Here is a 576,716-nt window from a genome sequence, read left to right as displayed (position 1 = left end):
CCAGGGACTGGCAGATAAGGCTTGCCTAGACAGGGAGGCCTTGCTACCACCTTGGGCAACCCAGGCCAGCTCGGCTTTGGCGCAGAACACATGCGGGGAGCAATGGAGGCCAGGAGTGCTGCCACACCAACATCTGAACTGACCTCGGACAGCACCCCCGACCTATGCAGGGAGCCGCTTGCCAGCCATAACCCGTGTGGAACCACCAACGTGCTCAGGCAATGAGTAACACGGTACTGTGACATGGGTCCCAGATGCCTGCAGTGAAAGTGCACCAGACAGACCTTCCGAGCTGTGCCTCCTAGCTGAAGCCCAAACCGAGCATTCCAGGATCCCACACTTCAGGTACCCGCACTGTGAGTGCAAGCCATAGGTACCCCATGCCCAACTCCATCCATGATCCCAATACAGAACCACACCAGGGTATGTGTTACACCCAAGCCCAGACAGAACCCTTGCCCAGTGAGTTCCCTGCCCTCAGCACAGACTGAGCTTGCTCCACAGCAGACAGAGTCCAAACCGGGCAAGTGCCCCGCCACTGGCACAGATTGAACACACTCCTTGGCCAGCTCAGGCAGAGCTGCAGCACCAGTGTGTGCTATGCACCTGGAAGAGACAGAGACTTGGGCCAGGGGGTGCTCTGCCACCAGCACACACAGAATCTTTGGCTGATGTGTACCCCACCCCCAGCACAGACAGAGCTGTCACTTGGCACATCCCCTACCTTAAGCCCAAGTCAGAGCTGCTGGTGCAACCTGGTGTGCCCAACCACAGGTCACAAGATCACGCTGCAAGTGGATTTCCAGAGGGACCTAGGGCACCATCCCACCTTAGGGGCTGGACCACACAGAGAATTGCATGCCAGAGGGCTCTGGGCCCTCACAGAGAGTCACACACCAGAGGCACTGTGCACCCACCCCTGCCAATCCCAAGAAATGGATAACTGAGGGACCAGAACTGCGGGAGAAGGGGTACAACTGAGAGCAGAGACAATAAAGGTGTGAAACTCCAGGCAGACCCAGATCCCAGGGCTACCAAGTCCAGGACTATTGGACTGAGAGGGGCTTCAACCCCTCAGACTCCAAGCTGGGAGACCAGGGCCAGAAAGAGACATCAAAAAATGGGGAGACAAAGAAACAACTCCCAAAGGAAAGACAAGGAAGAATTGCCAGAAAAGGAATGAAGTAAAACAGAGGCTTGAAATATGTCAGAAATAGATTTCACAGTAAGGGTCAAACAGTTCATAAAGCAGATGAATGAGAAAGTCAAAAACTTATGTAAGAATCAAGAGGAAATAAAAAATAATATAGCTACAATAAATAAATAAAAAAACACACATGATGGAGGGTTTCAACAGTAGACTAGAAGAAGTGGAGGACCAAATTAGTGAGTTAGAGGCTAGGGCAGTAAAACACATCTAATCTGAACAATAATTGGAGAAAAAAATTAGAAAGCAGGAGGAGAGCCTAAGGGAGCTTTGGGACACCATGAAACAAAGTAACATACATATAACAGGGGTGCCAGAAGGACAAGAAGAGGAGGAAGAAATAGAAAACCAATTTGAAGAAATAATGGCAGAAAACTTCCCTGCTTTGGGGAAGAAAAATATTACACAAGCACAGAGTCCCAAACAAGATGAACCCCAAAAGACCCACACCAAGACACATCGTAATTACAATGGCAAACATTAATGACAGAGAGAGAATCTTAAAGGCTGCAAGAGAGAAAAAGAAAGTTACCTACAAGGTATCTCCCATTAGATTATCAAATGATTTCTCAACAGAAACACATCAGGCCAGAAAGAAATGGAAGGAAGTATACAAAGTGATGTAAAGCAAGGGACTGAATCCAAGAATACTCTATCCAGCAAGGCTATCATTCAAAACTGAAGGGGAAATCAGGAGCTTCGCAGACAAAAAAATGAAATAAAATGAAATAAAATGAAATAAAATAAAATAAAATAAAGTAAAATTGCCCTAACAGGTTTGGCTCAGTGGATAGAGCATCGGTCTGTGGACTGAAGGGTCCCAGGTTCGATTCCAGTCAAGGGCATGTACCTTGGTTGCGGGCACATCCCCAGTAGGGGGTGTGCAAGAGGCAGCTGATTGATGTTTCTCTCTCATCAATGTTTCTAGCTCTCTATCCCTCTCCCTTCCTCTCTGTAAAAATCAATAAAATATATTTTTAAAAAAATAAAAATAAAAGGCTAAGAGAGTTTATCATTATCAAGTCAGCAATGCAAGAAATGCTAAAGGGACTACTATAAAAAGAAGAAATAGAAAGGGAAAAAGGAGCACAGGCATAAACCATAAAAAAGGCGACAAACAAGTACCTATCAATAACCTTAAAGTAAACTAACTAAATGCACCAATCAAAAGAAATAGAGTGGCTGAATGGATAAGAAATCATGATGCATATATATGCTGTTTACAGGACCCACCTCAAAACAAGGGACTCAAACAGACTGAAAGTGAAGGGATGGAAAAATATTTTCCAGGCAACTTGAAATGGAAAAAACAATGGGGTAGCAATACTTATATCTGACAAAATAGACCTCAGAGTAAAGGCCATAAAAGGTTTAGGAAGGCCATTTTATAATACTAAAGGGATTGATACAAGTGTATATAAATCTGGTAAACATATATACACTCAATGCAGGAGCACCCAAATACATAAAAAAAACTTCTGAAAGATATCAAGAGAGAGGTTTACAGCAATATAATCATAGTAGGGGACTTCAGTACCCCATTGACATCACTGGATAAATCCGTTAGTTAATAAAATCAGCAAAAAAACAACATTCCTAAATGACTCACTAGATCAGATGGACTTAATTGACATCTTTCAAACATTTCACCCCAAAGCTACAGAATATACATTATTCTCAAGTGCATATGAAATATTTTCAAAGATAAACCACATATTGGGACACAGGAAAAGTGTCACCAAATTCAAGAAGATAGAAATCATATGAAGCATCTTCTCAGATCACAATGGCATAATATTGGGAACAACTACAAAAAGAGCAATAAAAAAAACCAAACACTTGGAGGCTAAATAGCATGCAATTCAACAATGATTGGGTTACCAAAGAGATCAAAGAAGAAATTTTTTAAAAAATCCTGGAAATGAATGAAAATGAAAACAAAACTATCCAAAATCTATAGGACACAGTGAAAGCAGTCCTAAGAGCGAAGTTCATAGCATTACGGGCCGACCTCATAAAACAAGAAAAGCTGGTAGCAAACTATCAAACTCTACAACTTAAAGAATTAGAAAGAGAGTAACAAGAAAAGCCCAGAATGAGCAGAAGGAAGGAAATAATAAAGATCAGAGAAGAAATAAATGACATAGAGACCACAAAAATAAAAAAGATCAATGAAACCAAGAGCTGGTCCTTTGAAAGGATAAACAAGATTGATGAACCTCTAACTAGGCTCACCAAGGAGCAAAGAGAGATGACCCAAATAAACAAAATCAGAAATGAAAGAGGCGAAATAACATGAGACCCCACAGAAATACAAAGGATTGTAAAAAAATACTATGAGCAATTCTATTCCAACAAACTTTTCAACCTCGAAGAAATGGACATATTCCAAGAAAAATACGACCTTCCAAAACTCAATCAGGAAGAATCTAAAAATCTGAATACATTGATTACAAAGGAGGAAATTGAAGCAGTCATCAAAACAATTCCAGCAAACAAAAGCCCTGAGTGAGACAGCTTCACAGGGGAGTTTTACCAAACATTTGAAGAAGAATTAAAACCTATACTCCTCAGACTATTCCAAAAAATTCAAGAGGAAGGAACACTCCCAAACTCTTTCTATGAAGTCAGCATTACCCTAAGCCCAAAACCAGATAAAGACACTACAAAGAAAGAGAATTACAGGCCAATATCCCTGATGAACATAGATGCTAATATCTTCAACAAAATTCTAGAAAATTGGATCCAGCATTACTTTAGAAAGATCATACACTATGACCAAGTGGAATTTATTCCAGGAATGCAAGGCGGGTACAATATCCACAGATCAATAAACGTGATACATCACATAAACGACTTGAGAGACAAAACCACATAGTCATATCAATTGATGCAGAAAAATCATTTGACAAAATCCAACACCCTTTCTTAACAAAAACTCTCAACAAAGTGGGAATAAAGGGATCATACTTCAACATTATAAAAACCTTATATGACAAACCTACAGCCAACATATACTCAATGGGCAAAAGCTAGAAAAATTTCCTCTAAGAATAGGAACAAGACAGGGATGGCCACTCTCACCACTCCTGTTCAACATAGTACTGGAAGTGCTAGCCATAGTGATCAGACAAGAAGAGGAAATAAAGGCATCCAAATTGGAAAAGAAGAAGTAAGATTGTCCTAATTTGCAGATGACACAATATTGTACATTGAAAACCCCAAAGACTCCAAAAAACTACTAAACTTAATAAATGAATCTGGCAATGTAGCAGGATACAAAATTAACACCCAGAAATCTATGGCTTTTTTATACACCAATAAGGAACTCACAGAAACTACAATAACACTCCCATTTACCATTGCACCAAAAAATTAAGATACCTAGGAATAAACTTAACTAAGGAGGTAAAAGATCTGTACTCAGAAAACTATATGACATTGAAAAAAGAGATAGAAGAAGACATAAACAAATGAAAGAACATACTGTGTTCATGGATTGGTAGAATCAATATCATTAACATGTCCATACCATCCAAAGCAATCTATAGATTTAATGCACTCCCCATTAAAATACCAAGGGCATATTTCACATACCTAGAAAAAACTCTCCAAAACTTCATATGGAACAAAAAAAGACCCCAAATAGCTGCAGCAATCTTGAGAAAGAAAAACAAAGTTGGAGGGATCACAATACCAGATATCAAGCTATATTACAAGGCCACTGTTCTCAGAACTGCCTGGTACTGGCACAAGAACAGACATATAGACCAATGGAACAGAACAGAGAACCAGAATTGACCCAAGCCATTATGCTCAATTAATATTTGACAAAGGAGGCAAGAGCATACAATGGAGTCAAGACAGTCTCTTCAATAAATGGTGTTGGGAAAATTGGACAGATACATGCAAAAAAATGAAAGTAGAACACAAATTTACACCATACATAACAATAAACTCAAAGTGGATAAAGGACTTAAATGTAAGACGGGAAACCATAAAAATACTAGAGGAATCGAAAGGCAACAACATATCAGGCATATGTTGTAGTGATATATTTACTGATACAGCTACTAGGGCAACGGAAACAAAGGAGAAAATAAACAAATGGGACTATCCTATCTAATAAAAGAGAAACATGGTAATTGGCGTACGACCACTACCCTTCCCATTGGCTAATCAGGGCGATATGCAAATTAACTGCCAGCCAAGATGGCGGCCGGCAGACAGGCAGCTTAAATTAATATGAGGCTTGCTTGCTTCAGTGATGGAGGACTGCAACGTTCCCCGCCTGCCTTGCCGGCCTCTGAGCTTTCAGTTTAAGAAACATTGTAACATATAGAAGCTAAACAAAACCCCAGAAACCAGCTTTCAGCCGGCTGGGATCTCAGAGCTAGAGTTGATACAGAGTTTCGATTATAGAACCGAAACAAACCAGATACCTGCTTTCAGGAGAGGAGGCCTAAGAGCTGGAGCCTCAGAGCTAAAGCTGGCTCAGAATAAAAAAAAGAAAAAGAAAAAAAGGAGCAGTTGGGAGCTTCAGTCTCAGCCTGAAAACAGCCCTCAGCTCCTCACCCAGACTGGCCAGGCACCCCAGTGGGGACCCCCACCCTGAAGGGTGTGTGACCAGCTGCAAACAGCCATCATCCCCTCATCCAGGCTGGCCAGGCACCCAAGTGGGGACCCCCACCCTGATCAAGGACACCCTTCAGGGCAAAGCAGCCAGCCCCAACCATGCACCAGGCCTCTATTCTATATAGTAAAAGGGTAATATGCCTCCCAGCAACGGGGTCAACGGAGCCGAGAGGCCTCCCAGCACCAGGATCAGCATGACAGGGGGCAGCGCCCAAACCCCCGATCACCCTGCGGCTCTGTGTGTGACAGGGGGCAGGGCCACAACCTCCCTATCTGCCCTGCTCTTTTCCTTACAGGGGAAGGTGCCCCAACCCCCACACCCCACGGGCCCTGCTCTGTCTGTGATGGGGTAGAGCCATAACCTCCCCGTCGGCCCTGCCCTGAGTGTGACAGTGGTGGTGCCCCAACCCCCTGATCTGCCCTGCTCTGTGGGTGATAGAGGGCGGTGCCCAAACCCCCTGATCTGCCCTGCTCTGTGTGTGACAGGGGGCGGTGCCCCAACTCCCCTATCGGCCCTACTCTGTGAGTGACAGGGGGTAGCCCCTCAACTCCCTGATGGGCCCTGCTCTGTGCGTGACAGGGAGGAGCTCCCCAACCCCCTGATTGGCCCTGCTCTGTGCGTGACAGGGGGTGGCGCCGCAACCTTTCCATCAACCCTGCCTTGAGTGTGACAGGGGGCAGTGCCCCAACCCCGCAATTGGCCCTACCCTGAGCGTGACTGAGGGTGGCATCAAAACCTCCCAATCCACCCTGCTCTGTGCATGACAGGGGGTGGCGCCCCAACTCCCCAATCGGCCCTGCTCTGAGCCCGACCAGGGGCTGCACCTAGGGATTGGGCCTGCCCTCTGCCACCCGGGAGCAGGCCTAAGCCAGCAGGTCGTTATCTCCTGAGGGGTCCCAGACTGCGAGAGGGCACAGGCCGGGCTGAGGGACCCCCCCCACCCAGAGTCCACAAATTTTTGTGCACTGGGCCTCTAGTATCAAAATAAAAAGCTTTTGCACAGCAAAAGAAACCATCTACAAAACAAGAAAGCCCACTGCATGGGAGAACATATTTGCGAATGTTATCTCTGATAAGAGCCTAATCTCAAAATTTATAGGGAACTCATACATCTTAACAAAAGGAAAATAAACAATCCAATCAAAAAATAGGCAAAGGAATTAAATAGATACTTTTTGAAAGTGGATATACAGAAGGCCACGAGACGTATGAAAACATGCTCAAAGTCACTAATCATCCGAGAGATGCAAATCAAAATGACAATGAGGTACTATCTTACACCTGTCAGAATGGCTATCTTCAACAAATCGACAAAGAACAAGTGCTGGCAAGGATGTGAAGAAAAAGGAACCCTCCTGCTCTGCTGGTGGGAATGCAGAATGGTGTAGCCACTGTGGAAAACAGTATGGAGTTTTCTCAAAAATTAAAAATGGAACTCCCATTTGACCCAGAGTCCCACTTCTAGGAATATATCCCAAGAAATCAGAAAGACCAGTCAGAAAGAATATATGCACCCCTATGTTCATAGCAGCACAATTTATAATAGCCAAGATTTGGAAGCAACCTAAGTGCCCGTCAGCAGATGAGTGGATTAAAACATTGTGGTACATCTACACCAGTGATGGCGAACCTTTTGAGCTCGGCGTGTCAGCATTTTGAAAAACCCTAACTTAACTCTGGTGCTGTGTCACATATAGAAATTTTTTTATATTTGAAACCATAGTGAAACAAAGACTTATATTTTTTATATTTATTTTATATATTTAAATGCCATTTAACAAAGAAAAATCAGCCAAAAAATGAGTTCGCGTGTCACCTCTGACACGCGTGTCATAGGTTCGCCATCACTGATACACAATGGAATACTATGCTGTTTTAAAAAAGAAAGAACTCTTACCATTTGCAACAGTATGGATGGACCTGGAGAGCATTATGCTAAGCGAAATAAGTCAGTTGGAGAAAGGAAAATATTACATGATCTCACTCTTTTTTGGAATATAATGAACAACATAAACTGATGAACAAAAATAGATCCAGAAACATAGAAGCATCGAACAGTCTGTCAATCCTCAGAGGGAAGGTGGGGTAGGGTGGGGGTAAGAGATCAACCAAAGGACTTGTGTGCATGCATATAAGCATAACCAATGGACACAGACGCTAGGGGTTGGGGGCATGTGCTGGGGTGTGGGGGTTACCAATGGGGGGAAGGGGAGAAAATAGATTAAGGTATATCTATATCTATCTATATCTATATCTATATATCTATAGATATAGATATATCTTCTGCATAGCCCTGATTATGTCCCTTTTTAAATTTTTAAATTTATTATTGACACTAGTACAGATAGATACCTATACCTCTTTATCAATAGCAAAACTTAAACATTATATACTACCTTCCCAATAACTGATGAATTGTTTAAATCTATAATTTCCAACACTACGTTTTCTGTTGTATTTTATCTCCATCCTAATTTTATGGGGAAATTTGTTGAGTGTGTATTACAATTCAGCACTTTGGGTTTCAGCAGTGTCTTTTCTTCTATTTGCCACCTCTATGAGTCATTCTGTTTATTTTATATTATTAATGTGTTTTTTTTTTAATTCTAATTCATCTGTCAAATATTTTCTGATTGCTTACTCCATATCAAGTACAGTGCAATATAAAATTAGGGTGGGAATTTAAAAATGAATAAAATTGATCTCATCATTATTCTCATGAAAGTGTATATTAATAGAATATGAGGAAGAAGGTGGAGGAAAAGTAAGCAGAAAAATAAATAAAATAAAATGCTTGCTAAAGCTATTAAGTGCTAGAAAAAAATAAGCTACTAAGATAAAGTTTAGCAGAGGGTGAGTAAAGGGCCCGAGAAAGTAATTTTAATTCCCCAATTCCTCTTTGTCATGCCATCTCGCTCTTATTTTATTGATGCAATATCTCTCGAATGTCACTAGGAAACTAGATTCTAATTTTCTCAGTTATTTCCTGTTTCCTACATTAGCTGTTTTAGTGGGCCTGAATGTGATGATCATTCAGCTTAATCACCCTTCATCAAACTGTGGATTCTGTTCATATGTCTAGTGACTTTTTATTTTCTGTTCATATTTATAAAGAATGTCACAAATTGATTAGCATTGATAGCTGTTGTGTATTCTGCAATGACTGTACAGATTACTAATTACCCTTGATAGATCCGCCCATTTTAGAGCAGGGACTTCCAGAGGGCTATGGCCAACAGTGAATACTCTAACCAGTTGCTTTGAGGACAGAGTTTTGGTGGCATTTTTGAAAAATGTTTGTCTCCCCTGATTCTCCCTAACAACTGCTCCACCAATGAAATCCTCTTTTGGTTTCTGCTAATAGGACTATATTCTGGCAGTGTTGCAGTTGCCAATAGAAAGGAGAGAAGTTACTGGGAAGGTCTACTAGAGAAGGGAGAAAGTATCCTCTACCAACTAATTGGGGCTGCCAAAATATGGAGAAAAAATATGCCAGAAGGATCTGGCCACATTAGCAATGTCTACTCACATTACCCTGAGCACTCTCCATACCAAGGGAAGCCTGGAGATTAACGGACTCAGAACCTGGAGTCAGATAGCCTAGGTTCAAAACTCAACCCTGCCAATTACTAGCTGTATGACCTTAAACAACTTACTTGACCTGTTTGTGATCTTACCCTATGTAATAAAGAGAGAATATGCTAATTGACCCTCACACCATCGCAAAGATGGCAGCACCCACAGCCAATAAGGAGGGAATATGCTAATTGACTGCCCCGCCCTCAAAGATGGTGGGGCCCACAGCCACAAGATGGTGGCGCCCAGTGCCCTCAGCTCCACCGGGGCGGCAGGCTTGCCCCAAGGCTGGGCCCACCCCCAGGTGGGCCTGGCCGTGCCATGCACCTGCCTCCAGAGTCCCCCAGTCCCCTCAGCCCCTCAGTCCCTCAGCTTCCCAGGGCTGGCCCAAGGTGCAGGCAAGCCTCCAATGTTGGCTGCCCAGCTGCCCAGGGCTGGCCCAAAATGCAGGTAACCAGGGCCATCCAAGGCTTGCACTGCTGGCAGTGGCAGGCAGCAGTGGTGTGAGGGGGCGTCTCCTCCCACCCCTGAGGGCTCCCGAACTGTGAGAGGGGGCAGGCTAGGCTGAGGGACACCCCCCCTCCAGTGCATGAATTTTTATGCACTGGGCCTCTAGTTTTCCTATATGAAGAAATAACCATAATAGTACTTGACTCATAAGTTAGGTGTGAGTGTATAGCTTGAACAGAAAACACATACAAAATACATTGCAATTCCCCAAGTCCTCTGATACTCTCTCCTTGTTACATGCTCAATTTGCAATTATCCAAACTGAATGCTTGGTTCTATAGGAAGACTACAGGTAACAAAGGTACAGTAGCCCAGTCCTCACTTGTTTAGTCTTATTGGCCATTTTGGAGACTTAAAAATGCTGTTTTTTCCAAGACAGTCTTTCTAGCTCAGACTGAAAATGACATGCTTTATCCTGAGTTACTATTTTCCTCAAAGGCAAGTTATTTGATCTTTTTTCTCCTTGAAAAGTCATAATAAATGTCAAGTGTTCAGGGTTTCTATTTATCAAATCAGAACACATAGCATAATCTTCACCGAATCTTCTTTGTGTTCATTTTTTTCCTTCTCAGATGATCTAATTGCTGCTATATTTAAAGGTAGCTTATTAGCCAGTACTCTCAAAGTTTACCATCTAGTTGAATTAATAAAATATCTGATCAATTAAACATTATTTTGAATCTTTATTTCAATTCTTAAATGTTTTTCTTATTTTAAAAATTTGTTGTAGGAAATGTAGAAAATATAAACAAATGCTTTAAAATAAAGAATAAAATATAAATATATTGTTGGGTAGGGAAAGGAGTGTTCCTCTCTGCTCCTAATGTTTCTTTCCATATGGAGAAATCTTTATTATCATAATAATCCTCAAAATATAGTTGACTTTCAAGTATAATGTGACCTGCCATATTTTTATGTCAGAATAACCCCCAAAATTAATTATAGCCAAAAAGGGGTTAGGTGAAAGTTAGTCATTTACTTCAAAATAAAACATTTGGTGATTTTACAAGTTTGTTAGTTCATGCATCCAAAATGTAGAAAATTCCTATGCTGCTTAAATTGTTACAAACCATTGAAAAGAATATAAAATGGTCTAACTCACTTAATCTATATATATATATAGATTGTACAAGCCTTTTACAACATATCCAGTATTTGCTTTCCTCCATTTCTTCCTCGTTCTTCTTATCTACTTGTACAACAAGCCTAAGCAACCATTCAACTGTTTGACAGTTTGACCATTCGACCAGTAGCTATGAAATACACTGACCACCAAGGGGAAGATGCTCAATGCACAGGCATGGAAACATGGAACAGACTGATGAATCTCAGAGGAAAGGGGGAGGGGAGGGCGGGAAGAGATTAACCAAAGATCTTATATGCATACTAGAGGCCCAGTGCATCTGTGCACTGGTGGGGTCCCTCAGCCTGGCCTGCAGGGATCAGGCTAAAACTGGCAGTCTGACATCCCTAGAGGGGGTCCCAGATTGTGAGAGGGCACAGGCCAGGCCAAGGGACCCCACTGGTGCACGAATTCATGTACCAGGACTCTAGTAAACTTATAATAACCCCAACACTGTGTGGTGCTTTTACATTCCCCTAACACATGAGAGGTCTGTGGTTTGAAAAGTTTAAAAAAAAGCACCCCAGGCCTAACATAGTGCCTTAAATACAATAGACACTCAATAAGTAATTGTCTAATGAAAGCACAAGAAAAGAAAACTGACAGAACAAACTCATTTATCACTATAAATGAAAAACTATGGAGTAAAGCACTGATTTTTTTTAAAAAGTTACAAAAGAATAGTAATTATTACCAAGTTTGCCTTTTCCCAGGAATTCATCTATGATAAAAAAATTTATGGAATTCATATCAACAATATTCCATTTTACTGATATGTGGTAAATAAATTTTATTCTATCAATAGCACAAAGAGAAAAAATGATAAAAATTCAACATGAATTTCTAAATAAAAGCAACTCTTAATGATTATGCATATACTAGAGGCCTGGTGCACGAATTTGTGCATGGGTGGGGTACCTTGGGTGGCCTCTAGGGATCGGGGCCCCGCTCATGTCCCCAGCCTCACAGCCCTGCATTCCCACCTGTCACCTCGCCTTGACTTGGCATCGTCCCTTCACCTGCTCCACCATCCCACCTGTGGGGTGATCAATCAGGGGCCAGGCCCCCTGCCCAGCTTCCTCAGAGTCTGGGAGCAGGGCAGCAGCCCCGCCCCTGCCACCAATGGTCGCTGTCTGCAGGGTAATCGGCAGGGTGATTGGGTCCTGCTCGTACCCACATTGGCTTGGCATTGCCTGCTCACCTGCTCCACCATCCCACCACGGTCTCACTCTTGTTGGGGCCCACTGGGGCCGGCAGTGCCTCCACTGTCGCCCACTGCCAGCGCTTTGTTGCCGACACCCACCGTGTTCCACGCTTCCCCCCGGGTAGTCAGTGCACATCATAGTGAGTGGTCAAACTCCCAAACAACTGCCCGAGGGGACAATTTGCTTATTATGCCTTTCTTATATAGGATTTCCTTAACATGATAGAAAATAATATACTTGACCATAAAACTCTAGAAGCATTACCATAACAGTAAGGATGAAGGCAAGATAGACAATATAACCATTATCATTTAATATTCTTTACAGAAATTCTAGATATTTCAATGAGATAAAGAAAAATATTAGAGCCCTAACTGATTTGGCTCAGTGGATAGAGTGTCAGCCTGTGGACTCAAGGGTCCCAGGTTCGAGTCCGGTCAAGGGCATGTACCTTGGTTGCGGGCACATACCCAGTAGGGAGTGTGCAGGAGGCAGCTGATCAATGTTTCTCTCTCATTGATGTTTCTAACTCTCTATCCCTTTCCCCTCCTCTCTGTAAAAAAAATATATTTTTTTTAAAAAAAGATAAATAGTAGAAAAAAAGTTTTCTTTATTATAGATATTACCAATTACCTGGAAAACCAACTGAAATTTATTAGAATTAATAAGAGTGAAGTATAAGACACTGGGGGGTAGGGGAGGCTGGGAGAATGTCAAGGAGGGAAAAAGGAGACATATGTAATACTCTTTGTAATACTTTAAGCAATAAAACAAATTTTTTTAAAAAAGAGTGAAGTAAGATGGCTTGTTATAAAACTGATTACTTAAAATCTGTATCTTCCTTATAAACAAACAGAAAATAATCAGTTATGATTAAACAATAGCAATAAACTTTGTAAAATGAAGATGCATACCATGTTCATAAATAAAAAGACTCAAGAGTATATAAATGTCAATTCATTCCCAAATTAAGTCTATAAACTAAAGGAAATAAAAATCAAATTTTTCAATAAAAGTTTTCAGAACCATGACAGAATGATAATATTTATTTGAAAAAATAGGTACAATAGCCAATTTCTTTTTAAAAGAGGATCAATGAGATGTTCTATCAGATATCAAAAGAATTTATTCATTCATTCAGTTGGTAATTTAATCATCAACACAATATCACTCAGAATAAAACAAGAAAAAATCCAGGACTTTAAAAAGGGGGATAAATCGTGATGGAAGAAGACTAGACTTTGAGTGGTGAACACACAATTAATACAGTCTATAATAAAGATGAGGTATTAAAGAATTGTACACTTAAAACCTATACAATATTATTAAATAATATAACACCAATAAATTCAATAAAAATCAATAGACAAAAGAGAGAAAATAAGCTTCAGTATATTTTCTGAGTTGAAGAGGCATTAACTCTACCTCTTACAAATTTTCCTTCTCTTCTTCCATGTCCATCTTCAGACCTGTATATAAATCATTAATATTAGCCCTAATTTGTAGATGAGAAAATTAAGAGAGAGTGAAGTGAATTACTTTGCCTAAAAGCTATACAGCTACTAAAAGGCAAAACCCAGCTTTGAACTCAAGATATCTGGATCTACAGTCGACACTCTTCACCACTACACTATGCTGCCTCTCAAATAATGCATGCTCAAACTCCTCTGGCACACAAACTTGAGCATAGTCATTAAAATAAGATTTTACTACAGTAAATTCAATAATTCAGCAAAATGTGCAAAATGCTTATTATATAGCAGGTGCTGTGCATGACATAGCTAAAAAGGATGGTGAAAAAACAAATATGGTTCCTTATCTCAAGAAACAGAGTCTGCTAGAGGGGAGTGTCTAGGAAGGCACTGAACATATAAACAAACACATACAGTATATAATGACTGTTGTGATGAATACCTTGAAGGGGAAATAATAGGATAGTATGTGAAAGGAAAATGGGGAAAGATATATAATTTAAAAGGAACATCAATGAAGGCCGCTGACTGAAGAATAAGTTAGCTAAGCCCTAAAAATCAGTGAAGTTGTAGCAAGTACTGAGTCAGGCAATTATTTTCTATGTAATCAAATATATGAATCCATCCTTCCTCAAGTCTGCCTTTGCAATTCATTATTCCTTGATAGCCTTTCTTCACCTCAAGATGCTATAAAGATTTGTCTATATTTTCCCCTAGCAAGAGAAATACATGGAGAAGAAGATGGAGGCCTACAGGACTGCAGGGAGGGAGAGAGTGTGGCAGAGTAAAGAAGTGAGAGGAGCATGTGTGGATGAGTGTGGTGTGTGGGTGGGTGAGTGAGCGACAGATAGTTATCTCAGGAGTCCCAGGGACTGGCAGATAAGGCTTGCCTAGACTGGGATCTCTTGCTACTGCCATGGGTATCCCAATGCCAGATCGGCTTTGGCACGGAAAGCACGCCATGTTGTAGAGGGAAGCAAAGGAGGCTAGGAGTGCTGCCACACCAACATCTGGACTGACCTCAGACAGCACCCCCGACCTGTGCAGGGAGCTGCTTGCCAGCCATAACCTGCATGGAACCACCACCATGCCCCCGCAGTGAGCAACGTCGTACTGTGACATGAGTCCCAGATGTGTTCAGTGAGAGTGCATCACACAGACCTCTGAAGCTGAGCCTCAACTGGAGGCCAAACCCAGCATCCCATGATCCCATGCTTTTGGTCCTCACCCTGTGAGCGAAAGCCATGGGTTCCCCACTCCCCGCTCCATCCCTGATCCCACTACACAACCTCAGCCCAGTGTGTTTTACACCCCTGCCCAGACAGAACCCTGGCAAGGAGAGTGCCCCACCCATGGCACAGACTGAGCATGCTCCACTGCCAGCATAGGTGGAGCCCTCACAGGGCGAGGGCCCAGCCCCCAGCATAGACTGGGTGTGCTCCATTGGCAGACAGAGTCTTCCTTAGGTGAGTGCCCCACACCCCAACAAAGACAGAGCAGGCTCCGCTGCAAGCACAGATAGACCCTTTGGCTGAGGTGCACCAAACTCTCGCACAAACAGAGCTGCAGCCTAATGTATGCTATGCACCCAGCAGAGAAAGAGCCTTGAGCCGGTGGGTGCTCTGCCACTAGCACAGACAGAGCCTTTGGCTGGTGCACACCCTGCCCCCAGCACAGATCTGTCACCTAACACACGCTCTACCCACAGCCCAGGTCAGAGCTGCTTGTGCGACCTGATGTGCGAAACCACAGGTCACAGGTCCACACTACAAGTGCACTGCCAGAGGGACCTAGGGCTCCATCCCACCTTTGGGGCTGGAGGAGTACAACAAACTGCATGTCAGAGGGCTCTGGGCCATCACAGAGAGTCGCACGCTAAGGGCACTGTGCACCCAACCCCACCGACCCCAAGAAATAATAATTGTGGGACCGAAACTGTGGGAGAAGGGTGTACAACTCAGAGCAGAGACAATAAAAGTGTGAAAGTCAAGGCAGACCCAGCCCCTGGGGCTAGTGAGTCCAGGAACATTGGACTGTGAGGAGCCTCAACCCCTTGGACACCAAGCAGGTAGCCCAGGGTCAGAAAGAAACAGCAAAAATGGGGATATAAAAAAACCCCAGAGAACGTGTCCCAAGCCTTGTCCCAGAGCAGATAGAATGAGCAACTAAATCAAATAGCATCCACCCTGAATTGGCGAAGTAGACACAGTTGGTTAGACAATTCGCAGCCAGGAAGGGCAGAGGAAACCTGTAGAATGGTAAAATCAGGTTTCTGGGCTGGAGAGAATGGGAAACTACATGGCACCGAGGCCGTGTACCTTGGGACAGACATAGCATCTGACTGTGGAAAGGAGGTCCACAGGACTGCTGGTAGCGGGGGGGGGGGGGGTCTAGATCTGGGTCCACAGTCACGAAAGACTGAGCCCAGAGGGGGCAACCTGGATAGCTGCCCAGACCATGCTGTGCCAGGAGGAGAGGGGCTTGCAGTGGCGTAGCTCTTTCCCTTCTTTTTGGTCTTTGCTTTTGTTCACTGAACCTAGTTCATAGGACCTTTCAAATACAGACACTCATCCATGACTGAGGTGCAGGTGGAGGTGTGGACTTGTGGAATCTGGGGAGAGGCTGGGGAGAGGAGAGGGTTGGGAAGAGATGGCTGTGAGTCTGGCACTGAGTCATACCTGATGTGTGGGGGACCTAGGCAGCTATTTTTTCACCAAGAGATAGCCCCTCCCTGTAGTCTCCAGGCAACCAATACAGCCACACCCAGACTATACCCTGAGGGGCACAAAGGATACAAAAAAATCTGAATAGTTCCTGAGAGTCCACAAGGACTGGCCTAAAGAGAGGCCTTCAGTCCCAGCAACAGGAAACTGAGAAGCCACAGTTATTACAGAAGAGTGGGATCTTGAACCAGCCAAAGGAATGACACTTCACTTTTTCATTTTTATGTTTTTATTTTATTATTATTTTGTTATCTCTTTTTTCTTTATTTTTCTTTTTTCATGTGTTTCTTTATTTTCTATTTCATTTGGCATTATTTTTTCATCATTCTAATTTATTATTTTTATCCTATTTTTTAATCAATTTTTAATTTATTATTATTACTTTTTTTCTTCTCTTTCTCTTGATTCTTATCTACTTATCCTCTTTCTACTTCCTCTATACTGAACTGAGGTCCTCCTCAAATTCATCCAATTCCTTTTTTTAAAAAAAATTTGTAAAAGTTTATTTGGGAAACATTGAGTAGATACAAAGTATAAAGTATATACGATATAAAGAATAAGATTCAAGGAACTTGCTTGTACCCATTACTAAGTTTATAAAAAGGAATGATACCTTTAGAGTGGCCCTTCCTGATCCCTCAGATAATCACAGAATTTAGCTTTTGTTATTCTCTTGCCTGTCTTTTTTAAAATAAATCTTTATTGTTCAGATTATTACAGTTCCACTTTTTCCTCCCTATAGCGCCCCTCCACCCGGTTCCCGCCCCACCCCATGCCCTTACCCCTCTCACTGTCCTCATTCATAGGTGTATGATTTTTGTCCAATCTCTTCCCACACTCCCCACACCCCCATCCCCCTGAGAATTGTCAGTCCACTCCCTTTCTATGCCCCTGATTCTATTATATTCGCCAGTCTGTTCTGTTCATCAGACTTTTTATTCACTTGAGTTTTAGATTCACTTGTTGATAGATATGTATTTGTTGTCACTTTGTTGTTCATAACTTTTATCATTACCTTTTTCTTCTTCTTCCTCTTCTTAAAGAATACCCTTTAGCATTTCATATAATACTACTTTGGTGGTGATGAACTCCTTTAGCTTTTTCTTATCTGTGAAGCTCTTTATCTCACCTTCAATTCTAAATGATAGCTTTGCTAGGTAGAGTAATCTTGGTTGTCAGTTCTTGCTATTCATCACTTTGAATATTCCTTGCCACTTCCTTCTGGCCTGCATAGTTTCTGTTGAGAAATCAGCTGACAGTTGTATGGGTACTCCCTTGTAGGTAACTGTTTTTCTCTTGCTGCTTTTAATATTCTCTCTTTGTCTTTTGCTCTTGGCATTTTAAATATGATGTGTCTTGGTGTGGTCCTCTTTGGATTCCTTTTGTTTGGGGTTCTCTGCACTTCCTGGACTTGTAAGTCTATTTCTTTCACCAGGTAGGGGAAGTTTTCTGTCATTATTTCTTCAAATAGATTTTCAGTATCTTGCTCTCTCTCTTCTTCTGGCACCCCCATAATTCAGATGTTGGTATGTTTGAAGTTGTCCCAGAGGCTCCTTACACTATCTTCATATTTTTGGATTCTTTTTTCTTTTTGCTTTTCCGGTTGGGTGTTTTTGGCTTCTTCGTATTTCAAATCTTTGACTTGATTCTTGGGATCCTCTAGTCTGCTGTTGGATCTCTGTATATTATTCTTTATTTTAGTCAGTCTATGCTTAATTTCTAGTTGGTCCTTTTTCATAACTTGAGGGTCTCACTAAATTTCTTGAAGGTTTCTAGAAGATTCTTGAGTAACCATATAACCGTGGTTTTGAACTCTATATCCAGTAGTTTGCTTTCCTCCATTTCTTTCATTTGTAACATGTTTCTTTGTCTCCATATTTTGGCTGCTTCCCTGTGTTGATAGAGTGGCCTTCTGTGCTAGTTGTCCTATAGGGCCAAGTGGCTCAGCCTCCCCAATTACCTGAGGTGGACATTCAAAGAGCCACTGCTACCCAAGGAGAAGCCCCTGCATGACTCAGCACCTAGATCCTTCGATGAGATGAAAAGTGGGTAGAAAAAGATACCCCCAAAAGAAAGAAAAGGAGATCACCAGAAAGGCAGCTAAGTGAAATGGAGGCATGTAGTATGTCAGAAAAAGAATTCAGACTAGGGGTCATACAGTTCATAAACTGGATGGATGAGAAAGTCAAAACTTGTGTAAGAATCTAGAAGAAATAGAGTGATGTAGCTGCAACAACAAAACATTGGGAGGTTTCAATAGTAGACTAGGATAAGTGGAGGGATGAATTAGTGAATTAGAAGACAGGGAAGGAAAACACACCCAATCTGAACTGAAATTGGAGGAAAAAATTAAAGAATATGAGGAGAGCCTAGGGAGCTTTGGGACAACATTAAATGAAGCAACATATGAATAATAGGGGTGCCAGAATGACAGGAAGAGGAACAAGGGTTAGAAAACCTATTTGAAAAATAATGTCAGAAAACTCCCCTCATGTGGGGAAGAAAAAAGTCACACAAGCACAGAGAGTCCCAAACAAGATGAACCCAAAAAGACCCACACCAAGACACATAATAATTACGATGGCAAATGTTCAGGACAAAGAGAGAATCTTAAAGGCTGCAAGAGAGAGACAGAAAATTATGTACAAAGGATCTCCCATTAGTCTCAAAGCAAGGGACTGAACCCAAGAATACTCTATCCAGCAAGGCTATCATTCAAAATTGAAGGGGAAATCAGGAGCTTTACAGACAAAAAAAGGCTAAGGGAGTTTATCACCACCAAGCCAGCAATGCAAGAAATGCTAAAGGGACTGCTGTAAAAACAAGAAGTAAAAAGGGAAGAAAGAACACAGGCACACAAAAAAATAATAATGGATACAAACAAATATCTATCAATAATTACTTTAAATGTAAACAGACTAAATGATCCCATCAAAAAGCTTCAAATGGATGAATAGATAAGAAAACAAGACCCATACATCTGATGTCCACAAGACACCCACCTCAGAACAAAGAGACTCACATAGACTGAAAGTGAAGGGATGGGAAAATATATTTCAGGCAAATGGAAATGAAAAAAAAAAGCTGGGAAAGCAATATTTATATCTGACAAAATAGAACTCAAAGTGAAGGCCATAACAAGAGATAAAGAAAGCTACTTCATAATACTAAAGGGGTCGATACAACAAGAGGATATAATTCTGATAAACATATATGCACCCAATGCAGGAGCACCCAAATACATTTAAAAAAATTCTGAAATATATCAAGGGAGAGATTGACAGCAATACAGTCAGAGTAGGGGAGTTTAATACTCCACTGACATGACTAGATAAATCATCTATACAAAAAATTAGTAAAGAAACAGCAATCCTAAATGAATCACTAGATCAGATGGACTAAATTGACATCTTCAGAACATTTCACCACAAAGCTACAGAATATACATTTTTCTCAAGTACACATGGGACATTTTAAAAGATAGACCACATATTGGGTCACAAGCAAAGTCTCTTCAAATTCAAGAAGACTGAAATCATATCAAGCATTTTCTCAGACCACAATGGCATAATATTAGAAATCAACTACAATAAAAATAATCAAAAAAATTAATACACTTGGAGGCTAAATAGTGTGTTATTAAACAATGATTGGGTTACCAAAGAAATTCAAATAACAAATTAAAAACTTCCTGGAAATTAATGACAATGTAAACACAACAACCCAAAAACTATGGGAAAGAAGTCTGGAGAGGGAAGTTCATACCATTATAAGACTACCTGAAAATGAAAAGAAAAAATGGTAATAAATTATCTAACTCTACAGCTTAAAGAATAAGAAAGAGAGCAACAAGAAAAGCCCAGAGTGAGCAGAAGGAAGGACATAATAAAGATCAGAGCAGATATCAATGACATAGAGACCAAGAAAACCATACAAAAGATCAATGAAACCAAGATCTGTTTATCTGAAACTCTTTGGTGCATACTATGAAAGGATTTGGGTTGTTGTTTTTTTCCTAAGTGGTTATTAAATTGTTCCAATATCAATTGTTCCAATAATCATTCGTCTTTTTAAAAAAAAATCTTTATTGTTTAAAGTATTATATGAGTCTCCTTTTTTTCTCCATTGATGGGAATAATCATTCTTAAAGCAAACTTTAGGAAATACTAAAGTTTTACATAATCTTGAATTGCTTTCTTGGCTTTTTATTATTCTGTTCAATCAATATGTCTATCCCTGTGCTGATAACAGTCTGCCTTGAAATAACTGTATCCTTTTAAACAAAGTAAGTTCTCAATTCAGATTTTTTTAAACTTCATCTAAAATATTCCATTTTTAATATAAAACAGTCATTCACATTTATATTAACACAACAATACTTCTATTCCTGAGGGCTTGTAGGACCATAATTTGAATTCTACTATTTACTACAAATTAAATGATGTTGCAGCATCGAACATGTATTGACCATCTTCTCTGTTCTGGGTACTATGCTAGGTGTTAGGAACATAAATGAATACATGTGTTCCCTCGCCCTCAAAGGAGTTGACATTGTAGAGAAGGGGACAGAAAAGTAAGTCATACTTGATGATGCTGTGGGCTGATAGAGGATTATACAGGGTACATCTAAATCAGATGGAGAGAGGTGGGATCATTATGACTTCCACAGAAACACTGTAGCTTGACTTAAGTTTTAAATGGCACGTGGGAATTAACAGAATAAACAAGGTGAGGAAAGGTCATTCCAGGCAGCATACATGAGAGCCAGAGATGTTTAAGAAATTGCCAGCCATTTGGCTAGATTGAAGCATGGTGTTTGTATTACAAAATAGCAAGATATGAAGCTTGGGAAGTAGACAGAAGCCAGTTCATGAAGGGCATTATATGTAACAGTAAAATGCTTGAGTTTTGTTCTGAAAGTAATAGAAAGCTACAGGGTTTTAAATAGGGAAGTGACATGATCTGATTCTACTAATCATGCCAGTCCAACAAACTTAGAAGAAAGTATCCAAAATAATAAAATTTTATACAAAATCATTTAAAATTAAAAATGTGCACAGCAAAAGAAACCATCAACAAAACAACAAGAAAGCCCACTGCATGGGAGAACATATTTGCCAAGGTTATCACCGATAAGGGTTTAATCTCCAACATTTACAGGGAACTCATACTACTTAACAAAAGGTAGATAAACAACCCAATCAAAAAATGGGCAACGGACCTAGATAGACACTTTTCGAAAGAAGACAGAAGGAAGGCCAAGAGATATATAAAAACATGCTCAAAGTCACTAATCATCCAAGAGATGCAAATAAAAATGACAATGAGGTACCACCTCACACCTGTCATAATGGCTATCTTCAACAAATCAACAAACAACAAGTGCTGGCGAAGATGTGGAGAAAAAGAAACCCTCGTGCACTGCTGATGGGAATGCAGACTAGTGCAGCCACTGACAACAGTATGGAGTTTCCTCAAAAAAACTAAAAATGGAACTCCCATTTGATCCAGTGATCCCACATCTAGGAATATATTCCAAGAAACTAGAAACACCGATTAGAAAGGATATATGCACCCCTATGTTCATAGCAGTACAATTCACCATAGCTATGATTTGGAAAGAGCCTAAGTGCCCATCAGCAGATGAGTGAATTAAAGAACAGTGGTACATCTACACAATGGAATACTACACTGTGGTAAAAAAGAAAGAATTCTTACCATTTGCAACAGCATGGATGGAACTGGAGAGCATTATGCTAAGTGAAATAATCCAACTCAGAGAAAGATAAATATCACATGATCTCACTCATTTATGGAATATAATTAACAACATAAACTGATGAGCAAAAACAGATCCAGAGACAGAGAATCATTGATCAGAACGTCAAACCTCAGAGGGAAGGTAAGGGAGGGTGGGGGTAAGGAGGAGAGATCAACCAAAGGACTTATATGCATGCATATAAGCCTAACCAATGGACACAGACAACAGGGGAGTGAGGGCATGCATGGGGTTTAATGGGGGGGGGGATTACACATATGTAATACCTTAATCAATAAAGAAATTAAAAATTAAAATTAAATTAAATTAAATTAAAAATGAATAAAGAATAGATTCACCTAAATCTGTGACTACAGAAATTCAGCAGCAGTGATTAGGATCTGACGTACACTTCTCTCTATTCCTGATAAATATAAGCCATAAATCATCTCAATGTCCAAGACTTGAAGTGGCCCTTTGTTTAGACAGCTTCTGTATGAAGAGAAATAAAGGTTAACTTCAGCATTTGGGCATTGATGAGAATTCACTGAGTTGGTCTATGGCCTGTGTACAAAGATTCGGGAGAGAAAGTGGTAAAGTTCAACTACTAATCACTGCTGAATGATCCTCATTTCTCCCTGTACAAAGGTCTGCTAAGTCATATAGAAACACAAACAGCATCATAGGCTCCTATTGGTCCCAGACCCTGAAGATGCTATTAAAGAAACAGAAGTAACCTTTGTATGTTATATTCTGTACAAAGCATTTTTTCAAACAATATTTTATTTAATCATTACAGACTCAGCCTTAGTAGATTGTGTAATAATTAGGACTATTTTGCTTTGAATGGATAGAAAATTCAAACTGGCCTTTTAAAAAATGAAAACAAATAAAGGGGAAGGGAAACTTACTGATTTAAATAAATGAAAACCTAAGGATGAATCTTGCTAACTTCAAGCAAAGTTCAATATGGGGTCTCAAATGATGTCACCAGGACCAGATTCCCTGAGTCTTGGTTTGTGTCTGGCTTAGTCTGAGATAGTCTCTCCTAGTGCAATCATAAAATGGACACAGCAGCTCCAGGCTCATATCACTTCAGCTTCAAATTCAATGGAAAACAGTTTCTCTTCCACAAAAGTCTTGGGTATGACTCTTGTTAATCTGATTATGTCTTCACTCAAGAACTCATCCATGTGAATAGGGGTATGATTGGCTAAAACTCTATGATTTGCAGTGAAAGCATAGGAGAAGTGATTCGATTCAAGTAAGTTTGATGTTCTTTTTAAATAGAAAATTTAAATACTTGAACTTCACTCAGAAGATGAGGAAACTGAGGCCCAGAGAGGTTAGGTGATTTCACCAAGTTTTATAGCTAGTAACTGGAAAAGGAGAAATTATAACCTACTCTTGCTTAATTGCAGTATCCATGTTCCTTTTACCATACCACATTGTCAAAAATAAATGCTCTTTAATTGGTCTTATCAAGAAAATTCAAAACCTAAAGTTATACATAATACCAATCTGTCACCCTAATGGAATGGAGCACTAACTCAGATCATCTCAATTTGAGGAAACAAATTCAGAAACCTTCTCTGTTTGCCTTTGGGCTGTTTTATAAAATCACTGTCAAAGCAGATGGACCTTCTTATTAATGAAAGTTCTTGGAGACTGTAGTGAATGAACAGTCAAAGAAATATTCTTGGGCTATTTACTGAATGAAGTTCAAGTATTTAAAATCATATTTATCTACACATGTGTCTTTTATAATATATTAGAGGCCTGGTGCACAAAATTCGTGCACTTGGTGGGTCCCTCAGCCCAGCCTGCACCCTTTTGTGCCTGGCTTCTGGCTGAGCAGCGCTCCCTCTGTGGGAATGAACTGACCCCCAGGAGGCAGATCCTGCATTGAGCACCTCCCCGCTGGTGGTCAGTGCATGTCATAGCCACCAGTCGTTCCACCATTAGGCCAAAAACAGCTCTCTGACATTCCCTGAGGGGTCCTGGATTGTGAGAGGTCACAGGCCAGGCTGAGGAACCCCACCAGTGCACAACTGGTGGCCGGGGAGGAACATGGGAGGTTGGCCAACTGGGGAGGGACCTCGGGAGGGCTCCAGGGCATGTCTGGCCCATAAAGCTCAGTCCTGATCAGCCAGACCCCAGCAGCAAGCTAACCCATTGGTTGAGCGTTTGCCCCCTGGTGGTCAGTGCACGTCATAGCAACTGGTCAACCAATCAACTGTCTTCCCCCTGGTGGTCAGTGCACGTCATAGTGAGCAGTTGAGCAGCCTTAGCATGTCATTAGCATATTATGCTTTGATTGGTTGAACAGCTGACCAGTCAACCAGACACTTAGCATATTAGGCTTTTATTATATAGTATATTAGTTCCAAGTCTGAAAAAATAAACATACATGGCCATTTTCGAAATCAATTCCATTGGCTTATCTACAATAAAAGCGTAATATGCAAATCGACCAAATGACTGAACCACAGAACGACTGCCTGGATGACCTTTCAGATGACCACTCTGTGACACACACTGGCACCAGGCCAGCCAAGGCAGGTGTAATGCAATTGGTCGGGGGGCCCGCCATTGCCCTATGATCATCCCAAAGAGGGAGGCCCAGGCCACTGGCCAGTGGGGTGATTGATGTGGGGAGGGCTCCATGATCACCCCAAAGAGGGAGGCCCAGGCTATCTGGCCTGCAGTGCTGCAATGGGTAGGTGGAGCCTCCCTCTGCAGAGTGATCAATCTGGAGGCCCCCACGATCAATCAACCCACAGAGGGAGGCCGAGGTCAGCTAAGTGATCGTACCTCATGCCTGTTGCCCACAAAGGGAAGCTACCAGTGGTGGAGGAGCGGGGGGCAGCACTGCACAGATGGCAAGCAGTGGTAGCAGCAGGGGTGGGGCCAGCTGCCAGCAGCTGGTGAAGGGGAAAGGAAAGACCCGATAGTCCCTGATCACCGGCCAGGCCTAGGGACCCTACCCGAGGGGTCCTAGATTGTAAGAGGGTGCAGGCTGGGCTGAGGGACACCCCGTCTTGCACAAATTTTGTGCACTGGGCCTCTAGTTATGTATAAAGAGTATAATCCCTAAAGATAGAAATGAATATGAATCCATTTTTATCCATTTTATTTGCTGTATGACACTGAGCAAGCTTCACTTTGTCTGTGAAGCTAGTTTATAATTCATAGAAACGATGTGATAATTAGATGAGATAGCACATAAGTGCCTGGAACATAGTAAGTGCTCAAGAAATAAAAATTTAATGACTTCTTGTTTTTACCATTGGCTTATGTTCTCCTTTGAAAAATAAAATGTTTCCTGTGGGTAGATCTTCCACAGAAATTTCTACATTTTCTCTTAGCTGATAGGCTTAGTGGTTGCCAAAGAGCAATAATTTGTCAATAAAAACTCACATGCCCTAAGAAGTGTTCCCCATTTTAAGAACTTTGTAATAAACCCCTTTCCAAAAAAAATTCCTCTTGTGAATCAATCACTAATTGATATTCTATGCTCATGCATTTCTATGTTCAAACATGTTGCGTCTACTTTAATTACTTTATAAAAGATTATCCTGAATAACAATTTACAGACTTTTCTCCTTCAGAGACCTTTTGAACAGAAATGACTCCATCTTTTCAACCCTATCATTTAAGTGAAATGTTCTAAATGCATTCCTATCACCTCTTTAAACAAAACAAATCATATTAGGTGGGAAAGGCCAGAGGTCTGAAATCAGGTCAGCCACTAATGCACTGAAGTCACTGAGACAGCCCAGAAATAGCAAATAATTCAAGAAAGGAGAAATATTGATAATTATAACATTCCAGCTTTATGGCATTAATAACACTTAAGGGACACTGAGATTTACATATACAATTCAATAGTCTAGCTGAGAAAGAGTACAGCATTTAATCAAGAGGGGAAGAAGGACAAGGTTCCCTGATACGTTAGAGTTGTGATTGAATAGCACAGGGCCAAAATACATCTTAAAGTCATTTGTTTCCATTTCATTACAGTTTTACAAAATCCAGGTCTAATTTTGGACAGTAGTACTCTAGGCTAAATGTATAATAGCCTCTATCTAATCCTATGAGCCGTTACAACACAGTTGATAGTATCATACATAAGAACCTGGTGGAGCTACATCCTGGTTTTGAAATACAGGGCTATAAAGAAGATGGGGGTCCAGAGAAGGCTGTTGTAAAGCTAAACTGAGAAAGCAGCACTGAAATATCACATTATTTGAAAGTCAGTGACTGATAAGAACACTAATGTATAGAACAAAGGCATTACTAGGACCTAAAATTGAATTTAAAAATTAATGAACAAAAGAGGTATGGGGGAGTGATTTTTTTGTAATTTGCCTATCAAATAATAAAACATTAGAAAACGAATCTCATTTTAAAAAGGATATTTATGATATTAAAGTTTCCAGGACCCTTAACAGCTACATTTTTCTAATAAATAAGTACAATAAAAAAAAATTCTGTCACTGTTTGGGTGTTTTAAAATTCAGTTGGAATATAAAAATAGTCCCTCCAAATAACAGAAACATTTATAATAAGGGGAAACCAATATGAAAAGATCAATTCAGTGACTATTAAAAAGAGAAAAAAAGGATTGATGAAAAAATTCTCTTTCTAAATAAATTTGCTAAATTTACTGAAAAATCATTAATTTGAAACATACTAATTTGGAATTCTCAAAAAGCTAGACAGAAATAAATTTATATATTAATATTATACTAATATTTTTTAATATTGGTGAGCTTTTTCCTTGTGCAGCCAAGCCCAACAGAAGTAGCCACAAACTGTAAATCATTTGTAGTTTCAGACAGGTTGCTGAGAGCCAGGAATGCACCAGAAAACTCCGCGGGAGGCCTGGAACTACCACACCAAGTGGCCAGCTTCAGACAATATCTGTGCAGGATCCAACAAGCTTCACTAACAGTATATCCAAAGGGAGATCGCAGCATGCACTAAACTCTGCTGAGTTGAACTCTACTTATTTCTTTTTTATTCTTTTCTTTATTCTATTATTTTTCATTTCTTTTTTTTTCACTTCTTTCATGTCTCTTATTTTTCTCTTTATCTTACTCTATTTTTTCTTTTTTCCTTTTTCTTATATTCTCCTACCTTTCCCCATTCTTTTTCTTTCTCCATTATTTAATTTTATTTTTTCTCTTCCTTCTTACCTTTCATATTCTTTTCTCTTTTTTCTTCTTGTATTCTTTTTTCTTTTAATATTCTTTTTTTCTTTTATCTTTAATACTTTTTGTGGTGGTGGTGGTGGTGGTTATTGTTTTTTATTTTGTTTTGTTTTGCTTTGTCAGCACCTATACAACAACTTGCATGACATGGTCGGAGATGAGCCTCACAATTAACCGGCCAGAGGGTAGGTCCCACCCACAAATGGGCCAACAACAATCAAACTCAATTACAACAGGAGGGACCACATAACTCACACAAGGGGCATTCCTAGAACATGCACCTCAGGATATCAGAGAGTGCACCACTGGGTCCCAAAGGACATCTACTACATAAGGCCACACCATGAAAACTGGGAGTCATAGCAGATCTATCTAATACATAGAAGCAAAGGCAAAGAGACAACTAAAATGGGGGGGAAAAAGCCAAGACCCAAATGAAAGAATAGAAGGAATCTCCAGGTGCATCATGCTATTGCAGAAGGTAAGATTTCCTTCTTTTTTATGGCTGAACTAGAGGCCCGATGCACGAAAATTCACGCAAGAGTAGGCCTTCCTTCCCTGGGCTGTCGGCACCGGCTTCCCTCCGACACCTGGAGGGAACCAGGCTTCCCTCCTCCGGCCTCTGGAAGGCACCTGGGACACAGGCTGGCTTCCCTTGGGCCACCTGCAGGCACCAGGGACCCAGACTGGCTTCCCTCCAGCCACTGGCAGGAACCTGGGACCTGGCTGGCTTCCCTCCTGCCCCACCTTGGTCAGGAAGGACATCCGGAATGATGTCTGGAAGACATCTGGTCTAATTAGCATATTACCCTTTTATTATTATAGATAGTACACCACTGTGTATGGTAAATGTACCACAGCTTTTTGTTTGTTTGTTTGTTTTCTTTCTTTTCTTTTCTTACCACACCTTTTTTTATCCACTCATCTACTGATGGACACGGGCTATTTCCAGATTTTGGCTACTATGAATAATGTTGCAATTGTACATGGGGGTGCATATAGTCTTTCAAATTAGTGTTTTTATTTCTTTGGATATATTTCCAGAAGTGGGATCACTGGGTCAAAATGAAGTTTCACCTTTAATAATTTTAGGAAAGTCCATACTGCTTTCTACAGTGGCTGCACAAGTTTGTGTTCCCACAAACGGTGCATGAGGGTTTCATTTCCATTTTTTATGCACTTGCCAGCACTTGTTGTTTGTTGATTTATTGATGATAGCCATCATGACAGATGTGAGGTGATATCTCATTGTGGTTTTAATTTGCACCTCCCTGATGATTAGTGATCTTGAGCATTTTTTCATGTCTATCGGCCATCTGTAGGTTCTCTTTGGAGAAGTGTCTATTCAGATCATTTGCCCATTTCTTAATTGGGTTGTTTGTCTTCTTGGTGTTGAGTTACATAAGTTCTATATTTATTTTGGAAATTAACCTATTATGAGATGTATCATTGGCAAATATGTTCTCCCATTCAGGGGGTTTCCTCATCATTTTGTTGGTGGGTTCTTTTGCTATGCAAAAGCTTTTTAGTTTGATGTAGTCTCATTTGTTTATAACTTTTCCCTTGTTTACCTTGCCCAAAGAGACTTATCTGCAAAAATATTTCTATGAGAAATGTCTGAAATTTAACTGCCCATGTTTTCTTCTAGGATTTTTATGATTTTGTGACTTACATTGACATCTTTTACCCATATTGAGTTTATTCTTGTGTGTGGTATAAGTTGGCTGTCTAGTTTCTTTTTTATTTTTTCTTTTCTTTCTTTCTTTTCTTTTCTGTTTTTTTTTTTTTTTTTGCATTTACCTGTCCAATTTTCCCAGCACCATTTTTTTAAATTTATCTTTATTGTTGAGAGTATTACAGATGTGCCCTTTGTTTTCCTCATTGACCCCATCCTTTCCTAACCCCCTAGGCCTTCACTGCACTATTGTCCTTGTCCATGGGTTATGAATATATGCATACAAGTTATTTTGTTAATCTCCTCCCACTCCCCCATTCCTTTCCCTCTGAGATTCATCAGTCTGTTCCATGTTTCTATATCTCTGGATCTACTTTCTTCATCAGTTTATTTTGTTCATTAGATTTCACATATGAATGAGATCATGTGATACTTGTCTTTATTGAAGAGGCTGTTTATTGAATGAATGCTGTTGGCTTCTTTGTCAAATATTAATTGAACATAAAGGCCTGGACTTATTGCTGGGTTCTCTATTCTATTCCATTGCTCTATATGCCTGTTCTTGTGCCAATACAATGCTGTTTTTGTTATTATGGCCTTGTGGTATACTTTGATATCAGGTATTGTTATCCCTCCAACTTTGTTCTTCTTTCTCATGATAGCTGAGGCTATTCAAGTTCTTAGACTATTCAAGGTCTTTTGTGGTTCCATATTAATTTTTGGAGTATTTGTTCCAGATCTGTAAGATATGCCACTGGCATTTTAATAGGAATTGCATTGAATCTATAGATTGCTTTGGGTAGTATAGACATTTTAAGGATGTTAATTCTTCCTGTCCTTGAACATGGCATATGCTTCCAGTTATCTGTATCTTCCTCAGTTTCTTTCTTCCGTATCTTATAATTTTCCAACTACAGGTATTTTACCTCCTTGGATAAGTTTATTTCTAGGTGTCTTATTTTTATGTTGCAATAGTAAATGGGATAGTTTTCTTAGTTTCTCTTTTTGATAGTTCATTATGGTGTATAAAAATGCTACCAACTTCTAAATATCAATTTTGTATCCTGCTACTTTGCTGAATTCATTTATTAGGTGTATTAGTTTTTTTATAGAGTCTTTAGGGTTTTCTATGTACAATATCATGTCATCTGCAAATAATGAAAGTTTTAATTCTTCCTTTCCAATTTAGATGTGTGGTGTTTTATTTTTGTTTGTTTGTTTTTATTTCTTCTTGTCTGATTCTGTGGCTAGTATTTCCAGTACTATGTTGAATAAGAATAGTGAAAGCAAACATCCCTGTCTTGTTCCTGATCTTAAGGAAAATGCTCTTAGTATTTTACAATCAACAATGATGTTGGCTGTGGGTTTGTCATATAAAGCCTTTATTATGTTGATGTTTGAACCTTCTATTCACACTTTACTGAGAATATCATAAATGGGTACTAGATTTTATCAAATGCTTTTTCTGCATCTATTGATAAGATCAAGTTATTTTTATCCTTCATTTTGTTTATGCAATGTATTACGTTTATTGATTTGCAAATATTGTACAAACTTTGCAATCTTGGAATAAAACCCACTTAATCATGATGTGTGATTTTTTTAATATATTGGCCTCCAATTTTCTTTTTTGTAGTATTTTTTTATCTGGTTTTCAAATTAGGATAATACTGGCCTCCTGAAAAGAGCTTGGAAGTCTTCCCTCCTCTTAAATTTTTTGGAATATTTTGTGGTGAGTAGGTGTTAGTTCTTTAAATGTTTGGTAAAATTCACCTGTGAAGCCATCTGATCCAGGACTTTTGTTGACTGGAAGTTTTTTTATTGTTACTTTGATTTTGTTATTCGTAATTGGTCTTTTAAGATTTTCTGATTCTTCCTCATTCACTTGTGGAATTTATCCATTTCATTTAGGTTGTCCAGTTTGTTGGCTTATAGTTCTTCATTATACCATCTTACAATCATTTGTATTTCTTTGGTATCAGTTGTTACTTCTCTTTCATTTCAGATTTTATTTATTTGAGTCCTCTCTCTGTGTTTCTTCATGAGTCTGGTTAAAGGTTTTTCAGTCTCATTTATCTGTTGAAATAACCAGATCTTGGTTTCATTGATCTTTTGTATTATTATTTTAGACTCTATGTCATTGATTTCTGCTCTAATATTTATTATTGCCTTACTTCTACTTAATCTGGGCTTTGCTTGTTGTTATTTTTTTATTTCTTTTAGGTATAGGGTTAGGTTGTTTATTTGAGATTTTTCTTGCTTCTTGAGGTAGGCCAGTGATGCTATGATCTTTCCTCTCAGGATTACTTTAGCTGTGCCTTATAGATTTGGGGTTGCTTGTGTGTTTATTTTCATTTATCTCCAGATAACTTTGATTTCTTCCTTGATCTCATTGTTAACTCATTGTTTAATAACATGCTATTTAGCCTCTATGTTTTTTAAAGTTTTCAGTTTTCATTGCAATTGATTTCTAGTTTCATACCATTGTGATCAGAGAGGATGCTTGATATGATTTCAATCTTCTTGAAATGTTTAAGACTTATTTTGTCTCCTAACATGTGTTCTATCATTGAGAATGTTCCATGTGCACTTGAAAAGAATGTCTATTCTACTGCTTTTGTATAAAATGTTCTTTAAATATTAATTAAATCCATTTGATTTAGTGTGTTGCTATGGCCTTGTTGATTTTTTGTCTAGAATATCTATTCATTTATGTCAGTGGGATGTTAAAATCCCTTACTATAACTGTATTGATGTCAATGTCTTCCTTAATGTCCACCATGATTTTCTTTATACATTTAGTTGCTCCTATATTGGGTGCATATATGTTTACAAGGGTTATGTGCTCTTTTGGGATTGATCCCTTTAGTTTTATGTAATGGCTTTCTTTGTATGTTGATATGACCTTTGTTTTGTTGAAGTCTAATTTGTTATATATAAGTATTGCTACCTCACCTTTTTTTCCCATTTGCATGGAATATTTTTTTCTATCCCTTCACGTTCAGTCTGTGCGTATCTTTTTTTCTAAGGTGGGTCCCTTGTAGCCAGCATATATAGAAGTAATTTTTTCTTATCCATTCAGCTACCCTATGTCTTTTGATTGGACCATTTAATCTGTTTACATTTAAGGTTATTATTGACTAGAGGCCCAGTGCATGGATTCGTGTACCAGTGGGGTCCCTCGGCCTAGCCTGTGGGGATCTGGCTGAAACCAGCAGTCCAACAACCCCCAAGGGATGTAGTAGTGCATGAAGTGGCAGAAGGCCGGGGAGAAGCCTGAGCCTAGGCCAGGCGTCAGGTGGCTCCTGCTCATCCTGGCTCTGCTGTGCCTGCTGCCACCACCACTGCTCCATAGGCTTGCTGCTGCTCCACTGCGGTCTCCACGTGCTTGTCCTAGGTCAATATTGGTGCACCCATGACTGAGAAGCATCTGTGGGCTCACACCCAGTCAGTCCTGATGCTGGTCCTGATCCCGGTCCCAGTCTGGATGGGGGAGAGGCATGCAGGGGGAGTGTCCATGGGAGAGGCTCATGCCTCAGCAGCTGCGCTCACCAACTGTGAGCCCAGTGTCTGGCGCCTGTCGGTCAGCTGAGCGGCGCTCCCGCTGTGGGAGTGCACTGACCACCTGGGGGAAGCTCCTGCATTGAGCATCTGCCCCCTGGTAGTCAGTGCACATCATAGTGTCCGGTTGAACAGTTGAATGGTTGATCAGTTGCTTAGGCTTTTATATATATAGATAGGTACTTATTTATTGCCATTTTATTCTTTATACCTATGCTCCTCTTTATTTCTTTTTTTTTTAATATATTTTATTGATTTTTTACAGAGAGGAAGGGAGAGAGATAGAGAGTTAGAAACATCGATGAGAGAGAAACATCGATCAGCCGCCTCCTGCACATCCCCCACTGGGGATGTGCCCGCAACCCAGGTACATGCCCTTGACTGGAATCGAACCTGGGACCTTTCAGTCCATAGGCCGACGCTCTATCCACTGAGCCAAACCGGTTTTGGCTCCTCTTTATTTCTTTTATTTTTCTTCTTCTTAAAGCAGGCCCTTTAACTTTTTTTTGCAATAATGGTTTGGTGGTAGTCACCTCCTTAAGTTTTTGTTTTTATTTTTTTTTTTGGTCTGGGAAGCTCTTCATTTCACTTTCAATTTTAAATGATAGCTTTCCTGAATAGACTAGTCTTGGTTGTAGGTCCTTGATTCTCATTACTTTGAATATTTTATGCCATTCTTTTCTGGCCTGAATATTTTCTGTTGAGAAATCAACTGACAGTTTTATGGAAGTCCCTTGTCTGCCTTTCTTCCTCTGGCTGCTTTTAAGATCCTTTCTTTGTCTTTAACTGGTGGTCTTTTAACTATGATGTGACTTGGTATGGGCCTCATTGGGTTCTTCCTGATAGGGACTCTGTGCTTCATGAGCTTGTGTGACTTTTTTGTTCACCAGGTTAGAGAAGTTTACAGCCATTATTTCTTCAAACAGGTTCTCAATCACTTGTTCACTCTCTTCTCCTTTGTCAGCCTTATGATATAAATGTTGTTATGCTTGATGTTCTCCTAGAGGTCCTTTGACTTTCCTCATTTCTTAATTCTCTTTTATTTTTGACTAGTGGCCTGGTGCATGGATTCATACACATTTGAAAGGAAAATAATTAGAAGATATATTTTAACATTATTATTTGCCCTTTCTCTGTAATGGACACTGGTTGCTGTCGGGGGGGGGGGGCAATCAGTGGGGCAATCATGTCTGACTCACACCCACCTTGGCCTGGCATCGCCCGCTCACCTGCTTCACCATCCTACTGTGGTCCTGCTCTTGTCAGGGCACATCGGGGCTGGCAGCAGCTCCACTGCCACCTGTTGCCACCTACTGCCAGTGCTGTGTCACTGACGCCCGCCATGTTTTGTGCCGCCCCCTGGTGGTCAGCGCAAGTCATAGCAAGTGGTCAAACTCCCAGTCAATGGTACAATTTGCATATTAGGCTTTTATTATATAGGATGCTCTGCTTAGGTGCTTACTATTATCTTGTCTTCCAGATTGCTGAATCAAATCCTCTGCTTCATCTAACCTGCTGTTGACTCCTTCTAGTGTATTCTTTGCTTCAGTGATTGATTGTATTCTTCATTTCTGATTGGTTCTTTTTTATGGTTTCTGTGTCCTTTTTAATGCTTACTATCTCTGTAAGTTCTCATTGAGATCACCCATTCTTCCCCTAAGTTCCTCAATCATCCTTATAACCATTGTTTTAAACTCTGCATCTGTTATCTTGGTTGTTTCCATTTCATTTAATTCTTTTTCTTGGATTTCTCTTGGTCTTTCTTTTGGGACATATTTCTTTACTTCCATATTTTGTCTCTGTGTAATAAGTAGATATGCTATGACTCCTGAACTTGGTATGATGGCTTTATTGTGTAGGTGTGTTGTTGGGCCAGTGGTGCAATCTCCCAGATCACCTGAGCTTGGAGCTCCAGGAAAGTTCCTTATAGGTTATGTGCATCCTCCTATTGTAGTTGAGTCTTGAATACTGTTGACCTTTCCATGGCTGAAGTTAACATTTTAGGATGGCTTACTATAAGGATGAACCTCAATCACTATGTATTAGTCATTGTGCAAGGGCTGCCTCCTGAGGTGGAGTTGTTCCCAGTAGGGTCTGGTGCCTGCTGGACTATCCTTTAGGGTGTTCCACTTGTATGGCTAGTTGAGTCGAGCTCTGGTGTGGTTTAAAGCCCACCACTGGTTGTGTTCTTCATGAGTTCACAGGTTTAGGTACAGTTTTATGCCAAATGTTGTGTATAACCAGCCTTGGGCTACCTGTCTAGAGCTACCACACTACTCACTGTTTGTGACTGCATCTACTGGGGCTGGGTGTGCACAGGAGGGGCCAATCTGTGTAAAAGGTTGTCTTCCTCCACCTTATAGCCAGGGGCAGATCTATAAAAGGTTTGAGATTCACTGAGATTTGCCTCCACCAATCAGCTATTCTGTCTCCCCCTGAAGTTGCTTGGTCTTCCTCTAGAGCAGTGGTCGGCGAACTCATTAGTCAACAGAGCCAAATATCAACAGTACAACGATTGAAATTTCTTTTGAGAGCCAAATTTTTTAAACTTAAACTAAATAGGAAGGTACATTGTTATTAACTTAATTAGGGTACTCCTAAGGCTTAGGAACAGCCACACTCAAGGGACCAAAGAGCCGCATGTGGCTCGCGAGCCACAGTTTGCCAACCATGGCTCTAGAGCAGTGGTTCTCAACCTTCCTAATGCCACGACCCTTTAATACAGTTCTTCATGTTGTGGTGACCCCCAACCATAAAATTATTTTCGTTGCTACGTCATAACTGTAATTTTGCTACTGTTATGAATCATAATGTAAATATCTGATATGCAGGATGTATTTTCATTGTTACAAATTGAACATAATTAAAGCATAGTGATTAATCACAAAAACAATATGTCATTATATATGTGTTTTCTGATGGTCTTAGGCGACCTCTGTGAAAGGGTCGTTCAACCTCCAAAGGGGTCGCGACCCACAGGTTGAGAACCGCTGCTCTAGAGGCTCCCTAGAGCAGGCCCAGGCTTGCTGTCACCCACAGACCATGAGCTCAGGTGGGGTGGGGAAAGAGGTGTCAGGAGGACTGGGCTTGAGGATCCCCTACTTGGGGGGTATGCAGTCAGGCACTCAATGAGAACAAATTGGCCCCTACTCCAGAGCCATACTACTCAGTCTCTGCCAGAGTCTTCAACTCTAGCTCCCCTAGGAAGAGCACACCACAGGTTCAGGTTGGGTACAGCCAGCTATTCCCTCTGCAGGAGCAAGCTTAGCAGGGTGGAGCCACCAGTGCTCAGGAAGACAGATCAAAAGTGTCTCCCATTCAGGGTGGTGCTGGCCAAGTCCATAGGAGGGATCCAAGTACTTCCTCCAGGTCGAGACAATAGCCTCTGATGAAGACATTCTAAATGTTCCAGCTCAGAGCAGCCTTCCTTCCCCTTGTGGAACTGAGCTCAGCAGGGTGGGTCCACCAAGACTCAGGGGGTAGCAGCTTCCATTAGGGGTGGTGCCAGCAAGCCTGTAGACTGGGGACAGGCACTTCTTTTTCCTGGTCCACATTTGCCTTTTTAAAAGAGACTTTTCAATTCAATTGAATGACCAGGGTAATTGTTCCTAACATATGATGGAGCAGAATAAGCAGATGAGATTATAATATGAAAAGCTGAGTGAAATTATTTACATTTTTAAAATGTAAATAATGAGTAGAGCTAGATGATGAAATTGCAAGTGATTTTTTGTTTCTTTGTGCTTCTCTTATATTCCGGAGTTTCTATAGCGACCTTGCATTACTGCTGTAATCAGAAGGAAAAGGTTTTATAAGTTATTTCTAATTGACTTTTCCCTTTCAGTCCTGCTTACACAAACTGTTAAATTATTTTCCATGCAAAGTCATGTCACTACTAGATAGATTATAGACAGATAGATGATAGATAGATAGATAGATAGATAGATAGATGATAGATAGATAGATGATAGAAATGTTTTAAAAACTTTACTGTCATCCCAATACAGCCTACAGAATTGAGGGAAAATGCCTCAGTCTGGCAATCAAATCCTCCTCAATATGATTCCAAATTCTCTTTCCAGTCTTATCTCCCACCACTCCCTACAGGAGCCCTGCTTTGCAGATAAATATTCCTTCTGTGTTCCATCACAGGTTCCTTCTCTTATTCCTTTTGTGCATCCCTGCTTTCAAATCATACTCATTCTTTAAAGCCCATCTCAAGTACCACAACTTCCAGGAAACCTTTGCAGATGTTTCCAGCTACATATACTCCTCTCCCTCCTTCAAATTACTACAGTGTTTTATTTATTCCTCTGTTATGGCATCTTATATCCTGCCTTATTATAATTACCTATCTAATTATCTTCTCCCCAGCCAAGACTGGGAGAGCCTAAAGGATGGGATTGGATCTTAATCATTGATTATATCACCAAGCAAAATGCTTTTTATAGCAAAACTAGTTCAATTAAATCCAATGATGTTGCAACAAACATAGACTATGAGGAACCTAAAGCAAATATTTTAGATCAACAAGACAAGGTGAGAACTGTAAAAAAAAAAATAAGCTAATCCAATACAAGTTCAAGAAGGTAAAAATGATTTGTAAAACCCCTGACTTTCACTTATCCATAGGGCTATTGTATGAGCTTTCTACATACTTGTATATCCTCAAAAGGCAAGCCTGTAAGAATCAAAAACTGGGGGGAAATTCCAACAATCCCCCCACCTAAGATTCTAGAATAAAATTTTTTACAGATTTTTCAGAAGAAGAAGAAGAAGAAGGAGGAGGAGGAGGAGGAGGAGGAGGAGGAGGAGGAGGAGGAGGAGGAGGAGGAGGAGGAGGAGGAGAAAACACTTCTGTGGCCAAACACTCACAGAAAAACAGAATTAAGAAAACAGGAAAAGAAGGGACAGCTAGCTGGTGGTATTTGTATTTTCTCTGAACTCTCAGTCCTGAGGACAAAGCCTATCACATAAGTACTTAATTAACATGTTGAACTGAGCTGAACTCTACACTGACAAAAAAATAAAGCATATTAAGAAAAAAAATTGCTCAAATACCCTTGTTGGAACAAGATTTACTATTCTTTGTATTTAGCATTTACATAACATTTAGTATCTGCCATTATTATTCATGTTGTTCCACCATTTTATAAATGGCTACCTATTCATTTGTGTAAAATCAACCAAAATCTTTAAAACTCAAGGAATAAATCCGACCTAAGACTCCATGTCTCAATTAAATTTGCTCTGGCAGGCTCTTCTCAAAGCTACAGTCTCAAAGCATGACTCCATTCATGCATTACTTCTTTAAGTAACAGGAATTAAAAATAGACTCTGGAGCCAAAGCAAATATCTGAAACCAAAGCCAGGAGGAGGAATCTCACCTTATGTGGAGGTGTGTTTCTGTACTGTGTGTGCCATGTGTAGTGGGGGGGCGAGGGGGAATGGAGAGGGATGGAGGAGAGGGGAAAAGGAGGGAAAGGAATGAGAGAAGGTGAGTTTTTAAACCAGGTTATAATATTTTCAATGAATTTTTTGGATAATGAAAACGAAAAGGTAATTTTTCTCTCTAATGAAAAGAGGAAAAATAATATTTTCTGTAGCACAGTATGAAATGTCTCAATAGACCCAAAGTGACACATAGGACATGATTGGGTTACATATCTCAGAAGATAAATTCAGTTCTTTGAGTGTAGGAAGTCAAATCTTTCAATCCAAAGTTCTTTCACATCTGTCTTCAGAAACCAACATTTACACTTCATCATAAAAAGTGCTCTCATGCCATAGGTAACTGACCTTAAAATGAGATGAACAGCATGGTGGCTTATGTATCATACATGTAAAGCAAATTAGCTTTCTTGATTTATCGTAGACAAAAAGTGATAGTTTTTGAAAATGAGACTCTGATGAAAAATTAACCTTTTAGTCTATAAACATACCATTTAATTTACAAGGGAAGTAAACCCTTTTGAATTGTATTTACCAAGTTACTTTAATAAAGGTTAGAGCTTTCAAAAACAATTGTAAATGTGGCATTTAGCTTCTCATATTTTCCAAAGCATCACTTGAATCTTGAGATTCAAAAGAAACAACTAAGAAAATAATAATAAAGCAACATAGAGTTCTCCCAGAGTGAGATAAAACACACAATTTCCAGAATAAAATCCATATTTAAAATTTCACATTTTGAAGACTTGCTAGCCTCATTGGGTTTTAGGAAATGTCATTAACATCTCCTTTGAGGAAGAGATGGCCAACACATCCATTAATACATTCATAAAGCAAAATGTATTACTGATACACACTGGTATTAGTTACTGAAAGCTGATGATTATTAAAATGCAGAAGCACCATCAGGTAATAAAAATACAGTAATTAAAATCCAGATGGTAAAATTTCACACTAAATTCAGAAAGGTTTTATTTTACTCATGGTTCTATACAAAAATATCAAATATGAACATTACTGTTAAACCATTGGATTTTCAATTATTCAGCTTTTTACCATTAAAAACAAGACAACAGGCCCCAAATGGAGTCACTTATGCTGAAATTTAACTTAATTACAGTTTCAGCTCTTCCAAAAACGGAATCTTGAATCAGTCAATCAGGAAGCTCCTGATCAGCCTAGTAAGGTAATCTGCCTCATAGACGCCTGCCATCTCCTATAGGAAAGTAATCTTGCCATTACCAATCCCTTTTTTGCGTAGTATAATGTCTTTGTTCATGTGCCCTTCTGCCTATAAAAAGTCTTTCATTTTAAATTGCACCTCAGAGCTCCTTTATCTGCTGGATTAGATGCTGCTTGATTCATGAATTGTTGAATATAGCCAATAAGATCTTCAAAATTACTCAGTTGAATTGTTTAAATTTTATTTTTCAATTATAATTTACATTTAATATTATTTTTTATTAGCTTCAAGTGTAAGAATTTTAGTTTTAACATTACTAATGTGACAAATATTTATTGTGTGTCTCTGCATGCATTGTGCCATTTTACAAAATGAGTTGCACTTCTATTGCTATTGAGTGGGATTCAAATTGTGTGACTATTACAAAATCTGCTCAGGGACACCTTATGATGAAAAGAAGGTATATTTTGAAGACAAACACACTCAGTTCCAATCTTGGCTCTGCCATTTACTATCTGTGTAATTTTGACAAACTACTTAATCTCTCTGAACCTCAGTTGCCTTATTTCTAAAATGTAGATAACACTTCCTACTCAACTAGGTTGCTAAGACAATGATGTAGGTAAACAGTACAATACCTGGCACTTCATAAATGCTCAATAAACATTTGGTTTCTTTTTTTTCTTCCATACTTATTACACAAAGAAAGTAAACAAATCAAATGTGTGTGATTGAACTAAGTAAAAAGAATTAAAATAGTTGAATTTAGTGGAATAAAACCTGATTATGTCACTTAGACACTGTAACATGTAAGTTTATTTCTATTCCTCTGGAAAACTATTAAAATACATAGGAGTTTTCAATGCCTGCCATTCCTTTAGAGCCAATGGCAAGATGCCATGACAACTGGATAATTTCCAAGAGTTATATTCTGGAATGCTTATAAGAAGCTCACTCAATGTCACTGCCTAAATTTGGGAAATTTCCTTCATTTCTGGGAAGACATCAGCATTAGCCAATTTATATCTGCATATAAAGCTGTCCCCAGTCAATTTTTGAATAATTGTCTAATAGGGTAGATAGGCTATTTGAGAGCCAGGTTTTTATTCTCAGTTGTCCATCATATTATCTAGGACATCTACTTATATAAAAACCCTGGGTGTAACATCACGGCCAGAAGCTCATCCAACCAGAAGGAAGTCAGTCCTGCAGTGGTCGCCTTGGAAACAGCTTCACCCTCCCCCAGCTGTTTCCTGGAGGGTGAGGTTTAGGAAGGAACCCGCCCTCAGAGAAGAGCATGGAAGTGAAATGATTTGTAATGGATCTATTATTGAAGCTAACTTTGGAAATACTATATCTATAGATCAGTGGTTCTCAACCTTGGCTGCACATTAGAATCACCTGGGAATCTTTTTAAAATCCTGATTTCTGGGCCTCATCCTCCAGAAATTCTGTTTCTTTGTTACTAATGTTGTGGCCCCACCCCATAACAAGAAAACAATTTCCGGAGGATGAGACCCAGGAATCAGGATTTTAAAAAGATTCCCAGGTGATTCTAATGTGCAGCCAAGGTTGAGAACCACTACTATAGATAATATTAAAAATATATCTAAATGTGCAATTCTTTGTCCAAAAAATGAGCATGTTCAATAATTAAATGAAGAAAATTTGGATATACTCGATGGAGATTTTCACACATATTTGAGTAATGATTCCATTGATTCCACAGTTGATGCTGAAAAGGGAAATTTTCCCATTGAATTTCTTAATAATATTATTCCTTCGGGAATGCTGTGTCATGAATTAAAATTGAAAGTGGTTGCAATCATCATGCTATTGAGAAATCTCAATAGTAAATGGGGTCTTTGTAATGGTACCAGATTTATTATCAAAAGATTATGACCTAATATTATCAAAGCTGAAGTATTAACATGATCTGCAGAGGGAGAGGTTGTTCTCATTCCAAGAATTAATTTGTACCCATCTGACACTGGCATCCCATTTAAATTGATTCGATGATGGTTACCCGCGATGCCAGCATTTGTGATGACTATTGATAAATCACAAGGACAAACTCTAGACAAAGTAGGCATATGCCTACCTGAACCCGTTTTTGCACATGGTCAGTTATATGTTGCTTTCTCTCGAGTTTGAAGAGCACGTGATGTTACAGTTAAAGTTCTAAGTACTTCATCACAAGGGAAATTAGTCAAGCACTCTGAAAGTGTTTTCACTCTTAATGTGGTATACAGGGAGATATTAGAATAAGTTTAATCACTTTATCAGTCACTGAATCACTGTTGTTTTTATATCATGTTTTTGTTGTTTTCATATCATGTTTTTGTCGTTTTTATATCATGCCTCTGTTGTTATTATATCCTTTTGTTACTGTTTATTTATTAATAAATTTATATATTATTTTCATATACATTTTACTAATTTCCTTTCATCTCTCACACTTCTATTATATAGAAAGGGCAAATAGCAATATTAAAATATCTCCGCTAATTAATTCCCTTTTTAAAAAAAAATATATTTTATTGATTTTTTACAGAGAGGAAGGGAGAAGGATAGAGTTAGAAACATCAATGAGAGAGAAACATCGATCAGCTGCCTCCTGCACACTCCCCACTAGGGATGTGCCTGCAACCAAGGTACATGCCCTTGACCGGAATCTAGGGCCGTGGTCGGCAAACTGCGGCTCGAGAGTCACATGCAGCTCTTTGACCCCTTGAGTGTGGCTCTTCCTAAACCTTAGGAGTACCCTAATTAAGTTAATAACAATGTACCTACCTATATAGTTTAAGTTTAAAAAATTTGGCTCTCAAAAGCCAAATCATTGTACTGTTGATACTTGGCTCTGTTGACTAATGAGTTTGCCGACCACTGGGTTAGGGCAATTAATTCCCTTTTAATGTGCATGAATTTCTTGCACTGGGCTACTAGTACATGATAAGAAACCAGGGGTGAAAAATCTCTAATGACCCCACTGTCTCTGCCTTTGATCTACCTCTGCCTTTGTCTACCTGATCTCACCAGCAGACTAGCTCTGTGGATTTACAAATGGCTTTGAGATAGCAGAGTGCTATTAGTCTCAGGATTGACACATTCAACCATTTGTATTGTTAGAACCCCTAGAACTTGCCTGACACCCCATGGCTTATGTTGCCCTTTTTGGACTTTATCCCATTTCTGCATTGATTTATGGCATCTGCCAGACTCCACTATTTGGCTACACTCAGCATCTAAGTCTTTTCCTGGCCAGCCTCAGCTCCAAATTCCAACAGTCCTATCCTGTTTTTTCTATATTCATATTTCTTAAACTACTAGAGTAGCCATACATTTGGTCATCAAAGAGAGCATATTGAAGAATGAGGTGGACCTGGCTGGTATGGCTCAGTGGTTGAGCATCAATCCATGAACCAGGATACCACTGGTTCAATTCTTGGTCAGTACATACCTGAGTTTTAGGCTTGATCCCCAGGAGAGGGCATGCAGGAGGCAGCCAATTGATGATTTTCATCATTGATGTTTATATCTCTCTCTCCCTCTTTCTTTCTCTCTCTGAAATCAATAAAAACATGTTTTGTTTTGTTTTTAAAGAGTGAGGTGGGAATTTTGGCCTAACAGAATTAACATAGAATTGGATAGCTCAATATATTACTGTAAGATTAATGCTAATTTCACCATGATTTACTAACATAAAGGCAGCTTAGAAGAATAAATATTATACTAAATTTAAAAGTAATATAAATACCTAACTCATAAATTATATTCTCTGAGAATTTATATGGATTTTCAAAATAATAGTAATGAAATAGGTTAAGCTGTCTCTTAATTGGTTAGGCCCAATTCCCCCCAAACATCTCCTGTGTAAAAGTCAGTGAGAGAAGGATATATTGTTCATTAGTAAACTGCTCCCAGAAGCATAGCAGTAAGCAGAGCTTACTGGTGCCAGGGAAGCATCAGAATCCTCTAACAACATGCCAGTCAGATTCTCTGAGAATTTTTTTCTGGGTGTTTCTTTAATTGAGTATTAAGAATCCCTTTGACAGGTGTGAGATGGTATCGCATTGTTATTTTGATTTGCATCTCTCGGATAACTAGTGACTTTGAGCATGTTTTCATATGTCTCTTGGCCTTTCTTCTGTCTTCTTTTGAAAAGTATCTATTTAGGTCCGTTGCCCATTTTTTGATTGGGTTGTTTATCTTCCTTTTGTTAAGTTGTATGAGTTCCCTATAAATGTTGGAGATTAAATCCTTATTGGTGATAACATTGGCAAATATGTTCTCCCATGCAGTGGGCATTCTTGTTGTTTTGTTGATAAAGGAAGGCCAAGAGACATATGAAAACATGTTCAAAGTTAGTAATTATCCGAGAGATGCAAAACAAAATGACAATGCGGTACCATCTCACACCTGTCATAATGGCTATCATCAACAAATTAACAAACAACAAGTGTTGGAGAGGTTGCGGAGAAAAAGGAACCCTCATGCACTGCTGGTGGGAATACAGACTGGTGCAGCCACTGTGGAGAACAGTATGGAGTTTCCTCAAAAAAATAAAAATGGAACTCCCATTTGACCCAGTGATCCCACTTCTAGGAATATATCCCAAGAAGCTAGAAACACCAATCAGAAAGGATATATGCATCCCTATGTTCATAGCGAACAAATCACCATAGCTAAGATTTGGAAACAGCCTAAGTGCCCATCAGCAGATGAGTGGATTAAAAAACCGTGGTACATCTATGTAATGAAATACTATGTGGTGGTAAAAAAGAAGGAATTCTTTCCATTTGCAACAGCATGGATGGAACTGGAGAGCATTATGCTAAGTGAAATAAGCCAGTCAGAGAAAGATAAATATCACATTATCTCACTCATTTATGGAATATAATGAACAACATATACTGATGGAAAAAAAAAAACAGATCCAGAGACAGAGAAGCATCAATCAGACTGTCAAACCTCAAAGGAAAGGTAGGGGAGGGTGGGGGTAAGGGAGGGAGATTAACCAAAGGACTTATATGCAAGCATATATAGGCCTAACCAATGGATGCCGGAAGCCAGTCCATCCTTGCTGCTTGACACAGTCACTGCAGGATAGAAACATCTGTACAGCATATGTTTCAAGGGACCTGGCGTGTATAGCATACTGTTCTTAATATGTTTGCTCCCCTTAGCGCTGTGTGTTTTAACCAAGGTCACCTCTCCGAGAAAGGTTGTTTCCCTGGGTAGGGATTGTTCCCTGAAGTTAGGGAGGGGATGAAACTCCTTAACTAAGTGCCAGGCGGGTAGTTAATCATTTTAACTACAAACAATGATGCTTAAGCTACATAATCTTTACTCCCTGGAATGGAGTTAAGAAATGCCCTAACCTTTGTAATAGAAATTAACAGGATTAAAATAAACTGGTATAAATTATGTAACAAGACAATAAACAGCAGAACCTCTCTGGAGATCCAGACCAGATCTTGGCTGGAGATCCTGGCTGGAGATCCTGGCTAGGCTGCTGATCAACTGAACACTGTCTTGTGTCCTTCCTTCTTCGCCGACTCCATCCACACCTTTGGGGACCCCTGGACCTGCTGGGGTTGGACCCCAGCAAATGGCGCCCGAACAGGGACCCCTAGGTATGCGCCCCGCACTTGGGACGGATCGGACTCCACCGTAGGAAGAGGGTGGATAGTCTTCGCCGACTCCATCCACACCTTTGGGAACCCCTGGAACAGGATTCCCCTAGGTAAGCCCCCCCCCCATTGAGAACCCCACACTCGGGACGGATAGAACTCCACCAGAATACTGCAGACCCCCCTATAGAGGATAAGTAGGGTAAGAAGGTGGATAGTACAGAACTTAGATTGAAAAGATGTGCCATACTGAGTCCAAAGAAAGAAGACTCTGTATTGATTCTTAGATTGAGAAGATGTGCCATACTGAGTTCAAAGAAAGAAGACTCTGTATTGATCTTTAGATTAAGAAGATGTGCCATACTGAGTCTAAAGAAATAAGACTCTGTATTGATCTTTTAACACATATGCTTGCTAGCAGAGGAATTAAGGTTACTCCCAGTCAGACAGAACGTTTTATACAAGAAGTATGTCCATGGTTTTCTGAGGAAGGAAAGGTAAATGTAAAGGCATGGGAGGAGGTAGGCCCAAGGAGCCTTATCCTTAACCCCACTGCAGCCTTTCCAACCCGGGAAAGTGCAGGATTGGCAAGTTCTCCCTGGGGTGATAGATCAGGACTCAGGTAATAGCGGAAAGAGCCAATCCTACTCTTAAAATGGATACAAGAGAGCATTTGGGGTTTTTCTTTTTAATGCCTGCTTTTAAAAAATAAAAAAGCGGAATTTGCCGGGAGCCGGTCCATCCTTGCTGTTTCAAGGGACCTGGCATATATGGCATACTGTTCTTGGGATGTTTGCTCGCCTTCTTGGCACTATGTGTTTTAACCAAGGTCTCCTCTCTGAGAAAGGTTGTTTCCCCAGGTAGGGATTTTCCCCTGAAGTTAGGGAGGGAATAAAACCCCTCAACTAAGTGCCAGGCGGGTACTTAATCACTTTAACTATGAACAATCATGCTTAAGCTACATAATCTTTACTCCCTGGAATGGAGATAAGAAACACCCTAACCTTTGGAATAGAGATTGATAGGATTAGAATCAACTGGTATAAATACAGATGTAACAAGACAGAACTAAGAAGACAGAACCAAGAAGACAGAACCTACACAGAACCTAGAGACAGAAGAACTTCGCTGGAGAGAACATGGCAAAAGATCCTGGACTGAACCTGCCTATAGAAATTGGCAAGAGAACCTGACTAGAACCTGGTGACTGAACCTGGCTGGAGAACCTGGAGAACCTGGCTGGAGAACCTAGCAAGAGAACATGGACACAGAACCTGGCTGGAGATCCTAACCAGAACTTCGCTGGAGATCCTGACCAGAACTTGGCTAGAGATCCTGGCTAGGCCGCTGATGAACTGAATGCTGCCTCCATGTCATTCCTTCTTCGCCGACTCCGTCCACACCTTTGGGGACCCCTGGACCTGCTGGGGTTGGACCCCAGCAAATGGACACAGACAACAGGGGCGTGAGGGCATGAGTGAGGGGGGTTATGTGGGTAATGGGGGATGAAGACACATATGTAATATCTTAATCAATAAAGAAATTTAAAAAAATCCCTCCCCTCTTTGGCTATCCACAGTATAGCCCTCTTATTCTACTTTGTCCGTTCTAAACTTGGCCACTAATCACCCTCACATTTATTAGTTGGGCAGAATTCAAAGTCACAAAATATAGACCTAAAGGCCAGATGGTGCCCTCAGACATGTTTTGTTTGTCTTGTACAGTATTGTTCTAAATTGTGTATGTGAACACTCTAAGATGGATGGGTGTTCTCTGATTTGCACAAGTTCCTATTGCAGAACTAGCCAACATTCAACATCACATTATGTATTGTCCAGTAAGTATTTTATTTTACCTGAGTTTTGTTGCTGGTTTACTCTAACTACAGGGCTTGTAGTAGTCTCAATCTTTCTGTAGACCTCAGGGAAATCATAGAACCTTCTAACTAAACCCCAGTGATTTCATCCCAATGGGCTCCATGTTCCTTTTGCTATTGATTTTCATTGCTAATTGTCTTCCTAAATATCAACACATAGTAAGCAGAAAAGGGGAATGAAGGAACCAGCACTCCTAAGGAAACTCATTAGCATATTAGTATTATGAGTCCATAGAGGTCAGATTCACATCCCAGAGGTTATACAAAACCAGAAAGACTGGTATCCACCAATTGTCAGCTTTTGGGAGGGAAGGTCAAGGTAGAAACCTTGGCTAGTTTGGACACTTGTCTCTAGCTACAGAGAGTCAGACAAAGTGACTAAATCAAAAGTTTCATTCACATTTGTTCCTCAGGGGAGATTTAGAGATGAAATCTGAGCATAAGGAGAATGTTAAGCTAATAAAAGGAATACTGGGCTTGAAATTGTGTGAGACAGGTAGTGTCTTGAATTATCTTATTTATACATGTGTATTATTTTGAGTTAATTAAAACTTTCTAAAAAAACAGTATTAATGTACCTTCTTTTTTCTGTCACATAATTGATGTTTTTCTCTTCTTCAAATTTCCATTGGAGACTTGATTCCTCTCAGCACATAGCAAATGTACTAGCTATGTTACTTTTAACCCCCCAAAGCCACTCTATGCTTCTTCATCCTCCTCTCTGCCATAGGAGGGGTCCTTTGCCCTCTGGCTTCCAGCTGAGCGTAGCTAAAGAGGAGTTCCAGTAGGAAATTGGAAGTGGAAAAAGAGTAAGCTCACAGTACTTATTTCCCTGGCTCCCTCCCTACAGAGTCATCTTGGGCTGGTAGTGTCTCTCAAAAGGTCACAGTTCCTCTCAGCATGTCTACTTCTACTCCAATCTCTCCTTCAAGTTCCAGTATACACATCTTCCCTTCATGTTTTGGGCCTAAGGATAGCAACGGCTGCATAACTACTAGCCCCTCATTTCTTGGTAGCCCTTATGGTTCCCTACACCTTATCTGTACCTTTTTAATTAGTTCCTTTGTATCTAAAACAGTGTGGACGAAAGGGGCCACATGCTGACCTGACAAGCTCAGGAGAGGCCTGCATGGCAGTTTTGCAGACTCGGAGACCTAAAGTAACCACAAAGGATGGTCTGAAATTAAACCTTAACTAAAAGCAGTTATGGTGGGCAGTTACGTCCTAAGCCGATATCTTCACTGATAAGGTCAACCTTTACCATAACTGAGCCTATCTGTCTTTTTGCATCTATGATAAATGTCCTTGGGATGTCTGGGTAACTTGTGACTTCCCTTTTTATGGAGCCCCTGGGGCACAGCCAGGTGTGCTGGGTCCCAGGACAGATACCACAAATTCCTTCATCATCATGTTAATTGTTCCTGCACCCACCTAAGTATGTGTCCATCATTTTACTTTTTATCCTATCACAGAGGTTTCCCTGCTTCGCTTAATCCCACCTCCTTAAATCTGTCACCAATGAATTTCATGTATAAATATGGATGTAACCCTGCCATTCTCCGGAGCACTATCTCAATTCATTGAGGTTCTGCTTCCCGGCATATGTCGACAGTTCAGCTCAAATAAACTCACAAAAATTCTTTACAGGTTTCAATGGTTTTTTTACATTAACAATAGGGAATAATTAATGTGCAGTAGTCTAGATAATCAAATGGTATTAGGGAGCCCAATACCAAAGTGATAGCTATTTCCTGATTGGTATTTCATTTATTAATTCACTTACTCATTAATTTATTTAGTTTCTCACCTATTGAGTAAACTTTACTGAAAAGCCTTGAGGTGAGTACTTGAGAAGTTGAGATGAGTGAGACATAGTTCCTGTCCTTAAATTTTTTAGATGGAGAATGGCAACAGAAAATCCAAGAAAGGTTGGTATTTAGATAATCCTTAAAGATGGCTTTCTATTGACATGTTAGCAGCTTAGCAAGACCCAGAAACTGGACTGCAATTGAGGGAGTGTTCACAACATTGTGGGAAGGGCAATAGTGCTGACAAAATCATGATAGGAGTCAGTCCTAGAGGAATGAGGATGTTGGGCAAGCTACCAAGATATGGTCTCAAGCACAGGAAACAAGACATTAATCAGAGCCCAGATACAAAGTAAGGACTGGCTCTCAAAATAAGACAGCTGGCCAATTATCAGAATGGAAGAGAAAGGTCAGGGCTAGCCTGGCAATAAAGAGAATTGAGGATGAGTACAGGAATATTGGTCTGGAACTGCTAAAAGCCTCTGGCAAGGATACATCCTAGAGTCAAAATGAACTGCCCCCTGTTGCTGATTGAAGGAAGGATAAGAAGGAATGGACCTGGCACAGAGGAATGCAAAGGCTTACCAATTAGCATCAAGTCCATGTGGATGACTGCGTGGGTGGTAATCTACCTCTCAGATGAATGTAAAATTAGATGAGATAACTATAAAATGTACTGTTTCCTTGGAACGTAGTACTTTGTAAGATCAGAGATGCATCATCAAGTCAATTAAGAGAATTCAAATATATATTTAATTTTTCATAGCATTTACAGAGTTAATGCACGCTTAAAGCATTTATCACTGTAAATGTCCTTGAAAACTATAAATTTCTCTTTTGAAAATCAAATCATTTTAAGTCCACTATGGGGACTTGCTATTTAAGTAAACCATGAAGTTAAGCCTTTTATGAAGTTTAGAATCTCTAGTGTTATGTGAATAATTTCCCCTCTGATTATGTTTGTGTATTTGTGTATTAGAATCCCTTAAAATGGGAACCTTTCAAGATGAGGGGTAATGTTGGACTGAGGCACCATTTGTGAGAGTTCAACATGCCCCACATTGCCAGGCTCAGGATGTGACATTTAAAGGACAATGATTCAAGGTTGCTGCTAATGCCTCACAATCCAAGCAAGAGTGACACAATTTTGCCGACAAATCTGTAGGTGTTCCAAAGCAAAACAAGGTCTTTCAAGCCCAGAGCAACACTAGGCAACAGAAAAACTGTTTTTGCCCAAAGAAGTGTCACTAATAGAGACCTGTCAGACAATAAGATTGTCTGTTTCTAAGATGCAGTTTAAATAATGATAGCCACTAACTTGTTAATTGAAAATCCCTCCCAGATCTTAATGTTAGATTACTGACTGGAGGGACTTACAAAGCTTCATAAGAAAAAGAGCAAAAGAAGCACTTGTGCTGAAAAAGTGATGAGAACTTTCTAACACTGGCTTCAGTTTGGCCCAGATTTCAAGTCCTCTTGTAATGTCAGTCATTGGACTGGTAGGAAAAAAAACTTTTCCACCACCCCAAAGGCCTAAGGCAGACCTTACTTAAGAAGAATATGAAAAAATAAACAAAACTTCCTGCAGGACTTCCAAATCACCAGCTTTCCTATTCTTTTGCCTTTAAAAATGTTTGAGAAAGTTATGGCATTGAAACAATTGTAAGCATTTCTAAAAAAAAAAAAAAGAAAAGAAAAGAAAGAAAGAATTTTTTATCTCAAATTAGATTGTGCTGAGGAGTCATACCTGAGGGAAATGCCCAGCACATGAACATCATGATGGACAAGTAGAAAGAATCCGGTTCAGTTCAAGGGAAGAGTGCCCTGGGGTCCCTGGTGTTCTGGACAAGGAGAGAGAGAGAGGGAAGGAAGAAGGGAAGGAGGGAGGGAGAGAATAAGTGTGTATTTGTGTGTGTTGTAAGAAGAGTGGGTAAACAATGTAGAAAGGAAGGGTCACTGAAAGTAGAAGGGGACATTTGAGAAAAAGGTCATTGACATCCAATCTTTCCAGCCATTGAATGAAAGAGGTTTTTAGAAACTTCCCAAAGCCCCCTCCTTAGGCTTGAGGGCTCCCTCTACTAGGCTATCACTAAAAATGCTTTTTTTTAAATTTTATTTTATTGCTTAAAGTATTACAAAGAGTATTACATATGTCTCCTTTTTTTTTTCTCCCCTTGACCTTCCCCAGGCCTCCCCTACCCCGCAGTGTCTTGTGTCTATTGGTTATGCTTATATGCATGCATACAAGTCCTTCGGTTGATCTCTTACCCACCCCCTCAACCCTCCCTGGCCTTCTCGCTGTAGTTTGACAGTCTGTTCCATGCTGCTTAAGCAACGATCAAACTGTCAAACCTCAGAGGGAAGGTAGGAGAGGATGGGGGTAAGGGGAAGAGATCAACCAAAGGACTTATATGCATGCATATAGACCTAACCAATGGACACAGACAACAGGGGGGTGAGGGCATGAGTATGGGGGGGGGGGTAATGTGGGGATAAGGACACATATGTAATAACTTAATAAAGAAATTTAAAATAAATAAATAAATAAATAAATAAATAAACATAAATAAAAAATAAAAATGCTTTTTAAGTCAAGCCACCTGATGCCTGTTTATAGGAGAAGTCAGTAATAAATCTTCAAAATAACTGAAAATGGGGTGTGGGAGCCCTGACCAGAGTATACAGGAGGTCCAAGGCCTCCTCGCCATGCGCATGCATGCATGCAGGCAAGGACACAGCTGTATTACTAGGTGAAAGGCCCTTTTGCCCTTTGCATGTGCGGGGACAATGACTCAGCAATTGCACTATACTAGTATGTACTGTGTAAGTGCACCCTTATGTACCTGTTTATGCTAATGTATCACCAGCATTACAAATTGGAAGAGGCCTCTTTTGTTTGAGCTAGTTGCCACTGACTAGCCAATTGTTGGCTGTTTTGTTCATAATAAAGCATGTCCCATCTACCTGTTGTTACCTGTGTGTTTTTCCAATGCCTTGCACCCAGAAGGATCAAGTCCCTGGCTGAGGAGCTTGCCTCTAACATGGGGTTTGTGCTATATTTTAATCAAGTTTTTGCCATGTCATGTGTCAGCTGGAGAGACTGACAGCCTCCAACATGACACTAACAGAATCCAGCTGAGCAGGTATCTTATGAAACTTTTGCAAATTTCTGTGCCCACTCCAACCATCAGCCCCAAAGTAAAACATTTCCTAATTATAGATAGGGAGTGAGCGAGGCGGTACAGTACTTAATTTTAATAAACTCAGACAAAGAGATTTTGAGCAAATTAAGCCAATCTTAACTAATCTCCCAAGACGAAGGCCTAGTTCACTTTCTGCTGATTTGCTCTTTAATAATGGCAAGTTATTTTATTTTATTTATTCATTTTTTTTATTGCTTAAAGTACCCGGCCTTCCTGCTGTAGTTTGACAGTCTGTTCGAGGCAGCACTGCCTCTGTATCTATTTTCGTTCATAAGTTTATAATGGTCTTTATTATCCAGAAATGAGTGACATCATGTGGTATTTTTCCTTCATTGACTGGCTTATTTCACTTAGCATAATGCTCTCCAGTTCCATCCATGCTGTTGCAAATGGTAAGAGTTCCTTCTTTTTTTATAACAGCATAGTATTCCATCATGTAGATGTACCACAGTTTTCTAATCCATTCATCTACAGATGGGCACTTAGGCTGTTTCCAGATCTTAGCTATGATGAATTATGCTGCTATGAACATAGGGGTGCATATATCCTTTCTGATTGGTGTTTCTGGTTTCTTGGGATATATTCCTAGAAGTGGGATCACAGGGTCAAATGGGAGTTCCATTTGTAGTTTTTTGAGGAAACTCCATACTGTTCTCCACAGTGGCTGCACCAGTCTGCATTCCCACCAGCAGTGCACAAGTGTTCCTTTTTCTCCACATCCTCTCCAGCACTTGTCGTTTGTTGATTTGTTGATGATAGCCAGTCTGACAGGTGTGAGATGGTACCTCATTGTTGTTTTGATTTGCATCTCTCGGATGATTAGTGACTTTGAGCATGTTTTCATATGTCTCTTGGCTTTCTGAATGTCCTCTTTTGAAAGGTGTCTATTTAGGTCCTTTGCCCATTTTTTGATTGGATTGTTTATCTTCCTTTTGTTAAGTTGTATGAGTTCCCTATGAATTTTGGAGATCTGATAGGCCCTTATCAGATATGACATTGGCAAATATGTTTTCCCACACAGTGGGCTTTCTTGTTGTTTTGTTGATGGTCTCTTTCACTGTGCAGAAGCTTTTTATTTTGATGTAGTCCCATTTGTTTATTTTCTCTTTAGTTTCCAATGCCCTAGGAGCTGTATCAGTAAAGAAATTGCTTCGGCTTATGTCTGAGATTTTGTTGCCTTTGGATTCTTCTAGTATTTGTATGGTTTCCCGTCATATATTTAAGTCCTTTATCCATTTTGAGTTTATTTTTGTGTATGGTGTAAGTTGGTGGTCTAGTTTCATTTTCTTGCATGTATCTGTCCAATTTTCCCAACACCATTTATTGAAGAGACTATCTTGACTCCATTGTATGTTCTTGCCTCCCTGGTCAAATATTAATTGAGCGTATTGGTTGGGGCTGATTTCTGGGCTCTCTATTCTATTCCATTGATCTATATGTCTGTTCTTGTGCCAGTACCAGGCAGTTTTGAGAACAGTGGCTTTGTAATACAGCTTGATATCTGGTATTGAGATCCCACCTACTTTGTTCTTTCTCAGGATAACTGCAGCTATTCGGGGTCGTTTTTTATTCCAGATGAATTCTTGGAGAGTACGTTCTAGGTCTGGGAAATATGCCATTGGTATTTTAATGGGAAGTGCGTTGAATTTATAGATTGCTTTGGGCAGTATGGACATTTTAATGATGTTGATTCTACCAATCCAAGAACATGGTATGTTCTTCCATCTCTTTATGTCTTCCTCTATCTCTTTTTTCAACGTCCTGTAGTTTTCTGAGTAGAGGTCTTTTACCTCTTTAGTTAAGTTTATTCCTAGGTAGCTTAATTTTTTTGGTGCGATGGTAAATGGTATTGCTTTTTTAGTCTCTCTTTCTGCAGATTCACTATTGGTGTATAGAAATGCCATAGATTTCTTGGCGTTAATTTTGTATCCTGCTACATTGCCGAATTCTTTTATTAAGTCTAATAGTTTATTGATGGAGTCTTTAGGGTTTTTTAAGTATAATATCATGTCATCTGCAAATAAGGACAGTTTTATTTCTTCTTTTCCAATTTGGATGCCTTTTATTTCTTCTTCTTGTCTAATTGCAATGGCTAATACTTCCAGTACTATGTCGAACAGGAGTGGTGAGAGTGGGCATCCCTGTCTTGTTCCTGTTCTTAGGGGAAATGGTGTTAGTTTTTGTCAATTGAATATGATGTTGGCTGTGGGTTTGTCATATATGGCTTTTATTATGTTGCGGTATGATCCTTCAATTCCCACCTTGCTGAGAGTTTTTATCAAAAATGGGTGTTGAATTTTGTCAAACGCTTTTTCTGCATCAATTGATATGACTATGTGGTTTTTTTCTTTCAATTTGTTTATGTGAGGTATCACATTTATTGATTTGCGGATATTGTACCATCCTTGCATCACTGGGATAAATCCTACTTGGTCGTGGTGTATGATCTTTCTGATGTACTGCTGATTCCGATTTGCTAAGATTCTGTTGAGGATTTTGGCATCTATGTTCATGAGGGATATTGGCCTGTAATTCTCTTTCATTGTGTTGTCTTTCCCTGGTTTTGGTATTAGGGTGATGCTGGCTTCATAGAATGAGCTTGGAAGTGTTCCTTCCTCTTGGATTTTTTGTAGTAGTCTGAGGAGGATAGGTTTTAGTTCTTCCTTTAATGTTTGGTAAAACTCCCCTGTGAAGCCGTCTGGTCCTGGGATTTTGTTTGCTGGAAGCTTTTTGATGACTGCTTCAATTTCTTCCATAGTTATTGGCCTATTGAGATTTTTAGATTCTTCCTGATTAAGTTTTGGAATGTTGTATTTTTCTAGGAATATGTCCATTTCTTCCAGGTTGTCTAGTTTGTTGGAGTAGAGTTGTCCATAGTATTTTTTAACAATCATTTGTATTTCTGTGGGATCTGTTGTTATTTTGTCTCTATCATTTCTGATTTTGTTTATTTGGGTCCTTTCTCTTTGCTTCTTGGTGAGTCTGGCTAGAGGTTTGTCAATCTTGTTTATCCTTTCAAAGAACCAGCTCTTTGTTTCATTGATTTTCTGTATTGTTGTTTTTTTTTTTTTGGTCTCTATGTCATTTATTTCTGCTCTAATCTTTATTATCTCCTTCCTTCTGCTCACTCTGGGCTTTTCTTATTGCTCTCTTTCTAATTCTTTGAACTGTAGACTTAGATGATTTACTACCATTTTTTCTTGTTTGTTGAGATAGGCCTGTAGAGCTATAAACTTCCCTCTCAGGACTGCTTTCATTGCGTCCCAAAGGTTTTGGGTTGTTGTGTTTTCATTGTCATTAGTTTCTAGGATGTTTTTAATTTCTTCTTTGATCTCATTGGTAACCCAATCAATATTTAATAATGTGCTATTCAGCTTCCAAGTGTTTGAGAATTTTGAGTTGTTTTTATTGTAGTTTATTTCTAATACTATGGCCTTGTGGTCTGAGAAGATGCTTGGTATGATTTCAATCTTCTTGAATTTGGGGAGACTTTGTTTGTGACCCAATATGTGGTCTATTTTTGAAGATGTCCCATGAGCACTTGAGAAGAACATGTATTTTGTGGCTTTGGGGTGATGTGTTCTGAAGATGTCAATTAAGTCCATCTGACCTAGTGAGTCATTTAGGATTGCTGTTTCTTTGCTGAGTTTTTGTCTAGCGGATTTATCCAGTGATGTCAGTGGTGTACTAAAGGCCCATACCATGATTGTATTGTTGTACATCTCTCCCCTGATATCTTCCAGGAGTTTTCTTATGTATGTGGGTGCTCCTGCATTGGGTGCATATATGTTTATCAGGGTTATATCCTCTTGTTGTATTGATCCCTTTAGTATTATGAAGTGGCCTTTCTTATCTCTTGTTATGGCCTTCACTTTGAGGTCTATTTTGCCTGATATAAGTATTGCTACCGCAGCCTTTTTTCCATTTCCATTTGCCTGAAAGATATTTTTCCATCCCTTCACTTTCAGTCTGTGTGAGTCCCTTCTAATGAGGTGGGTCTCTTGTAGACAGCAAATATATGGGTCATGTTTTTTTATCCATTCAGCCACTCGATGTCTTTTGATCGGACCATTTAGTCCATTTACGTTTAAAGTTATTATTGAAAGGTACTTGTTTGTAGCCATTTCTATTTTTTTTTTGTGTGTGGCTGTTTTCTTTCTGGACTTTGTAGTTCTTCTTTTTACACCAGTCCCTTTAGCATTTCTTGCATTGCTGGCTTGGTGGTGATAAACTCCCTTAGCCTTTTTTTGTCTGTGAAGCTTCTTATTTCCCCTTCAATTCTGAATGACAGCCTTGCTGGATAGAGTATTCTTGGATTCAGTCCTTTGCTTTGCATCACTTTGTAAATTTCTGTCCATTCTTTTCTGGCCTGATGTGTTTCTGTTGAGAAATCATTTGATAATCTGATGGGGGAATCCTTTGTAGGTAACTCTCTGTTTCTCTCTTGCAGCCTTTAAGATTGTGTCTTTGTCTTGTACATTTGCCATCGTTATTATGACATATCTTGGTGTGGGTCTTTTGGGGTTCATCTTGCCTGGGACTCTCTGTACTTGTGTAACTTTTTTCTTCCCCATATCTGGGAAGTTTTCTGACATTATTTCTTCAAATAGATTTTCTAATCCTTGCTGCTCTTCTTGTCCTTCTTGCAGCCCTATTATGCGTCTGTTACTTCGTTTCATGTTGTCCCGAAGCTCCCTTAGGCTCTCCCCCTGCTTTTTAATTTTTTTCTCCAGTTGTTGTTCAGATTGAGCTTGTTTCTCTGCCTTATCTTCTAATTCACTAATTCGGTCCTCTGCTTCTTCTAGTCTGCTGTTGAAACTTTCCATGGTGTTTTTGATTGTAGCTATATCACTTTTCATTTCTTCCTGATTCTTGCATAGGTTGTTGATTTTCTCATCCATCCGGTGAATGAATTGTACAACCATTATTCTGAATTCTTTTAATGTCATGTTGCATGCTTCAACTTCATTAATGTCCTTTCTTGGTGACTCCTCATTGTCTTTCCTCTGGGTGTTGTTTCGTCTCTTCATTCTGATTATCTCCCGATGGTTCAAACGTTGAGTTGCGTGGGCCTGGGCTGTGTGCAGTGGGAGCCTCCCACCACCCTGGTGTCACTGAAGGCTCTGACACTAAGATGTGTGGTTGTTGTGGGTTGGTGGAAACCAGGCTCGCTCAGAGTCAGTGTTGTCAGAGCTCAATGTGGCCTCGTACGCGCCCTTAGAATCAGGGACCCTGCCTGCACCATGCTTAAACAGAGACCCCCCTGAAGCGTGTTGAAAACCAGAGCCCCCTAGCATGCGCCAGGAGTCAGAGTTCCCCAGAATCCAGTATCAGAGTCTCTGTTGCTTCGCGCAACCTTGCCTTGAGAATCAGGGTCCCTGTGTGCCCTTGCACCAGGAATTGGAGTCACTGGCTCTTAGTATGAATGCACAGGAAATCAGGATCTCAGGCGCAGGTGAAAAGAAACACAGTCAAGTCACTGGTGCTTGGTGCTGCCTCCTGCCCAGAGAATCGGGGTCCCTGGGCCTGTGATACCTGGGACAAATTCCCGGTGTTCGGTGTTCGTGCGATTGCTCCCAGCCCAGGGCTCAGAAGCTGGCAGTGCAGGTAGGATCAGTTCCAAGGTGATCGCGCACTTCCAGGCTAAAGTTCTTGGAGTGCTGAGGCCCCAGCAAGGGGTGGGTCTATCAGTTAGTTACTCTGGTGCTGCCCACAAGCCTGCGGGAAGGGGGGATGGGCTCTGTTACTCACGGATCTGCTGGGGGGGGGTGGGGGGGGTTTCTGAACTTTTGGTGTCCGCAGGTCTGTAGCTGTGGTCACAGGTCTCTGTCCCCAGTGGCTGGAGGGTCCTGGTATGCATCTGAGATCAGACTGGGTGGTGCTGAGGCCAGGATCCTAGTCTCAAGCAGCTCTGTTTCCCAAGATGGCATGGTTGCTGTGCCTGAGGTGGCCGCCCAGGAGTGTCCGCGCAGGGAGTGGGACTCTGCCGCCTAAGACTGCCCGGTTTAGCAGACCCTTAGAAGACCTGCAAAATCTAACTGTCCCTAGCTCATACACACACACCACATGCGTCCACACATTCCTCTATCACTTCCTTGCGCTCTCACACTCTCTCCCTCCCTACCTTCCTGCTGGTCACCATTTTGGCTCCATCTGGCAAGTTATTTTAAAGTAAAACCTATCATTTACACAAGGTGGTGCCTTTGTTTAGAAAATTTCCTCAGTTCCATGAGGGGAAAATGGCAACATTCAGTAATGAAGAAAAAATGGCAATTATTAACTTCATGTTCTATAATTAAAAGTCTCTATCTTCTGCCCAGGTGGTGTTACTCAGTGGTTGAACATAAACCAATGAACCAGGAGGTCTCCAGTTTGATTCCTGGTCAGCACACATGCCCAGGTTTCAGGCTCCATCCCCAGTAGGGGCCCTGCAGGAGGCATCCGATTAATGTTTCTCCCTCATTGAAGTTTCCATCTCTCTATCCTTCTCCCTTCCCCTCTCTCTAAAAAAATCATTTGTTTATTTTCTCCTTAGTCTCCATCTCCCTAGTAGCTGTGTTTTGCTGCCTATGGAGTCTTGTAGGATTTTTATGGTTTCCCATCTTACATTTAAGTCCTTTAGCCATTTTGAGGTTGTTTTTGTGTGTGGTGTAAGTTGGTGATCTAGTTTCATTTTGTTTGCATGTATCTGACCAAAAAAACTGAATTAAAAAACTGTGGTACATCTACACAATGGAATACTATGCCACTACAAAAAAGAAGGAACTTTTACCATTTGCAACAGCATGGATGGAACTGGAGAGCATTATGCTAAGCGAAATAAGCCAGTGGGAGAAAGATAAATATCACATGATCTCACTCATATGTGGAGTATAATGCTCAACATAAAATGGTGAACAAAAATAGATCCAGAGACAACTGGCAGAGGAGGGGGGGGAGGTTAGGGATCAACCAAGGGACTTGTATGCATGCATATTAGCATAACCAATGGACACAGACACTGGGACAGTGGGGGCTTGCCCTTGGGGGTGGGAGGGGCCAGGGGGGTCAATTGGGGAAAGGGAGACATACGTAAAACTTTAGAAAATATATATATATATTTTAAAACATTTTAAAATATTTTTAAAAAACAAGTCTCTAGCTTTTTAAATATGTCCTGAAAAACTCAACTAAATATTTTCCTTAATCCATTAAAACCATTTTTCTCTCCTCTCCTTCCTTCCTTAGCTCTCTCTCTTTCTCTCTCTTCCTCCCTCCTTCCCTCTGTCCCTTCTTCTCTCTTCCCTTCTTCTGTTCCTCACTGCATCCATCCTTCTCCATTCCCATCTTTCTCATTGACTTAAAAAGAAGCTCAGGTCTAGACTGAGGGTATGACCTTTAGCAATTTTCTCTTTGCAGAGATCCAGGCCTCAAAAAAGTACTACTGCACTTGATTTAAAATAACTAGAATAAATAAAACTGGAAAAATAGAAAATGAATACTGTTCTGGCTAAGGGTATTATGGGATGGCATTCAGAAATTAAGAAACCTGTAAGATGTTTCCACTGGGCTATCAAAGGATTAGCTCTATAATGAAGGTCTTTGGAAAGCCTCAGTTATAAGAACATCAATGGCTAGAAGATAGTAGAACAAACTCTTGTCAATTTGGATTCTAGTAAGGTAGGGATGGAGACTACTGGGAAACTGGAAATATGATTTTGTTAAGTAAATATTTGAAATCTGTTTCTTCTGTCAAAGATTTTCAAGTCTGAGAGAGAGAAAAATCATAAATCTGCTATATTTTCATACCAAGAGGAAAGAGTATATACTTTTTAGTCTTAATCACCTCCTTGCCACAGGATTTGGGGTAAAGCCTCAGTGTATCAGTCAGGACTCGATCAGAAAATGAGAAACCATTTTAGAAATAGTCTTTGAAACAGAGGGTATTTAAGACAAGAAATGCATTATACAGTTGATGGTAGCAGCTAAATAGAGGAAAGGGAGGCAATCCAGAGATTAGCAACAGCAGGAGGCCAGTAACACCCCTAGGACTGGAAAAGCCAAGGGAGGAGATAGTGTTTCCAGAAAGCAGGGTCCAGAGGCACCCAGAAGCTAGAACCACAAGGGGAGGGGGGCTGTTTGGTAGGAGCTGGAGCTACAACGGAAAGGCAGCCTCAGGCTAAGGGTAGAAAAGGGTGATAAGCAAATTCTGGCCTTTTCCTTCCTTCTGCCCTCTTACCTCCTACCTGCATCTCCATTTGGTTGAACACAGCCTGAAACTAGTTATCACAGGAGCCTGAGAAATGTAGTCTGAAAGAGTTAGCATCCCTGTGCTGCTAGCAGGTAGTGGAAATGCATGAAATGGATCTGAAAGCAAACAGATCCAGAATTGGCACACTTATTTCCCTTCCTATAAAGTAGGAACAATAGTGCCTACTTCCTTGACTTATTGAGACAATTTAATTAGAAATTATATGTATAGTGCCTGGTATTGAAAGGAATTTTTAGGGGTGAAATAGTCAGGTTTAGGAAATTTAAAAAGAAAATAAGGAGTCCATGGAAAAGACACAGGGCTACAGAGTTGCAAAAGGGTACATTTCTATAAGACAATGGAGCTGAGAGCAACAGAAGTTACATTTCCATAAGACAAGGGAACTGAGAGTAGCAAAAGGTATACATTTACAGAATAAAGGGAAGGAAACCACTCATTCAAAGAAAGAGGAAGAAAAGCTCAAAGGGAATAGGAGAGCAATATGGGAGAAAAAGGAGGAAACCTCAGGTACTTCAAGTGAGACTTGAGCTCAGGTGTTGCTATAGTGACCAAATCTAAGGGGAATGAATAGTGACCAATCAGAGGGGATATTGAGACACACACAAAAAAACCTGTAGCCTTTATAATCCATGGAAAAGGGGACTTAGTTGGACCCTTCCCCCTCCCCATGTGGGAGTTTGTTCTGTGAGATTCCTTCCCCCTCCCCACATGTGAGTCTGTGCTTATTCTCAATAAATTTCCACTTTTGCTATACCACCTTTCATCCATGGTTTCATTCTTCTACTCCACCAGACAAGAGCCCGGGAACCATGCTGCCCAGGGGAACACCACAAGTTTCCAGTCCAAATTTTCCATTTCAGTATAAAGCAGCATTTACATGTCAATTTCCTTTCTCAGTTCTAAGGACTCAAGAAATTCATTTTTTCCCAAAATGCTTAGGGCAACCCTAAACTCAACACTGTTTTTGTATTAGAAACCTTTTGCTTCTAAGACAAAATTAGGTAATGTAGAAAATGCGGCTTATATTTTCATCTGTGATAATTTTTAACATTCTCTTCAAAAGAAATAAAACTGTTTCTTTTCAAATGGTCATTTCAAATTTTTCACTTTCAGAGCAGACTTGTGTCCAATTTTACCAAACAAAATATAGTCTTGCCTGATTTTAATGTCTGATATATTCCCATAAATTGATTTCTTTTAAGGTATTAGTTTGTAATAGGAATGGTCCAGCTCCAAAGGAGTTAATTAATTCTACTAGTGAATACTAAAAGGGGGCTTTGTGATGTAAGAAAGCTCCTCAAAAACAGGCTAACTGAAGATAAATATCCCTACTGTCAAACACCAGCTGGGCCCAAAGCCTCCTATTTATGTTAGAGAGACCTCTGTCTTGTAAATGTGTCCTTCAGCCTCATAGACCAGGCATGAATATTTCAGCAAAAGAATTTTGAGAAACCTTTACTAGCCTTTTCAGAAAAATAAAAATGCAAAGATTGAGACAGAGGGAATATTTAAGCCTCATGTATTATTTGCAATTTGAGATGTTGATCATGAAAGGGAATTTGTGTTTTAATTGCCTATGCTGCCACTTAGGAAATTCTGTCCTAAGGGACTCAAAAATTGTGAGACGTTGAGCTGTCATTGACATTTAAGTTAGAGGAATGGTGACTGCAGAAACTGTTTGTGAAGAAAATGAAATTTTCAGCAACAAAAAACCTTTTAAAACTATTTGTTCTTCCTCCCTGAGCCTCTCCCCTCCCACTCCTGACTCTCAGGCTGAAGGATGAATTCTTAAAGTCAGAAAAGTTACATTAGGAAAGAATGATCACACATTATTAAAGCCATTTTTTTCAAAAGCTGAAGATATTTTGTAAATAATATTATTAATAATAAAGTGGGAGAAATCATGTTTCTACTATGACTTCTGGGTTATTATTCTTAAAAGACTCTCATAGAATACCAGCACTGAATTACTGACAGGGCATTTTTTCATTTTAGTATTAATTAAATAACTGTCTGAATAACTTTAGATAGGTCACATCACTTCTTTTGGTTTCAGTATTCAATCTATGCATATATAATAGTATTAGCCAATGATTTCTAAGGTTTCTAATAATGCCAAGATTCTATATCCAATAGATATAAGCTTTATTTTAGGATTCTAATATATAATTAGGAAGTCAGACTGAAGGCAAACAAAGGTGCAGATAAGGGGAAGGGAGAGAGATGTTTATATTCCTGTCAAGCTAAAATAAATAATGACCTTCTTCCTGTCAATAAAAGGCTTAAATCAGCAGATATGTAGCAAGGTCAGTAAAGGATTTCCAAAATTTGGCCTTAGGGTTAGCCAAAATTTGATTCTAGTAAATATAGTCTGTCCAAATGCAATATACATTTCCCAACTATTTAGTCCTGCCATGCCTCAGAATTATTTGTAAAGATGATAAAAATAAAATAAAACAAAATCATTACAATACAGTACAATGAATCTAAATGTTACAATCCTTACTACGTTACAACCTTCTCAGCACCAAACACTAAATTGTAACTGAATTTATCAGGAGAGTAAGTTTTGATAGAAGAGAAGGGTATAACAATAACAACTAACTTGGAGACCTGCCAGGTAAGGTTGCAAGCAAGACCTACTAACAGATGATCTATTTCTTGAGGCTATTCATGTTAACCCTGCAGATGTCCTTTGTTCACATTATACTAACTTCCCAGCATACCAGCAAGATAAATCAGGCTTACAACTTTGTTTTGGACTGTTTCCCTTCTTTTAACCACCCTTTAAAAATCCCCTGTCCTGTATACAATTAACTGAGGCCCATGCAAAATGAATGCTAGCTAATCTGATAAATCAATCAAATGGGTTAGTGAGCATTTAAGGCCAAAGAGTAAAATGAAAATATGTTAAGAAATATTGCCTTTGTGTTTAAAATATCAGCTCTTGAGTAAAATAAATATGGTTTCTAATCTCAGCTTTGCCACTTTTAGAAGCTGTGCAACCTTGAACATTTAACCCCTCTGTGTCAGTTTCTCTAACCTGAACAATTGGGTAGTACTTAACTTATAGAGTTTTGTGTTACATAAAAGAAAGAATCAAATGGAAAACCTGACCCAGAGAATGTTTTCAGTATCTGTTGTTTCTATCCCTTCCTTCCTAATCTCCACTTTTTAAAAAAATATATTTTATTGATTTTTTACAGAGAGGAAGGGAGAGGGATAGAGAGTCAGAAACATCGATGAGAGAGAAACATCAATCAGCTACCTCTTGCACACCCCCCACTGGGGATGTGCCCGCAACCAAGGTACATGCCCTTGACTGGAATCAAACCCGGGACCCTTCAGTCTACAGGCCGACGCTCTATCCACTGAGCCAAACCGGTAGGGCCTAATCTCCACTTTTTGACAAAACAATTTACTTTTTCTAGCTCTCAATGGCCTTCGGTTTTGATTTCACCCATGTGATTAACCAGTGATCATGACAAGGGAATCAAAAGCCCTATATGATTCCAGTAAATATGCCCTATTAACCAGATTGCAGCATGGTTCCATTTCCTATTCCAGAGGTTCTACTGACTTTTGATGCCTTCAATTTATCCAGATAAGGTGGCAATAAGTGAAGCTAATCAACATCTAAGGAACTGCAACAATACAGAACAGTAAAGGGAGGGTCCTGAGCTTAAAGTAAAGTCATTCCAGGACAAATCCATTGTTATTTTAGTTCTCCGGATCTATTTAGGCTGTCTTCCTCAGAGAGATAATAACACATGTCTCCTTTTTTCAAATATTGTACAAAGGTCTTCATCTTCTCAGAATTGCTACTGTGGACATTTTCATACAAACTCATCCAAACTCTTGGGCACTAATACATCTAAAGAACAGGAATAGATAGGGTCAGACATTAGCTTAGAAACACCTTTGTTCATTAGCTCATTACTAAGACAGGAAGTTGATCCTCCAAGGTTTAATTCATAGATAAGCCAATTGTAATTTTCTGAGAGGAGCTTAGTAGCTTGACTTGGCCATCACCTTTATTACTTGAGACAACCAGGCACTCACAATTGTCAGCAGTGTGCCCTCATGCCACTGCAGGGGAAATCCATACCAATGGGCAGTGGGGGGAAATGGACAAGATTTCTGATGGCTGCTTATGAAAGACACACAACAGAATCATTCCAGGTCATAATGTTGACATTTTGATCTTTAGAGAATAACTTTGCAGCTCAATCTAGCACCTGAATATAATTAATGTGACATCAGCACCTTAATGCTACAGCTGTTAAGACTCTAGAAGGTTGGGTGCCAAACAAAGCCATATAAGAACCTCTCTTATTTTTATATATATTTTGAAATCATCACCCAAGGATATTTTTTCCATTGATTTTCAGACAGAGTGGAAAGGAGTGAGGGTGGGAGAGAGAAATATCCACGTGAGAGAGACATATCGATTTGTTGCCTCCCACACGCACCCCAACTTGTGCCAGGGATTGAATCTGCAACCAAGGTACATGCCCTTTGGTCCTCAGGCTGATGCTCTAATCACTGATCAAATCAGCCAGGGCAAGGATCTCTCTTAATAACAAAACCAAATGTGAGGTTGGGCTGACACAATCTTACCTCATTAATTTGAATGATACAGAGAAGACTACTAATAATTAGTATAAGTCTAAATTCCATATTTATGAATCTACAGAACTTTAGGACATTCACACATATCCAGTGACCCGGGAGTTCATGAGCAAGGGATCCATCCAGGGATTCTTTAATGCAAAATAAATAAACATTTTACATTAACTGCCGAGGGTCAAACACATAAGCCAATAAGTGCAATAGGTATTTTCCAATCTTGAAGCAGTCAAAGGGGGCTCTATTGGATTAATAGAACTTTAGTTAGGACTCAAGGAAAGGGCAGGCCTTAGAAAATCAAAGAGGAGAGGCAATAATTTTTCAAGTGTGTTAGTCCCTTTAAGTTCACGGAACAAAGGCACAACCAGGTTACTCCAGCAAGAAGAGAAGTAACATTTCAGTGTACAACTACTTGGGGAAATAGGAAATATAGTAAATGGTCTCAGCATCTCCACAGCAAGGCATTGCGTGGACCATAAATATCTTTTAGGATATGAAATTTTAGTAATTAAATAGCAACTAAAAATTCAACAAGTTACCAGACAAGTCAGCATCTATTACTTTTAACTCTAATCATTATTTCACATCAACTATTTTCACCTTGTCTCTGTTTATCTCTCTGCTTACATCTTTCTATGTTTCTATTCTCCTACAAATGACTTAATAGTCTCTCTTTCTCAACTCTTTTCTCATTTGTAGCTTCTGATTTTTATAATATTCTGTTTGTCTCCAGGTTCTTGCCCACTCTACCATCTACTGACACTCTGTGTGTTTTTCATACATGTGCCACCACACAGAGAATCTAAATGGGTGACCTGTAACTATCACATTTGGAGCACCCCTATTACAAGAATTCTTGTGCTAAGCCACCCATAGATCACTCACCTGTCTGGATGACTAAGTTTGAGTAAGGCCCATTTAGTGTGGCTGGGGTAATAGGATCATTTGGCACAAACATAGTGGTGATCCATGGAGAAATTCTTAGAAAGAGCCTTGGGAAAGACTTCTCACAGTGGGTAGTATGTCTGGTCCCACCTTTCATAGTCTGCTCACCAAGCTGAAGACAAAAAAGATAGTAATTTACACATGCTTGGGAAATAATGAGTAGATGAATATATTTGTTTGTTATGTTTGCCATAACAAAATGCGTAAGATTGGGTAGCTTAGGAGAAAAACCAAGATGGCGGCATAGGTTAACGCCGGAGATTGCTGCTTCGAACAACCACTTCAAAAAACAACTAAAAGACGGAATGGACATCATCCAGAACCACAGGAAGGCTGGCTGAGTGGAAATTGTACAACTAGGAGGAAAGAGAATATCATACCCAGACTCAGAGGAGGCACAGTGCTGAAGTGAAATACTAAGGTGCGGAGTGCACGCGGAGCGGGCTGGAGGCGGAGGGTGCGGTTGTTGTTTTCAATCGGGAGGGAGTTTCAGACTCTGAGCTCCAGATCCGGGCGAGTCTCTAGGGACTAGACTCAAACGGGAGAAGCGGGACTGTCTGGCTTCGGTCGGAACTCGAAGGCAGCTTTCTCTCTGAGGTTTGCAGCGGTTGCTGGGACTCTGTGAGGCAGAGCCCCTAGGGATGGGACTGAGAGCAGCCATAACTGCTCGCTCAGGCCCGCCCTGTAGATCCCCGGGGACCTGCCCCGCCCAAGCCCTGCGCAGAGCCATTTGCCGAATAGCCTGAGGCAAATGCTAGATTAGCACCGCCCTAGAGATCCAGCACAGAAGCTCTCCCACTGCAGACACAGCAGACTCTCATAGCCAGTTAGCCTGGAGGTCAAATCACCCCTGGTATTGCCAACAACAATCAAGGCTTAACTACAACAAGACTGCACACAAAGACCACTAGGGGGTGCACCAAGAAAGCATAAAAAATGCGGAGACAAAGAAACAGGACAAAACTGTCAATGGAGGATATTGAGTTCAGAACCACACTTTTAAGGTCTCTTAAGAACTGTCTAGAAGCCGTTGATAAATGTAGTGAGATCCTCAAGAAATCTAATGAGACCCTCGATGTTATGATAAAGAGCCAACTAGAAATTAAGCATACATGGACTGAAATAACGAATACTATACAGACTCCCAACAGCAGACCAGAGGAGCGCAAGAATCAAGGCAAAGATTTGAAATGCGAAGAAGTAAAAAACACCCAACCAGAAAAGCAAAATGAAAAAAGAATCCGAAATAGTGTAAGGAGCCTCTGGGACAGCTTCAAGCGTACCAACATCAGAATTATAGGGGTGCCAGAAGATGAGAGAGAGCAAGATAGTGAAAACCTATTTGAAGAAATAATGACAGAAAACTTCCCCCACCTGGTGAAAGAAATAGAATTACAGGTCCAGGAAGCGCAGAGAACCCCAAACAAAAGGAATCCAAAGAGGACCACACCAAGACACATCATAATTAAAATGCCAAAAGCAAAAGACAAAGAGAGAATCTTAAAAGCAGCAAGAGAAAGAAACTCAGTTACCTGCAAGGGAATACCCATACGACTGTCAGCTGATTTCTCAACAGAAACTTTGCAGGCCAGAAGGGAATGGCAAGAAATATTCAAAGTGATGAATAGCAAGAACCTACAACCAAGATTACTTTATCCAGCAAAGCTATCATTCAGAACTGAAGGTCAGATAAAGAGCTTCACAGATAAGGAAAAGCTAAAGGAGTTCATCACCACCAAACCAGTATTATATGAAATGCTGAAAGGTATCCTTTAAGAAGAGGAAGAAGAAGAAAAAGGTAAAGATACAAATTATGAACAACAAACATGCATCTATCAACAAGTGAATCTAAGAATCAAGTGAATAAATAATCTGGTGATCATAATAGAATCAGGGACATAGAAAGGGAATGGACTGACTATTCTTGGGGGAGGGGGGAAGGGGTGTGGGAGATGAGGGAAGAGACTGGACAAAAATAGTGCACCTATGGATGAGGACAGTGGGTGGGGAGTGAGGGCAGAGGGTGGGGCGGGAACTGGGAGGAGGGGAGTTATGGGGGGAAAAAAGAGGAACGAATGTAATAATCTGAACAATAAAGATTTAATTAAAAAAAAACAAAAACAAAAAAACAAACAAAAAAAAGATTGGGTAGCTTAAATAATATTTTCTCAAAGTTCTGGAAGCTAGAAGTTCAAGAGCAAGGTATCAGCAGATTTGGTTTCTCCTCAGTTCGTTTCCTTGGCTTGCAGATGGTCACCTTCTCACTATGTCCTCACATGATACATAGTCTTCCTTGACTATGTGCACATCCCTAGTTTTTCTCCATGTGTCCAATTTTTTTCTTATAAAAACAGTTAAATTGGCCCTGGCTGGTTTGGCTCAGTTGTTGGAGAGTCGGCCTGTGGACCAAAGGGTCTTGGGTTTGGTTCCAGGTCAAAGGCCTGTACCTCAGTTACAGGTTACCCAGACCCAGTGAGGGCACATGCTGGGGGAAACCAATCTCTCTCTCTCTCCCCCTTCTCCTCTGCCCCCTTCCACTCTCTCTGGAAATCAATGGGAAAATATCCTTGGGTGAGGATTAAATAATAAAACAGTCATATTGAAGTAGAACCCACCCTAAGAGCTCCATTTTCACTTAATCCCTGCTTTAAATGCACTATCTCCAAATATAATCATATTCTGAGGTACTGGAGATTAGTTCTTCACCATATGAATTGGTGGGGGGGGCGCATATAACAATGACCATGACTGAAGAAGGGTGAGGGAATGGGGGAAGGAAAATATTTGTGAAGTACCTGCTTTATAACGTACTATGCTAGGTGCTTCTATAAAAGTTTTTTTTGTTTTGTCTTGTTAATTCTCAAAAGAACTCTCAAGAGACTGGCACTTATTTGAATTTTATAGAAGAGAAAACTAAAGGCCAAATACCTTAAGATTATACAGTTAATCGAGTTAAAATTCAACCTCAGGTGTGAATTACTCTCAAGCCACTGCTCAGAGCTACTTAAGCAGATAGATACATTTGGAAATGTTAGAATTGACTATACATTGCCATTTGTCACATTATATATTGCAATATATTGACATTCAGAGGAGGCTGTAAATGTCAGGGCATGTAGTATGATAAAGAATCATTGAAGTGTTTGAACTGGGAATAGAGAATAGTGTTATGGAAAGTGATGTTTTAGGGAAACTAGTAAGAGCTACTTTTATTGAGTGCTTATTATGTGTCAGACATTGTAATAAGTGCTTTACATCGATTAACTTATTCTTAATCACAACAAACTTATGAGATAAATACCACTAGTATCTCCATTTTATAGAGGAAGAAATTGAGACAGATATATTAAGTAACTTGCCCAAAGTTCATATAATCTATAAGTGGCAGAGCTGAGATTTGAGCACGACCAGTCTGGCTCAGAAATTAATCTGATGCACAATGTGAAGGATGAAATAGAGGGGAAAGAGTTTAGACATAAGCAGATCAATTTGGAGATTATTGTAGTCTCAATTCAAAATGATGAGGGCTGGATCAGGGTGATAGAGGTAGAAAAGAAAGACACTGAAAAACACTGGTGGAGGACCACTGCAGCTTTTCACTGTTAGGAACGGAACATCTGCAGGGAAAGAGAAAGACAGTATCACTTGTCTGCCAATTCTTCCTAAAAGCTATGCCTAAGTTCCCTGTCTATTCACCCATGACTAAAACTGAAAGGGAAAAAAAAAATGATAGCGTCCTGCATGTATTTTTCTCTAAGGCAGTGGTTCTCAACCTTGGCTGCACATTAGAATCACCTGGGAATTTTTTTAAAAATCTTGATTTCTGGGCCTCATCCTCCGGAAATTCTGTTTCTTTGTTATGGGGTGGGGTCCCAGTAATCAAAATTTTAAAAAGATTCCCAGGTGATTCTAATGTGCAGCCAAGGTTGAGAACCACTGCTCTAAAGCAATAACTTAAACCCACATGACTTGTTTTTTCCAATCAAAAGGTAGTAATTTTCTAATCCCAAAGGAGAGAGACACTTGCCCCCACCAAACAAGAGTCTACCATCAGTTGTATTTACTGGTGACTTATACACAGTGGTTTCCTTAGCAACGTGGAACTAACAAATTGGCTGGAGTTAAAATGAAATTTCTAAGATTTCAGAAATTATATTGTAAAATGATGCAGTATCTTGTACAGAATCATGCATTTTGCTTAGTATTAACAAAGAAAATTGGATATACTTTTAAAAAGATATTTAAAATGGTTTTAATAAATGTTGACAACCTCTAGCCTAACCATAGGGCACACATTTTACAAAATTATGGAGATGATTTCATTGAAAAAATTTAACAAACTAGATTGTTGACTAACCATCTTCAAAATAGCTCATTTTATCATAGAAAAAAAGTACTTGTTTTTTTCTATATCATATTCATTCATTTTTTGAATAAAAGTGAAAATGGAGGGAAAAAATGTTTGGTAAGTGCCTCCTACCTAGGTGCTACCACATATGTGATCTCTTTTTAGTCTAAAGATTGCTTTCATACCATACTTATAACCCATTTATTTTGTTTCCTGCCTCCAGGAAAGCTATTTCCTAATGAACACTTTTAACTTTGGTAGAAAAAAGCTGGGAGTCAAGTATAGCAGGTCTATTGCATGACTGTGTATTGATTGGCATTCGAAGATGAATGCAGGCCTGGCAGCAGTTGAGGCAGTTGGAGCTCCAGTGACCTAATGGCCAAAACAGTCAGTGCTGCAAGACAAAATCATGTTGATCTCCAGCACAGATTGCAAAAATGTCAGAATAGCACTGAGTTGAGCAGCTCTGCCAAAGCTTGGTGCCATGCTGATGATACCCTAAGATTGAATGGATAGAAAGCAAAGAGCCTTATATTTTCCAAGGCCACTGCTGGAACCTGGGAGTGGTCATTGAGAGATGTGATTACTGTAAGACATAGCAAATTATCATATGAATAAAATCACAATCAGAACTCATTTTATCAAACATACCTATTCCTAAATGCTGGGAATTAGTACTTATCTGGATATTGGACTAGGCGTGAAGACCAATTGGGCTTTCTCTCATTGTCTATCTTCTTTATTTTCTTTACAAAAAAGCTATTATCAGGGCAATTCATTGCAAAGCACTATTACTTTAAGAGAAAACTTGGCTTTTCCTTCCCCAGGCCAAATTCAATAGCAATTTTTGCCATTATCTTTAGTCTATGTGAAGCCCCTGGAGCAATGGTTCTCAACCTTCCTAATGCCACGACCCTTTAATACAGCTGCTCATGTGGTGGTGACCCCCAACCATAAAATTATTTTCGTTGCTACTTCATAACTGTAATTTTACTACTGTTATGAATCATAATGTAAATATCTGATATGCCGGATGTATTTTCATTATTACAAATTGAACATAATTAAAGCATAGTGATTAATCACAAAAACAATATGTAATTATATATGTGTTTTCCGATGGTCTTAGGCGACCCCTGTGAAAGGGTCGTTCGACCCCCAAAGGGGTCACAATCCACAGGTTGAGAACCGCTGCCCTGGAGCATCATCATCGATCCAATGTCCTGAGTCCCCCAATGATATTTTAAGTGTTCCTTCAGTACTTAATTTTATTCTCCAGCCCTTCACAATATTTGTTTGCTCTTGCAAGGAAAATCATTGCTAGAAATAAATTTCAAAATGCTACCATGCATTTAAGAAGCAAAGTTTTGCCAAAATAAAATGAGATATTTGGAATCATGCAATTCTGGATTTCAGCCATTTTATTCATTGCATGAACTTAAGTAATTTAATCTGAGTCTCAGTTTCTTCACCTATAAAATGGAAAATAATAATATATTACCTCATAGGGTTCTGTAAGGATTAAATGGGGCAATGCATGAAAAGCATTCAGCACAGTGCTGAGTCACAATTAATATTAATAAATTTTACCTGTGGAAATGTTTATCTTTTTCCTCTCTATTGTGCCCTTCATTACAGCAAAGCTAAGGAAATAATGACAATCAATTACAAGTGTTTATATTTTCTCATGTTTCTCCAACTCACAACTAAGCAGCTCCTTTCCTGCACCTTTGCAAGTAATGCCAAACTGATTTTAACTCAAGGCTGCATATTTGTACATGAGTACAATGCATGGCTCTAGACTTAATCATTCAGTTATATCAGGTTCAGTCTAGGGCAGTGGTTCTCAATCTTGGCTGCACATTAGAATCACCTGGGAATCTTTTTAAAATCCTGATTTCCAGGCCTCATCCTCTGGAAATTCTGTTTCTTTGTTACTAATGTTGTGGCCCTACCCCATAACAAAGAAACAGAATTTCCGGAGGATGAGGCCCAGAAATCAGGATTTTAAAAGATTCCCAGGTGATTCTAATGTACAGCCAAGGTTGAGAACCACTGGTATAGGGCATTAGTAAAGAAATACCAGGTATAGCAAGCATGAATTTTCCTGGTCACAGGCTCAGACATGCTAATATATAGATATAGCTATAGCTATAGCTATAGCTATAGCTATAGACATAGACATAGATATAGACATAGACATAGACATAGACATAGATTAGATATAGATATAGGTATAGATATATAGATAGATAGATGATATAGATAGATATAGATATAGATATAGATATAGATATAGATATAGATATAGATATAGATATAGATATAGATATAGATATAGATATATCCTCCTCTGAGCCATTGTTCTGCCTAATGAAGCATATTTAAACCAGTTCTGTTTAGATAAGTTCAGTAATTTCTCAGTCAGTTCAAATGGAATCCTCAGGCCTAATTACAATTCTCCCCTTTGTTTCTCTCCTTTCTAAGGATCAATAATCAGCTCTGGGTATGTTTGGGAATGGCGAGGCAGCTAAATAGAATGCCACTGTGTTGGCCTTGCTTTCTTACTCATCCAGATGTAACTCATCCCATCTTTTCCTAAGCACACATGTTGTGCAATGCTCCCTTGAATTCTACAGCAGTTCATGTTTGCTATTTACCAAGCTACCTCAAAATTTAGCAGTCCCAAATAACAATCATTTATTTAACTCACAACTCTGTGGGTAAGCAATTTGGGCTGGACTCAGCTGGGCTCATTTTTTGCATCTACAGTCAGCTGTCAGTCAAGGACTTCATTCACATGTCTGGAGATTGGCTGGCTGTCAGCTGGAATGAGAGAGTAACTGGACCACATATCTTTCATAATCCAACAGGCTGATTACAGAGTGATCAGAAGTTCCAAGAGAAGCAAGAGAAGGGAAACCCCAATATGTAAGCATTCCTTCAAGTTTCTACTTGCTGTCACATTTTATGTTACCTCACTGGCCAAATCAAGAGACATGGACAAGTCTGGAATCAATGTGAAGGGTACTATAAAAAATTATAGAAACAGGAAGGCCCAAATAAATTAGAAGTCATTACTGCATCAACCTGTCACAAATGAAAATATGAAAATTACTTGTTCTATGGATATTGATCCTTTCTTGCCTAGGTCTGCCACACAGTACACCTCTATTATAAGATTGAAAGGCAGTGGATAGCTCAACCAGGCTTCCCTACTCATTGGTCCCCACCCACCCAAGATGTAAAGCTTAAATCCCTCCTTTGATTTCTTCAACCTTTTTTAAAAATATATACATTTTATTGATTTTTTTACAGAGAGGAAGGGAGAAGGACAGGGATAGAGAGTTAGAAACATCAATGAGAGAGAAACATCGATTCAGCTGCTTCCTGCACACTCCCTACTGGGGATGTGCCCGCAACCAAGGTACATGCCCTTGACCAGAATCTAACCTGGGACCCTTCAGTCCACAGGCCGATGCTCTATCCACTGAGCCAAACCGGTCAGGACTGATTTCTTCAACCTTTGAGTGGGATTTACATCATGTTTCACCATCCCTCAGATTTGGCCCATCAGGATGAATACAAGAACATCAAAATACACATTCAAGTCTCTTTATACCTTTCTAAAACCCTTTGTTCCTTTGTTCATATTTCTTCCCCCCCTAGGATCTCTCTCTCTCTCTCTCTCTCTCTCTCTCCCCTCTCATTCTGTGTGTGTGTGTGTGCACGCAGGTGCATACAATATGTGCTGTCCATGTGATGGGTGTGAGGAGAATATGAAAAGGCAGGTGAAAACATGTTTAGATTGATCTTGTATTCTTCTTAACTTTATCTCAATTATACTTAAACCAGTGGCTTTTTGTTTGAGCTTCAGGGCTAAAAACTGGCCACTTTCATTCTTGAAATTTATGCTAGCATGTACCCCTACGAATTCTGAATCTTTACACATGGGAGCTATTATTCTGAATGCACAGATTCTGGTTGAAGCCTTTAGTGCACCTCAGAATTCTGCCATAACCAAAAGCAGAGCCTCCATAGAGCTCAGATAAGTCTTGCCATGGCCTTCCATACCTTTCTGTGGAGGGGGAACAGTGGATGGAACACTTACATTGAGGAGTCTGAATGGAATGACTTACTAGGGAGAAAAATATAGACATAATATCTTGAAATATTAATGAATGGGTTTTCATCCTCTTTATTTCCCTCATTACCCCTCAACATTTCCCATTAAAATTAGACCTTGATTTCTGAAACTTATTACCTCAGGCAAAAGCCCAATGCATAAAACAGAGTCAGATTCTTAGTTTACTTTAGAATTAGACCTCAAAAATCCTTGGCAGAGTTACTATCTCAATAGATAAAGCTTTGTATTAAAAAGTACAAGATTTAGAGAGAAAACTAGGTTTTGAGCTTCAGAGTTTAAAGACAGTGCAAAGACTTAGAAAACAAAGTTTATCTCATAAACTTTGAGAAAAAAATTATGATTAAAGAAGAGCCTATTTTCCACATCCAAAATGACTAAGTTAGATTGGCTAAGGAGAAAAAGAGAGTTAAAACTATAGTTTCTGTTCATTTTGTTTGTTAGTGATGGAAGACAGACTTGACGTGAGGTGGTGAACACACAATCAGTATACAGATGGTGTATTATAGAATTGTACACCTGAAACCTTTTTACTTTTATTAACCAATATCACCCCCAATAAATTAAATTTTAAAAGAATAGTTTCTTGGAGGAGGGGTGATGAAAACCCCAGAAATATTTGGAGAATACTGAGAACAGAGTCATGTGCTTCATTTCCCCGATGAAGTTCAAGAAAGTAACAAGCTTTGCAAAAATGGTGGCCAGACTTGTCTAGACAGTGAAAGGTAGAAAGTCTTCCCAATCTCCTAATAACCCACAGGGTGATGGGAAAATATTAAAGTAATCTGTGCTTCAAGAAGGTTACAAATGGCTGAGAGCTGTGTAGGAACCTTGTAATTTTAACGAAATACTGACAGCGAATTCCATGTCAACAGTGAAATATGTAGTTATATGGACATTAGAACAGATTACAGTAGGGATAAAGACAAACATCTCAAATATAATAGAAGCTAAATTCCTTCCCTCAGACACCAAAGGAAAGCAGAGAATAATCACGGACAAAATATCCTCCCTTTCTCTTAGGTACTTAGATGCTACCCCATAGAATAAGAAGGGAGAGGAAAAAAACCTTGATTTTTATTGAATTTTTACTTAAAAATGCTTAATCACAAACTTGACTAGGAGTACCTTAAATTGCCAACATTAAGACGTCTAAGAATATGGACTTCCTCTTTCTATTGTAATCACCCTTGTGATTATGTTGGGTTCACACACGTAATCCAGGATAATCTCCCCAACTCAAGATCCTTAATTGAATCATACCTACAAAGTCTTTTTTGTCATCTAAGGTAACATTCACAGGTTTCATGGATTAGCATATGGATATCTTTTTCCCCATATATTTACATTTCAATGTCTAAGAAAAATAACACTGAACACAGAAAGCAAACATGGTAGTTAAGGGGTCATTATTCTGGACTATGATGCATGATAATCTGAGTTATGACCCAAAACCCAGGAAGCCTCATCCTTATATAGATAACTTTTCATAAGGACCCATACAGCCAAATGCTTGGAAGCACGATCTTCTACACAAGCCTAATAATAGTAAGGCCGATCTTCAGCCATTATGCACTGATATGGCCCTGTCATTTCACAGCCAAAATGTGTACTGATTAGATGGTGCCTGTGTTATAACTGTTAAAATTGACTATTACCCTTGGTGACAATGACAAGTTAAGAAGTGCCACCCTGATGATATGAGTAATTAGAGTGAATCACTTGAGCAAGGAAGCCTTCAGAGCTAAATGGGCTGAATAAAGCAGAGATTTGGATGATTAGGTAGATGAAGGCAGTAAATAAAAATTATTACATTTTCTATGCATGTGTCCTGAATAACATCCAAAACAGGCTGGTGTTTCCAGCAATCAAAAAGCACGTAGTACATATCTCTATGTCCTCTTCCCTGTAATTTCTAAAAAGATGTAGGTGATTAATTCCCAGACCCCAAAGGACATATTCATTGATTGATTGATTGATTGATTGATTCATTGATTCATTCATTCAACTATGTTTAGTGTCTGCTCAACTTCAGGAGTCATTCTAGATCAGCGGTTCTCAACCTGTGGGTCGCGACCCCTTTGGGGGTCGAACGACCCTTTCACAGGGGTTGCCTAAGACCATCAGAAAACACATTTATAATTACATATTGTTTTTTGATTAATCACTATGCTTTAATTATGTTCAATTTGTAACAATGAAAATACATCCTGCATACCAGATATTTACATTATGATTCATAACAGTAGCAAAATTACAGTTATGAAGTAGCAACAAAAATAATTTTATGGTTGGGGGTCACCACAACATGAGGAACTGCATTAAAGGGTCGCGGCATTAGGAAGGTTGAGAACCACTGTTCTAGATGCTGGAGATGCAGTGGTGAACAGTATCAGATAGTCTGGCATAGGGTTCTCAAACTTACATGTGCATCAGAATTCTTTAATAAAATAGAGTTTTTAGGGCTGTGTTAAAAAGACAAGTTCCTGAGCCTATCCCTTAGATAGCATTTTTTCAGAGGGTTTGGAGAAACTCGGGAATTTGCATATTATAAAGTGACAGTTGGAAGTGGAAATGTTCTTGTGAAAAGGGCTCACAGAATGTGTAGCTGAACAAACACCAGTTCGGCTGCCTGCCACACAAAAGCCAAACTCATGAGGCAGTGCTGGTGCAAAATGAAAGAGGTTTTAGTCAGATGTTGTGCAACCTGAAAGAATGGTGGACTCCTGTCTCAAAGACCATCTCCCCTTCCTGCTCAAGCCCAAGCCAGTGGCTCTTATAAGGATAGGGAGGGGAGAACTTTTTTTCTATCCAGTATCTTGCAGCTCTCACAGCATTTGGGTCTTTTCCATTTATCTTTCTAGCTTTTGGTTCATTCAGTGTAGGAACCTCTCACTGCACCATTTTGGCCAATGGGGGAGACTCCCTGGCACTCCAACTGACTGTCAACGGTAACAAAAAGAGCTCATCATAGTGGCAATGGCATAAAAGAATCCTCAAGGCTAATCATTTACCATCTGTCTTCATTTCTGCTTAGTCTATGTGAACAAAAGACTGGAAGATCCTTTTGTTATGATCCTGTGAGTTGGATCATACAAATACAATAAAATTCAATTTATATAGATGCTAACATATCTACCATCTTCACTTAGAATTCCCAAGTGGTCATTTGTTAATTTTAACTAACATTATCTGCTAATTTTTTTTTAAAATTCCAATTACTCTTGGATTAGTCTAGACCAGAAACTAATAAGTGACTAGTCTCTAGAAGATATACCTCATGGTTTTACTTGAAAGGCAGGCTGATTATTTTGGCTTTTAATCTTATATAATAAAAGGGTAATATGCAAATTGACCCTAACAGCAGAACAACTGGGAATGACTGGTCACTATGACACACACTGACCACCGGGGGGCAGACGCTCAATGCAGGAGCTGCCCCCTGGTGGTCAGTGCGCTCCCACAGGGGGAGCTCTGCTCAGCCACAAGCCAGGCTGATGGCTGCCAGTACAGCAGCGGTGGTGGGAGCCTCTTCTGCCACCTCAGCAGCGCTAAGAATGTCCGACTACAGCTTAGGCCTGCTCCCCACTGGCAAGTGGACATCCCCCGAGGGCTCGCAGGCTGCCAGAGGGATGTCTGACTGCCAGCTTAGGCCCAATCCCCCAGGAAGCGGGCCTAAGCTAGAAGGTGGTCATCCCCCAAGGGGTCCCAGACTGCGAGAGGGCACAGGCCGGGCTGAGGGACCCCACAAATGCACAAATTTTTGTGTACCAGGCCTCTAGTTATTATATAAAAGACAGAGTATGCTTTATTGTACTAGAGATCTTATTTCATTTGTGTTGATGGCTAGGACACTCCAGAAGTTTGACTCTCTAGGTAAAATACCTTCCACTGATAGATTCTTCTAAGAGAAATTGGACCACACACAGCCCTTATTAAATTGATGGTAAGCACATGGTTTTACCTTCCTAGCTGTAGTTCTTTAGACTAGAGTTGGACACCTAAATTAGGGCAGTTAAACCATAGGCTTATAACTGAGCTATGGCACAGGCTGGCATAAAAGAAGTGTACTAAGTCAATAATTTTATCTGTTGCTAGTTTAAGAAAATATAGTCAGAGAGATAAACTGCAAGTTAGCTACAGGAATTAAGCGGAAAGATGATTAACAAGGCAGAACCAGTTTTTGTCCAGCATAGAGCTTATACCATTGGGACAGAACAGAAGAACTTGGAAAAAAAACAAACATGAAATTTAAAATGAGGGACAAGGACCTAGAAAGGACTCATTCAAGTAAGGAACCATGAAGCTTTAGCTCTTTAAGTAGTGGTGAATTAGAGCCAGCACATACCCACTTATGAAAGACATACATTATGTTTTTAGGAATTTTGTAAGTTTACTGATGTCATATTGGTAGCCTGATATCAGCTAGAGTGGGGATATTCAAACCACAAGAAATTGGCATACATGATGAATCAGAACATTGTCCCTCTCCACTACCCCAAGAGTCAGTTACTAAACATTTGCTAATATATCACTGTACTATCTTTTTGATAGAAAATTCACTTCTGACCATGTAGATTTTGTTGGTTGAACAGTCATTAGGAACCATGAGTAAGATGAGTAAGCAGATGACAGAAGGGAGGAAAAAAATAGAGCAGATTCACATAAAGAAGCAGAGAAATAATAACAGAGAATCAACCCCTGAGAAGAAACCTCATCTGGATGATATTTTAGTTTAGGTACCAGTTCCACTGAGGCCTGGCACCATTTTATTTATTTATTTATTTATTGGATTTAAGTTACACCTTCCTTTACCCTCAAATCACCTTCCCATTACTCACGTTAGCCTGAGTGGGCTGCTATTCCTTGTAATCAAAAGAGTTTTAACCCACAATATTAATGAGAGTAAGAAAAAACAAGAATTCTTTATGAAATTGGCTCTTCAGTCTGGCTGGTGTGGCTCAGCAGTTGGGTGTCAACCCAGGAACCAAGTGGTCACTGGTTCGATTCCTAGTCTGAGCACATGCCCAGGTTGCAGGCTCAATCCCCAGCAGGGGATGTGTAGGAGGTAGCAGATTGTTGATGTCCTTCTCTCATTGATGTTTTTCTCTCTCTCCTTTCCTCTCTCTCTCTAAAAAAAAACCACAATAAAACATTTTTTATAAAAAATGAAAAATTGGCTCTGCAGTCATAGATTAGAACTCTTACTCAAGATAAGAGTCTTAAAAATATGTTTCATTGGGTAGGAAATTCTAGATGGCATGTATCAAATCCATTCATTTTTTTATAAATAATTATTTTGAATATGTAAAGTTTGAAATACCAATTAGATATTAAAATGGAGATTTCAAGTTAACAGTTATCAATCTTGAGTTTAGAGAAATCAGTGTTGGAGATGCAAATTTTGGGGTCATTAGCATATTGCAGTACTGAAAATCGTAGAATTAAGATAAAATCACTTGGAGAGAAAGTATAGAGAAGAAAAGTTGGGCCAGGTCTAAGTCCTGGGGCATTTCTATATTTAGAAATAGGGAAGAGGAAAGGAGCCAGCAAAGCAGATCAAGAATGAACAGCCACTGGTTATGAAGGAAATATGGTGCCCTAGAAACAAACAAAAAAGGTTTTAAGAATAAAATAGTGGTTAATTGTGTCTGAAGTTTATGGGAGATCTCTTAAGATGAGGATTAAAAATTGGCCACTGAACTTGGAAACAGAAGTCATTGCAATATTAAAGCTCTATTCTGGTAGGCTGGAAAAAGAGAATGGATCATGAGGAAATGTAGACAATAACTATGAACCAATATTTTAAAGAAGTTTTGTCACGAAGGGGATCACAGATATGGGGTGGTATTGAGAGGGATAGATATGAGATCCAGAAAAATACAGGAACATGTATATATATATATACTAGAGGCCCGGTGCACAAAAATTTGTGCACTGGCGGGGAGCGTGTCCTTCAGCCCCACTTGTGCCCTCTCGCAGTCTAGGACCTCTCGGGGAATAACCACCTGCTGGCTTAGGCCCGCTTTCGGGTGGCAGAAGGCAGGCCCAATCCCTAGGTGCCTGTCCCACAGGCCCTGGTCAGGCTCAGAGCAGGGCTGATTGGGGAGTTGGGGTGCCATCCCCTGTCATGCACAGAGCAGGGCGGATTGGGAGGTTGCGATGCCACCCCCAGTCAGGCTCAGGGTAGTGCCGATTGGGTGTTGGGGCACTGCCTCCTGTCACACTCAAGGCAGGGCCGATGGGGAGGTTGTGGCACCACCCCATTATGCACAGAGCAGAGCAGATCAGGGGGTTGGGGCACCTTCCCCTGTCACACACAGAGCTGGCCGATCAGGAGGTTGGAGCGCTGCCCCCTGTCAGGAACAGAGCAGGGCCGATAGGGGGTGTTGGGGCGCAGCCCCCTCTCACTCTCAGGGCAGGGCCGATCAGGAGGTTGTGGCACCCCCACCCTGTCACGCACAGAGCAGGGCCGATGGGGTGGGGTTGGGCACTGCCTCCTGTCACTCACAGAGCAGGACCAATCGGAGGGTTGGGGTGCCGCCCCATCACACACAGAGCAGGGCAAATCAGGGGGTTGGAGAGCTCCCCCTTGTCACGCACAGAGTAGGGCCGATCCGGGAGTTGGGGTGCTGCCCCTGTCATGCAGAGCAGAGCCTATGGGGGGTAGGGGGGGTTGGGCACTACCTCCTGTCACCCACAGAGCAGGGCCGATCAGGGGGTTGGGGTGCTGCCCCCTGTCACCCACAGAGCAGGGCCCATCAGGGGGTTGGGGCGCTGCCCCTGTCATGCAGAGCAGAGCCTATGGGGGGTAGGGGGGGTTGGGCACTACCTCCTGTCACCCACAGAGCAGGGCCGATCAGGGGGTTGGGGTGCTGCCCCCTGTCACCCACAGAGCAGGGCCAATCAGAGGGTTGGGGTGGTGCCCCCTTCACCCACAGAGCAGGGCCTATCTGGGGGTTGCGGTGCCACCCCCATGACGCTGCTCCAGGGGCCGGGAGGCCTCTCCGCTCCTCTGATCCCAAGGCCGAGAGGCCTCGCGGCTCTGCTGATCCTGGGGCTGGGAGGCCTCTCTGCTCTGCTAATCCCAGTGCCGGGAGGCCTCATGGCTCCGCTGATCCCAGGGCCCTGAGGTCTCACGGCTCCGCTGATCCTGGGGCTGGGATGCCTCATGGCTCTGCTGATCCTGGGTGGTGAGGCCTCGCTGCTCTGCAGCTTTGGGGCTGTTTGGCTTTGCTCCACCGCTTGGAGCCTGGGTATGCAAATTAACCATCATCTTTTAGCTTCTATAATTGAAACATTGTATCTTTTGGAGCTGTTGCTTCAGGAGCTCAGAGCCGGGCGGCAGCAGGTGGGGGACCTTGGCTTCCTCCATCGCCGGGGCAACCAAGCCTCCTGTTCGCTTCAGCTGCCTGGCTGCCGGCCACCATCTTGGTTGCCAGTTAATTTGCATATCACCCTGATTAGCCAATGGGAAGCGTGTCAGAGGTACGGTTAATTACCATGTTTGTCTATTATTAGATAGAATATGAGAGAGTGAATATTCCACAATAAAAGGAAAATTGATGCAGAACAGAGAAGGCAATGGCAGTTGAAAGTCCTTGAGAAGTCAAGAACAGATGGGATACAGAGCACAAGTGGAGAGATTGCCTTTGATAGAAACAAAGAATATTCAGAAATAGGTTAGATATACTTAATAGTAGAAAGGTGGGGGAACTCCCATATGATAACGTATTTTTTGATAGGGGCAGAGTATTTTAAAAGCTTCAGCAGAGAGGAAAATGAATGAAATGAATTTTTCAAAGAGTAAAAAAGCAAATATTCAATGATAGTATAATGGAATTCTTTGGCAGTTGTTAAGCTTGAAATTTGAGGACATGAATTTAAAGTGGACCAGTTAGCATGTGGATGAGTTTTCTATTGATACTATAACAAATTACCACAAACTTAATATTTTAAAACAATACAAATTTATCTCACAGCTCTGTAAATCAGAAGTCCACTGTTGGTCTCACTGGGTTAAAGTCAAGATATCAGCAAGGCCACCTTCATTTCTGGAGGCTCTAGAAAAGATTCCATTTCCTTACCTTTCCCTACATTCCTTTGTTCATGACCTCCTTCCTTCATTTTCAAATCCAGCAATGGCAGAGTCCTTCTTATGTTGTATCTCTCTACCCTTCTTCCATTTTTGTGTCTCTAATCACAGCTGAGAAATGGTCTCCTCTTTTAAGGACTCATGGAATTAAATTACGCTTACCTGGATAATCCAAGGTTAACTTTCCCATCCCAAGGTCTATTACCTTAATCACATCTGCAAAGCTCCATGTATGGTAACATTCAAAGGTTACTTGAATTAAGGCACGGATATCTTTTTGGGGGGTGGGGGATTTTTCTGCCAAGCACAGAATTATTGTACATTTTTCCCATAGTGCCTGGCTACTCATGTGCAGACCTGAATAGGCAGAAAATAGGATATTGGATTTTGCAAACAAAAGTGATATGGGCAAGAATTGAAGAAGTATGCAAGGAAATGACTCTCATGATAATTAAAATAAAGATTTTGGCCCTAGCTGGTTTGGCTCAGTGGATAGAGCAACAGCCTGCGGAGGGTCCCAGGTTCGATTCTAGTCAAGGGCACATGTCCGGGTTGTGGGCTTGATCCCCATTGTGGGGCAAGCAGGAGGCAGCCAATCAATGATTGTCTCTCATCATTGATGTTTCTATCTCTCTCTCTCCCTCTCCCTTCCTCTCTGAAATCAATAAAAAAAAATAATAAAACAAAAAGATTTTGGAGGTGGTTCATATTTTGGTAAGGACAGTTCAAGGATATGATCCCGATATTAGGATGATCAAGCAGAACAAAGAAAAAGATCACTGGAGAAGAAAAGGTCAAGGAACTAACGAGCCAGAGGATTAGATAAATTTTCCATGAAGTCATCAAGAATATTATTATCAGCATTAGGGAGGAAAAGAAAGAAAGTGAGCCAGGTACTAAAGTGTTTATTAAATGAGAGTAAGTGACTGGCTTAAAGAGTAACAAAGAGGGGTAGAAGGTGGTATATTAGGATGGCATGACATGCAAAGGTCCTGAAATGTCTAAAGGAAGGGGAAATGAACCAAGAAGGACACCTACCACACTTCTACCAAGACCCAGTCCTATACACAGATGAGGAATTCCTACCATACAAAGGACAGAGGTAAAAAATAAGCTTACCACCTAAAACCTAGCATGCAGTATACATGGGATGAGCCTCAAGAATATACATATTAGAATTTCAGCAAAGTCTCAATAATCAGGCAAATTATATTTGGCTTGAGCTTCAACCCCAGACTTCACAAGGTGAAATGACCAACTACATACTTCAACATTATATTTAGCATTCTTGAACTTATTTAAGGTCATTAAACTTGAGTTACCATCACATCTAATCGACACACCAATACCAGCAATAAAAAATCACATCATATGAATTTATTGTAAATATCTGAATATTACCTTGCAAAAAAGTAAGCATTTTTTGTTGAAACCTGGAATTAAGTCTTTTGTGCTTTATATATTGAAATTCTCCTTAACCAGTTGAAGTGCAAATGTATATGTATTACTGACATACAGTAGAGTATTAATAAAGTTTTCTTAATGGATTAGTTCACTAGAAATCCCCTACTCAGAGTGTTTCAAAAGATCAATTTGGATGTTTTATTTAAAATTTTTCAAAGGATGAAAATGTCTGCTGTAAATCTTCAATTTAACAGCTACATTTACATCTATATCTCATTTTTTGTGTAATTTCTTCTCATGTTTTCTCTTGCTCATTGGCAGTCTTTTATTTTATTTTCCAGAGGCCTATTGAGCATGGCACACTTTCAGTAATGCTTCATTTTTCTATCTGTTTTTAAATCAACCATATGTAGCCTCATTAAGAAGTGAAGCTCTGATTATTCTGGCTCCCCCTTTAACAGAAGAATTCTGTTATAAATAAAAATATAAACCTAACAGAACCAGGGCTCTCCTAAGAATAGAGATCCTTTGTGTTGGTATTTATTAGGTGCAATATGGTAAAATGGAATAGTGTGCACCTTTTCCAAACTTTCACCAGGTAAAATCCCCAGTTTGGAATGCTTTTACATTAATCAGCTTTCCAGGCAGCATAATGATGCTGGAAATTAGGAAAGCAATGGAGGATTCTTAGATTTAATAGGCTAGGGCACTTTGCTAACACACTGCAGTGGATCAATTGAAGTTAATTATTATACAAGATTAAACTCTAAGTAACTACAGTACATCAAACCAATGCAAAAAGCTCTGGCTCAGAAAGGAGAAAAACAAACATGAATTCTGGAGGCAAATCTTTTTTATCCAGTCCTTAATTCACTACATTTTGCATATAAACCTAATAGACTAATACAATATGAAATTCAGCATATAAATTCTGAAAGTAAGATATAAACTTCACCTACTGTCTCTATGGGATACTTAACCTTGGAACCTAAAGGAATAGCTGTGAATTTTCTTAACATCTATTTATTTTTTAGTAGTTGATTTGTCTTCTACTCTCTGCTAAGATTTACATTTCCACCCACCAGAGACTCAACCTTTTATAATCACTGACCCTTCCAAAAAAATAAGTATCTAAAGAAACCACAGGAGCAAATAAATGAGATTTCACATTTATTCACTGACTGAGTCACTTCAAGGGAGTATGGCTAAGCCTAGAATGTGTGCTTAATAAATAACTCTTGATAAGTCAAAAGAGAGTTAGTTAGGTTCTTCAGGACCTAACTAGGAGAGACAAAAGAGCATCTAGAAAGGAGAAAATAATGACAAGGCACATGTATGCTAATTAACGGTCCTTAAATGATAATGATATACCTTTTTGGCAGGATATTTTTAAATATCAATCATTTCTTCCTAAAAATATATTTTTTTCCTCTTGCTGTTCCACTCATTGAATAACTAAACAGTTCTGTGTTCATTTGCTTTGGCAGACAGTAGACAGCAGAATGCAATGGGGGACAAAAGGCATCTCATTTGACATTTGGGTTTAAAAAGCCTGGCAAAGGGCTCACAACATAGACAAAAAATATTTGTGAGAAACCAAAGATTACCTGAATTATTTACCACCAGATCAGGAAAATATTTCCTAGAATGAGAGAACTAAGAAAAGGTAGCAAAGTCAAAGGTTCAAGAGAGGGGGCCAATAAAAAAAAAGCCACATAGGTTTTTGGTTTTCAAGACATAGGGAATTTAGGCCCTAGTTTCATATCAAGCCTATGAGAGACAATAAGACACATGAGGAACAAATGGTTCTAGATAGAAGGAGATTCATACAGCCTCACAAAGCTTTACTACAAACCCATCATGGTCCAGAAACAGCTGAGTGATTTCGGTGAGCACAGGAGTTCCATGAAAGCAGCAAAAAAATAAAATAAAATAAAATAAAAAATAGTCAACCTAAAGAAGCCATAAAAATAAGAGCAAAGATTATCTGTCCTGGTGTTGTCTATGGACCATTGATGTAGGTTCTGATGGACCCATGGCCATCTCAGCAGATACCTGTATGGGCAGTTAATATTGAAGATATAATAGATCACCTCCCAATATCTTAGCATTATATGCATTCTACACCTACCCCTCAATAATTTAAACACAACCTAAAGGAAAGAATGTGTGAAATTATCAAATTGAAAACAATTAAGTTTCTAAACCTTTTTGGAATGAAGATTCTAAACTAAAATTTATTTTTAAAAATAGTTTCATTTCTTTTACACATGAATTTGTGGGCTGAGATTCTTGCCTATATATCTGTAAACAAGTGTGTAACAAAATACAGGCTAAAGAAGTGTTTAAAATAAGTTTGGGCAAGTCATTTATTCTATAAACATTTATTAATGACATAATGACAGGGGGACTTCAGGGAAATTCCTAGAGCTTCAACCAAAGAGTTGGAGGTTCAAAGTCAAGACAAAGTAGTAGACAAGGAGATAGAAAGGAAACAAATGGAAAGCCGTGTAATGATTCATTAACAGAAGACTGATGGATAATATATTCTTCAATATGCACAAAATGTCTCTGGAAGAATATATAAGAAACTAGCAACAAGAAGATTCCTCTAGGGAGAAGAACCAGTTGACTAAGAAACAAAGCTAAAAGGAAGAAATGCTATATATATTTGGGGTCTATGGGGTTTTATTTAATGTACTAGAGGCCTGGTGCACAAAAATTTGTGCACCTGGAGGGGGGAGATCCCTCAGCCCGGCCTGTGCCCTCTTGCAGTCTGGGACCCCTCGGGGGATGACCACCTGATGGCTTAGGCCTGCTCCCCAGGGGATTGGGCCTAAGCTGGCAATAAGACATCCCTCTGGCAGCCCGGCAGCCCTCGGGGGATGTCCACTTGCCAGCGGGGAGCAGACCTAAGCTGCAGTCGGACATCCTTAGTGCTGCTGAGGAGGAGGGGGAGACTCCCACCACCACCACTGTACTGGCAGCCATCAGCCTGGCTTGTGGCTGAGCAGAGTTCCCCCATGTGGGAGCACACTGACCACCAGAGGGCAGCTCCTGCATTGAGCGTCTGCCCCCTGGTGGTCAGTGTGTGTCATAGTGACCAGTCATTCCCAGTCTTTCTGCTGTTAGGGTCAGTTTGCATATTACCCTTGTACTATATAGGATAGAGGCCTGGTGCACGGGGTGGGGGCTGGCTGGTTTGCCCTGAAGGGTGTCCCGGATCAGGGTGGGGGTCCTGCTTGGGTGCCTGGCCAGTCTGGATGAGGGGTTGAGGGTTTTCAGGCTGGCCAAGCCCACTGGCAACTAAAGCTCCCAGCCTCTCCTTTTTTTCTTTTTCTTTATTCTGGGATTTATTTACCTTCTATAATTGAAACTTTGTTGCCACTCCAGCTCCGAGGCCACGGCCTGCTGAAAGCAGGTTTGTTTAGCTTCTATAATTGCAACTTTGTTGCTTAGAATAGAGCTCAGAGCCCGGCTGCAGCAGGGAGGAAGCTTGGCTTCCTCCTGCTCGCTTCAGCTGCGTGGCTGCCAGCTGCCATCTTTGTTGGATGTTAATTTGCATATCTCACTGATTAGCCAATGAGAAGCATAGCAGAGGAATGGTTAATTTCTTTTTTTTTTAAATATATTTTATTGATTTTTCACAGAGAGAAAGGGAGAGAGATAGAGAGTTAGAAACATCGATGAGAGAGAAACATCGATCAGCTGCCTTCTGCACATCTCCCACTGGGGATATGCCTGCAACCCAGGTACATGCCCTTGACCGGAATCGAACCTGGGACCTTTCAGTCCGCAGGCCGACGCTCTATCCACTGAGCCAAACCGGTTTTGGCATAATTTCAATCTTTGTCTATTATTAGATAGGATAATTACTACTTATTCAAATGACTATTACATTTTTTTAAATTATATTTCACTGATTTATTTATAAGACACTTAGTAGAGCAACAAACAAGATATGTGGCAGAAGAAACTATCAAGCTATGAAAAATGGTGGCCTGAGTGCCCAGGTTCTACCACCAAATTCTGATCCAATTGTCCTGGGAGAGAGAAGGGATGTAGATAATCAGTATTTTTTAAATGCCCCCAAAGTGATTCTAATATCTAGCTAAGTTTGAGGGTTACTTAGTTTATGTAAGTATGGTTTGATGGTGAAAAAAACTGAGAGAGAATCTTAATTGCATCTGAAAATGCCACATCTCCACAGGACATAACAAGTGTATGACATCATTTTTCAGAACAGTAGAGGAGTCAAGGAGAGAGTGAATGTCATTGACCAGTTCTTCCACTTTCCAGAGGAATACAATGAGAATAATTCATCATGCTGACCCCAGGCATCTTTGGAGGGCAATAGTTCACTTTTACCAGAGAGACTCTTATCAACCTGACTTATATGTGTGTTGAATTAACCCACCCATGAGCAAGCATTAAAAATTCACAATCCAAATAAGTAACTTGAAAGAAAAATCAAGCTGAACAACCAGAATGTATGACTTTTATTGGGGAATAACTAACTATAAGTAAAAGAAGGAAACTTTACATGAAAATAGGGAGGACCCTTAAAGAAATACAATTAGGATGTAAACAAGGGGGACCAAAAATATTTTTTTTACAATTTAAAAATTTCATAGTGAACATGGCAAATAGAATGGCCACTGCTAAAAAGTGGAGGATCAAATAAGAGAAATATTTTAAAACACAAAGGAAAAAGAGTTTTTTTCTCTATTTTAAAATTGAAATGGGATGTATTAATATGTATATATGTGTATATATATATATATATATATATATATGTATATATTTAACAAATAACTAAATAATAGCAGTATAGGAAGAAAAAAGATGAAAATCAATAATCAAAGAAATAATAAAAGAAAACTCTCCTAAATTACAAAGACTTTCATTTCCAGATTTAAAGTAATCCCCAAATCTCATGAAATATTAATGTAAAAAGATGCACACCTAGAAAGCCTACTGAAACATCTAAGCTTAAAAAAAGAGGAAAATCTTATAAACCTCCAGACAGATAAAAGAGGTTGTTTATAACAAAAAGAGAATTAGATTACCATTAAACGTCTCTTCTTCAACACTGAAAGTTGGAGTACAATATGTATATATATTGGGGAAATGATTCAATCAAAGTAATATTCATATGTGAGAGTAAAAATATTTGTGGACATGAGTTGAGAAAACATATTACTCATGTACTCTTTATAAATAAATTATTTGAAGAGTGTTTCCAAATGAAAATTATAGCAGATCAAATAATTCAAGATAAGAGAAGATAAAATGTAGATTGATGAGCAGTGTTTGCTTCTTGCAAAATGTATAGTTAAAATGTAAATGAATAATAATATAAACATAAATTATAATATAAATGTTAATAAAAGTGTATTGAACTATAGTTTACATTTTGAAAGGGAAATATAATCATATGCTTGAAATAAATCTTTATTTTAACAAAGTTTGGGATTTGGTGGAGAAAAGAGGGAGTGAGACATTTTAAGCTTTGTAAACATCTCATGTTGGTAAAAAAAAAAAAATTTGAACATAGTTGTAAAACATTTTGAGGATTAGAAAGTATCACTTATTTAATTTTGGTATATGATAGAGGACTATAGCTTTAATAATACAAAAATGCAGGCATGCATCACTGAAAAATAGAAATAATAAAAAATAAACATGAAATAATAAAAAGGAACAATACAAATTTATCTCAGCCAAGCCCAAATGTGAGTGAATTCAACTCCTTATAAAAAGACCCCAAAAATCCAAGATTGAGTTAAGAATTGTTGAAAATAAAGGAATAAGAAAATATATCAGGTAAATATTAACAAAAAGGAAGAGTTGTGGCATTGATATAAGGAAATGGAAATCAGGGTGAAAAGTAGTAAATGGCACAAAAAGAAACATTTTGAAATTTATTCATTGAGTTGGTACTATATTTCAGGCATTGCTTGGGATACAAAGAAAAGACAATGACCAAACAGAATAAAAGAACTGTTCTTATGGACCTTGCATTATAGTAGCAAAAGACAGATGTTAAACAAAATAAATTATTTAGTATGCCAGAATATGATAAATGCTATGGAGAGAAAAAATTCAGCAGAGAATCGTGGGGAATGCCTCAGGTGGGGTGGGAGAAACCTGTCTGAGAAGCTAACACTTGAATAAAGTAGTAAACAGGTGTAATGGTAATACAACTCAACAAAAGGAAGACAACCCAATTTAAAAAATGGTCAGAGGACCTGAATAGACACTTCTCCAAGGAGGACATACAAATGGCCAAGAGACATGAAAAAAATGCTCAACTTCACTAATAACCAGGGAGATGCTAATTAAAACTATAATGAGGTACCACCGAACACCTGCTAGAATGGTTACCAACAATAAATCAACAAACAAATGCTGGTGAGGATGTGGAGAAAAAGGAACTCTACTGCTGGTAGGAATGCAGAATGGTGCAGCCACTATGGAAAACATTATGTAGTTTCCTCAAAAAAATTAAAAATAGAGCTACTATTTGGCCCAGCAATCCTACTTCAAGGAATATATCCTAAGAATCCTGAAACATCAGTCAGAAAAAAATATATGGACCCCTATGTTCATTGCAGTGTTATTTACAATAGGTAAGATCTGGAAACAGACCAAATGCCCACCAGTAGACAAATGGATAAAAAATCTGTGGTACATTTACACAATGGAATACTATGCAGCTGTAAAAAGGCAGATCTCTTACCACTTGAGACAGCATGGAGGGACCTGGAAATGATTATGCTAAGCAAAATAAGCCAGGTAGAAAACGACAAATATCACATGACCTCGCTTATATGTGAAATCTAGTAAACACAATAAACTGATAAAGTAGAGCCAGAGGCATGGAAACATGGACCAGACTGTCAAATCTCAGAGGGAAGTGGAGAATGGGAAATAATTAACCAAAGAATTTATATGAATATATGCATTGCCCATAAACACGGTAAAGGCCTGGGGTAGCGCAGGGCTGGTGGTGGGGTCAAGGGAGAAAAAGTGAGGGACATTTGTAATACTCTCAGCAATAAAGATTTAAAAAACAGATGCAATGGTAAACGATACTAGGAAGATATAACAATAACAAATATTTATGCACCAAATAATATAACAGCAAAATCTTCCAGAATTAGAAAGAGGAAACAGTATAACTAAATATAGTGAAGAATGTTAATAGATATATTTCAGAATATGACAGATTAAGAAAGAAAAACATTAGTAAGACTATAGAGAATGGGAGTCATTCAATCAAAAATTTCTGTCCCCTTCAAAAAATATGCATTTCTTCTAATGGTTATGGAACATTTATAAAAGTCAATCATATACTTGACATAAAGGAATTTTAATACATTCATTAAGTTTTTTAAAGCTATATTACATAGCAACAGTACACAAATCAATAACAAAAAACATAACAACATCTTAGCCATATGGAAACTGAGAAATGCTCAGATAAAGGAGTGAAAATAGAAATACTTAATTATCTAAAATTTAGCCCAAGAAAGTACTTTTTACTTTGTATTAAAAAGCTATTGGCAAGCTAGGAATAGAAGGAAACTATGTAAACATAGTAAAAGTCATATATGAAAAATTATCAGCGTACATCATCCTCAATGGTGAAAGACTGAAAGCTTTTTATATAAGACTAGAGGCCCGGTGCATGAAATTCGTGCACTGGGGGGTGGGGTTCCCTCAGCCCAGCCTGCCCCTCAGTCTGGGAGCCCTCAGTGGATGTCCTACTGATGGCCACAGTCTGGCAGCAGGGGCTCGGAGCAGGCGTCCCGCGCGCGCGCGTGTGTGTGTGTGTGTGTGTGTGTGTGTGTGTGTGTGTCTGTTGGGGCCTGCCCCCAGCTGCGCCACATAGGCTCGGAGCAGTTGCCGTGTGTGTGTGTGTGTGTGTGTGTGTGTGTGTGTGTGTGTGTGTGTGTTTCCCCACTGGGGGTTTGCCCCCAGCCACATTGGAGGCTCAGAGTAGGCACTGTGTGTGTGCGTGTGTGTGTGTCTGCTGGGGGCCTGCCCCCAGCCACACCGTGGAGACTTGGAGCAGGCGCCCCTCTGTGTTGATCTCTCAGGCTCCTGGCCTACACTGCGTGTTATACTCTCCCTTGAGCTGTGGCCAGGGTGGGGTGCTGCCTGCAGGCCACTCTTTCTTGCTCAGGGATCGCCACGGCGACCCAGGAGCAGGCGCACAGGGGTGCTACCTGCAGGCCGCCCTTTCCTGCTCTGGGATCGCCGCAGCGACCCAACAGCAGGCGCACACAGGGGCTGCTTGCAGGCCGCCCTTTCCTGCTCACCAAACACCATGGAGTCCTGGCTGGGGGCGGGGCTTAGGCAGCGTGGGGCTTAGGCAGCACACGGGGCCCTGGCTGGGGGTGGGGCTGCACACAGGGCTGAGATGGCAGCTGGCGCTGTCCTGCCCTGCCTGTAGTATGCAAATTAGCCGCCATCTTTGTTGGTGGCTAATTTGCATATCTTGCTGATTAGCCCATGGGAGGCGTAGTAAAGGTATGGTCAATTACCATCTTTGTCTATTATTAGATAGGATGAGGAATAAGGCAAGGATGTCTACTTTCATCATTTCTATTCAATATAGTGTTGAAAGTCCTAACCAGAGCAATTAGGCTCTTAGAAATTATTAGGCTATTAGAATAATTAGGCTATTATATCTCATTAGAAAAAGAAACAAAAGGCAACCAAATTTGAAGGGGAGAAAGTAAAATTATCTCTGTTTGCATATTAAATGATCTTATATGTACAAAACCCTAAAGAATCCACAAAAGAGTATTAGAACTAATAAATGAATTCAGCAAAGTAGCAGAATACAAAATCAACACACAAAAATCAGTTGTCCCAAAAAATCCCTAAGCTATTTCTATAAGTCTAGTATCTAATTTTATTCTCACAATAGCCATATGAGATAGGCACTTCCTAATTACAGAAGATAAGACTGAGTAAGGAAGAGGAGATTCAATAACTTGCCCATGGTTATAAAGCTAGCAAGTGGTGGAGTCAAGATTTGAAAACTGATGCTCTTATTCTGGAGCTCATGTTCTCAAACAGTATACTAAATTGCCAACCTGGAATTACATATTGAAATTAAAATGTGCATAGCTTTTGACCCAGCAATCCCACTTCTGAAAATGTATCCATCAGACATAAAAGCACTAGTCTATCAAGGTATATGTATAAGTTTATTTATTGCAGCATTTGTAATACTTTTTAAAATACTGGAGCCAATCTAAATGCCCATTGATAAGAGAATGGTTGAATAAATTATAGTGCATTTGTACATATTATGGAATATTATATGGCTTTTAAATGAAATTAATCTATTTGTATTGAATTGAGGATATACAGGACATATTAAAGATGAAAAGAAAATTGAAGAGTAATATGTATAGTGTAACTTACTATGCATACATAAATGACTCACCTAATTTATGTCTCCAACATAGACGTCTCCCCTGAATTTCAGACTTTCCACCCAATATTCCCTCTTAAGGTATCAAAAGCACTGCAAATTCAATATGTACAAAAATAAACTCAGAGTTTTCTACCCCAAACCTCATTGCTTCCAGTGTCCTTTTCCCTAGTTATTGGCACCATCATACATTCAGATATGTATGTGAGCCAAAAGCTCCAGACTTGTCTTTGACACCTCCATTTCTCTCACACCATTTTTCCATCACTGTGCTTTTCCCACACTACATACACATCCAGCCCATCACCAAGTTTTGTTGATCTTATAAAATATATCTCCAACCTACCTATTTTCATTCTGTCTATTACCACTGTGCTAAGGCAAATTAATAACAGCTTTCATTTGAATTGTTACAATATTCTCTAACCCAACTAGTTTCTCCATATCAACTCTAGCCCACCTTAATTTATCCTCTATCCTGAATTGTGAAAGCAAAGAGAGTTGACAATTTGGGAAGTTTTGTCTTAATTGCTCTGGATCAGGCAGAAAACAGTGCAGTATTATCATAATCACAGCCTAAAGAATTCAATTGCCTTTCGTCATTAAAAGCAACAACAGCTCACCCTGCTGGTGCAACTCAGTGGTTGAGCATTGGCTTATGAACCAGGAGGTCATGGTTCGATTCTCAGTCAGGGCAAATGCTGGGTTGCGGGCTCCATCCCCCAGTGTGGGATGTGCAGGAGGCAGCCAGTCAATGATTCTATCTTATCATTGATATTTCTAGATCTCTGTCCCTCTCCCTTCCTCTCTGAAGTCAATAATTTTTTTTTAAAGTAACAATAGCTTTAGTATCTGGGAAACATTTTGAGTGATAAATTCTCTTTGCCTTATACATTGTATCTTGTACCACTGAGCACAGGAAATGTAACAATAAAGTACATTTTAAATTCTTCCTAAAGAGATACCCTTTGGTGGTTGAAGGGAGTGGCTTGAAAGAGTTTCTTTCTAGTGAGTTCCTCTAGCAACTATGCCCTGTTTATCATCTCCATTTTGCATTTGACTCACCCTGTGCAAGTTTATCATCTGAAAAACCCTAAGGTCTCCTCCAATTAGCATGGGCTTCTGAACTGGTTCCTACTTTCAAATTCTTCCAGGTTCTTCTGATTAGGGCTCCAGTATTCCTGGTAGGCTCAGCTCCCTCCCCTGGATGTCCATTAATTGGTCAGGTTGCTTCTACCAATAGACTGATTCCCCCAAATGCACCTGTCTGCTTGCTGAGTGCTGCAAACCTACTGCCATGTGTTGCATTCTAACTTTCTAACTCACTAACATAACATACACTCTGGTGTTGACTATTGCTTCACTTATACTGAGATCTTTGTACCTCCAAGTCAAGTCCAGTGTCTGAATCCCAGAAAGTTGCCTCAGTGACTGCCTTTTTCCCAGTGGGTAGGTTTCATGCCAGGTCTCAGGACATTATTGACAGTGGTTTCCAGATTGGACGTACTCTTCATAACTCTTTGAAATACTGGTGAGCTCTAGGGAAATGGGGAGGAGATAAAATGGCAACTATCAGTTTTTAATTTACTAAATCAAGCTCTATAAAGTAGCCTTGTTCAAACTTTAAGGAACCTCTGAACTTCTGATGCATTTAATAAAATATTAATGATAGTTCAATATGTACAATACTAAAGATGGCGGCGTAGGTAAATGCCTGTACTCGCCACCTCCCACAACCACATCAAAATTACAACTAAGCCCAGGCGGGTGTGGCTCAGCAATTGAGCATCAACCCAGGAACCAAGAGGTCACCAGTTTGATTCCTGGTCAGGGCATATGCCCGGGTTGCAGGCTTGATCCCCAGTGGGGGGCATGCAGGAGGCAGCCAATCAATGATTCTCTCTCATCACTGATGTTTCTATCTCTGTCTCCCTCTCCCTTCCTCTCTGAAATCAATAAAAATATTTTTTAAAAAATTACAACTAAAATACAGAACAACCATCATCCAGAACTGCTGGAAAACTGGCTGGTTGGAAGTACTACAACTAGAGAAGTAAAGAAGAAAGCACACTGAGACTGGTAGAACTTGCAAAGGTGCGGAACAGGTGTGGAGGCCACCCGGAGGAGCAAGAGGTCCCAGCCCCACACCAGACCCCCCATCCCAGGGTCCCAGAGCTGTAAATCCCAGTGAGGATTGGAGCTCAGTGACACAGAGGCTGCTAGAGACCCAGCTGTTCCTCTTAAAAGCCCAGCACCATGAACTGAACTTACAAGGTCCTGCTTTCTCTGAGCTCCAGCACCAGGGTGAGGCTCTGGGGGACTCATTTGTCTGGCATCAGGGCAGGAACATGGGGTGGCTTTCTCCAAGACAGAGATGCTTTCAGGGATCATTGTTTCTATGCTGGGACCTCCCTGGTCATAGGGCTGACTGGCAGCCATTTCTGTTTGCTCCACCCTGGTGATTCCCTAAGACCCTGCCTCATCCAATTTACAACCCCACTCAAGCTACCTGCAGCAGCTTTTTCATATGAATGGTCTGTCCTTGAAAATCTCAAACAAGCTGCAGATGGGTCAGTGAGTCCCAAACCTATCAATAAAAGACCCAAGAACCGACACCAGCACCAGCTTGTCTTGTTTCACAGATGGGCCTCATCTGGGTATTTCCAAGCCCAATAGAAAGAGGAGGGATCTGCATATCTCTTTGGAGCTTCTTTTTAGTGGCCCCAGGCAGTGGATAACTTTGCACCTTCCTGGAGACCCAAGAGCCAGTGGTCAGTGTCAGACCATACCAGATTAGAACTCTACTCACCCATAAGAGACAAACTCAAGGGGCAGACTCAGTGAGCACCAAAGCCCCACTGAAGCAAGTCCTGCTCCATACAGGAGTCTCCTGAATAGCAGTTCTCCCACTGTAGTCACAGCTGGTCCTCACAGCCAATTGGCCTGGAGGTCAATTCCTCCCAATGACGCCAACAGCAATCAAGTCTCAACTACAGCAAGATTGTGCTCACAGCCCACAAAGAGGTACACCTAGAGATCCCAGATCAGATGACTGGGGAGGCTGAGCAACTGGGCCCTATAGGACACCTACTACACAAGGCCACTCTATCAACTCAAGGAGACTTAGCAGCTCTACCCAGTACAGAGAAACAAACACAGGGAAGCAGCCAAAATGCGGAGAAAAAGAAACATGTCACAAATGGAAGAAATAGAAGAAAGCAAACTACTGGCTATAGAGTTCAAAACCACAGTTATAAGGTTACTCAAGAATCTTCTAGAAACCTCCAAGGGACTTAGTGAAACTTTCAAGGATCTTAGTGAGAATGCCAAAAAAAAAAAAAAAAAATGGAAAAGGACCAGCCAGAAATGAAGCATACACTAGCTGATATAAAGAATAATATACAGAAATTCAACAGGAGAGGATCCAGAGAATCAAATCAATGATTTGAAATGTGAGGAAGCAAAAATCACCCAACCAGAAGAGCAAAAATAAAAAAGAATCAAAAAGTATGAATAATGTAAGGAGCCTCTGGGACAACTTCAAGCATACCAACATCTGAATTATGGTGGTGCCAGAAGGAGAGAGAAAGCACGATATTGAAAACATATTTGAAGAAATAATGACAGAAAACTTCCCCTACCTGGTGAAAGAAATAGACTTACAAGTCCAGGAAGCACAGAGAGTCCCAAACAAGAGGAACCCAAAGAGGACCACACCCAGACACATCATAATTAAAATGCCAAGGGCTAAAGACAGAATCTTAAAAGCAGCTAGAGAAAAGTAGTTAGTTACCTACAAGGGAGTGCCCATATGACTATCAACTGATTTCTCAACAGAAACTATGCAGGCCATAAGGGAGTGGCAAGAAATATTCAAGGTGATGAAAAGCAAGGCCCTACAACCAAGATTACTCTACCTAGCAAAGCTATCATTTAGAATTGAAGGTCAGATAAAGAGCTTCACAAACAAGAAAAAGCTAAAGGGGTTCAACACCACCAAACCAGTATTATATGAAATGTTGAAGGGTATTCTTTAAAAAGAGGAAGAAGAAAAAGAAAAAGATAAAAAATATGAACAACAAAATGGCAACAAATATATACCTATCAACAATTGAATCTAAAAATCAAAATAAATGAATAAGAAATCTAATGAACAGAATAAACTAGTGAATAAAATAGAATCAGAGGCATGGAAATGGAACAGACTGAAGAGTCTCAGAAAGAAGGGGGGTGGGGGGGGAAGAGATTAAACAAAGATCTTATATGCATACTAGAGGCCTGGTGCAAGGATTCTTGCACCGGTGGGGTCCCTCAGCCTGGCCTGTTCCCTCTAGCAATCCAAGACTCCTCAGGGGATGTTGGAGGCCTGGTGCATGGATTTGGCCCAATCCCCACAGGCTAGTGTCTCCCTAAGAGACACTTAGATCATACAATATAATTTTGTTTAAACCACACACAGTTAATAAAAACTATTGTTGAGGGTTTCAGCATGATCACTGCTATTATTTTGGAGTTCAACCACCTAACACCTTTTGTTGTCTTAGTTACTATTAAACATTTTAAGCTCCAAAGGGAAAGAAGAAAAGAAGTATGTTTATGAGTAGGGGCTGTGCAGGAATGTTGATATTGGTGTGTCACTTGAAAAACAAGTGCAGATGATACAAGTAAGCAAATCACAAAGTAAGAATGGTGAAAAAAGCATTTAAATGTTCAATCTCACCATTAATTCATGAAAAGTGGTAATAAAATCAATGTGATTTTATTGAGAAAATTAACAAGTATTTTTAAAATGGATAATAGCCAGAATTTGTTAGATTCAGGGAAATGTATACTCTTGCACATTGCTTGTAGGAGCATAAATTGATAAAACTTTTCTGGAGGAAAATTTAAGCATATATAGCAAATGTCTTAACATTTTTCATATCTTTTGACTTCAACACCATATCAAAAACTTATCCTGAAAAAAACAATCACAAATAAGAACAAAGATGTATATTAATTTGGCTTCACTGCAGCATAATAGTGAGATATTGGAAATAACTCAAATAGCCAATTATAGTGAATTTATTAAATAAATTATTGTACATCTATATACCATATTTTTCCATGTATAAGACGCCCCCATGTATAAGATGCCCCCCACATTTCCAACCCCAAATTAAGAAATCAATATTTTAAATAGAAAACAGAACACATTTTTATTTAGTAATTACTGCAGGTAATGTCTACATACCAGTACTATGATATTATACAGCATATCACTTTATTCAGCCTCTGTTGCATCACTGCTCTCTTCTTCATCACTATTAGTTCCAGACATATCAATTTCTTCAACTTCTATTGTATCACTGCTGTCTGAGTCACTGTACATGTACGTGAGATCATCCTCATAAACTGGTGGCATTTTCTGAGCTAACTTTGTTCGTGTTCTCATGTCCAACCCTTCTCTCCTCATGAAATTGAAGCACTATTTTGCCTTTCCTATAAAATCAACAATGTTCATTTCGCTTGCAAATGTTCTTGCCTGACATTGAATAAGCTTGGTTGACACACATAAGCCACTCTGGCACTTCTCCATAATTCAAATCTTAAGCCTCTGCTCCAAGTTTGCCCATTTTTCTGGTTTTCCCCTTCAGGCCTTCTTTTTTGGCATCTTAATGTGTTGTTCTTCCTGTTTTCTCCACTGTCTGATCATACAATCAGTGGGTGGAGGTCCAAATTATCTCTCTGCAGCTCTATTTCCATGCCCTTTTGCATAGCTGATTACATTCAGTTTGAATTTTGCAGAGTAAGACAATCGCTTATCGGTATTTACCTTTTTTATTTTTTGACATCTTTATGGGCTCAGAATGCTCCAGTCCCTGTTGCATCTATGCACTCTCCACCTCGACCTCCACCTCCAATTATGGCAACAGCTGACATCCATAACAATAAGGCTCGTGATTGGAGGAAGCCTGTTTGACAATATATGGGCAGTTACACACCTGCACCCCATGGCTCTCTCCTCAGCTGACTTCCATGTATAAGGTGCCCCTTGATTTCCAGTCGAATGATTTTAGAAAAAAGTGGCATCTTATACACAGAAAAATATGGTATGCAGCTATTTAAAATACATTATAGGAAATTTAAAGGCATGCAAAAATGTTTACACCTATTTTAAAAAATATACTGCAAAACAGTATGTAGAGTGTAAAATTATACACATACACACATACTACACACACACAAGCATATTTGTGGTAATCATTATGACTGTTCATAAATGCTTTCATACTCTCCTTCAAGGCATTTAGTATGATCTGACCATGCTTCCCCATCCCTTTTGATATTGGGAATGGCCAAGTGACACAACTGGACAAGTGAAATGTGAGTGGAACATTTAAGGACCAGTGCTCAATTTGCCACATACCCTTTTTCCTTCCTTAAAAATCATGGAAGTCTGCATTGAAAAGGATCTTCTCTACTAATTGAGGGAGTCACTTCATAAATTATATAAATATCTAATAACTATGCTGTGTACCTGAAACTATATAAAATAATATTTAATGTCAACTATAATTGAAAAAATAAAATAAAAAAGAAAAGGATCTTGTATATAGATACAGGGAACAAATTGATCATTGCAACATAGAAGAGGTTTGGGAGGCTGGATGAAAAAGGTGAAGCGATTAAGAAGTACAAATTGTAGTTAAAAAATAGTCATGGGGATGTAATGTCCAGCATAGGAAATATAGTCAATGATATTATAATAACTGATAAGAACAGATACTACACTTGATCTTAGCCAAAAGGCCGAGAAGCGATATATAATAACTATATATGGTGCCAGGTGGGTACTAGACTTATTGGGGTATCATCATAGATTACATAAATGTCCAAATATTATGCTGTATACCTACAACTAATATAATATTGAATGTTAATTGTTTTGGGGGGGAAAGTAAAAGACAAGGGTCTCTATCAGTCTGGGTCTCTAAGTGAGACCCAGCACTTCTCCAGCGCTTGTCCTTTGTAGATTTGTTGATGATAGCTATTCTGACAGGTATGAGATGGTACCTCATTGTTGTTTTGATTTGCACATCTTGGATGATTTGTCACTTTGAGCATGTTTTCATATGTCTCTTGGCCTTCCTTATGTCCTCTTTCGAAAAAGGTCTATATAAGTCCTTTGCCCATTTTTTTATTGGATTGTTTATCTTCCTTTTGTTTAGCTTCCTGCCCGCATATATAAAAAGATTTCATTGTGTGAAGCCACTGAAAGATTTTTTTAAATTCTCTATTGTTTAAAGTATTACATTTAGTAATACCTATTTCTCCTTTTTTCCCTATTGACCTCTCTCTGGCCATGCCCACCCCCCCCTTCCCCCAGCACATGCTCTCAAGCCCCCTAGTGGCTGTGTCCATTGGTTATGCTTATATGCATGCATACAAGTCCTTTGGTTGATCTCTTACCCCCCACCCCAATCCTCCTCTGCCTTCCCTCTGAAGTTTGACAGATGGATGCTTCTCTGTCTCTGGATCTATTTTTGTTCATCAATTTAGGATATTCATTATATTCCATGAATGAGTGAGATCATGTGGTATTTTTCTTTCATTGACTGGCTTATTTCACTTAGCATAATGGTCTCCATGTCCATCTATGCTGTTGCGAATGGTAAAAGTTCTTTCGTTTTTTACAGCAGCATAGTATTCCATTGTGTAGATGTACCACAGCTTTTTTATCCATTCATATGCTGATTGTGCTAAACTATGCTGACGGGCCTGGAGCTAATAACAATAATAGCTAACATTACTAAGCACTTATTACATGCCAGACATCATTCTGTGTACTTTAATTATCTCATTTGATCTTCACAATAGTTTTGTGGGCTATACCGATGAGGATGGTGGCCCAGAGTGAGGCATGTGCTGGGTTGCTCCAGGTAGCCCCTGCTGTACTGTCCCAGGGGCCAGGGAGAAGCAGGTGAGGGTTGCTCTGCATTGTACCGTCAGAGCTCACCTGTGGCCCAAGTGGGGTGCACACTGGGTTACTCCAGGTTGTCCCAGCAGCAAGACCCTAAGGCTCAGGGTAGAGTGGGCATGAGTTGCTCTGGGTCACACAATCCTCGCTTTCTTGTAGCCCAGAGTGAGACATGTGCTGGGCTGTTCCAGTTTTCCCCTCCTTAGTGTGGAGCGGGGGTGGGTTGCCCTGGGTCACTTAGTCTGTGCTCTCCTGTTGCCTGGAGTGAGGTATGCATTGGGTTGCTCCAGAAAGCCCCAGAAGGACTGTCCCAGGGCCAGGGGGAGCTAGCATGGGTTGCTCTGGGTTGCACAGTCAGAGCTCCCCTGTGGACCAGAGTGGGGCATGCTCTGGGTTGCTCTGGGTCACCCTGGCAGCAGGTCCTGGGGCTCGGGGTGGAGTGGGCACCTGGTGGCTCCGGGTCAGGCTAGCAGCACGGTTCTGGGGTCCAGGGCGGGGGTAGAGCACAGGGTTCCCCCAGGCTTGCACTCATTGCGGGGTCTTGGAGCCAGATCCTAGGATGCTGGGTCCCAGTGGGCTTGTGAGAAGGCCTGGTGTGGGAATTCACTATGGTGGCATGTGCTCCCTGCAGACGTTTCTGGTTGTGGGTTTTTTTTTTTTTTATCACAACATAGACAACCAATCCTTGCTGAGGCTGTGTGTGTGTGTGTGTCTGAGAGAGAGAGAGAGAGAGAGAGAGAGAGAGAGAGAGAGAGAGAGAGAGAGAGAGAGATTGAAAAGAGGGAGGAGTGAGAGGAGGAAAAGGAAGACTAGATAGTTATAGCCTATATAACAGTGGTTCTCAACCTTCTGGTCCTTTAAATACAGTTCCTTATGTTGTGACCCAACCATAAAATTATTTTTGTTGCTACTTCATAACTGTAATGTTGCTACTGTTATGAATCGTAATGTAAATATTTGATATGCAGGATGGTCTTAGGCAACCCCTGTGAAAGGGTCGTTTGACCGCCAAAGGGGTCGTGACCCACAGGTTGAGAACCGCTGCTATATAATAAAAGCCTAATATGCAAATCAACCAAAAGTTGGAACAAGTGGCAGAATGACAGGTCACTATGACACACACTGACCACCAGGGGGCAGATGTTCAACACAGGAGCTTCCCCTAGCCCGCAGGCCCCAGGCCAGCCAAGGCAGGTGCCAGCAGGGGCCCCCCATTTGCCCGGCGGTTGTCCCACAGATCAGCCCTGATTGCCAGCCAGGCCTAGGGACACTACCCGTGCATGAATTTCATGCACTGGGCCTCTAGTATGAAAATAATAACAAATAGACTTATGGTTGATTCTCATTTATGTATTTTTATGTCTTCTAAATTTTCAACAATGAATATATATAATTAATATTATATTTAAATCTATGTTTTTAATGTGTATAAAATTATGTCTTCCTTTTCTCATCTACCTTGTGTCTTCAAAGACTTCCATACAATTTTCCTGAGCCCTTGAGAAGAATGAGAGCTGTGTAACCCTAGGAAAATCATGTAGTCTCCCTCGGTTTTCCTCTTACCTCAATGCATTCTACTTTGCAATTCCCTTTGCAGACTCCTCTTCATCTTCCCAATGTTTCAATGTTCACATTATTTAGGACTTGGTACTATCTTCTTATCTTCTCTCCCTACCTGTTTTCCCGAAGTGAGTTCATCCAACCTTCTGGCTTTGAAGGTCATTTATACAATGCTGACTTCTAAATGTGTATCTCTGGCCCAAACTTTTCCTCTGAGCCAGAGTCTCCTATGCAATTACCTACTTGACCATTCTATTTGGATATCTCTCAAACATCTCAAACTTAACAAAACTATTGGATCAACAATCACACATTTGCCAAAGCCTATTATTTGCCCAGACTTTCTCATCTCAGTTAAAAGAGAGAGGAGGACAAAATGGAGGAGATAGTAGTGATGCAGGTGAAAGAGTAGGAGGATGATATCATCCTCTACCCAGTTTCTCAGTCCAAAAGCCCAGGAAATGTCCTTGTTCCCCCTCCTTTTCCCTCTCAACATATAAGCCGTAAGTCATGTCAGTTCTACCTATACAATTTATCTATCCACTTCTCACCACCGACATTGCTACTTTATTCCAGGCTCCCACCATTTGTTGCCTAGACCCTTGAAAAAAAATCCTAAATGGTCTTCAAATTCTACTCTTTCATACCCTTCAACTTATTCTCTATGTAGCAGCAAGAGTGTCCTAAAATATAGGTCATATCCTAAACCTATTTAAAACCCTTCAGTGGTTTCCTACTGTACTTAGAATAAATCTTAACTCTATATTATGCCCTTACATTATTATAATTGTTCCAGCTCATGTATTGCTCCCCAACTTCATTTCATGGAACTCTCCCCTCACTTATTAAATTTTAATTATAATATACATCTTTCAGGTCCTCAAAGATGCCAAACGCTTTCAATTTTGGGTCCTTGGTACAGGTTCTTCCCTCTGCCTAAAAGTCCCTATCTCCTGCACCTTCTGAATCTATTTCATTATTCACATCTCAGTTAACATATCACTCCTTCAAATGGGCCTTTTCTGACCACCCCACCTAAGACAGAAAATATTGACTGCCCTCCTAGCAACAACCCCCATCTACTTTTTTTATTTCCTAGCACAATGATAATTTTGTTTGAGGATATGGCTGTCATGTGGTCAGGGAGGTTGGCCCCTTCCCAGTTTTAAATGATGGATCATAATTGGTTTGAAACAATCATGATCATATCTTGCCAATTTGTCAGTGACTACTTTAAAAATGAGAACATGACCCAGATCTGACCAATGTGACACAAAAGAAATTTTTGGTGTTTTTGTTTGTTTTTCATTTATTGATGTTTTTATTTTTTCTTGAAAACATTTATTTACAAAGATATATGCATTCTTATGTTCATTGTGGCATTATGCACAGTGGCCAAGACATGGAGACAACCAAAGTGTCCTTCGATAGAAGATTGGATAAAAATGATATGGCATAATTACACAATGGAATACTACTGAGCCATAAGAAACGATGAAATACTGCTTTGTCTAGCTTCTGTGTATCTACATGTGAAGCCTTACGCATGTGCTAAAGAGGATAGAATAGAAAGATGGAATGTGTCTGGGTCTTTCATAATAATTAAATTGTGAATCTGAATTGACCCTGAATCTTCCTACCTCCAGACTTCTTATTAGTGAGATAACAAACCCCATATTACTTGATCTAATTTTAGTTTTATTTTCCATTACTGGCTGTCAAAACTTAGTATTAATATTCTATTCTCTATTGCAGCATCCTATTAGTTTGCTTTGTTGAACAAATGAAAATGAGTGTTACCATATTTGTTACTTGTTTGCTTTTTTTATTTGCTTAACTCCATGAGAGCAGAGTCTATATCTACCATGTTCACCAGGGTCTACCACAGTATCTGACACATACTAGATGCTCAAGAAATATTTGTTAAATATATAAAAAAATATCACATCCACAGGGAGAACCAACTAGTTTGTTCAGTGGTTCTCAACCTTCTCTAATGCCACGGCCCTTTAATACAGTTCCTCATGTTGTGGTGACCCCCAACCATAAAATTATTTTCGTTGCTACTTCATAACTGTAATTTTGCTACTGTTTTGAATCATAATGTAAATATCTGATATGCTATATATGTTTTCCGATGGTCATGAACCACAGGTTGAGAACATCTGGTTAGATGGTGATTGGTAAGGTAGAGGATATATACAATCACTAAGAAATAAATTATAATTGTCCAATGAAAGTGATTTCCCAAAGAATCTTAATGACTGATGTTTTAAACTGTAGTTTCCAAGAGATGCAGTTGGGGAAGATAGTAAAATGGAGGGATGGAAATTTTAGGTCTAAGAGCTCTTTCTATTCTCCATGCAATCTGTGCCTTATCATACCAAGGAGGCAAAAGACAAAAGATAATTTCCAAACCTCTACCACACTAAAGTGAGTTCATGTTCCTGCCTGGAGCAGATCAGGCACATTACCTGCATTATTTTACTTCTTTACTCTTTGATAAACTTTGACTGTTTTAAGAGGCACTTTTATTGCCTTTTTACTACTTCAAGTAAATCTAAGATGATGGCACAATTCCACAGAGTGTGTCATCTAGATGATTGCAGCAGTAGTGTCCAGAGGCATTATAGCTTGATAGCTTGTCCAACTTTGAAAGCCCTGGTCACGACAGGCCTTATGTGGTATGAGTCAGGTCATACTGAGACACTGTATATTCTAAACAAACAAACAAACAAAACAAACAAACTTGGGAAACCCAGTTTTCCAAGGTTCCTGAATTCCTATTATCACTGTTTCATTGGACTAACACAGTTATGTCTCCACAAGTCTCCTATTTAAATATGAATATCGTACCTAGACAGGCAAATACATTAATTTTTCAGCATTCATTTTTTAACAGAGGGCAAAGTCCTAAGGGAATGGAATACTGTAGAGAACAGTTAAGCTCTAGTAGATGTGAGAAAGAAAGAAAATTCTGGACATGGCAGGGAATGTGGGCACTGAAAAGCCAGACAAAAAGATAAATGGTAAAGGAGCTGAAGAAAATGCCAAAAGAAAAAGCTAGCAAAGGTCCAAAAAGCACTGATTTGTCCCTGTGTCCCAAATGACGGTGGTGCTACCTGATTGCAACTTCTGATGAAAACCTGAGGGGGGAAAAACATCCTTCAGTCTCATATCTGTCTCTTCATCAGTAAAATGGAAGCCAAAGAAAAACATGATGATAGTAGGTGATAGCAGCTGTATAAATAGAAAGGGAGATAAAGAAAAGGACTAATGGAGGAAACAAACTAGAAAAGTACACATTTCAGAGGTCCGATATCAGTAGGGCTAGTCTGGAAAACTAACCTGGGTTAACGTGTGATTGACTAGAGTAACCAAATTTCCTAGCTTATACAGTTTGCCTAATGTCCTGGCTTAATTATTAATAGTGTCCCCTTCCACTCTCGAAAGTGTCTAGGTTGGACAATAAATGATATGGTTGCCCTTATGAAAGACTGGTGATGGTATCATGTGGATAGATGAGAGGTGTGCTGAGTTACCAATTACCTTCAGGGCTCAAGGCTTGAAGTAGCCAGAGTCTCCCAACTTGTTGACTCCAGTTCCATGGAACTGCCTGTGTGCCATGATGTAGAAATGTACCAAATACAGTCAGTTCCTCCATTTTAACAGAGGGTTCTCCAAAGGAGAGGGTGAACATGGGAATTTCAGAAAGCACAATAAGGCCAGTGGTAAAAAATGCAAAAAGGGTGAAGTGGAATCACTAAAAGCTCCTCAAATCACACCCAAAAGAAGCACTCACTCACTGCCTAAAGGTTGGACCTGATATATGTATCCAAACAGTTGTCATGCCCTCCATTCCCATAAGGAAATAATATTTATTTTAGATAGGATCACTCAGTCCTGGGCTGGGCTGGCATTCATAGATGGATCTGGCCATCTACTTAGCCCTAAACTTGTTAAAAACAGATTGGTCCTCATGCAATGCCAAGTCCAGAACAGCAAGTACAATGACCTAAATAATAACAGTAATAGTAATAGCCCATGCACAAAGAAAACACAGTATGAAAAAAACCCTCCTCATCTGATGTGGAAAAAAGAATTATTTGATTATAAACATTGAATTTCAGTTGTCATCTTACAGCACCAGAGAGGACATTTTTCCAAAATTGTAACTTGTGTTTTCCTTCCTAAAGTTTGTGTTCCCATTCAAATTGCATTAAATCTTTAGAGACATTGCCTTCTGAGCCTAAAACCTATTTCCCCACCTAATTCTCATCTCTCAGTAAATACTTGTAATGTATCTAGGAAATCAAAGACATAATTCCTTTTTCAATATATGCAAAGGCATTCATCTCCTGTGGTTGAGGGGATGAGTTAAATGCTACAAAGAACTCAGAAAAGAGCGGATGGAGCTTCGATGTAGCTCCTTGCCCCTCTGGCACTAGTTTTATTACCCTGCTACAGCACCGATGTGTGGAAAAAACCTAGGTTCTGGCCTCTTGGCTGCTCCCAGAAAAAGCCAGCATTATGTCAATGTACACTGAGAAGCAGGTGAGGAAAGAAAAATAAAAAAGATAATCAAAGCCCTCCCACTGTCCCCCTCCCTTGCCTCTAAACTCTTCAGCAAGAGCCCCAGACTCTGCTATTCTGTCTTCTGCTGTGTGCATAGAGAGCAGGTAATCAGCAAAGCTAATCAAGAATGCATTCATTACTGCAGAGCGGCAGTGGGTAAGAGCAACTGCAGCTTTCATTTGGCAAGAGGTTTCTGGACTGCCACAATCCAATCTTCATGGCTTTTTGGCAAACCTTTTTTGCACCCCTCCTGCCCTTTCCCTCTCCCCCTACCATCCCTGCTGGCTCTGCCATGCTCAATTCTGCTTTTCCATTAAAGACAATCTGATTCATGCACTTGACAATGTTTTCCTCTCAATCACCACAGTATTGCTCTGCAAAAGCTGTTTTCTGTCTAATAAGTCTTCTGAGTGCTTTTAAAAAGGTGTTTCTTCACTTTAAAAAATACATGTTTTCTTTGTTTTCAAAGCAGGAAGCCATTTCTTGCCAGGACTAAACAAACTCAAATGCTGACAGATTCTGCAAATGTACAAGCTTTTCCTGCCTTTTCAACTTAGCAAAATGGACTCTTTCAGAGTCCCTCAGAACCAAAACAAGCTCAGAGGAAATTGTGCTAAACTATGCTGATGGGCCTGGAGCTAATAACAATAATAGCTAACATTACTGAGCATTTATTACATGCCAGACATCATTCTGTGTACTTTAATTATCTCATTTGATCCTCACAATAGTTTTGTGGGCTATACCGATGACGATGGTGCGACCCAAGGAAGTCATATTACTCTAATACTAGTTGCAGATGGAGAATTTTGAACTCAGGGAGAGTGGTCATTGCTCAAAACCATCACCATGGTTCTGATGAAAGAAGACAAGTATACCACCATACACATTGCCTTATCCCTTCTCAGACATTAAAGATAACCCCTTCAGGGTATGTAGTCAACATTTAATAAATAACTATTTTCTGGGACATATAAACAGTACTTCTTTTATCCCCTGAAAAAAATAAATTTGATTTAGCTAAGGTGGAGAGGAAAATGTATAAAAACAAAAGTCTTTCCCAAGTCTTTGTTTGGCCCAGTCAGTCTACAATGTAGGTTGAGTGGCCACTGAGTATGATGACACAGAGGCAGCTATCAGCTCTCTGTGACTTTGAAAAGACACAAATTTGTTGGGATCTCAGAACACCCACAGTATAATGTGGAAGCAGGTTGTCATAGGGGCTTCCTGGATTTAATTTCACCTCCACAATTTTGAGCTGTGTGTCCTTGGGCAAGTCACTTAATCTCACTGTGGGTATAATTTCTTCAGCTATAAGTTTGAAATAATAATAGTATCTAACTCATAAGGGGCTATGAGGATTAGGTGATCTAATGTATCAAATCACTTAGCACTTGGAACATAGCAAGCATTTGATAAATAATAAGTAGCTCATATTATAATTCCATTCCCACTGACATAAAATTTGTAGCTTATGTTATATATCCAAGGCTTCAGTGAAGAAGTGAATGGTGGTAATTGAGGCAGGGGAGGACAATACTATACATGCTTCATTAACACTTTGACTTTGTCTTGGATAATCTGGCAAAATTTGACTCTGCTTCAGAAGTATACTATGAAAGGATACCAGATTAGAATATTGGGATTTAGAGGAAGCCAGATATTTCCTGATTTAAGCTTCGGTAACAGAAGTTCTAAAAAACAAACAGCCCCAAACTACATCTTTTTATCCAAAGAAGTCTGCCCTCTGAATTATAAGGGACTGTGTGTTTTTAGTACATAAGAAAACACATAAATTACAAAAAAGCTAATAGTTTTCACTAAAAAAATGATTTGCTTCAGGGTTCCTTTAAATGGCAAGCACTTGTCCTGGATTTAAAATAGGATTCAATTTATCTAAATTCATTTCCACACAAATTTTTAGATGCATGCCCAATGCATAAAGCAATATTTGCCCATATTATAAGGTATAGCAGCAAATTGCTGAAGTCCATTTCCACTTTATTGGCATTTGCCACCCAGCTTCTTATCATTCTGTGGCCAGCTACAGACAGAGTCAGCCAATTTCCATGTTCTGAAGAAACAGGAAATGTTATACTAACACAGACCTTCAATTATTCTCAACTGACATCCATTCCTTAATGGTAACATAAGGATAACTTTCTGCCAAGTACCTTGTGGAATATACCAACCACTTATCTAACAGAATCCTGAAAATAAGATGGAAAGAATAGACAAGTTTTGACCACGAGAAGGCAAGAAGAGAAGTTATTCTCATTGTCTCCCATCAGATCCACCCTTCACTATGCTCTGCACCTCATGAGGCCTTGTCCTAAGCAAAATATATGCCCAAAGCTCTCTGAAAGTTTGCCAAATGTAACCAGACAGACAAAAGGACAATTGGTCTCTATTTTTAGTCCAACTATAAAATAAAAAATCTTTTCTCCCTTATATTCCTCCTAACTCATGAAGCATAATGTTAAACAGAGCACCATTGCATCTTGTTTGGGTCATTCATGCATTCATTCATTTGGTAAACAGTATTTAGCATCAATTACATTGAGGCATTGCTCTGGGTGCTGGGAGTACAGCAATAAACAAACTAGACACCATACACCCAAATCCCTGCCCTCGCAGAGCTCAAAATCTTAAATAAAATTAGTAAACTATCAAGTTAGAGTTAAAATATATAGTTACAGTGTATACCAATACAAAAGAAGTTGATTCCCTGAAGTTTCACTCTCATTAGAAGACTAATAAAGTGTTTATAATTTATAAAAATTAACTACTTTGGAAATGTTAGCATTCCATTCATTCATGTACTTATTTATCACACTGTTCCTGACTCCAAAAAAGAATTTGAAGGAACCTACAATGAATGACACAGGAATTTATTGCTGGAATTTATTAGCCATAAATCTAAAACAACAGTCAAAGAATGTACTGAAGGAGAAGTGTAAGGTTCAGTAGTCAAGACACTGGCTTTCTGCTTGGGTAATTTGTCTGCAATTATTGGAAACATCCACAAGATGGTGGTAATGATGCCTTAGTTTATAAACATATCAGATGGGCATATTGATTCTGATATTGTAGGTATGATTTACCTGAAATAAAGGTACACTGTACTTTTCTAACCACAAAATTTTGTTTCTCAAAACCCTTGTTGCAGAATTCATGATTAAAGAACTTAGGATGTTTTGGGTTTGGGTTTTTTTTTTAATATATTTTCTTGATTTCAGAGAGGAAGAGAGAGGGAGAGAGAGATAGAAACATCAATGGTAAGAGAGAATCATTGATAGGCTTCCTCCTGCAAGCCCCCTACTGGGGATTGAGCCCACAACCTGAGCATGTGCTCTTGACCAGAACTGACCCTGGGACCCTTCAGTATGCAGGCTGATGCTCTATCCACTGAGTCAAACTGGCTAGGGCAGGATATTTTCACGAAACTTCTTAAGAAGGTTGAGATCTTGAATGAGCCCATGAAAGCTTTCATTTATTAATTCAGCACATTTTTATTGAGAGCCTCTAGCTCTCAATAAAGGTACTAAGCATTATGAAAAATATTTTAAAATAAGTTCATGTTTATAAAAATATACAATTAAGGAATCATCCTAAATAAAAATAAAAAGCAGTGACACTCCACATTCTAACTTGTTAATAATGGGAACTATGCAATTGCTTTTTATTTACCATCCCTTGTTTAATATATATTTTTCAGGGTCTCTTTTCTTTAAAATTTATATAAATGCTTCTAATTTTGGTTTGCATTAAATATGGGGGAAATAATAGCACTTATCTCAAAGAGCTGCTGTAAGAATTTAATGAGATAATACACTTATATCACTTAGCAGGATACCTGGCATGTGGTAAGAAATATATGTTAGTCATCATCATCATGATCATTATCTTCATTATTGTTATTGTCAGCATCATCACCGCCAGGAAAAAATACCCAGTTAGCCTTTATATATCAGAAATTTGAGTAAAGGTGATTCAGAATTGAGGAAGAGTTACTGCTTTCCCTGTATTAGCAAAATGTGGCAATATTCTAAACTATTAACCAGACCTTTAAGAGGGAGGAAACATTTGTTTGTTTTTGCTTTGTTTTTAATTTAAAGGCATTGCCTCACAAGGGCTTCCCCTAGTATGATACCTCTGGATATAGAATGATCTTCCCCCTAGGGAACTCAATTTGAGTTTAGATAGCAGGGTAGGTAAGATTGTAAGACCACTCTTTGACTGGCCTCCTGCCAAGATACAGTGATTTTAAGTAATTTTTCTCTTCCTTTGTAACAGTAATTCTCTTGGGACTGGAGCTACCCTGGAAGGAGGGCAGGAGAGGCTGTGAGAAACTCTTTGCAAACCTACCTTGAGGAAGCCCCTTCATTTTCTTTGGACCTGTAGGGCCCTTAGTTGATGAGCTTTCTCACTGGGGTCTGAAGTCAAGAGCCCAGAGAACTGAGAAAGGATGCTCTCCGTACTGCCCAGTCTCCTCTAGAGCAGGAACTACCCTCAGGGCCGACTTCATTAGTATGACCTGTGCTCTCACACAGGGCCTCATGGTAGAAGGTTCCTGTGCTTGCTTTAATGCTCTATCTCTGTCCTGAAATTCTTAATGTTTGAACAAAGGGTCCAGAATTTTCATTTTGCATTGGACCCCTAAAATTATATAGCCAGTCATGTCTGCACCAAAGATTTTCTAAACACTGAATAAGCCTTGTTCTTAATCTCCCTCCTTCCTGCTGCTACTTAGCAAAATTAATCTCACTCTTCACCCTCGAGTCCAACTAAGTGATGGTGGCTCAGTAGACACCAGCTTTCTGACTAACCTGAGCTCTGAGGATCACTATAGAGGTATTTCCTACTCCTTCTTCTCCTTTAATATTTTCTGTGAACTAAAAAAGTTATTATAACAATAATATTGCTTGGAGCATTGATGACGAGTAACAGGCACCATAGGTACCTTGCAGTGAATTAAGACAAAAGAGACAACAAAGGAAGTCAGAAAGCCTTGGTTTCTGCGTCAGACTTGGGGAAGTGACAGACATTCTGTCCTGCATTAGTTTCTTCACTGGGGAACTACTGCCATAGAATGTCTAGAAAAGTAAAATCAGTAGAAATAGTCTAAGAGAGTTCACATTTCTTCATTTTTATTAATCGGGCTAATCAACTTTACCAACCTGAATGCCATGATATTGAGTGGATGCCTCTCTCTCTCTCTCTCTCTCTCTCTCTCTCTCTCTCTCTCTCTCTCTCTCTCTCATCTCCTTATATGGTAAGGTAGATAAGATGTATCCCCAATTCAAAGATCTAAAAACATTGAAGCTGAGAAAGTATAATTTGGACAGACTTGCAATTAGAATCCAACTCTTCAGATACATGTTCCAATATTCATGTTTCTGAAAAGTTACGTGTAAACCATTTAGTTTTTTAAAACTCCTATTCTGAGTATACAGTGGCACTATTGACCTTTGGGATTGGTTAATCCTTTGTTACCATGAGCTGTCCTGTGCACTGTAGGAGGTTTAGCAGCATCCCTGACCTCTACCCACTAAATGCCAGTAGCAACCCCATCCCACCCCCTGCACAGATGTAACAATTAAAAAATGTTTCCAGACATTGCCACTTTTCCTACGGGTGGGGAAAACCACATTCAAATGATATCACTGCACAAGAGCAGTTCACTATTTAAAGGAAATCTTTGGTAAATCCTTTAGTAAACTACAAAATTCCAAATTTGTATTTCCACATACTGGATTTTCTAAACTAGGAGATACCTTATTTTCAAAGGAGAAAACCACTGATCTGGTTGTGTGGGTAATCACCCAGAAAAATGTGGAATGGTTGATATGTTTTTTTCCCCTCAAAATATTGTGTCCATAGAAGTGATGTCACAAAGATTTGACAGAATATGCCTTACAGCACACATATTAGAACATACTAAACTTTAGAAATCCCCAAATTTCTCTTTCAGAATTAGCTACAGTTAAGTATACTAAGATTAATCTGTTTCCAGTTTTCTTTTCATTCCCTTAAATACTCTGAATCAACTTTTAAAGCAGGAAACCCAGAACTTCCTATTTCTAAAGGAGTGTTAAAAAAAAACCATATTCCTCATGCCCTGGCTGGTTTTGCTCACTGGATAGAGCGTTGGGCTGTGGACTGAAGAGTCCTGGGCTCAATTCCGGTCAAGGGCATGTACCTTGGTTGCAGGCACATCCCCAGTAGGGGGTGTGCAGGAGGCGGCTGATCGATGCTTCTCTCTCATCGATGTTTCTAACTCTCTATCCTTCTCCCTTCCTCTCTATAAAAAATCAATAAAATATATTTTTTAAAAAACAACCTTATTCCTCATGATGGTTAGAGTCAAATTCCCACTTAACAGATTAGGAAACAGAAATTAAGAAGTAGAAGACAAACAAGCAGATTGCAAGTCTTTTCATATGGCCCTTAAAGCAATCCCATAAGCTATGCATTGCCTCAGTCAGATGGAACATACAGTTTATCATACAAACTGGGATGCTTTTGAGAGTGAAAAGGGACACTAGTAATACTTGTTTTGGAACAATGGATATAAACTGAATTGTCCTGGGCAAACCAGGATGCACAGTCACCCTAGCCTTAGTTCACCCATAGAAATATACCATTGCCAAATGCCCGCTGTATTAGTTAGCTCAAAATCTTAGTGGCTTAAAATAATAATCATTTATCATTTATCGCCCATCTGCAAGTTGGCTGTAGTTCAGCTGATCTAGACTGGGCTCAACTGGTCAGCTCTGCTACAGACTATAATAGGTGAGATGACTGCTTCTCATTTCAGGCCTGTGAGTGAACTAGGGCAGTTCTACTCTACATATCTTTCATCCTTCTTGTACCAGAAAACTAGCTGATACATATTCTTCTCATGGAACCGACAGAGGTAAAAATGGCAAGCAGAAATACATGCGGTTTCTTAAGACATAGACTGAAATTGATGCTCTATCACTTCTACCCACATGTCATTGGCCTAAGCAAGTCACATGGCCGAGCCCAAAGTTAAAAGGCAGAGAAATAAACTTCCCACAATGAAGTCATGATAAAGGTATATATGCAGGGAACAGTGAATAATTGGATCACTTATTTACTGTAATGCATGTGCTTCACCCATCCCAATCTGATCACCACCACTACCCCCCACACATACACATACCTCAAAGTGGGGGGTCTATTTGACTTCATATGATATGGCATGATGTTGACTCAGTTCTTGACATACAGTCATATAAATTTCAGAATCTAGAGTCAGTTTCTAATTTTCATAAGTACTCCAAAACTACAAACTTTTTCTGTTGAGTATAAAGCATAGTTCCTCAACCAATTAGCACTCAGACTTTCTCAATAAAATTCTCAGATTTTCTCAAACATGCAACCTCTCCCCAAGTAGGGCTGTAAGGCAGGGCCGGTTTTAGGTTGGGGGTAAATTTCTCCCTGATTTACCTGTGCTATTTCACAGTGACAGTTTCTAACCTTCCTGGAGAAGTAAAATAGTTTACATAAATAAAAATGTCAACAATATTATCTTTGGGAGGTAACCTGAAATAATTTGAAATATATTAACACTTCCCATCAAAGACTTTGCAGCTTATAAGAATGTCAATTTCTGAGAAGTGGAAAGCCATGTGATTCACATCTGCAGTTTTCAAGTCCATTCAGAGCCCACCAGGGGATAATTGCTCCTCACTAAGATGAACCCATCCCAGTGGAATATATTTGTTATGATTCAATTCTCTCACAGCATGAAGAAGATTCGAGCCTGATGGATAAAGCCCTGTGTGACATTGTGTTGTTCACTAAACCTCTCTGATTCCTCAGTTTCATAGCCTATGAAGTAACAACCTAGACCTCTGTTCACCCTAAAGAGGATGTACAGAGTAATCACTAAATCCTTATCTGAAAAAATATGGAAGCCTATTTGCCTCTGCCCCTAAGAAAGGAATTATTTCTATATTAGTTTCTCACCCTGGACACTCAATATAATATGACTTTCTTACGAGCATAATTAAATATCAGAAAGGTGCATCATGAGCTGATTTTAGGGGGCTGAATTACTAAAGTAACAAAGGATCTCACCATTGAACAATTTATCTCTAATAGACCAAAGACAAGACCATTTCAGCAAATCATCAGGGGCCTATAGACATTTAAAGAGCAAAATTATTACTACACACAATTCTCAGGGAGCAGGCCTTTGGGAGGATGGGGATTTTCATGGTTATAGTGATTGTTTCCCAATCTCTATATTTCCCTCCTCCACTGTGCATTAATTGTGTGGTTTGGTGAGGGATCAGGAAGGACTGACTACTCCCTACTCTCAGCTCTATGAATGGGGTATAATACTGCCCCTGCCCCTCATTCCATAGTGATTGGTTCAGGCAACTCAGGTCTAAGCATGACATTACTTGGCCACAGGATTTGATCATGAATTGTCAGCTGATTCAGTTTAAACCAATGATACAAGAAGATGCAAGGCAGATTTAAGACAAGAAATGCTACAAACATTTTACTGTCATGTGGGAAGCAGAAAGGAGAGAGAAAAAGAAATTAGGTGTTTGATAAAATTTTTGAACTAGAGTGTAATCAATTATCAGTCTACTCCTACTTCTGATCCTTCCAGTTATGTAAGCCAATGCACCTCTCTTACGGTTTGTACCAGTTTTAGTGGGTTTTGTCCTACCTTAGTATGAAGCATCCTAATTGATATAGTAACTGGACAAATCAGGAGCATGGTCGCTAGCCCTAGAATAATTAAAGGAGCCAGTGTGAAGTGCTTAGTCCAGAGAGAAAAGGTTGGGAAAGGGGTACTAAAAGTGAAAGATCATCTCCAAGTAACTGTGCCCCAAAACAGCTTCTATGGATGTTTTTAAGGCAAAAAATGAGTTCCAAACATTACCATCTATAAAAAGCAAGCCAATATGAATAAAATTTGAAATAAGCAATTGCTTCCATGGCTACTGTTTACTCAGTGTGACTGTCTCCTCCTGGAAGTTGCCATGGATCCATTTCTGGGCCAATTAAACCCAAGTCCATAAGGTTTCTCTTCTGACCCCTGCATATACTCCCACCAGAAGCAGTTCCAACAAGTCTCATGCCTGGAATTTAAGCTCCTCAGGGATATGGATTTATTTGATACCCACATAGAAGATTTCTACAGAGGTTTCTTGAGGGAGAGGTATAATAAAGATGAAATGATAGAGAATTAAGATGGAGGACCCAAGCTTTCTTAGATGTCACCCCCAACCTAAGTCTCCAGATAAGACTGGACTCTATTCTTTCCAAGGAATCCAGGAATGGGAGTGCAAGAGACAACCACAAAGAATCAGTAGTACCTAGATTCTTTCCTTGATTAGTGTGTGGGCTGATATTTGGACAGTTTTTCTGACCCTAAAATAATTCAGCCTTGTGGAATCATAGAATCACAGAACAGGAGAGCAGGAAGGGTCCTTAGAAAACATCCTGTTATACCTTCTCTTCTTAATGGCTTTGGATTGTATCTGGGACAAGGGAAGCACCTTATTTCAGATATTTAAACACCTTCCTCTGTGCTGCCATGGTACCTGCTGCTTACTGTTTTCACAGCACTTACCATGAGTTGCATTTTCATTGCCAGTGAATACATCTGCTCTTCCTCTAAACTTGAAATCCATTGGGAGCAGAAACTGTCTTGCTCCTTTATTCACTGGTGTCTAGCAGAGTCTATCATAAAGCAGGTGGTCAGATGTGTGTTGAAGAAATCAGAGTTTCAAATGAAACAGTGAGATTATCTTTCCATTAAGCAAAGGATATACAGGCATAACCTCATTTTATTGTCCTTCGCTTTATTGTGCTTCATAAATGTTGTGTGTTTTACAAATTGAAGACAAGACCCTCCACCAGCAAAAAAGATTATGACTCACTTTTTTGTGGTAGTCTGGAACTAAACCTGCAATATATTTGAGGTATGCCTGTAGTATCTTGCTTTCATTACCTTTAAGAGGATAGTAGTTTCCCCTCCAACAAATCAGATGATTTCTACCTCTATTTTGCTTATTTGCAAAGTATCAAATTGACAAGTATGAGGCTCAATGTATGGTATAGATCCCCTACCCAAGCTTCAAAAGCTGACATTTCTTTCTGTTTATACAAGTGCCCTTATCCCAAGCCTGAAACATACGGAGACCTCATGAAGAGAAGTACTATTTTCTCTTTTATATTATAAATCTTAAAACTTCATATTTTTTTGCTGCCTCAACATCCCCACAAATAGGCTGTGAGCACCTCACCCTGGTGACCAGGTACAACTTTGTGATAAGGCTGGCCCCTGCTACAAGATCCCCTTCTTGCCTTCCCCTGACTGGGATCTAATGACATTCAAATGTACCAATGAAATCCTCTCATGCCTTTTGCTTCTGTACTCTATCCTGATCCCAATAGATATTTGCCCATGGGGTACTCTTTCCTCTCCTCCCCTCTCCTCTCCTCTCCTCTCCTCTCCTCTCCTCTCCTCTCCTCTCCTCTCCTCTCCTCTCCTCTCCTCTCCTCTCCTTTCCTCTCTTCTCCTCTCCTCTCTCCTCTCCTTCCGTTTCCTTCTTCTTCTTCTTCTTCTTCTTCTTCTTCTTCTTCTTCTTCTTCTTCTTCTTCTTCTTCTTCTTCTTCTTTTCTCTCTCTCTCTCTCTCTCTCTCTCTCTCTCTCTCTCTCTCTCTCCCCCTCTCTCTCTCATCAATTAAAACCAAACAAATAAAAAAGAATGATTTAAAAAGTAAATAAATAAAACAAAATGCAAATATATTACCTAAAAGTACAGATTCTCAGAAACATCGTACAGACCATCAAACCTCAGAGGAAAGGTAGGGGAGGATGGAAGGGGTAAGAGATCAACCAAAGGACTTGTATGCAATGGACACAGACAATAGTGGGGGTGAGTGCTGGTTGGAAGAGGTCAATGGGGGAAGGGAGGAGACATATGCAATACTTTCAACAATAAAGAATTTTAAAAAAATAAAAAATTAAAGTTCAGGTTCTCTAAATGTGTCATTTTTAATATTAAATTGTCACTGTCCATGGTTAGAACCTTAGTAAAGATTTATCTACTAGATTCTCTACTATCTCCTGGGGCTCTTGGGAAGCTTCAATGGGAAGATTTTGATGTGGAACACTAGTAAAGATTGGTAGCAGAGTCTGAGGTTTGGGTGCTGGTGGAGAAAGAGGAGGCTGACAGCATGAGGAACTTTTGGGGAGAAAAGATCACTTTTAAAAGGTGAGAATAAGGGAAGGAAGTTGGGAAATTAACATTTATTGATTCTTCTGTGAGTCAGGCACTGAATTAGATGCTTTCACATCTACTATCTTACTTAATTCTTAATTATTTTATAGGGAAAGAAATATTAATACTCCCATATTGCAGATGAGAAAACTGGGGTTCAGATCAAGAAAGTCACTCAAGGTTACACTCTGCCTATATGTGATAGAACATAGATCTGAACTTGAACCTGTTTCCTAAGTCTATGTTCCTGAACCATGATATCTCACTCCTCACATTTGTCAAGGGGTGACCAACCTATTCTCTGCTACCCTGTTTGCCCCAATGCTCCAACCATTTGTAAGTTCAGTCTTCTATGACTCTCAGGTTTCTCCCTCATTCCTAGCTATGGACTAGCAAATGGAGACAAGATTTCTATGCGTGATGAGGTAGGAAGAGATTTTGCATTATCAAATGGATAGAAAATTTGGAAGAGCCTAGAACCATTTTTCTAGTTGCCCAAGAATTTGGAAACTTTCTGCTCCAGACTCCAACCTATGTTATGCCAAATCCAAAATTGCGCCCCTGGGCCCTGTCCCATACCTCCTGCCCCATGTATTCCAGTTTGCTGTACACTGGCAGCAGGTGCATGTAAACCAAGAGGAGAGGATATGAAAAGGAGAATAGCTGGTATGGGGAGAGATTAAAACTGTCACTTCCAGAATAGCTGATGTAGGAGTGAAAGACTTGGAAGACAAAAAGGCTGCTTTTTTCTCACCACTGGAGAAAGGGGCTAGGGAGAGGAGTCTATAGACCAAGAGGTTCATCTACAAGATTATAGAGGGAACTACCCCCCAACTGAGATCCAGCTGCACTGCCTGACTTGGAAGGGTCTTTCCTGCCCTAGAGCGGAGAGTAAAAGAAGAGCGGGAGCGGGGAGGGGGGAGGGATTTATAGCCTCTGGAGTCATTAGTCAGGGCCTATGTTCAGAAGCAACACCAAGGAAACAAGGCAGCTAAAGACAGTTTTCTTAACCTTAAGTTTCAATCCCTACGGGAGGGATCCCAGCTCATTCCCACATCTTTCTCCTCCTTCGTCAATGGGATTGAGCGTCCTTTTCATTAACCTTTTAGTTACCACATCCGGGCACATACTTTTCTATGTCCTCTAAAGCAGTCATCCCCACACTGCCCATCACTGCCCCCTTCCGCCCCCAAGGCTGGCTCTGCACTCGGAAGCGGAGGCACTGGCCTCACAAGCTGTGGGCGTTGGGGCTGATCACTAGCCCTGGGATCTCTGCTGTAAAAAATTGAGCGGTAGGGACCGGGCATGCGCAGCATCTTTGGGCGCATTGTGATGGGAACTGCTTCTCCAAATCTTACAAAGACTCCCGAGTAACCACTAACCGCACCCCGGACCCCCTTCTTTAAGACACAAGTACAAACGCAGAGACAATGCAGCTTTTCCATCTTCCTTTCTTTTTTAAAGGGCCAGTTTGCAGCTTGATTGGCTGGTCCACAGGGGGACTAGTGTATTTCTATTGATCCCATCTCCCATGTTGACAAACGCCAACGCCAAGGCTTTGCAGTCCGGGGCTGCAGTTTGCAGTAGAGCTAAGCGGTGTGCGGCTTTAATTCCACGTCAGATCAACTTTGATCGATATCCCCCTACCGGCCCAATTGGAAGAGCCCAATTCACAGGCGCTGAGCCTTTTCGCTCTTTCCTTCTTTTTTCCCCTCTTTACACCCACCATCTTCTGGGGGAGAAAAGTCTTGGATTTTCTTTATAATTTTTTTTTCTGTCTCTCTCTTTTGTTTGGTTTTTGTTTTTCGGTGTTTTGCCTTTTTTTGTTTTGGGTTGTGTTTTAGGTTATTCTCTCCTCTCTCTCTCTCTCTCTCTCTCTCTCTCTCTCTCTCTCTCTCTCTCTCCTCAGTGATAGGGAGAAAGATCTCTTTGGCTAACCGAGCTTGCAGACAGTGAACCCGCCTTCCACGTTGGTGTGAAGACAGAAGTGAGGTGGGGGGCAGGGAGGGGATGTGAGAGAGTCTAAGAGCGAGAGGGATCAGAGAGAGAGAAAGAGAGAGAGAGAGAGGAGGAGGAGGCGGCGGAGGAGGAGGACTGGTGTAGGGTGGAAAGGAAGAGTGAGCGCGAGCAAGTTGAAGGGAGGGGGTGTAAGAGCCAGCGAATTCTTTTTCTTTTTCTGTTATTATTTTGACGACTCCCGAGTTGCGCCCATGCTCTTGTCAGCTTCGTTTTAGGCGTAGCATGGCCAGGCAGAAGAAAATGGGGCAAAGCATGCTCCAGGCGGTCTTCTTTTTAGTCCTGGGGCTTTTGGGTCATTCTCACGGAGGATTCCCCAACACCATCAGCATAGGTAAGCGCTAGCGAGCCAGCCTGTCCGGCTGGGTTCTCCTGCACCGGAGACCACTGCCCTGGCATGGCTACTGCGGCCGCGGGTCCCAGTCCTGCACCGCCTGGGGAGGGGGACTGGGGACAGGGACCGGGACCGGGCAGGAATCCCGGAGATTTGAGCCCCAGAGAGCTGGCGGGTCTGGGGAGCATCAGGCACCAGAGAGGGGTCTCCTGGGGCTGGGGTGGGGAGTGGACTGCTGGGTTTTCGGAGATATGGGGAACAGGGGGAAGTATGCTGGATGCTGCAAAGGGGCAAAGAGTCGCGGTTTTTAGGCTCGCTGCTCTGGACTTTGCCATGGCGTGCGTGCTGCCGCTGGAAGTTGTCCCAGGGTGATGCCGCCTGTCGGGCCGCGCCAGGGCACGTTACCCAGCTCAGGGCGCCCTGTCCGGCATCTCGGTTCACCCCAGACAGGCCAGTGCTGGGAAAGGTGGAAGCCCATTCCGGATCCCCCACACCCGGGCAGCAATCGGAGGAGTCGGGGTAGGTGGAGGATGCGATGCGGTAGGAGGCAGGGGTGAAACAAGGAACTGAGTGAGGAAGCAGCGAAGTAAGGCAGACCAGGAATTCATGAATTGCCCCTGTGTCTGTCTGGAGCCCAGTTTCCGGACGCTGGGAGGGAGTTTTCTCATCTTCTGTCTGTATTTACAAGTCAAAAAGTTGAAATTGTTGTCATTACGGAGCCAAACCCTTATATTGTAATGGTGGGCATGGGTGGCAATGGGGAACAGGATGGGGGCACCAGGGAGAAAGAAATTGTTTTTCTTCTCAACCTTTCCCTTTATGCCAGATAAACATTAACTAGCTTGTGGAGATGTGCGTTGGGGAGGAGGGGGCAATGGAGAGGAAGCTACTGCCTGAGAAACAGCCAAGTCCCACTCTTGGTACCATGTCCTACCCCAAAGGAGCCCCCTCTTCCCTCTTTCCCCTTTCCCCCTTCTCTCCAGCCTCTCCTACTCCTCTTCAGTCTAGAGGAAAACCAGGTTTCTCTTGGCCAAAATTTGAGTTCACAAGAGTCTTGAAAGACACACTGGTTGAAAATCAATTATCATCGTACCCCCATACCATTGAGAGGGATCTCCTATCTGCAGTGCTCTCTAATTTCTAACCTGTCCTGGGCGGGGGGGTAGGACACAAGCCAAATCTCGGTTCCCTTTGCTTATAGGTGGACTTTTCATGAGAAATACGGTGCAGGAGCACAGCGCTTTCCGCTTTGCCGTGCAGTTATACAACACCAACCAGAACACCACGGAGAAGCCCTTCCATTTGAATTACCACGTAGATCACTTGGATTCCTCCAATAGTTTTTCTGTGACTAATGCTTGTAAGTAGATTTGCTTTTCCTCCCTTTGGGACCTTTGGGACCTCACTTGCATTTTGCTTGTGGGACTTGGGGTCTGCATATGTGCTGGGGAAGGGTGATTGCCTCAATAGACATTTTAGGGGCTCTAGTCAATCAAGGTTTCATGCAGCATAAACCAACTCCAGAGGATCTTGCTGAGGGAGGGACTTAAAACAGTGCACAAAACTCTCTCCTGAATCATGTTTGATGCAAAAGTTTCATTTTCTTCGTGCTAAACCAGCAATTCCTCCCCCACATCTTTTTTTTTTTTTTGGCAGAAAAAAAAGGAAAGAAAAAATAGCATGGTTGTTCAGGGAAATTTCTTTAGATGGGATTAAAAAAAGAAGCCTCTTGATTGAGTCAATTCAGGATTTACATTACTTGACTGTTAAAGCTAGCGCCTGGCTGTAGAAATTAGCTGAATTTGACAATTGCCTAATAAATAGGAGCCAAATATGGGAAATTCTGCAAACAAGTGACCTTGAAGGACAGGTCAGGCTTAGTTCCCTGGCCTTTTTCTATCCTAGAATATCACCTTTCTTACCTAGAGAATTCTGATAGGAACTGATAAGACTACAAACTGATTACAAGTGATGAACACCTGGAAAACTGAGGGAAAGGAGAGGACAGAGCTCAGGTGACTGTTTGGAAAGCTGCTTCTTTTTTTTCTCCCCTAGTGTTGTTCACCCCGACACCTCATTGTTAAGGACAACACATTTCTTAACTTAAAGCAAAAGGTGGAGAGGGGAGTCTTGCAGCAGGCAAATAATATAAAAAAGGAGGAATTTCATGAGCCCCAAAGCTATTTCTGAAATGCCTGTTTGTGCCATGGTAAATGTTCCTCTAGAAAGGGGACATTTTGAGGAGTAAAACCAAGGGAACCCAAATGACAGCCTGTTGGACACAGGTTTTTCTTGAATGGAATGGTTTATGAAAAAGACTGATAATTCTTTATCTAAGCTTATTGCACTAAAAGTTTTTACAACAATGAGGCTGATAATGACATAAATATGTTTTTGCTTTTGTGGCTTGTGCAGTTTGGAATTTTTTTTTTCTGGCTTTCATTCAAGGGAGAAGTTATATTTATGTTCTGTTGTGTGAAAATTTATATATGACTGAGTTCAAATTCTTCTGCCTCAAAGGATATGTGATTTCCAAAAACTGTTGAGTCTCCAAGAGCACAGGTTCCTTGGACTTTTAAGACTCAGGCCAAGAGGATGGGGGTGAAGCACATTGCAAGAAATGTGACATTATTCACTTTAAGAAAATTTTAACTGAAGGTACAGGTCCTTATATGAACATTTTCTGTGATACTCTGTATTTGACATTCTTTGGCTTTTCGACATTGACAAAAATAGGAACTTATTAATTCCAGCTAAGTGTGAAAGTTACAAAATGTCTGTCTATATTTTGCATCTTATTTCCGTAATCCCAGCCTGTCTCTACAGCACTTACAACACACAACTGACTCTTAATCCTGCAGCACTGTGATCTTATCAAGAGGCTGAAGCTCAAATGCAGCTTCCTAAGTATCAATTAGAACAGATTTAAAACCAAATACTTGAAATCACCAGGATTTTTTATTATTAATAACGAATAACATTTGAACTCACTTTAGTGTCTTCCCACTGATGAGGACTGGAATAATAATGCCAATTGACTTCTCAGAAATTATTGATTTCCAAGGTTTTTAATTCTCTGTTGTTGTTGTTTTTAATGCTCAAATCAGATTGACACCAGCCAGTGCAGGAACCCCACTCAAAAAGCAACCAGGAAGTGATCCTTGCCTTGTGAAAAGCTCAGGTTTAAGAACAGGCAATAAGTCAGCTTTGATGTTCAATTGCCTTAATGCCTTACCTCTAAGGGCAAGGAAAATAAATTGGTCAAACTTTCCCCTCCCCCCCCCCCCACACACCCTAAATCCACAGAACTTCTGCTAACAAGCTTACAAGGCTGGGTTATGGTTTGGGGCTTGAAAGTATGAGATAAGAGGTATGGATCACTGGGCAACAAGACAAAACAAAAAGGTGACCTTGCCCTCAGTTATGCCAGATACACACATATGCATACACTGACACACACAGGAGAAATATCCAAAAACCAGTGATGTGTATGTACCCAGCTGCCTGTTGCACTCTCTGGCTTTACAGCTCAGAAGACAGGGGAGGAAAGCTTTCATCTTCTCTGGTCCCTGAAACAGTCCTCTCTGAATGTCACAATCATTGAATGGGGGCCAGATCTCAAAGCTGTCTCCTGGCAGCTGCTGCCTAGAAGCTTAGTATAAGAAAGATGACTAGTCCAACCACAGTCTGATAGTCTCTGAATGCAGAAAACAATCATTTCACAAGGCCAGGAAAGCCCTGGAAGTATATTTCATATATTCCCTTGGTCTTGATTGTTCTTTTTCTAATGGAAGTAAAGATCACATATATCAGGTGTCAGAATACAATACTAGTTCAGTACTGGAGTTTGGCAGGTGATCCCAGGTTCCATTCGTCCAATTGATCTCAATATTTCACAGAGAAACGACCCCTAGATCCTCTGGTCTGCCCCTCCCTGGAGACCTAGGGAGGATTTGAGGAAATCCCAGTTAAGTACAAATCTGGTCACCCACCTCTCCTATCTGATTCAATGTGGAATGGGATGGCAAAAATTAAAGAAACTTTTCCCTGTTCTCATTCAGAATTCTTAGTTGCAGTTTCCCCTTGCACTAAAATTGATTTTCCCATGATTTTTCCTGCGCCCTCAATCTTGAGACAGACATACATTTTTTAGGGCATAGTAACAAATACCCAAAAAATAAACAAAGGTTAATGCCTTCTGCATGCCACTGCTCTCTGCACTCCCTCTGCAATGTAATCTGGAGGTTTCATTGCAAGGAATCCCAGGCATCAGTTATTTAAAGACACTTCTTCACCAGCAACCATTTTATTTTATTTTATATTTTATTTTATTTTATTTTTGCACAACCCTTGAGAGGTTTGCTTAAGACAGACTCAAATTTCATTCTGTGTCTTAAGAAGACAATAAAAGCTTCTCTAGCTTTGAAAGGTGGTTCATTTGGGATCTCAGCTCAGAGGTGAATTGCAGTTTATCAAAGAGACTCATCTGATTTGGAGCCCATGTTTCCATTTCATAGGGATTAATTGAGTTTGCTACCATACTTTTCAGTTTGGCCAGATAACCCCAGAAAGAGGGATGGTGTGGATATTATGATTTCAAGATACATACATTCATACACATACAGAGACACTCAAACACACAAAATTAGTATATATGAAAAGAGATGTACACACTTTTTAAGTTACATGTTCGTTCAAAAAAAAAGGAGACATATGTAATACACTTTGTAATACTTTAAGCAATAAAACAAAATTTAAAAAACGAAACAAAACAAAAAACACCAAACAGATTTGATCATCCTAGGGCTTTGCAAGATGTGAAAATACCAAGGGACTTCGGGGTCCTTTGGAGTGGCTTGATTCCTCAGGAAATGCCTTCAATTCCCTTGAAGTCCCCTCCTGTGTCTTGCTGCTGTGCACTTGTAGTGCACTCCACACTACATCACCCCAGTCTCTGCAGTGTCAGCTCATTAGCACACAGATCTCATATTCCCTCTCCGCACTGTCATTGCAAAAATTGCTGTTGTACACCTTTACAGCCAACAAATGTGCTCGTGGATTACGCACTGTTTGCAAGAAGCAAGGAAAAGGCAAATGTAACCTTAAAGGTTATTCACCAGGGAATTGTGCTCTAAATGCATTGGCTTAAATAAAAATCTGTTGATGGAGGTGCAAGTGAAGGTGGGACTGAGAGTGAGACTTGGGAGTGTAGACTCTAATGGAGCCCCAGGCAAAATCCCTTTTGCTGGCTAACTCTAACTCATCAGCTGCATTATTTTATTTTATTTTTTGTCTGAGCCATTTGAAATGTACCTGCTAACTGAGAGCTTCTTTCATAACTGAGTGCATTTTGCTACCAAATGTACTTAGCCAAGACAGGTTTCTGTCTCCTGCCCACAGAGTCACAATCTAATTATCTAATTATTCTAATTGCTAAGATCCATTTAACTGTTTAAGTCCATTTGGGAAGGAAATGTCTCCCCTTATCGTATTCTCTGCTCTTTGGTGCGTTTTGTTTTGTTTTCCTGTTTGTCCTTTTCATGTAATCTTTGGAACCACAGTGAAGACACACAGTACCACGGCTCTTGCCCTCAAACAGATCTTCACATACTAACCAAAGTCAACTGCTCCAGCTCCACCTCCCATACCCAATCCCCCATCTTTGTGCCCTTGCTGCTCTCCATCTCTCCTCTGTCTGCTGGCCAGGCTTCAATAAGCTCACTGGCTTAGCTCACTTCTCAGCCCCTCTGGCCAGCTGGCATAGCCCACTGAAGCACCAAGAGGTCGCCTCAGTGGTGCCAGTCAAAAATATAATTCACCTTCTCACAAGGTTTATTATGGATTTTAAAAATCTAATTTTTATGTGTAGAGGAGGGAGGAAGGTGATGCTGTTCATTTGGGCCATAAAAATAGATGGCAATCAGCAGGTTGTAAAGGTGAGTTTCCAGCAAAGTGTATTACCTCCCCCAGAAGGCAGTTTCCTGTTGATCTTTTAAGTGGGATGGGGGAGCCTGGAAGGGTTTGAGGGGAAGGAACAAAGAACACTATTTTGTTCTCTATCTATGCATACTGCAAAATGAGCCATGTTTTGTTTTGTTTAGTTGTTTGTTTGTTTCATCTCAGCAATTTTAACCTTTTTCCTTAAAATAAAACTAATTTTCCACATCCCCCACTTCTGAATTCATCAGAGGCAGTTTCCTTAATGCTGCATTTCTCTCCCTACCCCCAATATTAAATGAGAATAAAGGGGGCTGGTTGAAAATTTTATCATAAGTTTTTGCCTCCTGATATATTTTTAAATTTCATTATTATGGATAGTCAGAGGTGATAGGCTGGTTTCATTTTAACAGATTAAAAAATAAATGAAGCTGCCGAGGCATCATTATTAGTCTTCTTTGTGAATAAGAGATTTGTCATTTTTATACAATTGGTTAAAGGATGAAAAGGAAGCATGAATTTTAAGAGGGTCAGAATTTTATAAGATAGAATTCATAACTTTCAGAGAGGGGAATAACCTGTTTATTCAATGATTTAACTTTAAACTTCTTAGATTGAGACTGCAGATATATGTGAAGGAACTTTCAAAAACTCTGAAGGTCAGGAAAATTATATGTATACTTTACCTGGTTCATTTAAAAAATCAAGCTTCAACTTTCTTCCTTTGGCTTTGATATTTTGGGTCTAATTTGATGAAATGTCCACAAGAGGGTGCAATTAAAATCCTAGGTGGGGGTGATGGATATTCTTCAGCAGAAGTGGGTGTTCCACAGACACAGAAAGAACTCCTTCTCTCTTCTAGAAATGGCTGGACTCCAGGCTGAGAGCTACAAATAGCCTCAGCCAATGTGTGGGGTGAGCCTTGAATTAGGGCAGCAGTCCCCAAAAGGGGTCAATATTTGGCAAAAGGTTAACATGAACAGAAATTGTCCCCCTCACACTTTTACCTCTTGTCTTGACATTATTTTCCCCTCCTGCTCTGTCTGCCCAGCTTATGCTCTTTTGCTGGTCTCTGACTGGCCCCTGATTCTGGCACCCCATCCACAATAAACTTACCTAGGGATTGTTTTCTACCATGGACTTTTCTAGACCTAATACTCCTTCTTCATCAGAATATCTCTGTTCCTGGTCCATCCTCCTCAGGGCCTGCATTCTACTTTGAGGATGATAGCTTTTTTTATATAATATAGAAATCTAGCTTAAATTGTGTGATAAGAGGGTTAATGTATCTAACAGGGAAGTATTTGCTCTGGAAACCCTAATGCCTCAATTTTAAGGAAAGATACTCAAATAGGGGTGTTTCTGGACATGATACACAGAGTGGATGTTCATTCTACCCAAATCAAAGATCAAGTGGCTCTGGTTGTGGAAGACTTCTACAGACCAAAGTAAAAAGCAACCTGTATTGGGAGGTTTGGTGTAAGTACACCTTGGGGCACCTTCACCATGTTGAATTTAAAAGTCTTTGGGGGTAATTTGGAAAGCAGTCAAAGTTCATGGGGATTCATTCTCTAAAGGAGGTAAGTTTGTATATATTTTTGTATGTCAATAAAGTTATTTTAAAGAGTGTAAATATTTATGTCTATTACAAAAAAACAATAACATGTTTTTGGAGAGTCTGAAGGTGCCTATGTTGGTATTGGCAGGAAATGCCCTGGCATGGAAAGGAGGTCAGAGAAGGGGAGACGTGGTAGGGAAGCTGGATCTCCAACTGAGTTTTCTTTCCCTGTGATGGCATGTAGAATGCAATGATTATAAGGCAGCATCCCCCTTATAGATGCTTAAAGGTAGCTCTGGAGGGACTTGGAAGCCTAGCCAAGTAGTGTCATCTTCTGACTCCATCAATCCCTCCCTTGCCTTGTCTCAGTGTACATTTGGCTTCTCTCCCCATGGAAATAACCAGAACACTCTCTGCTGGATTTCCATTCAAACATTGGTCAAAGAAATAACTTCTCAGTTCCTAACTACCACTGGTATCTTTAGCTATTATCCTCAACAGGACAATCATCTGCCCTTATTTGGAGGAGGCGCAGGAGCAAGAATAAGGATGGGTAGAGGAAACAGCTGGTAATGACCCCTTAAACTTATGGGGCACAAGTCAGTCTATAGCAGCACTTCTCACCTTTCATGTGCACAGCAATCACTTGGGGATCCTATTAAAATGAAAATTCCGATTCAATAGATCTGTGATGGGGTCCAAGAACTTGTATTCCTACCAAGTTCCCAGATAATACCAGTGCTGTTGGTCCTCAAACCACACTTTGAGTAAGTAGAGTCCAGAGCAGAGAGCATGTGATTACTAAAGAAAATGGCTCTCCCAGACAAGCTCTTACCCACATTTGTACCTTCTTCCCTTACACAGAAGATTCTGTAAGAGACACATTTGACTTATTCTGACTCAAGAATATCTCTAATCTAATCCCAACAATGCTGTGTTCATTTCAGCCATGTCTGTAGGTGGCATGATTAGATATCTGATGAGACCATCTATTTAGAATTGCTTTTTGTAGGAATTTGAAGTGAAGAGTGGAAGACAGGCTAAGAGGAGAGGTAGCTCATGAGCCAGGATGACAGTATCTTGGCTTCTTGACACACCCTAAAGTGTACCTTTTAGAAACAACCTGCCCAAGAAAGCTAAGGTTGGCAAGTAGTTTCAACTGCCTTTTCACTTTGCCTCTCTGGGTCAAGGCACGACAGAAGGGGACAAGTAGCATCTGCTCCTCAGCTGTCTGACTTTCCTTAAACAGGGTTAGAAACAAGAAATACAACACAACCTGAATTCTGTCTGCCTCCCCATGAGCCCCCAAAATTGACTCCATTTTCAAGGCCGATGTCAGGTACTCATTGTGAGGAAGAGGGGAGGAAAGGGAAGCAATATCACTTTTCAAACATATCTAAGCTGAAGACTGCTACAGGGAAGCCATTAAGAGCTTACCCACCGTCATTTGAGGACTATCAAATGACAATGTATTACCCAAAATTTTGTCCCCTATCAGTTTGTCATTAGTCTAAAATTCCACAAATTATTTTATTTGTGTTACTGCACTGAAGGCCTGTGCTAAAATGAAAGCATGCTATCTGGAAGGGAATGAGTTAAATCCTTATTAGCCATTAATATTTCCAGAAAAATTGTTACATCAGATTACCACCTATTACTTTTCAGGATCCTCAGAGGAGGCTTTCCAAGACAGGTTAGTGTCCTAGAATAAAGCATCTGCCCAAGGAAGTGGGGCACCAAATGGATGATATGCATCCAGAGGGCATTGGAAGACTCTTGAAAATGAGGAAGAGTCCCTCAAATACACACCTATTTTGCAACATTTGACTTTCATGGATAAATTCTGGTAGTTTATTGACTAAAATTTTAGTTGCCTTTGACTCTTCAAGTCACACCCTTCAGATGTTAGTGGGTCTGTTGCCTCTAATGTGCATGGTTATTAGCTACAATAAAATCTAGCCTCTGGATTCCCCACAATTACTGTGGAATATTTTCAGAAGTAAAATCAATTTGTGATGGAGGTGGTGAGGATTTTTTTAACTTTTAAAAAATGTTGCAATAAAAAATAGTCTTCTTTCAATTATCCATTATTGGCTGTTCTACCTTGTCAGTTACTCATTGCAACCAGGGCTCTCATCCTTTCAGCTGCCCAAAAGGGGATCAGGCTCCCAGCAATAGATGAGACAGAAATGGATCAGGGCCCAGCCCACAGAGGAGTAAATTGAGTAGATGTGGGTATGGGTCTCTGTATGGTTGAAAACCTTAGTAAATTTAAGGTAGAAAGAATGTTGACAGCTAGTCAGCCATAACCTGTAACAGATTCTCAAATATTCTTATATTTCATTGCTATTTCCAAAGCTAATTTTTGTTAGTTTAAAACAGTGTTTCTTGAATTGGACCACTTACATCAGAATCACTAAAGATGCTTATCAAACAATGAATTCCTAAGTCACACTTCATATGTATTATATCAGAAAAAAATGAGGATAGGCCTTTTTAACAAGCTCTGTGGGTAATTCTAATGCACACTCAATTTGGAAATCACTGGTTTAATAAACCTTGGTACTGCAAATAGAGATATATTGATTCAGAATGATTATTTGTTGAGGACCCACTAAGCTTCAGACATTGTACCAGGAACTTACACATATGTTACTTCTGTAAATAAGTGAGATGTTGTTGGCCTATGCAAGCATTAGTGAGTTGGCTCTCAGGTTGGAAATTCGAGACTTGAAAGAAATAAGAGACCAGTCTCAAGTCATAGTCTCTGAAGTAAAGTAAAAATGCTCTTTGAGATGGTAATTAAAAACAAGGAAATTATTTTTATTTTGACAATAATTCTTCCCTTCTTTGCATGTTAGCTAATGATTGGTCCTTAGCCATGCTATAAACTAGATGTCATGGCAAATGCCAACCCATTTGTTAAAAATAGATGTATTACAATCAGTTTATAAAACATTCAGTAATTCAATCAGTTTCTATAGCATTCATTGTGCCATACTTGCTATCAACAAATTTAAAAATCAGGAGTGAAATAATAGCAATACTGTTCATTGAGCCTATAAAATGTGGAAGACACTGCACTAAGCACTTTTGACTTATTTCATGGAATCATCACAACATTTTATAAAAAAGAATCAGAGGTAGCTCAAAATTATTATAAGCAACTAGCTCAAGGTCACACAGCTGGCTAATTAGTGAAGCCAAGATTTTACTTGAAATCTTCCTGCCTATAGAGCGTGGACTCAGTTTCAACTAGGATTGAAATAGCAAATGATTATAGGAGTCAGGTAAATCACATAAATGTGGAAATTGGTCCAGGTATAGAGTGGTAGGGCCTGTGGCAATCTGGAGAGTCCATGTCCAAACCCAAACACATTCAACCTCATTTTTTAAAACCACAGTGGTACCATGACATATCTACAGCAGGACTTGTGTTGTGGTAGGTGGTAGGTGCAAATTTCTGATCTCTAACCTACACTATCCACCTCCTTCTAGCAGCTAAGTTACTGGCTGAGGGAAGCTCAATTAACTGGTAGTTATAATTACTGGGAACCATAGAGTAGACAGAAAAGCTCTTCTTAGTCAAAACCCTATTTTGACTTTCTCCTCTTAGTGTATCATCAAGGTACCTCAATATGGCAGAACCTTCTCTCCTTTGTGCACATACTTATAGCCCTACATATATACACTGTATATCCAGTGGCCTTTCATGGTTCAATGGAAGCTCTATTCTAACTAACCTTCCCCTAGGCAATGCTGAGGCCTGCAGCAAGGTCAGAAAGCTGGCACAGGGTTATTAGCGAGTGCTCAGCAGGTCAGAAACAGGAATTCAAGGGAATGATACAGGGGAATAGGAGCTTCCTATAGACCCCAGGAAAGAGGCTCACTTTAGACTGGGATCCAAAATAGAGTTATCTGAAGTTGTAAATTGACCTAAGCCAATTTGGTCATTCAAAATCATTAAGTTATGTTTTGTTGGATATCAGTAGCTTGCCATGGTTAGAATGAGGGCTATAGATCTTTCCCCCATAACCTCACCACCAGGTATTAAAGTAAGTCTCAAACAAAATTCTGTTTCTCATTAAAATAATGGCAAAGAGGCATGAAAACAATTGGACAGCCTGTTCTGTGGACTCAGTCAAGTCCAGCTCCTATCCTTTTAGGTGCTCCAACAGCACCTTGCATGAAGGTACACTTGAGGTAGACAAAACAGTATTCTAGTGTCAGGATGCAGCTAACTAAGAATCCTTATTCATGGATGCCCACAGAGTAATTTATAAATTAAGCCTAAGGTACAATTTCTAAGGGATAACACTATAGATCTTGTTAGATCCTTATATCTTCTTTCTGTTAGTTTGGGAATTCCTCTACCATATTTCTAGCCAATCCACATGTGTTGAACACTACTGATTTCACCAATGAAAACATTGGATGTTAATTAACAAAACCCCTGGTGTTCATTAAAGATAAAGATACCTGAAGTGCTGGTAGAACCACTTCTTGGCTAGATTTTCTAATTGCTAGATAACCATTCCTGCACTATGTATTTCCCAACAAGGGTAAATGACCACCTCAAGGTTATATATTCAGACTAAATAACCCACATATATGACACAATTTATGTTGGGGTCTTATAAAGTAAATAAGAAAAATATAAAATTTGAGATACCATATTTCTTATGGCCTTAGGAAGCAGTAAAAGTGGGATTAAGGGTCTATGGAATAAGTACACTTGAAGTAGACACAACAATATTCTGAGCAGGAATAAGTAGATCTGGGATCCAGTCTCAACTCTGCCACCACTGCCTATATGACCTTGGACAAGTTACTCTGTTCTCTAGTTCTAGTTTTTATGGGAAGGTTCTCCTGGATAATCTCTGAGGAGACTGCCATTTTGGACATATTATCACTAATTTTTCAATTCCTACTATCTCCTCTTCTAGTAACAGTTTCACTTCATTTCTTACTAGGGAAGACTCATCCAAAACAAACCCTCTCAAATTCTTTTTTCTACATCTAAAAAATTCTCTTCATATCCATCTATTTTCTTTATAAGATTATAAAATATTGAATTCTTGAAACCAGTGGAAAATAATTCTAGCCAGTTGTAGCTTCTCCTTGTCCACATCTCAACTCTTCCACTTACTAGGTGTGAGAACTTAGGGCAAGTTATTTAACTTCATTGTGACTCAGATTTCCTAATTATAAAGAGGGGATAACAATAGTCCTTACCTCATAGGGTTGTTGAGAGTTTTAATGAGACAATTCACAAATTCACATAAAATACTTAGAATGGTGCCTGGCACATATTGAATATTATTATTATCAACATAATCATTAGCCTAAAATCCTTAGAGCTTTTTGTCCTAAAAACAGAAACCTAGTTTCAGTTGAAAAGTAAAATCTCTTGTCACTTTAGGGGCTAGACTTCCTTCTTGAACAGCTGCCCTCTGAGCCTTTCTACAGTGTCAAGCTCCTTCCCAAGCCCAAGATTATTTTTTTCTGCCAAGAAAGCCATCACAGCACTTCTTCAAATCACCCAGCAACCACCCTGACCTCCTACATCTCTCACTCATACATCCAAATTTGCTCACCCAGTTTGCTTCTTGTGAGTGAAAGCTACTCAGATACTCTATTGTCAAAGAACTGAGAGATGCATTTTTCTGCATAATCTAAGGATACAGATTCAAGGGAAGACCTAGAGTCTTCTTTACCAAATAACTATCTTCATCTCTAATTCCATCTACTTTTAATCACAATATGAGTCATTGTTTCTGCTCTCCTGTGACAATCCAATATCTAAACAGTACACAGTAGTCTCCCTGATTTCCAAAAAGCCCAGGAGGCACCCACGTCCATTTAGAAAAAAAGCAGTTAGGCCATCCACCCAGCCACCTTGACTCTGCAGCCAAGGCCCTAGAGCAGTGATGGCGAACTTATGACACGCGTGTCAGAGGTGACACGTGAACTCATTTTTTTGGTTGATTTTTCTTTGTTAAATGGCATTTAAATATATAAAATTAATATCAAAAATATAAGTCTTTGTTTTACTATGGTTGCAAATATCAAAAAATTTCTATATGTGACACGGCACCAGAGTTAAGTTAGGGTTTTTCAAAATGCTGACACGCCGAGCTCAAAAGGTTCGCCATCACCGCCCTAGAGTTTCTCTTAGAAATGGGACTGCCACTGAGGGCCACAAGGAAAAGCAGCAAGGAACTACTCAAAGCCTCCCTGGGGGATTCCCCTTAATTTCCTTGGGTACTACAGGGCCATTAGTGAGTGAGATTTATCCATGGGCCTCATAGTCAAGACCCCAAGGAACTGAGAAGAGAGACACTCCATACTACCAATTCTTCTCTAAAGCAGGCACTGCCCTGGCATATACACATTGCATATATCTTTCCCTGGTCCTACCTACTTCCTGGTGACACTTAGTATGTGATAATTATTGTAGTGTCTTTCCATCCAGATGATAATTCAACAGAGACCCACTTCTGGTGCATCTTTGAGTCTAGCCAACCCTTTGACTAAATATCACAGCCTCTATCCAGAGTTTAGTTCAGCCTTGGCCACTGTGGCTCAGTTGGTTGAAGCATCATCCCATGCACCAAAAGGTGGTAGACTCAATTCCTGGTCAGTGCACATAGTTGGGTTGTGAGTTCAGTATCTGGTGGGGGTGCATGCAGGAGGCAGCTGATCAATGTTTTTCTCTTTCCCTTCCTCACTCTCTAAAAATCAATATTAAAAAAACACACAAGTTTTTTGCCCTGGCCGGTGTGGCTCAGTGGAAGAGATCGGCCCATGCACCAAAGGGTCTCAGATTTGATTCCCAGTCAAGGGCACATACCTGGGTTGCAGATTCTATCCCCAACCCACTCAGACGTGTGCGAGAGGCAACGAATGGATGTCTCTCTCACATCGATGTTTCTCTTTCTGTCTCTCTCCCTCTGTCTCTCCCTCCCTCCCTTCCACTCTCTCTAAAAAAAGCAATGGAAAAAAAAATATGCTCAGGTGAGAATTGACAAAACAAAAAGAAAGCTAAAGTTGTTTTTTGTGTTGTTGGTTTTTAAAAGAGTTCAGTCCACTTTGTGCAAGAGTTACCAAGGGTGCCCTTTGACTTTCTGGTACCAACTCTCACTATTCCAAGTTCCTCTTTCTACTGCCTGTAGAATAGAACACAAGGAGAAGAAAACAGTGAGGAAAGTTGAACTTTTCCTTGCATAAAGAAACCTAGAGCTTCCCAGCCCTATATACATGGACTCATGACCCTTGGGTTTTGCACCTAACTCTCTGAAGCCAGGATTGCTGTTTGACCCTTGCCTAGTAGAAGCCTCTTTCTCCTACTTAGTCTGGAAGCAACCAGAGGGCAAAGAATGGCTTCAAATTGGACTGCCTGCATTTGAATATTGGTTCTTTATCTTACTGTTTATATGACCTTGGGCAAATTACTTAACTTCTTTAACCTTCAGTTTTCTCATCTATGAAATGAAGGTGAACAGAATAGTAAATATCCTATAACTTTCTTGTTGAGATTAAATGAGATTATCCATGTAAAATATTTACTCTGATGCCTAGTGTATAGTAAATGTTCAATAAATCGTAGATATTATTAATAGAGTACTGGGGTTATTGGTAAGTGGAGGATAGGAATAGAACTAGTCAAAATCAAACCACAAAAAAAGATTATTTCCATCTATGACTATCCCTAAAGCCCTCCAAACTAATTTGTACTGTCTGTGAATCTAGCTGGAACAAGTTTAGATGGGGCCACCAGTGAATATACTCATACTGCTGCTTCAGGCATGAGGGATTTGCTTTGGGGCAAAGAAAAGGAGAAAGAATTGACTCGATGCCCCCCAATGCCAGGGTATACACAGTACTAGGTTTAATCATGACATTATTAAGTGGAATTGTCTAGAAGGACATGATCCCTTCCGGCCTTTTCTCTGAAATAGATACATTTGGAATAAAGCAGCATGGATAGTAATATAAGAATCTTGGCACTTTCCTTGGCTTGAAGGAAAGAACAACCTTTCTTCAAATGCAAAGTCTATTTTAATGTGGTTGAAAGTGGGAGAGTGGAAAAGCGTATCCTGGAATCTTCACTTAGATGTGGGAAAATGTGGTGCCAGTTGAGCTCTCCCAGCCGTGATTTTTCTGAGTTATTTTAATTAAGGTTGATGTGTGGATAGAAGTTTAGAGCATATCAGTTTGAGTAGATGAATTTTCTTCTTTTGATGTTGTTGCCTAAGTCAGACCATAAATAGCAAAGGAAAGAGATATGGAAAAGGTTAAAAAAGAAATTTTGCTAATGTGATTTTCCAGCATTTCAGTCTCCATTTCTCTCCAGAGCAAAAGGTTAACTAGCTGATTCCACAAGCACAGACTCGCTAGAAAGGGTCCTGCTGAGAACTACCAGGCAATGTAGTCTTTTTTCTACCCTCTCTTTTTTTGTATGCTGGAGCTGATTTCCCGGCATGCTATCTTTTTTAAAAAATATATTTTTATTGATTTCAGAGAGGAAAGGAGAGGGAGAGAGAGATAAAACATCAATGATGAAAGAGAATCATTGATCGGCTGCCTCCTGCACGCCCCCTACTGGAGATCAAGCCCGCAACCCAGGCATGTGCCCTTGACTGGAATCAAACCTGGGACCCTCAGTCCACAGGCCAACGCTCTATCCACTGAGCAAACCAGCTAGGGCCCGGCATGGTATCTTCAGCAGACCCAAACCTAGGTGATGAACAAAAGAAAATTTTCCCTTCGTATTCCAGAGTGCTCTTACTCCACCTGCATTACTTCTTCTCCTTTCCTATCCAAGGCCACTGCTATGTTGTCTCATGAGATCATTGATTTTTTTTTCCTCTTGAGTGAGGAAACGGGAACAGAGACTAAATGACTTGCTCAAGGTCTCACAGCTATTGAATGGATGAGCTGAGATTATAACATAGGTCTTCCAAGTTTTGGCACTTATGTAGGATATTTTCTCACATGACAGCCCTGTCCTTTTTTTTAATAGGTGGCTGAGAGGAAAAATAAATACACAGCAAGTGAATTAGCAATGCAGTAAAGCATGAGTTTCAGGAGCCATGGTTAATGGTACCTTCCAATTAGTGCCCCCAGTGTTAACCTGTCATTTGATCACCCTCTGATTTATAGTTAGGAGTGAGCAAAACAAAGTTTTGAAATCCTAGTATAGATCACACTGTTGGAGAAAGATCAAGTAGTTCTAGTCCAACTACCTCATTTTGTGGATGAGGAAAGTGAGGCCAAGAAAGAAGAGATTTGCCAAAGGTGATGAGGCTCCCTAGTGGCTGAAGCAAGATGAGAATCTAAACGGCCAGGCTCCCAGAAGCAGTGTATTTTCCACCATGTTTTACAATCATACCAGCACCCTGTTGTACTGAAGCAGCACCACAGGTTTTATTGAATTACCATTGCTGATACCTTTTTTTCCTGAATTATTTCATGTATAAAAATTATAGTCATATTACCCCAAATAGATTTTTAAATATATGACATTTTTAATAATTTAGAAGTTAAAATGTAAAATTATCCATACTACCTGCAAAAAAAAAAAACCAACCTTCAAAATATAGATAATAAAAATCATCCAAGTGAAGTAGAAAATCACCCAAAATTGGGTTTTACCATTTGCACAGATTTGTATCCTGCCCTTTTAACTTTATATTATACAGGGAACAGTTTTCCAGACCCCTTAAATGTTCTTTGAAATTTTGATTTTTTAATGTCTATAAATTATTATATCACATAGTGTCATTTTATGACATACATAGGCCATAATTTTTATAATCATTACCCAATTTTGTGCATTTTAAATGGATTTCCAAGTCACTGAGGTTTACAATGATGCTTTGACCTCCTGGAATGATCATTATTCCCCCACCAGATAGGGCAACCAAAGTGAGAACTTGACCTTCCATCCTCTTTAAGGTACATGTTATATAACTCAATACAGGCAATATAGCAATGCTGGTTATGCTCAAAGCCAGACTCTTTGGGCTTAGATGCTGGATCCATCACTTTCTTGTAGCATAGGCACAGGGGAGGAACTTAACCCCTCCAAACCTCAGTTATTCTGTCTGACCAGTCGGGTAAATAGTAGTGCCAACATCATAGGGTTGTGGTAAAAATTAAATGATAAAATATGTGGAAAGTGCTTGGTATATTAGATGCCATTATTAATATAACATCTAACGAAGGAATAAAGCACAAAACTTGGAGTCAGAATACCTGGGTTCTTATTCCATTTCTGAAATTATCTAGCCCTTTGATGTTTGAGTTATTTTACTTGTCTAGGTCTCCATTTCTGCATCTATAAAATGGGAATAATAATGCCTGATCTGTGTACCTTACAGAGATTTTATGAAGATCAAATGAGAGAATCAATGTGAAGGTGCTCTGAAAACTATGAAGGAAAGTATGATTCTGAAGTATTTAAAATTAGATATAATATTATTTTCATAAGCAGGACTGAAGATACAGAAGGTGTAAGAGACTATAGGCTGAATGTACTCAGCTTAGAAAAAAATGTTTCTAAGATTAAAACCATGGTATTGGAAATATAAACTGTTATAGACAGAGGAGACCTTAGAGATCAGATCATCCAGCCCAACATGTATTTTTTAAACTATATTTGTATTGATTTCGGAGAGGAAGAGAGAGGGAAAGAGAGATAGAAACATTAATGATGAAAATTATTGATGAGCTGCCTCCTGCACGTCCCCCACTAAGAATTGAGTCTGCAACCCTGGCATGTGCCCTGACCGGGAATTAATTGGGGACCTTTCAACAACATCTCAATGTTATAAGAACAGAGATTCAGAGAGGAGACAGCTTGAGGTCACAGGTCCAATCACAGAAATGGCACTAAAACTCAGGTCTCCAGATGTCTTGAGCAGAGTCCTAAGGCAATCACTGCCGCTCTTTATTTATTGACCTTTGTCTAAAAAGGGGATAAGAAAGAAATCCAGTTATTCATGGAATCCATGTAGGTAGGAACTGATTAGTTGGGATTCTTTGAAAGGACATTCCACATATTGCATCTCTACTATATTTTTAAATGCTAACTTCATTCCAGGTAAGGGAGAGTAATGGTTCAGGAAGATGAGGGGTGGAGAGTGTCAAGTGGGGTGAGTGCCCTCAGACTTGGCTAGATTCTCAAGAGACTTCTGTTGTCCCCACAATGACCACTGCAGCAGATGTCCTTTTTTATTGTTAATATCTTTGCTGTCGGTCCTCAGTTGTGTGTTTTGGGAAAACTTGGTACAGCGGACGAAATTGGCAGTTGCTTGAAAATACAATTGCCAATTGTTTGAATGAAGTAAATTGATTGCAGCCAGAGGACTATTCATTTTATCCTGGCATGCATACAGCCTACATCAGGCAGGAGCTACATCGCTGATGGCAGCTCAGATATTGCTGCATCCTCTGAATTATATCCCTCCAGGTACTCAGTAAATATATGTGTTAGATACTTTCATCTTTATGCTATTTTAGCTGAGATGAGAGAACATAAACATTTCCATCTGACAAACTTTTCAAGTTCAACACCAAAGAAGGTTATTTAAAAGAAACAAGAAAGGAGTTTTTCAATAGCAGGCTCCAAAGGTGACTAAAAATGCCATCCAACAAGGCAGCCCATTAAGAAATGTAGTGTGAAATGTGTTAATACGATAAACCCAAATGAGGTCTCACTATTCTTAGCTCAGAAATTTTGGCTGCCTTCCCCAGCTACCACTGTGGCCCGGACAGGGTCCACCAAGGTTCACCCCTACCCCAGTCCTGATGTGCTCCCCTTCCTATCTTCAGCTGAAGGAAACACTATTGCCAGAGGTAACTCACCCTCTCCTTGTCCTCTGATAAGCTCCTGCAGGGAGGGCCTCCCTGCCTTGGCCATCAAACACAGAGGGGAGGGAGGAGAAAGCAGTTAGAAAGCTCTTGATCATGCTGCAGAGATCACTGGCTGCTGCGCCTAAAATGTTCACTAGGTGAGGCCAGCCAAAATCCGGCTTTTGTGTCTGAAGTGGCTATAGTCCGAAATCAGCAAGATAGATAGGATGGTGAAATGACCTTGTTCACCAAACCCTATTATGCTAGAACAAGGGCCTTCCCCTGGAAGTTGGAAGGAACAAATGTCAGGCAAGTCAAAGGCAGGTCTACTTTACACAGGGGGAAGTAAACAGATGGAACCCCTTAGCCCAGAGCTGGTGCCAGACGAAAATACAAATACTGTCAGAGAAGGTTCAATACATTTATGCTGCTTGGGGACATTTTTAATCTCTGAACTCAAAATCAGTGAGGACAACCAGATCCTCTGACAGCCAGTGAATGAGTTCTGAAAACATGACCTCAGAATTGTAATTTTGTGTTCCAATTAAACTAGAAAGAAAGTGGTGATATTTAGAGTTGGTTGACTCAACCTGAGTTGCTAAAAATCTCTGATTTGTTCAGAGTTAATTCTTCCATGCATATAATGGAGGCAATATGTTATGGAAGAAAAAACCTTGCCCTCACCCTGCCACTACTAACCAGCTATGTAACTAACTACCCCTCTCTATGCCTCACCTCTTCCCATTTATAAAATAAGGGTATTCGATTATGTGACCCCCAAATGTCCTTTCTAGTTTCAAATGTTTAAGTCAGATTATATCACAAGGTTCTCTTGGAGAGTTTCTTGGGGGGCCTCTGCACCTTTCCTTGACCTCCCTTGCTCAGGAGAGAAAGGTTCTCAGTATGCTCAGAAGATGCCCCAGACTTCACCAAGGTATCTCAGTCAATACAGGCTTCTGCAGCAGAGACCTGAGCTCTGAAGTGTATACTTTATGGTCTATTCCCCCACTCCCTAAACTCTGAACTGCTTTGTAAGGAGGCAAACTGCTTCTATACCAGGGTTTTGTTTTGTTCAGTGCAATAGGCATGTTTGGGCTCCAAATATTAGAGGCAGTGTTGTGTGGGCTTTAGAACTAGAGCTTACCTGGGTTAGCTGACCTGCAACTTCTAGATATGTGACCTTCAGCAAGTAACCTAAACACTCAGTGCTTCAGTTTCCTCATCTATTGAATAACAGTCACAATTCTGCCTCCCTTCTAGAGTGATTATCAATATTAAATGAGAGAATTCATATTAAATGCTCCGCACAATGCTGGTCACATTGTAAACCATGCCAAGAGTGGGTGTACTTCCCCACTGTCTACTTTTAGCTCAACATCGTTTTAGCTAAACTTTTAAAATCAAAGCCAGTAAATCAATAAATCAGGTTAATAATCAAGAGCATAACTTGTAAGCAGTGTCAAATTGTTCAGCTTCTCAGCACCCTCATATTTTGGTCCCTATAATGGCATATTGATAATTTAACAGGGTCATTCTGGAAACTGCACAGGCTAATGAGAGTGCTATTCCTGGTGGCAGTTGGGTTATCTGCCAAATCACACTACTTAGATGGATGCTACTTTTACCTCCCTGTAGAGCCAGTCCCACCAGACAGAGAGGGAGGATCCAAAACGTGACTCTTTGATATGACTTATCCACTCATTGTGCTGAATAGTATGTAACCATTTTAGTTTAGAGTGTAAAGTTAAACTATGAGGTGAGGAAAAGGCCACTAAAGTGTCCACTATCTCCTCCTTTCTTGGGTTCTCACTGAAGCTGAGATGGTATAGCATCAAAGTTGATGAGATTGCAAGAAAGGTTAATAAAGGATAATTATTCCTCAAGCCTTATGTTTTGCTATGTGGGTATGTTTGGAGATTGAGGGGAGGTGGGAAAAGATAGCTTTTCTTTATGTAACTCCAGTTGACCATTTTCAAGAGGGTCATTTTTGACCTGGAAACCCCATGGCTCATCTTATACAGGTTACTTAAAGATAGTTTCTTTTCTTAGGCTTTTGTGAATGAAAAGCCCTCAATCTTTGGGGGAAAGACCCCAATAACTAACTGGGATACATGTATGAATATAAATATATCTTAAGAGTTTATTGAGTCAAGCAAGTAAGGAAGTAAAGAGATACAGACCATGCCTAAAAGTATGTACCAGGTCCACTGTGAGGGAGGGTGTGAGAGATGGTGACCTGCACTGACTGATGGCACTTTACTGGGAGTATGCATAGGTAAAGGCTGGTGGAAAATCCACATCAGAGTAAAGTAAGCAAGAAAAATATTATTACTATACTCACTTGACAGTTAACAAAACTGAGGCTCAGAGACCTTAAGTGCTGTTCCCAGTAAGTGGCAGGGGTAGGACCTAACTCTGTTTCCTAATCTTGTGCTCTTTCCAATAACCATGCTGTCTCCATTTAACTAGCATTGTAAAGGCGTGCATGACTTCATATAAGCTAATTCTCCAGATAATTGAAGCACACATTTTTCAGCAGTGCAAGTGCTATTTTTATTTTAACCATTTTTGAAGAAAAACTTTCTACAATGCATCCCACACCTCCACGCCTTATTATGCAAAGGATACAGATTACTGTGCTTTTAATCTTCTATTTTCATAGTCTTCTATCTCTTCTCTCATTGTGAGGCTGACAATGTTCAATACTTCTTAGGTTACCAAAGATGACATATTAGAAATGGGGTGCTCTTAGAAGCAGGCATACTGAAATGTGTCAGTTGATAGTGAGGGAACAGCGTGCAGAATTACCCACTGTAAAGGTCCAGTGATCTGGGGCTACCAAGTACAGGGACAAATAGTCTCCTGGGCAACACAGCCAGCACTGGAACTGGAGTTCCTGATAAATATCCAGATGTGTGAATAGAAAACTGAATTGTGTTAATTCTATTGCATTGGTGTACCATGGGAAAGGGGTGATGGAAGAGGTCCATCCTAGCTGAGAGGGGTATTTTTTCACTGATATTTCACTTAATTGTCTGTTTTATAGTGATTTTAATAAAAGGCAGATTTTTAGATAGTTTATTACTATCTTTAAATTCTCTACACACAATGCACCCTCTTATTGTTTGCATCCTGGGCACAACACTCCCACCAACCCTGCCTTGGTGTGCCACTGTTCTATTGTGTTTTAAAAGTCAAGGAGGAAGGAGTTTCCATTTTAGAAAGATTTCCATCTCAAATGGCTCATGAATTGGTCTGTCTAAAGGGGAAAATATTCACTGATCTGGAAAACGTGTCCCATATGACTTGCAATGCAAATTACTGTGCATTTAGCCTGTCACTGCCCTTTTCTTGTCCCAACCATAGTTTCAAAGAAAAGAAATCCATGCAAGCAAACCCATCACATATTGCCATCCTATTGGTCTGCTTCAAATACTTGGATCTTTTCAAGTTCCAATCAGAATGGGCTCTGCTTTACCTTTTCCATCTCTGTCTTCTCTGACCCAGCAAAGTTTCCCATCTTTCATCCTGTCACTTAGCTAATGGTGTGTGTCCCTCTTGCATACATTCCAGAGTCACTGGCTTCTTTCACTAGTGGAGTCGTCAGCGAAATGCTAGGCAGATGGCTCACTGGCTGCTGTTCTTGTCCCCTCGCTGCAGCAATCTGTTGTTCTAAATCAAAATGTTAATGAAAAATAAAAGAACGCAGTGCCAATGTCTGTCTGATTTAAATTAATATAGAGTCTTACTTTTTGAGGCAGGTTTTACTGTCACGAGGTTCCCCATACAGGCTACTCATATTGGTTTTGTTCTCTCTCTCTTGCTAATTAAAATTAAGCACTTTCATTTATCTGAGTCTCTCTTGGTATCCCCAACCTGTTCATTTTAATAATAACAAAGGCCTAACAAACAGTTGATTTCAGTATCCCAGGGAATGACACCTCACCTGGCAGAACATAATTTTGAGCAATATTATATGTGATATCTAATTATAAACATGCTTTGATTAGATGTTGTTTTCAATGCCGAATGACATGTTTACTAAATGCTTTGAGTGCAGCTCTAAGTTAGACATGTAGTTATTGAGAACTCTTTCAATCTATTTGTTTTAAAACTTCTGGCAAAATCATTGCTAATTTGCTACTTTATTTTCAAGGACCCTTCACTTTCTATGTACTCATCACAGTATTCATTTCCACTGCAGCAACAGGACCACTCCCTTCTTTGGAGAAAATGCATGTGCCTGCAAGATTATCTATGCAAGAATTTTCAACTTCAATTTAGAGAATAAGGGATCACAATATGTTATCACACCTGGTTGAGGGGAAATCACCTCAATATTTTAATTTGCCAAAAATTCTAGGAACCAAAAGAATGGTAATTTTAAATAACTGCAGAAAACCACACCTTCATTTGTTCTTCCTATCACTCCTTTGGAGATACTGCTACAAATAGCATTAGAAATAATAAGAGCTAACACAGTGTTGTCTATGTCCAGGCACCCTTCTAAGTGATTCACATTTATTTACTCTTTCAATCATCAAAATATCCTTATGACTTAGATCTATTTCACAGATGAGGAAGCTGAGTCACAAGAGAGGTTAAGTAACTTGTCCAAGGCTACACAACTAGTAAGTGACAGAGCTGGAGATAAACACAGTTAGCCTGACCACAGAGCCTTCAGTTTTAACCACATTACCATGCTATGTTATGCTGGAAGAGCCACAAAATCCAATCTCCTTGGAAGTAAGCTACTGTATTCTTTCAGTTCCGCAGGAGGTTTTCTTTGCCCAAACTAGTGTGCAAGTTAGAATTAGGCTTCTACTTCAGTGGGGTTTGCTTCCTGCTAAATGCATTTGCTATTTGCATGTGTCACTGCCATTAAGACTAAAATTAGTCAGGCAAATCAAGCTGAGGCAGCAGGCACACACGAGAATAGCCTGGGTTTTCAGGTAGGAGGGATGCTAGTCATTAGATCGATCTTCTCAGCACTGTACACTAGTCCACCCAACAGTCCTAAAAGGAAAAGCCAAAAGCAGTACCGCCTACAAAGCGCCTGTCTGCACCAGTTGACCAGGTAGGAACTGTGTTGGGACACACCTTCTGGTCAACCACTTCAGGCTCAGTACTTCCCTCTACTGGCAGGCAGAGCCACCACACAAACCAAAAACCATTGAAGTTCAACCTTTCTCCTACTGCTCAAAAGCCAGTTCAACTGGAAGAGCAAACAAGAGTTCATTCGTTTTATTTAAATATATATACATCCCAGTCCTAACGATTTACTGGGGTATCAAATTGTGCAAAAGAACAACCCCGAGTGGGAAAGGATTGAGTGGAAAAACAGTTGTTTATCTTGGTAAACCTCACTTTGCTGGTTGTATTTTTTCCGGTTTTGCTAAGGACTAAATGAAAAGAGTTTAGGAAAGGATATTAGCAGACAGCAGGGTATGTTAAATAGAATTCTGGGCTGGAAGCCAGGAGTCCTGAATTCCAGCTCCATCTCTGTCTCTAATAAACCATGACCTTCCTGAGTCCCAGGCCCTTTGTAAAATGAAGGCCCTTTGTAGATTGAATAGGCTATAAGGACTCTTCCAAAATTAATTATTGTCTGATTTTAGTCCTCCACCTTCCCCTACACACACACACACACACACACACTTTTTAAGGAACAATGATTCTCCCTAGAGGAACAAGGATACTCAGAGGATGATGACTTGACCAAATGAAGCAGGGGTTTGAGCTATTTTGGGGTGTTTTTGAGCAACCAACTCAGACCACTGGAGTCAGAAAATAGATTTCTTTTTGGCCTGATCTCTCCACTTAATATTACTAGATAATCGCTCACCCCTCTGAGTCATCAAATCATAGGCTCATTGAATCTCTGGGACAGAAAGGACCTTAAAGGTCATATTTTCCCATCTCCCTTCAGGGCTAGGTTCCCCATTGTCCAGACACACCCAGTTTAAGCAAGGGACCAGTGCCAGCTTTATACATAAGCAGAAGAGGTACTACTTACCTGACTATATATCACAGGTGCTTAGATGGGTTTCTCTGACCCTTGCTCCCAAATAGCTCTTCCTCCCTGCTCACTGGTGCCCAGATTGCCTTTAACAGAGGGCCCAAACTTTCATTCTACACTGAATATATATGATACAAATCCCTTTGGAAGAGATGGCACTGTCTAAATTCATATCATGAAGTATGTGACTCACATAGCAGATCCTATCATGAAAGCAGATTTTGATAGGAAAAGAGAGCCCAAATATAGAATTCTTGAAGAGAGTGAAATGGAATTAGTGATAGGGAAAAATTATATGGAACAGAAATGGAAAGAAAGATGGAGTTCCTAAAGTGGTAGCCTAATAAAATGTGTAACAATTTGGAGTCAGATTTTGGTTTACATCTCAACTCTGCCACTTAACTGCTATATTATCATGTACAAGTCTCTGAACCTCCCTGAATCTCAGTTTTCTAAACTGTAATATGGGGTTAATAAAATCTACTACACATGGCTATTGCTGAAAATTAAATGAGATAATCTTGCAAGGTATAATTGCAGCATACTTAAATTAAATACACTTTCAGCCCTAAATTCACATTGTTGTCATAGATTGATAGCCTTTGATGTAACTCACAGGCATGAATGGTGTTAATGCGCAGGTCTGCAGCCACCAATAATACTTGCACCTGTCTTAACCATCCATGAAGCTAACTGGAAATCTAATTCAAATACCATCCAGAATATCAATTGTTAAACAGCTGATGCCAACCTAAACCTTGGTCAAGACTTACAACCACAAAAAGATGTGTTTCATGTTCATAATTTGAGGGAAGCCATGTTTTCAGGCCCACCCAACTTAGCCCAGTTAATAGGAATTCAACCAGGAATAAATATACTCAGCGCCTTTCTTGAAAAATATTATTGATATATATTTCAAACTTACAATGTGTCAAGAAAGTTAACAAATAAAATGTTATGGTTTCAATATGAGTTTTAAATTTAGGAGAAGGTACTGAGTCCATATGCTTAGCAAAGATAATTATACCACACTGTTGTCTGTGTCCATGTGTAATACTTTCAACAATAGATAAATTTAAAAATAAATAAATAAAATGAGAAAAAATACTGGGAAAAAGATAATTACAAGAAAGTTGGTACTTGGCCTCTCCTCATACTGCTAAATATCCTTGATGTCTCCATCATTTGACTTTTGACTTGTGCCCTTCCTTCTACACAATTATTTTGAATGCTGTTAGGTTTGAGGTTGTGTATTGTTGTATTTTTTCCTTTGGGAGGTAGTGCTGGTTTGGAGGGGCTGATCAATGCCACAATTGTTTTCTATCATAGAAACATGGTTAACTTTGGATCTCAGGGCTCCTTTTTTTCCTTTTCAAAACATGCTCAAAGCTTCATATTTTTTAAAGAATCACTCTTTCGATCTGCTATTTTCAGTCATCTTCCTCCTCTCAGTTCCTCAATTATTTTAATCTGAATTGCCTTCATTTTCTCTCCCACAGTCTGCTTTCATTCCCACTGATCTACCATCATTCCTCTTTTAAGTTCACCAGTGATCTCTTTCTTACCAAATCCAGGAGCAGTATTTTATTTATTCATCCTCAATCTGTTTATGATGGTACACTGGTCTTAGCCACTCTTGAAGTTCCCTCTTTTCTTAGCTTCTGCTGATATTGCACTTTCTGGATTCGCCTCTTATTTTCTTCCTATTCCTTTTGTGGCATGAGGAAAGTCACTTCTCCCTTTTGAGCTTGAGTTTCTTCATCAATAAAATGAAGGGTTTAAACAGGATAATATCCAAAGTCCATGTGTAATACTTTCAACACTTTGTATATCTAACATTCTATAGCTTTGAATGTCAATAAGATATACCTAAGATCGTTGCAATTATTTTAATATTGAAGGTTTTATAGCTACTTCTGTCCACTTTAGTGTTTCAATAATTGATATGAATATACAACCTTCATAAAGCTGGGCTTTTACTGAATTATTCATATTTAATCTGTGTTTGTTTTTTATATTTATGTGAGAATACATATGTTTGAGATGCCTGGAGCCCACACTGTGCCTTTCTTGAAAATAGATATAAGATACATTCTAGAAAAATATCCTGTTGTTTATGTATAATATTGGTCTTTAAAAATGTATATGGGTCAGAAATCATTTACCTTGTTTCATTTAATTTTTATATTTAGAAAATGAGACAAATTTTTAATCCAAGTGAATGCATTATGACCAATCATAATGGCAGAATTCAACATCATCAACAAAGAGCTACAAATACTGACTTCATATATTGCACAGAAATAGACTGTAGGGGTATAATGAACCCTCTTGAAGACATTCAAGAGGACACAATATTATATATAATACAACTACAACTAGTGGCCCACTGCACAAAATTCATGCACGGGGGGAGGGGGGGTCCCTCAACCTGGCCTGCACCCTCTCCAATCTGGGATCCCTCTCGCAATCCAGAACCACTGGCTCCTAAAGTGCTCACCTGCCTGCCTGCCTAATGGCCCTCACTACTCTCCCCTCCTGGCCTGCTCCCCATAACTGCCTAACTGCTCTCCCCTGCTGGGCCTGATCCCCCTAACTGCCTAACTGCACTCCTCTCCTGGCCTAAACTCCCTAACTACCTATGTGCTCCCCCTTCCTCTCTGCGCCTTCAGACACCAGTGCAGGAGTGCTGAGAGCTCTGGGCTGAGGCCCCGCCCCCATCCTCTGGGGGGCCGCCTTGGCAGGCAGCCTCACGTCCAGGTGGTGCAAGTCCCCACCCCCGTCCCTGTCCCCCAGCTCCTATGCCTGCACACCTTTGACTGGTCGTGACTTGGACACCGTTAGGACCAATTATCATATTCCCTTGTTATTATATAGGATTTCTACTGATAATTTTCCTTCACACACACTTTAGGTGCTATACTTGACACCTTCAAGAGAGTTGCCTGAGTGAGACCCCAGGGCAAAAGGTTGACAATCCATGCCTTAAAAGCCATCTCCACAAATCCTGAATAAAAATGTTTTCTTGTCCTAATTAAAAAGCAGTAGTGAAATGCCTGAATCCAAGGAGCATACAATGAATACATGTTGATAATGAAAGGGTTAAAAAAGCAACCTTTTTCCTGGCAGATGTTGCTCAGTGGTCAAGCATCGACTCATGAAGCAAGAGGTCACTGGTTCGATTCCCAGTCAGGGAACATGCTTGGGTTGTGGGCTTGATCCTCAATAGGGGGCATGCAGGAAGCAGCTGATCAGTGATTCTCTTATCAATGTTTCTATCTATCCTTGTCACTAACTCTCTCTCTAAAGATCAATAAAAACATTTTTTTTTAAAAAAAGCAAACTTTGGAGTGTACAAAGTAGAAAATGCCTGTTCCTGCAAAAGAAGCCAGTCAAGAGTGATGATAAATGTCCTCAAGCTGCTCCCAATGCAAGCCACATTTAAGAAGCAGCTCAGGTTTTGGTTTGGGTTTGGTTTTGTTTATCATCAAAAGTCAAAAAATATCTGAATTTGTAAGACCTTGCACACAAAGGAGTTCTCTTGATCCATGAAATGTAAATGTGTCAGTGTATCAACAAGGCATGATATATGATAATCTCTCCTCCAACAGGAGAAATTCAGTGACTTGTCCAAAGTAGTAAGAGTTAGTGACTGGGTCAAGAGGCCCCTAAATCTCTGTCAAAAAGTAAAAAACCACACACAATATGATAACAGCTGGCTGCCACTCTTACTCTGCTCTCTTGTTCTTCTTCTCCTCCTCCCTCCTTCTTCTCTCTTTCACACACATATACCACATGCCACCTGAGTGTTTATCAAAAAATCTGCTTGATAGAGTGATTTTATTGTATCATATAGTTTTGTTATCAAGCATTGTCAGGGATTGGAACTTTAAAATTAATAGACTTAGGTATTCAAGTTACTAGAGAACCACTAAATATGTCATGCAAAGTTTATCAATTTTTAAAAGTTAGAAAAAATATAATTTACTTATGACTAAAAACATACTGCACATAAAGTTATCTTTCATTGATGATCCAGCACTGTCCTGGAATGAATTCATGTACTTAAATAAAAGGTGCCACCTATGGAATGACAGGACCATGAAAGTCCTGTCTCTCAAAAAAGAAACAACTTAGATTATTTTTAAAGTGAGTAAGCATTGCCCAAATTATTATATAAAAAGCAAAAAAGTCTTACCTTGAGATTGCAAACTAACCTGTCTTTCCCTTATTTTCAAATGAGAAATTCCAAAGTTCTGCTCTTAAAGGAATAATGTGGTATCTCATTTTGAAACTCAGAATATTCACTTCTCTAAAAACATCATCTTTTGGGCACTTAAGATATCCTTAGAGGTCACTTTTACTATGTTGCATTGCCACAATTTTAGGCTTAAATAGGCTTAAATAGGTTCAAGAAAATGTTAGTTTACCTATCAAGAGCTCTAGGCAGTATGGTGCCAGTGACAAATAAGTTGCTGTTCTGTGCCAAAAGGTATATTTAGGTTTCTGGCACAAATTAATAATTACTTATAACATTTTATGTAAACAAATCATTCCAACAGTCTTCTATCTAAAACAACAACACCATTTGTTCAATTAGTTTCGGGAGTTTTTGCAGCGTCAATAGAAGTATGATAGATAACAATAATATCTTTAATAATAGCGGCTAACATTGACCTTTTATTCTGTGCCAGGCATTTGCTAAATAACTTTACAAGTATTATGTCATTTAAATCCTCACAACAAACCTGTGATGTAGGTACCATGATTAGCCCCATTTTACAAATAAGGAAACTGAAGCCTAGAGAAGTGGGGGTTTCTACAGGATCTTTTGCTCAGACAAATGACCTGCATGGAAAAACACATTGAGAATTGCATTAATTGTTTCTAATGAAGCATCATTAATACTTAGTATCTATTATGTGCAAGAAACGGGGCCAAGTACTTTACATGTTACCTCATTTAATAATCCCATCAATCTTTTGAGATTGCTATTTTTAAATACATTTTAAGATAAAGAGAAGTTCAGAAAAGTTAAGACATTTTCCCAAGGTCATGCTACTAGCAAGACCAGAGCTGGGATGTTAATTTAGATAGGTTCAATCCTAAAGGTCATGCTCTTTACACTATAAAGTAAAATCAAACCACCAAAAGAGAGAAAATACATTCAATTTAATAATGAATTCCATATTCTGTTTTCTTGGAACTAAAACCTTAGGGTGAAAGCCAATCCTAAAGTCAATGCCAACAGTAAATTCCATTTCTCCTGTACACAGAGCTTGTTATCCTATGAAACACAGGGTTAACAGCATTCTGATTACTTTTAGCTTTCAGAGAAGTAAATGGGAACAGCTTGAAGCCATTCTCCAGAATTATTTCAGGCCAAATAAAGAAAAAAAATAGACACAAAAAGTAAAATTACCCAAACTTAGCCATATTCAGCAGGACAATTTCCTCTGAGATAATGAATTAACTTTTCCTTGCCATTAGATCTACCCCCTTAGTACAAGAAGCCAGTCCTTCTATTCTCAGTGGCCTGAAAACCTTAAGAGCCTCTCCAAATAGAAACATTCCTAGAAGCATTTCTCATAGGAATCACTTGGAGTGATTGTTAAAAATGCAAATACCCAAGCCCATCCTTGAGATCAGGACCTATTAATGTGCATTTTAACAAGTGCCCCAGATCACTTGTAGATACAATAGTTTGAGAATCACAAAGCAATAAAACTCCTCTCTTAGGCCTTATCAATTCCAAATTTGGGATGTTCACACATAGATGAACTAAATTTATTATCACCTTATATAAGGAAAGAAAGGCTCTTTTAAGTAATTAATTTTAACAAGCTATTTAACATGTGCTTTTCAGGTACTTAAGAAGCACTTACTGGCAAACATAGGATTAAGGTTAGTTCATATTCTTTCACCTATTTATTGTAGCAGGACATAGGATCTGGAACTTATCCATGCAAAATATCTCAGCAGTCCTACTTTAGCCTTTGAAGTTCCTATATAAAGTTCAATGTTTACCTAAGAACATTTTGTAACTCAGACTTTAAGACTGATCTTAACCTAAATTTAGCCATAGATCATGAATTTGAACTATATTTCTCTTCTCACAATAGAAATAAAGACTAAAGCAAGAGTAGGTGCCTCTGTAATAAATAGCAATTAGTAAGGGCTTACTGTGTACCAGACACTATTACAGACATGAAATACTACTGGATTAAAAGGTTTCATCATGAGATCATTTTGCCTCTGTAATTTCTTTTTGAACATTCACAATGCACATGAAACTATGAAGAGCTCTGTGAAGGTCTTGCAGAAAATAACTCAATTTCTTTCTGTTTGCTTAGAGCAAGGGTCCTCAAACTTTTTTTTTTTTTAAATACATTTTATTGATTTTTTACAGAGAGGAAGGGAGAGAGATAGAGAGTCAGAAACATCGATGAGAGAGAATCGATCAGCTGCCTCCTGCACATCTCCCACTGGGGATATGCCCGCAACCCAGGTACATGCCCTTGACCGGAATCGAACCTGGGACCCTTCAGTCCGCAGGCCGACGCTCCATCCACTGAGCCAAACCGGTTTCGGCGGTCCTCAAACTTTTTAAACAGGGGGCCAGTTCACTGTCCCTCAGACCGTTGGAGGGCCGGACTATAGTTTAAAAAAAAAAAACTATGAACAAATTCCTATGCACACTGCGCATATCTTATTTTGAAGTAAAAAAAAACAAAACAGGAACAAATACAATATTTGTATTTGCATGTGGCCCACGAGCCGTAGTTTGAGGACCCCTGGCTTAGAGTTACCAAAACCTATTTGATCATATACCACTTGATTGAGGAAGATCTGATGTACACTTTGAGGATGTCCTGTTATGCAACAGTGTTTCTGAAAGTGTTGTCAGTGGTGTCAAAATGCAAAGTCACAGACCTATAGAATCCATTGTTGGGGAGGGAGAGGTAATAGGGAATCTGCATTCTTAGATAACTCTTAGGTACAATGCTCTTGACTATACCAAAAGAATCAGTGGTTGTTCCAAAGGTGACAACTGAGGGGAATCCTTATAGTTACACTGACAAGGATGAATGAAAATTAAACAATTTCCAAAGATGGAAACTATGAGGTGACTGCATTTTGACGCTTGACATTTCACCATTGACCAGTCAGAAAAAACTGGGCTGTTTACAAGTGGAAATGCTTGTCCTTAAGTAACTGGAGTCCAGAAAACATGCATAGAACAAGCCCAAGTAAAGGTTCCCCAAAATTCTGCTGCTATTTCAAGATATACTAGGAGAACATAGGTTGGTATATTTGCTCTACCACTTGTTAGGATGTAGGATTTTTACTTCTCTCACTCAGCTTCCTGATCTTTAAGATGAGAATGATTATCCTTACCTAAAAGAGCCATTGTAAGAACTGAACAAGGCAGGACATATAAGTTTTCTGATACAAACAAGAAAATTAAAAATGTTAGTTTCTTCCCTGGCCAGTGTTGCTCAGTTGGTGCTATACACTGAAAAATGGCAGGTTCGATTCCTGATCAGAGCACATGCCTAGGTTGCAGGTTTGATCCCCAGTCGGGGCATATGTGAGGCAACTGATTGATATTTCTCTTTCACATCGGTGTTTCCCTCTATCTACCTTTCTCCTTTCCTCTCTCTCAAATCAATGAACATATCCTTGGGAAAGGATTAAAAAACAACAACAACCTTGCAAGAATCCTATTTACATGATTTTTTTAAATGTTAGTTTCTTAGACTCATAAACACAGAGAACATACTGACAGCTATCAGAATAGATTATGAGTTGGGGACTGGGTGAAAAGGTGAAGGGATTTTTAAAAAAGCCCTGGCCAGTTTTGCTCAGTGGATAGAGCATTGCCTGTGGACTGAAGGATCCCAATTCTGGACAAGGGCACATGCCCGGGTTGCAGGCTCCACCTCCAGTAGAGGGGGTGTAGGATGCAGCCAGTCAATGATTCTCTTCCATCATTGATGTTTCTATCTCTCTATCTCTCTCTCTCCCTTCTTCTCTGAAGTCAATAAAATATATTTTTTAAAAAAGAAAAGAAATGCTCATAGACACAGACAACAGTGTGGTGATTACCAGAGAGAAAAGGGATATAGGGAGACAGAAGAAGGTATAGGGGCATACATGGTGACAGAAGAAGACTCGACTTTGGGTGGTGAATACACAATGCAATATAGATGATGTGTTATAGAATTGTACACCTGAAACCTGTATAATTTTATTAACTAATGTCACTCCAGTAAATTCTATAACTTTTTTAAATGTCTGATTCTAATAAACCTAAACCTTTGTAGTAAAATAATATTTGACAAAGTAGGCAAAAACATACAATTGGGTAAAGATTGTCTATTCAATAAATGGTGTTTGGAAAATTGAACAGATACATGCAAAAAAATGAAGCTAGACCACCTTCTTACACCATAGACAGGAATGAATTGAAAATGGATTAAACACTTAAATGTTACACTTGAAACATAAAAATCCTAGAAGAAAATGTAGGCAGTAAAATCTCAGACATTTCTTGTAGCAATATTTTTTCTGATATATTGCCTTGAACAAGGGGAAAAAAAGAAAAAAAATAAACAAGTGGGACTACATCAAACTAAAAAGTTTTTGCACAGCAAAGGAAACCATCAACAAAATGAAAAGACAACCCACTTAATGGGAGAACATGTTTGCCAATGATATATCTGATAAGGAGTTAATATCCAAAATTTACAAAGAACTTATAAAACTCAACACCAAAAAACGATCCAATTAAAAAATGGACAAAAGACCTGAATAGACACTTCTCCAAAGAGGACATACAGGTGGCCAACAGACATATGAAAAGATGCTCAACATCACTAATCATCAGAGAAACATAAATAAAAACCACAATGAGATGTCACCTCAGACTGATCAGAATGGCTATCATCAATAAATCAACAAACAAGTGTTGGTGAAGAAGTGGAGAAAAAGGGAACCCTTGTGCACTGTTGGTGGGGATGCAGATTAATGCACCCACTGTAGAAAGCAGGATGGAGCTACCTCAAAATATTAAAAATAGGAATATATCTGAAGAAATCCAAAACACTAATTTGAAAGAAAATATGCACCCTTATGTTCATTGTATCACTATTTGCCATAGCCAATATTTGGAAGCAGCCCAAGTGCCCATCAGCAGATGAATGGATAAAAAGGCTGTGGTACATTTACACAAAATACTGTTCAGCCATAAAAAAGAAGAAAATATTACAAAATAAACTGATGAATAAAATAGTTCCAGAGGTATGGATACATGGAACAGAATAACAGATCTCAGTGGGGATGGGGACGGAGGGGACAAGAAGAGATTAGCCAAAGAACTTATATGCATATATGCATAGCCCATGGACACAGACAATAGTGTAAGGAAGGCCTGAGGTGGGGCAGGGGTTGGGGGGAGCGGGTAAAAGGCAGGGAAAATGGAGGACATCTGTAATACTGTCAATAATAAAAAGAATTAATAAAGAAGAAAATCTTACCCTTTGCAACAGCATGGATGGACCTGGAGAACATTATGCTAAGTGAAATAAGCCAGTTAGAGAAAAACAAGTACCACATGATTTCACTCATATGTAGACTCTAATGAACAAAATGAACTTACAAACAACATAGAAACAGACTCACAGATAGAGAACAGACTGACAGCTGTTGGAGGGGATGGGGGTTGGGGGGGGGGCTGGGTGAAAAAGGTGAAGGGACAAAGCAAAAAAAAAAAAAAACAATTCATAAACACAGACAACAATATGGTGATTACCAGAGGGAAAGGGGCGGGTGGCGGGAGGTAGAAGAAGGTATAGGGGGAATCCTATATAATAAAAGGCTAATATACAAATCACCTGAACAGTGGAATGACCGGTCGCTATGATGCACACTGGCCACCAGGGAGCAGAGGCTCAATGCTGGAGCTGCCCCCTGGTGGTCAGTGCACTCCCACAGGGGGAGTGCCACTCAGCCAGAAGCCCTGAGCCAGCTCATGGCTGACCAGTGCAGTGGTGGTGATGGGAGCCTCTCCCACCTCCACAACAGTCAGACATCCCTTGAGGGCTCCCAGACTGTGAGAGGGGGCAGGCCAGGCTGAGAGACCCTCCACCCCCAAGTGCACGAATTTCATGCACTGGGCCTCCAGTAAATGATAATGGAAGGAGACTTGACTTGGGTTGGTGAATACATAATACAATATACAGATGATGTATTATAGAATTGTACACTTGAAACCTATACAATTTTATTAACCAATGTCACCCCAATAAATTTAATTTAAAAATAAAATCCATCTTCATTTTTTAAAATGTTAGTTTCTTTCTTCTTTTTTTTCCCCTCCCTTCTTCCTCTGGTATAGCACTGTAATGTTAGCATAATTAGTGCAGGTAGGACAGAAAATTTTGCTATTGGTTTTGGAGTAGCTACTCTCTTCCAAGGGTAGTTTTCTTTAATGAATCCCCATGTCAGCAATACAAGGTCAAGTGCAAGGTACTGAAGAACCCATTCAATTCAATTCGGTTAACTAGGAATCACAATGTGCTGGATAAAAACAGAAATAAAAAGGCAAGTCCTGCCCTCAAGTTGTTCATGGTATAATAGTGAAAATACTTAGTGTGCCTAGTGTGGCATAAAATGGGAAATCTTTTACTGGGGGCCAGAGAGAGGAGTGCAGCTGGTCATAGAGGCAAGCCAAACTAATGCAAAACACATTATGTCTGAGTTAAATCAATAAGTCCAAGGACACCCAATGTCATTTTTATCTACCCAGAAAAAGCCAAGCACTGACCTAACCCAGGGCTGCAGTTCCAGGGCTCAGTTCCAACAGCCAACACAAACCCAGTCTCAGGCTGTTTTGTGCTTTGTGTCTGGTCCTGTACTACATATAGGACAAAGCCAGTAAAGCAGAGGTGACCCCTGCCCTCCAGGAGAAAAAAAAGTGATGAAAGCAAACCTCTAGAGCACATTAAAATAATCAAAACTTAGCACCAAGCAAACAGATAAATACCAATTCACTCACATCGTTCTTTTCTCATTCTGATTCATTTTTCTCTATGATGGAAAAGCTTACATGAGACCAAAATAAGTGAGTGTCAGGTCTACAGCCAGCCCTACTTCCACAATCATTAAGAAAGTTGGATATTCTTGCCATTACTAATTTTTAAATATATTTTTATTGATTTCAGAGAGGAAGGGAAAGGGGAGAGAGATAGAAACATCAATGATGAGAAAGAATCATTAATTGGCTGCCTTCTGCACACCCCCTACTGGGGATTGAGAGCCCGCAACCCAGGCATGTGCCCTTGACCGGAATCGAACCTGGGACCCTTCAGTCCGCAAGCCCAAGCTCTACCCACTGAGAAAACCAGCCAGGGCCATTATTAATTTTTTAAAACATTGATTTCACCAGAGTTGCATGAAAATTAGTGGTCAAACTAATTGGAATATGGCTTTCCGAATATTTCTTCTTCCTTTTAGCAACCGTTTTGTTTTTTTTTTAGATTTTTCTGAAATGTTTATTTTGAACCAGTGATAAACTACATATTCTTTGCTCAGTGGAACAAACCACAGGCAGCTGCTGCAGTACCTCTCTCTGCTTGCTCTCTTCCCATATCTAGCGATCTATAGGGACTTTCAGGATTGACAAGGTTGGCACCTCTCAGAGATGGAGGGGGCGGCAGCAGGGGTCAAGTGGATGGCCTACACTCTAGGCCTAGAGGATGAAGTACAGACTTACTTGGACAGGGAGCACCTTCCATTTAACCCTATGCCAAGCCCCTCCACACCACTGAGGAGAAGGCATAACGTAATGTAAGAAGGCTCTTTGAATAGTGCCGGTGTTGTTTCTAAATAGAAAAACATGTGATAAGGGAAGGGATTATATTACACAAACATTTTTCCTCTGATTTTCTTCCAGAAATGTGTGTAGGAAGAGACGACATTGAAGAGCCATATCTGAATAAATGCTTAGACTAAACTATGTAAGTCATCTCAAAGGAAAGCATAAAAGAGGTTTAAAGCTCTGGTCAAGCCTCAGCTGTTTAGCCTCTAATCCACTGAATAGCTGTGCTTCATTACTAACATCAATTCCTCAAATAGCCTTTTTATGTTTATTGTTGAAAGTATTACAGATGTTCCCTCCCTCCCTGCCCCTGTTGACCTGCTCCACGCCTCAAATAGCCTTTTAGCACTGACTATCTGATGCTGTTAAAGGGCAAAAGGTGCTGACAGGACCATGGACATTTCTGCAATGCCCCTCCCCCCAGCAAAACAAGTAGTGTTCAGATCTTGCAAAGCCAACAATACCACAGCATAGGTCAGCTGCAAACTCCCCCTCTTCAGAGACCTCCCTGAGCCAGCAAAGTTAAGGCTTTGAGCTCAGGGCCCTCAGAAGGTCACTAGAGAGGACAATGAGTCTGCAGGATGAGTCAGGAGAATTGAGAAAGCCCAGTCAGTCCCCAGAGCCAGGCCTCGCGTAAGGCAGCCAAGGGAAAAGCTCTGTAAGAACCTGGAACACCCTGATAATGAAGGAGAGGGTAAAGGAAAGAAGCAACAGAAAGACAAAACTACCTGTCCTCAGCACCAGCAAAAGAAGGAAGCAGGCCAGAGTTATCCTTGATATGTCCTTATCCCACTTTACATATCCTCTCTGTTCCCAATACACCCAAGTTCTGCATGCTGATTCCAGCTAACCAGGCATTTCCTACCACCCTCATGTCTCCTCCCCTTATAGGCCCAACTTCCTCAGAACTTCCCTAATATTCCACCATCTTTTCAAGCAGTGTCTTGCTCCCTCAGCACTGCTCTGACTTGTCACTTTGTGATAACTGATCGGGGCCAATGCAATAATCGTTCTTCATGAGTTAGTGTGATCCCCACTAGAGTCTCATATTGACAATTAAGGGCTGTCTATTAGCAACAGAGCACCTTCACTCCAAAGATTATATGTAGTGAAGGGATTTCCAATGAAAGTGAGTGGGGCTCAGACAGAGAGTCCCACTCACATTTAATTCTATGTAAAGAAACACCCACCTACCTCTGTTTAAGTGTAAGACAGCCCAACAGATATCCACTTGGTCTAAAGCTTAAAACTAAATAGAGTACAGAACACCAAGATACCCTAAGGAACTTCATCTGAACTATTTCCAACAAATTACAAACTGCTAATTTGTGATATCATTGCTTGAGGGGGGGGAGGAAGAAGAGAACTGGCCCTATTATCAAACTGTGATGAAGAATATTTTTAAAGCAACCCACAGTATTACGAAAAATTGCCCACTTAGAAGTTTTTGAAACCTTACATTGTCCCAAAGTTGTAAATTCGACAGTGTAGAACCTGGAAGACCTGTCCATGGTATCAGCTTATGTGCCTGGCATATGTGAGTGGGTTTGGAGGAAGCAGGTGATGACTGGCAATAGAGGCCTTTTCTAAGATGACTTGGATAAGACAAACCCCTGGCATTTAGGCTATCCAGCTTATTAGAGACTGTAGACTATTAAGAACGCCATTTGACTTGTAATGCGTGGATCTGTCTTCCTAGCATACTATGCTGATTTACAGCTGTGTTTTTGTTTTGTTTTTTCTCATTTTATTTTTGAATTACAGTTTACATTCAATATTATTTTGTTTTCATTTCAGGTATACAGCATAGTGGTTGGACAATCATACACTTTACAAAGTGATACCCCTGATATTTCAAGTACCCACCTGGCACCATACACAGTCATTACAATATTATTGACTATGTTCCTCAGAATAAAAACATCTAGTACAGAATTCAGAATTCTGGAGTACTAAGAAAGCATCTAGTAATGCTGATTCCAATGAGCATTACTGTCTAATAATGAGATTTCCCCAGACAAAGGATGCTGTGATTTCAGATTGCTTGTTGCAAGTGGACTCACCTGAGCAGTCCTGGCAAATGGACCAATCTTGTGTTTTGGTTTCCTTCTCCTTCCTTTTCATAGTTCTGTCTCCCCACACTGCTACCATGTTCTTCTTTTCCCTGGCAGCTTAGAGCTCCCCATGGCTGTACTCAATCCAGACTGCTCAGAATGCCTCTACATTCTCTAGAACTTTCTCTACCTCCTCCCTTCTATCCCAAGTTTCAATCCTGAGTCTCTCTTCTGAGGGCCCTATTGCTTACTTTCCAAAGAGACATCTGGGGGACTAATGTATTAAAGTGGTCATGGCTGATAATGAGTTAAAACCATGGCCCTTCTAATTACAGCAGACTGGTTGACAAGGAATGAATTTCTAATGATTTTTAGGCATGTAATAGGCTGGTACAGATGGAACTTGGGGATAGGGCAACATTTGACATAACTCCCATCACACAATGGAAATGGCTGCCTACTTTGCCCTAAACATAGGACAGAGGAGTTGCCTTGGCTGGTTTAGGGGATGGAAGCAATGAGCTTAATTCCTAAATAACCTATTAATGTTGCTAAGAATTCATTCACAGGTCATTGTGCATCCATAATAGGCTGTGTATTTTGCCCATGTTTTTTTGTTTTGTCCTTTGTACCTCTGTCCTTTTTATTTTTAAACTGACACTACCTGAAGCAAAGTGAGGTTGCTAAATAGGTATTGCATTTTTCCTCTAGGTCATCTAAAAACTTGCCTTCCTTACCAATGTTTTAAAATGAGCCTACCCTTAATACCCATACCTGGCATGATGAGCCAGGTGCCTATCAAATTACCTCAGGGGATTCTCAGCCCCAGAGGACTCATTAGAAGTGGACATTTTACCCAACAATTGCACTACTGAAGAGATATGTATATAGAAAGGCCAATACCAGCAGGGATGCCTCATTGAATCAAGTTGTAATGTAAAGAATTCTAAATGATATAATCCATTCATTTAATAAAAAGCATAAGGCTGGCCCTAGCCAGTTTGGCTCAGTGGATAGAGCATTGGCCTGCAAACTGAAAGGTCCCAGGTTCTATTCCGGTCAAGGGCACATGCCCATGTTGTGGACTTGATCCCCAGTGGGGAGTGTGCAGGAGGCAGCCAATCAATGATTCTCTCTCATCATTGATGTTTCTATCTCTCCCTTTCTCTTCCTCTCTAAAATCAATAAAAATATATTTAAAAATAAAAGCACAAGGCTGATTTTTTTGGCCAGAATGATCAGCAAGGCACATCTTTTTAAACAATAGTAAATATTCCCATACGAGTTGGTAAATAGCCACTACCCCTTGCTTTGACTGCTTCGGACCCTGCTCTGAGACCTACACAAGATCCAAAAACTAATAATGTGTGGCACAGCCAAGAGCCTTTACTCTAGGACAGCCGTGGGCAAACTATGGCCCACGGGCCGGATCCGGCCCGTTTGAAATGAATAAAACTATTGAAAAAAAAGACCGTACCCTTTTATGTAATGATGTTTACTTTGAATTTATATTAGTTCACACAAACACTCCATCCATGCTTTTGTTCCGGCCCTCCGGTCCAGTTTAAGAACCCATTGTGGCCCTCGAGTCAAAAAGTTTGCCCACCCCTGCCTAGGACTATAGCTGGAACCTATTCAGATGTGTTGTTTCCTATGCCTTACCATGTGAATCTCATCCACAATATCAAAGCTACCATATACTAGGTACTGGGTTTGGCCCTGAATGTAGACCATAATAACTTGCTTAAAGCTCTAGTAGTGACACTGAGGTTTCTCTCAGTCTATTCTGTCACATGCATTCCCATGGAGCAGAACGTCCATGACCTTCAAAAGACAGACAACTTGAGCTGTTTCAAAATAGCACTTGGCAGGCAGCCTAGACTCGGACAGCGACAGCAGACACAGACTGTGGGCATTATGGGCCAGCCCCCTGTCACATCACCTCAGGGGATCCTCAGCCCCACGGGACTCACTAGAAAATCCTTTATGTTTGAAAAGCAGAAATTATCTAGTCCACCTGAGCAGCCCGGGAGCGGGTCTGTATTCTTAGCCTCATGCTTCAAATGCTGACTTTAGAACAAAAGCCTCCATTCAAGGTCATATGATGAGTCAGCTACTGAGTGGGGAGTGAAAAGAAAGGGAGACTAAACAACCCATAACAGGGTTAACTTGAGCTGCCTCAACCTATGAGAAAGACTGGGCCAAAACTTTTATATTTTTTATTTATAGATAGCTTGAGGAATTGCCTTGGAAGGATGTTAATGCGCATAGGGAAGGAAGAAGGATGATGGTAGTAGGTCTCTCTTTAATCTGTTGTCCTGGAGACCCAGGCTTGTGGTAGTCTTGTGATATAGGTGAATATATACTGAGCTTTTGCTTGCTTTATTTGTAATTCAAGAAGGATCTCATTAATTCTGCCTCAGATAAAAGCTCTCTCTTTGTTCCCGTGCACCTTGGCTACTGTTAACCTTACACTAATAAAAATGGTCAGCTTCCAATTAATTCTTATTTTTTTGCACTAACTAATGAGATTAGTGCTGTCTGTCATAACAACTGCAGGAATCTGACTTGTAATAAAAGGAAGTAGAATGAGCCCCATGTCTGAATTTGTAAGGTTTCAGTTCTAGTCTTTACTCTGCTAACTCCCTTGGTAACATAACAGGAGGCACATTCTATCATTTCATTTTTCTAATTTATAAAGCAGAGATGATGCTAACTACCTGCCTCATGGGTCAGATAGGAAGAAAATATTATTATAGATAAGAAAACTATTTTAACATTCTAATGCCCTCCAAAATATAATGAAATGTGACTGTCTTCAGAAATGCTCAATGAGTATGTGGAAACCAGCACTTGTAAAACACCTACTATGTGCCCATCACTTTCACATCCATTAGTTTCATTTATCCTATCAACAATCCTATGAAGTAGATATTAGCTGTTGCATAATAAAATATTTAGGAATAAAAATGACAATAAAATATACCAGTATGTTTAAATTCTAATTTTATTTTAGAAACAAGTAGATTTGATCTTAAAGAAAAATAAGCTTTGAAAATAAAATCCAAAGTACAAATAACAATGACACAACAGGTCAGTGTAGCATCAAATTGCATCTCCAAGATAAAATTGAAAGTAAACATGTGATTCTTTCCACAATTTATATCACAGAAGTATTAATATGGTTTGTAGAAACTGGGAACACATTTAGAGTAAGGATTATCACCTGGCAGGAATGCAGAGGTGCTCAAAAAGTAGCCTGTAAATCCAAATAACTACCCATGTTAAAATGACATAGTACATGAAAGAAGAAAGACAAAATTACATTGGGCTTCAAGTAGCAACACTGTGTGGCCTCCCAAGAAAGCATACATATCATATTGAGGTAGGTACTGGATAGAAAACCAGGTGAAGATTAAAAAAAGGAAAAAGTGGAGGGGGGAGCGGGGGCAAAGAAAGGAGGGTTGATTCGTATAACTGAAAATGCAAAAACACATGTATGAGACTATTTAGGCTACAGCAGGCCTGCAGTTTCTTCCCTGACCAGTGACAGGCTACTGCTGTAGCTAGACTTTATTCCTTATAGCAAGCAAAGGAGGGATGAGGCTCCTGAGAGTAAGGAGCAGACAGTTGGGATTCGTCAACATTTTTATCCTCATCTTAGACAAAGAAAATAGGGCTCAGAAAGTTGTTTCCCAGGCATGCAACTAATAAGAGGGAAATTGGGATTCAACCAAAGTATATATGATTTTCCCTACCCATGTCTTTTACAAGAAAATACACTACTTCCCCAAAACCACATTCCTTCTCTCAGAAATGCTGCCAAACTCTTGGGGAATAGTGAAGCACTGCTCTTGGACCTTTCTTAGTTAATGCACCCCTCACCATGACCACCCCACTGGTCATATACGACTAACTTCTGCAAGAATCCCTACAAGTGCTAAACATCACTGTTTCCCTGTTCAAAAGGGTTATAATGTGTGACCAAGAAACAGAGCTAATCTCCATGAACAAAGCTAAAAGATTCTCTCAGCAGATCAAACTCGCCCATGGCGGTCTCCCTCTTCTTTGCTCAGCTTCCCGGGCACAGTGCTCCTTGATCCAAGACCCTCTTTTAAGCATTCTATACAAATAGTCTTCATAGCATGCAGCACAGGATTTGACACATATCAGACACTGCAAATACTCAATGAATGAATGAAGACCAGGCTCTCATCATGTGCAATGATGAGTATGTTTTAGATGTCTTAATGATATTAGATGTTTGGGGAAATTTTGTCAAATATTATACACAAAAAAATATAAGCTGAGATGAAGCTAAGGATTAGCTTCTACTTGGAAGCTCTCTTCTTCTTCAATCACTAACCTAATAACACTTGTTCTGGTCTCAAATCTATTATCACCAGGCAGAGGAACTAGAAGAAGACATCGCCTCTCTTTAAGACTCGGTTTCCCCATTTTTAAATTAACAATGTTGAGCTAGATCAGTGGTTGTTATTCCTAACTTCACACTAGAATCACCTGGGGAGATTTTAAAACTACTGTTGCTAAATATTCTCCCAAAGGTTTCAGATTTAACTGGGGTGGGGTGAGTCCTGAGTAACAATATTTTTTAAAAGCTCCTCAGTGAGTTCTGTCATACCATAAAAAAACAATATACTGACTACAGCTGGGTCTCCCTTAATACCAGGGCTGCCCTGCCTATTCTCACTTCCCTCACTAATACCACACACTATAAGACTTATCAATTGAGTTGCTCAACAGTCTAACATCTTGCTTCATCCTATTTACCTATTGACTTAAAACTTTGTGGGTACTTTTGGGGTTCCTCAGCCCTACTATAGAGAAATGCTTTTTAATGTTAAAGTGTTATTTTGACATCAAAGAAACTTTCCTCGTTCCCAAGATGTATCCCTAAAGCACTAGCTGGCCTGCCCTTGCTTTCAGTCTAGGAAAGCCCAACGAGCAAATATGAGCAGGCTGGAGTGCTCCTGCTGATCTGGAAGGAATCCATAAGCACAATGCACAACTTTCCATCTCACTGGAATTTTTCATGGCACTGAGCCTGCCCATTCTATTCAGCCCTTTGTCAAGAATGTCCTTGACACTTATGGGATTGATTTGTTCTGCCTTTGCTTTAAATAATAAGCCAACAGTTATGCAGGAGTTTTATAAGGTATCGATTTAACATACAAACCACATAATGGCCCTTGAATGCTACAGCAAGATCCAATGCCTCATCATCCAGGAAGATGAATATAATGACACCCTAGCATTTTCTTAACCTGTCAAAACATTCCTGAGCTTTGGGCTTGGTGAGGAGCAGACATGCCAAGGATTTAGAAATGTCAAAAATACTCTGGGCTATTTTTAAAAATGCAAGTTTTTTTTTTAATACCTAGCATTCTATCAACAATCCTTTTTCACAACATAGGGCTTCTAAAGGAAGGCACTCTCTCAAATGAACAGTATGAACATTATACAGGAAGCAGAGGGTCCCTCAAGAGGGATAGCTTTATTCTAGAATAATTCCACTATAAAGATTTGTCTGCTCTGTGTGTAGATAGAAAGGGCTGAAAATGTGGCAGAATAAGGGTGGAAGGAAGCATGGGTCTGGAATCTGAATGAAAAATTCTCAAACTACCAAGATCATAAAATACAGGTTTGAAATATTAGAATCTGGCATGTCCTTTTAACGATACACAGCTTAGGTGACCTTCAAGTGTGGGAAAGTGCAGAGGGGCTTTGTTGTAGATCCTTGGTCAAACTGCCAAAAGTACATGAGATCATTCTTCCCTTCATTGCCAAATATCTTGGAAGAGTAGTCATCTATTCACCTTGTCTCTACTTCATCTTTTCATTCATTCTTCAAATTGCCTCCTATATTCTCTGCTCTGCTAAAACTGCTCTGATTAACATAGCAATGATCTGAGGGGAAGAAGATGGTGGCTGGCAGGACCGAGGTGATGGAGAGGATGTGAGTGAGTGAGGGGGTGAAAGGAGAGTGTGTGGATGTGTGTGGTATGTGTGTGAGTGAGTGAGGGACAGTTAAATCTCACAGGAGTAGCAGGGGCTGGCAAACCAGACTCTCTTGGACAGGGAGCACCTACCACTGCTGCGGACACTCCCCAGGCTGTGGGTCTCAGGCACGGAGCCCACGCCATCTTGAAGGGGAGAGCGGCCTCTTCTAGGAACTCATCAGCACCACCACCCAGACAGGCCTTGGACACTGCCTGCAACCCTGCAGCCATTCCAGCCAAAATCCTGCTGCCCCACCCACAGACCTGCAGACCCTAGGACCTTCACCTCCAAGGGTGCATGGCTCCTGCAGCAGTAAGTGTGACTTTCCCCCTCCCCAGCTTCAGACCTCCGGACACCACAGTTGGGCTTTTCCAGCACACAGGCCTCCTGAGCCCACCATTCCACAGGCCACTCTTGGGTGCCGCTGTGAGCCCCTGCTGGGCATGCTCTTATACAAACAAGGACACACTGCCCCAGCAGTAGAAATTCTGAATTCCCCCTTCCTGGGTACCTGCTCACAGACACCTCGGTCACACAGCTTCAGTGCCAGGGCCCCTCTGAGTGCATCAGTGCACTGCCCTAGCAAACCCCACCGCAGGTGACTATGCAAGCCACCACTGAGAGCGCAGGAACTCAACCAAGGGCACAACGCCTCCAGCAGTAGAATTTCGAACTTCCACCACTCCCAGCTGCCTGCCCACAGACACCTCAGTCATGCAGCTTCAGTGCAAGGGCCTCTCTGAATGCACCACCCTGGCAAACGGCCCCAGGGTACTTCTGTGAGCCGCCACTGGGTGCGCGAGAATCCAACCATGGAAACAGCAGCAAAAACTGAGTCTTCCCACTCCACAGCTGCCGACCTCTGGACACCACAGTCACGCTTTTCCAGAGCACAGGCCTCCTGAGCCCAAGGCCCCAAAAGCAGCTCTTGGGTTCCTTTGTGAGTTCCTGCTAGGCGCGCTCATATCCAAACAAGGATACACAGCCCCGGCAGTAGAAACTCGGACTTCCCCCTCCTCGGCAACTGACCTCTGGTCACTGCAGTTACACCGATCCAGCGCAAAAGCCCCCTGAGCCCGATGCCCCAGCAGGCAGCCCCTGGGTGCTTCTCTGAGCCACCACAAGGCACAACCCCGGCTGCTGGCCTCCAGTCTCTACAGTAGCGCTGCTCCAGTACAAGGGCTCCCCTGAGCCCACTGCCCTAGCAGAAGGCTCCTGGGCACCTCTGTAAGAAGCCATTGGTTGTGTGTATCCAATCAAGGGTGCACATCCCCTGAAGCAGAAACTGGGACTTCTCCCTCCATGGGGCCGGTGGCACACCACAATTGCACCAATCCAGCGTGTGGGCCCCACGAGCACACACACCTTGCAGACGGCTCCTGGGCCCCTCTGTGTGCTGCCGCTGGGTGTGTGCCTCTCCAACCAAGGGTGCACGGCTCCCTTAGTAGGATTCATGACATCCCCCTCCTGGCTACCTACCTCTGGTGAGTTACTGAGGACTTGCCTCCCTGGACAAGGTCACATTGTTTCAGCCACAGACCTTGAGATTTTTACCCTCCCAGCTGCTGAATCCTGAAACCTCTTGTGATTCAGAGAGGGAAATCACTTTGGCCAGAGTCCCACTGCCTCAACCACAGAGTATGAGACACCCGCCCCCACTGTCATGGGGTCAGGGACCCTCGTAGTGAGTTTCAGGGTGATGCTAATCCAGCAAGAATCACACCACACCAGCCAAAGTAACAGTACCTGAGCCTCAGGATCCAAGACTCCTTATTACCAGGCCATGGACTCTAGGAACCCACAGTGAGCACATACCAGTGAGACCTCAGACAACCTCTTCCACAAGAGCCAGAACCACAATCACATCCAAAACAGCTTGTACAAAGAAGCCGTGGGAGAGTCACATTGCCAACCCATGATGAGACTTCATCCACGAATAAGAAACTAACATTAAAGATCCAACTACATAAAGAAAAAACCAAATAGCTCAAGTAGGGAGCTCCACTAGATCACCAATCACAGGAGAACTGAGAGATCACACAAGTAGCAACACCCCCAAAAGAACCTGGGTAGCAAAGCAGTTGGATCTAGGACACAGAAACAATTAAAACGTTACAACAAAACATGGGGAGACAAAAAAAAAAAAAAAAAAAAAACAATCCCCAAAGGAAAGAAGAATCACCACAAAGGGAGTTAAATAAAATGGGGACAAGTAATATGTCAGAGAAATAATTCAGAGTAATGGTTATAATGATGCTCAAATGGCTGGATGACAAATACACACAAATCAATGAGAATTATAAGGAGCTGAATGAGAATGTCACCAACATGAAAAGGAACCAAGAGGAAATGAATAATGACATAGCTGCAATAAAGAACACAATGGAAGGCTTAAACAGTAGACTAGAAGAAGCTGAGCACTGCTTCAGAAAATTAGAAGACAAGGTAGGAAAAAACACACAAACAGAGCAGCAACTGGAAAGAAAACATAAAAAGCAAGAGGTAAGCCTAAGGGAGCTTTGGGACAACACAAAATGAAACAACATCCACATAATAGGGGTCCCAGAAGGAGAGGAAGTGGAGCAAGGAATAGAAAACCTGCTTGAAGAAATAATGACAGAAAACTTCCCTGATATTAGCAAGAAAAAACCCACAAAAGTCCAAGAAGCACATGGAATCCCAAACAAGATGAACCCCAAAAGACCAACACCAAGGCACTTTATAATTAAATTGGCAAACATCAACGACAAAGTAAGAATCTTAAAGGCTGCCAGAGAGAGACAGGAAGTTATCTACAAGGGATCTCCCATTAGAAAATCAATTGATTTCTCAACAGAAATACATGAGGCCAGAAGGGAATGGAATAAAATATAAAGTGATGCAAAGCAAGGGACTGAACCCAAGAATACTATACCCAGCCAGACTATCATTCAAAATTAAAGGTGGAATCAGGATCTTCACAGACAAAAAAGGGCTAAGAGAGTTTATTACCACAAAGCCAGCAACGCAAGAAATGCTAACAGGACTGCTGTAAAAGAAGAAACAGAAAGGCAAAAAGAAATACAAACAGCCTAATATAGAAGGAATATGCTAATTGAACCTCACACTGTTGCAAATATGGTGGCACACACAGCCAATTAGGAGGGAATATGCTAATTGACTGCCCCATCCTCAAAGATGGTGGTGCCCACAGCCACAAGATGGCGGCACCCAGTCCCCTCAGCCCTGTCCGGGTGGCAGAAGAGTGGCAAGGCCGGGCCCACTCCATGGGCCTGCCTCTGGAGACCCCCAGCCCCACAGCCCCACCAGCCTCCCAGGGCTGGCCAGAGGCACAGGCAAGCCTTGGATGGTGGAAGCCCAGCCACCCAGGGCCGCCTGAGGTTCAGGTAGCTAGAGCAGGCCGAGGCTTGCATGTCCAGCAGTAGCAGCAGCAGAGGTGTGATGGGGAATCACCTTCCCCTGATCACCGGAACACCTCCAACCCCTGAGGGCTCCCGGACTGTGAGAGGGGGCAGGCCGGGTTGAGGGACACCCCCCCACCCCCACCAGTGCATGAATTTTCATGCACTGGGCCTCTAGTTAAGAATAAAAATGACGACAAACAAGTATTTATCAATAATAACATTAAACATAAATGGATTAAATGCTCCAATCAAAAGACATAGGGTGGCTGAATGGATAAGAAAACATGACCCATATATTTGCTGTCTGCAAGATACCCACCTCAGAACAAAGAATTCACACAGACTGATAGTGAAGTGATGGAAAATTTTTTTTCATGCAAATGGAAATGATAAAGAAAGCAGGGGTTGAAATACTTATATCTGACAAAATAGACCTCAAAATAAAAGCCATAACAAGCGATAAGGAAGGCCACTACATAAAACTAAAAGGAGCAATTCAAAAAGAGGATATAACTCTGGCAACATATATGCGCCAAGTACATGAGCACCCAAATACATAAAACAATTTCTGGAAGATATCAATAGCAAAACAATCATAGTAGGGAACTTTAATACCCCACTGACACCACTGGATAAATCCTCTAAACAAATAATCAGCCAAGAAACAGCAATCCTAAATGACTCACTAGATCAGATGGACTTAATTGACATCTTCAGAACATTTCACCCCAAAGTTACAGAATATACATTCTTCTCAAATACACATGGGACATTTTCAAAGATAGACCACATATTAGGACACAGGCAAAGTTTCTTCAAATTCAAGAAGATAGAAATCATTAGAAGCATCTTCTCAGATCACAATGGCATAAAACTAGAAATCAAATACAATAAAGACAATGAAAAAAAATCAAACAATTGGAGGCTAAATAGCATGCTATTAAACAATTATTGTGTTACCAAAGAGATCAAAGAACAAATAAAAAGCATGCTGGAAACAAATGACAATGAAAACACAACAATCCAAAATCTATGAGGCACAATGAAAGAAGTCCTGAGAGGGAAGTTCATAGCTCTACAGGCCTACCCCCAAAAAATAAGAAAAAAGGCTAATAAATTATCTAACCTTGCAACTTAAATAATTAGAAGAAGAGCAACAAGAAAAGCCCACAGTAACCAGAAGGAAGGAGATAATAAAGATCAGGGCAGAAATAAATGACATAGAGACAGAAAAAATACAAAAGATTAATGAAACCAAGAGCTGGTACTTTGAAAGGATAAACAAGGTTGACGAACCTCTCGCCAGGCTCACCAAGAAACAAAGTGAGAGGATCCAAATAAACAAAATCAGAAATGAAAGAGGTGAAGTAACAACTGACCCCATAGATATATAAAGTATTATAAAATAAATACTACAAATAACTCCACTCCAACAAACTGGACAACCTCAACTAAATGGACACATTCCTAGAAAAATACAAGCTTCCAAAACTCAATCAGGAAGAATCAAAAAACCTGAATAGGCCAATAACTACAGATGAAATTGTAATAGTAATCAAAAAGCTTCCAACAAACAAAAGTCCTATACCAGATGGCTTCACAGGGGAGTTTTACCAAACATTTAAAGAACTAAAAACAATCCCTCTCAGACTATCCCAAAAAAATTCAAGAGGAAGGCACACTTCCAAGCTCTTCCTATGAAGCCAGCATTACCCTAATCCCAAAACCAGATAAAGGCACCACAGAGAAAGATAATTACAGGACAATATCCCTGATGAACATAGATGCTAAAATCCTCAACAAAATTCTAGCAAATCGAATTCAGCATTACATTAGAAAGATCATACACCATGACCAAGTGGGATTTATTCCAGGGATGCAAGGCTGGTACAATATCCACAAATCAGTAAACGTGATACATCACATAAACAAGTTGAAAGACAAAAATCACATAATCATATCAATTGATGCAGAAAAGGCATTTGACAAAGTGAAACATCCTTTTCTGATTAAAAAAAAAATGCTCAGTAAAGTGGGAATAGAAGGATCATACCTCAACATACTAAAAGCTTATATGACAAACCTACAGCCAACATCATACTCAATGGGCAAAAACTAAAACCATTTCACCTAAGAACAGGAACAAGACAGGGATGCCTGCTTTCACCACTCCCATTTAACATAGTACTGGAAGTGCTAGCCACAGCGATCAGACAAGAAGAAATAAATTGCACCCAAATTGGAAAAGAAGTAAAATTGTCATTACTCACAGATGACATGATACTATACATAAAAAACCCGAAGGACTCCATCAAAGAATTATTAGACTTAATAAAATAATTCAGCAATGTAGCAGGATACAAAATTAATGCCAAGAAATCTATGGCATTTTTATACACCAATAGTGAACTTACAGAAAGAGAGATTTTAAAAAATCCCATTTACCATTGCACACAAAAAAATTAAGATACCTAGGTATAAACTTAACTAAGAAGGTAAAAGACCTCTACTCAGAAAACTACAGGATGTTGAAAAAAGAGATAGAGGAAGACAGATGGAAGAACATACCATGTTCATGGATTGGTAGAATCAACATCATTAAAATGTCCATACTACCCAAAGTAATCTATAGATCCAATTCACTCCCCACTAAAATACCAATGGCATATTTCACATATCTAGAATGAACTCTCCAAAAATTCACCTGGAATAAAAAAGACCCTGAAGAGTTGCAGCACTCCATACAAAGAAGAACAAAGTGGGAGGGAACTCAATACCAGATATCAAGATGTATTACAAAGCCACTGTTCTCAAAACTGCCTGGTACTGGCACAAGAACAGACATATAGACCAATGGAATAGAATAGAGAACTCAGAAATCGACCCTAACCACTATGCTGAATTAATATTTGACAAAGGAGGCAAGAACATACAATGGAGTCAAGACAGGCTCTTCAATAAATGGTGTTGGGAAAATTGGATAGATATATGCAAAAAAATGAAACTAGACCACCAACTTACACCATACACAAAAATAAACTCAAAATGGATAAAGGATTTAAAAATAAGATGGGAAACCATAAAAATATAAGAGGAATCCACAGGCAGCAAAATCTCAGACATATGCCAAAGCAATATCTTAACCGATATAGCTCCTAGGGCAATGGTAACTAAAGAGAAAATAAACATATGGGACTACATCAAAACAGAGCGTCTGCACAGCAAAAGAAACCATCAACAAAACAACAAGAAAGCCCACTGCATGGGGGAACATATTTGCCAATGTTATCTCTGATAAGGGTTTAATCTCCAACATTTATAGGGAATTCATACAACTTAACAAAAGGAAGATAAACAATCCAATCAAAAAATGGGCAATGGACCTAAATAGATATTTTTCAAAAGCGGACATAAGGCCAAGAGACATATGAAAACTTGCTCAAAGTCACTAATCATCCAAGAGATGCAAATGAAAACAACAATGTGGTACCATCTCACACCTGTAGAATGGCTATCATCAACAAATCAACAAATGACAAGTGCTGGTGAGGATGCAGAGAAAAAGGAACCCTCTTGCACTGCTGGTGGGAATGCAGACTGGTGCAGCCACTGTGGAGAACATTATGGAGTTTCCTCAAAACACTAAAAATGGAACTTCCATTTGACCCAGTGATCCCACTTCTAGGAATATATCCCAAGAAACTAGAAACACCAATCAGAAATGATATATGCACCCCTATGTTCATTGCAGCACAAATTACACTAGCTTAGATTTGGAAACAACCTAAGTGCCCATCAGCAGATGAGTGGATTAAAAAACTGTGGCACACAAAGGATTTGTATGCATGCATATAAGCCTAACTAATGGACACAGACAACAGGGGGGTGAGGGCATGAGTTGGGGAGGTTCGGGGGGGACGATTATGGTGGGATAAGGACACAAATATAATACCTTAGTCAATAAAGAAATTAAAATAAAAAAACTGTGGTACATCTACACAATGAAATACTATGCTGCTTTAAAATGGAAGGAACTCCTACTATTTGCAACAGCATGGATGGAACTGGAGAGCATTATGCTAAGCGAAATAAGTCAGTCAGAGAAAGATAAATATCATATGTTCTCACTCATTTATGGATTATAATGAACAACATAAACTGATGAACAAAAACAGATCCAGAAACAGAGAAGCATCGATCAAATGCTCAAACTTCAGAGGGAATATAGGGGCATGTGAGGGTAAGGGGAAAAGATCAACCAAAGGACTTCTATGCACGCATATATGCATAACCAATGGACACAGACACCAGGGGGGTGAGGGCATGAACAGGAGTGCGGTGGGGGGACAATGAGGAGATAAGGACACTTATGTAATACCTTAATCAATAATGGGAAAAAAAGTGAGAAAAAAAAACATAGCATTGATCTTCTAAAAGCCAAATCCTGTGGTCATCTTTCAGTCCTCATTCTGATAGATACCTCTATATTATTTAACTGTTGACAGTTTTTCCTTCTTTGACCTTTGTGACACAATCTCTCTCCAGATTATCCTCCTATTTTTCTACTTTTATTTTCAGCTGCCTTCTTAGGCTATTCTTCCTGTTCCCGTCCCTTAAATGATGGATATTTTTTCTTGACCCTTTTCTCACTTTATGAATACTCTCATTATACAACTTATATGACTATCAAATCTTTATCTTGTTTCCCAGTTATTTGCCCAAACTCCAAATGCATATAGTCAACTCTCTTTTGGACATCTTTACCAGGAAGTCCAGCCAACATTCATACCCATTCCAAGACTGCTCTTGCTCTCATATTGTTTCAGTTGTTATAAAAACTTTATAATTGGTCTTCTCACCTCTAACCTCTTACTTGTTCCCAGTTTTCTCTTTAAAAATACTACAAGCATAGCTAATATTGTCACTCTGTTTCAAAACTTTTAGGAAGGTTTCCTTCTACCTACAGAATAAATCTAATCCTTACCCCAAAACATTTCAGGTATCTAATAAGATGGCCTTAATTTACCTTCCTTGGTTTACTCCTGGCATTCTCACCACTACCCAACACCTCAATCCCACCTATTCTATGATCTACCACTCCTTAAATATGCTATACTAGCTCATGTCTCAATGTCTTTGTTCATACTACTTCCTCTAGCTGGAAGAATCTTCTCTCCTTCCTATTTCCAACTCATATTTTTAAAATGTCACCTTGTCAAACTATAATGTCATCTCCTGTGTAACATCTCCAGGCAGAATTAATTGTGGCCTTCTCTGAACTGTGAACTTTCTACAGACCATAACTCTATTATTCATGCACAGTGTTTTACAATTAGATATGTGAGATTGCTTTAAGGGCTAAGATTCTGCCTCAGCCTTCATGTTTAATATCTCAAACTCTGGAATCAGACAGACCTGGATTTGAGTACCAGCTATGGTCTTACTAGCAGTGTTATCTTGGACAAGTTAACTAATTTCTCTAGTGTTTTCATCAGCAAAACTGAGGTAACAATAGTGTTTTAGGAAGAATAAATGAGATAATGCATATTAAACACTTGTAGTACCTGATACAAACATTTAAAAATTTATCTTTATTGTTAAAAGTATTAAATATGACTCCCTTCCCCCATCCCTGCCCCCCAGGTCTTCACCACACTATTGTCTATGCCCATATATACATATAAATTTTTTGGTTAATCCCTTCCCACCCCTGTCCCCTCTTCCCACTGAGATTCGTCAGTCTGTTCTATGTTTCCATGCCACTGGTTCTATTTTATTTTATTCATCATACTAGAGGCCTGGTGCACAGGATTCATGCACTGGTGGGGGTGTGGCCTGTGGGGATCAGCCACTGTGGAAGCGCTGCTCATCCCAGTCTGCCAAGCGGCTGTGGACCTGCCCTCTACATGGCTCCTCCCTGGTCCAGCATCTTCCATGGAGCCGGAGCACTCACCTCTCTAGGGGACCCACTCTGGGCTGGGCCCAGGGACAATAGCACTGAGAGGCAGCAGAGTAGGCCTCAGTCCCTTGGCAGCCACGAACCTGCCTCCCAGCCTCGGGGGTCAGCTCTGTGAGCCCCATGGTGGCACTTGGCCTGCGGGCATCTAGAGGAGGCAGCAGGAAGCAAGGAGGAGGAGCCTGGGGCAAGAAGGCAATGATTGCATCCCAGGTTTCTGTCTGTTGGCACAAGGTTTGCAGTGGGAGCAGCCACTCATCCCAGTCAGCCGAGCAGCGCTCCCACTGTGGTAGCACACTGACCACCAGGGGCAGCTCCTGCGTTGAGCATATGCCCCCAGTGGTCAGTGCACATCATAACAACTGGTCAACCAGTCATTCTGGTCATTCCACCATTCAGTTGCTTGGCTTTTATTATATAGGATAATAAACATTTAATAAATGTTAGCTATTACTATTTTTTCTGTGTCTGGCATATGGTCATGCAGAGAGTAATACTTAATAAATGGTTATTTAATAAATTTATCATAGCATGGAAAACCTAAGAACACTTACTAAATAAATAGCTTCTTTGTTGGATCTTGGGATTATTGACAGAGGCACAAAAATTGAGTTATATAAATGAATTTCTTTTTCTGTAGTCAGATCATTACAGCGGCAGCTGGGGAAACCAAAAGCTTTGTATGTGCATTTTATGTTTTGAACCTGAACCTGTTACATCTTTATTTCCAGCAATTGTAAGTTTCAAAGTGCTCATTTCTAACTTCTTTTCCTAGATAAGTCCAAAGACTTTTTTTCTACTTTAACATTTGACAAACAGGATGATTCAATTATTGTGGTAATTATTTAATACAGCAAGCAATAACTTTTAAGATGCAATGGTAATTAAGCTCAGAATGCTTGAAAATACCATTCTCTGAGTCAGGTTTAGCAACATGTCTTGAAGTTGGGACATTAGAGGTTTAATTCATTACAAACTCCTCTACCAATACAAATTTAAATTAATGGCATTTCTGATTCTTACCCCTTTTTACCTATAATCCATCCTAATCTCTTGACCTCCATTTTAGTCATGAAACCCTAAAAGATTGCCTTTTATATTCATCCCACAATAATCTGTTTAAATACCTTGATAAGGAATATCCTTCAAAAATCCCAAATTCTGGCATGCTTTCAAAAGAAGCCCTATTCATTGGGAAAAGCAGTCTCTCCCTTTACTTGGTCCTAGAAAATGTCCAGAGGAAAACATTTCTGTCAAGTCTATTATAAATGAATATGGAAACCTGACATTTGAAGTGCCATTATTATTATTAAAACATGATATGAACAAGTATTAGAAGTTTGGGAAGTTAGGGTAAGGATTTATTCAAAAGTCCACTGTCCACATAAAACTAGAATTATTTTTGTATAAATTTTTTCATTCTTTTTCATTTGCTTACATTTTCTCAAAGCTGGCCTTTCATGCATTCCATACACTAAGGAGATTTTAGGGACTTTAGAAAAACTATAATTCTAATTGTATGACTTCCTAGAAGGTTTTCTGGTGGCTTCAGTTTTTCAGAGAAAAACACTAATAGTAAAGATGGAATAATGTTCCAAATATACAAAAATATTTATTTCACTGCACACAAACTACCAATTCCAATACAAGGTATTGGGGATCAGCTAATGAGCTGATCTTTGGTGTCTATCTGATAACTAACCATACCCATTACTAACTTGGACAAAGGCTGGGATCAGGATGTTTCTTCAATTTGGAATCTGAAAAAGAAATGGGATGAGGAGAGAAGGGAATTCCCTAATGACAATGACTTCAACCTTCATGATATTAAAAATAAAAATTAAAAGGTAGAAAACATTGAAAAATCCCATTTCAATCCAAAAAGAACAATACAGTATGCAAATATTTATTTTTGTATGCAGTTAATCATTGATGATTCATTAGAACAGAAATGAGCTGATGTTTTGGGGTGTGTTAAATGATTTCAACCTGCACCATTTAGCTTCTTGTCCCTCCGCACACGCACACACACACACACACACACACACACACAAACACACACACACACTCAGGATAATGCTTGTTTTAGATTACATTTTGTAATGTTCATGAAAACCTAATGTTAGGATTACTAAATACCTAGCTTTAGGGCCTTCTTACCTTTATTTATCAAATTGATCTTTCCTCATTGTTTTTCATACCTCCTGAAACCCACACAGCTTCCTTTTCTTCTGAACCCTTCCCTCCACACACACTTGTCTGGGCCACATGTTTTAATGATGAATTTCGTATCTTACATTGTTCTTTAATCATTTAATGTGTTTGTCTCCTTAACTAGATCATGAATTATGTGACAGTCAATACCTCACACTTCATTTTTGTCTGCTCTGGTCCTTGTCTATAGACTGAATTACTTGAGGTAGGGCACATGCCTTGTTCACCTTTGTTTCCCCAGCGTTATTTGCAGTACCTGATGGTGGAGATGTACAATAAAATAATTATTTAATGAATAAATAAATAAATGGATGAATAGGTGAAAATACAGTGCCCAAGAAATGTACCTAGATAATTAATGGAATTCAGAGCACCTGGCAGCAAGAAGGATGGTCTTAAAGTGTTGATGAGTCAGTCAACAATTATTTTTTGAGCACCTACTATCTTCCAGACACAGATATTCTGGTGGAATATGAGAATGTAGGCCTAGAAATAAAAATCAACTGTATATAAGACACAAAGTGAAACATAGTCAACCAATTGCCTGACTTTGTGTCACTGTTGTCTGTGTATAGCACAGTGAATTTTTCTCCACCACATGAGGTGAACAAATTTGGGAGGCACTATATTTCCATCTTTTGTATGATTGATTTTCTTATCATTGGGTTGAATGGTTCAAATATTTGGGTGTTTAGTCACTTATATAATGTCTTTCTTATTCTATCGTCATCTCTTTCAGTCAAAGGGAATGTAGTTGGAGAGACATTCTTTGTTCCAGTAAAATCATGTAAGCCCACTGGTCAATAAATAATAATAAATAGGCAAATACATAGGGTATGCAGAAGGAGCTGCATTCAAGGTGTTCTCCTATTAAGTCTTTGCTTCCATTTTAGAGACTGGAGCCTGTCAGGTTCTCCTGCTATCTCTCTGGCACATCTTAGGGAAAAATAGCTTTAATAACAATAGCATAGCACAAAAACAAAGAATGGAAACTATCATAATAACATGGGCTTTTTGCCCCGACATTTGCCTTGCAGCAATCAACCCGATGGAGCTGCCCTATGCTTGTCAATGAGGGATTAAAAGGATATGGAGGAACCATTATATGGGGCCATTTCAGCTGTTCATTTTAAATATACCCTTCATCAAATATAGTGAGCTGGGATTTGGAGACTACAGACAGCTGTGTTGCTTGAAAAGGGAAAAGGCATTATAGCAAATTGTATTATTGTACATTTACTGAGTTCCAGAGTATCTGGGAGGGCCTCAAAGGGCGAAGAGAGGAGAGCCTTTTTAATCAGTGCCTTGAAACACCACTGGGCTGGGGGCAAACCCAAAGCTAACTAATGGGTCCAATGACATGAGGCCATGACTTTGGTCATTGGTAATTTGGTTAGGGGCTTTTTTAGAGTAGAAGCACTTGTCAGGCAAGTCAAAAAGTAATATTTTTATGGAGAGATTTAATAACATCATTGACTTCACTGCTTGGCCTCCGTGATGCCTTCTGGTATTAAGGATCCATTCAAAAGCAGATGTCTGAATTTGAGGTTTTATTACAATGTCTATCCATGTCCAACATCATTCACTTTCACTCCCACCCCTCAGCACTTAGGCAAGCACATGTAAAATATACCCAGTCCAAAAATACAAATCAGACACCCATCCTCACAGCACTGGGGAAGGAGCTATGCCCATTTGGATTGCCAAAGGTATGGGAAAATTAGGATGTTGTTGATGGAGAAAAGTTAGGGTTGCCAAAGAAGGAGGACAGTTCTACCCAGAGGTCAACAAAACAGTTGGTTTTATTATATAACACATTATTATGAAATGGGGCATATACTTTATTGAAGCCTGATCACCACAGGCAACATACTTGCTTAATTTAAAAGGAGTAGTGTCTCACTGAGGGTGAAATGCTGAAAACTCTATGTTCAGGCAGTCAACCCACCAGGACCTTGCCTATCTCCATGCTGTGTAATGAAAATTCGCAGTGGAAAAATCTGAGAGCTGAAAGATTCTTTAGCGATTAGAAACTGGCCTTTATTCTTTGCAAATGGAGAAACTGAAGCCCAGGGGTGTACCCAAGATTGCATTACTAGGGAGTCAGGTCCTCTGACTCCCAAGTGGATGCACTTTCCATTATACCACCCTACCTCTCACTGTTTATAATGCATTCATCATGATGATCCTGTCATTTGTACCCAGGTGACTTTTCAAAATGATCTGAGATACAGATGCCTAGATGGTGTGATATCTTAAGAATTATTAGAGAAAATGATCATCTGTTCATTCATGGTATGCCATGAATTTTACTGCATTTACTATTCTGCACTTTTGTATCTATAAGAACTCTTCATTAAACACAACTTTGAATTAATCTGAATAGTCTATTCCCTAGCCCTGCCAAATAACATATTTTGTCAGGAAATGGAATGTGCTCATTCCCTTGTCATTTATCTCTTGGTGTACTTAAGGGATCCATGTCTCTCTGTCCAAGAACTAGAGAAAGGAAACTGGGAGTAAAGGACAGAGGCCAACTGTCACAGTGAGGTGTTTGGGACTCTATTTTCTCTTTCTGTTGCCTCCATAGCACTAAGCACAGTTTTGAGCACACAGTAATTTCCATAACTGCTGATTGGCTGATCACAGAGGTCCCCAGTCTATGATGCCCTACTGTAGATGGAAGAAAAGGCCATCGGCTAAGTAAAATAAGTCATTATAGCTTAATAGAAAGATCATAATTTTGTACTTACATGAACCTGATAATTGAGATAACATATGTAAGGGCCTAGCATGGTGTTCATCAAATGGTATTTATTATGACTATTATTATAAGCAAAAATGTATTCCATAAGGACTAATGCCGCCCAGGGGATCTAGATCACTAATAAGATGCTGAGGGGTAAGTGGGGATAATAAAATCTAGGAGTCTTGCCCTAGCCCAGTGGTCGGCAAACTCAATAGTCAACAGAGCCAAATATCAACAGTACAATGATTGAAATTTCTTTTGAGAGTCAGATTTTTTAAACTTAAACTATATAGGTAGGTACATTGTTATTAACTTAATTAGAGTACTCCTAAGGCTTGGGAAGAGCCACACTCAAGGGGCCAAAGAGCCGCATGTGGCTCGCGTTTGCTGACCACGGCTCTAGCCAGTTTGGCTCAATGGATAGAACGCTGGCCTGTGGACTGAAGGGTCCTGGGTTTGATTCCAGCCAAGGGCACATGCCTGGGTTGTGGGCTCAATCTCCAGTAGGGGGCGTGCAGGAGGCAGCCGATTGATGATTCTCTCTCATCATTGATGTTTTTATCTCTCTATTCCTCTCCATTCCTCTCTGAAATCAATAAAAATGTATTTTTAAAAACCTAGGAGTCTGCTAAATGCATGACATTTAGGAGGGGGCGGTTAGGAAAAAAAAAACTAAAGAATTTGCAGTTCCTATACTTAAGGAAAACTTGTCAGTAAAGCTAAGGTGCTCAAACTTTCTCAAGGTGAAAGGTCACTTTTGCCACTGTGGAGTAGTCCCAGATGGTTTTCAGTGCCTCGCTGGACTTTTGGTGCACTCCTTAGTGGGGAAGGTCAGTGCCCTCAAACTGAATATTAGCTAGTACTTGAGGGAAGCTTATTGTGATGCTCTCCTAATCTATTCTGAATAGTACCCATGTTCTACAATCTACTTAATTCTCACCTCTAAGGTCCTAATTAAAGCTCACCCATCCTGTGTCCTATGGCCCCAGCACATTGCCATCAGCTAACACAAAAACTAATTTATCCCAGCTGATCCAGATGTAATACTTTCATTCTAATGAACCCTCCATGCCAATTTAAAGCAACTTGATAGAAATATCTGGCACCTGAGTAGGCTGGTAGGGGAGTGATTCAGGGACATATAGAAGCATTTTAGTTGTCCTCAAACCACACTATGTAGGCAGCTGTGCTTTAGATCATTCTGGAAAGTCAAATGGGTACAAATTATAAAAATAAAAATATGGAAAAATTGCCTACTCAATCTATGTGGAGGGCCTCCCAGCTGTCACTTTAATCTAATTCTGCAGGCATTTTGAACACCTACTCTGAACCTGGCACTGTGTTTGCTGCTGTGGATACATCTTGGAGCTCCTAGTTCTATGGTCCAGCTGGGACCCCTAACAAAACTTGGAGCTGCTTATTTGATTGACAGCAAAACTAAAACAGCAGAAAAAGCTGGCAGCTATTTTCTTATAACCACTTAGCAACAGAGACTTCCTTCCCTAGTTTAACAACTACTTCTTTTTGTTTTAAACACAAAGATAAATGTCTCTATGTGAAAGCACCTAATCTTAGAGGTAAAAGCTAAACAAAGAGCAAGTTATCATATAAGTGAAGTCTGAAGTGGGAAAATTGCTAGTCTTTTCCCAAGCAAACCAATATTGTCCCTGCTGCAAGGCCTTCGAAGAGGAATCTGCTAATTAAACCTGTTTTTACCATGACAATTCACAGCATTATTATGCACTAGCAAGATCCCTAGAAATAAGAGGCAGCAAATCTCAGATAGTTTAACTGGAATATTTTACCCCACTGGTAAGAATCAAAATCCTGACTTTGATGGAATGGTAAACTACTCAAGCCAGAAAGAACCTTAAGATCATTGAATCTTCATTTTTCGATGACTAGACTAAGGCTGAAAAAGTTCAAGTAACATACCTGTGGCCGCATATCCAGAAAATGACAGGGCTGGGACTAGAATCCAGAGCTCTTGCATGCTTCTTATTCATTTATCATTCTAGTCCAGCCGTGGGCAAACTACGGCCCACCGGCCGGATCCGGCCTGTTTGAAATGAATAAAACTAAAAAAAAAAAAAAAAAAAAAGACCGTACCCTTTTATGTAATGATGTTTACTTTGAAGTTATATTAGTTCACACAAACACTCCATCCATGCTTTTGTTCCGGCCCTCTGGTCCAGTTTAAGAACCCATTGTGGCCCTCGAGTCAAAAAGTTTGCCCACCCCTGTTCTAGTCAGTCAACTAAATTTCTTGAGTGCCTACTATATGCCAGGCATTGTGCTGTTTGTGAGGTAAGGGCTTTACAAGTGCTCTCTATTCCTGCCCTTATAAAGCTGAGGGAGACAGACATTGAATGACTGACTTGTTAATTATTTCTAAATATTTTGCATGCTGTGAAGGATAAGTACAGGATGCTATGAAAGCCATCTAGATTTGTTGAGGAGCAAGATAAGTCTCCCTGAGGAAGTTAGTCATGGTTTAGACTAAGAAATAGAAGATGAGGTGGAGTCCACTAGCTGGGTAAAAACTGTCTATGTGGCTGGGGGTAGAGATTCAAGGGGCAAGAACATTTTAGATAGCATATATAAAAGTGCAGGCAGGCCAAAGCTATCCCAACTCCCCCATGCTGCCCTTATCAGAGTTCCGACATCCTCCCTTTTTATAAAGCAGCATGATCTCCAGTATATTTTATTTCTGTGGGTATACCAGAGAAAAAGATATCATAGCCACCTGGACCTATTAAAATAATTATGAAATCACTTCTCTGATTAAACAGTTATTTTTACTTATCAGTGCCATACATCCAGGCAGATAATCAGTGTTTCAAGCTTCTAAAAATGTCACATCCTCATCCTTTTGCATGGCACCGGAAAATAAAATGGACTTATATTCATAGGGCAGATTTTAAGTGATGCTCACTGAAAACAAGTCCATAGTTCGAAGTAGAACTAAGAAATGGTGGCATTTTCACAGATGTATGCAGAAAAGGATATGCATAGCAATATGTCAGCAGATTGAGACCAGGCCTTAACCCCTTCCAGTTTTCAGTAGAAGTGCCCTTTCCACAAGGGCAAGCAACTAAAATGATATAGCAGGTGCTAACCTCACAAGGGGCTTAGAGAGTTCTCCATCCCAGATGTGGAAGGACAATTTTGATGCTCTCAGAAGTCCTTGTTTCAGTCATGTCACCTTGAAGCTACCTACAATCCAGTAATCCCCCACAACCCAATTTTACCTCAAATTAAACTGCTCCTATAAAATTGTGATCAGTTACATGCAGTATAATAATAATAAAAGCTACTGTTTTAGGCACTATATGTTTTATATGCATCACATCATTTAATCCTCACAGCAGCTCTTTGACTTAGGCTCCAGTTTTTCCATTTTTGTAGCTGAGCAACCTAAGCCTCTGAGAAGCTGAACAATTTGGCCAAGCTCACACAGATTACAAATCTTCCCCCACAAGAATATAAGCTCCACAAGGCCAGGGATTTGTATCTGCCTTGCTCACTGCCATACCCCCAGCATCGAGAATAGTGATTGGCACAGAGCAAGTGCTCAGTAAATATTTGGTGGAGTTAGAGTCCAACCAAAGCAGTCTTCTAGATTCTACTTACCCAATAAACACACTGCCTCCAATATCTCTATCCTTTTAAGTCCTTGTAATCTCTTATCTGGAAACAACTGTGTGCTCCTAACTGCTCATCTTCATTGCCATTCTCAGGCCTCCCAAATTTTGTAATCTTCCTGACATAATACTTCAGCTTAGGGACACCCCTAACTGAATAGCCTTCCAGATGCCCAGGCCCTGCTTAGTCACCATTAGGGCATTTCAGATAGTTCCTGCTTCACATCCTACTTCTGGCATTTGTTACTATAGGATGTTGGTCAGTTATGTTAATTCTCTGAGTTTCAATTTTTTTTTATCTGTAAGATGGGAATCATGTGAAAAATTGCTTGTCTTCTTGACTAACACAAAGGTATCCCAGATTTCCTACTACTATTCCACCCCTAATGGCTTACCACCCCTTGCCAAAGTCCTGCATTGAGAATTTGCTTGACTTTCTAATTACTAAGGAATCTACCTACATTTATCAAATATGCAGAGTTCAATGACTTCTTACCTCTTTTGAAGAGCCATTTGTACTATTTCTGCCTTTACCCCTACGTCTTTTTATGTTTAAGATCTAGAAATGAAAGAATGAACAGGATATCTTCTGTCAGGGAATTTGATGATCAGAGGTTGAAACCATGAATAATAAGTATTTGAGAAGTATTAGCTATATAAAGCTGTTAGATTGTTGGTAGAAACTAGAAGCACTTCTATGAATAATTCCTACGTATTTATCCCTTTCATGTTTTCCTTTTCTGAAAGGAAACACTCCACTAAAATTAGGAAAATAACTGACTCTGTTTTATAGCCATAAATATTCCATTCATTTTCTTCTTGTGTCCTTCCATTTTCATGAGTAACACCACGGGGCTTCAGAAAAATAGTGCTATCCTTGTAGATGAAAATAATGCTGTTCTCCTAGCATGAGCAATAACCCTCACAGGTGCTACCATCTGAGTGCCAGTGGTCTGTACAGAAGTTCAACTGGTCCCCTTAAAAACAGGCCAGTGATTTTGGCCTCAGCAGGGTAGGGAATTTCCAGTTTACAACTTCTCTCATCGTCTCTGAGCCCATCACTTTCACAAACAAAAACAGAGTCATCCCCATGTCACATTCCTAATCCTCATGCTACTCCTCAAGGACTCTACCCAAAAGGAATTTTACAGTCAGACCTCAAAGATATTGCAGGTTTGGTTCCACACCACCACAATAAAGTGAGTATTGCAACAAAACAATCCTGTATAATAAACCCTAATATGCAAATCGACCGAATGGCAGAACAACCCATGGAACAACCGGTCGCTATGACACGCACTGACCACCAGGGAGAAGATGCTCGATGCAGGAGCTGCCCCCTGCCCGCAGGCCCCAGGCCAGCCAAAGCAGGTGCCAGCAGGGGCTCACCCGATCACCCCACAGAGGGAGGTGGCCAGTGGTGGTGGCGGGGGGCAGGACCAGCAAGTTGGTGGTGCTAGGCCAGCCAAGGTGGGTGCCAGTGGGGGCCCCCTGATTGCCCCGCTGGTTGCCCCACAGATCAGCCCTGATCACCGGCCAGGCCTAGGGACCCTACCCATGCACAAATTTTGTGCACTGGGCCTCTAGTTCATATTTTTGCTGGTGGAGAGTCTTGCCTTCAGCTTGTCAAAAACACAACATCTGTGAATCACAATGAAGCAAAGTGTAATAAAATGAGGTATGACTTCACTTTCTCTTCTAGAATCCAATCCACAAATGTTTCTGACTCTGGAATACTGATGGTATTATTATAACTAGAGTGGCAAAGTGATATGTTGAGGCAATAACTACCTGTTGGATAACCCACTTCAGGGAGAGCTTCTTAGAGAAAATTTTATTCCAAGCAGGCAGAAAGCAGTGCCATCGCTGCTCTCTGAAACTGATTGGGTGACAATCACATTACATGTATTGATCATTACATACATTGTGGCAACATATTGGGATTAGGAAACCCTTCAATTCAGGGGAGTGGAGTATTTCCCTCAGCACATGGTCCACTCCTAATAGGATCTCAGAGCATAAATAAGGCAATGGCAGCTAATAAAATAATTACTCTGTTCCTTAAGAGCTAAGGTATTCACTGGCAAATGTGTTATAACAACAACTAGAGGCCCGGTGCACAAAAATTTGTGCACTCAGGGGGGTGGGGGGTCCCTCTCACAGTCTGGGACCCCTCGGGAGATAACGACCTGCTGGCTTAGGCCTGCTCCCGGGTGGCAGAGGGCAGGCCCAATCCCTAGGTGCAGCCCCTGGTCGGGCTCAGAGCAGGGCCGATTGGGGAGTTGGGGCACCGCCCCCTGTCATGCACAGAGCAGGGCGGATTGGGAGGTTGCAATGCCACCCTTAGTAACGTTCAGGGTAGGGCTGATTGGGGGGTTGGGGCACTGCCCCCTGTCACACTCAAGGCAGGGTCAATGGGGAGGTTGTGGCGCCACCCTCTGTCATGCACAGAGCAGGGCCAATCAGGGGGTTGGGGCACTGCCCCCTGTCACACACAGAGCAGGGCCAATCAGGGGGTTGGGGAGCTCCCCCGTGTCATGCACAGAGCAGGGCCCATCAGGGGGTTGGGGAGCTCCCCCTTGTCACTCACAGTGTAGGGCCGATAGGGGAGTTGGGCACCATCCCCTGTCACACACAGAGCAGGGCCCATCAGGGGGTTGGGGCGCCACCCTCTATCACCCACAGAGCAGGGCCGATCAGGGGGTTGGGGCGCCGCCACTGTCACACTCAGGGCAGGGCCAATGGGGAGGTTATGGCTCTACCTTGTCACACACAGAGCAGGGCTCGTGGGGGGGGGGTTGGGGCGCCACACCCCGTCACACACAGAGCAGGGCCCGTGGGGTGGGGGGGTTGGGGCGCTGCACCCTGTCACACACAGAGCCGCAGGGCGATCAGGGGGTTGAGGAGCTCCCCCCTATCAGGCACAGAGCAGGGTCGATCAGGGGGTTGGGGTGCCTTCCCCTGTCAGGAACAGAGCAGGGCCAATAGGGTGGTTGTGGCCCCGCCCCCTGTCACACACAGAGCCGCAGGGTGATCAGGGGGTTTGGGCGCTGCCCCCTGTCACGCTGATCCCGGTGCCTGGAGGCCTCGCGGCTCTGCTGATCCCGGTGCTGGGAGGCATATTACCCTTTTACTATATAGGTAGAGGCCTGGTGCATGGGTGGGGGCTGGCTGGTTTGCACTGAAGGGTGTCCTGGATCAGGGTGGGGGTCCCCACTGGGGTGCCTGGCCAGCCTGGGTGAGGGGATGATGGCTGTTTGCAGCTGGTCACACACCCTTCAGGGTGGGGGTCCCCACTGGGGTGCTTGTCCAGTCTGGGTGAGGGGCTGAGGGCTGTTTTCAGGCTGGGACTCAAGCTCCCAACTGCTCCTTTTTTTCTTTTCTTTTTTTATTCTGGGCCAGATTTAGCTCTGGCTCCAGCTCTGAGGCCTCTCTCTTCTGCTGAAAGCAGGTATCTGGTTTGTTTGGGTTCTATAATCGAAACAATGTGTAACTCCAGCTCTGAGATCCCAGCTCGCTGAAAGCTGGTTTCTGGGGTTTTGTTTAGCTTCTATATTTGTTACAATGTTTCTTAAACTGCAGCTCAGAGGCCGGCAAGGCAGGCGGGGAACGTTGGAGTCCTTGTTCACTGAAGTAAGCAAGCCTCATGTTAGTTTCAAGCTGCCTGGCTGCCGGCCGCCATCTTGGCTGGCAGTTAATTTGCATATCGCCCTGATTAGCCAATGGGAAGGGTAGCGGTCGTACGCCAATTACCATGCTTCTCTTTTATTAGATAGGATATGCCAGGAAATACGGTAAGTGGATACAAGTGGCAAGATATTTTCTAAAGATGCATAACTGGATTGTAAGCTCAAATAGCAAATAGGTATTGAGGGCCAGGATAATTGGTCCTTTATCTTCTCCTTAGAAAAACAAAGGTTTATTTGCCCTTTAAATTGACCAACAAAATCAAATTGGCACCCTGTGGTATATGTTGAATACATAATCAGAAATCTGAAGCAATAATAACAAAAACATAAAAAGGGGGAAAACCAAAGTAGAAAAATAAAAAACTTGAACAGTGTAGAAAAAACAATGTAGGAAAATAATGCAGTTCAAATAATACCTCCTCATTGTGTAGCAGATCCCAGAGCAGTCACTCCTGCTCCTGAAAGCTGAGGGTCATCAACTGGCTCCACAATTCCTCAAAAGCATAGGCTGCTTGGCTTTGGGGTTGACCCAGAAGAGGGGAGGAAAGGATGGGGCATGGCAAGGCCAGAAAGTAGGTGACTCTCCACCAAAGAGGAATTCACAAAACTTTGAAAGCAAAAGTAGTACTTGAGAAAAGTAATGTTTTGTGGCACTCGAAATGTCTTTTAAAGTATATTCCCTGTAATCCTTCCAAAGCTGCTCATGCTGAGATCTTCAGAGGAAATGCACAACAAAAACCTCACAATACATAAGCATATAGCAATCCAACCTCCAGAAAAGAAAGTCGGTGCCTGCTAACTGATGAACATGAAGCACAGTAAATTAAAATTAAAAAAAAAAAAACACCTTCCTCCTGATTTCTAATTTTGATGATGGTCAGCCACATAAATATTTATTTAATGAGTACAGCACATTGATAATACTTTTCTGTATTAACTGGATAGATGAAAGAGAAGGAAAATTGCATTATCATTCAATTATTTTTTGCATCAACTATATTCACATGTTCTACTCAGAGAAATTATTAATTATGCACAAAATAATTTTGACTTAGAAGTCTCAGAACACTTCATAGAAATTCATTGTTTAGAATGATTCAGGTGGTCAAGATCAATAAGGAAAAAGATAGGGACACAGAATGAGTCCCAAAGAATACTTCCTTTAAAATGTCTTACAGCTTTAGTTTATTATCTACAGATCACTTTCTCTGCCTTCAACCAGGAATACATGGAAGCCTCCCTAAACAAATAAAGCGCGTTGGCTTTCCAAAGAGGATAATTCTTTCACTTTTTTAAGGGCTTCTCTTAGTTTTTTTCAAGACTTCTACAGACCAAAAGACCATAATTAAAGGGAATATATGTTTTCTTTCCTCTGTGTCTCTCCCAGGCACCTACCAAAGGACTCTGCACTTGGTGTGACCTCAAATGACATTACTGCCTGGCCGACACTTATATTCAGTACCCCCCACTCCATTCTGGAGCTGAGACTCTTTAGAGACAGATGAAAGCCAACATGGGAAGGAACATTGGCCAAAGTTGGAGCCTCAAGAGGGAAGGATAGAAAATCATAGTCATAGAGTCACTGGGTCTGTAGCACTGCTTTGGGGAGCCTAAGCCCCATAAAGATTGATCTTTAACCAACATCATCAGAGGTTTCCTTTAAAAGGCAAAAGAGACAACTAGGTCCCAGTTGTGAACAGAAACAATAATATAAAATTAAATACTCATAATTGAGTAATTGCTGTACAGTTGGTTGCTTTTCCCCCAAGAGAAGGCGTCTTCTATATGATCTCTGGAGCATTTAATCAAGTGCAGCTATAATAATTATTATTCCTATAATAACAGTATTTCTACAGATCTTCATATTTTTACATGTTTTATACTCATTATGGCTAATACACAAAACATCTCTTTAGGGTATATAAATACTGTCCTTGCCAGTATCTCACTGCTAGAGAGAAGTGAGAGCTCAGGAAAAGGTAAAGTAAAAGTCACAAATTGAGTCAGCAATGACATTGAAAACAGAACTGGAGCCTGGCTGCAGTGGCTCAGTGGTTGAGTATTGATCTATAAAGTAGGAGGTCATGGGTTTGATTCCTGGTCAGGGAACATGCCTAGGTTGAATGCTCAATCCCAGTAGAGGACATACAGGAGGCAGCCAATCAATGATTCTCGTCATTGATGTTTCTATCTCTCTCTCTCTCCCTCTCCCTTCCTCTCTGAAATCAATAAAAATATTTTTTTTGAAAAGAAAACAGAATTGGAGAATTCTGCTTTCCAGTACCAATTTATATCATCGGCGCATTAAGAGCTTATGCTATGAACCATATACTGAACCTAACACAATATTAACAGAACATTTGTTATGTATTTTTCCTGGCTCTCCAAAGGCTTCTCTGCCATAGGTAGAAGTTCACATTAACATTTATGAGGCAAACAGTCCACAGCTTGGTTGAGGCATGCTATGATGAAATGTCAAAATGGGTACTCAGCCCAAATATTGCTGGCACTCAGAGAAAGAATAGGTCTCTTAAGCAATGAAATGGCCCATTAAAAGCTCCATCCAGGAGGAAACTTCAGGCAGGTTTTGAAAGGTGGGCAAGAATTGGAATGGTAGACATTTGGGAAATGGCATTCCAGGATGGGGATACAGTATAGACAAATGCTCAGCAGTAGGAATGAGTATGAAGTATGTCAAGCATAGAAAGATCAACTAGGCTGGGGTGGAAAGTTCCTACTGGAGAATTGTAGGAGACAATTTTGTATAGAACATAAGCCCTAATGATGGCAGACCGTGGGGTAGAAAACAAATATGCACTATTTATGGAGCATCTACTATGTACAGCTCTGAACATCATATTTTTCAAATGTGAATTTCAGGCTGAAGGGTTTCAGACCATAAGGAGCCCAATACCTGAAATAAGACACAATGTGTACTCAATTACCTCACTCACATGTCCTTGGCCAACCTTTGAGGACTTACTGAAGTGTTTTTTATGACTAAATATACAGCTTCTCTCAGGAAATGCCAATGTTATCTGAAAATACAAAGCCTTTAATTTTGCATGTCATTGCACAAAGAGAATTTGAGGCCCAATTTCTCTTCCTTTTGAAGCAAACAAACAACTCTGACATGGTCAGATGTATTCACTGGAAGCACATAAAAGTTACAAGTTTAATACATGATTGAGCAGCAAAGTGCTAGAGGGGGCTTCTTTGTCTACAGGTAAAATTGCATTCTATGAGATATACATGTTTACTTAATTCTAGCTGTTTCTATCTATTTTTAATCAGATTCTTTCCCATGGAGCAAGTTAAGTGCTTTGGGAGACACAGTCTTACTTTCAAACCACTGAAGGATCATCTGCAAGGTCCAAGGAAGAGGACTCAGCTGTTCTGTGTGGTTGCAAGACATTAAAGTAGGAATCTATTGGAATCATGCTTTGCACCACTGGTTTTTCAAAATGCAAATTGACTGAGTTCTAAAATAAGATGTGTAATCTGCCTGGCATACAGGTGGCCTGGGTACCAGAGCTGTCCATTAAAGCACATATACTCTAGGCTGGAACTGAAGGACTATACAACACTGAACCTAACCCCATGGATGCTCATGCTTTCATTGAAAGAGTCATTCACAGTCCCAACTCAAAAGTTCAGTAACACATATTCCCTAATCACCCCCATCTGAGATAGTGGGGATACAGATTCCTCCAGTTCCCATTCCCAGGTGGCAATTCAATGACACAAGCTGTATTGAGGCAGGGTTAGTTCAGATGGAGGCTAGGAAGATCTAGGGAGAAGGGATAGATTGGGAAAAGAGGAGAAGGAATAAGATGGGACTTCTGCAGACGATAAACAGTGAGGACACAATAGTTTTAGACCAAACTAGTGCTAGGTTTGTGACAGAGCATGGAGCTACAATGGTATAAGGTCGTAAAGAAATACAATGTAGTTAGTGACTCTCAACACACATGCATATACTTGATAACAAATTTAAAAGTTTTATGAAACAATATTTCCTTACTACATGGATACACTTAGACATTTTTCTATTTTATTTCATTTATTTTTTTAAAGGCTAGGCCATGACTACTACATTGATTTCATAATCCACTAGTGGCCTGTGCACTACAGTTTGCAAAAACACTACTATAGTTAAAGGGAAGGAGGATTAGTTTCCCCTCCTCCTTCTCTTCCTCCCTTATCAGTCATAGGCTGTAACCTAGAACAAGTCAGAAGTGTGGTTGAAAAAACTGGGACTAGGATAAGAGTGATGAAGGTGGGTTCCAGGTAATACATAAGAAGAGAAAAGTGGGGAGTAAAGGTGAGGTTTTGCTGTCTCTGGGCCAGCCCTAGAAAGAGGTCAAATCAAACGGAACTTAGCCTTTTCACAAAGATGGCATCAAAAGAGAAGGGAGTCCCTGCCCCTCCCAAAGCCAAAGCAAAGGCTTTGAAGGCAAAGAAAGCAGTGCTGAAAGGCATCCACAGCCACAAGAAAAGAAGATCCACATGTCACCCACCTTCTGATAGCCAAAAACACTGAGGCTCCAAAGGCAGCCTAAATATCCTCAGAAGGGTATCCCCAGGAGAAACAAGCTTGACCACTCTGCCCTCATCAAATTTCCCCTGATGACCAATCAACCATGAAGAAGATAGAAGACAACCATACACTTGTGTTCATTGTGAGTGTCAAGGCCAACAAACGCCAAATCAAACAGGCTGTGAAAAAACTCTATGGCATTGGCATGGCCAAGGTCAGCACCCTGATCAGCCCTGATGGGGAAAAGAAGGCATGTATTTGACTGGCTCCTGACTATGATGCTTTGGATATTGTCAACAAAATTTAGATCATATAAATGGAGTCCAGCTGGCTAATTCTAAATATAAAAATTTTACACTATAAAAGGAAGGAAGGAAGGAAGGAAGGAAGGAAGGAAGGAAGGAAGGAAGGAAGGAAGGAAGGAAGGAAGGGAACTTAAGAGTAGAACATTACTTCTCCAGCATCTGGCACAGTACTAGATACTGTTAAGTAAGTATTTCATAAAAAAATATATCTGCTGAATTGACACACATAAGTTAAAGGCTGTTTGAACATTCATCTCTGATAAAAACACAGTGAAGGTCAGAACCTGCTTTTGGCAAATAGCAGTGTTCAGAGGGTTTGTTGTTACCTTCAATTTGTCTCAGCCCTAATAGCACCTAGCACTGCCTTCAGATGGCAAAAGACCCCCATTCTATGGTGCCCCCAAATAGACAGTCACTCTTGTAGGAGATAATGAAAGACTCAGATCTTTCCTGACCACTATTACCAGCCCTCAAAATTTATCTGACCTGTGTCATATTCCCTCTGTGCCTGGTTCTCAGAATTCATCTAACAAACCAGTCCATACTGAAGTAGTCATGAGTAATACTGACTGCATGTTCTTCTTGCAGGCCAAATTTGTCATTTAACAGGGAATTTCACCATCCTAGCCTATAGAGGTGGGTGTTTCAAACTTTGTAGTAGTCAATGGAGAAAACAACTGAAGACAAGGAGGCTTTCTAAGGGCCATCAAAGCACACTATAAGGCAACTAGTTACTCTGCCTACACATTGGCAGTTTCCATTAACTATTACACGATGACTCCCACCCCAAAGTATTAAAGTTGCTAGTATGATGTCTAGAACAGAGTGAGTACTGAATAAATGCTGGTTGAATTAGAATCTAAAACATTTAGGTGGGTAGGCACAGGAGGTAACTTTCATAGGACCTACTAGACCAGCACTATCTGTGATGATGGAAATGTACCATGTTGTATGTACTATTCAATATATGTAGCTATGGATCATTTGAAATGTGGATAGTGTAAATTTTATTTAATTTCAAATAATTTTAACTTAAATAGCAATTTATGGCTAATGGCTACCAAATCGGACAACACGGGTCTAGAGAGTCACTAGACATAGGAAACACTTAAAGTGAGTGCCTATCTCTCATCAGTGCCCTTGTTAAAAAGCTGGGTCTTTTTCTAAGTTAGCCTGAAGATCTGAAATTCCTCTCTTCCAAGCGATGTCCTTCTGTTTTAGAAGAAAGGGGGGCCTTGTTTCAGAAGGTTTTGTTTTCAGGTTCAAGCTATAGTACCTGTCACTCCCAATTAAAGTTCCTTTAAAATGGAGAGTAGCTGGACCCTGCAATGTCCTGGAAGAGCCACTGAGGTTTGCCTGAATGTAATCCCTATGCTTGAAAAGACAAACACCTCTGGCTTGACTTCCTTGACACAAAGTTCTGCACCAACCCAGAATTTCCTCCCAAACCAAGGTTGGGTATTTATTTTTAAAAATTCTAACCAATTGAATTCAAGTTAGAAAAACTTGTCTTTTTTTCCTAGAGGATAAATGGGTTATTTGCTCTTCAAGCTTTTGGAACATATTTAAGGGAACTATATCGAATGTTAGTGCAGCAATAAGGTGAACTGTTTTGTATAACTACCAATCCAGGGTATTATGAAGATGGCTTTTCAAGAGCTGCCTCCCATCAGGATTGCATTGGGAAAAATTCATAAGGCTGCTTGCAATTTCATTGAAGTCTACTAGCAGTCAGGGATGATAAGGACCATGGATCTCTGGAACTCATCAGAAATCAATTAATCTACTTGTAAAATGAGTAGGCTATTTGCTTCCTGACAACAAAGGGCAATGAATCAGCTTTTTTACCTTAGAAAATGACACACTGCTTGAGTTAGAAGGTAGAATAGAATAGTTTCCCAATTCTTCTGGTGCTTCATTCTTTACCAGAAAGCATTAAGTTGCCTCCTCTCAGCATCTTCTTCCTTTTTACTTCCTCCCCATAAAATCTAATAAGTAGTAAAGATAGATGGTTTGAGATGATGAAACCAGGAGAGAAGAAAATCATTCCAGTTATTTCTTTCCCTAAAATCTAGGTCTGTGAACATATTGAAAGAACCAAGGTCAGTATTAAGAATCATTTGTATTGCCTAAACTGTAAATATGCTAAAGATGCATTTAGAACAATTGAATAACTCTAGCCAGAGTATTTATTACCTAATTATTGTCATCCTGGAAAGTGTAGGGCTAAAGAATTAAGTACCCTGACAAATAATTCCATCCTTTACTATTCTCTTCAGCATTTTTGTCATAACTTGGATAATACTAACCAAGGCAGGCTAATCAAATTTGTAGATAACACATAACTAAAGAGACAGCTAATAAGCTCATTAAACAAATCAAGATTTAAAAGGCTGGGTCAGAACTCTGAGGACATTTTAAAAGCATAAAAGGTACAAAAAAGATGTTTAGGTACCCCCCAAAAGGGCAATCAAACTATAGAGCGGATTTTTGCACTATTTCGAAGGCAGAAGTAGGTGACCTAGGACATTGCACTCCATTTTAAGTATTTGATGCTAAGAAATTCAAACAGAATGGGAAATAAAAGCATGTCTTCAAGACTGACAATGTACCTAAATATTTTATGTTTATATGGTTTTGTTTTTTATTATGAAATATTTCAAACATATATAAAATAAGGTAATAAGCTACCATTAATTAGCTTTTAAGAATGATTTTTATTAGGAGCCCAGCTCACTCTCACCCCCCAGCACAAGCTACAAAAACTATTTTTAATGGTTTTCAAGCATTATTCACCATGGCCAAGACATGGAAACAACCTAAGTGTCCTCCAAGGGATCATTGGATAAAGAGAATTTGGTCCATATATATATATATATAATGGAATACTACTCAGTCATAAGAAAGGATGCTTTGGAGAGAAACCAAGATGGTGGCATAGGTAAACACCGGAGATTGCTGCCTCGGACAACCACTTCAAAAATACAACTAAAAGACGGAACAGACATCACCCAGAACCACAGGAAGGCTGGCTGAGGGGAAATTCTACAACTAGAAGGAAAGAGAAAAGCATACCAAGACTCAGAGGAGGCACAGTGCGGAAAATACAAAGGTGCGGAGGTGCGTGTGGAGCAGGCTGGCGGCTGAGGGCACGGTTATCTTTTTCAATCAGGAGGGAGTCTCAGGCTCTGAGCTCCAGTTCCAGGTGAGTCTCTGAGGACCCAGACTCAAACGGGAGAAGAAGCGGGACTGTCTGGCATCGGTCGGAACTCGAGGGCAGATTTCTCTCCGAGGTTTGCAGCAGTTACTGGGACTCTGAGAGGCAGAGCCTCTGGGGACGGGACTGAGAGCAGCCATAACTGCTCGCTCTGCCAGTCCTGTTGATCCCCGGGACCTGCCCGGCCCAAGCCTTGCATAGAGGCATTTGCGGGATAGCCTTAGGCAAAGGGTAGATTAGCACCTCCCTAGAGGACAGAAGTTCTCCCACTGCAGACACAGCCGATTCTCACAGCCAGTTGGCCTGGAGGTCAAATCCCCCCCCCCCCAGTATTACCTACAACAATCAAGGCTTAACTACAAGACTGCGCACAAAGACCACAAGGGGGTGCACCAAGAAAGCATAAAAAATGCGGAGACAAAGAAACAGGACAAAAATGACAGAAATGGAGGATATAGAGTTCAAAACCACACTTTTAAGGTCTCTCAAGAACTGTCTAGAAGCCGCCGATAAACTTAGTAAGGCCTTCGAAAAGACTAGTGAGACCGCCGATAAATATAGTGAGATCCTCAAGAAATCTAATGAGACCCTCAATGTTGAGATAAAGAGCCAACTAGAAATTAAGCATACACTGACTAAAATAAAGAATATTATACAGACTCCCAACAGCAGACCAGAGGAGCGCAAGAATGAAGTCAAAGATTTGAAATGCGAAGAAGCGAAAAACACCCAACCAGAAAAAGCAAAATGAAAAAAGAATCCGAAAATACGAAGATAGTGTAAGGAGCCTCTGGGACAGCTTCAAGTGTACCAACATCCGAATTATAGGGGTGCCAGAAGATGAGAGAGAGCAAGATATTGAAAACCTATTTGAAGAAATAATGACAGAAAACTTCCCCTACCTGGTGAAAGAAATAGACTTACAAGTCCAGGAAGCACAGAAAACCCCAAACAAAAGGAATCCAAAGAGGACCACAACAAGACACATCATAATTAAAATGCCAAGAGCAAAAGACAAAGAGAGAATCTTACAAGCAGCAAGAGAAAGAAACTCAGTTACCTACAAGGGAGTACCCATACGACTGTCAGCTGATTTCTCAACAGAAACTTTGCAAGCCAGAAGGGAGTGGCAAGAAATATTCAAAGTGATGAATAGCAAGAACCTACAACCAAGATTACTTTATCCAGCAAAGCTATCATTCATAATTGAAGGTCAGATAAAGAGCTTCACAGATAAGGAAAAGCTAAAGGAGTTCATCACCACCAAACCAGGATTATATGAAATGCTGAAAGGTATCCTTTAAGAAGAGGAAGAAGAAGAAAAAGGTAAAGATACAAATTATGAACAACAAATACGCATCTATCAACAAGTGAATCTAAGAATCAAGTGAATAAATAATCTGCTGGACAGAATGAACTGGTGATTATAATAGAATCAGGGACATAGAAAGAGAATGGACTGACTATTCTTGGGGGGGAAAGGGGTGTGGGAGATGCGGGAAGAGACTGGACAAAAATCGTGCGCCTATGGATGAGGACAGTGGATGGGGAGTGAGGGTGGAGGGTGGGGTGGGAACTAGGAGGAGGGGAGTTATGGGGGGAAAAAAGAGGAACAAATGTAATAATCTGAACAATAACGATTTAATTTTTTTAAAAAAAGATGCTTTGGGTAATATGGACATTTTGATGATGTTCATTCTTCCTATCCATGAACATGGTATATGCTTCCACTTATTTATATCTTCTTCAATTTCTTTCTTCAGTGTCTTATAATTTTCCGAGTACAGGTCTTTTACATCCTTGGTTAAAATTTTTCCTAGGTATTTTATTCTTTTTGAAGCAATTGTGAATAGGATTGGTTTTTTTAGTTTCCCTATCTGATAGTTCATTATCAGTGTATAAAAAGTCAACTGATTTCTGGATATTTATTTTGTATCCTGCTATTTTACTGAATTCATTTATCAGTTTAGTAGTTTTTTCATGAAATCTTTAGGGTTCTCTCTATATAGTATCATGTCATCTGAAAAGTATGACAGTTTTATTTCTTCCTTTCCAACTTGGATGTCCTTTATTTCTTCTTATCTGATTGTTGAGGCTAAGACTTTCAGTACGATGTTGAATAAGAGTGGTGAAAGCAGACATCCCTGTCTTATTTCTGATCTTAAGGGAAGTGCTTGTAGTTTTTGACTATTGAGTATGATGTTATCTGTGGGCTTGTCATACATGGCTTTTATTACATTGAGATATGTTTCCTCTATTCCCACTTTACTGAGAATTTTTATCATGCATGGGTGCTGGATTTTATCAAATGCTTTTTCTGCATTTATTGATATGATCATGTGGTTTATATCCTTCATTTTGTTTATGTGGTGTATCACATTGGCTGGCCACAGTGCATATCATAGCGACCAGTCATTCCAGTCATTCTGACATTCCAGTTACGTGGCTTTTATATATATAGATAGCCAAAATTTGGAAGCATCCCAAGTGTCCATCAGGAGATGAGTGGTTAAGACAGCTATGGTACATTTACACAATGGAATACTACCTGGCCATAAAAAGAAAGAACATTTTACCTTTTGCAACTGTATGGATGGACCTGATGAACATTATGCTAAGTGAAATAAGTCAGTCAGAGAAAAACAAGTACCATATGAGTTCACTCATATGTGGAATCTAATGAACAAACTAAGGTAACAAGCAAAATAGAAACAGACTCATAGATATATAGAGTAAGCTGACAGCTCTGGTAGTAGGTGTGTGTGTGTGTGTGTGTGTGTGTGTGTGTGTGAAGGGATTGAGAAAAAGAGACAAAAAAGAAGAGAAAAAACTCATGGACAGAAAAACAGTGTGATGATGATAGGGGGTAGAGAGGGTGGATGGAGGTAGAAGAGGATATATGGGGGATAAATGGTGATGGGAAAAAATAATACAATAAAGAACAAAAATTATTTCTAAATTTTAAAATGAAATCAAAATGCTTTGTAGATACTCATTGAGAAGTCTTGGTCCTACCCCTATCTTCTCACCTGAGCTTCCTAGTAATGAACAATTTTATTTATTTATTGTGTATTCTTCCAGTATCTCCACTGTTTATTCTTCTGGTATTTTATTTCTTTATGCAAATAAAAAATTAAAATGTATGTTTTTTTCTTACATAAAATAATAGCACCCTATTTATAAAAGGATGAAATACTACTGTTTGCAGTAACAGGGATGGATCTTGAGAGTATCATACTAAGCTAAATAAGTCAGACAGGAAAGGACAAGAACCATATGATTTCACTCATATGTAGAATAAAACAGAAAGCCTTTTATCCATTTTGAGTTTACTTTTGTGTATGATGTTAAGTTGGTGGTCTAGTTTCATTTTTTGCATGTCTAATTTTCCCAACACCATTTATTGAAGAGACTGTCTTGACTCCGTTGTATGTTCTTGGCTCCTTTGTCAAATATTAATTGAGTGTGGTGACTTGGGTTGATTCAAACAAAACAAACAAACAAACAAAACTCAGAGACACTGACAACTGTACGGTGGTTACCAGAGGGGAAGGGGTGTGGGTGAAGGATGAGGTGGGTAAAGGGGGTCAAATATACGGTGACAGAAGGAGACTAGACTTTGGGTGATGACCGCACAATGCAATATACTAATGATGTATTATAGAATGGTGCACTTGAGACTTATATAATGATATTAATTCATCTCAATAAATTTAATTTAAAAAATAAACAATGCCAGCACACAAAAAATACATTTAAAAATATAAAGAAAATGGCTTTCTAATGCTATATGGCACTATAACAAACTTGAAGTACTTATCTGTCCATGACAAATCTTAGGGCTATTTCGAAAGCATCACTAGAGTTTATCACCTTTCTGCCCAGTTTTAGGAATTGTTTCAAGACTGTGACTGGATGGCTGGATCAACCAGTTTTTCAGTTAAGAGTTATACTAAATCCCATGTAAAATGAGTTTCAAGTCAAGACAGGCCCCTGACTACTTTAGATGAGTGATGGAGGTACATGGGTGAATGGCAAGACTGGGAAGAATGAAGATTCTGTTGAGTTATTTGTTATGAGGATGATTACTAGGAGTCTAGAACCAATAGTACTTACTGACACTCTAATAGTAGCTTTCATCATTTTTCAAATGAGCGTTTCAGCTATTATTTCCATTTATTCTCAACACATCCTGTGAGGTGGGCAGAGCAGATATGAGTTCTGATAAACAGACCTGAAACCCAGTGAGGTAAGTGGCCCAAGTTCACACACAAAAATTATATCTGAACCATATAAAAACCCATTGCAATGCAAAAGCACTGAAAATGAATTTTTAAATATTAATAGCAGATACATTCATCAATTGAGCACAGACGTGTATGAAAGTCATAATACACATTGTTGTGTGTCATTTAATACACAGAACAATGCTATGAGGTAAGTCTATTATCTCAATGGTTATAGATATGGAAATGAGATTTGGGGAGTTTAAGTAACTAGCCCAATGCCAATAATTTGACCTCAAAAATAAACTCCAAATCTCTCTGCCTCCATTGCCACAACAAATCCAAACTACTATCATCTCTCACATAGACTATAGGAATAGCATCCCAAATGTTCTCCATGCTTTCATTGCTGCCACTTTAAGTCAACTGTCCAAAGAGCAGCCAGGTAAATCTTTTTTTCGTCATGTTTTAGAGGAATATTTATATCTTAGTTTTTCTTTTTATACAATTTAATAGAAATATAATCATTATAGCATGTGCAGTATTATAGCACAATACATAGTACAATAGTGGTATAGTATGCAATATTTATAGTCTGTACACTACATACAGTATATACACAAAATGTGTTGGGCTTCTTTTACTTAGCATACTTTTATCTTTTTTAAAATATTTTTATTGATTTGAGAGAAGAAAGGAGAGGGATAAAGAAATAGAAACATCAATGATGAGAGAGGACCATTGATTGGCTGCCTCCTGCACACTCCCTACTTGGAGGGATCGAGCCCACAACCTGGGCATGTGCCCTTACCCTGAATCAAACTTGGGACCCTTTAGTCCACAGGCTGACACTCTATCCACTGAGCCAAACCAGCTAGGACCACTTAGCATACTTTGAAATTTTTTATTAAAGTATAGTTGACATACAATATTTTATTAGTTTTAGGCATACAATGTAGTGATTCAACATTTATAAACCTTACAATGTGATCACCACAAGTATAGGAACCATCTGTCACTGTCCAAAGTTAATACAATATTATTGACTATATTCTCTGTACCACATTACATTTACATAACTTATTTATTTTATAACTGGAACTCAAAACCACAATTAGATACCACCTCACGCTTGTCAGAATGGCTGTTATCAAAAAGTTAACAAATAACAAGTATTGGTGAGAATGTGGAAAAAAGGGAACTCTCATGCATTGTTGGTAGGATTGTAAATGATGCAGCCACTATGGAAAACGGTATGGAAATTCCTCAAAAAATTACAAATAAAACTACCATACAACCCAGAAAAAAAACACTAATTCAAAAAGATAAATGCATCCCTATGTTCATTGCAGCATTATTTACAGTAGCCAAGACATGGATGCAACCTAAGTGTACATCAGTAGATAATTAGCTCAAGAAGATGTGGTACATATATACAATTGAATATTACTCAGCCGTAAAAAGAATGAAATGTTGACATTGGTGACAATATAGATGGACCTAAATAGAGGGTATTATGCTGAGTGAAATAAGTCTGACAGAAAAAACAAACACTGTTTGATTTCACTTATATGTGGAATCTAAAAAACCACAAAGGAACAAACAAGACAAAAAAATAGACTTATAGAAACAGAGAACAAACTGATTATTGGCAGAGGGGAGGAGGTTGGGGATGGGTGATAAAGGTGAAAGGGAGTAACAAGTACAAATCACCAGTTATAAAATAAATAAACCATGGAGATTTAGTATACAGGTAAAAAAAAACAAACAGTAAATACAAATCAGCACATGGAATACCCATAATCAAAATCCTTCCAAGATTTTTTCCCATGAATAAATCTAAATTCCTTACCAGAGTCCTACAAGGTCCTCCATGATTGGGTGCCTGCCTTCTACCAGACACATCACACACCCTCTCCCTTATTGACCACACTCCAGTCAGACTAGTCTTCTTTCAGTGCTTCAAATGCATCAAATGAGGGAGAACATGGTAATCACACATTGTAATCACACATTTGTATGATTATTTAATTAATATTTTGCTCACTGCTGTATCCTAGAACCTAGACAGTGTTTGTTACACAGTAGGAACTCAAAATTTTATTTGATAAATTAATATATTAATTAGTGAATAAGCAAAATATTTAAAACTCCTGAGCTCCAATAATTAATCATATTGTCTTGATATAAAAGAGCCTAACAAGTACACCCTTACCCCAACCCATCATAGCACCTCTCCTGCCATTTCTGACACTACTATGGAAAAGTAATTTGCACTTACAGTTGCAAAATGATTTTTACAAAATACATGTGTTCATATGTTAATGCCTGCATTTGCAAGCCGTTATACTTAAGTAGGATCAAATGTTGATAATGAGTGTTTTCTTTGCCAGCATTTAGATACATGCCATGTAATTGCACAAATAACTGGTTAGACTGTTGGAAGGCAGTGTACTCTTGAGAGCTGAACAAAATGTTCAAGGGAATTAACCGGAAGATGGTAATTATACCATGGAATCATCAGCTGAAGCATAGGGCTGACACTTTATTCTGAGTCTGGTACATATAAGCATTCACTGTGGTTACTAGAACTCAAGACCAAAGTGTGTTCAGGGAAAGGAGAGGATGATCTATATGAACCCAGAGAAGGCATGCAGCCGTGGGCAAACTACGGCCCGCGGGCTGGATCCGGCCCTTTTGAAATGAATAAAACTAAAAAAAAAAAAAGACCGTACCCTTATATGTAATGATGTTTACTTTGAATTTATATTAGTTCACACAAACACTCCATCCATGCTTTTGTTCCGGCCCTCCGGTCCAGTTTAAGAACCCATTGTGGCCCTCGAGTCAAAAAGTTTGCCCACCCCTGATGCTAGCTACTACCCAACACCCACCCTGCGGCCTCCATTCTTTATATAATTCTCCCTCTGCTACATCTCCAGGTTAAAAACAAATAGGCCAACCAAAGGACTTGTATGCATGCATATTAGCATAACCAATGGACACAGACATAGGCGGTGGGGGCTTGCCCGGGGTGGAAATGGCTTGGGGGGGTGGTTAATTAGGGGAAAAGGAGACATATGTAAAACTTTAGACAATAAAAATAAAATAGGCAATTTAAGGGCAAAGCTATGAAGGTATCTGCTTATATGTGAGCTTTGAAGAGTCCAAGATATTCAACCTTCCTAACTTTTCTACACTAAGATAACTCCTTTAGGATCTTCTAGATATGTATGCATTTTCATAAGGTTAAGGTTTTGTTCACTGTCGAGAAGTCACCAGGTAACCCTGTAATTCTCAAATGAAGGGTGAGGAAGGCAAAGGGAACAGTGAGTGATGTTGCCCCACAGGGGATATTTGACAATGTTTTGAGGCATTTTGGATTTCACAACTGAGAAGTGGTGGTGGTGCTGTTGGTATATAAGGGGCAGAGTCCAGGACATGCTACGATACACAGGACAGTCTCCCACAACAAAGAATTGTCCAGTCAAAAATGTCACCAGTGCTGGTGGAGGTTGAAAAATCCTGAGCTGGTTCATTTGCCAAGATTCATTTATTAGTCCATTAATAACTCATATACAGAGCAGATTCTTGCAGAAATGAGATTTGGGATAGGTAGATTTTGATCAGACATTTGGAACAGAAAGGAAGAAGAGTAATCAGATAGCAGTGCCAACAATAGATTAGGGAAAAGACTGGAAGCAAGTGACCAGTTAAGAGACTACTCTCATAGTCTAAGAGAGAAGGAATGAGAACCTGAACTGAAAGTGAATAGGAAAGAGATATCCCAAATGCTGTAGTGGTAGAATCAATGAAGTATCACAAAAAAATAATATAGGAGAATGAGACAGAAAGAGAAGGCAAAGATGATCCTTAAGACTCTAACTTGGGGGATGAGAAGAAGAGTAACTAATACATTAGGAAAAACAGGGACAAGAGGAATAGATCCGCGGGTGGGGAATGGGAGTGGAGAAATAATATGCTGAATGTGTGATGCCATGAAGGCCTCCAGGTGAGGCTGTTTTATGGGCAGTTAGAAAGGTGGATCTGGAACTCAAGAGTGTGTCTGAAGCTAGAGGTTTCTACATGAAACTCATCCTGCTTGGCACAGACCAGGAGCTCCATAAGTATTTGTTAAATGAAAAAAATAGACTGTAAGAAGAAAAGAAGGCCAAGGACAAAATCTATGGGCATATCTTCATCAAAGGAGTGGACCAAGAGGAAACTGAAAAGGAGCAGTTAGTGAGTTAGAACCAGCATGGTTTAGTGGTCTTGAAATAAGAGAGGAGAGTTTAAGGGGGGAGGATTTGGCTAACGATATCAAGTGCCTCTCAGCAGTCAAGTTGAATCATGTCACTGAATAGAGTTGGACTTGGCAGTGAGCAGGTCATCATCAAACCTGAGAGAGCAGGTTCAGTAGAGTAATAGGAGAAGAAACTAGGTTGCAGATGCAGATGGCTGCAAGGTCCTCATCATCCCATCATTAGTGATTGTGGTAAAGAAAGAGTTAGAATGATAGCTTATGGAGGTGGTAGGGATTTAGGCAGCAGTGAAGTCTTTTAGCAGAATTTTAGCCTGATAGGAAGAAGGCAGCATAGAGACACTAAAGGCACAAATTTGAATAGCTAATAGTCACTATGTATCTCCTGAGCATATCGATTGTATTTTTAAGCTCTCTCTGAAACTAAGCTGAAGTCATGCGGAATTGGAAATTGATGTATCATGTGGCACTTAAGAGGCCCAATAAGTAAAGTTAGGTTTAATTTAAGAAAGAGCTCCCTAACCATCAGAGCTTCCTTGCAAGGGAAGGACTGCTTATGAGTACTGAGCTCCATTGTCACTGAAGTATTCAAGGAGAGGTAATATGACTTCACAAGAGGTGGTTCCTATACTGAATGAGAAGTTGAGCTAGATCGTTAGGGTCCAAATTTTTGGACTTCTCAAATGAGTAATGTTATAAGGAGGGAAAAAAGGTGAGTGGAATGTAGATTGACTTAGAGAGTTACCAACTCTAAAATGTTGCTATGTTAAGTATATTCGTTTTCTATTTACTATTTTTACTATTCTAACAAATTACCAAAAATTGAGTGCTTTAAAAAAACATGTTTATTATCTTCCAGGTCTGTAGGTCAGAAGTCTGGTAGGGGTCTCACTATGTTAAAATCAAAGTGCCAGCACAGCTGTGTTCCTGTCTGAAGGCTGTAATAGAGGGAAAATTCATTTTCTTGCCTTTCCCAACTTCTAGAGGCCACTCACTTTCCTTAGCTCATAGCCTCCTCCACCTTCAAAGCTAACACTGGCTGGTCAAGTTTTTCTAATATCTCATCAGATATCTGACACTGTATCTTAATTCCATCTGCAGCCTTAATTTCCCTTTACTATATAACCTAATTCACAGATTTGGGGGATTAAGACATGGGCATCTTCTTTTGGGATATATATATATATATATATATATATATATATATATATATATATACATGAAAGCAGCATAACTCATTTCATTGTTCTTTGCTTTTTGCACTTCATAAATGTTATGTATTTTATAAATTGAAGGCAAGACCCTCCACCAGCAAAAAGATTCGACTAACTTTTTCTGTGATGGTCTGGAACTGGCAATATATAATTTATGTAATTTATCACCAAGATCATTGTTTCAGAACAAAAAGGACCCTACATGCAATACTAGAAAAAGAAATTATATAGAGAAAAGAATTGTTCTTTCTAAAAAAAAAATTAAACACACACACACACACACACACACAAAAAAATAGTTTTCAACCTTATGTCAACATATACACACACATATGCATATTTCACCAGACTGAAAGCTTCACCATGGACCAACACCAGCTTTAGAATGCATTGGATTACATATTCTCTTAGGGATCTTCCCAGCTCTAAGCTTCTTTGAGCCCCTGGAATTCCCTCTACTGTGGTATTACCTGGAGAACCTTCTTGTAATATATCTCTATTTGTTCCTTCATAGCTATATTTTTCTTTTTCCTGCTTGCTTCAAATGTGATCATTAAGTCAGCAAGAGACTTCAGTTCCTTTTTTCTCCTGATTCAAAAGGCTATGAAAAGTGTCCTGTAAATGATATGCAATATTGTTATTCTGATCATTGGGGTAATCAAGTTGCTTGGCATTTCTGTAATGATGCCTTTTGGAATATGAGTGTTGTAATTAGCTGCCATACTGTACATTAACAATACCTGTCCTGACCCTACAGACTTGGGAACTATAAATAAAAGCGAGACAGCTGGTTCCAGCCTTGTTTGTCACTCACCATTGAAGGGAACGCTGCCAGAGAGCTACACTAAAGTTCCCAGGAATCCAGGAGGTAGTCAGAAATGACATCTTCAATGAGAAGAACTTGGTGCTTTGCTAGAGGAAAGGCACTCTTAGGAAACAGACAACCAAGATATTTTGTACTGGGAAGGTACAGAGGGCCCAAGTGGGGACAATATTTTATCAACAGGAAGTCATTACTTAGGGAGGAGATGAGTCAGGGGACAGCAGCACATTCTCAACCAAACTACCAGGGCTTCTTTCTTAACCCATTACTACCCATGAATGAGAATAGGAAATAGCACTGAAGAACTGTAGAGGGAAAGTGAAAGAGAAGAAAATCTGTGCTACCTGGGTATTCAGTGTGAGGTCCAGGGCAGTGGTAACTGTGGGCAGGGTAACCTGATATGGTTAACAGAAGACAAAATATGCAAAAAGAGGTGGCAAGAGGAAAGAAATAGAGAACGATTTAGCAGCCATGTTGTAGGGAGACATTGTGCCGAGTATTTCCATGTACCATTTCATTTATTACTCACTTTTAACTTAAGACACACTTTATATTTTATTTATCACATTTATTATTGTCTTTCTCCCTCACTAGTATATAAGGTCCAAGAGGACAGGATCTTTTTTCTCCCCTGTATCTCAAAATATCTCTAACAGTGCCTGGCACATAGTGGATGCTCAATAAATATTTGTAGCATTAGTAAATAGCTAGCATTAATTGAGTATCAATTATGTGCCAGGCACTGTTAGAGATGCTTCCCATGACTGAACTCATTTTTACTTTCACGACCAATGCTGAGACAGGCATAATTATCCCCATTTTACAGATGAAGAAACTAGGTCAGAAGCATAGAGATATTAAGTAATTTGCCTTACAAGTGATAGATTCAGGATTTCAACCTATATGTTCTAATTCCAGAACCTTTCTACATAATTGCTAACCTACACTGAGGCTCAGACAGGTTAACTTGCACAAAGTCATGCAGCTTAAAACTTGAAGAACCATGAACTGTTTCCCTTTTCTCTGCATTTTGAGGCTTCATAAGATTACCAAGGTAACTATTTCTTCCAGGATCATTTTACCAAGGACTAGTCTTCTGAGATAAATAAATGGATGTGGCTCACTAAGGATTCTCATTAAGGTAACAGACATTGCCCAAAAGTATCCTGAGTCCCCAAAAATCACAATTCTGCCACCTGATCTCATTGTTGGTATTTGGAGCTGTGGAAGGTGAGGGAAGCAGCTGGCAGATGAGTCATGGGAAACCCCTGATGGATCCATCTCTGCTGAGAGCTAGGAATGTAAGTCACTTTCATGCTTGTCAAAACCTGACCCATGCTGCCCTAGATAGCTCTGGAGTAGGCATGCTGTAGAGATGCTGATAAAGCATTTCTAAGTGACTGGTTCATAATTCATTACGTGACCTTGTGCAAGACACTTCCTCCTTTGTGTCACAGTTTCATTATAATAGGGAGGCGTCAGTGGAACTCTGTTAAATCAGAAGAGCTCCACTTGATCTCTTCTATATTGAACTTTTCCACATAAAATTGTATGTGGAGAAAGGATTTCACACTAAAAACTATGCTTGAAAACCACTGAATAGTCTTTTAAATTCCTTATAGCTCAAACATTCTAAGAATCTAATAACATAGGCACTCTTCTTTTGATCAGCTCAGTGTTCCATTCAGCCTTACTTTCTGCAGCCAGGAATGAGCCCAGGGATCCACTAGAAGAGGCCATTCCCAAGCCCCCTACCCGCCAGCTTCTCTCAGAGGCTATTAACCCTGATCTCATATGGCAGTTGTCTTTCCCACTGGGCCTTCTACTATCATTCCCTGTAAATGTTAAGGTACAGCAAGGGTAACTATGCACAATAGTATTTGCAGGGCAGCTGTGCCTGTTTCATATGAAGGAAATAAAACATTTACTGATTTTCTCCTAACACTCTTGTTGATGTGCACCACCGTGCATCTGCCTATTGGACCACAGTAGCCTGAGGCTTGCTGCTGATCTATATTTCTAAATCTCTTGCCTGAGCCACAACCAAAGCTGTGAACTTAGTTTGGAATTTTGTATTTTCTCTGGGTTCCTTCACACCTGCTCACTCACACATTTTTATAAGGTCTTCCTTTGTCTCATTCTGCTTGTCATCATACACAAGCCTAACAATTTCACTGGGTGCTCCCTCCTTGAGTCTGGGTTTCAACTACACAATATGATTCCCTTCTTACAAAGTTTTCAAACAAGCAAAAGTAACATCATATTGTTTAGGTGTGTGTGTTTGTATATTTAAAAGACCAAGTAATAATAAATACAAAATTCAGAGCAGCTACCTTGAAGGGAGGAAGGAATCAAAACAGAGAGACATAATAGAGGAGGGAGACATAGGTAAAAATAAGTTATCAGTAATAATGTTATAGTTCTCAAGTTGCATGACAGTTTTATGGATGTTTGCCCTATTTTAAAAATAGATAAATAAATGTAGTAAATAAAAAATGAAAGGTTCATATGTGAGCTTAGTAATGATTAATTAATTCTGTACCCCTGAGGTTCAGAAACAATGATTATAAGAGCAATACAAGATTTTTTATTAACTAGCATCTTACCACCATAACATTCTTACTTTTTTTATAATTCTTTATTGTTCAAACTATTACATATGCCCCCTTTTTTCCCCATTGACCCCCTCCAGCCTGCTCCCACCTCCCCCCCACCCCACCCCAGGCCTTCAGCACCCTATTGTCTGTGTCCATGGGTTATGCATATATGCATGCATGGTCTTTGGTTGATTACCTCCCACCCACCCACCTTCCCCCGCCTTCCCTCTGAGATTCCACACTCTGTTCCATGCTTCTGTGTCTCTGGATCCACTCTGTTTATGTTTATTTTGTTACTTAGATTCCACATATGAGTGCAATCATGTGATACTTGTCTTTCTCTGACTGACTTATTTCACTTAGCATGATACTCTCCAGGTCCCTCCAGTTTGTCTCAAAGGGTAGGAGGCTCTTCTTTTTTACTGCTGCATAGTATTCCATGGTGTAAAGGTACCACAGCTTTTTTATCCACTCATCTACTGATGGGCACTTGGGTTGTTTCCAGATCTTAGCCATTGTAAATTGTGCTGAACATAGGGGTGCATACATTATTTCTGATTGGTGCTTCGGGTTTCTTAGGATATATTCCTAGAAGTGGGATCACTGGGTCAAATGGCAGTTCCATATTTAATTTTTTGAGAAAACGCCATACTGTTTTCCATAATGATTGCATCAGTCGCATTCCTACCAGCAGTGTACTAGGGTTCCCTTTTCTCCACATCCTCACCAGCACTTGTCATTTGTTGATTTGATGATGGTAGCCATTCTGACAGGTGTGAGATGTAAACTTATTGTCGTTTTAATTTGCATCTCTCTGATGATCCATGACTTTGAGCATTTTTTCATATGTCTCTTGACTTCTTTGGAGAAGTGTCTATTAAGGTCCTTTGCCCATTTTTTATTTGGATTGTTTGTCTTCCCTTCGTTAAGTTGTATGAGTTCCTTATATATTTTGGATATTAACCCTTTATCAGATGTATCATTGCCAAATACATTCTCCCATACAGTGGGCTCTCTTTTCATTTTGTTGATGGTTTCTTTTGCTGTAAAGACACTTTTTATTTTGATATAGTCCCATTTGTTTAGTTTCTCTTTAGTTTCATTTGCCTTAGGAGATATATCTATAAATATATTGTGACGAGAGATGTCTGAGATTTTGCTGCCTATGGTTTCTTCTAGATTTTTTTATGGATTCACAACTTACATTTAAGTCTTTTACCCATTTTGAGTTTATTCTTGTGTATGGTATAAGTTGGTGGTCTAGTTTCATTGTTTTGCATGTATCTGTCCAATTTTCCCAAAACCATTTATTGATGAGACTGTTGAGTCCATTGTATGTTCTTGCCTCCTTTATCAAATATTAATTGAGCAGAATGGCTTGGGTCAATTTCTGAGTTCTCTGTTCTGTTCCATTGATCTATATGCCTGTTCTTGTGCCAATACCAGGCTGTTTTGATTACGGTGGCTTTGTAGTATAACTTGAAATCTGGTATCATGACTCTGTTTGTTTTTCTTTCTTAAGGTCACTACAGCTATTTGGGGTCTTTTTTATTCCATATACATTTTGGAGTATTTTTTTCTAGCTCTGTGAAATATGCTGTTGGTATTTTAATAGGGATTGTATTGAATCTGTAGATTGCCTTGGGTAATATGAACATTTTAATGATATTGATTCTACTAATCCATGAGCCTGGTATATTCTTCCACTTGTTAATATCTTCCTCTATCTCTTTTTTTCAATGTCCTGTAGTTTTCAAGTATAGGTCTTTTGCCTCCTTGGTTAAGTTTATTCCTAAGTATTTTGTTTTATTTTTGTTGTTGTTGTTGTAATAGCAAATGGGATTGTTTGGTTAGTTTCTCTTTCTGAGAATTCATTATTGGTGTGTAAAAAAAACCATCAATTTTTTGGGTGTTGATTTTGTATCCTGCTACATTGCCAAATTCATTTATTAAATCTAGTATTTTTTTGGTGGAGTCTTTAGGGTTTTTATGTATAATATCATGTCATCTGCGAATAATGAGAGTTTTACTTTCTCCTTTCCAATTTGGATGCCTTTTATTTCTTCTTGTTGTTTGATCACTGTGGCTAGGACTTCCAATTCTATGTTGATTAAGAGTGGTGAAAGTGGACATCCCTGTCTTGTTCCTGTTCTTAAGGGAAAATGGTTTTAGTTTTTGCCCATTGAGTATGATGTTTGCTGTTGGTCTGTCATATATGGCCTTTATCATGTTGAGATATGCTCCCTCTATTCCCACTTTGCTGAGAGCTTTTATATAAAAAATCCTTACTTTTTTTGTTTGTTTTTTTACAATGCATCAAGAGCTTTTTGAAATTCTAAGTGCATCATAGCTATAGGTTTTCCTCTCTCCAACTTTATTTCCCCCTCAATTATTATTCATAGTTTAGTCAGGTTAGGGTTCTCCTTGTTGAAAATAAGTTTTATTTCCCCATAAGGCTATTTTTATAGGGATCATGGGTCCTCATCTTTCACTTGGGCCCTGCAGGCTAGTAGATATGGGTCTAAAAATTACTGGATGCCTCCTGAATCATTTGGGGTGAAGGGTCATGATTGCTTGTTCCAGTTTTCCAGCCCCATGGCCAGTAAAAAGGACAGATTATTTCTAGGGCTGCCAAATAAAATTCAGGATCCTCAGTTAAATTTAAATTTCAAATAAACAAATAATTATTAATATATGTATGATTTGAGGCTTACTTATACTAAAAATAATTTATCTGAAAATCAAATTTAATTGAACATCCTATATTTTTATTTGCTAAACCTGAAAACTCTATCTCATTTGGGCCAATAATTACTCTTCAATGTTATTCATTATTGGTTTTGGCACCCAAGAAGTGTGAGTCGGGCAGATTCAGGTTCAAATCCTGGATTCTCCACACAAGAGATAGAATATTTTTTCTCTCGGAATTATTATCTATGAAATAGAAATAATAGCACTACCTCATGAGGTTGTTGGAAATATCAAATGAGATAATATTTGTATAGCACTTAGCACAGTGCCTGGTACTTACTAAGCACTCTGTGGCTGTTATTATTGTCAATTTTATACAGAACATTATGTGAGCTGGTCAAGATTTGACCTAGTACTGCAAAACTCTCCATTTACAGAGTGAATTTGGGAATGGGGCTCTCCCTAGTATCTCTTTTGGTGATGACCAAGGCAAAGTGGCATCTAGCCACTTTCTTTTTGTTTCTGAATATTCCTTTGTTAAGAGCCCCAGATTCATTCTTCAGTTGGCTTTCTCCTTTTAATATAATTATTTTTGTGCATGTGTTTTGCAGGGTCACCTAGAATTCCTCAAGTTAGAAGCCATTATCTTCCCTGATGCAAATACTTCAGTTGCTGATAATCACATTTGAAATGCTATCCTCAAGCCAATGACTAATGAGTTTGGCTGATAAAAGGAAGCATCCCTAATCAATATAAGTTTAAGTGGAATGCATAGAAAGCAAGATACCACAGATACTGAGAAGTCTCTGATTCTCACAAGGAGGTCAAGCAATGAATTAAATTGGTTTTCCATTTGCCTTTATCCTACCTTCAATGCCTTCCTTCTTTTGGTGCACACTGGCTTAATTGTTTCTCCCCTCAGGGAGGTCTTCAGTTTCTTTATATTCTCTTCTCAGACCCACCCATCCCCATCAAAATTTACCCATCTGCTTTACCACTCATCCTAGCATCTAATCAGATGTTATTTCATCTTAACATGCTAATGGGTTTAAAAGATTCTATTGAGTCCTCCTCCCAAGCCACAGGCTTTTTTCAACCACTAAACCTGAAGAAGTAACCTTAACAGTAGCTTTTTAGCAGATAAGGGAGACCATGCAGAACCCCTTAAATCACACCATGTTATCAGCTGCCTGTTCTGTCTGCTTCACGTGAATAGAAGGAAGCAGTAGTGCAGATAATCTAAAGATCATTTCCACTTGGTTTGGGAATGTACCACACGGTGTTGTTGTTGATTTGCTTTGCTAATTATGTTCTACTTAAGCTAATATTGAAATTGGTTCACATTTTTTAAGCTCATCTGGGCCAGAAGAGGGAAGAGATGGTGGTATGGTACACTTTGAAATGAAGTAAAGCTGACCACAATCATGAAGAGGATATGAAAGCTGTATATGTGGGCTAATAAATCTAGAAGACAAATGCAAAAGGATCAAGATAGCACTTTGCCAATTACACATGGGAGGAATAGGTCCACCTACCACATATGATTCACTGGGCACTGAAAGGCCAGTCTTCACAATGACCTGCCCAGAATCTGAAATCCTCTGTATCAGGAACCTAATTAAGGGTATTAGTCATAATATAACTATAATTAAATCATTATGTGACCTAAGAGGATCAACACATTTCCTAGCAGACACATTAGCAGTTTGTCTGACTAAATCATCAGTCATTATTGTCACGTAGTAGAAAATGCAATGAAAGGGTAAGACACAAGATAGTTGTACCTTGATGGGAGTATGGGTATACTGTGAGGTCTCTAGGCAGCTATTGTGGAAGTATGAGAGCATCGAGTTCCTTGGAGGTTAGCTGTGAGGGTTGCTAAAAGAGGGTAAAACAACCTTCACCTCTTCTCACATTTTCTTAGTTTCCTTCTTATGGTAGATATAAAGTACATGCAACTGGCCCTGGCCAGGCGGCTCAGCTGGCTGGAGTATCACTCCATGCAACAAAGGGTTGTGGGTTTGATTCACAGTCAGGGCACATACCTAGGCACAGGTTTGATCGGGGCATGTAAGGGAGGCAACTGGTCAATGATTTTTCTCTCTGAGAGAAAGAGAGAGAGAGAAAGAGAGAGAGAGAGAGAGAGAGAGAGAGAGAGAGAGAGAGAGAGAGAGAGAGAGAGAGAGAGAGAGAGAGAGAGAGAGAGAATATTCAACTGGATCAAATAAATTCTTCCCTTCCTTACTCTTCTTCTGCTGTGCAACTGGGCTTTTAAGAGATTCTAGAAATTTCAGAGATCTTGGGGGGTTTTCTTTGAGGCATGTCATTTAGAGCCAAAGCCTAAATGTACATTGTATTTCCAACCATGTAAGTTGAAGCAAGGAACCATGGTGCTATTGAAATTTCTCTTTTTCTCATTGCAGTCTGCTCCCAGTTCTCGAGAGGGGTGTATGCCATCTTTGGATTTTATGACCAGATGTCAATGAACACTCTGACCTCCTTCTGTGGGGCCCTGCACACGTCTTTTGTCACCCCCAGCTTTCCCACTGATGCAGATGTGCAGTTTGTCATCCAGATGCGCCCAGCGTTGAAGGGTGCTATTCTGAGTCTTCTGGGTCACTACAAGTGGGAGAAGTTTGTGTATCTCTATGACACAGAAAGAGGTAAGAAGAGGCATCTGCTCTCCTTTTTGAATATTCATATTGTTAATATTCATATTAACTGTGGTGTTTAACCGTCCTTCTTAAAACACTACACCATGACCCTGTTCCAAAATTTTCTTTTTTTTCCCTTTTTTTTTAATTGCTTAAAGTATTACAAAGAGTATTACATATGTCTCCTTTTTTTTCCCCTGCCCTTGACAATCCCCTGGCCTCCCCTACCCCCCAGTGTCTTATGTCCATTGGTAATGCTTATATGCATGCATACGAGTCCTTTGGTTGATCTCTTACCCACCCCCCTCCTGACCTCCTACCCTCCCCGGCCTTCCTGCTGTAGTTTGACAGTCTCTTTGAGGCAGCTCTGCCTCTGTATATATTTTTGTTCATAAGTTAATAATGGTCTTTATTGTCCAGAAATGAGTGAGATCATGTGGTATTTTTCCTTCATTGACTGGCTTATTTCACTTAGCATAATGCTCTCCAGTCCCATCCATGCTGTTGCAAATGGTAAGAGCTCCTTCTTTTTTACAGCAGCATAGTATTCCATCATGTAGATGTACCACAGTTTTCTAATCCATTCATCTACTGATGGGCACTTAGGCTGTTTCCAGATCTTAGCTATGGTGAATTGTGCTGCTATGAACATAGGGGTGCATATATCCTTTCTGATTGGTGTTTCTGGTTTCTTGGGATATATTCCTAGAAGTGGGATCACAGGGTCAAATGGGAGTTCCATTTTCAGTTTTTTGAGGAAACTCCATACTGTCTTCCATAGTGGCTGCACCAGTCTGAATTCCCACCAGCAGTGCACAAGTGTTCCTTTTTCTCCACATCCTCTCCAGCACTTGTCGTTTGTTGATTTGTTGATGATAGCCAGTCTGACAGGTGTGAGATGGTACCTCATTGTTGTTTTGATTTGCATCTCTTGGATGATTAGTGACTTTGAGCATGTTTTCATATGTCTCTTGGCTTTCTGAATGTCCTCTTTTGAAAGGTGTCTATTTAGGTCCTTTGCCCATTTTTTGATTGGATTGTTTATCTTCCTTTTGTTAAGCTGTATGAGTTCCCTATAAATTTTGGAGATTAGGCCTTTATCAGATATGACATTGGCAAATATGTTTTCCCACACAGTGGGTTTTCTCGTTGTATTGTTGATGGTTTCGTTTGCTGTGCAAAAACTTTTTATTTTGATGTAGTCCCATTTGTTTATTTTCTCTTTAGTTTCCAATGCCCTAGGAGCTGTATCGGTGAAGAAATTGCTTCAGCATATGTCTGAGATTTTGTTGCCTTTGGATTCTTCTAGTATTTGTATGGTTTCCCGTCGTATATTTAAGTCCTTTATCCATTTTGAGTTTATTTTTGTGTATGGTGTAAGTTGGTGGTCTAGTTTCATTTTCTGCATGTATCTGTCGAATTTTCCCTACACCATTTATTGAAGAGACTATCTTGACTCCATTGTATGTTCTTGCCTCCCTGGTCAAATATTAATTGAGCGTATTGGTTGGGGCTGATTTCTGGGCTCTCTATTCTATTCCATTGATCTATATGTCTGTTCTTGTGCCAGTACCAGGCAGTTTTGAGAACAGTGGCTTTGTAATACAGCTTGATATCTGGTATTGAGATCCCACCTACTTTGTTCTTTCTCAGGATCACTGCAGCTATTCGGGGTCGTTTTTTATTCCAGATGAATTTTTGGAGAGTACGTTCTAGGTCTGTGAAATATGCCATTGGTATTTTAATGGGAAGTGCGTTGAATTTATAGATTGCTTTGGGCAGTATGGACATTTTAATGATGTTGATTCTACCAATCCAGGAACATGGTATGTTCTTCCATCTGTTTATGTCTTCCTCTATCCCTTTTTTCAAGGTCCTGTAGTTTCCTGAGAAGAGGTCTTTTACCTCTTTAGTTAAGTTTATTCCTAGGTAGCTTAATTTTTTTGGTGTGATGGTAAATGGGATTGCTATTTTAGTCTCTCTTTCTGCACATTCACTATTGGTGTATAGAAATGCCATAGATTTCTTGGCGTTAATTTTGTATCCTGCTACATTGCCGAATTCTTTTATTAAGTCTAATAGTTTATTGATGGAGTCTTTAGGGGTTTTTAAGTATAATATCATGTCATCTGCAAATAAGGAGAGTTTTACTTCTTGTTTTCCAATTTGGATGCCTTTTCTTTCTTCTTCTTGTCTAATTGCAATGGCTAATACTTCCAGTACTATGTCGAACAGGAGTGGTGAGAGTGGGCATCACTGTCTTGTTCCTGTTCTTAGGGCAAATGGTGTTAGTTTTTGTCCATTGAGTATGATGTTGGCTGTGGGTTTGTCATATATGGCTTTTATTATGTTGAGGTATGATCCTTCTACTCCCGCCTTACTGAGAGTTTTCATTGAAAATGGGTGTTGAATTTTGTCAAATGCTTTTTCTGCATCAATTGATATGACCATGTGGTTTTTTTCTTTCAATTTGTTTATGTGATGTATCACGTTTATTGATTTGCGGATATTGTACCATCCTTGCATCCCTGGAATAAATCCTACTTGGTCATGGTGTATGATCTTTCTGACGTACTGCTGGATCCGATTTGCTAAGATTTTGTTGAGGATTTTGGCATCTATGTTCATGAGGGATATTGGCCTGTAATTCTCTTTCATTGTGTTGTCTTTACCTGGTTTTGGTATTAGGGTGATGCTGGCTTCATAGAATGAGCTTGGAAGTGTTCCTTCCTCTTGGATTTTTTGTAGTAGTCTGAGGAGGATAGATTTTAGTTCTTCCTTGAATGTTTGGTAAAACTCCCCTGTGAAGCCGTCTGGTCCTGGGATTTTGTTTGCTGGAAGCTTTTTGATGACTGCTTCAATTTCTTCCATAGTTATTGGCCTATTGAGATTTTTAGATTCTTCCTGATTAAGTTTTGGAATGTTGTATTTTGATAGGAATATGTCCATTTCCTCCAGGTTGTCTAGTTGGTTGGAGTAGAATTGTCCATTGTATTTTTTAACAATCATTTGTATTTCTGTGGGATCTGTTGTTATTTCGCCTCTATCATTTCTGATTTTGTTGATTGGGGTCCTTTATCTTTGCTTCTTGGTGAGCCTGGCTAGAGGTTTGTCAATCTTTTTTATCCTTTCAAAGAACCAGCTCTTTGTTTCATTGATTTTCTGTATTTTTTTTGGTCTCTATGTCATTTATTTCTGCTCTAATCTTTATTATCTCCTTCCTTCTGCTCACTCTGGGCTTTTCTTTTTGCTCTCTTTCTAATTCTTTGAACTGTAGACTTAGATGATTTACTACCATTTTTTCTTGTTTGTTGAGATAGGCCTGTAGAGCTATAAACTTCCCTCTCAGGACTGCTTTCATTGCGTCCCAAAGGTTTTGGATTGTTGTGTTTTCATTGTCATTAGTTTCCAGGATGTTTTTAATTTCTTCTTTGATCTCATTGGTAACCCAATCAATATTTAATAACGTGCTATTCAGCTTCCAAGTGTTTGAGTATTTTGGGTGGTTTTTATTGTAGTTTATTTCTAATATTATGGCCTTGTGATCTGAGAAGATGCTTGGTATGATTTCAGTCTTCTTGAATTTGTGGAGACTTTGTTTGTGACCCAATATGTGGTCTATATTTGAAGATGTCCCATGAGCACTTGAGAAGAACGTATATTTTGTGGCTTTGGGGTGAAGTGTTCTGAAGATGTCAATTAAGTCCATCTGATCTAGTGAGTCATTTAGGATTGCTGTTTCTTTGCTGAGTTTTTGTCTAGCGGATTTATCCAGTGATGTCAGTGGTGTATTAAAGTCCCCTACTATGATTGTGTTGTTGTCAATCTCTCCCCTGATATCTTCCAAGAGTTTTCTTATGTATGTGGGTGCTCCTGCATTGGGTGCATATATGTTTATCAGGGTTATATCCTCTTGTTGTATTGATCCCTTTAGTATTATGAAGTGGCCTTTCTTATCTCTTGTTATGGCCTTCACTTTGAGGTCAATTTTGCTTGATATAAGTATTGCTACCCCAGCTTTTTTTCCATTTCCATTTGCCTGAAAGATATTTTTCCAACCCTTCACTTTCAGTCTGTGTGAGTCCCTTCTAATGAGGTGGGTCTCTTATAGACAGCAAATATATGGGTCATGTTTTTTTATCCATTTAGCCACTCGATGTCTTTTGATCGGACCATTTAGTCCATTTACGTTTAAAGTTATTATTGAAAGGTACTTGTTTGTAGCCATTTCTATTTTTTTCTGTGTGTGGCTGTTTTCTTTCTGGGCTTTGTAGTTCTTCTTTTTACACCAGTCCCTTTAGCATTTCTTGCATTGCTGGCTTGGTGGTGATAAACTCCCTTAGCCTTTTTTTGTCTGTGAAGCTTCTTATTTCCCCTTCAATTCTGAATGACAGCCTTGCTGGATAGAGTATTCTTGGATTCAGTCCTTTGCTTTGAATCACTTTGTAAATTTCTGTCCATTCTTTTCTGGCCTGATGTGTTTCTGTTGAGAAATCATTTGATAATCTGATGGGGGATCCTTTGTAGGTAACTCTCTGTTTCTCTCTTGCAGCCTTTAAGATTGTGTCTTTGTCTTGTACATTTGCCATCGTTATTATGACATATCTTGGTGTGGGTCTTTTGGGGTTCATCTTGCCTGGGACTCTCTGTACTTGTGTAACTTTTTTCTTCCCCATATCTGGGAAGTTTTCTGACATTATTTCTTCAAATAGATTTTCTAATCCTTGCTGCTCTTCTTGTCCTTCTTGCAGCCCTATTATGCGTCTGTTACTTCGTTTCATGTTGTCCCGAAGCTCCCTTAGGCTCTCCCCCTGCTTTTTAATTTTTTTCTCCAGTTGTTGTTCAGATTGAGCTTGTTTCTCTGCCTTATCTTCTAATTCACTAATTCGGTCCTCTGCTTCTTCTAGTCTGCTGTTGAAACTTTCCATGGTGTTTTTGATTGTAGCTATATCACTTTTCATTTCTTCCTGATTCTTGCATAGGTTGTTGATTTTCTCATCCATCCGGTGAATGAATTGTACAACCATTATTCTGAATTCTTTTAATGTCATGTTGCATGCTTCAACTTCATTAATGTCCTTTCTTGGTGACTCCTCATTGTCTTTCCTCTGGGTGTTGTTTCGTCTCTTCATTCTGATTATCTCCCGATGGTTCAAACGTTGAGTTGCGTGGGCCTGGGCTGTGTGCAGTGGGAGCCTCCCACCACCCTGGTGTCACTGAAGGCTCTGACACTAAGATGTGTGGTTGTTGTGGGTTGGTGGAAACCAGGCTCGCTCAGAGTCAGTGTTGTCAGAGCTCAATGTGGCCTCGTACGCGCCCTTAGAATCAGGGACCCTGCCTGCACCATGCTTAAACAGAGACCCCCCTGAAGCGTGTTGAAAACCAGAGCCCCCTAGCATGCGCCAGGAGTCAGAGTTCCCCAGAATCCAGTATCAGAGTCTCTGTTGCTTCGCGCAACCTTGCCTTGAGAATCAGGGTCCCTGTGTGCCCTTGCACCAGGAATTGGAGTCACTGGCTCTTAGTATGAATGCACAGGAAATCAGGATCTCAGGCGCAGGTGAAAAGAAACACAGTCAAGTCACTGGTGCTTGGTGCTGCCTCCTGCCCAGAGAATCGGGGTCCCTGGGCCTGTGATATGCGGGACAAATTCCCGGTGTTCGTGCGATTGCTCCCTGCCCAGGGCTCCGAAGCTGGCAGTGCGTGTAGGCTCAGTTCCTGGGGTTGGGGCGTTTGCTCCCAGCCCAGGGCTCAGATGCCTGCAGTGTGCGTAGGATCCGTTCCTGGGGTTCGCGCGCTTGCTCCAACCCAGGACTCCTGAACCGGGCCTTAGGCGGGATCAGTTCCAAGGTGCTCATGCACTTCCAGGCTAAAGTTCCTGGAGTGCTGAGGCCCTGGCAAGGGGTGGGTCTATCAGTTAGTTACTCTGGTGCTGCCCACAAGCCTGAGGGAAGGGGGGATGGGCTCTGTTACTCACGGATCTGCCACGGGGATTTCTGAACTTTTGGTGTCCGCAGGTCTGTAGCTGTGGTCACAGGTCTCTGTCCCCAGTGGCTGCAGGGTCCTGGTATGCGTCTGAGATCAGACTGGGTGGTGCTGAGGCCAGGATCCTAGTCTCAAGCAGCTCTGTTTCCCAAGATGGCGTGGTCGCCATGCCTGTGCTGGCCGCCCAGGAGTGTCCGTGCAGGGAGCGGGACTCCACCGCCTAAGACTGCCCGGTTTAACAGCCCCTTAGAAGACCTGCAGAATCTAACTGTCCCTAGCTCATACACACACACCACACGCATCCACACACTCCTCTATCCCCAAAATTTTCAATAGCTTCTATTTCCCACATCGAAAGGAAAAAAAAGTAGTATATTATTTAAGACTCAACATCATTATACCTTAACCAAGTAACAAACCTGTTGTTTCTATGCTATCTAATGAGAACCTTCCACTGCAGGCAGCTTTCATTTTTTACTGTTGTCCAAATGTGCCAGAACCATGTTTGCCTCACAACTTCACTTTTACTACTACCTTGAATTCTTTCCGTAATCTTGATAATGAAAATTCTGCCTATACTTCCATTTTTCAAATTCCACTTCAAGCTCTTTCTCCCCAAGGTGACCTTTCCTAACCACTTCAGCCTAGTGATTCATTCATTCACTCAGTAGATGCTAAGGTTACAATGATGAACACGATAGACATTTTTCCTGCCATTATAAAGTCTACATTCTAATGAAGGAGAAAAAAAATCATGTGAGCCAAAAAAAGATGGCGGCTGGCAGGACAGAGATGAGGGATAGGAAGTGAGTGAGTGAGGGGATGAAAGGAGAGTGTGTGGATGTGTGTGGTGTGTGTGTGAGTGAGTGAGGGACAGTTAAATCCAGCAGGAGCAGCAGAGGCTGGCAGACCAGGCTCTCTGGGACAGGGAGAGACTACCACTGCGGACACTCCCTGGACTGCAGGACTCGGGCACGGAGCCCACGCCATCTTAAAGGGGAGAGCGGCCTCTTCTGGGAACTCATCAGCACCACCACCCAGACAGGCCTTGGAGACTGCCCGTGATCCAACAGCCACTCCAGCCGAAATCCTGTTGCCCCACCCACAACCTGCGGACCCTGGAACTTCCACCTCCAAAGGTGCACTTCTCCCACAGCAGTAAGTGCATTTTCCCCCCTCCCCAGCGGCAGACCTCCGACATTGCATTCCTATGTGTCCAGTGCGCAGGTCTCCGAGGCACACCACTCCATAGACTTCTCTTGGGAGTCACTGTGAGGCTCAGCTGGGTGTGATTTTTGTACAGACACAGGCACACTGCCCTCCAGTAGAAATTCTGAATTCCCTCTGCCTGAATAACTGCCTACACACACCCAGCTGCTCAACCTCAGCACCAGGGCCCCTCAGAGTGCGTCAGAGCTCAGGCCAGCAAAGGCACTGCCACAGTTGCTCACTCTCCCTGAGCCCATCTATCCACAGGGCATTTTGGGAAGCCATAGTGAGCCTCCACTGGATCCGATCTTGGACAAATAGGGATGCACTCCCCTGGGCAGTAGAAATTCTAAATTCACGAATTTTGGATACCTACCCAAAGACACCTCGATTAAGCATGCCAGGGCCCCTCAGAGTGCTTCAGTGCACCTGAGCTAGCAAACTTAATGTAGATTCTCCTGTGTGCCACCACTGGGAACACGCACCTATCCACCACAGGTGCATCAGCAAAAACTGAGTTTCCCCTCCCCACACTGCAGAACTCTGGACACCACAGGCAGCCCTGGGGCCCTGTGGTGAGCCCCGCTGGGCATGCACTTAAACAGGGGTGTACTGCTGGGCTGTAGAAACGCTGAATTCCCTCTTTTGGGATACCTGCCCACAGACACTGCAATCCAGTGGTTTCAGTGCCAGGGCCCTTGAGAGTGTGTCAGTACACCCTGCTAGCAAACACACCACAGGTGCCCCTGTGAACTGCCGCTGAGATCGCATGCCGCTGGGATTGCGTGTATCCAACCACAGAGGCAGCAGCAAAAGCTGAGTCTGCCCACCCCACAACTACAGAACTCTGGACACCACAGTCACGCCTTTCTAGAATGCAGGCCTCCTGAGCACCACCACCCCAACAGACGGTTCCTGGGTGCCACTGTGAGTCACCGCTGGGCACGTGTCATTTCAACCAAGGATGCAAGACAGCAAAAATTGTGACACCCCCTCCATGGCTGCTGACTTCTAGACACCTCAGTTGCGCCTTTGCAGCTCGCAGGCCTACATCAAGAGAACCCAAATAGCTCAAGTAGGGAGCTACACTAGACTACCAAGCCCAGGAGACCTGAGAGGTCACACCAGTAGCACCATACCCAAAAGAAACTGGGTAGCAAAGCAATTGGAGCTACAATTAAAACATTACAGCAAAACATGGGAAGACAAAAAAAAGATCCCCAAAGGAAAGAAAAATAGGAATCACCACAAAGGGAGTTAAATGAAATTGAGGCTACTAACTCATCAGAGAAAGAATTCAGAGTAATGGTTATAAGGATGCTCAAATGGCTGGATGACAAATACACACAACTCAATGAGAATTATAAGGAGCTGAATGAGAATGTCACCAACATGAAAAGGAACCAAGAGGAAATGAAGAACGACATAGCTGCAATAAAGAACACAATGGAAGGCTTAAACAGCAGACTAGATGAGGCTGAGGACCGCATCAGCGATTTAGAAGACAAGGTAGGAAAAAAAACACAAACACAGCAGCAAATGGAAAAAAAAAACTTAAAAAGCAATAGGAGAGCCTAAGGGATCTTTGGGACAATGCAAAATGAAACAATATTCGCTTAATAGGGGTACCAGAAGGAGAGGAAGAGAAGCAAGGAATAGAAAACCTGTTTGAAGAAATAATGATAGAAAACTTCCCTGTTACTGGCAAGAAAAAAAAACTACACAAGTCCAAGAAGCACATAGAGTGCCAAACAAGATGAACCCCAAAAGACCAACACCAAGACACATCATAATTAAACTGGCAAACACCAACAACAAAGTAAGAATCTTAAAGGCTGCCAGAGAGAGACAGAAAGTTACCTACAAGGGATCTCCTATTAGAATATCAGCTGACTTCTCAACAGAAACACAGAGGGCAGAAGGGAATGGAATGAAATATACAAAGTGATGCAAAGCAAGGGGATGAATCCAAGAATACTATACCCAACAAGGCTATCATTCAAAATTGAAGGTGGAATAAGGAGCTTCACAGACAAAAAGGGCTAAGAGAGTTTATTACCACCAAGCCAGCAATGCAAGAAATGCTAAAGGGACTGCTATAAAAAAGAAGAAACAGAAAGACAAGAAAAAACATAAACATTAAGAATAAAAATGACCACAAACAAGTACTTTTCAATAATAACATTAAATGTAAATGGATTGAATGCTCCAATCAAAAGACATAGGGTAGCTGACTGGATAAGAAAACATGACCCATATATTGGCTGTCTGCAAGAGCCCCACCTCAGAACAAAGGATCCACACAGGCTGAGAGTGAAGTGATGGAAAATTTTTTTCAGGCAAATGGAAATGAGAAAAAAAGCTTGGGTTGCAATATTTATATCTGACAAAATAGACCTCAAAGTAAAGGCCATAACAAGAGATAAGGAAGGCCACTACATAATACTAAAGGGAGCAATTCAACAAGAAGATATAACTCTGGTAAACATATATGTACCCAATACAGAAGCACCCAAATACATAAAACAACTTCTGGAAGATATCAAGGGAGAGATCGATAGCAATACAGTCATAGTAGGGGACTTTAATACCCCACTGACACCACTGGATAAATCCTCTAAACAAAAACTCAGCAAAGAAACAGCAATCCTAAATGACTCCCTAGATCAGATGGACTTAATTGACATCTTCAGAATATATCACCCCAAAGCTACAGAATATACATTCCTCTCCAGTGCACATGAGACATTTTCAAAGATAGACCATATATTAGGACACAGGCAAAGTCTCCTCAAATTCAAGAGAATAGAAATCATAACAAGCATCTTCTCAGATCACAATGGCATAAAACTAAAAATCAACTACAATAAAAACACTGAAAAAAATCAAACATTTGGAGGCTAAATAGCATGCTATTAAACAATGACTGGTTTACCAGAGAGATCAAAGAAGAAATTAAAAGCATCCTGGAAACAAATGACAATGAAAACACAACAATCCAAAATCTATGGGACACAATGAAAGCAATCCTGAGAGGGACGTTCATAGCTCTACAGGCCTACCTCAAAAAACAATAAAAACTGGTAATAAATTATCTAACCCTACAACTCAAAGAGTTAGAAAGAGAGCAACAAGAAAAGCCCACAGTATCCAGAAGGAAGGAAATAATAAAGATCAGAGCAGAAATAAATGACATAGAGACCAAAAAAACAATACAAATGATCAATGAAACCAAGAGCTGGTTCTTTGAAAGGATTAACAAGATTGATGAACCTCTCGCCAGGCTCACCAAGAAACAAAGAGAGAGGACCCAAATAAACAAAATCAGAAATGAAAGAGGTGAAGTAACAACTGACCCTACTGATATACAAAAGATTGTCAAAAAATACTACAAACAACTCTACTCCAACAAACTGGAAAACCTCGACGAAATGGACACATTCCTAGAAAAATACAAGCTTCCAAAACTCAATCAGGGAGAATCAAAAAACCTGAATAGGTCAATTACTACTGATGAAATTGAAACCGTAATCAAAAAGCTTCCAGCAAACAAAAGCCCTGGACCAGATGGCTTCACAGGGGAGTTTTACTGAACATTCAAAGTAGAACTAAAGCCAATCCTTCTCAGAATATTCCAAAAAATTCAAGAGGAAGGCACACTTCCAAGCTCTTTCTATGAAGCCAGAATTACCCTAATCCCAAAACCAGATAAAGACACAACAAAGAAAGTGAATTACTGGCCAATATTCCTGATGAACATAGATGCTAAAATCCTCAACAAAAGTCTAGCAAACTGGATCCAGCATTACATTAGAAAGATCATACACCATGACCAAGTGGGATTTATTCCAGGAATACAAGGCTGGTACAATATCCGCAAATCAATAAACGTGATACATTGCATAAACAAGTTGAGAGACAAAAATCACATTCTCATATTGATTGATGCAGAAAAGGCATTTTACAAAGTCCAACACCCTTTCTTGATAAAAAGTCTCAGCAAAGTGGGAATAGAGGGATCATACCTCAACATAATAAAAGCCGTATGTGACAAACCTACAGCCAACATCATACTCAATGGGCAAAAACTAAAACCATTTCCCTTACGAACAGGAACAAGACAGGGATGCCCACTTTCACCACTCCTGTTCAACATAGTACTGGAAGTGCTAGCCAAAGCAATCAGACAAGAAGAAGAAATAAAAGGCATCCAAATTGGAAAAGAAGAAGTAAAATTGTCATTATTCGCAGATGACATGATACTGTACTTAGAAAACCCTAAAGACACCATCAAAAAATTATTTGACCTAATAAATGAATTTGGCAATGTAGCAGGATACAAAATTAACACCAAGAAATCTAGGCATTTTTATACGCCAATAGTGAACTTACAGGAAGAGAAATTAAAAAAAAACAATCCCTTTTACCACTTCACCAAAAAAATTATGATACCTAGGAATAAACTTAACTACGGAGGTAAAAGACCTCTACCTAGAAAACTACAGGACATTGAAAAAAGAGATAAAGGAAGACATAAACAGATGGAAGAGCATACCATGTTCATGGATTGGTAGAACCAACAGTGTCAAAATGTCCATACTACCCAAAGCAATCTATAGATTCAATGCACTCCCCACTAAAATACCAACAGCATATTTCACAGATCCAGAAAGAATTCTCCAAAAATTCATCTGGAATAAAAACAAAACAAAACAAACAACAACAAAAAATGAATAGCTGCTGTGATCCTGAAAAAGAAGAACAATGTAGGAGGGATCTCAATACCAGATATCAAGCTATATTAAAAAGCCACTGTTCTCAAAACTGCCTGGTACTGGTACAAGGACAGACATATAGACCAATGGAATAGAATAGAGAACCCAGAAATTGAGTCAAACCACTATGCTCAATTAATATTTGACAAAGGAGGCAAGAACATACAATGGAGTCAAGATAGTCTCTTCAATAAATGGTGCTGGGAAATTCGGTAAGACACATGCAAAAAAAAAAAGGAAACTAGACCACCAACTTACACCATACACAAAAATAAACTCAAAATGGATAAAGGACTTAAATGTAAGATGGGAAACCATAAAAATATTAGAGGAATCCACAGGTAGCAAAATCTCAGATATATGCCAAAGAAATTTCTCCACTGGCACAGCTCCTAGGGCAATGGAAACTAAAGGGAAAATAAACAAATGGGACTATATCAAAATTAAAAGCTTCTGCACAGCAAAAGAAACCATCAACAAAACAACAAGAAAATCCACTGCATGGGAGAACATATTTGCCAATGATATCTCTGATAAAGGTTTAATCTCCAACATTTACAGGGAAATCATACAACTTAACAAAAGGAAGATATACAACCCAATCAAAAATGGGCAATGGACCAAATAGACCCTTTTTGAAAGAGGACATACATAAGGCTGAGAGACATATGAAAACATGCTCAAAATCACTAATCATCTGAGAGATGCAAATCAAAACAATAATGCAGTACCATCTCACACCTGTCAGAATGGCTATCATCAACAAATCAACAAACGAAAAGTGCTGGAAAGGATGCAGAGAAAAAGGAACCCTAGTGCACTGCTGGTGGGAATGCAGACTGGTGCAGCCACTGTGGAGAACAGTATGGAGTTTCCTCAAAAAACTAAAAATGAAACTTCCATTTGACCCAGTGATCCCACTTCGAGGAATATATCCCAAGAAACCATAAACACCAATCAGAAAGGATATATGCATCCGTATGTTCATAGCAGCACAATTTACAATAGCTAAGATTTGGAATCAGCTTAAGTGCCCATCAGCAGATGAGTGAATTAAAAAACTTTGGCACATTTACACAATGGAATACCATGGTGCTGTAAAAAGGAAGGAACTCCTACCATTTGCAACAGCATGGATGGAGCTGGAGAGCATTATGCTAAGTGGAATAAGTAAGTCAGAGAAAGATAAATATCACATGGTCTCACTCATTTGTGGATTATAATGAACAACATAAACCGATGAAAAAAAACAGATGTAGAGACAGAGAAGCATCGATCAGATGCTCAAAACTCAGAGGGAAGATAAGAGAGGTTCGGGGTAAAGGGGAGAGACCAACCAAAGGACTTGTATGCATGCATATAAGCATAAGCAATGGATCTGGACAACAGGGGGTGAGGGTGAGAGCAGGATTGGGGGAATAAGGACACATTTGTAATATCTTAATCAATAAAGGAAAAAAATAAAAAAACGTAAGCCAACAAAATAATCACACATTTAGATAAAGTGCTATGAAGGAAACAAAGAAACAGTAATGGACAGGACCTCAGTGATGGTTTCACTGAGAAGGAACAATTAACTGAATATTAAAGGATTAGAAGAAGCCAACCATGTGAGAAATAGAGGGGAAGAGATTCAATAGGAGTAAAATTAGCAAGTGCAAAGGCCCTATAGCAGGAAAAAGCTTGGCATTTTTGAGGAAATGAAAAAAGACAGGTATGATTAAGGTGTGATGAGGTTGAGAGTGGCCTGAGATGAGACTGTAGAGGTAGAGAGGAGCCTGATCATAGCCATGGAATATGGATGGGAGCCATGTTAAGGAGGATGGACTTTATTCTAACTGCAATGAGAAGTCGTTATAGGATTCTGAGCAGAGGAGTTATATGATCTCATTTAAATTCTATAGAGAATGGAGTGTGGTGTAAGAGTGAAGGAAGGAAAACCAACTAAAAGGTCATTGTGGTCATCTAGGTGAAAAAAAAAATGATGGCATCTTAGACTAGACTAGAGATAGAGAAAAGTGAATGAAACTGAAATACATTTTGAACCTGGAATCGGCAGAACTTGGGACAGATTGACTGTGGGATATGAGAAAGAGGAAGGATCCATGGATGACTAGTAAGCTTTGGCTTGATGGACTGGGTTAGATGGTGATGCTATTTACTGAGGTGATTAGGCAGGAGGAGAAATGTTTTGAGGAGCAGAGATCTTGCCTGCCTCTAAACACCCACAGAACCCTTTTGTCCATGTCATTCACTTGGCACTTAACATAACTGCTTTCCATTATTATTTCATTGGGTCTGCTACATACCTTCCTAAGCCCTTCTCTCCAGCATGATAATAATTGGTTGGTCCATAAATTTATGTTTGTGCCCACCCTGGTACATAGCACTGATGTGGATACATACTTAGTGTTTTCCCAACTCCATTATTGAATAAGCCATGTCTTTTTGTCATTGTTGGGCTGAAATAAAGAGACAGAAAGTCAATGAAGGTAAGGGAGGGATGGAGAGAAGGGAGAAAGAAGGAAAGGAAGAGAGAGAATTCAGTTTATAAATCAAATCATGTAATACAGTTCTTTAAAATATTCAATGAAGTGTCTAGTCTATATATTCTCATTTTCTACAATGGTCATATATTATTTTAGTAATAAAAATTATGGGGAGAAATTATAACTACAAAATTCAATTTTAGAATATTTTAAATTACTTAAGAGAGAAATGGGAAACAGAGGGAGACAGAAGGGAGCACCTATAATTACATTCTAATAAGCTAAATATACAAATAATGTAACTCCACTATATAAGGGCAGAGATGAGTGAGGGGCTGAGGAATGGGTTAAACATTTGAGGTCATTTAAAAGATTTATAGCACAATCAAGGCAATACAATCTTTGAAATTATAAAACATTGAGTGGACTCCAAGGTTGTGTTGTTTACACTTTGATTTCTGACTGCAGAGAAGTCTGATTTGTACTTACAGGTCATCACTTTGCTTAGTTACTTAAGTTACTACTTTGGTTCATTAATGCAAAGTTCAAAAGTTAAGCTCTTTGTGCTATTAGATGAAAAGTCAGTTCTTGGAAAAACAATGAGTTTGACTAAGTGTGATCTCTGCCCCCTCTGTACCCTCTCCTCTTTATTGACAGCCCTTATTTTTATTGGCATTTGTTGACACCTGCCCTGCCTAGATTTGCTCGCCTCAACATCTCTGACCCAACTTGCCTTCACACCTCTCTAAAAACTTTCCTGTCCTACATTTTTATTCCACTGATTAATAGTCTTTCTCTGCTAGTGACAGAGTTCAGCTTACCAAGTTATTCATGCTAATTTCTTTATGGCTATTAGTGACTTGATGTGTTAGTGTGTCCAGGGAAGAATTTCAATTCAGCTAAAGGCCTCCTGTGAAATAAAACCCTAATCCAATGTGGGACTTCTAATTCTGGGATCCCAGGCACCATAAGTCCTGTTTGGAGGTCTTTTGCTTACATACCTTCCTATATAGAAAGTCCTAAAGCCATGCCAGGGAGGTGGTCACCTCTTCCAGTTTTCTATTAGATCTATCTTTTGGGTGCAAGTGACCTAGTTCTCTGTGGTGCTAACATTTCCCCCAGAACAGCAAGATACTTGAGAACTGCAGCCAGACTCTCTCATGCACCTGACAACTCTCTTTGGCTTCAATGGGCACAGCCCACAGAGATGAAAGAATCTGGCCCAGGCTGTGGCTCTCAGATTAGATAATGAAATAATAGCTCTAAGTGCCCTTTGAGGCAACTACTCCCCACCTTCTTGCCAGTGTTCAATAAACTCCTGCTGTTTCCCATTCTTAACCTGAAACTCCTTACTTAGTTCCCAAGTAACTCTCTGAAAGTCAACAGCCTTCTAACAGACCATTCTATTTGCTCTAGAAGGTTGTGGCAGGAAAATGGGCAGTGCCAACAAGTAGTCTGTCAGTCAATAAGCAATATATTGGGCATCTCCTAGTGCTAGCTAGGCAGTATTGAGAGAAGAAGAATTAGGTCCTGCCTTTGAAGAGTTAACAATCCTGATGCTGGAACAGTAATTTATCTCAGAGGCCTGGAAAAAAATTAAATTTTAACTCAACTGTTCCCCCATCCATCAATGACATTTTCATTCTTTGAGGTAGGCACCTTGTGAAAAGATTAAAGTGTTGCCAGATAGATAGGACGGTGGAAAAATGTTGGAAGATCCCAAATGGTGTAATAGGTTCCTTAAGACAAAGAAAATGGGGCCTTTCCTCAGAACACTGCTAATGTTTTCAGATTGGCTGGACTTTAACTCTACTGAAAGACAAGCAGAGCTTCAATTCCTCACACCTTCCTGCATGTTGCCATTTAGCACCTACTTACATAACATGGCTTCTTTCCTTAATTCAGTTGTACTTTCCAAAATAAAGCACAGAATCTCTCTCTGTGTCTTTGTCTTTCTCTTTCTCTCACCCTATCACCCTCTCCCTTTACACACACACACACACACACACACACACACACACACACACACACAGATAAACTTCCCAATACCAATCAGTGGCACAAATAAATCCCTATCATTGTCATCATTTTATCAACTTAGATAAAAGCAGCTGCCACTTCTTAAGCACTTATTACACACTAGGCCCTGAGTTTATGGATTATCACATTTAATCCTCATGGCTTCCCTCCATCTTCATAACTGAGAAAACCAAGGCATAAAACGGTTAAATGATGGCTCCTAGGGTCACACAGCTTAGTGTGCCAAAGTAAGAAACCAGAATTTCAACCCAGGTCTGCCACATTTCACAGTCTATGCATGCTGTTCACTAGGCTGACGTGCTGCCTCCCACACTTTTAACATTTGAAAACTGTCATTGCTTCATCCCTTAGTCTTTCCTTCAGCCATTCTTCAAAGGACCTAGTACCTGGACCCTCACTATCCTAGTTGTCTTCCTGTGGATGCACTGCAGTTGTCAATTTACTTCTTAAACCCTGATATCCACAAACGAACACAAGAGCTTGTGATCCCAGAGTCCAGGGATCCAGATAGGCAGCAGGTCAAAACTCCAGGTGAAGAGGCAAACAACTAGCATAAGTAGCAAATGAAGCCAGACAGGTTGGTTTGCTAATGTGCACCCTCATGGAGTGCTATGATGGGGACCTGACTCCAAGGTTAATGGAACTCATAGATTCCTCTCTGGAGCAGAGAGTTTCCAGAGCCTGGAAAGATGTGAACCTAGAGGTCCTCATCACTAAGGGGCTATTTTAGTTGAAGAAGTAGAAAGCAAGAAGAGGCCAGTGATAGGCTCTGCTATGGTTACATGGCAGCAACTTAAAAGGAAAAGTATCAGGTACCTTATTAAAAAAACAAAAAGACTATCAGTGGATTTTTGTTTTCTAGTTCACTTTAAGAACTGGTTAAAGGACGTGCAAAGGTAACAGATGTCTCCACTTCTAGTCATGTCCATTTGCCTTCTGGGAAAAGTGAAGCTACGTTTTCATTAAAATTCAAACTACTTTTTACATCTGAATAAATTAGGAAGGCCCAGAGAGTGCATTAACCTGTGAGAGACAGATACTAAATTTCCCTGTTTGAGCAGCAATAATAAGGGTTGACAGTACCTGAGACATTTGGTAGTTTCTGCAACCTGCCTAATCTATTGTGATGAGTGTTCAACTATGAGAGCATTGTGAGAGCCTACACAATAATAATAGTGAATGACTATTTGGACTGGATTGTGAATAAAAGACTGTACATATGTCTGTAATGAGAATTTCATTGAAAATGAAAATACTAAAGCTGTCATATTTTTAATACTTCGATTTGCACATCTTTGACTGCTTTGGGGCATAAAGAGAGAATGCCAAGCAATTTGTTGTCAGCTCTTGAAATAAATTATCATTTAAACACTTCTTCTCCACAAAGGTTATTAGCTTTGTAGCTTGTTCCTGGGTTGGATCATCAGTAGGGGGGAAAAATTGCAAGACATTAAACTACCCTTTCAAAAGCTGAATATTAGTTACTGTGGAAATTGTTCTCTCAGTAGCTTAACATATTTTGCTGTAGCTCTCCAATGCTGCAGATTAGACTGCAGCAACTATTAATAAATACTGTCATATTTTACAGCTGTCATGCAAAGCTGAAAAAGGCTTCGCTGTGATTAGATTCTGTTTACTGTAATATTTCCAGCTCAGAAAGGCAGTTTTCCCATAAAGGTATTTTCTATAAGTAGAATATTTCTTCATCAAATGACATGACTAATTTTAATGTATTGTTAACTCCTTGGTGGCAGTGAATTTGAGGTGGAACTGACTTTACAGCCAGGGAGATACATTCCTCTCCAGAGAAATACCAAGCTAAAATATCAAATTTTCTTTCTTGGATTGTCCTTCATATTTGGAGATGGTGTCACAGGCAGGAAATGTGCTTTGAGTCATCACCCTCCCTCATAGAAGGACAAATTTGCATTGGTTTATGCACCTTTCTTTGCCATGTCCCTCTTGTGACCAATGGCATTGTTTGCAAGACAGCTGATCTGATTGTAAGGTAGGAATGACAGACACTTCAGTGGGCTAGCTAGAAATTCTGCTTCCTGGGCTAAAATGCCATCAAATGAGCAAAATAAATAGCTCTCTCTCTTCCGCCCCTCCCCCTCCCACACACACACACTATGTATGAAATGGTATTCACATCTCTGAAAAAAAAGGTGACAGCTGGCAGGGTTACTTTTGCTCTAACCTTTCATTGCTTTTCATCAGAGCTTCTTGAGGAATTAACCCTCACTAAGCTGGATATGTAGTTTTCAATGAATAAGTAGTCCTTGCACCATTAAGGGTTAACTGATAACATTCTATAAATTCAGGGTTAAGCCTGAGAGGTCCTTGAGGAGGCTCTTCTAAATGTTTCTCAGGAAAGGGACATATTGTGATGTGGACCTACAACTATGACTTTGAGATTTTTTTCCCCTGGAGCCCCTTTAGACAATAATTAAAGCCAGAGCAGTGTTGTGGAAGTAAGACAAAAGGATTCATGTAATGTCTTTAGCACCAGCTGAACACAATAAAGTGCTCAATAATTTTATCTCACAGTGGTCATTAATGGGTAAGGTAGGTGATTTCTCCCCCTTACTGGGAACATATGGCTATGTCTGGAGATATTTAGTAGTGTATAAAAAATGCCAGGAATGCTACAAAACATCCTATGGTGCATAGGACAGTAGCCCCCTCCCAATCAAAGATTTATCTGGGCCAAAATATCAATAGTGCTAAGGTGGTGGCAGAGTCAAAAAAACTAATGGCTGCAGAAACTCCTCAAGAGATTGTCTTTGAACCAATCTGGCTTTTATTAAGTGTCTCTTACTGTGCCTAGATTGGTGTTAAGAGCTATGTCCAATAGAGCCTTTAGTTTATACGAATTTACATTATGGTCAGAGAGAGAATACGATTAATGTACATGAAGAAAAGATAAGTACAAAAAAGGCATAAGACAAAAGCTAGATTGTATAATACAGATTTGAGGTATTGTGGGGCTCCAAATAATAGAGAGTTCACAATAGGAATACTGGAATTATCAGGGAAGGCTGCGTGGAAGAAGTCACACATTTTTCTGAGCCCACCACCCAACTGCCTCCCCTAGTAATGATTTTGTCTTGATTGCTAAGGCCAAGTTGGTATCTAGAACCAAAACAACACGGCATTCCCATCAACCAACGTCAGACCTCAAGGCAAAAAACACAATTAAAAGAAAAACCAAAAAAGGAACGATGTTCCTTTTACTAAGTGGAAAGCAATTACAGAGCTGTTGAAAATAGGCAGTAAACAAAGGGAGGGAGGGAAATACTGGCAAAATTTCATTTTCCCAAGTAATCCTGTAGCAAAAATGCAATTTGCAACAAAATCAACAGTTCTCTCTCTCTCTCTCTCTCTCTCTCTCTCTCTCTCTCTCTCTCTCTCTCTCTCTCTCTCTCTCTCTCTCTCTCTCTCTCTCTCTCTCTCTCTCTCTCTCTCAGTAGAATAGTAGAATACATTGTTTGGCATCAGTATGGCTACACATGATGCCTTAGCAGAAATGTGTATTGATCAGAAGGAAGACAGAATATGACCGGGGAGGAGAGGAGAGAGGGGCAGAGGTTAAGGTGGAGCACAGCTCACTCGACCCCACCCTTCCCCTCCCACTACAGTCTCTGTAGAGCATCTTCATTCAGGTGAAAAGAAGGGACACAAATATAGACTAAATCACTCCCAGTCTTCTTGGATCCTTTCCAATCAATAAGTTGCCAGTGTCGGCTGCTGTCCTGCTTTGTCGACTCCACAAACGATCTGATTAATTCTCTGGTGCTAACTGCCTCAGCGGGCTTTCTCTGCAGTAGAACAGAGGCTAATTAAGATCATGTCAGGCGAGGAGCCTGGCAGGTTATGTTCACTGGGCCACACTGAACTTTTAGAGGGTGCTTTAACTGCACCACAGGCAGGCAGTGCCAGGCACTGATGCGATAGCAGGTCTCTCATATATTTCCACCAACTCCTGCATCACAGGCCTCCACCCATTTTGTCAAAGATTTATATCCTTCTCCTTGAGGTAATTAGCTGCCACTGTGTTCATTTTAATTGCATTACTTCAGCTTATTTTTATTTGAATTTTTAATATGCTTGTGAACAAAGATAACAATTAATAATGGGGTCATTTTCCCTCCTAAGTCAAAATGTATGTGCATGTGAGTGTATGTTTGTTACTAGCATATAGCCCATAGAGGTGAGGTTAGGACAAATAAAGGAAGCCTGACTTCTCACAGCAGGTAGAAAAATGAAGGAAACATATGGAACTCATTACACTAAGTGGTAGATTAGACTGAAAATATAAACAGCTTCTCCCTCCCCCTAAATAAAGGCTTAGATGAATTCATGGATGACAGACCCATAGTGAGTTATTAAGGGAAAGAGATGTTTGGAGATTTCTCTAACCTGAGATTAACACAAATTGCCTAGGGGGCATATTAGCCTTCTTATGGGCAAATAGCCACACAGAGTACTAGTGTTCCATGCTTCAAATTTTTAAAAATAATCTCAGGAGTCCACTATGCATCTAGGACAGGGGTGGGCAACCCCTGGCACGTGTGTCAAACATGGCACACCAGTAACTTTTGCTGGCACGCGAAACCCTCTCTTATAATCTTCCATTTACAATTTTTTTCTTAATATCAAGTTTTTTAAAAAATATATTTTATTGATTTTTTACAGAGAGGAAGGGAGAGGGATAGAGAGTTAGAAACATCGATGAGAGAGAAACATCGATCAGCTGCCTCCTGCACACCTCCTACTGCGTATGTGCCCACAACCAAGGTACATGCCTTTGACCAGAATCGAACCCAGGACCCTTCAGTCCGCAGGCGACACTCTATCCACTGAGCCAAACCAGTTACAGCAACTTTTTTATTTTTCAGATAAATTTAGTGTAGGTGCATCTTAGATAAATAAATAATTTTACATAACAAGTTATCTTAAAGACCATAGACATGGATTAATGAGAGAGGGGAAGAGCAATTTCTATGCCTCTGCCTTAACTCTCCCTGCACTCCTAGATCCGACCAGTGTTTTGGTTTCATCCACATACGCTTGTGAATCTTTGTTCTCAGTGATGAATTTTGTTAAGTCTCGTAATAGGAGTAGCCTGACGGATGAAAGCAGTAGCTTGTGCATATCTCTGAAGGTCACAAAATATAAACCTGATATAAAATCCCTGTCATCAGTGATGCAGCAGCAAAAGTCCCACTGATAATATCAAATGGAGTCATAAAGTTTTCTGTCGGACTATCAGTGTACATGTATAAATTAAAAAATAAATGTATTTTTCATCATCATATACTGTGTTTTTGTCGCTCGGATGAATTTTATTATTTCTTCAAGGTTCTTCACATATGTACACCTTAAGAGATATCAAGTAGGTGTAACATGTTCTCAAAAAATTAGGGTTGGCACGCAGAAGAATTTTGAGTGAGAGATTTTGCTGGTTTTGGCACGCACTCACAAAAAGGTTGCCCACCCCTGATCTAGGAGGTGGATAAAAATGCTGAGAAATAGAAGAAAGTTCTCCAGGAACATTCTTTCTCTTTTCATATAATCAGAGCCTCCAACCACACACCAAGAACACCCTGTTGTAAGAAGTGATTGGCCCAGTTAAGGAAGTTGAAGAAAAAGCATCATAAAACCATAACCTCAGATTCATGCCTAGCTCTGCCACTAAGTAGCTGTGTGATCCTGGGCAAGTCACAAAGCCTTTCTGTTCCTCAGATTTTTCACATCTCATCACCAAGAACCCTATTCTACATTTCTACCACCACTGACTCAAGTTCAGGCTGCCATCACCTCCTGCACCATCCTCCTAACCAATCTCCCTAATCTTAACCCTCACCCCCTCCATTGGCATCAGACAACAATTTTCCCATCATATCACTCACTTACATAAAAGCTTTCAGTGGTGCCCCATTAATCCTAGGATTATGCCCTAGCTTCTCAGCATGGCACAGAAGGTCATATATGATCCAACTAAACTCCCACCTGTTTTCCTAGCCTTGTCTCCTCCCATCCCTCACTCACTAGTGCTCTATACTCTCACCATACGGAACTACACAACTTTTAATATGTCACATGTAGTAAGTTTTATTTATTTATTGCCTCCATACCTTTGCACATACCTTTGTTCCAATTTTCTTATACTCAGGCCCCTCATTTCACTTCACTCCCCTCACAAACACACACATTTTCCATCTGGTAAATGATATATCCTTTAAAACTCTACTCAAATATTCACTGCCCCAGGCCTAGGTGTTCACCACTGCCTGCTTTATGTCCTCATAGTACTTTGTATATACCTCTAGTATAGAACTGATCATACTACAGTATTATGATTATCTAAGTGCTGGGTATAAAACAAGTGCCTGGATTATTATTACTTGTAAATTGAACAAAGGAATGAGTAAATGACAACCTTAACTAAAACAAAATGGGAGATTTCGAAGGCCTTGAGGTGCTGATGAAGGAGATAGGTTTGGGTAGATTGTGTCCCCAGATCATACATTTGATGTTCACCTACCTCCTATACATTAGGATAATCCTGATTTTCAGTCTTTCTGTGACCCAAGCTCCTTACAAAAGATATCACTTTCCTGGTCCAACCAACTTGGAAGGAAAACTAACATTTGAGGAATCTCAAAAGCTAAGGTGCAAGTACTACACTGTTTCATACCAACCAATGGTATTTAGAAAGCCACATGAATTATCTAAAGACAAGAGCAGTATGATATTAATTTCCACAGCTCCCAGTGAAAAAAAGTAATTAATGCAAATTATTTCAAAATGTCTGTGTAGGCAATGTGACAAGAATGAAAAGTGACATGAGAGCTGTTGTAGTCAGTTCTCAGTTATTTGTACCAGATGAGATGAGCCAGGTACAGACAATCCAAAGAGCATTTCTGTAGGCAATGAAATAGTGCCTTTTCATAACAAATATCCTACTTAGGCTTGGCTGAGCAAGAGAATTAAGTGAGGTGCCCCAGGAAAAAGGATCTTTAAATATATCCCTTCAATTATAAATTCCCAAAGGACAGGAAGTACTCTTTTGAGGGACTAGCAGAAGTAGGATACAAAATAGTTGTATGGAAAAATAGAAATGGGTAAGGGGGACACAGAAGAAAAGAGAGTGACACTGAATAAACTTTGCCGGTCTTATAATGACCAGCCTTGTTTCTGAAACCATAATGACTGACATACACACATCAGGAATGAAGATAATCATAAATAAGCATCATTGGCCTGGTAATTTTTGGTACAGAGATTTGATGTGAGGCTTTATATTGCTTGATAAATACAAAAGAATTGCATAAACTATAAAATTTTCAGGTTCCAACAATCAAACTACAGAAGTATTACACAGAAGCATTCAAAGTCTTCTAAAGATTAGTAAGGTCTCTTTCTCTCCTGGGAAGCTCTTGGTGGTGTATGTATTTATCCTGAAAATCCTGGAGAAAGAATAATTGGTTTCCATTTGTCACAGTATGGCATGAAGCAGTACAATATTATTTACTAAAACTAGCTGTTTTCTTCTATATTTTTACTCTTTCCAATAATGGCTCATCAATAAGGTGATTACTTTCATGAGTAGGGACTAAGGCTTACCTAAATGATTATTTTGTCCCACCAATTTTAGCCACCTAGCACAGTGCTGGAGAGTAACAACAACAAAAAAGACCGCAAACATGTAAAGCTAGAAAGATCTTTAAAGTTCTTAAGTCTGAAAATCCAGGTTCTGAAAAATGGGTTGGCCTCATATTTTGTCAAGTTGGTGAGTCTCCTGATGTGTAATTTTACTTAAAATGTGGGATTGCAATAATTTAAAGGCTAGTCACAGATTATCTTATTAAGCCTTTTCTACTGTTTTAATTATCTACATAATGACAGTAATATACTTTGCACCCTATCTCATGGGAATAAAGAAGAGTGACATAAGCTAAATTCAAATGCTGAGTATGACTGAGCAATTGCCTAAAGCTAAAAGAACTGCTCTGCAGATAGGTGGTTAAGATACAAGAAGACAGGCTCATCCCATATGCCCACAGAGGCACAGTGCTTTCTATAAGACTATCCAAAAGAATTGAAAGAGTTTATATACCTTTCCACATTCCTCATGTACTCACCCACCCAGAGGATCCAGCCAGTTCTATACATTTCTTACACCAATTAGCAAGTCAACAAGTAACAACCAACCTGTGTTAAGTGGAAATACATCACAAATGCTAATCAAACCAATGGCCCCTATAATATATTCCCTGGGCCATACCATGACAAGCAATAATGACCACAGGCACTAGGTTCTGGGATGCATGTCTGTTTTCTTACCCTTAAAGTGAGATAATAATTGTACCTAATTCATAAGATTATGTGCAGATGTGAAAGGCAACTAGAACAGTTCTTGGTACCTAGTTAGTGTTAGCCATTCTTATGTTCATACTAGGGTCACAGAAAAGGGGTGATGACTGATACACATAATAAAGATCTTTAGCTGCCCTATTTGGCCTCCTCTGTACCTTGGGGCCACCCTGCTCATCTCCTCAATGTGCTAGTTTTTGGTTCTCCTCTATCAAAATTGGAATCTGTTCCTGGGAAATGAGTTGAGAAACTCATATACATTACATGGATATAGAAATTGTTGTTGATGCACAACCTCATTCAGACATTTTTGCATTTTAGGCAATTGCAGAAAGCCTCAGGCCAAAGAAAGGAAACCTTGCTTTGGAATAGCAATACTGGTGATGAAGGAGGGGGTTCATTTGCTTTACATAATCCTAACTTCATAGGTAGGCCTCCATCAATCCCATATACTACTAAAGCTAAACCCATTGCTGAAGGGAAGGAAGTTATTAGAAAAGCTGGACCAATGCAATTTATTGTTTTACTGGGCACATGTTCTAGAAAAAATAAAACAGAAAATAGCATTCTTTTCTCATAAGCAAATAAAAATGCCAAAGGGCAACTTAAACTGGACAGATGACCTCTTTGGAAAATCCTGAAGCCAGTAGCTCTACCAAAAATCTCTCTATATTTTTATTTTTAATAAGCTGACAGAAAGTGGAGCATATGTCTTCTCTAACACATTTTAGGCTCTCTTGGATTTATAGTATGCATATTGAATCCTAGAATCATAAAACAAAGCTCAGTTTATGGTCCTACATTTGTTTGGCTTATGTTGACAAATACTGGGAAAGGGGAGGGAATGACCATGTCTCTAGTTGCAAGTTCCCTTCCAGTCTCTCCCTTCACCCAGAGGCCCATTCTGTGATGCCATTGTCATAGGAGTGGATGGACCTAGTCATGTGTGTGCACCACCCACTACGAGGTTTATGAAAAAAAAGAAAAGGACTACAGTTGAAGAGCATGGAGGAATCTCTGGCCATGTTGTGAGTTTGTGGGAAAGATTCTTTTCATAGACTTAAAATATGAACAGATAAGATATGATTATTACCCTCACTGACGGTCTTCAAATCTCTACAGTTCACATCCCCCAAACTCCAGCTTCCTCATCACTTTATCTTAAGGCAGCAGTTCTCAACCTGTGGGTCGAGACCCCTTTGGTGGTCGAAGGACCCTTTCACAGGGGTCGCCTAAGACCATCCTGCATATCAGATATTTACATTATGATTCATAACAGTAGCAACATTACAGTTATGAAGTAGCAACGAAAATAATTTTTATGGTTGGGTCACAACATGAGGAACTGTATTTAAAGGGCCAGAAGGTTGAGAACCACTGTTAAGGGATGGCCTCACCAAGCAGATGTTAAAGATTCTATGGTACAGTGGCCATACATTCTGAACATGAAAATAGGACACATCATCTGACAATGTGTTCTCTTTTTTATCCTGGTTTTACTAAGGCAGGCCTGAGGATTTCAATGCCAGCTCTACCAACAATCAGTTGTGTGATCTTGGGCAAAAACCTCTCTGAGCATCTGTAAAATGGCAATAGTTAAAATGTCTACCTAATTGGACTCTTACAAAACTAAATGAGATATGGTGGAAGGACTTAGCACAGTATTTGATAAACAAAAATGTACCCAATAAATGGTAGCTGTTATTATTTACAATAATGATTACAATTTTACAAAATCATCAACATGAAACCTCTTCAGTTACTAACTTCATGAGTAACCCTATCAGAAAAGAAGATACATGAAATTCGGACTGCCCCAGAAAATCCTGAATGTCTTATCACTGTATCTATAAGTACTGCTTCCCCCTTCAGTTTAATAAGGCATCTTAGAAGAAGAGATAGAAAGACAAAAATAGGAGGCAAAGGCAAAGGCAACCTTCTCACTGACCCCATAATTCATTACAGCTGCTAATAAGCTACTTAGAGAACTGTGGATCTGATTCCTGCTCCTAGCCCCCATCCTTTTTGTTCTCTGAATGTTTCAACTCAAAATTAGAGAAATACTTCCATAAACTATTTGTTTTCATGATCTTACTTCAAATGTTAGAGAGCTAAAAAATATTGTAGCTTATCTGAAATCCACTGAAATGGTAGGTTTTCATTTGAACAAATTATAATTAACATCAATATTATAATTAATATTGTTCAAATGAAAACCTCCCATTACATACTTCCAAGCACTTTTTCTATGTCTTTTATCATCATTTTCACCCCATGAGAAGGGTTGTGCCCGTGTATCATTGCTGATTTACAGATGAAAAAAATCTATATTCCCAGAAAGGGGAAGTGACTTGTCCAAGGTCACATAGCTAATATATATCAAAAGCAGGATTAAAACCCAAGTTTTCTAACACTCAGTCCAAAAATCTTTCCATTCCACCAGACTGCCACATGATTTTACTTCAAGATATTATTTTCTTACTGACAATTAAAGACTTCAGCTTTGGGAGGAATTCTGGGAGGCTAATGAGTAATCAGTTTTTCAGACTAATATCCTCCCTTGACTGAGCACTTACTAAGTACCAGGCTCTGTACTATACCTTTTAAATGCATCATCTCCTTTAATCTTTGTAACAATTTACAAAGGAGGTACTGTCATGTGCCTCATTTTACAGATGAGGAAGTAGAGGCATGGAAAGGTTAAGTGATTTGCTTAATGTCACACTCCTAGTAAGTAATGGAGCTAGTAATAGATGTCTGTTTGCAAACTTGAAGTTAAGTGTTCTTTCTACTACACACTGACAGGAACTTTCAACACTCTTATTAACAAGGGAAGGATGTTATGTTTTAAAGATGTTTTAGGGCAACAAGATGTCAGTCCTCTTTCAATTCCTCATACTGATAGTGGGAAGAAGTATAGAAAGCAGGCAACGCATGTCTAATCCCAAAGCCATGACTATACAGCTGTGAAAGGACAGTTAGGGACACAAAATCCAGAAAAGAGAACTCAGATCAGGAGTAGGGAGAACATCTTTCACATGCTCACACCCTGGACTTCAGTCACAACAGATTATCAGCCAAATAGAAGGGTGAAGTAGACATAATCAGTCTGTACTCCTTTTCCTGCTCATGTTCCAACCTCCCTTTATCAAAATTATCCAGTTCCCTTTTCCTTTGAATTATGCTGGATGCCTAGAGCCAAGTCAAGGCTTTTATAGCTGGGGAGGACAATGGTTGCACATCTCTATGACATTTGCTTTCATTATTATTATTATCTTTGTTGTTGAAGGTTTTACAGATGTCACCTCCCTCCCCACTAAAGCCCCCTCCATGCTCCCACCCTCTCCCCAAGCCTTTACCACCCTATTGTCTATGTCCATGGGTTATGCATATCCTATCTAATAAAGAGGGAATATGCTAATTGACCCTTATGCTGTCACAAAGATGGTGGCACCCACAGCCAATAAGGAGGGAATATGCTAATTGACTACCCCGCCCATCACCCACAGCCACAAGATAGCAGCGCCCAGTCCTCTTAGCCCTGCTGGGGTGGCAGACATGTGGCAAAGCCGGGCCCGCCCCCAGGCAGGCCGGGCCTTGCTGCACGCCTGCCTCCGGAGTCCCCCAGTCCCCTCAGCCCCCCAGCCGTCCAGGGCTGCCCGAGCCTCAGGTAACCAGGGCTGGCCAAGGTTTGTATTGCCGGCAGTGGCAGCAGCAGAGATGTGATGGGGGTGTCACCTTCCCCTGATCGCTGGGTCGCTTCCTGCCCCTGAGGGCTCCCAGACTGTGAGGGAGCAGGCCTAGCTGAGGGACCCCCCCCCCCTCCAGTGCATGAATTTTCATGCACCAGGCCTCTAGTATGCTTATAAATTCTTTGGTTAATCTCTTCCCACCCATTCCCCCCCCCCCCCGCCTTCCCTCAGAGATTCCTCAGTCTGTTGCATGCTTCCATGCCTCTGGATCTATTTTTCTGTCAGTTTATTTTGTTCATTAGATTCCACATATAAGTGAGATCATATGATATTTGTCTTTTTCTGACTGGCTTATTTCAGTTAGCATAATATTTTTTTTAATTATCTTTATTGTTTGATTAAAAAAAAAAACTAGATTCAGAGACATAGAAGGATGAACAAACATTTACTTTTTTAAAAAGTGCCTGCCAGGCCTTCACCTTTTAGCATCTGAATTGGAGAATGCAGGACTAGCTCTGCTCCCTGCCTACTCCTGTCTCAATCTGACCTGGGGATAGCCAGGTAATGAGAGGATAACATGTGGGTTGCTATGACAAACTAACTCACTAATAATTGAAATAACCATCCTTGCTTTCAGAAATCCTTCTGTGAGGATACAAATGAGTGCAAAGCCCCCTAAAAACAGGAAAGGTGAAACTCCATGTGCACACTGAGACTGGGAAAGGGAAAAATCAGTTCATTATTTCAATACCTCTTGAGATGCTGTAAATACACAGTCAACACAAAACAAAGATCCCTTTTCCCCCCTTACATTATTTATGTGCCATCTAAAAATTACATGCCTGTTCTCTTTCCAGCACTGAGAGAGAAACATGCATATTCATGATCTGATAAATATTTAAGTGGGATTTATTTAAATGAGAGAGCCCATTTACAAACATTCCCTGGCTCTGAGATCTTATCCTGGCACACAGAGGGAAGATAATTTCCTCTGGTAGATTCAAAACCTCTGCTGGCCACCTGCCCCCCTAAACTTGGAGCTCTTCCTTGAGAGCGGGTGAATGCCACCCGCAGTATTTCAAGGGAGTCTTCCCTACCTCCTCCCTCCAGTCCTGCCTTCCTGCTCTGAACTCATGCCATAGGGTCAATTGTTGGCAAAATGCTAGATCTGGAAATTTATTTGGGGGTAGGGGGGAGGCAGTCACAGCTTGCTTTGCCTAGATCCTTCCTCTTCACTACACAATCCCCATATCAGCTACCATCATTGATATCCCTAGCCTTCCTATGGGTTCATCTCTTCCCCTCAGGAAGGATAGTTATGTAATACACCATGTAACCAGGACTGTGCTACCCTTCCCAAGAGAACATGCATTTTAATACTGCTAAAGTATTTTGTCAGTATGTATTTTCAAAGCACTTCTTCATATAGTGCTTCATTCATTTCTCACCATCCTGCAAGACTTCTAAGGCAAGAATAATTTTTATAGTCCTAGAGGTAAAGACATAAAAGGGAGGACATATTTTGCTTGCCCAACATGTACATTGCTGGTGAGTTGCAGTTAGAATTTGAACTCAAGTCTGACTCTTAGATATGGAATCTCTTCATTACACAAGGCTGCCTCTCTTCTGGTAGGATGTCTGCAGAGAAAGCAATGATAACCCAAAGGAAAAACTAGTGGTGACCTATCAAGCATTGTGGCTATAGGTGGGGGAAGTATTTTGGATGTCTGTACTGTACTCAACATCTATTCAATCTTATCATATAGGTAACTTTTTGTGTTTGAGGTTAACTCTGGGTTCTCCATTGTGGTGTTCATTCTTGGGTACCAACCACCCTGGCTCCCAGCCTTCCCTGTCTTCCTGTCTCCCAAATTAAATTCACCTGTTTTTTGTATTATTTTATGAAAACTTCATGAGATGATCAGTGAATTCACCCATAGAAACTAATTTGGGCTAGGGAATTAATACTGGCTAATGGCTCAATACAACTTCTCCTGGATCATACATATGTTTTGACAGAAGCTTCTAATGTCTTAACTCAAGGACACTGGGTACAGGCATAACTCAGAGATATTGTGGGTTCGCTTCCGGACCATTGCAATAAAGCAAGTTGTAATATTTTTGCTGGTGGAGGGTCTTGCCTTTGATTTGTAAAAAACACAATATCTGTGAAGCACAATAAAGTAGTGCAATAAAACAAGGTATGCTTACATGGCAAGGATTTCAAGCAAGGAGTCAGGCCACTGAGGGCAATATCATTGGGTAAATAAACTTCTCAGGTCTCAAATTTATGCTACCTAAGCAACCATCTATTCTGCCTAATTTAGAGTTGCTAGATAAAATAATGTCCAGTTAATTATGACTTTCAGACTTTTCAGTATAAGTATGTACCAAATATTGCATCAGATATAGCAGGGGGCCTCAAACTTTTTAAACAGGGGGCCAGTTCACTGTCCCTCAGACCGTTGGAGGGCCGGACTGTAGTTTAAAAAAAAAAAACTATGAACAAATTCCTATGCACACTGCACATATCTAATTTTGAAGTAAAAAAACAAAACGGGAATAAATACAATATTTGTATTTGCATGTGGTCCACGGGCCGTAGTTTGAGGACCCCTGAGATATAGTAACAGTAACCATTATTCATTGTATATCTGAAATTCAAATTTACTGGGCTTCCTGATTTTTTATTTGCTACATCTGGCAAACTTACCATAACTGTAAGACCTGGCCCACTGAGAATTACCATTAAAAAAATCTCTTTTAAGCACCTGCTTCCATGTAACACTGTGCTGGAGGGGCAGGAGGTGGTGAGATAGAGAGAAGGCAGCTGTGGGAGAGAGAAACATATACCATCCAACCCATCTTAGTCATTTGTACATGACACAAAAGTAATGTCACTAGGCTTTTTTAGAAAATATAACTAGTCCTATTTGCCTCTCATTATCAACTCCCCCATCCCCACCCCCCCACACACAACCATCTGCTCTGCTTTTCTGCTCTATTCTATTCTGATCTTTGATAAACGAGAAAGGAACAAGTTTTGGCAAATGCCAACCCTTGTGTTCTCTGAGAGTGATCAGAAACTCACAAGGCATATTTCAAGCAAACAGTAAGGCACTGAAGGGGAGTGGCCAGGCTGATGCAGACAACAGGACTGCCCAAGTGTAATTATGCACCAGGTGCAGACCTCAGGAGTAACAATGGGAAGAGTTCCATGACCAAAAAATATTAGGGAAGTGAAGTGGAGAATGTTTACAAGCCTAATTAGTAATTTGCACAACTCTACAATTTAAAATTTTGCTAGGGTTAGGCAGCTTTGTGGACTGACACTATGGACACTGAACTGAACCCAAGAGAGGAGGGTAGCACCAGGCTCTTGCTAGTTGGCCAAGTCCAGTGGCTAAGGCACACATTAAGATGTTCAAATTTAGAAAATGGCCAAATCAAGATACTAATAGAGGCTAAGGAATGCAAACTCCAGAGATTTAGCATTTGAGTAGTAATAATAATAACAATAATGATAATTACAACAATAGCAAACCTTTAAAGCATACCTTTCCCCAAACACATACATTGAGTGTGTTAAAGAAAGCTAGTCTAAATCATCATTTTACAGATAAGTAGATAAAGGCCCAGAGAGGGGAAGTGACTTACCTAAGGTCACACAGCAAGTCCTTGGCTATCTCCTGACTCCCAATCCAATGCTCCATCCACTATCCAAAGATGCCTTTCTGGAGATTCTAAACCAGTTTAGGTTTTTCTCCTTCACATTATGTTTTGGTTTTTTTCTGATCCTTTAGCTTACCTTAGTTTTGTGGGGTTTTTTTGTTTTGTTTTTTTTTTTTATATATTTTATTGATTTTTTACAGAGAGGAAGGGAGAGAGATAGAGAGTTAGAAACATCGATGAGAGAGAAACATCGATCAGCTGCCTCCTGCACATCTCCCACTGGGGATATGCCCGCAACCCAGGTACATGCCCTTGACCGGAATCGAACCTGGGACCTTTCAGTCTGCAGGCCGATGCTCTATCCACTGAGCTAAACTGGTTTCAGCCCTTAGTTTTATTTTTATTGAGGTAAGTAAACTTAACATGAAATTTATCCTCATATGAAAATTTAAGTGCACATATAATATTGTTAACTATAGGCAGTGTTATACAGCAGATCTCTAAAAGTTATTTATCTTGTATAATTTTATACCCTTGAACATCAATTCCACCCCCCCACACACACACACAGCCACTATTCTACTCTGTTTTCTCTGTTTGATTCTTTCAGATATCTCATATAAGTGGGGTCATGCAGTATTTGTCCTTCTGACACTGGCTTATATCACTTAGCAAGATGTCCTCCAAGTTCATCCATGTTGTCACATATGGCAGAATCTTTCCTTTGTTAAGGCTGATTAATATTTCATTATACATACACACCACATTTTGTTTATCCATTTATCTGTCAATAGATATGTAGGTTGTTTCCGCATCCTGGCTACTGTAAATAATGCTGCAATGAACTTGAGAGTACAGATATCTCTTTGAGATTTTGCTTTCAATTCTTTTGAATATATATGCACAAATGGAATTGCCCAATCTTATTTTGATTTGAGGAAACTTCATATTATTTTTCACAATATCAGCACTATTTTAAATTTCTACCAACAGTCTCAATTTCTCCACATCCTCACCAGTGCTCATCTTTTTTTTATAATGGCCATCCTAAAGGTGAGGTAATATCTCACTGTGGTAGGGATTTGCATTTCCCTGAGGATTAGCGATATTGAGCACCTTTTCATATACTTGCTGGGCATTTGTATATCTTCTATGAAATATCTATTCAAGTCCTTTGGCCATTTAGAACAAACCCATTTGGGTTTTTTGCTGTTGAGTTGTAGGAGTTCCATATATACTTTGGATATCAGATATATGATTTGCAAATATTTTCTCTCATTCTATAAGTTGTCTTTTCACTCTGTTGATTGCTTTGTTGTGTGTTTTTGGTTTTTTGTTTGTTTGTTTTTTGCTGTACAAAAGGTTTTTACTTTGATGTAGTCCCATGTGTCTATTTTTTGCTTTTGTTGCTTGTGCTTTTGGTGTCAGATCCAGGAAATTATTGCCTAGGATTTACAAATTCAATGCAATCCTTATCAATCCCTCCCCCCCTTTTTTTACAAAAATAGAAAAAAAAATCCTAAAGTTTATATAAACCTATTAAAGATTTAGAATAGCCAAAGCAATTTTGAAATAGAAGAACAAGGCCGGTGGCACCACACTTCCTGATTTCAAAATATATTACAAAGCTATAGTAATTAAAACCAGTGTAGTACTGGCATAAAAACAAACATATAGATGAATGGAACAGAATAAAGAGCCCAGAAGTAATCCTTTGCATATACAGTCAACTGATCTTCAACAAGGATGCCAAGAACACACAATGAGGAAAGGATAGTTTCTTCAATGAACGATGTGGGAAAACTGAATATCTGCCTGTGCAAAAGAATGAAATTGGACCCTTATCTTACACCATACCTAAAAAATCCACTCAAAATGCATTAAAGACATAAACATAATATACAAAACTGTAAAACTCCTGGAAGAAAATATAGAGGAGCCCTGGCTTGTGTGGCTCAGTTGGTTGGGCATCTTCCCATGCACTGAAAGGTTGCTGGTTTGATTCCCAGTCAGGGCACATGCCCAGGATACAGGCTCAATCCCTAGTATGAAGCATGTATATGAAAAGTTTCATGACATTGGTCTAGGCCATGGCATCATTTCTGCACTCTTGCTCTTCTAGTGCATTTTTTAAAACCTAGAACCTGTTGATTCCATGCTTTTAACGTTTATTTGGATAATAGTCACTCTATTTCTTCTTCCATTACCTATCCCTCTTCCTTGGGATCACTTTTCCATCCTCTCCATAAACTCCCATATCTAGGTAATATTTTTTGAATATTACATTTTTAAAAGACAGATGCAAATGGGTCCTGTATAATAGCTGAGGAACACCGGACCCCTCATTCTTTCATTCCCCCATTCAGCCATGAGCAGATGAAAATTCTAAAATTCTACTGAGGTATGCCTACTGTGTGCCAGGCACTATGCTAAAACAATACATGAATTTTATTACATTTCATCCTCACAATAAATCTGTCATGCAGCCACTATTATTCTGCCCATTTTGCAGGTGAGGATCCTGAGTCTCAGATATCTTAACTGATGTTCCCAGAGTTACACAACTAGTAAGTGACACAACTGGTATGAATCCAAGCAGTCTAATTTTAGTGTCCATGTTCTTAATCTTTACATGATCCCCTTTGAAACATCTGACACATTGCTGCCAGAGTACTTTTCCTAAATTATGTCATTATTGTGTCCTTTCCTACTGCCTCTAGATATGTGCTATCCAATATGGAAGCTACAAGACAAAATATAATTTCAAATAAAATGAAATGAAATGAAATTTTAAAATGCAGTTCCTCGGCCCCACTAGCCACATTTCAAGTGCTAAAAAGCCACGTGCAAATAATGGCTACCATATTGAACCACACAAATAGAGAACATTTCCATCATTGCAGACAGTTCTATTGGATAGTATTGCTCTAGAGACTAAACTTTGAACTCCTCTGCCTAATATTTCAAGTGTTCTACCATTGGATTCATATAAATATTTTTAGCAGAAAATTCAAAGTAATAAATGAGGCTGGACAAAGAACCAGAAGCCTCACCAAGGAAGTGAAGTCTCATCCTGTAGGACATGATGGATTTCCTCCCTAAGAATAGATAGAGCCAACGTATGTTGGGACCTGGCTCAAACTCACCTCTTTCAGGAAGTCTGAGTAAATAACCAGAGAGATCTGAAAATCATGTCACCCTGTTGACTGGGTGATCCCCAGAATGACAGAAATGGTTCCAATGCTTACAGAAAAGAGAAGGCTCTCCCATTCAAAATGGAGTCAAGGACCTGTGCTCAAATCACACTTCCACTGCTTATAAGCTGTGTAATATTGGGTACTGCCACTAACATCATTGACTTTCTGTTTACCTCTCTGTAAAATAGAGCCAATAATAATACTTACTCTCCAGATTTGTGCGATAATCAGGTAAGATAATAAAGTAAGATAATGGTCTGTGGTGGGACCTGGAGTTTAAACTCTTTCATTGTGATTCTAGGGAGTATCCACGGTTGAAAATAATTGAACTGCATGATCTCCAAGGTCCCTTTCTACTTTGAACTTCAAATATTAACCCATAGTAAGAATGGTTAGCAGTCAATTTGGACAAAATACTTACCCAGGTCCTCACAACAGGCAACAGGCTTCAAAAGGAGTCAGTGTTGCAGCTAAATCATGGATAGCCCAGATTTCTAAGTAAAGCACCATTTTTTATGAGATTGCAGGGTCAGTGCTGGCTTCTTGGCAGAGTCCTTCTTGGTGAAGTGACCGATGCACCCAGAAATTCCAACCCAGGACCATGCTGCCATACATTTTTATTATCCTCAAAATAAATCTTTAAATGGTGCCAACAGATTTAGAGTTTAGATGTTGGTTCAAAGGTTTCTTCAATCACACAAAATTCCTTTATTTCAAGTAAATGGAAGAATCAAAACAACAGGCAGATGGAAGTACAGAGATATGCAAGGGGAAGACAGCCAAGAGGAGCTGGCAAAGGTAGAGAGGAATGTGAAGGGAATTCAGAGAGCATCCTATTGCACCCCAGTAGAACAGCACAGCTACAGCTGATTTCCTAGCATTTTATTTGTCCAAAGACCTCTATGTTAGCGATCACTTCTGCACATGAACAACACATGGGGTCCTGAGGTTCTACCTCATGGCTTAGATATCCTTAAAGACCTTGAAGTAGCTCCTGAAATTAGCTAAATAAATAAATAAATAAAATTATACTCAACCTGATGCAACATTATTAATTATATTTTGTCTATATATTCACTTTTTGAAAATCAGAAATGCCTGAAGAGTGAATAAGGAAGCACTCTATTTAACTAGAATATTTTCAGAATCAAGGCACCCCATTCTCAACTGCATAAAACAAAATCTGCATTTGTGGGCATTTGTAACTGCATCTTGAAACCAGAGAAAAAAACCAAATGGCGATCCACAGTTCTTACTTCACAAACAAATGTCATAGCTCCAAAAAGGATCCCAGGGCAAATTAACCTTCACTTCCTTGATTATCAGTCACAGCCACACTCCTGAGTCAACCTTGAAGAGACACCATAAAGTTTTGGACCCTGAAACCAAAACAGATCATGGAAATGTTTCTTCTTTCCACTATATTCTTCCCTTATTTCTTGTTCAACTGTTGCCCCTAAACTTTACAGAAAACATTTAAATTTTGTTTGTGGTGATTCAGGATTTGGCTATCAAACCAGTTCAATGGCAGAAAGCCAAATTAAATATACTCACTTTTTTATTGAAAGTAAGGCAGCTGAGGATTAGTACCTCCAAATTCTTGGGCAATGGACTGTTCTAATTAACAGAATCTTCTGATAATCTCTTTAGTTAAAATTAAAAGAGTGTTTAGTTTGATCTACTGCTGGCAAATTTTTGAAGTATCTAGTTTCGTGTCCCTGCCTTAGAAATATCATTAAATCTTTATTTGGAATTTGAGACTCTTGCAGAGGTTTGGGGGTCATCATTTTGTACATCTGTTCTCCATGTCCAGGGGGAGAAATGAAGATAGATCCAGCTACAATGTAGAGTCAGCTCAGGACACAGCTTTAGTGAAAATTCCAAGGTTTATTGTCTATTGCCCTTTTAAATCAAGGGCATGGGAAGTAGACAATACTGTTAATTGAAAGTTATGGTTAAACAACATTTAATGTCACAATACTTTTAACTTTTCCATACATTTTCACATGTAGATCTCATTTGATCCTCATTATACTCTTAACTAGAGGCCCAATGCATGAAATTCATGCAAGAGTAGGCCTTCGCAGCCCCAGATGCCTGGGCCCTCACAGCCCCGGCTTCATCCAGAAAGTTGTCCAGAAGGTCGTCTGGATGATGGTTCCACTGTTCGGCCATTCAGATGATTTGCATATTACACTTTTATTATTATAGATAGGTAGATTCCACATTTTATAAACTAAGGCCTAGAGATGCCAGTGGGTTACCCAAAGCTGAGATTAGTTGATCAAGTGTCTGCAGTCTCAGTGTAATGTTCCTTTCAGCACCACTGTGATATCTATGTCAATTGTAATTTCACTATATTTAAGATGACTTCCTCCCAAGCAGGTCACACTGGGCTCAGCTAATCTCACCACACTAAGAGAAATATCTGAATGCAAACTCAACTTTTGTAGCACTCAGAATAGTTTAGGTGAAAGTCATTGCTAAAGTAATTAGTTGCCATAATAGTGTCCGTAAGCACCCCAGTTGAGAGCTATTAATTTTGCATAATATGATCTTGTCAAAATGTTCATTTGCATCTTTATATTGAGGACACTTTACATGTCTGTGGCAACACTTTCTGTTAGGATAAATTTTCTTTGTAAAGATTTTGGTGTCTTCAGAGATACTCTGCTGGACTTTGGAGTGACCAAAGAAGGTTAATATTTGAAAAGAAGGGAAAATGTGTGATCTGAGATTGCTTGTATGTCCTTTAAGTAATACAAATAAATCATCTCTACCTATCTTTCTAGTAATCTTATAAAGTTGGTAGAGCAGGGTGTCATGTTCCCATTTTACAGAAGTGGGCCTAAGATTCAGCTAGGCTGTCATAGCTACACATAATTTCCCCTATGGTGCTTACCAAAGCTCACTTTTCATCAGAATGTGCTGGGAGATTGTTACAAATACACTTTTCCCAGCTCTATCCCAGACATACTATGACAAAACTTCTAGGGATGAGACTCACAATGGATATATATATTGTCTTCCTTCATTAACCTCATAAAATTATCAAGATTAACTGATATTTTAATTTTATTACTTAAAATGAAGGAATTAAGATACTGGAGACTGGATGCTGCTTAAAGCAACAATTTTCTCATCATCCTCTGTGATCAGCACCACATCCCTTATAGAGCTACAATGGGAATGGGGACCACAGATGCTGAGGACTCAGACTTTGGCCTTGGAGTGTTTATAAGGCAGTCTGTTGCTAGGTCAATGGATCTCAAACTCCATCATGCATCAGAATAATATGAAGGGATTAAAACACCAATTTCTTGTCTTTCTCTGACTGACTTATTTCATTTAGCATAATACTCTCCAGGTCCCTCCATGCTATTTAGGAAGAAACTAAACAAATAACTTATATGCATGTACGCATAGTATGCATAGTCCACGGACAAATATTGGTGGGGGGGAGGCCTGAAAAGGGGGGGGGAGTGGGTTGGAGGGGTTCAATGGGAGAAAAGGGGACATTTGTAAAACTTTGAACAATAAAGTTTTTAAAAAGCTGCAAAATACTACATCAGTTTCTGGGCACCAGCCCTGGAGTTTCTGCTTCAATAGGTCTACAGGTGGAGACTAAGAATCTGTATTTCTAACAAGTTTCCAGCTGATGCCGATGCTGCTAACCCAAGGACCACACTTTGAGGATCAATAGCCTAGATATTATTTTAAATCTCGTGGATGTCTTATGGTTTAAAAGAAATATTTCAGAATATATGTGTCAAAAAATGAAAACAAAATCACCTGTGGCACTCTATTGCCTCCCTGGTGTCCTCCTCATCTTTCCCTTCACCTGACCACACAGGGTCATATGTCTATGAACCTCAGTCATAGAAAGAAATCTTTCTGACCTCTGAAAATTAGTCCCATTTTTGTACCACAAATGCACTTGTTGGTACCATTTCAAATGGAAACATATATCCTTTGTGGCCTGGTTTCTCTACAAATAGAAAAGCCCTCTGCTTTGGAGTCCAGAAGGGGGCAGCAGAGAGAATCGACTCTCCCCACAAGTAGTGCTTCTCAAAGTCTGATCTCCAAATGAATACTGCTTGTGGGGAGTATTTTTTAATAATGGAAATTACAGGACCCACTTCAGACCTAGTAAATCAGAATTTCCAGAAGTGAGGCCTGGGACTATATGCCCCAAGTTATTGGTGTTTGTGATGCAGGCTAAATTTGGAAAACCACTAGAAAAAGCATATAACCAATGTTAGGTTTGCACAAGGACCCTAGGGAAAGTTTCATTTCTCTTGACTCCCCCTTTCCTGGATCTACATATCCCTTAAGAAACCTCATGAATTTAAGAGACACTAGGTTCCCCTCTCCTTCGCCTTTCCACATGACCACTCTTCCAACCCATATGAATCCATTTGCCTGAGATATACCTCAGGTTGCTAAAGCACACACACCTAAATCCCTGACAAATTCTACCCAGTGAGTAAAAGACTTTTATTTTTTCAAGATGCTTTTATTTATATTTATACCTTCTTTCTCTTTAAATTTTAATATCTCTGGTTTCTTTATGACATATTCTGGAGATGCTTCAAAGCCATTTGTATTCCATACTGACTTGAGTCCTTTCAATCTTCTGAGAGATGTCATAGTTTATATTAAAATGATGTACTAACATATGAGAGGGGGAGGGAGAAGCGAAAGAGAGAGCGAGAGAGAGAGAGAGAGAGAGAGAGAGAGAGAGAGAGAGAGATTAGGAAAACAACTGAAAGCACCATTTATTAGAAAGATAGTCAGACACAAAGGTTAGAATTATCATTCTACATCACTGAAATACTATCAGCTTATTACTTGGTATGCTCCTCTTCCTGTCTTTCCAGAGTAGAGAAGACTTTGGAAGTTTGAGGAAAAAATGCAATCCTTTCACTTGTATTAGCAGCTATATATCTCCCAGTGTTTTTGCTTTTTGGTTCACTGTTGAGTTAGAGCAAGTATATAGTTTGTGTTTCCTGGGCTGGTCACTGTATAACTTGTATTTTTTTTTTTCATTATGCCCTTCTCAATACAGTTCCACAACAATAGATTAACTAATGAAGGTCACAAAACACCATAGGAGCATAGGTTGCTAGGACACAGAGACATAGAGCCAAACAAGAGAGTCCTCTGTATGGGAGGGAGCACCCACCCTCACCATTTCATCAATGCTCAGCTTTAATTAGCTTGTAAATTCTGTTTCTCTTGCTCTCTTTGATCAAGCAGTGTGTGTGTGTGTGTGTGTGTGTGTGTGTTTAAGAGAATGCATATCTTATAAAAGTGTTTTTGTATTAGACATAATAATCATGTTCTCAATTTATACAGCACAATAACTTTTACAATTCTGCAGAGGATCATATTCACTGTTATTTTTTTAATTTTTAATTGACTTTTTTATTGATTAAAGTATTACATATGTGTCCATCTCCCCCATTGCTTCCCCACCCCACTCCCATACATGCCCTCACCCCCCTGCTGTCTCTGTCCATTGGTTATGCTTATATGCATGCATAAAAGTCTTTTGGTTGATCTCTCCCCCTTACCCCCACACTTCCCTACCTTCCCTCTGGGGTTTGAGCATCTGATTGATGCTTCTCTGTCTCTGAATCTGATGAACAAAAACAGATCCACTGTTATTTTTTGCATTACTTTTCAGGATCATTCAAATGTTACTGATAAGTAAGTAAAATCTGTGAATGGAATAAAAAGTCATCCTCACAATGGTTCCAAATGGAACCAGACCTTTTGAAGGTGACCACTTCCAAGGTGGGGGTCAATGGACACCCAAAATTTCCCCAAATGTATCTCCTGATGTCCAGGCCGCAGCTATCAAAACCCAGTTATTGGAATGGAAGGAGCTAACATTTGATGTTGACACATTAGAGAACTCTTAGAAATTATAACGTTAACACAAAGCTATCTATTCATTTAGCTTCTATCACTTTGCAAGGCCCTGAGGAAATAGGACACAAAATAGGTTACCATAAACTTAGAATTTATTGGTTGAAGTAGATGAAGGTCAGAAAAGATGTGAAGCTAGGCACACTGGGTAGCAGGCTGACTTAGGCTAAGTGCCCTAGTGAAGCGCACTGAATAACCAGGAACTAACTTTAACATCCTGGAGGCTTGGTAGTAGGGAGATATGTATCTATTAGGATGACATTTAGCTGCAAGTAACAAAATCCTGACCATCAGTGGTTTAAACAAATGGGAATTTTAAAAAATATATAAACAGAAGCCTCCAAGTAGGTAGTTTTAGGCATTGGTTCCACTGTTCAAGAATGCCATCAAAGCCTGGCTGGTGTGGCTTAGTGGATTGAGCACTTTCCCATGCCCTAGGAGGTCACCATTCAATTCCTGGTCAGGGCACATGCTGGGTTGTGGGTTCGATCCCCAATAGGGGTCATGCAGGAGACAGCTGATCAATATTTCTCTCATCTATGTTTCTCCCTCTCCCTTCCTCTCTCTCTAATAAAATCAATAAAAACATATTTTAAGAAAGAATGCCATCAAAGATCTAAGCTCTTCCTTTCTGCTTCACTATCCTTCTTAGCACATTGACTTTTACTTTCATGGTTGTTGCCTCATAGTCACAAGATGAGTGTGACATCAGTGCTCCTAAGAAACAGCAAGATGAGGAAAGTGCATTACCAACCACATCTATCACCTTTTATCAGAAAAACAAAATCTTTGCCAGAAACCCCCAAAAGACTTCTATTTAAATCTCCTTGGCTAGAACTATGTTACATGCCCCACCTACTCAATACTAGTTGCAATGAAGACTGGGAAAGGGAGTATTTAGCTGGGCACATTGTCACCTTAAACAAAACCAGGATTATGGTAGGAAAGAAGAGGTAAATTATTCTTGGGTAGACAAGCAGTGCCAACCAAAGACCAAAGGAAAGCTTTGGCCACTCTCATTCAGTTCAACCAATACACATTGGGCACCTACTAGGTGCCAAACCTTGTGCCACATGCTTTGACATCTGGCTCTTGCCTCATGCTATCCAGAATTCAAAGAATGAGGCTTCCTTACAGGGGTAAATTACTAAAACTAACGTCTAGCTATATGTCAAGTTTTATTTTGTTCCTAGTCACCAAGACACACTAAGCTTTGAGAATGTATTTCATCTAATCTTTCAGATATATACTTTGGGGGCAGTCTCAAACATCAGCTAAACCTCTCCAGATATGGACCTTCACAAAGAAAGGTCTTTGAATTTTAGCTATCAGGGTCATTTTTAAAAAAAAAAAAAACCATGCATCAGAATTATTTTATGCATGCAAATCCCTCTCTGTTTTTAAATTGGATTTGTGCCTGGATGTACTACAAATTGCTTTTGAAGATGGACTGCAGAATAGGTTCCAGCTATGGACAGCAGTACAATGGCACAGACACCTTAGTTGCCAGCTAACCTTCCCACACAGTCTGCAATCTCATCCTATTTGCTGACTGGCCAGTACAAAGGGCTTCTTATGACCTGAAAACAAGCTTTGAAGACTTCTGCCCCTCAAAAAAGCAAAGGCAAAATGATTAAGAGCTCTAGAATGATTTTCTATTAAGGGTTTGTTCCTGGGGATTCTCTCTCCAAGTAAAGATGGATAAATGGCTCTCCAGAAAGAAAGGATCTTTGCTTTGAAGTGGATCATACCAACCAGATAATCCCTGCAGTTTGCAACCCAAGCTCAGTAACAATTTGCTTTTAGTAAAGGGAGAATGGAAAGGAATTTGGGGAAGTGTGAGAGTGGCCAGTAGGATCATATTGCATAGACTCTTCAAAATCAACCTACCTGCAGGCTTGGCAAAACTACCTACAGGGTGTGATTTGAAAAGGAACTTCTTGCCTACAGATTTTGTTTTCCTTGGCCTATCAGGGTGAAAGTTCCATTAATGTTGTTTCATAAGGGCCTTTTGGTGACAGGTGCATTCCATTCCCAGGGAAGAATAACCAATTATCTGGGATTAGTTTATCTGATTGGCCCATTGTTACCAGGATGAGATCAGAGCCCCAAAGGTATGGTACATACAATAGGTGCTTTTTTGGAGAGATAGGAAAGGCATGATTTATAGCTTAGGGCCCAGGCAGAACTCAGTGAGGTGTCCCAAAAGGAAGCCTAGGATGGGCAAGGAAGAGCAGGTGGCCACTGGACTCCCGGGAACAAAGGATATTGAGAGAGAAGCAGAAGGATGGCAGAGTCCTGAAATGAGTCAGACAATCATGGCACATGTCCTTGAAAAGCTTCTGTTTGAATCAAGAGGTATATCTGGCCTGGGGTATTTAGACCATTTCTGAAGTGAAGTAGAGTGTAGCAAAGTGGCCAGTGCAGTGTCTTATAGACACCTATAGAAGGTATTTAATAAATCCTAACCATGAAAAACTGCATGAAGAAGTTTGAGGAGGATATGGCTGATGAAAGGGCAGAACTTCAGTAAAATAAATGAAAGTGTTTCTACTCTACCATCCAGTACATCCCTGTGCTTTTGCTTGCCAAAATGTGTTATGAAATCCATCCACCATAACATCTCTATGAATAAGAAACATTGGAACTGGTAAATAGGGAGGCTAATAATAAGTTGTAGAATAGGATAAATAAAATAGGTAGGGAAAGGCCATAGGAAGGAGAATAAAAGAAGCAATTGAGGACAGAAGCAAGAGGGAGACAGAATGTCAAGAGATAAAGGAAAAATACATAAAGAAGAGACATTGAATATTAAAATAATAATAACAACAATAAAAATAATAGCCAACACTTATATAAGGCTGGTATATGACAAGCCCTGTTGGAATCACTTCACATGCACTAAGTCATTTAATTTTCATAATAATCCTGTGAAGTAGATTTATTATTATTATCCCATTTTTCAGATTAAAAATTGAGGCATAGAGAATTTAAGTCAAAACTTGATATTTATAAAGCAAAGACAAGTGGTGAAGAAAGAGACCGAGCCTTGATGTCGCTTGATCTCTAGACGTTAAGTTACTTAAGCCAATAATAATGCTTTTTTTAAGTCAAAATGTGATATGAAATTCAGTTTAAGTAAGGTTTGCAATCTGACTTAAGGCCTCCTTATAACCAAAGAGTCCTTGCTAATTAAAAAAACAAACAAACATCTATTGGCTCCATGGTTGGTGTGGCTCAGTTGGTTCAAGCATCATCCTGTACACCAAAGGGTGGCGTGTTCGATTTCTGTCAGGACACATACCCAGGTTTCAGGTTCGATCCCTGATTGGGGCATGTGCTGGAAGCAACTGATCAATGTTTCTCTCTCATATCTTTCTCTCTCTCTCTCTCTCTCTCTCTCTCTCTCTCTCTCTCTCTCTCTTAAAAAAATACAACAACCATCTATGGGCTGTTTATTATGGACAAGGCACTGGGTTAAGTGCATTATATACATTATTTAATCCTGGAAACCCAATGGGTTATCTACTGTTATTATGATACCTATTTTGAAAATGCAGAAATGGAAGCACAGAGAGGTTAAATAACTTAACCAGAGTCATGCAGTTAATAGGTACCAGAGCTAGGAAATAAATTCCTGCAGTCTGATTCCATACTTTGTGCTTGGTAACAATTCTATTAATATTTGGTGGATAAATAGATAGAAGTGAATGTCACCATTCAGCAGTAAATGGCAAAAATGAGGGCAGCTAAAGTTTAAGAGTTCCTTTTTATGAGTAATCTGATAAAGTTATAGCTACCCTTTCATATTTCCAAGAAATTAGTTGCTACACAGATGAGCATCTGTTTTGATGCTTCTTAATCTTGGGAAGCCATTATTTCTGATACCTTGCAACCTTGACTCTCTGGTGAGGAGTCACTTAGCACTAATAGAAGCTAGCTCTAGAATTTCCTGTGCCCAAGGAGACAGCCTTCTAAATAGGAAAAGGAAGAAGTCATAATGAAGGCTTACAGGGTTGGGCAAAAGTAGGGTTACAGTTGTTTTATGAAAAACAATGCAGTAATTCATCAATAATAATAATACAAGGATAAACTGTGTTTTTTATACTTACAACTATAAACCTACTTTTGCTCTACCCTGTATATTTCTGCAGCTATGACTGGGAATACTTCCTGGAACAGGAGACCAGTAGCATCACACCCTGGGAATGTGTGCTAAACCAAAGTTCATGAGCCAGCATCAATTGAGCAAAGCCCATTTCTGTTCTTACATGCCTACAACCTCTCCCTATAATGAAATCTGGTGTCAGCCTTAGTTAAGGCTTTTCATCATTCCCTATGAACATTCCTTCCTCTTCAAGAATTGTACAATTAATTGCTGTAGCTTCACTACAGAAGCAATTGTGCATATGCTTTTAGCGTTTTTGTTGTTTTATTTTTAATGGGCATGAAAGCTTGTCTTCTGGGAATAAATATTGGCCAGAGTGATAATCTTCCAACCTTGATTCAAACAGTTAAACGTTATGAATGGCTTTCATTTTTTTTTTATAATTATTAGCAGGCTCCTTCAATAATTCCCAGCTGATTTATATCTTGGTATCTATTTCTGTATAGACACCATAAAATGCTATGTTAAATAATTTCATATTAAAAACAAAACCATAACTTAACCTTCACTTAAGAGGCAAACAATTTTTATCAGCCTTTGGGAATGGGCCGTACTTCCCATTCATTAAATGTCTATAAATGTTTGCTAGTGCTTAGAGGTTGAATGATTAAAAGGATAGGAGAGATGTGGATTTTAAAAAATCAATCACTGCTTGTAACTCTATTCCAAAATATATCCTGCATGCACAGTAGATCTTCTCCATGAGACTAGTTAATAACAAGCATTCTGCATATTTTATAATTATGTGCACTGCCAGGAGGGTACAGTCAGATTTATTGTACATTTGAGTCCCCAGAGTAAGAGTTGTGCCTCACAGCACCTATCATAACAAATGGCATGGAAGGGTTCTTTATATTGCAGGATGCTGAGTTGGATATTTAAATCGCATATCCAGGATGTGTTCAGAGTTATGGTTATCCTGCAAGAAGGGCACCATCCAAGTACATTATAATTTAAGTGTCATGGCCCATAATTGGAGCCAGATGCTCACTGAGTCAAAATTAGTATCTATAAGAAAGGGAACAAATAATTGTCCCAATAAAACACAAGTTGGCTAGGAGCAGATTGATCAGAAATATTTTTAGTTCTTATTAGGTTTTGGGCACACTTCAATTTTTAGACATGAGAGAAATCATCTTTGGTTCTGATCACTAAGACTGGCATGATTAACTCTACTTTGGCAGGCTTGGAGAGGAGGAGCATTTTATACATGGTCACACAATTAGATCAATATAAGGGACAGATTGCAGGTCTCATGACTTCCAGCCTAAATTCTTACTATTGAACTGTGCTGTCTCTAGCCTGTGCTTCTTAATTTATTTTGAGAAAAGTATATAAATAAATGTTTAGGATATTGGTTTTTTACCCTAAGCTCATGAATCCACTGGTCTATCTACTCCCCCCACCCCATTACAGCACCTTTCCCATCTCCTACCCTACCTCTACACACCATTTGAAAGCCTGTGTCTCCTGCTACTATTCAAGAGGCTGAAACATTCATATCATTAAACTTAGATTTGAGATAAATTATCACTATGTTCCCTCAGAAATTACTTTGGCACAAACAATTACTACAGTAATAAAGTGTGTGATATAGTGTTAAGTACAATCAGCAAATCTAAATGGCTTTAATTTGCATTACTCATTCTTGCACACAAATAAATAATTATATTACCTTTCCTTTCAAATTTCAATTTGGATATGCAAAGTCCACTTAATTCACTGGAGCAGAAAGTGGAAAACTTTACCAACGTTGAGAATTCACATGGCACTGTGTATCCTATACCTTAAACTCACCTTCATATTGTCCACAGTAGCTGTTAGTACAAAGCTTTGTATACATTAAGGTTTTTAATAAGGGCTTGCTAAATGAATGGCTACTTATGACAAGTCTCAAATTTCCCTATTATTTTATATTCCATGAGAATAAAATTCAGGATCCAAGTTTGTCATTTGATCAACCAAACAAGTCATAAAAACCACTCACTGGTTTTCAGAGAAGTATTTTGGTCCAAGTAGGAAGGCTTAGTTCTCCCTAGTCAAGGACTATACAGAGAAATAAAAGGACACTTCCAATGAATATTTGTCACCATAGTTTGGGTGACAATGTACTGTATACAGGAAAGTATATTAAGGTGAATTAAAATGTATAATTCATCCAGTTGGGATATCCACTGAAAGTGGCCTGTCATCCATTTATGAGACTCAAATGCTTTACTTTTTAAGAACATTTTAAGGAAATCAGTATCTGGGAAAGTACTGTGGTTAAAGGGTCCTTCCTTTCCCCTCAGATTTCCTCTATGTGTCATGCTTTGCAGTTACCAGTTTCAAGCAGGGACAGTACTGGTCTAGTGCCACTCTTTGCAATAAGGCCATGTTCTGTAAACTTACAATCTCAACTACTCTACCTTGAATCCGTCTTCCATGCTCCAGGAGCATTCTGGATTGTTTCAGGCACTCTTCTGTGGCAAGGATCTTCCACAATACAAAAGGTTGCAGTTTTAGTGCTAAACCAAATAATTCAATGAAGACATTCCATGTATCTGCCTTAATTTTAGATTCCAAAATAATATTCAGCTATATTATTACAGTAAAATTTCAATCTATCCATCAGAGTCTGATGGGTCAGAATCTTCAAATAGCCAGAATTCCTGCCCCAAATTTTTAGGAAATAAAAAAGTGGGTTTTTTAAGAGCAGGTGATATCAAAGATTTAGTAAAAATGACTGTTTTTGGCCTGCTGCAGGGTCAGTAAATATTTGGCCAACTGCTTCCACTTTCAACTTCTACAGCTCTAGGCAATGAACACCTTATGTGCAGAATGATGACCCTGAGATATTGCAAGATCTCTGGGCACCAAACATATTCACTTGGTTATATTTATTAAAAAAAAAAGAAAGAAAGAAAAGTAGACCTACATGTGTTACAGAGATATTTCCAATAGTATTTCAATAACAACAAGGACTTTTTGTCAGGTACTCAAGCACCTAGAAAATTCTACAAATGTTCTTAGAAGGGACTATTCCCCTTCCTTTACAATTCCCTGAGCATGCCACATTCCCTTCTGGCCCTTAGTTTGTACACCCATAAAGTTAAAAAATTAGATTAGCCCTGGCCAGTGTGGCTCAGTTGATTGAGCATCATCGTATGCACCGAAAGGTGTGGTAGGTTCAATTCCAGGTCAAGGCACATACTCAAGTTGTAGGTCTGATCCTCGGTTGGGGTGCATGTTTCTTCTCTCTCTCTCTCTCTCTCTCTCTCTCTCTCTCTCTCTCTCTCTCTCTCTTTCTAAGATCGATAATAAAAAAGTTTTGGTTAGATGATACCCAACGTCCCTTTCCATTCTGATATTCTATGATTGTCATCTCTATAATCTTTTGCATGGCCTCTATATTTTTGGCATTATGCATAATTATAACAGCCCCTACCTCAGAGGAAAATAGTTCCTCTAAGACTCCCTCTCTCATTCAGTGTGTTTGAGATATCAAAGGCCAGGGAGGCAGTCTCAAGACTATTAGCCCAAGTTGATTAAGGACAGAGGTTTTGCTGATCCCATCTGTGAAAGGCTCACACAGTCCCTTGGAAGACTATCCTCAAAAGGGTTGATGAAACCAACTCCCTTGTAAAAACAGAAGTCCATCTGACAAGCATAGAACCATTAAATTAAATACAGGAAAGTTTCACAACTTCTTCTAAGAGGGTACACTGGCCCAGAGCTAGTTTGAAATTGTTTGTTATTAATCAACAGGCAAAAAGAGAGTCTTGAAATAAAACAGATAAAATAAATAAAGAGATTATATTACTGTCAATAATGCCACAGGCAGTCTTGGGATTTGGTGACAGTCTTAACAAAAATGCCTTATCTTCTTAAGATTTTCTCTGCCAATTCTCAGCAGGTCTAAAATGCATTTCTGGTCTTCTCTCTCTTAAATGGTGATAATATTAAGCTTCAGTGACAAAAAAAGGAAACCTTAAAAGTTCTATGCTGTTAAATATTCCTGAGGATATAAATCACCCCACAAATAAATCTAGCACCTGCATAGTTCCTCCCAAAAGAAAAGCTTGCTCTAAAAGCTTTCATGAGCCACAGTCATCAAACTTGGGACTTAGGCTTCTAGGAGTATAAGGAAAACCTATTTTCAAATTAAGTTTACACCAGATGACTCGATTTTGAACTTACATCCAGCCAAACACAAAGTAAATTTCTGCTGCCAATTCTGACTACTGGAGGGTAATTTGTTCCACTTACTAAAGGTTGGGATGCCAAGACAGGAACAAAACAAAGTAAAAAATAAACAAGAACAAGAAATAAAAAAAAGGACTGCATGAGCACTCTATTTTCTAAGTTATATATCCACTGCATAGATTTTCTACAAAGATCCTAAAGTTACTTCTTATACCAAGAATAAACACTGAGAGACTTCAGAAGACTTGTCTCCTTTATTATCCTTGCCCAATTATAGGGGTTAGTTATTTACAATACCAATACTGCTTTTGAGTTTGATCATTAGCATCCATTTTTCTTAATTACTTTTATCCCCAACATGTCAACAGTACTCTATTTACTTTCTACTCTTTTTTTAAAAAACTGACAACCACCCGCTCTAGGGAAGATTTGGGGAAGGGAAATTCTCCATGGTTGAGTATTTTGTAAAGTCTAAGCAATGAGCATGGAGAGAATTGTGAGTAAAAATGCACCATACATAAGTTTCTTCTAGCACCAGGCCTTTATATTTAAACTCATTCCCATATTATGTAGACACATATTCAATTATAAAGATAAACATTTCTAAAATTAAATACAAGTGAATTTAATTGCATCCATTATTTGGTACTATTCACACCTTGGTTCCCTGTCCTTATTGCAAATAATCAAGAAGAGTTCATTTTAGAAACACCAATCAGAAAGGATGTATGCACCCCTATGTTATAGCAGCACAATTCACCATAGCTAAGATTTGGAAACAGCCTAAGTGCCCATCAGCAGATGAGTGAATTATAAAACTGTGGTACATTTACACAATGGAATACTACGCTGCTGTAAAAAGGAATGAACTCCTACCATTTGCAACAGCATGGATGGAACTGGAGAGCACTATGCTAAGCGAAATAAGTCAGTTGGAGAAAGATAAATATCACATGATCTCACTCATTTGTGGAATATAATGAACAACATAAACTGATGAACAAAAACAGATCCAGAGACAGAGAAGCATCGAACAGACCGTCAAACCTCAGAAGGAAGATAGGGGAGAGTGGGGTCAAGGGGGAGAGATCAACCAAAGGACTTGTATGCATGCATATAAGCATAACCAATGGACACAGACACCAGGGGGGTGAGGACATGACGGGGGGTGGGGGGCAATGATGGGATAAGGACATATGTAATACTTTAATCAATAAAGAAAACATTTTTAAAAAAGAGTTCATTTTAAAGAGCAGGTAGATAGGATGGCTAGAGACGGGAGGCTGGGGGAAGCTGGAATGGATAGACTAAATGGTCTATTGAGACCTCTACTCACTCTATCATTCTGTTAGTAGTCATTCATGTTAATGTTCTTGGACCATTCTGTATGAATAAGGCAAATTGTAACAGATCCACAGATTGATCATTCAACAATCTGAGGCCTATTTTGAAAGATGAAGCTTAAGTTCTTTTTTATTTATCCCTTGGGTACATGGATAATTCAAAGGCAAGTACTAGACATATCTGTTTAGTATATCTAGCTAATTGTTCAGTTTGATTTTAACATTATATAATCACCACTCTAGCTTTTTCTTTGGCTTTACACTTCTCTTTTTGTCACCAAATCACAAAATTACCACCTATCATACATTAAATGCAAGGCTCAGAGATCAGAACAACTGACTATTGTGGCTGTGTCCCTGACACACTCCATTCTAGTAGGAGAAAGAGAATAAACTAATATTTAGTGAACACCTACTATGTGCCAGACACTGTTAAGAATGTTCACATAAATAATCTGAAGCTTGTTCTAGATTGGGAACAGGGTTGATCTATTCAGAGACTAAATAGTGCATGGGAGAAGAGGAAAAGGAAGGTATTGCATCTGGGAATCAATAAATCCAACAACAAAATATTGATCCAAGAAACACGAGCAGAATACCAGAGTTTACCTTCCATAGGACACCAATATTATCAGCCAGCTGAAGTCAGACTATCAAGAGGCTCAGGGAATGATGTATGTTTTTAGAAATGATCACAACAGCAGTATTTACAAGCTACATTGAATTTGCTTGGCACTACAGAGTAGGGGAGTTTGGGGTTGGACCAACAAACACACTTGTACCCATCCAGCTGTGCCACACATCTGCTACCAATAGATAACCCTTTCTCTGGTCCTGGGGCACAGGGTGATCACACACCATTTCCTGCAAAGAATTCTCCTCTGTCTTACTCTGGGGACTTTGGCAGAAGTTTGGGGAGGATGTTTTGTATATCGTCTGGCATTCAAGTGACAAATTAATGCCCAAAGCTTGGAGCCATGGGAGGTTTGTCCAAGTGCCTGACCTAGAAGGGCCATGGCTTTACTTCTTTTCTAATTAGGATAATTAACCTCCCCTGCTCGTTCATTCTAGTCCAATCCAAAAAGCTCAAATTAAAATGGCACAGGGGACTGTCAGGCTCTAGAGACAGAAAACAGTTTACAAGCCTTTTATCTCCAATGTAGCCACCATCAAGGCAAAATCAGGATACAGTTCTCACAGCACCTTTACCTTTGAAACAACCTTGGGATGCCTTGAGGGCCATCTTCAGAATTTTCATCAATGTAAATATCCCATCAGCTCTACATAGAACTTGCTGACTAAATTGGGGTTGGGGTGTGTGTGGAGAGGGGGATATTAATAGGATAGCATTTCTCTTTGTATTGTCATATTGGCTTTGTGGTTAGTTCAAAACAAAGAAAAATTGGATGGCTTCAAGTTGGTAGGATTTGATGTGGTATTTATGAAATTTATTCTCTGGCAACAACCACTGGAGGCAAAAATTGTGGAGCATTTCAAAACCTGGACTTGAATAGAGTTTCACATAGGACAAAGACACAAGTAAGGGGTAACAATACTGCAGTTCTTCCTCTTATGTTTTAACTTCCCGTTCCCCATGTCTGAGCAGGTTTGAGAGTTTCCCATCAGGTATCTACAGTCTCTATGCTGCTTAGGCAGACAAGACTGGGTACAGTCCTTTGGATCTTTGTTGCTCTTTGCTACAGGATTCAGTCCACGGTCTCCCCTACATGCAGCCCTGCATAACTGTATGCTCTATAGTTTCCCTTCCAAGTATTGTTTGGCCACAGTCCCTTGTGAGCCTCTATGGCTGATAGGAAAGGCAAGACAACAGAGTAATAGACATGGTCAGGCTGCCCATTTTGACTGAGTATTAGAGAGTTTCTTACAGCCCAGTAATGCTAGAATTTTCATGGGTCCATCTTTGTTAGAGCCTTGGAATATTCCCAGTAACTGAGGACTCTGGCTTGCTACTCAGTATGTCATAGAACCACCAACAAAAATAGCTTAGCATATTGTCAAGAGTCTTGTTCTGGGCCTAGGTTGAGCGAATGAGTCACTCTCCTAGCCCTACACTGTTCACTTCCCATCTATAACCTTCATTGAAGCCTGGGCTTTCCCTCCTTCTGAATCACCCACTGTGTTAACAGGCTAACCTGTGTTAACTTCTAGTTCTCAGTAGATATATAATAATGACCAAACTAGCACTTCTTAAATCTTGATGTGCTGTGAATCACCTGGAGAGCTTGTTAAAATACAGGTTCTGTTTCATTTAAGTCTGGGGTGGAACCTGCATTTCTAATAAGCAGTGTTGGTGATGCCAATGCCACTGATTCATGGACCACACTTAAGCAGCAAAGCATCTTAAGGGTCTTTTTGTATAATTGTTATGTTAATCCAGGGACAGCACTTAAAGTAGCAAGTGCATATACCATTTTTCTGAATGAGTTAAACCCAACTGCGCTGCTCAGAGTAAGAGTTTGTGACACAACAACCTCTCTTCTTAGCAGTTAGCAATATTGTCCTTTTATATGGAGGCTAAAGTAATCCTTTCATGTAACCAGAGCTGTGCAGACGGTGTGGAAAATGTGGACCTTGGCATAGACTATCTTTCTTGGGATCTGGGTTACTTGAATAAGCTTTCCTGAGCACCTGCCCTGCTTCCTGAAGCCAATCATGCAGGCCAAACTCATTTTGAGTCCAGCCACTCCATTCATTGAATTTACTTTCACAGCAGCTCTCCGTGGCTGCTGCTGCTACATCACTCATGCTATGATCTGCATCAGTGGTTAAGACAATGGAAGCAGCTACATCATCCAAGGCACAATCCACTTATTTCATGCTGGAAAAAAACAACCTTCTATCCAAGTGGGGCCAGCTAAGCTGGGAAATTGCCACAGCTTTAAGGTTATATAAAAAATTATGCCTTTTTCACTATTTAGCTCCTCAGTGGAGAGCAATGTACCCCTTAAGGGGGCCCCTGATGTTGTTAGCACATCAATGCTGTGCTGTACAGAGTAAGCCTATTTCTCTTCTCAGGTATGAGGTATATGCCAGTAACATCTGGGGTTGTTAAAACATAAATTTGATAGAGAAATTCACTCCTACAGTAATTCCTGAATCCTTTTATCTTTGGCATTTCTGCTGATTGTATTCTTTTCTCAAAATAAACCTTAAAGAACATTTGTATTTTGTTTAGAAGATGCTCTGCTGCATTGATATTTATAGAGCTAAACACTGCAGATGGGAAGGTTCCCCTAAGAAGATTCCAGGCCATTATGATTATGTGGTTTCAATCCAAAATATAAACATGTTTTATGGCCTAAAGGGGTTGTCAAACAGTGTTTTAAAACACACTGGAAAATTTGAGATGGTTTTAAAAGTAGGCCTATTTACAGATTCAGAATAGTCTCACACCTACACTTCCCAGGGGCTTTGTGGGAACAAATCTTGCTGGAGTGGTCCATTGCAGACTCTGATCCATTTCTTGAGTGGGGTCTCCCAGCTAAATAAATATCCGTCATTAACGTTTTCCCTCTTGTCCACTGCCCCTGCCATCCTAAACTGATTACTTAACTCTCTTGGAGAGCTTAATAAATACTTCCATATGCATAGGACCCTCTCCTACAAAATGGTACATAAGACCATAGCACATTGGCAGTGGGATCAAATTTCCAGCTGAGAGGAACTCACTTAACCATTTTGTTCACCAAAATGTTGAGCATTTTGCCTGAATGAGCACAGAAGCTTTCTGGGCACGGTCAACTAGTCCCTAAACCAATCCAGTCATTATGAAGACTAGCTACATGGTAACCAATTAAATTTATTTTATTCAAATAAATTCCTAGCCAGTGCAGTTTCCCAGCAGTCCATCCCTGTAGTAGGCATCTTAACTCTAAGTGACTCAGGGCTCTCTCTCTGTAAACCTCCCAGATTCTAGTTTGCAGAAGCACTCTTGAACTCAGTTGTAGCCATGTGGATGTTTGTCCTTTTCAGCTAAGTAGCTCAGTTGGGTACATCTTCTGGCTAAATTAAGCCAAGGTCATAATTTTGATGGCTGGTAGGGCCAGTTAGCTTCCTTTGAGTCCATGGGTCTAGACTCCATCTTGTCCAGCCAACCTTCTTAGTAATCTGTGCCATTGGTGACTGAGCCTAATGGTGAGGCTGACCTTGTTTACCTCTCTTTGCTTCATGCCCATAAATCTAGCCAAAGTGTCAATTTCCAAGTGAAACACTAATTAGAAACAATGAGGGAACGTAAGCAGAAACTTTTAGGAAGATGTTTTCTCTATTTTTCCTTTCATATTTTCTTTCCTTTCCTGTAGTCCTGGCTTCCATTTTTCTATTACCAGACTAAAATGTTCTTGATCCACCTTCCTAACAGTACTTATTTATACAATCTTCAAGGGACCCTTCAAAATAGAATATAAAAGAAACTGAGTTCCAGAATTGGAAAGGAACAACCAACCATAAGCTTACCCAGTTTAATAAGTCCCTTAAGACTTTCCTCTAAAGTAAATCCTGGATTGAAAGCAAGTTGAAACATTTCTAATCCCTCCTTTGAACTTTATCCTATGGGCAAATAAAAACTTTTGAAGATTTTTGAGAATGAACATGGCTATTATATAATCAAAAGAGTGACAAAGTTAAAGATGGTGTTCATGAACAGCTGGGACTGTTGCAATAGCCCAAGCAAATACCAATAATAAATTTAAAGTAGCTGGTAGTAAACTTGGAATGTAAAGAAAGGGAAAGACACAGAAAAGATTAATTAATTTGACTTTGTTTTGCTTAGAGTAATGGAAGAGTCAAAGATAATGTTCAGATTTTAAAATTAGGAAATTTGACAGAAATAGGGAAGTCAGAAAAAAAAAAAAAAAAAAAAAAAAAAAAAAAAAACAGCTGCTGCCCTAGCTGGTTTAGTTCAGTGGACAGAGCGTCAGCCTGTGGACTGAAGGGTCCCGGGTTCAATTCGGTCAAGGGCACACACCTGGGTTGCAGGTTCGATCCCCAGTAGGGGGCATACAGGAGGCAGCCAATCGATAATTCTCTCTCATAATTGATGTTTCCATATCTCCCTCTCCTTTCCTCTCTGAAATCAATAAAAATATATTTTAAAAATAAATTTAAAAAAAAAACAGCTGCTTTGGAGTCAGGGGGCATCTGAGACAGTGTGAGAAATAAATAAGAACACAAGCAATGATAAAAGCTGTCCAGTCTAATAACTCCAGCTCAATTCCAGAAATGATGATTAACTGATGAGAGATATGCCATTATCTAGAGAACCCTGACTTTGTTTTGGGTAAGCACTCACTTACAGTTGATTATAAAACATGCTTCCCAGTGGGCCTGAAAAATCCTGGGATGTCTTCAGGTAGTTAGGCAAACAACACTGCATTTTAGATCCCTCCATGTCATTGAAAAACACATAGAAAAATGTATGATGCCATCTTTCCTGGGCAACAGCACATATCCAACCAGACCTGGGTGTAGATCCTAGGTCCAAAAGTTACTAGTATGTGCTATAATTCATAAACATGTGCCTCTATGTGGCTCAATTTCCTTATCTGTTAATTTGGGATAACTACCTATGCTTGGGATTGGTGGGAGGATTAAATGTAATAATGTGTCTAAACGCTTAACATAGTACTCAGCCCTAGGAGGCATTCAACAAATATTAGCTTATACTCCTATTGCAAACTTGACAGTGAAAGGACAAGCAGTTCAATTTAAAATCTGAGTGATGAAAAATTTACACATGACAATACTAGTATAAAAGAAGAATCTTATTCAAACAATGATTTAAAAATTGCATACAACCGTAACCCCTGAGAGATAGTGGCCTCTCTCTGTAGCTTAAAATTCTCAGGATAATAGAGAACAGGTGTGAGAGCTTGGAACCTTCATTTCCCACCATTTCAATTAGGGTGATCTGTTTGGTGAGATTTGTTTGGAACTGAGATTTAATAAAAAGGGAGGTTTATGGGATAGGGTGAGGCTTTTCCAGCTGTGTAGGGCAGCCAGAGTACATCACTAGAGACTGAGGGAGCAGGGGCAGGCAGTGCCCTGCCCAAAAACTATGTGATTAGGCAGAATGAACCAAGCCATGAACTTCAAAGGTTATGTAGATTAGAGTGAACCCCAATACCAAATTGGAGTCCCAGCTAGATTTGAGGGAAAATATATGCTCTAATATACAAACTTACTTGTGGAATCACTGGCTCCTCCATGCAAAGGTATTGAAGGAAGTCACAGAAGCCTTGAAGACAAAGCTACAAGGGGTATCCATCATAATTTTCCTGCTGGATTTTAACTTTTACTCAATACCAAAATGGATATTTATCCATAAAACACAACAGAAATGTCATTTTAATTCATATTGAAAGTTAATACAAGAAAAGGGTTGTGGTCATGATCAGGTTGGGACCTACCACTGTCTCTCTCTGGACTTCAGTTTCTAATTTGTACAATAAAGAGATTGGAGCCATCACGAAATTCTGGCTCTCATATTTGAGAATTCTAAGATACATAGTAGAACTCTGTCCACCTCAGACAACCTAACTTCTCTGCAGCTCAGGCAATATTCAGCCACTCTTCCTGGATCCCAAGGCCTGCACAAAATGAAACATTAACCTGTAAACCTCCTTCATACTGCTAAACCCATTCTCATGTACCCATTTAAAAAAAAACTCAGTTGAAAGAAAACAACTATTCAAAGTGCATTGATCTTGGTAGTGTTTTCATGTGTGTGTTTCTCTTTTTTTTAGTGTGGGAAGGACACATGAAAATTCTTATTTATCTTGTAAGTTTTGCATATCCTACTTTGAGTGTTCCCCAAGCAGTTTTTAGACCACAGAGTTAAGTCAAGGAAACTTTTTCCTCAAGGGAAAAATGTGTTCTCTGTTGTCCTCAGGAATATATCTTTGACCCCTCTGTATCCTCTAGGCCAGTGATGGCGAACCTATGACACATGTGTCAGAGGTAACACGCGAACTCATTTTTTTGGTAGATTTTTCTTTGTTAAATGGTATTTAAATATATATAAAATGAATATAAAAAATATACGTCTTTGTTTTACTATGGTTGCGAATATCAAAAAATTTCTATATGTGACATGGTACCAGAGTTAAGTTAGGGTTTTTCAAAATGCTGACACGCTGAGCTCAAAAGTTTCGCCATCACTGCTCTAGGCCAGTGGTCGGCAAACTGCAGCTTGCGAGCCACACGCGGCTCTTTGTCCCCTTGAGTGTGGCTCTTCCACAAAATACTGACTTCTGCACATGGGCCACGAAGTTTCAATGCACTGTATGTGCGCACCCACATGTGGTATTTTGTAGAAGAGCCACACTCAAGGGGCCAAAGAGCCGCATGTGGCTCGCGAGCCGCAGTTTGCCAACCACTGCTCTAGGCAAAAGCTTGCACTTAATATTACCTTTGACAGCCTTCCAATAGTATCAGAATCAAGAAGTCTCAGCACTTGAGCAGGCAAAGAAAGCCACAGTCCTCTGCAATCAGATCCAGAACCCTTTCATCTTTGACATAAATTCGCGCCCACTTTCCACTCCCTTTTCTTTTTTGCTGGTATCCATTCTCCATGCCTCATATCCAAAACTCAGAGATATTAAGAAGTTTGGCTTAGCCTTGCTTTCTCAAAATTGAGAATGCTGAAGAACATTTCCAGATAAGTCAGTTTCCTAAAGAGAAGTCTTTAGCTTAATGGAACACAAGCACATGTTTTCTGAGCTCAAGCCCCACCTCAGTCAATTCACTTTACTACTCCATAGGCATAGGCCGCAATGTAAACTACTTTATACAAAGGGAAGCCCAAGATGTTGATGCTCAATGCAAAATATACCCACTTCTGGGAGGTGATTCAAAGTTCATCTCCTGCTGGAGGAGAGGTAGCAGGGTGAAAGATCACCTTCTTAATTGTGGTCACTAGGTTCTATTTGGAATAAATTGGATCTTGGACAAAGACATATATAGCTGATAGGTATACTTCTTCCTCCAAACTATAATTGGGGCCTTTTAAAAACCATGCATAAAGACTTCCCCAACACCACCACCACACAACCAGAGCTGGCAAGAGAATTATTTCTTTGGTTGAAATCTATAGTAAACTCTCTCCCTCAGGTGCCCATAAAGTGCTTGCTAACACCCAAGCCACTCAGCACTTGCTTGGCTAGGAGACTCAGTCATGTGATCAGTGCTGGGAATTACTAATTTCAAGGGGATTAAAAGCCAAGTGAGGAAATGTTATATAAGAAACCCAATTAATGGGCATGGTCAATCATCACATGACATCTATTAAGTGTGCAGCAGTCCACAGAGCAACTTTGAGATGGCTCAAACCCTGTGTAAGTTTGATTTTATGTAGTCTTATCTCCAACAATTATGTAGATACCAAACAAAACACAAAGGATTTGTGCACATGCATTGTAGTATTTCCTTTATTCCAAATTCCAGTTGCTTTAAGTAGTTTTTATTTTTATATAAGACCTTGTGTGATTGAGGATCAGAAGGCTTGACTATTCTGTTTTTCCCAGACGTTAATCAAATCTACTCCAGATGGTCTTCTAAATTTCCTTTCAGCGGACAATGCAAAGCAAGTTCACTTTCACTCAACAAAACTGACATATCTATCTGGGCATACTTTCTCAGCTTATGGTAAGGAGAATGAAGCTACATAATTCACCAGCAGGGAAACAAAGTTCATAATGAAGAACAGGATGAAAGAGAAACATGAAAAATGCAGGATTACATGAACTGCCAGCTTCAGAGCCAACTTTAAACTTGATGAGTATTCAGTAGTTGCCTCCTCAAGTGGGATATTTGGATAACAGGATACCTCAAGATGTCAAACAATTCCCTTCATTACTATTTTCTCTGGTTTCTCTATTAAAATTTGTCCCTTTACTTGATTTTAAGGCATGGAGGTGGTCACAACTGAAGCATAATGGACAGTCATGAACAGTCTAGTATGAGTAGAGGATTCAATTTAGAGTGAGGAAGGATTTGTATTAAAGAGAGGAAAAAGCACAGAACTCAGACACTGGGGGTACCACCTTCTGTTCACAGATTTAATAAATTAGCTAAGGTCCCAGCTTAATAATGGTGCTGCAAAGAAGAGATTTGCAGAGGGTAAGCTCTTAATTAAATGGAAACTTAAACAAACACAATTATGAAGAATGAAGGCCTCAGGGAAATCTTAAATTTGCTCAGGGTAAATTGAGGTGGGTGCAAGTGAATATTTATTTTTATCCTGTTCCATAAAACCCACAGACTAACATCATATGCAAACACAGAGGGGTCCTTGATCTTCCCATTTCAAGCTCCTCATACACAGAAGTGTTTCTTCATTAGCATCTCAAATTTGGGCAATCACTATATTGATTTTGGTGGAAACCAAATGTTTTCAAATCAAGTTAAAATGAAAACAAACAACAAACCAACAAAATGCAAATTCAAATATGCTATGGGAATCTTTCTATTAAATTATTTTTAAAGAAAAGTATACTTTATAACATGAATAATCATATCTTGAAGTATCAGATTTGAGTTCAGATTTTTTATTATCAGGTATGGCAAAATATAGCATGAAATAACTGAATGGAGCTAATCTCTCTTTCCTCTGCCTCTATTTTTTGCTCTTTACTTGTCTCAGAAACCACCTTCACATCCATATATAGCTTCCTCTTTCACTTACTTTGCCACAATATACAAGAGAAATTTATCTGAAATCCCATAGAGACCAAAGAAATGAGAAATGGTTCACATAAGTTTTAAGTTTGCACTAGAATAAGTGCAGAAGAGAAATTTTCATTTGCCTCCTAATTCTCACAATTTTTGATGAACAGGAATATTAATTTCATAAAATATTTAACTTCTGTTAATCAAAATGTATCTCAAGCAATATTAAATGTCAAGTAAACTGAATTAAAATATGACTGTATTACACAATATAATTAATAAAGTTTCTTATAAATCAGTAAGAACAATATTAACATCACAATAGAAATGTGGACAAATGAAACAAACAGGGAATTCTCAAAATAAGGAGTAAAATTGGACACAAAAATGAAAAACTCACTAACTTTACTAATAATCAAAGAAATGCTGGCTAAAAGGAATCTTTTTATATTTCCCTAGAAAATGGGCAAATATATTATCAATGCTAGCATGAGAGTAGAGAGACAAGTACTCTCTTATTCTGCTGATGGGAACATAAAGTGGTACAACCTTTCTGAAGGGCAATGTGGTAATATGTATCAAAAGCCTTAAAATATTCATAAATGTTTGGTCTGATATTCCTATCTCCAGGCATTTATCCTATGGAAATTATAGAGATATTGTATGAGTGTTGTCATCACAGCATTTTTCACAATAGAAAGAAATTGGGAATAATTAAAATGTTCATGTTGGAGAATGGTTATATAAATTACAGTATTTGTACAGGATGGAATGTTATGTAGCCACTAAAATCATGTTTGAAAACATTTAATAATCTAAGAAAATGTTCAAGATATAATGTTAGGTTTCTAAAGACAGAACACAAATAGTATAATTCCTTTTACTAAAAAAGTATGCTGTATATTTATACAAAATAGAATGAAAAGGAATACATCAAATGTTAACAGTGATTATTCAGAGGAATAGAGTCACCTATATTTTTTAATACTTTTGTGTCTTCTCAAATGTCTAAAATGAGCACATATTAATTTATACTTAAAAAGAAAAACACAGGTGCTATTTCAGAAGAAGAAAGCTATTTGTAAAGTGCTTTGAGGACTTTAGGGTCTCCTTCCCATATAATCAATGTTTCCAGATTCCTCATTTACCACAAAAGAAGTGTTTTGTAACCCTAGCCAGTACTTCCCACTCTTGCCTCTGTGCCTTTGTTTGCTTATTTCTGGACTAGAGGCCCGGTGCACGAAATTTGTGCACAGGGGATGGGGGGGAGGTCCCTCATCCCAGCCTGCACCCTCTCCAATCTGGGACCCCTCGGGGGATGTCCGACTGCTGGTTTAGGCCCAATGTGGAATCGGACCTAAACCAGCAATTGGACATCCCTCTCACAATCCAGGAATGCTGGCTCCCAACCGCTCGCCTGCCTGCCAGCCTGATCACCCTCTAACCACTCCACTGCCAGCCTGATCGATGCCTAACTGCTCTCCTGCCAGCCCAATTGCCCCCAACCATCCTCCCCTGCCAACCCGGTTGCCCCCAACTGCCCACCCCTAGAGTCCTGGGCCCCCCAACTGCCCTCTTGTGCAGGCCTGGTCACCCCCAAATGCCCTCCCTACTGGCCTGATTGCCCACAACTACCCTCTCCTGCTGGCCATCCTGTGGCAGCCATCCTTGACCACATGGGAGCGGCCATTGTGTGCGATTATGTGAGGGTCAATTTGCATATTACCTCTTTATTATATAGGATGGTATATAACCCTTCTCAAATCACACTTTTCTCACACAGCACCTTTCTGCCAATCATGAAGGAAGCAGACCTGCTTCTATATACCTCACTTATATTGGGTAGCCATTAGAATAGATGAGGGGTTCTCAACACTGATTATACATGAGAATCACCCAGGGAATGTAAGACAAAACAAAACAAAGCCCAGAAAACACTTCCAGTGATTCTGATTTAATTGGTCCAGGCTGAGGCTTAGACATTAATTTTAAAAGCTCTCAAGGTGATTATAAGGTACAACCAGAGTTGAGAACCACAGAGTTAAGTGAAAACGCAGAAAAATAGAGCAATACTTTTTTTCATCTGAATTCATTTGAGTGATATAGGCAGGATGGACACTAATAACACTCTGGGCACCTGTTTTACACTGACTCTTGAGATAAACACAAGCTACCAACTATTCCTTTGTTAAATGCCATACCCTAAAGACCATAAAGCACTTCATCATTAACTTCCACATTCATCATATGAGTGACCCCATAAAATGGAAAGACCCCCAAAACAATGTTCAACATCCCCTTTTTCTTTCCTTCCAAACTTGCGTGTGTTAAGGCCACTGTTAAAATCCAACTGCTTCAGCTGAAAGTGTAACTCACCAAGCCATTAACCATTCTTATGCTTGGCACCTGGCAAATGACAGACTGCTGAGAGAATGGGACATAGGACAGGGAAATTTTGATGTGGGTAAGACGGAAAGAAAAAGCAGGAAGTGGTGATGGTAGGTCTAGTTGGGGTACTGAGTATATAGGGAACATCATGATCTGCTGTAGCATCAAGAAGATGAAAGTGCACACAAAGAGACAAGCTCTGTCCACTTTATAACATTGCCAAGGGGCATCCTGAAATGAGACCTATAAAATAGGTTGGGCAGCATGAAGTTCTTGAAAGAGCACTAACTTGGAAGTGAAGAGACTTGTTTCCAGGATGGGGACTACATTCTCTGAGAGTTGTGCAAGGCTACACTTGCACAACCCTCAGAAAGTACTTTCTTGAGAGGGTGGGGGAAGTGGTTCATGAGCAACAATAGGTAGTGCTAACCCTGCTGGAAGATGCAAAGTAGAAAGAAGAAAATTATCCTCAACTGTATTTCCTTAGGTGTCTTCATTACCAACTTCCATATGTCAATAATCTGTGTCTTCAGATCAAATACTAAATTTTCTCAGCATGTTACAGTGTTTACTTTGTTTGTACATTGAGCAAAATCCTAGCCTTCTTTTCCACTGTGAAAATGGTTTTGACAATTATAGATATGAGATCTTTCTGTATGTTTCCATCCTCGTCATGAGGTCAACCTAACAGCCACAGATTAAATCCCCTGGAAGCAGATTCTGAGATGGAGATTTGAATGCAAAAGTTTACTGAGGAGTAGTACTCTCATTATTGACACTTGTTGGAGGAAAATAAGAAAGCGGGTTTTGGCAGAAGAAGAAGATATGCTGTGGTGCAGTTATAACAAGACCTCAGCCTACCCTTAAAAGAGCTTTGAAGTTGAGTTAGAGTCACCCCATTTGGGGTAAAAGGGCTGTGCCTTTATTCTCCATATAACCAATTATTAGATACTGGCTGACCTTGGAAGCAAGTATAACCTTGAGCTAGGCAGCACTCTTCAGCCAACAATTATCCCAGAAGCTGGAAAAATAAGTCTTTTGGTGCTAAAGGGGGACTTGGGTGATACAGCATAAGTATCCTTACACTAGCCTTTACCCAGATGGCACCCTTGTTTAGCAAGAATTGCTTGACAACCATCCAGTAGGATTGGATTGGTCATAGTTGCAGCCCAGTTCTTCACCCATAACACCTTGCCACTCTTCTATTGTCAGGCTCTTATATTATCTTGGTTGAATGCAGATTACAATATATCATTCACCCAGTTAATCATGTAGTAATTCCCATTCTTTAAGACAAGGATGAAAAAGAAGGTAGGTAACAACAGTGGTCTGAAATCAGGATGAGAAAAGTTGCTGCTTAAATAAAAGTAACTTTCAGTACTGCATAGTTGGACATGTTAAAGTTCACTCAGAGTGAAGGACAATTCTGAAGCTACTAAAAGACCAAACTTACTTTAACAAAGCCAAAAATAAAGGAGGTACTACACACTTCACCTCCGATAAGCACCAATGCCTGCTTTTGCTCTTTCTCCAGAGACAAACTTTTCTTTCCTTTTTTCTCCCTCAAACTAATATTTATTCTCTTTGGTCAGCTGCAACAGGGAATAGTCAAAGTATAATAAATTAGGCACAAATACAAGCTTTTGTTGGATTGTTCACTGACATGTATTGAATTGAGGTGATCACTGCCCCTAGGCTTCTCAAGTACACAGCCACATACTCAAGAGGACACAGAAACTGCATGGTAAAAGATACTGCAGTATTAAGCCACAGTTGTGACTTGCTCAGACATGTGAGCAAGTCTCATAGTCCAGGAGGCCCCATACCCAAGCTCATTAATAAAGCAGTGTACTTTTGAATAGGTAATACATTCACATAGTTCAAGGAACAAGTATAAAAAGATCTATAAAATCAGTGTTTAGTAAGAGGTCTCTAATTTGTGGCAGTAGGCAACATATAGAGCTGTACTCATCTACCATCCATGTCTTCTAGGAGCTTATGCTCTGAAAGAACGGCTTGAGTTGTATTTTTTAACCTTTATTGTTTTTATTCTTACAGAAAATGATACTTCCTTCTTGTAAAATAGCCAAACATTACATAAACAAATGACAGTGCAAGTCGAAGTTCTTGGTAATCCTACACCTTAGAGAAAACCACTGCCAATGCTTTCTAATTTTTTCTATATATATAAAAATGTGTTTTTTACAAAAAAATGAAATTAAGCTAAACATACTATTTTGTGGCTTTTTTCTATGTAATAATATATTACAGAAATCTTTTATTTTATAGAGATTGAGCTATCTTTTGAACAGCAGTATAGTACTTCATGTGTGTGTAATATAATTTATTTCTCCAGTTTTATTTTTAATTTTTAAATTTCTGTCATACAGTGCTTTAAATCCATTTCTTCATTGCTTATAATACTTTTATTTTGAAATTGAATCTCATTTCTGGGGAAATAATTGAGAAATCAATATGGGAAGCTTCATATGAGTAGAGAATCTTCCACAAAGGTCTATGTGTAGCAGGAAGTGCCAGAAAAGGGGACATACAGGTGCAATTGCCTTGAGTAACAAGGAGAATACTGACTAAGTGGGAAAGACCATCTTACAGATTTGAGCAAATGTGTAAGCAAGGAAGAAGTGAGGATTGGGATAGGGTAAGAAATTAGAAAAGAAGATAAAAGTAGATTGAAATGGAAGAATATATGGAAGAATCTTGATATATGGATGGTGAGTTGTTACAGAGCAGAGGTTTTTACAGTGAGAACTCGCATGCTTTAGTTGAATCCAAGCTTGATATTAATTAACGATATAATATGGCTATTGAAAAACATTAGCAATCCTAGGCTACTAAAATAACAGTGTATAACAAATCAAGCAATATCTCATTGTCATCCACACTGGTCAAATCACATCTGAATTATCAGGATCAATAAAATGTTGACAAATACCCATAAAAGACAGAACAGTGAGGGAACTTATCATCATGTCACAAAAGTAATTGTTGAAGAATCAGGACATGTTTAGCCTGAAGAAAAAGAAGATAAAGAGAGATGTTAACTGTTTTTTAAAATGTGAAGTACTGTCACATGGAAAAGGGATTAAACTTGTACCTTTGGCCCCAAAATGGTGGAACTGGACTAAATAGCAGAGATTACAAGAACATAGGTTTTGAATCAACAGAAAAAAACTTTTACTTTGCTAAATGGTCTTTTTAAATGTTTAATTTAAGTATATCTAAGATACTGTGTGTAATTTCATTGCCATTATTATTCAGTCAATACTTTCTTCATAAATAGTACAGAAGTAAAATTCAAACTAGTCCTTGGTGAGTTTTCATAAGTTGTTAATTAGTGGTATTCAAAATAATAAGGCCTTATTGTATACTGCTTAAGAAAGATTTTCAAATACTTTAATCTCTTTCTTCCTATGCTTATTTCTTAATCCCATGCTTTGGCCTACCATGTGCCCTCAACTCCCACTGAAGCAAAGAGCACATTGAAAACCCACACAAAAATGTAAATCTGAGAAACAATATGTGTGGTTGGCTTAAAAAGAGTAAGAATTAACATTTAAAGCAATGGTAATTTACTCTGATCTGTAATTTTGAGCTCCTATGCTGAAATTGCTATCTGGAAATTACCAAGTGCTTGGGTCTCTTTTGTGATCTTCTTCCTGCATACACCCAGCACACAAAGGAATCATAATGACGACTGAGTCACTGCTGCCATCTCCCTGAAGCGTGATCTCCAAATGTCAATACCATTTTCTATGGTGCAGTGGAGAAGATTCCCAACCATAGTCTGCTTACACTACAGGGTGAGCTCAAGACAGCACTGAACCTGGAATATGTTTAAAGGGCAGCACAAGCTTCCTTCATTTTCTACTTCTTTGGCCAAACTGTTATGCCACAGATCATTTTGGCTTTGCAAATCATCCTCATCACCCACTCCCATTAGTCATTACCTAAATATAAATGGAAAACTATTTAAATTTATGGGAGGAAGGAAGTTGCTTTTGACCATAGCCCAATAAAATGATGTGAGCAGTTGATTAAATTACACTTAAATTATGGACTAATACCAGAAGCAAAAATAGAGGAATGATATAAAATAGAGACACGAATAGTCTAAAGACCAATACATAGAAACCCCTGTAATATTGTGTGATTCATACTTTAAGATATACTGTTCTTCCCAGCTTCTCAAACCCTGACTCCAAAAAGGTTACCAAAAACTCAAGCACCAGATTTTTTTTCTCTTTTCCATTTGGCATAGCTCCAGGGTATTAGTAATTAATGGTTGTCTGATATAAATTAACTAAAAAAAAAACCAAAAAAACAAACAAAAAAAACAAGAATCCCTGGTAAATTTAATTTAGAAATGGGAAGAACTCAGGAAGATTTAGTATGATTGAACTTTTTCATCATGTTGTGATCAAAGAATCAGTATATCTTTGTAATAGACCATTTTTGTCAGGTTTTCTTAGGGTTATTTTACTTGAAAGATATAATTTACTTTGTTGGCTTGGTAGCAGTCCATGAGAAAGAAAACTGAGCTTATATAAGTATTAGCTATATTATAATAAGGTTCTATCTCTACTAAAGCTATCTTTATTTTGAAGAATGTTTATGGAAGATGAAAGAAATGAGCTTCAACTACAATAGGGAAGATTGTATTCAGATATAAGGAAGATCTTGACATTTATTCTATATATATTTTTGTTGTTGTTCATCCTCACCCAAGTATATTTTTCCATTGATTTTTAGAGAGAGGGGAAAAGACAGAGAGAGAGAGAGAAACATCAATATGAGAGAGACACATCAGTTGGTTGCTTCACGCACCCTGACCAGGGCCAGGTATTAAGCCTGCAACTGCAACCGAGGTATGTGCCCTTGACCGGAATTGAACCCAGGACTCTGTAGTCTGCAGGCCAATGATCTATCCACTGAGCAAAACTGGCTAAGGCTCCATAGATATTTTGATAATGCATGTCAATAAAAATAATTCAGCTGTGATTGATTAAGTACAGGCTTGATGAACACCTAGCCTGGTGGCCACAAATTGTAGAATCTTCCTCCCTTTAAAACAAGATAGAGTTGCCAATTGGAAGGTTAAGGCTGAGGTTATAGCTAAGCCTTCTGTCCACAACAGATAAGGTTCACAGAGACTCAATGGGCTGTGAATAAAAATTCAATAGAACTTTTAATACCTACAGAAAGACTTTTAAAGGAAAAAAATCATCATGGCTGTCTTTCCTTCATTCAGGATTTTCCATCCTCCAAGCAATTATGGAAGCAGCAGTGCAAAACAACTGGCAAGTGACAGCAAGGTCTGTGGGAAACATAAAGGACGTCCAAGAATTCAGGCGCATCATTGAAGAAATGGACAGGAGACAGGAAAAGCGATACCTGATTGACTGCGAAGTCGAAAGGATTAACACAATTTTGGAACAGGTAAGTGTGAGATTTATTCCACCCCCAGCCAACATGTTAAATCATCAACCTGAGGCAGTTCGCATTTCTGCTAATAAATTAAGTACCCAACCAGATTAAACGTGCCAACGGTTTTTGATAGTCTTTCTAATCCTTTTTTCCTCCCCAGTGGCTGCAGGAAAAGAAAGAAAATCTAAGCTGTTGAAAATTGCATTACCATGATTAATCTGGAGGTCTCTGCAATTTAATGCTACCTATCAAATAAACACATCCTTCCACACCTCTGTTTCATAGATAGCTGAATCTTTCAAAGTAATCCTCTTCCTTTCCTATACCATCCCTATACCATCCTTCCAGCAGGGAACAGACAAGGAATCAGGCAGGGCAAAAGGGCAGGGGTTTTGTTTCAGGAGCCTAATTGCAGCATTCACTAGGTTTCCAAATTTGTGTATATTTTTCCAAACCATCCCTCTTTGGGGGGCAAGGGAGAGAGGGAGAGAGAGAGAGAGAGAGAGAGAGAGAGAGAGAGAGAGAGAGAGAGAGAGAGAGAAGAGAGAGAGAGAGAGAGAGAGAGAGAGAGAAGAGGCAAATGTGTATTAATTTAAGACTATTTTTACGATGGCATATGATAAAAAAAGTTCATGGTTTTTAAAATGTGAACAAAGTGAAAAAGATTTAGAAGATTTAGACTAGGGAAAAATCATCATTAAGCTTGGATATTTAAATTTAAGATTAAAATATTAGAAGAAATGTTTTACCTTAAGCCAGATGGATACAATGAAGTAAAGAGTCAAATTGAAATGAGATGAAAGTATATTATTTTCCTTAGTAGTTTCATTGCCAGCTAATAACAAAGTGCCTATGCTTCCATAAATAAACAGTAAGGGAAAAATGTCCATTCTAATTTGATCCCAGTGTACCTGGGGGCAAAAACAGTTTCAGAGATTGGAATTATAGTGAGCAGCCATTGTCTGGGAGAGCTGTTTTATAGCAAATTAAATATTAACAATTTGTCAGATGTGCTTCCATAAGAAGAGAATAGAAAAAAAAAAAAAAAGAGAAAAGGGAAGGGAGGGGAGGGAGGAAGGGGAGGGGAGAAGAGAAAGGAGAGGGGAGGAGTGGGGAGAGGAGGGGAGGAAGACAAAGAGATGAAAGAAAGCAAGAAAGCAAGAAAGCAAGAAAGAAAGAAAGAAAGAAAGGGAGGAAGGAAGAAAGAGAAACCGCTGACTCTGCATTATAGAGATACAAAGCTGTCCCCTTCTTAAAACAGCATCACCTCTAGTGAATCACACCTCACAGAAAATCTAGAGCACTAGCCTGGCTAAATCAAATTTCCCAACTAACATTCTCTTGAGCTATCCAAATGACCCACCCCTCCCTTAAAAAAAAAAAAAAAAAAAAAAAAAAAAAAAAAAAAAAAAAACTGCCTTTGATTTTCTTAGATCTTGAAAGTGAAGAATCAGGTCAGTGATGTTGGTGTATGTACTACATGCCCTCTAAAATTTTAGACCAAAATAGCCTTTTAGTGGGTGACCTACTTAATAGCCTATAGCAGAGAAACATCCTCCTTGTGGTACTTTGTTTTCCTTCTTTTGTGCTAGTGACTTTGGCTTCCTGAATATCTTACATTTTGTTAAATCTTTGGGGTTTTATAGGACCTTATACTGGAGTCTGGGATTTTTCAGCATGATGTAATAGAAAAAGAAGTGGGTAGAACTCTGAATTCTATATAGCTGTGGGATATTGGGCACTTAAATATCTATGCCTCGGCTGACTCATCTATATAATGGGGAAAATAATATTTGCTCCAACTCACATGGCTGGTATAATTGCTTCAAAAAGCATAAAATGCTATGGAAAATAATCATTATTTCTAAACACTTTTTAGGAAAACCAAAGTAACATTTTTCAAAAATTTTCTCTTTTCAAGTTTCACTTTCTATCTTTCTTTCTTCTATATGCACATTTAGAGTATCCCTCAAAATATAATTTTTCAGGAAGCACTTTTTTCAAATAAATGTTTTAGCAAAATCCAGGTAAGGCTAAAAAGTTAATTTCACTTATTTTTTCTCTCTTTCAAGAAATTGTCACAAATCTGTCAACTCGTGATTGTTTTTGCTGCTATTTAAGGAATTTTTACTAGGCCGTAATTACTGTGAGGTAAGGGCCATGTTGGTCGTGTTCACTGTTATATCACCAGTGTCCAACAGGATACCTGGCCCATAGTGTTGGATGGATAGATGCATGGGTAGATAAATGGATAAATGGTTGAATATTGAAGAAGTATATTTCAATAAGTTTTGTGATTTTACTATGCTTCCATCAAGGGGCAAAATAGTACCTGCAGCCACATGATATGATCATTAAAACACACATTTTCGCAAAAGTTTAAGATGGTGGCTCTGTGCTCAAGCCTATTCTAATGATATTGTAAAATTGCCAAAGTTTAGGAGCACCCAAATACATAAAAAACTCCTGGAAGATATCAAGGGAGAGATCGACAACAATACAATCATAGTAGGGGACTTTAATACACCACTGACATCACTGGATAAATCCTCTAGACAAAAAATCAGCAAAGAAACAGCAATCCTAAATGACTCAGTAGATCAGATGGACTCATTTGACATCTTCAGAGCATTTCACCCCAAAACCACGGAATATACATTCTCACGTGCACATGGGACATTTTCAAAAATAGACCACATATTGGGTCACAAGCAAAGTCTCCCCAAGTTCAAGAAGATTGAAATCATACCAAGCATCTTCTCAGACCACAATGGCATAATATTAGAAATAAACTACAATAAAAACCACCCAAAATACTCAAACACTTGGAAGCTGAATAGCATGTTATTAAATATTGATTGGGTTACCAATGAGATCAAAGAAGAAATTAAAAACATCCTGGAAACTAATGACAATGAAAATACAACAATCCAAAACCTATGGGACACAATGAAAACAGTCCTGAGAGGGAAGTTTATAGCTCTACAGGCCTACCTCAAAAACACAAGAAAAAATGGCAGTAAATCATCTAACTCTACATCTCAAAGAATTCGAAAAAGAGCAACAGGAAAAGCTCAGAGTGAGCAGAAGGAAGGAGATAATAAACATTAGAGCAGAAATAAATGACATAGAAACCAAAAAACCAATACATAAAATCAATGAAACCAAGAGCTGGTTCTTTGAAAGGATAAAAAAGATTGATGAACCTCTAGCCAGGCTCACCAAGAAGCAAAGATAAAAGACCCCAATCAACAAAATCAGAAATGATAGAGGCGAAATAACAACAGACCCCACAGAAATACAAATGACTGTTAAAAAATACTATGAACAACTCTACTCCAACAAACTAGACAACCTGGAGGAAATGGACATATTCCTAAAAAAATACAACATTCCAAACTCAATCAGGAAGAATCTAAAAATCTCAACAGGCCAATAACTATGGAAGAAATTGAATCAGTCATCAAAAAGCTTCCAGCAAACAAAAGCCCAGGGCCAGATGGCTTCACAGGGGAGTTTTACCAAACATTCAAGGAAGAACTAAAACCTATCCTCCTCAGATTATTCCAAAAAATTCAAGAGGAAGGAACACTTCCAAGCTCATTCTATGAAGCCAGCATCACCCTAATACCAAAACCAGGGAAAGACAACACAATGAAAGAGAATTACAGGCCAATATCCCTCATGAACATAGATGCCAAAATCCTCAACAAAATCTTAGCAAATCGGATCCAGCAGTACATCAGAAAGATCATACACCATGACCAAGTAGGATTTATTCCAGGGATGCAAGGATGGTACAATATCCGCAAATCAATAAATGGGATACATCACATAAACAAATTGAAAGAAAAAAAACCACATAGTCATATCAATTGATGCAGAAAAAGCATTTGACAAAATCCAACACCCATTTTTTTTTTCAACACCCATTTTTGATAAAAACTCTCAGCAAGGTGGGAATAGAAGGGTCATACCTCAACATAATAAACGCCATATATGACAAACCCACAGCCAACATCATACTCAATGGACAAAAACCAAGACCATTTCCCCTAAGAACAGGAACAAGACAGGGATGCCCACTTTCATCACTCCTGTTCAACATAGTACTGGAAGTATTAGCCACTACAATTAGACAAGAAGATGAAATAAAGGGCATCCAAATTGGAAAAGAAGAAGTAAAACTATCCTTATTCGCAGATGACATGATATTATACATAAAAAACCCTAAAGACTCCATCAAAAAACTATTAGACTTAATAAATGAATTTGGCAATGTAGCAGGATAAAAAGTTAACACCAAGAAATCTATGGCATTTCTATACACCAATAGTGAACTTACAGAAAGAGAGACTAAAAAAGCAATCCCATTTACCATCTCACCAAAAAAATTAAGATACATAGGAATAAACTTAACTAAAGAGGTAAAAGACCTCTACTCAGAAAACTACAGGACGTTGAAAAAAGAGATAGAGGAGGACATAAACAGATGGAAGAACATACCATGTTCCTGGATTGGTAGAATTAACATCATTAAAATGTCTATACTACCCAAAGCAATCTATAAATTCAACGCACTTCCCATTAAAATACCAACGGCACATTTCACAGACCTAGAACGAACTCTCCAAAAATTCATCTGGAATAAAAAAAAAAGACCCTGAATAGCTGCAACGATCCTGAGAAAGAAGAACAAAGTAGGTGGGATCTCAATACCAGATATCAAGCTGTATTACAAAGCCACTGTTCTCAAAACTGCCTGGTACTGGCACAAGAACCGACATATAGATCAATGGAATAGAATAGAGAGCCCAGAAATCAGCCCCAACCAATACGCTCAATTAATATTTGACAAAGGAGGCAAGAACATACAATGGAGTCAAGACAGTCTCTTCAATAAATGGTGTTGGGAAAATTGGACAGATACATGCAAAAAAATGAAACTAGACCACCAACTTACACCATACACAAAGTAAACTCGAAATGGATAAAGGACTTAAATGTAAGATGGGAAACTATAAAAATACTAGAGGAATCCAAAGGCAACACAATCTCAGACATATGCTCAAGCACTTTCTTCACCAATATAGCTCCTAGGGCATTGGAAACTAAAGAGAAAATAAACAAATGGGACTACATCAAAATAAAAAGCTTCTGCACAGCAAAAGAAACCATCAACAAAACAACAAGAAAGCCCACTGCATGGGAGAACATATTTGCCAATGTTATCACAGATAAGGCTTTAATCTCCAACATTTACAGGAAACTCATACAACTTAACAAAAGGAAGATAAACAATCCAATCAAAAAATGGGCAAAGGACCTAAATAGACTCCTTTCAAAAGTAGACGGAAGAAAGGCCAAAAGACATAAGAAAACATGTTCAAAGTCACTAATCATCCGAGAGATGCAAATCAAAATGACAGTGAGGTACCATCTCACATCTGTCAGAATGGCTATCATCAACAAATCAACAAACGACAAGTGCTGGAGAGGATGTGGAGAAAAAGGAACACTCGTGCACTGCTGGTGGGAATGCAGACTGGTGCAGCCACTGTGGAAGACAGTATGGAGTTTCCTCAAAAAAACTACAAATGGAACTCCCATTTGACCCTGTGATCCCACTTCTAGGAATATATCCCAAGAAAACAGAAACACCAATCAGAAAGGATATATGCACCTATATGTTCATAGCAGAACAATTTACCAGAGCTAAGATCTGGAAACAGCCTAAGTGCCTATCAGCAGATGGATGGATTAAAAAACTGTGGTACATCTATACGATGGAATACTATGCTGCTGTAAAAAAGAAGGAATTCTTACCATTTGCAACAGCATGGATGGAACTGGAGAGCATTATGCTAAGTGAAATAAGCCAGTCAATGAAAGAAAAATACCACATGATCTCACTCATTTATGGATAATTAAGACCATTATAAACTGATGAACAAAAATAGATACAGAGGCAGAGCAACATTCAACAGACTCTCAAATTACAGTGGGAAGGCCGGGGAGGGTTCGGGGGGGGGGGTAAGATATCAACTGAAGGACTTGTATGCATGAATATAAGCATAACCAATGGACACAAGACACTGGAGGGTATGGGAGGCTAGGGGAAGGTCAGGGGGGAAAAAATGGAGACATATATAATACTCTTTGTAATACTTTAAGCAATAAAACAATTAAAAAAATAAAATACATGTATTTAAAAAAATAAAATAATAAAATTGCCAAAGTTTAGTTTTTGTGGATAAAAATAGATTTCTCATTAAAAAAGTTATTTAAATTAAGTAAAAAATTCAACGTATTTCTTTAGAGAAAATATTTTTAAATAAATTTTATAGTAAGATACAGAGATAATACTTTTCTCATTGGTTCCTAACCATTCTTGGTAAACTTATCATAATTCACTATACAGATCATGGGTTGGAATAATATTTATAACTCAGTCAGTATTCAGTCTTCCCAAAAGATGCCCCCATTTCCCATGGTGTTTTCAGCTTTGGGGGGAGGTTATTTTCATGAAGGAAATTTCTATAGCCTCCCACAAAATGACACTTAATGCCACTATCTGAGGTAGAAGAGCCATTTACACCACTATAACCCTATTCCCTATAGATCAGATTTGACATAATGTAAGTTCATATTGTACACTACATCCAATGGGTGATAATGAAAAGACCTCAATATTGTACAATTTTTCAAATATAAGCAGGTCATAAATATAGTATTATATAGTATAGCCTCCTCATTTCATGATATATATTCTAATTTTCCTTGTGAATGTTTAAACACTTATGGGGCAAATCAAAATTCTTCCAACACTTCTTTAGAAAGTTCATTTGATCTCTTTCAACCTTTAATACTACAGTAAAAATAAAAAGACTCCATTAGGTATTAATCTGTCTTTAATATTTGTCCTTAATAGTTAACCTATTTTTAAAAGTATTCCAAGCATAACCAATAGACATGGACACTGGGGTGGTGGGAGCTTGTTCTGGGGGGGTGGGAGTGGCCAGGGAGGGGTTGATGGGGGAGAAATGACACATATGTAATACTTTAAACAATAAACAGTAAAAAAGTTTAAAAATAAATGCATAAAAGTATTCCAAATTTATAGCTATAACAATTAACATACAAGAGGACAGAGGTAGAGACAAATGAAAGCATGAAGGGTTGTCAGGGCTCACAAAGAATATTGAGAAACTGTAGATCCTGAATCTAAGAATTAAGAGCACCATCTACTAGAAGATGTATGTGTACTACGATGAATGAACCATTAACCTGACCTGATGTAGCAATACTATTATTGCATTACTGTATTCATGAGGCGCTCCTCACTGGTGGACAGCTGCCTTAATTCAACAACCAATCTAAACATTAACTGTGAAAAAGGTTGCCGCTCATGCAGTTATCTACCCATGACTGAATAGATCCTCCATTCCAGTAGTGTATACCTGTGGACTGCTTTTGAAGGTTAGACTCCATAAAATGAATGTCTCTTAATATTTATTTCTAGAGGCAGCATAGCATATAGTTTTAGAGCATGGACTCTGGAGCCAGTCTGCATGGATTCTGTTACTTTCTAGCTGTGTGACCTGGTGCAAATTATTTAATTATCTGTGCCCCCATTTCCTCATTATAGAATGGTATCTGAATTTTAATAAGTTGATATATAAAGCATTTAGAAAGGTGCCTGACACATAATGTTTGAATAGTGCTTTGATGCTAAACAAAGTGTTTTTACACAGATTTATCTCATTTGAGCCTCACTGTGGGAGGTAGACAGGGCAGGTGCACTTAGCCCAGATTTACAGATGATAAACTGATGCTTAGAGACATTTAGGTGATTTGACCAAATGTGGCTCTCTGCTCAATCCTAGTAAGTGGCAGAACAAGGACAGAACTCGTCTTCTGACTCCTAGTCCAGTGATCTTGCCCCTACACTGAACCACCTTTCTTAATTTTAAGTCACTTATTAAATATTTAGCCAATGCCAAAATGTAGATTAGGCCTGCTCATCAAGTTACTTCTCAAAACAGTTGCAAAGCATTGGAGAAGACCCAGAGAAAAGCAGAAAAAGATTAAAGCATTAGAAAATAGGGCCTACAAGGAAAGTCTAAATGAGTTGGGGTTGTTTAACCTGGTGAAAGAGAGCCAAGATGCACTTTAAACACAATCCTTAAGTATAATGAGTTATCATAAAGAGGACACTGACCAACTACAGTGCATGCCTAAGGACAATATCAGAGTGAATGAGTTTAACTAGACTAGAGAGAGAGCCAGCATTAGAAAGAACTCATTACAAGAAGAGAAGAAACTGGAAGAAAATAAAATCTCACCAGCTGAGGCTGTATGAAGGTGAATCTATTCTGTATTAGTGAAAAGTCAGATATAGAATAGTTTTAAGATTATTTTCAATGATACACAAATATTCCAATTTAATCCTGTGTGTTGACAAGTAAATACCATTATAGGAGACTTATTTTAATGCACAGGTGCGGGTATTTTCTAATTTGCCTATGCATTGGATATCTAAAAGGTTGACTCCTTAAAGAGATTTAAACATCCCCCTTCAGTCTTTACCATGTTTTTATTTTTTTTCCGTATATAATTCAAAGGTAAATCTCAGCATAGCCCCTGCTTGAATTACAGTTTATGCAATCTGCATGGGGACCAAACCAATACATTTCAATGTGCTATGCAGGAAAAAAATATATAGAATGTGTGATTTCCCTGGAAATATTCCAGGGTAAAATCACCTCATCATAGATTATATGAAATTAGCTCTTCTTAAGGACAGAATCCTGAAGCAGCTCAATCTCTACAGTTTCTTTCATTTGAGGAACCCTGACTGTCACCTCAAAGATGATCATTTTAAGAAATATAACGTCCAAGTTAGTAAGTCAGGCTTGCAAAGATAACTATTTTTAAACAAGAGGAACAATATTAGGGGCCTTTCTAAAGTATGAGACTGGAATATAAAGAAAACAGTGCTCACTCCAAAATATAGGGTAGGGCAAAAGTAGGTTTACATTTGTTCATTTGGAAAATAATACAATAATTAAAAAATAATAATATAATATAATATTAAACTCTTCTTTTCATGTGATCCTCATGTGTTGTGAGGGTCAAATAAGATAATATGTGGAGAGCACCTGTGCAGTGTTTCATGTACTCACAACTGTAAACCTACTTTTGCCATACCCTGTATGTATAACAATTGTGTTCACTAGAGCATACTGTTGCCAACAGCTAGTCCTAGGTCAAGTGAAGTAAAAATGTTATAGCCTTATGTCTGCTCCTTGCCTCATCTTCCATTCAGCACATAATGGTACTGTCCAGCTCCTCTCCTCTTTTTGCTCCCTTTTTGTCCCAGCCCTTACTCAATGTTCCTTGTAGAACAGTAAGCTGACTTACCAATCCATAGACAGTTCCAGTTAGCATCTCTACTTCTTGAAGTATTTTGTTTGTGGTATAGTTGAATAAACACAATCATGAGAATCAAATAGACATGACTTCAATACCTAGCTTAATCACTTCCCTGTTGCATGACATTGATAAAAGTGATCTAATTTCTTTGAGACCCAATTTTCTCGTCTCCCAATATGATCTCACTACTTTATGTGATCCTCATGCTTTGTGAGGATCAAATAAGATAACATGTGGAGGGCATATGTGTGGTGATTGGCATCCTATAGGCACTCAATAACTAGTAACCATAGTTATTTGTTCATAAGTGGTAAGTTTTTGTGCTTATGAAAATGTGAATGTGTTATTTAGGGACTATTGCTCAAGAACAGTGTCCTCATGGACTTTCCAAGATACCAGTTTAATCTAAGTTTTTATCATGAGAACAGAGTCTTAAGACTTGAGCTGTGCTCAGGTCTCACTAGCATGAGTTTAATGTTAGATGACTTCTCTGTTTTTCTGCAGTGTAACATTGGGTAACATAAATTGATTGATAAGCTCAAGGACTACTTAAGAATTAACTAGATTTTTCAGTATCACCTAAAGTAATTAAAGGCACAAAAACTTTGAACTACATGTGACAACTGGACATTTTTTTTGGTTAAAAAAACAAAACACAAACGTTTATTTGAGCCAAACTGACAACACATGCCAAAGAGCAAGCTCTCAAATGCTCTCGACAACTGGATATTTTTAACAACAAATATGTATTAAGTGCTTACAATGCTCAGCTACTGTTTTGATCAATGTGCATGGATGTATGTGTTCATATATCTCGTGTGAGTTAATCCTCATATCAGCCCTATAAGGTACATGGGAATATTATCTCCATTTTACAGATGTAGAAACTGAGACTTAGAGGTCATACAGTTATAATTGGTGGAGCCAGAATTTGAACCCAGGGAGTCTGTTAATCACTACAACAATCAGCCATGTGTGTAACTGAAGTTTTCAATCAGAGCAGAGTTAAGCAGAGGTTTTAAGAGATAAGCATCCTGTTGAGACTTGGAACAGCTTTGTTTACAACAAGCATTGTTATACAACAAGCATTCCATAGGCACTTCCTTCATTTGATGATGATGCATATTCCACCAGCACATGAAATTGAAAATATGCTACTTAAACATGCCCTTTGGTAAGAAGCTTATTTATGATGAACAAGTTCATTTACTTATGGTGCCCAAACTAACTATGAAATGAGCCCCACAAGAGTAGGAATAAATCATGAGGACTACTTTCACAGAGTGATATGTAAGTACAACTAGCATTCCCATCTGCATGCATTTCTTCTCAGGTAAAGAACCACAGTCTTATCAATCAGACCTTCAAACCTCAGAGGGAAGGTAGGGGAGGATGGGGGTAAGTGGGAGAGATCAACCAAAGGACTTATATGCTTGCATATAGGCCTAACCAATGGACACAGACAACAGGGGGGTGAGAGCATGAGTGGGGGGGATGGGAGGGTAATGTGGGTATAAGGACACATATGTAATAACTTAATCAATAAAGAAATTTAAAAATAAATAAATAAAATATTAAAAAAGAGAACCACAGTCTTCATTATTTTACTAAAACTGCCCTAGGTAATGCCCATTTCCTTCTTCCATTTCTAAAGCGTATGCTAAATGTAACTGGTAAAGTCTGGAAGGTACGGTTTCCCTTCCCTCCATTAATTCCCAGAAAACCAAGCATAAAATAGGACTGGTTCTGGGAAAGTATGAATGCCCATACGATAAGGATTTGGGTAGGCGCTTGGCATTTGTAGGCCATTAGACTTGAGAAGCAGTGCTCCAAGGGGCAAGCTTCTCCCTACCACTTAGTATCACCCTTAAACCCAAGTGAGAGGGGCCACTGCATTGAGCTCCATGCTTTAGGTGGCTCCTCATACCACAAACACTGAAACACAAAGACTTTTTTTTTCCTATGTGTTCTTGAGAGGTGTTTTTTTGTTTTTTTGTTTGTTTGTTTGTTTGTTTGAAAATATAGTAGCTGGGTGAGTATCTAGGGGGGAAAAAGGGAGAGGGACACATAAAAAACTGGGTTCCCCAGATCAAAGCACAAAGGCACAGAAGGGGGCGAGCGGGCCAGTGGGTCAAGGGCAGGAGTAGTGAGGGAGAAAATGACAAATTTTGTTTAAAAATGGACCTCCCCAAATTATTCTAAGTGACAGATTTTTATTTAGTTCACAGATAGATATGTGGGCCAGGCCAAGGTCTACCTTGTTTTTTGGACTTTTTAACATTTATTTATTTTTAATTTTTAAATTTTTATTGAATTTATTGTGGCGACACTGATTCATAAAATTATGTAGGTTACTGGTGTACAATTCTATAATACATCATCTGTATGTTGTATTATGTGTTCACCACCCCAAGTCAGGTCTCTTCATCACCATTTATCCATCCTTTACCCTCTTCTACCTCCACCCTTCCCCCTTTCCCTCTGTAAATCAATATACTACTGTCTGTGTCTATGAGGGGTTTTTTTGCTTAATCCCTTCACTTTTTTCACCCAGCCTCTAAACAACCCTCTGACAGCTATCAGTCTGTTCTCTGTATCTATGAGTCTGTTTCTATTTTGTTAATTACATTCCACACATAAGTGAAATCATATGGTACTTGTCTTTCTCTGACTGGCTTATTTCACTTAGCATATACTCTCCGGGTCCATCCATGCTGTTGCAAAAGGGAAGATTTCCTTATTTTTATGGCAGAGTAGTATTCCATTGTATAAGTGTTCCACAACTTTTTTATCCACTCATCCACTGATGGGCACTTGGACTGCTTCCAAATCTTGGCTATTGTAAATAATCCACTCCTTCAATGAACATAGGGGTGCAGGTATTCCTTCAAATTAGTGTTTCCAGTTTCTTCAGATAAATTCCCAAAAGGGAAATTGTTGTGTCATAAGGTAGTTCCATTTTGATTTTTTGAGATAACTTCATACTATTTTCCACAGTGGCTGCACCAGTCTGCATTCCCACCAACAGTGCATGAGGGTTCCCTTTTCTTAATGTCCTGGCCTGCACTTGTTGTATGTTGATTTATTGGTGAAAGTCATTCTAACAGATGTGAGGTGGTATCTCATTATGGTTTTAATTTGGATTTCTCTGATGATTAGTGACATTGAACATCTTTTCATATGTCTATTGACAATCTGTATGTCCTCTTTGGAGAAGTGTCTACTCATGTCCTTTGCCCATAGTTTAATTGGATTGTTTGTTTTGGGGGGGGGATGAGTTTTATAAGATTTTTTAATGCAATTCGTATATTAACCCTTTTTCAGATGTAACATTGGCCAATATCTTCTCCCATTCAGTGGGTTGTCTTTTCATTTTGTCAATGGCTTCTTTTGCTGTGCAAAAACTTTTAGTTTGATGTTGTCCCATTTGTTTACATTTTCTTTTATTTCCCTTGCTGGACGAGATATATCAGAAAAAATATTGCTACAAGAAATGTCCAAGATTTTACTGCTTAGGTTTTCTTTTAGGATATTTATGGTTTCAAGTCTAACATTTACTCCTTAACCATTTTTAGTTTATTCTTATCTATGGTGTAAGAAGGTCGTCTAGTTTCATTATTTTTGCACATACCTGTCCAATTTTTCAAACACTATTTATTGAATAGACTATCTTTACCCCATTGTATGTTTTTGCCAACTTCATCAAATATTAATTGACCATAAAGTCATGAGTTTATTTCTGGGCTCTCTATTATGTTCCATTGATCTATGTCTGTTTTTATGCCAATACCATGCTATTTCAATTACTATGGCCTTGTAAGATAGTTTGATATTAGGTAGTGTGATTCCTTCACCTTTGTTCTTCTTTCTCAAGATTACTGTTGCTATTTGGGGTCTTTTGTAGTTCCATATACATTTTTGGATTATTTGTTCTAGATCTGTGGTATCTTAATAGAAATTCCATTGAATCTATAGATTGCTTTGGGTAATACGGACATTTTAATTATGTTAATTCTTCCTATCTGTGAACACGGAACATGCTTCCACTTATTTGTATCTTCTTAAATTTATTTCTTCAGTGTCATGTAATTTTCCAAGTATAGGTCTTTAATATCCTTGGCTAAATTTATTCCTGGGTATTTTATTTTTTTTGAAACAATTATAAATGAGATTATTTTCTTAGTTTCCCTTTCTGATAGTTCATTATTGGTGTATAAAAAAGCAACTGATTTCTGGATATTTATTTTGTATCCTGCTGCTTTCCTGAATTCATTTATCAGTTCTTTTTTTTTAAGATGAGATTCTTTTTTTAATATATTTTATTGATTTTTTACAGAGAGGAAGGGAGAGGAATAGAGAGTTAGAAACATCGATGAGAGAGAAACATCGATCAGCTGCCTCCTGCACATCTCCTACTGGGGATGTGCCCGCAACCAAGGTACTTGCCCTTGACTGGAATCGAACCTGGGACCTTTCAGTCCACAGACCGACGCTCTATCCACTGAGCCAAACCAGCTAGGGCCATTTATCAGTTCTGATAGTGTTTTAGTGGAATCATTAGGGTTCTCTATATAGAGGATCATGTGATCTGCAAATAATGACAGTTTTACTTCTTTTCAATTTGAATGCCTTTTACTTCTTCTGGTCTGATTCCTGTGGCTAGGACTATCAGTACTATGTTGAATAAAAGTGGTGAAAGCAGATATCCCTGTCTTGCTCCCAGTCTGAAGGGAAATATTTTTAATTTTTGCCCATTGAGTATGAGGTTGGCTGTGTGTTTGTCATTTATGGCCTATGTTACTTTGAGGTATGTTTCGTCTATTCCCACTTTGCTAAGAGTTTTTTTAATCATAAATGTGTTTTGGAATTTATCAAATATTTGTTATGCATCTATTTGATATAACCATGTGGTTTTTATCCTTCATTTTGTTTATGTGGTGTATCATGTTTATTGGTTTGTGGATATTGTACCAACCTTGCATCCCCGGGATAAATCCCACTTGTTCATGGTGCATAATCTTTTAATGCATTGGTGGATCTTATTTGCTAATATTTTGTTGAGGAGTTTAGTACTTATGTTTTTTAGGGATATTGGCCTATAATTTTCTTTCTTTGTAGTGTCTTTATCCAGTTTTGGGATTAGGATAATGCTGGCCTTGTAAAATGAGCTTGGGAGTCTTCCCTCCTCTTGAATTGTTTGGAATAGTTTAAGAAGGATAGGTGATAGTTCTTCATTGAATATTTGGTAAAATTAACCTGTGAAGCCATTCGGTCTAGGACTTTTGTTTGTTGGGAGGTTGTTGTTTTTTAATTACAGCTTTAATTTCATTAGTTATAATCTATTTGGATTTTCTGATTCTTCCTGATTCAGTTTTGGAAATTTGTACTTTTTTAGGAATTTACTCATTTCTTCCAGATTGTCCAATTTGCTGGCATATAGTTGTTTGTAGTATTTTCTTACCATCCTTTGTATTTCTTTGGTGTCAGTTGTTACTTCTCCTCTTTTTTTCTTTTTTCTTTTTCTTTTTTTTTTTTTTCTTTTTTTTTTTTTTTTTTACTTTTCTTTCGTTTCTGATTTGATTTATTTGTATCCTCTCTCTTTCTTCTTGATGAGTCTGGTTAAAGGTTTGTCAGTCTTATCATTTCAAAGAACCAGCTTTGGTTTCATTGATCTTTTGCACTGTATTCTTTTAGACTCTCTTTTATTTCTGTTTTTGATCTATATTATTTCTTTTTTTCTAATCACGTTGGGCTTTGTTTGTTGTTCTTTTTCTAGTAATTTTTTGTATAAAGTTAGATTGTTTATTTGAGTTTTTCTTTATTGATGTAGAACTGCAATGTTATGAATTTCCTTCTTAGTACTACTTTCACTGTGTCCCATAGATATTGGGTTGTTGTGTTCTCATTTTCATTTGTTTCGAGGTATCTTTTGATTTCTTCCTTGATCTCATTGTTAACCCATTCATTCTTTAGTAACATGTTATTTAGCCACCATGTCATTTTGTGTTTTTTCAGGTTTTTTTTCTTGTGATTAATTTCTAGTTTTATGCCATTATAGTCAGAGAAGATGCTTGATATGATTTCAACCTTCTTAAATTTATTGAGACTTGTTTTGTGTTCTAACATGTGGTCTATCCTAGAAAATGTTCCTTGTGCACTTGAAAAAAAATGTATATTCTGCTGCTTTGGGGTGAAATGCTCTGAAGATATCAATTAAATCCCTCTGATCTAGTATGTCATTTAAGGCTGCTGTTTCCTTGTTGATTTTCTGTCTGAATGATTTACCCATTGATGTCAATAGGGTGTTAAAATCCCCTACTATGACTGTATTACTGTCAATCTCTCCCTTTATTTCCATCAAGGCTTGCTTTATATACTTGGGTGCTCTTATGTTGGGTGCATAATGTTTACAAGGGTTATATCTTCTTGTTGGATTGTTCCCTTTGTCATTATGTAATGTTCTTCTTTGTCTCTTATTATAGCCTTTGGTTTGCTGTTGTTGTTGTTGTTTTCTCAGAGGGCCTGTTGCTCACCTCAAAGAAAGAGTGGCCACTGTGAGGCCAACCTGAGATCCTGAGAAGAGAGAAGAATCTTCTCTCTTTCCCCATTATGTATAGCCTTTGTTTTAAAGTCTATTTTATCTGATATAACCTGTGAAGCCATCTGGTCCAGGACTTTTGTTTGCTGGGAGTAGTTTTTTTATTACAGCTTTAATTTCATTAGTTGTAATCTAATATGTACTTATATAATGTAATATAAGTATTGCTCACCCAGCTTTTTTCTTCCCATTTTCATGAAATATATTTTTCCATCCATTTAATTTTTTAAAGTTTATTTTAATTTTTCATTTATTGATTTGAGAGAGAAACATCAATTTGTTGTTTCACTTATTTATGCATTCATTGGTATGCATTCTTATATGTGCCCTGACTGAGGATCAAACCTGCAACCTTGGCATATTGGGACAATGCTCTAACCAACTGAGCTATCTGGCCAGGTATCCTTTTACTTTTAGTCTGTGTGTACCTTTGTTCTTAGGTGGGTCTCTTGTAGACAATATATATATATATATATATATATATATATATATATATATATATATATATATTGTTTTCTTATCCATTCAGCTATCCTATGTCTTTTTTTAAGTCTTTTAAATAATGGATTTTTCTTAGGTCTGAAGTCATAGATATTCATTATATAATTAGTAGGTGTTTTATTCAAGGATTATATCCTCTGCTGTATACCCTATGTCTTTTGATTAGAACATATAAGCCATTTATATTTAAAGTAATTATTCATAGGTACATATTTATTGCCATTTTTTTCTTTTAACTGCATCCCACTGGGTGTGTGTTTTTCTTCTTCTTGAAGAAGAGCCATTAACGTTTCTCTTAATACTGTTTTGGTGATAATGGATGCCTTTAGCTTTTTCTTGTCCTGGGAATCTCTTTATTTCTTTTTAAATTTTAAATGGTAGCCTTGTTGGGTAAAGTAATCTTGGTTGTAGGTCCTTGCTTTTCATCACTTTGAATATTTCATGCCAATCCCTTCTGCTCTGAAATCTTTCTGTTGAGAAATCAGTTTACACTGTTATGGGAACTCACTTGTTGGCAACTAACTGTGTTTCTCTTGCTGATTTTAAGATTCTCTCTTTGTCTTTAACCGCTGCCATTTTAATGAAGTGTCTTGTTTGGGCTTCTTTGAGTTCATCTTGTTTGGGAATTTCTGTGCTTCCTAGACTTGTGTATCTTTTTCCTTTACCTGATTAGGAAAGTTTTCAGTGATTATTTTTTTCAAATAGTTTATCGATCCCTTGCTCTCTTTTTTCTCCTGGTACCCCTATATTGCAGATATTGTTATGCTTCATGTTGTCCCAAAGGTCCCTTAAACTAATTTTTTTCCTTTTTGCTGCTCTGATTGGGTGTTTTTTGATACCTTGTATTCCAAAATACTGATTCAATCTCTGCTTCATCCAATCTACTGTTTATTCCTTCTACTGTATTCTTCATTTCAGACTGGTTCTTTTTTATGGTTTCTATGAGCTTTTGCTATCTCTCTTTTTTATCTTAATTGTTGAAAGGATTACAGATGCCCTCGTTTTTTCCCCTATTGACCCCCCTCCTCTTCACTCACTCCCCTTCTCCTTCTCACTCCCTCCCCCTATATAGGCCTTCACCAAATTATTGTCTGAGTCCATGGTTTTGCATATATGCATATAAGATCTTTGGTTAATGCTCCCCTTTCCCCTCATCTCTCTGAGAATCCTCATCTATTGCACGCTTCCATGTCTCTGATCTATTTTGTTTGTCAGTTTATTTTGTTCATTAGATTCCACATATAAGTGAGATCATGTAATATTTGTCTTTCTCTGACCGGCTTATTTCAAGTACTATGCTAAGCGAAATAAGCTTACTGTCTCTTTGTTGAAGTTCTCACTAAGTTCCTTGAGCATTCTTATAACCATTTTTTAAACTCTATATGTGGTAAATTGCTTGCTTCCATTTCATTTAGTTCTTTTTCTGGAGATTTTCCTATGTTTCATTTGAGGCATGTTTCCTTGTCTCCCCATTTTTGCTGCCTCTGTGTTTGTTTCTATGTATTAGGTAGATCTGTTACACCTTCCAGTCTTGGTGGGGTGGCCTTATGTTGTAGGTATCCTGTGGGAGCCATTGGCATAGTCTCCTTTATCACCTGAGCTGGGTGCTCCAGGAATGTCTGTTATGTGAGCCCTCCTGTTGTCATTCAGTCTTGATTTCTATTGGCCTGTTCATGTGTGGGGTTGACCCTCCAGGTGGTTGATTGTGAGATTCAACCTGTACTTCAGTGTATGAGCTGCTGCAGGTGCTGACCACATGGATGAGAATTCACTTCATCAGGTTGTGTTGCCTCCCAAGACTTCCCTTTGGTTATACCAATTGTGAAGCTAATTGGATCCTGATTTTATGTGATCTGAAACTAGCCACTGGGTATATTGTTTCTAGAACCTTTGGGAAGAACTCTGCTTCAGGCCAATTTCAGACACTGCCTGTGACTGGCCCTTGGCAGCCTGTTTGAAGCTACATAGTGATACACAGTTTGTGGCTGCCTCTGCTGGGCCTGGGTGTGTGAAGAAAGGACCAATGTTGTGCACCAAGGCCAGCTTTTACCAGCATCAGGCCTGGGGGCAGGTCAGCAAAATTTCCAAGGTACCCCCAAATCCTCTTCCACCTGCCTCTATCTGTTGGCTTTCTGTTTGGCTCAGTCACTGAAAGAGCTTCTGGTGGTATTCAAGTTGCATGAGGTAGGCTCTCAGTGAGTCACCAGGTAGGGGTGAGTGGTGTTCATCAGACTGATACAGGTTCAAACATGGTGCCAGTGCTGGGTCTGAGGCCACTCAGCAAATGTCCCGGGGTATATTAAACCCAGTCGTCAAATGCTTGGTGCTTGCACACCTTTGTGGTGGTATGGAGTCTCAGGGAGTCGTCAGGGTGAGGCCAGCAGTTTACCAGGCCCAAAAAGACCAAGATTTGGCCATGTGAAGAGAGGACTCTGCACTGCTAGGGAGTGCAAAGGAGAAATGGTCCCTGTCCTTGAGGCACACAACTCAGTCTATCTCAATTCTGCCAGGAACCTGATCTCAGCAGGGGCCACTGGGAATCAGGAGGATAGTGCTAGTGGATCCCCCTAAGGGGGAGGTGTTGGTCAGCCTTTGGGGAAAGTGTAAGTGGCCCCCATCCAAGAGCCACGCAACTCAGTCTTTCCTGGATTCTGTTCTGACCTTGGCAGGGTGGAGTCACCAGGAGTTGGGAGTGTAGGGCTGCCAGTAGCACATCTTCTGTACAGGAGAGGTGCCAGTCAGGTTGATGGGTAAATGGGGGGGAATGACCCCTGCCCCAGAACCATTCACTTCAGTCATTGACACCTTCTGAGTCTGCCCAGACCTCTACATTCCAATCTAGGCAGCTGATTCCTCAGCAACGTGCAAGCTCCTCAGGGTGACACTACAGGGAGTCCAGAGGGTGGAGTTATTGCTTTTCCCAAGGCTAATGCCACATGGATGAGAGTGCTCCACCCAAGAAAGATGGCATCTGTGTTGTGGAAGAGTCACTCAGCACAGCGTTCCTGGCAACTGTTTCTTCTGCTCTTTCCCCAAAGCTATAAAACCCAGTCTCTACTCACACAACTCATTTGCTCCATTCCCCCTGCCCTGCCCCTCTGCTAGAGTCCAGAGATTTTGGCTTTTTAAGAGGGCGCCTGTGTTTCTAGAAGACAATCATCTCTCTCTGTCAGACAAAACACCCACTGATATTCCTTTTTTTAAATATGTTTTTATTGATTTGAGAGAGAGGGAGAAAGAGGGAGAAACATCCATGAGAGAGAAACATCGATTGGCTGCCTCCTGCATGCCCACTATTGGGGATTGAGCCCGCAACCTGGGCATGTGTCCTGACCAGGAATCAAACTGGTAACCTCTTGGTTCATGGGTTGACAAACTCAAGCACCAACCGGGATCCCTGCTGATTTTCACAGTCAGATGTTACATGGGTGCCTCTTCCCAGCTCTGGTGCTCTCAGTTAGGAAGCTCAGCATGCGGTTAAGTTTCCTCAGGGGTAATCTTGTGGCTGAAATATCTCTCTGGAATCTCAGCACACACACACACACACCTCTGCATGTGGCTGCTGGGCCAGCCCTTTTTCACATCTCCACTCTTCCTACCAGTCTCAATGTGGCTTCTTCTGTAAATCTTGGTTATAAGAATTCTCTTCAATTAGTCTTCAGTTGGTTATTCAATTTGATTGCTCTATATTTTAGTTGTAATTCTACTTTGGTTCTGGGAGGAGGTGAGTATAACATCCACCTACTACACCACTATGTTGGACCTGGACTTTGTAACATTTAGATATACAGTATGTGGTCCTTGATTTGTACTCTTGCCATGGATCCCAAAAATGTTAGGGGTGAGCCTGCTCCTATTCACCCATATCTCTTATGGCCTAAAAACATAAATGTCCCTGTCATAGTGTCCAATTTATTCCTGGCAAGTAGGTTTTTCTGAACATTCTAGTCTCATTCAGTGTAAATGTAGGTCTTCCAATCAACTGTCATGATATTTGCTTTGTAAGGCAGGGTTGAGGAGAGTGCTTTTGCACAGTAATGGGATTTGTTCCCATCACTATTTTGGAATAATTTTAACCCTATTTCTATCTATCAGAGGTGGTATAGGCTACTCCAGGGAATCTTCCTGATAGGGAAAATTTGCATATATTTTGCATTATTCCATAGATATCCACGTTTACCCTAGCAAAAGTAAAAACAAAACAAAACAAAAAGATGATCAAGGTACATGATTAGGATAAATCATAGGTGTGGAGGTGCAGCAATAGGGAAGTAAATATTCACATTTCTCCTCCTCCTTTCCATGCTTACTGCCACAGTTCCTCTGAGACCTGCTTTCAGAGGTATGGTTATAAGATGAGGGTTAAACATTCTTTCACCACGATATAGCAGTGGTTCTATACTTCATAATTAGGTTTATGTCCTTCATATTAAGTAAATTATTTTGTGGGATAAGTACTAGGTAGAAGTACAACTACACTAGAGATCTCTTGAACCAAAACTGGATGCCATTTATTTATTACCAGCCTGTGTCTACAGATGGACTGAATAACACAAAAGACAAAGACAGGTAAGGTATTTGGCAAGTGTTGCTTATTAGGATTTCAAAGGGTGATCCGAAGCCATGCTCCAATGATTGAGAATCAGGCTGCACAGAATGGGGCCTCTTGGAGATGATAAATAATTGCTTAGCTACCTAAGAAATCACTGTATAATCAAGAGATGAATCATGAAGAAGGAAGGCAAAGGGATCAGACTTCTAAGCCAGGAATTATAATTTACATAGAAAGCTTCCCAGAGAAAGGCCAGTCAATTGTTCTGAGGTCAACATCACAGAAGGGCTTATATTCAGAGCACTATACTAGGCACTATTGAGAAAAACAAAAGTTCTCTGTCTTTCCTTTTTAAAATGTCTAGTAGGAATCCAAATTGGAAAGGAGGAAGTAAAACTATGATTATTCACAGATGACATGACATTGTACATAGAACACCCTAAAGACTCCACCAAAAAACTACTATATTTAATAAATGAATTCAGCAACATAGCAGGATACAACATTAATACCTAGAAATTCATGGCACTTTTATACACCAATAGTGAATTCTCAGAAAAAGCAATTAAAAAAATCTTATTTACCATTTCAACAAAAAATTAAGATACTTAGGAATACACTTAACCAAGGAGTGGAAAGACCTGTACTCAGAAAACTACAGGACATTGAAAAAAGAGATAGAAGAAGATATAAACAAGTGGAAGAATATACCATGTTCATGGATTGGTAGAATCAACATCATTAAAACGTCCATAATTCCCAAAGCAATGTATAAATTCAATGCAATCCCTATTAAAATATCAATAACATATTTCACAGAGTCAGAACAAACACTCCAAAAATTTATATGGAATTTAAAAAGACCCCGAATCTTTTGAAAGCAATCTTTTTTTTGAAAGCAGAACAAAGTTTGAGGAATCACAATCTTGAGAAAGAAGAACAAAGTTGGGGGAATCACAATATCAGACATCAAGTTATACTACAGAGCCACTGTAATCAAAATAGCCTGGTACCGGCACAAGAACAGGCATATAGATCAATGGAAAAGAATAGAGACCTCAGAAATGGACCCAAGCCATTATGCTCAATTAATATTTGACAAAGTAGGCAAGAGCATACATTGGAGCAGAGACAATCTCTTCAATAAATGGTGTTGGAAAAAATGGACAAATACATGCAAAAAAATGAAACTAGATCACCAACTTACACCATACACAAAAGTAAACTTAAAATGAGTAAAAGACTTAAATGTAAGTAATGAAGCCATAAAAATCCTAGAAGAAACTGGAGGCAGAAAAATCTCAGACATCTCTTGTAGCAACATGTTTACCAATACATCCGCTAGGGCAAAGGAAACTATGAAGAAAATAAATAAATGGGACTACATCAAAATAAAAAGCTTCTGCACAGCAAAAGAAACCATCAACAAAACAATAAGAGAGCCCACTGCATGGGAGAATATACTTGGCAATGATACATCTAATAAGGAGTTAATTTCCAAAATATATAAGGAACTCATACAACTTAACAAAAGGAAGACAAACAATCCAATTAAAAAATGGGCAAATGACCTAGATAGATACTTCTCTAAAGTGAACATACAGAAGGCCAAGAGACATATAAAAAATGCTCAAAATGATCATCCAAGAGATGAAAATTAAAACAACAATGAGGTACCACCTCACACTTGTCAGAATGGCTACCATCAACAAATCAACAAGCGACAAGTGCTGGCGAGGATGTGGAGAAAAAGGAACACTCGTGCACTGCTGGTGGGAATGCAGACTGATGCAGCCACTGTGGAGAACAGTATGGAATTTCCTCAAAAAACTAAAAATGGAACTCCCATTTGACCCAGTGACCCCACTTCTAGGAATATATCCTAAGAAACCAGAAACACCAATCAGGAAGAATATAGATACTCCTATGTCCATAGCAGCTAAAATAGCTAAGATCTGGAAACAGCCCCAGTGCCTATCAGCAGATGAATGGATAAAAAAGCTTTGGTACAGCCCTGGCTGGTTTTTCTCAGTGGATAGAGTGTTGGACTGTGGACTGAGGTGTCCCAGGTTCGATTCTGGTCAAGGGCACATGCCCAGGTTGCAGGCTCGATCCCCAGTTGGGGATGTGCAGGAGGCAGCCGATCAGTGATTCTCTCTCATCATGGATGTTTCTATTTCACTCTCCCTTCCTCTCTGAAATCAATATATGTGTGTGTGTGTGTATATATATATATATATATATATATATATATATATATATATATATATATATATATATATATATATATATATATATAAAGCTGTGGTACATCTACACAATGGAATATTATGTGGCAGGGAGGTCGTAAAAAAGAAGGAACTCTTACAATTTGCAGCAGATGGATGGACCTGGAGAGTATTATGCTAAGTGAAATAAGCCAGTCAGAGAAAGATAAGTATCACATGATCTCACTCATATGTGGAATCTAATGAACAAAATAAACTGATGAACAAAATAGATCCAGATACATAGAAGCATGAAACAAACTGACAAATTTCAGAGGGAAAGTGGTGGTGGGGTGGAAGGGGGTGAGTGGGGAGAGATTAACCAGGAATTATATGCATATATGCATAGCCCAGGGACACACAGTAGTGTGGTGAAGGCCAGGGAGTGGTGGGTGCATGGTGGAGAGGGTCAATGTAGGAAAAAAGGGGGGCAACAATAAAGGTAATTTTTTAATGTTTAATAATCTCTAATAATGTGAACCAAGTTAGAGAGAAGCATCTTAACAAATGTAAAATAATATAATAAAGACTAGATACACACATGCTGGTAGAATAAAAGGAATTAGAAAAACCTACAGCTTATTTTTTGCATATGACTATATTAATCATAAAATATAAGGTCAAAATATTCTAATACCTATGCCTCTCCATCTTCTTCTCCCAGAAACATGTTAGGGCCAATATGTAAAATAATAGATCCCATTCCTCTTTGCTTTCCTTGTTTTCCAATATCTTAATGGGCATGCTTTCAAATGTAGATGAATACATAGCCAAGCATATTATTGGCCTTACTTCATGTCGTACTGTATCTTACTAGATGTTCCCTTTCTTTCCCCACCTGCAACCATTCCAGGATTTCCTCTGTAAATTAGCTGCCTCAGTTTTTGTCACCTCACCAATCATGGTGTCCAGTGGTTGCTACTTCTTACCCTAATGACATGGTGATGTAATGCCATTACTTAACATACAGTAGACTATTCTATTTTGAAGCAAAAATGTACCCGCAAATCCTATATAATAAAGAGCTAATATGCAAGTAGTTGTCACACCCTCACACCATCATGCCATAATGGCTCAGACATTCAACACTGGGGTGAGAGGAAAGGGGACCAGCCAGGCACAAATGAGCTCATGAGAGAGGAATGGGGACCAGTCAGGCTGCAGCCTGGGAGAGGGACAAGCCGTCCACCCCGTGGTCCCGGGTGCCAGCAGCTGCACCTGCGCCTCTGGCCCAGCCTGGAAGAGGGACAAGCCACACGCCCCAAGGTCCTGGGTGCCAGCGGCTGGGGCTGGGGACCAGGAGAGGGACAAGCCACCTGCCCCGCGGTCCTAGGCACCAGTAGCAGTGGCTGCACCTACAGCCTGGGAGAGGGAAAAGCCACCTGCCCTGCGGTCCCAGGCACCAGCAGCTGGGGCTGCGGCCCCGGAGAGGGACAAGTTGCCCGCCCCGTGGTCCCAGGAGCCTGAGGTTGCGGCCCAGGTGAATCCACCTGCCCATAGTCCCCTGCAGCTGCAGCTGGCCTGGGCAAAGCCAGCCTGGGTCCCAGGTGCCTGCGGCTGGCCAGAGGGAGAGAAGCCCAGGTTCTGGGTGCCTGCAACCAGCCAGAGGAGGGAATCCTGGGTCCCGGGTGTGGGGCGAGGCAGAGGTGGTTAGGGGTGATCAAGCCCGCAGTGGAGTAAGTAGGGGCAATCAGGCTGGTAGGGAAGTAGTTAGGGGCAATCAGGCAGGCAGGCAGAGGTGGTTAGGGGCAATTAGGCAGGCAGGCAGAAGGGTTAGGGGTGATCAGGCAGGCAGGCAGGCGAGTGGTTAGGAGCCAGTGGTCTCGGATTGCGAGAGGCAGTCAGACATCTCCCAAGAGGTCCCGGATTGGGCCCCCCCCCCCCTCCTGTGCATGAATTTCATGCACCAGGCCTCTAGTTGCATAATAATGTCCCAAAAGCAAAAACTATGGTTAGATTTCTTAAATGTGCTCACTATAGACATGGTTTCTCTTAAGTCCAACCTAATGTTCTCCAGGCCCTAAGTGAGGGGACTTCATACTTGCAGTAAAAGTAGTCATCATGTTAGTTGATTTCAATACTCAGTGGTAGCCTTAAATAAACTTATCCCCTAAAATGCAAAGATATTTATCATAAGAGTTACTTACAGACATCAGTATTCTATATTTAGAGATTTTATCTTTGGCTTATTGAAAAAGATGATCTGACTCTCTGGTCATACTTCACACTAGACTGGCTAGACTGGCTTTGTGACTATGTAGAAGCAAATACTCTCTGGGAAAATAAAGAGAAAACGCTGGGGTCCCACCCCAGCGGGTCCAGGGGTCCCCATAGGTGTGGACGGAGTCGGCAAAGAAGGAATGACATGGAGACAGTGTTCAGTTGATCAGCAGCCTAGCCAGGACCTCTAGCCAGGATCTCGAGCCAAGTTCTGGTCTGGATTTCCAGAGAGGTTCTGCTTTGGATCTCCTGCCAGGTTCGGTAGCCAGTTGTCTTGCTAGGTTCTCCAGCCAGGTTCAGTCACTAGGTTCTAGTCAGGTTCTCTTGCCATGTTCTATAGTCAGGTTCAGTCCAGGATCTCTTGCCATGTTCTCTCCAGCGAAGTTCTTCTGTCTCTAGAGAACGTTCTGTGTAGGTTCTGTGCCTAAGTCCCGTCTCTCCTGGTTCTGTCTTCTTCTAAGTTCTGTGTTCTAGGCTCTGTATTCTAAGTTCTGAGTTCTAAGTTCTGTGTTCTAAGTTCTGTCTCTTGCTGTCTTATTACATCTGTATTTATACCAGTTGATTCAATCCTATCAATCTCTATTACAAAGGTTAGGGCGTTTCTTATCTCCATTCCAGGAAGTAAAGATTATGTAGCTTAAGCATGATTGTTCGTAGTTAAAGTGATTAATTACCCGCCTGGCACTTAGTTAAGAGGTTTTATTCCCTCCCTAACTTCAGGGGAAAATCCCTACCTGGGGCAACAACCTTTCTCAGAGACCTTGGTTAAAACACATAGTGCCAAGAAGGTGAGCAAACATATTAAGAACAGTATGCCATATATGCCAGGTCCCTTGAAACAGCAAGGATGGACCGGCTCCCAGCAAGAAAAAACTCATTCAAGATCATTAGTTTGAAACAGCAAGACTCTTGTTTATTTCAGATGATAGAAGGTTTGGTCTCAAAAAGAAAATGGCCTCAAAAAGAAAATACTCCCATTCAACCAAAGGTTTACTCCCCCTATTGTTTTTAATGATGATATCTCATTATTTGCCTGATTATTTCCTATGAGATTTGGGAGGTTTATTTTTAAAGTTAACACAAATTACAATTAATTTTTATTAGGGAACCTCATGAAAGTTCTCAGGATGACTGGAGACTATCTGGAGTTTTATAAAGCAGAATATATAAGCCTTGAGGCAGGATACATGGGTTCTAGCTCCAAGCTGTATGACTTCAAAAACTTTCTTAACCTCTCTGTGCCTCCATTTCCTAAACTATAAAATTAATGTATTGAATATGATGGTCCCTTCCAGTTTCAACAGGCTATGATTTCCAGAACTATAAAAAACTAGGTGGGAAATTCAATTCCATAAATATTGATTGAGACCCAACCCATTTTACCATACCCAGTGCTAGATATGGTGCTGGGGAGGGGATGTCTTCCATGCTACAGTAGTAGGAGTGATAAGGCAACACCATAATTCTGGAGGGCAGAATGTCATATATATCTAAAAATGTGTGAGTCAACTTTCCTTCTTTCTCAGGTTGCCAGGCTAGTGACTATCACTGAATGTTTTATTTTTTGCTGACTGAGAATCTTGCAGTCCTCAATGTCAGTGAGCTTTGCTTAAACTTGGAAACACAGATGAAGGGAGAGATTGAAATAATATGCTCCAAGGCCAGGGCACAGCCTTGAAGTTTATCATTTACTTCTATCTTTAAAGTGCAGAACAACAATATACCCATTAATAGTAGTCTCTGTTTGATCAAAACTATACTGCATATGTCTATATAAATATCACATCAGCCCTTATAATATTTGGGAAATGCCCAGAGAAAATGCCTATTAATTAATAATTTCTAGTAGTTGGATTCTGATTAACTGAAGTTTGTTCATCACAAGCCTATTACAAGTTCCTCATTGTATCCATATTCACTGTTATACTCCTTCCTGCTCAGATTCTCTTTGCACATAGCAACTTATAGTAGATTATAATCAAGATTTATTGAATAAAAAGACCTTCTCTCCCTTCTATTAAAGTTAACATTTTAATATTAATTCTGATACTTTATTCTAGAATTATGAAAATATGAATCAATTCAAATGGAAAAATAAAACTAATACAAATATTCTCCTTTTGAGTTCATTCAATCACTTAAATCAGGTAAGATCTCAGATTCACTCTTTTAAAAAAATATAAAGGAAACACTAACCGTAGTTTCTTTCTCTACAAGCAATAAATATGTTTTCAGTTGTCATAGGAGAAGAACACCCTGATACCCGTTCCTTTGTGTAGCTTATACTGTGAAGGCCCCCGTTAAGCCTCTGAAGATACTGAGAGGTTGACAAAGTCCTATGGGCTAGAATTACTGGCTTATAAACATTAATGGATTATTTTAGAATCATCACCCAGTTTTACTAGGAAATTTCCCCAGTTTAACAGCAACAAAAATGTAGTAATTAGAAATTTCATCACACAGCTGCATGATTACAGGAGTCTTGCCCTAGATTCTAACAGATGCTGTAACAAACAGTTCATAAGGGCTGAGAGAACCACAGTTTACAATAGCAACAAAAAAGCTAATTATTGTTCAATCTCACATTGCCACAGGACACTTATACTTACAATAATTTAGAACTCTGTACTTACCTACAGAGAGGCACCAAGCAAATGCAAATAAGTGTAGTAACAACAACAAAAATAAAATAAAATAAAATGTGCAAACTCAAGGTCTTTACTACAATAACACTGAAGGGCCAAGGCCATTGATTGATCCATGCCAAGGTCTGGACTTTGATGAGACTGAGTGTGGGAAAGAGCCTTTGACCAGTTTAATACCACTGTTACTAACCACCCACCGGGCCCTTCCAATCAAATTAATCCCATCCTTGTTGAGGAAACTTTCCTTCAGTTCAGATTTAACAGAAACAAACTCTCTGCCCAAAGGTTATAACAAATTAACAAGTAACAGGCACCAATCAATGGGCCAGGGCCAGGACTTGGGGAGATTGGTGACAATTAGTATCACATCACTAGAGGTAGAGCTAAAGTGGAAGAGATTATTAGCCAGATACCACTAATTTCTCTCCAACCTTTTTTTTTAAATTTCTTTATTGATTAAGGTATTACATATGTGTCCTTATTGCCACATTACCCCCCCATTCCTCCCCACTCATGCCCTCACCCCTCTGTTGTCTGTGTCCATTGGTTAGGCCTATATGCATGCATATAAATCCTTTGGTTGATCTCTTCCACTTACCTCCACCTTCCCCTACCTTCCCTCTGACAGTCTGATAGATGTTTCTCTGTCTCTGGATCTATTTTTGTTCATCAGTTTATGTTGTTCATTATATTACATAAATGAGTGAGATCATGTGGTATTTATCTTTCTCTGACTGGCTTATTTCACTTAGCATAATGCTCTCCAGTTCCATCCATGCTGTTGCAAATGGTAAGAACTCCTTCTTTTTTACCATAGCATAGTATTTCATTGTGTAGATGTACCAGAGTTTTTTAATCCACTCATCTACTGATGGGCACTTAGGCTGTTTCCAAACCTTAGCTTTGGTGAATTATGCTGCTATGAACATAGGGGTGCATATATCCTTTCTGATTGGTGTTTCTGGCTTTTTGGGATATATTCCTAGAAGTGGGATCCAACCTTTTTTAAAAATATATATGTTGTTACCAAACAGCTTTTCAAATATACATGTACCACCAACACCCTACTCTGAAAAAGAATAGAAAATTGCCCAATATCTTCTGAAGTAATCCAGCACTAGTCCAAGGATCAGAAAGCTGGCTGAGTGCTGTCTCAAGATCACTGTGTGACCTTGCACAGCCACCTGACCTTTCATCATCTTAGCAACTTCAAATATAAAATAGAAAAGTCCTTCCCTGCCTTACTAGGATGACGTTAGGATGAAACAAACAATGTATTCTAAGATCCTCAGAGAGGGCAAGTCTGCAAATATCAGGCATTATAATTAGAGTAACTGCACTTCATTTCTAAAGGAGAAAATGAATAAGGAAAGAAACATGTGGATACTGAGCCCAAGAACTCAAAAAGCATTTAAACTCTATACTCTAATGTAGGTCTCATGAAAGGAAGACTAACATGAAGTCAGAGAAAAGTTCAGTGGTTAGGATATGCTCCTCGAATGTGTGGTGTCCTCAATGTTTGTCTTTGACAGTTTGATGTTATTTTATTATAATCAACTTAAATGTTTGCATTTGTGAGTGGCAGAAAGATAGTGGCAAATCCTTTGATTTTGGTTTTGTGGGCCAAACAGGTCCATCTTATCATAGTGGTGTCACTGGTCTTAAACAAGGGTATGTTTAACTTAAGCTGTTTTCATGCCTTTAATTGTCCCAACAGCAGAAATTTTAGTTGTCAGTATAACTGGATCATTACTGAGGACAGGGTCAGGAAGGGTGCAGTGTCTTTCAGAGTTCAGCATTGGCAGAAAATGCGTCCGTCAATCTTAAGAATGGTGATACAGAAAAGGGATAACTGGGTGAACTGCTTCACAAATCAGAACCTTGAAATGATGCTATTTAAAACACACACACACACACACACACACACACACACACACAGAGGTAAATAAAAGGGAAGCACCAAAATAGAATGGGACATCAGTAATACTGTATCTTATATTAAAAGATGAGGATCCAGGGACACTAAAGCAATGGACTAGGCCAGTGGTCGGCAAACTGTGCCCCCTTGAGTGTGGCTCTTCCACAAAATACCACGTGTGGGTGCACACGTACAGTGTGATTGAAACTTCGTGGCCACACTCAAGGGGCCAAAGAGCCGCATGTGGTTTGCGAGCCGCAGTTTGCCGACCACTGGACTAGGCAGTCAAAAAAAGTACTATAGAAACCTTCTTAATGACCATTCTTTCTTCCCCTTTTTAAATTAAACTTGTTGGTGTGACATTAGTTAATATGATCATATAGGTTTCAGGTGTGGGTTTCTGTGTTACAAGATCTGTATATTGTACTGTGTGCCCACCACCCAAAGTCATTGCCCACCACCCAAAGTCATTGTCTTACCATTACTGCTATCTCTTCAACAGCTCTGAGAGTCCTTTTCACTTCTCTTGACCTATTTCAAACTACTGCCTGTGCTTAACTTGAGAACCTCCTACTCAATAAATTGTTCCTCCTCCCTTTTCCCTGGCCAATATAAAATCAATTGTTGCTTGACAGACTGCTTTGTTGCAGTTTTCTCAAAGGCACAAAGGAAAGAAACACACCTTATTTGTAAATGCATTAACTTAATTTCAGTCTCTCCCACTCAAGCACAGTGCAATTCTTCAAACTCTGACCCAAACCCCTTCACTATTTGGTGTCTATGGCAACCACCACAAAGCTGCTCAGAAAAAGTTTCAAGGAGTGGCAGGAAAGTGCATCTCCCAACAGAGCCATTAGCTTTTCTGCATTAGCTACATCAATAACAGGTGGCAGCAGGCCCAGCCCTGAATCCTCAGGTGTTTGCTTTCATGAGGGAGATGAAATATTTTCCATGTATCCTCCCTAGAAGAGTTATGGGCTTCTTAAAACACCCAGCATGTTAAAGATAAATCACTAATTGTGAAATATTAAAATCAAGGACAGTTTTTGCTTGAGAAAACTTCCCTATGGTGTACTTCCCCAGCGACTCTATCCACCACAACACCCTGCGTGCTAAACTAGAGCCAGTGATCTTTTCTTTTTGTTTGTTTTAATTAAATTTTATTGGGGTGACAATGGTCAACATGAACACATAGGTTTTAATGTGTGAATTTCTAAGTTACAAAATCTGTAGATAGCACCACGTGTCCACCACCCAAAGTCAAATCTTCTCCTGTTACCTCATATTATGACCCCCTCTCCCCCCACCCCCTACTCAGCCATAAGAAAGGATGAAATAGCATAATTTACAACAACATGGATGGATCTTGAGAACATTATGCTAAGTGAAATAAGTCAGACAGAAAAAGCTAAGAACCATATGATTTCAGTCATATGTGGGATACAAAACTGAAATTTATGAACACAAACAGCAGTGTGGTCTTGAATCCCCCAAAAGACACATAAAATCCTAGCCACTTTCTTTTATGGTCATTATCATTCAGTGACCTGCAGCTCATTCTCTTAACTTTCTTAACTCGTGCCAAAAATGCATGTATGACAATCTTGCCATCAAAGTATATATATTAGTTAATAATGGTCCAGGTATTGGAGGATTTATGAGCCAATAGAAAATGATATGGTTTCTCCAAATATGGACAGACCTGTTCAGTCTGTAAACTGTGTTCATGAGTTCCATATTATTTGCTTTGCTCAGAGCTTAGCTGAAAAATTGTCATATGGAGATGAATTTCCCTTAACTGTACTCCGGAGGAAGATGGGGATGGTTTCATTTGCAATCTGATTACAACAGCACCCAACATAACTAACAAAGACTTTTTGCATAAAGAGGACTAGCTCAGACTCAGTTCTTTATAGAACCTGAAAAGGACCCATTACTCAAGTTTCCTCTTCATAAAATCTACATAAACAGGAATACTTTTCAAGCGAGAGAAACAAGTGAATGACTTTATCTTTTTAATTGCATGAAAAAAGAAAACAGAAAATGTTATGCACAATCCATTCCAATAGATCTGCTGAAATGTAAGGAGATGGTTTCAAGCTCTCTTTGAAAGTAAGACAACATTCCTATTCACACTGCCTGTGTCTGTTGTCCTGGATAAGAACTAGTAATAAGTTTAAAGAAAAGGTGAAAAACAAGTAAGGCATGGTTTCAGCCCTCAAGGAGCTCATAGTTTAGTAGGGAAGAAGTCAAGTAAATAGATTATTATGGTCTAGTGTGGTGAGTGCAGTTACAGAGGGGGAAAAAGATCCTAATGGAAATGCAGAAGAAACATGCATAACTCCGCCTGACTCAGAGATCAGGGAGGCTTTCTTCTGGTGATTTCTTGAACTGAGTCTTCAAGGACCAATAGTTCATTTGACTCAGTGGAAGGGGGTGGGAATTTATATTTGCATATGTATGGACAGCCCTGCTCACTTGTCAGAGTGAATGCCAATAAGCAGTGCCAATTTGGGAAATTAAGAAAAACTCAGATGTTATAAAGCAGGATGGTAGAAACTTGATACCAATAAGAACACAGGTTATATTGGCCAGAACAGAACTCTCCCTTACATCATGACATTGTGATAGAAACGGAATTTTTCCCTCAGTAAATACATTACCATGGTATCTGAGAGAGGGACTAACATACACGATGGCCACACAAGTCATTGTGACAGAGCAAAGATTTAAATCCATATCTGATTCTAATGTACTCTTTGTGACACACTACCCAAGAGTATGTCAATACATGGATCAAATAGATATCTACATATGAGCCTAAATAGGCCACCTGCTTTCTCATTCCTATCCAACTTCCCACCCAATTACCTGGAATTAGTGTTTAGGTTAACATAATCTGTTCCAATGAAAACATACTGTACCAGAAAGATAATATTTGAAGTTCATAACACTTCTCATCCTCCTTCCCTATATTTGGAGTCTCTCTTTCTCATCGTCCACAAACATTGATTGAATGCCTGCCTAGAGAGTGTTAAATAAATTATGTACACACTAGCAAGTTTAAACCCCGGCCCTGCCCTTGGGGATTTATAATTCATTGGGATGGCAGGACACATGCCTAAATTGGGTAAATAATTAGTATTCTGAGGGAAATATGAGAGATAGAAACCATATAGGAATTCACAGGAGAGAGTGATCACTAGACAACCAAACTAGAATATAGCTTCATGAAGGTAGAATTTTTTATGCTTTGTTCAGTGATATATACCCAGCAATTAAAACAGTTTAGAGTCTCGTAAGTACTCAAAAATATATGTTGAATTAAATAAATAGCTTCTCGACTTTGTTCAGGAAAAAAAGTCCTGATGTTTGTCACTTGGATAAAAATTCCCAGTCCTATATGCACTTTATATTGTAGCTTTTGCTCATGGTGCACCACAGAACTCCCAGGGAGAGTTTTAGACATGACTGCTCAGCCTATGACTGAAACCTTTGCAAAACCCTCATAACGTTGTGTCCTCCACGGCTCCCTACCATGGATGGGGGTTTCCCAGTAATGAAGGATAATGTGGAGCCAGGGCTTTTTGTTTGTTTATTTGTGCATTATGACCTCAAGCTCTTTTCAGCAAAAGTCACAGCTCTTTTATAGCAATGTAATTCTGGGAGACACAATTCCAATATTTGCTTGAAATATTTGCTTGTTCCTCATCTAACAAGGCAGAACATGGAATCTGATTTAAAAGCAAGTTCCTTTAATGAGTTTGGTTAGGCTTGAAGGATAAACAGTTGTGATCACTGTCAGCAAGCACAGGTTGTAAATCTCTGTCTTCGACGCTTACATTCTGTTCAGGGGGACTCAAATGGGAAGCACAATACAATTCCCTTTTTAAAAGTAAAATTGAGAAAGAAAAGCATCTTGGTTTTCCAAAGCTTTGTGCTGGGTTGTAATGCTTTCACTTATTTTATTTTTACTATTGTACAAATTCTTATTACTTTTGGCTTCCAGGGCTTGGGAAAATATGGGTAATTAGAATGTATGAGAACACTGAAGAGAAACCCAAGCATTCCTATAAAAATAAATGGGGGTAAAGCCATCCTGCTCTCACTGTGACTTCCACTAACTTTGTGGTACCACAGTGTTGTACCGGCATGGAATTTCAAGTCAAAGATTCATATTAATATAAATGGAAAAGGATCCAAGTTCATAAAAAATGTTAAATGTATGTGCTCTCTAACTTCTAAATCCCACGAAGCTGAAGTCATTTTCAGCTCTGTGGGTACACCTCCTAAGAAATTAGAACATCACAGGGGAGTTTTACCAAATATTCAAAGAAGAGCTAAAACTTATCCTCCTCAGACTATTCCAAAAAATTCAAGAGGAAGGAACACTTCCAAGCTCTTTCTATAAAGCCAGCATTACCCTAATTCCAAAACCAGATAAAGACAATACAAAGAAAGAGAATTACAGGCCAATATCCCTGATGAACATATATGCTAAGATCCTCAACAAAATTCTAGCAAATCAGATCCAGCATTACATTAAAAAGATCATACACCATGATCAAGTGGGATTTATTCTGGGGATGCAGGAAGGTACAATATCCTCAAATCAATAAATGTCATATATCATATAAACAAATTGAGAGATAAAAATCACATAGTCAAATGGACATAGACACCAGGGGGATGAACAAATGGACATAGACACCAGGGGAATGAAGACATGAAAGTGAGGGGCGACGGGGGGGGGGGGGGGCAATGGGAGGATACGGACACATGTAATACCTTAATCAATAAAGAAAAAATCACATAGTCATATCAATCGATGCAGAAAAGGCATTTGACAAAATCCACCCTTTCTTGATAAAAACCCTCAGAAAAGTGTGAACAGAGGGATCATACCTCAACATAATAAAAGCCTCATATGACAAACCTACAGCCAACATCCTACTGAATGGGAAAAACCTAAAACCATTTCTCCTAAGAACAGGAACAAGACAGGGATGCCCACTTTGACTACTCCTGTTAAATATAGTACTGGAAGTGCTAGCCATAGCCATCAAACAAGAAGAAAAAATAAAAGGCATCCAAATTGGTAAAGAAGAAGTAAAACTGTCATTTTTCGCAGATGACATGATATTATATATAGAAAACCCTAAAGACTCCATCAAAAAACTATTAGACTTAATAAATGAATTCAGCAATGTAGCAGGATACAAAATTAAAACCCAGAAATCTATGGCTTTTTTATACACCAATAATGAACTCACAGAAAGAGAAATTAAAAAAACAATCCAATTTACCATTGGACCAAAAAAATTAAGGTACCTAGAAATAAACTTAACTAAAGGAGGTAAAAGACCTGTACTTGGAAAACTACAGGTCAATGAAAAAAGAGATAAAGAAAGACATAAACAGATGGAAGAACATACCATGGTCATGGATTGGTAGAATCAACATCATTAAAATGTCCATACTACCCAAAGGAATCTATAGGTTCAAATCAATCCCTATTAATACCAACGGCATATTTCACAGACCTAGAACAAACTCTCCAAAAATTCATATGGAATAAAAAAAGACCTGAATAGCCACAGCAATCCTGAGAAAGAAGAACAAAGTAGGAGGTATCTCAATACCAAATATCAAGCTGTATTACAAAGCCACTGTCCTCAAAACTGCCTGGTACTGGCACAAGAACAGACATATAGACCAATGGAACAGAAGAGAGAACCCAGAAATCGACCCAAGCCATTATGCTCAATGAATATTTGACAAAGGAGGCAAGGGCATACAATGGAGTCAAGACAGTCTCTTCAATAAATGGTGTTGGGAAAATTTGACAGATACATGCAAAAAAATAAAACTAGACCACCAACTTACACCATACACAAAAATAAACTCAAAGTGAATAAAGGACTTAAAGGTAAGATGGGAAACCATGAAAACCTTAGAGGACTCCGCAGGCAGCAAAATATCAGACATATGTCATAGCATTATCTTTACCAATACAGCTCCTAGGGCAATGGAAACTAAGGAGAAAATAAACAAATGGGACTACATCAAAATAAAAATCTTCTGCACAGCAAAAGAAACCATTGACAAAACAACAAGAAAGCCTGCTGCATGGGAGAACATATTTGCCAATGTTATCTTCAATAAGGGTTTAATCTCCAAAATTTACAGGGAACTCATACCACTTAACAAAAGGAAGATAAGCAATCCAATAAAAAAAAAATGGGCAAAGGCAATGTTATCACTGATAAGGGTTTAATCTCCAACATTTATAGTGAACTCATACAACTTAACAAAAGGAAGATAAACAATCCAATCAAAAAATGGGCAAAGGACCTAAATAGACACTTTTCAAAATAGGACACTCAGAAAGCCAAGAGACATATGAAAACATGTTCAAAGTCACTAATCATCCGAGAAATGCAAATCAAAACAACAATGAGGTACCATCTCACACCTGTCAGAATGGCTATCATCAACAAATCAACAAACAACAAATGCTGGAGAGAATGTGGAGAAAAAGGAACACTCGTGCACTGCTGGTGGGAATGTAGACTGGTGCAGCCACTATGGAAGACAGTATGGAGTTTCCTCAAAAAGTTAAAAATGGAACTCCCATTGGACCCAGTGATCCCATTTTGAGGAATATATCCCAAGAAACCAGAAACACCAATCAGAAAGGACATATGCATCCCTATGTTCATAGCAGCACAATTTACCATAGCTACGATTTGGAAACAGCCTAAGTGCCCATCAGCAGACGAGTGGATTAAAAAACTGTGGTATATCTACATAATGGAATACTACACTACTGTAAAAAAGAAGGAACTCTTACCATATGCAACAGGATGGATAGACCTGGACAGCATTATGCTAAGCGAAATAAGCCAGTCAGAGAAAAATAAATATCACATGATCTCACTCATTTTTGGAATATAATGAACAACATAAACTGATGAACAAAAATAGAGCCAGAGACATAGAAGCATCAAACAGACCATCAAACCTCAGAGGGAAGGCAAGGGAGGATAAGAGATCAACCCAAAGCGCTTGTATGCATGCATATAAACATAACCAATGGACACAGACACTTGCGGGGATGAGGGCATGTGCCAGGGGGTGGGAGTGGTTGGGGAGAGGTCAATGGGTGAAAAAGGAGACATATGTGATACCTTAATCAATAAAGATTTTTAAAAAAGAAATTAGAACATTATGTATCACCATACAGATATAGTGCTGAACGTACTGCCTACTGTGATACTTTAACCTTTCAAGGGGTATAGTTCAGAAGGTAACTGGTTTATGGCAGAGTCTAAGGAAAAAAAATTGAGAGGCACATGCCTAGAGTAGCCTTATATTCTAAAATCTAAAATCTTTGGTTAGAAAACTCTCCTGGATTGAAGCAAGTATAAATACTGTCTTGTAGAGCTTTTCATGTTTTCTCAAAGCTCTTTTTGCAAATTATCTCCTTCAATCCTCTGAAGTAGGTAGGCTTAATAGTGTTTTCTCCATTATATAGATAAGAAACAGACATAAGATTAAGTAACTTGCCTGAGACCACATGGTTAAGAGTGCTGAATTCTAATCCTTATTAAAAAAAAAAAAAAAAAAAAAAAAAAAAAAAAAAAAAAAAAAAAAAAAACCTAAAACCATTTTATGTACTACATCTAGCAGGATGCATTTGAAAAAGTAGCAATGGAAGTCTTGTTACACCACATTAACTATGCCCTGCCCCATTCAGCTCCTCTGCTTTTGAAAGGTATGGCTAATAACCTTTACTTTGGGCTTGGACATTTCTCTTTCCCCCATCTCCACTCTGTTTCCTGAAAGAACAATTAAGATCATCTGGGACTAATTATAGCGATTCTTGAATTTGAACTTGCAGCCATTACCCAATTGAGGTCACTTATTTTAAATTAACTTGCCTGGTCAGAACACAGGCTTGGTTATCTTCAGAGCCCAGTGCAGAGAGGCACTAGCTCACTCAGACTTTTAATTAACTAGCTAAATAACATGCACTGTGACAAACTGCCTATGATTTTATGGAGTTGTTCATTTGCATTCAGACAAGGATCAAAATACATTGTCAGAGTCAGGGACTGTCCTAGAAACCTCCACACAGCCTGTTGTTCAAGGCTGTGAGTCTCTTTCCTTTAGTTCCCTCTAATTATTTTTCCTGTGCTTTTGTTCTGATTATCCAACATTCATCACAAGTACAGCTTGTGATTAAACAATGACAACCCATGTCATATGCTGATAGGGAATCAAATATTGGAGTTGTGATCATGTGAATCAAGCCCAAAGCTTTGAGAAATAATTAGAGGAAACCAAAGGAAAATTCCCTGGTTACCCCACAGCAAAGGAGCATTTTCAAAGATTCAAGCCAAAGCTGCTCCCCACTTAACTAATAATACATGATAGTGATAGTCTTTGTTTAATTGAATTCATGGTGGGAGCTGAACATCTCACAGTAATAATGATAGTTTTTATAATCAGTAATTATTATTATAGCTGCTAACACTTAGGAATTGGGTTTTGGAGTCAGGCAAATCTGCTTTTCACTCTGTTCCAGGGCATCTTCCTACCAGGGATCCTCTCTTTCCTACTCCACACCAGCAACAGTATCCCCCCATCATTCAAATTTTGGTCTAAAAGATAGCTTTCTCTCCAGGTTCCATCATTTTCTGCCTGTGAGGCCTCAAACAAGTGACCTAACTTCTCTGTGCTTCAATTTCTTAACATGGAAGATGAAATTAATAATAGCATCTATTGCCCTGGCCATTTTTTGCTTAATGGTTAGAGTATTGGCCAGTGGACCAAAGGGTCACAGTTTGAATCCCAAACAAGGGCACATACCTTGGTTGCAGGTTCCCCAGCAGGGGTGCGTGTGGGAGGCAATCAATCGATGTGTCTCTCATATCTATATTTCTCGCTCCTCTTCCCTACCTCCCTCTTCTCTTTAGAAATCAACGGAAAAAATATCCTCAGGTAAGGACTAAATAATAATAATAATAATAATAATAATAATAATAGCACCTATCTTAAAGGGTTGTGATGAGGACTCAATGAGATAAAGGATGTAAAAAAGTCATTTTTCATAGTGCCTTTTACACAGTAAGTGCTCAATACATTCTGTTTTATCTCACCACCAGGCTTTGTTCTAGGGCATCTTCTTACCAGGGATCCTCTCTTTCCTACTCCATACCAGCAACAGTATCCCCCCATCATTCAAATTTTGGTCTAAAAGATAGCTTTCTCTTTAGGGGGAAGCCTTTCCTGCATTTGAACTAGTTCAATGCCCACCTCCTTAGTATACTTTCCTATATTTTGTATTTTTGATGGCACCTTCTTCTACTGCTTCACAAATAATCTGGACTTTTCTCCAGGAACCTTCTATGTTAGGAATATTTATTGAGTACAACCTCAGTGCCATACACTGAGGCTATATGCTATGGGGTACAAGAGATAGGGATGGGAGAAAGGGAAGGAATATTGGTTGAATCCCCTTCTATCATAAGCACTCTGCTAGGACTTTTAAAAGCATTTCTTCATTTAGGTTTAACAATAACCTTAAGTAGTAGATGCCACTATGGTCACTATTTTACAGATGTAGAAAGTGAGTTTCAGAGAGGTGAAATGACTTCTCCAAGGTCACTTGGCTATGAAAAGGAAGAACTTGTGTTCTAGGTTGATCTGACTCTGGATTCCACTCCCACCACCATCACTGTCTACCTCATATTTTATCAGTTGCAATGATGTATATCAAAGCAATATATAAACTGTATAGTACAATATATGTGACATAAGGGTTATTGTAGTTATACCAGACACATTGCCCTACCCTTGGCACTAGCCTCTTCTACACATGCCAACAGCATCTTGTTATAAGCACATTCTACTTTCTACTTGAAGACTTTCTCTCAGCCTGAGAATGAGACAAGTCAGAAGTATTAGGGAAAAATTAATTCTCCTGATGAAGTTATAAGTCAATGGTGAATGGGAATTGAAAGATATAGAGTCAGTTTCCTGGCTCTTTTAGGTAGGTGTGTTTCGCACCACTCCCAAAGGTACTCAGAGCTAACCTGTTTCTTAATGCACCTGTATTGACTTCTTTCCCTTTGCTGTCTCAGTTCCTCACTCCCCTATCAACACTTTTTGGAATAATCTCCAAATTAAATCAAATATTTGTCTCAAAGTCTGCCTCTGATGCAGTTCTATCTAAAACAAGAATCTTTCAGAAATTCCTCTTTCCCAGGAATCTGCATGAGTGTCCTCATACTGCCTCCTCCCTGCACAGGGCTTCCCATGGGAGCTCCTCAAGAGAGCACCCCATAAGCTCAATGTCTCTCTTCTTCCCCTTTTCATGGGAATCCCATCATTGAGTGTCCTGCTTTTAGCTTTTTAAAGTGTATTTATTATCATATGGAAATGTAGTTCTCAAATTTCAGTGTGCATCAGAATCACCTGAGGATTAAAATGCAAGACATGCTGGCCCTAACCCCGGCATTCTGAATCAGACTCTCTGGAGAAGTGTTCAGGTGCTTGTATTTCATAGATTCTGAAGGTATTCCATATAACATACACTTTGAGAAAGACTGTCCTAAGACATTCCTATAACCTGGGCCTCCAAGGAGTATGCATTGTGTTCCTTAGTGTTCTCTCTAACCCCAAAACCTCTGTGGGTTCAAGTTCCTAAGAAATCCTGGAATAGCTTTGCCTCCTTGCTCCCAAAATAAAGCATAGATAAGGTCAAGGTCCTGTTGTTACTATCAAAGTAGGAGGGCCTGAGACTACTGGGCAACAGTCTATAATGGAGACGAGATATCTAGCTTATTGACTTGGCAAAATTTCTGCTCTCACCGCCCACGTCCAACCCCCATTCTCTCTTGTGGTACAAACACGATGAAGACTATACATGATCAATTAGGTCATGGCCTGTGCTCCTTTGTCTTTGGGTGGAAACTTCCCCTCACCCCCACCTCCCACACACATTTTCCCAGCCATGGTTTCTAAGTGGTTTTGAATTTATGGTTCTGATCAATGTTGGGGGAAAGAGAGGAGGTAGCAGTAGAGGGTGGCATTGTGGGTTACTTTGTTATTGGTTTACCCCCAGATTCTTGTCCTTTTTCACCCTTAACTCAAATGCCTGAACTCCAGATGCAAATGCCAGCTGCTTTCCTGCACATCAACCCAGTGTTATCCTAATCACTGGTCTCAATACCTCCCAGCACCAAGCTCTGATGCCTTTGCATATCCCTCACCCCATAGCAGCAGGAAACCACTTCTCTACATTTTGAGAGTGAAAGATAAGAAATCAGAAAAGGCTTCATGGAGAAGGCTGCATATAAGCTGGGCCTTGAAGGATAGATGTGATTTCCACAGGGAAGAATGGAGGGAGGGGGCATTTCAATATGTAGGAAAGAGAAAACATAACTAATATCGGGTAAGCATTAGACCCTCTGTTAAGAACTATAGATCTGTTATTCCATTTATTCTTCACTGCAATTCAATGAAGTAGGTACTAATAATAATTCTGTTTCATTATCCTTATCAAAAAATGAGTCTAAATTAATTGTCCAAATTCACACAGCTATTAAAGGGCAAATAGGGACTCTAACCCAGGCAGTCTAATCTGCAGTCTTGACCACCTTATTCCACTGCCTCTCAATTATAGGAGTTCCCCTTATCCACAGGGCATACTTTCTACGACCTCCACTGAATGCTTGAAACCATGGATAGTAATGTACATACTGTTTTTTCTTACACATGCATACTTTTTTCACTTAAAGAAGTACTTTAAGGTTCTTGTTGGCATATTTGAATTGCCAGCATCACTACTCTTGCATTTGGGGGCCGTTATGAAGTAAAATAAAGGTTATCTGAACATGAGCACCATGATACCACCACAGTGTATCTGATAACTGAAATGGCTACTAAGTCACTAACTTAGGCATGGAGCATATACAGTGTGGATCCACTGGGCAAAGGGATGATTCACATCCCCAGTGGGATGGAGTGGGACAGCGTGAGATTTCATCACAGAATAGCATGTAATTTAAAATATATATGAATTGTTTATTTCTAGAATTGTCCATTTAATATTTTTGGACCACTGTACTGTGTTCACTTTTACATATGGGAAAGTGAGAGGTTAAATAACCTGCATAAGGTTACACAGCTTGTAATTGACAAAGCCGGAGTGTATTGTCCTTAACAGATCCAATTATATTTACTATATAACCATTTATATCCCTTCTAACTTTGCTTTTCCCACCAACCATTTCGGTCACAATTTCTTATGGAGCAGCCCTGGCTACCACCAAAACAAATGTGTATAACTGGTCCAAACAAATATCTTTCCTCTAGTGCGTAAGCACTATAAAACAACAAGATTCTTCTGAAACCAAGAGAAATACTTCTCTGAAATATATCTCTCTTTGTTTTCAACATAGATTCTCTTTAAGTTACCTGTTTGTAAGGTTCCATCTTATAAAAACCAAAGGAAAATAATTATTTAGGTCTTTAGTTGGAGACAAAGTATTTTCTAGCAGGTTATGTGTTAATCATTCTCTCCTAAGTTGTAACTTGTACATATTTCTGTTCTCATACTTCTCCTGCTGGGTTATAATTGTCTGTTAACTTGGCAGTCTTTCCTACTCCAGTGTTGAGATTCTTCAGGCAAGGGCAGGTTTTTGTGACTTCTGTCTCCCCAGTGTCTTACCTCAGGATTAGCACAAAGCAGACACTCAACAAATATTCATTTAAAAAGAATGAAATGTAGCTATAAGGGGTCAATTGGGGGGGGGGGGACATATGTAATACTTTTAACAATAAAGATTGAATTAAAAAATAAAACATAAAACCATTATATTTTTTAAAAGAATGAAATATGGTTAAGAGAGGCAACACTTCCATCCACTAGAGACTTCAACTCATATTCCTTCTGAGTCCAATAGTATGTTGGTATTATTTGTAGTGTTGGCTGATTTCTGTTGTATAAATACTCCCCCCATGGCTGATTTCAAGCTACCAAGATTTAATAACTGACTCATAAAATTCCTGAATACTTAATAATCAGCTTTCAGGAGCCCCCTATTTTTGGCTGAAAGCCTATAATTCTGCCTAGAATGCTTGAACTGTTATTGTGTCAGTGCAATCACAAAGGTGAATGAGCTATCAGAGTGGGGAAGATAATGCCAAATTCAAGTAGCAAGAGTGAAAGACCAAACCAAACATTTGTGAATTAGGAGAATTTTGTTTTGCCTCCCATGAACTAAAACTCTCTTATTTGTCATCCTTTTGCTAAGTGAGATACTCTTAAATGACATGGCTCCCAGAAACCTGCCAAGTAAGCAACTATCCTAAAAATCAAAAGCTTAAAAAACACACTGGGTTGCTGAGAGATGTTTACTTTTATTAGAAAAATATAAACATGTTCACTAACTTCCTTCAACAAATAGATTAAGGTGACAAATGGTGGAAGCATTACACAAACAGAAAATGTATTCTCAGAGGCATAATCAAGGAGTTCTAAGAAAAATTCTTATTCTCTACATCCCCACACCACACATTTCTTCCTCTCCCCTTCCAACTTGGAGGCTCCATAATTCTGGGCTAAATCTGGGTCTCTAATACTCTACCCATCCATTCAGGGTTCAGTTTTGCACACAGCAATGGGGCTAATGAGTCAATGATAGATTTGGATCCAAACCATCTGACTTCAAGATTCGTGGCTCTTTCTAGTACATCACCTTTAATAAATACTTATTTGTTCCAAGTTTTAAGGGTGATTCATATCACATCTATGAAGAGTTTTAGACTCTTACAAGTTTAATCACTATAAGTTGTCATTTTAGGTGTGATGTAGAGCTGTTGATCCCAATAAATACCTAAAAATGAGAAGGTGTGATTCCTGAGCCATTGCATTATCCCACCTATCCCCAATTGGGTGTGGCTGGAGACAACACATATTTGAGTGACTACCCAGTTGTATGCCAGATATTGTCATTCCTATTTTTTTAATCCAAATAATAAGTTCACTGGCACTTCCAAGCCTTCTACTCACCACCTATATACTCCTTCCAGTATATCTTAGTCAGAAATCCAGGATTATAGTGCTTTGGTCCCAAACCATTTTGCCAAATCTGCAGAGAAAAAAATATAAATTTGATACTTAAACTTGTAAATATTCAAACCAAAGTTGTTGTAAGTGTGAACATAAAATAGCTGACAGTAAATTTCATAAGATAATGCATGAAGAACACTTATTTAAAATGTATTATTTAAAATAAATTATCACGAATATGGAGGGGATAACCAATACAAAATGCAGAGAGACTGCAAAAGTCTTTCTGACATACTAGTATTATTGTAGGTTGAGTACTAGTTAAAATCACCCCTGCCTTGCCTCCCTGAAGAAATGTCTAGAATATTTCCAAATATAAATAGGGTATTGTGAAAGGTCTTCTAGATGAGGTAATATAAGAAAATGCACTGTGTTTTGAAATGCATCATTTTATAGGAAGTTAGCTGGTGGAAAAGTTCAGGTGTTTTTAATATTTATGAATGGCTCCATGACCAAGAACTCTAGCTCAGTGGTCGGCAAACTGTGGCTCTCGAGCCAAATGCAGCTCTTTGGCCCCTTGAGTGTGGCTCTTCCTAAGCCTTAGGAGTACCCTAATTAAGTTAATAACAATGTACCTACCTATATAGTTTAAGTTTAAAAAATTTGGCTCTCAAAAGAAATTTCAGAGAGAGAACCAAGATGGCGGCATAGGTTAATGCCGGAGTTTGCTGCCTTAAACAACTACTTCAAAAGTGAAACTAAAAAATGGAACGGACATCACCCAGAACCACAGGAACGCTGGCTGAGTGGAAGTCCTACAACTAGGAGGAAAGAGAAACGCATGCGGACACTCAGAGGAGGCACAGTGCTGAAGTCAAATTCTGAGGTGCGGAGTGCGCGGAGCGGGCTGGCGGCGGAAGACACGGTTGGCGTTTTCAATCAGGAGGGAGTCGCAGACTCTGAGCTCCAGATACGGGCGAGTCTTTAGGGACCCAGACTCAAACGGGAGAAGCGGGACTGTCTGGCTTCGGTCAGAGCAAGTGCAGCTTTCTCTCCGAGGTTTGCAGGGGGTGCTGGGACTCAGAGAGGCAGAGCCCCTGGGGACAGGACTGAGAGCCACCATAACTGCTCTCTCCGGCCCACCCTGTTGATCCTGTGCAACCCGCCCCGCCCAAGCCCTGCACAGAGGCATTTGCCGGATAGCCTCAGGCAAAGGCTAGATTAGCACCTCCCTAGAGGACAGAAGTTCTCTCACTGCAGACACAGCTGATTCTCATAGCCACTTGGCCTGGAGGTCAAACCCTCCCTGGTATTAGCTACAACAATCAAGGTTTAACTATAAGACTGTGCACAAAGACCACTAGGGGGTGCACCAAGGAAGCATAACAAAATGCGGAGACAAAGAAACAGGACAAAATTGTCAATGGAAGATATAGAGTTCAGAACCACACTTTTAAGGTCTCTCAAGAACTGTTTAGAAGCCGCCGATAAACTTAATGAGATCTACAAGAAAACTAATGAGACCCTCGATGTTATATTGGGGAACCAACTAGAAATTAAGCATACACGGACTGAAATAACGAATATTATACAGACTCCCGACAGCAGACCAGAGGAGCGCAAGAATCAAGTCAATGATTTGAAATGCGAGGAAGCAAAAAACACTCAACCGGAAAAGCAAAATGAAAAAAGAATCCAAAAATGCGAGGATAGTGTAAGGAGCCTCTGGGACAGCTTCAAGCGTACCAACATCAGAATTATAGGGGTGCCAGAAGATGAGAGAGAGCAAGATATTGAAAACCTATTTGAAGAAATAATGACAGAAAACTTCCCCCACCTGGTGAAAGAAATGGACTTGCAGGTCCAAGAAGCGCGGAGAACCCCAAACAAAAGGAATCCAAAGAGGACCACAACAAGACACATCATAATTAAAATGCCAAGAGCAAAAGATAAAGAGAGAATCTTAAAAACAGCAAGAGAAAGAAACTCAGTTACCTACAAGGGAATACCCATACGACTGTCAGCTGATTTCTCAACGGAAACTTTGCAGGCCAGAAGGGAGTGGCAAGAAATATTCAAAGTGATGAATAGCAAGAACCTACAACCAAGATTACTTTATCCAGCAAAGCTATCATTCAGAATTGAAGGTAAGATAAAGAGCTTCACAGATAAGGAAAAGCTAAAGGAGTTCATCACCACCAAACCAGGATTATATGAAATGCTGAAAGGTATCCTTTAAGAAGAGGAAGAGGAAGAAAAAGGTAAAGATACAAATTATGAACAACAAACATGCATCTATCAACAAGTGAATCTAAGAATCAAGTGAATAAATAATCTGATGAACAGAATGAACTGGTGATTATAATAGAATCAGGGACATAGAAAGGGAATGGACTGACTATTCTTGGGGGGGAAAGGGGTGTGGGAGATGCGGGAAGAGACTGGACAAAAATCGTGCACCTATGGATGAGGACAGTGGGTGGGGAGTGAGGGCGGAGGGTGGGGCGGGAACTGGGAGGAGGGGAGTTATGGGGGGGGGAAGAGGAACAAATGTAATAATCTGAACAATAAAGATTTAATTTTTTTAAAAAAAGAAATTTCAATCGTACTGTTGATATTTGGCTGTGTTGACTAATGAGTTTGCCAACCACTGCTCTAGCTGATCAAAGCTGTGGGCTTCCTGGGTAGGGAAGGATATGTAATTTGCCTTAGAATATGCTTTTATACATTTATAGATTTGTCATTGTACCCAGTCCCAGGCATTATTTGCTACTTCCCAAACTCTGCCCATCATTTTACTCCCTTACAAGACTCATGAACCTTTGAAAGTAGATGGGGATAGTCTTAAGATCTAAACCATAAGGCAAAGTAACTTTATTTTATCAGGACAGGAAAACATGCTCTGCATTCTTTTCCCTAAAGACACAACTGCTTTAAGGCAATATTTCACACCACCCCTGGTGGCACACCAGAGAATTTCCAATGGCATCTGGATAAATATATTTTATTTTCATACAGTTGTATTTATTTTGCTCCATGTGATTTCATGGATATTGTTACTTTGGATGTGGCTAAATTTAAGTAAAGAATTCCCCAATCAGCATAGATCAGTGGTTGAGCATTGACCTATGAACTAGGAAGTCAGGGTTCAATTCCAGGTCAGGGCACATTCTCAGATTGTGGGCTCGATCCCCAGTGTTGGGTGATCCCATGTGGGGGCGTGCAGGAGGCAGTCAATCAATGATTCTCTTATCACTAATATTCATATCTATCTCTCCCTCTCCCTTCCTCTCTGAAATCAATAAAAATATATTTTTAAAAAAGAATTATCTGTAAAGATAAATATTAAGTAAATAATAGTATTCTGGTATGTGGCTAGGACATAAATCATTAAGGAAATCTGTGAAGGAATGAAATTTGAGAAATACTATTTTAGAATGAATACAATTAGGCGTTCCCACCAAGATTAACATGCATTCAAATGGTCCCTTATCCCTAGGAACAAGAATAATCTGTTGCACTTTTAACTTGTGATATGTAGCAATGCAACAACTATGTAAGATGAATAGTAAAAGTGTGAAGGAAATGCATTAAAATTTTGTCTTTAGCTAAAAAAATAATTTTTAAACTTACTTGTGGCCATTTATTGCCTCTTATATGTACGTTCTCTTCGCCTCTCCTGCTGTTTAGCATTAAATCTTCCACATATTTCTTTCAGTCATAGTGTATTCAATATTAAAGTCTAGGAAAGGAAACTTTTCAAAGACATGTTCTTTGGTGAAATTCTTGTCCTCTAATCCTCACATCCTAGCATTTTATTTGATGTGTTATTCAATTGTCTTCTGTCTGCATAAGCTTCCTCTGTAGACAGCATAAGCACAGGTGATATTTCTTGGTTATCCTCTCATTTTCCTTCTTTATGAAAAGTTTCAGCCATTATTTCCCTATCTGTACCACCCCCACCCCCACTGCCATTGGGTTGATTTAAATACAGGAGATTGGCTATTCTCTGCCTCACTAATTCAGCACATTTTTTCAAGTCAGATGATTGCAATATGAAGCACTGTCATTCAGTTATAGGAGAGCATGTATGTGTAAATTAAGACTATTAGAAAATAATTCTAATGGAAGTGACTTCTGAGGCAGTATATGGTAACTAAAACCAAACCAATTTAGTACTTCAGATTTTCATTCAAGAAAAGGAATGCCTTTTATCATATCTGATGGGATATTTCTTCTGGGAAGTATGACATATTCTAAGGCTGATTTCTGTAGCATAGCACTATTTAACACCCAACACGGTTAAAATTAGATAAGTTGCCATAGGACAATAGTATCTCTTCTTAACTGAAGCAGCAGTAAATGGAGGGGCTTTAGAATGTCTTGTCTTGGAACACAAGGAATGTGCTCTAATAGCTTTTTCTTAAAGAGAAAATACCTGTTCAATAGGTAAATCTGGTGAACGAAAACCAGAAACCTCCTTCATTTCTCTCCCCAGCCCCCCAAACATTCTCAGGTCCTAAATCAAAGAGAAGCAGATTAAGATGAACAGTAAGGCATGTTCTGTACTCAAAGCAAGATCAATCTTTATACATAGATCCTTTTTTTTTTTTTGGTACTGATGTAGAAAATTCAAACCTGGAGGTACTTTGGTCTGCAAATAACCTAATCTGCATACCAGATGGATCAAAGGGGAAAAAACACAGACACTTTTCCACACACATGCATATATATTTTTAATGTGAGCATAGAGAAACAGATGCTTCTGCTCCCAAGGGATCTGTGGGCCTCTCTCATGTAGTCGTGTGGAGCAATTTAACTTCAAGTTTCTAAAATTATGAAAATGTGTAGATAAGCATTAAATTGAAAAAGAAGGGCCTCTTACATAGAAAACCAAATGAACATTTTAAGAATTATTTTTAATTCTTCAGTGACACCCAAGCCCCAATTTCATAGATCAGTGTATGGAGGAATCAATAAAGGGAAGTGTTTCCCAAATGGGTAGAGTATGATTCACTGGCTTCTTTTTTTAAATGTATTTTTACTGATTTCAGAGATGAAGGAAGAGGGAGAGAGAGATAGAAACATCAATGATGAGAGAGAATCACTTACTTGCTGCCTCCTGCATGCCCCCTACTGGGAATCAAGCCCACAACCCGGGCATGTGCCCTGACCTGGAATCAAACAGTAACCTCCTGGTTCATAGGTCAATGCTCAACCACTGAGCCATAATGGCCAGGCTCACTGGCTTATTTAAGAAATAATTTAGATGAGAAGATGGTGGCATAGGCAAACACCTGTACTCGCTGCTTCCCACAACCACATCAAAATTACAACTAAAATACAGAACAACCATCATCCAGAACTGTCAGAAGCTGGCTGAATGGAAGTCCTACAACTAGAGAGGTAAAGAAGAAAGCACACTGAGGCTGGTAGTAGGTACAGAGGCGCAGAATGGGTCTGTGTGGCCCCCCACGTGTGCCGCTTTTTTAATCAGGAGGGAGATCGCCTCTGCGGAGGCTGCCCAGAGGAGCAAGGGGTCCCAGCCCCACACCAGACCCCCAGCCCAGGGTCCCAGAGCTGGAAAAAGAAGTCCCTACAGGCAATAAGAACTAGAGGCTGTAAAAACCAGTGGGGATTGGGGCTCAGTGACACAGAGGATGCTGGAGACCCAGCTGCTCCTTTTAAAAGGCAAGCACCACAAACTGAACTTACAAGCTCCTGCTTCCTCTGAGCTCCAGTGGCAGGCGAGGCTCTGGGGAACCCAGACACATATGAGGAGAAACTGGACTGTCTGGCACCGGGGCAGGAACTGGGGGCGGCTTTCTTCCAGACAGAGGTGCGTGCAGCACTCATTGTTCCCATGCTGGGACCTCTGCAGTTGCAGGACTGACTGGCAGCCATTTCTGTTTGATTCCCTGAGACCCCACCCCACCCAATTTACAACCCCACCCAAGCTGTGCCAGCTTTTTCATATAAATGGCCTATCCTTTCTCAGGCTAAAACCTGTCAAACAAGCTGCAGCTGGGTCAGGGAGCCAGCAACATATCATTCAAAGGCCCAAGACTAGGCATGAGCACCAATCTGCCTTGCTTTCACAGGTTGGCCTCGCCTGGGCACTTCCAAACCTGACACAAAGAGGAGGAACCTGCAGATCTCTCTGGATATCCTGCTGGCTGGCCCCAGGCAATGGCTGGTTTTGCACCTCCCTGGAGACCCAAGAGCCAGTGTAGTCCATGGTCAGTGTCAGATCATACCAGATTACAACTCTACACACCCATAAGAGACACAGTCAAGGGGCAGACTCAGTGAGCACCAAAGTCCCATGAAGCAAGTCCTCCTCCATAAGGGTGTCTCCTCCATAGCAGCTCTCCACTGTAGTTGCAGCTGGTCACCCCAGTCAATTGGCCTGGAGGTGAATTCCTCCCAGTGACACCAACAGCAATCAAGGCTCAACTACAACAAGACTGTGAGCACAGCCCACAAAGGGGTGCACCTAGAGTGTCCACCTCACGTGATTGGGGAAGCTGAGCCACTGGGCCCTATAGGACACCTACTACACAAGGCCACTCTATCAACTCAAGGAGGCTTAGCAGCTCTACACAATACAGAGAAACAAACACAGGGAAGCAGCCAAAAGGTGAAGACAAAGAAACATGTCACAATTGAAAGAAATGGAAGAAAGCAAACTACTGGATATAGAGTTCAAAACCACCGTTATAAGGTTACTCAAGAATTTTTTAGAAACCTCCAAGGAACTTAGTGAAACTTTCAAGGATCTTAGTGAGAATGCCAAAAAAAAAAGGAAAAGGACCAGTCAGAAATGAAGCATATACTGACTGAAATAAAGAATAATATACAGGGATACAAGGAGTAGATTAGAGGATCCCGAGAATCAAATCAATGATTTGAAATATGAGGAAGCAAAAAATACCCATCCAGAAGAGCCAAAAGAGAAAAGAATCCAAAAATATGAAGATAGTGTAAGGAGCCTCTGCGACAACTTCAAGCGTACCAACATCTGAATTATGGGGGTGCCAGAAGGAGAGAGAGAGCAAGATATTGAAAACCTATTTGAAGAAATAATGACAGAAAACTTCCTCTACCTGGTGAAAGAAATAGACTTACAGGTCCAGGAAGCACAAAGAACCCCAAACAAAAGGAAACCAAAAAGGAACACACCAAGACAAATCATAATTAAAATGCCAAGGGCAAAAGACAAGGAGAGAATCATAAAAGCAGCAAGATAAAAGCAGTTAGTTGCCTACAAGGGAGTGCCCATATGACTGTCAGCTGATTTCTCAACAGAAACTATGCAGGCCAGAAGAAAGTGGCAAGAAATATTCAAAGTTATGAATTGCAAGAACCTACAACCAAATTACTCTACCCAGCAAAGCTATCATTTAGAATTGAAGGTCAAATAAAGAGCTTCACAGACAAGAAAAAGCTAAAGGAGTTCATCACCACCAAACCAGTATTATATGAAATGCTGAATTTAAGAAGAGGAAGAGATAGAAAAATATAAAGATAAAAAATATAAACAAAGTGACAATAAACACATATCTATCAACAATTGAATCTAAAAACCAAATGAATAAGAAATCTAATGAATAGAATAAACTGGTGAATGAAATAGAATTAGGGGCACGGAAATGGAACAGACTATTGATTCTCAGAGGAAAAGGGGTGGGCGGGACAGGAAGACATTAGAGAAAGATCTTATATGCATATATGCATTACCTATGGACACAGACAATAGGGTGGCAAGGGCCTGGGGCAGGGTGGGAACCGGGAGGAGGGGAGCTATGGGGGAGGGGGGAAGAGGGACAACTGTAATAATCTCAACAATAAAGATTTTTTTTAAGGGCTCAATAAATTTAAAAAGATTGAAATAATACAGAGTAAATCTGATCAAAACAGAATGAAATTAGAGCTACATAAGAGAAAATGCTAGAAAATCAGAAATATTTGACAACTAAACAGCAGACTTTTAATATATTTGAGTCGGGTTGTTTTTCCTGAGCAGGATGCAAGGGTGGTTTCTTTCCCGGGCTCTTGTTCAGGTGGATTCAAAGAATAAAGCCATGGACAAAAGGTGGTAGATGAAAAGGGTGGAAATTTATTGGAAACAAATACAGACTCCCACATAGGGAGGAGGTCCCAAAGGGGGTGACCCATTAAGCCCCTTTTTTCTAAGGTTTATAAAGGCTGAAGTTCTTTGTTTCTTCATACTGCCTTCCAATTGGTAGAATAAATGACAGCTTCAAAGCTCAAAACTCACATGGTGCCCCCCTCTGTTTCTCACCCTTCAATGGTAGAATTCTCTGTCTCCTGTGAAAATCTGTTTTCCTCTTTCTCCCATTTGTCAGCATTTCTCTATCCTCTGTGAAAGTTTGCTTCCTCTTTCTCCCCATAACCTGTGGCTTTTCCCTATCTTCTGTGATGGATGTTTTCCTCTCCCCTTATCCTGTGGCACCTCTTTTTCTCTTCTCTGTGAATGTATGTCTTTTGGCAGCTCCAAGTCCTCATCTATGGGCTCCAAGCCTTTCTCCCCCATGGACCCTCTTTATTTCTAAAACTCCCTAAACCTGCCTATTTTACCCCTAAAATTCCTTTCATATTTTTTTAAATATATTTTATTGATTTTTTAATTAAATCCTTATTGTTCAGATTATTACACTTGTTCCTCTTTTTTCCCCCCATAACTCCCCTCCTCCCAGTTCCCACCCCACCCTCCGTCCTCACTCCCCATCCACTGTCCTCACCCATAGGTGCACGATTTTTGTCCAGTCTCTTCCCGCATCTCCCACACCCCTTTCCCCCCCAAGAATAGTCAGTCCATTCCCTTTCTATGTCCCTGATTCTATTATAATCACCAGTTCATTCTGTTCATCAGATTATTTATTCACTTGATTCTTAGATTCACTTGTTGATAGATGTGTATTTGTTGTTCATAATTTGTATCTTTACCTTTTTCTTCTTCCTCTTCTTAAAGGATACCTTTCAGCATTTCATATAATCCTGGTTTGGTGGTGATGAACTCCTTTAGCTTTTCCTTATCTGTGAAGCTCTTTTGTAGAGGGCCCCCTGGGAATGCACATGGATGACCTTTAAATTAATGTCAGCTGAGTCTGAGGTGACTGGCATGGCCGTCTCTGAGAAACAGCCTCCCAAAATGTCGGAGACTGTTATCAGTACTGATTTCTTATCTTTATCCGTGTGCTGGGAATAAGGAATGAATTGACCTACCCAGGTCTTGATATGCTAAATCCTGTCCTTGTACCAGGAATAAGGAATGAATAGGACCTGGATACACCCAAAATTCCTTTGACCCTAAACCCCCCTTTTGGAAATAAATAAATGCGCTGTGTTGTCTGTGGTGGGTGTGACTGTCCCTCCATCAGAGTGGCAGCCCCCCACCTGGAACCCAGCTTGTCTCTATTTCTGTATCTGGTCTCATTTTTTCTCTAATTTCTTAATCCTCAGCTCCTCCACTCAAGAACCTGTCATTTTCCGTGCGGGTCGTGGGAAACAGAGAAACAGCCCCCCACACTCTTTATCTGGCCTTCAATTCTGAATGATAGCTTTGCTGGATAAAGTAATCTTGGTTGTAGGTTCTTGGTATTCATCACTTTGAATATTTCTTGCCACTCCCTTCTGGCCTGCAAAGTTTCTGTTGAGAAATCAGCTGACAGTTGTATGGGTATTCCCTTGTAGGTAACTGAGTTTCTTTCTCTTGCTGCTTTTAAGATTCTCTCTTTGTCTTTTGCTCTTGGCATTTTAATTATGATGTGTCTTGGTGTGGTCCTCTTTGGATTCCTTTTGTTTGGGGTTCTCTGTGCTTCCTGGACTTGTAAGTCTATTTCTTTCACCAGGTAGGGGAAGCTTTCTGTCATTATTTCTTCAAATAGGTTTTCAATATCTTGCTCTCTCTCATCTTCTGGCACCCCTATAATTCGGATGTTGGTACGCTTGAAGCTGTCCCAGAGGCTCCTTACACTATCTTCGTATTTTTGGATTCTTTTTTCATTTTGCTTTTCCGGTTGGGTGTTTTTTGCTTCTTCGCATTTCAAATCTTTGACTTGATTCTTGCGCTCCTCTGGTCTGCTGTTGGGAGTCTGTATAATATTCTTTATTTCAGTCAGTGTATGCTTAATTTCTAGTTGGTTCTTTATCACAACATCGAGGGTCTCATTAGATTTCTTGAGGATCTCACTATATTTATCGGCGGTCTCACCAGTCTTTTCGAGGGCCTTCCTAAATTTATCGGCGGCTTCTAGACAGTTCTTGAGAGACCTTAAAAGTGTGGTTTTGAACTCTACATCCTCCATTTCTGTCATTTGTGTCCTGTTTCTTTGTCTCCGCATTTTTTATGCTTTCTTGGTGCACACCCTTGTGGTCTTTGTGCGCAGTCTTGTTGTAATTAAGCCTTGATTGTTGTAGGTAATACTGGGGGGGGATTTGACCTCCAGGCCAACTGGCTGTGAGAATCAGCTGTGTCTTCAGTGGGAGAACGTCTGTCCTCTAGGGAGGTACTAATCTAGCCTTTGCCTGAGGCTATCCGGCAAATGCCTCTGTGCAGGGCTTGGACAGGGTGGGTCCCAGGGGATCAACAGGGCGGGTGGAGCAAGCAGTTATGGCTGCTCTCAGTCCCTCCCCAGAGGCTCTGCCTCTCAGTGTCCCAGCAACCGCTGCAAACCTCGGAGAGAAAGCTGCGCTCAAGTTCTGACCGATGCCAGACAGTCCCGCTTCTCCCGTTTGAGTCTGGGTCCCCAGAGACTTGCCCAGAACTGGAGCTCAGAACCTGAGACTCCCTCCCGATTGAAACAGACAGCCGCGCCCTCAGCCACCAGCCCACTCCGCATACACCTCCGCACCTTTGTATTTTACTTCCGCACCACACCTCCTCTGAGTCTCGGTATGCTTTTCTCTTTCCTTCTAGTTGTACAATTTCCCCTCAGCCAGCTTTCCTGTGGTTCTGGGTGATGTCCATTCCGTCTTTTAGTTGTATTTTTGAAGTGGTTGTGCAAGGCAGCAATCTCCGGTGTTTGCCTATGCCACCATCTTGGTTTCTCCATCTCCTTGCATATTTTTATTGATCTTTCGAGAGAGAGGAATTGTGAGGAATAGAGAGATAGAAATACCTCCTACTAGGGAACAAGCCCACAATCCGGGCATGTTCCCTGACCAGAAATCGAACCAGTGACCTCTTGGTTCATGGGTCGATGCTCAATCACTGAGCCACACTGGCCAGGTGAAACAGCAGATTTAAAAAAAATAATAATCCATGGTCAAAGAAGAAATTGCAGGGAAATTTTTAAATATTTTGGACTGAATGAAAATGAAAGTAAAGCATATAAAAATTTATGAGATGCAGCTAAAGAAGTGTTTATAGGGAAATGTACACTTTGAAACACCCCTTATTAGAAAAAAAGTAAAAGTTTCATAACAATAAGCTCAGTTTCCACCTTAAGAAAACAGGATTGAGGGAAGCTTGGGGGAGAGGGTGATGAAAATGTTCTAAAACTGGATTGTGGTGACTTCTGTATGACTGAAAATTTGCTAAAAATCATGAATTGTACATCTAACCTTTTTATGCTATTTAAACTATAGCCCAATAAAGCTGTAAAGTGGGAGAAAAAAAAACCAAAATAATTTAATGTTCTCCTATATGCACAACTCAGTGTGTTAGTAGCAAGAGCTTTTTTCTTCTGCAAAGGAAATTGTTGTTTAAGTTTCAGTGAATGAGTTTTGTGGCATTTTTTTTCTTTCAGGTCCTATTTGTGAAGATAAAAATACATTTCTTTAAAACAATGAATTTTATCTACATTTCACACATTTCCCCTTATTACATTTATCATATCTGCCATCATATCAAGCCATCCATCATCTCCAACAAACCTTACAAAGGTACAGTGAATACAGTATATGGATCGGGGAACTTGGTATTTCCTTCTTAAATTTCACAGTAAACTTGAAGTTCTGAAACTAATTCAGAAAAAGCTATTATAATTACTATAAAAGCAAAGTTGAACATTATCTTGGTTACCCAAGTCATTAAATAACTGAAGGTAAATTTATGCTTTGTTTATCTATAACAGATGGAAAAAAATAAAGATTAAGACTAACTGAAAAAAAAACACTTTCTTTTGTGCACCATATAATGCACAACCCATCTATCCCATCCTTACTCCCACAAGCTCTATGCCAATAATTCATAAAAGGGCAAGACCAAGAGTAAAACATGACACTGTTTGCAGTGAGGCTTTGCTTAGTTCATATCAGTAGGATCATGGCTGCTCCAAGATAATTGAAGTATAGTATCTTAAGTATTAAGGCATTTGAGCATTTTTTATGGAAAACTTCCCTAAAACATATGATCCATATCCCTGGGTTTTTCCAGCAGAAATTACTGAATGTAGTAATCTATACCCTGATGGCTCAGGCATTCACAGCAAACATCCCTGATTATACTGTGCAGTAGTACAATATTGTCTGTTTTTTTAAAAATCCCCTCCTTCTCCTTTAAGTCAGTCTGTCACTTCCTCTGCTGCTAATGTATCTTTCTAATATCCCCCCTCCCTCCATGCACAACCCTTCTAATTTGCAGCTTTTCTTTTACTGTGAACTGAAAAAAGCAGGATTGGTAAGAACTGTGTGTTAAATAAGAGTTAAGAAGGCACTGAAAATAAGGATGAGGAAATAATTACAGCCTTCAAGGCAGCAGCTTTGTAATACCTAAAGGTTTCTATCTTAAGATAACTTTCCCATCTCTTCCGGTTGAAACTAAGTTTTGAAGGGGTGATGTTGTGAGAGAGCTACCTTCAAATAAGTGAGTTTGTTCTAAACAGACCATCTAGGCATGGACTAAAGCAGATATTCCAATGGCTTCTTTTTTTGAACCTAAAAAAAAAATCTTAGTGAATGACCCCTTCCCACAGTTATTTAACATCACATAATTACACAATTCACATTCCAAATACTTTTCTGGATGTTATTCACTTTAATCTTAACAACACTGTTGAGATAAGAAGGGCCAAGCTCATTGTCCCAGACTACAGATAAGGAAATGGAAGATGGAGAAAGGTGAATGAATTGCCCACAGTCATACAGTAGGTTGGGTTCCTAGGTTCTCATTCAGGGCTCTTCTCACAACACTAAGGTTTCCCATGACTTTCTTTCACCTTTCCCATGTCCAAAAGGTAACTAAGCCCTGCCATTGGTGAGAAAGACTTGCTCTGTTTCCTTTGGGCTTGCTTGTTTATATTTTTCTAGGCTCTGCCAGATGTCTTTACAAATCAGCTCATTTTTCTGGAAGAACTCAAAACCCTCTGATTTTATTATATTGAGGGTTGTCAGTGAATTAAAAATTCAACAAATGTATAGTCCCAACTTGCCATCAAAAGTTAACAAATGTCAACAGTAAGGATGTTTCTCACAAGCGGACACTGAAAAATACATCCCAGAAGATACATAACAGCTCATTTTGTTTCATGGCAGCATGAAAAATCACCTCCTCAAGACATTCATTAACCTTTTATTTCCTCCATAAATAATCAGTCAGAAATGTGGCTCATATTTTAAGTTAATCAAAAACAGAACCTTTACTCACGTAACCTCTCTCTCTCTCTCTCTCTCTCTCTCTCTCTATATATATATATATATATATATATATATATATATATATATATATATATATATATATATATATATGATTACACTTCTGGGCCAGTTTAAAACTCATCTCCTCCAGAAAAAGCCTTCCCTATCCATCCCAGCAGGTCTCAGACACCCCTTCTCTCAGAACCTAGAGCAGTTATTAGTATTTGACACTTAGCACATATTAAGAAACCAGGTAATGTACTGTCAGAAATATGGGTTCTAGAGGCAGACAGACCCAGATTCCAATTCCAGCTTTACTACTTCCTAGTTGTGTGGCCTCGGGCAAATCACAGTCATAAACTCTCTTTAGTTGAGATTCCTCATCTGTAAAATGAAACTAATGATACTTAATCTGTTAAATTGTTCTAAGGATTAAATACACATAAAGCACCTAGCACAGTGCCTGGCATATATTAGATACTCAATTAAGGGCAGTTTTTATTATTAATATAATGACCTTTAAATATAGTTCTGGTTTGGTATGTGTGCAATTAATTGTCTTCACAAATTGTTTTTAAACCCTTTGATAGCTGTGTCTACCATAGAATTTATTGTGAAGCTTAAGCTTAATGGCCTTTTACTTGGATGGGTTCTTTCCAAGGCCTTATTGAGATATTGTATTTGTAATTTTGTATTATTTTTCTTAAAGAGGTATTAACATCAGGTCTGTATAAAACAGTGGTTCTCAACCTTGGCTGCATATTAGAAACACCTGGGAATCTTTTTAAAATCCTGATTCCTGGGCCTCATCCTCCGGAAATTGTTTTTTTGTTATGGGGTGGGGCCACAACATTAGTAACAAAGAAACAGAATTTCCGGAGGATGAGGCCCAGAAATCAGGATTTTAAAAAGATTCCCGGGTGATTCTAATGTGCAGCCAAGGTTGAGAACCACTGGTATAAAACCTGGTTCCACCTCTAGTTGTGTCTTTAACCTCGATGTTACCCCCCCTCCTCATTCCCACTCCGTGCACTCAGCAAAGTATTTTGCACATAGTTAGTACTGAATAAAATGACATTTTATAAAATCCTCAATTAACCAGAATTTTTGCTCTACTCAGCTATCTGGAAATAAGTTTATGTCAGGTATTTAGTCAAAACTTCCAACTGCCAACCAATACATTTGGTTGGAAAATATTCAATCCACTTACATATTTTGAGAAAATAAAAACGCACTTGTTAAATTGTAAGGCTATTATTAATACAGTGTTACTCATGAAAGTATTATGATAACAATGATGACCTTAAGGCAGTTTCTCAACCTCAACCCTACTGAGATTTTTTGCTAGATAAATTCTTTTTTTTTGGGGGGGGGGGGGTGTCCTGTGCATTGTAGAATGTTCAGAAACATTCGTTGTCTCTATTTACTAGATGCTATCACCCCTCCCAAATGTGACAACTAAAAATGTCTCTAGGCATTGCCAAATGTCCCCTAGGGGAAATTCCTTTCCCCATTGTCCTAAGGCATTGCATTCATCACCAAAAGATGTACAGATGGCCACAAGCTTTTGGTATTAAAACAGGAAAAAAGAAAGTGTTTTCAATAAGCAAAAGTGACCTCGATTAACCTGAAAATCCCATTAACCCCATTCTTGACTGTTCTATTCCCTAAGTATTCCAGATAACAAAAAAATGTACTGTACATTCTATTTTCTCATTTGTATGCAAAGTTCAGCCCATTTGCCATCTCAACAGCTAAATACAGAAATCCAGTTCATGGGTAGGGGATCATCAGCTTCATTGCTTTTGTCATCTATTTTAAGTGACAATGATGCTACTGACCTGGAAATTTAAAGAGCTTTTTTCCCTTGTTGTTGACATTTTTAACTTTGATATTAGCAATTCTTCCTGTATTCTCTGCCTGAAAGTGAAATCTGGTCCAATTAACTGTGACTATACTGTATGAAAACCTAACACTTTGCTGATCATTTAAAATTAATTTGTTCTAGCCATCCCATTGATTGTGCAATTGGAAATGTCTTTCTTGGATAAACAATATTCTTTATTGTTTCTGCAGGTTGTGATCCTGGGGAAACATTCAAGAGGTTATCACTACATGCTTGCTAACCTGGTAAGAACAAGCAGAATTTAAGTTTCCCAGTGCAATATATTATCTTTAGTTTGTGTCATTCGTAATGGTCCAAAAAAGAAATACATGAAGTACCTAATTTATTCTCTAGACATTTGGAGAAATGAGTCAGTAAACACCAAAACCTGAATGTAATAGCCTTATTTTTAATTATGCTGTCTCTGTTTTAGCTGCAAGCTTATATTCTCTCCTTATTTAAAAAATAATAATTTTATATAATTCTTCACTGGTTATTCTTAGATTCCATTTTAATTTGAAATGTAAATCATTCTACACAGGTTTGAAATGTAAAACAAGGGACGGGAACACAGGAAACTCTTTCCCCAATTAACCCAAGTGTCCATGCACATCGGTAATGGATTTGTCTTTTCAGAAGTAGACTACTACCAAATATTTTCAAACCAGATGCTAAAAATAGGTTTAAACATAGAACATTAAGTGTACAGCAATCTTTCTACTTATAATAAAACACAACTTGAATCTTTACCTTCAATCTTCCCATGACTTTAAAATCTGTGACATTCTAGGTTAGGTTCTAGCTCTCCTTTCTCTAAAAGGACAGTTGGTTTAGGAATTAACAAAATAGCTTCTAAATCAGTAATATCTGTTTGACAGAGGTTCTGTATAATACTATTTCCATGGAACAAAAGAGGAACATTAAACTATCACTATGATACTAGGAATCTACTAAATTATAACATAACCCCAATTTTGTTTCATTAGCACAATAAAATTATAATCATTACAGAGCTCTTGAACCAAAAGAATGACAATAAAGGTGAAGATTATTGTAATTATATTCTTATATTTCTTAAATCAGAGAAAAATCTTATTTTGTTTTAATAATAAATATTTTTAAATGAGAAAGGAAATGCTACTTAAATATTTTTCTTAGGAAGTGTATGCACTCAAACACTTTATAAAATGAAGATTAGAGCTATTGCTTTTAAAAGGAGTATGCGTCTTCTCCAATAAATTGTTCAAAGTGGACCATTTCAGTCCATTTTGGGGATAAATGAATTGACTCTTTAGGAGGATAAATCTTGATTTCTAATTTACATCTGAATGCATTCCATTTGTTTTTTAGACAAACAATAAGTAAAGGATGTTTATTGACTAATTGGAGATTAAACCAGGGTTTGGTAGGAAACACGAGGGTCACAGCAAGGCACCTGAGGCAGTTATTGATGGGTTTTTACCATTTCTTCCTCACCAATAAGTATTTCGCTTTTCTTTCTTCCTTTCTTACTTCCTCCCTCTGCCTACCTTTTCCTTCTCCTCTGTCTTCTAAGTCCTAGGGTTCACCTATCACTGACAGTAAATCATATGACTTTAGGTAGTATACACACAAACTTTATTATAGTGGTATTGTATTTATTTAATATGTATTAGAAAAATATAAAACTAGCACATCAAAATCCAAATTTTATGGATATTATTACTTCAAAGAAGGCTAAAGTAGAAACTTAATAAGTGAAATAATATGTCACACAAATAATAACATGGGGGATAAACAGATAACAAAATCTATGGGAGGTTTCATACATGATTGTGGTGGTACTTGAACCACTGAACTTTGGGAAAACATTGAATTGGGAGTCAGAAAGTTTGAGTTGTTATACTGACTTTGCTACTAGCTAGCTATTGGTTCTTGGGTAAGTCACTTCACCTCTGTGGACCTCAGACTCCTTACTGTAGAACTCAGATGGGAGTGGGGAGTTATTGGTATATCGGTTGGGTCCTTTGGAAAGAGATGCTAAGATATAATTAGAAGTGCAAAACATTTATTGAGAGTAATACCTGTAGGGGGGGATAGGGACACAAGTAGGCAGGGAAAGCTTCAGACCATAATACAGGTCTGATATCAGCAAAGGAGGGGGAAAGGAAGGAATTTTCATAAGAAGTGTCTCAGACTGTGGTAAAGGTCTGAGAAAGTATTGGCCAGCACAACTGGGAGCTCTTGTGAATAGAGGAACCCCCTGCTGATCCCAAATGGCAAGCCATTGTACCCCCCACTTTGCTCAGCCATTGGCTGGCAGCTGCCCAGAAAGCACACACCTCCCACTTGATAGCTGAGGCAGAGCCTGAAGGCACCTGAGTCTGTCATCTAACTCAACTCCTTGAGGCAGGTTCTGTCTTAAAGGGCAATCTGAGTCAGGCTGTCTCAGTTGGCCTAAGATGACCAGGTGGTTCATAAGGACTTTTCCCATTCTATAATTCTAACTAGGCCTCCCTGATCCTACTGACAATCCTTCAGGTGAGCTCTGATTTCAACTTTGAGACCCAGATGTGATAGAAATGTAAGCTTGTGTAGTGATAGAACTGCCAGAGAGAATCATTAGGACAAATTGGGGAAAATAATGGTAAACTGAATGCCTAAGACAGAACTGAGAATTATGAAACCTTGGGAGGATTCCTACTACAACAAGCAAAGTCTGTTTCTTGAGAAATAATATAATATATAGTGTCATGTCAACCTGAATAATGAAAAGATGAACTCATCACCATGCTTTCAGTTGCCATCCTTTCTCTTCCTCTAGTGAACTTCGGTTCATTTGAACACAGCCTAGTGTTTTCACAACTCCTATACTCTCACATTGCTTATAGACAATAGGGATGTGAATGTTTGCTAATCTCTGATGAGACAGATTATCCCTACCATGGTTTCCAGATTTTTTTAAGAAAATTAAAAATACACCAAACCTCTCCACCATAGACATATATACACATACTCACACAGCAAACCAAACTGTTTAAAAGTCATTTAGATGGTCAAAAAAGGGTAAGTGGAACTAAGAAGATATTTCCTTTCAAGAGAGCCATCTGGCCTTTCAAGATGAGCCAGCTGAATGAAAGCTAGAGAAGGGAATAAATTCTAATATGAGTCTTCGTGTTACAACAGTACAGCACTACTGCCTTCTTCTACAAATGCAAAGTAAAAAACAGTCACGCTGTTTACCTTAGCTTTCTGGAATCACTTTCAGCATTGCCTCAAGTGTCCCCTTTGCTAATGAGCTCAATGGATCTGGCAAAGATTTCTATGTGCTTTTACATGGACCTTCCCTGGTAGCAATCCTAAAGTGGAAAGACTTGGATAGTGCATGAATGCTTCAACAAAGGGTTTCACATGTCAAAGTGTACATTTCATAGTGTACAACAAGCTGTAGAAAGTTATAAATTGTTGAAATCCCTGGAAGAAACAAAAGATTGTATCAGGAGCACGGGCCAGAGATGTTATCTGGTCAGTCCAGAAGTGGGCATCCCAATAAAGCAAACAAGTCTCTTACAAATTCTGTATCAGCTGGTGATGCCACTTCTTATGGGTGGTTCCATAATTAATTGTTGTTTTCTCTTCCATGACTCTAAGATGGTAATGTTGCTCTACTCAAGTACCAGAGGTAACCAACATTTATACAATTTGTCAGTCAAGCAACCTCTTTCTTTCATGTTAAAGTCCTGGATCAGGATCCTTGACACTGCATTGTCATGCATGTTAAGTACTGTGATTTAATTATTTAATATATGTAAATGATAGTGCACAGAACTCTATATTAACCCTAGGCATAATGAAAAAATGCACTAGACCAGGAGCTAAGAGACAGGTTTCAAGCCCAAGAATTCATATAGCTAGCCTTATGACAAACCAAACCTCTCTGAAGCTGTTTCTTAATCTGTAAAATGAAGAGTTAGACCAGATTACTATTTCCCCAAGCCTGCTATTTGTACATGAGAGGACTTTAGGTATATAGCAAAACTTCTTAAATTAATTGGTTTTGAATTTATATTAAATGTGTATTAGAAAAAGATAACTATCCCATCAATTCTGTGATTTTACATATACCATTCCTAAGAATGAGGCTAAAGTAGGTATCTAGGTTTAAAAACTTACTCAATGTATCCCTGGCCAGTGTTGCTCAGCAGTAAGAGCATGGCCTGTGCACTAAAGTGTCACAGGTTTGATTCCCTGTCAAGGGCAAATGCTTGGGTTGCAGGTTGGATCCCTTGCTCTGATTGGTGCACATTCAGGAGGCAAATAATCAATGTGACTCTCTCACATCGATATCTTTCTCCCTTCCACTCTCTCTCTTAAAAAAAAAAGTAAAGGTGGTATATTAATGACTAAAATTTGGGAAAAACTTCTAAAGTAACTTCTAGCTCTACATATCTTCTTCATGGAGCATCAGTTTGACCAGGGAAAGCCAGGAGTGAGAGTGTAGATATAGCAGCTGGATGAACACCAAAGACATAAATGGTGGAGCAAAACCCTGTTATCCTTGGGGATATAAAATCATAAGACAGACTAAAAATAAGCCTAGATGGGCAAAAGCCAAAGAGTGTGAGTAGCTAAGTTGTAACAGAACTGAGGATTTAAAGTATTAATCACGATAGTCTAGACCAGCAATTTTCAATCTTTTTAACTTCATGGCACACATAAGCTAATTACTAAAATTCTGCAGCACACAAAAAAAATACTTTTTTTGCTGATATGACAAAAAATAATAGGTATTCTTTTTATTCATTCACACTGAACAGCTATTGTTGCATTGGTTGTTGTCATTTTTTAATTTGACAATCTAAGGGAAAAGTCAAGTATTGCATGTGTTAAACATTCTTGTGGCACACGGGTTGAAAATCACTGGTCTAGAAGTTGACACAAAATGAATTTGAACTTGGTTGAGATGGTCCAACCATAGATGTCTGGTACCCAAATATAAGACTCATTCCGTGTTAAGCCAGTTAACCTCTACCTTTAAAGACTTGATAGTTTCCTTGCCCAGATTGAGACTGATCCCAGAGTTGGGGGCAGTTGTTGCCCCTGACAGTGGTAGAGGGCCACAGGAGCAGGCAATTAAGCAGGCCACGGCTCTAGTGGAGAAAAGGAGAAGGAAGTGTCTTGGACTGCCTTCTGCAATGCTAGCGGTTTTCTTTAGACTTCCCATTTAATTGTCTCAGAACTATTAGGAGATACTTTTTACCCACCTACCTCCCCGGTCTTTAAAGATCAGAAAAATGGGCTCAGAAAAGATACATGACTTACACAAAGTCTCATAGTTAATTCATTGCCAAACTGGGTTTACATTCCAAGTTGATCATACTCCTGGTAGAGCACCATGCTCTTTCCATTTTACCCACTCAAGCATTTCAGTGAGACAGAAGGCCAGGCCCACAAAGGTCATGTAAAAACATTTGAAAAAGCACTAATGTATATGAATGAAATATAAACTATACATTTATGAGAGTACAGTGATTCTAGAGAAAAAGGTTTTAAAAACAAAGGCAGCTGCGAATCTGGGTTTGAAACTTGTCCAAAGATCCAACATGAGGTCTATCTTAACAGGCACCAATTACATCTCCATTACTCTCTTCTCTCCTGCCACATCCTCGCCTCTCTCTCTCTCTCTCTCTCTCTCTCTCTCTCTCTCTCTCTCTCTCTCCCTCTCCTATGTCTCTTATCCCCTTCTTTCTCTTGCTTTCTTTTCTCTCCCTCTCCATCTGCCTCATTCATATTATTAGTTTGCCAGGAAATAATGATGGTGGCGAGTATTAGATTACATATAATTTTTCCAAATTTTTGCTAAAACAAAAACAGTTTTTCATAAAATAGAACCCAAAAGAGGCATCTAGGAGTAACCTAAGCTTGTAGAAGTGAACTTTGCAGCTTTCCTAATCTTGGTATATACTTGAAACAGTAAAAGGTCCACTTTGTTTAGAGAGAAAACAAATTCAAATAAAATTGAGTCATGCTGTTTTGCGTGCCAATAACAATTGTTCCCTTCTGCTCCCTTCCTTGTCCAGGTCTCCTTGTTCTTTTTCCTACTCTTTCCCTCCCTTTGGTTTTCCATTTTTAATGTTCTAAATAAAAACTCAAATGCTCAAAGCCACATGTTGTAATCACTGACACCTCAGCAGATGGCATGTAAACACAGAGCTCATTGAGCTAGAGCCTGAATTTACAGGCAAAGGATGTGGGCATAAAGGGGAAAACTCCCACTAGTCCTAAATGCCAGGAGCCCAGTCACCTCCCCTGAGTACACAACCTTTCTGGTGGAAGGATTCACTTTCTTCTCCAAATGGAAATAGAATATAGCAGAGCACAAAAGGAATGAGGACTGGGGACTGGGCTGGGGTCCAACTTTCTACCATGCATTTAGAAAACTACAGGCTCTTGTCAGCTTAAAGTAGCCAACTTTGATACTCTCATTCTCTCTGTCCAAAAATGCCTTTGTTATAATCAACTCTTCTCTTCTCTTCTCTTCTCTTCTCTTCTCTTCTCTTCTCTTCTCTTCTCTTCTCTCCTCTCCTCCTCTCCTCTCTCTCCTCTCCTCTCCTTCTCCTCTCCTCTCTCCTCTCCTCTTCTCTTTTCTTCTCTTCTCTCCTCCTCTCTCCTCCTCTATTTTCTTCTTCTTCTTCTTCTTCTTCTTCTTCTTCTTCTTCTTCTTCTTCTTCTTCTTCTTTTCTTCCTCCTCCTCCTCCTCCTCCTCCTCCTCCTCTTCCTCTTCCTCCTCCTCCTCCTTCCCTCCTCCTTCCTCCTCCTCCTCTCACCCCCTTCCTCCTCCTCCTCCTTTTCTCTTCCTCTCCTCCTCCTCTCCCTCTCCTCCTCCTCCTCCTCCTCCTCCCCCTTCCTCCTCCTCTCCTCCTCCTCCCTCCTCCTCCTTCTTCTTCTTCTTCTTCTTCTTCTTCTTCTCTCTTCTTCTTCTTCTTCTTCTTTTTTCTTCTTCTTTCTCTCTCTCTCTCTCTCTCTCGAAATTAATAAGAAAAGATCACTTCCTATCCAATATTCTAACAAGATTAAATTCTGTTTTTCCCCAGATCCCTCAAACATATCCTCTAAAGCAGTGTTTCTCAAACTATCTGTGAAGAAAAGCCAAGTCCCGCCCCCTGCCAGATCTTCACAGACCAATAAAAGTGTAACAAAAATAAATTACTAAAAAGGACATAAAATAAATAAAACAAGATATATAAAATATAAACCAATTTTTTGGTATTAGATTCAACAGCCATAATATTACCCTGTCAGATTGCTATAAAGGCTTATAAACTCAAACTCAATTACTTATATCATCTCAGACTGGAAACAAACAGCAGACCAGCACCATTCCACACACACTTTGGGTAATACTGCTCTAAAGGTCTTCATAGTAAGTTATATTTTCCCTATACCATTTGTATACCCAATATCTTGTCCACAACACTACAAGAAAGACAGACTATATCCATAAGAACCTTATAACCGTATTGGACAGAACAAACTTGCACAGCTTATAACAATTAGCATGGTGGTAGAATAGGTGCTGTGACTAGGAATGAAGAGATATCAGAGTGTGAGGGATTCAATACTCTGCATAGCATGGCCAGAGAAGGCCTTTCAGAAAAGGTGACTTTAAAACAATGATCTGCATTTGTAATACCTTAACTAATAATAATAAAAAAAGAAGGCACAAAAAAAATGATCTGAATGGTGATAAAGATCCAGTTATATGAGAATCAGGGAAAGTTCACGCAATGCATAGGGAGGAGTATGTACCAAGGTCCTGGGGCAAAAGAGGAGTTTGATACCTTCTCTGAATTGTCAGGAGGCAGTTTTGACTAGAGCAGAGTGAGTGACAAGATCTAGTTTATGTAAGGCTGTAGTAAGCCTGCTTAAGGAGTGTTAGCTTCAATAGTAACAGAAGGCTATTTAAGAATTTCAAGCAGAGAAGGGACATGATCTGATTTTTGCTTTAAAGCAGTGTCAAATAGATAGATCTTATGGTATTTAAATTATACCTAAGTATAGCTGTTAATAAAAAAAAAAAAAGGAGATCAGGGGCTATTTTTCTCACTAATAGCACTTATTGTAAGTATTTGTATATTCATACAAATAACTCTCACAGACCAAAGTGTCATGCGTTCAAGGACCAAGTTTGATATGGCTCACCATTGTACCAACAGATAGCACTTAAGAGCTTTCAAAGTATATTTGCTGATTGGATTAGAGAATAAAACAGTGAGTGAATAATACAAGCAACTTGTAATCAAGTGCTAATTTATATGGTGCAATCTTCAACCCTACATATTACACCTTCCCAGGAGGATGAACCTGCTTCTAGAAGAAGATTTGTGTCTCTCATTATCAACCTGATAACTTGACTCACCACAATTACCATGCATTTCCCTATCAAAGCATCACCCAAATGAACAATTCCAATGGCACTAAAGGCAAAGCCAGGCTTCATCCAAATTGTGAGATAGATATTTGTCCTTGGCAGCCTTCCAACCCTCATTCTACTGCTTTTATCTTCCCTATAGGCAAACCACCTTTCCCATTTCTCACCCATAATCTACCATCAACTCAATGAAAGTCACTCAATGTATCTTGTGTGTTTCCCTCTCTGTACAAAATACACTCTAACAATAGTATGATATGAAGGAAATCTCCACATAATATCTGAAAAATAAATGATATGAAAGTAAGCCTTGAATATGCTTATTTCCAGCTCTCAATTATTCACACTGCCAGAAGGAAACTGATTTGCAGTATGTATAAATCAAAAGAGACATGATAATAATAAAGTCATCTGTATCTTTGGAGGACTGGGTTGTGTGGCTGTTCTCAAATCAGGGACAATCTGTGTTTGGATGCTAGTTGTACAACCAATGTCTATAAAAGATGGCCTTGAAGAATTAATCAAAGGTAGCTTACAAGGCCCTATGTGAATGGCTTAGGCACAAAGGTCATGTTTGGTTTCATACAGTTGCATTCAGATGTGGGCAATAGTGCACTAGATCAAACAAACAGATGTGATGTGATTGAGAAGTGATACAATTAATGAATTACAGCAGAACTTATAAATCGATATGAGTAGCTTCCCTCTCAAAGGAATAAATTCTGGAGATTATATCCATATTTCCAACAAATATTACCACTGTTACACAGAGGCAAATAGTCAAGTGCACTTAGAACATAGAAAGTGAGAAAGTAGAGTTTCTTTTTTTTAATTTATCTTTATTGTTGAAAGTATTAGAGATGTCCCCCTTTATCCCCATTGACCCCATCCACCCTATACCTGCTCCCCAGGCCTCCACCACACTATTATCTGTGTCCATAGGTTATGCATATCTACACTAATAAAAAAGGAACATGCAAATTAACCATCACTCCGCCACTCCGCTACACCCACCATCCAATCAGGAGCGAGTATGCAAGTTAACCCAACTAAGATGGCGGCGGCCACGGAGCTGGAGTGAGCAGAAAGCTTGGGTTGCCCCCGGCGGTGGAGGAAGCTAAGTCCTGGGCTCTGCTCAAGGCTACAAAGTTTCAATTATAGAAGATAAATAAATCCCAGATACCTGCTTCCAGCCTGCTCTGGCCTCCGCTCAAGGAGGCGCTGAAAAAATAAAGAAAAAAAGGAGAGGCTGGGAGCTTGGGTTGCTGGGGGGCATGGCCAGCCTGAAAATGGCCATCAGCCCTTCACCTAGACTGGCCAGGCACCCCAGTGGGATTCCCCCCCCCCACCCTGAAGGGGCTGTGGGCAGCCTGAAAATGGCCCTCAGCCCCTCACCCAGGCTGGCCACACTCCCATGGAGTGAGGATCTCCACTGAGGGGCATGACCAGCCTGCAACAGCCATCAGCCCCTCACTCAGGCTGGCCAGGCACCCCAGTAGGGACCCCCATCCTAAAGGGGTATGGCCAGCCTGAAAATGGCCCTCAGCCCCTCACCTAGGTGGCCAGGCACCCCAGCGGGGACCTCAACCCTGAAGGGGGTGTGGCCAGCCTGAAAACGGCCCTCAGCCTCTCACCCAGGCTGGCCAGGCACCCCAGCAGGACCCAACCCTGATCCGGGACACCCTTCAGGGCAAACCAGCCAGCCCCCACCTGTGCACCAGGCTTCTATCTATACTAATAAAAGGGTAATATGCTAATTAGACTGGGAGACCTTCTAGGAGACCTTCCAGATGTTTTTCTGGACAAAGCCATGGCAGCGGGGCTGAGGTAGAGGCAGTTAGAGGCCAAGAGAGGAGGGAAGTTGGGGGTGATCATGCCAGGATGGGATGGCAGTTGTGGGTGATCAGGCTGATGGGGGGCAGGGCCATTGGGGGTAAGCAGACCAGCAGGGGGCCAGTTGGGGGCAAGCAGGCCATCAGTGGGGGTCAGTTGGAGGTGATCAGGACAGCGGGGGGGGGGCAATTTGGAGTGAGAAGGCCAGCAGGGGGCAGTTGGGGGCAAGCAGGGGGGGCAGTTGGGGGTGAGCACACTGGCACAGGAGGCAGTTGGGGGTGATCAGGCTGATGGCAGGGGGCAGTTTGGAGCAATCAGGCAGGCAGGCAGGTGAGTAGTTAGGAGCCAGCAGTCCCAGATTGTGAGAGGGATGTCTGACTGCCAGTTTAGGCCCGATCCCTGTAAATCGGCAGTAGGACATCCTTCAAGGGGTCCCAGATTGGAGAGGGTGCAGGCCAGGCTGAGGGACACCCCCCCCCCCTGCATGAATTTCGTGCACGGGGCCACTAGTATCCATATGTGTTCTTTGGTTAATCTCTTCCCACCCCCACATTCCCTCTGAGATTAATCAGTCTATTCCATGCTTCTATATCTCTGGATCTATCTCTTACCCTTTAAGACAGCATGGAGGGACCTGGAGAGTATTATGCTAAGCAAAATAAGCCAGTCAGAGAAAGATAAGTATCTCATGATCTCACTCATATGTGGAATCTAATGAACAAAATAAACTGATGAACAAAACAGAGAAAGTAGAGTTTCAAATCACCCTAACTGTGAGCAGTAGGATTGCTTCCAACCTTTGTCTTCTCTCATCTTTTTTTTTTCTACTTTATTTTTTAATTTATCTTTATTGTTGAAAGTATTACAGATGCCCCCCCTTTGTCTCTCTTTAAACCCCTCCTACTCACCCCCAGGCCTTCACCACACTATTTGTGCCATGGGTCAAGCATATGTGCATATAAGTTCTTTGTCTCTCATCTCTTTTAATCTCTTCTTCTGCACATAGTTTAATGAGCCAAGCAAAGGAAAAGATACCACTGTAACAGCTAAAAAAGCAACAATTGCAACCAAAGAGAGTTGGTGAAATGTAAGGAACACTATAATTGATTTAGTCTAAGCACACAAATATCATTGAGTATCTGATCATCACTTCTAGCTATTAAAATCCCTATAAAAATAACATGGGCTCAACAGAAATTTCACTTAGTACAGTATGGGATTTGGAACCTTGGAGTCATTTAGCAATGATGTTGTGGCATATACGCATATACTTATTACACAAAAGGCATAGGAAGGCATGTAATAATAAATAAGGACAAAAGCTCATTGGCGGTCAACAATATTCAAGACACTATGTAATAATTGGGGCACAAAAAAGGGGATACACATTGGCCCTTTTACTACCTGGTAGAGATCACAGTAACAAATTTGATATCAATGTTTTTCATCTTTATTTTACTAAATGAAATGATTCTGGAAGAATAAAATTTCAAGAGAGATGGTGAGATGAAGTGATAAAGTATGGGCCCTTTTTAGATAAAGGTTAAAAATGGCATGGTGTGATTAGCACATGAGGTCTATTGAAAGAAATGGTATGGATGAGGCCAGGGGAGCAGAAGATAACAGAAAATGGAAATCTTGAAGGCCAAGTCAAGATTTTCAGCTGTTAATATAACTACAGAAAGTAGGAAATCCTTGCAATGATTTGAGGAAAGGAATATTATACACTAACTGGTGTTTTAGGAAGGTAAATTTATTATATGAAGAATAAACTGGAGAAGTAAAGAATTGAAAGAGGGAGTACCAACTAGGAAGTTAGGAAAATAATCAAACCTACTTGTGCTTCAATACAGGTGCTTGTGCCTCACCCAGTGACTCAGTAAGCCTAAAGTGCCATTAATTAAAAGAAGGGATACAGGAAGAGGAAGAGATTTTGAGGGAATATAATATGAACAATAATAATGATTTAAAGACAAGGATCAGAGGAGGAGAGCCAGACCTCTGCCCTAATACAACCCTGCCTACCACTTGTCCTTTTTCTCCCAAATTGCTCATATCATCACATACCTATTGAAGGTTTGGTGGTCAGCTTTGCTGAATTAGTGTTTTTACTGAGGTTTTAGGGAGATTCAGACTTCAATTTTCAAAATGTCATGGACTATGCTTGTCCACAACTACAACAGAATATACCAATATGTGAAAGAAAACAAAACATGTTTTAAAACAATAGAACAGAGGCAGAAGGAAGACTAAGAGGCAGACAGTTTTTGCTCCACAGCTAACAACTCTATCCTAACTTCCTTCTTTCTACTGTCGTTCTTCACCCTTTTATTTTTTTACCTATTTTATGTGCTTTGTGGTCGTTCCTTTTACGTTAGTCTTTTTACAGAGATTTGAGAGATATTTGGCATTTACATCCAAATCTGAGTTTGGTGTGTTAACACTTCAAAAAGAGAAATCTAGCAATTTTAATTTTTACAGTATTGGGGGCTGTCAGTGGCCACTTGAACTGTGGAATTTAGCAGTATTTGATATTTGATACAAAAATAAAATTCTTTTTCAAGATATCATAAATAGAAGGATGATGAAGAGTTAACAAACTCCCTCCTATTAGCAGAAACAACTCTTTCTGTATCCCCCTTTCTACTGTTCACCTCTTCCCTCTCTTCCTCTTCTACTTCCTTTAATGTTTCTTGGTCAGCTTTGCTGCATTAGTTTTTTTCAGAGTTTGGGGGAGAATCCAGTCTTGATTATCTCAATCTTGAGGCCTGTGGTTTGCTGCATCTAAATGCTGGGCACTGGGACAATATTTAAGCCATAAAATCTGATTACATTACAAACAAGCAAAATGTTCACAAATGGGCCAGAGGGAAAAGTAGGACCAGAAGCCAACCAACTCTTGCCCTTTAGCAACAAGTCTCTCTTTTCATCATCCTAAATACATGTTATCTCATTTCTTTTTTCTACTATACTTCTGCTTTCTCCATTTTGTCCATGAGGCTATGTTAGTGCTTTCTGCCCATATAGACAGATAAGCCTTCATGGCAGTCAGTAGGAGCTAGTGACGTGTAGGTCTTGCCTTCCAGAAGAACAGTCTGAGGTGATCTTCCCCTGGCTTGATTTGTGCTGCTATGGACACATTTCATCCCCCAAGAACAGCCAGGTTGATTCCAGTCTGAGGTGTGCCAGAACTCATTTCTAGGTATATTTGTCATAAACATTGGTTGACTGAAAAACTTCTAGGTATTCAGTAGTATGGTTTATGTGTGGTAGAAAGATGGGTGCAGAGCATGCCTATGAAGATATTTCTAAATTCAATATGTTTGTTGGAGAGGAAGACACTCAAGTGGGAATATGTGGGGCCTATGTGGTAGAGTGAAGCCTCCTGAGAGTAAATTGAAGTGATTGGTAAGGTGAACTCGAGTTGGACCCTTCCTTCTAATAACTCCACCAAGAGAAGGACAGTGAGGGAAAACCTTTCTGGAAAGGTGTGGCATGGTGTGTAAACAGACAGAAGTGCTGGATCTTACGCTGTAAGGAAGATGTGAGATTTCTGAGATATTTTATCTCCCTCCCTTTAACTAATTCTCCATTGTCATTTTAACTTACTCTATTAGGTAAACAGGGGTGAGATCTTTATCAAAGTGTAAGAGACACAAGAGATAGTGCATCCTAGTACATGCTGTGGCGGTTGACTTTGGAGACCAGGATGGTGGCAGAGCATTCTTAGCTCCTTTCTTTCAAGGAAGGGAGCTCCACTTTTCCAGCCCAGGCTCTTAAGATGTGGGAGAGCACCAGAGAGCCCTCTTTACCCTCACCAGCAAGGAGGTGGGAAGTTGGTCAATGTTTTTTTATAAATACTTGTTAATTGACAAATATGGTTTGGCACAGTAAATTAATTAAAGACATTTGCTAAAGTTTTGTCCTTGGCTCTTTATTTGTATACTAGAGGCCAGGTGCATGAAATTCGTACACAGGGGGTGGGGGGGTCCCTCAGCCCAGCCTGCACCCTCTCCAATCCAGGACCCCTCGGGGGATGTCCGACTGCTGGTTTAGGCCTGATCCTGCAGTCAGACATCCCTCTTGCAATCCAAGACTGCTGGCTCCAAACAGCTCTCCTGCCTGCCTGCCTGATTGCCCCTAACTGCCTCTGCCTGCTGGCCTGATGCCCCTAACTGCTCCCCTACCAGCCTGATCACCCCTAACTTCCCTCCCCTGCCAGCCTGATCACCCCTAACCACCTCTGCCTTGGCCCCTGCCACCGTGGTTTTGTCCAGAAGGATGTCTGGAAGATAACCAGTCTAATTAGTATATTACCCTTTTATTAGTATAAATATGTTTAGAGGGTAGGAGTGAGGAGTTGGGTAACAGGCTTAAGCCCCCACTGGAGCCTGCGATAGGTTTCATACACAAGCAAGCCTCTCTACTGATTACAGTGCAGGGGGAAGAAATGGGAGAAAACACTGAGTCTTAGTTTCTTCCATGAAGGAAGCCTTTGGAAGAAAACTCATCCTAACAACTTAATATTAATTTTACAAACACTTTGTGATTATCTGAAAGGAGTTACGACTCTCAGTGATGCAAAATATTTGGCCTTGCCCAGTCTCCATTGACTCATATCCCACTTGTAAAAGGAAGAAGAAGCGAGCTGTAAGTAATAACTGAAAAAGCTATTTTGCTAAAATGGTTTCTAAGACTACCTTGTTGCCCATGTTAAAGAAATGTAAAATTAAAAGAAACAGAGGTAGGGGTGGTGACTAGAGAAGTACACAAGATGGGGGGGTCCTGTATATTAGTTACATTCATGTGTTCAGTTTGTAAAAACTCATCAGGTTATATACTTAAAGATAGATACACTTTTCTATATGATTATTATACTTCAATAAAAACTTATAAAGCAAAAAAGAAAACGTTAGAGAACTAACAGGAATTTTTAGCAATATGGATATATACATTTATCAAAATTCATTGAATGGTACATTTAAGACTCGGGGGATAGAAGAGGATGACAGCCAGTGCATCTCAGTGGTTGAGTGTCAACCTATGAACTAGGAGTTCACAGTTTTATTCCCAGTCAGGGCATATTGCCAGGTTGCAGGCTCGATCCTCTGTCAGGGGTAAGCAGGAGGCAGTCAATCAATGATTCACTTTCATCATTGATGTTTCTATCTCTCTCCCTCTCCCTTCCTCTCTGAAATCAATAAAAGAATATATTTTTTAAAATACAGGGGGCAAGTGATATCTCATTGTGGTTTTGATTTTCATTTCCCACAAAGAGATATAACTCGCACCTGTCAGACTGGCTATTATCAATAAACCTAACAAACAACAGTGTTGGCAATAATTTGGAGAAAAGAGAACCCTCATGCACTGTTGGTAGGATTGTATATTGGTGCAGCCACTATGTAAAACAGTGTGGAGTTTCCTCAAAAAATAGAACTACCATATGACCCAGATATTCCACTTCTGGATATATGTCTGAAGAAATCGAAAACCCTAATTTGAAAAAAAACATACGCATCCTTATATTCATTGCAGCATTATTTACAATAGCCAAGATATGGAAGTAACCTAAGTGACCATCAATAGACAAATGGATAAAGAAGATTTGGTACATATGTACAATGGTATATTACTCATTCATAACAAAAAGTGAAATCTTGCCATTTGCAACAACATGGATGGACCTAGAGGACATTATGCAAAGTGAAATAAGTCAAAAAAAGAAAGATAAATACCATATTATTTCACTTACAGGGGGAATTTTAAAAACAAAATAAACAAACAAAACAAACTCGTAGCTAGAGAATACAAATTGATGGTCTCCAGATGAGGTTGTAGGTTGAGGGGATGGATGATAAAAGGGAAGAGATTAAGAAACACAAATTAGCAGCTACAAAATAGTCACAGGGGTGTAAAGTACAGCTTAGGGAATATAGCCAATAACAGTATAATAATTATGTATGGTGCTGGGTGGGTCCTAGACTTATCAAGGGGATTACTTTGTAAGTCATATAAATGTTGATTCACTATGTTGTACACCTGAAAGTAATATAATCCTATGCGGGCAGTCCTCAGATTACATTGGACTCAGCGTATGTCATTTCGTGGTTGCATTGCCATCTCCCATTTACAGTATTTATAAAAAAAAAAGTTCCATAATTTCGATGTATGTACATATGTGCTTTATGTTTTTTATTATTTATTTACCACAAGTAACGGTCAGGAATTATCTTTCTTCTAAATTTTTTTTACTGTTTCACTTCATTACTGCTGCATATGTGCTCCATGTGAGTGACGTAGGTGCTTATTTAGGTGGGTTCTGAAAAATCGCGTTACGTTGCACCATAGAAACTGATTTCTGACGTAACCTGAGGACCTACTGTATAATAAAAGGCTAATATGCAAATCAACCAAACAGCGGAAAGACCGGTTGCTATGACACGCACTGACCACCAGGGGGCAGATGTTCAACGCAGGAGCTGCCCCCTGGTGGTCAGTGCACTCCCACAGGGGGAGCGCTGCTCAGCCAGAAGCCAGGAAGGCTCATGGCTGATGAGTGCAGCGGCAGTGGCAGGAGCCTCTCCTGCCTCCGCAGCTGCACTAAAGATCTCCGACTGATGGCTTAGCCTTAGGCCCACTCCCTGTCAGGAGTCGGACATCCCCTAAGGGCTCCCAGACTATGAGAGGGTGCAGGCCGGGCTAAGGGACCTCCCCCACCCCGAGTGCACGAATTTCATGCACTGGCCCTCTAGTATTGTATATAAACTGTAACTGAAAATGTAAATACATCCATTATATATATATATATATATATATATATATATATATATATATATATATATATGCATTTTGTTGAATGTAATTTTTACTCAACAAAGAAGAAAAAAGAGAAGGAAGGAAGGAAGGAAGGAAGGAAGGAAGGAAAGAAGGGAGGGAGGAAACTGCAAACAAACATTGAATTCTAGTTAATGATCAGCATGCAGAAGTCTTTTGCTGTGAAGTAAAGAAATGTTTACATAGGGGGAAAAGAACACATATGTAATACCTTAATCAAAAAGCAATTTTAGAAAAAGATTAAATGAGATAATGCATCTAATCACTATGTTGTACACCTGAAACTAACATAACATTGTATGTCAACTGTAATTGAAAGAAAAATAAATGGAATAAAAATATAACAATCCTAAAAAAAAAAAGAAAATATCTGACTTCTGGATATGAGAAATGATTTAATATAAAACTATAAATATAAGAAAATGCAAAATTGGCACAGGTAAATTGATGAATTGTGATTAATAACTATTAAATTTTATAAAAAGCAAAAAAATATTACAAGATGGTTATGACTGGGGTTAAGAGACCCTTAGAACATCTTTAATTTCAGTTAACTGCTAAGTTTGCATACTCTTCTTGTAAGCTAGATTTTTTCCTCCTAAAAGAGATAAAAAAAATTTTTAAAAGCAAAAAAAAAAAAAAGAAAGAAAGAAAGAAAGAAATGTCTACAACTTACTTTGAAATGCATCCAAAACATGAACTGGATTGATAAATAAATAGAAAAATACTAATTGTAAAATATGAGAAGTAACTATATGGATGTTCACTGTACTGTTCTTTCAACTTTTCTGTATATTTGAAAACCTTATACTAAAATGTTGGGAAGGAGAATCTAAAGAAGGGAGGAAGAGTTCTCCTCATTTCTTTACAAATATAAATGTTGGCTTCAGCCCATTGAGGACTCAAATGCATCAGCAGTAATTAGCAAGAGACAGGTATCCGGCAAAAATAGTGTAATTCCTGGGAGAGGAGTCCCAGAAAATAGCAATGCTCAGTAGAACTGGTGGTGCCCAGGTGGAGATGGCTTGATGTGAACCTGAAGAGATTCCATCAGGAGGCTGAGGTAGCAGAGACACCAGACTGTAGCCAAAGCAAGAGAAGAAAATGGTGGGTGCTGTGAAGTAGATGTCAAGACTCATTTATATTAAACTGATAAGAACAGACACTACACTTGATCTTAGCCAAAAGGCCGAGAAGCGAGGGTGGGAGGGCAGGAGGGGGGTGGGTAAGAGATCAACCGAAGGACTTGTATGCATGCATATAAGCATAACCAATGGACATAAGACACTGGGGGGGTAGGGGAAGCCAGGGGATTGTCAAGGGCGGGGGGGGGGGAAAGGGAGACATTTGTAATACTCTTTGTAATACTTTAAGCAATAAAAAAAATAAAAATAAAAAAGGAAAAATAAAAATAAAAAAATAAAATATAAATTCTAAGATAAAAAAAAAAAGACTCATTTATACACACCTGTGAGACATACCTTGGGGTTTGTACCATCATATACAACCAAACAATCAGTTTTCCTCTTTGGTATTTCTATGTCACAAATGTTGAAAGTACTCCTCATTAGAATCTAAAGTGATCTTCTGTGTTTGGCATGTTAAGCTGAAGAAAATATTTCATTCCTCTAGTTGGGGTCAAACTTTTTCAATATTGTCCAGTTACATGAAGCATTGTATATGTACTCAATAAAGAAACCCTAATTATACAGGTAAATTAAACAAATCAAAACATCTTCTTGAAGTTGGCACATATGTTTGTCCTTGGCACAGCTACACTAAATAAACACACAGTCACTAAAATGAAAGAATGCATATCATCTCCAGAATGCTTGTAGTTTCAGAGACATAGTACCTTAAGAATTAGTCCATATCCAGGGTTTTCTGTTTTTTGTTTGTCATTGTTGTTTTTATTGAGATATAATTGGCATATAACACTGTGTCCAGGGTTTTCTTCATTGTTATATTAAAGAGTGACCCTAGAGAAGGAACTTCCATTTCCCCCATCACATTCTAATCAACAGACACTGTACATAAAAACTCAACGTCCTATAATCATGATTCTTTTCTATCTCTTTTTAGGGTTTTACCGACATTTTGCTAGAAAGAGTCATGCATGGAGGAGCTAACATTACAGGATTCCAGATTGTCAACAATGAAAACCCTATGGTTCAGCAGTTCATACAGCGCTGGGTGAGGCTGGATGAAAGGGAATTCCCTGAAGCCAAGAATGCACCACTAAAGGTAATGTACCATAGAATGTAGACACCTTAGGCCAGCTTTTCAAAGCATCTCAGTATGGTCTTTATACATTTACAGCCATCCTGTGATCAAGTGGTCTTCCCTCAAAGTGTTTTAAGGATGCTAAAACACAACCGCAGGTCATGCTGCTGCATTTGAAAACTAAACTCCCAAATAAAAATACAATCAAAAAGTAGGTCTTTTTAAAACCCAGTGTTGGAGAATGTTAACTTAATTTTGTAACGAATTTCATTTATAATATGCTCATAACAATTTAAATATAACAAGAACCGGAGTCAGACAAAAGTTTGGAGCAGTGGGAATAGCTAAGGAAGATTGATAATCTGAAACAGAAAATTAGATTTTACATTAGTTATGTGATTGTTTTGTGTTAATAAGTTTCATGAATTTCAGCACACTCAAGTGAGTTAGCCTCTAATACAGAGTATGTGTTGCCTATACATATATTGAACGGAAATGTTTTCCTGCCTGCAAAAAAAGTATCTTAAAAAATAATTAGATTACCTAAGTTGCTCATTTTTATGAAATCAAGAATATTAAAAGTAGAAAGCTATGCTTACAGTGTACATTTTTCTTTCTTTTTTTTTTACAGTGTACATTTTTCATATGTGTTCCCCTAGGCTAGAAATTCTATTATTTAAAAATAGGGAACTAAAACAGATAAATTAGAGGAAAGTTATTCGTGTTACACAAAGTATCCTTCAAATGTATTTTTTTTTATTTTTAACTTGTTTTTTAAGTAACTATTCCCTCTGTGCATTGGTTCAAGTATGAAACTAACCTTAGTTCTTCCTTCCTGATATAGTGAAAATATATATGTACTATGGCTGTGGGATTTCTGTGATCAAGCAAAGAGTCAAAGTATAGTGAAGACCCTTCTCTAAACAAGGAAAGATGGGGGAAGGGCATATTTCATTTCTCATGATTTCAAGATACCCTCCTCAAATCCTCCCTGGCAAAAACAGAATGAGGGAGAAAAATGGGGATACAGACCAGGAAATACATTCTGTATCACTTAGGCAGGTCCACCCTGAATGGGTCACATCAGAACATAATACTGGTAGGACCTTACTTTATGTAGTTGGTATGCTCTAGAAAAGTTGGAGTTAAACATAATTTTTATTCATTTAATCCACTCACTAATTAAGTGGTATTCTGTGCTGTAGATATTATAGTATACGTGCCATGTTTTTATAGGAAAGTCCCATTTCAAAACATTCTGTCCCATGGTCAAATCAGGTGTCCTCATATATCTCTGTTAATATGGTCACAATCCCTACGATGAATCCTTTGTAGTCAATTTTTTTAAAGATAATTATTTTATATTTTTAGTTGAGACATTATTGGCATATAACATTTTAGTTTTAGGTATACAACATAATCATTTTCTATACGTGTATATTATTAAATGATTACCAACCACCTTAAATTTAGTTAACATCTATCACCACCATAGTTACAATTCTTTCCTTATAATGTGAACTTTTAAGATTACTCCTTTAGCAACTTACAAAAATACAATACAGTACAGTCACCATGCCATGCATTACATCCCCAGGACTTATTTATCTCATAAGTGGAAGTTTGTACCCTTTGACCACTTCCACTAAGTTCCCTCATCCACCCCCACCCCCACCTCTGGCAACCACCCGTCTGTTCTCTATTTTTATGAGTTCAGGTTTTTTTAGATTCCACATATAAATAAGATCATACAGTATTTGTCATTGTCTGACTTATTTCACTTAGCATAGATCCTCAAGGTGCACTCATGTTGTTGTAAATAGCAGGATTTCCTTCTTTTTTATGAGTCAATAATATTTCAGAAATGGAATTGCTGGTTCATATGGTAGTTCTATTTTTAATTTCCTGAGGAAACTCCATATTATTTTCCATAATGACTGTATCAGTTTATGTTCACACCAACAGTGCACAAGGGTTACCTTTTCTCCACATCCTTGCCAACATATGTTATTTTTGTCTTTTCTATAATACCATTCTAACAGGTATGAGGTTATATCTCATTGTGGTTTTAATTTGCATTTCCCTGATGATTCAAATATTTTCTATGTACAAAATCCATCCACTACATTCAGGCGAGCTCATACAAATTTAAGTTTTCATAAAACTGCCTATACGCTGCTTTGCCATCCTTATATTTAGCAGGTAATAGAGAAGAAATTTTTATTTATTCAATATTTAAGGGGGTACCTAAAATGTGTCAGGCACACAAAAAAGTGGACCAGGGTAAAAGTATGAAAAGCCTACTACAGAGTAATTTATGCCTCTTCAGAAGTTCTAGAAGTTGTACAAAAGAGGAGGAAAATAACCTCAGCTCTGGTATGTATAATGTAAAGTTCTTCAAACCTGCTGAAAAAACCCGTTAAGGCTTACATGTAAAACTCTTCAAATAACTTAAGATAATGGAATATTTAAATAGATGGCTATAACTTTCAGATTACTTTTGCTTAGTATTAGTCATTAAGAAACCTTTCTCTATATCAATCAGACAAAAACCCGCTTTTAAAAAATGATGTACAGCCCTAACCAGTTTTGCTCAGTGGATAGAGCATCGGCCTGCAGACTCAAGGGTCCCAGGTTTGATTCCGGTCAAGGGCATGTACCTTGGTTGTGGTCACACACCCAGTAGGGAGTGTGCAGGAGGCAACTGTTTCTCTCTCATCAATGTTTCTAACTCTCTATCCCTCTCCCTCCCTCTCTGTAAAAAATCAATAAAATAAATATTTAAAATTTTTTTAAAAAAATTAAAATGATGTACAGCTAGGCCAGCATGGCTCAGTGGTTGAGTGTAGACCTATGAACCAGGAGGTTTGATTCCTGGTCAGGGCAGATGCCTGGATTGTGGGCTCGATCCCCATTGTGGGGCGTGAAGAAGACAACCAATCAATGAGTCTCTCTCATCATTGATGTTTCTATCTCTCTCTCCCTCTTCCTTCCTCTCAGAAATATATATATATATATATAGTGCAATTTTTTTACTAGGAAATGCAATTATCTAGAGATTAAAACCCTGATGCCTAATTTATTCTATATGTTATGAATGTTTCCTCTGGGGGCTTTTTTTACATGCTCACACATTGGTAAGTAGAAGCTGAAACAGTAGAATATTAAATAGCTCTTCTGGCATGGCTTGGAAAGGCAGCTGGGATAAAACCACCACCATGTTGGCTTTATGGAGTGCTAAGATGGGCAGACATAAATATCTCTTTTTTTTCATGAAAAGAACATATGCCCCCTATTATAGTCATACTTGATGTTTTGCTCCAGAAAGAACAGTGACATGAAAAAGTCAGAAAAGTAAATTGATAGTTGTAAAGATGACAATGAATTCACTCCCAATTGTATTTGGATGTACTATATATTATACAACACCCCCTAGAACATTTTGTTTCATTTTTGTAAAAAAGCAACAGAATTATATATTCTACCAGTATTTGTCACCCTCTACAAAACAGGGGCCAGATTATTGTAATCAAATGTTGGTTCATTTATCCACCATGTCAAATCGCAGATAATCCAATCCCTTGTTTTAAGTAACTGGCCTCAATTCCAATAGATGCATACCATTATATCCAAGGAATAGAAAGTAAGGGTTCTTGCCTGAAAGAGGTAGCATCATGCATTATTGCCTGTGAATTATCAATGTTATCAGATTTAAAACTCAGTAACAATTGTAATTTTCTACAATCAAAAACCAGCTTTAGTTTTTGCTCCCCCCAGGAAACAAAAACTGATTTATTGCTGGCCAGGGGTCCTAGTTCACCAGAAATGTGGTTCAGACAGAAATGATTAATGTTTCCCTCCAAATTAATTTCAAGCTGTCTAACTTAGCTATTTTCATTTTCCCCTAAGTAAACACCAGATCTGAAATTTCCATTAGAAACAGCAATAACCCAGTCTTGCTTTAGGATATGCTGTTTCCTCTCCATTCTACATACACTATCCTTTAACTTAACATGTTTTTCTTTTTTTTAAAGGATATAACCTTTTAGTAGTCACTCACTCAATATGAAACACTGTATTGAGAACAAGAGAAAGATTCCCTTGAGCCATACGATCTTAGTAATCTTAACATGTGCACACGTGAGGTAGGAAACATTATTCTAGAATGAATCAAAGTCGGCCTTGTCCAGAGAGATCTCTTGATTCAAATAATTAAAAGGGTGACTTTGTAAAGCAAGAGGTATGGATGAACAAAAATGATAAGAAAGAAGTCAAGTTTCAAGGGCATCATTTGTCATGGTATCTTGTTTTCTATGCATCCATTTCAGTATACATCTGCGTTGACGCACGATGCAATATTAGTCATAGCAGAAGCTTTCCGCTATCTGAGGAGGCAGCGAGTGGATGTGTCCCGGAGAGGCAGTGCTGGAGACTGCTTAGCAAATCCTGCTGTGCCCTGGAGTCAAGGAATTGATATCGAGAGAGCTCTGAAAATGGTAATGACCACAAAAGATTATTGGGGTGGGGAAACTTATAAAGACACAAACGAAAAATGAGACCTCAATCTTGAGAAAATACATACTAACAGGAATAGGATCAGAGTCTATAGAATGTCAGAGTGTGCAGAAAGCTAAGCACGTATATTTATTCATCAAAATCTAGAAATCCAAAACTAGAAGTTTCTCCCTCGAAGCTTGAAAAATGGCAAATTTGGGAAAAATGAATATTTAGTTCTGTGCCACACCATAGGTATTAAATCAAACTCAGTACTGTCAAAAGTTGTGGGCTGGCATTATAAATGACTTCAAAATATTCAAACTTTCCAGAAATATGTTACTGAGGAGAACTGAGATATTTTATATGAAGCTCCTACCTTCAAGGTGCACCATTGCAAAAGACAACAACATCCTCTATCTCACCAGACAAATGTTTAGCCTGGATGGACTTTAGACTACATCAGTGTGATAGTATTTCTGTTGCCAAAAGAAGATTTATACTATTCTACATGGTGAAACACAGGAATATGATCCATTTCCAGGACTACTTAAGAGACTTTCCCCAATGCCACCCCCCCCCCCGCAAAAAAAAAGACTAAATAAAAATACAAGAAATCAATGGATAGACAGTCAAATAGGTCACTTGTTTTTGGTATGTACAGGGTAGGAGGTCATTTAAGGCTTCAATCAGTGTTCTTTGAACAGATTCCATTATTTACACTAGGACCAGTATCACCCACTCATTGCAGTTTTCCAAGTAAGAGCTCTTCTCTGAATATTTTGATTTATGCTACATGTGTCTACATGCATTAAAATGAGCCTTTGAGAGTACAAGACTTTCTTATTTCTACTTAATTGTCTTGATGTTTGAGACATCCAAATAAACAAAGAGATAGGCAATGGTTGGATAATTTTGTGCACAACCCAGCAACAAAGATTTTATAATGGCCTCATAACACATAATTTTGTGTAGTTGGCTCTCACTGCTGCCTTAAGTTTGCCAAGTTGGAAGCATTCAATCAAAAGGGGTTAGTAGCCCCTGTGTCTTTCTCCAAGAAAGAGATATGACTCATTCTTTCATCATGCATATTTTTATGTCATTATGTCAGTTCCCTAACAAATGCCCTAAGTGTCATTTTATGGAGGTAGCATAGCACAATTCTGAAGAGCAGTTAATTAAATTCAACCTTCGTAGCAGTTACAAGATTTGTATTGTCAGGTGAAACATAATGATGAGTGAAATATAAAACTCAGAGTGAATCAAAAGGAGTTTTCAGCAACGAAACCTCAAGGGGCAAGTTCCAGCATCTCCAATTGACTCCCCACTTATGACACAAACAGCTATATAACCCAAATAGAAAACAGGCTACCAGAATGAAGAACAAGAAATTAACTTGATTAATAAAAATAGATTAATTATACTATTGCACAAATAATTCCTACATGTCTAACTCACTGATAAAGTTCAAGCTATAAGCCAGGTGAGTAACCTTTCTCCCCAGGCCCTAATGATCAAACACTCAACCAAAAGAATTTATCTAACTGGCTCTCTTTGATTATCTCTTTCTACAGGCCAGCCTCTTCCTATTTCTCCAGAGGCTGGAAAGTATCAACCTTTTTCAATAGTGGATGATCCCTCGTGATAAATGCTCAGTAAAACTCCACTATTCAGAGGGACTTCAAAGGAGAATGATCTGAAATACTAAAAGGTTTTATTGTATTAAAAGAAATCTCATTTTATTTGGGTTAATTAAGAGTGAGAATGTGTGATATAAAAACATCCCTCATTGTGACTAGTGCATAGTTGTTGCTCAATAAATCAGTCACTTCCTTCACAGAAATCTGGTAAAAGCATTGCCTGATAGAGGTTCCTCTGGGGCCTGTTTTAGTGAATAAATAAGCACACTATTCATTCAGTAAATATTTATTGAGCACTAACAACCATGTATCAGGCTCCAAGTTAGTATGCAAACATGAAATAAGATGAGGGGAGCTCACATTTAAATAGTTAATGTGTAACCAAATGCTTTTAAAGAACTTAAAGCCACTTGCAAATTGCGTAATCATTCTCCTCACAATTGACATAGTAAAAAGATCTGCCTAAGCCCAGTCTACTGAAATATGTCACAATGTTAAGTCATTGAGATTTGTCCACTTGTTCAGTAAACATTTACTGGGCACCTGTTCTACCCCATTTGAGCTGAGAACACAGAAAAAGAATGTCTCTCATCTTGAGATGCTCCCAACATAGTAGGGATGGAAATACATAGATGATTAAAATGCTATTTTAAGTTTTACAGAGGTTGCAGTGGGAACCCAGAAGAGAAATACCTAATATAGACTGAGACAGGGGTGGGAAGAATTAAAGAAAAGACCCATGATAGGATGATGGGAAACCGTCACTTACATTCACATCCTTAAAAATAGACTTCTCTCTGAGTGGGAATCAATTTCTACTTCTGCTCATCAAAAGTTCTAATCATGGGGTATGAAATCTATTGGACATATCTAGATTGTTGTCCAATTTGTATATCATGTTTAAATAGGCTGGGCCTTTAGAAATATAGAATTTTAATGAGACTTGAAAAGTTTGTTATTTTCAGTAATGGAGAATTTCCTTAATAAGTTCCTATGCCATTTTCTCTGTCCTGCCTATATCCTCTCCTAGAATTCAATGTTCAAAATAGACTGTAAAGAACCATTCATAGATCACAGAATGCACCAGATTCACTCTACTACATAAGCAATTTCTATCTCAACAAAGGACCCTTTAACTTGAAGTGTGACATCACCCTCTCTGTAAGCCTAAACTGACAATAGTGTTTAGGTTTGTTGGGTCAGTAGGACAATCATCATGTCTTCAGGAAGTCATTTTGGGGCATTTCTCCTTCAATAGGAATTCCAGTTTCCTATTGGTGGTGAATAAGTCCCCTTCACTTTAAAACAATGGTCCCTAATATTTGCCATCAATTTTCCCTTCTGCAGCACAAGCCTATTAGTACTTCTGATGTGCTTAACAGCATCTCACTTAAGACAAATAAGTGATGAAAAAGTATTCCAGTCCTGGCTGGTATGGCTCAGTGGTAGAGCATCAACCTGAGCACTGAAGAGTTTCTGGGTTCGATTCCCAGTCAAGGGCTTGTACCTGGGTTGCAGGTTCATTCCCCACCCCGGTCAAGGTGCATGCAGGAAGCAACCAATCGATGTGTCTCTTTCACATCAATGTCTCTCTCTCTCTCTCTCTCTCTCTCTCTCTCTCTCTCTCTCTCTCTCTCTCTCTCTCTTTCTCTCTCTCTCTCTCTCTCTCTCTCTCTCTCTCTCTCTCTCTCTCTCTCCTTCCTTTCCTCCCTCCCTCCTTCCCTTCCTCCCTTCCTCTCTATCTCTCGCCCCCTTAAACTTTCTCTAAAAATCAACAGAAAAATATCCTCAGGTGAGAATTAACAAAAAATAAAGAAAAAGTGTTCCATTATTTCTTCCTAAGAAAATGAGACATATCTTTTTTCTTTAAAGCAAATTCCTTAACCCTTACTCACCAAATGAGCAATTCAAGGGTATAACAATATTGACTTATATCTCTAGAGGGTCTTCATGTAGTATCGCTGAACTGTAAAGTAAGGAAATCTCTCCACCCAGCAGAGATGGTCTCTTATTAGTTAGTGCATAATACTGGGCCCAGATCCAGAAAAAATTGTGGCACAGGTGAATCTGCATTTGGCATCCCAAATAGGTTTCCAGACTGTTCCAGTATCTCTAGCTTTCTTATCTAGCATTCCATAATCCTGATTCCTTAGACTTAACCAATCTCATCAATGTAAAGATTATCCCTCCATGGCCTAGCTTAGCTCTCTCCTACCTATCTACAGCTGGGCATAAATTAAATAAGAGGAAAAACTCACCTTGTTACCATGGCAGTTGGTAAATATGTAACCCTCTCAAGAAATGGAACTAAGTTCACTTTGATGAATAATAATTATCAATATACCTGGCATGTATTGCAATGCTTACTACATGTCAGCCACTGTTCTAAACATTACATATGTATAACTCATTTGATCCTCCCAACAACTCAAAAAGATAGGTACTTTTAGGATTTCACATTTTACAGACTAGGGCATTGACGTAAAAATGTATTAAGGACATACAGTTGATAAGTGATGAAACTAGGATATGAATTCAGGAGCTCTAGAGCCCTGTTATGAAACCAGTTTATGTTCAGATATTGGGAATACTAAGATAAGCCATAGCCCCAAAGGAACTTATAGTTTAGAAAAAGCATTACCCTTGTTAGGACTACTCTTCAGGCTACTCCTTTAAGAAGAGACTAATGGAAATTTCAGGCCCCTGAAAAAGTAGTGATAGGGCCCTCACTGTATCATCTAGGTAACTGCCTATCACACCTACTCAAAGCTTCATAATTACAAGGTATATCTAGAAAATACTGGGGGGAAAAATGAAGATCTGTCTAGACATGATCTGGTGGAAAAATGGCTCAATGATTCAAGGTAAAAGTTCTCCAAGACTCCAAGATCTGTCAGCAGACCTCATCCCAGGGACCTAGAAGGCAACAATGTGGTGCTCTTTTAAAGTTTTATATTTTCCTTTATACCAGGTGCAAGTACAGGGAATGACTGGAAACATCCAATTTGACACTTATGGACGTAGAACAAATTATACTATCGATGTGTATGAAATGAAAGTCACTGGTTCTCGAAAAGTAAGTAACCAAAACCCATATGTAAAGAAAATGTCTTTTAGAAAGGTGACAGCGCCCAGATGCAAGAAAACAGGTCTTAGAAAACATACAAAAAGCAAATTTCCACCTATCATTTCTGCCTTTTTATTCAGCGAAGAGTGTAGATATGATACAGAGTTGTCTTGTGAACAGTGTTCCATCTACACAGTTTAAAAGGAGTATTTCCCTCTGAGTCTGGTTCTGTTTTACTCAAGTGTTATTAACAGCTTCCTAAAATAAAGGAAAGGAGTCACAAATTTTACAGCATGTTTTTAGTTGAACAAAAACTGCCAAGGTACATACAGTTTTAGCAAAAGAACTGGAAAGTAGTTATCACTTTGTTTTGTCAACTTACCCACCAAAAGGACTGGGACAAAGAATCTTTCTCTAGAGCTAAATGTTATAATGATCACTTGGCTTCTATCACACTAATAGTTGAGTTAGGCATTAAGTGGAGATTTAGTAACCATCTGATAAAACCTGAGAACATAAAATATCTTGTGTCATTTCTACAGTATACTCACTGGTTTCCTGCCCCCACATCCCAGCTTTCCTACAGTTCAAAGCATTTTTCTGCTATATTAGTTTAAAGAAAAAAAAGGCTTACCATCCTACATGGGCTAAATTATTTTACAAAATGTCAGTAATGGTGATGTGGGCATAGGAACCCCCAGGATGAAGGCTCAGCACATCCATGTGTGTGTTCGTGTTGGGGTCCTGGTGAGGGTGGAAGACAGAGGAAGACAGAACAACATCTGCTACCAGTGGGAGAGGTCTTTGTCCCCACCAATTGCTTGTGGGGGTGGATTTTTTGCCATATCCTGAGAAAAAGAATTTTCTGAGACTTACACGGGAGGATGTGGTATTATAGAAAGCTCTATTTCTATGGGATTAAACGCTTGAGTTTCAACTGCCCCATTTCCCATTGTTCCGCCAAGGAAGAAGTGTAGCTGGAGCTTTAGCAGAGCTAGAATCAGAGGCAGTGTCCAAAGTTTCCTTTCTATATTGGAGCAGTGTCCAATCCAGCATCAGACTAGCTTAGCTTGTTTTTCTCACTGCAGTCCATTAGTCCACTATGTGTGGGGTCCACATGGCCCTGGGTCATACCAGCAAGTGCAAGAGAGCCAAGTGTTTATGGGACAATGTATTCCCAGATTTTCATAGGCTTGAAGTGCCCTGCCCACTCTGGTTAATGATTCCTGTCCCCTGTGGCATCTTTCCTATGGTGCCCCAACTTCACTGTGCATGTGCCCATCTTCCCCTCTGTCCATTCCCTTCCCCCAGTAAGCCTCAAGGAATGGGTTGATGGTTCCTGGGGGAGTGTGAAATTGCAGTTTCCTGGTGAAGCTGCCCACATGTCCCTTTTGCTCATTTCCTTTGTTTAATATTTTTATTGATTTCAGAGAAAAAGGGAGAGATAGATAGAAACATCAATGATGAGAGAGAATCATTGATCGGCTGCCTCCCGCACGCCCCCCCACTGGGGACCGAGCCCGCAACCCAGACATGTGCCCTTGACTGGAACCAAACCCGGGACCCCTCAGTCCCCAGGCCAACACTCTATCCACTGAGCCAAACCAGCCAGGACGCTCATTTCCTATTATTAATAACTAGCTAATCACAATGGTATCAAAGCAACTAAAAAATTTTTCATTCCACAATAGCACTTCAATTTCACGTGCTTTTTGAGTGAAAAGTGGACAACCAGGTCAAATGTCTGTTCTTTCTAGGCTGGCTACTGGAATGAGTATGAAAGGTTTGTGCCTTTCTCAGATCAGCAAATCAGTAATGACAGTGCATCCTCAGAGAACCGGACCATAGTGGTGACTACCATTCTGGTAAGTATGAACAGATGGTAGGTGAGCTTTTTATACATGAAGACTTCTGCTTTCTGAAAAGCATTATTCAACCAGTAGGAAAGACCTCAAGTTCAAGCAGTGAAAAATTCCAACAGGTGATTTTAGGAACCTCTCAAAGTATCCCGACATTATGAACTGAATGTCATGTTTAAAATTAAAATAATGGGAATTTAAGATATTATTCTCCTCTTTACCCCCTCCTTTCACTATAGGTCCAATGCTTTATCTGGACTTGAAATCTAATTCTTCATTGTGAGGGAAACAGCATTATGTGAAGGAAACTAGATTATGGTTCTTATATTAGGTCCAGTCTACTACTGGTAAACTAGTAAACTTGTGCTTAATTGTATGTCACAATTTCTCTGAGCCTCAGGTTGTGCTTTTTTTAATTTATTGGATGAATCCTATCTAATAAAAGAGAAACATGGTAATTAGCGTATGTCTGCTACCCTTCCCATTGGCTAATCAGCGAGATATGCAAATTAACTGCCAACAAAGATGGCGGCTAATTTGCATACTGCAGGCAGGGAGGGCCAGCTCGAGCTGCTGTCCGGCCTGTGTGGTGCCTAAGCCCCAACGCCAGCCGGGACCCCAGTGTGCGGCCCTGAGTGGCAGGGGCTTGGCAGCTCAAACAGCCGCCTAAACCATGCCCCCAGCGGGGACCCCTGTGTGGGGCCCTGAGCAGCGGGGGGCTTGGCTGCGTGAACAAGCTGCCTAAACCATGCCCCCAGCTGCCCTGTGTGCGGCCCTGGGCTGTGGGGGCGCTTGGTGGTGCGAACAAGCCGCCTAAACCATGCCCCCAGCCGGGACCCCTGTGTGAGGCCCAGGGCGGGCGGGGCCTCCGCAGCTGCAGTGTTTGGACCCAGACCCCCAGCCTGCCCTGGGCTCCACTCAAGGAGGGGCTGAGGGCCTGGGGTTTACTAAACTTTACTGGAGCTGCTCCCCACACCCCAGCCCCTGCCCCAGAACCACACTGCCCACAGCAAGGCTCCTGGCAGCTTCCTGACAGGTGGGCAGCAGGAGAGCTGAGTAGAGCAGGGCTGCAGGGAGCCACAGAAGGGCTGGGCCGTGGGAGCCAAGCTCCCGGGGGTCTGAGGAGAGAGCCTGAAGGTAGAGGAACCTTTGGCAAAGCGGCTGCCAGGAGCCGTGGCCATGGGGTCTGCAGGCGCCCAGACAGGCCTCCGCCTGATGGGAGATCCTGGGCAAGTGCCATGGCTTCGGGGAAGCGGCTGGCCAGGAGGCAGGCGGCCCAAGGGGCACAGAGCGGCGCCAAGGTGGGGCACACTGGAGAGGGCTCAGGCCTGGGCAGGGTGCTGGCGGGCGGGGATCTGCCTCGCCTGCAGAGAGTGAGGTTCTGTATTGGCCCCAATAGGCGGGAAACAAGAGGCGATGACTGCAGGCGTGGAAGGACGCCCGGGCAGAGGGGCGCAGACTCTCAGCCCTGAGGTGGGGGTGGAGGGGCGGTGCCACCTCAGTGGAGGAGCGCCCCACTGCTGGGTACCCCACTGCGGCGGTTTGGTGAAGCTCCCGGCGCTGACCAGGCCTCCCCGCGGCCTGCACACTTGAGAGGCCAGGACTCCTGCGCCCACCTTGGCCCAAAAACAGGCCTGCGCCCTCCCCGCCCCCAGTTCTCGCCCCGCCCCATGGGGGTGCACACCTGCACAGTGAGTGCAAGCCTACCACCTGCTCCCCAGAAGGGGGGCAGTAAAGAATGGGGTGGGGGCGGGGGAGAGGAAAGAATGTGGAGCATCCATGATGAAGAGGTGCTGGAGAATGAGGCTTGGAAGCCTCACGGGGAGGTTTGTTCTGTTTGCCCTGCGGCTGTCCCTTAGGAAAGGCAGAGAGCCGGCTGTGAGGGCTCCTGCGAGAGGAGTCCAGTTCCATAGCCAACTGGAATTGGCCTCAGTTTCCTCCTCTGTAAAGTGTGTTAAGCGTGTCCCAGTGCCTTCACTGAGCTTTGAGGGCCAATTGAGATACTATATAAAGAAAATGAGGGAAGACATGAGAAAGAAAAGAAAGGGCGGGCAACACAAAAGAAAGATTGGAAGGAACCTGTAAACCTGTTGTCACTTAAATAGGGAATAGCGTCAACAGTGTTGTAATGATGGTATGAAGCCAGGTGGGTACTGGAAATATCAGGGAACACTTTGTAAAGTATATGATTGCCTAACCACTATTCTGTAACTAATAAACCTGAAACTAATACAAAATAATATTGAATGTAAAGAAATGAAAATAGGAGTGAAATTTTTCTAAATTTCAAAGTTTAAATAAAGGCTGTAAAGGAAGGAAGGGGGAGAATAAAAATAGTGTTTTTCATTTTACCACTTTATTGTCTTTTCAGTATATGAAAAAGACAGTTGTCTTTATATGGTGCTTTTATGCTTTTCTAAGTCATTATCTCATTTGATGTTCAGGGCAATTGAAAGACAAGATAATTATTCCCTCCACTATTCAAAGAAAGGAAATCTTGGTGCCTGGCCCCAATGATTCAATCATCAATCCCTTATTGTAAAGCAGGGTTAGTGAAATTTTCTGTGAAGGGTCATATCTATACTAATAAAAGCCTTGGGGGTGATCTGGCCAGCAGGGGAGGGCAGTTGGGGATGATCAGGCCAGCAGGGGAGTAGTTAGGTGTCAATCAGGCCGGCAGGGGAGCTGTTAGGGGGCGATCAGGCTGGCAGGCTGAAGCAGTTAGGGGCAATCAGGCAGGCACGCAGGTGAGTGGTTAGGAGACAGCGGTCCAGGATTGTGAAAGGGATGTCCAACTGCCGGTTTAGGCCCGATCCCGGCAGTCGGACATCCTGGGATCAGGCCTAAACCAGCAGTCGACATCCCCCAAAGGGTCCGAGATTGGAGAGGGTGCAGGCTGGGCTGAGGGACACCCTCCTCCCGTGCACGAATTTCGTGCACCGGGCCACTAGTATAATAATAATCTCCTACCTCTCTCATAAGACCATTTCAAGGCAATATTCACTATGTAAAGCTTTTCTGAATAATTGAATAATTCAAAGCACTATTTAAAGGTGATATAGTATTCTCATTTAGTTTTAAAATATGTTTCTAAAAGCTGGTATGTTTTCCTACTGACTAAAGTACAAACCTGAGTTCGAAATGAGTATGCCAGTAGGTCTGAAATTGTGATTAATTGAATAGAGATTTGCCTGGAGTTAACCTTTCACTTAAACATACATATCAAATACTTACTTAGTCATAGGTACTGTACTAGGCTCTGAGGATATAAAAATGAATAAACCACAGACCCTGACCCCTGGGCTGTCTATAGTTCCTACCTTGTAGATCCCAAGAAGACAAAGGCAGTTCATCTTCATGTAACTAAGGAAAATACTCTACCCAGTTTGAGTAAATCAAAGACTTTACAAGTAGAAACTGGTCTCTCTTTCAAACTCTCAAAAATAATTTAAATCTTTCTCTACTTCCTTAAATCATTAGTTATAGACTCCAAGAAATATGTAGCCCAACGAATAGGCTTATTGACGCTCTTCTGGTTATTAAGAAAAAAAAAGTTAAAGGCTCTTTTTTACAAACCAAAGTGCAATAACCATGGTGGGGAGGGGCAGCTTCATGATTACGTTTGTCTTCTCTTAGAAAAATGTATAGGAGTAATCATTTGATCTTCTTTCTGGTCCCAAAGGAATCACCATATGTAATGTATAAGAAGAACCATGAGCAACTGGAAGGAAATGAGCGATATGAAGGCTATTGTGTAGACTTAGCTTATGAAATAGCCAAACATGTAAGGATCAAGTACAAATTGTCCATTGTCGCCGACGGGAAATATGGTGCAAGGGATCCGGAGACTAAAATATGGAATGGCATGGTTGGAGAACTTGTCTATGGGGTAAGTTCTTTTCAACTCTATTTTCATTTACTTCTATGCTTTCCAATTAACAAAGATAGAGGATTTAATTCTCAAGTGCAACGCTTATCCAATTATATAGTTTTCATATGGTCTGTAAAAAAATGGTTTTCTACAGTTGAATTCTGTAAAAGGAGCTTATCAACAGTATCCTTTGGGCAACAGGATTATATTACTAAAAGGAAAGTAGAATTGGGAAAATCTATCTGGCAACATTAAGTACAGTCTGCCCTCTATTGAAAATCTGTTTCTTCTGTGTTCCCTGTCTCAGGCAACAGAATCACTACCCACGTAGTTGCCTAAGCAACCTGATCTCTTTTCTCATTGTTCCTCTCATATCTATTCAATCGCTGTATCCTATAAATTCTACTCTTATGTCTCTCAAATCTAGACACACTCTTCATTCCCATCATCATCAACTTAGTTAAGATTCTTACCATTTGTCGTTCATTTAACTGGTTTCCCTGCTTCTGCTCTTATCCTGGCAAATCAGCTCTCCACGTTATTATAATTTTCCACTTTAAAAATCAGGATAACATTCAAATTCCTTAGAATAGCAAATAAGGCACTTTATAATCTGGCACCTGCCTACCTCTTTAGTTTCATCTTGTACTCTTTACCATTCACACTCAGTGTTCCAGCTACAGTGAAGTATTTATTGTTCCCTGAAGGTGCCCAGCTCTCACTTAAAACATTCCTGGAAGCATCTTTGTCTGTTAGCCAGCTAACATCATCTACCAGTCCTCCAGAACTCAGAGATATCAACTCTTTAAGGAAGTTTCCCTAAACCCATTTTCCTACCTGCAGTCTGGTTAGGTGCTCCTGCTTTTTTCTTCCTTAGAGTATTTTTTGAACTTGTATTATAATTATCTATTTACAAGTTCAGCTGCCCCACCTAGATGAGCCTGGCACATAATGTAAGTTCAACAAATACTTGTTGAATAAATTAATGAATGAACAGAATGGTTCTGCCAAGGGCTTGCCCATGGGCCAAGTACAAAAGAATTATACTGATAATTAGGGCTTTTAAAAAGGGTACAGCAGTGTCTTTAGAGCTCCTCTGTGGCTTTGCTTGAAAAGATTTTGGCCTCCGATTAGGAATATCAGATCTTGGGCTGCCTAGTGTAGCATATGGAGAAAAGTAGAACTGGTCATAACAGCCCACTGGATGAACCAGTTACTGAAGAACTAACCCAAGTGCAGGTGGTGGCAGCAAAGGTTTAATTTAACAAGAAAGGATTGTTTGCAATGACCAGTCTCTGTCTAGATAATCGGTTAGGGGAACACAGAGGAGTCTAGGGGGTGAATATACTGAGAAATAGCTTTCAAGAAGCAAATGTTGCCTGGCTGGTGTGGCTCAGTGGTTGAGCATCGACCTATGAACCAGGAGGTCACGGTTCGATTCCCGGTCAGGGCACATACCTGGGTTATGGGCTCAATCTCTAGTGTGGAGCATGTAAGAGGCAGCCAATCAATGACTGTCATCATTTATGTTCCCATCTTTCTCTACCTCTTCCTCTCTGTAATCAATCTATACTAATAATAGAGGAATATGCAAATTGTCCAGGACACTGTCACAGTAACAACCAAACAGCAGGTTGTGTGGTGCAACAAGGCCGGCAAGGGGGGTTAGTGAGGGACGACCAAACAACTGAACAGCAGGCTGCATGGGGTGACCAGGCCAGCGGGGGGGGGGGGAAGTTGGGGGCAACCAAGCTGGTGGGGGGGAGTTGGGGGTGACCAGGCTGGCAGGGGGTAAGTTGGGGGTGACCAGGCCAGCAGGGGGTTATGGGCAATCAGGCCAGCAGAGGGGGGCAGTTGGGGGCAACTTGGCTGGTAGGGGGGCAGCAAGGGGCAATCAGGCCAGCAGGGGGGCAGTAAAGGGTGACCAGGCCGGCGGGGGTGACAGTTGGGGGTGACCAGGCTGGCGGGGGGGGGGCATTAAGGGGCAACCAAGCTGGCAAGGGGGCAGTAAGGGGTGATCAGGCCGGCAGGCAGAAGCAGTTAGGGGTGATCAGGCTGGCAGTGAGGGGCAGTTAGGGGCAATCAGGCAGGCAGGCAGGTGAGCAGTTAGGAGCCAGTAGTCCTGGATTATGAGAGGGATGTCCGACTGCCACTGAGGGGTCCTGGATTGGAGAAGGTGCAGGCTGGGCTGAGGGGACCCTACCCCTGTGCACGAATTTCATGCACCGGCCTTTAGTAAAAATATATTTTTTAAAAGAAGAAGCAAACATCCAGGTTACCTATTGGACTGAAAGTTCAGGATAAGGACTCTAATGCTTGAATGTGGAAATCAGCAAGAATATGGTGTAGCTATTCAATCATAAGATAGAACTTAGTCATTAATAAGTTTTTGGAACAGGTCCTCTGGAACAAGAACAAAGGCAGAAGCTAATTTCTAAAAATAAGGGCACAGAAAGGGAATTAAGGCTTAAAATGAGACTGGACCTCAAGTATAAAAATTAGGGCACTATCCTCCAGTCAGGCAAGCAGCAAAGCAGTTTGAACCTTAGCCCCCAGCTATGGAGCTGGAGCCAATTATCTCCTGTCTTGGGTAAAGCTTAGTCCTGGGAACTGGGGCAGGGCTGAGTTGTAGATGAGATTCAAGTGAACCCAGTTATAGAAAAGAGAATAACTTCTAATGCCAGAGAGAGGGAGTTGAACAAGGGACATAATACCTGTCATACTTTCCAAGGACCCTGAGAAGCTCTGAATTGTCTTGACATTAAGAACAAGCTTTAAGCTCTTATTTTACAAGTTGGTGATCAAGTCTTCACTTCCCTGTCCCTCTTTTTCCAAATACTCAGGGTCCAAAAGGTCCTGTATTGCTCACAGGTCTTCAGTGCTCTTACTCACTTTTTGCTGTAATGAATAAATGCCCGGAATGCCGTAATGCCCAGCCAGTATTCATTAAATTGAGTTCATGGTACTCATCTTGTAATGACCCAATGATTTGAACCCAGGTGTCTGATTATGAAGTTGTTCTTCAATCATTGCCCTATACTGCCAAAGTGTTGTTTCAGACCCATCCTATCCTAAAAGATAGTTGAGATTTACTGCAAAAGCCCTTGGTGCCTTAGCCATTCTGAGAAGTGTTTGGCCACAGAAGCATGGCAAGGAATTTAGTGTCAGTTTCTACTGGGCCAGAGTAGAACTGACATGAACTCTCCCAGCCCATCATGACTCAATAGCCAGAGCTCTCTAGTTTCTCAAAAGAAAACCTGCCACATTCTGTAAATAGCTCAGTGCCCTCCTGGCATTGCAGGACATTAGACACAGTGATGTAGATCAAGGCAGATTTCCTGACACTGTTCAGACAAAGACCAGCTTTCTCACTGGATTTTGATCTCTCTTCTGGCATGTCCTCTGTACTGAACCCACTTAATCTCCACATTGTTTTCCTATTTCCAATTTGTGTATGTGTGACTGAGGGAGCTTGAGAATTAGAGAGTTCCTTATTTGTTTAGTAATCCATCTCTCTACTACTGAATAGGTTAAAATTACCCTGGAGAAATCTTCCCATTTTTTCCTTCCAATTCTTTCTACTGAAGAAAAAGCAATATAGCTAAGGAAGGTGCTTATAGAAATGGTCTCTTCTCTCCCATGACCTAGAACAAGTTTCTGATGCTTTCTGGGATTATAACACAAGGTTATTCCAGGGAACTGACAGCAATCCATTTGAGTAGAGTGCCAAATTTTACTTTCCTCTAAAACCTGTGGCTATAAAAAATGGATGTTTTTGTCATGTTTGGAGTGAAAGCTCTCTGTTAGGGAAGATGATGATCTCATAAGCTAAATGTGTCTTCATCTTCATTTAGAAATTTTAATCATTCAGCATGAGGGAGTATTCAACTTCTCTGTCATTGGGAGAAATGGAGAAAAGTTAATACACAGGAATTTGTTTCTGGCAGACCTGTCTCCGTTTGTGGCTTGCAAGCTACTTAAGAAAAAGAAGGGCAGAAAATCCCCAGTAACTTCCCTAAGTGCTTAATAAGCAAAAGGACAAAGAACATAGAACTATTTCTTGAAATGAACATGAAAACTTTACAAATAGGCACTGCTTTATCTTAGGGTATTTTCTCTTATACTTTAAGTATGTAAAACAGATCAGATTTTTTTTAAATGAAGAAAAATGGAAGAAAAAAGCATTGCAAGAGATTTCTGCCATAAGTCTCAAGAAAGAGTCAAAATGAATTGTTTAGTAAAGAAGAAATAATCCAATCAGCCTCTTTACCAATGATTTCTAAATGGTCCTTTTTTCCTTTAAAGAAAATCAAGTCAAGATTGATATTGGGGCACCTTGTATCACTAAGAAGTCTATTTTTGAAACAAATGTCAGTAGGACACAATGTGCCCCATTGTGTAAGCTCTTCAGAACATTATGAACTTGAAACTGTCCACCTGCTTTTAGCAGTTTTGATTTCAAACTGTATGTCTATAACATTGCCACATGGTAATTGTCTCCAACTCAAATGACTTACAGAACCACAAGATTTTATGGCTCCCAAATAGCATGTGTTTTAAAAGTAGGTTTGAAAATATTTTGTTGCTGGCATTGTTCTTAGGCATCCTTTAGCCTACCTTTTCATTCACTTTACAGATAAATATGAGGACTAGCTAGGACTGGACATTAGAACTTCCTGTTGAGTAAACCAGGAAACTATGGCCTGATGTGGGAGAGGAATCACAGGAAAAGTGTCAGGGATTGTGATAAGAAAAAAAAAAAAAAAAAAAGCACACACCTTGGCAGAACCTGGACTACATAATTCTGGTTTCATGACTCCTAGTTCAGTTTACTAAGTTGTGAAACTACAGAAAGATTGGTGTTATATCAGCTATAACATCTCCACCTGCCTTCAAGGGGTTTGCAATCTAGTTGGATTATAAGATTTTTCCATCCAAGATTTAATGCTACTTATCTGTGGCCTCCAAGACAATATACATCTTTAGTTATCACTGAAATATTTGAAAACCCAATGAAGACAGCTGGGAGTTTTCTGCCCTTTGAGAACAGATATCATCTAACACAAAAAGAGAGTTTGAAAAAGGACTGGAAGAAAATTGAGGTCTAATTTACAAAAGGACACCTCCCAGTGGGCAACTGCCATTTTCCTTATGTTTCTAGAACTTAGAACTAAGGATAAAGGCAGGGGGTAGGGGGGCAGTTACTTGCCTTGATAAAAGACACACACACTACTGCCCAGATTGATACCTCTGGCTTGAAATATAGCAGAGTGCTTGGGAATGAAAATGGGATTGGGAACAGTTGATTCCAGGTCACATCCCTTGGGCATCCTCAGACTCTTTCACACTCCCAGGACAAATGGCAATTTTATAGGTATTATTCACACTGACATTTCTCTACCTAGAAGAAATTATCTCTTAAGTTGTCACTATCCTAAGATAGATTCATTTTCCATTAAGAAAGACAGAAAGTCGATCTGTCCTTCCAGCTAAAAGACAGAGAAGCAAAGGTGCAGTAACAGATGCCAAATCTTCTCCTTTATTCTTCAGGTGATTACACTAGGCTTTGGCAGAAGGGCTGATGGTTTGATAAAAGTGCCCCTTTCTTTAAAATGATGCATATGAACTCCAGGAAGGAGCATTAATGTCACATGGAAGTCTGCCACTCTGAGCGGAGAGTGGGGAAATATTTCCAACCAAATTTAATCTCACAAGACCTTTACTCTGATCCAGGGACACTCCCTAACCAATAGATCCAGACTGGGACATCTGTTCTGAATAAAGAAATGAGGAGATCCCATTGTGACACTGCTTGTTATTGCACAGATTTAAATAGGCCACATTCCTTTCTCCAGATCTTAACAATTGCTGACAGTAAAATCCCATACAGTACAGCCAATAAAGCAATTTACATCCTGTCCCCAACATGCAGCAATTATATTTCTATTGTCTAGCTTGTTTCTGCACCACTCCTTTTCCAACACGCTTAAAATTTCCAAAGGAAATATCTGCCAAAGGCCACTAGAACCTCCTGGTTGATATAGGGATAAGACAGATCATATCTACTTCTTCTCTCGGATAACATAATATCTTCTTATGCATTACACCCCAGTATATTATCCACCTCCTTTCTCCCATCCCCTTTGCTTTCAGAAAGTGCTTTAAAATGGTGGCTGACAAGCTCCTGCTCACGTGTAGTCTCCAGGTGGGTTCCAACAGTTGTATCAGATAATCAGGTGAAACTACTTTTAAGCTATAAAATAAGCCTTCTGGCTCAAAAAAAAAAAAAAGTTAATGAAAGTAAAACTGCCATTTCTGTCTCAAACTTGTCAGACTCTTAAGTGCATCATCCCTACACGTATGAGTTTGTTGGGTTTCAAGTTTTATGAAGTTTACAGCTTTGGCAACCCACCTATGAAAAGGATTATAAACTCCCTCAAGCTAAATCCCCTCCAATAATGCAGTTTCTTCTGTTTTGCCACTGGTACCTGGAAAAATCAAACCTAATTTGGCATGTTTACTGAGCCCACACAGCCACTCTTAAGCCGCTTGATTAAAATCTTTTAAGTAGTCAAGATGTAAGCAAAAGCATTAGCAAACTCTTACCTTGAGCTTTTTTCATTTGCTGGGTTTTGTCCACCACCTGGAATACCCGCATGCCTCCTACTTACCCACCTACATTTCTGAAAATTGCCTGCCTACTGCTAGCACAGGCAGAGCCTTGAGGACAAAAGACAACTGGACTGGTTCCGTATACCACAAGAAAAGCACTTCACTACTGAGTCAGAAGTTCACCTACTTCCTAGCCCCGTGGATAATTACGCTCTCTCCCAGCCATAACTGACTTTCTTAAGGATCAGAGACCAGGAAAGGAATTTGGGGAATTGCTTTTTTCACTTTTTCATCAAAGTTGGCCTCCTAAACTTTAGCTTGCCTTGGCAGTGACATTCCCCCTCATCTGCATGCTATGGCAGTCCCAGGAGAGTTAAATTGGTATTTTCTGACACTAGTTAGTTATCTGCTCTCGCCATTTCCTTAATAATTATGTGGATTTTTCCACAGGTATTATGCCAAGCAGATCCTGAGCTCTTAAATAATCAACTATCAGAACTTTCTTTTCATATGAAGGAGGAAATAATGGTGGCAGAGGGCAAGGGCTTCTCCAAGGCTACCTATGAGCTGATATGACAGTTCTGCTACTTTTGTCTCACTAAAGCATACACAGGTGGAAGGGGTTGCCAAGTCCCCTACAGAGCTGGATGTCCTTGAGGCTTGATCAGTAACTTCTTCCCCTTCTATTGGTTTAGCCTTCTTCCACCTGCTTTTTGTTTTTCCTTTGTTTGTTTTTTGTCTGTAATTGTATTTTTATTTTTCAATTACAGTTGACATAAAATATTAATTAGTTTCAAGTGTACAATGTAGTGGTTAGACATTTATATAACTTGTGAGTTGATCACCCAATAAGTTTAGTACCCAACCAACATGTAATAGGTCGTTTTTAAGGTTCAGCATGGAAGTTTGAAATTTGGAGCCAGGTCCACATCAGTTAGGCTTAATTGAGCACAGATTTAATGCTGTTTTTTATTGAGGGAGCGCCATCCAAAAAAGAAACTCCACCGTCTTTGAAAAAGCTCCTTAGAAAGAAACAATTCAGAAAATGTAGAAAAGTTAGGCTGAGGGAAAAAAGGCAAGTGCTTGAGGGAAGCAGGTTTTTCCTATTGTCTTATGTCAAAAGTGCTTCAAACTAGGAATGGCTTCTTCGGTAATCTGTTCTTCTGTTACATGTTCCTGGGAACCAGATGAGAAGTCTCACTTTGTCTATCTGGCCACCTCTTGTTAGCATTTAACTGTGCTTATCATCTGGTGGGTGTTTCAGTTACTGAGTTAGTTGTGTGTTTTTTCTCTTAAAGGGTATCAAGATTCTCAAACTCCTTTCTTTACCTGTTTAAAAAAGAGCCTAATTCCCCTAAATTCAGTCCAAAGTGATTTTATCACACAAATGTCCCTTATTTCTTCCTTTCAAAACAAATAAATGGCAATTTCTCTTAGAACTATCAATTATTTAGACTTGAAAGATCAAAACTAGTTAAATTAAGTAACTAAATTCAAATGAGAACAAATGGGAAATGAAACCAGCAGGGTATTTTCATATTCTAAGCAGGAGGCAGAAATATGTTGGCAAAGACAGAAGGTGGCTTTCTCTGTGTATTATCTTGGCATGACAAGGCTCTTTCTAGCTGATTCAGACTACCTTTTCCAAAAAAACCCACTAGTTTTCTGGCCAATTTCATTCTTCTTAGTAGCTTTTGTTTCTATAACAAGGTCTGGCCCCGGCAAAGGGTAAAATAGATAAAAATTGTCTTTGGCTCCCCTCCAGTTAGAAATGTAGACCTAGTGATTCAGGAAATAAGCTGCAATGAGAGGAGAGTTGAAGCCATAGATAATAACACTGAGAGAAGTAAGTGAAGGACAAAACCTTAAAGGGGTCTTGCTTATTCCACAAATCTTCATCAATTATCTCCTAAGCCAGACCCTGTGATAGAATCTGGGGGTGCAATGGTGCACCTCCTTTGAGAGAGCAGAACTAAGAAGAAAAAAACAGAGAAGGAACATTCAGAGAGGTAGGAGGAGAACCCACTGCCTTCAGGATCAAAGAGCCACTGGAAGAGTGAATACAGACATAGCACTTTTTATTGTGCTTCACTTTATTGCACTTCACAGATGTTGCATTTTTTTACAAATTGAAGGCAAGACCCTCTACCAGCAAAAATATTAGGACTCCCTTTATTGTGATACTTACTTTAGTATAGTGGTCTGGGACTGAACCCATGATATCTCCAAAGTATGCCTATATAGTGCAAAAGGCCAGTGTCACATGAGCTGTTGATGTCTGAAGGAAGGTCTTTGAATTTGGTAACCAAGTATATAGTTCAAGAAGCAATTTCAGTAAATTGGAGGGAATGAAAGTTTGATCACAGGTGTATAAGGGCAAAGTGGTTTTAAAATCAAGAGATAGTAAAGGTATATTTTTCAAGAAGATTGGTGATGATGGGGAGAGATGTATGATTAAGAGGGTATCAGGATCAAAAGAGGTGGGAGGAATGGCTTTTGTTTCATTTTTGTTTATCAGTAAACAGAATCACCTGAGTACAATTAAGTGAACAGATCAATAGATGGTTTTGAAATTACAGCAAGCATTCGAATCACAAAAGGGCCAGCTAAGCCCCACCCCCAGAATTTTAAATTCCAAACATTTGGGGTGGTGCCTAAGAAATGGCATTTCTAACAAATTCCCAGGTGAGTCTGATGCTACTAGTGCAGGGAACCAAACATTTAGAACCATTGGAATAGATCAAAAAGGAAAAATAAGTAAAAGAGAATAAATGGAGCTGAGTTTTAAGACAAGACAAAATATGGTATGTAAGGAATAAACAGACTAAATCTTAGGAAAAAGTACATTTTCTATCAGATGGGAATGATATAAGGGATGGATGAAGATACAGCAATATGTTGAGAAAGAGAAGAAGGACATTGAGGTGATAAAGCTCATATCGGATGGTTTCCATCTTCTCAGTAAAGAAAGAGGAGAAAGAGGCAAGATCATGCAGGGAGGGTAGGACTGTAAGGATTAGGGACTGGGGAAAGTTTAGAATAAGCATTATTTACAGATTTAGAAGAGAATCAACTTTAGGGTGATAGATGATGGCATTGATTTTAGAAATGGTGAGTTTGAGATGGTAGTGAGCCATCAATATAGATTTGCTCAGCAGGCTGTTGGCTTAAATAAATGCTTACTTTCTGCAACTTCCACTATAGGATATACTCCATGAGGGTAAGGATTTTTGTCTGTTTTGTCTGCCTTATCCCTAGCACCAAGAATAGAGTGCTTGGCACAGAATAGACACTCAAACATGCATTGGAATGAACCTGAGAGAGGTTGGTTATTGTACATGAAAGTAGTATATAGTAGAAACCTTCAGGTATCTATGCAGTTAGAACATTATGGTGGTTAAGAGAGTGAATTCTGGAATCTGAAGACCAGGGATCTAATCCCAGTCTCATAGTGCCTCAGTTTCTTCCCTTCAAACATGGGGATCGTTTATAGACTGCAAGGTTGCTGTGAGAATTAAATTTTATATATATAATTTATATATAAATATAATTTATATATATACATATATATGTGTATATATGTGTGTGTGTGTATATATATATATATATATATATATATAATACCTAACACAGTGCCTCACACAGATTAAGCACTGAATAAATGTTAGTTGGCTCTTTATTATCTACATTACTCATGAAATTATTTAGGAGTGTTTATTAACCAGGTTGAGTCAACATATGTAATTCAAGGTAGTAAAACATCATTTCTTGGAAAACAAACTATTTCAGACTTCATCATTCTCCCCCTACCTCCCCACTGGTAGGGATATTGAGGCATAACTCTATTTAATATAGAATAGATGATCATCAAAATTGGTGTTTTTACTTCATATCTGATATACCATCCAAAAGCCTTTCCTTGATCAGAAGCACTTTTCTAGGTATGCATTTTAAGGCCTGCCTCCAGACTAAAATCTACTACTATTGTGTGCACTGCTGGTGGGAATGCAGACTGGTGCAGCCACTGTGGAGAACAGTATGGAGTTTCCTCAAAAAACTAAAAATGGAACTCCCATTTGACCCAGTGATCCCACTTCTAGGAATATATCCCAAGAAACTAAAAACACCAATTAGAAAGGATATATGCACCCCTATGTTCATAGCAGCACAATTCACCATAGCTAAGATTTGGAAACAGCCTAAGTGCCCATCAGTAGATGAATGGATTAAAAAACTGTGGTACATCTAAACAATGGAATACTATGCTTCGGTAAAAAGGAGGAGTTCTTACCATTTGCAACAGCATGGATGGAACTGGAGAGCATTATGCTAAGTGAAATAAGCCAGTCAGAGAAAGATAAATACCACATGATCTCACTCATTTATGTAATATAATGAACAACATAAACTGATGAATAAAAACAGATCCAGAGACAGAGAAGCATCCATCAGACCGTCAAACCTCAGAGGGAAGGCAGGGGAGGGTGGGGGTAAGGGGGAGAGATCAACCAAAGGACTTATATGCAAGCATATAGGCCTAACCAATGGGCACAGATAACAAGGGGGTGAGGGCATGAGTGGGGGGGATGGGGGGTAATGTGGGGATAAGGACACATATTTAATAACTTAATAAATAAAAAAATAAAAAATAAATAAATAATTAAATTAAATTAAAATTTAAAAAAAGAAAGAATTGTGGATGACAAAAGAAGTACAGAAAGTCCTAGTACCTATTTTCATGGGATCAATATAAAAGCATTGCCTGCCTTTACCTGAGGTAATTATGTAGTGTACTACTAAAACATTATTTTATTGATGTAATACATGTGAGTGCTACACTGATATTTATCATTATAAATAATGGCTTACTATACTAGTATAGAGTAATATGTGTTCTAATAACTATTTTACCCTTGTTATTACCCACACAGGATTATTTCATGTTTGCATATATCATATTTAATAATAAACAACTTATATTTTAGTCATTTATGGTTTCTTTACTTAGGATCTGTTGCAATGATAGATACAGAAATAGAAAATTGAGTCACTGCTTTCAAAGAACCTATCTATAATAATCTATAATAATAAAAGCATAATATGCTAATTAGACTGGACAGCTGAACTACCTTCTGGAAGTCATTCCAGACGTCCTTCCGGACGACCTTCCGTATGAAGCTCTGGCAGCAGGGGCCGAGGCAGAGGTGGTTAGAAGCGATCAGGCAGTTAGGAGCAATCAGGCAAGCAGGCCAGTGATTAGGGGCAATCAGGTAGGCAGGCAGGGGGGTTAGGGGCGATCAGGCAGGCAGATAGGCAAGCGGTTAGGAGCCAGCGGTCCAGGATTGTGAGAGGGATGTCCAACTGCCAATTTAGGCCTGATTCCGGCAGTTGGACACCCCCTGAGGGGTCCTGGATTGTGAGAGGATGCAGGCCAGGATGAGAATTTCATGCACCAGGCCTCTAGTGTTTTAGTAAACATACTCTTCAAAAATAATTCAAGGATAATAGCAAACACTCAAGTACCATAGTCCTGAGTATTGTAGTCCTATGTTACACCTCATGGTGGCAGTAGGGGGGCACATATAACAAATATGGACTATTATACTCATCCCACAAGAATTTCCAGTCAAATAAGCCAGTCAGAGAAAGATAAGTATCACATGATCTCGCTTTTATGTGGAATCTAATGAACAAAATAAACTGATGAACAAAATAGATCTAGAGACATTGAAGCACACAACAGACTGATGTATTTTAGAGGGAAAGGAATGGTGGGAAAAGATTAACCGAAGAACTTATATGCATAACCTATGGACAGACAATGGTGCAGTGAAGGCCTCAGAAGGGGGTGGGAGCAGGTTGGAGAGGGTTTATGGGGGGAGGGGACAACTGTAATACTTTTAACAATAAAGATAAGTTTAAAAAACAAAAAGAATTTCCAGTCAAGTGATGGAAATAAAACATAAGACCATGGAAATTAAAATAAGAAAACAAGTGTTAAACAGTGATATGTCACAAGGGAATATAAGATGAGTTGCAAAGTAGCAACAACAACAAAAATAGGGAAAAATTGGAGGCTTGGTTGCCCCAGTGATGGAGGAAGCCAAGCTTTCCACCTGTCGCGGCCAGTTCTGAGTTCCACTCAAGGCAACAAAGTTTCAATTATAGAAGGTAAATAAATCCCAGAATAAAAAAAAAAATTAAAAAAGAGAGGCTGGGAGCTTCCATCGCCGGGGGGCTTGGCCAGCCTGAAAACGGCCCTCAGCCCCTCACCCAGACTGGCCAGGCACCCCAGTGGGGACCCCCCACCCTAAAGGGGGTGTGGTCAGCCTGAAAACAGCCATCATCCCCTCACCCAGGCTGGCCAGGCCCCCCAGTGGGGACCCCCACCCTGAAGGGGGTGTGACCAGCTACAAACAGCCATCAGCCCCTCACCCAGGCTGGCCAGGCACCCCAGCGGGACCTCCACTCTGATCTGGGACACCCTTCAGGGCAAACCAACCGGCCCCCACCCATGCATCAGGCCTCTAGCCTATATAATAAAAGGGTAATATGCAAATTGACCCTAACAGCAGAACAACTGAGAATGACTGGTCACTATGGCACACACCGACCAACAGGGGGCAGATGCTCAATGCAGGAGCTATCCCCTGGTGGTCAGTGAACTCCTAAAGGGGGAGCTCTGCTCAGCCACAAGCCAGGATGATGGCTGCCAGCACAGCGGTGGTGGCGGGAACCTCTCCTGCCTCCTCAGCAGCACTAAGGATGTCCGACTGCAGCTTAGGTCTGCTCCCCACTGGTAAGTGGACATCCCCCGAGGGCTGCCAGGCTGCCAGAGGGATGTCTGACTGCCAGCTTGGGACCGATCCCCCAGGGAGCGGGCCTAAGCCAGCAGGTGGGCATCCTCCGAGGGGTCCCAGACTGCAAGAGGGCATAGGCCGGGCTGAGGGCCCCCCCACCCCCGAGTGCACAAATTTTTGTGCACTGGGCCTCTAGTAATAATATAAGACTTTATATTTACAGCAAACAGGTATATTAAAGTGGCAAATGACTGATGAAAATACTGTCTCTAAACTTTTTTAAATTTTTTTTTCTAGAGGGCTGATATAGCTGTTGCTCCACTCACTATAACCCTGGTCCGTGAAGAAGTCATCGATTTCTCAAAGCCATTTATGAGCCTGGGCATCTCCATCATGATAAAGAAGCCTCAGAAATCAAAACCAGGAGTGTTCTCATTTCTGGATCCCTTGGCTTATGAAATCTGGATGTGCATTGTCTTCGCTTACATTGGTGTCAGTGTAGTTCTTTTCCTAGTCAGCAGATTCAGCCCTTATGAATGGCACTTGGAAGACAACAATGAAGAACCTCGTGACCCACAAAGCCCTCCTGATCCTCCAAATGAATTTGGGATATTCAACAGTCTTTGGTTTTCCTTGGGTGCCTTTATGCAGCAAGGATGTGATATTTCTCCAAGGTTAGTTTCCATGTCATACCCAATACCTCCTTGTATTTTATGGCCATGATCCATTCATGTACATCTCAAGTCCAGATTTCCTTCATTGAACATTCCATCCAATGACAAATTATCATCAAGCCCTTTTGTTTGCTTGTGTCCATGAAGTGAGTGTGTTATTGGTGTTGCTTTGAATGTCTTTCGTGCATTTCTATGGTATAGTATATTCATATACATTATAGCAAACATTTGAACTCTGGATAAAAGCAACATTGCCAACTCATTAATTTTATTCAGATAAAGCTAATACTAAATCTTTGTTATAGCAAACAGAAATAGTTTCCTCATTGAGTTAAAACATTTTCTCATTTATAGAGAGATTAGATCTAGCAAAAATTTGAAAGAAGATAGAACTCTTCTTTAAAACCCTCTTACCTTCCACTTTCAATGTCCTTAATTTTTACATTTTGTTCTCACCCTGCTTAGAACTATGCATTTTAGTGTCTTACCCAAGTTTTTCTTTATAACAAAAACTATTAAAAAAATTTTTTTAAAAAGAGGAAATCTGTGTGACCTTGAATTGGACAAAGAGTTTATAGAACACAAAAAACACAATGCATTTAAAAAATTGATAAACTAGACCTCATCAAAATTCAGAATTTTACATTTCAAAAGACATTATTAAGAAAATAAAAAGACAAGTCAAGACTGGGAGAAAATATTAGCAAACTGTACATCTCATAAAGGACATATCCTGAATATATGAAGATATCTTGCTATTCAATAAAAAGAGAAACAATTCAAATTTAAAGTGGACAAAACATTTGAGTAGACATTTTTCCCAAAGAAGATACACAAATAGTTAATAATCATATGCAAAGATGCTCAACATCATTAGTCATTAGGAAAATGCAAATTAAAATCACAATGAGGATCCTCTAGAATTGCCATAATCAAAAAGACAAGAGGTGGTGAAGATATAGACTGACTGTAGCTCTCATCCATTTATAGTATGAAATGCAAAGTGCTACAGCCAAATTACAAAATGGTTCAGCATTTTCTTGTAGTTTACATAGATTTAAACTATGACACATCAATTCCACTCTTATTTACCTAACAGAAACGAAAACATGTATCTACATAAAAACCTATACACAGGTGTTCATAGAAGGTTTATTCATAATAGCCAAAAAGTGGAAACAACCCAAATGCCCATCAAAAAATGAATGGATAATCAAAATGTGGTATATCCATACAATGGAATATTATTCAGCAATTTAAAAAAATAGACTACTGACACATACTACAATGTGGATCAACTTTGAAAACATTATGCTAAGTGAAAGAGGCCAGAGACAAAACACCATGTATTATATGAGTCCCATTTGTTGAATTCCATTTACATTGTAGTATTCCATTTGTCCACAACAGACAACTCTATAGAGGCATAAAGTACATTAGTAGTTTCCAGGGGAGTTGGAGGGAGCAGAGAGAAGCTAATTAGGACCAGGATTAGGGTGAGGCGAGACTGAATAGAAAAAGTTCAGGGGTCAGATTCAGTTTTTATTTAAAATGTTGGCTTTTGGTTTGTTATAGTTGTTTTGCATTAAGTTTGGGCTTTTTAAATATTGCATTAAAGTGCTATTTATCTTGATTAGTGAGATTTTTGCACCCCCTTAAATTTTGTGCATGGGACTAATGCCCCACTTGCCTCACCCTGATCCTAGCCTTGTCAGGATTAATTACAAATGGGTCTAAGGGAACTTTGGGGTATATATGTTCCAAAACAATTATGGTGATGGTTACACAACTCTAAATTTACTAAAATTACTATTTGTACATTTACAATGGTGAATTTTATGGTATGCAAATGTTATCTCAGTAAAACTACCGAAAATATTGTGAATATCCTGGACTCACCCACTTAGTTTAACTCACCTAAACAAAAATGGTAGTTAATTCATAATGATAAAATATCAGAAGCAAATAGAGCATCTTTATAATCAGAAGAAAATGCTTTGCTTTAAAATAAAATGTTGCAATTTTGGGAAAATTGAACATGTATTCAAATACTTGTCAGTATCAATTACACAAACATATAGGAATTTTCATTTAGACTATAAGGACTCAGAAAGTCACCTACCAGGTTTTAATTTTGTATTAAATTTATTGGGGTGACATTTGTTAATAAGATTATATAGTTTTCAAGTATAGATTTCTATACTACATGATCTGTATAGGTTTTTAAAGTATACTTCATTTTGAGATTATTCACTTTGATCACAAAACATTTCAAGTGAAGTTTTGCAGTATAACTCACCTGGTAACCATCTTCAACAGCTTTTCAGCATAACATGTGAGGTAAGCATCATTTGTAGTCATACCTTTTTGCCACCCTTAATCTGTTTGGTCAGATTCTCCAAATTATTTCACTCTCTGTTTCGTTTGTGCTTAGAATGTGTCATTCTGTGCTGTCACCTGGGAGTACATTTGTTTTGCTAGTTGGTTTTCCTATTTTTTTTAAACATTCACCTCAAGAAACCAAGGTTTCTGAATGATCCCGTAATTGAATGATCTTTAACATGGATGGTAATCTGTGTTGAGACAATGCTAAGGTCATTAAGGCTGGAGATTTTATCGGTTTCTGTAAGTGAATTTTCAAAACTAAATTTGTGATATCCCCACTGGAGTGCTGCATACTACTATGCATACTTAAACAGGTCTCTTAAAAAGTCATTTGTTTTTAGAAGTATTTATGTATATCACTTTGTTAAGTGATGGTTTAAAGACAATGGCCTGAAAATGACAAGCTCAACAATTTTTTTTACAGCAGAATTTAAGCTGTGGCTCTTGTGAGGCACTGAAATATGTCAAATTCATTTTTTTCAAGGTACAGATTTTGTTATACTGTACTGGATACTGTCATACAGAGCAATGGTTTTCAAATTTCTTAACCATAGCCCTCGGTACAAAATTTTTCATCATGACTCAGTACACATATGTGTATATAACAAAAGTGTGCCCAGACATTACCCTTACAGTGTACCATGCAGTTTAATGTTTTCTATTCTTTTTTAATGCTGATAGAAACTCAATTGGGCACACAGCCTATGGAATAACACTGGTCTAAAGTAAGAAGTATTATCCTTATTGTTTTTTTGAATAATAAATTATTATCTTTCTGAGCTCCATACTTTCTACCATATGGGTGATCCCTCCTTCAATACTGCCTTTTGTGTCCTTTGAAAGAAATTATATCTTTAAGTTTCTTGATAAAATGTTATACTTCTTAGCATGTTTATTATATACCAATAAGGAGGAAACATATTTCCCCTTGTCTTGAGAGCTCTATTGGTTATATATTTGTGCTCAATTGTATAACAGCAAACCCCACTGAAATGTGCTTCTTTATTAGCGCTTTTAGAAATTCCTTATAATAACATAGTTGCGCTCTAAGATTCATTGTTGCCTTAATTGCAAACACCAGTATTATACTTTATTTCTGTTTAATGGCCACACTTGGGATGCAAACTCTCCAGTGAGTCCAGAATATGCGCATGCATTTTACTTTTACTTTTCTCAAAACTGAAGTAATTCAAGGAACTATAAGATACAGTTTTAAAGTAAAATGATCAAATATCATGACATAAAAATATGTCAGAGATAAATGAACCCAACTGCCTCCATTTTCTGAAGGGACAGGGACAACAATCTTCACTGAGCTCTACCCCTTGCACTTTACCTGTGTTATCATGTGGATTTTAATCCTCAAAACACTGCCACAGGGTAGGCATTATACTTATTTTTAAATTGAAGGAGGTGATGCTCAGGTTAACTTGCCAGGCACACAGCTAACAAACGGCAAAGCCAGTATTCAAACCTAACTCCAACTCCAAAACCCTTCCATGTCATGTCATGCTGCATTTCTTATATCAGAGACAAAGTAGCCATACCCAGAGAGATAATGTAATGAACCCAATGTCATAGAGATTTTAAGAGCCAGCAGTATAATTGCTTCCACAATCATATACTACCTCCCATTACTGACCTCAAGGTGCATCTCTTGTTCCATTCTTTTCTTCATGTTCATGCACCAGAGCTGTTTCCCAGTCCCCCAAACTCTGATGAAACTCTGCCTTTGCCCTTGTTGTTAAAGAAATAAGGCAATGAGTATTTAAAATGCTGTTGAGCATGTATTCATTCAAAGTAAACGACTAGGAAATCAGCAATAAGACATCATGAGGAAAACTGAGCATCATTTTATTTCCATCAAACAAAGCTATTGACAGTAACCTAGAAGCTTAGTTTAGTCAGTATTAGGCTTGATATTTTCAACTAGCTCATAGGGTGAACAATTCAGCTGGAGTCTGAATCACCTTTAGAAAGGGTAATCAATGTAATAAGCTGAGGTTATATACACACATGAACTAATTTACTGGGGGGAGTCTGTATAGTTAATAATACACTTCATTATTAACTAAGAAACTCTAGTTTCTTATTATTACAGATAACAAGAGCATTGTATATTGCAATGTTTTTATGTCTGAGGATATTCCATTCAACCTCTTTCCCTGAGTGGGTGGAGGAGTAGAGAGATAGATAGTGGGTATAGCCAGATTGAGAGCATAATAGTTAAATATGTGGGTGCTGGAATTAGTCTCACTAGATTCACAATCTGCTTAGCAGTTGTGTAACCTGAGGCAGGTTACTAAACTTTGCTAAACCTCAGTTCCTCATGTAGGTTCTCAATAAATGTTAGCTATTATCATTTTTAAACTGGCTGCTCTTAATTATCCTACTTTCAAAAATACTAATAGTTAATATTGCATTTGATTTTTAGTTCCTAAAACTCTGTAGAAATACAGATGACATTTTAGTCAGTGCCAAATAGAAGAATTCTGATGATAAATAACTAACAGCACTCTATCGTGAACACATATAGTGCTTTCCTTAAGGATTACATCAATAGCAAATAGTTTGATTACATTATCCCATGATGACTTATTGATATTGGTAGGAGGTTGCAATTTTTTTAATCTGAAGTATATTTCATTTGTAAAACTTCAATAGAACTGCTAAGCTATCCAAAGTCCAAATCCTTCCAGACAAATGCTCCCCCTGCTGACTTTCTTCAGAGCTGCAGAAACATCTGAGGGCTGGCCAAGTTGGAAGATGTGAGGGTTGGGGGAATTACAGCAGAGAAAATGAGGAGAACACAATAACTGAACCTGATAGTGGTATACAGATTTTTCCAAAGGCAGTACTCTCCTGTTAAGTTTTCAAGATATCAAATATTTTGAAGAACAGAGAGGAGGATTTGTCCAGGTTAATTGATACATAGATCCTTCTCTAAAATGAAAAGCATGTACAGAATAATAAGACATGAAGGGTATAAAATAAATGGGGTCAAACACAACAGGATATTTTTACTCCATTGTAAACAATATCCTTTCCTTTGCTGATGTATAGCCAGTGTCTTCATCGAACTACAAATTCACTTCAAAGCAGTAGTGATGAGGTAATAAATTAATGATATTATAGCAGGATTTTTATTGCAATAATTTCATAAGTTTTCTGACTGAAAGCTATAGTTTTCAGTCTTTGGGAGATGGTTACTTATTCCCATTAGAAAAGACTATAAAAGCCAAAGATTGATTCTGCACATTTTTAAACAATCTGTCATAGACACAGCATTAATGGAATGTGGAAATGATGCAGACTTAGAAAGAAAAAAAGGGAGAGTAAGGAATGATAGTTTGTACAAAAGAGAAGTGGTTTGTAATTCAAGTTCATTATCTTGTAAAGCCAGTAAAGTGCAAATTTCAAAATTTACTTACAAAATGAAGGTTACAGCACATAGCTTACTTTTTTGGTTTTTTTATTTTATTCTATTTTTGCCATCACCACTTATCCCCTCTATGCCCTCTTCCACCTCAACCCACCCTCCTCCCCCCACAATCACCATTACATTTTTTAATTTCTTTATTGATTAAGGTATTATATATGTGTCCTTATCTCCCCATTCCCCTCCCACGCCCCCCCACTCATGCCCTCACCCCCTGTTGTCTGTGTCCACTGGTTAGGCTTATATGCATGCATACAAGTCCTTTGGTTGATCTCTCCCCCTAACCCCCGCCCTCCTATACCTTCCCTCTGAGGTTTGAGCATCTGATCGATGCTTCTCTGTCTCTGGATCTGTTTTTGTTCATCAGTTTATGTTATTCATTATATTCCATAAATGAGTGAGATCATGTGATATTTCTCTTTCTATGACTGGCTTATTTCACTTAGCATAATGCTCTCCAGTTCCATCCATTCTATTGCAAATGGTAAGAATTCCTTCTTTTTGGAGAGCAACTAAGATGGCGGCATAGGTAAACACCGGGAAATTGTCGCTTCACACAACAATTGAAAATTACCGCAAAGGACTGAGCAAACATCATCCAGAACAACAGGAAGGCTGGCTGAGTGTAAATTCCACAACTAGAAGGAAAGAAAAGCACGCTGAGAGCCAGAGGCGCTGCGGAGGTGAAGTGCAGAGGTACGGCGGCTCGCGCGCGCGCGAGGAAAGGGGGTGGCGCCTGAGGACGCGGCTGTCTTTTTGAATCACAAACTCCCGATGGCTCTGAACTCCGGTCCCGGGAAGTCTCTGGGGACCCAGGTCTCATACGGGGAGAAGCTGGTCTGTCCGGCAGCGAGCGAACTTGAGGGCGGCTTTCCCTCAGAGGTGCTTGCAGCCGTTACCGGAACACTGAGACGCGCGACTCCGGGCAGAGAATCGGCCATGGCCGCTTTCTCCGCCCTCTGACTCCCTGAGACCCCGCCCCACCCAGGCTGCGGCAGAGGCTTTTGCATGTGAATGTACCTAACTGCAGCCGAACCAGGCAGACCTGGAACTTCCAAGAGAAGGCCCAAGGCCCCGCAGCGGCTTGCATTGCTTCACAGCTGAGCCTCTTCGTGGCTCCTGCTGTGTGGCCTCAGGCAGAGGCTGAATTAGCACCTCCTTAGATCCAGGAGCCACTGTACCCAGTGGTCAGAGGGGGTCCATCCAGACTGCAACTCCTCAGATCCATAAGGGACGCACTCAGGGAGCAGACTCAGTGAGCACCAAAGCCCCACTGAAGCAAGTCTTGCCCCAGAAGGGTGTCTTCAGCACAGAAGTTCTCCCACTTTAGACACAGCTGATTCTCACAGCCAATTGGCCTGGAGGTCAATTCCTCCCAGTGATTCTACAACAACCAAGGCACCAAGAGTGCACCAAGAGTGTCCACCCCAGGTAACTGGGGAGGCTGAGCTACTGGGCCCTACAGGACACCTGGCGCACAGGGCCACTCTATCAACACAGGGAAGCTGCCAAAATGCGGAGACAAAGAAACAGGTCACAAATGGCAGAAATGGAGGAAAGCAAACGATTGGATATAGAGTTTAAGGCCACGGTTATAAGGTTTTTCAAGAATTTTATGGAAACCGCCGATAAATTTAATGAATCCCTCAATAAGTATAGGGAGACCATGGAGGACATGAAAAAGGACCAACTAGAAATTAAGCATACACTGACTGAAATAAAGAATAATTTACAGAGATCCAGCAGCAGAAAAGAGGATCCCAAGAATCAAGTCAAAGATTTGAAATACAAAGAAACAAAAAATACCCAACTGAAAAAGAAAAAAGAAAAGAGATTCCAAAAATATGAAGATAGTGTAAGGAACCTCTGGGACAACTTCAAGCGTACCAACATCAGAATTATAGGGGTACCAGAAGGAGAGAGAGGGCAAGATATTGAAAACCTTTTTGAAGAAATAATGACAGAAAACTTCCCCTACCTGGTGAAAGAAATGGACTTACAAGTCCAGGAAGCGCAGAGAACCCCAAACAAAAGGAATCCAAGGAGGACCACACCAAGACACATCATAATTAAAATGCCAAGAGCAAAAGATAAAGAGAGAATCTTAAAAGCAGCAAGAGAAAGACAGTCAGTTACCTACAAGGGAGTACCCATACGACTGTCAGCTGATTTCTCAACAGAAACCATGCAGGCCAGAAGAGACTGGCAAGAAATATTCAAAGTGATGAATATCAAGAACCTGCAACCAAGATTACTTTATCCAGCAAAGCTATCATTCAGAATAGAAGGTCAGATAAAGAGCTTCACGGATAAGAAAAAGCTAAAGGAGTTCATCACCACCAAACCAGCATTATATGAAATGCTGAAAGGTATTCTTTAAGAAGAGGAAGAAGAAAAAGGAACTCTTACCATTTGCCACAGCATGGATGGAACTTGAGAGCGGATAAATACCACAGGATCTCACTCATTTGTGGAATATAATGAACAACATAAGCTGATGAACAAGGACTGATCCAGAGACGGAGAGGCATTGATTGGACTGTCGGGCCTTGGAGGGAAGGTAGGGGAGGGTGGGGGTAAGGGGGAAAGATCAACCAAAGGACTTATATGCAAGCATATAGGCCTAACCAATGGACATGGACAACGGGGGGGTGAGGGCATGAGCGGGGGTGGGGGGGTGGGGGGTAGAGGGTAACGTGGGGACAAGGACACATATGTAATATCTTAATCAATAAAAAATATATTAAAAAAAAAAGAATTCCTTCTTTTTTACTGCAGCGTAGTATTCCATTGAATCACCATTACTTTTATTATCATTTCATAGCTTATAAAATACACTTCACTATTAACTAAGAAACTCTAGTTTCTTATTATTAGAGATAACAAGAGCATTGTATGTTATTTTGTTTTATTTTTATGTCTGTTTTTCTCTCATTGCTAATTTACTTTCATTAACTTCACACCTCCTCTTACATTTCTTCAAAAGGTATGATTTGCTCTTTAAAATGCATTTTTATAAATACTAAATGTTCAGTTTTGTACAGTCATTTCATTATGCTAACCTCAAAATCTGTCTTGTGCAACAAAGACTGGGGTAGTAATGCTTATATCAGAAGAAAAAGACTTTAAAACAAAGGCCACAGTAAGAGACAATGAAGTACACTATATAATGATAAACGGAGCAATCCAACAAGAGGATATAAGCCTTGTAAACATTTATGCACCCAACATAGGAGTACCTAAATATTTAATGCAAATCTTGATGGACATAAAGGGAGAAATCAAAAGCTATACAGTCATAGAAGGGGATTTTAACACCTCATGGACATTAATGGATAGATCTTTCAGACAAAAAAAAATATACAGCCTTAAATTACACACTAGATCAGAGATTTCACTGATATCTTCAGAGCATTTCAGCCCAAAGCAGCAGAATATACATCTTTTTCAAGTGCACATGGAACATTTTCTAGGATAGACCACGTTAAAACACAAGATAAGTCTCAATAAATTTAAGAAGGTTGAAGTCATATCAAGCATCTTCTCTGACCACAATGGTATGAAACTAGAAATTAATCACAAGAAAAAAAAAACTAAAAAACACACAAAGACATGGAAGCTAAATAAAATGCTACTAAACAATGAATGGGTTAACAATGAGATCAAGGAAGAAATCAAAAGCTATCTTGAAACAAATGAAAATGAGAACACAGCAACCCAAAATTGAAAGCTCTGAAACCCAACAGTGAAAGCAGTCCTAAAGGGGAAATTCGTGGCATTACAGGCCTATCTCAAAAAATAAGAAAAATCTCAAATAAACAATCTAACTTTACACTTAAAGGAACTAGAAAAAGAACAAGTAAAGCCCAAAGTAAGTAGAAGAAATAAAATATTAAATATTAGAGCAGAAATAAACAAAATAGGGTCTAAAAATACAATACAAAAAATCAATGAAACCAAGAGATGGTTCTTTGAAAAGATAAACAAGATTGATGAACCTTTAGCCAGACTCATCAAGAAACAAAGAGAGAGGACCCAAATGAATAGAATCAGAAATGAAAGATGAGAAGTAAAAACTCAGAAATACAAAGGATTTAAGAAAACATTATGAACAGTTATATGCCAACAAATTGGACAATCTGGGCAAAATAGATAAAATCCAAGAAACATACAATCTTCTAAAACTGAATCAGGAAGAATCAGATAATCTGAATAGATAGATTACAACTAATGAAATTAAAGCTGTAAAAAAAAAAAAAAAAAGTCCTAGACCAGATGACTTCACAGGTGAGTTTTATCAAATATTTAAAATATTTAAAGAACAATTAACATCTATCCTTCTCAAACTATCCCAAAAAGTTTAAGAGGAGGGAAGACTCCCAAGCTCATTTTACAAGGCCAGCATTATCCTAATTCCAAAACTAGATAAAGACATGACAAAGAAAGAAAATTATAGGCCAATGTCCCTGAAGAACATAGATGCTAAAATCTTCAACAATTACCAAATCTGGATCCAGCAATATATAAAGAAAGTTATACACCATGATGAAGTGGGATTTATTTGGGGGATGCAAGGTGGGCACAATGTCTACAAATCAATAAATGTGATACACCACATAAACAAAATGAAAGATAAAAATCATATCAATAGATGCAGAAAAAGCATAATCTAGCATCCATTTATGATTTTTTAAAAATCTCAGCAAAGTAGAAATGGAACATACCTCAATGTAATAAAGGCCATATATGGCCAACCCACAGCCAACATCATACTCAAGGGGCAAAAACTAAAAGTGTTTCCCTTAAGATTGGGGACAAGACGGGGATGCCCACTTTCACCACTCTTATTCAACATGGTACTGGAAGTCCTAGCACAGCAGTCAGACTAAAAGAACAAATTAAAGGCATCCAAATTGTAAAGGAAGAAGTAAAACTGTAGTTATTTGCAGATGATATGAGAGAGCCCTAATAATTCCACACACAAAAAAAAAAAACTATTAGAACTGATAGATGAATTCTGTAAAGTAGCAGGGCACAAAATAAATACCCAGAAATCAGTTGCATTTTTTTACACCAATAATGAACTATCAGAAAGGGAAACTAAGAAAACAATCCCATTTACACTTGTTTCAAAAAAACAAACAAACAAACAAAAACAAAACAACTTAGGAATAAATTTAACCAAGAATGTAAAAGACCTATTCTTGGAAAATTACAAAACACTGAAGAAAGAAACTGAAGAAGATACAAATAAATGGGAGCATACTCCATGGTCATGGATAGGAAAAACTAACATCATTAAAATGTCCATAGTACCCAAAGCAATCTATAGATTCAATGCAATTCCTCCTAAAATACCAGTTGTGTTTGTCACAGAGCTAGAACAAATATTCCAAAAATTTATATGGAATCACCCTGAATAGCCACAACATCTTGATAAAGAAGAAGAAAGTTAGAGGAATCATGCTACCTGACATCAAACTTTACTACAAGACCATAGTAATCAAAAGAGCATGGTACTGCTATAAAAACATACATACAGATCAATGGAACAGAATAGAGAGTTTGGAAATAAACCCACACTTTTATGGCCAATATTTGACAAAGGAAACAAAAACATACAATTGGGGTAAAGGTAGTCTATTCAATAAATGGTGTTAGAAAAATTGGACAGACATGCAAAAGAATGAAACTGGACCACATTCTTACACCATACATAAGGATAAACTCTAAATGGATTAAAGACTTAAATGTTAGGCTCAAAATTATAAAAATTTTAGAAGAAAACATAAGCAGTAAGATCTCAGACATTTCTTGTAGCAATATTTTTTTCTGAGATATCTCCTTGGGCAAGGGAAACAAAAGAAAAAATAAACAAATGGGACAACATCAAACTAAAATGTTGTTACACAGAATGGCTATCAACAAATCAACAAACGACAAGTGCTGGCAAGGATATAGAGAACCCTCAAGTACTGTTGGTGGGAAAGCAGATTGGTGCAGCCACTGTGGAAAGCAGTTTGGAGTTACCTCAAAAAATTAAAAATGGAACTGCCTTATGACCCAGGGGTTCCATTTATGGGAATATATTTGAAGAACCTTGAAACATTAATTTGAAAGAATATATGCATCCCTATGTTTATTGCAGCATTATTTACAATAGCCAAGATTTGGAAGCAGCCCAAGTGTCCATCAGTAGTTGAGTGGATAAAAAAGCTATGGTACATTTACACAATGGAATACTACTCAGTGGTAAAAATGAAGGAAATTTTACCTTTTGTGATATCATGGATGGACCAGGAGAGTATTATGCTAAGTGAACTAACCCAATCAGAGAAAGACAAGTACCATATGATTTCACTTATATGTGGAATCTAAGGAAGAAAATTAACTAACAAACAATATAGAAACAGGGTCATAGATATAGAGAACAAACTGACAGTTGTCAGAGGAGATGGGGGTTTGGGGGACTGGTTTAAAAAAGTAAAGGGATTGAGCAAAGAATAAAACTCATAAACACAGACAACAGTATGGTGATTACAAGAGAGAAAGTGGGGTGGTGAGAGGTAGAAGAGGGTAAAAGGGGGATATATGATGATGATGGAAGGAGAGTTGACTTGGGGTGGTAAGCACACAATACAATATACAATAGAATTGCACACCTGAAACCTATACAATTTTATTAACCAATATCACCCCAATAAATTCAATAAAAATTTTTAAAGGTATTTGAAATGAATGTTAAAACATTTTGAAGCTGCATTATGGAGGGGAAGATATTGGAAAATTACATGTCTTTTTACTCAACTGTAAAGTCATGTCTTAGTTTAATAGATCTTTTAAAATATGTGATGGGGCTGACCCATCAGTCACTTTTTACATAGCTTCTATGTGAAATGTGGATTTAAATTGCCATAGTTTCACTAATGAGATAAGGGATACATATAAATTCTTATAGAGTTACTTCCCCATGAGTTCCACTGCACCTTTTCTCAGTGAAAGGATTTAGTCATCCATACCAAACAAGGGAAGAAAGTAATAGAAATTTCACCAATACTCTTGTCAAAGCTACTATTATCTTGAGAGGGAAATATTGAATCAAGCTTGAGCATTTAACACTGATCGATTCTAAGAAAGCTCCTTTTTCCATCCATGTTTATGCTTGTGTATACTATTATACCATTTCTATGTGGATATTTACCAAAATTCTTCATACTTACAGGTATAGCATAACCCTGTAATTGCCCAAGTCAATATCCATGTGGACAAGAGGCCACAAAAATGATTATTTTGCATCTGCGTTTATTTTCAGTCATGCCAATAGCCAATATCAGCTAAGTCACACTGATCAAGTAAATTATTGTCTGAGTCAGCTATTAAGGGGGCCAAAATAGCCAGATTATGATGTGCAGGCCTAATTTTAGATCATACAGACACAGCCATAGTCAATTAGCCTCAATAGAATGGCACAAGTGTAATTTCCATAAATTACCATGTTCTCCACATTTCAAGTAAACATGCATAAAAAACTATTAGTATTTACAGCAGCAGAACATACCCCTTTCCATACCAAACCATGAGTCTGGAAATACTTCCAAATCAGTTTTCCCCTTGGTCTCAGTAAGACCCCATCATTCCAAATTAGAATGACATTTACAGTGTCATTCCAAATAAACAACAAATAATAAGAAATAATCCAAACATGTTTGGTTTTCCTGCAATTATATTTCTCAGTGTTTGTAGAAAACTTGCATCTTCTATAATTTGCACACCATTCTGAATTTTCTCATACAAAATATGAGTATTTTGTACTACAAAAATTTGGGGCTTTCTTTCCTATTGTGTAAGTATAGATTATTTCCTATTTCTCCTCTCTGTGACTCAATTTCTTTATATATAAAATACCACTATGATCTTACCTGTAAAGCAGTACCTAACTGTAAGGATAGAGGATTAAAAGATTTGACACATGTAATGCAATTAAAACAGAGCCTGTCACATAGGAAGTGTTCAATAAGTGTTAATTATTATTGTTATCATTTTATTACCTTATTACTACAGATGCTGCTTTGGAGCATTAATCTTTTATATGTTAAATTATTTCCAGAGTCAGATCAGTCAAGAATAAATTAAATGTATATAGCAAAAATGAAGAAAGACTGTGAAAGGTCCAAATTCATAATTAAAATATTTTGTAAACTTTTAGGATTTGGAAGTGTGTCATATTCTTTCTCACTCACCCAGATGTTTTCACATCTTTTGATTAAAAGTAAAATATTCCCAGTTGAAATCTTAAGAGAGTACAACTATTAGTTAGAAAAATGTGTCGCAAAGCAAATTTTCACATCTGAAAAATTAAATGTGATTATGTTCAGAAATAAAAAAAAAAACATAAGGGCTATTTAAGGCACCCAAGAACAAGTAGGAATTACAGACTTTTAAAAATCAAGTAGTTTTGTTACAGTTAATAAATAAAGAACACTATCAAAACACCAAAATTATTTGATCAGAGTGTAAAATCTAAAAGAACTGAATTTTCCAGAGGCTAATAAAAGGTTATCTGAGGACACGGAAATTCAAATTTCCTTCAAAGTGGTAAAATGCAAGTACAAACAAAGAACTTGATTTGCCAGCCTTCAGCCCAGAACTGCCCTCTTCCCACAGAGCCTGGAGATGTGCCAGGCTCCTACGCCTATTCTTGACTTTATGACAGAGGGTGTTCTTTTCCTGTGAGCTTTTCTGGGCATGAGAGAACATATCCTAACCAAGATGAAGCTTTGCCACAGAGCAGAACTATCCTAAGGATAATGTGGCAATGTTTTGTAAAACCTAGCAGCCAGATTTTCATTTCTGCAGACAAAGCCAGCCTTCAGCACATTGTGAAGGAGATGGCGTTTCCTCAGTACAAGCCGTTACCCATCACTGAGCATTCAGTGCCCTCACACTGCACCCTAACTTCCCACAGACCCTCGCCCTGAGTAGCATTCATGATGTAGGTCTATGACTTGAAATCCTGGCTGCACCAAAGCTTTATAACAATACCACTGCTTAGGCACAACCCCCAGGGATTCTGATTTAATTGGTCTGGGGTGGAGTCTAGGCATGGTTTTTTGTTCTTTTGCTTTATTTTATCTCCAGCTCCCCAGATGATATTCTTGTTCAGGCAGAGTTAAGATTCACTGATGTAGAAGAACAATATTTCTCATTTGAGTCTGCAGACCACTACAATCACCAGTGATGCTTAAGGGATGGGGTGGAAAAGGTGAAGAGGATTAGAAATTACAAACTGCCAGTTACAAAATTAGTCACGGGAAAGTAAAGTACAACATAGATAAGATAATTAATAATAGTATAATAGTTATGTATGATGTCAGATGGGTACTAGACTTACCATAGTGATCACTTCACAAGGTATATGAATGTCTAATCTCTATCCTGTACACCTGAAACTAATACAACATTGCATGTCAACTCTAACTGAAAAATAATTTTTAAAGTGAAGATTCTTGAGTACTCAGATATTCTGAATCTTCATTTTAACAAAACACCCCCGGTTACATTTAAGAACAAATTTTTCCCTTATTAAAACTTACCCATCTTCCGTCCCATTTTCTACTAATTAGATAGACTAATCCAAAACAATGTGAGAATGGGTGCTGTTGAAGTCAAGTGCTACTTTTTTTATTTTTCAATTACATTTGACATTCAATATTATATTAGTTTCAGGTATGCAGCATAGTGGTTAGACATTTATATAACTTACAAAGTGATTCCCCAATAAGTCTAGTGTTCCCTTGATACTATCCATATAAAATTATTACAGTGCCGGGGTCCAACCCCAGCAGGTCCAGGGGTCCCCAAAGGCGTAGACGGAGTCGGCGAAGAAGGAATGACATGGAGACAGCGTTCAGTTGATCAGCAGGCTAGCCAGGATCTCCAGCCAAGTTCTGGTCTGGATCTCCAGAGAGGTTCTGCTTAGGATCTCCTGCCAGGGTCTGTGTCCATGTTCTCTTGCTAGGCTCTCCAGGTCCTCCAGCCAGGTTCTGTAGCCAAGTTCCCTCACTAGGTTCTCCAGCCAGGTTCAGTCCAGGTTCTCCAGGCAGGTTCAGTCACCAGGTTCTAGTCAGGTTCTCTTGCCAATTTCTGTAGTCAGGTTCAGTCCAGGATCTTTTGCCATGTTCTCTCCAGCGAAGTTCTTCTGTCTGTAGGTTCTGTGTAGGTTCTGTCTTCTTAGTTCTGTGTTCTAAGCTCTGTATTCTGAGTTCTGAGTCCTAAGTTCTGTGTTCTAAGTTCTGTGTCCTAAGTTCTGACTCTCTTGGTTCCGTATTCTAAGTTCTGTCTCTTGCTGTCTAGTTACAACTGTATTTATACCAGTTGATTCAATCCTATCAATCTCTATTACAAAGGTTAGGGCGTTTCTTATCTCCATTCCCGGGAGTAAAGATTATGTAGCTTAAGCATGATTGTTCGTAGTTAAAGTGATTAATTACCCACCTGGCACTAGTTAAGAGGTTTTATTCCCTCCCTAACTTCAGGGGAAAATCCCTACCTGGGGAAACAACCTTTCTCAGAGACCTTGGTTAAAACACATAGTGCCAAGAAGGTGAGCAAACATATTAAGAACAGTATGCCATATATGCCAGGTCCCTTGAAACAGCAAGCATGGACCGGCTCCCGGCAAATTCCCCCTTTTTTATTTTTTAAAGGCATGCATTAAAAAGAAAAACCTCAAATGCTCTCTTGTATCCATTTTAAGAGTAGGATTGGCGCTTTCCGCTATTACCTGAGTCCTGATCTATCACCCCAGGGAGAGCTTGCCAATCCTGCACTTTTCCGGGGTGGAAAGGCTGCAGTGGGGTTAAGGATAAGGCTCCTTGGGCCTACCTTCTCCCATGCCTTTACATTTACCTTTCCTTCCTCAGAAAAGCATGGACATACTTCTTGTATAAAACGTTCTGTCTGGGAGTAACCTTAATTCCTCTGCTAGCAAGCATATGTGTTAAAAGATCAATACAGAGTCTTTTTTCTTTAGACTCAATATGGCACATCTTCTTAATCTAAAGATCAATACAGAGTCTTCTTTCTTTGGACTCAGTATGGCACATCTTCTCAATCTAAGAATCAATACAGAGTCTTCTTTCTTTGGACTCAGTATGGCACATCTTCTCAATCTAAGTTCTGTACTATCCACCTTCTTACCCTACTTATCCTCTGTAGGGGGGTCTGCAGTACCCTGGTGGAGTCCTATCCGTCCCGAGTGTGGGGGTTCTCAATGGGGGGGGGGGGGCTTACCTAGGGTAATCCTGTTCCAGGGCTTCCCAAAGGTGTGGACGGAGTCGGCGAAGACTATCCACCCTCTCCTACGGTGGAGTCCTATCCATCCCGAGAGTGGGGCGCTTACCTAGGGATCCCTGTTCAGGCGCCATATGCCGGGGTCCAACCCCAGCAGGTCCAGGGGTCCCCAAAGGCGTAGACGGAGTCGGCGAAGAAGGAATGACATGGAGACAGCGTTCAGTTGATCAGCAGGCTAGCCAGGATCTCCAGCCAAGTTCTGGTCTGGATCTCCAGAGAGGTTCTGCTTAGGATCTCCTGCCAGGGTCTGTGTCCATGTTCTCTTGCTAGGCTCTCCAGGTCCTCCAGCCAGGTTCTGTAGCCAAGTTCCCTCACTAGGTTCTCCAGCCAGGTTCAGTCCAGGTTCTCCAGGCAGGTTCAGTCACCAGGTTCTAGTCAGGTTCTCTTGCCAATTTCTGTAGTCAGGTTCAGTCCAGGATCTTTTGCCATGTTCTCTCCAGCGAAGTTCTTCTGTCTGTAGGTTCTGTGTAGGTTCTGTCTTCTTAGTTCTGTGTTCTAAGCTCTGTATTCTGAGTTCTGAGTCCTAAGTTCTGTGTTCTAAGTTCTGTGTCCTAAGTTCTGACTCTCTTGGTTCCGTATTCTAAGTTCTGTCTCTTGCTGTCTAGTTACAACTGTATTTATACCAGTTGATTCAATCCTATCAATCTCTATTACAAAGGTTAGGGCGTTTCTTATCTCCATTCCCGGGAGTAAAGATTATGTAGCTTAAGCATGATTGTTCGTAGTTAAAGTGATTAATTACCCACCTGGCACTAGTTAAGAGGTTTTATTCCCTCCCTAACTTCAGGGGAAAATCCCTACCTGGGGAAACAACCTTTCTCAGAGACCTTGGTTAAAACACATAGTGCCAAGAAGGTGAGCAAACATATTAAGAACAGTATGCCATATATGCCAGGTCCCTTGAAACAGCAAGCATGGACCGGCTCCCGGCATTACAGTATTATTGATTACATTTCCTATGCTGTATTTTACCATCCCATGACTATTTTGTAACATTTTGACAAAGTCTCCTGAAGAATTTCTGTGGTAGGCCAGTGAAGGTGGTTTTGTTTGGTTGGTTATGGGGTGAGGGGAGGAGACAAACCTTATTGTACCTCTCAAATCCTATTGTACAGGTAGTTTCCTACTTCATTTGAGGCATCTCCGGTGAGCTAAGGCTTAGTCAGTAAAAGAGAAAAGTTTTGATCCCTGGAGCTAAGCTCCTAAGCCCCACTAGCTCCATCTTTTTTTAACTTTTATTTATTAAGGTATTAGCTCCATCTTATGGCTCCTTGCCTCATGGGTGACCAACTCCACAAAATGGCCATGTTTTCATTAGATTTATTAAACTCAAAGTGAATATTTACCAGCACCTACCCATTTCTCTTCAATTATGTAAACATTTGTGGCTTTTTTTCCCATGCCATTGCCTTATATCAGTGGTTCTCAACCTTGGCTGCACATTGCAATCACCTGGCAAGCTTAAAAAAAATACATATGTCTGGGTCTGATCTCCCAGGTTCTGAGTTAACTGGTCTTGGGTGGACCTAAGCATAAGATTTTTTAAAAAGATCTCAGGTGATTCTACTGTGCAGACAAAGCTGAGAATCACTTACCTTAAAGGAAACAATGCAGTCTTCCACAGGTATGGGTGGCCCAGCAAACCTCACAGGAGGAAGATCCAATAAGTACAATTATTACATGTAACCTGGAGCTGGTAAAAAGAAGATATTTTCCTGAAATTAAAAAAAAAAAACCTGCTTTGAACCCATATAGACCTAAAGAGCATTATGCATGTATCATCATATGCCATCATAACATGGGTGGTTGTTATTAACGTGCTACTTTTGTTTGATGTGTTAATTCCCTAATATCGTTTACTTCCCTCCCTCATCAGCTACACTAAAACCAGTCCTCTTTTCAGAAATAAAGATAAGGATTACTTAAACTGAAATCTGGCCCCTCTGGGTCTGAATTTGCCTTTGTTTCATTTTGTAGGTCACTCTCTGGGCGCATTGTTGGAGGGGTTTGGTGGTTCTTCACCCTGATCATAATTTCTTCCTATACTGCCAATCTCGCTGCTTTCTTGACTGTGGAGAGGATGGTTTCTCCCATAGAGAGTGCTGAAGACTTAGCTAAGCAGACTGAAATTGCATATGGGACCCTGGACTCTGGATCAACAAAAGAATTTTTCAGAGTAAGTTCTTTACATTTAATTGGGCTTGCTGGTTTTTATTGTATCATCTTCTCACAAAGGCAAATTCACAGTGCTATAAGGGAGGGTTAGAAAAGAGTGGGAATGTTATCAAGGCAGAGAATCTTACTAGTAAATATAGCACTCCTTAGTTGCTGACTTAATTCATTGTCCTTTAGAACTAAGACTTGTGTGTGACATAAGTGGCATGCCAAGAGCTCTAAGCTTGAACTGCCAGGTTTGAATCTCAATCCTGCCACAAAGTGATTGTTTGTCCTTGGGCAAGTCATTTAACTTCTGTCAGTCTTGGTTCCCTTCCTTGAATAATGAGGGTATTGAACTAAATAATATATGTTCTCCTTTCTAGCTTTTACAAAAGCAGTGATTTTGAGTCTCAGCAGTTCACAGAAGTTAGGTAATTGACTCTGTCTAGGACTCTGAAGACTGAAGGACTATAAAATTACCTATTCTATTTTAGACATTGGCTTTCTATTGAAATGTATTACAGTTGTTTCAAGTATTAATGGACATGCTGATAATTTAATTTTCAGGGAAGCAATAATTGTTTTTAAATTTCATGAAACTTATTTTCCCCTCTAACTCCCTCCCTGGAGGCCAACTCTTGGTGAGGAAACAGTAAATTGTTCACTAGCAAAAGTTACATAAACACTATCAAGAGGAAAGATGAAAGGAGATGGAGACAGAAAATTATAGAAGGATAATGTGATGAACAAACCACTTATACATAAATTATCAAGATCTTTGTTCTGTAGTAACTGGACTATAAGAAAGGCTACCAGTGGACTGTTTAAGAACTCAAATATTTTTTCAGTTGCCCCAACCAGGAAAATATGGTGGTTGATTAGAAAATGAAACCATTCTAGCCCGGCCAGCATGGCTCAGTGGTTGAGTGTTGATCTATGAACCAGGAGATTACAGTTCAATTCCTGATCAGGGCACATGCCTGGGTTGTGGGCTCGATCCCCAGTGTGGGGCATACAGGAGGAAGCCAATCAATGATTCTCTGTCATCACTGATGTTTCTCTCTCTTCCTCTCCCTTCCTCTCTGAAATCAATAAAGCAATATTTTAAAAAATAAATGAACCCATTTCACACATTACCACTGCCTGCTACTATAATCACTGCAACTGGTTGTAGCATTGATCCAGAAACCACCTGTGTAGTAGGTAGAGAGGAAGCATTTAGTCACTCTTGCCAACCTATAATCAAGTTATTGGAAGGCAGATATAGGTACTGACTTTTCCTCAAAGGTCCAGAGTAAACAGATGTTGGTTATAAACCAGCTTGTTTTAATAAATCATAAAGAAATATATTTTTACATATATCATCATGAGATTGGTCCAATTATTTCATGGGAAACCAGAGGGAGTGTGTTTCTTGGAATTATGGCAATTAACTAAAAGCTGTTTTTCATTCCCTGGAGAAGAAAGGGTTAGTTCTGAAACCCTTCAAGAATTTTCATTGGCTCTGAATACTCTTTACACTTCTACCATTGTTGACCAAATAGATCATAATCCCCAACCAGGGAGAGAGGTCCAGTATTGGAAGCATCAAAATAATACAAAGACCCTCTAGAACAGTGGTTCTCAACCTTCCTAATGCCGTGACCCTTTAATACAGTTCCTCATGTTGTGGTGACCACCAATTTCATTGTTACAAATTGAACATAATTAACGCATAGTGATTAATCACATAGCAATATGTAATTATATATGTGTTTTCCGATGGTCTTAGGCGACCCCTGTGAAAGGGTCATTCGACCCCAAAGGGGTCGCGACTCACAGGTTGAGAACCGCCGCTCTAGAACTAACCTGGCCTTGACCCTCACTACTTTGGAAGTCCCAGAAGCTTCTCTGGGAATAATTCCCCGTCCCCATGAAATCACTCACACATTTCGGGGCAGGAAGCCAGGGATTTCCATCTGCTGAGTAGTCAGCACATAATCTGCTCCATGGAAATCTGGTTTGGTATCAACTTCAACAGAGCTTGCGTTCACCATCCAATAGGCTTCAAGTCACTATAGGAAGTAATTGACCACTTACGCTATCAAGACACCAAACTTAGACCCTCTGATAAGACATACTTGTTCCACTGGAAAGCACTTTTCCTTTAACAATGATTAGAAATTAGGAAGGTGTGCTTTAAATGGTAATCGATAGATGGCATCAATTCCCATTAAGCTTTCAAAAGCATTCATCCTTATTGCAGGCAAAGGAGTCTCTCTGGGAAGATTTATTAGCACAAAGGCTTGAAAGTGTGACCAAATAGTCATTATCCCCATGCCCAGACCCCATCCCCCATGCACTTTGTGTCACTCTCAAAAACGAGGAAAGCATCTACTAATCCATGAAATGATGGTTTCATTAAAGAGCATCATATTACTGGAGTCCATTTGAATCAACATTTAATTCTGAACAAAGCTATTGCCACATTCTAATTGGTTTGCAGTTTCTAATGCTCACCAATTCCTAGTGACCTTTACAGCCAATGAATAATTTGTATGGAAATGGAGCTGTTTTGAAAAATCTAACTAGAGAAGGAGGTGGATATTTCTAGGTATAAAGAAGTGCAAAGCATTTTCTAATTCCAGCATCTGCCACTTTTTCTTTTCCCCCAATTGGTTGCTGGTGACAGCACTGGGACTCCATAGGAAAGTGCTTCAGGGCAGCACACAAGGTTGATGATCTAAGAGTGGAAGTGAGCAGTATAGAAAATTCAACTCTTTAGTTTGCTTGCACTAAAATGTTATGTAAAACTAACAAAGGGTAAGCTTGGTATTCATATAATACTGGGGGCCCAACCAGTTGGTCTCTAAGCCACTTGTCCTCTTTGTATCCTCCACTCCACCCTCTTTGAGCCCCATAGATCAGATAAGACAGCCAGCAATAACACATCATCTCTCAGGGACTTAACTGCCATAGCATGTCACTTCCCTCTCAACCTTCGATAATCTCAAGGCAAGTTTAAGAACAGTAACTCCTCCACACATGAAAAAATTGGGAACCTCTGATTGCATGCTTTCTGAACTTTAGAGGATAAAACAAGATCACATGCAACATTTACAAACATTACATGAGCTCATTTCTTCCCATTTTCACTCCATACTAAAACCACAGGGATCAAATAGCAATACCATAAAACAGCCTGGGGCCAGCCCTCTAGTTATTCCACTAAGAGAGAGAAATAAATAAAATAAAATTCCTTTCTAATTGCCCTGCAGACATTTTTACTCATCCTGAGTAAGGCAGCCATTAAAATGATGGTATTTTTTAATGATTCCTTTGTTTCTCTCATTTTCTGAGCTATCCTTAGCCCTTATCTTTCAAATCACATAAAGTCACTGGCACAGAGGGACTTATTCCTTCAGGAAAGGCAGGGAGGGAGGGAGCAGCTGAAAGACACATCTGAAATATTACCAACAACCCTCTTGACTTGAAAACTGATTTCCTAAGACAGCAGCTCCAAAACTAAATGTCCCAACCAGAAGTGGAGGCACGCCAGGCTAAAAAAGAAATCAACAGCTTTATTGTCATTGCCCAGAGAAATGCCACTATGATTTGGAAAGCTGCACTGAAATAATCATTCTCTACTAGGTTTTGGAAATTTAACCTGATGGAGATTTGTGTTAAAAAGTAGCACTGGGAGAAAAAGCAATTCCAAAATTCTCCCTGCCTTCAAACCCCTAGAAATATTAGAAGACAACTACAATGCTTGATTTCTTTTCCACATACTTATCCTCACTGAAGATAGTTCAGGGATAAAAGAAAGTTGCTTTTTTAAAATGAAATGTTTAATACTAATTTAAACCAATTTTAGAAAATAAACATAAAAGGAGAGGAGTGGCACTCTAGGGCCCTAGGCAGGACAGAAGAATTAAACTTTGGAGACCATCAGGGGGACTGTCCTGTCTTCTGAGTTGCAGCATTGTAAGCCCCAGGAAGCACAGATGAATTACTCATGGAGAATGCTTTTGTTTCAACACTAGACTTTAACTGTTACTGTTGTCATTTAAATTTATGATTTTTTTAAATTCAGGCAGCAAAAAGAAGAGCTCTCCCAAACTGATTTGGGAACTAGTCCCTACTAAAAGTATGCAGATAATGCTTAGACATTCAGAATCTCATATATATATATATACAAGCATTTTTAATTGGAGTCCACATTTCAATATTTATTGGTTATCTATTACAGGGCGTTTTAATAATATGGGAAAAGGAGGAAAATCTCCCCACAAATGTACCTATGCTGAGTATATTGATATTTTGACATGATCTTTAAGCTTTATTACAACTGAACTATATACAATACACAACAAACCTCCCTTACCCCTGAACTATAAAAATCCTTTTGTTAAAAAAATTTCTCACCAAGCACTATGATGAATTTGAGATCTTGACAGACACTGTACCTGGACAACTGCAAACAAATTTAATTGGTTTGAAGACACATATGATGTGGCCAAATGTTTGAAGACATATTCAAACCACATACTAGCAACAATAAGAGACAAGCTGACATCAAGGAATGGTATGTCAAAGACATACTATTTGGCAATTTTAAAAAGAAAAATGTGTCTTTCTTAATGTTTACATGGATGTTTTGATGCCACCTTATCAAAAAATATCTTACTTTCTTATGTCATATACTATTTTACCTAGCAAGAATCATAGACCTTATAGGTCAAGACTGGAGGTAGAGAGGCAGGTACAAGGAAAGGGATGCTGAGGCCTGGCCAAACAGGCCTCTGGAAGAGGGAAAGGTATAGTCAGACAGCTGTTGGCCTTTCCTAGCCTTCAACACCCAGGGATCTATGGTTCCATACGTGTTTTTTCAGCCAAGTCTCAAACTGGGTGGAAAGGACAGTTTCCAAGAGTGAGGTTGACCTGACAATTATACACACAACTGACAGCACACCTAAGAGAAAGGAGAAAATGTGACAACAAAGGCAGGCTAATAATAATGCCTGAGATATTTTTATTCATTATTTATTTATCACTCTGTCAATAACTCTTTTCTTGAATATGGTCTATGTGCCATGCTCCAGGCTAAGCACTGAGGATCCATCTCTATAAACAAAATTAAATTTTTGTCTTTTGCCAACTCGTATGAAAATACCTAGACAGGCTTTCTCACCATATTTATAGGTTATTTGGGGGAATAGATTGACTTAAAATATTGGCATGGTGAGAGATGGTTACTAGACTAAGTGTGGTGATCACATCCTAAGATATAAAAATGGTGAATCACTATGTTGTGCACCTGAAACCATATACTACAGTATGCCAATTATACTCTCAGAAAAAAATTTTAATATAGGTATCTCAGAAAACTATATGATATCCATCCAGGACAGCTGACAGTGTTTATTTCTATAGAGTTACTTCCTGGCCTGTGCCAACCTATGTATGGGTCTGCTCCATGGTGAATAACAGTAGGGTTAATGATACTTCCTCAACCCCAGCAGAAAGGTCAGCTAGGGGATGAATAAAACAGAAATGGTCTCTACACTTTGGGAGCTCAGAATCTAGTGGGCTGTTGATTTTCAATGCCTATTCATAAACATTACCATATCCAATTCACACAACAATCCTGCAGTGCAACCAGAAGAGGTATTATTACACCTACTTCAGAGAGGAAACACCTAAGGCAAGATGACATTGATGTCACTCAGTTTAATGGGGAATAGCTAGAATTCTGAGCCCAGATTGATGCTCTGAGTCCAGATTGGGTCCTCTGTCCATTCCATCTCAGTGACTTTCTGATATGAATATTCACAGAAACATGGGATGTTATGCAAGAATCAAGCCTCTAGTACAGCACATGTTAAGGAATCTGTATCATCTCCTGATTGCTCTTCATTTTGGATCAATTAGAAAAGAAAGTTTACACACCCTTTTTTTTAAAATATATTTTATTGATTTTTTACAGAGAGGAAGGGAGAGAGATAGAGAGCTAGAAACATCAATGAGAGAGAAACATCGATCAGCTGCCTCCTGCACATCCCCCACTGGGGATGCGCCTGCAAACCAGGTACATGCCCTTGACCAGAATCGAACCTGGGACCTTTCAGTCCGCAAGCCGATGCTCCATCCACTGAGCCAAACCGGTTTTGGCAACACACCCTTTTAAATGACATTTTTCTATGCTCTGAAAACCTCAAAAGTATCCACTATAAGAAGTCAAAGAAAATGAAGACATCAGTAAAACTAGAGTGAATGCCACAAACACAGCAAACCTCTATTATTCATGGAATATTATAGTTTCTTTTTTGTAGTTTTATAAAATCTATTAATGTAATCTTTTTATACAGTAGAAAAAAGAAAAAAAAGGTCAAATTTTTCCCCATAGATTTCAATAAAGCATTAATAAAAACGCAATATCCATTTTTATACAGACTCTTAATAAACCAAAAATATAACATGATAAAATGTATTTGGAGGGGGTCAATAGGGGGAAAGGAAGACATTTGTAATACTTTAAACAATGAAGCTTCAAAAAAGAAATCAGCTGACAGCATTCTTTTTTTTTTACTTTAAATATCTTTACATTTTATTTTCAACTACACTTCAATTAAGCGGAAAAAAAAAACCACCACAAACTTGGTGGCTTATTAACAACAGAAATGTATCTCTCACAGTTCTGGAGGCTGAAAGTACAGGTTCAGGGTGCCAGCATGTTTTGTTTCTAGTGAGAACCCTTTTCAAGGTTGTAGGTTGCTGATTCCTACCTGGGTCCTCACATGGTGAAAATGGTTAGGGAGCTCTGTGAGGTTTCTTTTATCAGTACAATAATCCCATTCATAATTGCTCTACTCTCATGACTTGATCATCTTCCAAAGACTCCAGTACCTAATACAGTCACATTTGACATTGACATTTTAATTTTTATTTAATTATTTTTTAAATTACAGTTGACATACAATATTATATTAGTTTCATGTGTACAACATAGTGATTAGACATTTATATAACTTGTGAAGTGATCACCCTGATAAGTCTAGTACCCATCTGACACCATACATAGTTATTATAATATTATTGATTATATTCCCTATGCTGTACTTTATATCCCCATGACTGTTTTTTGTAACTGTCAATTTGTACTTCTTTTTTAAATTTATTTTTCAAGTACAGTTGACATTCAATATTATTTTATATTAGTTTCAGATGTACAGCATAGTGATTAAACAATCATGTGCTTTAAAAAATGGTTCCTCAATATTTCAAGTACCCGCCTAGCATAGTTATTATAATATTATTGACTACATTTCCTATGCTGTATTTTACATCCCCAGTACTATTTTGTAACTACCAATTTGAACTTTTCAATCCTTTCACCTTTTTCACTCAACCCTCCAACTCCTATCCCCTCTAGCAACCATCAATTTGTTCTCTACATCTATGTTCCTGTTTTGTTTGTTCATTTATTTTGTTCTTTACATTCAATATCAAAGTGAAATCACATGGCATTTGTCTTTCTCTGACTTATTTCACTTAGCAGAATACCCTCCATGTGGTCGCAAATGGTAAGATTTTCAATTTTTCATGGCTGAATTATATTCCATTGTATACATGTTCCACCAATTTTTTATCCACTCATCTATTGATGGGTACTTGAGTTGTTTTGATAGCTTGGCTATTATAAATAATGCTGTAATGAATATAGGGTCACATATATCTTTTCAAATTAGTATTTTGGACTTCTTTGGATATACACCCAGAAGTGAAATTGCTGGGTCATAAGGCAATTCCATTTTTACTTTTTTTGAGGAAACTCCATACTGATTTTCATAGTGGCTGCACCAATTTGTATTCCCAGCAGTAGTGAACAAAGGTTCCCTTTTGTCCAAATCCTTACCAACACTTGTTGTTTGTTGATTTATTGATGATAGCCATTTTGACAGGTGTGAGGTGATATCTCATTGTGGTTTTAATTTGCACTTCTCTGATGATTAGTTGAGCATCTTTTCCTATGTCTTTTGGCCATCTGTATGTCCTCTTTGGAGAAGTTTCTATGCAGGTCCTTTGCCCATTTTTAAATTGGATTGTGGATGTGAGGGCAATCTGGCTGCGACATCTGTCACCCCATTGATCGCCAGGGTTGATTTGGCTGATCTGGCTGGCTAGGCGGGTGTCCCCCTCCTCCCTCACCGATCCATGTGCGTCCCTCCCGAAGCTGCGCGCTCGGTGGAAGAGGACGACCTTCCCCACCCCCCGAGGAGAGGGCCGGTCTTCGGTCAAGGGTATACGAGTAGCTGCGCTCCCCTGCTAGAACCTCCAAACAAGCTCTCAAGGTCCATTTAAATTGGATTGTTTGTGTGGTTTTTGGTGTTGAGTTGTATGAGGTTTTTTAATAAATTTTGGATCTTAACCTTGTCATCAAGATGTATCATTGATGAATATTTTCTTCCATTCAGTCGGTTGTCTTTTCATTTTGTTAATGATTTCCTTTGCTGAGGCTATCTGGGGGTCTTTTGTGGTTCCATGTATAATTTTAGATATTTTTGTGAAAAACGCCATTGGTATTTTGATAGGAATTGCATTGAATCTATAGATTGCTTTGGGTAATATGTACATTTTAATGATGCTAATTCTTCCTATCTATAGCAGGGTATATGTTTCCATTTATATCTTCTTCAATTCCTTTCTTCAGTGTCATAATTTTCTGAGTACAGACAGGTCTTTTCCCTCATTGGTTACATTTATTCCTAGGTGTTTTTTATGGTTTGTATTGAATTCAGAGAGAGGAAAGAAGAGTGAGAAAAAGAGAGAGGGAAAGAGAGAGAGAGAGAGAGAGAGAGGGAGAGAGAGAGAGAGAGAGAGAGAGAGAGAGAGAGAGAGAGAGAGAGAGAGAGAGAACAACATCAATGTGAGAGAGAAACATTGATCGGCTACCTCCCGCACACACCCCAACTAGGGATTGAGCCTGTAATCTGGGTATGTGCTGTGACCAGGAATCAAACTAGCAACCTTTCAGTGCACAGAACAACACTCAACCAACTGAGCACACTGGCCAGAGCCCTAGTTGTGTATGGTGTTTTGTTTTTGTTTTGTTTTTTTATGTAACTGTGAATGAGTTTGTTTTCCTAAGTTCTCTTTCTGATAATTCATTATTGTTGTATTAAAATACAACCAATTTCTAAATATTTATTTTGTACCCTGTCAATTTACTTAATTCATTTGTCAGTTTTAGTAGTTTTTTGGTGGAAACTTTAGGGTTGTTAAAGTTTCTGATATGCCAAGCGATATGTCAGTGTGGAAAAAACTGGAAAGACCAAGAAAATGATTTCTATTCAACAACCAATGATGACTTTCTTGTTTTTCTTTGGGTAAGGGGAATTTGATCTGTTTCCTCATCTGTTAAGGGGAATATTCTTTATTCTACCTTCTTTATGGGTTTGGTAAGAGGATAATGTCACAGAAAGCTCTTTGAAAGCATAAAGGGTTCAAATCCCAGCAGACTTTAGGAAAAGAGCCTCAATAGCGCAATTAAAACATAAACTGTCCAGACAAGGCTCTGTGGAGATGTGAGGGAGGGGTAATACTAAAAAATAAAATAAAATCAACTCTGCTGGTTCAGTGAAAGAGAGGTGGTGGGGGGGGGGTGGTTCTGGCTTTGGGGAAGAGAAGAAGCTCATTTATATTCTCCTTTATTCTTCTTACCTCATCCCCTAGTCAATCAGTCCATCTTTAGCCATTTTTTTGTGGCCTGCATATTCAACATGCAAAACTTAGAGCTGCTCTTGAAGGCCATCTAGAAACTTTAGGTGCTTCCAAGGTGGCATGCAGGCCATCTGCCAAGAACTAACCAACCATATGGATTTCATTAGCCCATCTCTGTTAATCCTCCCAGGTAACCTACTTGCTTACAGAGAGCATTTCACAACCCAGAAAGCCTAAGGGGGTTAAGTTTTTATTCTCTTTGAGGCTGCCAACTCTTTCAGACAACACCAGGATAAATAACAGAATTTCCAAATCTTTGTGAGAACTCTGAAACTCTCTCCCCTAGAGGAACTCATCTCAGGATCTCACTTTCTTATCTGACAAAGTCAAATCACCTAATAGCCTCCCAGTCAGAGGAAAGGAGCCCATCTGTTCAATTAAACTTTCCTTGTGTTCATCTGACAAGCTTGAGCAAGTTAATTATTTACAACTAGAGGCCCAGTGCATGACATTCGTGCACTCGGGGAAGGGGGTCCCTCAGCTTGGCCTGCGCCCTCTTGCAGTCCGGGACCCCTCAGGGGATGTCCAAGCAGGCCTAAGCTGACAGTTGTACATCCTTAGCGCTGCTCCGGAGGTGAGAGAGGCTCCTGCCACCGCCACTGTGCTCACCAGCCTGTGAGCCCAGCTTCTAGCTGAGCAGGGCTCTCTCTGTGGGAGCACACTGACCACCAGGGGGCAGCTCCTGCATTGAGTCTCTGTCCCCTGGTGGTCAGTGCACATCATAGTAACTGGTCATTCTGCTGTTCGGTCGATTTACATATTAGCATTTTATTATATAGGATTCTCCTTCATCACCATGCGAAGTCTAAAAACTTGACCATAAGGATCAAGTAAAATTTCAATTTACTGAAACTCAACAAGAATATTCAATTAACTAGAATGCTTGGTGCAGTACACTTTGAAAGGAAAAGGCAGTTCACACAAACAAAACATTGATATGAGTTTTGTTTTGTGTTTTGTTTTGTTTTGTTTTGTTTTTCAAAAAGGCTATTAGGTACTGTCTTGTGTTCAGATTCGTTTTCTATATTTTTAATTAAATAAAATATTCATGTAGGTAAATAAATATTCATGTCTGACACACCAAGTTAGACACCAGAGATACAATAGGGGAAACATGACAGAATCTCTTCCTTCAAAGAGTTTGCATTCTGTTAGAAAGAGACAAACAGTCAACATGTAAACAAATACATGTATAAAATAATTTCAGATACCAATAAGTAATATAGGATATTATGATAATGACAGAGTTAGAGAGAACTGTTTCTTTTCTTTGTTTGTTTTCAATGTCTTTATTGATTTCAGAGAGGCAGAGAGAGAGAGAGAGAGAGAGAGAGAGAGAGAGAGAGAGAGAGAAACATCAATGATGAGAGAGAATCATTGATTGGCTGCCTCCTGCATGCCCTCTACTGGGGATCGAACCCGCAACCCAAGCATGTGCCCTTGACCAGAATCAAACCCCGGACCTTTCCATCCACAGGCCAACGCACTATCCACTGAGCCAAACCAGATAGGGTGAGAGCACTGTTTTAACTAGAAGTTTGGGAGGGAAAGCCTCTTTAAGGAGAGAACATTTTTTTTTAGAGACCTGAATAACAAGAAGAGATAGCCATGTGGAAATCTGATGGAAGAGTTCCAAACAGAAGAAATAACAAATGCCAAGGTTCTGGGGTAGGAACAATCCTGGCACATTTAAGAAATAGGAAAAGACCAGTGTGGCTGAAGAATGGAATTGTTCACATAACTAGGTTATATAACTGAGTTATAGTGATGAAGATTGTGTAAAGTGGTCAGGTTTAGAATATATTTTGGAAGTAAAGTCACAGAATTTGCTGATGGTTTGAATAACATTTGTGAGCAAAAGGGAAGAACCAAGAATGATGCTCAGATTTTTGGCCTATATTCCTCTTAGTGATCACTAGCGAAATCTATAAGTCCTGCATTCTTTAAATGACCCAAGGATACTTGCTAAACTGCAGTTCCCAAGGGCTGAAAAGATACATTAGTACTAATTAGGAAATTTTTCCCAAGTCAGAAAATAAGAAGTCTTAAGGTTAATCCTCAAAAAGTTTTCATAGTCCAGAAGCCCCTAATGATTCACGCCTTAATTGTGTCATATTCCTGTCTTAGAAGATGGCTTTATGATAGAGAGATATATTCACAGGTGACTAACTCCATTTTGCAAAAACATAACTGGCACCCCATTTTTGCCACCTGGCAGAAAAGATACATCAGATACATTCAAGCAAATTTAGTAATTTCTTAGTCATTTCAGGATTTTTCACTCCATCCTCCCTAGGATGATATCTAAATTCTAGGAAGTTTATGTGGCATTATGGCTTCAGGGGAAGCCATCAAACCCTAGACCATCATAATCACTTCCAGATACCCACTGCTTAGATGTTAAGTAGTCTTTCCCCTCCACATTAGTATATCTGAGATGTAACCAACCAAATCCTCAGCATCCCTGCATCCAGGCCACAAGACCTCTGCAGGCCTGACCTTGTATTTATTCTGACACATGTATTCTCATTCATTCTCTCTCTCTCTCTCTCTCTCTCTCTCTCTCTCTCTCTCTCTCTCTCTCTCCCTCCCTTCCTCCCTCCCTCTCTGCTACCATTATATGGCTGCTGGAAGAGTCAGTTTCTCTCCTTCTACCAGTCTGGAGACACTCAGACTTCTCCTAGAGACCTCATGTAGCCATTGCTATTCTATCACACCAGCACTAAACCAAATGTGGACTATTCTCTTAGATTCATCATCTCTGTGCTATAGTCTGGGAAATGAGACCTCATTGTTTCTACCCTGAGGTCCTCAAATAGCTAGGAGTCCCATCATCCCTCCCCCATTTAGAGAGCCATGTCTGACTTCTCTTTTACTTCTCTCTTCCTTGACTTTTATCCAAGGGTAGTTAGTCTGGCTTTTTATCTATCTGCTTTCCATGTTATTGAGTATGGAATAAACTTCATATTTCCCTTGTATACCTCAGAATTTTGAAACTCAAAAATTTCCTTTTTTCTCAAAAAGCCTGACTTTAATCTAACACTTGGCTTTCAAGATAATGTCTCTGCTATAAGTTTTGAAAAGAGTTTGGTTGAGGTACAATTCACATGCCATAAAATTCACTCACTTAAAATATACAACTCAGTGGATTTAATTTATGACATTATTAAAATTTTTAAATTATAATAAAAAAGATATAACAAAATTTGCCACTTTAACCATTTTAAGTACATAATTCATAGCATTAATTACATTCACAATGTTGTGCAACCCCACCACTGTTTACTTTCAAAATATTTTCATCACTGAAAAGAGGAACTCTATAACAATCAATAACTTTCCATTCCCCCACCAGTGGTAACCACTACTCTATTTTTATCTCTATGAATCTCTATGGAGTCATACAATATTTGTCTTTTTGTGCCTGGCTTATTTCACTTAGCACAATGTCTTCAGAGTTCATCCATGTTGTAGCATATGACAGAAACTCATTTATTTTTATGGCTGAATTAATATATCATTGCATATATGTATCACATTTTGCTTATTCATTCATCTTTTAATGGACACTTGGGTTTTTTACCACCTTTTGACTATTATAAATAGTGTTGTAATGAACATTGGTGTACAAACATCTATTTGACTCTCTGTGTTCAACTCCTTCTGGTATATGCCTAAGAATGCAATTGCTAGATCATATGGCAATGCTATGTTTATCTACTATAATTTTTTAAAGTCTATTTTGAAACAAAAGATTAAGGCATTTTCTGTTCTGTTTCCTTTCCATTCTTGTTCAAACAACTCTAATCTTCTGTTAGGCCATAGATACATCTGTCCCAATGGGAAGAGGGTCACTGGGTAACTGTTACTGGAGTTAGAACATTAGTTAATATCACAAAGTTTCATCTTGATGCATGACTGAAGTTGAGGAGGTGTGTATGTATGTGTTGAAAAATACCTAAAGTCTTGTCTAAGGGAGATTAGGATAGAAAAAAAAGTTTCCAAAAAAATTATGACTTTGAAACAATAGTAAAACAGTACAAATCAATAAGTAGACTTCCAAGGATCAATTGGAAATCACTGCTTGAGACCAAGGTGCTCTGAGCACTGTCTTATTTCTAATTTCTTAATTTACATTTGCATGTGAAGATGGGGTTCATTAAAAATGAACTCTCCAAAGAATACTTTTCTTTTTAAAATGAGTTTAAGGAACCAGTGTTGAAAATCAAACTCCATCTATGGTTTGCCTAATAATACCAGATAAAAGAAGATTTCATAACCAACCTTTCATATTTAAAAACAACCCCACTATATTGGGCATTATTTCAGCCAAAATAAACAGTCTCTTTCCTGAATGTGGTAGCATTAATGTGATAGTCATAAAGAGAATCACATTAAAGCCCATATGCACCAATTTTGAAGTTTGATTTCCAAATATTTGTATCCTGCCTCTTTCCTCCAGAGAGACAGACACACACATACATGCGTGCGCACGTGCACAGAAATTCAGTAGATTTAATTTATGACATTATTAAAATGTCACACACACACACACACACACACACACACACACACACACATACACACAAAAATTTGGGTAATTGTGATTACCAAGTAATTGAAATTAATTATATATGAAAGCAGGAGGGAGTAAACTGCTCCCACTGACCAGATCCTGAAGAACACTTTTGCTTTATTTTCTTGACCTAGGGTTTCATCCAATTGTACAAACAAAAAGGTTGAAAATAATGTGGTCAATGAGGAGAAATATAAATAAATTCAATGAGACTTGGATAAATGCATGAAATACACGTCCATAGAAAGTAAAAGATAAGGGACAGGTGTTTGAAGGACACCTCCTTCAAGTAGATAACATGGCTTCTAATAGTTCTTTGTTAATCCTTTCTTAAAACGTTCCTATCTGGAATTACCCAAAGATCTAACCTATAAGGACTGGTCTACAATTTTTTACAAGATTTTTTCCCTCTTCAGAAGAATTGAGACTATTTCGTCTGAAGAAAATATGTAGCAGTAGAATATAATAGGATTGCCTTCAAATACTTGAAGGGTAGACATTTTAGAGATAAATTATACTTGTTCTGTAGGGCCTTAGTATGGATATTAAATGGATAGAGGTATTTGCTCATTGTAAAAAGAATATTCTAATAGAGCAATTCAAAAATAGAATGGGCTATCTCCGTAGAGTGTGAGCTGTTCATCTTTGAAGGTACTCAGGTACAGACTAATGGCCACTTGTCAGGGATGTTGAATAGCGGAGTCAATAAGCTGATGAATGACTATACTATACTAGAACACTGGTTGCATATAAAATCATTTGGGGAGATATTTTAAAATACAAATTGTTGGGTCTCATGCCTCCCCTCCAAGATGTTGATTCCATAGGTTCCATTAATCTGCATTTTTAAACTAGCACCCTAAGTGACTCTAGCATAGATGGCTTAGAGTGCTCTTTGAGGAACATTTGACTATACAACATATGAGAGAATTTCTGCTTTGATGATCTGTATTTGCTTTTTTCTATTAATCCTATGTGAAGGTTGCAGGGAGGAGGCTAGAGGCTGGGCTTATAAGACAGAGAGAATCCTGAGTAGGATATATCTGGGGCTTGTCTGGCAGGAAGAAATATCTTGAGAGTGATCACAGCTGACTGTCTGAGTTGTAGCCTCCTTCTCTGAGTATTCCTGAGAGAGAGGGAGAGAAATTAAAAACTTTCCTCTCATCAACAAGGACCAATGGGAGATGATTGTTCCAGGAGGTAGAATCTGAGGTTCAGCTGGCTCTGAGGCTTTAGGGTGCCCCACGTGCAGATCTCTATAGGGAAAGTCAAACAATAGTCTCTAGCTAGAGACTATGAACAATAAAAGGTTATGAAAACTATAAATGGAGGAGAAATGAGAATGCAGGGGAATAATGCCCAGAAGCTTCAAAATGTTTATAATTTTGACCTAATTCTCCTATGATTCATATGACACCCTTCCTTTTCCACTGTGGGTCTTGGGTAACCAGTACTGTTGCATTAATATTTTTATGGGTCCTTCAGCAACCCCATGATTCAAATGTCCTATCCTAGAGGACTGCAGGTGGCTATATCCAAGTGTTGGTTATTGTTCCAGATTTTCAAGCAGTATGACCTAGGTAAAGGCTGTAGGTAAGAGAAATTTCTTAAGGAAAAAATGGGACAGATGTACAAAATAAACCAGAAGCTGAAGCTGACCTTAATCCTCCCCCTTTCTCTTTCCTTCTCTTACCTGCAGGGTCTAGGGGTTGTCAGGGTTGCTATATTAGTGCTTTTACAGAGGCTTGAGACCCTCTTATCTCAAATGTCCCTACCTAGAAGAATTTAGATGAACATCCCTAGGTGCCAATCAGCATCAGAAAACAAAAGCAATAGAAATAAGTGTGGGCACCAGAAATTTCATAAAGAGAGAAAACAATAGGACAGAAGTAAGAGATTGCTCAGGAGTTTGATAACTCCTGACAACATGGCTGAAACTACCCTACAGGCCCCTCCCCTTATATCCTTCCCCATTTAACTTCCAGGATCTCAGGTGGCCAGGGCTGCTATCTCTGTGATTTTACAGAGGCTTCAAGGAATCCCAAGCTCCAAAATTCCTCAGTCCCCAAAACAGTAGGTAGACAAACAGAAGAACTGGCCTTCACATGGGGAAGTTAGAGTATTAAAATATGGTAGGAAGCTATGTGCAAGAGAAATGTCCTTAACATTAAAAGGGGTAGAATGAGAAATTGCAACAAGAGCTTTGACCTCTTGGCCATTAGCCAAAGCTCTCTCCTACTATCATGTTACCCCACACCTCTCTCCCTCTTTGTCCTTTTTCATGCCTTTTATTATGAGGCAGCTGTGCCCTGTTAATACTTTTAAAAGGCTTCAGGAAGCCACATGCCTAAAAACTTCCAACCAAGAGGACTTTAGCTGAGTAAACATGAATTTGATCACCAGGAAGAGCTCAACATTAGGAGGATGTAAATGTCATCAGGAAAAGGAACATATTTTAAAACTAGTGCAGACGGAAAAGACAGACCAGGAGCAAGGAAACTCCTGCTCTTCCTCTGGAAGTGCTTTTCTAATATATCACTGCCTAATCCTTACCTCCATTCCATTTTCCCATTTTAACCTGCTGGGCCTGCACATTGGGCAGCCAATGCAATTGCATTTGTTTCTTGCAGAGGCATTAGGTAGACCAGGGGTTCAACCTTTCCCACCTGTGAGACTTGTTGAGTAGACAGCTCCAAGTACCCCTATGGCAGGGCGATGCCTCCTGGAAGTAAGTGAAGGTCATTGCTGAGGGGAATTTGAGCTGGACCCCCCCACACACACTCTAGTATCTCTACCAAGGAGGGTTAGTGAGAGCTCATCTTTCTAGAAACGAGTGGTATGCTGGACATTTGTAACCAGAATAAAGTGCTGGCCCTTTAAGCCTTAAAGAAAGAGGTGAGAGTGCTGTGATCTTTTCTTCCTCCCTCCCTTTTGTGAATTCTACATTGCCATTATCTTTTCTACATACTATGGGTACTAGGTAAACAGACACATGATGCACTTGATGGTAGTAGCAGCATTCCAATTCCCAGGAAGGAGAGAAATGCTTTCCAGGCCAGAGGCCAGATTACCCAGCATTTCATCAACACTATTCATCCTGGGGAAGTTGGTCAATTTACTAATCAGTGCAATCTATGTCAGTGTTGCCAAGACTCCTACAGGGTGAAGATGGTGTGGGAAACTGTTAACAAGGTAGGAACAGTATTCCAAACACTAATTATTTGTAACACTAATGAATATTTAAGAAGAACCATCCCTCCTTTCTAACCTCCTTTGTGGTGACCTAATCTCCCAAACAAAAGTATGTATCCCAATTAATACAGAAAAGAGACCTCTATGCACCCACCTCTTGCTGAAGAGTAGGTAATTTATCTCTCTTTTATTGAAGACCAGATCAGTTTTTGTAAGGCTAGTGTCCAATCTTTTTCCACTCTGTTCTACTGGGACCCTTGCTATTAATGGCGAATGGCACCAGAATGTTAAACCTCAGTCCTTAAGGTTTGGCTAAGAAAGAATTCAGAGTCAAGACTCAAATACAAGCAAAAGTTTATTTAGAAAGTCACAGAGGTAGACGTAAGCCATGGAACAAGTGAGGCAGCTGAGCTACATGGGCTCAGGAAACAAGTTACAGAGACAAAAGAAGGGCCCTTGGATCTTAGGTGAAAGAAAGCAAAGGTGCATGCCTCGAGGGAAGGAAGAGGGAGGAAAGGCACAGGTGTGCAGAGGAGAAAGAGGGGGGGAGGGAGGGAGAGGTAGAGGAGGGGAGAAAAGAGAGAGAGAGAGAGAGAGAGAGAGAGAGAGAGAGAGAGAGAGAGAGAGAGACTGACTGCTGGGAAAGAAGGGGGCAGGGAAAGGCTTGGGACCTTTGTCTTAAGGGTTTTTATCTGGAGGTTGCAGGGGAGGATCTCAATAGCACATCCATCAGCTTTCCAGGTGTTTCCTTTCAGAGTCATAGTCTCTACTAATTTGTCAGTGCCAGGGCAGAGGGTCATTAGTCATCACATCTGGTCCTGATGTCAGAGGTGGCTTTGCCCCACCTGGCCTTGCTGCTTTTCTGGGCCTGGAGCTGAAATACAACTGAGGCCTAGATGTTATCTCTAGGGCATAATGCTTAAGGGATTGGTCATGCAAGGGTTTGTATGGGAGTCATATTAGACTATTCTCCTGCCACCTTCCTATAAGGGGGTTCCTCCTATAAGGGGGTCTACCACATGACTAGTGATATGCTAGGGTAAAAAAGGTTAGGGGAGGGTCCAAATGGCATGACCAGAGATATGAAAGGTCAGGGGGCCTAAACTGCATGACCAGCGATATGCTAGGGGAGGAAAGGTCATCCTGGGGTGAGGTTCCACCTTATAATTATCCACTGCTAGTAACCCTGGGCTTTCTGCCCTGGTGACCTTCTGTACCAGACCCATAATTCCTATTTTGCTCAGGTCTGTCTAACTCCTATTATATCACTACTAGTGGCCCGGTGCATGAAATTTGTGCACAAGAAGGGGGGTTCCCTTAACCCCTCAGCCCAGCCTGCACCCTTTCCAATCGGGGACATCCCTCTTGCAATCTGGGACTGCTGGCTCTTAACCACTTACCTGCCTGCCTGCCTGATCACCCCTAACTGCCTCTGCCTGCCTGCCTGCCTGATTGCCCCCAACTGCCCTCCCCTGCCAGCCTTATCTCACCCCAAACTGCCCTCCTCTGCCAGCCTGATAGCCCCTAACTGCCTCTGCCTCAGCCCCCACCACCATGGCTTTGTCTGGAAGGAAGTCGGACATCTGGAAGACGGCTGGTTGACCCGGTCTAATTAGCATATTACCCTTTTATTAGTATAGATTACCATAGATACTGTTCCAGTGACACTTATGGGATGCAGCACAATACCCATTGTATTAGGACTTCCCACCTTGAATTGCTTTGTATTGGCTTTTTGTCTTCCCAGAAAATTACTGGGCTTGCCCTTCTTCTAGTTCAAAGATTAACTAGGATAAGTTAAAACCATTTGTTATCTTTTAAGGCTTCCCTCTTCTTCCAAAACCTTTGCCTACACAACACAGCTGGACCCTACCGTAAGTAATCTATATATCAGAAAATGCACAACTGATAAAAGCAATATATAGAATTTACAAGTGCATTTTGATGTTTACAGATCATTAATTACTTGTCAGAGAAACCAAAAAGGAAGGCTTTAAGAAATAAATATAAAACAGCCAATGCATCAATAGCAAAATAAAATTTGATTTTTAAAAATGAAGCCAATCCATGCCATAATTTTCATCCCCCTAGGAATTAATCTGTTACATGATGAACGCATACTATTATCTAGGCCCGTGGTCGGCAAACTGCGGCTCGCGAGCCACATGCGGCTCTTTGGCCCCTTGAGTGTGGCTCTTCCTAAGCCTTAGGAGTACCCTAATTAAGTTAATAACAATGTACCTACCTATATAATTTAAATTTAAAAAATTTGGCTCTCAAAAGAAATTTCAATCGTTGTACTGTTGATATTTGGCTCTGTTGACTAATGAGTTTGCTGACCACTGATCTAGGCAAAGCAGCACAAATAAGGGAAAAGAAAATTCAAATGGGGTTGAAACACTGAGATTGAGCCAATCTACATAGGTGTGGAAACAGCATTCCAGTCTGGTAACTAATTTCAGTTTCCCCTACAAACATGGGTCATTTTCTTCAGTACCTTTGCATCCATGCCTTCCTGACTCTGTACTATATATTTAGGATGTCCCATGTTGCCAAGGCTGAAATGTTGAGAAACTAAAAATTCTGCGTTCCTTGATTTTGTGTTTAAATTTGTAAACTTAATGTTGCATTAATGGCCTATTTTGCATATCTGTTTGATTGTACCATCTTAAAGATTCATTTAAACCTGGGGAGGACAGCATGACTCTTATCCGCTTCTCATTAATAACATGCTTTTCAGTGAGTAGATAATGAATAACCTGGATAGAAATCAGTAGAAATGCAGATTGCCATTAGGTGGAGAAGGGATAAGAAATCCACTTTCCCCACAACACTGACAAGCAATTTCCAGACAGAAGGTAAAGAAACCAGGCCTCAAAGACAGATGAAGGACTGTGAAGGAAAAGTCATTTTAATGGAAGCGACGTTTAAAATCTTGGGTTCATAGAAACAAGCTATTTAATTATGAAAATGGAAAGCAGATAACTCTTAGCTACAGCTTATCCTAATGGGCTCTGAAAAACATTCAGGTCTGCATAAGCATTCTTTAATTTGTTTAGTTAACTACTGTTTGTGGCACACTGGTGAAGATGGAGGGTGGGAGGTAGTGGGCATTAAGCATTACTGATGACAGAGGTCTGCCATTGGTTGATCAGATTTGGAATAGAAGGCAAGCAAGCAGGAGAGTCTTAAAGAAAAAAATATATAATTCTTTAAAAGTATTATTGTCCTACTCCACTTTTCTGGAATAGCAACAGATAGTAACAGTCTTGCTCGATATATAAAGGGCCTGTTTTACAAGTTACTTTATTTTTTTGGTAACAAGGTACAGGCACAAAAATGACCAATGACTACTAATAAACTATCCCACAGGCCACAGGTTTCACAGGTACTAGGAAATACATGATGTTTAGAAATGCAACCAATTTCCCTTTACTCTTTTAAATCCTTTAGGATTCAACATGACTTCCTTTTGCTGTTCACTATTGATCTTTACTGAATAGAGATGATGACTGTATGTATCAGAAACTCAAGTCAAATGAAGTAATGGTTTGATTAGGTTTTCTTTGGAGAATTTTCATATTTTGGTTGTTTTTGTTCAACAGTGGCAATAAATACACAGGCTTTAATATAAAACAATCTACTTTTCTAGATGATTCTTTAAAACACACCTACAACTTTGCTTCAGCTTATTAATCTGTTTCCTGGATTTTTTTGTTTTGGTTTTTGTTTGTTGTTTTTTTCTAATGGGGTTAGGTTTGCAAATCCGCAATTTGGCAGCATTTGTTTTAGTTTGGGGGTTTTAGTATATCTTGCTTCAAGCACCGAGTCACTGTCTGACAATAACCAAACTGAATGGCTCTACCATTCCACTTGCCTAATTCCCCTATACTTGACCCTCATATGAAATGCAGGTACAATCCTCCTTGTGGTGACTCAGAAAAAGCAAATTTACAGTGGTGACCTTAATGTAACTGTAACATGGTTTGAAAATGTTAAGCAAAGGCATTTGGAATAAGTACTTGACAATGTTATTTGGAATTTTTAGAGGAAAGTATTTCTGGAGATTTTACCACTTTCAATTTTGATTATATTCAATTCTTCAACCCATCTATTAGAGCTGAAACAGGGAAGTATTATTTTTAAAAAAACTGGGGGAAATTGTAAATGTGTTAAATGTCTTCCCACCTTTATTGGAATTCTTCCCTTGGAAAAGAGAATCAAAGAAAGGGGCTCCAAACAACATAAGATAGCAACTCAAAGAGCCAGAAAAAGAATGTCAGGCTGGGTGGAAATTAAGGGAATATACTCTCTTTTCTTTTCCACAAATATTTCCTTGTATTAATCTTCTCTCTTGAAGGAAAATATGGTTCTCAGACAGAAATCACAATATTCTTTCATGACATACCTGGACCCAGGAGTTCATTTATTTTCAATTTTATACAAATAGAGTAAATTTAAAGGAAATAGTTCCTATGTATGCCCATGCAATTGTTGCCCAAGAAATAATACATTATTTCTTTCTCATTATTTCCCTTGCTTTCACCAATACACAGTCATATGGCAGTCACTGATTGAGGCAAAAGGAAATTGACAAGCAGTACTTGTCTGAATGCTTAGAAATGTGCCAACCAAAGTGAATGAAAGACAATGAAATTCAGGTTTGGGTCATGCTTTAGAAATAAAATAATTTCTTGTGTGCCTTGCTCCAAATCAGGTGGAAACCATTTTTTAGTTAAAATTCAATGATTTGTTTTTCCAAACACACCTCATCAGATGTGGAAGAAAAACATGTGTCAGATGCATTTGGCAAGCCAGATGTGCTCTTCTTCTTCTGACCCAAATTGTTCTGTTCCCATCATGAGGTTAAATGTGAACACTAGTGGCCTGTTACAGGGTTACAATGTATATCAAGAACATTCATTTATGCAGTCCTTAGTGGGAAGGGATTGGAGTTAATTTACAATTTACCCCTTGAAAAAAGCTTAAACAAGAAATAAATAACATTTTTAAAGGTGAGTTCAAGAAGAATATTGTCAGTGTTAGAGCTGAAGGGGTGAAGTTTGTTGTGAGAAAAAACAAATCTGTCTGTAGCCTTGAATTCAACAAACTTAGATGGGGTTTCAGCTTTGTTCCTGATTAGCTGTGTGACCTGGGGCAAGTTATTGAGCCAATGACAATATCCAAATTTCTATATACTAGTAAGATACCCTTCAGGGTGGCATTCTAGGTGGGACTTATTTGGAGAATGTGTTTGCATAGCAAACACACAGTTTCTCCCAGACTTGTTTAATTGTGGTGACTTTGGAGTGGATTAATGGAAATGAGTGGGTATCCTAAAGCCCACTGTGGCACCTCTTGGCATTGCCACTGGGCTTATCCTCTCTCACCCTCGATTCTCTCATCTATAAAATGGGCATTCATTCTTTTGTTCAACAAATATTTATTGAGCGCCTGAGTGCCAGACACTGCTCTAAGTGCTAAGGATTAAGCACTGAACAAAGATACCTGCAGCTCCTACCTCACAGGGTTGCTGTGGGGTTTAAATGAGATGGTGTTTGTAATATCACCTTAACAACCAGAAACCCTTATGCAAATATAAGGCTTAAAGAAATCCAGCTATCTCCTGCTTCTGGTCATGACAAAACCAAGGTCTCTCTGAGTAAGAAAGGGGAATACTATGACAGGCAAAGCATTCTTGCCACAAACATCTCCCTTTCACAGGCCTAACCTTAAACAATTTATATAGACCTGAGACTTCTAACCACACTAAAGAAGTTGAGAATTGCCCCATCTCTCTGGGCCTTGCCCTTCCCCCATTCTCCTACCCAGCCCACTCCACTAGGTACCTTGTGCTCTTCCAATGCCATGAAATATTAGGAGAGGCAAAAAAGAGAGGGAAGAAAGAAGGCGAGTTTAGGAGCTCTCTTGAGCAGTTGCATTGCCAGCTTCCTTTCCTTCCAGTGCCTTGCCTTGCAAGGATCACCTGTCCACATCCCAGTATTTGGGAAGCTCAGTGAGGTAATATTTGCTTCTGAACTTCAGGGGGGGACACAGGAAGCACACAGGGGGTCTATAAGCGCTCATTTCAGGTAAACAGAGGCCTAAAGCCACCTTTTCTAAATTTGTACCAGCTAGCAATGCCACCTAAACCTTTATTAAAGGCAAAAGTTTCAAAAGCAGCTAAATAATTCAGAAGAAAACACACATTATGGTCTTTGCTTTTTTGTCAGGTATGCTTCTTTTTTTCTCTCTCTCTCTATATTAAGGTATTACATATGCGCACATTATGGTTTTTAATGATATTCTCTTAATTAAAGGTATAATCCAGAGAAGAAATTGACTAAATTGTTAAATAATAAATAATCCACAATAAAATTAGAGAAGGCAAAAGGGAGTGCAAGGAAAGCATTTTTGTTTGAAACTCTTGCCTTTCCCCCTTTCTTATTGTTCTGTTCACAGGGCTGGCCTACTACAGCCCCTAAAAGGCAACTTTTACAATGCCAAGAAACCCACTCTCCTTTTTAAGATATGAGTCTCCTATTCAAATAAAAATGATCTCTTGCTCAAGGGTAACAAAAGCTCTTACAGTATCAGTGAACACCTTCATGAGAACCAAGCCTACTAATGGCAAAAAGGGGTATAGGATAGACCTCTGAAGGAGGAAGACAGTGAAATCAGGGGAGAAGGGGAGAGGCTGAGAACCCGAAGTCATACCTTGTCTTTCTTTGACATGTTTGTACAAAGCTAGTCTTGTACATACAGTGATAGAAATGTACATATAGGCATAATGACAACAGTGGCCAAAAAATAAATAAATACGTGAAGCTAGACCATTCCCTTTTGAGGAATAGTGGAGTGCAAAGTACATAAAATTATCAAAGATAATTTCCTTCATTCTATCCTCTCAATACTCAGAACACATTGTATGTATTTGGGGCATAGAGATATCATAAACACCAATACTCTCTTCTCAAATTATGTAATACTTGTCTGCAAGCTGACACTAAAGTAATACCATTAATACCATTAGCATATTATGCCTCTGTTGATAGTTATGCTTCCAATTTATTGATCTGTTTTGTTATCCACATATCTTTTTTTGTTGTCTACACTATCAACATATCTAAACATGTCTGTTGAAGCTTGTCAAAGTGAAAAATTACACTCATGTTCAGATCATGAGAAGAGATGGCTTCATTGTTCTTTGTTCTAGTGCCACTATATTGTGCATATTGTGGTCAATTCTGGGGGCCACACTTTAGGAGGGACTTTGAAAAAAATAAAAAATAAAAAAATAAAATAAAATAAATTATATATATATATATATATATATATATATATATATATAATCAGAAGGGAAGGGGAAAGGACTAGAATTTGTGTCATACAAGTAACATATGAAAGCTCTTAGTTTAGTTTACAAAAGATGATAAACAGGTGACATGGTGTTGGTACTCTTCAGGCTATACATCATGTGGAAAAGACAGCATATTTATTTGGTATCATTTCAGAGGGTAGAATTAGGACCAGTGGGTGGAACTACAATTTTAGCATGAATTCATTCCACAGATGCATAGTGAGTTTCCTACATGCCAGGCATTAAGCTAAACACTAGGAATGAGGAGCTCAGATTCCACTGGAGATGACAATTACAAAGCAATATTATCAGTGCTACCTACAATAGAGAAATGGAAGCACCGTGGGAGGACTGACCAATTCAAGCAAAAGGCAGAAGTAAGATTGGAAAGGAGAGATACTCTCGTGAAGGACACCAGCCCAACAAAAAGAACTTTCTACCAACTTGAACTGTCCCACCATGGAGTGAGCTACCTCCTGAGCCTCTTCTGAGCTAGGGAGTGTCTCACCTCTAGAGACTTTTGAGCAAAGAAGCCATTGCTGAATTGGGTAAGAGGTTGAACGAGATGTTTTTTAAAGTCTCATCTGTCTCTAAAAGTCTATTATTCTACTAAAGTCCAACTGGATGTTCTATTGATCAAGTAGATATTCTAATTTAACTCTTAGAGAAGCAGAATATTTCATTCCCCAGATCTCCCCAATAGCAGTGTTTTGGTTAATGGGGATTTTAATATATGTACCTAAACTGAAGTACAAGACATAAATTTAAAAAGAAATTTTGCCATCCTACCTATTTTCCTCCAACAAGATTTTTTAAATTGAAGTCAAATGATAATGATTTTTGTTGATGGTAGATCATGAGCATTCACCAGGGATATGTCTGGAGATTCAAATGTGTGAATAAAGCTTGAACATATGATTTTCTCCATAAAATGAAGTAATGAATCTATAAATATGGACTGAAGTAATTTATAGTGCTATTAAATTCTGCCACTAAAATAAATATACTTTCTGCACTATAAAATATGTGATATTTTTCAGCACTTCCTGTATGCCAGGCACTGTTCTAAGTGAGATGCATGTATTAACTCATGTAATTTTTCTCAATAAACCTTTTAAGTAGGTACTTTAAAAAATCCCATTTTATGGATGAGGAAATTGAGACAGATAGGGGCTAGATAACTTATGCACCTACCAAATGGGATTCCAACCCAAGCAGCATGACTTTGAGCTCTCAAACACTGGACTATACAGTTACCTTGTACTTAACTGGGTCTACAGAGGAATACTTATATGCACAGTGATGAGCAGTGACCAACACCATTGCAAAAAGATACAAGGTTTAAGTGGTGGGCTAAATGTACTCAATAATCACTTGGTTCCACGCACCAGCTTCACTGGGCCTGATTCAAATTTTTACTTCAACAAAAGGCAAATTTCTCCATATTGTTGACCTTAATCATTTATTACAAATAGTTGGAACAGTGACTGTTGAATCCATGAATGCTAAAGCTCTACTTTACTGTTTTTGGATTAATCTGCTCCTCCTCCATTCATGTACTAGTATTTCTCCTTAGGGATTTTATTGACTAATTATCTAGCAGTTCTAAGAGAAATTCTTGTGGCCTCTCTGCATAACCATTGTTTATTCATTCTTAGATACAAAATAGTGCTCCTTGAGGTGAAATAAATGAATCATGGCAGGTTGGAGAAAAATGAACTTGCTATTACACATCCTGCACATAATTTTTTAATTTCTCCCAGATGATTGACTTAAGATTTAATCCCTTTTATTGCCTTCAGTATTTCAGCCAAAATAAGACAGACTGCAAAAAAGTGCAAAAAGAAAGAAAGAAATGCTAGAGATTGTTTTCTTCTTTTTGGTCTGAATGTTATACTGTCACTTAAATACTAGTTAGGAAGATAAATATCTCAGCTTAATTTTTCTCAATTATGAGCCATTTCTTTTCCCCCTTCCTGCTTTCAGAACTAAGTCATCAACCAGGGCCCAATCATTTCTGCCACTAACCAACTTTGTATTAACTGCATTCATTAATATCTGCTGCATGTACACCAAACACGTTTAAAATGCACACATTAAGCATTGTCATTTATTCTCCTAGAAATGCATCACTACCTAAAAGAATAAACCTTTTAACCTGTATCAGCAATGAAAGAGCTCAAGTAAATGATGAAGTAAATGAGTCCAAATTATAGCGCACTCAGACCAGAATTCATAGACCCATTTGCCCTTGTCTTATAAATTTATCTTTGGAAGCAATGGTCTGTTTGCATATAGTGTAATAGACAAATTGTTCTAACACCCTGCCCTTATCACTCAGGTTTGATTAGGCCAAAATGAAGAACACAAAATACCTGTTTGTATGGCCCAAAGACACAACTACACCACAGTGTCATCTATAATGCAAAAGAAAAAACTGATCTTAAGAGTCCTTCAATAGGGAATTGGATAAATAAATATGGTATATCTATTAATTAAAATGCTATGCAGCCATTGTAAATGAGATAAGTTTATTCTAATAATTTTATTTTTCAATTACAGTTGGCATACAATATTATATTAGTTTCAGGTGTATAGCCTAGTGATTAGACATTATATAACTTACTAAGTTATTATCCCAATAAATCTTATACCTATCTGACACCACACACAGTTATTAGAATATTATTGACTATATTCCCTACGTTTATTCTCATAAAATTATAAATATATGCAAGGAAATTATGAAGACCAAACCTAGCTGGTTTGGCTCAGTGGATAGAGCATCGGCCTTCAGTCCAAAAGGTCCTGGATTCGATTCTGGTCAAAGGCATGCACCTTGGTTTCAGGCTACCCCCCAGCCCAGGCCCTGGTCAGGTGCATGCAGTAGGCAACCAATCCATGTGTTTCTCTCACATCAATGTTTCTCTCTGTCTTTCCCTCTCTCTTCCACTCTCTCTAACAAAAAGAACAATGGAAAAATATCCTTGGGTAAGGATTAACAAAACAAAAAAAAAGCAAAGAAAAGAAATGATAAAAAAAAAACCAAATTCAGTATAGTGGATACTTTGGGCCTGGAAGAAGCAGTATGCAATTAGAGAGGGGTACATAGGCAGACTTCAACTAATTCATAGCATTTTTGATTTTTAAGTTTTGTGGTGGGTACACAGGTGTTCTTAACATTTTTAATAAATTTCTGTTCATCTGAATTATTTACTATTTTTTTAATTCTTTGAGCAACTGACTAGAAAATTCCTGCTGAAATAAAATAAAGTAATTGAAAATATTTTTCATTATGATGCTTAGAAATTGTTTTCTGGGTCAGAGGAGACTAATGTAATATGAAATGAGCATAAATGTCAATGGGTGAGGTTTTGATCTTATAAAGCCTTAATTATAGGGGAAAATTATTGGTGTGGACATCAAAAGAGGATAATTGGAGGGTGGGGGGAGGGTTATAAAACATATATCCTGATTGGTTTAGCTGAGAATTTGGCCCAATGATCTTTAGAGTAACTTTATCTGTAGAATTCTACAGTGCTATAAAACTAGTGCTGATAGCCATTTTTCACCAACCTTCTGATATCTTTCACCAACAATCTAGTTGTCACCCTCATCAGACGTAAGCTTCAGTTATTAAGGAAATATATCTTGAATGCCTACAATTTAGGCACTGTGCTGGCTGCCAAGAAGGCTACAAAAATTAATCAGGCATGGACTTTGTCCTCAAGAATACCCAAGTAATGTGGGGAAGACAGACACATAGCCAACTCACCTTAAAGTAATATAGTCAGCTCTATAGCAAAGGTATGAGTAAAGTGCTATTGGCAGATAGCCGAGAAAGCACATCTGTGGGGCAGAGGAGAGTCAGAAAAAGTTTCACAGAAGACATGATGTTTGCTCTGGATCTTGTAGGGTGAATAGGGATAATTCAGGCAGAAGCAAAAGCATAACCAAAGGCATAAGATGTGAAAATGTATAGCATATTTCAGTGAACAGTGAATAGTAGTCCAGTATGACTGGATCATAAGAGAATGTAGCCAAGATACTAAAGACTCATACACAAGAAGTTGGATTTTGTCCTGTAGGTACTATCAGAATTTTAAACAAGGAAGTAGCTTATCAGATTTACATTTGGAAGGATCACTGGATAAATTAGAGAGATGAAACCAGTAGATCAGTTAGGAGGCAATGTAGTCCAGACCAAAAACTGATGGGAGCCTAACCCAGGACAATGGTAATGAGAATGGAAAGAATACAAAAGGTCAGATTCTACAGACATTTTTCTATGTTAGAATGAGCATGGCATTACAAATAAAAGCACCTACCTTGGATGTTAGGTGCTTTACTGATAGAATTTAGAAGGAGAGCTGGGCTATACAAGGAAGGTAATATATTTGGTTTAGAAATGTTTAATCTGAAAGTATCTATGGGACAATCAGATGAAAATGTCGATCAGCAAAAGTTTTTTACTTTCTCCCTAAAACATATCTTGAATCCAATCTCTTCCCTTCACCTCCATTTCTCCCAGCCTAGTCTATGCCACAAACATCTCTCCCCTGAACTATGAGAAGAGTCACCTAACCAATCTCCTTGTTTCCACTCTGGCCCACCTTAGTTGGTTCTCCATATAATAACTAGAGTAATCCTTTAAAATTTTAATTCAGATCTTATCCCATCCCACCTCAAATCCTCCATTAGCTTCTTATCATATGTAGAATAAATCCAAGCTTTTTACTGTGACCTACAGGGCCCTACTAGATCTGACCTCTGATTATTCTCCTAAGCTCATTTCCTACCAAACTCTCTTGTTCACTTGGCTTCAGCCATATTGGCTTTTTTTCTGTTCCTCATGTTCCAGCCTCAGTGAATCATTTCAGTGACTCAGTGAAGGCCTCAGTGAGGATTTGATTGCCATAAACACAATGCGTAGTTTCCATGGTGATAGCTCCAGGAATTCCAGCCCTCTGAAATTATTTCAGCAGGTCTAAGCAGGTCTCAAAAAAGATGCAATGTAGCTTGCCAAAGTCCAGAAAAAAGCAACTAAATAAACAATCAAAAAAGCTGAAGTGGGATCAAAGAAACTCCATAAAAGGACAACTGAAAACATGACATATGTTTATAATTTCTATCATGTTATCTTACCTCTGATCAAATATGACTTTAGACTCTTTCTCTAGGGTTTTCACTCCCAAGGACCTAAATCTCAACTGACTTGGAAGTCGTGGAGTCATTGAGACCATGCTTCCTTTATATTCTCCAGAATATCTAGCATACAGCTATAAGCATTTAGCACATGTTTAAGGACCACCAAAATAGAGATGAAATTTAATATAATTAAATTCAAATTTCAAAGGGGTAAAGATGAGGGAAACTTGACTTGGTAGAAAAAATTAACAGTTTTAATTTGACCTCAACCTGAGTTGACAGAGGGACTACATTCACTGGGTTATATTCTTCACACCTCCAGTAGAGTACTTTAAAATTGTGAAAGAATAGATGAAAGATTAAATATGTTAATGCAAACTCAGGCAGCATTGATAGAAAATAATGCTCTAGTGACAAAATCAGTTTTAAATTTTATCCTGTCTTTCTCATATTTCTGAAATGTCATGTTTATTTCTAGAAACTCCAATTTAAGAGATTGCTAACTAGAATGTGTCTATGGAAGAAAGACCAAAATTGTGAGGGTTCTGGAAATAGTAGTAGATGTAGGTAGAGCTAGCCTGATGAAGAGATGAGAAGGGGGCATAGTAACAGCCTTGCAATATTTGAAGAAACATCCATAGAAGAAGGAACAGAACAGCTTTGTATAGCTCTAGCGGGTAGTGCTAAAGGGTGAGAGTTATAGAGAACCAAATTTCAGTTCAGAATAAGAAAGTGATTTATTACAATAATTAATATATAATTAATATTCTGTGCTGGAGTGGGTTGACTAAATGGTTGTACACTGCCTTTCAATGGCCTTTTTTTCAGGCAGGTAAAGGATAATCACACAACAGGATATTGTTGGGGAGATTTCTGCATTGAGATGAAGATTGAACTAAGAAAGTGTTTTCAAACTAGAATGCAACCCATTTGTGGAGCCATGAAATCAATTTAGTGGGTCCTGATCAGCATTTTTAAGTGAATTAGGATAGAATAGAAAATATCAGAGAGCATCACACAAAGCAAGGATGAGTGTGGTTTAAGAACTCTATTTTGGAACCATGTTTACATAAATATGAATATATCTACAGGGTTGCAGTGTAATATGCTTTGCTTACTATGGATTGCAATAAAAAATGTTTAAAAACAATTTTTTCAAATGCACTGGAGCCTCTTCCAGTTTTAATATCTAGTAGCTCTAAGAAGTTTTATCTCTGTTGCAGAGGTCCAAAATTGCTGTTTATGAGAAAATGTGGTCTTACATGAAATCAGCAGAGCCATCTGTGTTTACCAAAACAACAGCAGACGGCGTGGCCCGAGTGCGGAAGTCCAAGGGAAAGTTCGCCTTCCTGCTGGAGTCAACCATGAATGAGTACATTGAGCAGAGAAAACCATGTGATACGATGAAAGTTGGTGGAAATCTGGATTCCAAAGGCTATGGTGTGGCAACCCCTAAAGGCTCAGCATTAAGGTGGGTGGAATAATATAACAATATCCGTGTTGTTATAGTATTCCACCTACCCTGATGCATTTTGTTGTCATTTTCTTTCTTGTGGATTTTGAGGTAACTTTTAAAAGTTTAAAATCTACAATATTCCATGGAGTTAAATAAGACGGTAAATTATGGTTTCATCTATTTAATGCATCCATTTTTTTTAATGTTCTCTCTCTGTGTTGTCCTCTCTGACTGTTGCTGTTTTAATTTTACAGTTCAACGGCTTTTTCAATTTAAATGGTAAAAGCCAAGTTATGGTGCCATATGTGACGAATGTTAATTGCATGGATGTGGTGTTCTTGTTACTTTTTTTCTCAAAGACAATTTCCCCATCCCGCACACTTCAGTTTTGAGCAAATGTTATCCTCCATGCCACCTTCCAATATTTAACCCTGTATTTGCTGTACAGACATTTTTATAGCTCCACGTTCTGTGAAATTTAGCCAATTTGTCCTCTTGTGCTCCTTTTTATACGTTAACGATTTCCTAAGCATTTGTGCATTTTCTTACAAGTTATGTTTTATCGTTTCAAGAAATGCTGTTAACCTGGCAGTATTAAAACTGAATGAGCAAGGCCTCTTGGACAAATTGAAAAACAAATGGTGGTACGACAAAGGAGAGTGCGGCAGCGGGGGCGGTGACTCCAAGGTCAGCCTCAATGTCACCACAACCGGGTACCCTTAGTGACGAGTAATCGGCAAGACTGTTATCTTATTATTGAGGAGAGAGCACAAGACTCACACATAAATTGAAATGACCAGGTTATTCCCCTGCCTGGCAGCTTTGGGAACCAGAAAGACTTCAGGGCGCTGCCTGCATTTTTGATCTAACTTGGGTCCCTTCTTAAACTCCCAGACAGAGGCTCCCTATCCACACCCCTTCCTTCCCATCACACACTGGACTGGTTGCCTTATGAAGGCTATGGTGTGGGTTTCACTGCCTTAGGCTTTCAATAGCCCAAGGCTTTCCTTAAGACTGTCCCCCGCCTGCCTCAGCTGAGTGGTGTGAGAAATCAAACCCATCTACTAAAGTCAGGTTACAGCCTCTTTTTTCCGCTTAAGGCATGATGTTGCTCACAGATGTTGGTTGGTTGATTAGAGTTGGCTTCTTCAATTATGTGTTTGAGTGATGAGATGTTTTTTTCTATATGCGATGGCCTATTTAAGCTGGCCCCACTTAACTTGAAAGCCAAAAATAAGCTCGGTTTCAAGTTAGATGGGGTCTTTCTTCAATAGGCCACCTCATATATAGACTTTGCAAAGACATTTTGTATATTTAAACAAGTGCGTCGCCTAACTGTGTACTCTTTGTGTATAAATTCCTGATTTGGCTTCCTTAGCCATGTTCTTGGTTCAGGTAGGTCAAATTGTTATCCAGGCTACCATTATGAGAAAACACATCTTACTTGGCATTCCTTTGACTCCTTAATGCTCTTCCTCCAAGCAACAAGAAATGGAAGCAAGCTCAGAAGCCAAGTTACCAAATGATGGAAGGACAGATTGGGTAAGTACAGGAGAGGACCTGAAAACAGAATTCTCCATGGCCCAAAGGGAATGAGAATTATATCGAAACATGTAAGATCGACTTTTATACAACCAAGAATTCATGGGCATCTTAAGGTGAAGAACAGTGTTTCCCAACCACAGATCATCAGACAGGCAAGACAAAACTTTTCTCCTTCAAAGACAATGATTACACCTCTGTTCCTCTCTTTCCCTCTCCATTCTTCAGCATCCTGACAGAAAAGTTAGTTTACCAGTCTGCAGAATAATATGGGTTTAGAAACACTAATACAGAGTATGTTCAAAGAAATAAATTTAAGAATAACTTTCTTCAGCACATAATCTTACCAGGCATTGGCGAGGTCTTTTATTATAAAACCTTGATTAACCAGAACTCACCTAACCAGTACCCCAATTAACTAAATTGAGCACCCCCCAGTAATCCACAATGATGAGAAAGCAGCAATAGTACTAAAAGAGAAGACTGAAAGGAATTGACTTTTTAATCACTTGCCAAGCAATTACCTGTGGTTAGATCACATTCAGCTCTGTCTCCTATATCTTCTCTCCATCTGGATTGACCCTCAAATATTAGAGGCTTCTTCCCTGAGGAAAGAAAGTGGATACAAGCATTTTGAGGGGGAAAATGTTATTAACCAAGAATGAAACAAAATGAGTATTGAAAATTCCATCCATTCCTTATGGATGCCAATTAATCAAGTTTTTACTATGTGTCAAAAAGCAGTAACTTCCTTTCCCACCTATGTGAACTAATGACATTGACAGTTTAGCCAAACTTTTGGCCTATTTGAGTTTTGGAATGGCTAGCCTGATGCCTATAGTATTTAGAACCTTCTTCCTGGTCTTCTTCTCATGTTAATAGCAGGCCACAGAGAACCCAATTATATCATTGAAATTAGTTGTGGAATGAAAATTGAGCTGGATTGGATACATTACTCTGAGGAATTCATCTCAGCATGGTTAAAAGGAGCTATGGACTGTTTCAAGATGACTCTAAAACATCCACATGATGCCAACTGCCCAGAAGTTTTCAAATAACCAAATGTTTGATGTTACATAAAAAATCTACACACATTTAGTTGAATTTTCACTTTTTACCCAGATGTTTTGGTATCATGAAGACCCATAAAACTTTAGACCAGCTATTTACTAATTACAACCAACAATCAACTTTCTTTTCTCAGCTGATACTGCTGCAAAGTTATCAAGTAACTTAATCGCCGACCCATAATTTCCAGATTATATGACTTTTATATGCAAATAGAAAAATATTTCAGTATATCTTAAATGTTTTCAACTTCTTTGATGATAGTGCTACCTGCCAGGTATCCTTCAAATCACTTTTTTCAGTCATTGTTCCAGCCAATCTTTTGAAATAAGTCAACCGTTTTCTCAACTACGGATAATAGTATGATCAGTGCTGCATATCCAATGATTGCTTATTCTATTTCTGGATTACCAAGGAGCTTGCCTTTATCTTCTTCCTTCTTGCTACCTGCTGTTTTCTGAAAATGAGTGAGAGAAGGGGCAAGAGATGAACTTGACTCTCTTTTACCACTATTTAGTGGTGATGCCAAAAACAAATCAATGGAGAAGAAAGTAGAAAAGGCATTGAAACCTCATTAATTTGGAGCCCTCTAATTTATAATCTGTGATAAACTGGACAGGGACCAGTCTATAATCTAACTTCATATTATCAGGGATGCAGCCAAGAGAGGTTTGTTAAGCAAATGAGAGTTGGGACTAGATTGTCAGTTGAATTTTTGTTTAAGAGAACAAACCTTTTTCAAATGTTGGAAGCATCTATTAGATATAATCATATTCATTACAAATATATCTGCTAAAGTAGTGCTCACAAAGACCTCCACAAAGCAATGTTTTATAGTGAGTTTGAATTACAAAATAGACTTAAAGTCGTAAAATTGCCATTCTTCAAACAGATTTTGTAATTCATGACTTTTTAATTCAGACAACCCCTCCTCTGTTAGTCCAAATCAGTAAGGTTTAAATGTATTAGTAAAATGGCTTGAGAATTACAGTTCTTTATTGTATCCCATCCCCAGTTAACATGACAATTGACTGCTGAATATATCATCTAATAGAGAAAGTGAGACCCAGAGACGGTGGTGACTTTGAGAAGGTCACACAGCTAATGCTATTATAAATCTCTTCAGACTTTCAGGGTCACCTCCTGTGATAATATTGCAGATAGCAATTTATCACATCTAACCATCCAATGAGCAATGTCAATCTGTCTGCATGTGACATATTTCTATAAAAATCAGGTTCATTCTCAACTACCTTGGTTACAATGCAAATGGCATATTGAAGCCATTATAGACCTCATACTGATTACTAAAAATGACAGCAATCACAAAGCCTGACATTTATGAGTGCTTTTACTTGTTAAAAAACACTTCCACACCTATTATCTCTGAAACCAGGAGAGGGAGAAAAACCTACACTACTGATCTCTTTGTCTGTCTCCTGCAACCTTTAAGTAATGATAAATGGGCAATTATGTTAAATTGTTGTCTTTTTCCCCCTGGCATGAGACATTACACATCCTAAGCCTATTCTCAAAAAGTCACAATTCTATGGAAGGAACCAACAACTATTCAGGCTGTTTTAAATATGCACATGCTTAAACTAATGAAGTAGATATTTATTTTACTTTAATTTATTTTATGAATAGAAGGAATTAATTCAAAGCCAGTCACTAAAGTAGCCTCTGAACCAGACCTACAGGCTAGAACTAAAATACTTCTTAGTTTTACCATTTTTCTGAACTTGAGTTAATAGAGACTAAACAAATCAGAATTGATCCTTCCTTGATGGACTTTAAATGCAGGCAAGGATCATGGAATTAGAGCTGTGGTTTGGGGGGTTTTAACCTACAAATCAACCTTTTGTGTTAGTGCTTTATTACAATGTGCATGCAAATGTGGTGATTAAGAGCCAGAAGGTTGCTCTACCAGGTTTGGCTCAGCCTACAGACTAAAGGGTCCCGAGTTCAATTCTTGTCAAGGGCACATGCCCAGGTTGTGGGCTCAATCCCCAGTAGGGGGTGGGTAGGAGGCAGCCCATCAATGATTCTCTTTCACTGATGTTTCTATCTCTCTCTCCCTCTCTAAAATCAATAAAAATATATTTTTTAAAAGAGCCAGTAGGTTATTTCAGTGCTAAACCCAGTTCACTGGGGGTTTGTGACACAGCCAATGTAAGTCTGTCACTGTAAATCACAGCAGAATGGGGATTTAGCTGCTGAATTACCTCATAAACATATCAGCCTCCCTCTATAGCTGCCCGTCATCTCAAACTTTCAAATACTTCTGAAAGAAGAACTACCATATTTCATTCTCTTAATCTTGGGTAAAGTGTATCAGATTAGCTTTCCCGTGTAGTCCTACTTTACTAGAGGGGGTCAGGTCAGTGAATCAAGCTTTTTGTGACTGGGGTGACAAGGCATTATAAACCTTATCCCACCTCACCCTAGAATTGCCCTGGCTTTAGTTCTATCCAGGGATTTAAATAGGCTCCCAGTGTCCATATTTTCTAAGCTGAAAATCATCACACTTTATGTGCTTTGGGGGACATTGGAACAGAATGTTTAAGTGGGGCCATTCTGAACCACTTGACTTCAATAAGAGTTGTACCACAGGTGCATTAACTTGTAAGGCATATAGGAAAGTAAGGGATGAGGCTGGAATATGCAGTTAAGCTTCCATTAATTAACTAAATCATTTGATGATCATTATGATTTGTAGAATATTGATAGAGAAATGCAGTTTTATTTTCTTCAAATATATATAGGGACTAGATTATACTATCTAATGTAATGCTAGGAAAGAACTTAGGGAACTTGTTTTAATAAATTCAAAACATGACCTGCAATTGAAATTGTTTCCTTTTGTACTGGTGCTTTCAAAGTACCTAAAAACAGTTTGTTCTCTTAAGAAATTCAAACATGATTCTCCTCCCTATCAATAGCAATCTTTTTTTTTAATCCCATACATTTGCTTAGCGAGTCTTCTACTCAAAGATAGGGAAAAGTTATACTTTTAAGACAGTCCATTTCCAAATGCCTTCGGCTTCCTATTCAGTGATACATAGATGACTGAGGTGATACTGTGTTGCCCATATGCATAAATGAGAACCTCAGTTTTGTGTGTATTTCTTCTTCCATGTATGTCCTCAATTCTCCTCTCCTATGCCACCATTTCTTAACCACTTCTCTTCCATACCCAGAAGTCTTTGACATTTTGGGGCCTTGAATAATGGATGTGAATCTGCATCTGCCTTTTACCTGCAACAAGATGGACCTTTTACTGGCAGGAGCCATCCCCAAAGGTAGACATTTTGGATACCCAGGGTTAAGATGGATCCCAATGACTCTTTACTGACACTGTTATGTGTGTAGGCAAGAATCATTACAGATTGATGGCATTTCCTTCTTGGAAGAAGTTCCTTCTTGAAAGAAGTTTCCGTGAATCATCAAGACTGGTTTGGAATCAAAGAGTAGGGTGAGTATACTATGCTCTTCATTGATTTGCATGTCTCTGTGCTGGTGCTGCCTCCTGGAAGTATGAAGAACCTGACAATTTTATTTTCTGGTAGTGACTAAATTTGCTCCTTGAACTTACTCAGGTCTTTCTCCCAAGAGCAAATCCTCACTTTTTCTCTCAAGTGACTGCTTCAAGCAAGGGACCTCTTTGCCTTAAGAACTGAACCAGTCCAGTGACTGCCAAAACCATTGAGTTTGCAAGATGGTGTTAAAGAATAAATTCTACCACCGGAAAATAATTGTAATCCAAAAAGAAAACATTTTTGTTAAATTAACCATTCTACTGATGTTTTAATTTTTAAATTGACTGTGTGGCCTTAACATGATTTCTATGATTAAGATATGATTATTTGCCTTTGGTGTTATCCTGATAACTTGAATGTGTTTCTTATTGAAAAATAATGACTAAGTGTCCAACACCAGAGCTACAGAAAGAGGAGCAGGAGTAAAAAGCCTGAAGGTAAGAATGCTGTTATATAATTTCCGAAAGGAAAGACACTGTTGCAATGGCATAGTGAAATGATGTATGTCTATGCCTTTTCTGCCCCTCTAAGACCAAATCAATTGGTTTCTTTTCATCTGGAGAGGAGGTTACAGAACCACACTCTCTGAAAAGTAGGACAGCCCATGGAAAAGAAACATGAAAGATTTGAAACAAATAAATGCATTCAATGAGGGTGGGAACTGAGGTTGGTGGAACAGGGTGGGGCAGATTTCTTACTGAGAACAATTGAAATCCATTCTCTTTTGACTTTCTAGAGAGCGGTATAGCATTTGGCCCTTGGCACATGAGGCAAATCCCTATTGGTCAGAAGTGGCAAAAGTGTAGTCCAAGTCTAGATTCATCTTAAAGCTTAATTTCATCTTGCCTTGAAGAAGATGTTTCTCAAAATATAGACATAAGGCAATAGCATACTTTACACTTTTTAAAAATAGAAAGAGAGAGAGAGAGAGAGAGAGAGAGATAGAGAGAGAGAGAGAAAGAGAGACTGACTCTGCTGGTGTGTTCTGTCTAGCTTCACTACTGAAAATGCAGATAAATGAATGCCAAAATGCTCGCTAGAGGAGGGCAGTATGTGCCCTGACATGGCAACCAACTTTCAGTTCTTATATTTGACTCCATTTATTTCTATCTTTTGGGGTGTAAGCTGAACTGATTATTCTTCTATGGGTTATGGTCAAGGGAAAGCTTTTGAGGAAAAAGAGAATGTTGGCACCCATTATATTAAACTCTCAATAAAAATTTGGCTAGACTCAGGGGAATGAACTAGATGTCTATGCCTCTTTCTCAGAGTCATTGGGATATCTAAATAAAACACACTTATAATAAAACTCAACCAAATTCTATAGTTTTAATTTTAATGGAATTTAAAAACAAGTTATCAAGAAAATCATATCAATTATGAACTTGGGAAAGTACCTGCAGTCACATTTTAACCAAAACTGCCTTCTTTGAGAGCTTAGCATCTTCCCTGAGCTCCTTCTCTCTGTCAGGAACAAATTGAATAAGAAGTCCTCTCAGACAAATTGGGTTATGTCCATAACCAATAATTATTTTGGATTCCTGTTCTAGAGGGAGAGGTTGGACAAATGCCCAGTTTGGCAGAAATCCATCAGTGAAATTCACAACTTGTAGAATCAAAGGGTCTATTACTTTGAATTTGAGAGGTTATCATTTGGAAATGCACTGGTTTTACCCACATATCTACAAGTGGCTTTGGGGCTGCTACTCTAGCATAGATGCTCATCAATAGGTTTTAATCACAAGCGTTCTTAAGCCCCTTAGTAAAATGATTCACAGCTTTCAACTCCTAATGTTACATGCATGCATTATTGAATTTGCTCTTTGCACTTATATTAAATTATGATCTCATTAGCAAGGAATTAAATAGGTTTGAGCTACATTTGTGAACTACATAGATATAAATACTCTCTCAGAGGGAGCTTCTAGCAGCTAAGCACTGCATAGCTCTGCAAATCATTGTAGCTGCCCCTGTGAAATAAGGGTCATCTGAGTGGCCAGAGTCCAGTAATGCCAACAGTCATATGAGCATGCTCTCTATTTTAAAGAAAACTTGGGCTTTCTCTAAGGGTAGAAGGATTGAAATAATTAAAACCCTTATTCTCTTAGAATCTTGCACCCAGAAACCTCTGTGCAAAGAAATGGGTAGAGATATTTTAAAAGGGCTCCAGACACTAGTATAGTCTAGGCCGCAGGGGTGGGCAAACTTTTTGACTCGAGGGCCACAATGGGTTCTTAAACTGGACTCAGAAGAAGGAGCTGCGGCCGTGTTTCCCGACGTTGCCATGTTAACACTGCTGCTGATGAAGGAGTGGAGGGGAGAGCAAGAGAACCCTCTGCTCTTTCGGCTCCGCAGGCCAGATAGAACAGCCGAACGGGCCGGATCCGGCCCGTGGGCCGTAGTTTGTCCACGGCTGGTCTAGGGCCTATTTTGAAATGCCACAGCCTCCAACAGCTACTATATGGAGAGGTAAATTCTTTCACTACACATATCCCAAGGTAACCTAGAGAAAAGAATATAAAAGACCTTAGAGTAAATTTTCTCATACAGCAAAGATTCTTCTCTTGCTTGGCCTTCAATGGGCTTCAGCCTAATAAATCAAGACCTACCTGAGCAGTGATGTGTGCAGCTGCCTATCTATACAGCTGGTCCTCAAATAACATCATTTCATTCAGCATTGTTTCATTATAACAATGAGATGGCATAGAAACTTAACTCTTGTTTATATCAATTAGCCTTTGGTAATATTGATTTTGTTATATATCATTTCACTTAAAGTCACAGAACCCATCAATAACATTTTAAGTGAGGTCTTTCTATACATGCCTGTGATTTCCTGAGTGATTCTATGAGTTCTCCAGAAAAGGCTAGAAAATCAAGTGAGCTATTAGAAAAGGTGACTTGTCACCATTAAAACCTGAAATGTCTTCAGGAGAGAAAGAGAGGGGGAGAGAGAGAGAGAGAGAGAGAGAGAGAGAGAGAGAGAGAGAGATGGCTGTCCTCCCTCCACTGGGCCAAAGATATTTTAATAAATTGTTCAAAAAAATCACTACCAAGTACGTACCAAGAAGCAAATGTTAGTAATCAGGAATGAGGTTTGAATGAGGCATAGGGTGAGCTTCCAGCTTAGGTTGTGATAAGTTTCTATATTCATTATCCAGATATTGTGTTGTTAGAGCAGGTTTCTAATTAACTATGCAAATACACCATCCTCGCACATATTTCTTTTACTTCTCTCTGACCTCTTTGTCTTTCCGCATAATCTACATATTTACACATATATGTACCCCTCCTAAGGGCTTTATTGAAGATCTTCTAGCATTATTAATTAAACAGACATTTGCTCTTTAGGTGTCCCTACTAAGTGAAGCCATTCAGAACAGAATATATCCCATAGTCTCCTGGGTGAATGAATCATATTACACCCTGGGTTCCTATATTTTTCAGGCCTAGAGCCATATTTATAGTACAAATTCTTATCTCAGCCCTTCCAGGATCACCATTTAGAGAAATCAACTTGCTTGTTAATTCACAAGGCTATTTTTTCTTCTTTGCCGCTATCAGGAAACTCAGCACCGTCACACCACTCTCACCACATTTCATGTTGATAAGAAAGAATCCAACATGATTCCAACTACCTATTTTAAGTATACCCTAAAATTAAAATTGAAAAAATTTGGACAGTGCTTTTGAAACACATATATCAAAATTTTTAGTTACTTTTAAAGAATAAACAGTTTCTACTTTCACAGGGGGAAAAAAAAATGGCCGTATCATCATTTGTAATGTTGGCCATCAATAAGATAACATTGAACTTTTAAATGGCTGGTTGGTACAACCAAGGAGTGAGCTGGGAACCTAAACAACTGCCACCTGGGGTTGATGCCTTGGCTTAGTGAATACAGTCCTTTGTAGCTGAGTTATTGCCAGGTGTGGATGGGAGAGATAAGCAGAAATTTTTATCAGCCAGTTATGTTTTCTTTAAAAATAGAACTCATTTTCAAGGCATTATGAATTATATTACTACCCCTATTTTTTAAAGTGACATTATTCCATGACTGTTCCCCACACTAAGGAATCGTTATCCTACCACAGGTCAGCACTACCTTCCCATACTTATAAATGACTCTCTTATTCACATTTACTCTTACCCTCTCCATGTGATCAACAATCCACATACATTTTTATGACTTAAGTGCAGTAAATCATTTTATTCTTAGAAGAACTTTACACTCTCACCAAAATATTTTTAAAGAATATGGGACAAAGATTTGGAGTTTGTTTCATTTCCCATCTATCAGGAAGCTGTGTATTTTAACAAGAAATGTTGCTCTGACTTAAAGGTGTGCAATTCTAATGGGAGAATTTCAGGTGAAAATATTTCTTGATGGGGAGGCATTCCCAGACCCCCTAAAATTGCATCACAAAGCTCTCCTATTCTCTCCCTAAGCCTGCCACCCATGCCCTTATCTTAGGAGGTCTCTCCTCAGCAAAAAGTTCATAGCAAGCCCTTCAAAGGAAAGAATGCCTCACTAATTTCCATGAAAGGAATCTGACCTACTTTGTGTAATTCTTTCTGTTCTCTATTGAGATGAGTATAATAAATATTTCTGACTTGTAATTCTCTTAGGTACCAGTTAGGGGCCTACAGTAATTGCTCTGAAATATTACCCTGGAGACATATTGCTACACCACAGTGACAGGCCCCAGCTGCAAGATATGCCCTTGCTAGGTTGATAGTTATTTGGAGTACGGCGGTCCCTAAAGAAAAAATTCACTGTGAACACCCAAGCCCAAAGAACAAAAATAAGGAGGACTGCTACCATTATGTGTGTTCCTTTGTAGAATGCATAGTACAGAGCTGGCAGTATATTAATTTGCCTTCTGGCCTGACCTGTAATTGCTGTGCAGGCTTGAGCAGATTGCTTAACCGATCTATAGTTCAATCCCTTTACTTGTAGAGACCATAAATCTACCTTCTTAGAGTTATCATTAAGCTTGACCAATAATAATAGTTATTATAATAATTATGTGAAGTACTAAGCTGAAAAACAAAATGCTAAAAGAGAGTTATCTATTCAATAAATATTTATGGAGAGAACTGTTATTCTAAGTGGGGATAAAAATACATAAGCCATGGTTCCTGCTCTTGAGAAGTAAAAAGTGTAGTGGGAGTTACAAGACATGGGCATAAATAACAAGCAAGGTAGGAGATGAAAGAGGAAAGAGAAAATATTGGGGTGGAGAGTTAAAATGGCTTCATGAAGAAAGTAACATTTAAAATGACCGAATGCCCACCTAATTCCACATCCTTTAAAATATCAAATTATGTGCATGTGTGTGTGCTGGGGGAAGGTGTCAATAGATTTGGTTGATTTTCGTTGGGCTAGGCAGTACATCCAGTGAGGTACAGTAAGAGAGAAAATTATGGCAGTTTTTCTCTGCCATCTTGGGAATGTATTCCACCCCACAGAGACATACTGTTCTAGGAGATTTGGCCTTTACAGTACCTTCTTTTCTTGGCAGCTATCCTAACCTTGTTAAGTGGTATTATCTGTGATTTCTGATTACAGCTTTATGCTCCTTGGCTGTGCTGCTGCTTGAAATGTTTGTTTTTCTCCTTCATTTTTATTTGGAAGCTCCCAAATGCACATTGGCTCCCTGCCAGATTTCATAAGCCCTGTGATTTTTTTTTTCCAGTCAAAGACTAAACTTCTAGAGTATATCATTTGTCAGATTTATCTAAAGTCCTGGAACATCAAATGAGGTCTGGATGCTGTAAGGCAGGGTTCCTCAACTTCAGCACAATTGACATTTGGAGCTCTGTTGTGAGGGGCTGTCCAGTATACAATAGAGTGTTTAGCATCATTTTTGGCCTCTACCCTCTAAATGCCCATAGTATCCCCCCCGCACCCAGTTGTGACAATGAAAAATGACTCCAGACTTTGCCAAATATCCCCTGGAGGACAAAATGACCCCAAATGGAGAACCATTGCTCTCTAAGGTAACCTCCAATGTAACTGTGGAGGCCGTGGGAGTGGAGAGGAATTACCAGCCGTTCTGTGGAAACCACTGGATGGCCTAAGGCAGAGATAGGCCATTTATCAGAAGTAGGATGCTAAATTGCCTACATACTAAGCCTAGGTTTTGGCAAGAGTGCATGATGGCAGCCCAGAATAGGCCTGACACAGGAAAAGTCTTCTTTCCTCCAAAAACAGTGCTTCTCAAAATTTTTTGTCCCAGGATCCTATTACACACTTAAAAATTATAGGAACTCCCCAAAATTTTGTTTATGTGTGTTATATCTATTAATATTTAGCATATCAAAAATTAAAATTGAATAATTTTAAATGAATATATTCATTGATTCAGTTTTAAAATAATAAATCTATGTTAACATAATGTACTTTATGAAAAATAACTATATTTTTCCAAAACAAAAATAAATTATCAAGGAGTGGTATTGTCCTATATTCTTGCAACTCTTGTTAATGTCTGGCTAAATATAAGAGAATAGGATTCTCATTTCTCCTGCTTTATTCAATCTGTTGCGATAGCACATGTCATGTAGCCTCCAGGAAACTCCACTATACATCGTTAAAGAATAAGAGTGACAGTGAGAAGGGCGGGAGATCGGGACGGGCTGCGCCTGCGAGAGGATCAACATGCTTTTGGCTAGAGATTTACTACACGCGTCCTTTGGAAGAGGAAAAGAAAAAACATAAAAAGAAACGGCTAGTTCAAAGTCCAAATTCTTATTTTATGGATGTAAAATGTCCAGGTTGCTACAAGATCACCACGGTTTTCAGCCGCGCTCAGATGGTGGTTCTTTGCGTAGTTTGTTCAACAGTGCTGTGCCAGCCGACAGGAGGAAAGGCTAGACTCACCGAAGGGTGTTCATTTAGAAGAAAGCAACACTAATGATCCACACAGCTTCCTGAATTTGGATTATATCACAAAAAGCCTTATCAGTTTAGTAATTCTAGTTAATCTACCAGGATAATGTAATTACATTTAATTTTGGAAGTATACAACAGTGATCTATTTTGGTGTCAATTTTTCAATGAAGTTTTGATTATGGGGAAAAAAGAGTGAGAAGGGCAAGGGTACCTTAGTATTATAAAAATAGTTTTGACCTCGCTGACCCTTTGATGAAAAGGTTTCAGGGATCCTTCAGGGGTTCCTGGACCACACTTCGAGAACCACTACTTTAAACTAATATGTCTCACTTTTATCAGCCTACTTCATTTAAGGCTGACAAACTTCTTTAAAACCCAGAATCTCGCCCTAACCGGTTTGGCTCAGTGGATAGAGCCGTCAGCCTGCGGACTGAAGGGTCCCAGGTTCAATTCCAGTCAAGGGCATGTACCTTGGTTGCAGGCACATCCCCAGGAGGGGGTGTGCAAGAGGCAGCTGATCGATGTTTCTCTCTCATCGATATTTCTAACTCTCTATCCCTCTCCCTTCCTCTCTGTAAAAAATCAATAAAATATATTAAAAAAAAAACACAAACAAATAAAACCAGAATCTCTAGGGAGAGGTCTCTATTTGGATCTTAGCATGAGTGAGTCTAAATAGAGATCAGACTTCTCTGTTCCTGAGACCTAGTGAAACTAGCTGTACTGAAGAAATTGAATGAAGTAATTTGAAGAACATAGTATCTGGAGCAGCGGTTCTCAACCTGTGGGTCGCAACCCCTTTGGGGGTCGAACGACCCTTTCCCAGGGGTCACCTAAATACATCCTGCATATCAGATATTTACATTATGATTCATAACAGTAGAAACATTACAGTTATGAAGTAGCAACGAAAATAATTTTATGGTTGGGGGTCACCAAACATGAGGAACTGTATTAAAGGGTCGCAGCATTAGGAAGGTTGAGAACCACTGATCTGGAGGGAGGTCAGGGACTGGTAAGGGCTTAGAGAAGCAGTCTGAGTAATCTGGGCCCTTTGTAATAAGAAAAGAGGTAATACAGAAAGGAAAAAGGAAATGCTTTGTACTTTTTGGTCCTGATGGAATTGGTCACCCATATGCATCTCCCCTGCAATCTGAGCTAACTGCCAGAATCCTAAGCCTAGATGCCAGCACCTAGCTTAAGGCATAGAGCACTGGGGAGAGGTGGTAGTGATAAAACAAAAAGTAATAGGGAAAAGGAGAGAAGTGAGCCACACAGTGAGGATTAGGGGAGAAGGCAGTTCCAACACTTATGTCAGGGCAAGAGATGGTCTGTCTGTCCTATAAAAGTCTAAGACTTAACTTTCACTGCCAATAATATCTTAAAGAGGCTCAAAGTTTTGAGTATATTGTGTTTCTTTGCATTCTAAGCATCTCTGTTGGCATTTGAAAAGCCTAAGACTGTAAGCACTGATTGAAGGAACTTGTTTAAAGTATAAAAGGACCTCAATTTCCTGGTAAGATACTAAATGCAGATATTCTGGCTTCCAAGCCCTGCACTAACTGAGAAAGTGTCACCTCCCTAACACTAAAAGTTTTTAGTTTTTCAAATCTCAAGTACTCTGAAATTACATATTATTTTAAATGATGATACATTTCTCAGAATATCTCAGGTTGAGATGCTCCCTCTGCTCTCAACAGCAAAGTGGGGAAGAAAGGAAATGAGCTTTGAGGACTTGGTCTGATAGAGACCAGATCTCTGTGACTATAGGAAGTCCAACTTATCCAAAATAAGCTAGGAAAATTTCTATCATGTTCATAGTTACATAAGTGTGTATAAATGTGTCTGCTTTCCTCCTTGTAAATCCATGGCATTCAAACTAATATGCACTGGTATTGGCAATATTGTTCACATGAGTCTGAACACCCAGTAGTTTATTGCCTTGTAATAAAACTATGCCATGCTCTATATATAATGTATTAATTATCCAAAGTTATTAGAGATACTGTATTTAAAATTCATTAGCTCTAGAAAGACACCAGGGTAATGGTCATTATTCCCATTTTATAGCTGAAGAAATTTCTTAAGAGAGAAAATCTTTATCATGGGACCAGTAGGGTTTCCTACATTTTGCCCAGTGGCTCCAACTGTAGTTCTTATGCTTTAAGGTGTGGAGGACTAGGTAGCAGTGGCCTGGCCTCCTGAAGATATATTAGCCTCTCAGTTAAGGAAGTCTTATCTTCCCAGAACAGCTTACCTAAGCTGTTCCTCTACAGTGCTACCCACAGTGGCAGGCAGTTTGCATTTTAGGTCATGCGTATTAATAATCTAGTTTAAAACATTTTGGTTCACTCTCTGGCGGCCTGAATTGAGCATCTCAGAGAGACAGCTAGTCAGTAACTAAAAAACAACTATAGGCCAGTTCTCCTACTGTTGAAAGTATTCCTCTTATCCAAAACACAGAGGTCCACATTATACTTTTAATACTAAGATTAGGATGTGTATAAGAATTTAGTTTGTGGAGTGAATACATGTATGGAATACAGTTCTTTCTAAGATCATTTTTGGCTGGGCAACATATTTGTGTAATAAAGGACAATCAATCAGAAGGCATATTATTCACAAAGAATCTATTCTCTTTTCTGTTTGGATTCATCCTTTTGTCTCCTTTCACATATGGAAATGCTGCCCATTCTGGCTCAGTCCCCTTCCCCACTGCTCCATAGAACTTGCTTTCTGTCTGGAAGTACAACAAGACACCCGGTTAGATCAAACCTAATACATCTCGTCACAAAACTACTGCAAGCTGCCGCCGACGATTGTCACTTGAGGAGAGACCCTCCTCACCACACACAGCCTATCTGAGGAGTGCCTGTTTTTCTATCCTCATTATTTAACAGTGTGTGCCGATTACTCAAAGCGATATGGGCAGGCCCTGGTAAATATAGCGTTGCTGTAGTGTTAACTTTTTATAAGGTAATGCTCAGGTTGCCTGTAGTGTCTAAAATTACTCTGTGGCCAGGGCCCCCTGCTTTATCGCTTTCTATAGTTTTAAAGTAGTTTGAAGCTTGAATAACATAAAATAACATAATATAATGTTATTTATGTTATTTCCCACGTGAAGAACGCCTGTAAACCTTGCAGTATTGAAACTCAGTGAACAAGGCATCTTAGACAAGCTGAAAAACAAATGGTGGTACGATAAGGGGGAATGTGGAGCCAAGGACTCCGGGAGTAAGGTCAGTCGCTGAAGGTCTTTTTGTACTGATTAGCAATCACATTTTGAACCCCTGTTTATTTTCTACCCTAAAAAGGCTTTCCTTCCCAACACACACTCCCTGACACAGTGGGACCCCTTTATAACACCAGCATTAAAGGAATAAGGCAAACACCAGCCTCAGAGGCCTGTCATGTGACATCAATCGTTAACTCTAGAGAGCTATTATTATAATTAGGGGATTCAATCTGGCCCACTGCATTTCCAAAGCTATAAAAGAAGAAACTGTGTTATAAGGGGGTTTTACTGTATTTCACATTTCCAAAGTTCAAATAGAAAATATAACAACAACAACAACAAAAAATCCAGTTGTGACAGTACTTTGTCTTAACCTGTTACAGTGTCAGAGACTTTGTAGTTGTAAATACCTTTGGTTATTAATGTATTATGTCAATCCTATCTGAAAACAGTCAAAGAAATAAATCACTAAGACTGGTCTCTGTAAGCAGAATGATTAGCTTCCTCCCAGCTGCTGTCGTATTGAGTTCAGCATCTATTTGGATCTCGAATCTCATTAAGTCTGTCACACTTCTCTCTTCCAAAGGTGTCATTTAAATCTCTGTACATAATACTTTTTTAAATTCAGTCGCATGATCCTTAAGAGTTTACATTGTCAGGATAACATCACATTGATAAGCATGAAACACTCTTCCCTGCCTCCTTCCTGCCCCCCTTTGTTCCCCTAAGAAAGTTTTTTTTTTAGTTTCGATTTTTGCCTTTCCTTTTTTTTGAACTAATATTGTGGTATCAGTTAATTCATTTCATGAAATGCCACTCATTTTCCCTGTGCAGTGAACCATTTTGCTACTGGTTTTCTACATCCCACAACAGGGAATTCTGTGAAACTTAAATACATGGAACTTGAAACTGTTCTTGTTGCTACAACTTACATGGGTTATGTCAAAGTACACTTTTCCCCCATCAAATACCACATACATATAAAAGTCTCATGGCAGAGGGAGGGTTACCAAAAATTGGTTCATTTCCTAATGGACTGTGGAACATATTTGAAGATAGCCTCACCAGCTTCCTTAAAGAAATGATCCATTGTTCCATAAGTAACAAATTGTTGCCACTTGTCTAGCTGTCAGTCATCCTAGAAGAATGACTATTTTGAAGGTTGTTTAGACATGAAGCATACACTTACCCTCTTCCTGACCATGTGATCCAATTCCAATTGGCAGTTTTAGTAAAGTAAACAAGTATAGGACTGGCTCCTATGAAAATAGAATCAGGACAAGGCCATATTGTCTACATTTAATTCTTTAAATGGTACCAGGACTAGCTGAGCCACAGAGCATTGAGTGTCAGCAATGACCATAGTCTGCTCACTATGTTGTCATTTGAATAAGATTCTCAATTCACTGATTTAACAATTTGGATATTCCATTCAATTGCATTCAGCAGCAAAATGGTTACATTCACTCTAAAAAGACTACAAAATGCTATTTTTTTTTGTTTGTTTCCAAGAGAGGCTCCTGGCCCTTGGTGTGTCCTACCTCAAGGTAGGGCTCAAGGCACCAACTTTTTTCTTTCCATGGTTCAGCAGTTCAGTTTTTGCTTTTTCATACAGGCAGATAGCTTAGTCAGATTTGCAGAGTTTGACCTGAAAGTCACTGACCGGCTTCCTCAATTTTTCCCCTATTTTGAATAGAAAGCAGATAAGTGTAGTCTTTTTTAGTATTATTTGCTACTTTCCTGGAGTAAAAGTTAAAAATGAGCTGGATTTTTTAAAAATCCTCAGCCTCCTGGAAAAGCTTTCTGATTTGTATGGAGCCAATTCAGGACCAATAAGTTCTCCTGACAGTTTCCTTAAACTCTCAGGAAGATGGATTAGAGCCAATTCTTTGTGCTGTGCCCTTGTTCCAGCAGCACAAAGACTTGCTGCCCTAAGGATGAACACTTAGCAACCAGTCCCCAAAGGGAGCAATTTCTCAACCACCAGAGGAAAGGGGAGTGTTAATCCTTTTTAAACAAACCCTTGTGAAGTAACTCCCCAGATAAGAATATCAGGAACGTCTAATAGTTTCACCTGGTATCTTAAAGACTAGTTGTTGACAAGTTTATCACAGGGAGAGCAAGGGAGAAAGGGGTGTTGCGGGGCAGAGAGGGGAAAGAGTGCTTCAAGTTCCCAAATGAAAAGAGTGTTACATTTATAGAGATTATGTCACAGCTCAACTCTGGCAAATGGTGTTTATTGAGACTGGAAGAAGAATGAATTGTGGTTATGTTTACAGTTTTGCTCCCATGACCAAGTGCTGTTTTATTTAGTTGTTGACACTATTTGAAGTACTAGAGGATTTAAGGAGTCAAAATAAAAGAACATATAGGTGAGGATCACAACTGTCAACAGAAACAATTGATCATCTTGCTGCCATTGTGAAACATCAGTCAATTGCCAGAGTTGAGTCATAACACTTACATCAATGTTTAGTTATTTTACAACTTAGAACTATCCTATACTGTTGTAATATATTATAATGTTCCACTGCCTTTTTTTTCCCCAAGAACTAATAACATTGTTCATTTCTCTTAGGACAAGACCAGCGCTCTGAGCCTGAGCAATGTGGCAGGCGTTTTCTATATACTTGTCGGAGGTCTGGGGCTGGCCATGATGGTGGCTTTGATAGAATTCTGTTACAAATCACGGGCAGAGTCCAAACGCATGAAACTTACAAAGAACACCCAAAACTTTAAGCCTGCTCCTGCCACCAACACTCAAAATTATGCTACATACAGAGAAGGCTACAACGTGTATGGAACAGAGAGTGTTAAGATCTAGGGGTACGGTTAAGGTCTAGTAAACTAATCAGCCTTACGTTGCTGTATGTTAATCTCTTTTATTTTTTGTTTCTTAGTTTTTTTTCTTGTTTCAAGCATTGTCTATTCTTTGCAACCACTTGATTCTTTGAAAACAATGGTTGTGCTTTCTTGTCAGACCGTAGTGCTTTTCTAATAGTATAGTTGTGATTAAACTGTGGTATGTGACCCAAAAGGCAAAAAATTCTCTAGAGCAGCACAGCTCAATAGAAATATTTTCCAGCCACATATGTGAACTGCATAATTTCAAGTGCTCTAGTAGCCACAGTTTAAAAAGTAACACAAGTGAAATTAATTTAATGATACATTTTATTTAATCCAAGGTATATTTTCAACATGTCATAATTATAAAAATAAAGGAGATATTTTACATTGTTTTCTGCATACTAAGTCTTAAAATCTGGGTCATATTTTATACTCATGGCACATCTCAACTAGTACTAGCCACATTATCAAGTATATATTCAATAGTCATATGTGGCTAGTGACTACCATATTGGACAGTGCAGCCCTAGAGAAATCAGCTGCTCCAGAACTGATGTTAAAATAAGGAGTGAAAATGGGGCACTTCCACCTTGAGAAATGCAATGCTTCCATAGGGGAACAGTGTTCTCTTAAGTATAAGCATGAGAAAGTTTTTTTAATCTTCGAGTTCTTTTGTTGTCCCTTTCTTGGAACTAATATTCAGGTAAGTATCTCCCAAAGAACAATCTAGGATCCTTGCTGCTGGCTGCCCCAAATTCATACTTAGATGAACCTGACTGATGCCACTTTGACTCTGGCAGCTATAGCCAACCCCACCACCACCATCACCAATAACTCAGATGTGTTCAAAGGCAAGCTTGAATTAGGATAATGCTTTATTCTGGAAGTTTTTAAAATAATATAGTCTTGTTACCTTCAAGTGCATCTGTCATCACTAACAGACCTATCTGAAGTGGAACAGAACATTTAGCAACTTCATAGCCCTTATTTTACATGGGAGATTTTTGACCTCATGAGTCAATGTCAATGTGTTTGAATTTCTACAAATTTATTTATTTGTGTTTTGATCTCCTTATATTTGACATTGTGAATCTAAATTCAGCTGATTTTTAAATAACATTTCATCCAAATAAATCATTTGTCTTCACCATGGAAAACATTATCTTGTTTGATGAAGTTGCTGGTTGTTCTTTTCTGCTGCACACTGTAAACTTTTGCTACAATGTATTAAGTACACTGAACTAACCCACTAACAAAGTGTTCCCATTGCATTGTTGAATGTACAATGCATGGATTTGTCTGTAATTAGCACTGTTTGCATGCAAGCATTTAATGTGTTATGTGCTTAAAATATTTTATTTTTGAGTAGGTTATATAGTCCCATTACAATTTGGGGCATATTATTTGCTCTTTCATAGAATGGTACATGGGTGATTTCGGCCTAGTTTAGTTATCCCAAATTCTGAGATAGTGGCATCCAAAGAAATACATCTAAAATCTGCATAGCATTTTTCCAAGAGTTCTCAACTTTATTGCATCATCAGAAAGATATTTCCTTTTAAGCAACTAAGACCCAGACATGCCACGTGACTTGTTCAAATCAACACAACTAGATAGTGACAGTTCTGAAACTAAAACCCAGCCTTTCTTTCTCCTATAGCTATATTCTTTTTTTAATTTCTTTATTGATTAAGGTATTACATATGTGTCCTTATCCCCTCATTATCCCCCAACCCCTCCCCCCACTTATACCCTCACCCCCCTGTTGTCTGTGTCCATTGGTTAGGCTTATATGCATGCATACAAGTCCTCTCTTTATTGAACCATGCCACCTCTAATCCCCAGGCCTGGTAGTTTCCAAGAACCTTGAAATCCTAGTAGGATCCTACCAAACAGAAAGCAGATCTCAAGTTTATGTCCCACTTGTTTATAAAAAGTCTTGAGGGACTGACTTCACCAAGCCTCCATATTACCCACTTATGGACTCTACATGAGGCTGTATATTCACTTCTACTTTCCCCAGAAAGAATCTTTTGAAACAAGGGTATCAGGGCTCAGGGCCACATAGCCTCCAAGCCCTCTTTATTATCAGCCATTCCATCTGAGAATCTAGGTCCCTATTCCCCAACTACTATAACTTCAGTCCCTTGTTAAAGCCTCAGAGCAGTGCTTTTCAAATGTCAGTGGGCATGTAAGTCACCTGGGGATCTTATAAAAGTGCAAATCCTGATTCAGCAGGTCTGGGATAGGGACTAAGAGTCTACATTTCTCACAAGCCCCCAGGTCATGTTGATGATGCTGGTCCAGGGCTAGAGAAAAGTATCTCAGAATGTATAACTTAAGGAAAGAAGGGAAGAAAGGAGGAAGGGACAGAGAGACAGAAAATGAAAACAGATAGAATTGAGAGAGAGAGAGAGAGAGAGAGAGAGAGAGAGAGAGAGAGAGAGAAGGGGAGGAAGGGAGGATGGAAGGAAGGAAGGAAGGAAGGAAGGAAGGAAGGAAGGAAGGAAGGAAGGAAGGAAGGAAGAAGGAAGAAGAAAGAAAGAAAGAAAGAAAGAAAGAAAGAAAGAAAGAAAGAAAGAAAAGAAAGAAAAGAAAAGAAAAGAAAAGAAAAGAAAAGAAAAGAAAAGAAAAGAAAAGAAAAGAAAAGAAAAGAAAAGAAAAGAAAAGAAAAGAAAAGAAAAGAAAAGAAAAGAAAAGAAACTGAGATCAGTAAACCTTTGGGCAGAATGTTGCTGTTCTAAAGCAAAAGACCAGGCCATCAAATGTGGGGAAAGAGCCACAGAAATGAACTTGACACAACTTCTGGTTCTCTGGCTTCCCTTTAAGTCATCTTGGTTGATCCATTTTGTGAAGCAAAACTTAGGCTAATTAAAGAAAAAATCACATTTTAATTGGCATGGATGCCTATGTGGTTATAGCCCAGTTAGCTAGCACCTTGGCAACCATCCCTCAGATGAAAAGCAAACCTGGGAAACGCCTCTGCAAACAAATCTGTCCCCCAAGTCTGTGAAGTCTCCAGATGAAAAAGAAAAAAGAAAAAAAAGCTTCAGAGGATACTGGAAAAAGCCTTACATGTGCCAGTCAAGAGGCACAAAGCAGGTTGAGCCTAGAGTAGAAACCTCTCTGCTGTCTTCGGCTAGTTTGGTGATGTAATGTTAGGGAAATGTTGGTTAAGTGAAGAGTGAGATCTTCATTCATTCATCCTTTATTTCCCAAGAAGTTCTGGAATATCTAATTTGTTGCCTAATTATTAGACTTCCAGTTCAATGTGTTGGCCTAGATATGTCAGGGTCTACTCAGGGGCACAGAAATGAAGAGGCACCCTGAGGTGTAACTTTTATTACTAATTATCACAGCCAGCCTTGGGAGTTTATGGTACCTGTAGTTCTTCAGGAAAAATTCTTAAGGACAAATCACCTACAAAAAATGTGATCCAGGTGAAATCTGCTTAATAAAAAGGCATCCTTGAAAGAGGAGGAAGTCCTCTATGGGTGAGAGTAGAGTCAGGATTCTTAAACTCCTTATGGGAACATGTGCCTCAGCCCCAGATCCAGCACCCACTAAGCGGCAGGTAGTCAAGAGGCTACCTGTTGCATCTCTGGGTTACTGACCTACTACTGGAAGTGTGGGCCCCAAGCATAGCTTGGCAGGTGACCAACTGCCAAGTGTTCCAGATTCACTGTGCCCTAGGGTTAATTCTGCTAACTGTTTTAAGAAACATTTTCTAATTTTTTTCATTGCTGTTCAGCACTACTTCTGGCTTCTTTGGTTTCTTCAAAAATATTTTTTAAATCCTTCTCATTTTCAAGACCTCAAGATGCTAAAGTGAAGGAAGATTTCCATTTTTCCTCTAAGATATTCTTCCTAGAAAATATTAACTTTGTTCGTGTAGCCATTTTCAAAGTCATCAATCTTCTTTTTGCAGCCTACTCATAGACATCCTTGCTGGGGAAATTTTCCTGCTTACAGACTTGATCCTATGTTAGGTGGAATAGCTGGAGTAATGATGTCCTTTGTCCCCAAAGGACTTTTACCTCAGAGATAATGTCATCTATTGCCATTTTAAAGCAGGAAACAGGCACTGAGAGATCAGGTCACTTTCCCAAAGTTATGCACCTATGGTCAATGGGAACCAAGGAGGGGACTTGGATCTTTCTACCATAGATGTGAAATTTATCTAAGTTTCTGAGACAGATATGACTCAGGAATCTGGGCATTCCAAAGAAAAGGTTTCTTGTTAACACTTTCATGTTAGTGTTATTCTGCCCTCTGGTTTTTGGTCTTCAGGTGCATCTTTGTCAGTCTTATTACTTTTATTCCAGGGCCAGTAGTAGAAAATTTTATGCAATTCCTTTGGGATAGAATTCATTGTTAGCTCAGGAGGAGAAGGGTCCATTAGTGTAGAGGGAAAGGATAAAGAGGAGGAATTTGAGATTAAAGAGTAGACAAGAAAGTGACCTTAAGTTTTCAGAACCAGGGGCAAATGAATCCTCTGCACTAGTTAATGCTCCAAGAGGAGAGTGGCATCAACATCTCCATCATGCCCACAATATCAGGGCAAAGACCCCATGAATGCCAACCCCCTTCATGGGTTTCACTGTTCTGGCCTTTCCCTGAAATGTGCTTTCTCTTTAAGGCCTCTGTACTATTTTCAGACTTTAATAACTAAGGTTTAGGTATTAAGAGAAATAAGCTGTCACCTTTCTGGCAATGAGCAGCAAATTTTCTTCTCACAGGCAAATGGATTTCAATCGAGCAAGCCACAGAACACTATTTACCCTCTGTACCAGGTAAACAGTCCTTGGTCACAGGTTCTGCAATCAGAATACACTCCTAAATGCAGTTATCCTGAATATCTATATTTAAATGCTACTAAGACTTTCTAGTATACCTACATCCTAAGTGATTAACGTCTTGAGTTAGACTTCATGCAATGCCTATATATTCCTTAGTACAATACATAGCAGAGAAAGAACTTAATTTAACTTGTTGGAAAACATTTGCATAAGGTAAAATAATTTAAACTAACATGTTACCTAAAACCAGTAAAACTGGGTGCAGCCCCAGAGATGCCAATTTGAGAAAACAGCCGTGGTTCTTGTCCAAGATAGAGTGAGCCATAATAAACTTCTCAATTTCCAATTTTTAAAAAAAGCCCATTCAAATTTAAATTTCCCCCTTGCCTTTTCAGATCCCTTCCCATTAGAGGCATGTGAGGAGAGGAATCACCGAAAACGTGGCTGCTTCAAGGATCCTGAGCCAGATTTCACTCTCCTTGGTGTCGGGCATGACACGAATATTGCTGATGGTGCAATGACCTTTCAATAGGAAAAACTGATTTTTTTTTCCTTCAGTGCCTTATGGAACACTCTGAGACTTGCAACAATACAAACCATCATTGAAATCTTTTTGCTTTGCTTGAGAAAAATTTAAAAAAAAAAACAAAAAAAAATGGACATGCAAGATTCCAGTATGTGAAAAAAAAATCTTACTAAAAAAAAGTCAATTCAACAAAAGCCATTCTTTGATACCACTGCACAGTACTTAAACACCATGTTCTTTAATACACACACACAAATTTAAAATTCCAGTTCAGCAAATAGGCCCATCTTAGCTAAAATAATTTCTCCTGATAAAAATTCTTTGACTCCCTGTGTGTGGGAAGACAGACTGGCATTTGTTCTAGGATCTGCTGACCAGATGTTTTTGGTATTTCCTGTTGGTGATGAAGTTCTGTGCACACTATTTCTTTTCAACGTTGCTGAAATGTGTATATCTTTAGACTGTAAATGCAACACTTAAGAAAATTCAAACACTTTCAAAAAAAGGGACTCAACAGTTACTTCTCTGTGTTCTTGAAATGGTTTTGTGAACATGCTTTGATAACTTCCCACTCAGTGAAGGGATTAACAGTTTTCGAAATTGACTTTTGTGTGTAGCTAGGGATGGGGCACGATCAGGCATACCTCTCGGTGCTTCCCTAAAACGAATCCCTAGGGCTTTTCAAGAAGCCTGGAATTTCAGCTCACAGATCTGTTTTTCTTGCTTCAGTGTGCATTTTAAGTCAATATAGCTCAGTATCTAGCATTGAGGTAAGGGAAATGCTGCCTATACTCCCAAATGTGTTTAGAATATCTTTCTCAGAAACAACACTGTGTTTAGCTCTGCTTTCTCTGCTAAGTATGCCTTTCAAGTGTACATCACGGAGACAGTACTGCGTTGCAAGGCAAGCCAGTGGGTTCAGACCACAGATCTCAATCTGACTTTACTCTTGCTAGGTCTGTCTTACCAGCTGTTGCCTGTTACAGCCTGCAGCTCTCCGTCAGACTGCATGTGTCCTTTTCTAGTTTGCAAAGAATAAAATGCATTCCGAAACCTACTGCTAAACTGAGGGCCTCAGCATCACTCCCAGGTCCTTGCTTGGAGCAGTGTCTCTACTGACTCTCTAAGAAGATCACGCCGCTGCTCCGCGGGCTATCAAGTCACTAATTGTGTACCTGCCATTGGCATCATCAGAACAGTCAGAGGAAATAGTCGCTCACTAATTACCTCCTATATAACGACGTATGCTTTCTGTAGTTCAATAGTTTGCTCTCATCAGTGACATGCATTGGGAAGTTTCCAGACTGTAAAAACTAAGAGCTCGAATTTATTTCCCAAGTGTGACCTTTAGATGCTTAGTTGACTTGCTGCAAATTTGCTCTTGTCTTCAGAAAAGAAAGGAAGAAGTCTCGTTCCAACAAAATGTTTCTAGAAAAGTGTAATATAAACTTTCATTCCAAAAAAGTGTGTCATAAGTGAATAACTTATCTGTCAAATTTTAAATGGTATTGAAAAAAAAAGAAAGCTGTTGTGTTTTTGTTTTGTTTTCATGAAACTGTAATTTTCAACTTCTGAATGCTATAATGTTCCAGCGCAGGAAGCTAATGCTGTGCGAATATGAAGTTAACATAAAACAAACCAACCTACCTACACACAAATGTTTTAATAGGCACTGTATAAAAAGAAATGTATGTTTATTGATTCAAATCAGTTTTTCAGAGAGAAACTTAATTGGGAATGAAGAGGCGGGTAAATTGGTTTGTTATTTTTTAAAAATTTGCATGTTTAAAAAAACATTGATTGCTTCAAATTTCTGCTACTAACTTCAAGCTATGGGAGTTTGGCGGTAGTCACTTGAGGATTTTTTTTCCAAGTCTTTTCTTTTTGTTGTTAAAGCTGTACTTCAGTGAACAGAAAAATTGCCAAGCAAACTAATGGCTGTAAAAGCATAAATTGCATGTATGGGTACAAATTACGGAGCCTCATTGCCATGAGGTATTGTACAAAGTTTTAATACATTTTGTAAATAAAATTGTAAAGAAAGAATTCTGTTTCTGTGCTTTGTGTAAAATTGGCTTGGATGCAGATGGCAAGAAGTAATTATTCACTAATTTCCTTCCCACCAGAAGCTTTGCCAATGTAAGTCACCTTACTGATGATTTTCACAAAGGATTATGCCTCACCCCACCCCAACTGCAGCTGCAGTCAGACTCAGACCCCTTCACCTAAGTGGAATGGCACCACCAAACTTTAGATTAGGTTTGTCAGGATCACTAAAAGTGAGATGTTGTCTACAAACAGCAATAAGCAGGACCTCGGTTCATATGCAAAGGAAGAAAGTTTGATTTCAGGGCCTTCCATTCCCACTATCTGCCTCCTCCACCCTTTGGGACTCTCTCCTCAGAGACTTGTCTTGACTCTAACTTTGGTCCAATCCTCCCATTTCCAGATATGATCTCTCATGAATGTGCACAAACTTAGGACTGATAAAACCTCAAAAACACTTCTAATTCCTTTCCCACATAATCACAAAGCATATGTACTAGTACTTAGTTAATTAGCCGAGTTTTGTACTGCTGTCTTAATTACTGACAATAACCTAATGTTCTATTGGAAAATCTTTATGCCACCAAGGGTCTCTGATCTAGAGTGAGGGAAGAATAATGAACTTAGGGATATACTGACTTTAAATTATTTCTGAGAAAGAAGCAAAGGTTAATTATCTAATATGATTTGTAGATACTAAACATGGAATATAGTTTTATCCAATAAATAAAGCAAGTGTTTAAATATAAAGAAGATTTATACTATGATCACTACAGAAAACAGGGGATAATGATAGGAGAAAAGGAAAGGGGATAGTTTGCAACTAAGAAAAGAAGAGTGGAGTTGAGATGCTAAAGAGATAAAGGAAGAACGATATCTGGAGTTAGGGAGCAAGAGAACAAGGAACACAAGACCTTGGAGAGGAAGACAAATTGATGCGGGAAAGGAAAATTCTTAGAAGATTCTGAAGTATTAGGCTGATATAACACACTGTAGTTGATTTGGCCTGTGGGCTTCAGCATATTACTGCCATTTTCAATGTTCTCTGAAATGTCCATTAGCTGGTAAATGACTTGCACTTTAAAACTCTCCAACTGCTTTCCTTCAACTGCTTTTCTGGCAGTCCCACCAGAAGAGAACTTGATTATCTAGGGAGCAGATTCAATGACTAGATTAGAGTGATGATCCCCTTGATGGACCATCACTCTAATGGTGCCTGATGAAGTCAGTTCAGGTACAGCAAGTCTTTGATTAACATTATTTTGTTCAATGTTGTTTCATTTAACATTACTGAGATGCTGTTGGAACTTAACTCTTTTTTAAAATATACTTTTTATTGATTTCAGAGAGGAAGAGAGAGGAAGAGAGAGATAGAAATATCAATGAAGAGAGAGAATCATTGATTGGCTGCCTCCTGCACACCTCCGACTGGGGATCGAGCCCAAAACTGAGGCATGTGCCTTGACCGGGAATTGAACTGTGACCTCCTGGTTCATAGGTCAATGCTCAACCACTGAGCCACCCTGGCCGAGTGAAACTTAACTCTTGTTTATATCAATTAGCTTATGGTTTCATTATACATTGTTTTGCTTAATATCATAGAACCAATCAACAGCATTAAGTGAGGACTTACTATACCAAATATGTTCCCAGATCTTCCAAAATAATAGATTTATATTTTTCAGGAACTCTACTTCCTTACCCCAAAGGAGAAGCTAATCTCAGGTACTGTGGTAGATGATGGTGAAGTACAGTTGAGGTTTAGGTGGGATTAGTGTGTTTTTTCTCCTTAGAGGAAAGGAGACGCAAAGGGGATACTTTTAGTCTTTCTTAAATTAGACTATAGGTGGCTATATATCTTGTTTACACATAGAGTCAGACTCACCAACCAGATTTGCAAAAAGACCTTGACCTTCAAATAGCATGCTCCTCCTATGCACAAAATGAGAATGTTTCTTTGGTCTCATTCTGTCAATAGGGCACTTGTCCAGGTGATGTTTGGTTACAATGACAATGACTGTCAAAAAACTTGGGCAACTTGCCAATTAAATTCAGTTAGGCTCCATTTGATTGTATTAGGAAGGGGCAGAGGGAGAGTCTTCATTTGGATTTCTTATAGTTCTTTCTCTGAGCACAGCATTGGACATGAATGGATTCAGATTCTTTCAAGTCATCATCTACCTTGTCAGCAAGATTGAAAACCCCCTGAGGGCAAGAGCCACGGTTTGTTACCTTATCATCTATGGTTTCCCCTTAGCCTGGAGCTTAACTGAATTTCTCTTTGTGCTTCAAAAGCTGTGAGCCTTTTCAACTAAGGAGTTATATCCAGCCCCTGTAAGCCTCTAGCTCAGCCGTTGGCAAACTACGGCCTGCTGGATCCAGCCCGTTTGAAATGAATAAAACTAAAAAAAAAAAAAGACAGTACCCTTTTACGTAATGATGTTTACTTTGAATTTATATTAGTTCACACAAACACTCCATCCATGCTTTTGTTCTGGCCCTCCAGTCCAGTTTAAGAACCCATTGTGGCCCTCGAGTCAAAAAGTTTGCCCACCCCTGCTCTAGCTGCTGAGAACTTCAGAATGTCCACATTCTTGACAGCCTGCCCATCCCCTGAGCAGGAGGTATTTGCTTATTTATTAACTCATGATGCATAAGCTATAAAAGTACAAAAGAACCTGTAATGACAGCCTAGGAAATAATCCTCTCCCCATGTCAGCAGCTTTGACAAAATTGCCCCTGCAGTGGTTTCATTAAGTTTCAATCTTGTAGCAAATGGTTGATTTAAATTTTTCTTAATAAATATTCATTAAGCCTGAACAAGTCAATTAAAGCTCTGGCAGCAGCTCACAGGAATCTTAAATGTAGGCAGACAGGGGGAGAAATTTTGCAAATATTTCCAACAACGTTGCAGTCTTCCCCCATAAGAGTGCTAGTTTTCCTGAACAACTGGCAACACTCTCAATCCTGGGGAAGCCATCTGAGGCCTCCATTTTCCCCCATTTACAGTGTAGCTTTAGAAAATCTTGTTACATCCTATCTCCTCTACCACAATTATTGTACTGCCCCACCATCCTATAGAAACTGCCCAAAGTCATCAATAAACTGTAATCTATACTTTATAGCAAAGAATGGCAGACTTTAGGCCATAGGCTAAATCAGATCCACCACCTGTTTTTGTTAATAAAGTTTTATTGGAACATACCACTCTCATTCATCTACATATTATCTGTGGCTGCTTTTGCCCTCCACTGGCAGAGATGAGTAGTTGCAACAGTATTTCCCAAAAAGCCTAAAATATTTACTAATTTAATCTTTACAGAATAAGCTTGCTAACTCCTACTTTACCTTACTTGATAGTCATTAGCTTATTTGACCTCTTTCTAGAATTTGGTGCTATTACTCTCTCCCATCTCAAAAATCTCTATTTATGCCTGGCTGGTGTTGCTCAGTGGTTGAGCATCGACCTACGAACCAGAAGGTCAGGATTTGATTCCTGGTCAGGGCAAATGCCCAGGTTGCAGACTCAATCCCCAGTGGGGGGCATGCAGGAGACAGCTGATCAATGATTTTCTCTCATCATTGATATTTCTATCTCTCTCTCCCTCTTCCTTCCTCTCTGAAATCAATAATAATTACATTAAAGAAACAACCAAAAAACATATATTTTTTTATTCCCCATTCCTTTGACTTTTGTGACAGCCCTATCCCCTGGTTTTCTCCCTAGCCTGCTGCTGCTAATTTTTCTTCTGCTTTCTGGTCTCCTCTTTTCTCTTAATATCAATGTTCTCCTGAGTTCCACCATGTTCATTCCTCTCTCCTCACTCTTACATTCTCCCATGGTGCTATACCAAGGTTTCCATTTCTACTTATATTATGATTGCTCTCAAGTGTCCATTTCCATCTCAAAACTCTCTCCTGAGCTCCAAACTAATACAGATAGTCCCCAATTTATGATGATTCCACTTAAAATTTTTCAGCTTGCCGAAACCGGTTTGGCTCAGTGGATAGAGCGTCGGCCTGCGGACTGAGGGGTCCTGGGTTCGATTCCGGTCAAGGGCATGTGCCTGGGTTGCAGGCACATCCCCGGTGGGGGATGTGCAGGAGGCAGCTGATCGATGTTTCTCTCTCATCGATGTTTCTGACTCTCTCTATCTCTCTCCCTTCCTCTCTGTGAAAAATCAATAAAATATATTTTAAAAAAAATTTCAGCTTTATGATTGTGCAAAAGTGATACATATTCAGTAGAAACTGTACTTTAAATTTTGGATTTTAATCTTTTCCAGGGCTAGTAAATACATTTCAACTTACAATATTTTCAACTTACAATGGTTTAGTCAGGATTAATTCACTTAGTAAGTCAAGAGGCATCTGTATATCCAAATGTCTATGGTATCTTGTGACCTGGATTATCCCATAAACACATCAATTTGCATAGCTATAAGATATAGTGAAAAGGAAGCATATGATTCTTTTTTTTATTGCTTAAAGTATTACAAAGGGTATTACATATGTGTCCTTTTTTTCCCCCTGCCCTTGACGGCCCCTAGCCTCCCCTATCCCCCAGTGTCTTATGTCCATTGGTTATGCTTATAAGCATATGATTCTTTTTATCTTTTGGATCCCAGAATCATAATATGGTTTACACTCATGTGGAAGAAAATCAACGAGTGTTATCACCAAAGAAAGAATATGCAAGCTCCAAACAAGCTTGCCAAAGACCTGCAAACCACACCCTGAAGCATAATATAAGGAGATGGTTCTGATCACCTTGAGGGAGATGTTGTTTGGAACCTGGATGCAATAAAAGAAAGAACAAAAAGAAAGGGATGGATGCATTTGAGAGATATATATTTGTATATATCCAAGTATGTATATTTGTATGTGTACAGAGTGCTCTAAACAGCCACTTCTCTAGATTTTTTTTTTCCTTCCCCTTGCCATTGCCACAAAAGATTGAGCCACAGGACGGGGGTCAATCACCAACATAAACCCATTCACCCACTCCAGAAACTTGGTAATTAACCTTGCCAGCTCCCTCCCTCATGCTTACCATCACTCAAATCCTGGTGATTCTGCTTCTTTGATCTCTGAAATCTATCTACTTCTATGAATCCCTATCTTTGTTTGAGTTTGTAACACTTTCTGTATGGCTAAAGCAATAGCCTCTTACCTGTCCCTCTTGTTTCTAGTCTGTGTCCCTCCAATTCTTCCTTCATATTGCAGCCAGAGTAATTTTCCTCACCCCATCACTCTTCGGCATCAAATGAGTCCCAATTGCCCTTTGGCAGAAGAGTAAATGCCCTTTATTTTTCACAAAAAGCCCTTCATAATATGCCTGCTACCCATGTCTTCAGCCTTATTGTTTACCACTCCTTTACCTCCATTCTCCACTCGATCACAAATATCCACTAATACCCAATTATACTTCACAACTTAAAATTTCTGGCTTTGCTATCCGTTTTCATGCTTCCATGTTTTTGCACATGCTTCTTACCTGCCTGGAATCTCCTTTCCCTCACTTTTATGTCTAACTATTTCATACTCTGTCTTTAAGACCAAACTGGCATAATTTTCTTTGGGAAGCTTTCCGTGTCTATCCTCTCCCCACAGGACTGAGTTAGAGAATCTTCCTCCATGTTCCTATCTCAGTAGTGCTTACTTCTTTCATAGCATTATAATGATATATCATCTTACCTACTAGATCATGGGCTAAGGCCATGAGCAGAGTTTCTCTTAGTCATTTCCATAACTGAAACAGAGTTGTAAATATTTCATTAACAAATGAATGAATGAAACAAAATAAATGAAATGTGGGAGTGGGAAAAAAACCAGAGGCATAACTTAGGAAGTAATGTTGAGGACAGAGAGGAAGTCCCATCTAATACTCTACAAAATAAAAATGAAAAATCTCATACCTTCTGTCCAAAGAGGTCTACTTTCTACATTATTGATCCATCAGCAAAGGCAGTTTTCCACAGCCTGGCCATTCAGTGTCTTTCTTCTCCCAAAAGAAGCCCATCATCCAGGCAACCAAGCCCTCAATTTCCTTTGGATGTGGAGTATCCCCTGTACTAATCACTATTACCACTCCTATGGGCACCCTCCTTGGACAATACCCCAATTTACTGCACTCTATCATGGTCATTCACTCATAGGACAGTCAGATGTGCAAATCTAATCGTTTTCAGACTCAGCCATTGGATAGAGAATGGGCAATATAAATTTTAGTCTAAACAGACACATTCAGCTCATACACAGTAGTGTTAGACTCAGTCCACATGATATACAAAGTTATATACCTCTTATACCCCCTTCAAGAAAGGATTTACTGCCAAGCCTCCAGCTGTTAGCAATTTCAGAATCTGCCTCAGCTTTTGAAACAAGGTCACACTCTTGTTGGGTCATCCCACAGCCAATGACTGAGCAAAATGGTTATAATCAAAGTCAGACCCTCTCAGAATAACCCCAGCTAATGACAGAGCAAAGCAGTGGTACAAAAGCCTAGCCATTTTCATCCAGTGTAAGACTTCTCTAATGAGCAATCTTTGTTCCAAAAAGCCCCCTCAGGTGGCAAAGACTTTTTCAGGTCCACATCCCATTCTGGTGGCTCAACTCTGCTTCTTCTTCCCTATTCCTTAACAGGTGTTATTCCCTAATTAACCTTTTGCACTCCTAACTCCTTTCAGTACCTGTTTCTCTAAGAATTCAACCTGTGACATTTGGTACCAGAAGGAGTCCAAGAAAATAGGTCACAGATGGCATTTTGGGACTGAATTCCTCACTACTAGGTGAAAAGTTGTATACATACAGCTCATGGCACAAGGCAAACCAGTTGTTAAAGCTTTTAGCTGTGGTCTTTTGGGAAGAAAGTGCCAGTAGAAAGGATGTGCTAGTTGGTGAAATGATTCAAGCATTTAAAATGCATGGGAGATAGCAGCGTAGGTGAACACCTGAACTTGCCGCCTCCCACAACCACATCAAAATTACAACTAAAATATAGAATAACCATCATCCAGAACCACCTGAAAACTGGCTGAATTGAAGTCTTACAACTAGAGAAGAAGAAAGCACACTGAGACTGGTAGGAGATGCAGAGGGTCTGACACCCACGTGTACCACTTTTTTAATTGGGAGGGAGATCATCCCTATGGAAGCCGCTGGTGAGGAGCAAGGGGTCCCAGCCCCAAACCAGAAGCCCAGCCCAGGATCCCATAGCTGAGAAAATAAGTCCCTGTACCTATGGGCTGTAAAAACCAGTGCAGACTGGGGCTCAGTGGCACAGGCTGCTGGAGACCCAGCTGTTCCTTTAAAAGGCCAGCACCATGAACTGAACTTACAAGGTCATGCTTCTTCTAAGCTCCAGCACCAGGGTGAGGCTCTGAGGGATACATTTGTCTAGCATCAGGTCAGGAAACTGGGGGAGGCTTTCTCCCAGACAGAGTTGCTTGCAGTGATCATTGTTTCTATGCTGGGACCTCCCTGGTCACAGGGCTGACTGGCAGCAGCCATGTCTGTTTGCTCAGCCTGGTGATTCCCTAAGACCTCACCTCATCCAATTTACAACCTCACCCAAGCTGTCTGCAGCAGCTGCTGCATATGAATGGCCTGTCCTTGTTTAGGCTAAAATGTCTCAAACAAGCTGCAGCTGTGTCAGGGAGTCACAAAACATACTAATAAAAGGCCCAAGACCCGGCACCAGCATCAACCTGCCTTGCTTCATAACCAGGCCTCATCTGGGCACTTCCAAACCCAATACAAAGAGGAGGAATCTTCAGAACTCTCTGGAGATCCTGCTGGGTGACCCCAGGCAGTGGGTAACTTTGCACCTCCCTGGAAACCCAAGAGCCAGTGTACCCAGTGGTCAGTGTCAGATCATACCAGATTACAACTCTTCACATCCATAAGTGACACACTCAAAGAGAAGACTCAGTGAGCACCAAAGCCCCACTGAAGCAAGTCCTGCTCAATAAGGGTGTCTCCTGCACAGCAGCTCTCCCACTGTAGTCACAGCTGGTCCTCATAGCCAATTGGCCTGGAGGTCAATTCCTCCCAGTGACACCAACAGCAATCAAATTTCAACTACAACAAGACTGTGCTCACAGCCCACAAATGGGTGCACCTAGAGTTCCTAGCTCAGGTGACTGGGGATGCTGAGCCACTGGGCCCTATAGGACACCTACTACACAAGGCCACTCTATAAACTCAAGGCAACTTAGCAGCTACCCAATACATAGAAACAAACACAGGGAAGCTATCAAAATGCAGAGACAAAGAAACATGTCACACATGAAAAAAATGGAAGAAGGCAAACTACTGAATATAGAGTTCAAAACCACAGTTAAAAGGTTACTCAAGAATCTTCTAGAAACCTCCAAGGGACTTAGTGAGACTTTCAAGGATCTTAGTGAGAATGCCAAAAAAAAAATGGAAAAAGAACATTCAGAAATTAAGCATACACTGACTGAAATAAAGAATAATATACAGGGATTCAACAGTAGTGTAAAGGATTCCAAGAATCAAATCAACGATTTGAAATATGAGGAAGCAAAAAACACCCAACCAGAAAAGCAAAAAGAAATAAGAATTCAAAAATATGAAGATAGTGTAACAATGGACACAGACACTGGGGCGTTTGGGGCTTGCCTGGGGTGGGAATGGCTGGTGGGAGGTCAATTGGGGGGAAAGGAGACATATATAAAACTTTAGACAATAAAAAATATGCAAATTTAAATATATATATGAAGATAATGTAAGGAGCCTTTGGGACAACTTCAATTGTACCAATATTCGCATTATGGGGGTTCGAGAAGAAAAGAGAGAGCAAGATATCAAAAACCTATTTGAAGAAATAATGACAGAAAACTTCCCCTACCTGGTGAAAGAAATAGACTTACAAGTCCAGGAAGCACAGAGATTCCCAAACAAGAGGAATCCAAAGAGGACCACACCAAAACACAAGCCAGCTGCATGAGAAGTTAGCCCAGACTCTTATGTCACCCACTATAGCTACACCAGCACCCCTCACTCATCTCACACTGATGACCATACTGTCAGGCTCCCATATAACCAGCTAAAGGAGAAAGAAAAATCCTAAATTTGGTTTGCAGATGGTTTGCTTGACAAGTAAAAAATGGAAAGTGGCTACAATACAGCTTCACTCAGGGTTAACCTTGAAAGACAATGGAGAGCGGAAAAATACCCAATAGACAGAACTATAGGATATGCACCTGGCCAGCTACTTTGTGTGAGAGGAGATTATACAGTTTGTAAGAACATGAATGAACCTTGAGGGTATTACTCTCAGTGAAATAAGCCAGTCTCAAGAGGTATCTAAAATAGTCAAACTCTGGAGGTGGAAAAGGTCATAGAGGGGATAAATGGTGATGAAATCTTTTTAATTTAATTTTAAAAAAATAAAATAGTCAAACTCATAGAAGCAGAGAATAGAATGGTGGTTACCAAGGGCTGGAGGAGAGGAAAATGGGAAGTGATTGTTCGATGGGTATAAAGTTTCAGTTATGCAAGGTGAGTAAGTTCTAGAAGTCTTATATACAACACAGTGACTATAGTTAAAAACACAGTATTGTACACTTGAAATTTAAAGAGGGTGGATCTCATTTGAAGCATTTTTTTTAAACTAAATCAACATTTATTTTTTACACTGTTCTCTCTCATTGGTAGAAACACGACAGTATTATCAATTAACCTAATAAGAAAAGATGATTCTGGATTTAGATTTTAAAAATCTTCTAATGAGAGAAAATTATAAACATTTTAATGTGTACTGGGAAGTCTCATTTTAGAGTAAATAAGATGTTGAGTTGATAGGACCAATAATCAAAAGTGTTCAAAACACTTAAAATTTTCTTCCAATTCCTTTATGCCTCTTAACTAATGAAAAGAATATTCTTTTCACCTGAACACTACTGAAGACATATTGATTCTTAGGAATTCAGTTTTTATAAGGTAATATTTTAGAACATTTTGACCTTATTAAAAATACCTAGCTAATGGAATGCACTTGTTAGGCTATTCATATAAATGATCAAATATATAGTAAAAAGGATATCCAACAGAAAGGTCATTTAGGAACTGAAGAGTCCTCGAAATTACAGGCTCACATCTTCCCCAGTATTTAAGGTTTGTAACAATTTTCGTCATGAATGTTTCTAGAACGTGATTGTCATCTGTTATTCCTAGTACTTCTGACATCCGGGCATATACCAGAGGTTACCACAGGTACACTTTTGTTATTTAAAAAGATGTGGTTTTAATGCTTAAATAATATTTCTGGAAGAAGCTCTCTGTAGATCAGTAAGAAGAGCTCTCCTCTGCTGAACACTCAGAACATCCATGATTCTCATTTGAAGCATTTTTATCACAAAAAAAAAAAATATGAGGGATACAAAGGAACTTTTGGAAGTAATGGATGTTTTATTATCTTGATTGTAGTGATAGTATCATGGGTGTATGCATAGGTACAAACTCATCAATTGTATACATTAAACATATACAGTGTTTAATATCAATTATACTTCAATAAAGCTGTTTTAAAAAAAAAAAAAAAAAAAGCTACCACAAAAATTAAGACTAGTATTATAAGCCCTAGCTGGTTTGGCTCAGTGGATAGAGCATAAGCCCTTGGATTGAAGGGTCCCAGGTTCAATTCCAGTTACAGGTTCAATTCCAGGCAGGGGTACATACCTTGGTTGTGGGTTCAATCCCCTCTGGTTTTTCCATACCTGAGAGAACAGCATTCAATTCCAGGGAAAATATACAGAAACAGTTCCCACCTAATTCAAAATACATGCTGCCTATTTGGAAAACTTCAGTCAATTACTTCATACCACCTGGTGCTAACCAGATGGTAGCTTTTTCCCCCTTGAAAGAGATGAAAAGTGATTTTCAAAGACTTTTTTCAAATAAATTTTTATGATTTATTGCTTCAATTTCCTTTAGAAGGCAAATAAATATTTAATTCTTACATGGGCTTAATTCTTTGTGTAGTTTCATCTCCTATCCCCCCAATTATAAAAAGGAGTAAATCTTTTTTGCTAAAGAACTGTTTCTAAGATCACCCTTTAAACTTTAAGCTAAAATAATTCACACTCTTTCATGTTTAAAGTGTGCACATTTCTGTATCTTCAAGGAGGCGACACAGCTGATGTTTTTTAAACGCACAATTCTGCTCTTTCATGAAATCAACAAAGGCCTTCTGTGACTTTCTAGGAAGACAAAAGATTCCATTTCTAGCCACCTAAAGAAAGGGTGGCTTTTCTGTACCATGAAGACTCAGAATACCTTATATCAAGTGTCTTTGAGACTTGGCAACTCCTTGACAACCCTACTTTTCTTTGTCAAGAAAATCTGAAGCTCTAATAAACCATTCAAATGAAATTTCCCACAGAATACAATCTTTAGTACCCATAGAATCAAATTGGGGCAAAAATGTGACTTTTCTTTTCTATGTCTAGGATCTTTTATTAAAATTGTAAAGGACGAAACAATAAGAAAGCCCACTGCATGGGAGAACATATTTGCCAATGTTATCACCAATAAGGGTTTTATCTCCAACATTTATAGGGAACTCATACAACTTAACAAAAGGAAGATAAACAACCCAATCAAAAAATGGACAACGTACCTAAATATATACTTTTCGAAAGAGGACATAAGGAAGGCCAAGAGACATATGAAAACATGCTCAAAGTCACTAATCATCCGAGAGATGCAAATCAAAACAACAATGAGGTACCATCTCACACCTGTCGGAATGGCTATCATCAACAAATCAACAAATGATAAGTGCTGGCAAGGATGCAGAGAAAAAGGAACCCTCGTGCACTTCTGGTTGGGAATGCAGACTGGAGAACAGTATGGAATTTCTTCAATAAACTAAAAATGGGACTCCCATTTGACCCAGTGATCCCACTTCTAGCAATATATCCCAAGAAACTAGAAACACCAAACAGAAAGGATATATGCACCCCTATGTTCATAGCAGCACAATTTATCATAGCTAAGATTTGGAAACAGCCTAAGAGCCCATCACCAGATGAGTGGATTAAAAAACTGTGGTACATCTACACAGTGGAATACTACGCTGCTGTAAAAAAGAAGGAATTCTTACCATTTGCAACAACATGGATGGAACTGGAGAGCCTTATGCTAAGTGAAATAAGCCAATCAGAGAAAGATAAATATCACATGATCTCACTTATTTGTGGAATATAATGAACAACATAAACTGATGAACAAAAAACAGATCCAGAGACAGAGAAGCATCGATTAGACTGTCCAACCACAGAGAGAAGGTAGGAGAGAGTGGGGGTAAGGGGGAGAGATCAACCAAAGGACTTGTATGCATGCATATAAGCATAACCAATGGACACAGACACCAGGGGGGGGTGAGGCCATAAGCGGGGGGTGGGGGGGGAAATGGGGGGTAAGGACATATATGTAATACCTTAATCAATAAAAAAAAGGGGGAAAAAAGAAAATTGTAAAGGATTTGTTTCACTGTTTTTCAAGAAAACAACTTATCACACTCGCAGGTTTTCTTCTCCTGGGATCATTAGCTCAATTGATTTGCGTTTGTTGTTAGTGAGACTACAGTCTTGATAGATTCAGTCCCAGTATAGATCAGCTGGGCTTTCCGTAGGCAGACTGCACCCTTGACTCTAAGTTCAATCTGATCCCTGATTTTGGCCAGGTCATATTCCACTCCAGAAGGACAAGTGATATTATGACTACATCTGTGCAAATATTCCCACCATGGAAATAACTCAGTCCCTCTTTGTAGGTATACTGAAGCTTGCCTCTATAACCACATATTTAACTGCAGCAAAAATTGTAGGAACTTGAATTTGGGGCTTTGGTATGAGTACACATAGAGCATATTTACAGTGTTTTAGGACAAATGATGAGCTGTTATAAAAAACAGTACTAACAATACAGTGATTTTTTTAATGAGTTTATATATTTGCCTCATAATATTTGTGATGTAAGTTCATAGTCTAGGTAAGCAAAGCAGCTCTGATCCACTGTCATTTAGGGATCTGGTTGCCTTTCATGAGAGTGCCCCTCCATCCCTTGATGTCTTCTGTTTGGTTCAAGTCAGGTTGTCATGGGTAATAGCATGGAGGAAGAATATTCACTTTCTTATTTTTTAGATATGTTTTTTATTGATTTCAGAGAGATGAAAGAAGAGGAAGAGATAGATAGAAACATCAATGATGAGAGAGAATCCATCAATCAGCTGCCTCCTGCATGTCCCCTACTGGGGATCAAGCCCACATCCTGAGCATGTGCCTTGACCTGAAATCAAACCATGACCTCCTTGTTCAAGGGTTGACATAACCACTGATCCACACTAGCAATGCCATATACACTTTCTTAAGGCCTGGAAGTGGTACACATCACTTCCATTCTCATTCCACTAGGAATAATTTAGTCAAATGGCTAAACATACTCCACAAAGGACTGTAGAAGGTATACCCATGCACCATGTTCATAGAAAGAAAGGAAGAACATATTTCAGTAATCAACCACAGATGAAAAGCCAAGACCATCCTTATATTTGCTGTTTGCGTACTCAAAACAACCACTGGGAATAAGAGCTATCTTCAGCACAAGTTCTATGATAGCATGTCATTTTTCAAGTCAACACCCATCACCCAACCAAAACCACAAACTAGAGGAAGGAAGATAGCACTCTAAGAAAAGTCACAGACATGAGGAAGAATAAGCATGAAAAACTGCATTGTTCATCCCCCAATATAGTAATGCTATCACCCCATGGAGGTACAGATTATGCTAGGGAGTGCTTATACCTTTCCCTAGGTCCTTTGGAATAGGGAAAAATAGAGCTATGGGGGAATAAAGAGGGGACTAGTAACATTGCTGAGTTCTTCCTTTGAGCCAACTAGCACAGGGGGCACTACATTTTCATTTTGCACTGGGTCCCACAAATTGTGTAGCCCAGTCCTGCATGTGGAAATGGAAAGCTGATGGAGAAATGCTTTTTCCTCTCTAACTCTCAGAAAATGGTGTTGAGACACATTTCATAAGTCTTGTCAGATATCCAGGAGGATTGAGAAAATAATCACATAAAGCTGTGGTCAACTCTATAACCTAAACTTATATCAGCTCTCCCTCCTTCCCTGTTTTGCTTCCCTTTCCCCATACTCCTGATTTCTGAGATCGCATTCCTAAAGAAATGACTTGCACAAAAGCTGCTATGGTCAGCATTTAAACAGAGACCTTAGGTGGTAAATGATCTCTGCAGATATCTAGGGGAAGATAATAGCAGGCAGTGGGAATAGTAAGCAAAGGCTGAGGTGGGAGCATGCCTTGTGTGTTTCAGAAGCAGCAAAGAAGTAAGTTAGAGTAGAGTGAGAAATAAGAGGTGAGAGAAATAGGAGATGAAGTCAGTGAGGTCACAGAGAGATTTATAAATCCCCTAAAGACTTGAGGTTTTACTCTGAGAATATGGGGTCTGTTGGGGCATTCAATCAGAGAAGTGATATGATTTGACTTAAGCTTTGAAAGGGTCATCTGGCTGCTATATTGAGAATAGATTTTAGAAGACCAGGACAGGAGACAGGAAAACATTTAGAAGACTATGCAATATCCATGTGAGAGAGATGATGGCTTGGACCAGGGTAGTAGTAGTAGAGGTGGTGAGAAGAGGTCAGATTCTGGATGTATTTTGAAATAGAGTCAAAGAATTTGCCAATGAGCCCTAGCTGATTTGCTCAGTGGATAGAGCCTCAGCCTGCGGACTGAAAGGTCCCAGGTTCGATTCCGGTCAAAGGCACATGCCTAGGTTTTGGGCTCAATCCCCAGTGGGCGTGCAGGAGGCAGCCAATCAATGATTCTCATCATTGATGCTTTTATCTCTCTTTCCCTTTTTCTTCCTCTCTGAAATCAATAAAAATAAATAGATAGATAGATAGATAGATAGATAGATAGATAGATAGATGATAGGTAGGTAGATAGATAGATGATAGATAGATAGATAGATAGATAGATAGATAGATAGATAGATATAGATAGATAATTAAAAATTTAAAAAATGTGTCCTTGTTTAATGAAAAAGAATTTGCCAATGAATTATATGAAGGCGGTAAGAGAAAGAGAGGAGACTACCCACAAGGTGCTTGGACTCAGGAAGAGACATGGCCTGGAAGAGCAGGTCCCTGAGGGAATGTGAGACAGGATGAAGAGGGGATGGCTCAGATAAGACATGGGATGATCTGTAGAACAGACAGGGAATGTCCAAAGAAGGAGCTATGGGACTCACAGTTCAGGGTTATTCTTTGTCTATTTACCCCTTTCCCCTGCCCAAAAAGGAATAACTAATGAGTACAGTAAAAGGCTAAAGAGAAGAAGGGTCAGTACCATATATGTAGCCACTCTCCTTGTGTGTACTTTCAGTTGACTTCATACAAAGTCACATTTGGTCTCTGAGACTCAGATATTAGGACAGCCAATGATGACAGAACTAGGTAAATAAGACAAATCAGCTTTCCAGGAAAGAGCATGGAACTGAGAGGCACTTGTGCTAGGCTGCTGTAACCCATAGATTATTAGTTCCCCATGGGCAGCATCTGTTTATGCTCATCTATCTTGACACTTCTTTGCATACCCCCAAAAGAAAATCTACTGACAAAGCAATTATTATACAAAAGATTTCACAGTGGAGAAAGAGGAAACATTTACATCACACACAATTTTTTCTTATTTTTTTAAATATATTTCATTTATTTTTTACAGAGAGGAAGGGAGAGGGATAGAGAGTTACAAACATCAATGAGAGAGAAACATTGATCAGCTGCCTCCTGCACACTCCCCACTGGGGATGTGCCCGCAACCAAGGTACATGCCCTTGACCAGAATTGAACCTGGGACCCTTCAGTCCGCGGGCCAATGCTCTATCCACTGAGCCAAACCAGTTAGGGCTATATCAATCACACACAATTTTTATCAACACCCTCTTGATATGTCTCTTAGTCTCAGTCTCTCTCTTTAACTATTCCACCAACAGAATATTTTTTCCCTTCATCCACTTAGAGCTGCCTAGCTTCATTAACCTTCCCTACTCCTATTGCTCTCATTCCTGTTCCTAACCCAACTAGCTTCTTCAAACTTGTAACCCAGCCCATTTTGGCAAAAGAAGTTTTCTAGTTACCATGATCCATCCCCCTTGGGTGGATGGGGGATGGGGGAGAACAAGATGGAATTATAAAATCTCTTTTTCCGTTGTACTAAGAAATGGTGCTGAGCCTGGCCAGTGTGACTCAGTGTTTGAGCGTCAACCTATGAACCAGGAGATCACGGTTCAATTCCCTGTCAGGGCACATGCCTGGGTTGCGGGCTCCATCCCCAGTGGGGGGTGTGCAGGAGGCAGCCAATCAATGATTGTCTCTCATCATTGATGTTTCTATCTCTCTCTCCCTTTCCCTTCCTCTCTAAAATCAATAAAAAATATTTTTTAAAAAAAGAAATGGTGCTGAGAAATATATTAAAAGACACACTCCCTCACCCTAAGCATCCAACCAACATGTAAATGGATCATTTTAACTCAGTGCTGTGAGTGTTATGATAGAAGTAAGCACAAGCAACATTAGGAGGGGCTTCTAATCCAGACTGAAGAGATAGTAGTCAGGGATGTCATTCCAACTTTTATGAGTACCTACTATGTGCCAGATTCTGTACTGCACACCAGTGATATGGAGATGACTCCTACACAGCCTCTGCCTCCAAGAAGGGCATCACTAGTTGGTGCCCTTGCTTTGCTAGTGCAATCACAACCTGGGGCTTTTTGTTCTTACTACATGGGACTTAGAAAGTCTTAGAGGCTAAGAAATGTTGATTGGAACACTTTGTTCTCATCGCTCATTTATCAGCTCAAAAGTGTTGTTAGAAATAGAAGGATGTAGGTATTGTGCAGGCCTCTAGAGGATTCTGGGCTGATTTGCCTATTTATTTTTCCTGCTCCACTCTCCACAGTCATTACCAGGACCAAAGAAGTCTAATCTTCACTGCATTTCCTTGGAACCACACTGACATTTAGTGGCCACTCGAGATTGAAAAACAAGTGTGAGAGAAAGTACTTGTCTTCAAACTGCAGGATGGAGTAAGGCAAGTTTCCCAGAAACTTTTCCATTTAAAATACTACAGTCTGATTGGCTCCTGCTAATGCTCATGGAAATTTAACATTGGGTTAATAGGCTGCCTTTATAGACAAAAGAATAAACCAAAAAGTTTACATTCTAATACTGGTTTTTAATTTTTTCCTAAATGTAAAAAATGAGGAATAAAAATGTAAAAAACGCAAAATGCTAAAATCATCCACAAAGCCAGAGTGGCATGGCTCAGTGGTTGAGCATCAACCTATGAACCAGGAGGTCACAGTTCAATTCCTGGTCAGGGCACATGCCCGGGTTGCAAGCTCCATACCCAGTGTGGGACATGCAAGAGAAAGCCAATCAATGATTCCCTCTCCTTTTCTCTCTGAAATCAATAAAAATATTTTTAATTGTTTTTCCTTTATTGATTGAGGTATTACATATGTGTCCTTATCCCCCCATTGCCCCCCACTCATGCCCTTACCCCCCTGGTGTCTGTGTCCATTGCTTAGGTTTATATGCATGCACACAAGTCCTATGGTTGATCACTTACCCCCACCAACCAACCTTCCCCTGCCTTCCCACTCAACTTTGACATCTGTTTGATGCTTCTTTGTCTCTGTATCTATTTTTGTTCATCAGTTTAGGATGTTTATTATATTCCACAAATGAGTGAGATCATGTGATATTTATCTTTCTCTGATTGGCTTATTTCACTTAGCATAATGCTCTCCAGTTCCATCCATGTTGTTGCAAATGGTAAGAATTACTTCTTTTTTACAGCAGCATAGTATTCCATTGTGTAGATGTACCACAGTTTTCTAATCCACTCATCTGCTGATGGGCACTTAGGCTGTTTCCAAATCTTAGCTATGGTAAATGGTGCTGCTATGAACATAGGGACGCATACATCCTTTCTGATTGGTGTTTCTGTTTTCTTAGGATATATTCCTAGAAGCGGAATTACTGGGTCAAATGGAAGTTCTATTTTTAATTTTTTGAGGAAACACCATACTGTTTTCCACAGTGGCTGCACCAGTCTGCATTCCCACCAGCAGTGCAAGAGGGTTCCTCTTTCTCTGCATCCTCTCCAGCACTTGTCATTTGTTGATTTGTTGATGATAGCCATTCTGACAAGTCTGAGGTGATATCTCATTGTGGTTTTTATTTATTTTTCTCTGATGATTAGTGATGTTGAGTATCTTTTCATGTGTCTCTTGGCCTTCTGTATGTCCTCTTTCAAAAAGTGTCTATTTAGGTCCTTTGCCCATTTTTTAATTGGATTTTTTATCTTCCTTCTGTTAAATCGTATGAGTTCCTTATAAATTTTGGAGATTAAACCCTTATCAGTGATAACATTGGCAAATATGTTCTCTCATGCAGTGGGCATTCTTGTTGTTTTGTTGATGGTTTCTTTTGCTGTGCAGAAGCTTTTTATTTTTATGTAGTCCCATTTGTCTATTTTTTCCTTAGTTTCCATTGCCCTAGGAGCTGTATCAATAAAGATATTGCTATGACAAATGTCTGCTATTTTGTTGCCTATGGCTTCTTCTAAGATTTTTATGGTTTCCCATCTTACATTTAAGTCCTTTATCCATTTTGAGTTTACTTTTGTGTATGGTGTAAGTTGGTGGTCTAGTTTCATTTCTTTGCATGTATCTGTCCAATTTTCCCAATACCATTTATTGAAGAGACTGTCTTGACTCCATTGTATGCTCTTGCCTCCTTTGTCAAATATTAATTGGGAAAAATGGTTTGGGTCAATTTCTTGGTTCTCTGTTCTGTTCCACTGGTCTATATGTCTGTTCCTGTGCCAGTACCAGGCAGTTTTAAGAACAGTGGCTTTGTAGTATAGCTTGATATCTGGTATTGTGATCCCTCAACTTTGTTCTTCTTTCTCAGGATTGTGGTGGCTATTTGGCCCTTTGAGTGTGGCTCTTCCTAAGCCTTAGGAGTACCCTAATTAAGTTCATAACAATGTACCTACCTATATAGTTTAAGTTTTAAAAATTTGGCTCTCAAAAGAAATTTCAATCATTGTACTGTTGATATTTGGCTCTGTTGACTAATGAGTTTGCCGACCACTCAATTAGGGTCTTTTTTTTTTTTTAATTCCAGATGAATTTTTGGAGAGTTTGTTCTAGTTCTTTGAAGTATGCCGTTGGAATTTTAATGGGAATTGCATTGAATTTATAGATTGCTCTGGGTAGTAAGGATATTTTTTCCACTGGCGGGGGCGGGGGGAACTTTTTTTTTTGCAATTGCAACCTAAAGAATAAAATACCTAGTGATTGATTTCTAGTTTTATACCATTATGGTCAGAGAAGATGTTTGATATTTTTTTTCACTCTTCTTAAATTTATTGAGACTTGGTTTGTGTCATAACATGTGGTCTATCCTAGAAAATGTTCCAGGTACACTGGAAAAGAATGTATATTGTCCCGCTTTGGGGTGAAATGCTTTGAAGATATCAATTAAATACATTTGATCTAGGGCAACTAAGATGGCGGCATAGGTAAACACTGGGAAATTGTCGCCTCACACAACAATCGAAAATTACCACAAAGGACTGAGCAAACATCATCCAGAACAACAGGAAGGCTGGCTGAGTGTAAATTCTAGAACTAGAAGGAAAGAAAAGCACGCTGAGATCCAGAGGAGCTGCGGAGGTGAAGTGCAGAGGTACGGCGGCTCGCGCGCGCGCGAGGAAAGGGGGTAGCACCTGAGGACGCGGCTGTCTTTTTGAATCACAGGCTCCTGACTGCTCTGAACTCCGGTTCCGGGAAGTCTCTGGGGACCCAGGTCTCATACGGGGAGAGGCTGGTCTGTCCGGCAGCGAGCGAACTTGAGGGCGGCTTTCCCTCAGAGGTGCTTGCAGCCGTTACCGGGACACTGAGACGCGCGACTCCTTAGGGCAGGGCTAAGGATCCACCATAGCTGCTTGATCCGCCCTTTGATTCCCTGAGACCCCGCCCCACCCAGGCTGCGGCAGAGGCTTTTGCATGTGAATGTACCTAACTGCAGCCGAACCAGGCAGACCCGGAACTTCCAAGAGAAGGCCCAAGGCCCCGCAGCGGCTTGCATTGCTTCACAGCTGAGCCTCTTCGTGGCTCCTGCTGTGTGGCCTCAGGCAGAGGCTGAATTAGCACCTCCTTAGATCCAGGAGCCATTGTACCCAGTGGTCAGAGGGGGTCCATCCAGACTGCAACTCCTCAGATCCATAAGGGACACACTCAGGGAGCAGACTCAGTGAGCACCAAAGCCCCACTGAAGCAAGTCTTGCCCCAGAAGGGTGTCTTCAGCACAGAAGTTCTCCCACTTTAGACACAGCTGATTCTCACAGCCAATTGGCCTGGAGGTCAATTCCTCCCAGTGATTCTACAACAACCAAGGCACCAAGAGTGCACCAAGAGTGTCCACCCCAGGTAACTGGGGAGGCTGAGCTACTGGGCCCTACAGGACACCTGGCACACAGGGCCACTCTATCAACACAGGGAAGCTGCCAAAATGCGGAGACAAAGAAACAGGTCACAAATGGCAGAAATGGAGGAAAGCAAATGATTGGACATAGAGTTCAAGGCCACATTTATAAGGTTTTTCAAGAATTTTATGGAAACCGCCGATAAATTTAATGAATCCCTCAATAAGTATAGGGAGACCATGGAGGACATGAAAAAGGACCAACTAGAAATTAAGCATACACTGACTGAAATAAAGAATAATTTACAGAGATCCAGCAGCAGAAAAGAGGATCTCAAGAATCAAGTCAAAGATTTGAAATACAAAGAAACAAAAAATACCCAACCGAAAAATAAAAAAGAAAAGAGATTCCAAAAATATGAAGATAGTGTAAGGAACCTCTGGGACAACTTCAAGCGTACCAACATCAGAATTATAGGGGTACCAGAAGGAGAGAGAGGGCAAGATATTGAAAACCTTTTTGAAGAAATAATGACAGAAAACTTCCCCTACCTGGTGAAAGAAATGGACTTACAAGTCCAGGAAGCGCAGAGAACCCCAAACAAAAGGAATCCAAGGAGGACCACACCAAGACACATCATAATTAAAATGCCAAGAGCAAAAGATAAAGAGAGAATCTTAAAAGCAGCAAGAGAAAGACAGTCAGTTACCTACAAGGGAGTACCCATACGACTGTCAGCTGATTTCTCAACAGAAACCATGCAGGCCAGAAGAGACTGGCAAGAAATATTCAAAGTGATGAACAGCAAGAACCTGCAACCAAGATTACTTTACCCAGCAAAGCTATCATTCAGAATAGAAGGTCAGATAAAGAGCTTCACGGATAAGAAAAAGCTAAAGGAGTTCATCACCACCAAACCAGCATTATATGAAATGCTGAAAGGTATTCTTTAAGAAGAGGAAGAAGAAAAAGGAACTCTTACCATTTGCCACAGCATGGATGGAACTGGAGAGCGGATAAATACCACATGATCTCACTCATTTGTGGAATATAATGAACAACATAAGCTGATGAACAAGGACTGATCCAGAGACGGAGAGGCATTGATTGGACTGTCGGGACTTGGAGGGAAGGTAGGGGAGGGTGGGGGTAAGGGGGAAAGATCAACCAAAGGACTTATATGCAAGCATATAGGCCTAATCAATGGACATGGACAACGGGGGGTGAGGGCATGAGCGGGGGTGGGGGGGTGGGGGGTAGAGGGTAACGTGGGGACAAGGACACATATGTAATATCTTAATCAATAAAAAATATATTAAAAATAAATAAATAAATAAATAAATAAATAACTGGGGGAAAAAATAAAATAAATAAATACATTTGATCTAGTGTGTCATTTAAGGCCACCATTTCCTTATTGATTTTCTGTCTGAAAGATCTATCCATTGATGTCAAAGAGGTGTTAAAATCCCCTACTGTGACTGTATTACTGTCAATCTCTCCCTTTATGTCTATCAAGATTTACTTTATATATTTAGGTGTTCCTATGTTGGATGTATAAATGTTTTCAATCCAAACAATCCTCTTTCTGGATCGTTTCCCTTATTGTGGGGGTCTTTTCGCATCTACTAGGGTTCAGGAATCTGGAGAAGGGGCTGCAATGTAAATGAATAAAGAGACTAGAGAAGAAATATGAATTTGGAAGGCATTTTGGAGTGCCAGACGGAAACTTAGTTCTAGTGACTAAGCTCCCCGAATCTCAGGACCCAGGGCTTTTTATTCACACATTTTGCCCTTTACCAAAGCAGATATACATATCAAAGGTAAGGTTTGGTAAACAGTAAAGGACCATCAGGTTGAGGGAATTGCCTTTGGCTATTCCAGTAGCATGTAATAACATGCAGACTTTCAGCCCTGCTGAAAGAGTCCATTCAATCTTTTGAGGACTTCTCACATTTATTATGACCCTGCTGGAATTAGCCTCCAGCACTTTATCATTATGTAGTGTCCTTCTTTGTCTTTGTTTTAAAGTCTATTTTGTCTAATATAAGTATTGCTAACCCAGCTTTTTTCATTTCTATTTGCATGAAATACCACTTCCATACCTTTACTTTCACTTGGTGTGTATCTCTCATTCTGAGGTAGTTCTCCTGTAGACAGCATATGTATGGGTCTTGTTTTCTTATCTGTTTATCTATCCTATGTCTTTTTTTAAGGTCTTTATTGTTGAACGTATTACATATGTCTCCTTTTTTCCCCATTGACCTCTCCCCAGCCACTACCACACCTCAGCACATGCCCTCATCCCACTACTGTCGTGTCCACTGGTTATGCTTATATGCATGCATACAAGATCTTTGGTTGATCTCTTACCCCCCCCCCCCGCCCCGCCTTCCCTCTGAGGTTTGATGGTCTTTTTGATGTTTCTATGTCTCTGGATCTATTTTTGTTCATCAGTTTACATTGTTCATTATATTGCACAAATGAGTGAGATCATGTGATACTTATCCTTCCTCCAACTGGCTTATATCACTTAGCATAATGCTCTCCAGGTCCATCCATGCTGTTGCAAATGGTAAGAGTTCTTTCTTTTTTATAGCAGTGTAGTATTCCATTGTGTAGGCATACCACAGTTTTGTTTTGTTTTAATCCACTCATCTGCTAATGGGCACTTAGGCTGATTCCAAATCTTAGCTATTGTAAATTGTGCTACTATGAACATAGGGGGTGCATATATTCTTTCTGATTGCTGTTTCTGAGTTCTTCGGATATTTTCCTAAAAGTGGGATTGTTACCAGGAAACCCCCGATTGAGCTCAGGCTTCCTGTCACTGTGTCCAATAACAAAGGCAGGGTTGAATCATATTAGGCGTTTATTGAGACACCCCAACCAAGAAGACAGGGGACAAGCATCAAACTTTGCCTCCCGGCAAGATTCAGGGGCCAAGATTATGAAGAGGAAGGGGTTGGGGTGAGGAATGCAACTAAGTGCAGGCCTGGGGGTCCACAGACATCAGCTATTGTAATTAGTCATCAGGTGATGAGATGATGTTGATGAGATGACATTTTGACTCCTGGTGGGTCGGCCTGACCATGCTTATCTGTTCTGCTTGCTGGATTCACAGCTGAGTCACCTCCCCAGTCACGTTGCACAGGCCTTGAAAAGGAAACTTTAAGAAAAACTTAACCCCCTATTCACATATTAGAAACTTAACCCCCTATTCACATAAGTATATGTGTTCTAAGATTTAAAATAATATGATTACTTTTCAGCTTAAGTCAGGTGCTCTATCTATCAGGTTATAGGTTCCCCCTATCAGGATTACTGGGTCACATGGGAGTCCCATTTTTAATTTTTTGAGGAAACTCCAGACTGTTTTCCACAGTGGCTGCACCAGTCTGCATTCTCACTAACAGTACATGAGGGTTCTTTTTCCCCCACATCCTTGCCAGCACTTGTCCTTTGTTGATTTGTTGATGATAGCCATTCTGACAGGTGTGAGATGGTACCTCATTGTCGTTTTGATTTGCATCTCTTGGATGATTAGCATGTTTTCATATGTCTCTTGGCCTTCTGTGTGTCCACTTTCAAGAAGTATTTGGGTCCTTTGCCCATTTTTTGATTGGATTATTTATCTCCCTTGTGTTAAATTGTATGAGTTCCCTGAAAATGTTGGAGATTAAACCCTTCCTTATCTGAGAAAATATTGGCAAATATGTTCTCCCATGCAGTGGGCTTTCTTGTTGTTTTGTTGATGGTTTCCTTTGTTGTGCAGAAGCTTTTTATTTTGATTTAGTCTTATTTGATGGTCTTAGTTTCCATTGTCCTAGGAGATGTATCGGTAAACATATTGCTATGAGATATGTCTGATATTTTGCTTACCCTAGGTCTTTTGATTGGAGAACTAAATTTATTTACACTTAAAGTGATTATACATAGGTATGTATTTATTGCCATTTTATTTATTCTAACTCTGTTCTTCTTCTTGTAGAACTTTTAACATTGCTTGTTATACTGGCTTGGTGGTAATAACTTTAGCTTTTTCTTGTCTAGAAAGCTCTTTATTTCTGCATATATATATATACTAGAGGCCTGGTGCACAAAAATTTGTGCACTCAGGGGGGAGAGGGAGGGTCCCTCAGCCCGGCCTGTGCCCTCTCGCAGTCTGGGACCCCTCAGGAGATAACGACCTGCTGGCTTAGGCCTGCTACTGGGTGGCAGAGGGCAGGCCCAATCCCTAGGTGCAGCCCCTGGTCGGGCTCAGAGCAGGGCTGATTGGGGAGTTGGGGCGCCTTCTCCTGTCATGCACAGAGCAGGGCAGATTGGGAGGTTGCGCTGCCACCCTCAGTCACGCTCAGGGTAGGGCCGATTGGGGGGTTGGGGCACCAACCCCTGTCACACTCAAGGCAGGGTCGATGGGGAGGTTGCGGCACCACCCCCTGTCATGCACAGAGCAGGGCCGATCAGGGGGTTGAGGAGCTCCCCCCTGTCACTCACAGAGTAGGGCTGATAGGGGAGTTGGGGCACCGCCCCCTGTCACACTCAGGGCAGGGCGGATCAGGGGGTTGGGGCGCCACCCTCTATCACCCACAGAGCAGGGCCGATCATGTGGTTGGGGTGCTGCCACTCTCACACTCAGGGCAGGGCCGATGGGGAGGTTATGGCTCTACCCCGTCACACAGAGCAGGGCCCATGGGGGGGTGGGGAACGCCGCATCCTGTCACACACAGAGCAGGGCCGATCAGGGGGTTGGGGCGCCTTCCCCTGTCACGAACAGAGCAGGGCGGATAGGGAGGTTGTGGCCCCGCCCCCTGTCACACACAGAGCCGCAGGGCGATCAGGGGGTTTGGGCGCTGCCCCCTGTCACGCTGATCCCGGTGCCGGGAGGCCTCTCAGCTCCACTGATCCCAGTGCTGGGAGGCCTCGCAGCTCCGCTGATCCCGGTGCTGGGAGGCATATTACCCTTTTACTATATAGGATAGAGGCCTGGTGCATGGGTGGGGCTGGCTGGTTTGCCCTGGAGGGTGTCCTGGATCAGGGTGGGGGTCCCCACTGGGGTGCCTGGCCAGTCTGGGTGAGGGGCTGAGGGCTGTTTTCAGGCTGGGACTGAAGCTCCCAACTGCTCCTTTTTTTCTTTTTTTTTATTCTGGGCCAGCTTTAGCTCTGAGGCTCCAGCTCTGAGTCCTCTGCTGCTGCTGAAAGCAGGTATCTGGTTTGTTTAGGTTCTATAATCGAAACAATGTATAACTCCAGCTCTGAGATCCTGGGCTCGCTGAAAGCAGATTTCTGGGGTTTTGTTTAGCTTCTATATTTGTTACAATGTTTCTTAAACTGCAAGCTCAGAGGCCGGCAATGCAGGCGGGGAACGTTGGTTTCCTCCATCACTGAAGCAAGTAAGCCTCATGTTAGTTTCAAGCTGCCTGGCTGCCGGCCGCCATCTTGGCTGGCAGTTAATTTGCATATTGCCCTGATTAGCCAATGGGAAGGGTAGCGGTCGTACACTAATTACCATGTTTCTCTTTTATTAGATAGTATATATATATATATATATATATATATATATATATATATATATACTAAGCGACCAACTAGTGGAATGACCAGAACAACCAGAATGACCAGTGGCTATAATGCACACTGACTCTGCGGTGGCCAACCAGGGGCAGGGTTGGCCAGCCAACCACCCGTTGCCCCTCTCCCCTGCCGACTGCACCCCCAATTGGCTCCCCCAACCCCAGTCACTGAAGTGTGACCTTCAGTGATTCTAAGTAAGTAAACACTCTCCAGCCTTCATTGACCAGGAACCTGAATGATGAGTGATCAGGAGGAAAACTGCTCACAGTCTGGACCATCAGTCAGGTGTCCAGGAGAGGTGCCCAGCACAACCACCATATTCCCCGCCCCCAATTGCTCCCCCCCCCCATTGCAGTCAGGTGTCCAGGAGAGATGCCCAGAACAACGACCATCTTCCCGTGTTCTCTCTCCACTGCTTACTATCAAAGAGGGCAGCCACATCACACCATGGCCTCTCTTTAGAGGGCTTGTCAGCAGGGAACTAAACCACATTACCTGTCTAGGGAGAGGCTTAGAAACAGAAGCTGTAAGTGTCCCTGACACTAAAGCACCTTTGAAGCTTCAACTCATCTAAAAGCCAACAGCAAATGTGTATACACACTGCAAAGATCTTTGACACTAATAACTCTCTCCAGCCAGCCCTGCCCCCAATTTCCTCCCCTCACCTCTGATCGGGGGCGGGGCCGGCCAGCCAACTGCCTGCGGCCCCTCCCCCCAGCCAGCCTCACCCCAATCAGCCCCCCTACCCCGATCAGGGGCAGACAGCTAGCCTCCACCCATGCACGAATTTCTGCACTGGGCCTCTAGTTTTATTATTATTTTTTTTATTTTTTATGGGCATCTAGTTTTAAATGATAGCCTTGCTGAGTAAAGTAGTCTTGGCTGTAGGTCCTTGCTCTTCATCACTTTAAATATGTCATGCCAATCCCTTCTGACCTGAAATTTTTCTATTGAGAAATCAGCTGAATGCCCTGGCCAGAAGGTAGTGGGTTCAATTGCTAGTCAGAGCACATACCCAGGTTTCAGGTTCAATCCCTGATCAAGAAACAATCTCTCTCTCTCTCTCCCTCTAACCCTCTCTCTTCTCTCTCTAAAAAAACATAAATTTTAAAAAAGAAATCAGCTGACAGTTTCATGGGAGCTCCCTTGTAGGTAACTATCTTTCTCTGGGTTTGAAATAGCTTCTACCAAATATGTGAACTTACGTGAGATTTGCAGGCAGAAATGAAGCCAAGGCCACCTTCCCTGCCATTTTGGGCTCCTTTACCCTTGCAATCACATGAGAATGTTCTGCAACAGTGTAACAACATCTATTCTGCAGCTTCTGGGTGTTAAGAGACAATACATCAGTGTCAACAGTATTTCCTGACTCCAGCTTCTGTTCCCTGGGACACAACAATGGTGCTATGTTCTTGAAATCAAGCATTCTAGTGGCTGTCTCAGAGGTAGTAGCCAACTAGTGGATGAGTTCTATAAGAATCTGGGAGCAAGTTCTTTAGGCCCAGCCTAGAGGCCACTCTTCCAATCCTTTCAAAGATTTTTAAACTATCTAAATTCCATATTAAATCCCTTTCTACCAAAAATGCTTAGACTGATTTCTGTTTCTTATACCAAATCCTGACAGAAACAGGAAGCCAAAATCAGAGTCCAAGATCTTTAACCAATTCCACAGAAGACCTGACTCTGGAAAAATATGGGTTATAGAAAGGTGCACTTTAGGTAACAGCCAGCTAATATAGCAGAAAAAAACTCTCTTTTTTTAGAAAAAAAAAACTCTTTATCCATCATTGTCTTGAGTCACAAATACTGGCATACTGCCCTTGATTAAGGCCAACACTAGTTGTAAATACATGACTGTGGAGGAGTAGAAAGGAAGGGAGCTAGGAAGGTAACACAAAGTGTCAACTATGTATCAATTACTAACCTAGACCCTTTCACATGTTCTCATTTAGTTCTTACGATAGGTCAGGAACATATGCACAATTATCCCCAACTAACCCAACCCTGTGCATACATATTTCTGAGTATAGTACACATTTCTGAATATAATAATGTCCATTTCCCTTGGGCTAGTGTGGCTCAATGGCTGAGCATAAACCATGAACCAGGTCACAGTTTGATTCCTGGTCAGGGCACATGCCTGGGTTGCAGGCTCGATCCCCAGTAAAGGGGGGGGGGGTGTGGAGGAGGTAGCCAATCAATGTTTCTCATCATTGATGTTTCTATCTGTCTCTCCCTCTCCCTTACTCTCTCTGAAATCAATAAAAACATTTTAAAAAACCACACCTTACCTAGCATGGGGACCAGAATGTTGGGTGGGTCTAGATTCTGAGTCACTCTGAGGACCTCAGTTGTAGAAGTATGTGACCTTGAGGCAAGTGCTCTGCAATTAACATGACTTGGCTCCAGTTTCTATGTCTACTTCTTTCTGTTCTGATATCAACTGGTAAGTTTAATGTATTGTGAATCAAACTTCCTGAAGAAATAATCTGTATCTGATAATCTTAAGCCTGGGCCACAAAAGTCAGCTTCAAGCCTATGGTTGGGCAGCATCCCTTAAAGACAGGCATCTGTCCCTAGTCCAATCAAATGTGATTCAGAGGAGGGGTCCCAGGTCCTGGTAGGTACTCAGCAAGATGATGAACAGGGAAGAACAGATTTGGGAATCTCTTGAAGAACCAGAATATTTAGAAACACTGATCCCACATTTCCATAGGTAACAGGAGGAAGGAGTTCCCCTTCAGTTTGTTGCATGTCAACTGTTTATGTTAATTGCCTGGTCCTTTTAGAAATTTCAGTTTAATAAATCCTAAATTCCTTCCAGCTCTAATAATCTTTAATTCTGAGATTCTCTACTCTTCTGGATTCTTTTACACTGAAAACATTGTAGATTGACATGGGCCTCATTGAACAGATTATTTGGAAACAAGCTGGGAATGCATTCTATCTATCTACTGATTTGATTTTCTAAATAGGGAATCTACATTTCCACACTACAAAGCCATTATTCTCCTCTATTGGCGTTGCTATAATTCTTAATGTGCCATGTATTATCATCATCCTGTCAAAATGAAAATCTTACAGAAAGCTTGCAAGGGCCTTATCAAATCAAGTGGAAGTGATTAAGGACAATAGAAAAACAATTATATATACACTGTTAAATAATGCAACAGATGAGAATCCAACTAGTCTTCAGATTTTCATAAGTAAGGCTTGTAATTTGATATTTTGTTAATTAAATATCAAATTATAAATTCATTAAATGATTAAACTATTTATCAAAACTGGGAATGACAAAACAATCAGAGGCTATGATAATTAGACTCTAAGTCTGTTCTTTGTGTAAAATTCAAATGCACCCAGCAGAAAAATAACTTTGTACTTCATGTCATTCATCTAATCAGCATATTTCTGCTCCAGTGTAAGATATTTATTTGAACATGAGATGCAACAGATATGGAAGCCACAAAAATCCCATTTATATAATCATAACAAGCATGTTATCATGGCTGTCAAAATTAATTAAACCTAGAGGAACAAGGGTTAGAAAACCTATTTGAAGAAATAATGTCAGAAAACTTCCCTGAGGTGGGGAAGAAAAAAGTCACACAAGCACAGAGAGTCCCAAACAAGATGAACCCGGAAAGAGCCACACAGAGACACATCATAATTACCACGGCAAATGTTCAGGACAAAGAGAGAATCTTAAAGGCTGCAAGAGAGAAAACAGAAAGTTACATTCAAGGGATCTCCCATTAGATTATCAAATGATTTCTCAACAGAAACACATCAGGCCAGAAAAGAATGGACAGAAATTTACAAAGTGATGCAAAGCAAGGGACTGAATCCAAGAATACTCTATCCAGGCTATCATTCAAAATTGAGTGGGAAATAAGAAGCTTCACAGACAAAAAAGGCTTAGGGAGTTTATCACCACCAAGCCAGCAATGCAAGAAATGCTAAAGGGACCAGTGTAAAAAGAAGAAATAAAAAGCTAAGAAAGAAAACAGGATAAAAAAAATAGCTACAAACAAGTACCTTTCAATAATAACTTTAAACATAAATGGACTAAATGCTCCAACCAAAAGACATCCAGTGGCTGAATGGATAAAAAAACAAGACCCATATATTTGCTGTCTACAAGAGACCCACCTCAGAATAGGGGACTCATATAGACTGAAAGTGAAAGGATAGATAAATATTTTTAGGGAAATGGAAATGAAAAAAAAAGCTGGGGTAGCAATACTTATATCAGACAAAATAGGCCTCAAAGTGAAGGCCATAACAAAAGATAAGGAAGGCCACTTCATAATGCTAAAGGGATCAATACAACAAGAGGATATAACCCTGATAAACATATATGCACCCAATGCAGTAGCACCGAAATACATTAAAAAACTCCTGGAAGATATCAAGGGAGAGATCGACAAAAATACAATCATAGTAGGGGACGTTAATACACCATTGACACCACTAGATAAATCCTCTAAACAAATAATCAGCCAAGAAACAGCAACCCTAAATGACTCACTCGATCAGATGGATTTAATTGACACCTTCAGAACATTTCATCCCAAAGCCGCGGAATATACGTTCATCTCAAGTGCATATGGGACATATTCAAAAATAGACCACATATTGGGTCACAAGCAAAGTATCCCCAAATTCAAGAAGATTGAAATCATAAAAAGCATCTTCTCAGATCACAATGGCATAATATTAGAAATAAACTACAATAAAAACAATCCAAAACACTCAAACACTTGGAAGCTGAATAGCATGTTATTAAATATTGATTGGGTTACCAATGAGATCAAAGAAGAAATTTAAATCATCCTGGAAACTAATGACAATGAAAACGCAACAATCCAAAACCAATGGGACACAATGAAAGCAGTCCTGAGAGGGAAGTTTAAGAACAGGAACAAGACAGGGATGCCCACTTTCACCACTCCTGTTCAACATAGTACTAGCCATTGCGATTAGACAAGAAGAAGAAATAAAAGGCATCCAAATTGGAAAAGATGAAGTAAAACTGTCCTTATTCGCAGATGACATGATATTGTGCATAAAAAACCCTAAAGACTCCATCAAAAAATTATTATACTTAATAAATGAATTCGGCAATGTAGCAGGATACAAAATGAGTGCCAAGAAATCTATGGCATTTCTATACACCAATAGTGAACTTACAGAGAGACTGAAAAAGCAATCCCATTTACCATCACACCAAAAAAATTAAGACACCTAGAAATAAACTTCAGTAAAGATGTAAAAGACCTCTACTCAGAAAACTACAGGACGTTGAAAAAAGAGATAGAGGAAGACATAAACAGATGGAAGAACAAACTATGTTCATGGATTGGTAGAATCAATATCATTAAAATGTCCATACTACCCAAAGCAATCTATAAATTCAATGCACTCTCATTAAAATACCAATGGCATATTTACAGACCTAGAACAAACTCTCCAAAAATTCATCTGGAATAAAAAAAGACCCTGAATAGCTACAGCGATCCTGAGAAAGAAGAACACAGTAGGTGGGATCTCAATACCAGATATCAAGCTGTATTACAAAGCCACTGTTCTCAAAACTGCCTGGTCAATCCCAGCAACAACACAGAGCGGGTAACTATTAAGGAGCCAGCTCTGGATAGTTGACCTCTCCAAATCAGTTTTAAATGCGATAGAGAAGCCGTATAGCCTCAGAGGCCAACCCCAGAACCCAGAGGCTGAGCCACAAACTGACTCTTTGCTAAACACAAAATAAGGCAGTCTGGGAAACAAATACGACCTGCTTTAAAATAAGGACTGTGGTTTACAACACAGAGGAACAGTGTATCGCAGGGAAACTCAACACTCTCCTGAATTCCTGGCAGGACTAAAGGCGAGCCAGACTGAAGAATAGAAGAACCGAAGGACCTTCACTACTGCAAATTTTTTTTTTCTTTTTTCACCTTTTAACTAACAAACCAATTTTTTTCTTTTTTTTCTTTTTTTTTCTTCTTTTTCCATCCCCTGATTTTACCCTTTTAATTACTACCTTCTTATTTTTAACCAGTATTATTACTGCTACGATTTTACCATTTTTTAAAGTCCCATTTTATTTTTTCTTTATTTTATTTTGGTATTAGTGTCCTCCATTCTATTTTCATCGTTATATTATTAGTTGTTTCTAGTTTGCATCCATTTCCAGGGAGCTGTTGCTGGAATTTGTTGGGATTAGTGGCGGTTCTATAGGAGTATTCTCCTCATATAAAAAGTCTCTTCCCCTCTTCCACTTCATTCTCTCTTTTCGCTCTTTTTTTCTTTTCTTTTCTTTTCTCGCTTTTATTTCCCCCCCTCCTTTTTCCCAATTTCATTTTTGCACTCCTTTTTTTGGTCCCTGCTATTCTTTTCTTTTTTCTCTTTTATCTTTTTCTCTTCCTTCTTCCTTATACCCTAATTCTCTTAATTCAGGTGGTCACCTTTATTTGGGGTTATTAATATCGTGAATATATTTGTGTTTAGTGCCTGGTACGTGGTGCCTAGTTGTGTTGTATTTTGTGCCTTTAAATCAACGCAGCAGATCCAAGCAACAGCAGCCACCTGAGCACCACACCCTCTGCTGAGGAACAGCAGCTGTACGTGAAGCCTCCCCCACCAGCCAGAAGAGCCACCACAGCTGTGAACAGCACCCACCAGAGGAGCCGCTGCCAACTGAGGAGCAGCTGCTACCGCAACTGCCCGAAGAACAACCACAAATCAAGGAGTCACTGCCACCCAGGGAGCAGCCACTGAACGACTCAACGTCTAGATATGTCAGTGAGATCAAACATGGGTAGACAAAGAAACCCCCAAAGGAAAGAGAAGGAGGACTCTCCAGAAAAGCAGCTAAGTAATACAGAGGCATGCAACATGACAGAAAAAGAATTCAGAATAAGGGTCCTAGAGTGCATAAACCGGATGGAGGAAAAAATCAACAACTTCTACAAGAAGCAAGAAGAAACAGATCAAAAAGTCAATTACCTATGCAAGAAGCAAGACGAAAAAGATGAAAAAATCAATAACATATGGAAGAAGCTAGAAGAAACAGATGAAAAAATCAACAACTTAAGTAAGACCCAAGAAGAAATGAAGAGTGATATAGCTGCAATAAAAAACACCATTGAAAGTATCAACAGCCAAAACCAGTTTGGCTCAGTGGATAGAGCATCAGCCTGCGGACTGAAAGGTCCCAGGTTCGATTCCAGTCAAGGGCATATACCTGGGTTGCGGGCACATCCCCGGTGGGGGATGTGCAGGAGGCGGCTGATCGATGTTTCTCTCTCATCAATGTTTCTGACTCTCTATCTCTCTCCGTTCCTCTCTGTAAAAAATCAATAAAAATATATTTTTTAAAAAAAAAAAAAAAGGAAAGAAAGTATCAACAGTAGACTAGGAGAAGCGGAGGACCGAATTAGTGAATTAGAAGACAAGGAAGCAAAACACACCCAAAGTGTACTGCAATTGGAGAAAAAAATTAAAAGACAGGAGGAGAGCCTAAGGGAGCTATGGGACAACATGAAACGAAACAACATACAAATAATAGGGGTGCCAGAACGAAAGAAAGATGAACAAGGATTAGAAAATCTATTCGAAGAAATAATATCAGAAAACTTCCCTGAGGTGGGGAAGAAAAAAGTCACACAAGCCCAGAGAGTCCCATACAAGGTGAACCTGAAAAGACCCACACCAAGACACATCATAATTACCATGGCAAATGTTCAGGACAAAGAGAGACTCTTAAAGACTGCAAGAGAGAGACGGAAAGTTACATACAAGGGATCTCCCATTAGATTATCAAATGATTTCTCAACAGAAACACATCAGGCCAGAAAAGAATGGACGGAAATTTACAAAGTGATGCAAAGCAAAGGACTGAATCCAAGAATACTCTATCCAGCAAGGCTATCATTCAAACTTGAAGGGGAAATAAGAAGCTTCACAGAAAAAAAAAGGCTAAGGGAGTTTATCACCACCAAGCCAGCAATGCGAGGAATGCTAAAGGGACTGGTATAAAAAGAAGAAATAAAAAGCTAAGAAAGAAAACAGCCACACACAAAAAGAAATGGCTACAAACAAGTACCTTTCAATAATAACTTTAAACGTAAACGAACTAAATGCTCCGACCAAAAGACATCAATTGGCTGAATGGATAAAAAAAAAATGACCCATACGTCTGCTGTCTATAAGAAACCCACCTCATTAGAAGGGACTCACACAGACTGAAAGTGAAAGGATGGAAAATTATCTTTCAGGCAAATGAAAAGGAAAAGAAAGCTGGGGTAGCAATACTTATATCAGACAAAATAGACCTCAAAGTGAAGGCCATAACAAGAGATAAGGAAGGCCACTTCATAATACTAAAGGGATCAATACAACAAGAAGATATAACCCTGGTAAACATATATGCACCCAGTGCAGGAGCACCCAAATTCATAAAAAAAACTCCTGGAAGATATCAAAGGAGAGATCAACAACAATACAATCATAGTAGGGGACTTTAATACACCACTGACAGCACTGGATAAGTACTCTAGACAAACAATCAGCAAAGATACAACAATCCTAAATGACTCACTAGATCAGATGGACTTCATAGACATCTTCAGAACACTTCACCCCAAAGCCAGGGAATATACATTCTACTCATGTGCTCATAAGACATATTCAAAAATAGACCACATATTGGGTCACAAGCAAAGTATCCCCAAATTCAAGAAGATTGAAATCATAAAAAGCATCTTCGCAGACCACGATGGCATAATATTAGAAATAAACTACAATAAAAACAACCCAAAATACTCAAACACCTGGAAGCTGAATAGCATGCTATTAAATATTGATTGGGTTACCAATGAGATCAAAGAAGAAATTAAAAACATCCTGGAAACTAATGACAATGAAAACGCAACAATCCAAAACCTATGGGACACAATGAAAGCAGTCCTGAGAGGGAAGTTTATAGCTCTACAGGCCTATCTCAAACAAAACAAGAAAAAATGGTAGTAAATCATCTAACTCTACAACTCAAAGAATTAGAAAGAGAGCAACAAGAAAACCCCAGAGTGAGCAGAAGGAAGGAGATAATAAAGATTAGAGCAGAAATAAATGACATAGAGACCAAAAAAACAATACAGAAAATCAATGAAGCCAAGAGCTGGTTCTTTGAAAGGATAAACAAGATTGACAAACCTCTAGCCAGACTCACCAAGAAGCAAAGAGAGAGGACCCAAATAAACAAAATCAGAAACGATAGAGGCGAAATAACAACAGACCCCACAGAAATACAAACGATTGTTAAAAAATACTATGGACAGCTCTACTCCAACAAACTAGACAACCTGGAGGAAATGGACAAATTCCTAGAAAAATACAACAATCCAAAACTCAATCAGGAAGAATCTAAAAATCTCAAAAGGCCAATAACTATGGAAGAAATTGAAGCAGTCATCAAAAAGCTTCCATCAAACAAAAGCTCAGGACCAGACGGCTTCACAGGGGAGTTTTACCAAACATTCAAGGAAGACCTAAAACCTATCCTCCTCAGACTACTACAAAAAATTCAAGAGGAAGGACACTTCCAAGTTCATTCTATGAAGCCAGCATCACCCTAATACCAAAACCAGGTAAAGACAACACAATGAAAGAGAATTACAGGACAATATCCCTCATGAACATAGATGCCAAAATCCTCAACAAAATCTTAGCAAATCGGATCCAGCAGTAACATCAGAAAGATCATACACCATGAACAAGTAGGATTTATCCCAGGAATGCAAGGATGGTACAATATCCGCAAATCAATAAACGTGATACATCACATAAACAAACTGAAAGAAAAAAACCACATGGTCATATCAATTGATGCAGAAAAAGCATTTGACAAAATTCAACACCCATTTTTGATAAAAACACTCAGTAAGGCGGGAGTAGAAGGATCATACCTCAACATAATAAAAGCCATATATGACAAACCCACAGCCAACATCATACTCAATGGACAAAAACTAACACCATTTCCCCTAAGAACAGGAACAAGACATGGATGCCCCCTCTCACCACTCCTGTTCAACATAGTACTGGAAGTGTTAGCCCTTGCAATTAGGCAAGAAGAAGAAATAAAAGGCATCCAAATTGCAAAAGAGGAAGTAAAACTGTCCTTATTTGCAGACGACATGATATTATACATACAAAACCCTAGAAACTCATTCAAAAAGATACTAGACTTAATACATGAATTTGGCAATGTAGCAGGATACAAAATTAACCCCAAGATATCTGAGGCATTTCTATACACCAATAGTGAACTTTCAGAAACAGAGATTATAAAAACAATCCCGTTTACCATCGCACCAAAAAAATTAAGCTACCTAGGAATAAACTTAACTAAAGAGGTAAAAGACCTCTACTCAGAAAACTACAGGACGTTGAAAAAAGATATAGAGGAAGACATAAACAGATGGAAGAACATACCATGTTCATGGATTGGTAGAATCAACATCATTAAAATGTCCATACTACCCAAAGCAATCTATAAATTCAACACACTTCCCATTAAAATACCAACGGCATACTTCATAGATCTAGAACGAACTCTCCAAAAATTCATCTGGAATAAAAAAAAGACCCCAAATAACTGCAGCCATCCTAAAAAAGAACAAAGTAGGTGGGATCTCAATACCAGATATCAAGATGTATTACAAAGCCACTGTTCTCAAAACTGCCTGGTATTGGCACAAGAACAGACTTTTAGATCAATGGAATAGAATAGAGAGCCCAGAAATTGGCCCGAACCAATATGCTCAATTAATATTTGACAAAGGAGGCAAGAACATACAATGGAGCCAAGATAGTCTCTTCAATAAATGGTGTGGGGAAAATTGGACAGATACATGCAAGAAAATGAAACTAGACCACCAACTTACACCATACACAAAAATAAACTCAAAATGGATGAAGGACTTAAATGTACGACAGGAAACCATGAAAATTCTAGAAGAATCCAAAGGCAACAAAATCTCAGACATATGCTGAAGCAATTTCTTCACTGATACAGCTCCTAGGGCACTTGAAACTAAAGAGAAAATGAACAAATGGGACTACATCAAAATAAAAAGCTTCTGCACAGAAAAAGAAACCATCAACAAAACAACGAGAAAACCCACTGTGTGGGAAAACATATTTGCCAATGTCATATCTGATAAGGGCCTAATCTCCAAAATTTATAGGGAACTCATACAACTTAACAAAAGGAAGATAAACAATCCAATCAAAAAATGGGCAAAGGCCGAAACCGGTTTGGCTCAGTGGATAGAGTGTCGGCCTGCAGACTGAAAGGTCCCGGGTTCGATTCCGGTCAAGGGCATGTACCTGGGTTGCGGGCACATCCCCAGTGGGAGATGTGCAGGAGGCAGCTGATCGATGTTTCTCTCTCATCGATGTTTCTAACTTTCTATCTCTTTCCCTTCCTCTCTGTGAAAAATCAATAAAATATATTTTTTAAAAAAAAATGGGCAAAGGACCTAAATAGACACCTTTCAAAAGAGGACATTCAGAAAGCCAAGAGACATATGAAAACATGCTCAAAGTCACTAATCATCCAAGAGATGCAAATCAAAACAACAATGAGGTACTATATCACACCTGTCAGACTGGCTATCATCAACAAATCAACAAACGACAAGTGCTGGAGAGGATGTGGAGAAAAAGGAACACTTGTGCACTGCTGGTGGTAATTCAGACTGGTGCAGCCACTATGGAAGACAGTATGGAGTTTCCTTAAAAAACTGAAAATGGAACTCCCATTTGACCCTGTGATCCCACTTCTAGGAATATATCCCAGGAAACCAGAAACACCAATCAGAAAGGATATATGCACACCTATGTTCATAGAAGCACAATTCACCATAGCTAAGATCTGGAAACAGCCTAAGTGCCCATCAGTAGATGAATGGATTAGAAAACTGTGGTACATCTACATGATGGAATACTATGCTGCTCTAAAAAGGAAGGAACTCTTACCATTTGCAATGTCATGGATGGAACTAGAGAGCATTATGCTAAGTGAAATAAGCCAGTCAATGAAGGAAAAATACCACATGATCTCACTCATTCATGGATAATAGAGACCATTATAAACTTTTGAACAATAATAGATACAGAGGCAGAGCTGCCTCAAACAGATTGTCAAACTGCAGCGGGAAGGCCGGGGAGGGTTGGGGGGCAGGAGGTAGGGGGTAAGAGATCAACTAAAGGACTTGTATGCATGTATATAAGCATAACCAATGGACATAAGACACTGGGGGATAGGGGAGGCTAGGGGACTGTCTAGGGCGGGGGGATAAAATGGACACATATGTAATACCCTTTGTAATACTTTAAGCAATAAAAAAAAGAAGAAACAGATGAAAAAATCAATAAATTATGTAAGAACCAAGAAGAAATGAAGAGTGATATAGCTGCAATAAAAAACACCATTGAAAGTTTCAACAGTAGACTAGGAGAAGCAGAGGACCAAATTAGCGAATTAGAAGACAGGGAAACAAAACACACCCAAACTGAACAGCAATTGGAGAAAAAAATTAAAAGACAGGAGGAGAGCCTAAGGGAGCTATGGGACAACATAAAATGAAACAACATATGAATAATAGAGGTGCCAGAGCAACAGAAAGAGGAACAAGGGTTAGAAAAGCTATTTGAAGAAATAATATCAGAAAACTTTCCAGAGGTGGGGAAGAAAAATATCACACAAGCAAAGAGAGTCCCAAACAAGGTGAACCTGAAAGGACTCACACCAAGACACATCATAATTACCGTGGCAAATGTTCAGGACAAAGAGAGAATCTTAAAGACTGCAAGAGAGAGACAGAAAGTTACATTCAAGGGATCTCCCATTAGATTATCAAATGATTTCTCAACAGAAACACATCAGGCCAGAAAAGAATGGACAGAAATTTACAAAGTGATGCAAAGCAAAGGTCTGAATCCAAGAATATTCTATCCAGCAAGGCTATCATTCACAATTGAAGGGGAAATAAGAAGCTTCACAGACAAAAAAAAAGGCTAAGTGAGTTTATCACCACGAAGCCAGCAATGCAAGAAATGCTAAAGGGACTGGTGTAAAAAGAAGAAATAAAAAGCTAAGAAAGAAAACAGCCACACACAAAAAGAAATGGCTACAAACAAGTACCTTTCAATTATAACTTTAAACATAAATGGACTAAATGCTCCAAACAAAAGACAACGAGTGGCTGAATGGATAAAAAAACATGACCCATACATTTGCTGTCTACAAGAGACCAACCTCAGAAGAAGGGACTCACACAGACTGAAAGTGAAGGGATAGAAAAATATTTTTCAGGAAAATGGAAATGAAAAAAAAAAGCTGGGGTAGCAATACTTATATCAGACAAAATAGACCTCAAAGTGAAGGCCATAACAAGAGATAAGAAAGGCCACTTCATAATACTAAAGGGATCGATGCAACAAGAAGATATAACCCTGATAAACATATATGCACCCAGTGCAGGAGCACCCACATACATAAAAAAAACTCCTAAAGATATCAAAGGAGAGATCGACAACAATACAATCATAGTAGGGGACTTTAATACACCACTGACATCACTGGATAAATTCTCCAGACAAACAATCAGCAAAGAAACAGCAATCCTAAATGACTCACTAGATCAGCTGGACTTAATTGACATCTTCAGAACACTTCACCCCAAAACCACGGAATATACAGTCTTCTCAAGGGCTCATGGGACATATTCAAAAATAGACCACATATTGGGTCACAAGCAAAGTCTCCCCAAATTCAAGAAGATTGAAATCATACCAAGCATCTTCTCAGACCACGATGGCATAATATTAGAACTAAAAACAACCAAAAATACTCAAACACTTAGAAGCTGAATAGCATGTTATTAAATATTGATTGGGTTACCAAAGAGATCAAAGAAGAAATTAAAAACATCCTGGAAACTAATGACAATGAAAACACAACAATCCAAAACCTATGGGACACAATGAAAGCAGTCCTGAGAGGGAAGTTTATAACTCTACAGGCCTATCTCAAACAAAACAAGAAAAAATGATAGTAAATCATCTAACTCTACAACTCAAAGAATTAGAAAGAGAGCAACAAGAAAACCCCAGAGTGAGCAGAAGGAAGGAGATAATAAAGATTAGAGCAGAAATAAATGACATAGAGACAAAAAAAAAAAATACAGAAAATCAATGAAGCCAAGAGCTGGTTCTTTGAAAGGATAAACAAGATTGATGAAGCTCTAGCCAGGCTCACAAAGAAGCAAAGAGAGAGGACCCAAATAAACAAAATCAGAAATGAAAGAGGAGAAATAACAACAGACCTCACAGAAATACAAATGATTGTTAAACAATACTATGGAAAACTCTACTCCAACAAATTAGACAACCTGGAGGAAATGGACATATTCCTAGAAAAATACAACATTTCAAAACTCAATCAGGAAGAATCTAAAAATCCCAACAGGCCAATAACTATGGAAGAAATTGAAGCAGCCATCAAAAAGCTTATATCAAACAAAAGCCCAGGACCAGACAGCTTCACAGGGGAGTTTTACCAAACATTCAAGGAAGAACTAAAACCTATCCTCCTCAGACTACTACAAAAAAATCCAAGAGGAAGGAACACTTCCAAGCTCATTTTATGAAGCCAGCATCATCCTAATACCATAACCAGGGAAAGACAACACAATGAAAGAGAATTACAGGACAATATCCCTCATGAACATAGATGCCAAAATCCTCAATAAAATCTTAGCAAATTGGATCCAGCAGTACATCAGAAAGATCATACACCATGACCAAGTAGGATTTATCCCGGGGATGCAAGGATGGTACAATATCTGCAAATCAATAAACGTGATACATCACATAAACAAATTGAAAGAAAAAACCACATAGTCATATCAATTGATGCATAAAAAGCATTTGACAAAATTCAACACCCATTTTTGATAAAAACTCTCAGCGAGGTGGGAATAGAAGGATCATACCTCAACATAATAAAAGCCATATATGACAAACCCACAGCCAACATCATACTCAATGGACAAAAACTAACACCATTTCCCCTAAGAACAGGAACAAGACAGGGATGCCCACTCTCACCACTCCTGTTTGATATAGTACTGGAAGTATTAGCCATTGCAATTAGACAAGAAGAAAAAATAAAAGGCATCCAAATTGGAAAAGAAGAAGTAAAACTGTCCTTATTTGCAAATGACATGATATTATACATAAAAAACCCTAAAGACTCCATCAAAAAACTATTAGACTTAATAAATGAATTCTGCAATGTAGCAGGATACAAAATTAACCCCAAGATATCTGAGGCATTTCTATACACCAATAGTGAACTTACAGAAAGAGAGACTAAAAAAACAATCCCATTTACCATCACACCAAAAAAATTAAGATACCTAGGAATAAACTTAACAAAAGAGGTAAAAGACCTCTACTCAGTAAACTACAGGACGTTGAAAAAAGATATAGAGGAAGACATAAACAGATGGAAGAACATACCGTGTTCATGGATTGGTAGAATCAACATCATTAAAATGTCCATACTACCCAAAGCAATCTATAAATTCAACACACTTCCCATTAAAATACCAACGGCATACTTCATAGATCTAGAACGAACTCTCCAAAAATTCATCTGGAATAAAAAAAAGACCCCGAATAGCTGCAGCGATCCTGAGAAAGAAAAAAGCAAGTGGGATCTCAATACCAGATATCAAGCTGTATTAAAAAAGCCACTGTTCTCAAAACTGCCTGGTATTGGCACAAGAACAGACTTTTAGATCAATGGAATAGAATAGAGAGCCCAGAAATTGGCCCGAACCAATATGCTCAATTAATATTTGACAAAGGAGGCAAGAACATACAATGGAGTCAAGATAGTCTCTTCAATAAATGGTGTGGGGAAAATTGGACAGATACATGCAAGAAAATGAAACTAGACCACCAACTTACACCATACACAAAAATAAACTCAAAATGGATGAAGGACTTAAATGTATGATGGGAAACCATAAAAATTCTAGAAGAATCCAAAGGCAACAAAATCTCAGACATATGCCGAAGCAATTTCTTCACCAATACAGCTTCTAGGGCATTGGAAACTAAAGAGAAAATAAACATATGGGACTACATCAAAATAAAAAGCTTCTGCACAGAAAAAGAAACCATCAACAAAACAACGAGAAAACCCACTGCGTGGGAGAACATATTTGCCAATGTCACATCTGATTAGGGTTTAATCTCCAAAATTTATAGGGAACTCATACAACTTAACAAAAGGAAGATAAACAATCCAATCAAAAAATGGGCAAAGGACCTAAATAGACACCTTTCAAAAGAGGACATTCAGAAAGCCAAGAGACATATGAAAACATGCTCAAAGTCACTAACCATCAGAGAGATGCAAATCAAAACAACAATGAGGTACTATCTCACACCTGTTAGAATGGCTATCATCAACAAATCCACAAATGACAAGTGCTGGAGAGGATGTGGAGAAAAAGGAACACTTGTGCACTGCTGGTGGTAATTCAGACTGGTGCAGCCACTATGGAAGACAGTATGGAGTTTCCTCAAAAAACTAAAAATGGAACTCCCATTTGACCCAGTGATCCCACTTCTAGGAATATATCCCAAGAAACCAGAAACACCAATCAGAAAGGATATATGCACCCCTATATTCATAGAAGCACAATTCACCATAGCTAAGATCTGGAAACAGCTTAAGTACCCATCAGTAGATGAATGGATTAGAAAACTGTGGTACATCTACACGATGGAATATTATGCTGCTCTAAAAAGGAAGGAACTCTTACCATTTGCAACGGCATGGATGGATCTGGAGAGCATTATGCTAAGTGAAATAAGCCAGTCAATGAAGGAAAAATACTACATGATCTCACTCATTTATGGATAATAAAGACCATTATAAACTGATGAACAAAAATAGATACAGAGGCAGAGCTGCCTTGAACAAACAGTCCAACTACAGCGGGAAGGCTGGGGAGGGTTGGGGGGCAGGAAGGGAGGGGGTAAGAGATCAACTGAAGGACTTGTAAGCATGCATATAAGCATAACCAATGGACATAAGACACTGGGGGGTAGGGGAGGCCAGGGGATTGTCAAGGGCGGGGGAAAAAAGGAGACATATGTAATACTCTTTGTAATACTTTAAGCAGTAAAACAATAAAAATATTTTTAAAAAGAATTCTTACCATTTGCAACAGCATGGATGGAACTGGAGAGCATTATGCTAAGTGAAATAAGCCAGTCAATGAAGGAAAAATACCACATGATCTCACTCATTTATGGATAATAAAGACCATTATAAACTGATGAACAAAAATAGATACAGAGGCAGAGCAGCATCGAACAGACTGACAAACTACAGCGGGAAGGTCAGGGAGGGTTGGGGGTGCGGGGGGTAAGAAGAGATCGACCGAAGGACTTGTATGCATGCATATAAGCATAACCAATAGACACAAGACACTGGGGGATAGGGGATGCCGGGGGAAGGTCAAGGGGGGGAAAAGGAGACATATGTACTACTCTTTGTAATATTTTAAGCAATAAAACAAATTTTTTTAAAAAAAGTTCACTGATATGATTTCAGATTTCATATTGACACTAACCTCTAAGAAACTTCTACATGTAAAGTTTTGGTGTCAAAGAATATCCATAATTACCTAAAGTGCCTAATAAAATACTCTTAGCTTTTCCAGCTACATATACGTCTGAGAAAGATTTTTTTTCTATATTTTAACCAGAACAGCATATCACAGCAGAGCGAGTGGAGAAGCATATAGAATCCAGCCCTCTTCTATTATAACAGACATTAAACAGATTTGAAAAATGTAAATCAATACTACTTCTCTCACTAAATGTTTTGTGGTTTGGAAAAATATAGTTATTTTCATAAAACAAATAATTTGTGCTAACATGTAATAGATATGTTATCATTTTTAAATGAATTCCTGATTAGGTATTTTTTAATTTCTCAGTTTTAATTTTGAATACAATTACTATTAACAGACAAAATTCACATAAACAAAAGCTCTTTGGGGTCCTCAATAATTTTTTAGTAAGCCAATAAGTTTGAGAACTGTTCTCCCTCTTTCAGAAATTCTTACACATATGCTCAAGAAAATATGCCTGAAGAATCAAGATGGTGGTGTAGGCAATTGCCTATACTCACTGCCTCCCACAACCACATAAAAATTACAATGAAAATACAGAACAACCATCATCCAGAACCACCGGAAAGCTGGCTCAATGGAAATCCTACAACTAGAGAAGTAAAGAAAGTACACTGAGACTGGTAGGAGGTGCAGAGGCATGGGCTGGTCCAGTACCCATGTGGGTCACTGTTTTTAATCAGGGAGGGAGATCACCTCTGTGGAGGCCAGCCCCACATCAGACCCCCAGCCCAGGGTCCCAGAGCTGAAAAAAGAAGTCCCTATGGACAGTAAGAACTACGGGCTGTTTCCAGATCTTAGCTATGGTGAATTGTGCTGCTATGAACATAGGGGTGCCCATCAGTAGATTAATGGACTAGAAAACTGTGGTACATCTACACGATGGAATACTATGCTGCTCTAAAAAGGACGGAACTCTTACCATTTGCAACGGCATGGATGGAACTGGAGAGCATCATGCTAAGTGAAATAAGCCAGTCAATGAAGGAAAAATACCACATGAACTCACTCATTTATGGATAATAGAGACCATTATAAACTTTTGAACAATAATAGATACAGAGGCAGAGCTGCCTCAAACAGATTGTCAAACTGCAGAGGGAAGGCCGGGGAGGGTTGGGGGGCAGGAGGTAGGGGGGTAAGAGATCAACTAAAGGACTTGTATGCATGTATATAAGCATAACCAATGGACATAAGACACTGGGGGATAGGGGAGGCTAGCGGACTGTCTAGGGGGTGGGGGGAATGGACACATATGTAATACCCTTTGTATTACTTTAAGCAATAAAAAAGAAAGGAAAAAAAAAAGAACTACGGGCTGTAAAAACCAGTGCAGATTGGGGTTCAGTGACACACAGACTGCTGGAGACCCAGCTGCTCCTCTTAAGAGGCTGACATCACAAACTGACATTACAAGCTCCTGCTCCCTCTGAGCTCCAGTGCTGGGTGAGGCTCTGGGGGACCCAGACACATACAAGGAGAAACTGGATTGTCTGTCATCGGGGCAGGAACTCGGGGGCAGCTTTCTTCCAGACGGAGGTGCTTGCAGCAGTCATTGTTCCCATGCTGGGAACTCCCCAGTTGCAGGGCTGACTGGCAGCCATTTTTGTTTGCTCTGGCCTGGTGATTCCCTGGGACCCCACCCCACCCAATTTACAACCCCAACCAAGCTGTCTACAGCAGCTGTTGCATATGAATGACCTGTCCTTGTTCAGGTTAAAATCTCTCAAATATCCCTGGCCAGTTTGGCTCAGTGGCTAGAGCGTCAGCCTGCAGACTGAAGCGTCCCAGGTTCAATTCCGGTCAAGGGCATGTACCTTGGTTGCAGGAACATCTCCAGTAGTGGGTGTGCAGGAGGCAGCTGATGGATGTTTCTCTCTCATCGACTCTAGCAAATTGGATCCAGCAGTACATCAGAAAGATCATACACCATGACCAAGTAGGATTTATCTCGGGAATGCAAGGATGGTACAATATCTGCAAATAAATTTGATACATCAAATAAACAAACTGAGAGATAAAAATCACATAGTCATATCAATTGATGCAGAAAAAGCATTTGACAAAATCCAACACCCTTTCTTGATAAAAAAAAAAAAAAAAAAAAACTCTCAACAAGGTGGGAATAGAAGGATCATACCTCAATGTAATAAAAGCCATATATAACAAACCCACCGCCAACATCATACTCAATGGGCAAAAACTGAAATCATTTTCCTTAACAACAGGAACAAGACAGGGATGCCCACTTTCACCACTCCTGTTCGACATAGTACTGGAAGTACTAGCCATTTTGATCAGACAAGAAGAAGAAATAAAAGGCATCCAAATTGGAAAAGAAGCAGCAAAACTGTCCTTATTCGCAGATGACATTTTTACTGTACATAGAAAACCCTAAAGACTCCATCAAAAAATTATTAGACTTAATAAATGAATTCGGCAATGTAGCAGGATACAAAATGAGTGCCAAGAAATCTATGGCATTTCTATATACCAATTATCAACTTACAGAAAGAGAGACTAAAAAAGCAATCCCAATTACCATCTCACCAAAAAAATTAAGATTCCCGCCCTAACCGGTTTGGCTCAGTGGATAGAGCGTCAGCCTGTGGACTGAAAGGTCCCAGGTTCGATTCCAGTTAAGGGCGTGTACCTTGGTTGCGGTCACATCCCCAGTTAGGGGTGTGCAGGAGGCAGCTGATCAATGTTTCTCTCTCATCGATGTTTCTAACTCTCTATCCCTCTCCCTTCCTCTCTGTAAATAATCAATAAAATATATTTTTTTAAAAAAATTAAGGAGTTCGAAAAAATGGCAGAGGTATAAACGGACATGTCCTGTGCCTTGTCCTGGAGCAGATAAGGGTGAGAAGCTGAAACGGGTAACATACAGCCCGAATAGGCAGAGGATATTCAGCTGTGAGACAGTCTGCAGCTGGGAAAGACAGAGAACTCCCAGAAAAAAAAGGACAGTTGGATACTGCGGCTGAAACCTCTCCCGGTGCACCAGCTCAGCAGCGGAGACCACGCCATCTTGAGTGGCTGTTACCAGCATCCAGAGATCAGCTACTAACCTGGAAACAAGGGATTTCAAGCAGCGTGACTGCGTGAACTCAGATGAGCACTGCTTCTTCTCACGGAAAGGTTAGACTTCCCTTAAAGGTGTGGTTTGCAATTCAGGTTGGAGAGGACCGTGTGCACGCGCAGGGCGAAATCTGCACCCCACAGAGCCCGCGGCCGTTGGGACCAGCGTGACCCGCGAGTGGGGAAGGGGCCCCACAGGGCTGCTGGCAGAAGGGAACGCTAAAAATAAGCCCATAGCTGGACTGGATGCAAAAAAGCAGCCTTGGATTTTGCCAGTCTGCCGGCTGCTTGATGCCAGGGGCGAGTGGGCGCGCGGAGACTGCGCGCAGACCTGGAAGGTGGAGGCTTGCGAATTCGCACAACGTATCAGGCTCTTGTTGTTACAGTTCCCCTTAGATCCGTGCATTTGATTATTAAACCCAGTGCATGGGATTCCCCAGTTGGGGTCATTTGCAGAGCCTGTAGGGGAAAGTTCTTTTGGGGGAGCCTGGGAAACAGAGCGGGGAGTAACGATTAAAGAACCAGCTCTGGGCAGTAGACTTTCCCACACCAGTTTCAAGTACCATAGAGAAAATAAACCCTACTTATAGAGAGGACTTATAGCCTCGGAGGTCAATCCAGCCACACTGCCACCCAGAGGCAGAGCCACGAACTGTCTCTTCTGTAAATACAAATAAAGGCAGTCTGGTAAACAAATACAACCTGCCTTAAAATCAGGACTGTGGTTTACAGCACGGAGGAACAGTGTATTGCAGGGAAATTCAACACTCTCCTGAATGCCTGGCAGAACTAAGGCATGTCAAAAAGAAGAGTAGAAGATCTGAAGCACCTTCACTACTGCACATTTTTATATATTTTTTAATTCTTTTTTCACCATTTCATTAAGAACCTATTTTAGAGGTTGAGAACCAAGATGGCGGCATAGGTTAACACCGGAGTTTGCTGCCTTGAACAACTACTTCAAAAGTGAAACTAAAAGACGGAACGGACATCACCCCGAACCACAGGAACGCTGGCTGAGTGGAAGTCCTACAACTAGGAGGAAAAAGAAACGCATACGGACACTCAGAGGAGGCGCAGTGCTGAAGTCAAATTCTGAGGTGTGGAGTGCGCAGAGCGGGCTGGCGGCGGAGGGCGCGGTTGGCGTTTTCAATCGGGAGGGAGTCGCAGACTCTGAGCTCCAGATACAGGCGAGTCTTTAGGGACCCAGACTCAAACGAGAGAAGCGGGACTGTCTGGCTTGGGTCAGAGCGAGTGCAGCTTTCTCTCCGAGCTTTGCAGCGGGTGCTGGGACTCGGAGGGGCAGAGCCCCTGGGGACGGGACTGAGAGCCGCCATAACTGCTCTCTCTGGCCCACCCTGTTTATCCTGTTCTACCCGCCCCGCCCAAGCCCTGCACAGAGGCTTTTGCCGGATAGCCTCAGGCAAACGCCAGATTAGCACCTCCCTAGAGAACAGAAGTTCTCTCACCGCAGACACAGCTGATTCTCATAGCCACTTGGCCTGGAGGTCAAACCCTCCCTGGTATTAGCTACAACAATCAAGGTTTATAGGACTGCACACAAAGACCACTAGGGGGTGCACCAAGGAAGCATAACAAAATGCGGAGACAAAGAAACAGGACAAAATTGTCAATGGAAGATATAGAGTTCAGAACCACACTTTTAAAGTCTCTTAAGAACTGTTTAGAAGCCGCCGATAAACTTAATGAGATCTACAAGAAAACTAATGAGACCCTCGATGTTATATTGGGGAACCAACTAGAAATTAAGCATACACTGACTGAAATAACAAATATTATACAGACTCCCGACAGCAGACCAGAGGAGCGCAAGAATCAAGTCAATGATTTGAAATGCGAGGAAGCAAAAAACACCCAACCGGAGGGGTGGAATGAAAAAAGAATCCAAAAATGCGAGGATAGTGTAAGGAGCCTCTGGGACAGCTTCAAGCGTACCAACATCAGAATTATAGGGGTGCCAGAAGATGAGAGAGAGCAAGATATTGAAAATCTATTTGAAGAAATAATGACAGAAAACTTCCCCCACCTGGTGAAAGAAATGGACTTACAGGTCCAAGAAGCGTGGAGAACCCCAAACAAAAGGAATCCAAAGAGGACCACACCAAGACACATCATCATTAAAATGCCAAGAGCAAAAGATAAAGAGAGAATCTTAAAAACAGCAAGAGAAAGAAACTCAGTTACCTACAAGGGAATACCCATACGACTGTCAGCTGATTTCTCAACAGAAACTTTGCAGGCCAGAAGGGAGTGGCAAGAAATATTCAAAGTGATGAATACCAAGAACCTACAACCAAGATTACTTTATCCAGCAAAGCTATCATTCGGAGTTGAAGGTCAGATAAAGAGCTTCACAGATAAGGAAAAGCTAAAGGAGTTCATCACCACCAAACCAGGATTATATGAAATGCTGAAAGGTATCCTTTAAGAAGAGGAAGAGGAAGAAAAAGGTAAAGATACAAATTATGAACAACAAATATGCATCTATCAACAAGTGAATCTAAGAATCAAGTGAATAAATAATCTGATGAACAGAATGAACTGGTGATTATAATAGAATCAGGGACATAGAAAGGGAATGGACTGACTATTCTTGGGGGGGAAAGGGGTGTGGGAGATGCGGGAAGAGACTGGACAAAAATCGTGCACCTGTGGATGAGGACAGTGGGTGGGGAGTGAGGGCGGAGGGTGGGGCGGGAACTGGGAGGAGGGGAGTTATGGGGGGGAAAAAAGAGGAACAAATGTAATAATCTGAACAATAAAGATTTAATTAAAAAAAAAAGGACCTATTTTATTATTATTTTTTGTTTTTTTTCATCACCTGATTTTACCTTTTTAATTACTACATTTTTTAACCAGTATTATTGCTATCATTTTACCATTTTTTCAAGTGTCATTTTATTTTTTTTCTTTATTTTATTTTGGGATTACTGTCCTACACTCTATTTTCATCATTCCTTTAGCATCATTTCTCTCTATCTCACCTTTACCCTTAAGACAAAACTCTCTTCCTCACTTTTCCCCTTTTGTTATCCTGTTTCTCTTACCCTATTCCTGCTTTAGATTTTCCCTATTCCTTCTTTTTACCCACTGTCTAAATTTCACCCTACTTATATATCTAATTTCCAATCCCTTGCTCTAAATCCATATACTCCTCTCACTTATCTCTCTTCACTATCCTTTTTTTTTCTCTCTGTCTCTGTCATTTTGCTAGTGTTTGCTTGATTTTGAGTATATTGGATTTTTTTATGCTTGTTTGGGAGATTGTTTTGCTTTTCATTTTCATTTTTCTGTTTTGCTTATCTTTTCTTTCTCTGGTTATTTTTGTGCTTCTGTTTTCCCTTGCCTCACTTGATATTAGTGGTTGTTTGTAGTTTGCATTAATCTCCAGGGATCTGCTGCTGGAATTCGTTGGGATTAGTTGTGGTTCTATTAGAGTTTTCTCCCCATACATATAGCCTCTTCCCCACCTCTATTTCATTCCCTCTCTTACTTTTTTTTTTCTTCTCTCCCTTCTCCCAATCTCATTTCGGCACTCCTTTTTGTTTTTTCTTTTTCTCTTTAATCTTTTTCTCTTTTTTCTTCTTTATCCCCTAATTCTCTTTGCTCGGTTGGTCACCTTTATTTGGGGTTATTAATATCGTGAATACATTTTGTTCAGTGCCTTGTACATTGTGCCTTGTTGTGTTGTATTTTGTGCCTTTAAATCAATGCAGCAGAGAGAGAACTACATGACCAAACACCTGGAGAAGAGAGATCATGGTGAAACAAAGAACCAACCCACATATGAAAGAAAAACAGGCATCATCAGAAAAGGAAGTAAACGAAATGGAGGCAATAGAGGCAGGCAACCTGTCAGAGAAAGAATTCAGAGAAATGGCCATAAGGTGGATGAAAAGAATGGAAGACAAATTCAACAATATGTGTAGGAACCAAGAGGAAATGAAGAAAAACCAAGAAGAAATGAAAAATGACATCACTGCTATAAAGAACTCAATAGAAAGCTTCAACAGTAGACTAGAAGAAGCAGAGGACCGCATCAGCGAGCTAGAAGACAAGGTAGGAAAAAATACCCAAACAGAACAGCTGCTGGAAAAAAAATTAAAAAGCAGGAGGAGAGCCTAAGAGAACTCTGGGACAACACTAAACAAAACAACATCCGAATAATAAGGGTGCCAGAAGGAGTGGAAACTGAGCAAGGAATAGAAAACCTGTTTGAAAAAATAATAACAGAAAATTTCCCTGATATAGGGAAGAAAAAACTCACACAAATCCAAGAAGCTCACAGAGTCCCAAACAAAATGAACCTGAAAAGACCGACGCCAAGGCACATAATAATTAAATTGGCAAACACCAACGACAAAGCAAGAATCTTAAAAGCAGCCAGAGAGAGACAGAAAGTTACCTACAAAGGATCCCCCATCAGACTAGCAACCGATTTCTCAACAGAAACACATCAGGCAAGAAGGGAATGGAATGAAATATACAAAGTCATGCAAAGGAAGGGTCTGAATCCAAGAATACTGTACCCAGCGAGGCTATCAATCAAAATTGAGGGTCAAATCAGGAGCTTCACAGACAAAAACCGTCTATGGGAGTTTATTACAACCAAACCAGCAATGCAAGAAATGCTAAAGGGTCTGCTGTAAAAAGAAAAAATAGGAAACAAAGAAGGAACGCAGCGGTAAAGAACAAAAATGGCGACTAACAAGTTTCTATCAATAATAACTTTAAATGTAAATGGATTAAATGCCCCAGTCAAAAGGCATAGGGTAAATGAGTGGATAAGAAAGCATGACCCATATATCTTCTGTCTACAGGAAACCCACCTCAGAAAAAAAGATGCACACAGACTGATGGTGAAGGGATGGAAAAAGGTTTTTCAGGCCAATGGAAGTGAAAAAAAAGCCGGGGTAGCAATACTTATATCTGACAAATTAGATCTCAAAGTGAAGGACATAAAAAGAGATAAAGAAGGCCACTTCATAATACTAAAGGGAGCAGTCCAACAAGAAGAAATAACTCTGGTAAATATATATGCACCCAATATAGGAGCACCCAAATACATAAGAAATCATCTGGAGGAGATCAAGGGAGAGATTGACATCAATACAATCATAGTAGGGGACCCTAACACCCCATTATCACCACTGGACAAATCCTCTAAACAAAAACTCAGCAAAGAAACATCAATTCTAAATGACTCACTAGATCAGATGGAATTAATTGACATCTTCAGAACAATTCAACCCAAAGCCACAGAATATACATTCTCCTCAAGTGCACATCTGTCATCTTCAAAGATAGAGCATATATTGGGTCACAGACAAAGTCTCTTCAAATTCAAGAAAATTGAAATCATATCAAGCATCTTCTCAGACCACAAAGGCATGAAACTGGAAATCAACTACAACAAAAACAATCCAAAAGAATCAAACACATGGAGACTAAATAGCATGCTATTAAACAACGACTGGGTTACCAGTGAGATCAAAGAAGAAATAAAAAAACATCATGGCAACAAACAACAATGAAAACACAATAATCCAAAACCTATGGGACACAGCGAAAGCAGCCTTGAGAGGGAAGTTCATAGCTCTACAAGCCTACTGCAAGAAACAAGAAGCAATGAGAATAAATGACCTAACTCTACAACTCGAAGAGTTAGAGAAAGAGCAACAAAAAAAAGCCCACTATAAGCAGAAGAAAGGAAATAACAAAGATCAGAGCAGAGATAAACGACATAGAGACCCAAAAAGAAAACAATATAAAAGATCAACAAAACCAAGAGCTGGTTCTTTGAAAGGATAAACAAGATTGATATACCTCTAGCCAGGCTCACCAAGAAACAAAGAGAGAGGACCCAAATAAACAAAATCAGAAATGAAAGAGGAGAAATAACAACAGACCCCATAGAAATACAAAGGATTGTTAGAAAATACTATGAACAACTCTACTCCAACACACTAGACAACCTGGAGGAAATGGACATATTCCTAGAAAAATACAACCTTCTAAAACTTAATCAGGAAGAATCTAAAAATCTCAATAGGCCAATAACTATGGAGGAAATTGAAGCAGTAATCAAAAAGCTTCCAGCAAACAAAAGCCCGGGGCCAGACGGCTTCACGGGGGAGTTTTACCAAACATTCAAGGAAGACCTAAAACCTATCCTCCTCAGACTATGTCAAAAGATCCAAGAGGAAGGAACACTTCCCAGCTCATTCTATGAAGCCAGCATCACCCTAATACCAAAACCAGGGAAAGACAACACAATGAAAGAGAATTATAGGCCAATATCCCTCATGAATATAGATGCCAAAATCCTCAACAAAATCTTAGCAAATCGGATCCAGCAGTACATCAAAAAGATCATACACCATGACCAAGTAGGATTTATCCCAGGGATGCAAGGATGGTACAATATCCGCAAATCAATAAATGTGATACATCATATAAACAAATTGAGAGAAAAAAACCACATAGTCATATCAATTGATGCAGAAAAAGCATTTGACAAAATCCAATACCCTTTCTTGATAAAAACTCTCAGCAAGATAGGAATTGAGGGATCATACCTCAACATAATAAAAGCCATATATGACAAACCCACAGCCAACATCATAATCAATGGGCAAAAACTAAAACCATTCCCCCTAAAAACAGGAACAAGACAGGGATGCCCCCTCTCACCACTCCTGTTCAACATAGTACTGGAAGTACTAGCCGTTGCGATCAGACAAGAAGAAGAAATAAAAGGCATCCAGATTGGAAAAGAAGAAGTAAAACTGTCCTTATTTGCAGATGACATGATACTGTACATACAGAACCCTAAAGACTCCATCAAAGAATTATTAGACTTAATAAATGAATTCGGCAATGTAGCAGGATACAAAATTAATGCTAAGAAATCCATGGCATTTCTTTACACCAATAGCGAACTTACAGAAAGTGAAACTAAAAAAGCAATCCCATTTACCATTGCACCAAAAAAAAAAAATACCTAGGAATAAACTTAACCAAGGAGGTAAAAGTCTTATATGCAAAAAACTACAGGACACTGAAAAAAGAGATAGAGGAAGACATAAACAGATGGAAGATCATACCGTGTTCATGGATTGGTAGAATCAACATCATCAAAATGTCCATACTACCCAAAGCAATCTATAGATTCAATGCAATCCCATTAAATTACCAATGGCATATTTCACAAATCTAGAATGAACGTTCCAAAAATTCATCTGGAATAAAAAAAGACCCCAAATAGCTGCAGCAATCCTGAGAAAGAAGAACAAAGTAGGTGGGATCTCAATACCAAATATCAAACTGTATTACAAAGCCACTGTTCTTAAAACAGCTTGGTACTGGCACAAGAACAGACATATAGATCAATGGAATAGAATAGAGAACCCAGAAATCGACCCAAACCACTATGTCCAATTAATATTCGACAAAGGAGGCAAGAGCATACAATGGAGTCAAGACAATCTCTTCAATAAATGGTGTTGGGAAAATTGGACAGATACATGCAAAAAGATGAAACTAGACCACCAAATCACACCATACACAAAAATAAACTCAAAATGGATAAAAGACTTAAACGTAAGATGGGAAACCATAAAAATACTAGAGGAATCCACAGGCAGTGAAATTGCAAACATATGCCGAAGGAATTTCTTTTCTGATAATGCTCCTAGGGCAATGGAAACTAAAGAGAAAATAAACAAATGGTACTACATCAAAATAAAAAGCTTTTGCACAGCAAAGGAAACCATCAACAAAACAACAAGAAGACCCACTACATGGGAGAACATATTTGCCAATGATACCACCGATAAGGGTTTAATTTCCAACATTTACAGGGATCTCATGAAACTTAACAAAAGGAAGATAAACAATCCAATAAAAAAAATGGGCAACGGACCTAGATAGACACTTTTCGAAAGAGGAGATACAGAAGGCCGAAAGACATATGAAAACATGCTCAAAGTCACTAATTATATGAGAGATGCAAATCAAAATGACAATGCGTTATCATCTCACACCTGTCAGAATGACTATCATCAACAAATCAACAGAGAGCAACTAAGATGGCGGCATAGGTAAACACCGGGAAATTATTGCCTCACACAACAATTGAAAATTACCGCAAAGGACTGAGCAAACATCATCCAGAACAACAGGAAGGCTGGCTGAGTGTAAATTCCACAACTAGAAGGAAAGAAAAGCACGCTGAGAGCCAGAGGCGCTGCGGAGGTGAAGTGCAGAGGTACGGCAGCGCACGCGCGAGGAAAGGGGGTGGCGCCTGAGGACGCGGCTGTCTTTTTGAAACACAAACTCCCGACGGCTCTGAACTCCGGTTCCGGGAAGTCTCTGGGGACCCAGGTCTCATACGGGGAGAAGCTGGTCTGTCCGGCAGCGAGCGAACTTGAGGGCGGCTTTCCCTCAGAGGTGCTTGCAGCCGTTACCGGAACACTGAGACACGCGACTCCAGGCGGAGAATCGGCCATGGCCGCTTTCTCAGCCCTCTGACTCCCTGAGACCCCGCCCCACCCAGGCTGCGGCAGAGGCTTTTGCATGTGAATGTACCTAACTGCAGCCGAACCAGGCAGACCTGGAACTTCCAAGAGAAGGCCCAAGGCCCCGCAGCGGCTTGCATTGCTTCACAGCTGAGCCTCTTCGTGGCTCCTGCTGTGTGGCCTCAGGCAGAGGCTGAATTAGCACCTCCTTAGATCCAGGAGCCACTGTACCCAGTGGTCAGAGGGGGTCCATCCAGACTGCAACTCCTCAGATCCATAAGGGACGCACTCAGGGAGCAGACTCAGTGAGCACCAAAGCCCCACTGAAGCAAGTCTTGCCCCAGAAGGGTGTCTTCAGCACAGAAGTTCTCCCACTTTAGACACAGCTGATTCTCACAGCCAATTGGCCTGGAAGTCAATTCCTCCCAGTGATTCTACAACAACCAAGGCACCAAGAGTGCACCAAGAGTGTCCACCCCAAGTAACTGGGGAGGCTGAGCTACTGGGCCCTACAGGACACCTGGCGCACAGGGCCACTCTATCAACACAGGGAAGCTGCCAAAATGCGGAGACAAAGAAACAGGTCACAAATGGCAGAAATGGAGGAAAGCAAACGATTGGATATAGAGTTTAAGGCCACGGTTATAAGGTTTTTCAAGAATTTTATGGAAACCGCCGATAAATTTAATGAATCCCTCAATAAGTATAGGGAGACCATGGAGGACATGAAAAAGGACCAACTAGAAATTAAGCATACACTGACTGAAATAAAGAATAATTTACAGAGATCCAGCAGCAGAAAAGAGGATCCCAAGAATCAAGTCAAAGATTTGAAATACAAAGAAACAAAAAATACCCAACCGAAAAAGAAAAAAGAAAAGAGATTCCAAAAATATGAAGATAGTGTAAGGAACCTCTGGGACAACTTCAAGCGTACCAACATCAGAATTATAGGGGTACCAGAAGGAGAGAGAGGGCAAGATATTGAAAACCTTTTTGAAGAAATAATGACAGAAAACTTCCCCTACCTGGTGAAAGAAATGGACTTACAAGTCCAGGAAGCGCAGAGAACCCCAAACAAAAGGAATCCAAGGAGGACCACACCAAGACACATCATAATTAAAATGCCAAGAGCAAAAGATAAAGAGAGAATCTTAAAAGCAGCAAGAGAAAGACAGTCAGTTACCTACAAGGGAGTACCCATACGACTGTCAGCTGATTTCTCAACAGAAACCATGCAGGCCAGAAGAGACTGGCAAGAAATATTCAAAGTGATGAATAGCAAGAACCTGCAACCAAGATTACTTTACCCAGCAAAGCTATCATTCAGAATAGAAGGTCAGATAAAGAGCTTCACGGATAAGAAAAAGCTAAAGGAGTTCATCACCACCAAACCAGCATTATATGAAATGCTGAAAGGTATTCTTTAAGAAGAGGAAGAAGAAAAAGGAACTCTTACCATTTGCCACAGCATGGATGGAACTTGAGAGCGGATAAATACCACAGGATCTCACTCATTTGTGGAATATAATGAACAACATAAGCTGATGAACAAGGACTGATCCAGAGACGGAGAGGCATTGATTGGACTGTCAGGACTTGGAGGGAAGGTAGGGGAGGGTGGGGGTAAGGGGGAAAGATCAACCAAAGGACTTATATGCAAGCATATAGGCCTAACCAATGGACATGGACAACGGGGGGGTGAGGGCATGAGCGGGGGTGGGGGGGTGGGGGGTAGAGGGTAACGTGGGGACAAGGACACATATGTAATATCTTAATCAATAAAAAATATATTAAAAAAAACAAATCAACAAACAACAAGTGTTGGAGAGGATGTGGAGAAAAAGGAACCCTTCTTCACTGCTGGTGGGAATGCAGACTGGTGCAGCCACTGTGGAGAACAGTATGGAGCTACCTCAAAAAACTAAAAATGGAACTCCCATTTGACCCAGTGATCCCACTTCTAGGAATATATCCCAAGAAACCAGAAACGCCCATCAGAAAGGATATATGCACCCCTATGTTCATAGCAGCACAATTCACCATAGCTAAGATTTGGAAACAGCCTAAGTGTCCATCAGCAGATGAGTGGATTAGAAAACTGTGGTACATATACACAATGGAATTCTATGCTGCGGTTAAAAAAAAAAAAAAAGGAACTCTTGCCTTTTGCAACAGCATGGATGGAACTGGAGAACATTATGCTAAGTGAAATAAGCTAGTCAGAGAAAGATAAATTCCACATGATCTCACTCATTTGTGGATTATAGAGAACAACATAGACTGATGAAAAGGGACAGACCCAAAGACTGAGAAACAGCAATCAGGCTATCAATCCCCAGAAGGAAAGTAGGGGAGGGCGGGGGTAAGGGGAAGAGATCAACCGAAGGACTTGCATACATGTATATAAGCCAATCCAATGGACATGGACAACAGGGGGATGGGACCATGAGTGTGCGGGGGGTGGGGGGGAGAATGGGGGTTTATGGGGGGGACACATTTGTAATACCTTAACTAATAAAAAAAATTAAGATTCCTAGGAATAAACTTGACAAAGGAGGTAAAAGACCTATACACAGAAAACTACAGGACACTGAAAAAGGAGATAGAGGAAGACATAAACAGATGGAAGATCATACCGTGTTCATGGATTGGTAGCATCAACATCATCAAGATGTTCATACTACCCAAAGCAATCTATAGATTCAATGCACTCCCCATTAAAATACCAACGGCATATTTCACAGACCTAGAACAAACTTTCCAAAAATTCATCTGGAATAAAAAAAGACCCCAAATAGCTGCAGCAATCCTGAGAAAGAAGAACAAAGTAGGTGGGATCTCAATACCAAATATCAAACTGTATTACAAAGCCACTGTTCTTAAAACAGCTTGGTACTGGCACAAGAACAGACATATAGATCAATGGAATAGAATAGAGAACCCAGAAATTGACCCAAACCACTATGCCCAATTAAAATTCAACAATGGAGGCATGAACATACAATGGAGTCAAGACAGCCTCTTCAATAAATGGTGTTGGGAAAATTGGACAGATACATGCAAAAAAATGAAACTAGACCACCAACTTACACCATACACAAAAATAAACTCAGAATGGATAAAGGACTTAAACATAAGACGGGAAACCATAAAAATACTATAGGAATCCACAGGCAGCAAAATCTCAGACATATGCTGAAGCAATTTCTTCACTGATACTGCTCCTGCAGTGGTTGGCAAACTGCGGCTCCGCAAACGGCAGCTCACGAGCCATATGCGGCTCTTTGGCCCCTTGAGTATGGCTTTTCCACAAAATACTGACTTCTGCACATGGGCCACGAAGTTTCAACCGCACTGTACATGCGCGCCCGCACTTGCTATTTTGTGGAAGAGCCACATGTGGCTCTCGAGCCTCGGTTTGCCGACCACTGTCCTAGGGCAATGGAAACTAAAGAGAAAATAAACAAATGGGACAACATCAAAATAAAAAGCTTTTGCACAGCAAAGGAAACCATCAACAAAACAAGAAAGCCCACTGAATGGGAGAACATATTTGCCAATGTTATCACCAATAAGGGTTCAATCTCCAACATTTACAGGGAACTCATACAACTTAACAAAAGGATGATCAACAACCCAATCAAAAAATGGGCAACAGACCTAAATAGATACTTTTCTAAAGAAGACAGAAGGCCAAAAGACATATGAAAACATGTTCAAAGTCACTAATCATCTGAGAGATGTAAATCAAAACAACAGTGAGGTATCATCTCACACCTGTCAGAATGGCAATTATCAACAAATCAACAAACAACAAGTGCTGGCAAGGATGCAGAGAAAAAGGAACCCTCGTGCACTGCTGGTGGGAATGCAGACTGGTGCAGCCACTGTGGAGAACAGTATGGAGCTACCTCAAAAAACTAAAAATGGAACTCCCATTTGACCCAGTGATCCCACTTCTAGGAATATATCCCAAGAAACCAGAAATGCCCATCAGAAAGGATATATGCACCCCTATGTTCATAGCAGCACAATTCACCATAGCTAAGATTTGGAAACAACCTAAGAGCCCATCACCAGATGAGTAGGTTAGAAAACTGTGGTACATCTACACAATGGAATACTACACTGGGGTAAAAAAGAAGGAATTCTTACCATTTGCAACAGCATGGATGGAACTAGAGAGCATTATGCTAAGTGAAATAAGCCAGTCAGAGAAAGATAAATATCACATGATCTCATTCATTTATGGAATATAATGAACAATATAAACTGATGAACAAAAACAGATCCAGAGACAGAGAAGCATCAATCAGACCATCAAACCTCAGAGGGAAGATAGGGGACAGCGGGGGTAAGGGGGAGAGATCAACCAAAGGACTTGCATGAATGCATATAAGCCTAACCAATGGACACAGACAACAGGGGGTTGAGGGCATCAGTGGGGGGCGGTTTGGGGGCAATGGGCGATAAGGACACATATGTAATACCTTAATCAATAAAGAAAAAAAATTAAATAAAAAAAATTTTCAGCTGCAAATACATGCTACTCTTCATGACAAAGGAAGGACAGAGGGGGCAGGCCTGCAGTCTCAGAGGATAGAGCCATGGACCCAGAAGGCAGAACCATGAACCGCAGAGGTTTATTTACAGCAAGCATGTCAAACTCAAAGGCTAACACAGGCCAAATAAACAAGGTTTAAGTTTATTTGGGCCGCAAAAAAAACCAAAGTTTCAATTTTCATAGAAATGTAGGTTTATTTTGATAGAGACATGCTGAATACAAAGAGCTAAAATAAATGAGTAATCATTAACATAAAATAATAGAACATTTTAATAAAACAATATTTTTTCTTGAACATTAACTTACCAGACACTGAATAACTGCAAAAATTAATAAGCGTAACGCAAATAAACCTATTTTTCTTGTTCTCCAAAAGCAAAATATTTCCTGTTGTGCACACCAAACAAATCAGTCCAAGACCAATGATGTGGCAATCGGCTGCTAAAATATTAGCTGCTAGTATTAGTGGAGAGAAATGATGCACCTGTGCATAAGGCGTGTAAGGGTAATGAATGCAACACGATTATAGTAATCAGTCATTAGTGAACGTTATAGTTCTTTACTAATAATTATGTATAACGGGGTATTGTAAAAATTCAGTTATGAAATTTTTATTAAAATGTTTCTTATATACCTTTGTATTGGCTGGGCTCAAAAATATTCGTTGTGGGCCGCATGCAGCCTGCAGGCTTAAAGTTTGACATGCTTGATTTACAGGCTTTGAAACCTAATGTTTGCTCATCAAGATTTTGAATCTGCTTGGAACTGGTGACTCCCTTTTGCCTTCCATTTGTCCCTACTTTGAATAGGAATGTCTATAATTAATATCCTATGTCATCCCACCATTGTGTTTTCAGAGCAGATAACTTGCTTTCTATCTTCATGAATCCACAAATGAAGAGGAATTTTGCCCGAGAATGGATCACACCCATTCCTAATTTAGATGCATTATGTGATGTTTAGGACTTTTGAACTGATGAGACTTAGATGGGATTTTGGGTTTGAGTTGACTTTGTAATGGGGTGAGCTGTTGTGGGGGGCCTTAAAGTGGGGTAAATGTATTTTTCAATGTGAGATGGACATGAACCTTAGGGGGCCAGAAGGCAGACAGTGATAGACACAATAATGCAACCCAAAGATGTCCACGTCCTAAATCCCAGAACTTGGGAATACTAGTATATTCATTTACAAGGCATAAAAATACTTTGCAAATATGACTAAGTTAAAGATCTTGAAATAAGGGAATTACCCTGGATACTCTGGTTATACAGCAATCCTTACAAGAGGAAAGCAAGAAGATCAACATCAGAGGAAAGAGATGTGACAACGGAAGCAGAGGTCATAGAGAAAGATTTTTAAAGATCTAATGCTGCCAGCTTTACAGATGAAGGAAGGGGCCAAGAGCTAAGAAATGCAAGCAGACCTTACAGTAGATGCTGGTCAAGACAAAGGCTGTATTCTTCCCTAGAGCCTGTAGAAGCCAGCTAACACCTTGAATTTAGTCCAGTGAAACTAATTTCAGACTTCTGGCCTTCAGAACTGTAAGATCTTATTACTTGTGTTGTTTTATGCCACTAATTTTGTGGTAAACTTCTATGGCAGCTTTAGGAAACTTACACAGTAACCTAGAAATACATTCCTATTAGGATTCTGCAATTTCTCATTTGTTTTACTGAGATGTTCCAAAATATATTTCCAAATAGCATTAGTGCTTTATTAACCTTTTGAATATTTTTTGTATCTCATTTGTGCTTGGGTTTTCCTTCCAAGTCTTCACAAAGATATTTTAGAGTTCTTAACATATCATTATACTAAATCCACAAGGCTTGAACAGCCTTATAATAGGCAGACTATTTTATCATACTTATTCTTTAAAAGAAGAATCAAAGTTGGCATGTGTATTTAAACTACTACATCTATGAGATAAGCCAAAATATGTAGTATTTTGAAGTGGCCGTCTTTGTATCTTGTATGGCCTTTGTTTTGAAGTCTATTTTGTCTGACTATTGCTACCCCAGTTTTGGGTTTTGGTTTTTTTTTACATTTTCATTTGCATGGAATATATTTTTCCATCCATTCACTCTCAGTCTGTGTGAGTCTTTTGTTCTCAGGTGGGTCTCTTGTAGACAGCATATATATGGGTCATGTTTTCTTATCCATTCAGTCACCCTATGTCTTTTGACTGGAGCATTTAATCCATTTACATTTAAGGTTATTATTGACTAGAGGCCCAGTGCACGAAATTCGTGCACAGGGAGTGGGAGAGAGGGTCCCTCAGCCCGACCTGCACCCTCTCCATTCCGGGAGCCCTCAGGGGATGTCCCACTGACAGCTTAGGCCCACTCCCCGTGGTTCTTTGCTGTCTGCGGGGCCCGCTTGGCTGCTCCTGGGTTGCCACAGCAATGGCCAAGCAGGCCCTGCTCTCAGCGGCCACCCCTGGGACTGGGGGACTCCAGCAGGGCTGAGTGGACTGGGTGCCGCCATCTTGTGACTATGGGCCATTGGAGTGATGGTTAATTTGCATATTACTCTTATTAGATAGTATAGGTATTTATTTATTGCCATTTTTATTTTCTTTGTGCCTATGATCTCTCCTTTTCTTCTTTTTAAAGCAGTCCCTTTAACATTTCTTGCATTGCTGTTTTGGTGATAATGTACTCCTTTAACCTCTTTTTGTCTGGAAAGCTTTTTATTTTGCCTTCAGTTTTAAAGATAGCCTTGCTGGATACAGTAGTCTTCAATTTAGGCCCTTGCTTTTCATTACATTGAGTATGTCATGCCACTCCCTTCTGGTATGAAGTGTTTTTATTGAAAAGTCAGCTGTAATTCTGATGGGAATTCCTTTGTAGGTAATTTTCTGCCTCTATCTTGTTGCCTTTAAGATTTTTTCTGTCTTTTATGCTTGCCATTTTAATTATGATATGTCTAGGTGGTCTCTTTGGGTTCATCTTGACTGGGACTCTCTGTACCTCCTGAACTTGTGTGACATTTTCCTTAACCAGGTTGGGGAAGTTTTCTGCCATTATTTCTTTAAATCGGTTCTCTGTTCCTTGCTCAACCTCTTCCCCTTTTGGTATTCCTATAATGTGGATGTTGTTACATTTCATGTTGTCCCAGAGCTCACTTAAGCTATCTTCCTACTTTTTAATTCTTTTTTATTTGCTTCTCTAATATTTATTTCTACTTTGTCTTCCAAATCGCTGATTTGATCCTCTGCTACATCCAAACTATTTTAATACCTTCCAGTGTGTTCTTGGCATGAGATATATCATTCTTCATTTCTGTCTGGTTCTTGTTCATGGCTTCTATTTCCCTTTTCATGTTGTTGTAATATGCACTGCCTTCTTTAAGCATCTTTATAACCATTGCTTTGAACTCTACATCTGATAGGTTGCTTGCCTCCATTTGCCAGGGCTGACAAGCAGACCCTGAGCAACAGATGATTGATTATGAAAGAGAGGGGTAAGGGGCTGCCTGGCTAAAGGAACCAGACAGCTTTGATTGACTGCCTCTTCAGGCTTTTATTGTAACAGCAGTTTGAGATAAAGTTTATCTTTTAGATACAATCAGTAAGGTAAGTATTCTTGGGAGGACACGTGTGTCTGCAGTGTCCTTTAAGCAAGGACACCTAAAGATTAAGCATAAAGATTCCAGTAAACACCCAAGGGTCTGCACATGCACAGACTTGTTTGAAAAGGTCAAGAAACAACTAGGGGAAGCCCCCTTCAGCCAAATCCCCTCAGTTGGAATTCCAATAAACAGGCATGGGCTGCTTTTAGCCAACTACCCTTTTCAGAATTTCCTCCTTACTGACTTTCCAACCAAATCTCCTGTGCTTCCCTACATCCATTTCATTTAGTTTCTTTTCTGCAGATCTCTTTTCTCTCATTTGGGGGTTGTTTCTTTGTCTCCCCATTTTAGCTGTCTCTGTATTTGCTTCTATGTATTAGAATGCCTCCCAGTCTTTGTGAGATGGCCTTATGTAGAAAGTGTCTTGAGGAGTCCAGTGGTGCAGTCTCTTTGTTCATCTGAGCTGGGTGCTCTAGGAATGCCCCATTGTGTGCATTATTTAGGCTCTCCTGTTGTAATTGGGACTTGATTGTTGATGTCCCACTCATGGGAGGGATCTCCCCTCCTATTTGCTGCCAATGAGTTTCAACCCTGATGTCATTGTGCCAGCTGTTATACAGGTGCTTTGGGTCTGCTATTTGGGACTCACTGGATTTTGCTCTGATGTTGTTGAATCTGGTCCCTTTGTGTGTCTATCCTGGGCCTCCTAGGAGCTTCTCTAGTGTAGGTGAATATGAGGCACTGTCCCTTTCTGGACCTGGACAATCTGATTGAGGTCCAAGAGGTTGAATCCCCTAGTAGTCCAGTGGTTGGGGACTCCTTAGCCCAGAAATTGAATCTCTCTTGTCTCACACATAGATTGTCTCTGTTATGAGCTGTACTCCCTTCCCCCATGGAACTTGTCCTACAGGTGTCAGCTGCAGGCACTTGGGGTCCTACTGGCATTTGCCTCACTTCATGGTCTCAGGTGGTGTCTGTGGTAGGGACTCAGCTGCTGTTTCTGACTGATTAGATCAGGCAAAGACTCAAAGCCTCCAGAGACCTGACTCTGCCAGCAGACTGATTGGATTCAGTCTGAGTAGCCTCTGCAATTCTCCACAGGTAGGGTGAGAGGTTTTCCAACAGGGTGGGACAATTGCTTCTGTGTGGAGGCCAATTGTTATTCTCAGTCTCTTAATGGGCCTCAGAAACTCCACAGGGTGGCAAGGGGTTTTCCAATAGGGTGGGCAACTGTCTTCCCCCTAGGCAAGAATTGCCTGGATAGCAAGGGTCTAAGAAAGATGACCTCCACAGTGTGAGGGAATGACTCAGCACAGGAAACCAGGGTGTCTGCCTTCTGAACTTTAATCCCAGAGTCCCCAACCCTGGCTTATGCTTACACAGCACCAGTCCTCTCTGCCCTCCCTCTGCTGGAGCCCAAGGTGAGTGGCTGCACACAAAATTTTGTGTGTTGGCCATTTAAGAAGGTGCCTGCATTTCCATCCATCTCTCCCTGGCAGACAGTGACCCTGCTGCTTTTTACAGCCAGATGTTATGTGGGAACCTTTCTCATTTCTGATGTGGGGGAGCAGCTTGGGTATTAGACCCCAGAGTTCTGTGGCAACCCCCCACAGCTGAGATATCTCTCCCGAAATTCAGCTGCTGTCTGTGGAAGCCTAGCCAGCCCTTTCGTGCCTCTACCCTTCCTACAAGTCTCTATGCAGTCTCCCCTTTCTGTCCTTGGTTATCAGGGTTCTCTCCAGCTAGTCTTCAGTTGATTATTCAGGATGGCTTTTTTGTATTTTAGTTGCAATTCCAGTTTGGTCTTGGGAGCATGTCTGAGTAGCATCAATTTATTCCCCTGCCATTTTAAATCTACTGGTATATTACCACTAATAACAATTGCTAACAGTTATTGAGTGTCTGTATTGTTAGATTTAATTCATTCAGAAAAGAGCATTGTGAAGACCAGGTGCAGAAGTGCAAGTGTAGCTCGTGGCCAGTCAGAGGAAACAAGGAAAGTAATCTTGACATAGAGGCAATAACTTTGATTACCTGTAAAGATATGAAAAATGTGACTAACACTGATTAAACAATAAAAAGGCTGATGTCAAGCTTAGAAATGAGATAAAGACAGAAAAAGGAAAAGTCTTGAGGCAACATGGAACAGCATCCAAAGAGGTAGGGAACATTTGCCTCTCAAATATGATCCAATCCTGGGCTAGTATGATAACAGGTTGGCTTCAAAAGATTCTGCACTATACCAGAATGGGTCTGAATTCCAAATTCAACATTTTTTCCCCTCTAGTGCCAATTTAGGGTTAAACCAGACCCAAAAACCTACACCCTCTAAGTCTGAGTATAAATACAGGGTGGGACAAAAGTAGGTTTACAGTTGTGAGTACACAAAACAGAATTTCTTCTTGTATTATTATTTATTAATTATTGTATTATTTTTCCATACTAACTACTATAAACCTACTTTCCTCCAACTCTGTAGATTAGCTTCTTGAACATCCAAATCCTTCATGAAGTATTCCCAGATCAACCTGTTGAGAATAAGACTTCCCAAATCACACCTAGTCTAATGTCATTCTTACCCTGAGCACTCAACATCATCTTAAAATATAACAGGACCCCAGTTACATTGGTATGAATACTTTATTCATTTTACATTTCATTTCCTGCTTGTAACTTATTAGCATGATCTTTTTTCTGTATTATTGACATCTTGGATCAATTATCCTGGAAAGTACATAATAGTACCTAGCAATGGCATATCTAGTTACAACTCATATACTTTAATAATGATATACATAACCCTAGGAGATGAGTACCACCACATATGCACAAAATTAGGATCAAGAAGGTCTTGAATATAGTACAATATCATTCTGGTTAGAATTTTGTGGGGACAGGGGTAATAGTAGCTCTTCATCAACCTGATACTCTAGCCCAAGGACATCTAGCTATCATCTGACAAAAACCAGCATTCAGACTAAAATAGAGGTTAGGGTCATTTTCAAGCTCCTATCCCTGAAATGAAGGCTACTTCTGACTTACAATAATGCATTCTCAAGTTTATGTGCCCTGTCCTCAATCAAAATATTATTCTTGCCAAAACCGGTTTGGCTCAGTGGATAGAGCGTCGGCCTGCGGACTCAAAGGTCCCAGGTTCGATTCCGGTCAAGGGCATGTACCTGGGTTGCGGGCACACCCCCAGTAGGAGATGTGCAGGAGGCGGCTGATCGATGTTTCTCTCTCATCGATGTTTCTAACTCTCTATCTCTCTCTCTTCCTCTCTGTAAAAAATCAATAAAATATATTTAAAAAATATATATATTATTCTTTCCTGTTTCCTCTTATATTAAACACCTCCAGTTAACATCACAGGAATTAAACTTTGTTAGCCTGACATAAATAGAAATAATGGTCATTGAGCTTAAAACAGTACCTAAGAATCAGAAACAAAAAGCAATTATTCTTACATTAAAGTATATCTTCTCAGGTTGCCACACTTCCTTTAGTCATTATTTCCAATACCCCTTCTATTATTCTTAATTATCATGTCCATTTGTATCTATAAATACAAAATCTGAATTCAGTTAGCATGAATTAGCATCTTTTAATCAGCTCTTCTTTTTATTCTCAACTCTAGGCCAAATAAAATCCCTTTGGCCCTGGCAGTGTCTCTAGAAATGTTTCTTCAATTTAAAAAACTAAACACTTGAACCATGCTTCTGATAAGTGATGAAAATATTAAGCAACTGTAATATTGTTTCATTCTATCTAAGAGGCAGCCTTAGAGATCAGTATACTTAAAAAATGGAAAAACATCTAAAGGCCAGGAACAGAATTTCAGCTAATGAGATTATACGGTAAACGGGATCATGGGTCCCTTCCCATGCTCCAACTCCTCCTCCCACCCTGTGGGAAATATAGTGAAGTCCATCTGTAAGCGGACTGTGAGACCTTGGGAACCTGGCCAACCACTCAGTCTAAGAAAGGCCAAAGAGAAATTGCTTCTAGATGTGAGCCTGGATTGTAAACAGCTATTGTTTTAATCTCACACAGCTTGCACAGAGGCCTGTCACCCTCCCCCTGCACGCCCTGTTTTTCTGTTTTCTGTACTCTATAAAACAGTGGTTCTCAACCTTCTTAATGCCGCGACCCTTTAATACAGTTCCTCATGTTGTGGTGACCCCCAATTTCATTGTTACAAACTGAACATAATTAAAGCATAGTGATTAATCACAAAAACAATATGTAATTATATATGTGTTTTCCGATGGTCTTAGGCGACCCCTGTGAAAGGGTCATTAGACCCCCAAAGGGGTCGCGACCCACGGGTTGAGAACCGCTGCTATAAAACCTTATGCTGGGAAAGTCTGGGAGGCGGCAAAACAATAGCACCAGCTGGTCGCCCCAGTGCAGCCTGTCCACAGGTTGGGTGGGACTTAGCAGGACAACTTCACTGGAGGCAGCCGGTACAGTGGTAAACTTCACCAATTGGCTGCCACTGGTGCACACATAAGTTCTAATAAACCCATGTCTTTCAGAGCCAGTCCTCCGGATTATTTCTTTGGAATCCATGAACAATACACTGAGGTTTTCTGGGAGCTCGGCACTTTGCATAACAAAGATCTTATGTTATTTGTGTCATGGGAACCAAACAACGGTTGAATGAGTTTCTGATCATTATGAAAATGCTTAGAAAAAGTAAGGCCTTCATAAGTGCCAGTTAAGGAATCTTGTCTCAAATATTCAAAAATATTTTCCTGTACTAAACCAAATCATCAGAGACCTGGGTGCCTGGACCACATATTTAGGTGTCTTTGTAGAAATATCCTTACTAGAATGAGTTGAGGTGTTGGTCATCAGCTAACATTTAGATCCATTACAAAATACATACCTTTGCTTTACTTACTGAAAAGACAGGGTTTCTTCTTTATGAGAATGCAAATAAGTTTCTTTTAAGTTTCACTGCCAGAAAAATCTTCTCCACCATGACTGGCCTTTTAGATGGTGGACACTGTAACTGACCACATTACCTTCTCTATGTAGCCTGTCAGGACTCTCAGAGCCGATTCATGGCCCAGGTGTACAGAGCATTTGGGGGTATTAACCTCATTTTAGGTACTAATTTCACCCAGAAATTTACTCATTTACTTTTTATAATGTACTGCATGTTTCTTCATAAATCCTTTTTGGAATATGGTAGGATAGAAAAAATAATCATTTGCGGGGGGGGGGGGGGGGGGGCTACTCGTACTTCCACCCATACTTGGCTAAAGTGCTTCCCTGAAATAGAAAATGGCACTATACCATGAACTAGTGACTTTCCAATAAATGTTAAATCACTTGTATCATTTGACAAGGCAAGATGTTCTAATTTCTGCCCCTATGATTTAAAACAAGGTAAGAATGGACAACTGTCTTCCAACTTCTTGCCAACTCAGGACAGGTTCAGGGTTAGTTATAAAAGTTAGAATTCTTGCCAAAACCGGTTTGGCTCAGTGGATAGAGCGTCGGCCTGCGGACTGAAAGGTCCCAGGTTCGATTCCGGTCAAGGGCATGTACCTGGGTTGCGGGCACATCCCCAGTAGGAGATGTGCAGGAGGCGGCTGATCGATGTTTCTCTCCCATCGATGTTTCTAACTCTCTATCTCTCTCCCTTCCTCTCTGTAAAAAATCAATAAAATATATTTAAAAAAAAAAAAAGTTAGAATTCTTTGTAACAAGACGCAGAAAACCAAACTCACCACCTTAGGTCTATCTTTTTGAGAATCCAGTGAAAGCTATATACCCAGAAAAATGCACATAACACAACTTGCATTCAATTCCTGGGTGGTCCATAGATATCCTCCATGTCCACTTATGAGTCTTAAGTTACAGCTCCTTTCTAGAAAATGGCTTAGACACCAGCCACTAGAGTTCAGAGCCTACATCCTGAGAGAAATCCTATGTATTACACAATTTTCATGTAAAGTTTCAAAGATCGGAGGATTAAGGAGAGTTCCTGCTCACATTAGTAATAAAATATTCATACTTGTGAATACTGCCTCATATAGTCCTGCTTTGCATATAGTCACTCCACATGATCACTCTGTATATAAAGAAGTAAAGCCCTGCCTCATCCAACCTCCTTATCGTTTTATTTTTCCTCAGAGGACCTCCTTCCACCTAACATTAAGTTTTTCTTGTTTGCCTCCCTTGACTAGAAGTTCCATAAGGGCAGGGACTTAGTTTTTCTCATGGCTACATCTGTGATGCATAAGAGACACTCAGATATGTTATGTAAATCTTCCATAGGATTCTCTATAACAGGTTTTAGTAAATAAAGTTTTACTGGAACTCAGTCATGCTCGCTCACTTTCATATCATCTATGCCTGCTTTCATACTATAGTGGCTGAGATGAGGGGTTGCAACAGGATCCACATAGTCTGCAAAGCCTCAAACATTTGCTATCTGTTCCTTTTCAGAAAGTTTGCTGACCACCAGTAGCATTCATTTGGCCCTCATTTCTCAAGATAACTCCTTTGTACTTAGAACAGAGTAGATGCTTAAAAATAGCTTATCACTACACATACAGATTTGCTACTTCCAACATAAATGATTTTTGTAGTTAAAATTAAAGTTAGTATTTTCCATCCTCAATGCATTTCTACCAAGGCCACAAGCAAACATTACCCATGTTTAATAATTTGGGTAATAGGGAGAAGAGATAAAATGCTCAATAGCAAAATTTCTTTCAAACTTAGTTGTGTAATCTTTAAAATGTGAATGCAACGTAACAACTGGCAAGCTCTTCCCTGATATATTTCAGACAAAAATGATTTTGAGGTAAACCATTGTTATTTTGTCAATGTCAAAATAATTCTAAGACATATATCTTTTATGCCAGGGACATTATGGGTGTTAAAGTCATTGAATGGATATCTCTCCCATAATTATTGTGGTCATCAAATTTTGCAAATTACAATTACCTGAAAGGGAGCATCAAGATTTACTAGTATATCCCTTTGCCAATTTTAGGATATATTCAACACTGTCAATCCTTTTTAAAATTACAGCCTTTGTTGTCATCCTAAAAAACAAATTTAACTTGCATGGGCATCACTGGTTCCAGGGAACTGAAGAGTAAATGGTAATTCTTGGCATAATTTCAGCCACTGTTTATGCCAGGAGCAGAGGTGAGCAAATAGAATTTTTTCTTATCACTGAATGATATTTCATTTGAAAACATTATAGTCCAGGAGCTAAGACAGGAGGGAGAAGAGAAAAGGCTAGGAAACTTACTGAATTATGTCTAAGTTATTTTGAATAAGCAACAATACACACAATGATACACAATCATTTGAGAAAACTATTGTTTATTTAGAAAAAAGGTTACACTGGTAGAATTTGGTAGATTAAAACTTTTTCTTTTAAAAATGTCACTGAAACTTTTCCAGGTGAAAGTTCAGCAATACAAAGCTCCTCTAGCCGTAGAATTAGAACACAAGTAACTTTTGATACCCACTCCCCACCACAGATTTGTCTAATATAATTATAAGAAAAAATGGCAAGGGACAAGTGAGTGCTGGTAACTTTTTCTTTTTTTAAACAAGTTTTAATGTTGTACATGTACTATATAAAGTGATCCCTAATTATTGCATTAGACACTGACTGCTCCCACTTTGTTTTTAGTGACTAATATTAAAAACAGCCCAAATAATAAATTAAAATTAGTTTTAAAATGAGGTAAATTCAAAATGGTTCAATAATTGTTTATTTTCAGCTTCAAACAATAAAAAGGAAACATTTCAGATTTTTTTAAAAAAAAACTAAACCTGAAGTGAAATTCTGTACACATGAAACCTCATTTGCTTCTTGGGAACTATATGCAGCACATTGTGCTAAAAATATGGAATAGTTAACACTTTCAGCCATTTACTGAAAATAAATATGTAGAAACTAAGCAACAAGTTAAATACAGTAATGTACAACTCAACAATTTAAAGTTTCCTGCATGGAGCAATAAAACAGATAAATGAATAATTTAAGAAGATGCAACTGGGCCCTCTTCATTTGTGATTCTTGGCAATGTACTCAGGAAACTAAATTTCTGGTCACAGCTGAACCATTCCATTCCAATCTCATCTGAAAGAAACAAAGTGATTATATTGATAGATAAAAGAAGGAAGAAAAGAAGGAATGGGAGGAGGGAAGGATGACAGAAGGGAGAGGAGGAGGAGGGGAGGGGGGAGGGGGGGAAGGAGGGAGGAGGGAGATAGGAAGGATGATAGGCAGGAAGAAGATGGAAGAAGAGGAGGAGGAAGGAAGAAAGAAAGCAGAGAGGGAGGGCGGGAGGGATGAAGGGAGGAAGGAAGGAAGGTTGGTTTAACAAAGAAGAAAAATCAGTGAGTTCTATCAACAACATAGGCTTGAGTTAAGTCCCTAGATAAGGATGAAATATCTTTGTTTCTTAGTGCCCACTCTCAGAAACCATTCAAGACAGGCAGACTATGATGACTTCAAAATAAAAAAACATTGAACATTTTATCTGTGAAAGCCCTCAAGTGGGGGAGGGGGGGAGGAAAAAATGAAATAGAAACACGTAAAACATTCTTCAGCAACAAGCAATAGCTTGTCAAAAGTAAACAGAACGCATAGCAACAAAAAGAAACCAATTTTACATGATCAACAAAAAAAGAAAAAAATGACATCACATTTTTCACAAGGGCATGATTTTAATAGTGACTTATATTAAGATGCAATGTCTGCTAAATTATAAAAATTGCTTTAAAAATATATTGACTTAATTATACTTATTTCCTTTCCTTTATGTATTGACATTTTTCAAATACTGCATAATGAAATAAATTCAGAACATAATCATTACAACATGTGGCAAATAACTTATCTGCCTAACATTTTTCTCATTTATTTTTAAACTAATGCTTAACGCATTAAACTTTATTGATGAAAATACTACATTCACATATTTCATAAAACCAGAGCTAGGAGAGCTTTAAAAAATAATCACACTTCCATGAAATGCTGACAAATAATTTACATATCATTTCTATACAGCATTCTGTTCACATCAGGTATAATCTTAATATCATAATTATAATTGTGGATACACTAATGTTGAACTTACAATTTAATACTTAAAAATCATTGTTCCTGTCCATAACTGATGGATGGATAAACAAAATATGGTACACATTCATACAATGGAATATTATTCAGTTAATTAAAAAAATGAAGTTCTGATACATGCTATATATATCATGGATGAACATTGAATTCATAACTTTATGTGAAAGAAGCCAGACACAAAAGGTCACATGTTGCATAAGTACATTTTTATAAAATGTCCAAAACAGGCAACTTTATAGAGATAGAAAGTATAACATTTCCAGGAGCTGGGGGAAGGGAGAATTGGGAGCAACTGCTAACAGGTGGGGGGTGATAGAAATGTTCTGGAATTAGTGGTGATGGTTATACAGCATACTGAATAGTAAAAACCATTTTAAAATGGCAAGTTTTATGCTTTGTGCATTTCATTTCATTTTCTTAATAGCAAAAAAGTCAATGTTCCAATTAAGAGTATCATGACGGCCATAACTAGAAAAAGAAATAGGTTCTTAGTCATGAAGATGTCAGTCACAACAGGAGTATTACTGAGCAAGGGAAAATTTGGTGATATATTTAAGGGTTAAAAGATAAAACTGCTATTGCTGTAAAAATGTAATGATGATCTTTCCCACTTGTAAAGATGAAATTAAAAATTTTTACAAGAGGCCAAAATCCTCAAGCAATACAATCATCCCAATATTTTCAAATAGGAGTTCACACACAAATGCAGTCTATCTACATCATTAAGGAACTGGTTCCAGGAGGCGATTTCCTCTCCTTTCTGAAAAGAAGGATGAACTAATAGAACAGTGAAATTTTCATTAGATGCTGCTTCTGGATGGTGAATTTCGAGTAAAAATTGTATACACAGGGACCTTGCTGCAAGGAACTGTCTGGAGGTGAAAATAATGTTCTGAAAATCAGTGACTTTGGAATGTCTCATCAAGAGGATGGTGGTGTGTATTCATCTTCTGACTTAAAGCAGATTCCCATTAAATGGACAGCACCAGAAGCTCTTAATTATGGGTGATATCGTTCTGAGAGTGACGCATGTAGCTTTGGCATCCTCCTCTGGGAGACCTTCAGCTTAGGGATCTGTCCATACCCTGGAATGACAAATCAGCAAGCACAAAAGCAAGTGGAAAGAAGATACTGGGTGTCAGTCTCTCAGCAGTGTCCAGAGTGTATTTATAAAATAATGCTGAAGTGTTGGGATTACAAACTTGAAAATCAACCCAAGTTTAGTGAATTTCAGAAAGAAAACTGCCATCAAGAAGAAAGTCGCATAGTGATGAAACAGTGCCAAACTCAGCCTTCCAGCAAAATAATATTTTCTTCTCACTAACCATGAGTTTATACCACATTACCTGGAACATTCTCTAAGGTTTTTTAATTAACTATTTATTTTAAATATGGGCCACTTTTAACCACTGTAAATAAGTAACCCCAGGCTCTAACTGCAATGGATTGCATGGATCTATCTTTTTTACACCTAGAACTGCTGCTGTTTCTCAAAGGGTTTCTACTTCAAACTCAGTTCAGAGTTGGCTGCCCTCCATCATAGACACCTTTACTTTATTAGTGCCATAAACTGCATTGGTAACACCATGTCTGCAGAACACAGTCTAACAAAAAGTGGCCCATCATTCTGCTAAGACAAGATTACCTTTGTAAACATCACCTTCTATTAAGAATTATCTGAACATCCTGATTTTTTTTTCTTTTTAGTTGCCAGAAATGGGCCCTGCTGAATTAGTAACATTGCCATTTACCTATGTTCTATCACGTCCTCCTCCTTTGTTAGGGCATCAGAAAATTGCATGAAATGACCCCAAAGAGCACCCCCTAAGGGTTGAGGCAGCTGATTTTAAGTGATGTTATTTTACAGAGACCAATGACAGCAAGAAACAAGTTTGAAAAGTAGGGTGGTCTGGAGAAAAGAGCAGCTAAACTGATGATCAAAGTAGAGAAGAAAGACAAGTAAAAATTCAGCCTTCTTATTGGAGGTGTGCTTTTATAGACACACACTATCTAATTTTATGATCTAAGTCACCAAGAAGGTCCTAAGAAAAGTCTCAATTGTTCATAGATTCCTCATAAAAGAGCCTTCTTGGTGGCAAAATTTGCTTTAGGGAAAATATATGTCCACCAAATCAACAGATTGTTTTTGGTTAAGTATCTTCACCTCAAAGAAGGCATCCCAGAATTTAGTTCCCTTTATTTTCACTAATGACTGAAGCTGTCAGGATTTCATGATACTAGCTCTCAAGTTCTTTCTCTTTCTCTCCCTCTCCTTCACCCCTCTTTCTCTTTCTCCCTCCCTCCAAGTAAAAAGGCATATATGGATGAAGTTGACAGCTAAAAAGTCAAATGAACACTTAAAAGGAAGAAAGAAGTTAGAGGGACAGCCATCCACTATACTCCTTTCATTTACCCCTATAGTGCTACCTAGGATGTTTCATGTGGGTAAAATGTAACTCAGAGTTAAAACTGGGAATTTGTTGACATGAATCTTAGCATACCCAGGGGTAACTCTCAGGATAAATGCATGTATTGGGGATAGTCACGCTCGGGGTAAATGTGGTATGAGAGCCTTTTGTAAGTGTTCATGTCTATGTCCAGATAAAAACAGCACAGCACCTTAGTGAATATTTGATCTACCTTAAGTGGAAGAAAGAAATGGAAAATTCCTCCTGTGTTCTCCAGCTTTTCAGTGGCTATGAATATCAGTGCAAAGAACTTACACCAAGTACTTTTAAAAGTATAAAGAATGCCCTAGCTGGCTTAGCTCAATGGATAGAGCATCGGCCTGTGGACTGAAGGGTCCCAGGTTCGATTCCAGTCAAGGGCACATGCCCGGGTTGCAGGCTCGATCCCCAGTAGGAGGTGTGTAGGAGGCAACCAATCAATGATTCTCTCTCATCATTGATGTTTCTATCTCTCTTTCCCTCTCCCTTCCTCTCTGAAATATATATATATTATAAAGAATGATAATGAAGATAAAAATAGTTTGTGTATATCATTTCAATCTCCTAACAAAACTTTTGTACACATCCAATGATTCTACATACAGACCCAAATGAAAGCATAATAAACCTGCCCTCAAAAAATATTTTGCAGCATACAAAGCAACTTCTTTTTAAATAGTATATTATCAAATGCTGTAAATAAACGGAACCTTTTTTTGAGAGAGAGAAAAAAAAAGTCAATGCTGTTTCACATCAATCCCAAAGAGATACACTTAACACTTCTGTACATAGCTCTCCATATGAAGTTAACAGAGTTGCTGAAACCTAGCAAGTAATAAAGAAAAATACTTGGTTGTTTGATTATAAGGAAGGAATGAAATTACTGCCTTTAACAAGATCACAATCTAAGTACAGGGACATGTAACATACTCATATATAAATAAGAATCAGTGACTAGGACTCTGTAAGAAAGCCCACAAACACACATAAGCAATGGGAAACTACTGAGAAAGAACTTAATTAGACGCTCTCTACTCTAACACATTACCAGCATCTAGGACTATGCCTTGACATGGCAACACAGTCAACACAGTCCTAAAATAAGCAATCTTTGAGCACTTCAGTCGAAATAAGGCTCATAACAGTAATTATAAAATCAACTGTTTATAGGGGTTAGTATATAATGGAAACAAATGAACTGAGCTGGGTGGGGACTGATTGAAATAAAATAAAAATTTAAAAAGACCCACTCTCTGTATAAGGAAGAGGGGGGCACAGCACCTTGGCAGGTCTAGCTGATTGCTGCCATACAAAAATCAGAACACAATATTGCCAGATGTCCCAATTTTTCAAGAGAAACTGAAATTCTGATTTGTCAACTCTTCTGATTTTTAAAGATGATCACTTTTTAAAAATGTTAAATATTGTGTGACTCCAGGAGATACATCTAATGAGCCACGTTTTGCCCAAGGCCTAAGAATTTACCCTGGGTTTAAAGCATAAAAGAATTGATTAGGTTACACATATGAGACCGGAGCTGAGACGGACCTGCAAAATATATTAGGCCTTATTGGAGTGGAGGATTAGAATAGGAATGTAGTATATTACAAATACAGATGGAGAGGATAGAGCTAACTGCTAATATTCTTTGAAATCAAGTATAAAGTCCAAGATTGAGCCTCTCAAAACCTGGGAGAAAGTCTCAGTTTAGTATAGCATAGCATCTGGTTCTAAAAGGACTCTCAATGATCTAACTTAACTGAGCTCCACATTCATGAATTGAGGACCACATGTATCAAATTCAAATTGAGAAGCTAAAAGATGGTTCTAAAAAGAAAAATTTAATTGGCATGAATTTTTAAAGATTAAACTAAAGGAAAGGTTAAAGGCAAAGCAGCTAGTAGTGTTCAAGGAACTAAATCAAGGAGAGATAAGGAATTTGGACAAAGACTTTAGCAATAACAAGTGAGAAAAGATAGAAAACAAGCAGGAAGAATGGTGCAAGTAAAACTGTGAGAGAAAAAGAAGACAAAAGACTTTGCAAGGAATTAAATCTGGGTCACATTTATATATTGTATTTCTTAACTCTAATGCAATTGTTTTAATGTTTCTGAAATCAGGATGATACTTATAATAAATGTCCTTTCTCTATTCACTCTTCTCAAAAAACAGGTATAGAAACCAACGATTCTTAAAATTAATGACATCTTTGAATCACAGAAATGTGAGACATGCAGCAGCTCTCCTTTCTGTAGAATGTAAAATAAAATTAAAAACAGCAGGAAGCAGCAGATTTGAGGTAGCCTAACGGTAAATGGTGCTAATCCGAAATGATGAGACCTCTAAAGGTAAAGGAAGAACAACAGAAAGACCTAACCAACCCTAGAATGTATCCAATAGGAGGCAGCTGGCAAAAGGAAATATCAACCTCACAAAATTAAGAGACTACCCAAGAAGAAAGTACAGTAAATAATTGTCAGCAAGAAATTGAACAGAATGACCATCATGCTAAATGAACCTTAAAAGGGTATCTGAATTAAGAAGCTCTGCTACAAGACCACCAACCTAACTCCCCAGGCCAGTCTTTTCCTGCCTTTGGTCCTGAGAGATTATATAGAGAGGTAAAGTACAAATTATCCATGGCCTATGTGAAGAACTCAAAGGAATCTTTAGCATAACTTTCACATACCAAAAAATAATATTTAGGTACTGAGTAAAGAGAGATGGATAAAATCACAGTGAAAATTGTTAGTTATGGTTAGCCCATTCCTAACAAAGATATAAGAGGTAGGGTTTTTGGTTTTCTTTAATAAGGAGACTGTGTGAAAGGAGAAGTAAAAAGCAAAATGCCAAACTAAAAGAAAGGCTAAGCCCGGCTGGTGTTGCTCAGTGACTGAGCATCAACCTATGAAACAGAGGTCATGGTTCGATTCCCAGTCAGGGCACATGCCTGGGTCTTGAGCTGGATCCCCAGTAGGGGGCCTGCAGGAGGCAGCTGATCGATGGTTCTCTGTCATCATTGATGTTTCTATTTCTTTCTCCCTCTCCCTTTACTTTCCTCTCTCTGCAATCAATAAAAACGTATGAAAATTAAATAAAAGGTTAAGGTGAAGAATAAAAAAAGATTAAGAGTTTATAGTTCACTAGAGAAGATAGATAGTTGTTGAGGTGGAGATGACTAAAACTGAAGAATGGGCAATAATATTACTTTTACAATATTTCTAATTATAAAAAATTACTAAATTCTAAATGCTCTCTCATAACTCTCATTTTACCCCACTCTACTACTTAGATAACAAGCACAGATAACGAAGCAGAAAAAAACACACTATTAGTCAGGAGGTTACCTATCTGGAACTGCAAAACCCTGCTTTGCAGACAAAATAACAATAAAAAAATCTATACCCTATAGCTTATACCCTAATACAGAACAGGCTCTTAGACATTTCTCACTCTCAAAAACAACTGTAAAGAGTCTTGGTTTTCTGTATGGTTTTATAAAAAAAAAAAAATGGAAGCAGCAAATAATATTTGGGGGAGGGTACAGACAGCAAGCATACTTGATATCTTTAAGAAGTGACAGCTAATATGGAATCAGGAAAATGGACTATAAAAAGAGTAAAAAAACTTCAAATACAGTCACACTGAACCATTAAATGTAGAGGGTAAATCATCCTACATACCTCAATAATCCTAAGGCATCACCAAACAATAACTATTTAGATGATGACCTGAGTGCTCAAAAAAAGTCTATATTAGGTTCTGAACACTCTGACCACAAAGACAGTGGACTATTGTCCACATACAATTTACTAAAGATGGTTAAAACACTTTTTAAATCTCACATAAAGCATGAATACCTTGAAAACAAAGCTGCAGATTTTAAATTCTAGAACTAAGAGCACAGACCAGATTTTTCAGCTTTGCAAAACCTGGGCACCGGTAGAAAAAGAGGCACAAAAACTTAAAATAAAAATCTCCAAATAACATGTCTGCATGAACAGGCAAAAAGAACAGAGAACACGAAAGGGCAAGAAGACCTATGTTTAAGTATTGGCTCTGCTAGCTAGAGTCTCTGTCACCCTCCTCAACTTAAACTTTCAGATTCTCAGTTTTTTCACCTGTAAAATGCAGATGCCAAAACCACCTACAAGGCTATGACACTTAAAAAAAGTAATTAATTATCCAGAGAAGATGGGAATGAATGGTGAAAAGAAAGCCAGATGTTCTTAAGTACATCTTGGTGTTAAAAAAAAATAGCTAATCAGCAAGCTTAAAATGAAAACAGCTTAAAAATAACTGTGAATTTTGTTTTGCATCTATACCCAAAGACCTAGTCATTATATTTAGGTGAAAAATGCTACTTGTACTTTGCAAAATGGATCTAGTTTCTTCATCATCATCATCATCAGACCTCATTTCATAAAATTTCTCTTTAAACGAAAAGGAGGTGAGAGAACACTCACCTTGATGGAAAGTCTTCATTATCTGTGTTTGTCCGAGGACTTATGAGTAGATGACAAATTAAGGGGAAAACTAGGGAAAAAAGAATGGTGTCTCATCTTTTAGTACAATCCCTTAGCTTGCAGGCCTATTTGGCTCTAACTAGCTGGTAGCCTCAAACTCTACCAGCTCTGCTTGTCTGCTGCATCATCTTGCCCTTCAATTCCCCATGCTCCCAGCCCAAAGGACTCTGTTCTTTTTCTTCCTCTCAATGATAATACAGACAGAAGGACTCCAAAATCCCTTGGTGGCATAAGACAACCTCAGTCAACAAAGAAGTTTAAAAAACATATCAATTCTCCCACTTCCACATTTCTTATATTTGAGAGGATTAACTGGAGAGACCATTTAAAAGCTAAGAGGCTCTTAAGCATTTAGAGCACATACTACAAGTGTACAATTCTAAACATGAACAGTATCAAAGCTTTCCATTTCACTGATTAAAAGCATCAATAAGATGAAAAGGATATTGTTTCTTCTCTTCCTTTCCTCCTGAACTGTCCCGTTTCTCTTTCTTTTCTATCTTTTCTTTATCATGCCTGGACTCCTATAAGGAATGGTGGAATTAGTTGGGGAAGGGAAAACCAAATTAAAAAATCAGCTCAAAATCTCTTTTCAATCACCCACCAGTCATAAATTTTTCTTCAAAAACTTATTTAATAGGACACCAAAAGCACAAGCAACAACAAAGAATTGGATTTCATCAAATAAACACTTTCATGCATCAAGTTACACTATCAAGAAAGTGAAAAGACAATCTACCAAATGGGAGAAAGTATTTGCAAATCATAGATCTCATAAGAGTCTAAGTATCAGACTATATACAGAATTCTTACAACTGAGCAACAAAAAGACAAATAATCCAATTAAAAATGGCCAAAGCATCTGAATAAATTTCTCCAAAGAGGATATACAAATGGCCAAAAAGCACATGAAAAGATACTCAACATCATTAGTCATTAAGGAAATGCAAAATCAAAACCACAATGAGATGCCACTTCACACCCACTAGGATGGCTATGTAATAAAAAATAAAATTTAAATTAAAAAAATATTGAAAAGAATGTAGAGAAATTGGCACCCTCATGCATTGCTGGTAGAAATATAAATTGTGCTGCCACTGTGGAAAACAGTTTGGTGGTTCCTCAAAAAGTTAAACATAGCATTACCATATAACCCAGAAATTCCACTCCTGGGTATATACACACAAGATTTTAAAACAGGTATTCAAACATATACTAATAGCAGCACTATTCACAATAGCCAAAAGGTGGAAAACACAAAAGTCCAACAAATGGTCAACAAATGTGGTATATTCATACAATGAAATATTATTTAGCCATATAAAGAAATGAAGTACTACTGATTCATGCTACACTATGGGAGAATCTCAAAAACATTATGCTAAATGAAAGAAGTCAGACACAAAAGGCCACTTTATTACATGATTCCATTTATATGAAATATCCAAAACTGGTAAATCCACAGAGACAGAAAGCAGATTAGTTTTTTTCACGCGATAAAGGGAGGGGAAAATGGGGAATGGAGCTTAATGGGTATGGAGTCTCCCTTTGAGGTGATGAAAATGTTTTGGAACTAGACAGAGATGGTGATTGCACAACATTGTAAAGATACTAAATGCTTGTATACTTTAAAATGACTAATTTTGTTATGTAAATTTTAACTCAATTTAAAAAATATTTAAAAGGAGCAACCTCCCCTCTAAAGCATATAGAAATCTTTAAACTATCACCTTATAATTTTCTAAAACTGCTTTTAATAACTATAAATTTAACAAGTATAAATATATAAAATATACATATTTTGAATATACAACAAAATAATGCTTTACACTTTAGTGATGACTTGCTTACTTAATGGCTGATGCATGAGATGTATTTTGAATATCATCCGTTAGTAAGTATCTAAGAGAATGCACACTACACTTAATGTGAGAATCAAATACAAGTTGCAAACACATAAGGTTATTAGGAGAAAATGTTATAAAAATGTTTAGAATCACAAACATTTTTTACTTTATGACACTAATGATCAGGGAGAATACATGTAACCATATTTTAATCTCATGAATACAGAGAAATTAAAAAGCATTGTTAGTGGAGGAAAAAGAAAACACAAAAAGAAGGGCTGAAACTCAAGGAACAGAAATAAGTGGGAGTGGAATGGAGAGGAAAGGAATTTCAGAGGTAAACTAATTCTACCCTCCCAGTAATTTGGGACTGAGTTGGTTTGAATTCCCCCAGATAACCTGCCCTCTCTTACTGTCTCATCTTTCCATCCCAAATAATTAACGAAAGACTATTTGACTATAAAAGAACCTCAATATTTGCTGCATTTTCAAAGGGTTAATTTTCTAAGTAAAGTACATTGTTCCTTTGTTGTCCCAATTTACCTTTTTGCCACTGGAGGAGATTTTATCCATTTTTTCTGATTTAAATGAATCACCGCCTTTTTCTTTGCCTGAAGATTTGGACTTATTTTTTTCCTTGTCTTTCTCATTTGGATAAGGAGACTCACATGGGCTTTCACTTTTGTGTTTTGAAACCGCCACTAAAATTATAAAAGAGAATCATGAAAGCCATTTCCAATTCAGTTTGACAATTGTTTTAAAAATATTGGTAAGTCTACCTACTTGTTCCATTTTCCTCTTTTCGCCTCTTGGTTAAGTCCGGTAGCACTTCACGGTCATTGTTTGAGTGATCCTAGAACCAAGAATTGTGAACTACATTGATCAAGAGTTTTTTGTTTTGTTTTGTTTTTAAAGTATTACTTTTATGCAAGAAGCGCACAGCATTGTAGAATATTTGTGATAGTTTCACATACTTGGTAAAATGACATGAAAGACAAGCAGAGCTGGGAGAGATTATTAGGCTGAAGATCCTTATTACTGTAGAAGATTCAAACACTCTTTAGGATGAAAATACCAATTAAAACACTAAATAACAGATTGCCATGCAACAAACTAGTACTTTAAAAATAGGCAACAAACATACTATTGTACACAATAACGAGCTTTCCAAACTAGTTTTAAAAAATTACAAACCCTTTTCCGTTCCTTCCTGTCCTTTTCATCTTTTTTCTCTCTTTCTCTGGATCTTTCCCTTGACTTGTCCAAATCTTTCTTGTCCATTTCTCTCTCCTTACTCTTGGACAGTGGTGAAGGAGTATGATTAAGGTAGAGCTGTTAAATTAAGGCAACATTACTAAAGATTATTAGTTTTCCAGTATTGGTATCATTTGCTTGATTGTTTATTTAATGAAAGACAATTGGTAGTGAGACCCCAAGTCAAAACTGGTGAGCTGTCTGGATTACAAGAGGTAAAATAAAAGAGCATGGCACAAATTATGCAAAGACTTCAATTCTTGGGCTTATAAAATTACCAGTTCATTCCTGCCTCAACTGAGATTCATTAGTAAATTCACAAGCTACAGTTCCTTTTACAGCTCTATTGAGAAGACCTATAACCACCATTACAATAGTCCGTATGTGAAAAATAGTGACTAGACTTGCTCTACTGTAAAAAAAAATTACAAACCTCTACAAAATCATGGAAATTTTAAATAGTTTTACCATCTACTGATAGGTAATCAATGACAATGAGCAAAAGTATAAAATAAAGCCTAGACATAACTAATAAGTCTTTTCTACCTCAGAGTATATCATGCATAGATTATCCTAAATTACTTTTACAAATGTAAAGGCTACATAGTCTCCACTTCTGAAAGCACTCAAATTTATATCTAATTATCACAACTAACTGTGAATTTTGCCTTACTAGTTCTAAATAATTCAGTAAACTATATTAGTCAGCTGCGGATGATGAAACACCTCAAAGACTGAAAAATGATAAATCAATGTTCTCCTCTGCTTATTCTTTCTCTGCCAAACGGCCCATAGGCAAACAGCTAAAAATCAAGGATTGCTAAGTCTAGTAATTAAGAGATAACTTTACTTATGAAAGTTGTAAATATGGAAATCTACTATAAAATAAATCATTCAGGAAGCAATCAAATACCTAACCTTACAGCATTTATAACTGTGCTACAAGCTTATGTTTAAGACATTAAAAGTATTAGGCAGCAGAATACTGAATATAACTTGTTACATAACTACACAATTCTAGATATACCTTAGCAATGAAAAGAACAGTGAATCAGAAGTCAAATATTGTTACACAATGAAATCCTTTGATATTCAAAGGAATACATGAAAAAGACAAACATCACTTTGAGAATTAAAGAAACACATTTTTTTAACACCACCAAATATTTTCAATTCAGCTGGCTCAGAAATAGTGCTATAGCAATACAGAAGTAGATTCTTTAAAATTTCAATGTTTAAAAGTTGGTGATCAACTGAAATAAACAAAATGTTCATTATTAACAAAGAGCAAGAGAATGAAAAAACAGTCATAAAAGTGTTTGTGCAAAATGTACTCTTGCTGGGTATAATGCACTAAATGACACTTCATGATTTTCTGTATGCGAGTTGTATTCCTGTCTTAATATTACTCATGAAACTGACAAGACAATGGAAATAATATATTACTGCAATACTTGAAAAAGATTTCTCTAAAGGAAGTATTGCTTAATTCTCCCAATAGAAACAAAAAAAATAGTTTTGGTACAAATAAGCACCCATGTGCACACACATACACACGCACACACACATACACAAGAATGAAGTTTTTAATTGTGCCTAACTTGAATTCTGTATTGCTAGAAATTGAGAAACCTAAAAAATTTTAGTTTAGAAATGTATTCAACTATATTCCTTCTTTCTACCCTCTTAAGAAGAGTTCTGATCACAATACTCTTTTCCACAAAAACAAAGTCTCTCATTACCTATGGGATAAAATGCATACTCTTCAGCTTAGGTATTCCAAACTCTTCGCAATCTTTGCACAATTATATTCTACTAGGGAGCACCCAATACATTCTATGCTGTGGCTACTACTGTTCCCTAACACCCTGCCCTTCCCAGTTCTCTTCACCAAAATGGTTGTTCACTTTTACCTTAATCCAGTGGTTCTCAACCTTCTGACCCTTTAAATACAGTTCCTCATGTTGTGACCCAACCATAAAATTATTTTCGTTGCTACTTCATAACTGTAATGTTGCTGTTATGAATCATAATGTAAATATCTGATATGCAGGATGGTCTTAGGCGACCCCTGTGAAAGGGTCGTTCAACCTCTATGAAAGGGGTCGTGACCCACAGGTTGAGAACCGCTGCCTTAATCTCTTAAAAATCCTACTTAGCCTTCAAATTCAGCTCAGAAGTCATCATCAGTTTGACTGTCCCTTGACTCTGCAACTCACTTTCTGGTAACTCATATTACTTCATATTAACCTTTTTGTGATAGGAATTCCCTGTTAAATTCATGTCATCTATTTTTTACCATAGTTTCCAGTATGGTAAGGAACTAATGTATCTTTTCTGCTTTTACACACTTACTAGTGCCTTGTACACACACACAGTGAGTACTCAATAAATGTCTGCCAAATAAAATTAATGATTTGTTAAATTGATCTGCATGAAGCATTGTTGAATTTTGGGTTTTATTTGCTTTATTTTTGACATTACGTTCATTAGATCCAAAAAACAATTTGACTGATTTTCAAAATCTGTTTAAGAGAACACTGCTATATTTTTATTAAGGATACAATATATAAAGACAGTCTCATTTGCAGGCTTGGGTTTGGTTGTAAATACTTGTTTTAAAATGGTAATAGAAATTAAAAGTAGCATTCTCTTTTGAGGTGGGTATTGCTGCCCTCCTAAATTACATAGAACCTACGTTAAAGGAGCATGCTTTTCACACATTCTTTATCAAATGCAACTAGTAGGATTGCTAGGTAAAAATACAACTGACCAAAATTGGAAATATGCCAATTGGAAATTGGGGTAAAAGGTGAACTGACAAAATATTTGGATACTAAGCTAGATTTTTCTCCCTTTAATCAAGTGAAAATAGTAAGTAAAAAAAAAAAAAATTTAAAGAGTATCCCAGGGCATAACTCAAAGGTTAAACTAAAGCAGGGAAACAATTTTATATGTACAAGTGACAAGACAGCATGAAAAAATAGACACATTTCTTTTGAGTCCTCTAAAAAATAAAAGCTACCCCAGGAGCAGTAAGTATATACAGATCAAGTTTAGAGATCATTCGAAGTCTAGTAATTTTTGCCCTCTGACAAATATAGGCTATTAAAATTTCTTACACACATAAAAATGCAACATCAATTACTGTGCAGACCAGTAAACTTTGGATGCTTTACCAAAGTCCAAAGGCCTAAGGATTCATTTCAAATATTTATTTAACACCAAATAATATTGCCAGGTACCATACTAAAGCACAAAAGATCTGAAAAGTGGTGTGAAACTCATAATTTTTAGAAGTGTATTCATATGCCATTTTCAAAATGTTCTGGTTGTCTGTGTAATAAACCTATTGAATTTTAAATGTCCAAAAAGTCACCGTCTTTTTTTTTTAAGAGAAGAAGTAGTAAGATTGAATTAAATCATTATAAGTTTAAAAAAAAACAAGACAAACACGGTAAAAGAGTTAGGAACCCTGTCAACGACTGTTGAAATGGGTGCTAAGAATCAAGGAACCATAATGTCTTTTCTTGCAATTTGTTTTCATTGTGGTAATAAGAACATCTGAGGAATCTTAACTGTAGTCCAAGTTTTGAAACTGACAAGTTATATGCCACTGGGAAAGGACCAAGAACGTCTTCAGTTTCTTAGTCAAAAATACACTAACACCTATGCTATCTACCTCATAGCACTGTAATGAGCACAAAATGAGATAACATATGTTTCTCTCACATATGTTTATTTTCAAAAGGTTTTCACAAATGTAAAGAACCATAATCTTCATCATTGATTAGAAAATCCAGTTAACTTTATATAACAGCAGGTTTCAAACTGCTTCAAAGTATGTTTCAGAAAATAAATATTCACAAGGCAACATTGTAAACCCATAAATTTAAAGTAGCCCACACAAGCCACTGATGATTAAAACTGACATACACAATCCCAAACTGGTTGTGAAAACCTATTATATTGCAATACATATTTAATGTAGCCAATGAAAAGTTTTACTTTAAAAGAAAACATTCACAGTACAAGCTGACACTCTTTTGATTAATACAGTATATTCTAAAAACAATGCTACAATTTCAGGACACAGGCACAATGGCTAATCTAAACTGTTAAAAATTAATGCTTATTTGCCCAATATCCACAGACATTTCATTATAAAGCTATAGATCTAGAAGCAATTAGTACTGTCAACTGGCTTTGTTTCAAAATTTCATTTTATATTGGTCCACCAGTAAAGAATCATACTTAGATATATAAGAGGAGGCAAAGTAGAATATAAAAGTAAAGGAGAGTACAAGTTTTATAATAATAAAGACAAAATAACATGAACAATGGACAATTCAACTACAATAATGAAATGAACTCTGTAATAAGATATACAAACTGCACATTATTTTTAGTAGCAGTACTACTCAAGAAAGTAGAGTAATAGGCAAGAATTAATACTGACATGTAAACACAACCTTCAAGTTGAGTATTCCACCTCCAGGAAAATGATTAGTTTATACTGACCACATTTCTTGATATTATGCTGCAACTACCAAAAAGGTAGCTCAGCATAGGCAATATAAATAATTTTATGGATTAAGATGGGCTCAGTTTTTAGAATGGTTATGTGAATGCATCAAATTTATGTTTTGGTCTTTCAGGCTGTCTAAAAAAGTCAGAAAACAGCCTGACAGATTTGTTTTAAGAAATTATATAAGCCTACTCCCCAAAACAAGCCAACAATGTCTTCCCCAAACCTTAATTTCCAGATTTTGAAGCATAAAAGGGTAATGCATAACACAGCAAGAAAGGAGAGATTATAGAAATGTTGCCACATTACACACATTTTAGAACAATCTCATTAAAAGGGACCACTGTCATCCATTGTTTCAGTTTGTGATAGATATTCATTAAAGTTATCATACTGAATTTACTAGGGCAAGGGTAAAGAATTTTTTTGTATTACTTAGGCATGATGATTTTAAAAGACTCAAACCTTTGCTGAAGACTCCTTGAGTTCGATGAGACTGTCCTGTAGAAAATGAATGGAGATGACAGGTGAGCTGGCATAGTTCTCAGAACCCAGAAGAACTTTGGGAGATATGGCTGTAACCTGGAAATAAACCAGCTACTTCTTGTGAGGATAAATCTCGTGATGTCATTAGTACATGAATATCAACAATAAAAAAAAAAAGCAAAACTATGTAATGGAATTGTAATGTTAAAAAAAAAACTAAATAAATTATATGTACTCAATGTAAAAAATAAACTGTCTCTGCTCAGAATTTAAAAATAAATGTCAATGCCACATTTTCCATTACACTGTAAGTTACAGGTAATGTTAAGAGGCTTAAGAAATCAAGCGATTTTTTTTCCTACACAAAAAGTTTAAAATAGTGGGGGTCACTGTGGAAGAACAACACTATCGTGCATTTTCATAGTTTTTCTTTAATTGGGAGGTTTCCATTTTTACTTTACTGTGACTCAAACATAAATAAATATATATATATTTCATATCCTAGCCAGAAAACTCAGTGGCATTATATTAAAAGAAAACAAAATGTAATATTATAAAAGACTGATTTTTTTTATTTTGCAAAGTGCCTCTGATGGTGCATCTCATACCTCCCAGAACAAAACAAAGCAAAACAAACAAAAAACAAAAAAACAAAAAAAAAAAAGCACTTCAAAGAAAGAAAAGGAAATAAATTACGGTATTCCACCACAGTGCTCTTGATGAAGAATTAGTTAACTTACAGTTTTAAAGTTCAACGTATTGCAAATTCAAAGATTCCATGAAATTAGATGGCTTTAGAATTAAAATTAAATATCAAGCAAGGAATGGCTACCCTGAGTCTTCAAGAAGGCTACACCCACGATTTTGTGCTGCAGTTGAATGCCTGGGGTTTCTCTTTGCTTGGTGGTAGGATTGGATGCCACATCTGCTTTTATCATAACGCAAGGTTCAACTTGTTGGGAACCCAATGGGTATAAACAAACCTCCAAGGGAAGATACAACAGAAGCTGCATGCTCACTGAATATACACTACAGGAGAACTGATCACCAAGGAGACTTTAAAATGGAACTCCTTTCAAGATTCCTTCTTAGAAGGCACACATCGGTATGATGCTCATCAAGAAGCTTGATGAATTCAGAGGTATCTTGTTTATCCTGTGTCATCCAGGAAGTCTTCAGTGCTATATATTCTTCAATATTTATGCCGAAAAATAGGCTTCATTCTGCTGAAAAGATTCATTTGCTTGTAGCCACCATTGCACTCCAAAAAGACTGCTTAAAGCAGTGAGGCACTTCTGGGTAAAATTTCTCTTGCACTTTGAAACACTATAAAATTAGTGCTCAGTCCTTGAAGTTGTAACATTTTTTATTATAAAAATACTCAATAGGAAAAAATATCAGTCCACCAATATGTAAAAAATTCATTTTCTAATGCAACATGAAACCTCCAGTGGCTCCAGTGAATACTTGGCATAAGACTTGAAGGAAGTCAGGACACGTATTCCAAACAGGTGAGCCTAATATGGACGCTGCCTTCCTCAGGCTATACTAACCTTTACTGTTGAGGAATGTGATGGAGAAGGATGGGTATCAATTTTGCGGCGTTTTTGTTCTGTTGGGGGGGAAAAAAAACAATAATAGTCACAATAAGACATATTTCCACTTTTTTCAAACACTTCAAAATATGACCAACTTTTAAGGTCATCAAGTATTATTTGCCCCAGTAAAGTTCCTAGATAACTTGCCAAACAAGGAGACAAGCGCAAATATACGTTACAAAGACCAAATATACGTTACACAGGCAAACAAATATAAAGAAAGGCAAACTTGCCCCTTTCAGGCTCAGTAATATCTGATCGGGGAACAGGTGACTTCAAGGACCCAGAAACTGGAGTTTTTTCTCCTCCTTTTACATTTTCCTTTGATTTCATTTCCTTTGCTATATCTCTTTCTCTGGATGGCTCCTTCTCTCTTTCCTTTTCTTGAGTCGATTTTGATTCTACGTTGGGGACAGTGGTCTTGAATTTCTCATCTTTAGCTTTGTCTTCCTTCTTGAATTTTTCTTTCTCTTTGTCAGACTTAGGCGTTCTTTCCTTCGTCTCTCTTGCTTTTTCATCTTTATTTGGTCGTTCTTCCTTCGGTTTGTCTTTACCATCTTTACCAAGTACCCTGGCCTCTGGAGTAGTAGCTGGAGTCTTTTCTTTTTTCTCTTTTTCTTTCTCTTTCCCTTTTTCTTTGTCATTTTCTTTAACGGTTTTGCTGCTTAAGAATAAAAATGTAAGATTTTAAGAGAAACAGTCATAAAATATATTTCATGTTTTTAATCATTAAGGGTTTCTTACTGACTTGTTCCTACCTGTTAGAGCCACTATTTCCATTGCTTGAATTCCCTTTTGGTGTGGCACTAGAAGCTTTATTAACAGCTTTCACACCACACTGAGATCTCTCCCTTGATTTATCTGAAATAAAGGTAAGATTTTATTTGACAATCCCCTAAATATAAGTAAACTACAATTTCATAGCAAAATGATTAGAGTTTAATTAGAAGAAACAAAGGATTGATTTACTCCTTGACAGTTACATACTCCTACCTGGGGAATAAAGAAGTAATTATAAGGCAGCATTTTACTTGGCATGTGATACAAAACATTTCAGTTTGTTGAAACAAACCATATTATTGATAAATTTCTACAAATAAGCATACCATTCTCCTCAGCACCGCTTTCATCAGATTTAGATGCACTTCCTATGGACGATGAAGAAGACCCACCACCAGGCCCATTTTGTACACTGGCAACTGCATTCCTCGGAGGGGGGTCTTTGTGATGAAACTCATTTTCAGGTATCATGTATGACTTTCTACTTTTCAACTGCCCAGAGTAGCTGAAAGTCGCACAAAGTGTTTAAATATACAAATACAAATCATAAAGCACAAACATGAGGTTTAAAAGAATAAAATTAGCAAGGTAAATAAAAATTTCAATGTAAATTAATCCTTAAACTAAGATGCCTTTTTTTCACTATTGAAGATCTGATAACCCAACTGATGATAAAATTATATTTCCTCAAAACCAGTACAGATTATATGACTTGTGAAACTATCATCCAGTATAAACCGGAAGCTGATAATCAGAAGTGACAACTCTCACCAGCCTGTGGGAACATGATCGCATAATCTCCCATAATTTCCTGAAGTAAAGCAGAAAATAAACTTCAACACTGTAAAACAGTTTAAAGTCTTCAGAATCCTTCTGTTATCTAGTCTCATAAATCACATTAAAGTATAATTGCGTTACCCCATAGCCAATGCATATAGATCAGGCCTCTTCTCTTTTTCTTCTTGGCAGATTTTATGCACTCTTCTTTCCAAAGCCTGACCCAGATTCAAAACTTTTGGGTACCAAGGAAGTATTTTTGTTAGCACAATCAAGATATTCCTGATGTGAGTATATTCGCCTGTTTCAAGGCAATGTACTGATGCCTACAACAAACATTTTAAGATCCATTATTATAAAAGTGTAAGTATGAAGAGAGAAAAAAACACCTTTGAGAAACACATTTTTTTTTTACCTTGGTTAGTTTGTAATGCCATTTATGTACAACATGCCGAAAATTTTCATAGTCTAATTGATCAGCTTTATTTCCACCATCGAATCCAGTTGCCCGTAATATAGTAAGGAATCCTGGATAATTTCCACATTCCTAAGAGGCAAAAATAGGTTGTTACTTTTTTTTAAATATATTTTATTGATTTTTTTACAGAGAGGAAGGGAGAGGGATAGAGAGCTGGAAACATCGATGAGAGAGAAACATCGATTAGCTGCCTCCTGCACACTCCCTACTGGGGATGTGCCTGCAACCAAGGTACATGCCCTTGACTGGATTCGAACCTGGGACCCTTCAGTCCGCAGGCTGACACTCTATCCACTGAGCCAAACCGGTTAGGGCTAGGTTGTTACTTTTAAAGAAAAAGCTGTCCCCCCAAAGTAGCAGAGGCTGAAACGCAAGTAGAGTAGATTAATGATTCTACGTGAAAACATGACGTGTATTTGAATGATAGGTAGTTTTCACAGAAAGGCTCAGTTTATTCAATGATATTAACTTGGAATATTATCAGTTTGAAATAGGATAAAAATATATAGCACTTTTAATAATGGATGAATTGTGTTAAAATTTTAAACACTGCTTTACAACTGAATCTTAAACTCAGCTTCCCTTTTAAAACTGAACAACCTAGAGATTTTACTGTGTCATTATATGCGTGGGTAAAATATAAGCATATTAGGCATACCTTTTCATATGTGGCTCTATCACTGTGCCACCTGGTTACAGTCTCTAACATGCAGCAAAGAAATCTCCCATATCGACTAGCTTCATTTTCAGTACAACTTGCAACTGTGTAAATTATATCAGAGAAAACCTACAGGAAAAAATGTTTGAGAAGTAAAAAAACAAACACAAGTAAAAATTAGTTCAAAATATCAAAAGATCTTGTTACAGTAAATCATAATATACCAAACAGGTAAGTTTAGTCAAAACTTATCTTCCCTTTTTACATTCACAATCCCAGAGACCTTTAAAGATTTTAGCTTTGGTGAGGAAACAGCACATTCATAAAGCAACAACAACAACAAAACTTTTATAAAGAAAGCTGATTTACAGTGACAGAAGAAAACAGCTATCACTATTATTACATCATAACTTCTTTGACAAAGACTTAGCCATAGATATGACTGGGGTTAGTAGGACAGTAAGCAGAGGCAAGTCTGATAGAAACCAAAAATAGGCAGATGACATGCTGTAACATATATTACATTTTAAACCACAAAATGCAGTAATTAAGAAAAATGCCAGGTGCAAAAATCTTGTGAATGTGACCATGCTGAAAAGCATCCCTGATGTTATGTTATATACAAAGTTGTAAGCTTTTCTGTTGTTTTTGAGGGGGTGAAGGTTAAAAATGGAGATGAGTATAGCAAACATATAAACCCAAATGTTGAGTTAATAGATTAACTAGGGGTGCTTTTTATCTATCGGGCATTATTCAAAGTGCTTTTGTGTATAGTGACTCATTTAATACTCATAACAATCTTATGAAGTAGGTACTATCCCATTTTACAATAAGAAAACTGAGGCACAGAGAGGTTAAAAAACTTGCCAAAGATCATGTAGCTAGAAATTAGCAGAGTTAGGATTCAAGTTCAGGCATTTGGCTCTTGAGTTCATGCTTTTAACCACACACACAATACCTATATAGATTATAATGTTTAGCTATCTTTGCATGAGACTTTTTTTAAAAAGTTTGCAATAAAAAGAACTTACTCGATCATAACAAAGAAGTGTGGAAAAATTTGGAGTTTTCTGTTGATGTACCAATTCAACAAAACGGGCACAGTAAACAGCATCAATTGCTGAAAAAATACAGCGAGGAAATATACACAGCTGTAGAAATTTTGTGATGGTCTCATTTTTGGTAGATTCTAAAAATAAGGGAAGAATATATTAAGTGGTAAACTTCTTCCTCAAGTGCCTCAAGGCCACTAAACATGACACCATATTAACTTTAGTGTAGAGAATGCTATACAATCACAAACTACTACTTACAGTTAGCAACCAAGGGGTCATGACTAGAATAAGACTTTCATTTTTACTCTGTGGACACTTTTCTATCTATAATTTCTCCAGAAATAAGATTTTATACAAGAAGTTAAATGATATCCACCAATTGTAGTTATAAGCTAATTAATTTTATCAGCAAACTAAATCAATTCCTTCAGTGAACATGTGAAGTTGACTCTGCATTAGTGAATAACAAAAGAATGGGATAGTGAACCGAGTTGAAATACAAATACAATACACTTGAACACCTCCAGTTTTAAAGGTCTGTTTTTGTAGTTTAGCAGTAGTAGGAACGTAACAATTCCAATAACATACTTGCTAAAAGCCAGTTGTCCTTTTCCAGTTTTAGTCTCTGTAGAACTCGCTGTACATGTTCCATCTGTTTCTTTTCTTCTTCAAGAAGTTTGTCCTGAAGGGCAGTACAGCGCTCCTTCTCTTTTTTCTTTTTATTTGGAGGCTACAAAGTATAAGTTAGATATTTTTCTAACTACAGGCACATTGTCTCCCTTTCTTTTAATTAAAAATTTCAAAAAGAGATAAATGCTATTTTATATTCATTACTTCAACAGGGGTGTTCAGGAGTCTATTTAGATGTGCTTTCACCTCCATTTAACAAATTTAAGACAAAGTCACCCAGTCTTTGTACACCATCAAAACGGGCTACCTTCCCAACACTGGTACCTTTATTCTGAGGCACAGAGTCATCTTTGACTCTTTCGTCTCCTTCATTCTAATATCACAATACAAGTCTTATGCATTCCCACAACCTCCACCATAGTCTATGCTCTCAGCACTTCATAATGACTTACCTAAAAAGCCACCTGGCTGATCTTCAGCCTACTGCTAGTCCTTTCCCCTATCAAATGCATCCCTCATACCATTGTTATAATTTTTCTAACGTAGCATTTTTATCGTTAAGTCCCTCCTCAGAAATCTAAAATAACCATCAATTTTATCAAGCCCTCTTTTCTAGTATTCACTACTCTATATACACTGGCCCCATTCAAACTTATCACTGAGCCCACTGGCTACTGTAAAAGTGGTCTCCTTAAACTTTGGACTACTTCATACCTTTGCTGGAGCTCTAGGGTAGCCAATTTGCCTTCATTATTTTCAAACCTAATCTATCTTCAAGGCCTACCCAGCTCAAGACTCACCTCCTCAATAAAGCCTTCTCCTAAAGAGTTCTCCTCTTTGGAACTACTATTGCTCTTGCAATTGGAACCACACTGATCATTTTTAAGTTCATTAACATAGACTTCAGTAGAAAAGCAAACTCAAATACCTTTTGAATGATCAAAACTTCCATATACTTACCAAGCTCTCGGCCCCAGCCATTGAGAGGTCACTATTAAACCCACTTAGGACAATATTATATAGCAACAGGATTGTGGCTTTAAGGAACCCGAGCTAACACAATTTCAAAGTATGGGTAATGCTAAATTAATACCATGATGTTATTGTACTTGAGCTACTATAATAAAAACCTACCATTTCCTGATTGTCATCAATTGCTTTCATCTGGACTTTAAGTTTACTGACTTCCCGTTCATAGCTGGTGTGTGGAACTGCAAGGTCATACATTGTCAATGACCAGAATGTGGCATAGAATTGAGGGCTGATGTCATCCCAGACTTTGGAAACATGTAAGGAGACCACTGCTTCATGGACAGGGGCCATCACCATTTCACATGATGTAATATACTTGTGAACTTTATGTTGCTGTTTACTTCCCTTTTCTGATTTTTTAAGTTCGTCATACTTGGACTGGAAATAAAAAGTAAACACACACACACAACACAATTTATAGCATTGACTTTCAGTGTATAAAAACCTATGTTCCCCAAACTGAGCTACCAAGTGAAATAGAGACAGACTCATAGATAAAGAGCAGGAAGACAGCTTAGAGTGTAGTGGTAGAGGGACTGAGAGAGAGAGAGAGAGAGAGAGAGAGAGAGAGAGAGAGAGAACTCATGGACCTGGACAACAGTGTGGTGATTGCTGAGTTCAGGAAGGGGGTGGGTAGAAGTGGAAGAGGGCATAGAAGGGATAAATACTGATGGGAAAATAAATTAACTTTTAAATGAAAAAAAATCTATGTTCCCTTTTCAAATATCAGAAGATGATCAATCAAAACTGTTGTAAGAATTCTAGTTTCTTATCAAAAAGACATTTATTTTAAGATAAATCATTCCTGGAAGCTTTTCCAATCTTTAGTCCTGTATGCTCACTAGCAGTTTTTCAGAAGATTCCTATTGAATCTGACCTGTTGAATAAGTGAATAAGGTATGTATGGCCCCGGTCCATTCCCCCTAATCTGTTCTCTCTTATTGATGCGTCATGTATTGGACATGTAGGGTTTCCACTCCTGCATTTGAGATATTCAAGTGAACCAAGTAGAAGGTTATAACACTAGTCAAGAGGCAGGATGGAACTACTACAGCCAACAAGGACAGAATGTTTTATCACTACATGTAGTCCTTATCAGCTGTTACAATTTGTCAATTAAGAAGCTAGATCAGCCCTAGCTGGTATGGCTCAATGGATAGAGTATCGGCATGAGGACAGAAGGGTCTCAGGTTCAATTCCAGTCAAGGGCATATGCCCAGGTTGTGGGCTTGATCCCCAGTAGGGGGCATGCAGGAGGTAGCCAATGATTCTCTCTCATCATTGATGTTTTTCTCTCTCTCTCCCTCTCTCTTCCTCTCTAAAATCAGTAAAAATATATTTTTTAAAAAAAGAAGAGGAAACTGGATCAACCCTAGCTGGTTTGGCTCAATGAACTGCATCTGAAGGGTCCTGGGTTCAATTCCGGCCAAGGGCATGTACCTTGGTTGCAGGCTCCATCCCCGGCCCTCGTCAGAGCTCATGTTGGAGGCAACCAATAGATGTTGCCTCTCTTACATCGATGTTTCTCTCTCTCTGTGTCTCTCCTCCTCCCTTCTACTCTCTCTAAAAATCAATGTAAAAAAATATCCTAAAAAAAAAAAAGAAAAGAAAAATATCCTCAGGTGAAGATTAACAAAAAAAACAACAACAACAAAAAATAAGCTAGACCATGCATGAGTTTGTGTGTGGGGGGGAGGTTGGGGGTTAATGGGGGGGATGTGGACACATTTGTAATACCTTAACTAATAATAATAAAAAAATAAAAAATAAAAAATAAAAAAAATAAGCTAGACCAATGCTAAAAAAGGTTATGAGAAAGTCACCATAAGACTACTAAGTAGGTTGCCCAACTGTCCAGGTTTGCCAGTAATTTAGGGGTTTCCCAGCATTTAAGACTTTAGTGCTAAAACTGGGAAAGTCCCAGGCAAACCAAGATCAACTGGTCACCCTAATGCCAAACTAATAAGATTTTCTATAAATGGTTATGGTATATTGGAGTTTAAAGTGTGTGGGAACTGACACTAGCTTTTTTGGCCTCGTTGATTTATCCTAAGTAGGAGGAGAGCCAGAGGAAGGCCATACTCTTAACTGTATGAGAAAAAGAATGTTAGTACAATGGGAAGAATTACATTATTAGTTCACAGTGTATGCCAAATATCAAAAATAAAATAATACCAGGTGGAGCTATTACTATTGTCTCATGTCCCTCAGTCTCTTTAGGATGACAGAGGTCTCACCCAGAAAATTCTGTTTGGGTTAGGCAGCACAAATGAAGATGAACCTGAGAGGAAATCTAAAACTAGCTTCTTCTTCATGTTAGAAAAGCACTTAATCATTCACAGTTTGTGCTAAACATGAAACCCAGAACTAAAAGGTCAGAATTGAAGGTTCTGCATCAGGATAGGCAAAGACGGCAAAGACCCTTCCTTCCTAAGTGCTGCTTTACCCCAGGCTCACTGGAATTGAAGGCATACCAAGTACTCTTTGTTCCAGAGAGTATCTCAAGCAGGCTATGAGAATAGTACAATTATTCTAGAAGTAGGAAGATTTATCTCATGTTATTCACAGTTTACAGAACACGCTGATAACTACTGAGACCACACAGGTGACAAAGTTACAAAGAACATTACTTATGAAAGAGAAGTCCCAATTACATCAGAGACCTGAGAGAATAGTAGCTGAGATAAGAAAGGATTTTAAAATTTTGAGAGCAGGTCCTAATGATGGTAACTAATGAATTCCTATGAGCAGAATGACATCTGCTAAGGTTCTAACAAAACAAGATAAATCCAGGATCAAACTACTGCATAAGGTAACTTAGCAAGCTGGTTTGAGTGAGATCTAGATTAACTGAGGGGAGCCTTTCAGACCCATGTTGCAAGGTAGGTCTCAGCAATTAAAATTCAAATATTAGGTTATAGGTATGAGAGGGTTATATGATAGCCCCAGTCTCCCCAATCCTCTGTTCCTGGATCTGTTACTTCTATTGCTGTCACCCCCTATTCCCTAGGCTTGATCAGTTACATTGCATATTTACCTAGGATGAACATTTCCTTGTCTAAAGTCAGTTTAACTCCCTCCTCAAGCTCACATCTTTAGTCAAATGGAGCGGCACAATAGTTCTACATCTCAAGTCACCTGGGGAACTAGATCTATGGAATAGAACTGATATCCAGTTATTGCTGTACTTCTAATTATTGGTTTTAAAAAAGCTCTTGCTGGCCCAATAATTTAAGCAGTGTTTGGTTGGCTAAATTATTCTCATGAAAGCCTGCTAGTAGTCAACTTATGGAAGGGACCTAGCAGTCCTCCAATACTCATATTCTCTCATCGAAGGCTCTTCAAGAGAGGTTTTTACTAAAAGAGCAAAAGCAAGGATCCCAGGGAAGGTTGGCTATCATCCACTGCAACCAGGGTTGCTGAGGAACTCCCTTTCCAGAGGGTAGCATGTAGGCTCTGTATAGCAACCTCTGTATAGTTGTTTTCTTCCTCAACCCTGAGGAAATATTTTTGTTTAGAGTTTTGTATCCCTTAAATGACAAAGTCATAATATTTTACACAGGCTACAGAAAAGGCAGCTATTGGTATAAGTGACCTGCTCCATTTTCTGACCTGGAAAAGTTCAGCCAACGTCAGGTAACCATGTGTTTCTGTTTGCTAGGCTTCAATATCGCTGATTAGTGTGTTCTCGGTATAACACAAGATAGGTTAGAATTCCTGAGATGAAGAAATTCTCCCTGATCTACTGTGGGGTGGAGTGACAACACAAGACATAACTATGCAAAGAGTGTAAGATATTCTGAATTGAGAGATTCTAAAGGACAAGAAAAGGTTAGAAGAGGTCAATGGGGGAGGGTGGTAAAGGGGACATATGTAACACTTTCAACAATAAAGATTTCATTAATAAATTAATTAATATATAAGAAGAAAAAGCCTATTCATTCTCCCTTATTCTCCTATCTCCTCTAGAAAGTACAGCAAAGAATAGCTGCATGCTAACAAAGTGATAATTAAATCAATTAACATTTAGTTAGTTGAAGGAGTTGTGAGACTGTGACAGTTGATATGTAAACACTAAGAGCTAATGGTTGGTTAAATGATCAATTATACACCAAATTTCTCAGTGCCTTTTTTCCATGCCTGTACTACACAGCCTTGTACCCCTACTGGGAACAAAGAAGGTATCCTAGCTTAAGAGACAAGTCTAAGATCTTTCCCCAAATGTGTAAAGGAATCTTTGTATAGTACAGACTTAAAAACAATAAATAGAAGGGCCAGAATCCAATTCTAACCCAAAATTAAGAATATGCTGGGATTCCAGTCAGAGTGGGAAAGTACCACAGATTCCAAACAGAGGATTGACCATGGCCCTGAGGGAAAAGGAAAAATGAATTCCAATTAGAAAAATTAGATGTCACTGCTTTGCAGGTAACAGTGGCAGATAGAGTAGAGAGGGCTGTCTCCTCGTCCTAGTCACTACTGGAATACTCTGCTTCAGAAGGCTCTAGTTTGCTTTTCATGATGTTTTTTGTTTTCAGTTGTTTCATGTAGGTGGAGAGAAAACAACCATAAATACACCTTTCCTAGAAGTTACACAACAGACACTAAGATTTTTGGGGAGTACTTAAGACTTTCTGTCTATATTTCTTTCAAGGCAGTATGCATAATAGCAAGTCAACTATCTGACAGGGAATTTGTCATTGAGGAAACAGGACTCTGTATTCAACAGGAGTGTTTCTTGGAATGACATACCACATTCATTAATTTCAGAATCATCTAGTACAGCGGTTCTCAACCTGTGGGTCGCGACCCCTTTGGCGGTCGAACGACCCTTTCACAGGGGTCACCTAAGACCATCCTGCATATCAGATATTTACATTATGATTCCTAACAGTAGCAACATTACGGTTATGAAGTAGCAACGAAAATAATTTTATGGTTGGATCACAACATGAGTAACTGTATTTAAAGGGCTAGAAGGTTGAGAACCACTGATCTAGTACTTCTTAAAAAAAACAAATAGCCCTAACCGGTTTGGCTCAGTGGATAGAGCACCGGCCTGTGGACTGAAGGGTCCCAGATTCGATTCCGGTCAAGGGCATGTATCTTGGTTGCAGGCACATCCCCAGTAGGGAGTGTACAGGAGGTGGCTGATCAATGTTTCTCTCTCATCGATGTTTCTAATTCTCCCTCTCTCTTCCTCTCCATAAAAAATCAATAAAATATATTAAAAAAATAAATAAAAACACAAAACAAACACATATCCAGGTACCATTCAAGTTATTAAATTAGAATTGGGGGCCCTGGCCAGTGTGGCTCAGTTGTTTGGAGCATTGTTCCATACATCAAAAAGCCTCGGGTTCAATTTCCAGTGAGGACACATATTTAGGTTGTGGGTTTAATCCCCTGGCCCTGGTAAGGGTGCATGCAGAAGGCAACCACGCAGTGTTTCTCTCTCTCCCTCTCCCTCTCTCTCTCCCTCTCTCTAAAAATCAATGAAAATGTCCTTGGGTGAGGATTAAAACAAAATTAGAACTGGGGGACATGGGACTCAGTTTGTAAGATGCTTTGTTGGTGAGTCTCATCTACACTAATGTTTGAGAGCTATAGTTCTAGAGGGCCCATAAGACATCAACCTGGATAACTAGTGGCACAGTAACAGTAAAATTATAGAACTAATAAGACTTACTTTTAAAGGGGACATTTGCATTATATACTGCTCAGAGATGAATATTAACAAAAGAGTAACTCTCCAAGAGACAATCTATATCTATGTCAAAGTAAAATGCAATTACAAATGAAACAGTTAAAATTATTTGAAATTGTTCGTAAATTACAGCAATGATATTTATACTTACTGAAATATGGTGTGCATACATTGGCCTAGACAGGAAAAATGCTGCATCATGGGGTGTATGAAATTCGTTACAGAGCACATCAATTGAAGGCACTCGCTTTATATAATCTTCTGTGCTTAAATTAGATGCTAAAAACCCACCAAACTGTACCAGGGTATCATGACACTAAATTTAAAAAATAAAACAAAAAAACACAAATGTGCTATCATTTTACAAAAACAAGATAAACATTTTCCAAAATGATTAAGGTGCCATTTAAACAATATTTTGATTAACAAGAATTTAAAGTTGACAAATTGAAAGAACTATAAAGACAATGTACAATCATATTACAAAAAAGATGCCAACGTACTGAAAGTATACTAATCTAAGGCTTTAAGATCAACCAGTTCTCAAGTTCCAAGTTACTGTTCATCACTTTTAGTAGCAGAATATATTTACTTAAATCACATACAACAATTTTATGTAGACAAAAGTCAATTCCCTTGTCCTTAAAAGATTAAAACTTCATTTATAAAATATATATGATCCTTTTTCCTTGTAATATAGTGATTGTTAAACACATTTTGTAAGCTAACCATAGATTTGGTGCTTAATATTTATAAATATATTTTATAAATAAAGATCACATCTACTTTGCTGTGACTGAATTTTCAGAGATTAGGAAAGATATGAGAGCAAACAACTTAGTTATCTACTTAACTGAAAACCTTATACATATTATTACATCTCCTAGAGCCACTGATTAAATATCATAATTTGCACAGATATAGCCCATTTCCAGAATGTCTACTTTACACTTTACATTAGAAATGTTTTACACTCATATGTGCAAAATTACATTTTTCGAGTTATAGAACATGCTGTATTTGCCATTAACAGGATTTTTAAAAATTACCATAAACACAAAAGCCACTTTAACTTGCCTGATCATAGAGCTTTCCCACAAGTTTCAAATGTTTCTCTCCACCTTCTTGAAAGATCACCCCATTCCTCTGCTGAGCCATAAGCAAACAGAGGGGAAGAGCAAGATCATGGTCTAATAGTGCATCCTTTAATCTCTGGGAGGATTTTTTAGTGTTTCTGATCTGGCCAAAATAACCACCCTGCAAAAGAGAAAACATAAATTTATCTTCCCTTTCTTTGAAAATTTATTTTAGTGACACTGTTACTAGTTATAGTGACTGACTTTAAAATAACTGTCAACTGCCTTGAAACGTCTGCATATTTTCCATTTTCTACCATGCAGTCTCTTATAAAGGATTATTCTTTATTCAGTGTGGAGCAGATTCAACAACAGAGTAGCTATGTTCAGATTTATGCCTGTTAGGATACCAAGAACCACAGAATATTTGATATTTATTTCCTTTACAGATGTGGTTTATTTCCCTTACAGACACCAGGGTAGCTTGAGGGGAACATATAATCAAGAAAGTAGTCCTTTTCTTTACTTTGTTTCAGCTTTTTAAAAAGGTTAAAATATGCCCTGGCCAGGTAGTTCAGTTCGTTAGAACATCGTCCAGAGATACCAAGGTTAAGGGTTTGATCCCTGGTCAGGGCACATACAAGGATCAACCAATGCATGCATAAATAAGTGGATTAACAAATCAGTGTTTCTCTCTCTCTTTCTCACTCTCTCTCCCTTCTTCTCTCTCTCTAAAAAATTAATAGCCCTAGCTGGTTTGGCTCATGTATAGAGCGTCGGCCTGCGGACTAAAGGGTCCCAGGTTCGATTTCAGCCAAGGGCACATGCCCAGGTTGCGGGCTCGATCCCCAGTAGGGGGCGTGAAGGAGGCAGCCAATCAATGTTTCTATCTGTCTCTCCCTCTCTCTTCCTCTCTGAAATCAATAAATATTTTTTTAAAAATTCAAAAAATCTACACTAATAAAAGAGAAACATGCAAAATTGGTGTCACTTCGCTACACCCACCAGCCAATCAGAGTGACTATGCAAACCAACCCAACAAAGATGGTGGTTAATTTGCATATGCAGGTGCGGAGCAAAAGGCTCTGACCAGAGTGAAGACCGAAGACTGAAGAGGCTTGGCTTCTCCACTGCGGCCGCAGCGGAGTAGCCAAGCCTTGCTGCGGCCAGAGGGGTGAAGCCTTGCCTCGAGGCTTGGCTTCTCTGCTGCTGCCGGACCAAAGGCCTGGGTCCCGGGTGCAGGAGGAAAACCGGTGCTGGCAGCCAGGGGAAGGAACGCCTATTGCACGAATCTTTGTGCAATGGGGTTCTAGTTAATAAATAAAAACATTTAACTAAAGGTTAAAATAACTAATATATCACAATTTTTAAAAGGAAGGTGGGGACAGTTGTGAGAGGAGAATAAGTATGGCTCTGATGTTTGGTTTATGTATTTATGTACTATTTGGATTCTTTAATGTGAGCATGCATACATTCTGAACTTTAAAAAAATCAATAAATAAAAATAGCAACTCTCACCTCAGCTTTTAGTTGCTCTCCACCAGTCATGGCCTCTAGTTGCTCCATTGTCATTTCCTCTGTAATTTCTATTCCTGCCATTTTTTGTACCACTTCTTTCAATATAAGCAGGTCAAAACTATTTAGAAAAAATAAGAAACAACCTATAGTTGAAACTTAAAACATAAAAGTGGCAATATATGGTAACTGAGAACCCCTAAACTATTTGTACATAACTATGAGGAGAAAAGGGTTAAAGCATTTTTAAGGAACAACTGCATTCCTAGAACTATACAAAAAATATTTGGGCCATGTAATATGTTTACATTTATTTGAACATTTTACTTGGAAATAATGTACAGATAACATGCAAAGATAAAAACAGTCCAAAGCTTTACCCCAAGTTCACCTATTAACATTTTACTCCTATTTGTTTTATCATTTGTGTTTTCTCTCTTTCCCTCCTCCCTCTTTCTCTACACACACACAGACACACACACACACACATCTTTTGAACCATTTCAGAGTTCATTTAGTATGTAACATCATTTTAGGAGAACATTCACCCCTAAAATTCTTAAGACTATTATTTCCTAAGAGTGCATTTCCTAAAAATACAGCTATTCTCTTATATAACCACAGCAGTTATCAACTTTAGTAGATCTAACATTGATACAATACTTTAATCTATAATTCATATTTCATTTTTATCAGCTGAATTTTCAGTTCATATTTCATTCTTATCAGTGACCCAATTATGTCCTCCATAGCATTTTTTTAACCCTCCAGTATAGAATGGCCAAAAAATGTTTTTTATGGTATAGAGATATCTCTCTAAATAATCACACACACTTGGAAAGAATGGAGGGATGGAAGGAGGGGGGATGGAAAAAAAGGAAGGGACAGTGGATAGAGTGTCAGCCTGCAGACTGAAGGGTCCCGGGTTCGATTCTGGTCAATGGCACATGCCAGGTTTGCAGGCTCGATCCCCAGTAGGGGAGGGAGGCATGCAGGAGGCAGCGGATCAATGATTCTCTCTCATCATTGGTGCTTCTCCTTCTCTCTCTCTCTCTCTCTCTCTCTCTCTCTCTCTCTCTCTCTCTCTCTCTCTCTCTCTCTCTCTCTCCCCTCTACCTTCCTCTCTGAAATCAATAAAAATATATTTTTAAAAATAGAAGGGGACAGAAGATCCATGTTGTGGTATTTAGACCTAACATGACAATTTAGTGGCCAGCCTTAAGCACATTTATTATTGTGCCAACAGTTATACATTTTAATTCTTAAAGTTCAGGACTGTCAATGGAAATAATGCCTATGACTTCCAAAACCATCTTTAATTAGTTAAGTAAAGAACATAAAGTGAAAACATTCTTTCCCATAAAACAAATGCAGATATTTTCCCAAAGGTAAAGCTAGACATATCCAATACACAAAGTAATAGACAAAGAAACAGTTTTCTAAGATTCTTTGTAAGTGCTTACTCTTTCAACTGGCCTTGTCTTACCTAAACATAATTTTTGAAAACAAGAGGGCCCTCATGCAAATCAGTATGCAACAAGTCCCAATAAAACATTTTTCTTTAAACTATCTTTTAATTAGATGGTCACAAAAACTAAATTTACAGTACAGACAACTAAATTATAGATTTTAAAATAACATTATGTTCTCCTAGCCTATAGACACTAAAGAGTAAAATACATAGGAATGGCCAATTAGATGAGCATAGCATAAGTGCTATATTCATAACATCCTGAATCTAAATAATTTTTTAAATTTTCCCTAAACCTAAATAATAATGTCAAGAATTCCTTAGGTAATATTTGTTTGGAACACCAGATAGCTTTACAGATTTTTTGTTTGCTTTCTACCAGAGAGCTTTTGTAAACAATTTTCAGTTCTTTGATTCTAGTCAGTCTACTGCTGATAAGGTTTAATATACATACTAATTCAAACTCTAAGCACTGATATTGGTCCAGAATAAAATAATAAAACTCAGTATGTATAAAGAAAGGAGGGTACTATTCAAAAGGTATGTAAGCTCTGTCTCTCTAAAGTTCAAATTCCAAAAAAAATTTTTGTTAAAGATACTATATACACCCTCAGAATAAACATGCTCCTACCAAATGCTCAGTGTAAAGGCCAACTGCTGTCCAGGAGCATAATCAATACTTTTGTCATAAGAGGATTTACAATATACCATATTAACCATTTATTCAAAAGCCTAACAGGTAGTCAATATTTATAACCAAATATTAATTTCTTTTGGCAAAAAAGTGTTTATGCATTAAATTATAATTTATTTTACTTAAAGAATTCCACCTACATAAGTGGGCAACTAGTCTACTTAAGCCTACAATCAACAAATAGTTTTTCAGGATAATAGAAATCTTAATATCCCAATGTCACCAGAAGCACTCTAATTATTGAATTTCATTTACATATAATTTGCTATGAATACCTTTTGCCCGCCTTTAGCTGATTAGCCACATATTGAAGAAGACCAGCAAGATCAATTGGATATTTACGAAAAACTGCACCACAGAAACTAGCCAGACCTATATGAAATTAAAAAAGGGCTTTTAAAAAACAATTCATAAAACAAAAAGTACAATATTGAAAGTCATTTCTTCAACTAACTCAATTTCTAAAACAAAATGAGATAGGAATAATTGTATTGCTGATACCACTTAATAAGAGTTTTATAATTGATAATAGCTAATATTTATTGAGGATACATATGTGAAACACTGTATTAGATAAGCACTTTATGTTAACTTATCTCATTTAATCTTTACAATAATCATCTCAGGTTTGATGAAAATTTAGAACACAGATATAATGTATCTTGCTCATGGTCACATAATTGGTCCATGGTAAGAGCAGTGATTCAAATATATATGGCCTGTTTCCAGAACCTGTGGCCATGACAAAATCTTTCAGATTAGTCAGTAAACTTGAATGGTCAACAAAACACCTGCCCCTCAAATGTTTGTCATGAAAAAAAAATATTTTTATCTAGAAACATGCTACTAGTTGTGGAGGAGTAAGGAAACAGGTAAAGCAATGCCAGACCAAGAAGCAGAAAAAAAGACCAATTTTAACCAATAGCCCTTATCACATCATGAGTAGAGAGAAAATCCCAGTCAAGTTAAGAGGAGATCCTAGTAGAATCAGGTTATCTGTAGCCTTTTTGACAATTATTTGTTGAGCACCTAAAGGATAATGGACAAAACATAGGTCCTGCCCTCAAGGAGCTTACAGTCTAATGATGGATAAAGAAAAGAAACTGAAATAACTATGAGGAATAAAACATTCCATGGGAGTGCAGAAAAAAAGGCACCTAATTCTGATTTTGGGGTAGGAGCATTAACAGGGAAAGCTTTCCAAAGAAAATGACCTCTAAGATGAAATCTAAGCTGAAATCTAAGATGTAGTGGAGGAGGTGAGTGAGCAAGGAAGGGCATTCCAAGTAAAGGGAATAATGTGAAAACGAGACATGGAAAGTGCAAGAACTTCAATATTAATGGAATACTGAGGAGGAGCAAAAGACGAGGCTAATACGGTGAGTAAGAACCTGATTCCCAAAGAACTTACTTGTATGACTTACTAGATTGCAGACTTTAAAAGGCAATGGGGAGCTACTGCAAGATTCAGCTATCAGATAGGAAAGGTTGAAAAAAGGGGGAACTAGCTGCTAGAAATCAAAGATATAAGACATTTTTTTTTTTAAGGCTAGAGTTTTTTATTATTAAACAACCAAGTTTTTGTTCTTTTAATATGACTGAAACCTCACGATAAAAATGAAAGGAGAATAGTTCCCTTAAGATTAATTCCCCAGCCCAGCCAGTATGGCTCAGTGGTTGAACATCGACCCATGAACCAGGAGGTCACGGTTCGATTCCTATTCCTAGTCAGGGCATATGCCTGGGTAGTGGGCTCGATCCCCAGCTGGGGGGCATGCAGGAAGCAACCAATCAATGATTCTTTCTCATCACTGATGCTTCTATCTCTCTTTCCCTCTCCCTTCCTCTCTGAAATCAATAAAAATTTATTTTTAAAAAGATTAATTCCTCTAAGATAATAAAAGTGCATTTTCATCTCCCCAGTAATACTTGCCCAATTCTATCATAGCCAATACTGGCCTCTTGAGTTGGAAAATGAGTAAGTATTATATGAACTTCCTTACACAGTCAAGAACTTGGACACCAGTAAAAAAAAGTTGAGTGGCTATTCTCAAGAGCTCTTGCCAATAGGCTCTTAGAATAGGTAAAGGAGCACACCGCATGGCAGTCATAAATGTCATCCTTGGAAAAAATAAAAATACTTACTCTGAAGCCAGCTTGAGATGGTTGTGTCATCATGTTTCATTCTCTCTTTTTCTGGATTAGCTAAAGCTTCAATGATACAATCTTTCACACATTAAGGAAAAAATTTAAGTCACTACATCTCTATCAAAGACTCTTAAAACAACAACAAAAATGCCATTTCTTAGGAAAAAATACAATTGTTAGCTTCAAGTTATTGCAAATTAATGAAAACTAGACTCACTATAGTATCAACTCTTCTTTAGCTTTTTCCCATCTTTCAGCAAGCAATAGACTCCACCTATATCAAATGTTTATACATTTGAAAACTATATGATCTTATTAATCAATGTTACTCCAATAAATTTAATAATTAAAATAAAATAAAAAGATTTTTTTTCTTCCCATTGAGTAATCAGTGGGGTGATAAAGAAAAATGTTTAGTAAATGTAACACTGTTTTTCCCTATACACAACACAGACACTCTCTCTTTTCCCCTCTCTCTCTCCTGACTGAACAACCTTCAGATCAACCAACTGAATCAATCTCAGATGGTTACAAAAGGAACTTAGAATGAAAATAAAACATTCACCATTAAGATCTATGGAATGTGAAATCTATGTATTACTTCACTTAAAAGGATACAGGCCAAGACATCATAATTCAACGAAGTGAGGTATTTCAGTGAATCTACTACAGGTGTTATTAAGTTATCATACTTCTGTATTTGTGACAAAATCTGGAAGATAGCAACATAGAATAGATGGTGTTAACTAATCAAAAGAGAACTTCTGTGCTAACTAAATAATGGCTATACATTTTATTTTTCAAAAATAGTTTCCTTCCATTTAATATTTATATAAAAACCTTGGGTGTTCCAAAAATGTATACACTTTGAATAATTATAAAGGCAGTGTTTATTAAAATATATTTCATTTTCAAAATGTAATAAAAATCAGCTGTTAAA

General features: G+C 39.3%; 2 protein-coding genes, 2 non-coding genes and 2 pseudogenes across 21 annotated transcripts in view; 2 read left to right on the top strand and 4 right to left on the bottom strand.

The window, feature by feature from the left end:
• Nucleotides 1-99,765: 99,765 nt before the first annotated feature.
• Nucleotides 99,766-99,890, bottom strand: LOC118654930 (annotated as a pseudogene).
• Nucleotides 99,891-120,169: 20,279 nt separating this feature from the next.
• Nucleotides 120,170-466,628, top strand: GRIA3 (glutamate ionotropic receptor AMPA type subunit 3). Of its 3 annotated transcripts, XR_004966979.1 has the most exons (17): nucleotides 120,171-120,810; nucleotides 122,012-122,170; nucleotides 214,093-214,332; nucleotides 282,736-282,923; nucleotides 342,809-342,862; nucleotides 361,780-361,941; nucleotides 366,249-366,416; nucleotides 371,026-371,130; nucleotides 372,879-372,986; nucleotides 376,663-376,869; nucleotides 390,561-390,937; nucleotides 410,091-410,289; nucleotides 441,529-441,776; nucleotides 457,934-458,048; nucleotides 460,623-460,870; nucleotides 465,631-465,684; nucleotides 466,086-466,628. XR_004966979.1 is itself a non-coding variant. In XM_036305461.1 (16 exons), the coding sequence occupies exons 1-15, from the start codon at nucleotides 120,702-120,704 to the stop codon at nucleotides 460,866-460,868; spliced, it is 2,685 nt and encodes an 894-aa protein (XP_036161354.1). In that variant the 5' UTR covers nucleotides 120,170-120,701; the 3' UTR covers nucleotides 460,869-460,870; nucleotides 466,086-466,628. The 3 variants fall into 3 exon arrangements, 2 of the variants coding, with proteins under 2 accessions (XP_036161354.1, XP_036161353.1); XM_036305461.1 differs by lacking the exons at nucleotides 457,934-458,048; nucleotides 465,631-465,684 and adding an exon at nucleotides 442,334-442,448 and having other exon boundaries at nucleotides 120,170-120,810; XM_036305460.1 differs by lacking the exon at nucleotides 465,631-465,684 and having other exon boundaries at nucleotides 120,172-120,810.
• On the bottom strand, nucleotides 298,867-298,980 carry LOC118654851. The gene has a single exon (XR_004967109.1). It is a non-coding gene; the product is annotated as a small nucleolar RNA SNORA64/SNORA10 family (small nucleolar RNA).
• Nucleotides 360,713-360,898, bottom strand: LOC118654931. Its single transcript, XR_004967161.1, has one exon. It is a non-coding gene; the product is annotated as a U2 spliceosomal RNA (small nuclear RNA).
• On the top strand, nucleotides 454,561-455,212 carry LOC118654169 (annotated as a pseudogene).
• Nucleotides 466,629-539,676: 73,048 nt separating the features above from the next.
• THOC2 (THO complex 2) overlaps nucleotides 539,677-576,716 on the bottom strand; it is a 114,868-nt gene continuing 77,828 nt past the window's right edge. Inside the window, exons 17-39 of one of the 16 annotated variants that reach the window (XM_036306200.1) lie at nucleotides 576,395-576,488; nucleotides 575,774-575,854; nucleotides 573,904-574,000; nucleotides 571,467-571,584; nucleotides 569,950-570,129; nucleotides 569,024-569,188; nucleotides 563,268-563,543; nucleotides 562,092-562,233; nucleotides 561,480-561,637; nucleotides 560,449-560,577; nucleotides 559,728-559,859; nucleotides 559,454-559,638; nucleotides 558,862-559,040; nucleotides 558,514-558,616; nucleotides 557,989-558,419; nucleotides 557,711-557,769; nucleotides 556,137-556,253; nucleotides 551,084-551,221; nucleotides 550,673-550,742; nucleotides 550,433-550,590; nucleotides 548,490-548,566; nucleotides 547,983-548,028; nucleotides 539,677-540,064 (exon numbers count right to left, since the gene is read on the bottom strand). In XM_036306200.1, coding sequence (XP_036162093.1) covers nucleotides 548,001-548,028; nucleotides 548,490-548,566; nucleotides 550,433-550,590; nucleotides 550,673-550,742; nucleotides 551,084-551,221; nucleotides 556,137-556,253; nucleotides 557,711-557,769; nucleotides 557,989-558,419; nucleotides 558,514-558,616; nucleotides 558,862-559,040; nucleotides 559,454-559,638; nucleotides 559,728-559,859; nucleotides 560,449-560,577; nucleotides 561,480-561,637; nucleotides 562,092-562,233; nucleotides 563,268-563,543; nucleotides 569,024-569,188; nucleotides 569,950-570,129; nucleotides 571,467-571,584; nucleotides 573,904-574,000; nucleotides 575,774-575,854; nucleotides 576,395-576,488 — 3,117 coding nt within the window. In that variant the 3' untranslated portion in view covers nucleotides 539,677-540,064; nucleotides 547,983-548,000. Of the gene's footprint in view, nucleotides 540,065-540,634; nucleotides 542,155-547,982; nucleotides 548,567-550,432; nucleotides 550,591-550,672; nucleotides 550,743-551,083; nucleotides 551,222-556,136; nucleotides 556,254-556,897; nucleotides 557,770-557,988; nucleotides 558,420-558,513; nucleotides 558,617-558,861; nucleotides 559,041-559,453; nucleotides 559,639-559,727; nucleotides 559,860-560,448; nucleotides 560,578-561,479; nucleotides 561,638-562,091; nucleotides 562,234-563,267; nucleotides 563,544-569,023; nucleotides 569,189-569,949; nucleotides 570,130-571,466; nucleotides 571,585-573,903; nucleotides 574,001-575,773; nucleotides 575,855-576,394; nucleotides 576,489-576,716 lie in introns of those variants that run through there. The other 15 variants (XM_036306199.1, XM_036306203.1, XM_036306205.1 and 12 more) reach the window with 15 other exon arrangements.

Source organism: Myotis myotis, unplaced genomic scaffold (genome assembly GCF_014108235.1).
Source record: "Myotis myotis isolate mMyoMyo1 unplaced genomic scaffold, mMyoMyo1.p scaffold_m19_p_4, whole genome shotgun sequence".
Classification (NCBI taxonomy): Eukaryota; Metazoa; Chordata; class Mammalia; order Chiroptera; family Vespertilionidae; genus Myotis; species Myotis myotis.
The sequence above is the reverse complement of the archived record's forward strand: the minus strand, read 5'-3'. Positions and strand labels throughout refer to the sequence as shown.

Bases quoted from the DNA above. Each gene is read 5' to 3' on its own strand.
- GRIA3 (XM_036305461.1), top strand. From the start codon at position 120,702: ATGGCCAGGCAGAAGAAAATGGGGCAAAGCATGCTCCAGGCGGTCTTC. The intron at 371,131-372,878 runs GTAAGTAACCAA...TGTTCTTTCTAG, and splicing joins AAGTCACTGGTTCTCGAAAA to GCTGGCTACTGGAATGAGTA. The intron at 442,449-460,622 runs GTCAGCCTCAAT...CATTTCTCTTAG, and splicing joins GCGGGGGCGGTGACTCCAAG to GACAAGACCAGCGCTCTGAG.